This window comes from Phyllobates terribilis, unplaced genomic scaffold (genome assembly GCF_046119375.1).
Source record: "Phyllobates terribilis strain yellow unplaced genomic scaffold, ASM4611937v1 Scaffold_7__3_contigs__length_470593459, whole genome shotgun sequence".
Lineage (NCBI taxonomy): Eukaryota > Metazoa > Chordata > Amphibia > Anura > Dendrobatidae > Phyllobates > Phyllobates terribilis.
Genome location: NW_027362767.1, coordinates 208196616 through 208773331, shown reverse-complemented (window position 1 = coordinate 208773331; position 576716 = coordinate 208196616). Strand labels below are relative to the sequence as shown.

General features: G+C 46.3%; 1 protein-coding gene across 2 annotated transcripts; it reads right to left on the bottom strand.

Annotated features, from left to right (window-relative positions):
- Nucleotides 1-250810: 250810 nt before the first annotated feature.
- BRINP1 (BMP/retinoic acid inducible neural specific 1) lies at nt 250811-546510 on the bottom strand. Of its 2 annotated transcripts, XR_012247410.1 has the most exons (9): nt 546151-546510; nt 435437-435692; nt 379528-379718; nt 365258-365427; nt 362454-362559; nt 345993-346229; nt 277971-278193; nt 254486-255676; nt 250811-252065 (listed from the first exon to the last, which is right to left on the bottom strand). XR_012247410.1 is itself a non-coding variant. In XM_073639712.1 (8 exons), the coding sequence occupies exons 2-8, from the start codon at nt 435640-435642 to the stop codon at nt 254536-254538; spliced, it is 2274 nt and encodes a 757-aa protein (XP_073495813.1). In that variant the 5' UTR covers nt 435643-435692; nt 546151-546510; the 3' UTR covers nt 250811-254535. The 2 variants fall into 2 exon arrangements, 1 of the variants encoding a protein (XP_073495813.1); XM_073639712.1 differs by having other exon boundaries at nt 250811-255676.
- Nucleotides 546511-576716: the final 30206 nt, after the last annotated feature.

Here is a 576716-nt window from a genome sequence, read left to right as displayed (position 1 = left end):
AGAGAGAGAGAGAATTAACTCCTACACTGCCGAGAAAACACAAAGCACCAACAAGTCAGCTGCGAGAAGTCAGGCTGTGTACTCGTGACGATCTTCGTGGCAACACACCCGTGACAGTACCCCCCCTTCTACGAGGGGCCTCTGGACCCTCAGGGCCAGGTTTATCCGGGTGAGTCGTGTGGAAGGCCCGAACTAATCGGTCTGCGTTAATATCCGACGCAGGAACCCACATCCTCTCCTCAGGACCATACCCCTTCCAATGAACCAAGTACTGAAGGGACCGGCGATTAAAGCGTGAATCAATGACCCTCGATACCTGGAACTCCAAGTTACCATTGACAACCACAGGAGGGGGAGGTAAAGGTGACGGTACCACCGGCGCCACATACCTCTTAAGCAATGATCTGTGAAACACGTTGTGAATTTTAAACGTAGGGGGGAGGTCAAGACGGAATGCCACCGGATTAATAACAGAACTGATTCTGTACGGCCCGATGAACCTGGGACCCAGTTTCCAGGAGGGAACCTTAAGTTTAATATTCCTGGTAGACAACCATACCTGATCGTTCACACTTAGGTCCGGACCAGACACTCTCCTCCTATCAGCCATACGTTTGTATCGGTTCCCCATAGTATTCAGATTCTTCAGCACCCCTCTCCATACTGAAGCGAGAGATGAGGAAAATCGTTCCTCCTCCGGAACCCCCGAAGAGCCCCCCCTACTGAAAGTACAAAACTGGGGGTGAAAACCATATGCCCCAAAAAACGGGGACTTACCAGTGGACTCGCTCCGCCTATTATTGAGAGCAAACTCTGCCAGAGGTAGGAAAGAAGCCCAGTCCTCCTGGTTCTCTGACACAAAACACCGAAGATATGTCTCCAAGCTCTGGTTCATACGTTCCGTCTGACCATTGGTCTGAGGATGAAAAGCCGACGAGAATGACAAATGCATCCCCCGCCGTGCACAAAACGCCTTCCAGAACTTGGACACAAACTGAGACCCCCGATCAGACACCACCTCGGAGGGTACCCCGTGAAGCCTCACAATCTCCCCAATGAACACCTGCGCAAGAGTTTTAGCATTAGGGAGAGCCGGAAGAGCGATAAAATGTGCCATCTTGCTGAACCTGTCCACTACAACGAGTATGACCGTTTTACCCGAAGACGGAGGGAGGTCAGTAATAAAGTCCATAGACAGATGAGTCCAAGGACGCTCCGGGATCTTCAAAGGTAAGAGGGCCCCAGACGGACGGGTATGTGAGGTCTTAGAGCGCGCACAAACCCCACAGGACGCGACAAAAGTTACCACCTCTTTATGTAAGTTAGGCCACCAAAACCGACGCGAGAGGAGATCCACAGTTGCTTTACTCCCCGGGTGTCCTGCAAAAACTGAGTTATGGTGTGCCTCGATCACCTTTTGTCGCAACTGATCTGGAACGAACAGTCTCCCCGGAGGTCCAACAGGGGCGTCTCCCTGAGCCTCCAATATCTCCTCCTCCAGCTCAGAGCATACTGCCGAAACCACCACCCCCTCCTGAAGAATAGGAATCGGGTCGTCCGTATTCCCGGCCCCAGGGAAACTACGAGATAAGGCATCCGCCTTTACATTTTTAGACCCAGGACGATATGTAACGACGAAATTAAACCTGGTAAAAAACAATGACCACCTAGCTTGTCTGGGATTCAGACGTTTAGCGGACTCCAGATATAGCAGGTTCTTGTGATCGGTGATGACGGTGACCGGATGAACTGCCCCCTCCAAAAAATGGCGCCACTCCTCAAAAGCTAACTTAATGGCCAAGAGTTCCCTATTGCCGACATCGTAATTCCTCTCAGCGGACGACAATTTTTTAGAGAAAAAGGCGCACGGATGCCACTTACCAGGGGACGAACCCTGTGACAATACTGCTCCCACCCCTACCTCGGAAGCGTCTACCTCTACAAAGAATGGCTGAGACGCATCAGGTTGAATGAGTATGGGTGCCGAGGCAAAACATTTTTTCAAGGAGGAGAATGCTTGACAAGCCTTGTCAGACCACCTAGAAAAATCCGTCCCCTTTTTAGTCATGTCTGTGAGAGGCTTAACCATGGACGAGAAATTACGAATGAACTTCCGGTAATAGTTAGCAAACCCCAGGAAACGTTGTAGTGCCTTAAGATTCTCCGGCCGATCCCACTCAAGAACTGCCCGCACTTTCCCAGGGTCCATACGAAAACCGGACGCTGAAACCAGGAAGCCTAAAAACTGGAGTTCCTGTACGGCGAACACACACTTTTCCCACTTGGCATACAGTTTATTATCCCGCAAGATCTGTAACACCTGTCTAACGTGCTCCTGATGAGACACCAGATCCGGCGAGTAAATTAAGATATCATCCAGATATATGACAACAAACTGTCCCACCAGGTGGCGAAAAATATCATTAACAAAGTGTTGAAACACCGCCGGGGCATTAGTCAGACCGAATGGCATGACAAGGTTCTCATAATGCCCCTCCGGAGTGTTAAAAGCCGTCTTCCACTCATCCCCCTCCTTCATCCTAATCAGATTGTACGCCCCCCTGAGATCCAACTTAGAGAACCATTTGGCGCCCACGATCTGATTAAAGAGATCGGGAATAAGTGGGAGCGGATACGGATCTCGGACCGTAATCCGATTAAGTTCACGGAAATCCAGGCAAGGGCGTAGGCCTCCATCTTTCTTCTTAACAAAGAAGAACCCCGCGGCCACCGGAGAAGATGAAGGTCTAATATGCCCCTTAGCCAGACTTTCAGAAATATAATCCTTCATGGCCTGCCTCTCAGGACCAGAAAGGTTATACAACCTAGCTTTAGGTAACTTGGCCTCAGGGAGCAGTTTTACAGAACAGTCATACACGCGATGAGGAGGTAGTTCCTGACACCCATTCTCCGAGAATACATCCTCAAAGTCCGCCAGAAATGGAGGTAAGACCCAAGGAGTAACCGCACCGATGACCGTGTTCATGCAGTTTTTATTACAGAATTTACTCCATTGGCTTATCTCTCTGGTTTGCCAATTAATAACCGGGTTATGCTTAGCTAACCAAGGAAGGCCCAACACTATAGGAGTGGGAAGACCCTCCAACACGTAGCAAGACAACAGTTCTTTATGTATTGCCCCCACTTGAAGTTTTACGCCATGCACAGCTTGCAAAAAACTTCCCTGACCGAGAGGTCTGGCATCGATCGAGAATATGGGGATGGGTTTAGCCAACTCACTCAATCGCATACCTTGAACCCGGGCAAACCGAGCATCAACCAGATTAGCCCCGGCCCCACTATCCAGAAGAACAGATATCCTCTCAGTTCTCGTACCCACCACCACCTCCGCCGGTACGAGAAACTGAGACGAACCTAGGGACGAAATACCTACTCCCAGATTGCCGTCCACCACACAACCTGGGATCAACAGTTTTTTCGACGACTCTTTACTCTGCAAGGGACGGGATGGACACCCCCCAATAAAATGTCCCTTTTTCCCGCAGAGAAAACACCTTCCTGTCTTATGGCGCACCACCGGTCCCCTTCCCCGAAATGATGTCCCTCCTAATTGCATAGGCTCCTCCGGACTGACCAGGGGAACCACCATATGAGGGGACCTTGTAGGAGGTGGAGACATTACAGGGGGTAGAGTTATCCCGCACCTCTCCCGAAGCCGTCTGTCAACGCGAATAGCAAGGGCCATAGCGGCTTCCAGTGACGCGGGAGAGTCATACTGTGCCAACACATCCTGTAATTTGTCGGATAAACCATGACAAAACTGGCTCCTAAGAGCCGGGTCATTCCACTGGGTGTCCGTGGCCCACCTACGGAACTCCGAACAGAATTCCTCCGCCGGACGATCTCCCTGCTGAATCCTACGTAACTTAGACTCAGCAAGGGAGATCCGATCTGGGTCATCATATACGAGTCCCAGAGCAGCGAAAAACCTATCCACTGACTGGAGAACCGGGGAGCTTGGGGGAAGAGAGAACGCCCAAGATTGTGGGTCCCCTTGTAGGAGCGAGATGACAATTCCCACCCTTTGTTCTTCACTGCTCGATGACCGAGGCCGCAGCCGAAAGTACAATTTGCATGCCTCCCGGAAAACAAAAAACTTGTCCCGCCCCCCAGTGAACCTGTCAGGGAGAGCTACTTTAGGTTCTGGTCCTGCTTGCTCCAGAGGATGCAAAACCTTGGACCTAACGTCCGCCAGCCCCATGGACAAACTCTGCAACTGCCGAGCTAGACCGGCTACTGGATCCATGGTAGCTGGAGAAAAACTAAGATGGTCGGTGAAAATGTCACACTGTCACAGAATACTGGAGGTAGGGGGCCTAAGCTGACCCTAAGCTGGGGCCCTGACTAATCCCTCATCCTGGAGGTACTGTTAAAGGTACAGAGGTCCAGGCCGCCAGCGTAACCCCTACCTTCTGAGGATCCCTGCACCTAAGTAATCTAGTCCTGAGAAGGACCCCGATCACAACAATAGGGAACCAGAAATAATATGCCCACACACAGTATTTAGACGAACGAGACAGTACAAGGGAAAAACCAAAACCACCTTGTGTTATGCACACGCCCGGGCAAAGCGGCGTGTGCGCGGGATTGGTAGTGATTCCACTGGACCGTGCCGGAGAGTGAATGCCTGGAGGGGCGTAACTAAGTATCTACCCGATCCGACCAAGGTGGCACGACGGCATACGACGCCAGAGCACCGAGGAGGAACCGGGCAGAGGGACCAGGTGCTACTCCAGGACAGACCCCGGACACGGCTGTTGACCCACACAGGGGAATACAGGAACAGACTGGTAGACTGGCACACAGACTGGTATGCAGGCAGGCGGGTATGCAGGCAGGCGGGTATGCAGGCAGGCGGTTATGCAGGCAGGCGGGTAAAGGTAAGCACAGCTAGAGTGCAGACAGGGAGGCACTAGCAAGTAGGAAAAAAGGCGGGATAGGACCCAGTACACACCGGGATTCAGGAACAATACAGGCAGAGGGGTACAGGCAAGCACAACTAGAGTGCAGACAAGGCTGAGCAGGGAGGACAGGGCTCTGTTCACACTGAACAGACAGGAAGGGAAAGGCAGAGCCAGACACCCACAGGGTACTTGCAGTGAAGTAGCGAGTGGACCACAAACTCACAAACGGGAGTACAGAGACAACAGGCAGGAGATAGGTACGAGTTCAGACTCTGCAGAAAAAGGAAGGGAACGGGCATAGAGGCAAAACAGGTAAAGGATAGGAGAGAGTTCAGACTGGAACTGAATGTACGGAGGAGACCGACACTGCAGCGGGATACAGGAGCGGGTCTGGGAATACTGCCCCCAGAGAGGCGGAACGAACAGGCAAGGAGCGTGTTCAGACAGGACAGACAAGAGAACACAGAAAGGACTCAGTTCAGACTCGGGAACTAATACCGAAAAGCAGGAGACATACAGGACTCAGTTCAGACACGGGAGCTGACACCGCAAGGCAGGAGAAATACAGGACTAAGTTCAGACAGGCCTGGAAATACAGCCTCCAGGAAAGGCAGACAGGGAACACAGAACGGGACCTGGCACATTCAGAGTGCAAGCACACACTGAAAGAACACTTATGCTCAGGCAGGGATAGAAGGGAGCTGCTGAGCTATATACCAAGAGACAGACAGCGATAGGCTGAGGACGCACAAGGGGTGTGACCCACAGCAGGTACAAAAGGCAGGAAGTGATCGGGCGCCGCCCTTAAGCAGCAGAAACAGACACAGACACAAACAGACAGCATGGAGGGAAGCCAGAGAGACATTCTGGACAGGAGATCAAGTGCGCCCTCTTGCACAGTGGGAGATGGACCACCATGCAAGGACGCCGCCAGGTATGTTACACCTTGCATACAACTTCTAAACAACTACAACAGAGGGAACACCAACGGGAAAGGAGATAAATGATAAAGCGAGGAAAGGGAAAACACACTTCCAAATACACTTATCTCAGCAACTCCAAACTCCACGATCCGCTCTGTAAGTCTGAATGAAAAGCTTTCACCGACACCTCCCAAACAGACCTGCAGGAATATAAAGGAGTCTCACTAAAGAAGCATTGATTGCAGCTGGGCGAGGCTGGACCTCAGCTAGCCCAGAGAGAGAGAGAATTAACTCCTACACTGCCGAGAAAACACAAAGCACCAACAAGTCAGCTGCGAGAAGTCAGGCTGTGTACTCGTGACGATCTTCGTGGCAACACACCCGTGACAACACCTGCATGCATTACACCACATTGCCGTGGGGCAGGGCAACCAATATGCCTCTGAGATGGGCACGACAGTCCCTGTCCCTGGCTGGAGTGGGGGGAGGGAACACTGCACGCCCGAATCCACCTGCATGGAGGGGTCAGGCCAAAGGGGGAGACCGGTCCCCGAAACTAGTGGAGGCAGGAAACGACCCTCAGCTAGAAACCGGAGGCTGTGACATTTTATGTGGCGCAGCCCCTCGCTACACCCGCTAGGAAGGCACCACATAGGGTCAGGGAAACTGGCGCCAAGTTTACCAAGAGGAGGCCCGAGGCAGCCGGACAGAAGGGTTGGTAAGAAAGGCCAGACAAAGGACACACAAAGGGGGTCCTGTGAAGCGCTCCAAAGTTATCTGGGAGTTGTCTGAGCCCCTCACCTGGTGAGCACAGTACGACGTGGGCAGCCGTTACCTGCAGACGTGGTCTGGATAGTAAGAACTGTGAGTAAAGGCCCTGGACTGCATCACTGACTCCGTGTCGTTACTGCTGCTGCCCTGCACCATCACCCCCATCCTCCGCATACACTGCCCTGAGGCTATACTCCTCCCGTGGGGAGTTATGCTACGCTCTGCTGCACCCACAACACCAGCCTCAGCGGTCTGCCCTGCAGCGGCGGTTCACTCTGACCGCAATCCACGGGTGGCGTAGTCAGACATTTAAACATCAAAACCACATAAATAGTTCCGCCACTGGTTTGACCACCCTGAGACACGGAACCGGGTCGCCGCCACGAAGACTACAACCACCAGCATCCACCAAAAAGGGTCCGGCTCCGGGTGTCCCAAGGCCCAGGGGGTGCATCAGAACATTTTCATCACCTTTCACAATCACCAATGGGACAAGGCAGGGATGTCCTCTGTCCCCTTTCTTATACATCCTAGTGACGGAGCACCTGCTCTCATCAATTCGCCATAACCCCAATATTAGGTGGATTGAGGTGGGAGGCACCGAGTACAAGTGCTCTCTATTTGCTGATGATGTCCTAGTATATATCACTCAATCACATATATCCATCCATGCTGTTATGGCTGAAATAGATCACTTTGTTACATGGTCAAATTTTAAAATCAATGCAGCGAAGTCTGAGGCCCTCGATGTCTCCTTCCCCAAATCCATATAGGATTCCATCCAGTCCAACTTTCCCTTTGCCTGGCCCTCACAGGGTATCAAATACTTAGGAATTCCTATTCATAGAGACCTCTCCCATCTATGTTATCTTAATTTTGGGCCCTTTATTGAACAACTCCATACAGACCACGGTTGGCAAGTTAAAACTGTAAGATTCACTACGTGAACCACTGGTGTTTTGTGGAAAAGCACATGTACACTGTGTTCCAAATTATTATGCAAAAAGTGTTTAGGAGTGATAAGGGAAGAATTTGTTTGTTTGTCAGTTAAACTCATTGATGGTGATGTGTGTCAGGGCTCTTTATATCACTGTAAGCAATTGCAGACACCTGTGCTAATTAGTTTGGCAGGTGTGTCCAATGAAAGGCAAGACTACTTAAGAAGGCTGTCTCATATTATTAATCAGCCTACATTTTCTGCCAAAATGGGAAAGAAAAAGGATGTGTCGGCTGCTGAGAAGCAACAAATTGTGGAGTGTTTAGGTCAAGGCATGACTACAATCAACATTGTGCGATGATCAGGATGAAGTGTCTTGGCAATCAAGAAGTATGTAGCTGATTCACAGTACACAAGTGTGCGGGCTGATAAGGGCAAATTGAGGACGCTTTCCTACAGGCAATTACGTCAGGTTAAAAGAGCAGCGGCAAAAAAGCCTTGTCATAGCAGCAGACAAGTTTTTGAAGCTGCTGGTGCCTCCAACGTCCCCCGAACAACAAGATGCAGGGTCCTTCAGAGGTTTGCAGCTGTGCATACGCCATCCTGTCGACCTCCTCTATCCACTTCACACAAGCAGAAACGGCTCCAGTGGGCCAAACATTACATGAAGACTGATTTCAAAACTGTTTTGTTCACGGATGAGTGCCGTGCAGCGCTCGATGGTCCAGATGGATGGAGTGGAGGATGGCTGGTTGATGGACACCCCACGCAAACACGGCTACAGCGCCAACAAGGAGGAGGTGGAGTAATGTTTTGGGCTGGAATCATGGGGAGAGAGATTGTCGGCCCCTTTAGGATCCCTGAAGGCGCTAAAGATGAACTCCATAATGTATGTGGATTTTCTCAAACAGCACTTCCTGCCATGGTTCAAGAAGAAGAACCGTGCATTTCACAGCAAGATCATTTTTTTGCATCATAATGCACCATCTCATGCTGCACATAAAACATCTGCATCTCTGGCTGATATGGGCATAAAAGGGGACAAACTTATGGTGTGACCCCCATGCTCCCCTGACCTCTACCCCATTCAGAACCTCTAGAGCATCATCAAAAGGAGTGTCTATGATGGCGGGAGGCAGTTCACATCTAAGCAACAGCTCTGGGAGGGTATTCTGTCCTCATGCAAAACAATTGAAGCAGAAACCATCCAAAACCTGACAAATTCAATGGACGAGAGAATTCAGAAGCTCTTTTCGAACAAGGGGTCCTATGTGAAAATGTAACATCACCTAGAATAAAGTTTTGAGTTGAAAACTGTTTGATTTCAGTTTCTAATAACCTGCTAATGCTTATAATATCAAAAATGACCATTTTTTTGGTCTTTATTAAAATGAAAAGGTTGATCGAAAAGTTTGGGGGATCTAAGAGTGTGGCAACCCAGTAGTCATGATTACTTCGAATTCTGACAATATGAGGGTCATGTTGCAGGTAGTGCAGCAAGAAGGCACTTATGTGTCTTGCGCATCTCGGAGCCCCAAAATTATTTTCCGGGCTAGATGCAGCTAAAAATTATTATTAATTTTAAATCTGGTGGAGCTTAGTATAGATGGCCTAATAGGATTAGTGCTGCACACTGCTACAAAGCCCAAATTATTTTCCAGTCAAGATACAGATAAACATAATTAGTAATTGTAAATCTGGTGGAGCTTATTATAGATGGCCTAATAGAATCAGTGCTGCACACTGCTACAAAGCCCAAATTATTTTCCAGCCAAGATACAGATAAACATGATTAGTAATTTGAAAGCTTAAAACGGTTGGTAGGGTGATTTTAACCAATCATCAAGCTTTTACTCTCCCCAGGATGACACAGGGGTAGAAAAGTCGTTTCGGATCCATGATTTGTTCATCTTTATGAACGTGAGTCTGTCTACATTATCAGTGGAGAGCCGCGTGCGCTTATCTGTCAGCACACCACCAGCAGCGCTGAACACACGTTCAGACAGAACGCTGGCTGCGGGGCATGACAAGATCTCCAAGGCGTAAGTGGCTAGCTCCGGCCATTTATCCAGATTGGAAGCCCAAAAAGAGCAAGGGTCCAGTGACACAGTCGTGGCTTCAATGTTTACTTGGAGATACTCCTGTACCATCGTCTCTAGGCGTTGACTATGTGTCAGACTTCTTGTCTCCTGTGGCCTTGCAAAGGATGGGCTAAAAAAGTGGTGAAATGATTCCGCAAAATTGATGTTACCAGCAGATACTGTGGTTCTGTTATGGTTTGAGTGCTGAACACTTGACGGTCCCACGGTTGGCAAGTTGGAACTGTGAGATTCACTACGTGCACCACTGGTATTTTGTGGAAAAGCACATGTAAGATTCTGCAACAGTCTCTGCTGATACTCCTGCATGCGTGCATCCCTTTCTATGGCAGGAATAATTTCTGCAAATTTACTTTTGTACCGGGGATCTAACAGTGTGGCAACCCAGTAGTCAGGATTATTTCTAATTCTCACAATTCGAGGGTCATGTTGCAGGTAGTGCAGCAAGAAGGCACTCATGTGTGTTGCGCATCCAGGAGCACCAAGTCCCTGTTGTGTTGGTGGCGAGGTAACAATCATGCTTCCTTCCTCTGTCCTCTCCCCCCAACCTCGCACAACAGAAATGTGATCAAGGTCTCCCTCATCTGATGAGTCTTCCATCAGTTCGTCCTCCACTTCTTCCTGGGCTCCTGCACCTTCCTCACTAGTTTGGCTGCTACCATGCGCCCTGGTAAAACAATCTCCCCCACCCTCACATGCCTGCCGCCTTGGTGCTGCCGACCGTCTGGACCTTGCAGATGTTAGCCCTTCCGCATACAACTCCTCCTCCTCTACTTCCTCCACCTCCTCTTGTGCCACCACCTGACTCCGAATTCTGTTTAACATGTGCTCCAGCATGTAAATCACCGGAATAGTCATGCTGATAATGGCATCGTCAGCACTAAACATCTTCGTCGCCATTTCAAAACTGTGCAGAAGGGTGCATAGGTCCATGATCTGAGACCACTCCTCCAGCGTGATTTGCCCCACCTCTGAATCTCGTTGGCCCAGGCTATACGTCAGAACGTATTGCACCAGGGCTTGTCGGTGCTGCCACAGTCGCTGCAACATGTGCAGAGTTGAATTCCACCGGGTAGGCACATCGCATTTTAGCCGGTGAAGTGGCAGGCCCAACGACTTCTGTAGAGATGTAAGTCGCTGAGCTGCGGGATGCGAACGGCGGAAGTGAGCACACAGCGACCGTGCCCTCTGCAGAAGGCCATCTAGTCTGGGATAGTGGGCTAAAAATTGCTGGACAACCAGGTTCAACACGTGAGCCATACAAGGCACGTGTGTGACATTGCCCCGGCGAAGGGCCGCACCCAGGTTTGCAGCATTGTCGCACACGGCCTTCCCTGGTTTCAGGTCCAGTGGAGACAACCATTCATGAAATTGGTTCTCCAGAGCTGACCACAACTCCTCAGCTGTGTGACTCACATTTCCCAGACATTTCAATGTAAAAACCGCCTGATGACGTTGAGCCCTACTGCCAGCATAGTAAGGAGGTGTGCAGGATCCCTTCTGCGCAGTTAGAAAGCTTGTGGCATGACCAGACAGGCTTTGGGTGCAGGTGGAAGACCGAGAGGAGGTTGAGGAGGCAGAAGCAGTGGAGGAACTTTGACATAAAGAGGATTGACGCACAACTCGTGGGGACGGCAAGACTTGGACAGCAGCCCCTTGTCCTGCTGTCACCATAGTTACCCAGTGCCCAGTCAGCGACATGTAACGCCCCTGTCCATGCCTACTCGTCCAAGTGTCTGTGGTGAAATGCACCCTGTCACACACAGAGTTTCTCAAAGAAGCGGTGATGTTGTGTGCGACATGCTGGTGGAGCGCAGGCACACCTTTCTTTGAGAAGTAGTGCCGACTGGGCATCTGGTACTGGGGCACTGCGACGGACATAAGGTCTCGAAAATCCTCTGTGTCCACCAGGCGGAAAGGCAGCATTTCTGTAGCCAAGAGCTTGCAGATGGTGAAATTCAACCTCTTAGCTTTCTCATGGCTAGGAGGAAATGGTCTTTTACTTGTCCACATCTGAGGGACCGAGGGCTGGCTATTGTGCTTAGACGGGGTTGATAAGGGTGTCCCCGGCAAACTGCCGGTCTGTGAGGAAGATGCAGGCGGACATGTTAGGTTGCCTTGATCCAAAGGTGGTGCTATCGATGTCGGACAGCGCTCAACACCAGCTGGTGTTACCACCTCCAAAGAAAATGATGACCTGCCAATCACGCTGGCTGTTGCGGGTAAAGAGGTGGCAGGTCTGCGCCCCAAAACAGGTGTGACTGCTGTCCCCCCAGTCACAGAGGATGAAGAGGCCGCGGATGCACAAGATATGGCAGACGGTGATTGGCCCGGCCGGCTAGGCCGCATTGTAGCACACTGAGCTTCCCACTGCAACTTATGCTTCATGTCCATGTGCCGGTTCATGCATGAAGTACTCAAACTATGTATTTTTTGGCCTCTACTTAGCTTTTGCTGACAAATGTTACAGATAACACGAGTTGGGTCATCTTTATCGATCTGAAAAAATGCCCAGGCTATGCAAGGCTTAGCACCCATGCGACCTGAAGAGCCACCACGACTTGTGGTGAGAGGCAGAGTTGTGTTTGAGGATGCAGTTGTTGACGTGCTTCCAGTACTACGTCTCTGTCCAGGAAGGCGCAACCTGACCTCGTCGTCACTAGCATCTTCCTCCACCTCCTCTGCTGACCTCATCTCTTGGCTGACTGTGGGTTGACAGTAAGTGGGATCTCCGACCTCATCATCATCACCCTGTGCGTTATCACACCCGTCGTCCTCAGAGCCAACCTGTTCCTGCCCTGACAAAAAACTAAAGTTGTCGCTCCAATCAGGTATTTGAGTCTTATCATCATCTTCCTCATTGTCTCCACCAACAGGAGTTACAGTTTGGGAATGAGGGTCTACATTATGGTCAGAACCTTCTGCGTCTGGTCCTGGATCCGACTCATAAAGATTCTGGGCATCAGTGCAGATCATTTCCTCGTCTGGATTCACAGAAGCGCTGGAGTCGACCTCTGATTCCCAGGCTATAGTATGAGTAAACAGCTCTGCAGACTCAACCATCTGTTCTACCTCATACTCAGATGGGCAGCTGGAGATTTGGGAGCTGTGAGGAAGCAAGTGCGATTTGGGTGACACCTTTGAGGACTGGAGTATTTGTGATGTTGAAGTTGATGTGGAGGATAGCCCACTTAAAGGAGCACTTGATATCCGTTGAAGCACCTGCTGTTTTTGTCCCTCATCTGGAATTTGTAGCGATTGGCGTGGCCGTAAGAAAGGGATCTTATCACATTGTCCGCTAAAAGAAGTAGACATTTTAGTTTGGCTGGAAGATGGTCTTTCTTCTGCAGATGTTACTGTTGCTTTAACACCTACCCCACGGACACAACCTTTTTTCCCCTTCCCAACACGCCTATTCCCCTTTCCACCAGCAGCAGGCCTTTTTCCACTCATTTTGGTGGTTAACTAATTCACAACTCTGGAGTTGTTTGCACAAAAAAACAATGGATGGTAACCGAGCAGAGCTGAGTGGCCAAACTGTGGTATTAGGCCAAAACTATTGGCTGGGTTAGATGCAGAAAAAAATTATTTTGAATTTGCAACCTGATGGAGGTCAGTATAGATGGACTAATACAAATAGTCCCACACACTGCTAGAAGCCCAAATATTTTTTCAGAGGTACTGTAGATGCAGATAAAAATTATTTTTAATTTGCAACCTGATGGAGGTCAGTATAGATGGACTAATAGACCAAGTCCCACACACTGCTAGAAGCCCAAATATTTTTTCAGAGCTAGATGCAGAAAAAAATTATTTTTAATTTGCAACCTGATGGAGGTCAGTATAGATGGACTAATAGACCAAGTCCCACACACCGCTAGAAGCCCAACTATTTTTTCAGAGCTAGATGCAGAAAAAAATTATATTCAATTTGCAACCTGCTGGAGGTCAGTATAGAAGGACTAATAGAACAAGTCCCACACACTGCTAGAAGCCCAAATATTTTTTCAGAGCTAAATGAAGAAAAAAATTATTTTTAATTTGCAACCTGATGGAGGTCAGTATAGATGGACTAATAGACCAAGTCCCACACACTGCTAGAAGCCCAAATATTTTTTCAGAGCTAGATGCAGAAAAAAAATATTTTTAATTTGCAACCTGATGGAGGTCAGTATAGATGGACTAATAGACCAAGTCCCACACACCGCTAGAAGCCCAAATATTTTTTCAGAGCTAGATGCAGAAAAAAGTTATTTTTAATTTGCAACCTGATGGAGGTCAGTATAGATGGACTAATAGACCAAGTCCCACACACTGCTAGAAGCCCAAATATTTTTTCAGAGCTAGATGCAGAAAAAAATTATTTTTAATTTGCAACCTGATGGAGGTCAGTATAGATGGACTAATAGACCAAGTCCCACACACCGCTAGAAGCCCAAATATTTTTTCAGAGCTAGATGCAGAAAAAAATTATTTTTAATTTGCAACCTGATGGAGGTCAGTATAGATGGACTAATAGACCAAGTCCCACACACTGCTAGAAGCCCAAATATTTTTTCAGAGCTAGATGCAGAAAAAAATTATTTTTAATTTGCAACCTGATGGAGGTCAGTATAGATGGACTAATAGACCAAGTCCCACACACCGCTAGAAGCCCAACTATTTTTTCAGAGCTAGATGCAGAAAAAAATTATATTCAATTTGCAACCTGCTGGAGGTCAGTATAGAAGGACTAATAGAACAAGTCCCACACACTGCTAGAAGCCCAAATATTTTTTCAGAGCTAAATGAAGAAAAAAATTATTTTTAATTTGCAACCTGATGGAGGTCAGTATAGATGGACTAATAGACCAAGTCCCACACACTGCTAGAAGCCCAAATATTTTTTCAGAGCTAGATGCAGAAAAAAATTATTTTTAATTTGCAACCTGATGGAGGTCAGTATAGATGGACTAATAGACCAAGTCCCACACACTGCTAGAAGCCCAAATATTTTTTCAGAGCTAGATGCAGAAAAAAATTATTTTTAATTTGCAACCTGATGGAGGTCAGTATAGATGGACTAATAGACCAAGTCCCACACACCGCTAGAAGCCCAAATATTTTTTCAGAGCTAGATGCAGAAAAAAATTATTTTTAATTTGCAACCTGATGGAGGTCAGTATAGATGGACTAATAGACCAAGTCCCACACACTGCTAGAAGCCCAAATATTTTTTCAGAGCTAGATGCAGAAAAAAATTATTTTTAATTTGCAACCTGATGGAGGTCAGTATAGATGGACTAATAGACCAAGTCCCACACACCGCTAGAAGCCCAACTATTTTTTCAGAGCTAGATGCAGAAAAAAATTATATTCAATTTGCAACCTGCTGGAGGTCAGTATAGAAGGACTAATAGAACAAGTCCCACACACTGCTAGAAGCCCAAATATTTTTTCAGAGCTAAATGAAGAAAAAAATTATTTTTAATTTGCAACCTGATGGAGGTCAGTATAGATGGACTAATAGACCAAGTCCCACACACTGCTAGAAGCCCAAATATTTTTTCAGAGCTAGATGCAGAAAAAAATTATATTCAGTTTGCAACCTGCTGGAGGTCAGTATAGAAGGACTAATAGAACAAGTCCCACACACTGCTAGAAGCCCAAATATTTTTTCAGAGCTAAATGAAGAAAAAAATTATTTTTAATTTGCAACCTGATGGAGGTCAGTATAGATGGACTAATAGACCAAGTCCCACACACTGCTAGAAGCCCAAATATTTTTTCAGAGCTAGATGCAGAAAAAAATTATATTCAGTTTGCAACCTGATGGAGGTCAGTATAGATGGACTAATGGAATGATGCTATGCCCAAAAGATTTTACTTCACTAGGTGCAGTAAAAAAAATGGTATTCTATACACAGGTGTTATATCTTGCAACACAGATAGGCTACTCCACTGACTAACACACTCTGCAATAGGCCAAAAAGGATTAGCTTTGCTAGATTCAGCCAAATGCTGTGAAAAAAACTTGCACAGCACTGGCACAGACCTGCCTGGCAAAAACTGATAGGAACTCATGTAACCTAGTCCTGAAAAGGACTCCAATTACAATTAGTCTTTACTCCCACAACCTATCTATTTAAGAGCACAGACCTCCCTGATAAAAGTCGTAGGAAATGCTGTAACATAGTCCTTAAAAGGACTGCAATCACAACTATTCCCTACTCCCAAGCTATCTGTATATTTGTGCGAAAATTGTCTTGAAATTAACAAGGTATAGCGCACACAGCAACAGCGGTGCCGTCTAACACGCAGCTGCAGCAGTGAGAAAATGGTGGCGACGGGGAAAATGGCTTGGTCTTATAGGGCAAGGACATGTGACATACACTGCCAATGACACATGCCCTTGCTTGTGTGAAAAAAAGCACTTCGCTCCGTGTGTGCGCTGCTGATAGGCTGACAGATTGCACCTCCCCACTGCAAATGCGGGAAAGAGAAAAAAAAATGGAGATCTTCATTGTTCCTGCAGAGATCCATCCCCTGCCCCTCCCCCCACCCCGCTGTACACTCAAACTGCGTATTAACATTAATTTTCATCATTACTGAGAAAAAATCCAGTTTTGATTTTGGTGCACGAACAGTTATCGAACATAACCTCGAACAGCCGAATTTTTCTCAAATTGTTCGTGTTCGCCGAACGGCTCGAACACCGCCCAAAACAGCTCGAATTTGAGATTGGCGAACAGTTCGAGTAGAACAACGCTCATCTCTATTTGCAACCTGATGGAGGTCAGTATAGATGGACTAATAGAACAAGTCCCACACACAGCTAGAAGGCCAACTATTTGTTCAGAGGTAGATGCAGATAAAAATTATTTTTAATTTGCAGCCTGATGGAGGTCAGTATAGATGGACTAATAGAGAAAGTCCCACACACTGCTAGAAGGCCAAATATTTTTTCAGAGCTAGATGCAGACAAAAAATTATTTTGAATTTGCAACCTGATGGAGGTCAGTATAGATGGACTAATAGAGAAAGTCCCACACACTGCTAGAAGGCCAAATATTTTTTCAGAGCTAGATGCAGAAAAAAATTATATTCAGTTTGCAACCTGATGGAGGTCAGTATAGATGGACTAATAGAACAAGTCCCACTCACAGCTAGAAGCCCAAATATTTTTTCAGAGGTAGATGCAGAAAAAAATTATATTCAGTTTGCAACCTGATGGAGGTCAGTATAGATGGACTAATAGAACAAGTCCTGCACACTGCTAGAAGGCCAAATATTTTTTCAGAGCTAGATGCAGATAAAAATTATTTTTAATTTGCAACCTGATGGAGTTCAGTATAGATGGACTAATAGAGAAAGTCCCACACACTGCTAGAAGGCCAAATATTTTTTCAGAGCTAGATGCAGAAAAAAATTATATTCAGTTTGCAACCTGATGGAGGTCAGTATAGATGGACTAATAGAACAAGTCCCACACACAGCTAGAAGCCCAAATATTTTTTCAGAGCTAGATGCAGAAAAAAATTATTTTTAATTTGCAACCTGATGGAGGTCAGTATAGATGGACTAATAGACCAAGTCCCACACACCGCTAGAAGCCCAACTATTTTTTCAGAGCTAGATGCAGAAAAAAATTATATTCAATTTGCAACCTGCTGGAGGTCAGTATAGAAGGACTAATAGAACAAGTCCCACACACTGCTAGAAGCCCAAATATTTTTTCAGAGCTAAATGAAGAAAAAAATTATTTTTAATTTGCAACCTGATGGAGGTCAGTATAGATGGACTAATAGACCAAGTCCCACACACTGCTAGAAGCCCAAATATTTTTTCAGAGCTAGATGCAGAAAAAAATTATATTCAGTTTGCAACCTGATGGAGGTCAGTATAGATGGACTAATGGAATGATGCTATGCCCAAAAGATTTTACTTCACTAGGTGCAGTAAAAAAAATGGTATTCTATACACAGGTGTTATATCTTGCAACACAGATAGGCTACTCCACTGACTAACACACTCTGCAATAGGCCAAAAAGGATTAGCTTTGCTAGATTCAGCCAAATGCTGTGAAAAAAACTTGCACAGCACTGGCACAGACCTGCCTGGCAAAAACTGATAGGAACTCATGTAACCTAGTCCTGAAAAGGACTCCAATTACAATTAGTCTTTACTCCCACAACCTATCTATTTAAGAGCACAGACCTCCCTGATAAAAGTCGTAGGAAATGCTGTAACATAGTCCTTAAAAGGACTGCAATCACAACTATTCCCTACTCCCAAGCTATCTGTATATTTGTGCGAAAATTGTCTTGAAATTAACAAGGTATAGCGCACACAGCAACAGCGGTGCCATCTAACACGCAGCTGCAGCAGTGAGAAAATGGTGGTGACGGGGAAAATGGCTTGGTCTTATAGGGCAAGGACATGTGACATACACTGCCAATGACACATGCCCTTGCTTGTGTGAAAAAAAGCACTTCGCTCCGTGTGTGCGCTGCTGATAGGCTGACAGATTGCACCTCCCCACTGCAAATGCGGGAAAGAGAAAAAAAAATGGAGATCTTCATTGTTCCTGCAGAGATCCATCCCCTGCCCCTCCCCCCACCCCGCTGTACACTCAAACTGCGTATTAACATTAATTTTCATCATTACTGAGAAAAAATCCAGTTTTGATTTTGGTGCACGAACAGTTATCGAACATAACCTCGAACAGCCGAATTTTTCTCAAATTGTTCGTGTTCGCCGAACGGCTCGAACACCGCCCAAAACAGCTCGAATTTGAGATTGGCGAACAGTTCGAGTAGAACAACGCTCATCTCTATTTGCAACCTGATGGAGGTCAGTATAGATGGACTAATAGAACAAGTCCCACACACAGCTAGAAGGCCAACTATTTGTTCAGAGGTAGATGCAGATAAAAATTATTTTTAATTTGCAGCCTGATGGAGGTCAGTATAGATGGACTAATAGAGAAAGTCCCACACACTGCTAGAAGGCCAAATATTTTTTCAGAGCTAGATGCAGACAAAAAATTATTTTGAATTTGCAACCTGATGGAGGTCAGTATAGATGGACTAATAGAGAAAGTCCCACACACTGCTAGAAGGCCAAATATTTTTTCAGAGCTAGATGCAGAAAAAAATTATATTCAGTTTGCAACCTGATGGAGGTCAGTATAGATGGACTAATAGAACAAGTCCCACACACAGCTAGAAGCCCAAATATTTTTTCAGAGGTAGATGCAGAAAAAAATTATATTCAGTTTGCAACCTGATGGAGGTCAGTATAGATGGACTAATAGAACAAGTCCTGCACACTGCTAGAAGGCCAAATATTTTTTCAGAGCTAGATGCAGATAAAAATTATTTTTAATTTGCAACCTGATGGAGTTCAGTATAGATGGACTAATAGAGAAAGTCCCACACACTGCTAGAAGGCCAAATATTTTTTCAGAGCTAGATGCAGAAAAAAATTATATTCAGTTTGCAACCTGATGGAGGTCAGTATAGATGGACTAATAGAACAAGTCCCACACACAGCTAGAAGCCCAAATATTTTTTCAGAGGTAGATGCAGAAAAAAATTATATTCAGTTTGCAACCTGATGGAGGTCTGTATAGATGGATTAATAGAACAAGTCCCACACACAGCTAGAAGCTCAAATATTTTTTCAGAGGTAGATGCAGAAAAAAATTATATTCAGTTTGCAACCTGATGGAGGTCAGTATAGATGGACTAATAGAGAAAGTCCCACACACTGCTAGAAGGCCAAATATTTTTTCAGAGCTCGATGCAGACAAAAAATTATTTTTAATTTGCAACCTGATGGAGGTCAGTATAGAAAGACTAATAGAGAAAGTCCCACACACTGCTAGAAGGCCAAATATTTTTTCAGAGCTAGATGCAGATATAAATTATTTTTAATTTGCAACCTGATGGAGGTCAGTATAGATGGACTAATAGAGAAAGTCCCACACACTGCTAGAAGCCCAAATATTTTTTCAGAGCTAGATGCACAAAAAATTATATTCAGTTTGCAACCTGATGGAGGTCAGTATAGATGGACTAATAGAACAAGTCCCACACACAGCTAGAAGCCCAAATATTTTTTCAGAGGTAGATGCAGAAAAAAATTATATTCAGTTTGCAACCTGATGGAGGTCTATATAGATGGATTAATAGAACAAGTCCCACACACAGCTAGAAGCCCAATATTTTTTCAGAGGTAGATGCAGAAAAAAAATATATTCAGTTTGCAACCTGATGGAGGTCAGTATAGATGGACTAATAGAGAAAGTCCCACACACTGCTAGAAGGCCAAATATTTTTTCAGAGCTAGATGCAGACAAAAAATTATTTTTAATTTGCAACCTGATGGAGGTCAGTATAGATGGACTAATAGAGAAAGTCCCACACACAGCTAGAAGGCCAAATATTTTTTCAGAGCTAGATGCAGAAAAAAATTATATTCAGTTTGCAACCTGATGGAGGTCAGTATAGATGGACTAATAGAACAAGTCCCACACACAGCTAGAAGGCCAAATATTTTTTCAGAGGTAGATGCAGATAAAAATTATTTTTAATTTGCAGCCTGATGGAGGTCAGTATAGATGGACTAATAGAGAAAGTCCCACACACTGCTAGAAGGCCAAATATTTTTTCAGAGCTAGATGCAGACAAAAAATTATTTTGAATTTGCAACCTGATGGAGGTCAGTATAGATGGACTAATAGAATGATGCTATGCCCAAAAGATTTTACTTCACTAGGTGCAGTAAAAAAATTGGTATTCTATACACAGGTGGTATATCTTGCAACACAGATAGGCTACTCCACTGACTAACACACTCTGCAATAGGCCAAAAAGGATTAGCTTTGCTAGATTCAGCCAAATGCTGTGAAAAAAACTTGCACAGCACTGGCACAGACCTGCCTGGCAAAAACTGATAGGAACTGATGTAACCTAGTCCTGAAAAGGACTGCAATTACAATTAGTCTTTACTCCCACAATCTATCTATTTAAGAGCACAGACCTGCCTGATAAAAGTCCTAGGAAATGCTGTAACCTAGTCCTTAAAAGGACTGCAATCACAACTATTCCCTACTCCAAAGCTATCTGTAGATTTGTGCGAAAATTGGCTTGAAATTAACAAGGTATAGCGCACACAGCAACAGAGGTGCCGTCTAACACGCAGCTGCAGCAGTGAGAAAATGGTGGCGACGGGGAAAATGGCTTGGTCTTATAGGGCAAGGACATGTGACATACACTGCCAATGACACATGCCTTTGCTTGTGTGAAAAAAAGCACTTCGCTCCGTGTGTGCACTGCTGATAGGCTGACAGATTGCACCTCCCCACTGTAGATGCGGGAAAGAGAAAAAAAAATGGAGATCTTCATTATTCCTGCAGAGATCCATCCCCTGCCCCTCCCCCCACCCCGCTGTACACTCAAACTGCGTATTAACATTAATTTTCATCATTACTGAGAAAAAATCCAGTTTTGATTTTGGTGCACGAACAGTTATCGAACATAACCTCGAACAGCCGAATTTTTCTCAAATCGCTCGTGTTCGCCGAACGGCTCGAACACCGCCCAAAACAGCTCGAATTTGAGATTGGCGAACAGTTCGAGTCGAACAACGCTCATCTCTGCTCTCTACTGGACTAGCAAGCATACCATTGGCTGGGCCTTTTTGCTCTCTTCCAACCGGGGATCCTTCTTAGAATCATAGAATCATAGAATCATAGAATGGTAGAGTTGGAAGGGACCTCCTGGGTCATCTGGTCCAACCCCCTGCTCAAAGCAGGATTCACTAGATCATCTCAGACAGATGTCTGTCCAGCCTCTGTTTGAAGACGTCCATTGAAGGGGAACTCACCACCTCTCGTGGCAGCCTGTTCCACTCATTAATCACCCTAACTGTCAAAAAGTTTTTTCTAATATCTAATCTGTGTCTCCTCCCATTTAGTTTCATCCCATTGCTTCTAGTCTTTCCTTGTGCAAATGAGAATAAAGATGATCCTTCTACAATGTGACAGCCCTTGACATATTTGTAGACAGCTATTAAGTCTCCTCTCAGTCTTCTTTTTTGCAAGCTAAACATTCCCAAATCCTGCAACCGTTCCTCATAGGACATGGTTTGCAGACCAGTCACCATTCTGGTCGCTCTTCTCTGAACTTGCTCCAGTTTGTCTATGTCTTTTTTAAAATGTGGTGCCCAAAACTGTACACAGTATTCCAGATGAGGTCTGACCAAAGAGGAGTAAAGACCGATAATGACTTCACGTGATCTAGACTGTATGCTTCTGTTAATACATCCCAGAATTGTATTTGCCTTTTTTGCTGCTGCATCACACTGTTGACTCATGTTCAGTCTATGATCTATTAGTATACCTAAGTCTTTTTCACATGTACTGTTGCTTAGCTCTATTCCTCCCATTCTGTATATGCTTTTTTCATTTTTATTGCCCAGATGTAGTACTTTGCATTTTTCCCTGTTAAAAACCATTCTGTTGGTTGCTGCCCACTGCTCCAGTTTATTTAGGTCTTTTTGAATCCTCTCTCTCTCTTCTCTAGTATTAGCTATCCCTCCTAGCTTTGTGTCATCAGCAAATTTAATCAGTTTACCCTCAATTCCTTCATCTAAATCATTGATAAAGATGTTGAACAATACAGGTCCCAGGACAGAGCCCTGTGGTACCCCACTTGAGACATTCATCCAGCTGGATGTGAAGCCATTTACAACCACCCTTTGAGTCCGATCACTAAGCCAGTTATGAATCCACCTAACAGTTGCCTGGTCCATTGCATACTTGGTCATTTTTTCAATAAGGATGATGTGAGATACTTTGTCAAATGCTTTGCTGAAGTCAAGATATACTATATCTACAGCATTTCCCTGATCCACCCAGTCAGTGATTCTGTCATAGAAGGAAATTAAGTTAGTCTGACATGACTTGTTAGTTACAAACCCATGCTGACTCTGGTTAATCACTTCATTCTTATCCATGTACTTACATACATGTTGTTTAATAATTTGTTCAAAGATCTTTCCTGGTATAGAAGTCAGACTCACCGGCCTATAGTTCCCTGGGTCCACCTTCTTCCCCTTTTTGAAGATAGGAACAACATTTGCTCTTCTCCAGTCTTCTGGGACTTCTCCTGTTCTCCAAGAATTTTCAAAGATTATGGAGAGTGGTTCTAAAATTTCTTCTACAATCTCCTTCAGTACTCTGGGGTGTAATTCATCTGGACCTGGAGACTTGAACTCATTTATGTTAGCTAAATATTCCCTCACAATCTTTCTGTTTACTGATAACTTGGATTCCTCTATTCCTTTAAAAGGACAGTGAAGATCAGTTGATGTTACATTTTCTTTCTGAGAGAAAACAGATGCAAAATAGGAATTAAAAAGTTCGGCCTTCTCAACATCCTCTCTTACCATTTCTCCATTTCCATCCTGTAAAAATCCTATAGCATCTTTGACTTTTCTTTTACTTTTGACATACCCCCAAAATCCTTTTTTATTGCTTTTGACATCTCTTGCAAGCCTTAATTCATTGTCAGCTTTAGCTAACCTGATACGTGCCCTGCAGGATCTGCAGACTGCATTATAATCTTCTTTAGATATGCCTCCCTCTTTCCATTTAATAAACATTTCTTTCTTTCTTTTTAGCATGTGTTTAAGTTCTGTGTTCATCCATCCTGGTTTCCTTAAATGCTTCCCATTCTTCCTACTTTTCGGGATTGTTAACGATTGTGCTTTGAGAATCTCATTTTTAAAAATTTCCCATCCTTCCTGGACATTTTTGTCCTTAAGGACATCCAGCCATCTGCTTGAGCAGTCTCTTCTGCAGCACTTATAGGTTCTTCTTGCTGTGGGTAGAAGGTAATTACAGGGATGACTACTGCTCCTCCTAGTTGGGGCCAATCTGCCGGGAAATCTCCTAAGTCAGTGTGGATCACTGCTTCTTTAGGCTCCTCCGGTACAATGAGAGGCACTTCTTCTTGGGGTTTCAGTAAGTCTGGACACAACTTTAGGTGGTCCCTGGACACTGTAGCAGACGTTCTTCCTCCATCTCGACTGATTATGCCAGTCTTCTTGTTATCAAACCCTGACTGTAACACAGTGTAGGGTTCTTTTTCCCACTGGTCATCAAGTTTGTGATTTCGTCTTTTCCTTTTCAATACTGTTTCACCAGGTGTGAAGGGTTCTGCGGGCGCGTTTTTGTTGTAGTGCACCTCCTGCTTTTCTCTCACCCGAGTGAGACTGTCCTCGACACAGGCCTGTACTCTTCTGTACTGCTCCTGTCTGGTCGTGTCCCAGTCCTCAGTGGTCATATCAGCTTCAGGCTCAACCACACCAAGCTCCAGATCCATGGGCAGCTTTCCTGGCCTGGCACGCATGAGATATGCCGGAGTGCAATTGGTGGAACTTACTGGTATATGATTATACAGATCTACTAGGTCAGGTAGTAGGTCTGGTCACTGATTTCTCTCCACAAGTGGTATGGTCTTTAGCAGGTCAATGATGATGTTATTCATCTTCTCACAGAGACCATTGGTTTGTGGGTGGTACGGTGTAGTTCTGATCTTTTTACACCCGTATAAATGGCAGAACTCCTTGAACAACTCAGCATCAAAGGCCGGGCCTTGGTCCGTCAGCACCTGCTCAGGATAACCATGGGTCTACAGAAATACACTTGGAACGTCTTTGCTGCTGTCTCTGCCGTCAGATCTTTGACGGGGGCGACCACCAGGAAACATGAGTAGTGATCCACCATGGTCAGAGCATAGGTATATCCTGACCGGCTGGGTGACAACTTGACATGGTTCAGGGCCACGATCTCCAGGGGTCGAGTCGTCTTGATGGGTTGCAGGGGTGCCTTCTGGCTGCTGCAGTCTTTTCTTCTTAGGCCATAGGGTCCACAGTCCCGGCACCACCGCTCAATGGAGCTGCGCATTCCTACCCAGTAGAATCGACACTTCAGCAGGGTCTCTAGCTTTTTCCAGCCAAATTGCCCCACCTGATCGTGGTAGGCCTCCAACACCATTTGGATGTCTGTCTTGGGGACAACTATCTGCCATACCATTTCATGTGTTTTTGGATTGACGTACCTCCTGCACAGCTTCTCACGGTAGATAAACAGCCGGCTTCTCTCGTTCCACAGCTGCTTTGCTTGCAGAGACGCGTCTTTTTCCAGGGAGGAACCCTCTTGGGTTATCAGCTCCTTGATGCGGCTGACAACTGGGTCACAGTCCTGGGTCTCTTTCCAGCTGTGGTGAGGTAGGGGGTTTAACGTCTTTCCACGCTGCCTCCTGGTGGCTCGTTGCTGGTGAATCATCCCATTCCGGTGAAAGGCAGGTAGCTCAATCTCTTCCAGGTCATCCACTTCTTCTTCTGTGTCTGACTGGTGAGGCATCCTGGACAGGGCATCGGCGTTGTCGTTCTTGCGGCCCGCCCGGTATTTAATTGTGAATTGATAATTTGACAGCCAAGCCATCCATCGTTGTTCCAGAGCCCCGAGCTTAGCTGTTTCAAGATGGGTCAAGGGGTTGTTATCAGTGAAGGCAGTGAACTTACTGGAGGCCAGGTAGTGCTTGAACCTTTCAGTGATGGCCCAGACCAAGGCCAGGAACTCCAACTTAAAGCTGCTATAGTTCTCTGGATTCCTCTTAGTCGGGCGGAGCTTCCTGCTTGCGTATGCGATCACTTTCTCTTGGCCATTCTGCTTCTGACTAAAAACAGCTCCCAGTCCTTCATTGCTGGCATCAGTATACAGCAGGAACGGTTGGCTGTAGTCTGGGTAGACTAGGATCTCATCGCCTGTGAGGATCTCCTTCATCTCCTGAAATGACTCAGCTTGCTCCTTACCCTAGTGGAATGGGGGATTTCTGCCTTTGGGGGACTGCCCTACCAGGAGGTCTTGCAGAGGCGCGGCTTTCTTGGTGTAATCTTTTACAAACCTCCGGTAGTATCCTACTAGTCCCAAGAACTGACTCACCTCCTTGAGGTTCTTCAGCTCCGACCACTTCTGGATGGCAGTGACCTTCTCCGGGTCTGGTGCTACCCCTTCCGTACTGACAATGTGCCCCAGGTACTGTACCTTTCTCTTGAGCAGGTGGCACTTTGAGGGCTTCAACTTCATCCTGTACCGGGATAGTGACTCAAATACTTCTGCCAGGTGTTTCAAGTGGTCCTCGTACGTTCTGGAGTACACTATTACATCGTCCAGGTAAAGTAACACAGTCTCGAAGTTGCGGTGTCCCAGGCAGCACTCCATCAATCTCTGGAACGTTCCAGGGGCATTGCAGAGTCCAAACGGCATACTGTTGAACTCGCAGAGTCCCATCGGGGTAGTGAAGGCCGTCTTCTCCCGATCCTCCTCAGCCACAGCTACTTGCCAGTACCCACTAGTGAGGTCAAGGGTGGAAAAGTAATTTTCACAGTTTAAGGCAGCTAGGGACTCCTCTATGCGTGGTAAAGGGTATGCATCTTTATGTGTAATGCGATTTACTTGTCGGTAATCTACACACATTCTCATGCTCCCGTCCTTTTTCCTAACTAGCACTAGGGGAGCTGCCCAGGGACTACAACTATCCCTTATTTCCCCCGCCTTTCTCATGTCGTGCAACATTTCCTTAGCCTTCTGGTAATGAGCTGGTGGTATAGGCCTGTAACGTTCTTTGATTGGGGGATGGTCGCCTGTGGGGATATGATGATGAACCCCCTTAATCCTCCCGAAGTCAAGTTGATGTTTACTCAACACCTGCGAGTATTCTTGAACCACCCGGTGTACACCCTGTTTTTGATGGGCAGGAGTGGTGTCTGTCCCAACATGGAGCTGTAGACACCAATCCTCCACCTGGGTTGCAGGGTCATTATCCTCCACTTCATCTGGTGAGGTTAAGGACTCCGCCTTGTGAATGCAGTTGTTATTTACAGCATGTAATTTGGCAACAGTGGCATAACGTGGCAATCTGACCTCATCTTCCCCACAATTGAGAAGACGGACGGGCACCCTCCCATTGCGCACATCTACCACTCCTCTGGCTTTTAAGAGCGTGGGTCTGTGCTCGGAGCAAAGGGGTTCTACTACCGCCTGGTAGCTCTGTCCTCTAAGACCTATAGCAGCTCTACACCAGATAAGCATTTCACTCATTAGGGGAATGACAATGGGTATGGGGTCTGTCACCCGCACATTACCGATTTCACCTTCTGTTAACCTTACTTGCTGTTGGTACATCAGGACTCGGATCTCCTTCTGCAGTTCCCTCCTCTGTCTTAGTCTGGCAGTGTTAGCTATCTGTTAGAGCAAGAACACAACTTTTCCCAAACAGTTACCAACAATGTTAGTGCCAAGTACCATATACGGATTGGTGTCATCAGGATTAGTCTCTACTACAATTAGTCCCTGGTCCTTCAGCTCCACTCTCCCCACTTTTACAGTCACATTCTTAACCCCGATTAGGTTAAGGGGGAGTCCATTTGAGGCATAAACAGAAAGATTTGGAGCTGGCGGACTTAGGTCATCCATGGACCAGAACCTCTTGTAGAGGACGTCAGGCATGATGGTTACCTGAGATCCTGTGTCCCCCAGAGCGTGCGTCGGGATGCCGTCCAGCACAATGGACAGGAAAGGTCTTCCTCCGACGAACCTGTTGTACCAGTCTGATGGGCCTGGGGAGTTTACTCCTGGGTGTCGGCCCTCGGCCCCAGGGTTTTCTCGTTTAAAGGACAATTCTGGGCGGTGTGTCCGGTCTTGCGGCAGCGGTAGCAGGTAGGGTCCTTCTGTGGATGGCGCTGGTCACTGATCCTCGTAGAGGGTGGTGTTGTCCTCCTCCTCCTTCGCATCCAGGGGACATCCTCAGGGCTATCGGCTAACAGGATTTTTCCTCCTTCCTCGGGCTCCGTCCGCAGCTGCAGGGCACTCAGCACAGTGGTCAGGGGTTTGCTCAACTGACGCACCTCAGAGCGCAGACTGTCCAGTTCTCTAGGGGACGTTCCTGGAACCTTGGCTTCAGCAGCCACTGGGGAAAAGGTGGGTGTAGCAGGCACTGGGGTAGCCCCACCCTGGTAACATTGGATGGCATTTGTTTCCAGGGGCTGCAGTCCTTTTATAGCCATGTCCTTAAGATTGTCAAAGGTGGCATCTGGATGATCCAAGGACCACCAACGTACAGTCCTGCTCTCCTCTGGAGACCTCAGTCCCCGGACAAACTGTTTCTTCAGCATTTTGTTCTCATTTTCGATGCTGGTCGGACTAACCTGTTTCAGAGCCGGCAGGGCCCCTTGTAGACGCCAGGCATAGTCCCGAACATTGTCCTCCGGCTGTTGGGAACAATTGTAGAACCTCATCCGGAGGTCCGCCTCAGTAAGATCTTCAAAGACAGTCTGTAGCTTTAGAAAGATTGCGGACACTGACTCCTGGTCTGCGGCTGACCATGTTTCCACTTCCCATTCCGCAGCACCGGTCAGTTGTCCTAATACAACAGCGGCTCTTTGTTTGCCTGTCATAGAGTACATGTCTAAGATACCACATATCTTCCGTTTGAATCCAGACAGGGTATCTGGTTTGCCGTTGTACTGGGGGAGCCACTTTGCTCCAGGGATGTACGGTAGAGTTATGGGAATGACAGGAGTTACAGGCGCTGCTGGTGGAGCGGCCGCTTTGGCCTGCTCGGCGTCGGGCGCGGGTTGAACATCAGGGCCGTTAACCGGTATTCCGGAGTTGTGCTGTTCGTCGGACATTCTGGCGCCCCCCTAGCTAACCGTGGCCTACCTTCTAATTTTTCTTCCGGTAGGCCGCGGCTCCGCAGGTGACGGTCATCTTCAGGACCTTGCGTTGCTTGCGTCCTACGTTAGGGCATTCAGCGACGCTCCTTCCAGGACCTGGCGCTTCTTGGTTTGACGTCGAGGCGTGGGGCGTGTCTGGGGCTTCGCGCGCTTTTACAGGTACGTCCCTCAGTTTCCCGCAGTTGCGCCCTTCTTCTCTCTCGGCGGCCCAACAATGGCGGCAATCTTCACCACAGTCAAATATACACAATTTTTAATTAAAGGCGCACAGTACCCGGTGGCAACGGGCTTAACACTCCGTCATTGCAGCGGGCACGCTATCCTGTTCGTGACGCCAGGAGAGATGACTAGCCCAGGGGATGGGGATGACTCGGTACCCGGGCCTTTGCCTTGGGGATGTCGCGGTGGTCGGCTCCCGGGCCCGTACCCTGGGGTCACTCTTTAAAAAGGGGCTAATAGGTTTCTTAGTTTTATGAAAGTTCGTGACGCCACCTGTGGCTTCTGCTGAGAATCACCAGCGCTGCGCAGTCCACTGAGGCCGATGATAAGGCAGCTCGATGGTATAGCTCCCCACAGGTGGAGCTTGGCCTCAGGGCAGCGTACGGAGAGGGGGATGCAGGACAGGTGAGACCCAGCTGGGTCAGAGCAAGAACAGGAACAGACACGATAGTCACTTCAGTACCTTTTACTGATGGAAATTCAGGCACGTCCCGGAGCACTGTAGGGTGAAGGGTGCATATCAGGATCCTCCCCAATGAGCAGGTGTAGGGCCTCCTGTTACTTGCCTCTGCGTAGTAAGTTTCTGACCTGCCTGGAACTAGGCCTAACTTTGTCTCTGTCCTGCACTGGCTGACCTTGTGGTAGGGCTTTCTCTTGGAATACACGCTCCTCAGCTTGCGGGGCCTATGTGTCTCCCGGCTCTGTTACGTATCAGCACTTTAGCGATCCTGAGACTTGTAGTTCTCCAGGGATTCCAGTTATGCCTTACCGGGTCATAGAGATCCCGGTAAGCTCGGACCCGGTGTCCGGTAACTTCTTCAGGGTGAGCCGGTTAAGCTCCTCTGCCCCCTATTTACTAACTCTCCACTCGCATTCGGCCTACTCGGGCCCTCACTAGGCTATACACACTAATGGCAGCTTGCCGCGCTTCACCAATCTTATGGCGCCGGCACACCTAAGGCTCACTATTCTGAGCTACAACTGAGTCTGGGCTGTGCTCCACTGCAGACTGACCTCTCTCAGGCTTCTCTACTGCAGGAACTCTCTCAACAGACTGGGCTCTCTGTCGACTCCAGACTAACTGCTGCCTGGCTCCACCTTCCCTATTTATATCCCTAATGGGCTCCCTCTGCTGGTCTGAGGTGGAAGGTGAAGATGTGTGAATGTTTATGGGGGCCTCTTGTGGAGGAATCCATCAATGCACACTTCAAGGATCTGTGATACCAAGCGCAGCTGGGCGTCACAATGACCTGTCTGGGTCAGGGAAAAATGAGGAATACCCCAGGCGGGGTCCCCACTATTAAGCCGGCAAGTGGGACTGGACGTTGCTATTACCGTTAGGGAGTTGAATAATGTAGAGTGTGCATTTCTATTGCTCGTAAGGGTATACAGGTTGAGGACTGTGAGCAGCCGGACGTTGACATTGTACATAGTTCCGCACTTCTTAAAGTGCACCCTATTGGTTTTATAATAATGCCCATGACCACAGAACAAAAACCCGTTTGGCGTGGCGGAAGCCGTGGTCCAACTCAGGATCGTCTATGCCCTGCAGCCACGCCCAGGGCCTGTGTTGACGGTTTGCGGACGGGTCCCTCATGCTGCTACCTGTGGCACTTGGAAAAGAAAAATGTTATTTAAGAAAGTTTTTATAATGTTTCTAAAAATGTAACCTGCAACCTTAAAGTGATGTGCCTCCCATAAACGGAAGAATGTTTTTATAATCTTATATGCGGATGCATCTTAAAAATTTTGCATGTCATATATCCCTGTTTTTTCTTTGTTCCAGCCCGCAGACGTGCTGTGTTTTACCGGGGGGGAATGTGGCGCCCCTGAGGGTTCAGTCGCCACAGAGGTACTGCACCTCACCCAGAGGTGTGGTGTCTCCCTTCTCTCAGGTAGGATGGGAGTGCTGCACAGAACCCCAACACACCTGCATCCAACACTACACTACTCCAGGCCGGCTGGAGGGGCAAGACGCAATGTATGTTTCTGCTGAGCCCTGACCCTGACTGGAGTGGGGGGAACCCAAAGGTAGGGGGAACCAGTAGTGGGTGTGGGAGGAGGAAGTAGATAGAGGAAGCACTTTTCATAGGAGTATAAATAGGGAAGGCATCTTAGGGTGGCAGTTCAGTAGTAGTGTGAGTTCTAGGGAGCTGTTGAGAAGAACAGCTCGGGACTGTTTGGAGGAACAGTCTGGGAGCAGACTCTCATTAGGAGATCTGCTCCGCAGTTAGGGCCAAGTGTGAAGGCCCCGGAGGGGAGCAGGGAGTAGGCTCCGTTCTACAGAAAGGATCCCAGGGGGTACGGCGCGTGCAGGACGGTACACGTACGCCCCGCATCTGTCAGAAGACAGAGGGATTGCTGCGGCATTCTAATCCCCCAGGAGGATCAAGTAGGTCCCGGATCCGACGTACAGGAAGGACTCTAGAGTACCTGAGCGGGATTGAAAGTGGGCAGCGCAGAGCAGGAGGGAGAAGGACCAGAGTAAAGACGGTCAAAATAGGAACACGAGAAAATGGGGTTCTGCCAGGCATTCCCAAGTTGCCTGAGGAAGGATTGAACCTCTACCCGGTGAACGCAGCGTGACGTGGGAGGCCTTTACCTGCACCGTGCACCTGTGAAGTGTCTAAAGAACTGTGAGTAAAATCTTGGATGACTGCACCGCACTGCCTCCGTCCATTCTTTCAGCGGCACCATTGTTCCCCCTGCACTACAACGCCCAGCGCAACCACCACTCCATCTTACACTGCCCTGAGGCCTGCTCCACCTGTGGGGAGCCGTCCCATCACTTGCTGCCCTAACATCTGCCTCAGAGGACTGCTGCAGCGCTGGTGATCTTCACCAGACACCACAGGTGGCGTCACGAATAATCCCAAAAACCCAATATAATAGAAGTTCCCCTTTTCACTGACCGCCCTGGGTCACGGACCGGGCCAGCCACCGTAATATCCCCCGGCAACCAGGGGCTCGGCTGCCGAGTACCCCACGCCCTGGGGGCTCATCACTATACAGTTATAGGGTATGCAATGAGTCCAAAGACTGACCAATTTTAGGAAAAATCCCACTAAGAAATTAAAGACACATAGAGCGGGGCCACAGTAACAAGGTACGACATATTTCCATTAGAAAGGAGAGGGTCTGCTATACAGTTATAGGGTATGCAGTGAGTCCAACGGCTGACCAATTTTAGGAAAACCCCACTAAGAATTTAAAGACGCATAGAGCAGGGCCACAGTAACAAGTACGACATGTTCCCATTAGAAAGGAGAGAGACTGCTATACAGTTATAGGGTATGCAGTGAGTCCAACGGCTGACCAATTTTAGGAAAAACCCTACTAAGATTTTATAGACACATAGAGCAGAGCCACAGTAACGACAAATTCCCATAAGAAAGGAGAGAGTTTGCTATACATTTATAGGGTATGCAATGAGTCCAAAGGCTGACCAATTTTAGGAAAAATCCCACTAAGAATTTAAAGACCCATAGAGCAGGGCCACAGTAACAAGTATGACATGTTCCCATTAGAAAGGAGAGAGTCTGCTATACAGTTATAGGATATGCAGTGAGTCCAACGGCTGACCAATTTTAGGAAAAACCCCACTAAGAATTTAAAGACACATAGAGCAGGGCCACAGTAACGACAAATTCCCATTAGAAAGGAGAGCGTCTCCCATAGTGTTGGCCTATGCAGTGAATGCAAGGGCTGCCAAAAATATGGAGGCACTTCAATGCCCTTTGAAAGAGACGTGGAGGAGGGCCTCATAAAAAAATGTTCCCATTAGAAAGGAGCAGGCCTCCTATACTTGCAATGCCCATGCACTAAGTGTATGGGCTGACAAACATTTACCCCTGGAGGGTATACATGAACTTACTGCATAAAATTTTTTATTTACGGGCATCATAAACACCCTTTAAAAAAATTGGAGGACAAGAGCAAGTAGCAAAAACCAGGAAACATATACCCATGTGTGGGTGTGAAAAGGTGCATTGGAATACACCTCCCAAGAAAAGACACTGGATTGGAGTTTATGTTACGCTGCTATCATTCGGTGGTGTTGAGAAGTCTGGCCCAATCCAGCCCTTGTTCATTTTTATAGGAGTCAGCCTGTCAGCATTTTCAGTTGACAGGCGGAAGCGCTTATCAGTTATAATTCCATCAGCGGCACTAAACACCCGCTCTGACAAAACGCTGGCGGCAGTGCAGGCCAGGACCTCCAAGGCATAGAGAGCCAGTTCATTCCACGTATCCAGCTTGGATACCTAATAATTATTAGGCACAGCGGAATCACGGAGGACGTTGGTACTGTCGGCAAGGTACTCTCTCAGCATCTTCCCAAACTTTGCACTCCTTGTGAGAGTACCCCACGCCTCAGGGCCTGTGTGATGGGAAGGTCTGAGAAAACTCTCCTAGAACTTTGACAGTGTTCCCTGCCTCTGCTGGATTGAAGTTGTGTCTCTCTCGCCTGTACTCCTTGGTTGTCCAACGAAGTGTGCCCTCTGCCGCCAGCGTTTTCAGATGGGAATTTTTTTAATAGTTCCGCAACAAGGGCCTTCTGGTACAGGCCTATTTTTGTAGACCTGTCCGACTCAGGAATAAGAGATATAAAGTTCTCCTTGTAGTGTGGGTCTAGAAGTGTCACCAACCAGTAATGACTGTCACCCAAAATTTTGAGACCACGAGGGTCATGGGAAAAGCAGCATAACATAAACTTAGCCATACGTGTGACGCGCCCCCTGGGCCGTGTGGTACCCGGAGCCGGGCCTGTAGATGTTGGGGGTTGTAGTCACCATGGCGGTGACCCGGTCCGTGACCCAGGTGGTCAATCCAAGGGTAGTAGATGTATATAGGTTATATAATGTCCGACTACGCCACCTGTGGAGTGCGGTTAATAGAGACCGCCACTGCGGAACAGTCCTCTGAAGCCGGTGGTATAGCAGCAAAAGTGGTATAACTCCCCACAGGAAGAGTTAGCTTCTGGGCAGTGTGTGTGGATGATGGTGGTTGTTCAGGGTGTCGCGATGCAGAAATAACCACAGAGTCCGTATAGTGCAGTCCCAGGGTCTTTACTGATGACACTTTAAACAGACCTGGACTGGAGTACTGGCTAGTGATAAGAGTCCGGTCAGTCTGGGAGCAAGCATAGAGTCCTCCGGGCCAGGTGGAGTTGTAGGCCTGCTGTCCTTACTATACTCTTTTGACTATTCTGCTTGTAGCTGCGTTGTAGCCCACGTCCGTGAGTGTAACGTGCTGTGCTCACCCGTATGGCTGGTAGCGTGGGCCTTGTGGATGCCTCGCTCCTTCTTGGCGGTACTGGTCCCTCGGTGCTGCTGAGGCTCCAGGCGTCTGATGGGGCCAGGAGACCTGCAATCTCCTGCCCTGCGGTATCTGCTGCTGGGCCTGAAGGGTCCCACAGTCTCGGACTCCGGTGTCCGGCTCACTGTGTAGTCCAGCTAGGACGAGCTATCTCCAGCTCCAGTCCCTAGCTCCTCTCTCTTCAGTGTTCTAAACTCAACTCCTTGCACTGAACTAAACTAACCCCACCTCCAGATCCAGTTGCCAAGGGGAGGAACTCCCTTTGCTGGCCTGGAGCCAGGAAAGTGTTGCATGTATAGTGTACCTGACCAAAAGGGCCCCCGCTTGCTTCCAGACATGGTATTACCTCTTTTGAGGGAAGCAATACCACTGTGGCAACCAGGCCCTCTGCGGTGCCACATTCCCCCCTAGTTAATTTCAGTACTCCGGGACTGAACATATTTTGCAAAATAACAGGTAACAAATAACAATAGCAATAACAAGGTACATTAGAATATTTACAAGCATTATAGTCTTTAACAGGTTACAGTATAATCCGCAACCAGGTGTCCATTCCACTGAAGAAGATGTAGTTTGAGGGACCCGTCCAAAACCCTCAACGAAGGCCGTGGGGTGGCTGCAGGGCATAGTTGATCCAGGTGTTGGACCACGCCTTCGGCCACCTCCAACGGGTTTTTGTTCAGTGGTCTGTCACAAAGGGGCACTTTCACAAGTGCAACTATTTATAAGGGAAAGTTCTTGGTTATTCACTGTCCATAACCTAAAAGTCTCTGGACCCTTTTCGGCTAACGTGATAAACAGGTTAAATGCACTCATATAAAACATTTCAAAATCAGCAATATCTCTGTTATATCTTTACAGGTAACTATATACAGCATACTCTGCATTTTAAATTCTCCAACGAGCAGGGGGCTGACCTCTTGTACTTCTGGTGGATCTACGGAGTACACTATCCGTCACTGCTCTACCCTGGTCCCTTGTGTCTACCCCTGGTGTGGTGGGTTCAGTGTGAACTGCACTACTAGTATTTTGAGGTGACACTGGTAGGTTGGGCAACTTCTACGGATTCTTTGGCTTACCGTGGGTACGACAGGTTCGCTACTAGCAGAGGGTAGATTCTCCTGGTCTGCTGATGGGGAAACTCCTGCCTCCGGGGCCAACTGTTCTTCCAACCCTTCTGGGACTTCTGCAGCTTCCTGAGAGGCTGGTTGAAGAAAGGTAAGGACTGGCACAACAATTGCATTGTTCACTTGTGTCCACGACCGGGGAAATTCTCCGAGTACTGTTTTGACCATTTCTTCCACTTCCTCTGTGGGTTGAGGGCTATCCTGGTCTTCTTTAGTGTGTTGTAATTGCTCGGGACATTTCTTCAAGTGGTCTCTTGAAACTGTTGCTGATGTTTCTCCTCCATCCTTACTAATGAGGCACACCTTGGTGTTATTATGACTCGAGGGTAGGATGGTGTACGGCTCTGCCTCCCACTGGTCATCCAATTTGTGGAGTCGCCTCTTTCTCTTAAGGACCTGTTCTCCAGGTGACAATGGAACAGCAGGTGCGTGTTGATTGTAAGTCTTCTCTTGTCTTTGTCTTGCTTGGGACAGACTTCTTTCAACACTCTCTTGCACTTTGCGGTATTGTTGTTGCTGCTCAGTGTCCCAATCTGCATCTGGTGAGGCCGTCTCTGGTGTTAGGACTCCCATGTCCAGGTCGATGGGCAGCTTACCAGGTCTTGCTCTCATCAGGTAAGCAGGTGTGTAGTTGGTAGAGTTTACTGGGATATGGTTAGAGGTCCACCAGATCTGGTAGCTTTTCTGGCCACAGGCTGCGTTCCTCAAGGGGCAACATCTTCAGCAGGTATATCACCACCTGGTTCATCTTCTCACACAACCTGTTGGTTTGGGGGTGATACGGCATTGTCCTGATTTTCTTGCAGCCTTACAGGTTGCAGAATTCCTGGAACACCTCCGCTTCGAAGGCTGGACCTTGGTCAGTAAGCACACGTTCTGAGTAACCGTGCGGGCGACAGAAGTGCTGTTGGAATGCTCTGGCTGCTGTCTGAGCCGTCTGGTCCTTTACCGGCACTACTACCAGGAACTGGGAGTAGTGGTCTACGATGGTGAGAGCGTAGACATAGCCTGACCTGCTTGGGGCTAGCTTCACGTGGTCCAAGGCTACCTGTTCAAGTGGCTGTTTGGTGATGATGGGCTGCAGGGGAGCCCTCTGGCTGTCACGGTCTTTTCGCCTTAGGTCGCATGGTCCGCATTCTCGACACCACCTCTCGATTGCTTTCCTCATGCCAGCCCAGTAGAACCGTTCACGTAGCAGGACTTCCAACTTCTTCCAGCCAAAGTGTCCTGCTCCATCGTGGTACACTTCCAAGACCATTGACGCATCCCGTCTTGGGACTTCCACCTGCCAGACCAATTCATGTGTTCGGGAGTTGATGGCTTTTCGACACAGCTTCCCTTCATAGATGAATAGCTTGCCCTTCTCCTTCCACAGCTGTTTGGTCTCCTCTGGAGCATCTGGATCAGGGTACGAGTCAGCTCGTGTCAGCAACTCCTTGACTAGGCGGACAGCTGGGTCACTATCTTGTGTCTCTGCCCATCCATGGTGGGGCAATGGATTGAACGTGGCCTCTCTGTTGGTGTAGCACCTGTTTTTCACACAATGGGAGCACTGGGTTACTCCATGACGGTGGAAAGCGGGGATCTCTATCTCCTCCAGCTCTTCCGGGTCTTCTCCCCCATCTGGCAAGTTAGGCATCCTGGACAGCGCATCGGCGTTTGCATTCTTGTGCCCAGCCCGGTACTTGATGGTGAACTCATAATTAGACAGTCGGGCCATCCATCTTTGTTCCAGGGCACCAAGTTTCGCAGTGTCCAGGTGCGTCAGTGGGTTATTATCCGTGAAGACGGTGAATTTGGAGGAGGCGAGATAATGCTTGAAGCGCTCTGTCACAGCCCAGACTACGGCGAGGAACTCCAACTTGAAGGAACTGTAATTTTCGGGATTCCTTTCTGTGAGCCGGAGCTTCCTTCTGGCATAGGCAATCACCCTTTCTCTGCCTTGCTGTATCTGGGACAGCACCGCTCCTAGTCCCACGTTACTTGCGTCTGTATGGAGTATGAAGGGTTGGCCATAGTCAGGGTAGGCCAGGATCTCGTCTCCTGTGAGAGCCATCTTCAGCCTACTGAAGGATTCGTCTTCCGGCTTATCCCATTTGAATGGAGGCTTCGGGTTTTTGGCCTTCCTGGACTGGCCTACCAGGAGGTCCTGCATGGGTGCCGACATCTTGGTGAAGCCTTGGATAAATCTTCGGTAGTAGCCCACCAACCCGAGGAACTGCCGCACTTCCTTGATAGTGGAGGTTCTTGGCCAGTCCTTGATTACTGTGACCTTGTCAGGGTCTGGTGCTACACCTTCAGCGCTTACCACATGACCTAGGTACTGTACCTTGGGCTTCAACAGGTGGCATTTTGACGGCTTCTCCTTCAGGCCAAAACCAGCTAGGGCTTCAAACACTTCCACCTGGTGCTTCAGGTGATCTTCATAGGACTTGGAGTATACTATGACATCATCCAGGTACAGCAGGACTGTCTTGAAGTTCTTATGTCCCAGACAGCACTCCATCAACCGCTGGAAGGTTCCTGGGGCGTTGCAGAGCCCGAATGGCATGCAGTTGAACTCGCTGAGGCCCATCTGCATTGTGAATGCGGTCTTTTCCTTATCCGCCTCTGCTACAGGAACCTGCCAATACCCACTAGTGAGATCCAAAGTAGAGAAATAATTAGCAGATCTTAATGCAGCTAGTGACTCCTCAATCCTGGGTAATGGGTATGCATCTTTATGTGTAATGCGGTTAATTTGCCTGTAGTCTACACACATTCTCATCGTGCCATCTTTTTTCCTTACGAGAACTAATGGAGCTACCCAGGGGCTACAACTATCTCTTATCACCCCAGCCTCCTTCATATCTCTCCCTTTGGCATTTTGGTAGTGTGCAGGGGGTACAGGCCGGTACCGCTCTTTAATGGGTGGATGGTCTCCCGTGGGGATATGGTGTTGAACCCCTTTCACCTGCCCGAAGTCGAGCGGGTGTTTGCTGAAGACCCTTTCATACTCCTGGACCACCTGTTATACTCCATGTTTTTGGTGCTGAGGGGTGGAGTCAGTGCCCACGTGTAGCTTTTGACACCAGTCCTCCATCTGTCCCTTGGAGCCATTTTCCTCCGCCGGTTTGGATGGAGGTAAGGGTTCCACTGTTTTTATAGAATTGTGGCTGACGGTGAATAATTTGGCAAGGGTAGCATACCGGGGCAAATGGACTTCTTTCTCCCCAATATTTAGGATGCGGACTGGCACTCTCCCATGGCGGACATCAACCACCCCCCTGGCTGTCAAGATGGTGGGCCTACTGTCAGAGTATACGGGCTCTACCAGGGCCTGGTAATCTCTACCCCTGAGACCGATTGCTGCCCGGCACCATATCGACATTTCACTTCTTGGGGGCATGGCAATGGGGAACAGGTCACTCATCCTGACACTGCCAATTTCACCACCAGACAGTTCTACCTGTTGTCTTCTCATCAGGGCTCTGATTTCTCTCTGCAGAACCCGCTGCTGACTGGAACTGGCGGTCTCCGCAACCTGCTGTAACAAGACAATAATTTCTGAAAGACAATTTTCAATGACATTAGTGCCTAAGGTTATCATGGGATGACTTTCTCGGCGATCAATGTCAACAATTATCATTCCTTGCGCCGGCAATTCCACTTTGCCAACCTTTATGGTCACTTCTTTATACCCCACTGGAGGTACAGGCTGACCATTGCTGGCATAAATGCTTAAATGTTCATCTGGACGGCGGGTAATGTCTGAATCAGTCCAGTAGCGCTGGTAGAGAATGTAGGGGATAGTGGTCACCTGGGATCCAGTGTCCAGCAACGTGCTCATCGGGATGCCGTCAAGCACGACAGGTAGGACCGGTCGTCCCCCCACATACTTGTCTCGCCAGTTGTGTGGGCCTGGTGGTCTTACACCTGGGGGTTGGCCCTCTACCCCAGGTTTAGCTCTTTTAAATTACAGTACCTTGCATAATGTCCTGGCTTGTGACAGCGGCGGCAGATGGGTTGTCCGTCCTGGTCATAGCGGTCACTGTTCCTCCCTCTGGTTGGTGGAATCCTCCTCTGTTGTCGTCACGGGACGTCCTCCGGACTGGAAGCCAGCTGGATCTTCCCTTTGGGGGACACCTGCAAGGACTGCACAGTTTTGGTTAGTGCAGCTACACTTTTAGTCAGCTCTTGGACCTGAAAGTGCAGGTCTGCAGACGGATCATTGTCCAGAGTCTGTGCATCAGCTCCCACAGGCTCTGGGGAAAAGGGTGCCACTTCCTGGTGGTAGGTGATAGGTGGGCGCCGGTGACATGCAGCGCCACCTGGTGTTGGTTCTCATAGCACCCGGATGACCCTGTCTTTAAATTGTGCAAAGTCCAGATCAGGGTTTTGCAGAGCCATTATGCGCAGCTGTGTCCGGTGAGCGCTGGACAGTAGACCCTCAATAAACTGCTCAGTTAACAGTCTGTTCTCATCATGCACACTGTCGGGTCTACCTGTTTGATGGCCCTCAGCGTCTCCTGCAGGTTTAAAGCATAGTCCCGTACACTGTCCTGCGCCCGTTGTTTGCACCCATAAAACTTAATTTTTATCTCAGCTGTAGTACGGGTGTCAAAGGTGTCCTTTAGTCAGGCCAGTATCTCTTTCACAGTCCCTTTGTCTCTGGCTGACCAGGACTTCACTTCTCTCTGGGCTGCTCCAATTAACTGGCCTATGAGGATGCTCACTTTCTGCTCCTCGGACAGGGGGTACACTTTAACCCCTTTACAAGCCCATGACGTACTAATACGCGTCAGTGCCCTGGGCTTTAAGAGCCTGACCCGTATTAGTACGTCATCGTGATCGCGCGCGCGCACACAGGCTGTGCGGGCGCGATTGCCGCCGGGTGTCAGCTGATTGTCACAGCTGACACCCGGTACTATGTTCAGGGAGCGGTCCCGCACCGCTACCAGCACATTAACCCCCGCAATGCTGCAATCGAAGTCGATCGCAGCATTGCGGTGACAAGGGGAGGTGATCGGTATACTCACCTCCTCTTCCGGCCTCCAGCTCTGTCTGCCGCGGCTTCCCGGGTGTTGCCATGATGACCCGATGTCGTCATGACAACATCCGGGTCACCAGACAGCAGTAATATTGTTTGGACATGCGCAGTGCATCTCCAAACTATCTTCTCCCTGTCCAGCGCTGACTGCCTGCATGGCACAGGGATGGTGCTGCATTCCTGTGCCATGCAGGCGATCAGAATAAAAAAAGTGAAAGTCCCATAGTGGGACAAAGTAAAAAAGTAACAAAAACTCCCAGAAAGTGAAAAATAAATAAATAAATTGTAAAAATATTTAAAAAAAAAATAAAAAAAATAATCCACTAAAAATAAAAATATAATGTACCCATCAATAAATATTATTAAGAAAAAAAAGCAAACAAACAATAAAAGTACACATATTTGGTATCGCCGCGTCCGTAACGACCTGGCCTATAAAACTGTTCCACTAGCTAACCCCTTCAGTGAACACGGTAAAAAAAACAAAAAAAAAACAAAGCAAAAAACAATGCTTATCATCATACCGCCAAACAAAAAATGGAATAACACGCGATCAAAAAGACAAATATAAATAAAAATGGTATCGCTGAAAACGTCATCTCGTCCCGCAAAAAACAAGCCATGACACAGCTCCATCATCCGAAAAATCAAAAAGTTACAGCTCTCAGAATAAAGCGATGCAAAAAAATAATTTTTTCTATAAAATAGCTTTTATTGTGTAAAAGCGCCAAAACATAAAAAACTATATAAATGTGGTACCGCTGTAAACGTACTGACCCGAAGAATAAAGCTGCCTTATCAATTTTACCACACCCGGAGCAGAATAAAAAAATGTAACAAAACACAATTCCTGAATTGTTGGTTTTTGTTTTTTCTACCTCCCAAAATCTAGAATAGAAAGCGATCAAAAAATGTCACATGCCTGAAAATGGCACCAATAAAAACGTCAACTCATCCCGCAAAAAACAAGCTGTCACATGACTCTGTCAGCCAAAATATGGCGATGCAAAAACTAGATTTTACAAAATATGTGTCTTTTAGTGTGTGACAGCTGTCAATCATAAAAACCTGATATGATTCTGGTATCGCTGTAATCGCACCGACCCGAAGAATAAAGTAATCTCATCACTTATACTGCACGAGGAACGGCGTAAAAAATAAATGCTAGGGCTGGGGTTGGAGTTGTGCTAATGTTAGGGTTGGGGTTGTTTTTTTTTTCAAAAGTAAAAAAAAAAAAAAAAAAGATGACGATATGGCAACTAGTGTTGAACGCAAGTTTGAGTTTGCATCGGGTGCTCGAGTATGCATTGAGTATTGCGGGTGCTCGAGTCTCCGCCCCATATGCTTCGCGGCCAAAAAAACCTCGCGGGGATTGCCTGCCATGCACGAGCGATCCCTGCATGTTTTTTTTGGGGTGTCTAATAACCATGAAACATGCGGGCGGGGACTCGAGCATTCCACTTGAGCACCTGTGATACATGGTGCATACCTGAGTACCCAATGCAAACTCAAGTAGCGAGCACTTGCGCTCAAGAGTAATGACAACTTATTCAATATGATGACCTAATGTTATCAAATTCTGTGTCGTACCTCTGGGTTCAAAATGTTCACTATACCCCTTAATAAAATCCTTGAGGGGTATAGTTTCCAAAATGGGGTCACTTGTGGGGGAGCTCCACTGTTTAGGCACATCAGGGGCTCTCCAAACGCAACATGGTGTCCGCTATCAAATTGAATGGAAAATCGGCTCAAATTGTTAGTGGACACCATGTTGCGTTTGGAGAGCCCCTGTGTGCCTAATCATTGGAGCTCCCCCAAAAGTGACCCCATTTTGGAAACTAGACCCCCCAAGGCACCTATCTAGATGCATAGTGAGCACTTGGAACCCCCAGGTGCTTCACAAATTGATTCATAAAAATGAAAAACTGTTTTTTTTTTTACTTTTTCATTTTTATGAATCAATTTGTGAAGCACCTGGGGGTTCCAAGTGCTCACTATGCATCTAGATAGGTGCCTTGGGGGGGTCTAGTTTCCAAAATGGGGTCACTTGTGGGGGAGCTACAATGTTTGGGCACACAGGGGCTCTCAAAACGCAACATGGTGTCCGCTAACAATTTGAGCCGATTTTCCATTCAATTTGTTAGCGGACACTATGTTGCATTTGGAGAGTCCCTGTGTGCCCAAACATTGTAGCTCCCCCACAAGTGACCCCATTTTGGAAACTAGACCCCCCAAGGCACCTATCTAGATGTATAGTGAGCACTTGGAGCCCCCAGGTGCTTCACAAATTGATTCGTAAAAATGAAAAAGTGAAAAAGAAAACACTTTTTCATTTTTACGAATCAATTTGTGAAGCACCTGGGGGTTCCAAGTGCTCACTATGCATCTAGATAGGTGCATTGGGGGGTCTAGTTTCCAAAATGGGGTCACTTGTGGGGGGTTTCCACTGTTTAGGCACATCAGGGGCTCTCCAAACGCAACATGGCGTCCGCTAATTATTCAAGCAAATTTTACAATCAAAAAGTCAAATGGTGCTCCTTCCCTTCCGAGCCCTGTCATGCGCCCAAACAGTGGTTTTTCCCCACATATGGAGTATCTGCGTTCCCAGGGGAAATTGCACAACGAATTTTAGGGTCCATTGTTTCTTGTTACCCCTGTGAAAATAAAAAAAATTGGGTCTAAAGTAACATTTTTGTGAAAAAAGTTAAATGTTCATTTTTTTCTTGCACTTTCCAAAAATACCTGTGAAGCACCTGAAGGGTTAATAAAGTTCTTGAATGTGGTTTTGAGCACCTTGAGGGGTGCAGTTTTTAGAATGGTGTCACTTTTGGGTATTTTCTGTCATAAAGACCTCTCAAAATGACTTCAAATGTGATGTGGTCTCTAAAAAAATGGTTTTGTAAATTTTGTTGGAAAAATGAGAAATCGCTGGTCAACTTTTAACCCTTATAGCTCCCTATCAAAAAAAAATTTTGGTTCCAAAATTGTGCTGATGTAAAGTAGACATGTGGAAAATGTTATTTATTAACTCTTTTGTGTGACATATCTCTCTGATTTAAGGGCATAAAAATTCAAATTTTGAAAATTGCAAAATTTTCAAAATTTTCACCAAATTTCCATTTTTTTCACAAATAAACGCAAGTGATATCGAAGAAATTTTACCAAAATCATGAAGTACAATATGTCACAAAAAAACAATCTCAGAATCAGGGGAATCCGTTGAAGCGTTCCAGAGTAATTACCTCATAAAGTGACAGTGGTCAGAATTGTAAAAATTGGCCTGGTCATTAACGTGCAAACCACCCTCGGGGGTAAAGGGGTTAAACAAGCTGCTCAGTCTTTCTTTAAAGTCACTCAGGGTGTGTGACTCTCTTGAGTACTGGGGCAACCACGCCGCCCCCGGTATATATGGCAAGGAGAACGGCATTACCGTGGCAGCGGCCGCGCCTGCGGCTGAAGTTCCCTCAATATTGGGCGTCTTCCTCCCCCCTAGTTAACCGTGGCCTACCCTCTTTCACTTTGCTTCCGTAGGCCGCAGTTCCGCAGGCAATGGTCTCCTTTAAGGACCTGGCGTCGCACGCGTCTGACGACAGCGCTCGCTGGGGCTCCGTCCAGGAACTGGCGCTGCGTCAGTGCGTGAGGCGGGGCTTGGGCTTCGCGCGCTTCCAGCGGTTACGCCCCTCTTCTTCCCGCGTGGCGATCCGGAAATGGCGGACAATGGCGGGAAACAGCGGCAATTGGCGGGAAAACTTCACCACGGTATGCGACACAGTTCATGAAGGCGCACAGTACCCGGTGGTAACGGGCACAAAATCATGCCGACTACGCCAAAGTTGACGCGCCCCCTGGGCCGTGGGGTACCCGGAGCCGGGCCTGTAGATGCTGGAGGTTGTAGTCACCTTGGCGGTGACCCGTCCGTGACCCAGGTGGTCAATCCAAGGGTAGAAGATGTATATAGGTTATATAATGTCTGACTACGCCACCTGTGGAGTGCGGTTAATAGAGACCGCCGCTGCAGAACAGTCCTCTGAAGCCGGTGGCATAGCAGCAAAGTTGGTATAACTCCCCACAGGAAGAGTTAGCTTCAGGGCAGTGTGTGTGGATGATGGTGGTTGTGCAGGGTGTCGCAGTGCAGAAATAACGACAGAGTCCGTATAGTGCAGTCCCAGGGTCTTTACTGATGACACTTTAAACAGGCCTGGACTGGAGTACTGGCTAGTGATAAGAGTCCGGTCAGTCTGGGAGCAAGAATAGAGTCCTCCGGGCCAGGTGGAGTTGTAGGCCTGCCGTCCTTACTATACTCTTTTGGCTATTCTGCTTGTAGCTGCGTTGTAGCCCACGTCCCTGAGTGTAACATGCTGTGCTCACCCGTATGGCTCATCCTTGTGGATGCCTCGCTCCTTCTTGGCGGTGCTGGTCCCTCGGTGCTGCTGAGCCTCCGGGCGTCTGATGGGGCCTGGAGACAATCTCCTGCCCTGTGGTATCTGCTGCTGGGCCTGAAGGGTCCCACAGCCTCAGACTCCGGTGTCCGGTTCTCTGTGTAGTCCAGCTTGGATGAGCTATGTCCAGCTTCAGTCCCTAGCTCCTCTCTCTTCAGTGTCCTAAACTCAACTCCTTGCACTGAACTAAACTAACCCCGCCTCCAGATCCAGTTGCCAAGGGGAGGAACTCCCCTTGCTGGCCTGGAGCCAAGAAAGTGTTGCATGTATAGTGTACCTGACCAAAAGGGCCCCCGCTTGCTTCCAGACATTGTATTACCTCTTTTGAGGGAAGCAATACCACTGTGGCAACCAGGCCCTCTGGGGTGATACACGTGCCAGACTACTAAAAGGCAAGACTTCCATGTCCTCACCAAGAGGATGACTGACCATGCTCTCCTCCTCCTCTCTGTCCTCTGGCCATCCACGTTGAACAGACGGTATGACAGCTGTGCAAGTAGTACAGTCTATAGTGCATGAAACTAGCTTCTGTCCTTCCTCCTCCTCCTCTTCTTCCTGATTGTCACCCAATCCACGTTGGGATGAGATGAGTCATGGCTGTGTGTAATCACCCTGTATGGTTCCTTGCTCCATCTCATCGTGCTCCGCCTGCAATTCATCCTCTTTGATTGTGAGCAGAGAGAGTTTCAGAAGACAGAGAAGCAGGATGGTGATGCTAATTATGGCGTCATCGCCGCTCACCATCTTGGTGAAGTCCTCAAAGTTTTGGAGGATGGTACATATGTCTGACATCCATGTCCACTCCTGAGGTCTTATGTGTGAAGTCTGAACTGAATACTAACGGCCTTGTTGATGCTGGTACTCAACAACTTCCCTCTTCTGCTCACAAATCCTTCCCAACATCTGCAGTGTAGAGTTCTAATGCGTGGGGACATCACACACCAGTCTGTGAGCCGGAAGCTGCAAACGCTGCTGAAACACTGCAAGGGCGGCAGAAGCTGTAGCTGACTTACTAAAATGGGCACACAGGCGGCATACTTTAACAAGCAGATCCGGCAGCTCCGGGTAGGATTTGAGAAACCGCTGAACCAGGAGGTTAAGCACATGGGCCAGGCATGGTACGTGTGCGAGCTCGCCTTTCCTCAGAGCCGCCACCAGGTTCCGGCTATTGTCACACACGACCATGCCTGGCTGTAGGTTCAACGGTGTGAGCCACAGATCTTCCTGCTCTTTCAGAGCTGTCCACAACTCTTCAGCATTGTGCGGTTTTTCACCTAAGCATATTAGCTTCAGCACAGCCTGTTGCCGCTTGGCCGAGGCAGTGCTGCAGTGCTTCCAGCTTGTGACTGATGTGGTCATTTCGGAGATGGAGGCTGAAGAGGAGGAGGATGAGGTGCAGTAGCATTTGGCCTGTCGGGGCAACCCTGATTGACCTAGGGCCCGCAATCCTTGGCGTCGGGAGGATGTGTTCTGTCCCAAGGTCCGACTGGGTCCCGGCTTCCACTATGTTAACCCAGTGTGCCGTCAGTGAGATGTACTGTCCCTGTCCACAAGCACTTGTCCACGGGTCCGTGGTTAGGTGGACTTTACTGGTAACTGCGTTGTTGAGGGCACGGCTAATGTTTTGGGACACGTGCTTGTGTAATGCGGGGATGGCACTCCGGGAGAAATAGTGGCGGCTGGGGACCGAATACCGAGGGAAGGCCGCCACCATCAGGTTAGTGAATTCTTCCGTCTCCACGAGCCTAAAAGGCAACATTTCGAGCGCAAGCAGTCGTGAAATGTGAGAATTTAGTAGTGTGGCCTGTGGGGCGTTGGCTGCATATTTACGCTTGCGTTCCAAGGACTGGGGTATGGACAACTGAATGCTGCACTGGGACAAGGACATGGACGTGCTTCCTGATGCTGCTACTTGAGAGTGTGCAATGACAGGTGCAGGGCAGGAGGCATCTTCGCATGCGCCATGGACAGGGGATTGGCTTGCATGCACAACAGCGGAACAAGCAATGGTGCCACCTGCAGACACTGTTCCTGGACCCTGGGGTTCAGCCCACAAAGTCGGGTGCTTTTCTGCCATGTGCCTGATCATGCTGGTGGTGGTCAGGCTGGTCGTTTTGCCACCCCTGCTGATGCTGGCCTGGCAGGTGGTGCAAATGGCCTTTTTGGGGTTATCGGCACAGTCTTTAAAAAACAACCAGACTCGGGAAGACCTAACAGTTGTACTGGCTACTTCCTTCGTGTTGGTGTTACGGGGAACGGTTGCCCGCCTTCTGTCTGCAGCCACCGCACTGCTTCTTCCTGCCTGTTGGGGTGCTCTGCCTCCCTCCCCCTGTGTGCTGCTGTCCTCGCTCTGCATATCCTCCTGCCAGGTTGGGTCAGTTACTATATCATCCACCACCTCGTCTTCCACTTCCGCACCCTGGTCCTCCTCCTGACTTTCTGGCAATTGTGTCTCATCATCGTCCACCTCTTGTGACGCTTTCCCACCGTCACCTTCGTGTGACCGTAGCTGCTCAAATATTTGGGCATCGCTACACGCGATCTCCTCTTGCCCCGCTTCAAGTGGACCAGGCGAGAGGCCCGAATCTATAAATGGAAAAGTGAACAGCTCTTCAGAGTGTCCAAGTGTGGGATCAGTTGTCTCTGGGTACTAGGCATGGTGGGAGGAAGGAGGATCAGGGTGAGGAATATGCGGTCCAGACTCACGGCTACTGAGACTTGACCGTGTGGAAGACAGGGTGTTGGTGGTGGTGGCTAAGTGACTGAAAGCATTATCCGCTATCCAACCAACAACCCTTTGACACTGCTCTGGGTTCAATAGTGGCGTGCTGCGGGCCCCTAGAAATTGGGACAGGAAGGTCAGGCGAGAAGATGTGGGTGTTTGTTGTGGCACAATTTCGGCTTGCCCATGGCCTTGTCCTCGGCCTCTGCATGCACCATTACCAACACGTCCAGTTCCCAGTCCCTTGCCACGTGCCTTGCCCATTTTAAATGGAGAACAGTATCTTCCACGCTCACTACAAATGACTGAGTTTGGAGCGAACTTATATGTGATCCGTGTGACGGAGAAAACAGAGTTTTAAATACCTGGCCTGTAGGTAAGTAGTTTGAACAGCAAACTGCGGTGAATTGCTTCACTGACACACTAAAGGAAATTTTTAATGGAGGCCAGAAATGGCAGTATTTTCTGACAATGTTTATGTGATCCGTTTGATGGAGAAAACACAGTTTTAAATAGCTGGATTTCTAGCGCTCTAATATGGAAAGGACCTGGCTGTATTCTGCAGTGCCAACAAGAAAATGGTGCAGAAAAAATGGTGTTCTCTGGATTGCTTTTTAAGCTAATAATGAGGATTATGATCCAAAGAAAAGTATTCCTGGCCCCTGAGGCCTGGGCCTTTGTATAGAAATATGTAACAGTAGCAGAAGGCAGAATTGTACTGGAGCCTCTTGTGCTATGTGCACTGCAGTCTGCTATATACCCTGCCTGCCTGCATATATACACTGCCTGTCTGATATCTCTGCAGATGGATTAGTTAGTCCTCAGAAGGACTGTTTGTTAAGATGGATATGTGTAATGTACGGTTTTTATCCCTACACTACCTAATACACAAGCAAATCTCTCCCTGACACAGCATCAGCTCTCCCTACACTGTCTGATCCGGAGTGACTGTGACGAGCATGGCGGCGCCAGATCTGATATAGACCTGATGACGCTGTGCTGCCAGCCAATCACTGTAATGCCACAACCAACATGGCTACGGCATTACAGTGAGTGGCAGGCAATCCCTGCATGTTCATTGGCTCTCTAAAGAGCGGCAAACATGCAGGGAGGGGACCCGAGATCCCGCCCGAGCAACCTAGAATTACTTGGCGAGCGCCGAGCATCTCGAGCAGTGAGATGCTCGGGCGAGCAGTAGCGAGCATGTTCGCTCATCACTAGTTATAATGCCTTAGCTTTTTTTTTTTTCCCATTTGAATAAAAATGCAATGTAACTCGAATCGCTATGTTGCAAAGTAGGTACACATATGTTCACACCTGGAAACAAAAAACAGTAGCAGCATGCATTTTGGTCATGTGGTATATGGTTGACAATTGGACTATTAAAACAGATATTAAAAAATTAAAATGCGGCCCTTAAATAAAAGATTTAACAAGAACAAGACAGGGATAGTTTGTAAATTTGTCATCCCAAAAGCAAGTACCTGCAACAGGTGTGTATTTGGTGGCTTGTATAGGTTTAATATTAAACTACTACAGAACTGTGCAAAAAAAAGAACATTTTTAACAACATGCAAACTTTGTCAAGTAGATAGTTATTTTTAAATTTGTGGATTTTGCAGCTTTGTTATTTGTATTAAAAACTAAATAAATTCATGACTTTCCTGTATGTGGCACACAAGCCTATGATACAGGATTCCTTTTTACTAACAAAATTAGGACACAGGGTATTAAACTGTCCTACTGATTTTCAATTGCAATATGTGAAGATTAAAAAAAGTGCTGGAACTGAGGCGCTAAGTTGTTATTGCAGTATATGACAGATTCACAGTCACACAGGCTATGCAGGTACAGTACTTCCTAATCTTATTTGAATCTTTGTATTATTATTTGTAGAGTAACTACCGATTTACACCTTTTTCTATCCCTTTGGAATGAGCTGTACGCACTGACCTCCTATTGCTAGGCTATAAAGTCCTTGGCAAGCCACCATCTTTTATTCTGGATGAGACAATCCCCCCTGATTGGTTGCACTAGACAATGTGATAGCTTCAGGGAATTATGGGGACTCCTATGCGGCCCCCCATGATGTCATTAGTGACTCTCCTTCAGTGTGAGAAATGGCACCTATGATTTTTTTATATTTTTTTCCAATATTCATGAATTGAATCAAAAACTGTTTGCATTTGTGGAGACCTGCAGATTTTAAGAAATTTCACTGGAAGTCAAGTCTCTGCAAATCGATCCTCTCATCTCTAAATATTTCAAACACACTTTAAATCCTCTGGATGTGTTCACACTGTGACAAAATCAACAGAAGCCAGTGGTTGTATTGTATTCACCAAGTCAACATGGGTAGACCACACAATTTAACTATTGCTATGCCAAGTGTCGTAAATTGGACCCCTAACTATTCTGGGTCTTTAAAAGTGATAGTCTTTTGATATGGATCAAATGGACCTTTTGTACTCCCTTAGGCTCCAGGGCTCATTAGAGTCATGCCCTTGGCTATGGACTCAGTCATTCATGGAGTAGAGGAGAACTGAATGTGTATTGTCCAGTTGGCCATTTAGTCAAAAGTTCATGAAATTATTTTGGACCAAATTGATTTTACAGCTGTGGTTCACTACCAAGGATATATCACCTAATGTAGATAAAACCAACATGTGGGTTAATATTACAAATTACTGTGACTATTCTCTTTCTACGCACGAGTCTTAATTCTTCTTTTTAAAAATGATCAATCTGTTACTTGACACTGACGGTGTTAAGGGAACGTGTCTTTCGGTAATAATGTTTCTAAATTAGACTAATATGTAATTTAAAAGTCCTCAGCAGATAAGGAATTATATAAAATAACCTTGCAAATTAAGGGTTAGCAGTGATATCTGTATGATAAGGTGAAATTCACCTTCCCCATTTCCATTTACATTAGATACTTCTCTTTATATATTCTGATGACAAGTCTCTTTGGTAATTGGTTCTATATTCCCAATCATGGCAAAAATTGCTACTAAAGTCAATCATAGAATGATTAGTAGAAATAACACGTCTCTAGCACACGACAGAGCCATCTACAGTATGTTGTATAGATCCATAATTCTCTGCCCATAAAATCTATGGTCCTACGAATATTATACAAGGGCAAACCTGATACTTTCCATCATGTGTCTTCTAATGACAGTAAGAATTATTGCTTCTAACACAGTAATCAGTGCAGTGTATATGTAAGAGGCTGAATGAAGAGGTGTCATCTCACACCTTTTACTAGAATATATATCCTTGCACTGAGCTGATTTTGGAACAGTGAAGTAACTGACCAATTTGTAACATGTTAGGATTATGTTCTGATTATTTTTTCCTTTTCCTAAAAAAGTGATATGGTTTTGGCTCTTTGACTCCTTCCTTCCGCAACCATTTTTCATTTTTTCACTTTTTTTTTTTTTTGCTTCTCTTCTTTCAAGAGCCATTACTGTTTTATTTTTCCTTTCACGTAGCTGTATGAGGCTTATTTTCTTGCAGGATGAGTTCTAATTTTGAATGACACCATTTCATTTTACCATTCTATCTACTGAAAAATGGGGGAGAAAAAAAGACAAGTGTGAAATCTTGTTCTAACGCCTTACATTTTGTGTTGAAATTCACTCTGAATCATGATTTCCCAGGTCAGTTTGATTACGGTGATACCAAACTGATATCAATCTTTTTTTATTTATGTAAAGAAATTTTTTAAAAAAGTTTTGCTTTGTATTGCCATATTCCAAGACCTGTAACATTTTTGTTTTTCCATAGATAGAGCTGGGTAAGGGCTTGTTTCCAGGGCCGGCGTCAGCACCCGGCGTACCCGGGCAAGTGCCGGGGCCCTGGAAAATCAGAGGGGCCCAGCCGCCCACTCACTGTCGGGGCCCGGGCCCACACACCCACCCGCCCACACACCCACCCGCCCACTCACTGTCGGGGCCGGGCCCACACACCCACCCGCCCACTCACTGTCGGGGCCGGGCCCACACACCCACCCGCCCACTCACTGTCGGGGCCGGGCCCACACACCCACCCGCCCAATCACTGTCGGGGCCGGGCCCACACACCCACCCGCCCACTCACTGTCGGGGCCGGGCCCACACACCCACCCGCCCACTCACTGTCGGGGCCCTGGCCGCTTCCTCGGCACCTGTTCAGGGACGCAGGCGCTGCTTGATTGCCGGCACTTCCCCCAGACATGGCCGCGCGCTGTCCGGCTGTGTCTGCTAGTAATGACACGGCAGGGTCGACGGCACTGCACCTTTAATTGTGCTTGTGTGTCGCTCCTGCCGCGTCATTACTAGCAGACACAGCCGCACAGCGCGCGGCCATGTCTGGGGGAGTGCCGGCAATCAAACACCGTCGGAGCGGAGGTCCTGCACAGATGGGCGGGAGGGGCCCGGACCCGACCGCAAGTGGGCCCCTCTGATGTTCCAGGGCCATGAAGTCTGTGACACGCCGGGGGCCCTGCACTGCCCCATACCCGAGGAGCTGCTGGACAGGACACTGGACCGGGGACAGGTGAGTGAGGCTTCCCCAATCCCCATATTAAAAATATTAGTAATGGGTCTGTGTGAGTGCATGTATGTGAATGTCAGTGTATATGACTGTGTATATATATTTGTCTGTTTTATCTATGTGTATGTCTGTATGTGTACATATGTCTGCGTACCGTGTGAGCGCGCGCATATGTCTGCGTACCGTGTGTGCGCACGCATATGTCTGCGTACCGTGTGTGCGCGCGCATATGTCTGCGTACCGTGTGTGCGCACGCATATGTCTGCGTACCGCGTGTGCACGCGCATATGTCTGCGTACCGTGTGTGCGCACGCATATGTCTGCGTACCGTGTGTGCGTGCATATGTCTGCGTACCGTGTGCGCGCGCGCATATGTCTGCGTACCGTGTGTGCGCGCGCATATGTCTGCGTACCGTGTGTGCGCACGCATATGTCTGCGTACCGTGTGTGCGCACGCATATGTCTGCGTACCGTGTGTGCGCGCGCATATGTCTGCGTACCGTGTGTGCGCGCGCATATGTCTGCGTACCGTGTGTGCGCACGCATATGTCTGCGTACCGTGTGTGCGCGCGCATATGTCTGCGTACCGTGTGTGCGCGCGCATATGTCTGCGTACCGTGTGTGCGCGCGCATATGTCTGCGTACCGTGTGTGCGCACGCATATGTCTGCGTACCGTGTGTGCGTGCATATGTCTGCGTACCGTGTGCGCGCGCGCATATGTCTGCGTACCGTGTGTGCACGCGCATATGTCTGCGTACCGTGTGTGCGCACGCATATGTCTGCGTACCATGTGTGCACGCGCATGTCTGCGTACCGTGTGTGCGCACGCATATGTCTGCGTACCGTGTGTGCGTGCATATGTCTGCGTACCGTGTGCGCTCGCGCATATGTCTGCGTACCGTGTGCGCGCGCGCATATGTCTGCGTACCGTGTGTGCGCACGCATATGTCTGCGTACCGTGTGTGCGCACGCATATGTCTGCGTACCGTGTGTGCGCGCGCATATGTCTGCGTACCGTGTGTGCGCGCGCATATGTCTGCGTACCGTGTGTGCGCACGCATATGTCTGCGTACCGTGTGTGCGCGCGCATATGTCTGCGTACCGTGTGTGCGCGCGCATTAGAGATGAGCGTTGTTCTACTCGAACTGTTCGCCAATCTCAAATTCGAGCTGTTTTGGCCGGTGTTCGAGCCGGTCGGCGAACACGAACAATTTGAGAAAAATTCGGCTGTTCGAGGTTATGTTCGATAACTGTTCGTGCACCAAAATCATAACTGGATTTTTTCTCAGTAATGATGAAAATTAATGTTAATACGCAGTTTGAGTGTACAGCGGGGTGGGGGGAGGGGCAGGGGATGGATCTCTGCAGGAACAATGAAGATCTCCATTTTTTTTTCTCTTTCCCGCATTTGCAGTGGGGAGGTGCAATCTGTCAGCCTATCAGCAGCGCACACACGGAGCGAAGTGCTTTTTTTCACACAAGCAAGGGCATGTGTGATTGGCAGTGTATGTCACATGTCCTTGCCCTATAAGACCAAGCCATTTTCCCCGTCGCCACCATTTTCTCACTGCTGCAGCTGCGTGTTAGACGGCACCGCTGTTGCTGTGTGCGCTATACCTTGTTAATTTCAAGCCAATTTTCGCACAAATATACAGATAGCTTGGGAGTAGGGAATAGTTGTGATTGCAGTCCTTTTAAGGACTAGGTTACAGCATTTCCTACGACTTTTATCAGGCAGGTCTGTGCTCTTAAATAGATAGATTGTGGGAGTAAAGACTAATTGTAATTGGAGTCCTTTTCAGGACTAGGTTACATCAGTTCCTATCAGTTTTTGCCAGGCAGGTCTGTGCCAGTGCTGTGCAAGTTTTTTTCACAGCATTTGGCTGAATCTAGCAAAGCTAATCCTTTTTGGCCTATTGCAGAGTGTGTTAGTCAGTGGAGTAGCCTATCTGTGTTGCAAGATATACCACCTGTGTATAGAATACCAATTTTTTTACTGCACCTAGTGAAGTAAAATCTTTTGGGCATAGCATCATTCTATTAGTCCATCTATACTGACCTCCATCAGGTTGCAAACTGAATATAATTTTTTTCTGCATCTAGCTCTGAAAAAATATTTGGGCTTCTAGCGGTGTGTGGGACTTGTTCTATTAGTCCATCTATACTGACCTCCATCAGGTTGCAAATTAAAAATAATTTTTTTCTGCATCTAGCTCTGAAAAAATATTTGGGCTTCTAGCAGTGTGTGGGACTTGGTCTATTAGTCCATCTATACTGACCTCCATCAGGTTGCAAATTAAAAATAATTTTTTTCTGCATCTAGCTCTGAAAAAATATTTGGGCTTCTAGCGGTGTGTGGGACTTGGTCTATTAGTCCATCTATACTGACCTCCATCAGGTTGCAAATTAAAAATAATTTTTTTCTGCATCTAGCTCTGAAAAAATATTTGGGCTTCTAGCAGTGTGTGGGACTTGGTCTATTAGTCCATCTATACTGACCTCCATCAGGTTGCAAATTAAAAATAATTCTTTTCTGCATCTAGCTCTGAAAAAATATTTGGGCTTCTAGCAGTGTGTGGGACTTGGTCTATTAGTCCATCTATACTGACCTCCATCAGGTTGCAAATTAAAAATAATTTTTTTCTTCATTTATCTCTGAAAAAATATTTGGGCTTCTAGCAGCGTGTGGGACTTGTTCTATTAGTCCATCTATACTGACCTCCATCAGGTTGCAAATTAAAAATAATTTTTTTCTGCATCTAGCCCAGCCAATAGTTTTGGCCTAATACCACAGTTTGGCCACTCAGCTCTGCTCGGTTACCATCCATTGTTTTTTTGTGCAAACAACTCCAGAGTTGTGAATTAGTTAACCACCAAAATGAGTGGAAAAAGGCCTGCTGCTGGTGGAAAGGGGAATAGGCGTGTTGGGAAGGGGAAAAAAGGTTGTGTCCGTGGGGTAGGTGCAGAAGAAAGACCATCTTCCAGCCAAACTAAAATGTCTACTTCTTTTAGCGGACAATGTGATAAGATCCCTTTCTTACGGCCACGCCAATCGCTACAAATTCCAGATGAGGCACAAAAACAGCAGGTGCTTCAACGGATATCAAGTGCTCCTTTAAGTGGGCTCTCCTCCACATCAACTTCAACATCACAAATACTCCAGTCCTCAAAGGTGTCACCCAAATCGCACTTGCTTCCTCACAGCTCCCAAATCTCCAGCTGCCCGTCTGAGTATGAGGTAGAACAGATGGTTGAGTCTGCAGAGCTGTTTACTCATACTTTAGCCTGCGAATCAGAGGTCGACTCCAGCGCTTCTGTGAATCCAGACGAGGAAATGATCTGCACTGATGCCCTGAATCTTTATGAGTCGGATCCAGGACCAGACGCAGAAGGTTCTGACCATAATGTAGACCCTCATTCCCAAACTGTAACTCCTGTTGGTGGAGACAATGAGGAAGACGATGATAAGACTCAAATACCTGATTGGAGCGACAACTTTAGTTTTTTGTCAGGGCAGGAACAGGTTGGCTCTGAGGACGACGGGTGTGATAACGCACAGGGTGATGATGATGAGGTCGGAGATCCCACTTACTGTCAACCCACAGTCAGCCAAGAGATGAGGTCAGCAGAGGAGGTGAAGGAAGATGCTAGTGACGACGAGGTCAGGTTGCGCCTTCCTGGACAGAGACGTAGTACTGGAAGCACGTCAACAACTGCATCCTCAAACACAACTCTGCCTCTCACCACAAGTCGTGGTGGCTCTTCAGGTCGCATGGGTGCTAAGCCTTGCATAGCCTGGGCATTTTTTCAGATCGATAAAGATGACCCAACTCGTGTTATCTGTAACATTTGTCAGCAAAAGCTAAGTAGAGGCCAAAAAATACATAGTTTGAGTACTTCATGCATGAACCGGCACATGGACATGAAGCATAAGTTGCAGTGGGAAGCTCAGTGTGCTACAATGCGGCCTAGCCGGCCGGGCCAATCACCGTCTGCCATATCTTGTGCATCCGCGGCCTTTTCATCCTCTGTCACTGGGGGGACAGCAGTCACACCTGTTTTGGGGTGCAGACCTGCCACCTCTTTACCCGCAACAGCCAGCGTGATTGGCAGGTCATCATTTTCTTTGGAGGTGGTAACACCAGCTGGTGTTGAGCGCTGTCCGACATCGATAGCACCACCTTTGGATCAAGGCAACCTAACATGTCCGCCTGCATCTTCCTCACAGACCGGCAGTTTGCCGGGGACACCCTTATCAACCCCGTCTAAGCACAATAGCCAGCCCTCGGTCCCTCAGATGTGGACAAGTAAAAGACCATTTCCTCCTAGCCATGAGAAAGCTAAGAGGTTGAATTTCACCATCTGCAAGCTCTTGGCTACAGAAATGTTGCCTTTCCGCCTGGTGGACACAGAGGATTTTCGAGACCTTATGTCCGTCGCAGTGCCCCAGTACCAGATGCCCAGTCGGCACTACTTCTCAAAGAAAGGTGTGCCTGCGCTCCACCAGCATGTCGCACACAACATCACCGCTTCTTTGAGAAACTCTGTGTGTGACAGGGTGCATTTCACCACAGACACTTGGACGAGTAGGCATGGACAGGGGCGTTACATGTCGCTGACTGGGCACTGGGTAACTATGGTGACAGCAGGACAAGGGGCTGCTGTCCAAGTCTTGCCGTCCCCACGAGTTGTGCGTCAATCCTCTTTATGTCAAAGTTCCTCCACTGCTTCTGCCTCCTCAACCTCCTCTCGGTCTTCCACCTGCACCCAAAGCCTGTCTGGTCATGCCACAAGCTTTCTAACTGCGCAGAAGGGATCCTGCACACCTCCTTACTATGCTGGCAGTAGGGCTCAACGTCATCAGGCGGTTTTTACATTGAAATGTCTGGGAAATGTGAGTCACACAGCTGAGGAGTTGTGGTCAGCTCTGGAGAACCAATTTCATGAATGGTTGTCTCCACTGGACCTGAAACCAGGGAAGGCCGTGTGCGACAATGCTGCAAACCTGGGTGCGGCCCTTCGCCGGGGCAATGTCACACACGTGCCTTGTATGGCTCACGTGTTGAACCTGGTTGTCCAGCAATTTTTAGCCCACTATCCCAGACTAGATGGCCTTCTGCAGAGGGCACGGTCGCTGTGTGCTCACTTCCGCCGTTCGCATCCCGCAGCTCAGCGACTTACATCTCTACAGAAGTCGTTGGGCCTGCCACTTCACCGGCTAAAATGCGATGTGCCTACCCGGTGGAATTCAACTCTGCACATGTTGCAGCGACTGTGGCAGCACCGACAAGCCCTGGTGCAATACGTTCTGACGTATAGCCTGGGCCAACGAGATTCAGAGGTGGGGCAAATCACGCTGGAGGAGTGGTCTCAGATCAGGAACCTATGCACCCTTCTGCACAGTTTTGAAATGGCGACGAAGATGTTTAGTGCTGACGATGCCATTATCAGCATGACTATTCCGGTGATTTACATGCTGGAGCACATGTTAAACAGAATTCGGAGTCAGGTGGTGGCACAAGAGGAGGTGGAGGAAGTAGAGGAGGAGGAGTTGTATGCGGAAGGGCTAACATCTGCAAGGTCCAGACGGTCGGCAGCACCAAGGCGGCAGGCATGTGAGGGTGGGGGAGATGGTTTTACCAGGGCGCATGGTAGCAGCCAAACTAGTGAGGAAGGTGCAGGAGCCCAGGAAGAAGTGGAGGACGAACTGATGGAAGACTCATCAGATGAGGGAGACCTTGATCACATTTCTGTTGTGCGAGGTTGGGGGGAGAGGACAGAGGAAGGAAGCATGATTGTTACCTCGCCACCAACACAACAGGGACTTGGTGCTCCTGGATGCGCAACACACATGAGTGCCTTCTTGCTGCACTACCTGCAACATGACCCTCGAATTGTGAGAATTAGAAATAATCCTGACTACTGGGTTGCCACACTGTTAGATCCCCGGTACAAAAGTAAATTTGCAGAAATTATTCCTGCCATAGAAAGGGATGCACGCATGCAGGAGTATCAGCAGAGACTGTTGCAGAATCTTACATGTGCTTTTCCACAAAATACCAGTGGTGCACGTAGTGAATCTCACAGTTCCAACTTGCCAACCGTGGGACCGTCAAGTGTTCAGCACTCAAACCGTAACAGAACCACAGTATCTGCTGGTAACATCAATTTTGCGGAATCATTTCACCACTTTTTTAGCCCATCCTTTGCAAGGCCACAGGAGACAAGAAGTCTGACACATAGTCAACGCCTAGAGACGATGGTACAGGAGTATCTCCAAGTAAACATTGAAGCCACGACTGTGTCACTGGACCCTTGCTCTTTTTGGGCTTCCAATCTGGATAAATGGCCGGAGCTAGCCACTTACGCCTTGGAGATCTTGTCATGCCCCGCAGCCAGCGTTCTGTCTGAACGTGTGTTCAGCGCTGCTGGTGGTGTGCTGACAGATAAGCGCACGCGGCTCTCCACTGATAATGTAGACAAACTCACGTTCATAAAGATGAACAAATCATGGATCCGAAACGACTTTTCTACCCCTGTGTCATCCTGGGGAGAGTAAAAGCTTGATGATTGGTTAAAATCACCCTACCAACCGTTTTAAGCTTTCAAATTACTAATCATGTTTATCTGTATCTTGACTGGAAAATAATTTGGGCTTTGTAGCAGTGTGCAGCACTGATCCTATTAGGCCATCTATAATAAGCTTCACCAGATTTAAAATTAAAAATAATTTTTAGCTGCATCTAGCCCGGAAAATAATTTTGGGGCTCCGAGATGCGCAAGACACATAAGTGCCTTCTTGCTGCACTACCTGCAGCATGACCCTCATATTGTCAGAATTCGAAGTAATCATGACTACTGGGTTGCCACACTCTTAGATCCCCCAAACTTTTCGATCAACCTTTTCATTTTAATAAAGACCAAAAAAATGGTCATTTTTGAAATTATAAGCATTAGCAGGTTGTTAGAAACTGAAATCAAACAGTTTTCAACTCAAAACTTTATTCTAGGTGATGTTACATTTTCACATAGGACCCCTTGTTCGAAAGGAGCTTCTGAACTCTCTCGTCCATTGAATTTGTCAGGTTTTGGATGGTTTCTGCTTCAATTGTTTTGCATGAGGACAGAATACCCTCCCAGAGCTGTTGCTTAGATGTGAACTGCCTCCCGCCATCATAGACACTCCTTTTAATGATGCTCCAAAGGTTCTGAATGGGGTAGAGGTCAGGGGAGCATGGGGGTCACACCATAAGTTTGTCCCCTTTTATGCCCATATCAGCCAGAGATGCAGATGTTTTATGTGCAGCATGAGATGGTGCATTATCATGCAGAAAAATGATCTTGCTGTGAAATACACGGTTCTTCTTCTTGAACCATGGCAGGAAGTGCTGTTTGAGAAAATCCACATACATTATGGAGTTCATCTTTAGCGCCTTCAGGGATCCTAAAGGGGCCGACAATCTCTCTCCCCATGATTCCAGCCCAAAACATTACTCCACCTCCTCCTTGTTGGCGCTGTAGCCGTGTTTGCGTGGGGTGTCCATCAACCAGCCATCCTCCACTCCATTCATCTGGACCATCGAGCGCTGCACGGCACTCATCCGTGAACAAAACAGTTTTGAAATCAGTCTTCATGTAATGTTTGGCCCACTGGAGCCGTTTCTGCTTGTGTGAAGTGGATAGAGGAGGTCGACAGGATGGCATATGCACAGCTGCAAACCTCTGAAGGACCCTGCATCTTGTTGTTCGGGGGACGTTGGAGGCACAAGCAGCTTCAAAAACTTGTCTGCTGCTATGACAAGGCTTTTTTGCCGCTGCTGTTTCAACCTGACGTAATTGCCTGTAGGAAAGAGTCCTCAATTTGCCCTTATCAGCACGCACACGTGTGTACTGTGAATCAGCTACATACTTCTTGATTGCCAAGACACTTCATCCTGATCATCGCACAATGTTGATTGTAGTCATGCCTTGACCTAAACACTCCACAATTTGTTGCTTCTCAGCAGCCGACACATCCTTTTTCTTTCCCATTTTGGCAGAAAATGTAGGCTGCTTAATAATGTGAGAGAGCCTTCTTAAGTAGTCTTGCCTTTCATTGGACACACCTGCCAAACTAATTAGCACAGGTGTCTGCAATTGCTTACAGTGATATAAAGAGCCCTGACACACATCACCATCAATGAGTTTAACTGACAAACAAACAAATTCTTCCCTTATCACTCCTAAACACTTTTTGCATAATAATTTGGAACGCGGTGTACATGTGCTTTTCCACAAAACACCAGTGGTTCACGTAGTGAATCTTACAGTTCTAACTTGCCAACCGTGGTCTGTATGGAATTGTTCAATAAAGGGCCCAAAATTAAGATAACATAGATGGGAGAGGTCTCTATGAATAGGAATTCCTAAGTATTTGATACCCTGTGAGGGCCAGGCAAAGGGAAAGTTGGACTGGATGGAATCCTATATGGATTTAGGGAGGGAGACATCGAGGGCCTCAGACTTCGCTGCATTGATTTTAAAATTTTACCATGTAACAAAGTGATCTATTTCAGCCATAACAGCAGGGATGGATATATGTGATTGAGTGATATATACTAGGACATCATCAGCAAATAGAGAGCACTTGTACTCGGTGCCTCCCACCTCAATCCACCTAATATTGGGGTTATGGCGAATTGATGAGAGCAGGTGCTCCGTCACTAGGATGTATAAGAGAGGGGACAGAGGACATCCCTGCCTTGTCCCATTGGTGATTGTGAAAGGTGATGAAAATGTTCTGACGCACCCCCTGGGCCTTGGGACACCCGGAGCCGGACACTTTTTGGTGGATGCTGGTGGTTGTAGTCTTCGTGGCGGCGATCCGGTTCCGTGGCTCAGGGCGGTCAAACCAGTGGCGGAACTATTTATGTGGTTTTGATGTTTAAATGTCCGACTACGCCACCCGTGGATTGCGGTCAGAGTGAACCGCCGCTACAGGGCAGACCGCTAAGGCTGGTGTTGTGGGTGCAGCAGAGCGTAGCATAACTCCCCACGGGAGGAGTATAGCCTCAGGGCAGTGTATGCGGAGGATGAGGGTGATGGTGCAGGGCAGCAGCAGTAACGACACGGAGTCAGTGATGCAGTTCAGGGCCTTTACTCACAGTTCTTATTATCCAGACCACGTCTGCAGGTAACGGCTGCCCACGTCGTACTGTGCTCACCAGGTGAGGGGCTCAGACAACTCCCAGATAACTTTGGAGCGCTTCACAGGACCCCCTTTGTGTGTCCTTTGTCTGGCCTTTCTTACCAACACTTCTGTCCGGCTGCCTCGGGCCTCCTCTTGGTAAACTTGGCGCCAGTTTCCCTGACCCTATGTGGTGCCTTCCTAGCGGGTGGAGCAAGGGGCTGCGCCACATAAAATGTCAGAGCCTCCGGTTTCTAGCTGAGGGTCGTTTCCTGCCTCCACTAGTTCGGGGACCGGTCTCCCCCTTTGGCCTGACCCCTCCACGCAGGTGGATTCGGGCGTGCGGTGGCGACTCGCCCGTCCGCACCCCTGGGATCCCTTCATTCCTCGTTCCTGGAGCCTTCTCCGCTCCTCTTCCTTCCTTCTCCCTCTTGCAGGCCTGGGCCTCTGTTACTAGGCCCGCCTCCGGAGCAGAGCTCATGCAGAGCCCCTGCTCCCTGCCACTTCTGCTCAGACTTCTCTGCACTGAACTAAGATGGTGCCCACCTTTTATACTCCCTTCTCAATGCACCCAGGAACTGCTTCCTCCCTGCTCCTGCACTGCAGGGTTCCCCTTCCTCAGTGTTCCCTCCCCCCACTCCAGCCAGGGACAGGGACTGTCGTGCCCATCTCAGGGGCATATTGGTCGCCCTGCCCCACGGCAATGTGGTGTAATGCATGCAGGTGTCGGGTCCTGATCCACACTCCATCCTTATCTGAGAGTGAGATATCACACCTCTGGGTGAGGTGCAATACGTCTGTAGCAACCGAGCCCTCGGTGCTACAGTTCCATTTATCTTCAGCCTAGGTGACGTATTGTGATACAGGGCCGTGTTTTTGGCTATAAAAGGGTCCCCTAGACCCCTACCCCAAGCTTTTTAAGAGAATCATATATGGCGTGCCAGGAGACTCTATGGAATGCTTTCTCAGCATCCAACGAGAGTATCTACTTACAAATTTTTAACTGCATCTAGCCCAGGAAATACTTTGTGCCTAGTAGCAGTGTCTGCTAGTCAGCGGATTATCCCGGCTGTTAAGCAAGCTACACCACCTGTAGTTTGGACACTTAATTTTTTCAAAGGAAATGCTTCGGGACCACGGGATACTTAGTGAAGAGCATCAGGAGGCACCCCAAGGCATAGGGGCTGGGACTGGCACTAGGATGCCTTGCGGTGGACAGCCGAGCTCGATCCTTATAAAAGCTTTTTAACTGCAGCAGCTTTAGTGGACGCTACTGGAGCTGGAATTACGCGGCTGCTGGCATGAGACTTGCCCTCCAATAGATCCTTGTAAATGGATTTAAAGTGTATTCATTCAAATTAGAGGGACAATTTAAATTAAAAAGCTTAGAGCTGCCTCCACCACAGGGGGGCTCTCTCGACCCACCAGCGGACAGGCACCAGTATTGGGAGAGGGGGGCTGGCCGTCAGGGTTCACCGCGGCTCTGGCACAAACCCGGCGACACGGAGGTGGCACGGGCAGGAGCGGACTGGCCGTCTCGGCTTCTCACTTTTTGGATTTTAGAAGGGCATGACATGCCTATATCTGTGTCTCCCCCTCCTTTTACTCCTCCACCTCTTTTCTTTTCGCATGACTATATGTACTTGTCACTTTTCCATGTGTTAGTTGTGTCTTCTGAGCAGTTTGTCAGCTTTTGGACACCTTTGAAGGTGTTTTCTATGTGTTTCTATGTGTTTTTGTTTGCCTGCCATTGGTTTTAACGGTGTTCGAAGGTGTTCGATGAACAGTTCGACGAACAGTTCGGCGAACACACGGGTGTTCGACGAACCGAACCGAACTCGAACACTACGGGGGTGGCTCAACACTAGCGCGCATATGTCTGCGTACCGTGTGTGCGTGCATATGTCTGCGTACCGTGTGTGTGCGTGCATATGTCTGCGTACCGTGTGTGCGTGCATATGTCTGCGTACCGTGTGTGCGTGTGCATATGTCTGCGTACCGTGTGTGCGCGCGCATATGTCTGCGTATGTGAAGGATGAGGGGGCAGGCTGGGCCATGTGTAATAAATAAATATATATATATATATATATATATATATATATATATATATAATTTCTCCGCCGTATCTGTGCATCATGAATCGTGTATGTGTTAAAAGGGCCCACTGAGACTCTTTCGCCCGGGGCCCAGAAAAACCTGGAGCCGGCCCTGCTTGTTTCTTCTGTGGCGATTTGACAGTTTTATTGATACCATTTTTGGATATATATATACAACGTCCTGAGCTATGTTTATTGCTTTTTTTTAGGGAGAGGTAGCTAGGAACCAGAATAACAAATTTCTGGCATTTTGATTATTTTCTCGTTACGGCATATATGCTTATTTTATTTTTATTTTTTTACTTTTTTATATTTTAATGGGGGAAAAGGGAGGTGATTTGAGCTTCTATATATTTTTTTAAAACTTTTTTTTTATTTTTTACTTTATTTTTTTTCTCCCATATGGGTCTTGAACCTGCAATTATCTGATTGCATATACCATATACTGCAATACCAAGGTACACCAGTTGTAACAGTAACTACAGTATTGCAGTATATAGTGTAAATTTTGGTCTGTTTTGAAGTTCCGCACATAGAAGAGTACGAAGGGGCCTTCAACATGCTCTGCTGCAATATTAACCCATCAGTGCCCCGCAATAATGTTACAGGGCACAGATGGGAGTCAATTAGCGAGCACAGTGGATTCCGCAGTCTCTCAGATGACATGTAACAAAGTTTTTTGTGAAAAATTAGTATTGTAGTTATAATGAGTTGGATTCCTTATCATGAGGTCTTTAGGGATCAAGTTTTCCTGTTTGCATCTGGATAGAAAGAAGACGTCGCTGTTTAGTTGTGCCACTTTCTTTAGTAGATTTTTCAGATCCATCCATGATTGGTCCATTGAAGCATGTTCCATTATTATAAAGTGTAATAAAAAATTATATTTTGGTACCGTGCTAGCCAGAAACATTTACTGTATGTAATTACATTTATACCCCCCAAAAAACAGTGATTACTTTATTGACTAACCAGAAAAATTGTATTTCCAATTTTTTAGAGCACAGAGGCTCCGTCATCAGGCAAGTAGAGAAATAAATGACTGAGACAAGAGCACAACATTTAAGAAATGTTACAACTGGACATTTGTGCATGGGGTGGATGGGGAGATGCCTCATAAAGATAAGCCAAGGTAATAAAATTAAGGTTTTGTTACCAAAGTATCGGTGGTGGGACTAGTTGCTCAGTGACCTGAATAGTCCGAATAGAATATTTTTGTCTTTTTTGGGCATAAACATATTTTTTGGTTAATATGGTACCACAATATAATTTTTTTAATGACCTTTGGCTCGATCTTGAGCCATGGAAAATTGATGGATGAGCGCTCTGTAGGAAAATTGATCTTGTACAAGCCTAGATAGGTCCACCAGCATCTTCTCTTCCGTTATCTTGATTGTATCAAGCCATCGGGTCACTGGTATTCCTCTTCGCATTGTTCCTTCTATTCTTCTAACCATGATGTCCCTCTCCAGTGATTGCTCTATTTGTATGATGTGTCCAAAGCAGGCAAGTCGTAGCTTGATGATCTTTGCTTCTAGTGACATGGCTGGCTTGATTTTTTCTTCTTTCCATCCATGGTTTTGAAAACATCCTTCTCCAGCACCATGTTTCGAAGGCATCAATTCTTCTTCTGTCTTTTTTCTTTATCGTCCAGGTTTCGCATCCATATGTTGTTATAAAAAAGACCAAACTATGTACAATCCGTGTCTTCATCGCCAGTGAAATGTTCCTCAATTTGAAGACCTTGTCAGGTGACTTCATTACTGATTTGCCCATAGCTATTCTCCTATTGACTTCCGGTGTTGTCACTGCATTTTGAGTTATCATCGATACAAGTAGGTTGACGTCCTTTACAACTACTGATTCATCACCATCCATCTCAGATGTGTCCGGGTCTTACCTGACCATAGTCAATATCTTTGTCTTCTTTGTGTTGAGTAGCAGTTTCCATCTTGACACTCAATAATAAGTCCTTCATCCCTTCTACGCTTGTTGCTATCAATGTTGTATCTTCAGCATATTTAAGATTGGTGATGATTCGTCCAGCAATTTTATTCCTTTATCTTTTTTGGCAAGTCCAGCCTTTTATTTTATTGTACATTATACGGTGACACTATAGGTGGCACTAGAATTCTAGTCCTCTTCCTGTCTGAAGAGACAATTTCCATATTTCCCAGAGGAGCACTGTGGCTTAAAAGTATCCTCACCTCGGCATGTCAAGCTTGACATGTTACTTTCTGCAAGGAGAAATGTTACTCCTTGGATCCCTGTCAGACGCCTCTCACCCAGCCAAACCAGATCTCACACTTTGCACTGATGAGGGGCAGCACCCTGAAACACAGTGTCTGCAAACTGAGATTTTGGCTTTAATTCTAAGTCATATGATAAGGCTTGTTAGAGAGTCGATATTGACTTTTATGATAGCTACTTCCTATAGGTGGCACTAGAGTTCTAGTCCTCTTCCTTTGTAAAGAGACAATTTGCATTGTACATTATAAAATTGTTAATGAAATGAAGCACAATGTACATTAGAACATTGCTGTATTTTATTAGAGTAAAAATTTGTTTTAATAGATTTTTATATACATACTAATCCTCTTTAAGGTTTTGTTCGCTTCTGCTTTATTGACTTTGGGGTTCCCTTGAGATTTTACATTTTGTGCTTTTCTTGCCTTCAATAGTGAAGGAAATCTCGATAGATCCCTGGTGCAAACTCGCAGCATAGATGTCAACAGAGCTATTAACTAGTGTTGAGCCACCCCCGTAGTGTTCGAGTTCGGTTCGGTTCGTCGAACACCCGTGTGTTCGCCGAACTGTTCGTCGAACTGTTCGTCGAACACCTTCGAACACCGTTAAAACCAATGGCAGGCAAACAAAAACACATAGAAACACATAGAAAACACCTTCAAAGGTGTCCAAAAGCTGACAAACTGCTCAGAAGACATAACTAACACATGGAAAAGTGACAAGTACATATAGTCATGCGAAAATAAAAGAGGTGGAGGAGTAAAAGGAGGGGGAGACACAGATATAGGCATGTCATGCCCTTCTAAAATCCAAAAAGTGAGAAGCCGACACGGCCAGTCCGCTCCTGCCCATGCCACCTCCGTGTCGCCGGGTTTGTGCCAGAGCCGCGGTGAACCCTGACGGCCAGCCCCCCTCTCCCAATACTGGTGCCTGTCCGCTGGTGGGTCGAGCGAGCCCCCTTGTGGTGGAGGCAGCTCTAAGCTTTTTAATTTAAATTGTCTCTCTAATTTGAATGAATACACTTTAAATCCATTTACAAGGATCTATTGGAGGGCAAGTCTCATGCCAGCAGCCGCGGTAATTCCAGCTCCAGTAGCGTCCACTAAAGCTGCTGCAGTTAAAAAGCTTTTATAAGGATCGAGCTCGGCTGTCCACCGCAAGGCATCCTACTGCCAGTCCCAGCCCCTATGCCTTGGGGTGCCTCCTGATGCTCTTCACTAAGTATCCCATGGTCCCGAAGCATTTCCTTTGAAAAAATTAAGTGTCTAAACTACAGGTGGTGCAGCTTGCTTAACAGCCGGGATAATCCGCTTACTAGCAGACACTGCTACTAGGCACAAAGTATTTCCTGGGCTAGATGCAGTTAAAAATTTGTAATTAGATACTCTCGTTGGATGCTGAGAAAGCATTCCATAGAGTCTCCTGGCACGCCATATATGATTCTCTTAAAAAGCTTGGGGTAGGGGTCTAGGGGACCCTTTTATAGCCAAAATCACGGCCCTGTATCGCAATACGTCACCTAGGCTGAAGATAAATGGAACTGTAGCACCCTGAGGGCTCGGTTGCTAAAGACGTATTGCACCTCACCCAGAGGTGTGATATCTCACTCTCAGGTAAGGATGGAGTGTGGATCAGGACCCGACACCTGCATGCATTACACCACATTGCCGTGGGGCAGGGCGACCAATATGCCCCTGAGATGGGCACGACAGTCCCTGTCCCTGGCTGGAGTGGGGGGAGGGAACACTGAGGAAGGGGAACCCTGTAGTGCAGGAGCAGGGAGGAAGCAGTTCCTGGGTGCATTGAGAAGGGAGTATAAAAGGTGGGCACCATCTTAGTTCAGTGCAGAGAAGTCTGAGCAGAAGTGGCAGGGAGCAGGGGCTCTGCATGAGCTCTGCTCCGGAGGCGGGCCTAGTAACAGAGGCCCAGGCCTGGAAGAGGGAGAAGGAAGGAAGAGGAGCGGAGAAGGCTCCAGGAACGAGGAATGAAGGGATCCCAGGGGTGCGGACGGGCGAGTCGCCACCGCACGCCCGAATCCACCTGCGTGGAGGGGTCAGGCCAAAGGGGGAGACCGGTCCCCGAACTAGTGGAGGCAGGAAACGACCCTCAGCTAGAAACCGGAGGCTCTGACATTTTATGTGGCGCAGCCCCTCGCTACACCCGCTAGGAAGGCACCACATAGGGTCAGGGAAACTGGCGCCAAGTTTACCAAGAGGAGGCCCGAGGCAGCCGGACAGAAGTGTTGGTAAGAAAGGCCAGACAAAGGACACACAAAGGGGGTCCTGTGAAGTGCTCCAAAGTTATCTGGGAGTTGTCTGAGCCCCTCACCTGGTGAGCACAGTACGACGTGGGCAGCCGTTACCTGCAGACGTGGTCTGGATAATAAGAACTGTGAGTAAAGGCCCTGAACTGCATCACTGACTCCGTGTCGTTACTGCTGCTGCCCTGCACCATCACCCCCATCCTCCGCATACACTGCCCTGAGGCTATACTCCTCCCGTGGGGAGTTATGCTACGCTCTGCTGCACCCACAACACCAGCCTCAGTGGTCTGCCCTGTAGCGGCGGTTCACTCTGACCGCAATCCACGGGTGGCGTAGTCGGACATTTAAACATCAAAACCACATAAATAGTTCCGCCACTGGTTTGACCGCCCTGAGCCACGGAACTGGGTCGCCGCCACGAAGACTACAACCACCAGCATCCACCAAAAAGGGTCCGGCTCCGGCTGTCCCAAGGCCCAGGGGGTGCGTCAGAACATTTTCATCACCTTTCACAATCACCAATGGGACAAGGCAGTGATGTCCTCTGTCCCCTCTCTTATACATCCTAGTGACGGAGCACCTGCTCTCATCAATTCGCCATAACCCCAATATTAGGTGGATTGAGGTGGGAGGCACCGAGTACAAGTGCTCTCTATTTGCTGATGATGTCCTAGTATATATCACTCAATCACATATATCCATCCATGCTGTTATGGCTGAAATAGATCACTTTGTTACATGGTAAAATTTTAAAATCAATGCAGCGAAGTCTGAGGCCCTCGATGTCTCCCTCCCCAAATCCATATAGGATTCCATCCAGTCCAACTTTCCCTTTGCCTGGCCCTCACAGGGTATCAAATACTTAGGAATTCCTATTCATAGAGACCTCTCCCATCTATGTTATCTTAATTTTGGGCCCTTTATTGAACAACTCCATACAGACCACGGTTGGCAAGTTAGAACTGTAAGATTCACTACGTGAACCACTGGTGTTTTGTGGAAAAGCACATGTACACTGCGTTCCAAATTATTATACAAAAAGTGTTTAGGAGTGATAAGGGAAGAATTTGTTTGTTTGTCAGTTAAACTCATTGATGGTGATGTGTGTCAGGGCTCTTTATATCACTGTAAGCAATTGCAGACACCTGTGCTAATTAGTTTGGCAGGTGTGTCCAATGAAAGGCAAGACTACTTAAGAAGGCTCTCTCACATTATTAAGCAGCCTACATTTTCTGCCAAAATGGGAAAGAAAAAGGATGTGTCGGCTGCTGAGAAGCAACAAATTGTGGAGTGTTTAGGTCAAGGCATGACTACAATCAACATTGTGCGATGATCAGGATGAAGTGTCTTGGCAATCAAGAAGTATGTAGCTGATTCACAGTACACACGTGTGCGTGCTGATAAGGGCAAATTGAGGACTCTTTCCTACAGGCAATTACGTCAGGTTGAAAGAGCAGCGGCAAAAAAGCCTTGTCATAGCAGCAGACAAGTTTTTGAAGCTGCTTGTGCCTCCAACGTCCCCCGAACAACAAGATGCAGGGTCCTTCAGAGGTTTGCAGCTGTGCATGCGCCATCCTGTCGACCTCCTCTATCCACTTCACACAAGCAGAAACGGCTCCAGTGGGCCAAACATTACATGAAGACTGATTTCAAAACTGTTTTGTTCACGGATGAGTGCCGTGCAGCGCTCGATGGTCCAGATGGATGGAGTGGAGGATGGCTGGTTGATGGACACCCCACGCAAACACGGCTACAGCGCCAACAAGGAGGAGGTGGAGTAATGTTTTGGGCTGGAATCATGGGGAGAGAGATTGTCGGCCCCTTTAGGATCCCTGAAGGCGCTAAAGATGAACTCCATAATGTATGTGGATTTTCTCAAACAGCACTTCCTGCCATGGTTCAAGAAGAAGAACCGTGTATTTCACAGCAAGATCATTTTTCTGCATGATAATGCACCATCTCATGCTGCACATAAAACATCTGCATCTCTGGCTGATATGGGCATAAAAGGGGACAAACTTATGGTGTGACCCCCATGCTCCCCTGACCTCTACCCCATTCAGAACCTTTGGAGCATCATTAAAAGGAGTGTCTATGATGGCGGGAGGCAGTTCACATCTAAGCAACAGCTCTGGGAGGGTATTCTGTCCTCATGCAAAACAATTGAAGCAGAAACCATCCAAAACCTGACAAATTCAATGGACGAGAGAGTTCAGAAGCTCCTTTCGAACAAGGGGTCCTATGTGAAAATGTAACATCACCTAGAATAAAGTTTTGAGTTGAAAACTGTTTGATTTCAGTTTCTAACAACCTGCTAATGCTTATAATTTCAAAAATGACCATTTTTTTGGTCTTTATTAAAATGAAAAGGTTGATCGAAAAGTTTGGGGGATCTAAGAGTGTGGCAACCCAGTAGTCATGATTACTTCGAATTCTGACAATATGAGGGTCATGCTGCAGGTAGTGCAGCAAGAAGGCACTTATGTGCCTTGCGCATCTCGGAGCCCCAAAATTATTTTCCGGGCTAGATGCAGCTAAAAATTATTTTTAATTTTAAATCTGGTGAAGCTTTAGTATAGATGGCCTAATAGGATCAGTGCTGCACACTGCTACAAAGCCCAAATTATTTTGCAGTCAAGATACAGATAAACATGATTAGTAATTTGAAAGCTTAAAACGGTTGGTAGGGTGATTTTAACCAATCATCAAGCTTTTACTCTCCCCAGGATGACACAGGGGTAGAAAAGTCGTTTCGGATCCATGATTTGTTCATCTTTATGAACGTGAGTCTGTCTACATTATCAGTGGAGAGCCGCGTGCGCTTATCTGTCAGCACACCACCAGCAGCGCTGAACACACGTTCAGACAGAACGCTGGCTGCGGGGCATGACAAGATCTCCAAGGCGTAAGTGGCTAGCTCCGGCCATTTATCCAGATTGGAAGCCCAAAAAGAGCAAGGGTCCAGTGACACAGTCGTGGCTTCAATGTTTACTTGGAGATACTCCTGTACCATCGTCTCTAGGCGTTGACTATGTGTCAGACTTCTTGTCTCCTGTGGCCTTGCAAAGGATGGGCTAAAAAAGTGGTGAAATGATTCCGCAAAATTGATGTTACCAGCAGATACTGTGGTTCTGTCACGGTTTGAGTGCTGAACACTTGACGGTCCCACGGTTGGCAAGTTGGAACTGTGAGATTCACTACGTGCACCACTGGTATTTTGTGGAAAAGCACATGTAAGATTCTGCAACAGTCTCTGCTGATACTCCTGCATGCGTGCATCCCTTTCTATGGCAGGAATAATTTCTGCAAATTTACTTTTGTACCGGGGATCTAACAGTGTGGCAACCCAGTAGTCAGGATTATTTCTAATTCTCACAATTCGAGGGTCATGTTGCAGGTAGTGCAGCAAGAAGGCACTCATGTGTGTTGCGCATCCAGGAGCACCAAGTCCCTGTTGTGTTGGTGGCGAGGTAACAATCATGCTTCCTTCCTCTGTCCTCTCCCCCCAACCTCGCACAACAGAAATGTGATCAAGGTCTCCCTCATCTGATGAGTCTTCCATCAGTTCGTCCTCCACTTCTTCCTGGGCTCCTGCACCTTCCTCACTAGTTTGGCTGCTACCATGCGCCCTGGTAAAACCATCTCCCCCACCCTCACATGCCTGCCGCCTTGGTGCTGCCGACCGTCTGGACCTTGCAGATGTTAGCCCTTCCGCATACAACTCCTCCTCCTCTACTTCCTCCACCTCCTCTTGTGCCACCACCTGACTCCGAGTTCTGTTTAACATGTGCTCCAGCATGTAAATCACCGGAATAGTCATGCTGATAATGGAATCGTCAGCACTAAACATCTTCGTCGCCATTTCAAAACTGTGCAGAAGGGTGCATAGGTCCCTGATCTGAGACCACTCCTCCAGCGTGATTTGCCCCACCTCTGAATCTCGTTGGCCCAGGCTATACGTCAGAACGTATTGCACCAGGGCTTGTCGGTGCTGCCACAGTCGCTGCAACATGTGCAGAGTTGAATTCCACCGGGTAGGCACATCGCATTTTAGCCGGTGAAGTGGCAGGCCCAACGACTTCTGTAGAGATGTAAGTCGCTGAGCTGCGGGATGCGAACGGCGGAAGTGAGCACACAGCGACCGTGCCCTCTGCAGAAGGCCATCTAGTCTGGGATAGTGGGCTAAAAATTGCTGGACAACCAGGTTCAACACATGAGCCATACAAGGCACGTGTGTGACATTGCCCCGGCGAAGGGCCGCACCCAGGTTTGCAGCATTGTCGCACACGGCCTTCCCTGGTTTCAGGTCCAGTGGAGACAACCATTCATGAAATTGGTTCTCCAGAGCTGACCACAACTCCTCAGCTGTGTGACTCACATTTCCCAGACATTTCAATGTAAAAACCGCCTGATGACGTTGAGCCCTACTGCCAGCATAGTAAGGAGGTGTGCAGGATCCCTTCTGCGCAGTTAGAAAGCTTGTGGCATGACCAGACAGGCATTGGGTGCAGGTGGAAGACCGAGAGGAGGTTGAGGAGGCAGAAGCAGTGGTGGAAAAATGACATAAAGAGGATTGACGCACAACTCGTGGGGACGGCAAGACTTGGACAGCAGCCCCTTGTCCTGCTGTCACCATAGTTACCCAGTGCCCAGTCAGCGACATGTAACGCCCCTGTCCATGCCTACTCGTCCAAGTGTCTGTGGTGAAATGCACCCTGTCACACACAGAGTTTCTCAAAGAAGCGGTGATGTTGTGTGCGACATGCTGGTGGAGCGCAGGCACACCTTTCTTTGAGAAGTAGTGCCGACTGGGCATCTGGTACTCGGGCACTGCGACGGACATAAGGTCTCGAAAATCCTCTGTGTCCACCAGGCGGAAAGGCAGCATTTCTGTAGCCAAGAGCTTGCAGATGGTGAAATTCAACCTCTTAGCTTTCTCATGGCTAGGAGGAAATGGTCTTTTACTTGTCCACATCTGAGGGACCGAGGGCTGGCTATTGTGCTTAGACGGGGTTGATAAGGGTGTCCCCGGCAAACTGCCGGTCTGTGAGGAAGATGCAGGCGGACATGTTAGGTTGCCTTGATCCAAAGGTGGTGCTATTGATGTCGGACAGCGCTCAAGACCAGCTGGTGTTACCACCTCCAAAGAAAATGATGACCTGCCAATCACGCTGGCTGTTGCGGGTAAAGAGGTGGCAGGTCTGCGCCCCAAAACAGGTGTGACTGCTGTCCCCCCAGTCACAGAGGATGAAGAGGCCGCGGATGCACAAGATATGGCAGACGGTGGTTGGCCCGGCCGGCTAGACCGCATTGTAGCACACTGAGCTTCCCACTGCAACTTATGCTTCATGTCCATGTGCCGGTTCATGCATGAAGTACTCAAACTATGTATTTTTTGGCCTCTACTTAGCTTTTGCTGACAAATGTTACAGATAACACGAGTTGGGTCATCTTTATCGATCTGAAAAAATGCCCAGGCTATGCAAGGCTTAGCACCCATGCGACCTGAAGAGCCACCACGACTTGTGGTGAGAGGCAGAGTTGTGTTTGAGGATGCAGTTGTTGACGTGCTTCCAGTACTACGTCTCTGTCCAGGAAGGCGCAACCTGACCTCGTCGTCACTAGCATCTTCCTCCACCTCCTCTGCTGACCTCATCTCTTGGCTGACTGTGGGTTGACAGTAAGTGGGATCTCCGACCTCATCATCATCACCCTGTGCGTTATCACACCCGTCGTCCTCAGAGCCAACCTGTTCCTGCCCTGACAAAAAACTAAAGTTGTCGCTCCAATCAGGTATTTGAGTCTTATCATCGTCTTCCTCATTGTCTCCACCAACAGGAGTTACAGTTTGGGAATGAGGGTCTACATTATGGTCAGAACCTTCTGCGTCTGGTCCTGGATCCGACTCATAAAGATTCTGGGCATCAGTGGAGATCATTTCCTCGTCTGGATTCACAGAAGCGCTGGAGTCGACCTCTGATTCCCAGGCTATAGTATGAGTAAACAGCTCTGCAGACTCAACCATCTGTTCTACCTCATACTCAGACGGGCAGCTGGAGATTTGGGAGCTGTGAGGAAGCAAGTGCGATTTGGGTGACACCTTTGAGGACTGGAGTATTTGTGATGTTGAAGTTGATGTGGAGGAGAGCCCACTTAAAGGAGCACTTGATATCCGTTGAAGCACCTGCTGTTTTTGTGCCTCATCTGGAATTTATAGCGATTGGCGTGGCCGTAAGAAAGGGATCTTATCACATTGTCCGCTAAAAGAAGTAGACATTTTAGTTTGGCTGGAAGATGGTCTTTCTTCTGCACCTACCCCACGGACACAACCTTTTTTCCCCTTCCCAACACGCCTATTCCCCTTTCCACCAGCAGCAGGCCTTTTTCCACTCATTTTGGTGGTTAACTAATTCACAACTCTGGAGTTATTTGCACAAAAAAACAATGGATGGTAACCGAGCAGAGCTGAGTGGCCAAACTGTGGTATTAGGCCAAAACTATTGGCTGGGTTAGATGCAGAAAAAAATTATTTTTAATTTGCAACCTGATGGAGGTCAGTATAGATGGACTAATAGACCAAGTCCCACACACCGCTAGAAGCCCAAATATTTTTTCAGAGCTAGATGCAGAAAAAAATTATTTTTAATTTGCAACCTGATGGAGGTCAGTATAGATGGACTAATAGACCAAGTCCCACACACTGCTAGAAGCCCAAATATTTTTTCAGAGCTAGATGCAGAAAAAAATTATTTTTAATTTGCAACCTGATGGAGGTCAGTATAGATGGACTAATAGACCAAGTCCCACACACTGCTAGAAGCCCAAATATTTTTTCAGAGCTAGATGCAGAAAAAAATTATTTTTAATTTGCAACCTGATGGAGGTCAGTATAGATGGACTAATAGAACAAGTCCCACACGCTGCTAGAAGCCCAAATATTTTTTCAGAGATAAATGAAGAAAAAAATTATTTTTAATTTGCAACCTGATGGAGGTCAGTATAGATGGACTAATAGACCAAGTCCCACACACCGCTAGAAGCCCAAATATTTTTTCAGAGCTAGATGCAGAAAAAAATTATTTTTAATTTGCAACCTGATGGAGGTCAGTATAGATGGACTAATAGACCAAGTCCCACACACTGCTAGAAGCCCAAATATTTTTTCAGAGCTAGATGCAGAAAAAAATTATTTTTAATTTGCAACCTGATGGAGGTCAGTATAGATGGACTAATAGACCAAGTCCCACACACCGCTAGAAGCCCAAATATTTTTTCAGAGCTAGATGCAGAAAAAAATTATTTTTAATTTGCAACCTGATGTAGGTCAGTATAGATGGACTAATAGACCAAGTCCCACACACTGCTAGAAGCCCAAATATTTTTTCAGAGCTAGATGCAGAAAAAAATTATTTTTAATTTGCAACCTGATGGAGGTCAGTATAGATGGACTAATAGACCAAGTCCCACACACAGCTAGAAGCCCAAATATTTTTTCAGAGCTAGATGCAGAAAAAAATTATTTTTAATTTGCAACCTGATGGAGGTCAGTATAGATGGACTAATAGACCAAGTCCCACACACCGCTAGAAGCCCAAATATTTTTTCAGAGCTAGATGCAGAAAAAAATTATATTCAGTTTGCAACCTGATGGAGGTCAGTATAGATGGACTAATAGAATGATGCTATGCCCAAAAGATTTTACTTCACTAGGTGCAGTAAAAAAATTGGTATTCTATACACAGGTGTTATATCTTGCAACACAGATAGGCTACTCCACTGACTAACACACTCTGCAATAGGCCAAAAAGGATTAGCTTTGCTAGATTCAGCCAAATGCTGTGAAAAAAACTTGCACAGCACTGGCACAGACCTGCCTGGCAAAAACTGATAGGAACTGATGTAACCTAGTCCTGAAAAGGACTCCAATTACAATTAGTCTTTACTCCCACAACCTATCTATTTAAGAGCACAGACCTCCCTGATAAAAGTCGTAGGAAATGCTGTAACCTAGTCCTTAAAAGGACTGCAATCACAACTATTCCCTACTCCCAAGCTATCTGTATATTTGTGCGAAAATTGGCTTGAAATTAACAAGGTATAGCGCACACAGCAACAGCGGTGCCGTCTAACACGCAGCTGCAGCAGTGAGAAAATGGTGGCGACGGGGAAAATGGCTTGGTCTTATAGGGCAAGGACATGTGACATACACTGCCAATCACACATGCCCTTGCTTGTGTGAAAAAAAGCACTTCGCTCCGTGTGTGCGCTGCTGATAGGCTGACAGATTGCACCTCCCCACTGTAAATGCGGGAAAGAGAAAAAAAAATGGAGATCTTCATTGTTCCTGCAGAGATCCATCCCCTGCCCCTCCCCCCGCCCCGCTGTACACTCAAACTGCGTATTAACATTAATTTTCATCATTACTGAGAAAAAATCCAGTTATGATTTTGGTGCACGAACAGTTATCGAACATAACCTCGAACAGCCGAATTTTTCTCAAATTGTTCGTGTTCGAATTTGAGATTGGCGAACAGTTCGAGTAGAACAACGCTCATCTCTACTATTAACCAACAAAGTATTATGCAGAAATCAGATCTAGCCAACCGGTGTTTCTAAAACAATAAAAATATCTTGAAAATTCTCCTGTTTCTTTACTTGGACATTGGCTGGGTTGGATATTTGACCTTACAGTCTGACAGATCAACATGTTCAGTCTTTGTAATTAGATAGCTGAATTGCTCCTGGCATCTAAAAGTAGCTAATTAAACAAGTAAATGTGTATGGTGAAAGGTCAGCTGCCAAATTCTCACCTATGTACATGATCCTTTTTTTTAGATAATGAATGAATGTAACAGTATATGGTACTAGAAAGAGAAAAGAGAGCAGAGGAGCCGGAGACGGAGGACAAACAGGATAACGGATGAAGAAAGAGAAATGAAGAATATTAAAGTGGAAAGGAAAATATAAATTTAACCCCTTGAAAAAAATTATATTAGTAAATATTGCAAAGGAGGCTCGAATAACTAGGGCAGCACGGTGGCTCAGTGGTTAGCACTGCAGCTTTGCAATGCTGGGGTCCTGGATTCAAATCCCACCAAGGACAACATCTGCAAGGAGTTTGTATGTTCTCCCCGTGTTTGTGTAGGTTTCCTCCTGTTTCCTCCCACACTTCGAAGACATACTAATGGGGAATTTAGATTGTGAGCCCCAATGGGGACAGCGATGAAGATAAATAAATAATTCAGCCTGACTAATACATGGTGAGCAATGGTACTGATAACCTTAATGTCTACAATGAACATTCAGGTGTCAATCTGCTATGATCAAGATACCATATACTAAAGCTATGTTCACACGAAACATTTTTGCAACTTTTTTTTTATGCAAATTAAAAGCTGCTTTTCACAGTACCAGCAAAAAAATATGAGACTCTTTTTTTTTCCCTGACTGAATTTGAGGAACTGCAGCATTTTTGAAATCTGCAGCTAATCAATTCTTTCAGCTTTTTTGCTGCATTTTATTTTCAGCCATGTAAAGCAAAAAGAAAGTGAAAAAATGCTGCAAAAAAAAACAACAAACAAACATTTTTTGCAGCGTTTTTCTTGAATACAACTAATTTTATCAAACATGTACTGTGAACAAAGCACACAATGCAATCCGCACCCAAAAAAAGTTACAGAAAAAAAAGCAGCGAAACACCGCAAAAAAATGCTGTGTAAATGCCGAAAAATGTGAATCTTGAATGAGTAGGTTGCTTGCTAATGAGTAGGTTTTGGATGCAGAAAAAAAATGCTGCATGTGAACATAGCCTGATGTTTAATGCAGCAGCACCCTGTGACCAATGGAGCTTTACATGTTGAATATTTTTAGATATTTTCATGTCTGCCATTGTTATTTTAGAAATTAAAGATTTATTCATAAGAGGTGCATAAAGGATTAGTCCCTTATCATTGGAAGAGTTTCTTGCTTGGGATGCACACCTCAGGAGAAACAATGCGTAACCTATGTGTTGCAAACACTTGACAGCTCCTCCATGGTCTCTACTTTCTACTGAGGAAGGACGCACTGAAACGCGCGTCGGGGTGAGCATTACACGCACAGCAGGAACATTCAGTCTGGAGCCACCGCTATATGTGGACATTCCAACCAGCAGGTATGAGGACACTTAACCACATACATGTATATAACGCTGAACATTTATTATAATCCAGCAAAAATTAGTGGCTAATGATATGAAAAAATAGTTATGTCCATACACCGCTGGTTACACTTGGGATGGTGCTCTAATTGAGTATAAGTTGCATAGTCATTGACACTGACATACTGCCACTGTAGCAGGTTAGATGTAGCAGTGTTAGTTATACTCAAATGAAGTGGTGTCATTACTCTGGCGTCCTGTGTGCATGCAAATAATTAATATTTTAATAAGATATCTTTATCATGTGTATGCCCGTTTTCTTTGTCACCATATACCCTAACTTGGAAGACGTACACTTTACATTTTTATTGGAATATGCAACGTGCTTCAACTGAACAGCAGCCTTCATCCAACACGAATAAAACAAGTACTGTAAGTGCACAGACATTTTTACATGTAAATGTGAGTCAGGGTTTGAGCACAAACATTGTATATGAAAAAAAAACCATAAATGTGGACACACAGATAAAAGATTCAATCTTCAATCAAATTGAAATGGACATGCTCATAAATATTAGCATTATGAAAAATCTTTATAAACAAATCTGACTCTCTATTCAGTCACATGACGTCGATCAGAACTTTTTAATTCGCTTTGAAAACAAATTTTGTATAAAAAATGTATGACATGTAGCGACTATGCAGACAACTAAGACGATCAGAGTGGAAAATAGACCATCATTTGGGCTGAACAGAAATAAAAAAAGTCAAAATAAAAAAAAAAGAGAGAGTGGGAGGATAAAACAGCGGCTAGTGACCACTTTATTTAGCAGTGGATGATTAGTGGACGGAATATAAAGGGCAATCTGAAATTGTGTATTAGATATGTAGCACCCTGAGGATTCGGCTGCTACAGGGGTATTGCACCTCAACCCAGAGGTGTGATATTCCACTCCCGGGTAAGGAAGGAGTGTGGAACTGAGCTCAGATAGACTGCATGCACTACATACATCCCATTCCAGAGGAGCGGGCCGACGGTACTCCCACTTAGAAATGTGCAGGTACAACCGAGCCTGTTCCTGGCTGGAGTGGGAGGGGGGTGGTACATCCCATGTAGTGTAGGGGCAGATAGGGGGAGCAGTCTGGGTAGTGATAGGAGCTCATTGGGTGCTGGTCACCTGAGCTCACACATAGAGGGATATATAAGGAGGGCACCAACTTAGATCAGGGTCAGACGCTGAGAACAAGTCAGTTGGAGAGGAGAGAGAAGGAAACAGCAGCCCTGGAGAGAGAGAGAGTGGAGCAGAGAAAGACCCAGAGGGGGAAGACTGAAGGGACCCAAGAACCCAAATTAGAGCACCGGGTGAGGAGTCAGCAAGAGGGTACCGGAACCCAAGCTGGTGGGGGCAAAGACATTCCCCAGCCAGAGACCGGAGACCGTGGGCAGTGTCTGTCACGGTCACCCACCACATTCACCCCGAAGGCACACCACATGAAGGGTCAGGGAACCCAGGGCCAAGGGTGTCCCAAAAGAAGGCCCGAGGGAGCTGGACCTAGGTGAATCACTGGTGGGGACAGCTGAAGAAAGGACAGAGGGAGAGCTCAGGGCCACGCTCCGGACTTGTTTGGGGGTTGGCTGGATCCAGGACCTGGTGGACGCAGCACGGCTCGGGTGGTCACTAGCAGCTGGAGTGACCAGTACAACATCAGCAGTAAGTAAACACCCTTAACTGCACAACCCGAGTCTGTCTTCATTGCCGGCTGCATCGCACCACCACAACCCCCATCCTCTGCGCCTGTCCCCTCTGAGGCTATACCCCTCCCGTTGGGGGTTATCTCACCAAGCTGCGCACCCACCATCAGCCTCAGCGGACCCTGCAGCAGCGGCGGCCACAGTGACCGCATCACAACGGGTGGCGTAGTCGACACAAAAGAACTTTAGTAACATCTGTAAAGCTGCCACATAACACTGAGCTTGACGCCCTGGGCACGGGGCCGGGTCACAGCCGCTCGGAGACTACAACCCCCCATCTGATCCGGTGCCGGGTATTCCCCTCAAAAAGGAATATGTCCCAGGGGGCGCGTCAACTTTGGCGTAGTCGGCAGGATTACGTGCCCGCAACACCCGGGTACTGCGTGCCTGAAGAAAAGTGCAAGTTTACCTCAGAAAGAAGTCTCCCGCCGGTTCCGGAGGGTCCACGCCATCGGACTCCATCACCAGTCGTTTCCCGCCGATTGTCCGCCATTTCCAACTTGTTCCCGCCATCTGCAGAGTTTCCCGCCACTGGGCGACGCTTCCCGCCAAAACCGCAGATTTCCCGCCTTGGAAGAGCAGCGGACGCCATTATGGGCGTGCCAAAGGAGGGCAAGAGGCCACCTCCCATCGTGGGCCAGGACAGAAAATGGCGCCAAAAGTGGAAACCGCCCCCACCAACAGAGACTGTGATGCTGGAGGTGTCTGTCAGCGTGAAAGAACTCCCCCTGGAGCTGACAGTCACCGAGTTGCCCCGGGACCGCCCTCGAAGTGGGAGGAGACGAAAGAGAAGAGAAAAGATGGGTGTCGCTTGGAGCAGTCTGGAGCGAGCGCACCCGGAGGCAAGAGGTCTAACAAGGAGTAGCGGAGGAGCTCACCCGGAGATGGAAAGAAAGCAGAACAGCACCGGCCCGCTGGCCAGGAGTCTGCTAGAGACCGAGGAAGGAGGGCAGAGCAGCACCGGCCCGCTGGCCAGGAGCCTGCCGGAAGCAGAGCAGAGCAGCACCGACCCGATGGTCAGGAGCCTGCTAGAGTCCACAACCCCGCTAGGTCTAGCGGAGATCCTAGCGCAGCTCCCCCGAGACCGGGAGTGTGCACAAACTGCCCTGGAGGGCCTCGCAAGGAGGATGGCCCGGGTACAGCGCGAGATACTGGCGGAGTGGGGCCGGGAGATGACCCAGCAAGCAGAGACCAGTCAACGGAGCACGCTACCCTGGAAGAGGAAGCAGACCGCCTCTGAGGATGGCGCAGGAGGACCCAAGGCCGGAGACGGCGCCGAGGAGGGAGCCGAACGCATGGAGGCAGGTAAAGGGGACGCCTATACCCCAAGCCGTGACACCGCTTACCTGCCCCAGCTCCCCGTCGCAGAGCCCGAAAGTCCCCCTGCTGTGCCCGTAGCCGCCAGGTCACCGCCATGGACTAGGCCCCAACCGGAAGCCGCCGCCGCGACCCCTGTGACGTCACACGCCCCGACCCGGAGCGTGACAAAGCAGGAATTACCACCAGCCTGGTCGCAAGGCCTAGTACCCCCGGGCGCCGCACCACCAACAGCGCCCCCTACCTCCGCGGAGCCTCCGGCCTGGCCGCAAGGCCAGGTAGCCCAGGGCGCCGCCGTCCTAACGGTGCCCTTCACCTTCCAGGTGCCCCAGGCCTGGCCGCAAGGCCTGGGCAACCCGGGCGCCACCACCACCGCGCCCGCGCCCGCAATACCTAGGGTGCCACACCTGGGGGAGGACCTCTTCGGCCAGCTCACATGGCCGGACGGGCGGCCCTTCATCTGGCCCGAAGGGTACCCTGAGCTGGAGCGGCAGCAAAGACTAGGGCCCTTGTGTGAGCCCCTAATCCCGGCTCCGAAGCCCGTGGCTCGGGTCTCGCCTCCTCTAGCAGAAGCCCAATTTGTGTGGGACCCCACGGGAGAAGATTTGATGGGGTTCACCGGAGAAACTCGGGCAGCCGCAGCTGAACGTACAGAGTGTTGCCGTCAACAGCTGGCAGAGTTTAAGAGAGAACGGGAGGAGAGGCGGGTCAGAGAACAACAGGCCCAAATCCAGAGCGCGGAGCAGAAGAGCCGGACTAGGAGGAACCCCCGTGCAGCGCATTGTCCCCGCACCATCGGGACAGTGATAAAGTTCAACCCGCAGCATGGGTGGGGCTTTATTCGGGACCGTAACAACCGCGGTGACGTTTTTGTGACCCGCAGAGACGTCGAGTCCCACCTGCCGGAAGGTCACAAAGGCCGTGACCTCTACGACGGAGGCGAGGTCACTTTCACCCGGCACAAGTGTGCCAAAGGACCTTACGCCCTCCACGTACACCGCTTGACGGAGGAGGAGTTGCGGTACGGGGAGGAGGAGCCAGAGGACCCGGACGGGTCTGAAGAAACATCATATCAAGAAAGAGCAGGAGGAAGACGCCGTTGAGTGCGGCAGAGCAGGAGCTGTAAATAGTTACCCAATCGGGGTATATAGAAACTGAAACTGTTGCTGCTAAAATAGTCCCCGTTGGGACCAGGGAACTGTTTACCCGTTAACCCCTTCATCCTACAGGCTGAGGACTGTGAGCAGCCATTCCCTACCCTCTACCTGGCCGAGGACTGAGAGCGGCCAACTTCCCCTGTAAATAGTTGCGCGTCCTAAAGCGCCCCCTACCGGTTTTATAGAAAACCAGTTTTTCTAAGAGACTGTCGCACTTTTCCCGGACACACGTTGCACAGTGTCCGGAGGAGGAACCAGAGACAAGAGAAGTCTACGAGAATGTTTATATAAAAAAGTTTTATATATATATAATGTTTATATGTTTTATATGTTCATATGAAAATTTTGTATGTTTTTGGTGTTATTTATGTCTTACAGCCCGAGGACGTGCTGTGATTTACCAGGGGGGAATGTAGCACCCTGAGGATTCGGCTGCTACAGGGGTATTGCACCTCAACCCAGAGGTGTGATATTCCACTCCCGGGTAAGGAAGGAGTGTGGAACTGAGCTCAGATAGACTGCATGCACTACATACATCCCATTCCAGAGGAGCGGGCCGACGGTACTCCCACTTAGAAATGTGCAGGTACAACCGAGCCTGTTCCTGGCTGGAGTGGGAGGGGGGTGGTACATCCCATGTAGTGTAGGGGCAGATAGGGGGAGCAGTCTGGGTAGTGATAGGAGCTCATTGGGTGCTGGTCACCTGAGCTCACACATAGAGGGATATATAAGGAGGGCACCAACTTAGATCAGGGTCAGACGCTGAGAACAAGTCAGTTGGAGAGGAGAGAGAAGGAAACAGCAGCCCTGGAGAGAGAGAGAGTGGAGCAGAGAAAGACCCAGAGGGGGAAGACTGAAGGGACCCAAGAACCCAAATTAGAGCACCGGGTGAGGAGTCAGCAAGAGGGTACCGGAACCCAAGCTGGTGGGGGCAAAGACATTCCCCAGCCAGAGACCGGAGACCGTGGGCAGTGTCTGTCACGGTCACCCACCACATTCACCCCGAAGGCACACCACATGAAGGGTCAGGGAACCCAGGGCCAAGGGTGTCCCAAAAGAAGGCCCGAGGGAGCTGGACCTAGGTGAATCACTGGTGGGGACGGCTGAAGAAAGGACAGAGGGAGAGCTCAGGGCCACGCTCCGGACTTGTTTGGGGGTTGGCTGGATCCAGGACCTGGTGGACGCAGCACGGCTCGGGTGGTCACTAGCAGCTGGAGTGACCAGTACAACATCAGCAGTAAGTAAACACCCTTAACTGCACAACCCGAGTCTGTCTTCATTGCCGGCTGCATCGCACCACCACAACCCCCATCCTCTGCGCCTGTCCCCTCTGAGGCTATACCCCTCCCGTTGGGGGTTATCTCACCAAGCTGCGCACCCACCATCAGCCTCAGCGGACCCTGCAGCAGCGGCGGCCACAGTGACCGCATCACAACGGGTGGCGTAGTCGACACAAAAGAACTTTAGTAACATCTGTAAAGCTGCCACATAACACTGAGCTTGACGCCCTGGGCACGGGGCCGGGTCACAGCCGCTCGGAGACTACAACCCCCCATCTGATCCGGTGCCGGGTATTCCCCTCAAAAAGGAATATGTCCCAGGGGGCGCGTCAGATACATGTAACTTGATGTATCTGTACATTTTGGTGCATCACTTTTGTATTCAGAAAACACCTGTGAATATTTGTTGATAAAAGAGAAATCAGTGCCCCAGGATAATGGGTTTTTGAATGTGAAAAAAATATATCGGAAATTAAAAACGTCCAGATTATGTATCAAAAGGAATCTGTCACCAAGTTTTTCTTACTCCAGTGTAGTATAATGTAAGAGTTTTGATAAAATCCCAGTTTTATCTACTGCGGATCTAGCAGTTCTCTGAATGCTGAGCTCTGTATAACCCCGCCCACACCACTGATTGGCTGTTTTCTGTGTACACTGTGCATAGGCAGATAGCTACCAATCAGTGGTGGGGGCGGGGTTATACAGAGATCATGAATATGGACGACTACATGGCAGCAGGTTTACTAGTCCGCTAGCAATAATCTCCTGCTGATAAAACTGTGATTTTATCAAAACTACAGCAAGTAGCCCAGTAAGCGACATAGCTGTAATCGGGGTCTTTTTCTCTACAGATTAAGTGGCAAAAACCTGGTGACAGATTCCCTTAAATATGTTCTCCTCAAGAGAAACCATTGGAAGATTGCAAAGCGGAAGATAAAAAGAAAATGGGAGAAAAAAGTAAGGTGACGAGTAGTGTTGAGCATTCCGATACTGAAATATCGGATATCGGCCGATATTCGCGGTATCGGAATTCCGATACTTTTGCAATATCGTATACCGGAATCAGAAGTTTCCATAATGCAATGAGCCATTTTCATTTTATTCAGCCAATGAGGATCCTAAGAAGTGTGGGCACATCCTGTGGCATGTAGGCATCTTAACTAATGGCATGGCTGTGATTGGGTGCTGAAATGATGTCATGATGCACTATAAAAGTCGCCGCCGCCATTTTGAGCTCACTCTGCTGTGAATTCAGTTAGGGATAGGACGCTGCTGTTCTGAGGGACAGTTTTAGCTACCTATTTGCTCTATTCTGCTTTACCCAAGCTACTTTATAAACAGCTGTGCCTTGTAGCGCTAGTGCACAGTGCTCTGCACTGTTCACGGCTGTCTGCGAGGTCTCTGTGTGTGAGTGCAGCTCACGCTGTAGTGTGTACTGCAGCCACGTCCGGTTGTAGTCCGCTCAGCGTGCGTCACTGCCTCATACATTGTCCTTTTTTGCTAATTCATAATTTTTCCTGATATCTCCTATTAGTGTGGTGGTTCCATCCGTATTCAGCTAAATTGGTTCCAAACACACTATATAGGAGTAGATAGAGAAATTTTTTTGGTCTTGCAGCGCTAGTGCACAGTGCTCTGCATCTGTACTGTTCACCGCTGTCTGCAAGGTCTGGTGTGTGAGTGCAGCTCACCCTGTAGTGTGTGCTTCAGCCACGTCTGGTTGTAGTGCACTCAGTGTGTGTCACTGCCTCATACATTGTCCTTTTTTGCCAATTCATAATTTTTCCTGATATCTCCTATTAGTGTGGTGGTTCCATCCGTATTCAGCTACATTGGTTCCAAACACACAATATAGGAGTAGATAGAGGAGCCTTTCTGCAGCATTGGGCCCTGTAGCCCCAGCCAGAGTAGTATTAGCCTATTTTTTGCAGCCTCGTCTATTGCATTGTAGGTTACCTTCCTACATTGTAATAGCTACAAAAAGTTTGTGATACTATCGTTATTACATCTTTAGGCACATCCAGTGTCTTTTTGTGACAAAAAAACCTAAATAAAGTTCACCAAACACTCCACTTTACAGTTGTGTAGGCCACATTAGCTCATATTAAAGTCTAGTCCACACTTTATAAAATTAGTGTTTCTTAGACCTGTTAGCAGCTGTTCAGGAATAAGCACACTAAGCCCTTAGTACTTTTCTACCTATCTTTATCAGTCTACCAAGATGAAGAAGGCAGGGAGTAAGGCATGTGGTCGTGGGCGTGGGCGTGGGCATGGAGTTTCTGCAGGGAGAGGACGTGAGGATTCTGTGCCTGCAGGGATAGGACGTGGGGATTCTGTGCCTGCTGCGGGCACCAGTGACTCAGCATCCCCCAGTTTTACCAGGGAACAGTCCTTTATGCGCAGCTTTGTAGGAGCTAGCCGTATCCCACTGCTGCGCGAGGACCAAATTGAAGCCGTTGTCGGATGGATGGCAGCTAACGCATCGACTTCAATTAGTTCCAGATCCTCTCAGGTCCTGAGCACTGAAGAGCACCCATCTGTCTCTTCACCACCTGCCAAATTGCCCAGGCAGTCAGAGAGCCCTGGACAGGAGCCATCTCTACTTCTGTTCTCTGAATCTCTTGGCTTGGAAAGAGGGGGCCAGCCAAGCAGAATTAGAGAATTTGAAGAAGAGGTAGTATGCAGTGATGCGCAACCGTTTTGTCTCTCTGAATCTGAAGAGGCGGGTGGGCCAGTGCCTATGGTCAGCAGCACACCTCAGTACGCATCTGATGATGAGACTCAGGTGCCACTTTCTGGTGCGTACTGTGCTGTCGAGACTACCCAGGAGAAGCAGTTGTTTGAAGAGGGTGGTGTAGATGATGAGGTCCTTGACCCATCATGGCGTGAGGGACAGGAAGGTGGTGGGAGCAGCTCTGAGGAAGAGATTCCCCGAACAGCCCAAAAAGGAGGGAGAGGGAGGGGGCAGACTTGGTTGCCAGTAGCCTCCACTTCGGCACCCATTAGGAGCATGGCTCTTCCAAAATCCAAAGCGGGCGCTCCCAAGATTTGCAGTGCCTGGTCCTTTTTTGACACAGTTGCAGATGACATTTGCTTTGTCAAATGCAAGCTGTGTAATCAGAAGGTGAAAAGAGGGAAAAGTGTCAGCAACCTCAATACCACAAATATGTGGAAACATGTGCGGACCAAGCACGTGGTGGAGTTACAAAAACACACTGAAGACCTAGGCCAACCTACAGCGCCACCTACCACCTCTTCAGCTCGTGTTGTAGCCTCTTCCTCCAGCTCACACACAGCTGGTTCGGCTTCCTCACAGGATTGCCATGGAAGAATCTCTGGCATTGTTGTACAGAGACACAGTGTAATTCCACCCACAGCACCACTTTCCCAGTCATCCTCACACTCCCAGGCCAGTCTACAGCCATCGTTAGCACAGGCATGGGGGAAAAGGTGCCCATACTCGGCAAACCACCCCCGAGCACAGGCTCTGAATGCTGGCATTGCTAAACTACTGGCCCTTGAAATGCTATCATTCAGGCTGGTGGAGACTGACAAATTCTGTAACTTTATGGCATTGGCAGTCCCACAATACAACGTGCCCAGCCGCTTTTATTTCAGCAGGCAAGCCGTCCCTGCCCTGCAACATCATGTGGAGGGAAAAATTAAACATGCGCTACAAAACGCCGTCAGTAGCAAGGTCCACCTGACCACCGATGCGTGGACCAGTAAGCATGGACAGGGATGATAGCTTTCCCTCACTGCCCATTGGGTAAATGTTGGGGAGCCGGGTACAGATCTTGAGAGTGGCGCTGTACGTGTTCTGCCAACTCCAAGGATTGCAGGAATCCAGTCTGTACACATTGACTCCTCCTCATACTCCAGTTCCTCTGAATCAGCGCTGCAGGAGCCGTCATTGTCTACCTCCACATCGACCCGTGAACGGTTACCTGTTATGATGACCGATATGAGCACAGCCGTGGCCAAACGTCAACAGGCCGTATTAAAATTAATTTATTTGGGGAATCGAAGCCACACAGCACAGGAGCTCTGGGATGCCATCAAGCAGCAGAGCGACGTGTGGTTTGTGCCAGCGAATCTCCAGCCAGGCATGGTAGTGTGTGACAATGGCCAAAATCTGGTGGCAGCTCTGGGCCTAGGCAACCTCACTCACATCCCATGTCTGGCACATGTGCTCAACTTGGTCGTGCAGAGTTTTTTGAGGGACTATCCAGATCTTGATGCACTGCTTCACAAGGTCCGCATAGAGTGCGCTCACTTGCGGCGTTCCAGCAACGCAAGATCACGCATTGAAGCTCTGCAGCGCCGATTACATCTTCCGGAACATCGCATCATATGTGACCTACCCACCAGGTGGAATTCAACGTTACATATGTTGGAGAGGTTGTGTGAGCAGCAGGCAGCAGTAATGGAGTACCAGCTGCAGCAGGCGCAAACAAGTCGCAGTGCGCGCCATTCACACTTCACCACCACTGAGTGGGCCTCTATGAAGGACATTTGCCACGTTTTGCATGCCTTCCATTATTCCACGCGGATGGAGAGTGCAGATGATGCACTAGTCAGCATGACTATCCCCCTTATCTGCCTGCTTGAAAAAACACTGCAAGCACTAAGGGACGAGGTTTTGGAAGAGGTGGAGGATGAGGAGTCACAAATGCCATCTGCTTCTCTACAGTCTGCGCAACGTGGTTCCTCACAAAGGCCTAGGCAGGGGAAACTTTGTGAGGAGGATGAGGAGGAGTCAATGGATGAGGAAGACATCTGTCCAGAGGAGGGAGGTACACAATGCTCTAGTAGTCAGTATCTAGAGCGAGGGTGGGGTGATGCAGAGCAGGCAGAGATCACACCTCAAGCAGGGGACAGCGTTTCTTGGCCAGTTGGCAGTCTGCAGCACATGGTTGATTTCATGCTGCAGTGCCTGAGAAACGACCACCGCATCGCCCACATTCTCAACACGGCTGATTATTGGGTGTCCACCCTCCTAGATTCTCGCTACCGGGACAACTTACAAAGCCTCATAACACCGTTGAACCGGGAGCGTAAAATGCGGGAGTACCAAGACGCATTGGTGCATTCCATCATGTTCTCCATTCCAACCGAGAGCAGTGCTGCTAGTGCTTTACAAAGCAGCTCAGTGCGTCGAGGCAGTGGAGGAAGCTCTGCACAAAGAGGGAGCAGAAGCAGCGCCTCAGCACAAGGCAAGACCAGTATGGCCGAAATGTGGCAAAGTTTTGTGTCCCCGCCGCCACAAATGTCTACACCATCACAGATGGCTCCAGTCAGCAGGAGGCAACGTTTCCGTCAGATGGTGACAGACTACATGTCTTGCCCTCTTAGTGTACTCCCAGACGGCTCTTCTCCCTTCAAGTTTTGATTCTGTAAGCTGGATACATGGCCAGAGCTTAGTCAGTATGCATTGGAGGTGCTAGCTTGCCCTGCTGCTAGTGTATTACTGGAACGCGTCTTTAGTGCCGCAGGTGGTGTACTAACAGACCGTCGCATGCGACTATCCTCCGATAACGTTGACCGGCTTACTTTTCTCAAAATGAACAAGGCCTGGATCTCTCATGAATTTGCCAGTCCTCTTCCAGAATAAATAATTGGTTGGCAACAGTATCCAGATCTCCTGTTGTGTTCATGTTTCTACCACCTGAACTGTAATCCCTGAGCTCCAACACTGCCAGTTAGCGCTCGGAAGTGCCGTCTGCACAGTCAACACTTGCTGCCGTGTTATTGGGGTTCAGTAACGTCAGCTGTTCCCCTGCTGTGCGGACGGCAATTTCTCCTGCTCTGTCCACATTCTCACTACTACAGATTTTAAAGTTGCTCCAATTACACCTCTGGCTCCTCTGTTTTCAGTATTATCCCTGAGCTCCAACACGGCCAGTTGGCGCTCGGAAGTGCCGTCTGCACAGTCAACACTTGCTGCCGTGTTATTGGGGTTCAGTAACGTCAGCTGTTCCCCTGCTGTGCGGACGGCAATTTCTCCTGCTCTGTCCACATTCTCACTACTACAGATTTTAAAGTTGCTCCAATTACACCTCTGGCTCCTCTGTTTTCAGTATTATCTCTGAGCTCCAACACCGCCAGTTGGCGCTCGGAAGTGCCGTCTGCACAGTCAACACTTGCTGCCGTGTTATTGGGGTTCAGTAACGTCAGCTGTTCCACTGCTGTGCGGATGGCAATTTCTCCTGCTCTGTCCACATTCTCACTACTACAGATTTTAAAGTTGCACCAATTACACCTCTGGCTCCTCTGTTTTCAGTATTATCCCTGAGCTCCAACACCGCCAGTTGGCGCTCGGAAGTGCCGTCTGAAAGGTCAACACTTGCTGCCGTGTTATTGGGGTTCAGTAACGTCAGCTGTTCCCCTGCTGTGCGGACGGCAATTTCTCCTGCTCTGTCCACATTCTCACTACTACAGATTTTAAAGTTGCTCCAATTACACCTCTGGCTCCTCTGTTTTCAGTATTATCCCTGAGCTCCAACACCGCCAGTTGGCGCTCGGAAGTGCCGTCTGCACAGTCAACACTTGCTGCCGTGTTATTGGGGTTCAGTAACGTCAGCTGTTCCCCTGCTGTGCGGACGGCAATTTCTCCTGCTCTGTCCACATTCTCACTACTACAGATTTTAAAGTTGCTCCAATTACACCTCTGGCTCCTCTGTTTTCAGTATTATCCCTGAGCTCCAACACCGCCAGTTGGCACTCGGAAGTGCCGTCTGCACAGGCAACACTTGCTGCCGTGTTATTGGGGTTCAGTAACGTCAGCTGTTCCCCTGCTGTGCGGACGGCAATTTCTCCTGCTCTGTCCACATTCTCACTACTACAGATTTTAAAGTTGCTCCAATTACACCTCTGGCTCCTCTGTTTTCAGTATTATCCCTGAGCTCCAACACCGCCAGTTGGCGCTCGGTTAGTGCCGTCTGCACAGTCAACACTTGCTGCCATGTTATTGGGGTTCAGTAACGTCAGCTGTTCCCCTGCTGTGCGGACGGCAATTTCTCCTGCCTGCTCTGTCCACATTCTCACTACTACAGATTTTAAAGTTGCTCCAATTACACCTCTGGCTCCTCTGTTTTCAGTATTATCCCTGAGCTCCAACACCGCCAGTTGGCGCTCGGTTAGTGCCGTCTGCACAGTCAACACTTGCTGCCATGTTATTGGGGTTCAGTAACGTCAGCTGTTCCCCTGCTGTGCGGACGGCAATTTCTCCTGCCTGCTCTGTCCACATTCTCACTACTACAGATTTTAAAGTTGCTCCAATTACACCTCTGGCTTCTCTGTTTTCAGTATTATCCCTGAGCTCCAACACCGCCAGTTGGCGCTCGGAAGTGCCGTCTGAAAGGTCAACACTTGCTGCCGTGTTATTGGGGTTCAGTAACGTCAGCTGTTCCCCTGCTGTGCGGACGGCAATTTCTCCTGCTCTGTCCACATTCTCACTACTACAGATTTTAAAGTTGCTCCAATTACACCTCTGGCTCCTCTGTTTTTAGTATTTACCCTGGGCTCCAATACCGCTAGTTGCTGCTCAGAAGTGCCGTCTGCACAGTCAACGCTTGCTCCAGTGTTATTGGGGTTCAGTAACGTCAGCTATTCCCCAGCTGTGTATCCGGCAAATTCTCCTGCTTTGTCCACATCCACTGTACTACTGATTTAAAACTTGCTCCAATTACACCTCTGGCTCCTCTGTTTTTAGTATTTACCCTGGGCTCCAATACCGCTAGTTGCTGCTCAGAAGTGCCGTCTGCACAGTCAACGCTTGCTCCAGTGCTATTGGGGTTCAGTAACGTCAGCTGTTCCTCAGCTGTGTGTCCGGCAAATTCTCCTGCTTTGTCCACATCCACTGTACTACTGATTTAAAACTTGCTCCAATTACACCTCTGGCTCCACTGTTTTTAGTATTTACCCTGGGCTCCAATACCGCTACTTGCTGCTCAGAAGTGCCGTCTGCACAGTTAACGCTTGCTCCAGTGTTATTGGGGTTCAGTAACGTCAGCTGTTCCCCAGCTGTGTGTCCGGCAAATTCTCCTGCTTTGTCCACATCCACTGTACTACTGATTTAAAACTTGTTCCAATTACATCTCTGGTTCCTCTGTTTTTAGTATTTACCCTTGCTCCAATACTGCTAGTTGCTGCTCAGAAGTGCGGTCTGCACAGTCGATGCTTGCTCCAGTGTTATTGGGGTTCAGTAACGTCAGCTGTTCCCCAGCTGTGTGTTCGGCAAATTCTCCTGCTCTGTCCACATTCACACTACTACAGATTTTAAAGTTGCTCCAATTACGCCTCTGGCTCCACTCTGTTTTTAGTATTTACCCTGGGTTCCAGCACCGCCAGCTGTTTCCTAGCAGTGTCTTTGGCACAGGTACTCCCTCCTGCCCAGCCTGGTTCCAGCACGCCAGCTGTTTCCGGGTAGTGTCAACGTCACTTTGCCTACAATGCGTTGTCCTATCGTGTTGCGGTCGGGTTAGCCGACTCTATGGTGCCTGCAGTTTAGGTGACTCCTATGTGGGCTGCGGGATCTGGCAATGAAGGCTGGTTCCATAGTGCCAATAGGACAAGCACCCCCTGTAGGACTGTGGGTTTTGGTAACTGCGGCCGGCTCGCGGCCTTGAAACTTTTTTTTACATGGGTACCTTCTGCTACCCATCCGAGTTCCAGTACCGTCAGCTGGTTCTCGGCAGTGCCTTTGGAATAGGTGCCTCCTTCTCGGTATCCAAGTTCCACCAACGTCTGCTGGTCCTTGGTAGTGCTTTCTGGCACAGGTACCTCCTGCTTAGTAACCGAGTTCCAGTACCGTCAGCTGGTCCTCGGTAGTTCCATTGGCTCTTGTACCTTCTGCTACCCATCCGGGTTCCAGTACCGTCAGCTGGTCCTCGGTAGTTCCTCAGCCTTCTTGTACCTTCTGCTACATTTCCAAGTTCAAGCTTTTTGAAATGGTTTTTGGTAATCACTCTGGATCTCCCTGACGAGGACCCTGAAGACGAGGACCCTGAAGACCAACTCGAAGAAGACGAGGACCCCGAAGATGACGACCCTGAAGACGAGGACCCTGAAGACCACCCCGAAGAAGACGAGGACACTGAAGACCAACCCGAAGAAGACGAGGACCCCGAAGACGAGGACCCAGAAGACCAACCCGAAGAAGACGAGGACCCCGAAGACGACGACCCCCAAAGACGACGACCCTGAAGACCACCCCGAAGAAGACCAAGAAGATGACCCTGAAGAAGTTGACCAAGAGGACAAAGAAGAGAAGACAAGCACCAAGATACAGAAGAACAAGAGACAGAAAACAAAGAAGCAGAAATACAAGAAGCTGCAGAACAAAAAGCGGAAGAACATTAAGCATAAGACTAAAAATCAGAGCAAAAGATAATATCTAAATTATAAGCAGAAGATGACTAAGCAGTGTATGGGGGTGAGTCCATTCCTCCTCGTGGTGCCCCTGGAAAAGACCTGCTGCTGCAGGCCAAACTGAACGCGGACAAATCCTGTTGTAAATCTTTTGTGACGGGCAGAACGAAAGGTGTAATATCCAACCTTTTATAGATAACAACTACAGGAATGCCTGTCACAAATAAGAATATGATGAAGAAGAAGAATATGAAGAAGATGAAGAAGTAGAATATGAAGAATGTAAAAAAAAAGAATAATACGAAGAAGGTGAAGAAGAAGAAGATGAAGAAGGTGAAGAAGAAGTGGATGAAAAAGACGCTGAGGATGATGAAGGAGAAAGTGTGGGAGAAGTAAAAAAGAAGGTGAAGAGGATGGAAGTAGTGAAACATAAATATCTGACAAAATATAAAAATACTTAACATAGTCAATATTTCCGTAACTCAGAACGTCTTAAAAAAAATATTAATTCCTGCTATTCCATTTGATTGGGCTAAACCTCTATGCCTTTATTGTCTCCCCCACCTCCCCCAATACATTCTACATTATTCTTAGTTGTTTTCCTTCATGTAGAATTAACCTACAAGGAAAGAAAGGGTTTATTTTCATTCCGATATTTCTGTCCCATTGACTTGCATTGGTTTCCGGTATCGGAATCGGCGATATCCGATACTTTTTCGGTATCGGTCCGATCCAATCCGATCCGATATTTTCCGATATCGGAAGGTATCGCTCAACACTAGTGACGAGCAAAAGTTAAAGTTTTAACCAATGTGAAGTCAAATTATTCATTCTCAGTTATATCATTCAAACCCTATGTCAGATGTCTGCACTATTTAGATTACTTTTTCTTATTTGTTCAATTGGAATGATTTTTATTTCTCTCCCATGTTGGACATTGAAATGTCTAAATAAGCTTTGTTTTGACAATTCACATTTTGTTTTATGTCTGAGCCCATTTATCCTAGCTGTCAAAATGTGTCTGGTACTGCCGATATATTGAAGTCAGCATACACAATCTACAACATACATAACAAAATCTGATTCACAAGAAAAATGATGGATTCTAAATATCCCAATAGTACTATTTGATTTTATTTCTAATTTGCTTGCAAAAGTGGTTTTGCAACAAAGGTATTGTTTTTATTGCATCTAAAAGCACCTATATTTGTATTACCATATGTCTTAAATCACTTTCGATAGTATTAAATTCAGACTGCTAGGTGCAGTGATATATTTGATACTCTAACGTTACAACATAACTTGAATTATTGGTAGTAATTTTTCAATGATTGCATCATTCAGGAGTAATTTCCGATGCCTATTTAGTATATTTTTAATCTGGGCATTTCCATTATTGTAGTTGATAATAAAATTAGCGGTAAACAAATTACTATCATTTTCTGCTTTTCCCTTTTTTGCTTTTAAACAAAAATCCTGAGTATTATTGAGATTTTTCCTAAAAACTGTTTTAATAAAGGAATAAGTACACATCCCCAGTGAAATGTCTCTGGTAATGCCAACATGGACTTAAAATAATTACTTGGTTAACTGCTTCCCGACAGTAAATAAATGTTGATGCTTGCTGGGCTTTGTGCAGCTCCAACGTTTCTTTATGATCGGCAGTCTTGCAGTGATCGGGACTCCCACACCTTAAAGCACCGGCATTCCGGTGCAGAACGCTAGCTCTGCATCAGCGACATCATCGAGACCTGATTGGCTCAGGTCCCGATGATGTTAACCCTGTGTTATCTTCTTGATGCACTCCAGTGACGTGATCACTGGGAATCCGAGGCTTGTCATGGCAGCCAGAGGTCAAATGTTGACCTCCAGGTCTGCCAGCTATGGTGGCCTGTTAGACCCAGCCAGAAACAGGGTCTAACAGGCAATTTACCAGTGTAAAGCTGACAGATCTCATGCATTGCAATATATGTGCATTACAATGCATGAGATCAGTAATCAGACAAATAAAAATTGAAGTCCCATAGAAGGGCAAAGTAAAAAAGTATTAAAAATAAGTTAGAATTTTAAAAAATAAATAAATCTCTAAATGATAAAAAATGAAAAAAAATATGCTAATAAATGGGTATGTTTATGTAAAAACAAAAATAAACAAAAAAAGTACACATATTTGGCATTGCAACGTCCGAAACCACCAGATCTATAAAACTGTCACATTAATTAGCCCCTTCAGTGAACACCGTAAAAAAAAATAATTAATAAAAAAGTGACAAAAAAACTATGTTTTTTCATCATACTGCACAAATTAAAGTAGAATAAAAGGCGATCAAAAAGTCGAATGTAAATAAAAATGATATAGCTGAAAACGTCATTTTATCTTGCAAAAAAATAAGTTGCTAAAAGGCTCCGTCAGGGGAGAAATAAAAAAGTTATAGCTCCCAGAATAAAGTGATACAAAAACAATTATTTTTTCTATAAAATAGTTTATATTGTGTAAAAGTAGCAAAACATAAAAAAGATATAAATGTGGTATCGCTGTAATCGTACCAGAAGAATAAAGCTGCCAAAAATTGTACCAATAAAAACGTCAACTCATCCTGCAGAAAACAAGCCCTCACATGACTCTGTTGACAGAAGCATAGAAAAATGTATAGCTCTCAAAATATCGCGATGTAAAAACTTTTTTTGTATAAAAAGCGTCTTTTAGTGTGTGACAGCAGCCAAATATAAATAATTATATTAATCTGGTATCGCTGTAATTGCAGCGACCCAAGGATCAAAGTCATATAATCACTTATACCGCATGAGGAACGGCGTAAAGAAAAAAAAATCTTGACCTGCTGTTGATTTTTTCATTCTGCCTCCCAAAGATCACAGCTCTGCTCACATTTATCCTGCACTGAGCGCTTACACCGGGGTTTCTGTGACGCCTCTTCTTCTCGGAAGCCCTTTTCTTTACCCTGGGAGATGGGGGACTCGGAGTCGGGTCCTGTGTTGGAGAGATGGGATGCAGCCATGGCCCGGACCCGACCCGTGCTCAGGGCCGTCACATTAAAAAGGATGGTGTGGGCTTATCCGGGTTGAGTGGCTGAATTACGACTACTCCACCTGTGGCACCTGGTGAAGGCCACCAGCGCTGCCGCAGTCCGCTGAGGCCTGGTGTTATGGCAGCCGACGATGTTACTACTCCCCACAGGCAGAGCAAGGCCTCAGGGCAGAGGGACAGGATGGAGGGGGTAGTAGTAGAGGAGAACGGGTGCCGCGTAGTGCGGTGTAGCGCAGAATAAACAGTCCGGAGGCCATAGGGGTGAACTTCCAAGGCTTTACTCACATTAGAGATGGCAGTAGGAAGGCGACTCCCTGCTCCCCGCGGAGTCCTGCAGTCACCAGGGATGGGGATCCGACAACCTCCGAGCAAGTCCAGCATTCAATCAGGACCCCGCACCAGAGTGTTCCTGAACTACAGACCGTATCCTCTCCTGTCCGTGTGTGTGAATAGGCCGGGTCTCCCTCTGAGCTCCTCTCAGAACAAGGGCATGGGTGGCAGCTCCGCTCCTTCCGATACCCGGTGGGATCCTCAGGGCCTACCGGGCTTTCCCGACCAGGACATAGAGTAGCAAGGTTGGGTGTCAGGGGCCGGTACCCCTCTTGCAGCCGGACTCCCTCTGAATATATCAGGTGGTGAGGACAGGTGGCGTACGCCGCTCCGTCTGCATCCTCCCCGGGATCCATTTGCTGTGGAGCTACACTCCTAAGCTCCGGGCCTTCTTGGTCGTGGTCCTTGACCAGGTTGAGACATTCCTCGTCTGCAACCTGCCCGTCATCCCAAAGCCGGGGTACGAGGGCTGTGTCCCCATCCGCTACAGGTCCACACAGGATCCACGTTCAGGGTAGGAGATCACAGTACATGACAGCCAGGCAAGTTAACTACCAGGACCGTCAAAGAACTAAACTACAAGGACCAAGAACCAAGGTGGCTTTTTATTAAATATGAAATTTACAGTGTGTTAGGGGGGCGGTTGCAGACAACTTTATTTAATGGAATGCAACCGACCCCGGGGTCCGCGATGCAGCCTAGAGGACTGCTGCCGAACCCTTCCCGGGTGGAAAGGCAACGACAACTTAAATGTTAAACCCTTCCGTGTTAATTCACACAGGAACGGGTAAGGCGGTACGCTCTATCTCCGTTAACTGCACGGAGGGAGAGCGACCGGCGATGCACCTAACAACAATCTTAGCCCTTCGTGTTAAAGCACACGGAAGGGTAAGACGGTTCGCACAATCTCCAAGAACCGCAAGGAGACGTGCGACCGTGGGAACAGCAGTAGCCCTGTCTTTGATACAGGTGCTACGCTATGGGGATTGGCGCTAAAGCGGTTCACACTATCTCCAAGAACCGCAGGGAGACGTGTGACCAGACTAGGAGCAGTAGCCCTGTCTACGGTACAGGCGCTACGCTATAGGAGACGGCGCTAGCGTACGGGTGTGATTCCCGCCGGGTATTCGAGCACTCAGCCGGCGTGCCACCAGACTGAGCAAACCCGCTCTATATAGCTCACAGGCGGCTCGGGGTGTAAGGAGAACCCCCTTGGTTAGAGCCAGTCTGCAAGGCAAAGCTACCTGCCTATTTTTTCTACCTAGCTAAAGCTATGGCTCTTTGAGGAGCCCAAGAGAAAGCGTGCACACCACATACAGCCAGCTCAAATGATCTGAGCGCGCCGCCATCTTTGTGGGCGGGCTTTTTAAAGAATAAGCCCTGCCCTACTGTCGCACCATTGGTGACGACACCCGTGACCAATCAGGCGGTGCCAGGTCACCGGATCAGCTGGTTCCTGAACCACCAATCACGGTCCGCCATGTCACGGATATGCTCAGTGCGGCGCATCTCGGACTTAGGCTGCCGGAGCCCCGACTCCCTCCGCAACCTATACTTCATAGTGCTAGGCACAAACAACCGAGATACAACCCGAGTATCTCGTGCACTAGCTAGGCGCAGGGACTGAAGGAAATGCTGTGCAACATCAGCCCCAGCTGGACCTGAATGGGATACCACAGAATCCCCAGATGGCTCTGAACCCATTTCAGATCCAGCAAACGCCTGACGCCTAACATTATCCCCCCCTTTAACATCCTCCTCCACTTGACGCTCTACTCGGGCCAAAATTTTAAAAGGACCAGTAGAGCGGGGGGCAAAGTTAGCAGATTCCCTGCGTACTTTATTTTTGCGAGCCGTGAGACACACTCTGTCGCCCCCGGATAGAACACGGGGGCGGTATGACAAAAAGTGCCAACCGACTCACTATCTGTGGAGTCCGCCACGGATAACGAGTGGTAACGTCCAGCCGGACTTCGACAGAAAGATCTATCTCTCGCACAAATGGCACACGCTAGAATATGTTCCCTAACGTCCTGGCGCCACCGGGGCCACCAATACGTCCGTTGAAGGAACTTAGTGGTACGTTTGGCCCCAAAATGACCTCCGATCTTAGGGGCATGAGCCCAGGAGAGCACCTCCTTTTGTAGATTAGGAGGAACGAACATCCTCCCAGGGGGAAGAGTAAGACTGGGCTCGTCCTCGTCCCTAGCCATATTCATGGACTGGGACAAAAGGTCTATCCGGGGATTCTTTTCGACATAAACTGACGAGACCTGAGTCTCGGGGACAGACAAAGAATCTGTGCCAGGGGTCAAATTAGTAGAAGGCTCAGAGGCTACCCTCTGAGAGACTGCTACCATACATTGGGACACACAATTCTCTCCCCAGGAAGAAATCCTCCCCGTACTCCAATCAATGTGTGGAGCATGAGTACGTAGCCATGGAAGACCCAGTAGCACCTCATCTAATCCCCCGGGGATAATAAGGAAGGAGATAACCTCCCGGTGACCCTGAGGGAACGACATGGTGAGGGGAACTGACTGATGAGTAATCTGTGTGTCCAGCCGGGAACCGTTGACCACCCTGATGTTCATGAGCTTTGACAGAGACTCCATAGGGATGGCATGCCTCTGGGCAAATGTGAGTGACAAAAAATTGTGGTCGGCACCAGAATCCACCCCGGCTTTGGCAGCAACCGTGGCTGTGCCGAAGGACAATGTCACCTTGTATAATAATTTAGAGGAAAGCGCCCCAGAATCTAACGCACCAACGGTGGTTAAACCCACTCGTTCTCCCGACTGCTTGGAACCCTTATTAATGTGGCACTCCAAGAGATGTACAGGTCGGGGACGAGAGGAGCTAGAGACAGTCCGGGATATGTCCATAGCCTCAGGCTCCGGGTCGGGATCCGCGGGTTTGGAAATGGGTCTGGAAAACGATGGTGCCAACAGATACTGAGGTCCAGGGACCTCCAGCTCTAACTTATGTTCTGCATGACGCAAATCTATTCGGTTAGCTAGGGAGATTAACTCCTCCAGGGAGGTTGGAATCTCCCTGGTAGATAGAGCATTTTTGACATGCCCAGACAGCCCCCTCCAAAACACCGGAATAAGCAACCGCTCAGACTAATCCAGTTCAGCCGCTAAGGTTCTGAACTGGATGGCATAGTGACTGGCGGTGGCCGAACCCTGGATCAACGCAAGCAGTTTAAGGGCCGTATCATGCGTGACCTGAGGCCCCAGGAAAACACTCTTTAGGGCTCTAAGGAAAAAACCCGCATTAGTTACTACCGGGTCATTCCGCTCCCACAGTGGAGTAGCCCACTCCAGAGCCCTGTGGGTGAGTAAAGAGATGACATAACCCACTTTGGCTCTTTCGGAGGGGAACCGTGCCTCCATCATCTCCAAGTGAATGGAGCATAAATTAATAAAACCTCTGCAGGCTTTACTGTCCCCCGAAAATTTTTCCAGGAGAGCAAAATGGGGTAATGGGGCACTTGCAGTGGTCGCAGCATTCCCCGCGGCCGAGTTTATCATATTGGCTGCTAGAGAAGCCGCCTGGGTAGCTACTGCAGTAATATCAGCGACCGGTGCAGCTTGCTCCAGAGACTTAAGTCTGGCCTCAAGTCGCTGTATATAGCGCTGCAGTTGCTGATTGTCGGCCATGTTCGGCAAGACCCTGGCGCTCAGATACTGTTAGGGGGGCGGTTGCAGACAACTTTATTTAATGGAATGCAACCGACCCCGGGGTCCGCGATGCAGCCTAGAGGACTGCTGCCGAACCCTTCCCGGGTGGAAAGGCAACGACAACTTAAATGTTAAACCCTTCCGTGTTAATTCACACAGGAACGGGTAAGGCGGTACGCTCTATCTCCGTTAACTGTATGGAGGGAGAACGACCGGCGACGCACCTAACAACAATCTTAGCCCTTCGTGTTAAAGCACACGGAAGGGTAAGACGGTTCGCACAATCTCCAAGAACCGCAGGGAGATGTGCGACCGTGGGAACAGCAGTAGCCCTGTCTTTGATACAGGCGTAAGGCTATGGGGATTGGCGCTAAAGCGGTTCACACTATCTCCAAGGACCGCAGGGAGACGTGTGACCAGACTAGGAGCAGTAGCCCTGTCTACGGTACAGACACTACGCTATAGGAGACGGCGCTAGCGTACGGGTGTGATTCCCGTCGGGTATTCGAGCACTCAGCCGGCGTGCCACCAGACTGAGCAAACCCGCTCTATATAGCTCACAGGCGGCTCGGGGTGTAAGGCGAACCCCCTTGGTTAGAGCCAGTCTGCAAGGCGAAGCTACCTGCCTACTTTTTCTACCTGCCTAGCTAAAGCTATGGCTCTTTGAGGAGGCCAAGAGAAAGCGTGCACACCACATACAGCAAGCTCAAATGATCTGAGCGCGCTGCCATCTTTGTGGGAGGGCCTTTTAAAGATTAAGCCCTGCCCCACTGTCGCACCATTGGTGACGACACCCGTGACCAATCAGGCGGTGTCAGGTCACCGGATCAGCTGGTTCCTGAACCACCAATCACGGTCCGCCATGTCACGGACATGCTCAGTGCGGCGCATCTCGAACTTAGGCTGCCGGAGCCCCGACTCCCTCCGCAACCTATACTTCATAGTGCTAGGCACAAACACCCGAGATACAACCCGAGTATCTCGTGCACTAGCTAGGCGTTGGGACTGAAGGAAATGCTGTGCAACATCAGCCCCAGCTGGACCTGAATGGGAGACCACAGAATCCTCAGATGGCTCTGAACCCATTTCAGATCTGCCTAACACAGTGTCACTAAATTGTGCGTCCTCCACCCTCACCCACTAACTGGTTCCCCAGTTTCCCTGTAACCAGGAGGGCAGCACCTGGTGCATACTAGCCCCCTCTGGAGGAGAAATGTGATGTTGGATGCAAAGGTTGGGTCCCAACCATCACGCTGTTCTTACCTCAGAGGAGGAACACTACACTCCATTAGAGAAGTACAGCATCCCTGTGGCGGTCGAACCCTCAGGGGTGCTACATTCCCCCCTGGTGAAACAGAGCATGTCTGTGGGCTGCAAAAGAGTAACACCCAGGAAATTTTTCTTTTTATATAACCATAAACTATCTTCCCTTTATGGGAGGCACATCTTCTTAAACGTTGCAAATACAATATATTATAAAAGTACAAAAGTATAAAATTATAAAAGTGCTAGCATTTTCCAGAGACATCATGTGCAGACAGACGGGTTAAGGTGCAAAGACGCAGAGTCAGTTCAGAAGTGCAAGGGACCTGTCCCAAACCCTCAACGTGGGCCCTGGGGTGGCTGCAGGGCATGAAGATCCCGAGTTGGACCTCCCGGAGAGCCATCCTGACAGGTTTTCCTTCTGAGGTCTTGAGGTAGAAATGTCCGCGGTTTTACATAAAACCAATATGGAGCACCTAAAGAGATGCAAACTATGAACAAGAAAGGAGTCTGTCGGCTGCAAGTCCGCAGGGACACATGTCTCTAGAAACCGGGGTAGAAAGAAAATCAAATTTTAAATGTCAACATTTTTAACTATAAACAGCTGGGGCTGCTTAAATCTCGGGTTCCCTCCTGGGAAAAGGCTCGTTCCTCCCGACGGAGGCTGACCGGTCCCCTGAGGCTGGGCGCGAGGGGGCGTCGCTCCCGGACACTTTGTGTACATCCAGGGCGTACCACCCCCGAACCCCCTGGTGGCGAGAATAAGTCACTATATCGCCCGGGAAGAGGTTCTGGCCAGGGTGTCCCTTCCTTAGCCGAAGCTCGACATCCCGCCTGCTGACAAACACGTCGTCCTCGTGCTGGGGACTTCTGATGAACCCCCAACCCGCCTCATGGTGGAAGCGGACGACTTTCCCTTCCACACGGGGACTGGGACGGGTGGCCTCTTCCTGACGAGCCCGGGATTTAGCAGCTTTGGCCCGTACCTCGAGGCGTTCGCAGCGGAGCTCCCGTTGACGTTGCTCCCGAGCGAGCTGGAGTATCTGCTCCCTGCACCGCTGGCTCCTCCTCTGCGCTTCAGCCTGGGTCTCCCGGGGGAAGCCCATCAGGTCCCCCCCCTGGTTGTATGAGATAGGGAAAGGGGAGAGTTGGAAAAGTGTGGATATAAGAAAATTAAATTAAAATACATAAACTTTATTGATTAGTTAAAATCCTATAAATGTGAAATTACTCATGCATCTATAGATGCATATAAGGTAACCACTTACTAGTTGAAAAAGTGGTACCCACTAATAAATCTGGCTGGATGTAGTGTAGGGCAAATTATGGGACACCTCAGTCAAGTCCCTCTAATGTAGGACCGAGGTTATATATATATGTTAACCCCATATATTGGAATAGCCTAAATATGAATGTCAGGTGGAACAACTAAAGACACATATAGTCGCTATAATAGCAAATTGTACATGTATCAATCTGCCATAGGGCATTACTATTCACCACCTGACAGACATATATATGTATATATGTATAGGCTCGCTTAAATCCAGTTGTTTTAAATATTAACAATGGGAGATGTCAGAAATCAGCACTCGCCTTCTGTTCAATCACACAATTGCACAGTACGTGTATTTAGGCTGCTATTGGTTGTCCCAGGCCCACTACTCAGCCTCCGGGCAGGTGACTGTTGGCGTGGTCAGCGGTGTCATTAGGGACTGCTGCAGGTCCTCTGGAGCCGGTGGACACCTCTGCAGCTTCAGGCACTTTGGGTTTGGGAGCAGGGCGGCATTGTAGGTCCCCACCTACAGCTGCCGCTTGCAGCTCCGGAGCCAAGACCTGCTCCCAGGTGGCCGCATCGGGTATGAGGTATTCGGCCATGAGGTCCAGGATAGGAACAGTAGGCTCTGCAGCCGGGGCAGGGATAGCACACTCACCCGCCGCTGGGCCGCTCACGACCTCTGTCACCGTGTCTCCTTGGGCTTCAACTCCTTGGCGGCGGGCCCGGATACGTAGCAACACCTCTTCCCACCACGCAGCCGTCGCCGCCTCCTGGGCCTCTCTCTGTCTCCGCATGAGACCCAGGGCTTCCTGTCGGAGAAATTCCATATCTCCCGCTGTTAACACGCTGCCGCCTCGCTCCCTGCCGGGTGAAGGGCCTGAACCGGGTTCAGAAGGTTCGGTGGGTTGCGCTCCAGAAGTGTCCATGTCTGCCTCTGAAGAATGCCAACCTCCGACTGCAATGGCCGCACCTTGTTACTTTTCTTCTTCCTCCTCTTTCGGGGCGGTTCCTGGGCGGCATGTTGACAGGCCCACCTTCGTTCAGCCTATCCGGTTTGATGGGCATTACCCCGCAGACAGTCTCTGATGGAAGGGGCAGTCCACACTTTTGGCGCCAAGCGGGAGCCCAGCCCACGATGGGAGGTGTTTAAAGACAGTCTTTTCGCAGCATTATGGCGCCTGTTCTTCTTGGGCGGGCGCCATTTTAAGTGGAAAACGACAGTTCAAGGTGTAAGGCACACAGTAACCGGTAGCAATGGGTAATTCCTTCCTTTGCTGCGGGCACGCCATCCTGCCGACTACGTCAGGTTGTGACGCCTGTTCTTCTCGGAAGCCCTTTTCTTTACCCTGGGAGATGGGGGACTCGGAGTCGGGTCCTGTGTTGGAGAGATGGGGTGCAGCCGTGGCCCGGACCCGACCTGTGCTCAGGGCCGTCACATTAAAAAGGATGGTGTGGGCTTATCCGAGTTGAGTGGCTGAATTACGACTACGCCACCTGTGGCACCTGGTGAAGGCCACCAGCGCTGCCGCAGTCCGCTGAGGCCTGGTGTTAGGGCAGCCGACGATGTTACTTCTACCCACAGGCAGAGCAAGGCCTCACGGCAGAGGGACAGGATGGAGGGGGTAGTAGTAGAGGAGAACGGGTGCCGCATCGTGCAGTGTAGCGCAGAATAAACAGTCCAGAGGCCATAGGGGTGAACTTCCAAGGCTTTACTCACATTAGAGATGGCAGTAGGAAGGTGACTCCCTGCTCCCCGCGGAGTCCTGCGGTCACCAGGGACAGGGATCCGACAACCTCCGAGCAAGTCCAGCATTCAATCAGGACCCCGCACCAGAGTGTTCCTGAACTACAGACCATATCCTCTCCTGTCCGTGTGTGTGAATAGGCTGGGTCTCCCTCTGAGCTCCTCTCAGAGCAAGGGCACGGGTGGCAGCGCCGCTCCTTCCGATACCCGGTGGGATCCTCAGGGCCTACCGGGCTTTCCCAACCAGGACATAAAGTAGCAAGGTTGGGTGTCGGGGGGCAGTACCCCTCTTGCAGCCGGACTCCCTCTGAATATATCAGGTGGTGAGGACAGGTGGCGTACGCCGCTCCGTCTGCATCCTCCCCGGGATCCATTTGCTGTGGAGCTACACTCCTAAGCTCAGGGCCTTCTTGGTCGTGGTCCTTGACCAGGTTGAGACATTCCTCGTCTGCAACCTGCCCGTCATCCCAAGGCCGGGGTACGAGGGATGTGTCCCCATCCGCTACAGGTCCACACAGGATCCACGTTCAGGGTAGGAGATCACAGTACATGACAGCCAGGCAAGTTAACTACCAGGACCGTCAAAGAACTAAACTACAAGGACCAAGAACCAAGATGGCTTTTTATTAAATATGAAATTTACAGTGTCACTAAATTGTGAGTCCTCCACCCTCACCCACTAGCTGGTTCCCCTAACTCTTGGTTCCCCAGTCTCCCTGTAACCAGGAGGGCAGCACCTGGTGCATACTAGCCCCCTCTGGTGGAGAAATGTGGTGTTGGATGCAAAGGTTGGGTCCCGACCATCACGCTGTTCTTACCTCAGAGGAGGAACACTACACTCCATTAGAGAAGCGCAGCATCCCTGTGGCGGTCGAACCCTCAGGGGCGCCACATTTCCATTTAATTCTCTGAAATATGTGATTCAGACGGAACCTATGGCAGAAGATTCCCTATAATGCGGCATATGGAGGCGCTGTGGACGCGGTCTGGCCTGTGATCTGTCGGCGTCCGTCTTTTTAGGCGCGCATAAAAGCGCAGTCTGCCACAGTTTTGTGCACCTCTGAAAATAAGGACAACGCTAGACAGAGGCCACAGTAGCTCTGCTGCCTCATTATAGGGGCTTCATCTGAATCACTTCATTTGGATATTTAGATGGAAACCCCGATGTAAGTGCTGAGCGTAGAGAGCAGGATAAATGTGATCCCAAATGTTATGTAAAATGTTCTCAATAAAAGCTTCAACTCAATCCACAATAAAAACAAGTCGCCACTCAGGTCCGTCATCTGTTAACAGAAATTTAGGGGGCTTCCAAGTTACTAGTAGGTCAAAGGTTCTGGAAAAGCGCTATGGCTCCCCCTAAAAAAAATGAAATTCAGCAAAATCTGCACTCCCAAATCCAAATTCCCCCCACCCTTCTGAGCCCCACAGTGTGCCTAAACTGCAGTTAGAGTCCACATGTTTGACATTACTGTAGCAATGAGAGCCCAGTTAATTTAAGGGGTATGTGTCTCCAGAAGCACGAGCTGGTCACAATGTACTGGGCACTGCAATGTACGGGCACAACAATGGCAGATTTGCAATTTTCACTTGGCAACATCCACTGCTGCTTGCTTCTGGAAAACACGGGTGAAGTCAAAATCGTCACTACACTTGTAGATAAATTCCCAAAGGGGTGTAATTTCCAAAATGGGATCACTTGAGGGGGGATTCTGCTCTTCTGACACTTATGGGCTCTGTACAGGGGTGGATTAAGAGTAGCAAGGGCCCCCCCACACACACACACACACCTGATGTATCACGTGACATGTCACATGATCCCCTGTGATAGATCATGTGATAGTTCACGTGAAATTAATTTGGCACAATATTAATATATTAATTATAATATTTTTTTTTACATTAATTGTATGACTTAATATTGAGCACAATTAAGTATGCTGACATCCCCTATATACAGTATGAGACCCTACATACAATATGAGCTGCCACAATCCTCCCATACACAGCAGGAGGCCGCACGAAGCCATTTATACACAGCAGGAGGTCGCACGTAGCCATCTATACACAACAGGAGACTGCACATAGCCATTTATACACAGCAGGAGGCCACACGTAGCCATTTATATACAGCAGGAGGCCGCACGTAGCCATCTATACACAGCGGGAAGCCGCACGTGGCCATCTATACACAGCGGGAGGCCGCACGTAGCCATCTATACACAGCGGGAGGCCGCACGTAGTCATCTATATACAGCGGGAGGCCGCACGGTGCCATCTATACACAGCGGGAGGCCGCACGTAGCCATCTATACACAGCGGGAGGCCGCACGGCGCCATCTATACACAGCGGGAGGCCGCACGTAGCCATCTATACACAGCAGGAGGCCGCACAGCCATCTATACACAGCAGGAGGCCGCACGTAGCCATCTATACACAGCAGGGGGCCGCACGTAGCCATCTATACACAGCGGGAGGCCGCACGTAGCCATCTATACACAGCGGTAGGCCGCAAGTAGCCATCTATACACAGCAGGGGGTTCACGTAGCCATCTATACACAGCGGGAGGCCGCACGTAGCCATCTATACACAGCAGGAGGCCGCACGTAGCCATCTATACACAGCAGGAGGCCGCACGGCGCCATCTATACACAGCAGGAGGCCACACGTAGCCATCTATACACAGCGGAAGGCCGCACGTAGCCATCTATACACAGCAGGATGCCACACGGCGCCATCTGTACACAGCGGGGGGCCGCACGTAGCCATCTATACACAGCAGGAGTCCGCAGGGTCCCACCTATACACAGCGGGAGGCCACACGTAGCCATCTATACACAGCGGGAAGCCGCACGTAGCCATCTGTACACAGTGGGAGGCCACATGGTGCCATCTATACACATTGGGAGGCCGCAGGTAGCCATCTATACACAGCGGGAGGCCGCACGTAGCCATCTATACACAGCGGGAGGCCGCAAGTAGCCATCTATACACAGCAGGAGGCCGCATGCCGCCATCTATACACAGCAGGAGGCTGCACATAGCCATCTATACACAGCAGGAGGCCACACGTAGCCATCTATACACAGCAGGAGGCTGCACGGCGCCATCTATACACAGCGGGAGGCCACACGGTGCTATCTATACACAGCAGGAGGCTGCACGTAGCCATCTATATACAGCAGGGGGCTGCACAGTGCCATCTATACACAGCAGGAGGCCGCACAGCACCATCTATACACAGCAGGGGGCCGCACGGTGCCATCTATACACAGCGGGAGGCCGCATGGCGCCCCCAGATACAGCGGGAGGCTGCATGGCGCCCCCCCTAGAGACCGCTGGAGGCCGCACGGCACCATCTATACACAGCAGGGGGTCGCAAGGCACCATCTATACACAGCAGGAGGCCGCACGGTGCCATCTATACACAGCGGGAGGCTGCACGTAGCCATCTATACACAGCAGGAGGCCGCACGTAACCATCTATACACAGCAGGGGGCCACGTGTAGCCATCTATACACAGCAGGGGGCGACGCATAGCCATTTATTCACAGCAGGGGGCCACGCGTATCCATCTATACACAGCGGGAGGCCGCACGGTGCCATCTATACACAGCGGGAGGCCGCACGTAGTCATCTATACACAGCAGGAGGCCGCACGGTGCCATTTATACGCAGCGAGAGGCCGCACGTAGCCAACTATACACAGCAGGGGGCCGCACGTATCCATCTATACACAGCAGGGGGCCGCGCGCAGCCATCTATACACAGCAGTGAGCCACGCGTAGCCATCTATACACAGTGGGAGGCCGCACGGTGCCATCTATACACAGCGGGAGGCCGCACATAGCCATCTATACACAGCGGGAGGCCGCAAGGCGCCATCTATACACAGCAGTGGGCCGCACGAAGCCATCTATACACAGCAGGAGGCCGCACGTAGCCATCTATACACAGCAGGAGGCCGCACGTAGCCATCTATACACAGCAGTAGGCTGCACGGCGCCATCTATACATAGCAGGAGGCCGCACGGTGCCATGTATACACAGCGGGAGACCGCACGTAGCTATCTATACACAGCAGGAGGCCGCACGTAGCCATCTATACACAGAAGGAGGCCACACGGCGCCATCTATACACAGCAGGGGTCCTCATGGCGCCATCTATACACAGCGTGAGGCCACACGGTGTCATCTATGCACAGCGAGAGGCCGCACGTAGCCATCTATACACAGCAGGGGGCCGCATGGTGCCATCTATACACAGCAGGAGGCCGCACTGTGTCATCTACACACAGCAGGAAGCCGCATGTATCCATCTATACACAGCAGGGGGCAGCACGGCGCCATCTATGCACAACAGGGGGCCGCATGGCGCCATCTATATGTGGCGCCCCTGCAGGTTCAGTCGCCACAGAGGTACTGCATCTCACCCAGAGGTGTGGTATCTCACTCTCAGGTAAGGATAGAGTGCTGCCCGGGACCCTAACACCTGCATCCAACACTACACTACTCCAGACCAGCAGGAAAGGCAAGATGCGTTGCTTCCCTGCTGAGCCCTGTCCCTGGCTGGAGTGGGGGGGACCAAAGTAGGGGGAACCATGCAGTGGGTGTGGGTGGAGGAAGAAGTTCAGGGGAGCTCAGTAAGAAGTGATATAAAAAGAGGGTGGAACAATCTAGAAGGGTTCTTTAGTGAGAGGAAGAGTTGGGAGCAGGAGCTCTGTAGGAGCTCTGCTCAGGAGGAGGGCCTAGCCAGAGAGGCCCAAGACTGAAGAGAGAGAGAGAGGAGCAGGAGGAATGCTCCAGGAGCGAAGAAGGGATCCCAGGGGTACGGGCAGTGCTGGAGGCCACCCGTACGCCCGAATCTGCCAGGTGGTGGAGGGAACAAGCCGCAGAGGGGACTGGCCCCTAACTAGTGAGAATTACAAAGTTCAACTAGGAACCGGAGGCTTCTGTACTTTCAGGGTGCAGTTGCCACATCCGCACTCAAGTCGCCCAAAAGGTAACCACATAGGATCCAGGTAACTGCAGGTTGCCCAGAAAGATCCGAGGATACCGGGTTGGGACATTGTTTGGCGATGTGCAGGGCAAGAAGGGTGAGGGCCAGCGCAGGAAGACGGCTGAGAAGGGCATATAGAACGGGGTCCTGTCAGGCACTCTTGAAACACCTGGGAGTTTGCTGAACCCCTGCCTGGTGAACGCAGCGCGACGTGGGAGGTCGTAATCCGGAAAGTGCAACCTGAGGAACTTAACAACTGTGAGTAAACTCTGAAGACTGCACCCCACTGTCTCTGTCAATTATTACTGCTGCGCCATCACCCCCTGCACTACACGGCACCATGAGTGCTACTTCCATAACAGCAACATCTACACTGCCCTGGAGCTAATCTCTTCCTGTGGAGAGCTAAACCAACTCTATTGCATTCACACCAGATCCAGGGGACCTGCTCCGCAGCGGCGGCTCCCTTTAGCCGCATACCACAGGTGGCGTCACGAACTGTATATAAAAACAATAAATCCCCTGTAAATATCCCCCTTTTATTGGCCGCCCTGGGTCACCTACCGGGCCACCGCCACTGTGACATCTCCCCTAGCAACGACCGGCCCGGCACCCCACAGCCCAGGGGGCGCGTCATATACACAGCGGGAGGCCGCAGTCACGCACACACACAAACATATACAGACATATACATACATACACGCATAAACACATTTCAAACATTAAAATACATATAAACAGACATCACACAATGATATCTGCACACACATACTCACACACTCACTCACTAACTCACTCACCATCCCGTGGCTCCCGTCGTCCAGCTCCTCTCCGGTGGTAAGTAGCAGTGCAGGGCGCGCACTGCCTGACGTCACACTAGCAGACACGGCCGCGCACAGGGCCGTGTCTCCTAGCTGTGATGCGGCCGGGCCAGCACACAGGGAAGTTAACAGGTGCAGTGCTGGCCCGGCCGAAGAAGAAGCAGCGGCAGTGCGCCGCTGCTGGGGGAGCAGTCCGGGGGCCCCCCGCCTCTGACTGCCGGTATGTGCCGCGGAGCTGCACATATTATAATGAGGACAATCTGGCCATTGTCCCCCCGGAGCCCCGGGACTCCGGGCGGTAGCCCAGATTGCCCTCATTATAATCCGCCTATGGCTCTGTATGTGGAGTCTGCAAACTATTCTACGAAAATTTGTTCTCCAAGTCAAATAGCGCTCCTTTCCTCACAAGTCTCAACGTGTGGCAAAGCAGTACTTTACAGCCACATATGGGGTATTTTCACGTTCCACAGAATTTGTGTGATACATTTGGAGCCATTTGTATTTATTTTCCCTTGCGAAAATGTAATATCTACTGCTAAAACAATTTTTTTGTTGTAAAAATTATATTATTTTTTCTTCACCGCCTAATAGTGTAAGATTCTGTGACACATTCTTGTTGCCAATATGATCACTGCACCATTAAATGAATTTAGAGGTGTAGTTTGTAAAATGGGGTCACTTATGGGGGAGTCTGGCTATTCTGGGACCTCAGGGGCTCTGCCAATGTGACATGGCACCCTCAAACCATTCCAGCAAAATCTGCACCATATGGCGCTTGCTTCTTCCCTTCTGAGCTTTGCACTATGCGTCAAAAGAAGTTTTCAACCCCGTATGGGGTATTGATGTACTCAGGAGAAAATGAACAATACAATTTGTTATGCAATTTCTTCTATTACCCCTTTTGAAAATTTAAAACTTGTGGCCAAACAAACATTTTAGTGGAAAAAATAGTAATTTTTCATTTACTCAGCCAAGTGTTATACGATTTTGTGAATCTCCTGAGGGTTAAAAATGCTCACTACACCCCTAGATTAATTCCTTGAGAGGTGTAGTTTCAAAAATGGTGTCAGTTGTGGTGGTTTTTGCTGTTTGGCATGTCATGGGCTCTTCAACTGTGACAAGGCATTCGTAATCTATTCCGGACAAAATGGCATTCCTTCCATTCTAAGCCATGCCTTTAGCTCGACTATAGTTTTTCACCACATATGGGGTATCAGGAGAAATTGCATAACAAACTTTATGGTCCATTTTCTCCTGTTACCCTTGTGAAAATGAAAAATTTGGGGCTATAGCAACATTTTTGTTGAAAATTTTTTTTATGCTCAACGTTATAATTCTGTGAAGCACCTGCGTGTTGAAAATGCTCACACGCATCTAGATAAATTCCTTGAGGGGTGCAGTTTCCAAAATGGGGTCACTTGTGAGGGGTTTTCACTGTTTAGGCACATCAGGGGCTCAGCAAATGCGACATGCCATCCGCTATTGATTCCAGCCAATTTTACGTTCCAAAAGTCAAATGGTGCTCCTTCCCTTTTGAGCCCTGCCATGCCCCTAAACAGTAGTATTACACCACATATAGGGTATCAGTGTACTCAGGAGAAATTGCACAACAAATGGTATGATCCATTTTCTCCTACTGCCCTTTTGAAAATGCAAAATTTGGGGCTAAATCAATAATTTTGTGGGAAAAAGTAAAATTTTAATTTTTTCCTTCCACGTTGCCTTAATTCCTGTGAAGCACCTGAAGGGTTAATAGACTTCTTGAATGTTGTTTTGAGCACTTTGAGGGGGTAAAGGTTTTATGCCGTCACTTTTGGGTATTTTCTGTCATATAGACTCCTCAAAGTCACTTCAAATGTGATGTGGTCTCTACAAAAATTGGTTTTGTAAATTTTGTTGTAAAATTGAGAAATTGCTGATTAACTTTTAACACTTCTTACTTCCTGACAAAAAAAAATATGTTTAAAAAATGGTGCAGATGTAAAGTAGACATGTGGGAAATGTTATTTATTAACTATCTTGTCTGTTATAACTATCTGGTTTAAGTAAACAGAAAAGCAAAAAGATTGTCAGCTCACCCATAGTAGGATCCAAAGCGCGGAAAGCCAGCAGTGCAGCAAGAAGACAAATCGATTGTAGAAAAGATTGCAATGACTAAAGACCCTGTAGTCTGAAACGCTTCTGCCTCAGTACTCTCCCCACTGTGGGGTTGTTATTAGTGTTGAGCGAACATGCTCGACACTGCTCGGTACTCGCCCGAGCATCACGCTACTCGGGATGTTCGGCGAGCACCGAGCATTCCCGGGTTACTCGGGCGGGAGCTCGGGTCTCCGCCCTGCATGTTTGGCGCTCTTTACAGAGCCAATGAACATGCAGGGATTGCCAGCCAGTCACTGTAATGCCGCAGCCATGTTGTTTGTGGGCATTACAGTGATTGGCTGGCCGCACAGCGTCACCTCGAGTATTTAAAACCGGGCGCCGCCATCTTGGACACAGTCGCTCCGGATCAGACAGTGCAGGGACAGCGCTGCTGATTTAGGGAGAGATATATCCTGCAAAATAGTTAGTGTAGGGTCTGTAAAGGCTGCCAGAACAAACAAACAGTCCTTCTCAGGACTAATATCCATCCCAGATATCAGGCAGGCAGACAGGCTGTATAGGAGACGCAGTGGTTATACCAGCAAACGCTGCACTACAGTCCTGTGTGCTGCTCCTGTTGCTGAAATTGCTGGACTTAGCTCCAGGTCCCGGGGGCCAGGAAAAATCCTTTTTTTTTATCTAAATCCTCTTTTTTTTTTCCTCCTTCACAATGTACAAATACCCATCTTATTAACCTTTTGGTGCCCCCCCCCCCCCAAAAAAAAAAAGTTTGCCTCTGATTTTTCAGACACAAATATATCTGTTGAAAATAGTCTGGTGTAGGCCAGAGAAATAGAAGTGTGGTTTTGCAGTTCTATGGGCCATTTGTATGTAAAAAAAACAGTTTGAGTGTGTCGCTCACTGTTCAGCCGCAAATATATATATATTTTAAAAAGCCTGGTATACACCAGTAAATTATTACTGTGGTTTTGATGTTCCATGGTAAAGCATCTCTATTATCCTGTTTTTGGCATTTTTTGCTGCATAAAAATAATAATAGTGTCTCCCTGATTTTTCAGACACAAATATATCTGTTGAAAATAGTCTGGTGTAGGCCAGAGAGACAGAAGTGTGCTTTTGCTGTTCCACGGTAAAAGATCTCTATTATCCTGCTTTTTGCATTTTTTGCTGTAAAAAAAAAAAAAATAGTGTCTCCCTGATTTTTCAGACACAAATATATCTGTTGAAAATAGTCTGGTGTAGGCCCGAGAAATACAAGTGTGGTTTTGCAGTTCCATGGTACAAACCTCTGTATTATCCACTTTTGGGCCATTTGTATCTAAAAAAAAACAGTTTGAGTGTGTCGCTCACTGTTCAGCCGCAAATATATATATATTTTAAAAAGCCTGGTATACACCAGTAAATTATTACTGTGGTTTTGATGTTTCACGGTAAAACATCTCTATTATCCTGTTTTTGGCATTTTTTGCTGTATAAAAATAATAATAGTGTCTCCCTAATTTTTCAGACACAAATATATCTGTTGAAAATAGTCTGGTGTAGGCCCGAGAAATACAAGTGTGGTTTTGCAGTTCCACGGTACAAACCTCTGTATTATCCACTTTTGGGCCATTTGTATCTAAAAAAAACAGTTTGATTGTGTCGCTCACTGTTCAGCTGCAAATATATATATATTTTAAAAAGCCTGGTATACACCAGTAAATTATTACTGTGGTTTTGATGTTCCACGGTAAAGCATCTCTATTATCCTGTTTTTGGCATTTTTTGCTGCATAAAAATAATAATAGTGTCTCCCTGATTTTTCAGACACAAATATATCTGTTGAAAATAGTCTGGTGTAGGCCAGAGAGACAGAAGTGTGCTTTTGCTGTTCCACGGTAAAAGATCTCTATTATCCTGCTTTTTGCATTTTTTGCTGTAAAAAAAAAAAAAATAGTGTCTCCCTGATTTTTCAGACACAAATATATCTGTTGAAAATAGTCTGGTGTAGGCCCGAGAAATACAAGTGTGGTTTTGCAGTTCCATGGTACAAACCTCTGTATTATCCACTTTTGGGCCATTTGTATCTAAAAAAAAACAGTTTGAGTGTGTCGCTCACTGTTCAGCCGCAAATATATATATATTTTAAAAAGCCTGGTATACACCAGTAAATTATTACTGTGGTTTTGATGTTCCACGGTAAAACATCTCTATTATCCTGTTTTTGGCATTTTTTGCTGTATAAAAATAATAATAGTGTCTCCCTAATTTTTCAGACACAAATATATCTGTTGAAAATAGTCTGGTGTAGGCCAGAGAGACAGAAGTGTGCTTTTGCTGTTCCACGGTAAAAAATCTCTATTATCCTGCTTTTTGCATTTTTTGCTGTAAAAAATAAAAAAATAGTGTCTCCCTGATTTTTCAGACACAAATATATCTGTTGAAAATAGTCTGGTGTAGGCCCGAGAAATACAAGTGTGGTTTTGCAGTTCCACGGTACAAACCTCTGTATTATCCACTTTTGGGCCATTTGTATCTAAAAAAAACAGTTTGAGTGTGTCGCTCACTGTTCAGCTGCAAATATATATATATTTTAAAAAGCCTGGTATACACCAGTAAATTATTACTGTGGTTTTGATGTTCCACGGTAAAGCATCTCTATTATCCCGTTTTTGGCATTTTTTGCTGCATAAAAATAATAATAGTGTCTCCCTGATTTTTCAGACACAAATATATCTGTTGAAAATAGTCTGGTGTAGGCCAGAGAGACAGAAGTGTGCTTTTGCTGTTCCACGGTAAAAGATCTCTATTATCCTGCTTTTTGCATTTTTTGCTGTAAAAAAAAAAAAAATAGTGTCTCCCTGATTTTTCAGACACAAATATATCTGTTGAAAATAGTCTGGTGTAGGCCCGAGAAATACAAGTGTGGTTTTGCAGTTCCATGGTACAAACCTCTGTATTATCCACTTTTGGGCCATTTGTATCTAAAAAAAAACAGTTTGAGTGTGTCGCTCACTGTTCAGCCGCAAATATATATATATTTTAAAAAGCCTGGTATACACCAGTAAATTATTACTGTGGTTTTGATGTTCCACGGTAAAACATCTCTATTATCCTGTTTTTGGCATTTTTTGCTGTATAAAAATAATAATAGTGTCTCCCTGATTTTTCAGACACAAATATATCTGTTGAAAATATTCTGGTGTAGGCCAGAGAGACAGAAGTGTGCTTTTGCTGTTCCACGGTAAAAAATCTCTATTATCCTGCTTTTTGCATTTTTTGCTGTAAAAAAAAAAAAAATAGTGTCTCCCTGATTTTTCAGACACAAATATATCTGTTGAAAATAGTCTGGTGTAGGCCCGAGAAATACAAGTGTGGTTTTGCAGTTCCACGGTACAAACCTCTGTATTATCCACTTTTGGGCCATTTGTATCTAAAAAAAACAGTTTGAGTGTGTCGCTCACTGTTCAGCCGCAAATATATATATATTTTAAAAAGCCTGGTATACACCAGTAAATTATTACTGTGGTTTTGATGTTCCACGGTAAAACATCTCTATTATCCTGTTTTTGGCATTTTTTGCTGTATAAAAATAATAATAGTGTCTCCCTGATTTTTCAGACACAAATATATCTGTTGAAAATAGTCTGGTGTAGGCCAGAGAGACAGAAGTGTGCTTTTGCTGTTCCACGGTAAAAAATCTCTATTATCCTGCTTTTTACATTTTTTGCTGTAAAAAAAAAAAAAATAGTGTCTCCCTGATTTTTCAGACACAAATATATCTGTTGAAAATAGTCTGGTGTAGGCCCGAGAAATACAAGTGTGGTTTTGCAGTTCCACGGTACAAACCTCTGTATTATCCACTTTTGGGCCATTTGTATCTAAAAAAAACAGTTTGAGTGTGTCGCTCACTGTTCAGCTGCAAATATATATATATTTTAAAAAGCCTGGTATACACCAGTAAATTATTACTGTGGTTTTGATGTTCCACGGTAAAACATCTCTATTATCCTGTTTTTGGCATTTTTTGCTGTATAAAAATAATAATAGTGTCTCCCTGATTTTTCAGACACAAATATATCTGTTGAAAATAGTCTGGTGTAGGCCAGAGAGACAGAAGTGTGCTTTTGCTGTTCCACGGTAAAAAATCTCTATTATCCTGCTTTTTGCATTTTTTGCTGTAAAAAAAAAAAAATAGTGTCTCCCTGATTTTTCAGACACAAATATATCTGTTGAAAATAGTCTGGTGTAGGCCCGAGAAATACAAGTGTGGTTTTGCAGTTCCACGGTACAAACCTCTGTATTATCCACTTTTGGGCCATTTGTATCTAAAAAAAACAGTTTGAGTGTGTCGCTCACTGTTCAGCTGCAAATATATATATATTTTAAAAAGCCTGGTATACACCAGTAAATTATTACTGTGGTTTTGATGTTCCACGGTAAAACATCTCTATTATCCTGTTTTTGGCATTTTTTGCTGTATAAAAATAATAATAGTGTCTCCCTGATTTTTCAGACACAAATATATCTGTTGAAAATAGTCTGGTGTAGGCCAGAGAGACAGAAGTGTGCTTTTGCTGTTCCACGGTAAAAAATCTCTATTATCCTGCTTTTTGCATTTTTTGCTGTAAAAAAAAAAAAATAGTGTCTCCCTGATTTTTCAGACACAAATATATCTGTTGAAAATAGTCTGGTGTAGGCCCGAGAAATACAAGTGTGGTTTTGCAGTTCCACGGTACAAACCTCTGTATTATCCACTTTTGGGCCATTTGTATCTAAAAAAAACAGTTTGAGTGTTTCGCTCACTGTTCAGCTGCAAATATATATATATTTTAAAAAGCCTGGTATACACCAGTAAATTATTACTGTGGTTTTGATGTTCCACGGTAAAACATCTCTATTATCCTGTTTTTGGCATTTTTTGCTGTATAAAAATAATAATAGTGTCTCCCTGATTTTTCAGACACAAATATATCTGTTGAAAATAGTCTGGTGTAGGCCAGAGAGACAGAAGTGTGCTTTTGCTGTTCCACGGTAAAAAATCTCTATTATCCTGCTTTTTGCATTTTTTGCTGTAAAAAAAAAAAAAATAGTGTCTCCCTGATTTTTCAGACACAAATATATCTGTTGAAAATAGTCTGGTGTAGGCCCGAGAAATACAAGTGTGGTTTTGCAGTTCCACGGTACAAACCTCTGTATTATCCACTTTTGGGCCATTTGTATCTAAAAAAAACAGTTTGAGTGTGTCGCTCACTGTTCAGCCGCAAATATATATATATTTTAAAAAGCCTGGTATACACCAGTAAATTATAACTGTGGTTTTGCTGTTCCACGGTAAAAAATCTCTTTTATTCAGGTTTTGGTAGTTTTTTCCGTAAAGAAAAACAGTAGTGTCTCCTGACTGTTGTGACACAAAAATATATCTGTTGAAAATAGTCTTGTGTAGGCCCGACATCCCAGTGTGGTTTCGCAGTTCCACGGGTCAAATCGCTGTACTATCCAGTTTTGGGCCTTTGGTATCTAAAAAAAAAGCAGTTTGAGTGTGTCGCTCACTGTTCAGCTGCAAATATCTCTATTTAAAAAAGTGTGGTATACCCCAGTAAACAATAACTGTGGTTTTCCTCTTCCACGGTTCTAATCTACTCTTTATTACCCTTTTTCCATTGATAGTGCAAGTGTAAGCTATTTTACTTCATTTACAATGGGCAAGGCGCGTGGCAAGGGACGTGGAAGTGGACGTTCTGGTGATGGTTCGTGCAGAGGACGGGGCCGTGGCCAAGGTGAAAATGTGCCACAACCAACAGCCACATCTTCTCGCTCCCACTTCTTGACCGAATTACTAGGGAAGCACAGAACAACACCAGTATTGAGAACTGATCAGTGTGAACAGGTTATTAATTGGATAGCAGACAATACTTCCAGTTACCTGGGCACCACCACCTCCGGTCTGTCTTCCACACGGTCAACTCTTAGTAGCCGTGAGTCTCGACCGCATACTCCTCCTCACCCTGATGCTCCTTCCTCCCACCATACCGAGTGTCGTCAGACAGCAAGTGATCCCACACTTGGACACTCTGAAGAGCTGTTCACTGGTCCATTTCCATATTTGGGCCCCTCGCCTGATACGCTTGAAGTGGTGGAAGAGGAGATCCCATGTTGCGATGCCCAAATATTTGAACAGCCACGGCCACAGGAAGTCGACATTGGCAATCTGTCACAAGAGGTGGACGATGACGAGACACAATTGCCAGGAAGTGAGGAGGAGGATCGTGGTGCGCAAGTGGAAGAGGAGGAGGTGGTGGATGATCTAGTAACTGAGCCAACGTGGAAGGAGGACAAGCAGAGTGAGGCCAGCAGCACACAGGGGGAGGGAGGCAGAGTACCCCAACAGGCAGGAAGAAGCAGTGTGGTGGCCGCAGACAGAAGGCAGGCAACCGTTCTCCGTAACACCAACACGAGGGACGTTGCCAGTACAAGCGGTAGGTCTTCCAGAGTCTGGAATTTTTTTAAAGACTCTGCTGATAACCCCAAAAAGGCCATATGTTCCACCTGCCATGCCAGCATCAGCAGGGGTGACAAAACTACCAGCCTGACCACCACCAGCATGATCAGGCACATGGCAGCAAAGCACCCGACTTTGTGGGGCGAAACCCAGGGTCCACGACCAGTGTCAGCGGGTGTCACCACTGCTTCTTCCACTGTTGTGCGTGCAATAGAACCCCCTGCTGTGTGTGCAAGGCAATCCCCTGTCCATACTGCATGTAAAGATGCCCCCTCCTCTCAATCTTCACTTGTTATGGTAGTTTCTCAAGAAACAGCATCAACGTCCACGTCCACGTCCCACCGCAGCGTTCAATTGTCCATATCCCAGACCTTTGAACGAAAGCGGAAATTCGCAGCTAATGCCCCACAGGCCACAGTCCTAAATTCGCACATTTCACGACTGCTTGCATTGGAAATGATCCTTTTAGGCTGGTGGAGACTGAATCCTTCCGCAATCTTATGGCGGTGGCCGTCCCTCGGTACTCGGTCCCCAGCCGACACTATTTTGCCCGGTGTGCCATCCCCGCACTACACAAGCACGTGTCCCAAAGCATCTGCCGTGCCCTCAACAGCGCAGTTACTGGGAGAGTCCACCTGACAACGGACACGTGGACAAGTGCTTGTGGCCAGGGACGGTACATCTCTCTGACGGCACACTGGGTAAACATAGCGGAAGCCGGGACCCAGTCGGACCTTGGGACGGAACACATCCTCCCCACACCGAGGATTGCGGGCCCTATGTCAGTCAGAGTTGCCCCCACAGTGTATAGCTCCTGCGCATCCTCCTCCTCCTCATGTTCAGCCTCCATCTCAGATATCACCACATCAGTTACAAGCTGGAAGCATTGCAGTACTGCCTCCGCCAAGCGGCAACAAGCTGTGCTGAAACTCATAAGCTTAGGTGATAAACCTCACACTGCTTGTGAGTTGTGGACAGCTGTGAAAGAGCAGGCAGATCTGTGGCTGAGACCGCTGAACCTACATCCCGGCATGGTCGTGTGTGGCAATGGCAGTAACCTGGTGGCGGCTCTGAGGCGAGGTGAGATCACACACGTACCATGCCTGGCTCATGTGCTTAACCTCGTGGTTCAGCGGTTTCTTAAATCGTACCCCGAGTTGCCAGATCTGCTCTTGAAAGTACGCCGCCTGTCAGCTCATTTTCGCAAGTCGGCTACAGATTCCGCCGCCCTTGCTGTGTTGCAGCAGCGTTTGCAGCTTCCGGCACACCGACTGGTGTGTGATGTCCCCACACGTTGGAACTCTACCCTCCACATGTTGCAAAGGATTTGTGAGCAGAAGAGAGCAGTTGTGGAGTACCAGCTGCAACAAGGCCGTCGATATTCAGGTCAGACTCCACACATAAGACCTCAGGAGTGGACCTGGATGTCTGACATATGTACCATCCTGACAAACTTTGAGGAGGCCACCAAGATGGTGAGTGGCGATGACGCCATCATTAGTGTCAGCATCCCACTTGTCTGTCTTTTGCAACGCTCTCTGCAGAGAATTAAAGAGGAGGCATTGCAGCCAGAGTATGATGAGATGGATCAAGAAGCTGTAGCGGGTGATTACACACAGCCCAGCCTCATCTCATCCCAACATGCATTGGGGGACAATGAGGGGGAGGAGGAGGAGGAGGAGGAGGAGGAAGAACAGGAGCTGCTATCATGCGTTGTAGACGGTAGTACCTGTACAAGTGTCATACCGTCGGTTCAGCGTGGGTGGCCTGAGGACAGGGGGGAGGAGGAAGAGGAGGAGGAGGAGAGCATGGTCAGTCGTCATCTTGGTGAGGACACGGAAATCTTGCCCGTTACCAGTCTGGCACGCATGGCTGACTTTATGTTACGCTGCCTTAACCGTGACCCTCGCGTTGTCAAAATGTTGGGTGACAGTCATTACTGGTTGGTGACACTTGTAGACCCCCGCTACAAGGAGAACTTTCACTCTCTTATTCCTGAGGTGGAGAGGTCTACAAAAATGGGGCAATACCAGAAGGCCCTTGCTGCAGAACTCTTAAAAAAATTCCCATCTGAACACGCTAGCGGCAGAGGTCACAGTTCGTTGCCCAACCAAGGCGTACAGGCGAGAGAGATGCAACTCCAATCTAGCAGAGGCAGGGGAACACTGTCAACGTTCTGGGACAGTTTTCTGACACCCGCCCAGCTTACAGGCCCTGAGGCGCGGGGTACTCTCACAAGGAGTGGAAAGTTTCAAAAGATGGTGAGGGAGTACCTTGCCGATCGTACCAGCGTCCTCCGTGATTCCTCTGTGCCTTTTAATTATTGGGTATCCAAGCTGGACACTTGGAATGAACTCGCTCTGTACGCCTTGGAGGTCCTGGCCTGCCCTGCCGCTAGCGTGCTATCGGAGCGTGTTTTTAGTGCCGCTGGGGGAATTATAACTGATAAGCGCACTCGCCTGTCAACTGACAATGCTGACAAGCTGACCCTTATCAAAATGAACAAGGGCTGGATTGGGCCAGACTTCTCATCACCACCAAATGACAGCAGAGTAACATAAAGTCAAATCCACTGTGTTATTTCGGGAGGTGTATTCACATGCACCGCTTCACACCACACATGGGTATACGCTTCCTCGTTTCGGCTGTTTAATCTTCTTCTCCTTATCCTCAGCCTCCACCACCACTATACCACCAGGGTGCCAGCATTGCAAGTTCCTCCGTCCTAATTTTTGGCAGCTTTTGCTGGGAAAGCATAAGCAAATACCATGGGACACCCACTCCCCAATAATGGGACTTATGTTTGTAATATGCTGTACTGCATGGCTCTTGTAAGGGGCATTGCAAGTTGCTCCGTCCTAATTTTTGGCAGCTTTTGTTGGGAAAGCATAAGCAAATACTATGGGAGACCCACTCCCCAATAATGGGACTTATGCTTGTAATATGCTGTACTGCATGGCTCTTGTAAGGGGCATTGCAAGTTGCTCTGTCCTAACTTTTGGCAGCTTTTGCTGGGAAAGCATAAGCAAATACTATGGGAGACCCACTCCCCAATAATGGGACTTATGTTTGTAATATGCTGTACTGCATGGCTCTTGTAAGGGTCATTGCAAGTTGCTCTGTCCTAATTTTTGGCAGCTTTTGCTGGGAAAGCATAAGCAAATACTATGGGAGACCCACTCCCCAATAATGGGACTTATGTTTGTAATATGCTGTACTGCATGGCTCTTGTAAGGGGCATTGCAAGTTGCTCCGTCCTAATTTTTGGCAGCTTTTGCTTGCAAGGCATAAGCAAATACTATGGGACACCCACTCCCCAATAATGGGACTTAGGTTTGTAATATGCTGTACTGCATGTGACGCGCCCCCTGGGCCGTGTGTACACGTGTGTGGGATACCCGGTGCCGGGTCTCTGGGGTCTGTAGTCTCCGTGGCGGGGACCCGGTCCCGTGGCTCAGGCTGGTCAAACCAGTGGCAGTCTTTCTTAGGTTTTGAGGTTAATTGTCCGACTGCGCCACCCGTGGATTGCGGTCAGGGAGTACCACCGCTGCGAGGCAGACCGCTGAGGCTGGTGTTGTGTGCGCAGCATAGAATGGGATAACTCCCCTCGGCAGAAATATAGCCTCAGGGCAGTGAGTGTGGATGATGGGGGTGATGGTGCACGAGCGCAGCAGGAACGACTCAGAGTCTTTGCAGTGCAGTTCAGGGTCTTTACTGATGATTATAAGGTAGACCTTCCCGGGAGTACTGGCTAGCATAAGAGGCCTGGTCAGTCTGTGAGCAAGCAGGCGTTCCCCTGGCCAGGTGGAGTTGTAGGCCTCCCCGTCTGTCTGCACTCTTCCTGGCTACCTTGCTGTAAGCGGGTAGAAGTAGCCCACATCCCTGAGTGTACCGTGTAGTGCTCACCCGTATGGCTGATGACTTGGGGCCTTCTGTTAGCCTCCGCTCCACGACAGCGGTGCTGGTCCCTTGCTTGTGACTGAGCCTCCGGGCTTCTATGGCCAGAGGACCTGAAATCCCCTGCCGGCTGGTTTCTGCTGCTGGATATATAAGTCTTCACAGCTTCGGACTCCTGTGTCCGGTTCCTATTGTCTTCTGCCAGGGCCAGCTCTGCTCAGCTTCCAGCCCCTGGTCTTTAGCTCCTAGCTCCTTCAGAGCTCCTTGCTGTTACTTTCCCTTGCTCTCACTCTGACTCTGACTGTTCTCTGACTCACTCAACCCCGCCCCAGATCCAGTTTATAAGGACAGAATTCTCCCCTCCCAGGACTGGGGCAGGAGGATGTTGCATGTTTAAGGGATCCTGACCAGGAAACCTCCCACTTGCTCTCCGACGTAATATCTCTATTACTGTGGTGACCAGACCCCTGGGGTGCCAAACATGGCTCTTGTAAGGGGCATTGCAGTTCCTCATAATTTTTAGAAAGCTTTCCATTCACTGCTTAGGCCAACAGTGCACGGGAGACCCAGTTGCTATAAATCGAAAAAAAGGTTTAGTTAACGCCCTCTGACCTCCATGTCATTTCCAAGGGGCATTGGAGTGGCTCAAAATTTTTGGTAGGCATTGCACTCACTGTATGCCCTATAACTGTGTAGCCGAACCGCTCCTTTTGGTACAGAAACATATCCTACAAGACATATCTGGTTGACTGGCCTGATATTGATGTGAATGGTCCCTGTTCCTCCTGCTCTTTCTCCTTTGCCACCACCTCATCCATCATTTATCACCTGAAGCTTTGTTTTAACGGGAGTCATAGAACTGGTATAGTAGCAGGAAAACATCCAGCAATCCTCGGAGGAGGTCGGATATGCGGACCACCTCAGGCCTAGCCGCTACTACATACATGCGCTTGCATTCCAAGAAAACAAAGCAGATGCTAACTTCTATCATCATCATCATGCTCCTCACCTAGGCACTCTCAACTCCCCTGATGGAGAAGCCAGGGCCCACCGGAGGAGTCTGGTTCTCTGGTGGGCTCGTCCAATGCTGCCCTAAAGCAGGCCAAGCTAAGAAAAGTGTGGGGCAAGGTGACAGGAGAAATCAGGGCGGCTGGGGACCGAGCATGGACACCCGGCCGCTGGGCGGCTGGGGACAGAGTATGGATACCTCGCTGTCGAAGCGGCCATGAGGTAGTGGCCAGCTTCGGCCTCCTCCAAACTAAAAGGCCCCATTTCAAGTGAAAGCTAGCAGTATGGTATTGCAGCCTGCGGGTGGGTGGGTGGTTGGCTGCATATTTTCGCTTGCATTGCAAGGAATGGGGGAGGTACAATTGAACACTGCCCTGGGACAAGGACTTGCACGGGGATAGTTGCAAGTCTGCATCTTCTGATGCGGCAAGGATCACTTCTGATGGGCACACTTTTAGACAGTGACCTGGGGGTCAGAGATGCTTCCAGGGGTCTTCCCCATGCTGATCCCTTGTCTTTTCAGCACTGTATGCATGTGTCACACAGCACATAGCCAGATAAGGTTGTAAAATGTTAAAATGCCATTTCCCGGTGAACGCATTTGTCACGGTTGAAAGCAATACAAAAGTGCAAAAACGCATGAAAAATGCTACTTGTGAACATAGCCCAAGGTGTGGAGGAGTATTTTTGTTTTTGGTTATTTATTTTACCTTATACACAAGTTTTTACCCTGGAAAGGAAATTCCTTAACATATTTCACAGGAAAACCGTTTCAGTTTCGTTTTTGAATGTTTTATTGTGAGCCTGCAAAAGTGGCTTAATACCTCTGACCACGTTGTTGACAGCAGTGACCTGGGGGTCAGAAATGCTTCCAGGGGCGATCCCCATGCTGCCCCCATGTCTTTTGAGCACTGTCACTATCGTTTTGGGCACTTTTTAGGCTTTCTACAGACTGCCGGGGGTGCTGCCACAAAAATGCTCGGGTCTCTCATAGACTAACATTGGGCTCGTTGCTCGGGTCGAGCACCCGAGTATCACGGTAAGCTCGGCCCGAGCTTCGAGCACCCGATCATTTTAGTGTTCGCTCAACACTATCCGTCGTCTTCTTGGTGAGGACACGGAAGTCTTTCCCGTTACCAGTCTGGCACCCATGGCTGACTTTATGTTACGCTGCCTTAACCGTGACCCTCGCATTGTCAAAATGTTGGGTGACAGTCATTACTGGTTGATGACACTTTTAGACCCCCTCTGCAAGGAGAACTTTCACTCTCTTATTCCTGAGTTGGAGAGGTCTACAAAAATGGGGCAGTACCAGAAGGCCCTTGCTGCAGAACTGTTAAAAAAATTCCCATCTGAACACGGTAGCGGCAGAGGTCACAGTTCGCTGCCCAATTAAGGCATACAGGCGAGAGAGACGCAACTCCAATCCAGCAGAGGCAGGGGAACACTGTCAATGTTCTAGGACAGTTTTCTGAGACCTGCCCAGCTTACAGGCCCTGAGGCGCAGGGTACTCTCACAAGGAGTGGAAAGTTTCAAAAGATGGTGAGGGAGTACCAGCGTCCTCCGTGATTCCTCTGTGCCTTTTAATTATTGGGTATCCAAGCTGGACACTTGGAATGAACTCACTCTGTATGCCTTGGAGGTCCTGGCCTGCCCTGCTGCTAGCGTGTTATCGGAGCTTGTTTTTAGTGCCGCTGGGGGAATTATAACTGATAAGCGCACTCGCCTGTCAACTGACAATGCTGACAAGCTGACCCTTATCAAAATGAACAAGGGCTGGATTGGGCCAGACTTCTCATCACCACCAAATGACAGCAGAGTAACATAAAGTCAAATCCACTGTGTTATTTCGGGAGGTGTATTCCCATGCATCGCTTCACACCCACACATGGGTATACGCTTCCTCATTTCGGCTGTTTTTTGCTCTTCTCCTTATCCTCAGCCTCCACGACCACTATACCACCAGGGTGACCGTGGTCCATGTTGCCAGCATTGCAAGTTCCTCTGTCCTAATTTTTGGCAGCTTTTGCTTGGAAGGCATAGGCAAAGACTATGGGAGACCCACTCTCCAATAATGGGAATAATGTTTTAATATGCTGTACTGCATAGCTCTTGTAAGGGGCATTAAAATCGTCTTGTTAAGCTACTGTGACCTCCACGTCTCTTCCAAGGGTCGTTAATATTGTCTTTTTATTCCACTGCGACCTCCACCACTCTTCCTAGAGGCATTAAAAGCGTCTTGTTAAGCTACTGTGACCTCCACGTCTCTTCCACAGGGCGTTGATATTGTCTTTTTATTCCACTGTAACCTCCACCACTCTTCCAAGGGGCATTGATATTGTCTTTTTATTCCACTGCGACCTTCACCACTTTTCCAAGGGGCATTAAAAACGTCTTGTTAAGCTACTGTGACCTCCACGTCTCTTCCACGGGGCATTGATATTGTCTTTTTATTCCACTGTAACCTCCACCACTCTTCCAAGGGGCATTAAAACTGTCTTGTTAAACCACTCTGAACTCCACGTCTCTTCCAAGGGGCATTAAAACCATCTTGTTAAGCTACTGTGACCTCCACATCTCTTCCAAGGGGCATTAAAACTGTCTTGTTAAACCACTCTGAACTCCACGTCTCTTCTAAGGGGCATTAAAACCGTCTTGTTAAACCACTCTGAACTCCACAGCTCTTCCAAGGGGCATTGACATGTTGTTTTTAATTACCTCTAACCTCCACGACTCTTGCAACGGGCATTGCATTTCCTCCTAATTTTTGTCAGCTTTTGCTTTTCAATGCATAGGCGAACACTAAGGGAGACCCACTCCCCAATAATGGGTAGAAGGTTTTTAATACGCTGTAATCCACGTCTGTTTCAAGGGGCATTGCAGTGCCTAATAATTTTTGGAAAGCCTTCCATTCCCTGCTTAGGCCAACAGTGTACAGGAGACCCAGTTGCTATAAATGGAAAAAACGGTTTAGTTAAGGCCCTCTGACCTCCATGTCACTTCCAAGGGGCATTGGAGTGCCTCAAAATTTTTGGTAGGCATTGCGTTCACTGTATGCCTTATAACTGTGTAGCTGAACCGCTCCTTTTGGTACGGAAACATATCCTACAAGACATGTGTGGTTGGCTGGCCTGATATTGATGTGAATGGTCCCTGTTCCTCCTGCTCTTTCTCCTTTACCACCACCTCATCCATCATTCATCACCTGAAGCTTTGTTTTAACGGGAGTCATAGAACTGGGATAGTAGCAGGAAAACATCCAGCAATCCTCGAAGGAGGTAGAATATGCGCCAAAACGCTGACCACCTCAGGCCTAGCTGCTACTACATACATTCGCTTGCATTCCAAGGAACAGAAAGCTAAGGAGGTGGATGGCCTCATGATCATGAATAATTTACTCGTTGTGTAGGAGGCCGACCACAGCTGCTGTCTACCTTCTGAACTTTGTGTTGAAGCCTGATTGACCCAGGACCCGCAATCCTCTATGTCTGGAGGACGTGTTGCATCCCAGTGTCCAACTGTGTCCCAGCTTCCACAATATTAACCCAGTGTGAAGGCGTCAGTTAGATGGACCATTCCTGGCCACATTCACTTGTCCACGTGTTTGTGTTTAGGCTGTCCTTCCCATTAAATGCACTGGGGAGGGCACAGGTAATGTTTTGGTATGCACGCTTGTGTATAATTCGCACCGGGACAAATAGGGGCGGCTGGGGACCGTTTATGGACACCCGGCCACCCCCACGCGGCTGGGGACTGTGTGTGGGCACCCGGCCGCGGGGCGGCTGGGGACTGAGTATGGACACCCGGCCGCCCCCTGGCGGCTGGGGACCAAACGTGGACACCCGGCCGCCGGGCGGCTGGGGACTGAGTATGAATACCAGGCTACCGACGCAGCCATGACGTGGGGGCCAGATTCCACCTCCACATGCCTAAAAGGCCCAATTTCAAGTGCAAGCAAGCTAGCAGTATGGTATTGCAGCCTGGGGGGTGGGTGGGTGGCAGGCTGCATACTTGCGCTTGTATTGCAAGTTATGGGGGAGGTACAATTGAACACTGCCCTGGGACAAGGACTTGCACGGGGATAGTTGCAAGTCTTCATCTTCTGATGCGGCAAGGATCACTTCTGATGGGCACACTTTTAGGCAGTGACCTGGGTGTCAGAGATGCTTCCAGGGGTCTTACCCATGCTGTTCCCATGTCTTTTTAGCACTGTATGCATGTGTCACACAGCACATGGCCAGATAAGGTTGTAAAATGTTAAAATGACATTTCCCGGTGAATGCATTTGTCATGGTTGAAAGCAATACAAACGTGCAAAAACGCATAAAAAATGCTACTTGTGAACATAGCCCAAGGTGTGGAGGAGTATTTTTGTTTTTGGTTATTTATTTTACCTTATACACAAGTTTTTACCCTGGAAAGGAAATTCCTTAACATATTTCACAGGAAAACCGTTTCAGTTTCGTTTTTGAATGTTTTATTGTGAGCCCGCAAAAGTGGCTTAATACCTCTGACCATGTTGTTGACAGCAGTTATTTTACCTTATACACAAGTCTTTACCCTGGAAAGGATGTTCCTTAACCCCTTTCCGACCTGGTCAGTAATAGTACGCACCAGGTCGGGAAGGCCGGTTCAGCGGGGGCTCCGGCGGTGAGCCCGCACTGAAGCGAGCACATGTCAGCTGATTATTGGAATCGCAATCCACCCGCGGCTGTTAATATGTTAAATCTCTGACAGTGGCATTTAACTTGTGCTTCCGGGTGTCCTAAGCCCCGCCCATCAGTGACCCCGTCACGTGATCGCGGGTCACCAATGGGTGGGCATGACAACTCAGGGTCTGCAGCAGATGCCTGTGGTTGTCATGTCTCAATTGCTATGAGCGCCACCTAGTGGTCAGCGCTCAAAGCAAGTGAGCATTTCTCCTGCATACAAGCGATCTGCTCATCGCTTGTATGCAGTAGAAGCAATCAGACAACTGCTGCTTCTAGTCTCCTCTGGAGACTATAGAAGCAAGCAGAAAGTGTAAAAAAAAGTTTTTAAAAAAATAAAAAAAATAAAAAATATATAAAAGTTTAAGTCACCCCCCTTTCGCCCCATTCAAAATAAAATATATATATATAAAAAAAAAACACATACACATATTTGGTATCGCCGCGTTCAGAATCGCCCGATCTATCAATATAAAAGAAGAATTAATATAATCAGTAAACGGCGTAACGAGAAAAAAAATTTAAACGCCAGAATTAAGTTTTTTTGGTCGCTACAACTTTGCAATAAAATGCAATAACGGGCGATCAAAACATCGGATCTACCCCAAAATGGTATCAATAAAAACGTCAGCCCGGCACACAAAAAATAAGCCCTCACCTGGCCCCAGATCCCGAAAAATGGAGAAGCTAAGGGTCTCGGAAAATGGCGTCATTTTGTTTTGTTTTTTAGCAAGCTTTGGATTTTTTTTTCACCACTTAAATAAAAAAGAACCTATACATGTTTGGTGTCTATGAACTCGTAACGACCTGGAAAATAATGATGGCAGGTCAGTTTTAGCAATCTGTGAACGTGGTAAAAAAAGGACCCAAAAAACAACGGTGGAATTGCATTTTTTTTGCAGTTTCACTGCACTTGGAATTTTTTTCCCATTTTCCAGCACATGATATGGTAAAACCAGTGATGGTGTTTAAAAGTACAACTCGTCCCGCAAAAAATAAGCCCTCACATGGCCATATTGAACGAAAATTTAAAAAGTTCTGGCTCTGGGAAGAAGGGGAGCAAAAAAGGAAAACACAAAAACAGAAAGACTCATGGTCGTTAAGGGGTTAACATATTTCACAGGAAAGCACTTTCACTTTCGTTTTTGAACGTTTTATTGTGAGCCTGTAAAAGTGGCTTAATACCTCTGACCACATTGTTGACAGCAGTGACCTGGGGGGCAGAAATGCTTCCAGGGGCGATCCCCATGCTGTCCCCATGTCATTTGAGCACTGTCACTATCGTTTTGGGCACTTGTTAGGCTTTCTACAGACTGCCGGGGGAGCCGCGGCAAAAATGCTCGGGTCTCCCATAGACTAACACTGGGCTCGTTGCTCGGGTCGAGCACTCGAGTATCACGGTGAGCTCGGCCCGAGCTTCGAGCACCCGAGCATTTTAGTGCTCGATCAACACTAGTTGTTATCAATATGCTGTGAACATATATTTTTTAATACTTATCTAATAAAGTCCATGTTTTATGGGATCTTCAAAACTGGAGTTTTCTACAATCGTTTTATCTGTTTTAAGGGCATAAAAATTCAAATTTGAAAATTGCTAAATTTTCAGCAAAATTCCAATATTTTCACAAATAAATGCAAAAAATATCATCCTAAATTTACCACCAACATAAAGTACAATGTGTCACTAAAAAACAATCTCAGAATAGCTGAGATATGTTAAAGCGTTCCAGAATTATTACCACATAAAGTGACAGTGGTCAGAATTGTAAAATTTGGCCTGGTCAGGAAGTTAAAAACAGTCTCGAGGGTGAAGGGGTGCAGGGGTTCAGGTGTGTAGTTTTTAAAACAGGGTCTTGTTTGAAGATTTTCTGACATACAGCCTTTTATCAGTGACTTTAAAAGGAAAGTGGTCCCTAAAAAAATAGGTTTTGTTAATTTCATTGAAAAAATTAAAAATTGTTGCTAAATTTTTAAGGCTTGTGACATCCTAATCCAAAAAGTGACAATCTTTAAAGGGAATCGTTGAGCAGGTTTTTGCTATGGAATCTGAAAGCTGCATGATGTATGAGCAGAGACCCTGATTTCAGCAATGCATCCATTACTAAGCTGCTTGGTGCAGCTGTGATAAAATACCTGTAGATGTAGCTGTGTATAACCCTGCGCCCCCACCACTGATTGGCCACTTTCTGTGTACACTTCACATTGTGCTACCAATCAGTGGAGGGGGCGGAGTTACACAGATTTACTGGACTGTTTGGCATGTGACACCCAGTCTTCTAATGATAATCTCCAGCTGATAAAACACTGATTGTATTGAAACAACAGCAAACTGCTGAACAAGTGACACATCCCTGGAATCAGACTCTCTGCCTCTACATAATGCTTCTCTCAGATTACATAGCAATTACCTGCTCAGTTGCTTTTGCCAGAACAGTGATATAAGACGTTAAGCATCGTACGCATGCTATTCTTCAAACTCAAAGAAAGAAGCCTGACCTGTATTACCCTTTCTATTTTTTCCATTATCTCCTTAGCTAAAATGTGAACAAATGATACTTATGAAATGCGAGATTATATGATGATGAGCACACAATGTGTAGCTGTTTCTGGAGCAGTAATTCCCCAGCAATTTCTTTGTTATTGTTCCCCATCCAGGAAACCTGCGCAGAATAGTAGTTCAACAACAGGAAAGCTAAATTGTGTATTTCTGGCTTTAACAAGAAATATGTAGTTGTCAATTTTTGGTGAAATTTGAGGAATATCAAACCAAAATGATTCACGCTCATTTGAATGGATATTGTTTGATAACTATCTTCGTATAATGCAGGATGTCATAGTTAAATATAGTTAGTACGGTTGAGAAAAAAAACATATGTCCGTAGCAAACTGCCAATTTTGTTGCCTCTCATTGATCTAGAACAGGGGTGCGGAAATTGTGGAGTTAGCATGCAATTAGTGCAGCCCCCGAAGGATGGTATAAAAATTCAAATGGCCCTTGGCTGAAAAAAGATTCCCCACCCCTGATCGATAACATAGTAAAAACCTATAATGCAGGAACCAGTCTGTCCTAAAAGGGAAAATATTCCTTTTTGATCCGCAGTGTTGATCCGGCTTGATCAACATTAAGAGCAATAATTCTATTCTTTTACACAACAAGTGTTGATTTATTTTATTTAAACCTTTTTGTAAAGCAGATATTCCACAGATTCACAGTTCACATGGTAACAAAGTCACATCGCCTGTGAATTTTGAGTTTCTTTGTTCAGTCCCCTTGTTTTACATGAAACAGCCTGTCACAATATTTTTTGCAGGGGCTATTTATATACTCACAAGTACAAATTAATTATGTACCTCTTCGATGTCCCTTTTAAAGACTAAATACATTTCTTTATTTTAATTTTTCCTCTTGACTTTGATCCTTCAGGCCTCTTATCTGATTTGTGTCTCTTCCTTGTACTTTTTCCAATAGGGCATTCTTTCTATTAACTGATTCCCAGGACAAAACTGCATGTTCCAGATGGTGCAGCACTAATGCTTCTGAAACTGGTAATATTATTTCTCAAGTCCATGCCTCAAGTCCATGCCTTTTAAAGCATGATAATATCCTCCTGGCCTTAGAAGCTGCAAATTGACAATGTGCTATTAGTCTGTGATCTACAAACATACCCAGATCCTTCTATACAAGTGACTCTCCTAGTTTTACTCCCATTAATTGTGCAAAACTCAGATGCATCAGTTTACTTGTATTCATGTTGAAACTTATCTACCAAAAATCTGCAAATTCTCAGCTTATAAATTACTTATATCGTCCATAGCCTGCACTATACCATCTACCATATGTGTCATTCGAGAATCTGTCTAATTCATAGGTTAAATAAGTTACTACATTGATCTTAGCGCTATGCCCCATATAACTGGGCAGGAATAGGATAGGAATCCATTAGGGCAACTCTCTGGATTCAGTCCTTGATCCAACTTTTCTTTCAATCACAAACTATGCAGTACTTTGTAAATACATTGACTTTAATCTACCCACTAGGTTTTTATGAAGGACTCAGTCAAACACCTTGACACAGTCCAACACTATAGTCCAAAACAATACATCTATAGCCACTTGTTCAGGCTTCTACTCACCTCTTCATGAAAACAAAATCAGATTGGTTTGGCAACTTCTGTTCTTTTTCTACAAATTCTGTAAAACTGTTGTCAAACCATTCGGAAATAATTCCCCCCACTACTCATGACTTCTATTTCTGGTGTTGAATACGAGACCATTCCAGTTATATTTCTTTATTATCTTTACTGATGATTTGATGATTGTCCATGCTGGACATTGTTACTGTTCTTAGTCAACTTGTACTGGTTATGGCTGGAAAATTGTGTTCCTAAGTGTTTTTTTTTCATCCTTCGAGAATTATGACATAATAGGATATTTGTTACCTTGATATCTCTGAATGCTGTATTTAGTGTGTTTTTATCATATTTACGTAATTAAAAAACTATGTTTTTATTGTTTACTTTGCCGGTTAGTGCATATGACGCGCCCCTGGGCCTGAGTCGCGCAGCGTTGCGCACGCGGGAGCCTACCCGGAGCCGGATCTGATAGGGGTAGTAGTCTCGTGGCGGTGACCCGGTCCGTGCCCAGGGAGTCAAGCTGAGTGGCAGAGTTTAGCAGTAGATGGTACGGTGTTCGACTACGCCACCCGTTGAATGCGGCTATGAGGCCGCCGCTGCAGGGCAGACCGCTGAGGCCGGTGGTACGATTGTGCAGCGTAGATGGTATAACCCCCAACGGGAGGGGTATGGCCTCAGGGCAGCCGACGTGGATGATGGGGGTAGCAGGAATCACTCAGAGACGATGCGGTGTAGTTCAGGGTCTTTACTGCTGATAAAGATAGACCCTCCCGGAGTACTGGCTAGCGATCGGGGCCTGGTCAGTCTTTGAGCAGATGGGATTTCCCCTGGCCAGGCGGAGTTGTAGGCCTCCCCAACTAATTGTACTCTTCTGGCTACCTTGCTAGAGGCGGGTAAAAGTAGCCCACGTCCCTGAGTGTACCGTGTGGTGCTCACCCGTATGGCCGGTGACTCGGGGCCTTCTAGTGGCTTCCGCTCCACGACGGCGGTGCTGGTCCCACGCGTGTGACCGTGCCTTCGGGTTTCTTGGCCAGAGGACCTGAAATCCCCTGCCGGTCGGTTTCTGCTGCTGGGTAAGGATTAGTCCCCACAGCCTCGGACTCCGGGTCCGGTGGTAACTCTTCAATCAGGGCGAGCTCTTCAGCTGCCAGCCCCTGATTCCTTGTAGCACTGCTCCCACTGAGCTCCTGATCTTTCTTTCCTATAGCTGCTCCTCTTCTAAACTCTCCTTCTTAACTAACTAACCCTGCCTCAGCCCCAGTTTTATATAGGGGAAGTTCTTCCCCTCCCAGGACTGGGCAGGAGGTGTGGCATGCATAGGATTCCTGACCAAGAGACCTCCCACCTGCTCTCAGACATAATATTGCTATTACTGTGGAAACCAGACCCCTGCGGTGCCACATTCCCCCCTAGTGAAATTTAGTACTCCGGGACTAAACATACTTTTGTAAAACATAACAAGTAAAACAAAAACAGTACAATAAAGAAAAACAACATTAGGATGGTTACGGCATGTCCGCAACCGGGTGCAGTCTTTGAAGAAAACAAAGGTGTCCATTTCACCAAAACAAGGAGACGTAACCAGGTAGGGGTCTGTCCTGCCCCGAGTCCTTATCAGTCTTTTAGTCCATCCTGGGTTACGCTCCAACTATATGCAAAAAGGATTCCCGGTAAATCCACCAAAGACTCCTACAAATAACTATAAACACAAAATTATACACAAGCAACAATAAACAGGTAAACATTAATAAAAATAGCTTGAACATTTAGATCCTCCACCGTATGGGCAACTGGCCTCTAGTGACCCTAGTGGACCTACGGAGCTGGCTGACTGGTCCTGAGCTACAGGGTATAGGAGCTGTCAAGGGTAAACTGGGCAGCCGTCTACGGACTCTTTGGCTCACTAGGGGTATGGCAGGCTCACTATAAGCAGAGGGTTGATTCTCCTGGTCTGCTTGTGTGGGGTCTTCTGCCTCCTGGACCGGCTGTTCTTCCAGCTCTACCTGTGTCTCCGTAGGCACTTGGGATGCTGGTTGGAGGAACGTGAGGACGGGTACCACAACAGCACCATTGACTTGAGTCCAAGACCGAGGGAAGTCTCCAAGCACAGTACTAATCATATCTTCCCTTTCCTCTACGGGTCGAGGGTCTTCTTGTTCCTCTTCAGGGTTCCGTAGCTGTTCGGGACACTTCTTCAGGTGATCCCGGGATACAATGGCTGTGGTTTCTCCTCCGTCTTTACTGATTGTACAGATCTTTGGGTTGTCGTGGCTTGAGGGCAGTACGGTGTACGGGTCCTTCTCCCACTGGTCGTCCAACTTGTGGAGCCGTCTTTTCCTCTTCAAGACCTGCTCTCCGGGCACCAGGGGAACAGCGGGAGCATACTGGTTGTAAGTTTTCTCTTGTCTTTCCCTAGTTTGACAGAGACTTCGCTCCACGCTCTCCTGTACTTTCCGGTACTGCTGCTGCCTCTCTGTGTCCCAGTCTGCTTCTGGTGAAGTGTCCTCGGGTGTCAGGACTCCCATCTCCAGATCAATAGGAAGCTTACCAGGTCTTGCCCTCATTAGGTAAGCCGGGGTACAGTTGGTGGAACCTACAGGGATGTGGTTGTATAGGTCCACCAGGTCGGGCAGCTTTTCAGGCCACAGACTACGTTCTTCCAGGGGCAATGTTTTCAGAAGATCTATCACCACCTGGTTCATTTTCTCACAAAGTCCATTAGTTTGCGGGTGATAGGGTGTTGTTCTTATCTTCCGGCAGCCATACAGGGTGCAGAACTCCTGGAAGACTTCCGCTTCAAAGGCAGGCCCCTGGTCCGTCAGCACCTGCTCCGGGTATCCGTGCGGACGGCAGAAGTGCTGCTGGAAGGCTTTAGCTGCTGTTTGAGCCGTTAGGTCCTTGACGCGGACGACAACCAAGAACCGGGAGTAGTGATCCACGATGGTTAACGCGTAGACGTAGCCACTTCTGCTTGGGGTCAGTTTTACATGATCCAAGGCTACCAGTTCCAACGGCTGTCTGGTGATGATGGACTGCAGGGGAGTCTTCTGGCTGGCACGGTCCCTCCTTCTTAGGTTGCATGGGCCACAGTCTCTGCACCACCTCTCGATGGTTCCTCTCATGCCTACCCAATGTAACCGCCCGCGCAGCAGGAACTCCAGCTTCTTCCATCCGAAGTGCCCAGCTCCGTCGTGGTATGCCTCCATCACCATAGCTGCGTCTCTTCTTGGCACCACTACTTGCCAGATTAGTTCAAGCGTCCGGGAGTTAACCATTCTGCGGCACAACTTCCCCTTGTAAAGGAACAGTCGACTCTTCTCAGCCCACAGTTGCTTGGCTTCCTCCGGAGCGTCTGGGTCAAGGCGTGCATCTGGCCGAGTCAGCATCTCCTTTACCAGTCGGACGGCAGGGTCACTGTCTTGCGTTTCCGCCCAGTTGTAATGAGGTAATGGGTTGAACGTAGCGGATTGCTTACTCCTTACACGGTGGGAATACTGGATAGTCCCATGACGGTGGAACGCGGGGAGTTCAACTTCTTCCAGTTCCTCTGAATCTTCCCCTACGTCCGGTAGGTTCGGCATCCTGGACAGGGCGTCCGCGTTGGTATTGGAGCGTCCTGCCCGGTATTTGATTGTAAACTCATAGTTGGACAAGCGGGCCATCCATCTCTGCTCTAGGGCACCGAGTCTTGCAGTGTCCAGGTGTGTCAACGGGTTGTTATCCGTGTACACGGTGAACCGGGAAGCAGCGAGGTAGTGCTTAAAGCGTTCGGTGACTGCCCACACCACTGCCAGGAACTCTAGCTTAAATGAGCTGTAATTCTCAGGGTTTCTTTCGGTGGGTCGCAGTTTTCGGCTGGCGTAAGCAATTACCCCTTCCTTCCCCTGCTGGATCTGGGACAGTACGGCTCCTAGACCGATGTTACTGGCGTCGGTGTAGAGGATAAAGGGCTGGCTATAATCAGGGTACGCCAGGATTTCATCCCCCGTGAGGGCCATCTTCAGCTGGCGGAAGGACTCTTCTTCCAGCTTCTCCCATCTGAAGGGTGGCTTCTGGTTCTTGGCCTTCCTGGACTGGCCTATCAGGAGGTCCTGCATAGGAGCTGCCTTTTTGGTGAAACCGGGAATGAACCTTCGGTAGTAGCCTACCAACCCGAGGAACTGCCTCACTTCCTTTACGCTGGAGGGGCTTGGCCATTCCTTAATTGCGGTGATCTTATCAGGGTTGGGAGCCACTCCGTCAGCACTCACCACGTGTCCCAGGTACTGCACCTTTGGCTTCAGGAGGTGACACTTGGAGGGTTTCACCTTTAGGCCGTAACTTGCCAGAGCTTCGAACACTTCCGCCAGGTGTTTCAGGTGGTCCTCGTAGGTCTTGGAATAGACGATGACATCGTCCAGGTATAACAGGACCGTCTCAAAGTTTCGGTGTCCCAGACAGCATTCCATCAATCGCTGGAAGGTTCCTGGTGCGTTGCAGAGTCCGAACGGCATGCAGGTAAACTCGCCAAGTCCCATCGGGGTGGTGAATGCGGTCTTCTCCCGGTCCGCCTCTGCTACAGGAACCTGCTAGTACCCGCTAGTGAGATCCAAGGTGGAGAAGAAGTTAGCAGATTTTAAAGCAGCCAAAGACTCCTCTATTCTTGGTAAGGGGTACGCATCCTTGTGTGTGATACGGTTGATTTTCCGGTAATCTACACACATCCTCATGGTGTTGTCTTTCTTTTTGACCAAGACTAGTGGAGCTGCCCAGGGGCTACAGCTATCCCTGATTACCCCAGCCTCCTTCATGTCCCTAAGCATCCCCTTGGCGTGTTGGTAGTGTGCAGGGGGTACGGGTCGATACCTCTCTTTTATGGGAGGATGGTCTCCCGTGGGGATGTGGTGTTCTACCCCCTTGACTCGCCCGAAGTCTAACAGGTGTTTACTAAACACTCTCTCGTACTCTCGAACCACCCGGTAGACTCCCTGTTTCTGGTGGGAGTGGAGTCAGTACCCAAATGTAGTTGCTGACACCAATCCTCCATTATTTTCGTAGAGCCGTTACCTTCCTCCGGGTGAGATGGGGGCAAGGGTTCCACAGACTGTATAGAATTTTGGTTGATAGTATATAATTTGGCTAGCGTAGCATACCGGGGCAGGTATACTTCCCTTTTCCCGATATTTATTATACGAACGGGCACCCTCCCATGGCGTACATCAACTACCCCCCGTGCTGTCAAAATGGTGGGCCTACTGTCTGAGTAGACTGGTTCTACCATGGCCTGGTAATCTCTACCTCTCAGACCAATAGCTGCCCGGCACCAAATCATCATTTCACTTTTCGGGGGCATGGCAATAGGGAAAGGGTCACACATTCTTACGCTACCAATCTCACCACCGGAGAGTTCCACCTGTTGCCGTCGCATCAGTGCCCGGATCTCTTTCTGGAGCACTCGCTGCTGGCCGGAGCTGGCGTTCTTGGCAACCTGCTGTAAAATGAAAATCACCTCTGCAAGACAATTTTCAATCACATTAGTTCCTAGAGTTATCTTTGGGTGACTCTCGCGCTTGTCAATGTCTACAATGATCAGTCCCTGTGCTGCCAGTTCGACTCTACCGATTTTAATGGTCATTTCTTTAAATCCGATCTGTGGCAGGTGCTGACCATTACTGGCGATGATACTCAAGTCGTCGTCTGGATAGCGGGTTATATACGAGTCATTCCAGTACTGCTTGAAGAGCACGTACGGGATGGTGGTGACCTGTGACCCGGTGTCGAGTAGGGCACTCATAGGGATGCCATCCAGTACCACAGGCAAGACTGGACGTCCTCCCACATATTTGTCGCGCCAGTTCGATGGGCCTGGTGATCTTTTTCCTGGGGGTTGGCCCTCTACCCCAGGTTGTGCCAGTTTAAAGGACAGTACCTTGCCATATGTCCGGGTTGATTGCAGCGGCGGCAGATAGGTTGTCCGTCCTCGTTGTACCGGTCGCTGGGTCTTCCTCTGGCCGGTGGGGTCCTCCTTGGTCGACGCCACGGGATGTCCTCCGGTCCGGATGCCAGCTGGATCTTCCCTGGAGTGGAAACCTGTAAAGACTGCACAGTTCGGGTTAGCGCAGCAACGCTTTTAGCTAGCTCTTGGACCTGATGGTGCAGGTCTGGAGCCGAGTCATTGTTCAAAGCCTGCGCATCAGCTCCCACAGGCCCTGCCGACAAGGGCGCCGCCTCCTGGTGGTAAGTGGTAGTAGGGCACCTGTGGGTCACAACGCCACCCGGTGCCGGTTCTCGGAGCGCCCGGATGGCTCTGTCCTTGAACTGTGCAAAGTCCAGATGAGGATCCTGTAAGGCCATTGCCCGCAACTGGGTTCGGTGGGCATTGCAATATAGTCCCTCTATAAATTGTTCGGTCAACAGCCTGTCCTCGTTTCCCACGCCGTCAGGGTCGGTCTGCTTAATGGCTCTCAGGGCCTCTTGTAGGTTTAGTGCATAGTCCCTTATACTCTCATGTGCTCGCTGCTTGCACCCATAGAATCTAAGCTTAATCTCGGCTGAGGTGCGGGTATCAAAGGTGTCCCTCAGCCGGGTTAGTATCCCTGCGACAGTCCTCCTCCCAGGTGGCCAGGACTTTACCTCCCTTTGGGCTGCCCCGGTTAGTTGGGCCACCAGGATGCTCACTTTTTGCTCTTCTGTGAGGGGGTACACCTGGAAGAGGCTATCCAGCTTTTCTTTAAAGTCATTCAGGGTATGTGACTAGTGTTGAGTAGAGATGAGCGTTGTTCTACTCGAACTGTTCGCCAATCTCAAATTCGAGCTGTTTTGGGCGGTGTTCGAGCCGGTCGGCGAACACGAACAATTTGAGAAAAATTCGGCTGTTCGAGGTTATGTTCGATAACTGTTCGTGCACCAAAATCATAACTGGATTTTTTCTCAGTAATGATGAAAATTAATGTTAATACGCAGTTTGAGTGTACAGCGGGGCGGGGGGAGGGGCAGGGGATGGATCTCTGCAGGAACAATGAAGATCTCCATTTTTTTTTCTCTTTCCCGCATTTGCAGTGGGGAGGTGCAATCTGTCAGCCTATCAGCAGCGCACACACGGAGCGAAGTGCTTTTTTTCACACAAGCAAGGGCATGTGTGATTGGCAGTGTATGTCACATGTCCTTGCCCTATAAGACCAAGCCATTTTCCCCGTCGCCACCATTTTCTCACTGCTGCAGCTGCGTGTTAGACGGCACCGCTGTTGCTGTGTGCGCTATACCTTGTTAATTTCAAGCCAATTTTCGCACAAATCTACAGATAGCTTGGGAGTAGGGAATAGTTGTGATTGCAGTCCTTTTAAGGACTAGGTTACAGCATTTCCTACGACTTTTATCAAGCAGGTCTGTGCTCTTAAATAGATAGATTGTGGGAGTAAAGACTAATTGTAATTGGAGTCCTTTTCAGGACTAGGTTACATCAGTTCCTATCAGTTTTTGCCAGGCAGGTCTGTGCCAGTGCTGTGCAAGTTTTTTTCACAGCATTTGGCTGAATCTAGCAAAGCTAATCCTTTTTGGCCTATTGCAGAGTGTGTTAGTCAGTGGAGTAGCCTATCTGTGTTGCAAGATATACCACCTGTGTATAGAATACCAATTTTTTTACTGCACCTAGTGAAGTAAAATCTTTTGGGCATAGCATCATTCTATTAGTCCATCTATACTGACCTCCATCAGGTTGCAAACTGAATATAATTTTTTTCTGCATCTAGCTCTGAAAAAATATTTGGGCTTCTAGCAGTGTGTGGGACTTGGTCTATTAGTCCATCTATACTGACCTCCATCAGGTTGCAAATTAAAAATAATTTATTTCTTCATTTAGCTCTGAAAAAATATTTGGGCTTCTAGCAGTGTGTGGGACTTGTTCTATTAGTCCTTCTATACTGACCTCCAGCAGGTTGCAAATTGAATATAATTTTTTTCTGCATCTAGCTCTGAAAAAATATTTGGGCTTCTAGCGGTGTGTGGGACTTGGTCTATTAGTCCATCTATACTGACCTCCATCAGGTTGCAAATTAAAAATAATTTTTTTCTTCATTTATCTCTGAAAAAATATTTGGGCTTCTAGCAGCGTGTGGCACTTGTTCTATTAGTCCATCTATACTGACCTCCATCAGGTTGCAAATTAAAAATAATTTTTTTCTGCATCTAGCTCTGAAAAAATATTTGGGCTTCTAGCAGTGTGTGGGACTTGGTCTATTAGTCCATCTATACTGACCTCCATCAGGTTGCAAATTAAAAATAATTTTTTTCTGCATCTAGCTCTGAAAAAATATTTGGGCTTCTAGCAGTGTGTGGGACTTGGTCTATTAGTCCATCTATACTGACCTCCATCAGGTTGCAAATTGAATAAAAAAATTTTCTGCATCTAGCTCTGAAAAAATATTTGGGCTTCTAGCGGTGTGTGGGACTTGGTCTATTAGTCCATCTATACTGACCTCCATCAGGTTGCAAATTAAAAATAATTTTTTTCTGCATCTAGCTCTGAAAAAATATTTGGGCTTCTAGCAGTGTGTGGGACTTGGTCTATTAGTCCATCTATACTGACCTCCATCAGGTTGCAAATTAAAAATAATTTTTTTCTTCATTTAGCTCTGAAAAAATATTTGGGCTTCTAGCAGTGTGTGGGACTTGTTCTATTAGTCCTTCTATACTGACCTCCAGCAGGTTGCAAATTGAATATAATTTTTTTCTGCATCTAGCTCTGAAAAAATATTTGGGCTTCTAGCGGTGTGTGGGACTTGGTCTATTAGTCCATCTATACTGACCTCCATCAGGTTGCAAATTAAAAATAATTTTTTTCTGCATCTAGCTCTGAAAAAATATTTGGGCTTCTAGCAGTGTGTGGGACTTGGTCTATTAGTCCATCTATACTGACCTCCATCAGGTTGCAAATTAAAAATAATTTTTTTCTGCATCTAGCTCTGAAAAAATATTTGGGCTTCTAGCAGTGTGTGGGACTTGGTCTATTAGTCCATCTATACTGACCTCCATCAGGTTGCAAATTGAATAAAAAAAATTTCTGCATCTAGCTCTGAAAAAATATTTGGGCTTCTAGCGGTGTGTGGGACTTGGTCTATTAGTCCATCTATACTGACCTCCATCAGGTTGCAAATTAAAAATAATTTTTTTCTGCATCTAGCTCTGAAAAAATATTTGGGCTTCTAGCAGTGTGTGGGACTTGGTCTATTAGTCCATCTATACTGACCTCCATCAGGTTGCAAATTAAAAATAATTTTTTTCTTCATTTAGCTCTGAAAAAATATTTGGGCTTCTAGCAGTGTGTGGGACTTGTTCTATTAGTCCTTCTATACTGACCTCCAGCAGGTTGCAAATTGAATATAATTTTTTTCTGCATCTAGCTCTGAAAAAATATTTGGGCTTCTAGCGGTGTGTGGGACTTGGTCTATTAGTCCATCTATACTGACCTCCATCAGGTTGCAAATTAAAAATAATTTTTTTCTGCATCTAGCTCTGAAAAAATATTTGGGCTTCTAGCAGTGTGTGGGACTTGGTCTATTAGTCCATCTATACTGACCTCCATCAGGTTGCAAATTAAAAATAATTTTTTTCTTCATTTAGCTCTGAAAAAATATTTGGGCTTCTAGCAGTGTGTGGGACTTGTTCTATTAGTCCTTCTATACTGACCTCCAGCAGGTTGCAAATTGAATATAATTTTTTTCTGCATCTAGCTCTGAAAAAAATATTTGGGCTTCTAGCGGTGTGTGGGACTTGGTCTATTAGTCCATCTATACTGACCTCCATCAGGTTGCAAATTAAAAATAATTTTTTTCTGCATCTAGCTCTGAAAAAATATTTGGGCTTCTAGCAGTGTGTGGGACTTGGTCTATTAGTCCATCTATACTGACCTCCATCAGGTTGCAAATTAAAAATAATTTTTTTCTGCATCTAGCTCTGAAAAAATATTTGGGCTTCTAGCAGTGTGTGGGACTTGGTCTATTAGTCCATCTATACTGACCTCCATCAGGTTGCAAATTGAATAAAAAAAATTTCTGCATCTAGCTCTGAAAAAATATTTGGGCTTCTAGCGGTGTGTGGGACTTGGTCTATTAGTCCATCTATACTGACCTCCATCAGGTTGCAAATTAAAAATAATTTTTTTCTGCATCTAGCTCTGAAAAAATATTTGGGCTTCTAGCAGTGTGTGGGACTTGGTCTATTAGTCCATCTATACTGACCTCCATCAGGTTGCAAATTAAAAATAATTTTTTTCTTCATTTAGCTCTGAAAAAATATTTGGGCTTCTAGCAGTGTGTGGGACTTGTTCTATTAGTCCTTCTATACTGACCTCCAGCAGGTTGCAAATTGAATATAATTTTTTTCTGCATCTAGCTCTGAAAAAATATTTGGGCTTCTAGCGGTGTGTGGGACTTGGTCTATTAGTCCATCTATACTGACCTCCATCAGGTTGCAAATTAAAAATAATTTTTTTCTGCATCTAGCTCTGAAAAAATATTTGGGCTTCTAGCAGTGTGTGGGACTTGGTCTATTAGTCCATCTATACTGACCTCCATCAGGTTGCAAATTAAAAATAATTTTTTTCTTCATTTAGCTCTGAAAAAATATTTGGGCTTCTAGCAGTGTGTGGGACTTGTTCTATTAGTCCTTCTATACTGACCTCCAGCAGGTTGCAAATTGAATATAATTTTTTTCTGCATCTAGCTCTGAAAAAAATATTTGGGCTTCTAGCGGTGTGTGGGACTTGGTCTATTAGTCCATCTATACTGACCTCCATCAGGTTGCAAATTAAAAATAATTTTTTTCTGCATCTAGCTCTGAAAAAATATTTGGGCTTCTAGCAGTGTGTGGGACTTGGTCTATTAGTCCATCTATACTGACCTCCATCAGGTTGCAAATTAAAAATAATTTTTTTCTGCATCTAGCTCTGAAAAAATATTTGGGCTTCTAGCAGTGTGTGGGACTTGGTCTATTAGTCCATCTATACTGACCTCCATCAGGTTGCAAATTGAATAAAAAAAATTTCTGCATCTAGCTCTGAAAAAATATTTGGGCTTCTAGCGGTGTGTGGGACTTGGTCTATTAGTCCATCTATACTGACCTCCATCAGGTTGCAAATTAAAAATAATTTTTTTCTGCATCTAGCTCTGAAAAAATATTTGGGCTTCTAGCAGTGTGTGGGACTTGGTCTATTAGTCCATCTATACTGACCTCCATCAGGTTGCAAATTAAAAATAATTTTTTTCTTCATTTAGCTCTGAAAAAATATTTGGGCTTCTAGCAGTGTGTGGGACTTGTTCTATTAGTCCTTCTATACTGACCTCCAGCAGGTTGCAAATTGAATATAATTTTTTTCTGCATCTAGCTCTGAAAAAATATTTGGGCTTCTAGCGGTGTGTGGGACTTGGTCTATTAGTCCATCTATACTGACCTCCATCAGGTTGCAAATTAAAAATAATTTTTTTCTGCATCTAGCTCTGAAAAAATATTTGGGCTTCTAGCAGTGTGTGGGACTTGGTCTATTAGTCCATCTATACTGACCTCCATCAGGTTGCAAATTAAAAATAATTTTTTTCTTCATTTATCTCTGAAAAAATATTTGGGCTTCTAGCAGCGTGTGGGACTTGTTCTATTAGTCCATCTATACTGACCTCCATCAGGTTGCAAATTAAAAATAATTTTTTTCTGCATCTAGCTCTGAAAAAATATTTGGGCTTCTAGCAGTGTGTGGGACTTGGTCTATTAGTCCATCTATACTGACCTCCATCAGGTTGCAAATTAAAAATAATTTTTTTCTTCATTTAGCTCTGAAAAAATATTTGGGCTTCTAGCAGTGTGTGGGACTTGTTCTATTAGTCCTTCTATACTGACCTCCAGCAGGTTGCAAATTGAATATAATTTTTTTCTGCATCTAGCTCTGAAAAAATATTTGGGCTTCTAGCGGTGCGTGGGACTTGGTCTATTAGTCCATCTATACTGACCTCCATCAGGTTGCAAATTAAAAATATTTTTTTTCTGCATCTAGCTCTGAAAAAATATTTGGGCTTCTAGCAGTGTGTGGGACTTGGTCTATTAGTCCATCTATACTGACCTCCATCAGGTTGCAAATTGAATAAAAAAAATTTCTGCATCTAGCTCTGAAAAAATATTTGGGCTTCTAGCGGTGTGTGGGACTTGGTCTATTAGTCCATCTATACTGACATCCATCAGGTTGCAAATTAAAAATAATTTTTTTCTGCATCTAGCTCTGAAAAAATATTTGGGCTTCTAGCAGTGTGTGGGACTTGGTCTATTAGTCCATCTATACTGACCTCCATCAGGTTGCAAATTAAAAATAATTTTTTTCTTCATTTAGCTCTGAAAAAATATTTGGGCTTCTAGCAGTGTGTGGGACTTGTTCTATTAGTCCTTCTATACTGACCTCCAGCAGGTTGCAAATTGAATATAATTTTTTTCTGCATCTAGCTCTGAAAAAATATTTGGGCTTCTAGCGGTGTGTGGGACTTGGTCTATTAGTCCATCTATACTGACCTCCATCAGGTTGCAAATTAAAAATAATTTTTTTCTGCATCTAGCTCTGAAAAAATATTTGGGCTTCTAGCAGTGTGTGGGACTTGGTCTATTAGTCCATCTATACTGACCTCCATCAGGTTGCAAATTAAAAATAATTTTTTTCTTCATTTATCTCTGAAAAAATATTTGGGCTTCTAGCAGCGTGTGGGACTTGTTCTATTAGTCCATCTATACTGACCTCCATCAGGTTGCAAATTAAAAATAATTTTTTTCTGCATCTAGCTCTGAAAAAATATTTGGGCTTCTAGCAGTGTGTGGGACTTGGTCTATTAGTCCATCTATACTGACCTCCATCAGGTTGCAAATTAAAAATAATTTTTTTCTTCATTTAGCTCTGAAAAAATATTTGAGCTTCTAGCAGTGTGTGGGACTTGTTCTATTAGTCCTTCTATACTGACCTCCAGCAGGTTGCAAATTGAATATAATTTTTTTCTGCATCTAGCTCTGAAAAAATATTTGGGCTTCTAGCGGTGCGTGGGACTTGGTCTATTAGTCCATCTATACTGACCTCCATCAGGTTGCAAATTAAAAATATTTTTTTTCTGCATCTAGCTCTGAAAAAATATTTGGGCTTCTAGCAGTGTGTGGGACTTGGTCTATTAGTCCATCTATACTGACCTCCATCAGGTTGCAAATTGAATAAAAAAAATTTCTGCATCTAGCTCTGAAAAAATATTTGGGCTTCTAGCGGTGTGTGGGACTTGGTCTATTAGTCCATCTATACTGACATCCATCAGGTTGCAAATTTAAAATAATTTTTTTCTGCATCTAGCTCTGAAAAAATATTTGGGCTTCTAGCAGTGTGTGGGACTTGGTCTATTAGTCCATCTATACTGACCTCCATCAGGTTGCAAATTAAAAATAATTTTTTTCTTCATTTAGCTCTGAAAAAATATTTGGGCTTCTAGCAGTGTGTGGGACTTGTTCTATTAGTCCTTCTATACTGACCTCCAGCAGGTTGCAAATTGAATATAATTTTTTTCTGCATCTAGCTCTGAAAAAATATTTGGGCTTCTAGCGGTGTGTGGGACTTGGTCTATTAGTCCATCTATACTGACCTCCATCAGGTTGCAAATTAAAAATAATTTTTTTCTGCATCTAGCTCTGAAAAAATATTTGGGCTTCTAGCAGTGTGTGGGACTTGGTCTATTAGTCCATCTATACTGACCTCCAGCAGGTTGCAAATTGAATATAATTTTTTTCTGCATCTAGCTCTGAAAAAATATTTGGGCTTCTAGCGGTGCGTGGGACTTGGTCTATTAGTCCATCTATACTGACCTCCATCAGGTTGCAAATTAAAAATAATTTTTTTCTGCATCTAGCTCTGAAAAAATATTTGGGCTTCTAGCAGTGTGTGGGACTTGGTCTATTAGTCCATCTATACTGACCTCCATCAGGTTGCAAATTGAATAAAAAAATTTTCTGCATCTAGCTCTGAAAAAATATTTGGGCTTCTAGCGGTGTGTGGGACTTGGTCTATTAGTCCATCTATACTGACCTCCATCAGGTTGCAAATTAAAAATAATTTTTTTCTGCATCTAACCCAGCCAATAGTTTTGGCCTAATACCACAGTTTGGCCACTCAGCTCTGCTCGGTTACCATCCATTGTTTTTTTGTGCAAACAACTCCAGAGTTGTGAATTAGTTAACCACCAAAATGAGTGGAAAAAGGCCTGCTGCTGGTGGAAAGGGGAATAGGCGTGTTGGGAAGGGGAAAAAAGGTTGTGTCCGTGGGGTAGGTGTTAAAGCAACAGTAACATCTGCAGAAGAAAGACCATCTTCCAGCCAAACTAAAATGTCTGCTTCTTTTAGCGGACAATGTGATAAGATCCCTTTCTTACGGCCACGCCAATCGCTACAAATTCCAGATGAGGCACAAAAACAGCAGGTGCTTCAACGGATATCAAGTGCTCCTTTAAGTGGGCTCTCCTCCACATCAACTTCAACATCACAAATACTCCAGTCCTCAAAGGTGTCACCCAAATCGCACTTGCTTCCTCACAGCTCCCAAATCTCCAGCTGCCCGTCTGAGTATGAGGTAGAACAGATGGTTGAGTCTGCAGAGCTGTTTACTCATACTATAGCCTGGGAATCAGAGGTCGACTCCAGCGCTTCTGTGAATCCAGACGAGGAAATGATCTGCACTGATGCCCAGAATCTTTATGAGTCGGATCCAGGACCAGACGCAGAAGGTTCTGACCATAATGTAGACCCTCATTCCCAAACTGTAACTCCTGTTGGTGGAGACAATGAGGAAGACGATGATAAGACTCAAATACCTGATTGGAGCGACAACTTTAGTTTTTTGTCAGGGCAGGAACAGGTTGGCTCTGAGGACGACGGGTGTGATAACGCACAGGGTGATGATGATGAGGTCGGAGATCCCACTTACTGTCAACCCACAGTCAGCCAAGAGATGAGGTCAGCAGAGGAGGTGCAGGAAGATGCTAGTGACGACGAGGTCAGGTTGCGCCTTCCTGGACAGAGACGTAGTACTGGAAGCACGTCAACAACTGCATCCTCAAACACAACTCTGCCTCTCACCACAAGTCGTGGTGGCTCTTCAGGTCGCATGGGTGCTAAGCCTTGCATAGCCTGGGCATTTTTTCAGATCGATAAAGATGACCCAACTCGTGTTATCTGTAACATTTGTCAGCAAAAGCTAAGTAGAGGCCAAAAAATACATAGTTTGAGTACTTCATGCATGAACCGGCACATGGACATGAAGCATAAGTTGCAGTGGGAAGCTCAGTGTGCTACAATGCGGCCTAGCCGGCCGGGCCAACCACCGTCTGCCATATCTTGTGCATCCGCGGCCTCTTCATCCTCTGTGACTGGGGGGACAGCAGTCACACCTGTTTTGGGGCGCAGACCTGCCACCTCTTTACCCGCAACAGCCAGCGTGATTGGCAGGTCATCATTTTCTTTGGAGGTGGTAACACCAGCTGGTCTTGAGCGCTGTCCGACATCGATAGCACCACCTTTGGATCAAGGCAACCTAACATGTCCGCCTGCATCTTCCTCACAGACCGGCAGTTTGCCGGGGACACCCTTATCAACCCCGTCTAAGCACAATAGCCAGCCCTCGGTCCCTCAGATGTGGACAAGTAAAAGACCATTTCCTCCTAGCCATGAGAAAGCTAAGAGGTTGAATTTCACCATCTGCAAGCTCTTGGCTACAGAAATGCTGCCTTTCCGCCTGGTGGACACAGAGGATTTTCGAGACCTTATGTCCGTCGCAGTGCCCCAGTACCAGATGCCCAGTCGGCACTACTTCTCAAAGAAAGGTGTGCCTGCGCTCCACCAGCATGTCGCACACAACATCACCGCTTCTTTGAGAAACTCTGTGTGTGACAGGGTGCATTTCACCACAGACACTTGGACGAGTAGGCATGGACAGGGGCGTTACATGTCGCTGACTGGGCACTGGGTAACTATGGTGACAGCAGGACAAGGGGCTGCTGTCCAAGTCTTGCCGTCCCCACGAGTTGTGCGTCAATCCTCTTTATGTCAAAGTTCCTCCACTGCTTCTGCCTCCTCAACCTCCTCTCGGTCTTCCACCTGCACCCAAAGCCTGTCTGGTCATGCCACAAGCTTTCTAACTGCGCAGAAGGGATCCTGCACACCTCCTTACTATGCTGGCAGTAGGGCTCAACGTCATCAGGCGGTTTTTACATTGAAATGTCTGGGAAATGTGAGTCACACAGCTGAGGAGTTGTGGTCAGCTCTGGAGAACCAATTTCATGAATGGTTGTCTCCACTGGACCTGAAACCAGGGAAGGCCGTGTGCGACAATGCTGCAAACCTGGGTGCGGCCCTTCGCCGGGGCAATGTCACACACGTGCCTTGTATGGCTCACGTGTTGAACCTGGTTGTCCAGCAATTTTTAGCCCACTATCCCAGACTAGATGGCCTTCTGCAGAGGGCACGGTCGCTGTGTGCTCACTTCCGCCGTTCGCATCCCGCAGCTCAGCGCCTTACATCTCTACAGAAGTCGTTGGGCCTGCCACTTCACCGGCTAAAATGCGATGTGCCTACCCGGTGGAATTCAACTCTGCACATGTTGCAGCGACTGTGGCAGCACCGACAAGCCCTGGTGCAATACGTTCTGACGTATAGCCTGGGCCAACGAGATTCAGAGGTGGGGCAAATCACGCTGGAGGAGTGGTCTCAGATCAGGGACCTATGCACCCTTCTGCACAGTTTTGAAATGGCGACGAAGATGTTTAGTGCTGACGATGCCATTATCAGCATGACTATTCCGGTGATTTACATGCTGGAGCACATGTTAAACAGAATTCGGAGTCAGGTGGTGGCACAAGAGGAGGTGGAGGAAGTAGAGGAGGAGGAGTTGTATGCGGAAGGGCTAACATCTGCAAGGTCCAGACGGTCGGCAGCACCAAGGCGGCAGGCATGTGAGGGTGGGGGAGATGATTTTACCAGGGCGCATGGTAGCAGCCAAACTAGTGAGGAAGGTGCAGGAGCCCAGGAAGAAGTGGAGGACGAACTGATGGAAGACTCATCAGATGAGGGAGACCTTGATCACATTTCTGTTGTGCGAGGTTGGGGGGAGAGGACAGAGGAAGGAAGCATGATTGTTACCTCGCCACCAACACAACAGGGACTTGGTGCTCCTGGATGCGCAACACACATGAGTGCCTTCTTGCTGCACTACCTGCAACATGACCCTCGAATTGTGAGAATTAGAAATAATCCTGACTACTGGGTTGCCACACTGTTAGATCCCCGGTACAAAAGTAAATTTGCAGAAATTATTCCTGCCATAGAAAGGGATGCACGCATGCAGGAGTATCAGCAGAGACTGTTGCAGAATCTTACATGTGCTTTTCCACAAAATACCAGTGGTGCACGTAGTGAATCTCACAGTTCCAACTTGCCAACCGTGGGACCGTCAAGTGTTCAGCACTCAAACCGTAACAGAACCACAGTATCTGCTGGTAACATCAATTTTGCGGAATCATTTCACCACTTTTTTAGCCCATCCTTTGCAAGGCCACAGGAGACAAGAAGTCTGACACATAGTCAACGCCTAGAGACGATGGTACAGGAGTATCTCCAAGTAAACATTGAAGCCACGACTGTGTCACTGGACCCTTGCTCTTTTTGGGCTTCCAATCTGGATAAATGGCCGGAGCTAGCCACTTACGCCTTGGAGATCTTGTCATGCCCCGCAGCCAGCGTTCTGTCTGAACGTGTGTTCAGCGCTGCTGGTGGTGTGCTGACAGATAAGCGCACGCGGCTCTCCACTGATAATGTAGACAGACTCACGTTCATAAAGATGAACAAATCATGGATCCGAAACGACTTTTCTACCCCTGTGTCATCCTGGGGAGAGTAAAAGCTTGATGATTGGTTAAAATCACCCTACCAACCGTTTTAAGCTTTCAAATTACTAATCATGTTTATCTGTATCTTGACTGGAAAATAATTTGGGCTTTGTAGCAGTGTGCAGCACTGATCCTATTAGGCCATCTATAATAAGCTTCACCAGATTTAAAATTAAAAATAATTTTTAGCTGCATCTAGCCCGGAAAATAATTTTGGGGCTCCGAGATGCGCAAGACACATAAGTGCCTTCTTGCTGCACTACCTGCAGCATGACCCTCATATTGTCAGAATTCGAAGTAATCATGACTACTGGGTTGCCACACTCTTAGATCCCCCAAACTTTTCGATCAACCTTTTCATTTTAATAAAGACCAAAAAAATGGTCATTTTTGAAATTATAAGCATTAGCAGGTTGTTAGAAACTGAAATCAAACAGTTTTCAACTCAAAACTTTATTCTAGGTGATGTTACATTTTCACATAGGACCCCTTGTTCGAAAGGAGCTTCTGAACTCTCTCGTCCATTGAATTTGTCAGGTTTTGGATGGTTTCTGCTTCAATTGTTTTGCATGAGGACAGAATACCCTCCCAGAGCTGTTGCTTAGATGTGAACTGCCTCCCGCCATCATAGACACTCCTTTTAATGATGCTCCAAAGGTTCTGAATGGGGTAGAGGTCAGGGGAGCATGGGGGTCACACCATAAGTTTGTCCCCTTTTATGCCCATATCAGCCAGAGATGCAGATGTTTTATGTGCAGCATGAGATGGTGCATTATCATGCAGAAAAATGATCTTGCTGTGAAATACACGGTTCTTCTTCTTGAACCATGGCAGGAAGTGCTGTTTGAGAAAATTCACATACATTATGGAGTTCATCTTTAGCGCCTTCAGGGATCCTAAAGGGGCCGACAATCTCTCTCCCCATGATTCCAGCCCAAAACATTACTCCACCTCCTCCTTGTTGGCGCTGTAGCCGTGTTTGCGTGGGGTGTCCATCAACCAGCCATCCTCCACTCCATTCATCTGGACCATCGAGCGCTGCACGGCACTCATCCGTGAACAAAACAGTTTTGAAATCAGTCTTCATGTAATGTTTGGCCCACTGGAGCCGTTTCTGCTTGTGTGAAGTGGATAGAGGAGGTCGACAGGATGGCGTATGCACAGCTGCAAACCTCTGAAGGACCCTGCATCTTGTTGTTCGGGGGACGTTGGAGGCACAAGCAGCTTCAAAAACTTGTCTGCTGCTATGACAAGGCTTTTTTGCCGCTGCTCTTTCAACCTGACGTAATTGCCTGTAGGAAAGAGTCCTCAATTTGCCCTTATCAGCACGCACACGTGTGTACTGTGAATCAGCTACATACTTCTTGATTGCCAAGACACTTCATCCTGATCATCGCACAATGTTGATTGTAGTCATGCCTTGACCTAAACACTCCACAATTTGTTGCTTCTCAGCAGCCGACACATCCTTTTTCTTTCCCATTTTGGCAGAAAATGTAGGCTGCTTAATAATGTGAGAGAGCCTTCTTAAGTAGTCTTGCCTTTCATTGGACACACCTGCCAAACTAATTAGCACAGGTGTCTGCAATTGCTTACAGTGATATAAAGAGCCCTGACACACATCACCATCAATGAGTTTAACTGACAAACAAACAAATTCTTCCCTTATCACTCCTAAACACTTTTTGCATAATAATTTGGAACGCGGTGTACATGTGCTTTTCCACAAAACACCAGTGGTTCACGTAGTGAATCTTACAGTTCTAACTTGCCAACCGTGGTCTGTATGGAATTGTTCAATAAAGGGCCCAAAATTAAGATAACATAGATGGGAGAGGTCTCTATGAATAGGAATTCCTAAGTATTTGATACCCTGTGAGGGCCAGGCAAAGGGAAAGTTGGACTGGATGGAATCCTATATGGATTTAGGGAGGGAGACATCGAGGGCCTCAGACTTCGCTGCATTGATTTTAAAATTTTACCATGTAACAAAGTGATCTATTTCAGCCATAACAGCAGGGATGGATATATGTGATTGAGTGATATATACTAGGACATCATCAGCAAATAGAGAGCACTTGTACTCGGTGCCTCCCACCTCAATCCACCTAATATTGGGGTTATGGCGAATTGATGAGAGCAGGTGCTCCGTCACTAGGATGTATAAGAGAGGGGACAGAGGACATCCCTGCCTTGTCCCATTGGTGATTGTGAAAGGTGATGAAAATGTTCTGACGCACCCCCTGGGCCTTGGGACACCCGGAGCCGGACCCTTTTTGGTGGATGCTGGTGGTTGTAGTCTTCGTGGCGGCGATCCGGTTCCGTGGCTCAGGGCGGTCAAACCAGTGGCGGAACTATTTATGTGGTTTTGATGTTTAAATGTCCGACTACGCCACCCGTGGATTGCGGTCAGAGTGAACCGCCGCTACAGGGCAGACCGCTAAGGCTGGTGTTGTGGGTGCAGCAGAGCGTAGCATAACTCCCCACGGGAGGAGTATAGCCTCAGGGCAGTGTATGCGGAGGATGGGGGTGATGGTGCAGGGCAGCAGCAGTAACGACACGGAGTCAGTGATGCAGTTCAGGGCCTTTACTCACAGTTCTTATTATCCAGACCACGTCTGCAGGTAACGGCTGCCCACGTCGTACTGTGCTCACCAGGTGAGGGGCTCAGACAACTCCCAGATAACTTTGGAGCGCTTCACAGGACCCCCTTTGTGTGTCCTTTGTCTGGCCTTTCTTACCAACACTTCTGTCCGGCTGCCTCGGGCCTCCTCTTGGTAAACTTGGCGCCAGTTTCCCTGACCCTATGTGGTGCCTTCCTAGCGGGTGGAGCAAGGGGCTGCGCCACATAAAATGTCAGAGCCTCCGGTTTCTAGCTGAGGGTCGTTTCCTGCCTCCACTAGTTCGGGGACCGGTCTCCCCCTTTGGCCTGACCCCTCCACGCAGGTGGATTCGGGCGTGCGGTGGCGACTCGCCCGTCCGCACCCCTGGGATCCCTTCATTCCTCGTTCCTGGAGCCTTCTCCGCTCCTCTTCCTTCCTTCTCCCTCTTGCAGGCCTGGGCCTCTGTTACTAGGCCCGCCTCCGGAGCAGAGCTCATGCAGAGCCCCTGCTCCCTGCCACTTCTGCTCAGACTTCTCTGCACTGAACTAAGATGGTGCCCACCTTTTATACTCCCTTCTCAATGCACCCAGGAACTGCTTCCTCCCTGCTCCTGCACTGCAGGGTTCCCCTTCCTCAGTGTTCCCTCCCCCCACTCCAGCCAGGGACAGGGACTGTCGTGCCCATCTCAGGGGCATATTGGTCGCCCTGCCCCACGGCAATGTGGTGTAATGCATGCAGGTGTCGGGTCCTGATCCACACTCCATCCTTATCTGAGAGTGAGATATCACACCTCTAGGTGAGGTGCAATACGTCTGTAGCAACCGAGCCCTCGGTGCTACAGTTCCATTTATCTTCAGCCTAGGTGACGTATTGTGATACAGGGCCGTGATTTTGGCTATAAAAGGGTCCCCTAGACCCCTACCCCAAGCTTTTTAAGAGAATCATATATGGCGTGCCAGGAGACTCTATGGAATGCTTTCTCAGCATCCAACGAGAGTATCTACTTACAAATTTTTAACTGCATCTAGCCCAGGAAATACTTTGTGCCTAGTAGCAGTGTCTGCTAGTCAGCGGATTATCCCGGCTGTTAAGCAAGCTACACCACCTGTAGTTTGGACACTTAATTTTTTCAAAGGAAATGCTTCGGGACCACGGGATACTCAGTGAAGAGCATCAGGAGGCACCCCAAGGCATAGGGGCTGGGACTGGCACTAGGATGCCTTGCGGTGGACAGCCGAGCTCGATCCTTATAAAAGCTTTTTAACTGCAGCAGCTTTAGTGGACGCTACTGGAGCTGGAATTACGCGGCTGCTGGCATGAGACTTGCCCTCCAATAGATCCTTGTAAATGGATTTAAAGTGTATTCATTCAAATATGAGAGGACAATTTAAATTAAAAAGCTTAGAGCTGCCTCCACCACAGGGGGGCTCTCTCGACCCACCAGCGGACAGGCACCAGTATTGGGAGAGGGGGGCTGGCCGTCAGGGTTCACCGCGGCTCTGGCACAAACCCGGCGACACGGAGGTGGCACGGGCAGGAGCGGACTGGCCGTCTCGGCTTCTCACTTTTTGGATTTTAGAAGGGCATGACATGCCTATATCTGTGTCTCCCCCTCCTTTTACTCCTCCACCTCTTTTCTTTTCGCATGACTATATGTACTTGTCACTTTTCCATGTGTTAGTTGTGTCTTCTGAGCAGTTTGTCAGCTTTTGGACACCTTTGAAGGTGTTTTCTATGTGTTTCTATGTGTTTTTGTTTGCCTGCCATTGGTTTTAACGGTGTTCGAAGGTGTTCGACGAACAGTTCAACGAACAGTTCGGCGAACACACGGGTGTTCGACGAACCGAACCGAACTCGAACACTACGGGGGTGGCTCAACACTAGTGTGACTAGTGTGACGGAGCACCTGCTCTCATCAATTCGCCATAACCCCAATATTAGGTGGATTGAGGTGTGAGGCACCGAGTACAAGTACTGTCTATTTGCTGATGATGTCCTAGTATATATCACTCAATCACATATATCCATCCATGCTGTTATGGCTGAAATAGATCACTTTGTTACATGGTAAAATTTTAAAATCAATGCAGCGAAGTCTGAGGCCCTCGATGTCTCCCTCCCTAAATCCATATAGGATTCCATCCAGTCCAACTTTCCCTTTGCCTGGCCCTCACAGGGTATCAAATACTTAGGAATTCCTATTCATAGAGACCTCTCCCATCTATGTTATCTTAATTTTGGGCCCTTTATTGAACAATTCCATACAGACCACGGTTGGCAAGTTAGAACTGTAAGATTCACTACGTGAACCACTGGTGTTTTGTGGAAAAGCACATGTACACCGCGTTCCAAATTATTATGCAAAAAGTGTTTAGGAGTGATAAGGGAAGAATTTGTTTGTTTGTCAGTTAAACTCATTGATGGTGATGTGTGTCAGGACTCTTTATATCACTGTAAGCAATTGCAGACACCTGTGCTAATTAGTTTGGCAGGTGTGTCCAATGAAAGGCAAGACTACTTAAGAAGGCTCTCTCACATTATTAAGCAGCCTACATTTTCTGCCAAAATGGGAAAGAAAAAGGATGTGTCGGCTGCTGAGAAGCAACAAATTGTGGAGTGTTTAGGTCAAGGCATGACTACAATCAACATTGTGCGATGATCAGGATGAAGTGTCTTGGCAATCAAGAAGTATGTAGCTGATTCACAGTACACACGTGTGCGTGCTGATAAGGGCAAATTGAGGACTCTTTCCTACAGGCAATTACGTCAGGTTGAAAGAGCAGCGGCAAAAAAGCCTTGTCATAGCAGCAGACAAGTTTTTGAAGCTGCTTGTGCCTCCAACGTCCCCCGAACAACAAGATGCAGGGTCCTTCAGAGGTTTGCAGCTGTGCATACGCCATCCTGTCGACCTCCTCTATCCACTTCACACAAGCAGAAACGGCTCCAGTGGGCCAAACATTACATGAAGACTGATTTCAAAACTGTTTTGTTCACGGATGAGTGCCGTGCAGCGCTCGATGGTCCAGATGAATGGAGTGGAGGATGGCTGGTTGATGGACACCCCACGCAAACACGGCTACAGCGCCAACAAGGAGGAGGTGGAGTAATGTTTTGGGCTGGAATCATGGGGAGAGAGATTGTCGGCCCCTTTAGGATCCCTGAAGGCGCTAAAGATGAACTCCATAATGTATGTGGATTTTCTCAAACAGCACTTCCTGCCATGGTTCAAGAAGAAGAACCGTGTATTTCACAGCAAGATCATTTTTCTGCATGATAATGCACCATCTCATGCTGCACATAAAACATCTGCATCTCTGGCTGATATGGGCATAAAAGGGGACAAACTTATGGTGTGACCCCCATGCTCCCCTGACCTCTACCCCATTCAGAACCTTTGGAGCATCATTAAAAGGAGTGTCTATGATGGCGGGAGGCAGTTCACATCTAAGCAACAGCTCTGGGAGGGTATTCTGTCCTCATGCAAAACAATTGAAGCAGAAACCATCCAAAACCTGACAAATTCAATGGACGAGAGAGTTCAGAAGCTCCTTTCGAACAAGAGGTCCTATGTGAAAATGTAACATCACCTAGAATAAAGTTTTGAGTTGAAAACTGTTTGATTTCAGTTTCTAACAACCTGCTAATGCTTATAATTTCAAAAATGACCATTTTTTTGGTCTTTATTAAAATGAAAAGGTTGATCGAAAAGTTTGGGGGATCTAAGAGTGTGGCAACCCAGTAGTCATGATTACTTCGAATTCTGACAATATGAGGGTCATGCTGCAGGTAGTGCAGCAAGAAGGCACTTATGTGTCTTGCGCATCTCGGAGCCCCAAAATTATTTTCCGGGCTAGATGCAGCTAAAAATTATTTTTAATTTTAAATCTGGTGAAGCTTATTATAGATGGCCTAATAGGATCAGTGCTGCACACTGCTACAAAGCCCAAATTATTTTCCAGTCAAGATACAGATAAACATGATTAGTAATTTGAAAGCTTAAAACGGTTGGTAGGGTGATTTTAACCAATCATCAAGCTTTTACTCTCCCCAGGATGACACAGGGGTAGAAAAGTCGTTTCGGATCCATGATTTGTTCATCTTTATGAACGTGAGTCTGTCTACATTATCAGTGGAGAGCCGCGTGCGCTTATCTGTCAGCACACCACCAGCAGCGCTGAACACACGTTCAGACAGAACGCTGGCTGCGGGGCATGACAAGATCTCCAAGGCGTAAGTGGCTAGCTCCGGCCATTTATCCAGATTGGAAGCCCAAAAAGAGCAAGGGTCCAGTGACACAGTCGTGGCTTCAATGTTTACTTGGAGATACTCCTGTACCATCGTCTCTAGGCGTTGACTATGTGTCAGACTTCTTGTCTCCTGTGGCCTTGCAAAGGATGGGCTAAAAAAGTGGTGAAATGATTCCGCAAAATTGATGTTACCAGCAGATACTGTGGTTCTGTTACGGTTTGAGTGCTGAACACTTGACGGTCCCACGGTTGGCAAGTTGGAACTGTGAGATTCACTACGTGCACCACTGGTATTTTGTGGAAAAGCACATGTAAGATTCTGCAACAGTCTCTGCTGATACTCCTGCATGCGTGCATCCCTTTCTATGGCAGGAATAATTTCTGCAAATTTACTTTTGTACCGGGGATCTAACAGTGTGGCAACCCAGTAGTCAGGATTATTTCTAATTCTCACAATTCGAGGGTCATGTTGCAGGTAGTGCAGCAAGAAGGCACTCATGTGTGTTGCGCATCCAGGAGCACCAAGTCCCTGTTGTGTTGGTGGCGAGGTAACAATCATGCTTCCTTCCTCTGTCCTCTCCCCCCAACCTCGCACAACAGAAATGTGATCAAGGTCTCCCTCATCTGATGAGTCTTCCATCAGTTCGTCCTCCACTTCTTCCTGGGCTCCTGCACCTTCCTCACTAGTTTGGCTGCTACCATGCGCCCTGGTAAAATCATCTCCCCCACCCTCACATGCCTGCCGCCTTGGTGCTGCCGAACGTCTGGACCTTGCAGATGTTAGCCCTTCCGCATACAACTCCTCCTCCTCTACTTCCTCCACCTCCTCTTGTGCCACCACCTGACTCCGAATTCTGTTTAACATGTGCTCCAGCATGTAAATCACCGGAATAGTCATGCTGATAATGGCATCGTCAGCACTAAACATCTTCGTCGCCATTTCAAAACTGTGCAGAAGGGTGCATAGGTCCCTGATCTGAGACCACTCCTCCAGCGTGATTTGCCCCACCTCTGAATCTCGTTGGCCCAGGCTATACGTCAGAACGTATTGCACCAGGGCTTGTCGGTGCTGCCACAGTCGCTGCAACATGTGCAGAGTTGAATTCCACCGGGTAGGCACATCGCATTTTAGCCGGTGAAGTGGCAGGCCCAACGACTTCTGTAGAGATGTAAGGCGCTGAGCTGCGGGATGCGAACGGCGGAAGTGAGCACACAGCGACCGTGCCCTCTGCAGAAGGCCATCTAGTCTGGGATAGTGGGCTAAAAATTGCTGGACAACCAGGTTCAACACGTGAGCCATACAAGGCACGTGTGTGACATTGCCCCGGCGAAGGGCCGCACCCAGGTTTGCAGCATTGTCGCACACGGCCTTCCCTGGTTTCAGGTCCAGTGGAGACAACCATTCATGAAATTGGTTCTCCAGAGCTGACCACAACTCCTCAGCTGTGTGACTCACATTTCCCAGACATTTCAATGTAAAAACCGCCTGATGACGTTGAGCCCTACTGCCAGCATAGTAAGGAGGTGTGCAGGATCCCTTCTGCGCAGTTAGAAAGCTTGTGGCATGACCAGACAGGCTTTGGGTGCAGGTGGAAGACCGAGAGGAGGTTGAGGAGGCAGAAGCAGTGGAGGAACTTTGACATAAAGAGGATTGACGCACAACTCGTGGGGACGGCAAGACTTGGACAGCAGCCCCTTGTCCTGCTGTCACCATAGTTACCCAGTGCCCAGTCAGCGACATGTAACGCCCCTGTCCATGCCTACTCGTCCAAGTGTCTGTGGTGAAATGCACCCTGTCACACACAGAGTTTCTCAAAGAAGCGGTGATGTTGTGTGCGACATGCTGGTGGAGCGCAGGCACACCTTTCTTTGAGAAGTAGTGCCGACTGGGCATCTGGTACTGGGGCACTGCGACGGACATAAGGTCTCGAAAATCCTCTGTGTCCACCAGGCGGAAAGGCAGCATTTCTGTAGCCAAGAGCTTGCAGATGGTGAAATTCAACCTCTTAGCTTTCTCATGGCTAGGAGGAAATGGTCTTTTACTTGTCCACATCTGAGGGACCGAGGGCTGGCTATTGTGCTTAGACGGGGTTGATAAGGGTGTCCCCGGCAAACTGCCGGTCTGTGAGGAAGATGCAGGCGGACATGTTAGGTTGCCTTGATCCAAATTTGGTGCTATCGATGTCGGACAGCGCTCAAGACCAGCTGGTGTTACCACCTCCAAAGAAAATGATGACCTGCCAATCACGCTGGCTGTTGCGGGTAAAGAGGTGGCAGGTCTGCGCCCCAAAACAGGTGTGACTGCTGTCCCCCCAGTCACAGAGGATGAAGAGGCCGCGGATGCACAAGATATGGCAGACGGTGGTTGGCCTGGCCGGCTAGGCCGCATTGTAGCACACTGAGCTTCCCACTGCAACTTATGCTTCATGTCCATGTGCCGGTTCATGCATGAAGTACTCAAACTATGTATTTTTTGGCCTCTACTTAGCTTTTGCTGACAAATGTTACAGATAACACGAGTTGGGTCATCTTTATCGATCTGAAAAAATGCCCAGGCTATGCAAGGCTTAGCACCCATGCGACCTGAAGAGCCACCACGACTTGTGGTGAGAGGCAGAGTTGTGTTTGAGGATGCAGTTGTTGACGTGCTTCCAGTACTACGTTTCTGTCCAGGAAGGCGCAACCTGACCTCGTCGTCACTAGCATCTTCCTCCACCTCCTCTGCTGACCTCATCTCTTGGCTGACTGTGGGTTGACAGTAAGTGGGATCTCCGACCTCATCATTATCACCCTGTGCGTTATCACACCCGTCGTCCTCAGAGCCAACCTGTTCCTGCCCTGACAAAAAACTAAAGTTGTCGCTCCAATCAGGTATTTGAGTCTTATCATCGTCTTCCTCATTGTCTCCACCAACAGGAGTTACAGTTTGGGAATGAGGGTCTACATTATGGTCAGAACCTTCTGCGTCTGGTCCTGGATCCGACTCATAAAGATTCTGGGCATCAGTGCAGATCATTTCCTCGTCTGGATTCACAGAAGCGCTGGAGTCGACCTCTGATTCCCAGGCTATAGTATGAGTAAACAGCTCTGCAGACTCAACCATCTGTTCTACCTCATACTCAGACGGGCAGCTGGAGATTTGGGAGCTGTGAGGAAGCAAGTGCGATTTGGGTGACACCTTTGAGGACTGGAGTATTTGTGATGTTGAAGTTGATGTGGAGGAGAGCCCACTTAAAGGAGCACTTGATATCCGTTGAAGCACCTGCTGTTTTTGTGCCTCATCTGGAATTTGTAGCGATTGGCGTGGCCGTAAGAAAGGGATCTTATCACATTGTCCGCTAAAAGAAGTAGACATTTTAGTTTGGCTGGAAGATGGTCTTTCTTCTGCAGATGTTACTGTTGCTTTAACACCTACCCCACGGACACAACCTTTTTTCCCCTTCCCAACACGCCTATTCCCCTTTCCACCAGCAGCAGGCCTTTTTCCACTCATTTTGGTGGTTAACTAATTCACAACTCTGGAGTTGTTTGCACAAAAAAACAATGGATGGTAACCGAGCAGAGCTGAGTGGCCAAACTGTGGTATTAGGCCAAAACTATTGGCTGGGTTAGATGCAGAAAAAAATTATTTTTAATTTGCAACCTGATGGAGGTCAGTATAGATGGACTAATAGACCAAGTCCCACACACCGCTAGAAGCCCAAATATTTTTTCAGAGCTAGATGCAGAAAATTTTTTTATTCAATTTGCAACCTGATGGAGGTCAGTATAGATGGACTAATAGACCAAGTCCCACACACTGCTAGAAGCCCAAATATTTTTTCAGAGCTAGATGCAGAAAAAAATTATTTTTAATTTGCAACCTGATGGAGGTCAGTATAGATGGACTAATAGACCAAGTCCCACATACCGCTAGAAGCCCAAATATTTTTTCAGAGCTAGATGCAGAAAAAAATTATATTCAATTTGCAACCTGCTGGAGGTCAGTATAGAAGGACTAATAGAACAAGTCCCACACACTGCTAGAAGCCCAAATATTTTTTCAGAGCTAAATGAAGAAAAAAATTATTTTTAATTTGCAACCTGATGGAGGTCAGTATAGATGGACTAATAGACCAAGTCCCACACACTGCTAGAAGCCCAAATATTTTTTCAGAGCTAGATGCATAAAAAAATTATTTTTAATTTGCAACCTGATGGAGGTCAGTATAGATGGACTAATAGAACAAGTCCCACACGCTGCTAGAAGCCCAAATATTTTTTCAGAGATAAATGAAGAAAAAAATTATTTTTAATTTGCAACCTGATGGAGGTCAGTATAGATGGACTAATAGACCAAGTCCCACACACTGCTAGAAGCCCAAATATTTTTTCAGAGCTAGATGCAGAAAAAAATTATTTTTAATTTGCAACCTGATGGAGGTCAGTATAGATGGACTAATAGACCAAGTCCCACACACTGCTAGAAGCCCAAATATTTTTTCAGAGCTAGATGCAGAAAAAAATTATATTCAATTTGCAACCTGCTGGAGGTCAGTATAGAAGGACTAATAGAACAAGTCCCACACACTGCTAGAAGCCCAAATATTTTTTCAGAGCTAAATGAAGAAAAAAATTATTTTTAATTTGCAACCTGATGGAGGTCAGTATAGATGGACTAATAGACCAAGTCCCACACACTGCTAGAAGCCCAAATATTTTTTCAGAGCTAGATGCAGAAAAAAATTATTTTTAATTTGCAACCTGATGGAGGTCAGTATAGATGGACTAATAGACCAAGTCCCACACACCGCTAGAAGCCCAAATATTTTTTCAGAGCTAGATGCAGAAAATTTTTTTATTCAATTTGCAACCTGATGGAGGTCAGTATAGATGGACTAATAGACCAAGTCCCACACACTGCTAGAAGCCCAAATATTTTTTCAGAGCTAGATGCAGAAAAAAATTATATTCAGTTTGCAACCTGATGGAGGTCAGTATAGATGGACTAATAGAATGATGCTATGCCCAAAAGATTTTACTTCACTAGGTGCAGTAAAAAAATTGGTATTCTATACACAGGTGGTATATCTTGCAACACAGATAGGCTACTCCACTGACTAACACACTCTGCAATAGGCCAAAAAGGATTAGCTTTGCTAGATTCAGCCAAATGTTGTGAAAAAAACTTGCACAGCACTGGCACAGACCTGCCTGGCAAAAACTGATAGGAACTGATGTAACCTAGTCCTGAAAAGGACTCCAATTACAATTAGTCTTTACTCCCACAATCTATCTATTTAAGAGCACAGACCTGCTTGATAAAAGTCGTAGGAAATGCTGTAACCTATTCCTTAAAAGGACTGCAATCACAACTATTCCCTACTCCCAAGCTATCTGTATATTTGTGCGAAAATTGGCTTGAAATTAACAAGGTATAGCGCACACAGCAACAGCGGTGCCGTCTAACACGCAGCTGCAGCAGTGAGAAAATGGTGGCGACGGGGAAAATGGCTTGGTCTTATAGGGCAAGGACATGTGACATACACTGCCAATCACACATGCCCTTGCTTGTGTGAAAAAAAGCACTTCGCTCCGTGTGTGCGCTGCTGATAGGCTGACAGATTGCACCTCCCCACTGCAAATGCGGGAAAGAGAAAAAAAAAATGGAGATCTTCATTGTTCCTGCAGAGATCCATCCCCTGCCCCTCCCCCCGCCCCGCTGTACACTCAAACTGCGTATTAACATTAATTTTCATCATTACTGAGAAAAAATCCAGTTATGATTTTGGTGCACGAACAGTTATCGAACATAACCTCGAACAGCCGAATTTTTCTCAAATTGTTCGTGTTCGCCGACCGGCTCGAACACCGCCCAAAACAGCTCGAATTTGAGATTGGCGAACAGTTCGAGTAGAACAACGCTCATCTCTATATGTGACTCCCCTGAGTACTGGGGTAGCCAGGCTGCTCCCGGGATATAGGGCATGGTGAAAGGCATGACTGCAGCAGCGGTGGCGCTGGCGGGGGTTGAGGCAGTGAAGCTCTCCTCCGTATCCGACATCTTTCTCCCCCCCTAGTGGACCGTGGCCTACCTTGCGATGATCCTCTTCCATAGGCCGCGGCTCCGCAGTGGATCGTCAGGGTTGAGGACCTTCCGTCGCGCTCCTGTGACGTCGGCGTCTGCTGGGCTCCTTCCAGGACCTTACGCAACGTCCGGACGTGAGGCGGGGCTTCAGTTCTCGCGCGCTTTCGGAGTCCACGCCCCTCTTCTTCCCGCGCGGCGTCTTCAAGATGGCGTCCAACGGCGGGAAAACTCCACGGATGGCGGGAAGAAGGCAGAAGATGGCGCCGGATGGCGGGAAAACTTCGCGGATGGCGGGAAGAAGGTAGAAGATGGCGCCGGATGGCGGGAATCTTCACCACTGGTAAATTTGAACAGTCTTTTCAGGCACGCAGTACCCGGTGGTTGCGGGCACGAAATCCTGCCGACTACGCCAAAAGTTGACGCGCCCCTGGGCCTGAGTCGCGCAGCGTTGCGCACGCGGGAGCCTACCCGGAGCCGGATCTGATAGGGGTAGTAGTCTCGTGGCGGTGACCCGGTCCGTGCCCAGGGAGTCAAGCTGAGTGGCAGAGTTTAGCAGTAGATGGTACGGTGTTCGACTACGCCACCCGTTGAATGCAGCTATGAGGCCGCCGCTGCAGGGCAGACCGCTGAGGCCGGTGGTACGATTGTGCAGCGTAGATGGTATAACCCCCAACGGGAGGGGTATGGCCTCAGGGCAGCCGACGTGGATGATGGGGGTAGCAGGAATCACTCAGAGACGATGCGGTGTAGTTCAGGGTCTTTACTGGTGATAAAGATAGACCCTCCCGGAGTACTGGCTAGCGATCGGGGCCTGGTCAGTCTTTGAGCAGATGGGATTTCCCCTGGCCAGGCGGAGTTGTAGGCCTCCCCAACTAATTGTACTCTTCTGGCTACCTTGCTAGAGGCGGGTAAAAGTAGCCCACGTCCCTGAGTGTACCGTGTGGTGCTCACCCGTATGGCCGGTGACTCGGGGCCTTCTAGTGGCTTCTGCTCCACGACGGCGGTGCTGGTCCCACGCGTGTGACCGTGCCTTCGGGTTTCTTGGCCAGAGGACCTGAAATCCCCTGCCGGTCGGTTTCTGCTGCTGGGTAAGGATTAGTCCCCACAGCCTCGGACTCCGGGTCCGGTGGTAACTCTTCAATCAGGGCGAGCTCTTCAGCTGCCAGCCCCTGATTCCTTGTAGCACTGCTCCCACTGAGCTCCTTATCTTTCTTTCCTATAGCTGCTCCTCTTCTAAACTCTCCTTCTTAACTAACTAACCCTGCCTCAGCCCCAGTTTTATATAGGGGAAGTTCTTCCCCTCCCAGGACTGGGCAGGAGGTGTGGCATGCATAGGATTCCTGACCAAGAGAACTCCCACCTGCTCTCAGACATAATATTGCTATTACTGTGGAAACCAGACCCCTGGGGTGCCACACATACTTATGTCATGTCAGCAGAGATTACTTTTGATCCTATTTCCACAAATTATCACTTTCTTGCATATAATCCTTTAAGAGCCCCTTAAATTTTTCTTCACCCACAGTGGCTGTTAAGAGTACTGATTTATGATTACCTGGGGAAATGAACACCACATTTGGTTTGTACCAATCTCCTGGCATTGCCAGTCAATGAAGAATCTTGAAATATATTAAACAGGAGCACAGCAGTATCCGAGCGGAATTCTTTAAGAATACTTGGTTGCAATCCATCGGGTCCCGGAGCCTCGATCACATTTATTTTATTTAACTCAGTTGGATCATGTTTACATTCAGCCAGTTCAGTTCATTAGTAGATGTATTACTTTGTCTACATCAGCAACTCTCTTTGCTTTTATAAACATAACTAAAAAAAGAAAACCGTTAATAACTCTGCTCTTTCTTAATCCCCATTGACCAACCTTCTGTTATTATTATTTTCGGTACCTACATATGTTAAAATGTTTTTTTTTTTGCATTTATGTACTTAAAAGATATGGACTCCATTGAGGGGCAATTGTTTTTTTTACCTTGAATGTAGGCTGTATAATATTACAGAAGGATCTGGATAACATCTTACTGCATGAACAAAAACATGGCACATGAAATTTACTTTTGATAAATGTAAAGTAATGCACTCGGACCACAGTAATTGTAAGGCTGCGTATGCAATCCCTAAACCAAAGAAGTTGGGATGCTGTGCAAAATGTAACAAAAACAAGAATGCAATGATTTGGACATCTCTCATAGCTATACTTTATTCACAGCAGGACATAGGACACAGATCAGAAGTTGAACGTTGAACATTTTTCCATTTAATTTGAAAAAAATTAGCTAATTTAGAAATTAATGGAAGGAACACATCATGTCAAAAGAGCTGGGAACGGCTGTGTCTACCATTGTGTAGCATCGCCTCTTCTTCTAACAACAGTCTGTAGACATCTGAGAAGTGAGGAGACAATCGCTGGAGTTTAGGGAGAGGAATGTTGTTCCATTCTTGACTGATGTAGGATTCTCGCTGTTCCACAGTCCGGGGTCATCTTTGCAGGATATTTTCTATCGGTGAAGAGACTGGACTCTAAGCGACCGAGTCCTCACCTGAACTCTTTTTCTGCGCAGCCATGCTGTTGAGGAGGCAGTATTTGGTTCATCATTCTCTTGCTGAAATATACAAGGTCTTCTCTGAAATAGCCATTGTCTGGATGGAGCAGATGATGTTCTAAAACCTCCACATAATGCTCAGCATTGATAGCGCCTTTCAAGATGTGTAAGCTTCCCCTGCCATAGGCACTAATGCTCCCCAACCATCGTAGATGCAGAACTATGTGCTGATAACCAGATGGATGGTTTCTCTTCTCTTGAGGCTGCAGGAGTCGGTGTCTGTGGATTCCATAAAGAATTTCAAATTTTGATTCAACCGACCACTGAACATTTGTCCAGTTTGCCTCATTTTATATTTGCTTTGGCCCTGATGAAATGGCAGCATTTCGGGATTATGTTGATATATGGCTTTTTCTTTGCACAATAAAGCTTTCACTTGCATTTGTGGATTGCACAGCGGGCTGTGTTTACACACAATGACTTCTGGAAGTATTCCTGAGCCCATTGTGGATGTAGACCCACTGTGCCACTGGTCTGGCTTACTCTGGAGAGGCGTGACTAAGTGTCTACCTGGTCTTCACAAGCACTTCTGATCTTCAGGATAGGCTTGAGCTACAGGATAGCCACAAGGTGCTACTCCAGGGCAGTGTTCGGACCTGCAGCAGGGTCAGAGCAGGCATACGAGGTTCAAGAGCGGTGAGACAGAAGGGTAGTCGACAGTCCGGGGTCGGGTCAGGCAGCACATGTTCAGGAGGTGCTGCCTGGTGCTCTGAGGTCTGGAGCGGAGATATCAGACAGGAAGAGAAGACAAACTATGTCAGTGTGGCGCCCCTGAGGGTTCGACTGCCACAGGGATGCTGCACTTCTCTAATGAAGTGTAGTGTTCCTCCTTTGAGGTAAGAACAGTGCGATGGTCAGGACCCCACCTCCACATCCAACACCATACTTCTCCCACCAGAGGGGGCTAGAAGGCACTAGGTGCTGCCCCTATTGGCAGTTGGGAGACTGGGGAACCAAGAGTTAGGGGGAACCAATTAGTGGGTGAGGGTGGAGGACTCACATTTTAGTGACACTTAATATTTCATATTTAATACACTGCCATCTTGGTTCTTGGTTCTTTTGACTGTACTTCTATCGTGACCTTCCTCCCTGAGCGTGGATCCTGTGTGGACCTGCAGAGGATGGAGGCATGGCCCTCGGACCCTGGCCTTGGGTCGAGAGGTAGGTTGCAGGTAAGGAATGTCTCAACCCGGTCAAGGACCATGACCAAGAAGGCCCGGAGCTCAGGAGTGTAGCTCCACCGCAAATGGATCCCGGGGAGGATGCAGACGGAGCAGTATACGCCACCTGTCATCGCCTACCTGATCTTTTCAGAGGGATTTCGGCTGCAAGAGGGGTACCGGCCCCCGACACCTGACCTTGCAACTCTATTTCCTGGTCAGGGAAGCCCGGTACCCTTTTTCTGAGTGAAGTTCAGAGGGAGACCAGGCCTATCTACACACACACAGACAGGAAAGGACTCGGTCTGAAGCCTAGGAACACTCCGGTGCGGGGTCCTGATTGAACACTTGAATTATTCGGAGGTTGTCGGACCCCCGTTCCTGGTGACCGCAGAACTCCGTGAGGAGCAGGGAGAAGCCTTGCAGCTGTAATCTCCACCGTGAGTAAAAACCCTGGAAGTTTACCCCCATGGCCTCCGGACTCTTTATTCTGCATTACACCGCACTATGCAGCACCGGACATCCTAGCCTACAACCCCCTCCATCCTGTCTCTCTGCCCTGAGGCCCTGCTCCGCCTGTGGGGAGTAATACCAACGTAGGCTGCCATAACACCAGGCCTCAGCGGACTGCAGCGGCGCTGGTGGCCAGCACCAGGTGCCACAGGTGGCGTAGTCGAGATCAGCCACTCAACCCGGATGAGCCCATACCATCCTTTTTAATGTGACGGCCCTGGGCACGGTGCCGGTCCGGGCCACGGCTGCACCCCATCGACAACATAGGACCCGGCTCCGAGTCCCCCATCTCCCTGGGTAGGGCTTTCCAGCGTCACACAACCTGGTGTCACATAAGTAACGGGAGGAATAAACAAAACACCTTGACTAGGAACTAGATGCTAAGAGCAAACTGGAAACTAAGCTCAGGTAAGGTGTGGAGGGCAGCGCTGCCTAATATAGCACCTGCTGGTTGGTTATTGGCTGGAGAATCCAAACCTTACAGGACACAGCAGGGTAAAATTCCTTCAGGATCAGGCCGTGCCCCCTATTGCCAAGAGGAGACATCAGAGATATGCTGAAGAGTTGGTAGTGCGGCATGAACTCAGTGTGGCAGCCAGACATGAGGTTCAGCAGAGTGGAGTACGCAGTGAGTAGCCCTGCAGCAGGAATGCGTGCGAGATACTGCCGTGACACCCATGCAGTGAATGCATAACTGAATCACACCTGTTTTTTATGCAGTGTTGCCTGATGGTTCACAGATCACTAGCAGCCAAAACTGGCCATCATCCTGGTCCCTTGTGCACATGGATTTCCCCAGAATCTCTGATTCTTTTGATGATATAATTGACTGCAGATTGTGAGATATTCAAACTCTACAATTTTATGTTGAGTAACATTTTTGTGAAATTGTTTCACAATTTTTAGATGCAGTTGTTCACAAATTGGTGAACCTCTGACCTTCTTTTCTTCTCAGAGACTCTGCCTCTCTAACATGCTCTTTTTACACAGTCATGTAATTTAGTTGAACATTGACCCTCCAGCAGGTTTTCATTAATACCAATTATTTTTTAAATGGTTTATTTTTTTTTCAAGTGACGTGGAAAAATATCTAAACATCAACTTCTGATCTGTGCTCTATGTTCTGTTGTGAATAACATATAAAAGACTTCAAAATCATTATATTCTTATTTTCTTTATATTTTATACAGCGCCTCAGCTTTTGGGAATTGGTGATGGAGAGTAAAGGGACTACAGAACAGGAGAAGGATTTGGGTATTTTGGTTACAAGTAAGCTGAGCAGCAATACTCAATGTCAGACCATACTAAGGACCAGGTGGCACTCATTACGGGTGGAAGAAAGGCGATTCCAGCAGCTAAATAGTTACATAGTATGGAAAAAGATGTAGGTCCATCAAGTTCAACCTTTCTCCATCAATTATACATTCTTTGTCACTAAATTATCTGTATTCGACATTGCCATTTCTGCAGAGGAAATCCTCCACCCCTTGTATAAAGCTGTTATAGTGTCGGCCCTTGTATAAAGCTGTTATAGTGTCGACCATCTCTACCTCTTGTGGTCGGCATTCCACAGTCCAACTGCTCTAACTGTAAAGAACCCTTTCGTGTTTAGGTGCCGGAATCACCTTTCTTCCACCCGTAATGAGCCCCCTGGTCCTTAGTATGGTCCTTGCAAGGAATAAGTCCTGTGCCGTCCTTTGTACTGACCGCACATATATTTATACATGTAAATGAGATCTCCTCTGAGGCCTCCATCCCGTGTAATAATCTAGTTGCTGCCTTGGAACTGACTCTAACTTCTGAATATCCTTTTTAAAATGTGGAGCCCAAAACTGGATCCCATATTCCAGTTGTGGTCTCACCAGTGTTTTATGAAGGGGTAATAATACACTGAGATTACAGGATTTTCTCTCTCTTTTTATACACCATAAAATCTTGATTGCTTTTGCGGCTGCTGCCTGACATTGAGTGCTGCTGCTCAGCTTGCTTGTCACCTGAATACCAAAATCCTTCTCCTGTTCTGTAGTCCCGAGTATACTCCCATTAAATGTGTAAGCAGTAGGATTACTCCGTCCTAGGTGCATTACTCTGCATTTATCTACATTAAACCTCATCTGCTAAGTGTTTGCCCATTCAGTCTCTTATCCAGATCGTTCTGCAATATCGTAATGTCAAGATCACATTTTAATATCCTACATAGTTTGGTGTCGTCAGCACAGGTCATTAATAAAGAGGTTTAAAAGAATCGGTCCAATCTACGGTCCCCACTGCTCCTGGAACAGATCCCTGAATTCCCCACTGCTCCCAGTACAGATCCCTGTGGTCCCCACTGCTCCCAGTCCAGATCCTTGTGGTCCCCACTGCTCCCAGTAAAAATCCTTGTGGTCCCCACTGCTCCCAGAAAAATCCTTGAGGTCCCCCACTGCTCCCAGTACAGATCCTTGTGGTCCCCACTGCTCCCAGTAAAAATCCTTGTGGTCCCCACTGCTCCCAGTAGAGATCGTTGTGATCCCTACTGCTCCCAGAACAGATCCCTGCCATCCCCACTGCTCCCACTACAGATCCCTGTGGTCCCCACTGCTCCCAGTACAGATCCTTGTGGTCCCCCACTGCTCCCAGTACAGATCCCTGTGGTCCCCACTGCTCCCAGTACAGATGCTTGTGGTCCCCACTGCCCCCAGTACAGAAAGTTGTGGTCCCCCACTGCTCCCAGTACAGATCCTTGTGGTCCCCACTGCTTCCAGTACAGATCCCTGTGGTCCCCACTGCTTCCAGTACAGATCGTTGTGGTCCCCCATTGCTCCCGGCACAGATCGTTGTGGTCCCCCACTGCTCCCAGTACAGATCCTTGTGGCCCCCACTGCTCCCAGTGCAGATCCTTTTGGTCTCCCACTGCTCCCAGTACAGATCCCTGTGGTCCCCACTGCTCCCAGTACAAATCCTTGTGGTCCCCCACTGCTCCCAGTACAGATCCTTGTGGTCCCCACTGCTCCCAGTACAAATCCTTGTGGTCCCCCACTGCTCCCACTACAGATCCTTGTGGTCCCCACTGCTCCCAGTACAGATCCTTGTGGTCCCCACTGCTCCCAGTACAGATCCTTGTGGTCCCCACTGCTCCTAGTACAGATCCCTGAGGTCCCCACTGCTCCCAGTACAGATCCCTGTGGTCCCCCACTGCTCCCAGTACAGATCCTTGTGGTCCCCACTGCTCCCAGTACAGATCGCTGCGGTCCACACTGCTCCCAGTACAAATCCCTGCGGTTCCCACTGCTCCCAGTACAGATCGTTGTGGTCCCCCACTGCTCCCAGTACAGATCCTTGTGGTCCCCACTGCTTCCAGTATAGATCCCTGCAGTCCCCACTGCTCCCAGTACAGATCCTTGTGGTTCCCACTGCTCCCAGTACAGAACGTTGTGGTCCCCCACTGCTACCAGTACAGATCCTTGTGGTCCCCACTGCTTCCAGTACAGATCCCTGTGGTCCCCACTGCTTCCAGTACAGATCCCTGTGGTCCCCACTGCTTCCAGTACAGATCCTTGTGGTCCCCACTGCTTCCAGTACAGATCCCTGTGGTCCCCACTGCTTCCAATACAGATCGTTGTGGTCCCCCATTGCTCCCGGCACAGATCGTTGTGGTCCCCCACTGCTCCCAGTACAGATCCTTGTGGCCCCCACTGCTCCCAGTACAGATCCCTGCTGTCCCCACTGCTCCCAGTACAGATCCTTGTGGTCCCCACTGCTCCTAGTACAGATCCTTTTGGTCTCCCACTGCTCCCAGTACAGATCCCTGTGGTCCCCACTGCTCCCAGTACAAATCCTTGTGGTCCCCCACTGCTCCCAGTACAGATCCTTGTGGTCCCCACTGCTCCCAGTACAAATCCTTGTGGTCCCCCACTGCTCCCAGTACAGATCTTTGTGGTCCCCACTGCTCCCAGTACAGATCCTTGTGGTCCCCACTGCTCCCAGTGCAGATCCTTGTGGTCCCCACTGCTCCTAGTACAGATCCCTGAGGTCCCCACTGCTCCCAGTACAGATCCTTGCGGTCCCCACTGCTCCTAGTACAGATCCCTGAGGTCCCCACTGCTCACAGTACAGATCCCTGTGGTCCCCCACTGCTCCCAGTACAGATCCTTGTGCTCCCCACTGCTCCCAGTACAGATCCTTGCGATCCACACTGCTCCCAGTATAAATCCCTGCGGTTCCCACTGCTCCCAGTACAGATCGTTGTGGTCCCCCACTGCTCCCAGTACAGATCCTTGTGGTCCCCACTGCTCCCAGTACAGACCGTTGTGCTCCCCCACTGCTCCCAGTACAGATCCTTGTGTTCGCCCACTGATCCCAGTACAGATCCTTGTGGTCCCCCACTGCTCCCAGTACAGATCCCTGTGGTCCCCACTGCTCCCAGTACAGATCCTTGTGGTCCCCACTGCTCCCAGTACAGACCGTTGTGGTCCCCCACTGCTCCCAGTACAGATCCTTGTGGTCCCCACTGCTTCCAGTACAGATCCCTGTGGTCCCCACTGCTTCCAGTACAGATCGTTGTGGTCCCCCATTGCTCCCGGCACAGATCGTTGTGGTCCCCCACTGCTCCCAGTACAGATCCTTGTGGCCCCCACTGCTCCCAGTACAGATACCTGCGGTCCCCACTGCTCCCAGTACAGATCCTTGTGGTCCCCACTGCTCCCAGTACAGATCCTTTTAGTCTCCCACTGCTCCCAGTACAGATCCCTGTGGTCCCCACTGCTCCCAGTACAGATCCTTGTGGTCCCACACTGCTCCCAGTACAGATCCTTTTAGTCTCCCACTGCTCCCAGTACAGATCCTTGTGGTCCCCACTGCTCCCAGTACAAATCCTTGTGGTCCCCCACTGCTCCCACTACAGATCCTTGTGGTCCCCACTGCTCCCAGTACAGATCCTTGTGGTCCCCACTGCTCCCAGTACAGATCCTTGTGATCCCCACTGCTCCTAGTACAGATCCCTGAGGTCCCCACTGCTCACATTACAGATCCCTGTGGTCCCCCACTGCTCCCAGTACAGATCCTTGTGGTCGCCACTGCTCCCAGTACAGATCCCTGCGGTCCACACTGCTCCCAGTACATATCCCTGCGGTTCCCACTGCTCCCAGTACAGATCGTTGTGGTCCCCCACTGCTCCCAGTACAGAACCTTGTGGTCCCCACTGCTCCCAGTATAGATCCCTGCAGTCCCCACTGCTCCCAGTACAGATCCTTGTGGTTCCCACTGCTCCCAGTACAGAACATTGTGGTCCCCCACTGCTCCCAGTACAGATCCTTGTGGTCCCCACTGCTTCCAGTACAGATCCCTGTGGTCCCCACTGCTTCCAGTACAGATCCTTGTGGTCCCCACTGCTTCCAGTACAGATCCCTGTGGTCCCCACTGCTTCCAGTACAGATCGTTGTGGTCCCCCATTGCTCCCGGCACAGATCGTTGTGGTCCCCCACTGCTCCCAGTACAGATCCTTGTGGCCCCCACTGCTCCCAGTACAGATCCCTGCGGTCCCCACTCCTCCCAGTACAGATCCTTGTGGTCCCCACTGTTCCCAGTACAGATCCTTTTGGTCTCCCACTGCTCCCAGTACAGACCCCTGTGGTCCCCACTGCTCCCAGTACAAATCCTTGTGGTCCCCCACTGCTCCCAGTACAGATCCTTGTGGTCCCCACTGCTCCCAGTACAAATCCTTGTGGTCCCCCACGGCTCCCAGTACAGATCCGTGTGGTCCCCACTGCTCCCAGTACAGATCCTTGTGGTCCCCACTGCTCCCAGTACAGATCCCTGCAGTCCCCACTGCTCCCAGTACAGATCCTTGTGGTCCCCACTGCTCCCAGTACAGATCCTTGTGGTCCCCCACTGCTCGTAGTACAGATCCCTGAGGTCCCCACTGCTCCCAGTACAAATTCTTGTGGTACCCCACTGCTCCCAGTACAGATCCCTGTGGTCCCCACTGCTCCCAGTACAGATCCTTGTGGTCCCCACTGCTCCCAGTACAGATGCTTGTGGTCCCCACTGCTCCCAGTACAGATCCCTGCGGTCCCCACTGCTCCCAGTACCGATCCTTGCGGTCCTCACTGCTCCCAGTACAAATTTCTGCAGTTCCCACTGCTCCCAGAACAGATCGTTGTGGTCCCCCACTGCTCCCAGTACAGATCCTTGTGGTCCCCACTGCTCCCAGTACAGATCCCTGCGGTCCCCACTGCTCCCAGTACAGATCCTTGTGGTCCCCACTGCTCCCAGTACAGACCGTTGTGGTCCCCCACTGCTCCCAGTACAGATCCTTGTGGTCCCCACTGTTCCCAGTACAGATCCCCGTGGTCCCCACTGCTCCCAGTACAGATCGCTGTGGTCCCCCACTGCTCCCAGTACAGATCATTGCGGTCCCCACTGCTCCCAGTACAGATCATTGTGGTCCCCACTGCTCCCAGTACAGATCTTTGTGGTCCCCACTGCTCCTAGTATCGATCCTTGTGGTCCCCCACAGCACCCAGTACAGATCCCTTGGGTCCCCACTGCTCATAGTACAAATCCTTGTGGTCCCCCACTGCTCCCAGTACAGATCCTTGTTGTCCCTACTGCTCCCAGTACAGATCCTTGTGGTCCCCACTGCTCCCAGTACAAATCCTTGTGGTCCCCCACTGCTCCCAGTACAGATCATTGTGGCACCCACTGCTCCCAGTACAGATCCTTGTGGTCCCCACTGCTCCCAGTACAGATCCCTGAGGTCCCCACTGCTTCCAGTACAGATCTCTGCGGTCACCACTTCTCCCGGCACAGATCTTTGCAGTCCCCACTGCTTCCAGTACAGATCCCTGCGGTCCCTACTGCTCCCAGTACAGATCGTTGTGGTCCCCCACTGCTCCCAGAACAAATCCTTATGGTCCCCACTGCTCCCAGTACAGATCCTTGTGGTTCCCCACTGCTCCCAGTACAGATCCCTGTGGCCCCCACTGCTCCTCGTCCAAATCCTTGTGGTCCCCACTGCTCCCAGTGCAATCCTTGTGGTCCCCATTGCTCCCAGTACAAATCCTTGTGGTCCCCACTTCTCCCAGTACAGATCCTTGTGGTCCACACTGCTCCCAGTATAGATCCTTGTGGTGCCCACTGCTCCCAGTACAGATCCTTGTGGTCCCCACTGCTCCCAGTACAGATCCTTGTGTTCGCCCACTGCTAACAGTACAGATCTGTGTGGTCCCCACTGCTCCCAGTACAGATCCTTGTGGTCCCCACTGCTCCCAGTACAAATCCTTGTGGTCCCCACTGCTCCCATTACAAATCATTGTGGTCCCTACTGCTTCCAGTACAGATCCTTGTGGTCCCCACTGCCCCCAGTACAGATCCTTGTGGCCCCCACTGCTCCCAGTACAGATCCTTGTGATCCCCACTGCTCCCAGTAGAGATCCTTGTGGTCCCCACTGTTCCCAGTACAGATCATTGTGGCCCACACTGCTCCCCGTACAAATCCTTGTGGTCCCCACTGCTCCCAGTGCAAACCTTGTGGTCCCCACTGCTCCTAGTACAAATCTTTGTGGTCCCCACTGCTCCCCGTACAGATCCTTGTGGTCCCCACTGCTCCCAGTATAGATCCTTGTGGTCCCCACTGCTCCCAGTACAGATCCTTGTGGTCCCCACAGCTCCCAGTACAGATCCCTGTGGTCCCCACTGCTCCCAGTAGAGATCCCTGTGGCTCCCATTGCTCCTCGTACAAATCCTTGTGGTCCCCACTGCTCCCAGTGCAATCCTTGTGGTCCCCATTGCTCCCAGTACAAATCCTTGTGGTCCCCACAGCTCCCAGTACAGATCCCTGTGGTCCCCACTGCTCCCAGTAGAGATCCCTGTGGCTCCCACTGCTCCTCGTACAAATCCTTGTGGTCCCCACTGCTCCCAGTGCAATCCTTGTGGTCCCCATTGCTCCCAGTACAAATCCTTGTGGTCCCCACTGCTCCCAGTATAGATCCTTGTGGTCCCCACTGCTCCCAGTACAGATCCTTGTGGTCCCCACTGCTCCCAGTACATATCCTTGTGTTCCCCCACTGCTCCCAGTACAGATCCGTGTGGTCCCCACTGCTCCCTGTACAGATCCTTGTGGTCCCCACTGCTCCCAGTACAGATCCTTGTGTTCCCCCACTGCTCCCAGTACAGATCCGTGTGGTCCCCACTGCTCCCAGTACAGATACTTGTGGTCCCCACTGCTCCCAGTACAAATCCTTGTGGTCCCCACTGCTCCCAGTACAAATCCTTGCGGTCCCTACTGCTTCCAGTACAGATCCTTGTGGTCCCCACTGCTCCCAGTACTGATCCTTGTGGCCCCCACTGCTCCCAGTACAGATCCTTGTGGTCCCCACTGCTCCCAGTACAGATCTATGTGGTCCCCCACTGCTCCCAGTACAGATCCTTGTGGTCCCCACAGCTCCCAGTACAGATCATTGTGGCCCCCACTGCTCCCCGTACAAATCCTTGTGGTCCCCACTGCTCCCAGTGCAATCCTTGTGGTCCCCATTGCTCCTAGTACAAATCCTTGTGGTCCCCACTGCTCCCAGTACAGATCCTTGTGGTCCCTGCTGCTCCCAGTATAGATCATTGTGGTCCCCACTGCTCCCAGTACAGATCCTTGTGGTCCCCACTGCTCCCAGTAGAGATCTCTGTGGCCCCCACTGCTCCTCGTACAAATCCTTGTGGTCCCCACTGCTACCAGTGCAATCCTTGTGGTCCCCATTGCTCCCAGTACAAATCCTTGTTGTCCCCACTGCTCCCAGTACAGATCCTTGTGGTCCCCACTACTCCCAGTATAGATCCTTGTGGTCCCCACTGCTCCCAGTACAGATCCTTGTGGTCCCCACTGCTCCCAGTACAGATCCTTGTGTTCACCCACTGCTCCCAGTACAGATCTGTGTGGTCCCCACTGCTCCCTGCACAGATCCTTGTGGTCCCCACTGCTCCCAGTACAAATCATTGTGGTCCCCACTGCTCCCAGTACAAATCCTTTTGGTCCCTACTGCTTCCAGTACAGATCCTTGTGGTCCCCACTGCTCCCAGTACAGATCCTTGTAGCCCCCACTGCTCCCAGTACAGATCCTTGTGGTCCCCACTGCTCCCAGTACAGATCTATGTGGTCCCCCACTGATCCCAGTACAGATCCTTGTGGTCCCCACTGCTCCCAGTACAGATCATTGTGGCCCCTACTGCTCCCCGTACAAATCCTTGTTGTCTCCACTGCTCCCAGTGCAATCCTTGTGGTCCCCACTGCTCCCAGTGCAATCCTTGTGGTCCCCACTGCTCCCAGTACAAATCCTTGTGGTCCCTGCTGCTCCCAGTACAGATCCTTGTGGTCCCCACTGCTCCCAGTACAGATCCTTGTGTTCCCCCACTGCTCCCAGTACAGATCCGTGTGGTCCCCACTGCTCCCTGCACAGATCCTTGTGGTCCCCACTGCTCCCAGTACAAATCATTGTGGTCCCCACTGCTCCCAGTACAAATCCTTTTGGTCCCTACTGCTTCCAGTACAGATCCTTGTGGTCCCCACTGCTCCCAGTACAGATCCTTGTAGCAGCCACTGCTCCCAGTACAGATCCTTGTGGTCCCCACTGCTCCCAGTACAGATCTATGTGGTCCCCCACTGATCCCAGTACAGATCCTTGTGGTCCCCACTGCTCCCAGTACAGATCATTGTGGCCCCTACTGCTCCCCGTACAAATCCTTGTTGTCCCCACTGCTCCCAGTGCAATCCTTGTGGTCCCCACTGCTCCCAGTATAGATCCTTGTGGTCCCCTCTGCTCCCAGTACAGATCATTGTGCTCCCCCACTGCTCCCAGTACAGATCCGTGGGGTCCCCACTGCTCCCAGTACAGATCCTTGTGGTCCCCACTGCTCCCAGTACAAATCCTTGTGGTCCCCACTGCTCCCAGTAAAAATCCTTGTGGTCCCTACTGCTTCCAGTACAGATCCTTGTGGTCCCCACTGCTCCCAGTACAGATCCTTGTGGCCCCCACTGCTCCCAGTACAGATCCTTGTGGTCCCCACTGCTCCCAGTACAGATCCATGTGGTCCCCCACTGCTCCCAGTACAGATCCTTGCGGTCCCCACTGCTCCCAGTACAGATCCTTGTGCTCGCAGTACAGATCATTGTGCTCCCCACTGCTCCCAGTACAGATCCATGTGGTCCCCACTGCTCACAGCACAAATCCTTGTGGTCCCCACTGCTCCCAGTACAAATCCTTCTGGTCCCCACTTCTCTCAGTACAGATCCTTGTGGTCCCCATTGCTCCCAGTACAAATCCTTGTGGTCCCCACTGCTCCCAGTACAGATCCTTGTGGTCCCCACTGCTCCCAGTACAGATCCTTGTGATCCCCCACTGCTCCCAGTACAGATCCTTGCGGTCCCCACTGCTCCCAGTACAAATCCTTGCAGTCCCCAATGCTCCCAGTACAGATCCATGTGGTCCCCCACTGCTCCCAGTACAGATCCTTGTGGTCCCCACTGCTCCCAGTACAGATCCATGTGGTCCCCCACTGCTCTCCGTACAAATCCTTGTGGTCCGCACTGCTCCCAGTGCAATCCTTGTAGTCCCCACTGCTCCCAGTGCAATCCTTGTGGTCCCCACTGCTCCCCGTACAAATCCTTGTGGTCCCCACTGCTCCTAGTACAAATCCTTGTGGTCCCCACTGCTCCCAGTACAGATCCTTGTGGTCCCCACTGCTCCCAGTATAGATCCTTGTGTTCCCCCACTGCTCCCAGTACAGATCTGTGTGGTCCCCACTGCTCCCAGTACAGATCCTTGTGGTCCCCACTGCTCCCAGTACAAATCCTTGTGGTCCCCACTGCTCCCAGCACAAATCCTTGTGGTCCCTACTGCTTCCAGTACAGATCCTTGTGGTCCCCACTGCTCCCAGTTCAGATCCTTGTGGCCCCCACTGCTCCCAGTACAGATCCTTGTGGTCCCCACTGCTCCCAGTACAGATCCATGTGGTCCCCCACTGCTCCCAGTAAATATCCTTGTGGTCCCCACTGCTCCCAGTTCAGATCATTGTGGTCCCCACTGCTCACAGCACAAATACTTGTGGTCCCCACTGCTCCCAGTACAAATCATTGTGGTCCCCACTGCTCCCAGTACAGATCTTTGAGGTCCCCTCTGCTTCCAGTACAGACCGTTGTGGTCCCGCACTGCTCCCAGTACAGATCCTTGTGGTCCCCACTGCTTCCAGTACAGATCCCCGCGGTCCCCACTTCTCCCAGTACAGATCGTTGTGGTCCCCCACTGCTCCCAGTACAGATACCCGCAGTCCCCACTGCTCCCAGTGCAGATTGTTGTGGTCCCCACTGCTCCCAGTATAGATCCTTGTTGTCCCCACTGCTCCCAGTACAAATCATTGTGGTCCCCACTGCTCCCAGTACAGATCCTTGTGGTCCCCATTGCTCCCAGTACAGATCCTTGTGGTCCCGACTGCTCCCAGTACAGATCCTTGTGGTCCCCACTGCTCCCAGTACAGATCCTTGTGATCCCCCACTGCTCCCAGTACAGATCCTTGCGGTCCCCACTGCTCCCAGTACAAATCCTTGTGGTCCCCACTGCTCCCAGTACAGATCCTTGTGGTCCCCCACTGCTCCCAGTACAGATCCCTGTGGTCCCCACTGCTCACAGTACAGATCCCTGTGGCACCCACTGTTCCCCGTACAAATCCTTGTTGTCCCCACTGCTCCCAGTGCAAATCATTGTGGTCCCCACTGCTCCCAGTACAGATCCTTGTGGTCCCCACTGCTCCCAGTACATATCCTTGTGGTCCCCACTGCTCCCAGTACAGATCCCTGTGGCACCCACTGCTCCCCGTACAAATCCTTGTTGTCCCCACTACTCCCAGTGCAAATCCTTGTGGTCCCCACTGCCACCAGTACAGATCCTTGTGGTCCCCACTGCTCCCAGTACATATCCTTGTGGTCCCCACTGCTCCCAGTACAGATCCATGTGGTCCCACGCTGCTCCCAGTACAGATCCTTGTGGTCCCCACTGCTCCCAGTACAGATCCATGTTGTCCCCACTGCTTCCAGTACAGATCCCCGCGGTCCCCACTTCTCCCAGTACAGATCGTTGTGGTCCCCCACTGCTCCCAGTACAGATACCCGCAGTCCCCACTGCTCCCAGTACATATCCTTGTGGTCCCCACTGCTCCCTGTACAGATCCATGTGGTCCCCCACTGCTCCCAGTACAGATCCATGTGGTCCCCCACTGCTCCCCGTACAAATCCTTGTGGTCCCCACTGCTCCCAGTGCAATCCTTGTGGTCCCCACTGCTCCCAGTGCAATCCTTTTGGTCCCCACTGGTCCCTGTACAAATCCTTGTGGTCCCCACTGCTCCTAGTACAAATCCTTGTGGTCCCCACTGCTCCCAGTACAGATCCTTGTGGTCCCCACTGCTTCCAGTATAGATCCTTGTGGTCCCCACTGCTCCCAGTACAGATCCTTGTGGTCCCCACTGCTCCCAGTACAGATCCTTGTGTTCCCCCACTGCTCCCAGTACAGATCCGTGTGGTCCCCACTGCTCTCAGTACAGATCCTTGTGGTCCCCACTGTTCCCAGTACAAATCCTTGTGGTCCCCACTGCTCCCAGTACAAATCCTTGTGGTCCCTACTGCTTCCAGTACAGATCCTTGTGGTCCCCACTGCTCCCAGTTCAGATCCTTGTGGCCCCCACTGCTCCCAGTACAGATGCTTGTGGTCCCCACTGCTCCCAGTTCAGATCATTGTGGTCCCCACTGCTCACAGCACAAATCCTTGTGGTCCCCACTGCTCCCAATACAAATCATTGTGGCCCCACTGCTCCCAGTACAGATCCTTGAGGTCCCCTCTGCTTCCAGTACAGACCGTTGTGGTCCCGCACTGCTCCCAGTACAGATCCTTGTGGTCCCCACTGCTCCCAGTACAGATCCACGCATTCCCCACTGCTCCCAGTGCAGATTGTTGTGGTCCCCACTGCTCCCAGTATAGATCCTTGTTGTCCCCACTGCTCCCAGTACAAATCCTTGTGGTCCCCACTGCTCCCAGTACAGATCCTTGTGGTCTCCCATTGCTCCCAGTACAGATCCTTGTGGTCCCCACTGCTCCCAGTACAGATCCTTGTGGTCCCCACTGCTCCCAGTACAAATCCTTTTGGTCCCCACTGCTCCAAGTACAAATCCTTGTGGTCCCCACTGCTCCCAGTACAGATCCTTGTGGTCTCCACTGCTCCCAGTACAGATCCTTGTGGTCCCCCACTTCTCTCAGTACAGATCCTTGTGGTCCCCACTGCTCCCAGTGCAGATCCTTGTGGTCCCCACTGCTCCCAGTACAAATCCTTGTGGTCCCCACTGCTCCCAGTACAAACCCTTGTGGTCCCCACTGCTCCCAGTACAGATCCTTGTGGTCCCCACTGCTCCCAGTACAGATCCTTGTGGTCCCCACTGCTCCCAGTACAGATCCTTGTGGTCTCTCACTGCTCCCAGTACAGATCCTTGTGTTCCCCACTGCTCCCAGTACAAATCCTTGCAGTCCCCACTGCTCCCAGTAAAGATCCTTGCAGTCCCTACTGCTTCCAGTACAGATCCCTGCCGTCCCCACTGCTCCCAGTACAGATCGTTGTGGTCCCCCACTGCTCCCAGTACAAATCCTTGTGCTCCCCACTGCTCCCAGTACAGATCCATGTGGTCCCCCACTGCTCCCAGTACAGATCCCTGCGGTCCCCTCTGCTCCCAGTACAGATCCCTGTGGCCCCCACTGCTCCCATTACAAATCCTTGTTGTACCCATTGCTCCCAGTTCAAATCCATTTGGTCCCCCACTGCTCCCAGTATAGATCCTTGTGGCCCCCCACTGCTCCCAGTATAGATCCTTGTGGTCCCCACTGCTCCCAGTACAGGTCCCTGTGGCCCCCACTGCTCCCCGTACAAATCCTTGTTGTGCTCCCCCACTGCTCCCAGTGCAAATCCTTGTGGTCCCCACTGCTCCCAGTACAGATCCTTGTGGTCCCCACTTCTCCCAGTACAGATCCTTGTGCTCCCCACTGCTCCCAGTACAGATCCTTGTGGTCCCCACTAGAGATGAGCGGTGTTCGACTAGAACTGTTCGCCATTCTCAAATTCGAGCTGTTTTGGGCCATGTTCGAGTCGTTCGAGGAACCCAAACGATTTGCAAAAAATTCGGCTGTTCGAGGTTATGTTCGATAACTGTTCGTGCACCAAAAGCGTGTCCTGCATGTCTGGCGCTATTTAGAGCACCAATCATGCAGGGATTGTCTGCCACTCACTGTAATGCCACAGCCATGATGGTTGTGGCATTACAGTGATTGCCCAAATCGATGGGAACAGTGCTCACAGTGAAACATGAAAAGCCGGCAATTCAGCAGCGGCATATACCGGTACCCGACAATTATTTCATGAATTTCATGAAATAATTTAAAAAAAAATACATGGGGCCTCGCCCTATTTTTGTGTCCAGCCAGGTACAACTAGGCAGCTGGGGGCTGGAATCTGCAGCGCAGGGAGGCCCAAGCTTTCTGCCCCCCCCCCCCCCCCCCCGCTGCAAATTGCAGTCCGCAGCCACCCCGGAAAATGGCGCGTTCATAGAAGCGCCATCTTCTGGCGCTGTACCCAACTCATCCAGGGCCCTGGTGCGGTGGCTCACTGGGTAATAAAGGGGTTAGGGCCAGCTTGGTATTATCAGCTGGCCCAAAGCCTGAAATTCATGGGGTCACGCCAATATTAGACATGACCGCCATGAATTTCTAGTAAAGTATTTAAAAAAAACTCAACACCCAGAATAAAGTCCTTTAATTGATATAAACTCACAATTCTTTATTGTTCTAAATTAAACCATACTTACCATCACGCCCATTCCAGCTGAAGCCAACGATCTCCTGCAATAAAAGAAAAATAATAAAGCAACATCATTCTTACCTTTCCATGGTTCCCAGGACGGCTTCAGCCCTGCTACATCGAGATGACAGGCTGGACCGCAGCAGAAAGCTGCCATCCAGCCTGTCATCCCGCAGACACTGAGAAGCGCAGGCATGCTTGCGCTCCTCAGTGTCTCGCTGTCACGGCATCCAGATGAGCCGAGTTCATGTCCAATGAACTCGGCTCACCTCATGCACGTCACTGACAGCGTGGGAAAATTCTCCTGCACTCAGCGCTTCAGCTTAAGAATTCTCCCACGCTGTCAGTGACGTACATGAGGTGAGCTGAGTTCATTGGACAGAGCTGGAGCTGTCCTGGGAACCATGGAAAGGTAAGGATGAAGTTGCTTTATTATTTTTCTTTTATTGCAGGGGATCGGTGGCTTCAGCTGGAATGGGCGTGACGGTAAGTATGGTTTAATTTAGAACAATAAAGAATTGTGTGTTTATTTCAATTAAAGGACCTTATTCTGGGTGTTTGTGTTTTTTTTGAACTTTGACTATGGGGTTAGTAATGGAGGTGTCTTATAGACGCCTCTCCTGTCACGCTGTCTCTGTATACTGGAGGTAGGGGGCCTAAGCTGACCCTAAGCTGGGGCCCTGACTAATCCCTCAACCTGGAGGTACTGTTAAAGGTACAGAGGTCCAGGCCGCCAGCGTAACCCCTACCTCCTGAGGATCCCTGCACCTAAGTAATCTAGTCCTGAGAAGGACCCCGATCACAACAAAAGGGGACAAGTAATAATATGCCCACACACAGTACTTAGACGAACGAGACAGTACAAGGGAAAAACCAAAACCACCTTGCATACAAAAACTACACAACTACAACAGAGGGAACACCAACGGGAAAGGAGATAAATGATAAAGCGAGGAAGGGAAAAAACACTCCAAATACACTTATCTCTGAAACTCCAAATACCACGATCCGCTCTGTTAGTCTGCATGAAATGCTTTCACCGACAACTTCCCTAACAGACCAGCAGGCATTTGAAGGAGTCTCACTACAGCAGCATTGATTGCAGCTGGGCGAGGCAGGACCTCGTCTAGCACAGAGAGAGAGAGAATTAACTCCCTCACTGCCGAAAAACACAAAGCACCAAAAAGTCAGCTGCGAGAAGTCAGGCTGTGTAATCGTGACGATCTTCGTAGCGACACACCCGTGACAGTACCCCCCCTTCTATGAGGGGCCTCCGGACCCTCAGGGCCAGGTTTATCCGGGTGAGTCGTGTGGAAGGCCCGAACTAATCGGTCTGCGTTAATATCCGATGCAGGAACCCACATCCTCTCCTCATGACCATACCCTTTCCAATGAACCAGGTACTGAAGGGACCGGCGATTAAAGCGTGAATCGATGACCCTCGATACCTGGAACTCCAAGTTACCCTTGACCACCACTGGAGGGGGAGGTAAAGGTGACGGTACCACCGGCGCCACATACCTCTTAAGCAACGATCTGTGGAACACGTTGTGAATTTTAAACGTAGGGGGGAGGTCAAGACGGAATGCCACCAGATTAATAATAGAACTGATTCTGTACGGCCCGATGAACCTGGGACCCAGTTTCCAGGAGGGAACCTTAAGTATTATATTCCTGGTAGACAACCATACCCGATCGTTCACACTTAGGTCCGGACCAGACACTCTCCTCCTATCAGCCATACGTTTGTATCGGTTCCCCATAGTATTCAGATTCTTCAGCACCCCTCTCCATACTGAAGCGAGTGATGAGGAAAATCGTTCCTCCTCAGGAACCCCCGAAGAGCCCCCCCTACTGAAAGTACAAAACTGGGGGTGAAAACCATATTCACCAAAAAACGGGGACTTACCAGTGGACTCGCTCCGCCTATTATTAAGAGCAAACTATGCCAGAGGTAAGAAAGAAGCCCAGTCCTCCTGGTTCTCTGACACAAAACACCGGAGATATGTCTCCAAGCTCTGGTTCATACGTTCCGTCTGACCATTGGTCTGAGGATGAAAAGCCGATGAGAACGACAAATGCATCCCCCACCGTGCACAAAACGCCTTCCAGAACTTGGACACAAACTGAGACCCCCGATCAGACACCACCTCGGAGGGTACCCCGTGAAGCCTCACAATCTCCCCAATGAACACCTGCGTAAGAGTTTTAGCATTAGGGAGAGCCGGAAGAGCGATAAAATGTGCCATCTTGCTGAACCTGTCCACTACAACGAGTATGACCGTTTTACCCGAAGACGGAGGGAGGTCCGTAATAAAGTCCATAGACAGATGAGTCCAAGGACGCTCCGGGATCTTCAAAGGTAAGAGGGCCCCAGACGGGCGGGTATGTGAGGTCTTAGAGCGCGCACAAACCCCACAGGACGCGACAAAAGTTACCACCTCCTTATGTAAGTTAGGCCACCAAAACCGACGCGAGAGGAGATCCACAGTTGCTTTACTCCCTGGGTGTCCTGCTAAAGCTGAGTTATGGTGTGCCTCGATCACCTTTTGTCGCAACTGATCTGGAACAAACAGTCTCCCCGGAGGTCCAACAGGGGCGTCCCCCTGAGCCTCCAATACCTCCTCCTCCAGCTCAGAGCATACTGCCGAAACCACCACCCCCTCCTGAAGGATAGGAATCGGGTCGTCTGTATTCCCGGCCCCAGGGAAACTACGAGATAAGGCATCCGCCTTTACATTTTTTGACCCAGGACGATATGTAACGACAAAATTAAACCTGGTAAAAAACAATGACCACCTAGCTTGTCTGGGATTCAGACGTTTCGCGGACTCCAGATATAGCAGGTTCTTGTGATCGGTGATGACGGTGACCGGATGGACTGCCCCCTCCAAAAAATGGCGCCACTCCTCAAAAGCTAACTTAATGGCCAAGAGTTCCCTATTGCCGACATCGTAATTCCTCTCAGCGGACGACAATTTTTTAGAGAAAAAGGCGCACGGATGCCACTTACCAGGGGACGAACCTTGTGACAATACTGCTCCCACCCCTACCTCGGAAGCGTCTACCTCTACAATGAATGGCTGTGACGCATCAGGTTGAATGAGTATGGGTGCTGAGGCAAAACATTTTTTCAAGGAGGAGAATGCTTGACAAGCCTTGTCAGACCACCTAGAAAAATCCGTCCCCTTTTTAGTCATGTCTGTGAGAGGCTTAACCATGGACGAGAAATTACGAATGAACTTCCGGTAATAATTAGCAAACCCCAGGAAACGTTGTAGTGCCTTAAGATTCTCTGGCCGATCCCACTCAAGAACTGCCCGCACTTTCCCAGGGTCCATACGAAAACCGGACGCTGAAACCAGGAAGCCTAAAAACTGGAGTTCCTGTACAGCGAACACACACTTTTCCCATTTGGCATACAGTTTATTATCCCGCAAGATCTGTAACACCTGCCTAACGTGCTCCTGATGAGACACCAGATCCGGCGAGTAAATTAAGATATCATCCAGATATATGACAACAAACTGTCCCACCAGGCGGCGAAAAATGTCATTAACAAAGTGTTGGAACACCGCCGGGGCATTAGTCAGACCGAATGGCATGACAAGGTTCTCATAATGCCCCTCCGGAGTGTTAAACGCCGTCTTCCACTCATCCCCCTCCTTCATCCTAATCAGATTGTACGCCCCCCTGAGATCCAACTTAGAGAACCATTTGGCGCCCACGATCTGATTAAAGAGATCGGGAATAAGTGGGAGCGGATACGGATCTCAGACCGTAATCCGATTAAGTTCACGGAAATCCAGGCAAGGGCGTAGGCCTCCATCTTTCTTCTTAACAAAGAAGAACCCCGCAGCCACCGGTGAAGATGAAGGTCTAATATGCCCCTTAGCCAGACTTTCTGAAATATAATCCTTCATGGCCTGCCTCTCAGGACCAGAAAGGTTATACAACCTAGCTTTAGGTAACTTGGCCTCAGGGAGCAGTTTTACAGAACAGTCATACTCGCGATGAGGAGGTAGATCCTGACACCCTTTCTCCGAGAATACATCCTCAAAGTCCGCCAGAAATGGAGGTAAGACCCAAGGAGTAACCGCACCGATGACCGTGTTCATGCAGTTTTTATTACAGAATTTACTCCATTGGCTTATCTCTCTGGTTTGCCAATTAATAACCGGGTTATGCTTAGTTAACCAAGGAAGGCCCAACACTATAGGAGTGGGAAGACCCTCCAACACGTAGCAAGACAACAGTTCTTTATGTATCGCCCCCACTTGAAGTTTTACATCATGCACAGCTTGCAAAAAACTTCCCTGACCGAGAGGCCTGGCATCGATCGAGAATATGGGGATGGGTTTAGCCAACTCACTCAATCGCATACCTTGAACCCGGGCAAACCGAGCATCAACCAGATTAGCCCCGGCCCCACTATCCAGAAGAACAGATATCCTCTCAGTTCTCGTACCCACCACCACCTCCGCCGGTACGAGAAACTGAGACGAACCTAGGGACGAAATACCTACTCCCAGATTGCCGTCCACCACACAACCTGGGATCAACAGTTTTCCGACGACTCTTCACTCTGCAAGGGACGGGATGGACACCCCCCAATAAAATGTCCCTTTCTCCCGCAGAAGAAACACCTTCCTGTCTTATGGCGCACCACCGGTCCCCTCCCCCGAAATGATGTCCCTCCTAATTGCATAGGCTCCTCTGGACTGACCAGGGGAACCACCATATGAGGGGACCTTGTAGGAGGTGGAGTCATCACAGGGGGTAGAGTTATCCCGCACCTCTCCCGAAGCCGTCTGTCAACGCGAATAGCAAGGGCCATAGCGGCTTCCAGTGACGCGGGAGAGTCATACTGTGCCAACACATCCTGTAATTTGTCGGATAAACCTTGACAAAACTGGCTCCTAAGAGCCGGGTCATTCCACTGGGTGTCCGTGGCCCACCTACGGAACTCCGAACAGAATTCCTCCGCCGGACGATCTCCCTGCTGGATCCTACGTAACTTAGACTCAGCAAGGGAGATCCGATCTGGGTCATCATATACGAGTCCCAGAGCAGCGAAAAACCTATCCACTGACTGGAGAGCCGGGGAAATGTCACGCTGTCTCTGTATACTGGAGGTAGGGGGCCTAAGCTGACCCTAAGCTGGGGCCCTGACTAATCCCTCAACCTGGAGGTACTGTTAAAGGTACAGAGGTCCAGGCCGCCAGCGTAACCCCTACCTCCTGAGGATCCCTGCACCTAAGTAATCTAGTCCTGAGAAGGACCCCGATCACAACAAAAGGGGACAAGTAATAATATGCCCACACACAGTACTTAGACGAACGAGACAGTACAAGGGAAAAACCAAAACCACCTTGCATACAAAAGCTACACAACTACAACAGAGGGAACACCAACGGGAAAGGAGATAAATGATAAAGTGAGGAAGGGAAAAAACACTCCAAATACACTTATCTCTGAAACTCCAAATACCACGATCCGCTCTGTTAGTCTGCATGAGATGCTTTCACCGACAACTTCCCTAACAGACCAGCAGGCATTTGAAGGAGTCTCACTACAGCAGCATTGATTGCAGCTGGGCGAGGCTGGACCTCGTCTAGCACAGAGAGAGAGAGAATTAACTCCCTCACTGCCGAAAAACACAAAGCACCAAAAAGTCAGCTGCGAGAAGTCAGGCTGTGTAATCGTGACGATCTTCGTGGCGACACACCCGTGACATCTCCATTACTAACCTGGGCTTGATGTCAGCTGGCATTATAAGCTGACATCAACCCCAACCCTATTACCCCACTGCCACCGCTACAGGGCAGTGGGAAGAGCGAGGCTAAGTGCCAGAATTGGCGCATCCTATGGATGCGCCATTTCTGGGACGGCTGACGGCTGGTGTTTCTAGCCTGGGAGGGGGCTAATATTCATGGCACCCTTCCTGGGCTATTAATATCAGCCCCCAGCTGTCTGCCTAGCCTTTGCTAGCTATTAAAATAGGGGGGACCCCACGTCATTTTTTTGGCAGTCCCCCATTTTAATAGCTAGTAAAGGCTAGGTATTCAACTGGGGGCTGATATTAGTAGCCTGGGAAGCTCCGTGGGTATTACCCCCTTCCCAGGCTTCAAACATCTGCCCCAGCCGTCTGCTTAACCTCTGCTAGAGACTAAAATTACGGGGAAACCCACGCAAATTTTTTTTTAATAAATCCTTTATTTTAACACTAAATGACAAGTACAGTAACCAACACTGTCACTGTACTTCTTATATGTGTGATGCTCTATTCTTTCTGTTATAAATTGTCGGGTACCGCTGCTGAATTGCCGGCCTGCTTTTTTAAAGAGACGGTGCATGAAAACACTAATATTTTTTTTAATAAATCCTTTACACTAAATGACAAGTACAGTAACCAACACTGTCACTGTACTTCTTATATATGTGAATGACATGTTTCTATCTATCTAATCTATGTGTGATGCTCTATTCCTTCTTGTCTAAATTGTCGGGTACCGGTGTATGCCGCTGCTGAATTGCCGGCCGGCTTTTTTAAAGAGAGCGTCTTCTGAGCAGTTTGTCAGCTTTTGGACACCTTTGAAAGTGTTTTCTATGTGTTTCTATGTGTTTTTGTTTGCCTGCCATTGGTTTTAACGGTGTTCGACGGTGTTCTAAGGTGTTCGACGAACAGTTCGACGAACAGTTCCTCGAACATCCCGGTGTTCGACGAACCGAACCGAACTCGAACACTACGGGGGTGGCTCAACACTAGTCCCCACTGCTCCCAGTACAAATCCTTGTGGTCCCCACTGCTCCCAGTACAGATCCTTGTGGTCCCCACTGCTCCCAGTACAGATCCTTGTGGTCCCCCACTGCTCCCAGGACAGATCCTTGTGGTCCCCACTGCTCCCAGTACAGATCCCTCTTTTCCACACTGCTCCCAGTACAGATGCTTGTGGTCCCCACTGCTCCCAGTGCAGATCCTTGTGGTCCCCACTGCTCCCAGTTCAAATCCTTGTGGTCCCCCACTGCTCCTAGTACAGATCCTTGTGGTCCCCCACTGCTCCCAGTACAGATCCTTGTGGTCCCCACTGCTCCTAGTACAAATCCCTTTTTTCCACACTGCTCCCAGTACAGATCCCTGCGTTCCCCACTGCTCCCAGTAGAGATCCCTGTGGCCCCCAGTGCTCCCCGTACAAATCCTTGTGGTCCCCATTGCTCCCAGTACAAATATTTTTGATCCCCACTACTCCCAGTACAGATTCTTGTAGTCCCCCACTGCTCTACTATCTGTAAAGCATAATCTTCAATTCTCATTAACTACATTAACTATGTGTTTGCCTTCCCAGCTTCACTTTGTTTTTTGAAATTTAGGTAAAATGTCAGTAGAATGAAATATTGTGGCCATTGTTACTGTATGCGGCATTGTAAAAAGTTACTGGGTCCAACAGAGCGTTACTTGCACAAGGTGGGCCATCCTGCTAAATGATGAAGATATTTTCCATCAATGTTAGGACTACTTGCCTTTATCAGGCTCCCCAAGGAGGCAAAAAATGAGCCAAAAAATGCACAACTCAACATACACTCACAAGCCATAAGTTTTCATGAAATCACATCCACATTGCTTGAAATGTTAAATGCAGATTTTCTGCATAGAAAGAAGCAGCAGTAAAAATGTCTCATTCACACTACATGGAAATACTGCAATAATGTGATATCCTTTGTTATTTCTTGAAATTTTGCCAGTGTCATTAGAGTGGTATCGGCACTGGCTCTCCCTGGGATCACATGACATTGTTGTGTCACACAATCCCTGCAGCCTATCAGCACTGGCTTCACTCACCCCTCCTTCAAACAAATCAATACATCCGGAGGAAGTGAGAGAGCAGCAGCGCTGCTGGTAGTTTAAAATGATCTACTGGAGGGGAGGGAAGGGGAGCTATATTCTCATTAACTATACTGGTCGAGTACCAGTCTTTTAAAGCTTTGGCAATACTCTGTTCCAAACACAACTCGCTGCCCGCTTCCCCCATTACTCTTTATCCACTTTTGCGATGCCGCTTAGCATCTGCTGGTCCCCATCTGACTACTGTCTTTACCTCTATCAGTGCCTGTTACAATATGTCCCTGTCAGAGGTAACTGCCCGTCTCGCGTGTCCTTCCTGGTCGCTGACCCGACCGTAAATCTCCAATCTGACACCTCCAGAGCTTCTGCGATGTCCTGTCACTGGTGCACTCGTCTGAGAACCATGCCGCCGCAACCTGTTCCCGTTCTGTCGACCGACGCCACCTGGCTGAGGAACCTTGACTGGCATCGGTCGAGACTTCAGGGCTTGACTATCAACGTCTGGGCTGGGAACCTTGACTGGCATTGCTCGGGTCTTCAGGGCTTGACCGTCCGTGTCTGGGCTGTGCGGATACGCAGCACCTTTCTTCCTGACAGGAGCTCCGGACGCTGCTGTTGCTCCTCTCTTCTCTCTCTTGAGCACCAGAATCACCTCAAAACTTGCACACGCACTGCTTTTCTCCTCAGCTTGTTTACCTGACAATGCTGTACCTGGAGTAATGATCAAACTCCTCTCCTCTTCCATGCCTCCTCCCCTCTGCCACGCCTTCCCCTCTGCCATGCCTCCTCCTCTGCCATGCCTCCTTCCTTCTGCCATGCCTCTTCCCATCTGCCACGCCTCCTCCCCTCTGCCACACCTTCTCCCCTCTGCCACGCCTTCCCCTCTGCCATGCCTCCTCCCCTCTGCCACGCCTCCTTCCCTCTGCCATGCCTTCTCCCCTCTTCCAGGCCTCCTCCCCTCTGCCACGCCTCCTCCCCTCTGCCATGCCTTCCCCACCTCCTCCCCTCTGCCACGCCTCCCCCTCTGTCATGCCTCCTCCCCTCTATCATGACTCCTCCCCTCTGCCACGCCTTCCCCTCTGCCATGCCTCCTCCTGTCTGCCACGCCTCCTTTCCTCTGCCATGCCTCCTCCCCTCTTCCAGGCCTCCTCCCCTCTGCCACGCCTCCTCCCCTCTGCCATGCCTTCCCCTCTGGCACGCCTCCTGCCCTCTGCCACACCTCCCCCTCTGTCACGCCTCCTCCCCTCTGTCACGCCTCCTCCCCTCTGTCACGCCTCCTCCCCTCTGCCATGCCTTCCCCTCTGGCACACCTCCTGCCCTCTGCCACACCTCCCCCTCTGTCACGCCTCCTCCCCTCTGTCACGCCTCTTCCCCTCTGTCACGCCTCCTCCCCTCTGCCATGCCTTCCCCTCTGGCACACCTCCTGCCCTCTGCCACACCTCCCCCTCTGTCACGCCTCCTCCCCTCTGTCACGCCTCCTCCCCTCTGCCATGCCTTCCCCTCTGGCACACCTCCTGCCCTCTGCCACACCTCCCCCTCTGTCACGCCTCCTCCCCTCTGTCACGCCTCCTCCCCTCTGTCACGCCTCCTCCCCTCTGCCATGCCTTCCCCTCTGGCACACCTCCTGCCCTCTGCCACACCTCCCCCTCTGTCACGCCTCCTCCCCTCTGTCACGCCTCCTCACCTCTGTCACGCCTCCTCACCTCTGCCATGCCTCCTTCCCTCTGCCATGCCTCCATGCTATTCTGGTTCCACAGTGTCTTGTCTCCTTACACTGACATCTTTAAAGTGGCTTTTGTTTGGAATCGCTCAGTAAAGGATGTAGCAGAGCTTGTTTAGTTCAATCCTCAAGATCACATGACAAAATGGGAGATCTCTTGATGTTCCCAGCAAGAGGAGCTGTGGAGGGTTGTGGCACTCTGCTATGCCGAGATACCACATCCCAGAAATTTGGACCCTATTTTGCTAGAAAGTCAGATCATTTAGGGAGCCATTAACGACACTTGACAGCAGTTCTTTTTAGTTGATGGTAATTACTAAAATCACTAATCTGGAGCGGCCTATTCGTTTTATAAATAATAAGGGAAGCCACAGATTGGTGATAGCTCCTCTATAGGGAAGCCACAGATTGGTGATAGCTCCTCTATAGGGAAGCCACAGATTGGTGATAGCTCCTCTATAGGGAAGCCACAGATTGGTGATAGCTCCTTTATAGGGAAGCCACAGATTGGTGATAGCTCCTCTATAGGGAAGCCTCAGATTGGTGATAGCTCCTCTATAGGGAAGCCACAGATTGGTGATAGCTCCTCTATAGGGAAGCCACAGATTGGTGATAGCTCCTTTATAGGGAAGCCACAGATTGGTGATAGCTCCTTTATAGGGAAGCCACAGATTGGTGATAGCTCCTTTATAGGGAAGCCACAGATTGGTGATAGCTCCTCTATAGGGAAGCCACAGATTGGTGATAGCTCCTCTATAGGGAAGCCACAGATTGGTGATAGCTCCTCTATAGGGAAGCCACAGATTGGTGATAGCTCCTTTATAGGGAAGCCACAGATTGGTGATAGCTCCTCTATAGGGAAGCCTCAGATTGGTGATAGCTCCTCTATAGGGAAGCCACAGATTGGTGATAGCTCCTCTATAGGGAAGCCACAGATTGGTGATAGCTCCTTTATAGGGAAGCCACAGATTGGTGATAGCTCCTTTATAGGGAAGCCACAGATTGGTGATAGCTCCTTTATAGGGAAGCCACAGATTGGTGATAGCTCCTCTATAGGGAAGCCACAGATTGGTGATAGCTCCTCTATAGGGAAGCCACAGATTGGTGATAGCTCCTCTATAGGGAAGCCACAGATTGGTGATAGCTCCTTTATAGGGAAGCCACAGATTGGTGATAGCTCCTTTATAGGGAAGCCACAGATTGGTGATAGCTCCTCTATAGGGAAGCCACAGATTGGTGATAGCTCCTCTATAGGGAAGCCTCAGATTGGTGATAGCTCCTCTATAGGGAAGCCACAGATTTGCGATAGCTCCTCTTTAAGGGTATGTGCACACAATGCAGAAATGCTCAGGATTTTTTCCTGAGCGTTTCTGCATCTCTCTGGCAGGAAAAAACGCATGCGGATTGTACATGCGGTTTCCTGCTAGGGACATGCGGAAATGAAGCGGTCTTCACTTTCATTTCCGCATGCGGGTTGACAAGCGCTTCCCAAGTGATTTTAGCATCACTTGGAAAGTGCTTGTCAACTTTACACTATATAAATCCATGCAACCGGCATGGATTTATATAGTGTGTGAATGTCAAAAAATAAAAAATAAATATATACTTTACCCTCTGATGGCCCCCGGTGTCCTGCTTCATCGGTCCCGGCTGCCGGCAGTGAAGACTTTAGGACCTTCCGACGTCAGCGTCACACAGTCACATGACTCTGACGTCAGCGAAGGTCCTTCATTCAACCGCGAAGTGCCCGGGAAGCCAGGAGGACGCAGCGCGGGCCGTCAGAAGGTGAGAATATATGTATTTTTTATTTTATTCTTTTTTTTTTAATGGTACCTGGGTCTGGATGAGAGTCCTCTCATCCACACCCGGGTACCATCCGCACATTAGACCGCATGAAAAGCGCATCAACATATACAGTGATGCGGATTCCATGCGGTCTAATGCAAGTCAATGGCGGCAAAAGAGCAGCGTTTCCGCAAAATTAATTGACATGCTGCGGATTTTTGAGTGCAGCGTTTACGCTGCGGAAAAATCCGCATCATGGGCACAGCACATGCGGATTTCAATTGGGGAACATTGCTGCCCTTCTACCATGCGTTTTTCATGCGTTTCCGCGGCGTTTACGCAACTGCAAAAACGCCGCGGAAACGCATGAAAAACGCATCGTGTTAACTCAGCCTAAACCTTGCATTTCCTTTATATTCGTTGGTTCTCACTGTTTTTCTCGTGTTGAATACGATGCAGGCAATGCTCCAGCAAATACAACTTTGAAGGTCTTTCCTTTAAGCTTTTTAAAACAGAATAGCAGATAAGGGACACGCAGGTACCAGCAGTTGGCACCATCAGGTGGAGGACTATCAAGAGGTCATTGATGTATTGTCCATGGCTATCCCTGGAGACAAGGACTCACACATGCCTACATTTTTATTCCAGTCTAAAATGTTGTCAGAGTAGCTACAGAAGAGGCGTCATAGACATTCATATGATGGGCTCATCCCCTATAAAAAACATGTACTAGACTTTAGTAATTGAGTTTCATATAAAAAAATGTATTAGATATGTAAATGAGCGGATTTGGTGCACCCTTGGTGAGGCCAAGGTCTCAGTGCACTGTTCCGCCCCCTCAATTTCTGGTGATTGACAGAGCATGATTTGGAGCGCTGCCTGGTCTTAATCCCCAGCCCTGCACATACTGAGACTGCAGGAGATGTGAAGAATAACTGTGCTGGTCCCTACTCATCCCTGTCCTGTGTGTAGCGGCCGCTTGTTGCACAAAGGATCAAAAAGCAGTAAGTGGTCGATGCTGACAGGAGACGGAGATGAGAACGCACACAATGTCAGTATGTATGAGTTCCTATCTCTCTGTCCTGTGTGTTACGGGTGACTGCTGTGTGTGATCCTGTGTGCAGCTAGTGACTATTACATAAAGGAGAGGGATAAGAACACGGCCATACACAGTGGGTGTACGTGTTTTCATCTTCCTCTTCTGTCAGCATCACCACTGCTTTGAGATCCTGTATGCAGAGAGCGTCTGATACACTGCGTTCACATACAGTGGGTACGGAAAGTATTCAGACCCCTTTTAATTTTTCACTCTTTGTTTCATTGCAGCCATTTGGTAAATTCCAAAAAATTTCATTTTTTTTTCTCATTAAAGTCCACTCTGCACCCCATCTTGACTGAAAAAAAACAGAAATGTAGAAATTATTGCAAATTTATTAAAAAACAAAAACGGAAATATCACATGGTCATAAGTATTCAGACCCTTTGCTCAGTATTGAGTAGAAGCCCCCTTTTGAGCTAGTACAGCGATGAGTCTTTTTAGGAATGATGCAACAAGTTTTTCACACCTGGATTTGGGGATCCTCGGCCATTCTTCCTTGCAGATCCTCTCCATTTCCATCAGGTTGGATGGTGAACGTTGGTGCACAGCCATTTTCAGGTCTCTCCAGAGATGCTCAATTGGGTTTAGGTCAGGTCTCTGGCTAGGCCAGTCAAGAATGGTCACAGAGTTGTTCTGAGTTGTTCTGAAGCTACTCCTTTGTTATTTTAGCTGTGTGCTTAGGGTCATTGTCTTGTTGAAAGGTGAACCTTCGGCCAAGTCTGAGGTCCAGAGCACTCTGGAAGAGGTTTTCATCCAGGATATCTCTGTACTTGGCCGCATTCATGTTTCCTTCAATTGCAACCAGTCATCCTGTCCCTGCAGCTGAAAAACACCCCCATAGCATGATGCTGCCACCACCATGTTTCACTGTTGGGATTGTATTGGGCAGGTGATGAGCAGTGCCTGGTTTTCTCCACACATACCACTTAGAATTATCACCAAAAAGTTCTATCTTCATCTCATCAGAACAGAGAATCTTATTTCTCATAGTCTGGGAGTCCTTCATGTGTTTTTGAGCAAACTCTATACAGGCTTTCATATGTCTTGCACTGAGGAGAGGCTTCCGTTGGGCCACTCTGCCATAAAGGCCCGCCTGGTGGAGGGTTGCAGTAATAGTTGACTTTGTGGAACTTTCTCCCATCTCGCTACTGCATTTCTGGAGCTCAGCCACAGTGATCTTGGGGTTCTTCTTTACCTCTCTCACCAAGGCTCTTCTCCCACGATTGCTCAGTTTGGCTGGACGGCCAGGTCTAGGAAGACTTCTTGTGGCCCGAAACTTCTTCCATTTAAGGATTATGGAGGCCACTGTACTCTTAGGAACCTTGAGTAATGCAGAAATTCTTTTGTAACCTTGTCTGTGCCTTGCCACAATTCTGTCTCTGAGCTCCTTGGGCAGTTCCTTTGAGCTCATGATTCTCATTTGGTCTGACATGCACTGTGAGCTGTGAGGTCTTATATAAACAGGTGTGTGCCTTTCCAAATCAAGTCCTATCAGTTTAATTAAACACAGCTGGACTCCAATGAAGGAGTAGAACCATCTCAAGGAGGATCACAAGGAAATGGACAGCATGTGACTTAAATATGAGTGTCTGAGGAAAGGGTCTGAATACTTATGACCATGTGATATTTCAGTTTTTCTTTTTTAATAAATTTTCAAAAATTTCTATATTTCTGCGTTTTTCAGTCAAGATGGGGTGCAGAGTGTACTTTAATGAGAAAAAAAATGAACTTTTTAGAATTTACCCCTTTAAACCCCTTTAAATGTTTCACTCTTTGTTTCATTGCAACCATTTGGTAAATTCTAAAAGTTTACCAAATTCTAAAAAGTAAATTCTAAAAACTAACAAGGTTACAAATGTTAGTGTCATGTTAGTGTCCCATCCCCTGATGACGCTACTAGTGCGGTGAAACATGTTGGGGGAACATGTGCTGAGATTTATTTATCCCATTCAGCTCTAGTGATGACACCCCACGGTACCATCAGAACGTCATAGATTTTAGTCTATTTATCATTTAGGCTGATTAGGGATAATATTTAATACCCTCTACATTCACATTTTAATATAAAGATTAAAAGTTACATTTTAGAGCCTGTTTAGAGATGGATAATTATTTGGGTTTCCCTTTTGGTTCATTATTTCTCCATAATTTAAGAAGATTTTATTTAGGATCGGGCAGTGGATCTTAAAGATTTATCACTTTTTTTTTTCCAAACGCTAAGATTACTAAATGAAGTTTAAAAGCTCTGAAAAAAGCCCTTTATAAAGGCTTGATCTCTAAGCCTTTGTTCTTGTATTTCATCTTGGCATGAACATACAGACATATACACATATAGTACTGCTTAATAAATTTTGCAGATCTGTAGTTGTCTTAAAGCTGGAAAAAATGTATGCCTGTTATGAGCAGGTGTAGAATTGAGCCACTTTTTACACCATTTTCTACTCTATAAACATACCCCCACCACCAACACCTCTTTCTAATTCCCACCCACTTTTCTCATAAATTCTTAAAAGTGGTAAGGAGTGAAATGTGGGAAATTATAGTCCAAATTTGGCATGTGCTATAATTTGAGACTGTTTATCACCAGAAAACTAACACAAATGTAAAGGGGTTGCCCTGATTTAGGTTACAAGTCTGCAGTCACTCTATGCGACTGCAGACTTGTGAATCCTCCGGTGCCGGGAGCTCACAGTCATGGGACTGCAAGGATGGGATTTACATACTTCCGGCCACATGAAGTCTAGACGTGCCTCACTCAAAACACTTACATTAAGAGAGGACATGCACATCTAGTCGGCACATGACCGAATGCATGCAAATCACAAACTTGCGGTCACGTGCCCGCTGCTCCGGGAGCCAGCACCGGAGAATCGTGCTCAGCACTGCTCGCATTGGGGTGCTCGCCTTGAGTAGTGAGGAGTGCCGAGTATTGCATGGGTCACCTTAAGTGAGTTTTCTAAACTGGGTGGGGGCAAGAGAGAGGCGAGAGAGAGAATTTTTTAATTCTCCGGAAAAATGCTCAACTTTGCCATTCGCTTCTATTATGTTCACTGCTTGAGTTGAACCCGTCCGAGCATCCGAAGTGCTCAGTTTTAGTGCCATAAGTTGTGGATGCAAGAAAGTGCCAATGATTACGTTCTCCTCCAGGACAAAGAAGGGATGCAATACCCAGTGCTTGGTTAAGAGTAGAGATGAGCGTTGTTCTACTCGAACTGTTCGCCAATCTCAAATTCGAGCTGTTTTGGGCGGTGTTCGAGCCGGTCGGCGAACACGAACAATTTGAGAAAAATTCGACTGTTCGAGGTTATGTTCGATAACTGTTCGTGCACCAAAATCATAACTGGATTTTTTCTCAGTAATGATGAAAATTAATGTTAATACGCAGTTGAGTGTACAGCGGGGCGGGGGGAGGGGCAGGGGATGGATCTCTGCAGGAACAATGAAGATCTCCATTTTTTTTTCTCTTTCCCGCATTTGCAGTGGGGAGGTGCAATCTGTCAGCCTATCAGCAGCGCACACACGGAGCGAAGTGCTGTTTTTCACACAAGCAAGGGCATGTGTGATTGGCAGTGTATGTCACATGTCCTTGCCCTATAAGACCAAGCCATTTTCCCCGTCGCCACCATTTTCTCACTGCTGCAGCTGCGTGTTAGACGGCACCGCTGTTGCTGTGTGCGCTATACCTTGTTAATTTCAAGCCAATTTTCGCACAAATATACAGATAGCTTGGGAGTAGGGAATAGTTGTGATTGCAGTCCTTTTAAGGACTAGGTTACAGCATTTCCTACGACTTTTATCAAGCAGGTCTGTGCTCTTAAATAGATAGGTTGTGGGAGTAAAGACTAATTGTAATTGGAGTCCTTTTCAGGACTAGGTTACATCAGTTCCTATCAGTTTTTGCCAGGCAGGTCTGTGCCAGTGCTGTGCAAGTTTTTTTCACAGCATTTGGCTGAATCTAGCAAAGCTAATCCTTTTTGGCCTATTGCAGAGTGTGTTAGTCAGTGGAGTAGCCTATCTGTGTTGCAAGATATAACACCTGTGTATAGAATACCAATTATTTTACTGCACCTAGTGAAGTAAAATCTTTTGGGCATAGCATCATTCTATTAGTCCATCTATACTGACCTCCATCAGGTTGCAAACTGAATATAATTTTTTTCTGCATCTAGCTCTGAAAAATTATTTGGGCTTCTAGCAGTGTGTGGGACTTGGTCTATTAGTCCATCTATACTGACCTCCATCAGGTTGCAAATTAAAAATAATTTTTTTCTTCATTTATCTCTGAAAAAATATTTGGGCTTCTAGCAGCGTGTGGGACTTGTTCTATTAGTCCATCTATACTGACCTCCATCAGGTTGCAAATTAAAAATAATTTTTTTCTGCATCTAGCTCTGAAAAAATATTTGGGCTTCTAGCAGTGTGTGGGACTTGGTCTATTAGTCCATCTATACTGACCTCCATCAGGTTGCAAATTAAAAATAATTTTTTTCTTCATTTAGCTCTGAAAAAATATTTGGGCTTCTAGCACTGTGTGGGACTTGTTCTATTAGTCCTTCTATACTGACCTCCAGCAGGTTGCAAATTGAATATAATTTTTTTCTGCATCTAGCTCTGAAAAAATATTTGGGCTTCTAGCGGTGTGTGGGACTTGGTCTATTAGTCCATCTATACTGACCTCCATCAGGTTGCAAATTAAAAATATATTTTTTCTGCATCTAGCTCTGAAAAAATATTTGGGCTTCTAGCAGTGTGTGGGACTTGGTCTATTAGTCCATCTATACTGACCTCCATCAGGTTGCAAATTAAAAATAATTTTTTTCTGCATCTAGCTCTGAAAAAATATTTGGGCTTCTAGCAGTGTGTGGGACTTGGTCTATTAGTCCATCTATACTGACCTCCATCAGGTTGCAAATTGAATAAAAAAAATTTCTGCATCTAGCTCTGAAAAAATATTTGGGCTTCTAGCGGTGTGTGGAACTTGGTCTATTAGTCCATCTATACTGACCTCCATCAGGTTGCAAATTAAAAATAATTTTTTTCTGCATCTAGCTCTGAAAAAATATTTGGGCTTCTAGCAGTGTGTGGGACTTGGTCTATTAGTCCATCTATACTGACCTCCATCAGGTTGCAAATTAAAAATAATTTTTTTCTTCATTTATCTCTGAAAAAATATTTGGGCTTCTAGCAGCGTGTGGGACTTGTTCTATTAGTCCATCTATACTGACCTCCATCAGGTTGCAAATTAAAAATAATTTTTTTCTGCATCTAGCTCTGAAAAAATATTTGGGCTTCTAGCAGTGTGTGGGACTTGGTCTATTAGTCCATCTATACTGACCTCCATCAGGTTGCAAATTAAAAATAATTTTTTTCTTCATTTAGCTCTGAAAAAATATTTGGGCTTCTAGCAGTGTGTGGGACTTGTTCTATTAGTCCTTCTATACTGACCTCCAGCAGGTTGCAAATTGAATATAATTTTTTTCTGCATCTAGCTCTGAAAAAATATTTGGGCTTCTAGCGGTGTGTGGGACTTGGTCTATTAGTCCATCTATACTGACCTCCATCAGGTTGCAAATTAAAAATAATTTTTTTCTGCATCTAGCTCTGAAAAAATATTTGGGCTTCTAGCAGTGTGTGGGACTTGGTCTATTAGTCCATCTATACTGACCTCCATCAGGTTGCAAATTGAATAAAAAAAATTTCTGCATCTAGCTCTGAAAAAATATTTGGGCTTCTAGCGGTGTGTGGGACTTGGTCTATTAGTCCATCTATACTGACCTCCATCAGGTTGCAAATTAAAAATAATTTTTTTCTGCATCTAACCCAGCCAATAGTTTTGGCCTAATACCACAGTTTGGCCACTCAGCTCTGCTCGGTTACCATCCATTGTTTTTTTGTGCAAACAACTCCAGAGTTGTGAATTAGTTAACCACCAAAATGAGTGGAAAAAGGCCTGCTGCTGGTGGAAAGGGGAATAGGCGTGTTGGGAAGGGGAAAAAAGGTTGTGTCCGTGGGGTAGGTGCAGAAGAAAGACCATCTTCCAGCCAAACTAAAATGTCTACTTCTTTTAGCGGACAATGTGATAAGATCCCTTTCTTACGGCCACGCCAATCGCTACAAATTCCAGATGAGGCACAAAAACAGCAGGTGCTTCAACGGATATCAAGTGCTCCTTTAAGTGTTCTCTCCTCCACATCAACTTCAACATCACAAATACTCCAGTCCTCAAAGGTGTCACCCAAATCGCACTTGCTTCCTCACAGCTCCCAAATCTCCAGCTGCCCGTCTGAGTATGAGGTAGAACAGATGGTTGAGTCTGCAGAGCTGTTTACTCATACTATAGCCTGGGAATCAGAGGTCGACTCCAGCGCTTCTGTGAATCCAGACGAGGAAATGATCTGCACTGATGCCCAGAATCTTTATGAGTCGGATCCAGGACCAGACGCAGAACGTTCTGACCATAATGTAGACCCTCATTCCCAAACTGTAACTCCTGTTGGTGGAGACAATGAGGAAGACGATGATAAGACTCAAATACCTGATTGGAGCGATAACTTTAGTTTTTTGTCAGGGCAGGAACAGGTTGGCTCTGAGGACGACGGGTGTGATAACGCACAGGGTGATGATGATGAGGTCGGAGATCCCACTTACTGTCAACCCACAGTCAGCCAAGAGATGAGGTCAGCAGAGGAGGTGGAGGAAGATGCTAGTGACGACGAGGTCAGGTTGCGCCTTCCTGGACAGAGACGTAGTACTGGAAGCACGTCAACAACTGCATCCTCAAACACAACTCTGCCTCTCACCACAAGTCGTGGTGGCTCTTCAGGCCGCATGGGTGCTAAGCCTTGCATAGCCTGGGCATTTTTTCAGATCGATAAAGATGACCCAACTCGTGTTATCTGTAACATTTGTCAGCAAAAGCTAAGTAGAGGCCAAAAAATACATAGTTTGAGTACTTCATGCATGAACCGGCACATGGACATGAAGCATAAGTTGCAGTGGGAAGCTCAGTGTGCTACAATGCGGCCTAGCCGGCCGGGCCAACCACCGTCTGCCATATCTTGTGCATCTGCGGCCTCTTCATCCTCTGTGACTGGGGGGACAGCAGTCACACCTGTTTTGGGGCGCAGACCTGCCACCTCTTTACCCGCAACAGCCAGCGTGATTGGCAGGTCATCATTTTCTTTGGAGGTGGTAACACCAGCTGGTCTTGAGCGCTGTCCGACATCGATAGCACCACCTTTGGATCAAGGCAACCTAACATGTCCGCCTGCATCTTCCTCACAGACCGGCAGTTTGCCGGGGACACCCTTATCAACCCCGTCTAAGCACAATAGCCAGCCCTCGGTCCCTCAGATGTGGACAAGTAAAAGACCATTTCCTCCTAGCCATGAGAAAGCTAAGAGGTTGAATTTCACCATCTGCAAGCTCTTGGCTACAGAAATGCTGCCTTTCCGCCTGGTGGACACAGAGGATTTTCGAGACCTTATGTCCGTCGCAGTGCCCCAGTACCAGATGCCCAGTCGGCACTACTTCTCAAAGAAAGGTGTGCCTGCGCTCCACCAGCATGTCGCACACAACATCACCGCTTCTTTGAGAAACTCTGTGTGTGACAGGGTGCATTTCACCACAGACACTTGGACGAGTAGGCATGGACAGGGGCGTTACATGTCGCTGACTGGGCACTGGGTAACTATGGTGACAGCAGGACAAGGGGCTGCTGTCCAAGTCTTGCCGTCCCCACGAGTTGTGCGTCAATCCTCTTTATGTCAAAGTTCCTCCACTGCTTCTGCCTCCTCAACCTCCTCTCGGTCTTCCACCTGCACCCAAAGCCTGTCTGGTCATGCCACAAGCTTTCTAACTGCGCAGAAGGGATCCTGCACACCTCCTTACTATGCTGGCAGTAGGGCTCAACGTCATCAGGCGGTTTTTACATTGAAATGTCTGGGAAATGTGAGTCACACAGCTGAGGAGTTGTGGTCAGCTCTGGAGAACCAATTTCATGAATGGTTGTCTCCACTGGACCTGAAACCAGGGAAGGCCGTGTGCGACAATGCTGCAAACCTGGGTGCGGCCCTTCGCCGGGGCAATGTCACACACGTGCCTTGTATGGCTCACGTGTTGAACCTGGTTGTCCAGCAATTTTTAGCCCACTATCCCAGACTAGATGGCCTTCTGCAGAGGGCACGGTCGCTGTGTGCTCACTTCCGCCGTTCGCATCCCGCAGCTCAGCGACTTACATCTCTACAGAAGTCGTTGGGCCTGCCACTTCACCGGCTAAAATGCGATGTGCCTACCCGGTGGAATTCAACTCTGCACATGTTGCAGCGACTGTGGCAGCACCGACAAGCCCTGGTGCAATACGTTCTGACGTATAGCCTGGGCCAACGAGATTCAGAGGTGGGGCAAATCACGCTGGAGGAGTGGTCTCAGATCAGGGACCTATGCACCCTTCTGCACAGTTTTGAAATGGCGACGAAGATGTTTAGTGCTGACGATGCCATTATCAGCATGACTATTCCGGTGATTTACATGCTGGAGCACATGTTAAACAGAATTCGGAGTCAGGTGGTGGCACAAGAGGAGGTGGAGGAAGTAGAGGAGGAGGAGTTGTATGCGGAAGGGCTAACATCTGCAAGGTCCAGACGGTCGGCAGCACCAAGGCGGCAGGCATGTGAGGGTGGGGGAGATGATTTTACCAGGGCGCATGGTAGCAGCCAAACTAGTGAGGAAGGTGCAGGAGCCCAGGAAGAAGTGGAGGACGAACTGATGGAAGACTCATCAGATGAGGGAGACCTTGATCACATTTCTGTTGTGCGAGGTTGGGGGGAGAGGACAGAGGAAGGAAGCATGATTGTTACCTCGCCACCAACACAACAGGGACTTGGTGCTCCTGGATGCGCAACACACATGAGTGCCTTCTTGCTGCACTACCTGCAACATGACCCTCGAATTGTGAGAATTAGAAATAATCCTGACTACTGGGTTGCCACACTGTTAGATCCCCGGTACAAAAGTAAATTTGCAGAAATTATTCCTGCCATAGAAAGGGATGCACGCATGCAGGAGTATCAGCAGAGACTGTTGCAGAATCTTACATGTGCTTTTCCACAAAATACCAGTGGTGCACGTAGTGAATCTCACAGTTCCAACTTGCCAACCGTGGGACCGTCAAGTGTTCAGCACTCAAACCGTAACAGAACCACAGTATCTGCTGGTAACATCAATTTTGCGGAATCATTTCACCACTTTTTTAGCCCATCCTTTGCAAGGCCACAGGAGACAAGAAGTCTGACACATAGTCAACGCCTAGAGACGATGGTACAGGAGTATCTCCAAGTAAACATTGAAGCCACGACTGTGTCACTGGACCCTTGCTCTTTTTGGGCTTCCAATCTGGATAAATGGCCGGAGCTAGCCACTTACGCCTTGGAGATCTTGTCATGCCCCGCAGCCAGCGTTCTGTCTGAACGTGTGTTCAGCGCTGCTGGTGGTGTGCTGACAGATAAGCGCACGCGGCTCTCCACTGATAATGTAGACAGACTCACGTTCATAAAGATGAACAAATCATGGATCCGAAACGACTTTTCTACCCCTGTGTCATCCTGGGGAGAGTAAAAGCTTGATGATTGGTTAAAATCACCCTACCAACCGTTTTAAGCTTTCAAATTACTAATCATGTTTATCTGTATCTTGACTGGAAAATAATTTGGGCTTTGTAGCAGTGTGCAGCACTGATCCTATTAGGCCATCTATAATAAGCTTCACCAGATTTAAAATTAAAAATAATTTTTAGCTGCATCTAGCCCGGAAAATAATTTTGGGGCTCCGAGATGCGCAAGACACATAAGTGCCTTCTTGCTGCACTACCTGCAGCATGACCCTCATATTGTCAGAATTCGAAGTAATCATGACTACTGGGTTGCCACACTCTTAGATCCCCCAAACTTTTCGATCAACCTTTTCATTTTAATAAAGACCAAAAAAATGGTCATTTTTGAAATTATAAGCATTAGCAGGTTGTTAGAAACTGAAATCAAACAGTTTTCAACTCAAAACTTTATTCTAGGTGATGTTACATTTTCACATAGGACCCCTTGTTCGAAAGGAGCTTCTGAACTCTCTCGTCCATTGAATTTGTCAGGTTTTGGATGGTTTCTGCTTCAATTGTTTTGCATGAGGACAGAATACCCTCCCAGAGCTGTTGCTTAGATGTGAACTGCCTCCCGCCATCATAGACACTCCTTTTAATGATGCTCCAAAGGTTCTGAATGGGGTAGAGGTCAGGGGAGCATGGGGGTCACACCATAAGTTTGTCCCCTTTTATGCCCATATCAGCCAGAGATGCAGATGTTTTATGTGCAGCATGAGATGGTGCATTATCATGCAGAAAAATGATCTTGCTGTGAAATACACGGTTCTTCTTCTTGAACCATGGCAGGAAGTGCTGTTTGAGAAAATCCACATACATTATGGAGTTCATCTTTAGCGCCTTCAGGGATCCTAAAGGGGCCGACAATCTCTCTCCCCATGATTCCAGCCCAAAACATTACTCCACCTCCTCCTTGTTGGCGCTGTAGCCGTGTTTGCGTGGGGTGTCCATCAACCAGCCATCCTCCACTCCATTCATCTGGACCATCGAGCGCTGCACGGCACTCATCCGTGAACAAAACAGTTTTGAAATCAGTCTTCATGTAATGTTTGGCCCACTGGAGCCATTTCTACTTGTGTGAAGTGGATAGGGAGGTCGACAGGATGGCGTATGCACAGCTGCAAACCTCTGAAGGACCCTGCATCTTGTTGTTCGGGGGACGTTGGAGGCACAAGCAGCTTCAAAAACTTGTCTGCTGCTATGACAAGGCTTTTTTGCCGCTGCTCTTTCAACCTGACGTAATTGCCTGTAGGAAAGAGTCCTCAATTTGCCCTTATCAGCACGCACACGTGTGTGCTGTGAATCAGCTACATACTTCTTGATTGCCAAGACACTTCATCCTGATCATCGCACAATGTTGATTGTAGTCATGCCTTGACCTAAACACTCCACAATTTGTTGCTTCTCAGCAGCCGACACATCCTTTTTCTTTCCCATTTTGGCAGAAAATGTAGGCTGCTTAATAATGTGAGAGAGCCTTCTTAAGTAGTCTTGCCTTTCATTGGACACACCTGCCAAACTAATTAGCACAGGTGTCTGCAATTGCTTACAGTGATATAAAGTGATATAAAGAGCCCTGACACACATCACCATCAATGAGTTTAACTGACAAACAAACAAATTCTTCCCTTATCACTCCTAAACACTTTTTGCATAATAATTTGGAACGCGGTGTACATGTGCTTTTCCACAAAACACCAGTGGTTCACGTAGTGAATCTTACAGTTCTAACTTGCCAACCGTGGTCTGTATGGAATTGTTCAATAAAGGGCCCAAAATTAAGATAACATAGATGGGAGAGGTCTCTATGAATAGGAATTCCTAAGTATTTGATACCCTGTGAGGGCCAGGCAAAGGGAAAGTTGGACTGGATGGAATCCTATATGGATTTGGGGAGGGAGACATCGAGGGCCTCAGACTTCGCTGCATTGATTTTAAAATTTGACCATGTAACAAAGTGATCTATTTCAGCCATAACAGCAGGGATGGATATATGTGATTGAGTGATATATACTAGGACATCATCAGCAAATAGAGAGCACTTGTACTCGGTGCCTCCCACCTCAATCCACCTAATATTGGGGTTATGGCGAATTGATGAGAGCAGGTGCTCCGTCACTAGGATGTATAAGAGAGGGGACAGAGGACATCCCTGCCTTGTCCCATTGGTGATTGTGAAAGGTGATGAAAATGTTCTGACGCACCCCCTGGGCCTTGGGACACCCGGAGCCGGACCCTTTTTGGTGGATGCTGGTGGTTGTAGTCTTCGTGGCGGCGATCCAGTTCCGTGGCTCAGGGCGGTCAAACCAGTGGCGGAACTATTTATGTGGTTTTGATGTTTAAATGTCCGACTATGCCACCCGTGGATTGCGGTCAGAGTGAACCGCCGCTACAGGGCAGACCGCTAAGGCTGGTGTTGTGGGTGCAGCAGAGCGTAGCATAACTCCCCACGGGAGGAGTATAGCCTCAGGGCAGTGTATGCGGAGGATGGGGGTGATGGTGCAGGGCAGCAGCAGTAACGACACGGAGTCAGTGATGCAGTTCAGGGCCTTTACTCACAGTTCTTATTATCCAGACCACGTCTGCAGGTAACGGCTGCCCACGTCGTACTGTGCTCACCAGGTGAGGGGCTCAGACAACTCCCAGATAACTTTGGAGCGCTTCACAGGACCCCCTTTGTGTGTCCTTTGTCTGGCCTTTCTTACCAACACTTCTGTCCGGCTGCCTCGGGCCTCCTCTTGGTAAACTTGGCGCCAGTTTCCCTGACCCTATGTGGTGCCTTCCTAGCGGGTGGAGCAAGGGGCTGCGCCACATAAAATGTCAGAGCCTCCGGTTTCTAGCTGAGGGTCGTTTCCTGCCTCCACTAGTTCGGGGACCGGTCTCCCCCTTTGGCCTGACCCCTCCACGCAGGTGGATTCGGGCGTGCGGTGGCGACTCACCCGTCCGCACCCCTGGGATCCCTTCATTCCTCGTTCCTGGAGCCTTCTCCGCTCCTCTTCCTTCCTTCTCCCTCTTGCAGGCCTGGGCCTCTGTTACTAGGCCCGCCTCCGGAGCAGAGCTCATGCAGAGCCCCTGCTCCCTGCCACTTCTGCTCAGACTTCTCTGCACTGAACTAAGATGGTGCCCACCTTTTATACTCCCTTCTCAATGCACCCAGGAACTGCTTCCTCCCTGCTCCTGCACTGCAGGGTTCCCCTTCCTCAGTGTTCCCTCCCCCCACTCCAGCCAGGGACAGGGACTGTCGTGCCCATCTCAGGGGCATATTGGTCGCCCTGCCCCACGGCAATGTGGTGTAATGCATGCAGGTGTCGGGTCCTGATCCACACTCCATCCTTATCTGAGAGTGAGATATCACACCTCTGGGTGAGGTGCAATACGTCTGTAGCAACCGAGCCCTCGGTGCTACAGTTCCATTTATCTTCAGCCTAGGTGACGTATTGTGATACAGGGCCGTGATTTTGGCTATAAAAGGGTCCCCTAGACCCCTACCCCAAGCTTTTTAAGAGAATCATATATGGCGTGCCAGGAGACTCTATGGAATGCTTTCTCAGCATCCAACGAGAGTATCTACTTACAAATTTTTAACTGCATCTAGCCCAGGAAATACTTTGTGCCTAGTAGCAGTGTCTGCTAGTCAGCGGATTATCCCGGCTGTTAAGCAAGCTACACCACCTGTAGTTTGGACACTTAATTTTTTCAAAGGAAATGCTTCGGGACCACGGGATACTCAGTGAAGAGCATCAGGAGGCACCCCAAGGCATAGGGGCTGGGACTGGCACTAGGATGCCTTGCGGTGGACAGCCGAGCTCGATCCTTATAAAAGCTTTTTAACTGCAGCAGCTTTAGTGGACGCTACTGGAGCTGGAATTACGCGGCTGCTGGCATGAGACTTGCCCTCCAATAGATCCTTGTAAATGGATTTAAAGTGTATTCATTCAAATTAGAGAGACAATTTAAATTAAAAAGCTTAGAGCTGCCTCCACCACAGGGGGGCTCTCTCGACCCACCAGCGGACAGGCACCAGTATTGGGAGAGGGGGGCTGGCCGTCAGGGTTCACCGCGGCTCTGGCACAAACCCGGCGACACGGAGGTGGCACGGGCAGGAGCGGACTGGCCGTCTCGGCTTCTCACTTTTTGGATTTTAGAAGGGCATGACATGCCTATATCTGTGTCTCCCCCTCCTTTTACTCCTCCACCTCTTTTCTTTTCGCATGACTATATGTACTTGTCACTTTTCCATGTGTTAGTTGTGTCTTCTGAGCAGTTTGTCAGCTTTTGGACACCTTTGAAGGTGTTTTCTATGTGTTTCTATGTGTTTTTGTTTGCCTGCCATTGGTTTTAACGGTGTTCGAAGGTGTTCGACGAACAGTTCGGCGAACACACGGGTGTTCGACGAACCGAACCGAACTCGAACACTACGGGGGTGGCTCAACACTAGTTAAGAGTCCATCTATTTAGAAGCTAAAATCAGATGCATTTCGTGGACGTCCTGTCCACTTCATCAGTGCATAGCTTGTGTCAGGTATAGCAAGGAGTGGACATATATATACAAAAAATGTGAAAAAAACTGGCGCCAAAACAAGGTGGCCGTTAAGGCAGAAAAGTACAATCAATAAAAGGCATACATTTGAGTATCCATCAATGTATATATGCGTCGGGAATAAAATAATGTTAGCATGATTAAAAAATAATTAAGAACCGATATAGTTCAATGCAAAAAAAAATAAATAATAATTTTAAAATATATATATATATATATACAAAACAGACCAAAAGTGCCAAGAGTGTGCAAAGCAGTCATCAAAGCAAAAGGTGGCTACTTTGAAGAACCTAGAATATAAGACATATTTTCAGTTGTTTCACACTTTTTTGTTAAGTATATAATTCCACATGTGGTAATTCATAGTTTTGATGCCTTCAGTGTGAATGTACAATTTTCATAGTCATGAAAATACAGAAAAATCTTTAAATGAGAAGGTGTGTCCAAACGTTTGGTCTGTACTGTATGTATAATTCCTGAAGTGGGAATTGAACCTGTTGTATTGCGATCAACTGGATCGTGTTAAGAGCCTAATCATGGTACAACCCTCTAAGCCACGGGTGCTCATGTATAATGAGACTGATGTTGTTCTGATAGGAAGTAATAAACAAATTTTAACCCCTTCCCGACCGCCCACTGTATATTAACGTCGGCGCTGCCTGGGCTCTGTGCAGCGCCGACATTTATAAACGGTCGGTGGTCCCGCAGCGCTCAGGACCCCCAGGGAGTGACAGCTCTGACAGGGGACATCATGGGGACCTGATTGAATCTTGTACCAATGATGTTAATCCTTTGCTATCTTTGCGATCGCGGCATTTAGAAGATAGTGAGAGGAGAGGGGGTCGTCCACTTACCTCTCCGACGCCCCCTGATGTCTGAGAGGACCTGGCGTTGTCATGGCAGCCGGAGGTCACATGACCGCCTCCGGGTCTGCCATGTACTGTGTCCTGCTAGGCTCAGCCTGCAGCTGAGTCTAGCAGGAGATAATGACAGTTTTACACTGTCAGCAGAGCTCTCATGCAATGCAATACATGTCTATTGCATTGCATGAGAACAGTGATTAGAAAAATAAAAATTAATGTCCCATACAGGGACTAAGTAAAAATGTAAAAAAAAGTCTAAAAAATGTTTTCAAACTGTTAAAAAAAACACAAAATAAATAAATAAAATATTAAACCAATAAATCCGTATATTTATGCAAAAACAAAAAAAGTACACATATTTGGTATTGCCGCATCCTAAACAACCCAATCTAAAAAACTGTCACACTAATTAACTCCTTCTGTGCACACCGTAAATTTTTTTTATAAAAAACGCAGCAAAAACTATGCTTTTTCATCATATCGCCAAATAAAAAGTGGAATAAAATGCGATCAAAAAGCCAAATGGAAATAAAAATGGTACCGCTGAAAACGTCATCTTGTTCCGCAAAAAAAAAAGCCACCATATTGCTGCATAAGCCAAAGAATAAAAAAGTTATAGCTCTCAGAATAAAGCGATGTAAAAAAAATTTTTTTCTATAAAATTGTTTTATTGTGTAAAAGCGCCAAAACATAAAAAAAATACGATAAGTGTAGTAGCGCTGTAAACGTACTGACTCGAAGAATAACGCTGCCTTATCACTTTTACCACATGCATAAAAAAACCTTCAAAAAACAATTCCTGAATTGTTGGTTTTTGTTCATTTTACCTCCCAAAAAATGGAATAGAAAGCGATCAAAAAATGTCACGTACCCAAAAATGGTACCAATAAAAATGTCAAATCGTCCCACAAAAAACAATCCCGAAATATGGAAAAATTATAGCTCTCAAAATATGGCGATGCAAAAACTAGATTTTGAAAAAAAAAAAGCGTCTTTTAGTGTGTGACAGCTGTCAGTCATAAAAACCCGATATCAATCTGGTATCTCTGTAATCGCACCGACCCGAAGAATAAAGTAATCTAATCAGTTATACCACACGACGAACAGCGTAAAAAATAAATAAAACCAATTCTTCACCTGCTACTGATTTGTTTATTATGTCTCCCAAAGATCGCAGTAAGGCTCTGCTCCCATTTATCCTGTGCTCTGCGCTGAGCACTTACACCAGGGTTTCCGTGTAAATCTCTGAAATACGTGATTCAGACGGAACCCATGACAGAAGATTTCCTATAATAAAGCAGATGGAGGCACTGTGGATGCCGTCTGGCCTGTGATCCCACGGCGTGCATAAAAGTGCGGTTGGCCACTTTTAAAAAAAAGGACACCGCTAAACAGAGGCCAGATGGAGTCCAGAGTACCTCTGCTGACTCGTTATAGTGAATGGATCCCGCAGGGGTTTCATCTGAATTACATCACTTGGAAATTTAGATGGAAACCCCGATGTAAGTGCTCAGCCTAGAGCACCGGATAAATGTTACATAAAATGTTCCCAATAAAAGGTTCAACACAGTCCTCAAAAAAAGCTAGTCCCCACTCAGGTCCGTTATCTGTTAAAAATATAAGGGACTTCCAAGTTACTGGTAGCAGAAAGGCTCTGGAAAAGCAAAATGGCTCATGCCCCCCAAAAGAAATTCAGACAATTTTGTGCTCCCAAATCCAAATGCCTCCCTCCCTACTGAGTCCCACAATGTGCCTAAACTACATTTAGGGTCCACATGTTTGGCATTCCTGTAGCGATGAGAGCTTGCCTAATTTACAGGTGCATGTCTCCAGAAGCACGAGCTGGGCACAACGTACTGGTCACTACAACGTACTGGTCACTTCAACGGCAATTTGAAATTTTCACTCAGCAACATCCACTGCTGCTTGTTTCTGGAAAAGACCCATGAAGTCAAAATTATCACTACACCTGTAGGTAAATTCCCAAAGGGGTATAATTTCCAAAATGGGGTCACTTTAATGGGGATTCTGCTCTTCTAGCACTTAGGGGCAGTGTATATGGAGTCCTCAAACTATTCTACAATAATTTGTTCTCCAAGAGTCAAATAGCACTCTGTCCCTCCCGAATCTCGCCATATGGCTAAGCGGTACGGTACAGCTACATATGGGGTATTGCCACATTTAGAAGAAATTGTGTGACACATTTCGGCACCATTTTTACCCATTGCCCTGTGTGAAAATGTAAAATCTGAGGGTAAAACATTTTTTTGTGGTAAAAATATAATTATGTTTTCTTCACTGCCCAATGGTATAAATTTAAAAAAAATTCATCCCTAGATTAATTCCTTGAGAGGTGTAGTTTACAAAATGCGGTCACTTGTGGGGGTTTCTGCTGTTTCGGCATGTCAGCGACTCTTCAAATGTGGCATGGTGTCTGCAACCTATCCCAGCCAACATAGGGGTCCTTTCTCTTCCGAACTCTACCGTACACCAAAGCAGTGGTTTTCTCCGACATATGGGGTATCGGCGTACTCAGGAGAAATTGCACAACAAATTTCATTGTGCAATTTCTCCTGTTACCCTTACGATAATGCAAAATTAGGGGATGAAAAACATTTTTGTGGGAAAAATGTGAAAATGTTATTTTTATGGCTCAATATTATAACTTCTGTGAAGCATCTTGGGGTGCAAGGTGCTCACCACACATCTAGATAAGTTCCCTAAGGGGTTTACTTTCCAAAATGGTGTCACTTGTGGGGGGTTTCCACTGTTTAGGCACATCAGGAGCTCCCCAAATGCGACATGGCGTCTGCTAATTTTTCAAACAAATTTTACATTCAAAAAGTCAAATGGCGCTCCTTCCCTTCCGAACCCTGCAGTGCGCTCAAACAGTGGTTTTCCCCCACATATGGGGTATTGGCATTCTCAGGAGAAATTGCACAACAAATTTCATGGTGCAATTTTTCCTATTACCCTTATGATAATGCAAAATTAGAAGATGAAAAACATTTTTGTGGGAAAAATGTGAAAATTTTATTTTTATGGCTCAATATTATAAACTTCTGTGAAGCACCTGGGGGTTCAAGGTGCTCACCACACATCTAGATAAGTTCCCTAAGGGGTCTACTTTCCAAAATGGTGTCACTTGTGGGGAGTTTCCACTGTTTAGGCACATCAAGGGCTCTCCAAAAGCAACATGGCATCTGCTAATTATTCAAACAAATTTTACATTCAAAAAGTCTAATGGCGCTCCTTCTCTTCTGAACACTGCCGTCACCCAAACAGTGGTTTTCCCTCACATATGGGGTATCAGTATGCTCAAGAGAAATTGAACTACAAATTGTGTAGTCCATTTTTTCTTGTTACCCTTGTGAAAATAAAAAAATTGGGTCTAAAGTAACTTTTTTGTGAACAAAAAAGTTAAATGTTCATTGTTTTTTTCCACATTCCAAAAATTCCTGTGAAGCACCTGAAGGGTTAATAAACTTCTTGAATGTGGTTTTGAGCACCTTGAGGGGTGCAGTTTTTAGAATGGTGTCACTTTTGGGTATTTTCTGTCATAAAGACCCCTCAAAGTCACTTCAAATAAGATGTGGTCCCTAAAAAAATGTTTTTGTAAATTTTGTTGGAAAAATGAGAAATCGCTGGTCAACTTTTCCTAAAAAAAAAAAATGTTGTTTCCAAAATTGTGCTGATGTGAAGTAGACATGTGGGAAATGTTATTTATTAACTATTTTGTGTGATATATCTCTCTGATTTAAGGGCATGTAAATTCAAAGTTTGAAAATTTCAAAATTTTCAAAATTTTCACCAAATTTCCGTTTTTTTCACAAATAAACGCAAGTGATATCGAAGAATTTTAACCACTATCATGAAGTACAATATGTCATGAAAAAACAGTCTCAGAATCAGGGGGATCCGTTGAAGCGTTCCAGAGTAATTACTTCATAAAGTGACAGTGGTTAGAATTGTAAAAATTGGCCCGGTCACGAAGGCGAAAACAGGCTCTGGTGCGAAAAGGTTAAAAGATATATCTAACTTATATGTACATACTAAACAAAATAAAAATGTATGTCAAGATCCAAAAGACAGTGCCTAAGAAGAGAATGTGTCTTATGGAATATATGTATTAAGAAATGTACCAGTTACCCTTGTCTGTATTATAAAGCCCAAATGCATGAAATGTGTACTTACTCACATACAATCAATTGTTCCCAAATTATTATTTTTTTTTACATTTTTTAAAAATTCCTCTAATAATAGAATATGTGATCGTATCTGAAACCAGAATTATTTGCAGAACATGAATGATTTCTTCAGGAGTGTGTCCGTATTACCGGAGTAGTACTAGAGAATAGTCATGCGCATTCATGTCCACTAGGTTGTATGATGAGCGCTGAAAGTGTCCTAGGGAATAGTGCAGACTACTGGGAACACAACGCAATGATCATAAGAAGAAAGGAAACTTAACTCGGTCAAAACCTGGATCGGGACAGTGGATCAAGAACAAGCCAAGACATATGTTCCTGACCATGTAGAGGTAAATTATATTTGCCAGTGCTTTCAAATCAAAACCTCTGATATTTCATTGAGACCTCAAGGTTTCAAAGTATTTAGTTGATATATCCAGTATATCTCTTTCCTATTGAGACACTGACTTCTGTTGGGAGTGGTGTATGGGATGTGCTCTATGGACATGATTTTAAGACACCCAAAGTCTTTATTGTGATGGATTGCCATATGACGGGATAAACCATGTTTTAAAAAACCTGTAGCAACATTGTGCCTATGAGAATTTAGTCTTTTATGAAAGGGTTGCATAGTTCTGCCGACATATTACTTGGGACATGTCCATTCAATCAGATATATCACAAAATCAGTGTCACAGGACATATTACTATTTATTTTGAACCGTTCATTGCTTGATGTGGATACAAAGGTGGGGAGGGGTGAATATTCATGCCCTTTAATAGCGGGCACACGCGATCGCCCAGCAGCAGCAGGAGCCGCGCAGTGGCTACACTGTGTGCTGGCTATGAAGGAGCATGAAGTCACTGCTCCCCGCGCACACAGTCCCGGCGTGGGGAGCAGTGACTTCCAGCAGCTGATCTCTCCTTGTGAGCCGCGCATGGTAGTGACGCCATGCACGGCTCACATGGCGAGATCAGTGCAGCAGACAGGACGCAGCGCTGGAGGAGAGAAGAAAGGTGAGTAGGAATGTTTATTTTTTTTTTTATGTGCAGCATGATGGTGATTAGGGGGACCATGCATACCAGGATAAGGATGAGGGGGCCATACATACCAGGATAAGGATGAGGGGGCCATACATACCAGGATAAGGATGAGGGGCCATACATACAAGGATAGGGATGAGGGGTGCCATGCATACCAGGACAGGGATGAGGGGTGCCATGCATACCAGGACAGGGCTGAGGGGTGTCATGCACACCAGGACAGGGATGAGGGGTGCCATGCATACCAGGATAGAGATGAGGGGTGCCATGCATACCAGGATAGGGATGAGGGGTGCCATACATACCAGGACAGGGATGAGGGGTGCCATGCATACGAGGATAGGGATGAGGGGTGCTATGCATACCAGGATAGGGATGGAGGGGTGCCATGCATATCAGGATGGAGGGATGCCAGGCATACCAGGATGGGGATGGGGGCCACGTATAAAAGGAAGGGGGGCATATATAACAGGATGGGGATATTGTCAGAAAGGGGGAAAATTAACCTTATACCAGTGTCAGCAGTAGACCCCCTCCCCCTTAAAAGCGCATCGTGAACACATTTTTTGCTTAATTTTTTTTTATTTTCCTCCTCTAAACCTAAGTGCGTCTTATGGTCCAGTGCGTCTTATAGTCCGAAAAATACGGTATATATATTTTTACATTTTTTTTTTTTGCATTGAACTATATCGGTTCTTAATTATTTTTTAATCATGCTAACAATATTTTATTCCCGACGCATATATACATTGATGGATAGTCAAATTTATGCCTTTTATTGATTGTACTTTTCTGCCTTAACGGCCACCTTGTTTTGGCAAAAGTTTTTTTCACATTTTTTGTATATATATTTCCACTCCTTGCTATACCTGACACAAGCTATGCACTGATGAAGTGGACAGGACGTCCACGAAACGCGTCTGATTTTAGCTTATAAATAAATGGACTATTACCAAGCACTGGGTATTGCATCCCTTCTTTTGACCCGGAGGAGCGTGGAATAATTGGCACTTTCTTGCATCCACAACTTATGGTACTCGGACCCTTGAGGTTTGGTGTCTCCTGCAGCACTCCATTATCCATCATATGAGTTGTGCATTTCACAACTCACCAAGATGAGCATCCTTTTTCCTTTATACCACTACTTGTCTGGGTAACAGCGCTATTGACGTCCCCTCTCCATCTTATTGCAATTTGAGCACCGAGCACTAGAGCATTTCAGTACTCGCTGAACACTATTATTAAAATCCATCATTCTGTGTATCCAAGATGATTTTATAGAACTTGCAATCAAATTCAGCAATAAAGCTTCAAGGGAATCTGTCACCAGGCTTTTCATACCCCATCTGAAAGCAGCATAAAGTAAATGTAGAGACCTTGATTACAGTAATGTGTCAGTTACTTTAAAAGTGGCTACAGTTTTGAATAAAAGCAGATTTCTCTGCTGCAGATCTAGCAGATCTCTGAATGCTGAGCTCTGTATAACCCCGTCCACACCACTGATTGGCATCTTTTTGTGTGCACTGTGCATAGGCAGTAAGCTGCCAATCAGTGGTGGGGGCGTGGTTGGACTACCTGGCAGCAGAATAATGAATTTGTAAAAACTATTCTAAGCAGACCAAAAAGTGACACATCCCTGGGATTAGAATCTCTGCCCCCAAATTAGCACTCCCCAACAAGTATTTGGGCGCATCCCTCCTTTGAGCTCTGTGCTTTGTCATTCCTCTTTATTTCTTGTTTGTATAAACAAACTGAAATTGGAATGTTATAATTTCCTTTTTCAAAGGCCTGTGTTCCGTCACACCTTGAGGTTAGGTTCACACGTTGGGTATTTTGTGCTGATTTCCAATCCAGATTTCAGTGCAGAAATTCTGCAGCATAATATAATACAAGGTAAGTAGATGAGATGTCAACAAACGTCATCTACACTTTGCTGTAAATATTTGCTCAGAAATTGACCTGTAGGGAGAATTTTAAAATCTGTAGCTTGTAAATTCTTTGTGCAGAAGCGATGTGGATTCCAACCTTTGCAATGGAAAGAAACTCACTGTACCCACAGGAGAAGTTTACATGATGCGGATTTATAACGTGCACAGCGGGTCAGTTTATGTTGAGCAAAAAAGAAGCACAGTAGGCAGGAGATTTCTATAAATCCCTTCCACTTTGCTGGAACTGTAGGGAAAAATATGATCTGCATCTGCAGGATCCATCCATTATCTTCACATGTAAATTCATCTGATAATTATTCACCAGGTATTTTTATAACTGTATAAGGTTTCTGCATTAAAACAATTATATTATTGAAAAATTGTGTTCAAGGAATTCTATTTATGAGTGTTGATTGATTTGGTGTGAACATAGGATTCATATTTTTGAAATTATGTAACACTAAACAGAGTTTTTACATTTTTTATTTTGCAAAGAAATATATAGGACTGAGATTTGTATATTTTGGTGGCAATGCTTTAAAATCAGAATCCTATCATTTTTTTGTGCAAATATTATATACAGTATATTTAATTTGTTATAATGACAGTTTGATTTGCATTCAAAATACTTGGAATCATACCAGTATCCATGTAAAGATGGATTTTTTTTTTGTTTTATTTTGTAACATATAGTGCACGGCGTTTTTCCTGCCGTTTTTAAACTTTTGTACAGAATCTATTTAGAAAAATGTCAGCCTAGAACAGCTCAGTTTTGGTAAAAACAGCACTGACTGCCAAAAAAAAGCAAGAAAAATGGCCAACGCATTGTAAATGTAGTCGTGTAGGTCATGCATCGCTCACATTTTGAGACCTTAGACATGAACAAATCATTTGAAATTTGAATTTGTCAGCTTCACAAAATTTTTCAAAAATATAAAATTTGTGCAAATCTAAAGCCTTCCAATTGCCCTGAAAAGATGTATATGACATCCTGAGGTTTTCTAGCCCCATATTTTTCCTGTTTCAATCTCCTTATTGGAATCATACCCTTAGTAATGTCAAAGTGACATCAACTTACTGTTCATGACCATGAGTACATCGATGGTGACCAATAACACATTGACTTTCCAATCCCTCTCTCCCTATGAATTACATCTGTATTATTCCATTTTCCTCACACACTAATCTTCTGCACTGCTGTAATGTCACATACTCTATTTGTGTATTTCAGTGTCATATGGCTTTCTTTCTCTATCTCTATGGCTAATCTGTGAGCTGTGACATTCTCTTTATCCAGATTCATCACAAAATGGCTGCTGCATTCCTTACTTAAACTTTTATACAGGCTCTGACTGACTGCAATATACACTGTGATATGCAAATTGCTTATGGTAGGTGAGAGGCTCTTGACTGGAATCTAAGAGGTAACATTTCTCCTTGTGGAAAATAACATGCCTGATCAAGAGATTCTCACATAGCCGAATCAGATCTCATACTTTGCACTGACGAGGTGCAACATCCTGAAACACCGTGTCTGCAAATTGAGATTATCGTTTGCTTTTTATCCTAAATGATATAGAAAGGAAAGCTCATTAAATGGTCGATATTGACTTTTAGGATTGCTACTTCCAATAGGTGGCACTAGAGTTCAAGTCCTCTTCCTCTCTGAAGAGGAAATTTGCATATTTTATTTCCCAGAGGAAAAGTGCATGGCCTATAAGTCTCCTTGCCCTGGCATGTCAGGCATGTCACTCTCCACAAGAAGAAATTTTACCCCTTAGATCCCAAACAATCTGATGTAGTAGCTGCAAAGCATTATGGGGAAGCCCAGCTGACCATACTCAAGGTCATAGTAGCCTTCTCTGTCTGATGCAATTTTCTACAATGTGTATCATGGTGGTGGCCAATTTAGGCAGCTTGCGCTAAGCGAGTTATAAATTGTTCAACAAGTTCTTAAAAATTCAACTCAAATTCAATTCACATTGAACCACTTCATTCATCTCTACAACTCATTAGAATGGTTAGAGTGACCTTTGATAAATGTATATGCAGATAGTGTTGGAGTAATGTTTTTACTTACATATTGTCAGCAGAGTTAAGCCAAGTCTAAGCTATCCTTACATACCAACATTGCCATTGGTAAAATAAGGACATTCAAGACCCGTCCACAGGACCTCCCTGCAAACATTCCACACTTAGTTTGCTTAAATCTGCCCCTTTTTTGCATTAGGATACACTGAAATCTGCTCAAATTGTTTTCAATAATGGCCTACGAAATATGTCTTCTGCTTTATCAAATCTAACGTTCTACACTTCTGGAACTAACTTTTACCCTAAGAACCTGAATTAAGAAGCAATTATGCATTTAGTTTAAGGGAGTCTGTCACCCCCAAAATGCAAATTCAGCTTCATAAATAATACACCCATTACACCCTCTAGTTTGCATACTTATCACTTTCCTTGGTCTTGATTGACAGTTCTTGGTTGCGAAGCACAAGCACTGCCTAAATTGAAACATCTGTTCCTGCATGTGCACACTGGAGGAGCCTATCAGGGTGCTACAGTGTTATCGCAAGTGCGCACTCAGTGTGGGCACACTCTGATCTCTGACTTCTTTCTGTGTCCATCATGATATTGTAACTACTGCTTTAAGCTCTGGTGGTCTAACATCTCTTAGATACCCAGGGGTGGATGTACTCTGTCTAACTGTTTAGATGCTGTTGACCACAGCATTTAAAGGGAACCTGTCAGGTCTCCCATGCCCTCCACCCCAGCAGCATTCACATATGTATTATTTGTTATGGCGGTAATTCGCATGCCTCCTCAGCACTCCTCTACACACCGTGCGGTTTCTCCCCATCAGGCCATCCTGCTGAGTCTGCTTCTTGCAGCACTGTTGCATCTACATATGGCATTTATTTAGCCTTAAGGGGCGTGGCAGGTTTCCGAAGGAATTTATCCTTGCTGTGTCCTTCAGAGATTAGGTTCCCCGACCTATCCCATGCAGGGCCTTCATTAGGTAGCTCTTCCTACCACTCCTCGCTCCTTGACGTTGGTTTCTATCCTGATAGCACCCGTTAATGCATTTCTCAATATTCCTCTTCACGTTAACGACTTGGCTTGTTTATACCTGTCCTGTCTGACCTTTCTACTCCTGACCTCTATGCTATGTTTACTCATACTGTACTGCCTGCCCTGACCTCAGACCGTCTGACTGCATCTCTGTCTCACCCCTTTGTACCTACACTCTGTGGGCATGATAACATGATTTACAAGAGCTGGTGTCATCGCCAGCTCCATGCAATCTTGTGCATGCGCGCAGCTCTATTCAACGGTGTCATTACACATCTGAAGCGGGAGTACGCTTCCCTGCTTCCAAGGTACACTGCGCATGACAAGAAGTGCAAAAGACGGCTCATGTACATTGTGACGACTCAGTGTCAATCTTGCCGGCAGGGGATTTCAGGTCCTCTGGCCATAGAAGCCCGGAGGCTCAGTCACGAGCAAGGGACCAGCACCGCCATCGAGGAGCGGGGGCTATCAGATGGCCCCAAGTCACCAGCCATACGGGTGAGCACCACATGGTACACTCAGGGACGTGGGCTACTTCCACTCGCTTACAGCAAGGTAGCCAGGAAGAGTGCAGTCAGACGGAGAGGCCTACAACTCCACCTGGTCAGGGGAACTCCTGTTTGCTCACAGACTGACCAGGCCCCTTATGCTAGCCAGTACTCCCGGGAGGGTCTGCCTTATTATCACCAGTAAAGACCCTGAACTGCACTGCAAAGACTCTGAGTCATTCCTGCTGCGCTCGTGCACCATCACCCCCATCATCCACACTCACTGCCCTGAGGCTATACTCTTCCCGTGGGGAGTTATCCCATCCTTTGCTGCGCACACCACACCAGCCTCAGCGGTCTGCCTCGCAGCGGCGGTACACCCTGACCGCAATCCACTGGTGGCGTAGTCGGACATTAAACCACAAAAACCCTATGAAGACTGCCACTGGTTTCACAACCCTGAGCCACGGGACCGGGTCGCCGCCACGGAGACTACAACCACCAGAGACCCGGCTCCAGGTAACCCACACACGTGCACACACAGCCCAGGGGGCGCATCAACTTTGGCGTAGTCGGCAGGATTAAGTGCCCGCAACAACCGGGTACTGCGTGCCTTCAAAAGACTGTCATACCTGCCGTGGTGAAGTTTCCCGCCATCCGCAGCTGTTTTCCCGCCATCCGCAGTCGTTTTCCCGCCATCGGATTCCATCTTCGGGACGCCGCGCGGGAAGAAGAGGGGCGTGGACACCGAAAGCGCGCGAGACCCGAAGCTCCGCCCCACGCACCGACGCTGCGCAAGGTCCTGGAAGGGAGAGAGAGCGACGCTGACGTCACCAGGATGCGACGCGAGGTCCTCGTCTGGAGCAGCACCAGCGGAGCCACGGCCTACGGAAGAGGATCGACGGAAGGTAGGCCACACTTAACTAGGGGGGAGGAAGATGACGGACACGGAGGGACCCTCTACCACTAGCGCGGCCACTGCCGCAGTAATGCCGTTCACAATGCCTTACATCCCCGGAGCGGCCTGGCTGCCCCAATACTCAGGGGAGTCGCATACCCTAAGCGACTTTAAAGAGAGACTGTACAGCCTATTTAAGGTATACCCCCTGACGGAGGGCCAGAAAGTGAGCATATTGATAGGCCAGCTAACCGGCGCAGCCCAACGCGAAGTAAAGTCATGGTCAGTCAGGGACAAGGAGACCGTGAAGGAGATCTTAGCCTGTCTGAGGGACACTTTTGATACCCGCACCTCAGCAGAGATCAAAATGAAATTTTATGGGTGCAAGCAGCGGGCCCAAGACAGTATAAGAGACTATGCTTTGAATTTGCAAGAGGCCTTGGGAGCCATTAAACATGCAGACCCTGACAGTGTGCGGAATGCGGATGAACTGTTGACTGAGAAATTCATTGAGGGTCTGCTGTCCAACGCCCACCGAACCCAGTTACGGGCAATGGCCTTGCAGAACCCTGGGCTAGACTTTGCAAAGTTCAAAGACAGGGCCATCCGGGTGCTCCGAGAACCAGCACCGGGTGGCGCGGTAACCAACCGGCGCCCTGCTATTGCCTATCACTGAGGCTATACTCTTCCCGTGGTGAGTTATCCCATCCTTTGCTGCACACACCACACCAGCCTCAGCGGTCTGCCTCGCAGCGGCGGTACACCCTGACCGCAATCCACGGGTGGCGTAGTCGGACATTAAACCACAAAAACCCTATAAAGACTGCCACTGGTTTGACCACCCTGAGCCACGGGACTACAACCCCCAGAGACCCGGCTCCGGGTAACCCACACACGTGCACACACGGCCCAGGGGGCGCGTCACATGCACACAATGTTTTAATTCCGAGTCTTTCCTAGGCGAAGCCGCTTCTGGAAAAAGTAAGCTTTACTGTTGGTCTTGCCATAGTTTTTTGCATCTCTGTCTTTTTTCCATTGTTTTACCCATAAAGAGTGAGCAGCTTCCGAATGAAGCTGTCCCCAAAAGTGAGCAATGTGGGCTATCTTCACACAATGAGTATTTGGTGAGGTTTTGATGATTTTCTGCAGGATTTCTGCATCTCTTAGCTAAATTAAGTTACTTGCATTTTATTTTTTCATTATGTTTTTTGAGTGCTTTTTCTACTTGTGTTTTTATCACATTTTTGATGCTGTGGTTTTAGTCTCTTTTAGGTAAGTGATGATTTAAATAATAAAGTTACATAGGTTGAAAAATTACCTTGGTCCATGAAGTTTAACCTTCGTCCACCAATTGAACATTTTGTCACTATTTTAACTATAACCCACAATTTTATGTGTATTGAGGAAATCCTCCAGCCCTTGTATAAAGCTGTTATAGTGTCGGTATTCCACAGTCTGACTGCTCTGACTGCTCTGACTGTAAAGAACCCTTTCGTGTTTAGGTGCCGGAATCGCCTTTCTTCCACCCGTAATGAGCCCCCTGGTCCTTAGTATGGTCCTTGGAAGGAATAAGTCATGTGCTGTCCTTTGTACTGACCACACATATATTTATACATGTAAATGAGATCTCCTCTGAGGTGTCTTTTTTCAAGGGTAAACAAGCCCAACTTTTCCAAACTCTCCTCACATCAGATGCCTCCACCAGTTGTAATAATCTAGTTGCTACCATTGAACTGCCTTTAACTTCCAAATACCCTTTTTAAAATGTGGAGCCCAAAACTGGATCCCATATTCCAGATGTGGCTGCACCAGTGATTTATAAAGGGGTAACAATACGTTGGGATCGCTGGATTTTATCTTTTTTTTATACATCCTAATATCTTGTTTGCTTTTGCGGCTGCTGCCTGACATTGAGTACTGCTGCTCAGCATACTTGTAGAGATGAGCGTTGGTCTACTCGAACTGTTCGCCAATCTCAAATTCGAGCTGTTTTGGGCGGTGTTCGAGCCGTTCGGCGAACACGAACGATTTGAGAAAAATTCGGCTGTTCGAGGTTATGTTCGATAACTGTTCGTGCACCAAAATCATAACTGGATTTTTTCTCAGTAATGATGAAAATTAATGTTAATACGCAGTTTGAGTATACAGCGGGGTGGGGGGAGGGGCAGGGGATGGATCTCTGCAGGAACAATGAAGATCTCCATTTTTTTTTTCTCTTTCCCGCATTTACAGTGGGGAGGTGCAGTCTGTCAGCCTATCAGCAGCGCACACACGGAGCGAAGTGCTTTTTTCACACAAGCAAGGGCATGTGTCATTGGCAGTGTATGTCACATGTCCTTGCCCTATAAGACCAAGCCATTTTCCCCGTCGCCACCATTTTCTCACTGCTGCAGCTGCGTGTTAGACGGCACCGCTGTTGCTGTGTGCGCTATACCTTGTCAATTTCAAGCCAATTTTCGCACAAATCTACAGATAGCTTGGGAGTAGGGAATAGTTGTGATTGCAGTCCTTTTAAGGACTAGGTTACAGCATTTCCTACGACTTTTATCAGGCAGGTCTGTGCTCTTAAATAGATAGATTGTGGGAGTAAAGACTAATTGTAATTGCAGTCCTTTTCAGGACTAGGTTACATCAGTTCCTTTCAGTTTTTGCCAGGCAGGTCTGTGCCAGTGCTGTGCAAGTTTTTTTCACAGCATTTGGCTGAATCTAGAAAAGCTAATCCTTTTTGGCCTATTGCAGAGTGTGTTAGTCAGTGGAGTAGCCTATCTGTGTTGCAAGATATACCACCTGTGTATAGAATACCAATTTTTTTACTGCACCTAGTGAAGTAAAATCTTTTGGGCATAGCATCATTCTATTAGTCCATCTATACTGACCTCCATCAGGGTGCAAATTGAATATAATTTTTTTCTGCATCTAGCTCTGAAAAAATATTTGGGCTTCTAGCAGTGTGTGGGACTTGTTCTATTAGTCCATCTATACTGACCTCCATCAGGTTGCAAACTGAATATAATTTTTTTCTGCATCTAGCTCTGAAAAAATATTTGGCCTTCTAGCAGTGTGTGGGACTTTCTCTATTAGTCCATCTATACTGACCTCCATCAGGTTGCAAACTGAATATATTTTTTTTCTGCATCTACCTCTGAAGAAATATTTGGGCTTCTAGCTGTGTGTGGGACTTGTTCTATTAGTCCATCTATACTGACCTCCATCAGGTTGCAAATTAAAAATAATTTTTATCTGCATCTACCTCTGAAAAAATATTTGGGCTTCTAGCTGTGTGTGGGACTTGTTCTATTAGTCCATCTATACTGACCTCCATCAGGTTGCAAACTGAATATAATTTTTTTCTGCATCTAGCTTTGAAAAAATATTTGGCCTTCTAGCAGTGTGTGGGACTTTCTCTATTAGTCCATCTATACTGACCTCCATCAGGTTGCAAATTAAAAATAATTTTTATCTGCATCCAGCTCTGAAAAAATATTTGGCCTTCTAGCAGTGTGTGGGACTTTCTCTATTAGTCCATCTATACTGACCTCCATCAGGTTGCAAATTAAAAATAATTTTTTGTCTGCATCTAGCTCTGAAAAAATATTTGGCCTTCTAGCAGTGTGTGGGACTTTCTCTATTAGTCCATCTATACTGACCTCCATCAGGTTGCAAACTGAATATATTTTTTTTCTGCATCTACCTCTGAAAAAATATTAGGCTTCTAGCTGTGTGTGGGACTTGTTCTATTAATCCATCTATACAGACCTCCATCAGGTTGCAAACTGAATATAATTTTTTTCGTCATCTACCTCTGAAAAAATATTTGGGCTTCTAGCTGTGTGTGGGACTTGTTCTATTAGTCCATCTATACTGATCTCCATCAGGTTGCAAACTGAAAATAATTTTTTGTCTGCATCTAGCTCTGAAAAAATATTTGGCCTTCTAGCAGTGTGTGGGACTTTCTCTATTAGTCCATCTATACTGACCTCCATCAGGTTGCAAACTGAATACAATTTTTTTCTGCATCTACCTCTGAAAAAATATTTGGGCTTCTAGCTGTGTGTGGGACTTTCTCTATTAGTCCATCTATACTGACCTCCATCAGGTTGCAAATTGAATATAATTTTTTTCTGCATCTAACCCAGCCAATAGTTTTGGCCTAATACCACAGTTTGGCCACTCAGCTCTGCTCGGTTCCCATCCATTGTTTTTTTGTGCAAACAACTCCAGAGTTGTGAATTAGTTAACCACCAAAATGAGTGGAAAAAGGCCTGCTGCTGGTGGAAAGGGGAATAGGCGTGTTGGGAAGGGGAAAAAAGGTTGTGTCCGTGGGGTAGGTGTTAAAGCAACAGTAACATCTGCAGAAGAAAGACCATCTTCCAGCCAAACTAAAATGTCTACTTCTTTTAGCGGACAATTTGATAAGATCCCTTTCTTACGGCCACGCCAATCGCTACAAATTCCAGATGAGGCACAAAAACAGCAGGTGCTTCAACGGATATCAAGTGCTCCTTTAAGTGGGCTCTCCTCCACCTCAACTTCAACATCACAAATACTCCAGTCCTCAGAGGTGTCACCCCAATCGCACTTGCTTCCTCACAGCTCCCAAATCTCCAGCTGCCCGTCTGAGTATGAGGTAGAACAGATGGTTGAGTCTGCAGAGCTGTTTACTCATACTATAGCCTGGGAATCAGAGGTCGACTCCAGCGCTTCTGTGAATCCAGACGAGGAAATTATCTGCACTGATGCCCAGAATCTTTATGAATCGGATCCAGGACCAGACGCAGAAGGTTCTGACCATAATGTAGACCCTCATTCCTAAACTGTAACTCCTGTTGGTGGAGACAATTAGGAAGACGATGATGAGACTCAAATACCTGATTGGAGCGACAACTTTAGTTGTTTGTCAGGGCAGGAACAGGTTGGCTCTGAGGACGACGGGTGTGATAACGCACAGGGTGATGATGATGAGGTTGGAGATCCCACTTACTGTCAACCCACAGTCAGCCAAGAGATGAGGTCAGCAGAGGAGGTGGAGGAAGATGCTAGTGACGACGAGGTCAGGTTGCGCCTTCCTGGACAGAGACGTAGTACTGGAAGCACGTCAACAACTGCATCCTCAAACACAACTTTGCCTCTCACCACAAGTCGTGGTGGCTCTTCAGGTCGCATGGGTGCTAAGCCTTGCATAGCCTGGGCATTTTTTCAGATCGATAAAGATGACCCAACTCGTGTTATCTGTAACATTTGTCAGCAAAAGCTAAGTAGAGGCCAAAAAATACATAGTTTGAGTACTTCATGCATGAACCGGCACATGGACATGAAGCATAAATTGCAGTGGGAAGCTCAGTGTGCTACAATGCGGCCTAGCCGGCCGGGCCAACCACCGTCTGCCATATCTTGTGCATCCGCGGCCTCTTCATCCTCTGTGACTGGGGGGACAGCAGTCACACCTGTTTTGGGGCGCAGACCTGCCACCTCTTTACCCGCAACAGCCAGCGTGATTGGCAGGTCATCATTTTCTTTGGAGGTGGTAACACCAGCTGGTGTTGAGCGCTGTCCGACATCGATAGCACCACCTTTGGATCAAGGCAACCTAACATGTCCGCCTGCATCTTCCTCACAGACCGGCAGTTTGCCAGGGACACCCTTATCAACCCCGTCTAAGCACAATTGCCAGCCCTCGGGCCCTCAGATGTGGACAAGTAAAAGACCACTTCCTCCTAGCCATGAGAAAGCTAAGAGGTTGAATTTCACCATCTGCAAGCTCTTGGCTACAGAAATGCTGCCTTTCCGCCTGGTGGACACAGAGGATTTTCGAGACCTTATGTCCGTCGCAGTGCCCCAGTACCAGATGCCCAGTCGGCACTACTTCTCAAAGAAAGGTGTGCCTGCGCTCCACCAGCATGTCGCACACAACATCACCGCTTCTTTGAGAAACTCTGTGTGTGACAGGGTGCATTTCACCACAGACACTTGGACGAGTAGGCATGGACAGGGGCGTTACATGTCGCTGACTGGGCACTGGGTAACTATTGTGACAGCAGGACAAGGGGCTGCTGTCCAAGTCTTGCCGTCCCCACGAGTTGTGCGTCAATCCTCTTTATGTCAAAGTTCCTCCACTGCTTCTGCCTCCTCAACCTCCTCTCGGTCTTCCCCCTGCACCCAAAGCCTGTCTGGTCATGCCACAAGCTTTCTAACTGCGCAGAAGGGATCCTGCACACCTCCTTACTATGCTGGCAGTAGGGCTCAACGTCATCAGGCGGTTTTTACTTTGAAATGTCTGGGAAATGTGAGTCACACAGCTGAGGAGATGTGGTCAGCTCTGGAGAACCAATTTCATGAATGGTTGTCTCCACTGGACCTGAAACCAGGGAAGGCCGTGTGCGACAATGCTGCAAACCTGGGTGCGGCCCTTCCCCGGGGCAATGTCACACACGTGCCTTGTATGGCTCACGTGTTGAACCTGGTTGTCCAGCAATTTTTAGCCCACTATCCCAGACTAGATGGCCTTCTGCAGAGGGCACGGTCGCTGTGTGCTCACTTCCGCCGTTCGCATCCCGCAGCTCAGCGACTTACATCTCTACAGAAGTCGTTGGGCCTGCCACTTCACCGGCTAAAATGCGATGTGCCTACCCGGTGGAATTCAACTCTGCACATGTTGCAGCGACTGTGGCAGCACCGACAAGCCCTGGTGCAATACGTTCTGACGTATAGCCTGGGCCAACGAGATCCGGAGGTGGGGCAAATCACGCTGGAGGAGTGGTCTCAGATCAGGGACCTATGCACCCTTCTGCACAGTTTTGAAATGGCGACGAAGATGTTTAGTGCTGACGATGCCATTATCAGCATGACTATTCCGGTGATTTACATGCTGGAGCACATGTTAAACAGAATTCGGAGTCAGGTGGTGGCACAAGAGGAGGTGGAGGAAGTAGAGGAGGAGGAGTTGTATGCGGAAGGGCTAACATCTGCAAGGTCCAGACGGTCGGCAGCACCAAGGCGGCAGGCATGTGAGGGTGGGGGAGATGGTTTTACCAGGGCGCATGGTAGCAGCCAAACTAGTGAGGAAGGTGCAGGAGCCCAGGAAGAAGTGGAGGACGAACTGATGGAAGACTCATCAGATGAGGGAGACCTTGATCACATTTCTGTTGTGCGAGGTTGGGGGGAGAGGACAGAGGAAGGAAGCATGATTGTTACCTCGCCACCAACACAACAGGGACTTGGTGCTCCTGGATGCGCAACACACATGAGTGCCTTCTTGCTGCACTACCTGCAACATGACCCTCGAATTGTGAGAATTAGAAATAATCCTGACTACTGGGTTGCCACACTGTTAGATCCCCGGTGTGATGAACCCGTAGCCGCCATCTTGGTAATGATAAATCATATCCAGGGATGGCCACACTTCAGCAGCCCCCACCCTTGGGACCTTCTGTTAAAACGTCAACTAGATAGTTTCCCCCCATCCAGGCTCCTGTAAGATAAGAAGCCCCAGGGCCTACTTAACACTTGAATGCTAGGAGCTTCAAAGACTTCGAGAGGAAACACAGCCAGCAGGGGGGGGTGCTTCGTCCATCTGTACCTGACCATTTGTCCCATAGGACTAGTTTCTTTGTCTGTCACAAGCATGGAGGCATAAGATATAGAAACATGAATAGTACACGCATGTTGCGTGGGATGGGCCAATAAAAAAATATCACGGCGTCCCGGAGCCATTGCGCACACAAGCCTCCGCGGTAGACGTTTGTACTTGCTCTGGAAGCCAAGATATAGCGCTGAGCCATTCCTGAGGACCGTATGGTATCATAATTGATATCAAAAGGTCGGTTACGGTGGCCCGAATCCATGGGAACCCCTGGGGGTATCATGAGACCATCCCAGAAGAAGTTATTGGGTTCCGTAGAATTTGGGCTTCTGATCGAAGTTAGACCTGAGGGTGGAGACTGAGCCAGCTGACCTCACCAGCAGTGGGCGGGACGGGGCAGGTAAGATAGCAGGACAGACAAGAGATAAGTCAGTCTTGACCCAAGAGTGGGGTGCTGAACATCTGAGCACCAGCTGAGGCCACCAAGGGGAGGAGCAGTTTGACCATGCGGTGGTAGGCCTCAGCCTGTAACAAAGAACCGTGCCTGCGACCGCAGAATCCTCTCCCTGCGTCACAAGAAAATCAAGAAACCGGTAACTGATATGCTGTGGTGATTCTGTGTGTTGTATTCCATTGTTGTATAGTTTAGCCTGACCTTATACCTGTGTATATTTAGTTGTATATCGTGTATCTAGTGTATTATTATAATCAATTACCTCAAGTAATTGTGGGCCTGCCTTTTATTCTGCATAACGAACGCACGTCCGTGTGAGCTCGGCTCAAGCCAAAAACGCTACCCAGGGTTGGTTCCTGACCCGATATAGGCCCATTCACGGACTGGGCGTATATCTAAAATAGGGACTGGTGGCAGCATACCAACTGGGGATTGGGGAAGGCTGGTAGTGACGGTCGGAGGTTCAGATATATATATTCCTGGCGCGGCCAAGGAAGATATATATACCGCCCTCACTACAGAGGGCCCCGATACCCAGTAGGTTACAGGACAGTCTCTCTGGCGACCGCTTATCCTAGGTGCAGTTCCTTGACTGACCTGAGGCTAAGATTGCGCTAGCGAGTTGTGCTGTGTAGTGACGTTACGGTTTAGTGACGTTGAAGGGATAACACTCTACCGTGTTCCCTGCGCTGGTTGCAGCTACCTGGCACTACTTTCTCTAGGTGCAGTACCTTGACTGACCTGAGAGGTAAGGGGGCGCCAGAGAGCTGCACCCACCGGCCGGCTTTCATCACATTGGTGGCAGAGCGGTGGGATTGCAGAATAATAGTGTTGTGGGACCCCTACTCCCAGGCACTAAAGACTGCCAGTGGTAACTTCCACTGCTGGAGTCTTAAGGTCAGCCCAACGTTAGACGGTCAGGCTAAAAGTATAACAAGGTGTGTGCAAACTCAGGGTTGCAGCGGTGTCGGTTACCAAGATGGCAGACGGCACCAGGAGCAAGACCCTGCAGGAGGCTAATGCTACGGTCCGTGTGGCAGGAGGGGAGGACATTGTTACTCATGGCGAGGAGGAGTCCAGCCCGGGCACCTCAGGGAGCCAGTCCCCAGTATACGGTCCCGCAGTGGGCTGCCACCACCTACCCAGCCCAGCCTGTCCAGATCACAAGCCCTTTTACAAGCGGCTATGGCAAGTCTCCAGTCTCATGGCGATGCCGTCTACAAAACCCTCCTGGCAGCATCAGAGAAGGCAGCGGAGGAGGAGCGTGCAGAGCGGGCTGCGGAGCGGGCTGCGGAGCGTGAAGCTGCAGAGCGCCGGGAGGCTGCGGAGCGTGAAGCTGCAGAGCGCCGGGAGGCTGCGGAGCGTGCAGAGCGAGCTGCGGAGCGCCAGCACCAACTGGACCTGGCCCAGCGGGGGCTTCCGCTAGAGCAACCAACCCATCAGGAGACCAAGTCGTCCAAAGTCCGAGCTGAGGACTTCCCTCTACTGGAGAAGGATGGGGACCTGGACTCCTTTCTGGTGGCATTTGAACGGACCTGTCTTCAGCACCATCTGGCCCGGGATCAGTGGGCCAGATACCTGACCCCCCGTTTGAGGGGTAAGTCCCTGGATGCCTTGGGGGACTTACCTGCCGGGGAGGTACAGAACTACGACTGCATCAAGCGGGCCCTGATCCGGCAGTACAACCTCACTCCCGAGTCGTACCGCCAGAAGTTCCGGAGCCTGCTGCGTGGCCCCAAGGACACCTGGACCGATCATATGCGGGCGCTGTTGAGAGCCGCAGAGCACTGGACCTCGGGTCTAGCGCTTACTACCCGCCAGGAGGTCCAGGAACTGTTCGTCACGGAGCAGTTCTTGTGGAACTGCCCAGAGGACCTCCGACAGTTCCTCCGTGACCGAAAACCAACAGGGGCTTCTGCTACAGCCGCCCTGGCAGACGAGTATGCCAATAACAGGGCGCCTGAGCTGAAGAAGTCTGCCAGCAGCACCTGGAGAGGGGGTAAGCCCAGTAATGCCCCTGTTTCCCCGGCCCCTAGAACACAAGGGGTGTATCCCCCTGTTGCCCTCTCCAGGCAAGGACCAGACGTAAGACGTTGTCATCTATGCAACAAACCAGGACACTTTAGGGCTGAGTGTCCCCAGCGCCAAAAGACCCCATCCCAGTCCCAGAGAGCGCCCAATGTTTTGTGTGTGGGAGGGGGTGGTGGTAGGTCCCTGGACAACATCCAACCCTTCACCATAGGCCGTTCTGCGGTCATGGGACTGCGGGACACTGGCGCTGAACGAACACTGGTACGGCCTGAGGTGGTGTCCCCCCAGGACTTGGTACCAGGAAAGACTCTTTCCGTCTCCGGGGTTGGAGGCGTGGAGCCGGCACTTCCCGTTGCCATGGTGTATTTGGACTGGGGTGCTGGGAGGGGGATGCGGGAGGTGGGAGTAACGCCAAATATTCCCGCAAATGTTTTATTAGGGACCGACTTGGGGCGTCTAGTATCGCAGTATGTACCCTCTGAACCCCCAAGTTCGGCCCCCCAAGAGTGTATTGATTTGTCTGCTGCTAATGCCAACCATGTTGTATGTAGTGTGTGTCCTGCTGAGGAGGAGGGAATGAAACCTGAGGGTAACACCTGCACAGACACAACACAAACAGGGTTAGTGAAAGCAGGTGGGGAGTGTGGGGATGCCCGCAGAGCTGCTCAGCCGGCGTGCCGTGACCTCTTGTCCTCCGGTGAGGGAGGGGGCGGGCAGGATTCTGTAGAGGGCAGCTCAGGGATGGAGAGGGGGGCAGCTACCGGCAGTGTAGGGCTCCCAGGGGTATCCAGGCTGCTGAGTATAGGCCCACTGCAGGGGGAGGAACAGGCCATGGGGGGTGGGGGTGTCCCAAGAGAGGAGCCGCCAGGTAAGACCACAGGGCAGGAGTTCCCCACATCCGAGATGTCCAAAGGCCTAGGAAGCCTGCCTGATCGGGCGGCTTGGTCAGAAACAGAGGGGAAGCGGGACTACCCACGGTCACAGCGGTCATAGCCGCTGTCACCAGGAGTGGGAGCGCCGGAGCCCAAGGAGCCTTGCAGAGGTCCGACGGCTTCCCCACTTCTGACCAAGTGTCTGCCGGGTCAGACAGCGGCCAGGTGACATGCCCGGAGGGGCTGACGGAGGATGTGGCAGTTTCGTCGATTCTGGCCACATCAAGTCAGGAATTTCAGGCTGCGTTGGAAGCAGACGACAGCCTGAAAGCTCTCAAGGAACAGGCGGCACAGCCTCCCATGGAGTCAGACTGCGAGCGTGTGGTCTGGGACCAGGGACGGCTGTACCGGGTAACGGTCCAGCAGGGTTCACCAGAGGCGTGGCCCAGGGACCGACAGTTAGTGGTACCCTATCCGTTCAGGGCGGAATTGTTGCGGATCGCACACGAGATTCCGATGGCCGGACACCTAGGGATCGCTAAAACCAAGGCCAGGATAGCTCAGCATTTCTACTGGCCTGGGATGGGAGCCGCGGTGGGTGCCTACTGCCGTTCGTGTGACACCTGTCAGAGGGTGGGGAAGGCGGGGCCGCTCCCCAAAGCCCCACTGGTAACTCTGCCAATCATCGAAGAGCCTTTCTCGAGGGTCGCTGTGGATCTTATTGGACCTCTGTCCACACCCAGCCACTCCGGGAAATGCTTCATACTCACGGTAGTGGACTATGCCACCCGGTACCCGGAAGCGGTAGCTTTGTCGTCCATTCGGGCCGACAAGGTGGCTACCGCCTTACTGGAGATCTTCTCCAGAGTGGGTTTCCCCCAGGAAATGCTCACCGACCGAGGGACCCAGTTCATGTCGCGGCTGATGGAGTCCCTCTGTAAGCAAATGCAGGTGCAACATCTGGTGGCCAGCCCGTATCACCCACAGACTAATGGCCTGTGTGAGCGGTTCAATGGCACCTTAAAGCAGATGCTTAAGATGTTGGTCGACTCCCACGGGAGAGACTGGGAGCGTTACCTCCCACACCTCCTATTTGCTTACCGGGAGGTTCCGCAGGCCTCAACGGGGTTCTCCCCCTTTGAACTCCTGTACGGGCGACGGGTACGGGGCCCCCTGGCTCTGGTGAAGGAAGCATGGGAAGGGGATTTGGCCACCCCCGAGGTGTCGGTCATCGAGTATGTCGTGCGCCACCGGGACAGGATGATGGCCTTGGCAAAGCTGGTGCAGGACAATATGGCCCAGGCCCAGGCCGACCAGAAGTGGTGGTACGACCAGAATGCTTGTGAGAGGACCTACCAGGTGGGTCAAAAGGTGTGGGTACTGGTCCCCGTACCACAGAACAAGCTTCAGGCAGCCTGGGAAGGTCCCTACTTCGTGCACCAGAAACTCAACGCCGTCACCTATCTGGTCACCCTGGATCACGCCCGTGGAAGGAGGAAGGCCTTCCACGTGAACATGATGAAGGCTCATCATGAGCGGGAAGCGACTGCCCACCCAGTGTGCAACCTTCCCGAGGAAGGAGAGGTAGAAACCCTCCTGGATCTGCTCACCCAAGCCAAGGCGGGTGGGTCCATCGAGGATGTGGGGGTTGGCCACCAGCTCACGGAGGACCAACGGTCCCAGCTGGGGACCACCCTGCACCCCTTCCCGGGGCTGTTCAGCAGCCTGCCCGGAAGGACTGAGATGGCTGTCCACGACGTGGACACTGGCGATCACCCGCCGATCCGGCGTTCAGCATATCGGGTCTCTTTCGAGGTGCAGGGAAACATGCGTCAAGAGATAGACGAGATGCTGAAGCTGGGGGTGATCCAGGCATCCAGCAGCGCGTGGGCCTCGCCTGTAGTCCTCGTACCAAAGAAGGACCGAACTACACGGTTCTGCGTGGACTACCGGGGGCTCAACGCTGTAACGGCCACCGATGCGTTCCCCATACCATGCATCGATGACCTGCTCGATCGGATGGCCGGGGCTAAGTACCTGACCATCATGGATCTGAGCCGGGGGTACTGGCAGATTCCTCTGACCCCCGCGGCAAGGGAACGCTCTGCCTTTATCACCCCTTTTGGACTGTACGAGTCCACAGTGATGCCATTCGGCATGAAGAATGCCCCTGCCACTTTTCAGCGGATGGTCAATATGCTGCTTGAGGGACTTGAAGGGTACGCGGCTGCGTACTTGGACGATATTGCAGTCTTCAGTCCCACTTGGGAGGATCACCTAGAGCACCTGCGGCAGGTGCTCGGTCGGATCCACCGGGCAGGCTTGACCATCAAGCCGGAAAAGTGCCAGCTGGGCATGAGTGAGGTCCTCTACCTGGGTCACCGGGTAGGCGGGGGGGTTCTGAAGCCAGAACCTGGGAAAGTGGATGCCATCGCATCCTGGCCCACTCCTAGGACCAAAAAGCAGGTGATGTCCTTCTTGGGGACCGCCGGGTACTATAGGAGGTTCGTCCCACACTATAGCACCCTGGCCAAGCCCCTGACGGACCTCACCAAGAAGAAGCTGCCCGTCGCAGTCGACTGGACAGTCGCCCCGTCGCAGTCGACTGGACAGTCGCCTGCGAGACCGCTTTCGGGGCACTCAAAGCCGCCCTAAGTAGCTCCCCTGTACTGCAAGCTGCCGACTTCGACCGGCCGTTTGTGGTACAGACCGACGCCAGTGACTTTGGCCTCGGTGCTGTGCTAAGTCAGGTCAACACGACAGGCCAGGAACATCCTGTCTTGTACCTGAGCAGGAAGCTACTGCCCCGGGAGGTGGCTTACTCCACGGTGGAAAAAGAATGCCTGGCAATTGTATGGGCCCTGCAGCGTCTGCAGCCCTACTTGTACGGGAGCCATTTCACCGTGGAGACGGACCACAACCCCCTCAGCTGGTTACACACGGTCTCTGGGTCGAATGGCAGGTTGCTACGCTGGAGCCTCGCTCTCCAGCAGTACCACTTCTCCATTCGCCACAGAAGAGGCCGTGACCACGGTAACGCTGACGGGTTATCCCGGCAAGGGGAGGGTGCAGAAGGACGCACGGGGGAACACAGGAATGTGCTACCCCCTCGCGCCCTCGTATAGGGGGAGGTGTGATGAACCCGTAGCCGCCATCTTGGTAATGATAAATCATATCCAGGGATGACCACACTTCAGCAGCCCCCACCCTTGGGACCTTCTGTTAAAACGTCAACTAGATAGTTTCCCCCCATCCAGGCTCCTGTAAGATAAGAAGCCCCAGGGCCTACTTAACACTTGAATGCTAGGAGCTTCAAAGACTTCGAGAGGAAACACAGCCAGCAGGGGGGGGTGCTTCGTCCATCTGTACCTGAGCCATTGCGCACACAAGCCTCCGCGGTAGACGTTTGTACGTGCTCTGGAAGCCAAGATATAGCGCTGAGCCATTCCTGAGGACCGTATGGTATCATAATTGATATCAAAAGGTCGGTTACGGTGGCCCGAATCCATGGGAACCCCTGGGGGTATCATGAGACCATCCCAGAAGAAGTTATTGGGTTCCGTAGAATTTGGGCTTCTGATCGAAGTTAGACCTGAGGGTGGAGACTGAGCCAGCTGACCTCACCAGCAGTGGGCGGGACGGGGCAGGTAAGATAGCAGGACAGACAAGAGATAAGTCAGTCTTGACCCAAGAGTGGGGTGCTGAACATCTGAGCACCAGCTGAGGCCACCAAGGGGAGGAGCAGTTTGACCATGCGGTGGTAGGCCTCAGCCTGTAACAAAGAACCGTGCCTGCGACCGCAGAATCCTCTCCCTGCGTCACAAGAAAATCAAGAAACCGGTAACTGATATGCTGTGGTGATTCTGTGTGTTGTATTCCATTGTTGTATAGTTTAGCCTGACCTTATACCTGTGTATATTTAGTTGTATATCGTGTATCTAGTGTATTATTATAATCAATTACCTCAAGTAATTGTGGGCCTGCCTTTTATTCTGCATAACGAACGCACGTCCGTGTGAGCTCGGCTCAAGCCAAAAACGCTACCCAGGGTTGGTTCCTGACCCGATATAGGCCCATTCACGGACTGGGCGTATATCTAAAATAGGGACTGGTGGCAGCATACCAACTGGGGATTGGGGAAGGCTGGTAGTGACGGTCGGAGGTTCAGATATATATATTCCTGGCGCGGCCAAGGAAGATATATATACCGCCCTCACTACAGAGGGCCCCGATACCCAGTAGGTTACAGGACAGTCTCTCTGGCGACCGCTTATCCTAGGTGCAGTTCCTTGACTGACCTGAGGCTAAGAGGGCGCTAGCAAGTTGTGCTGTGTAGTGACGTTACGGTTTAGTGACGTTGAAGGGATAACACTCTACCGTGTTCCCTGCGCTGGTTGCAGCTACCTGGCACTACTTTCTCTAGGTGCAGTACCTTGACTGACCTGAGAGGTAAGGGGGCGCCAGAGAGCTGCACCCACCGGCCGGCTTTCATCACACCCGGTACAAAAGTAAATTTGCAGAAATTATTCCTTCCATAGAAAGGGATGCACGCATGCAGGAGTATCAGCAGAGACTGTTGCAGAATCTTACATGTGCTTTTCCACAAAACACCAGTGGTGCACGTAGTGAATCTCACAGTTCCAACTTGCCAACCGTGGGACCGTCAAGTGTTCAGCACTCAAACCGTAACAGAACCACAGTGTAGCGCCGGCGTCCCTGCCCTCTGCTAGGCAGGGACGCTGTTCCCCTCACCTCTCTGCTCCGTGCCCGGCGCCCTCCTCCCGCTCTGCTGGCAGCGCGCGCTCCTTCCCGGCCACTGTGCTTAGGGCGCGCGCGAGCGCTCTCCCTCCCTCTTAAAGGGGCCGCGCACGCCGTCCTAAGGAGTCCCCGGCCAATGGCCGGAGGACTTCACCATATATAAGGCACCTCCTCCAAAATGGAGGTGCCCGAGCAATGTTGTTGCACTGTTCACTACTCTGCTTCAGCCCTCAGGTCCCGTTGCCAGTTACCTGCCAGATACCTGCCAGATTCCTGCCAGCTTGCTGTCTTTTTCCTGCCTGATATTCTGCTACCTGCCTGCTAGCCTGAGGTCCGACGGTCTGCCTTACTACTCCTGTCAGTCTGTCTAAGGACCAGCTTGCCCGCTCACCTGGGAGCGCACATCAACTACCTGCCTGCTTGCCTGAGGTCCGACGGTCTGCCTTCCAACTCTTGTCAGTCTGTCTATGGACCAGCTTGCCCGCTCACCTGGGAGCGCACATCTGCTACCTGCCTGCTAGCCTACCTGGAGGCTCTGCCGTCACGTGCTGTGACCACCTGCCTGTCCAGTGACTCCTGCCCGCTCACCTGGGAGCGCTTATCTGCTGCCTGTCTGCTAGCCTACCTGGAGGCTCTGCCGTCACGTGCTGTGACCACCCGCCTGTCCAGAGACTTCTGCCCGCTCACCTGGGAGCGCTCATCTGCCGCCTGTCTGTTGGTCTTCCTGGAGGCTCCGCCGTCACATGCTGTGACCACCCGTTTATCCAGAGACTCTCGCCTGCTCACCTGGGAGCTCACTTCTACCATCAGCCGCCACAGGTCGTACCAACCATTTACCCAGAGACTGCCCCGGTCACTTGCCGTGACCATCTGCCCGTTCACCCAGAGACTGCCCCGGTCACTTGCCGTGACCATCTGTCCGTTCACCCAGAGACTGCCCCGGTCACTTGCCGTGACCATCTGCCCGTTCATCCAGAGACTGCCCCGGTCACTTGCCGTGACCTCCTGCCCGTTCTTCTAGAGACTGTCCCGGTCACCTGCTGTGACTGCCTGCCTGGTCGCCACCCGCTCCCTTACAAGGACCGCCCCCTTGTATAGTAGCTCAGAGGTTCTGCCTCCCAGACCCGTTACAGTTTGCTCGGGCCATGGAACCCGGTGGCACCCAAGCTCCCTCGCTCTCGGACCTGTGTCATGAACTGTCCCGTCAGAGGTCCCAACAGGAGTCCATCCTGGGTCACCTGCGGAATGTCAATTCTCGCCTGGACACTCTGACTGCTCCGCCAGCAACCTCCGCCAGTGCCATGACTCGCAATCCGGCAGCTCCGCTGTCCACTAATACCATGGTATCCTACCCCGGACCCCGGCTTTCTGCACCTCCTCGCTTCGGAGGCGACTCCGCCCAGGCTCGGGGCTTCATAAATCAGTGCACCCTGCACTTTGAACTCCTGTCCCACCAGTTTAACTCCGACCAGGCCAAAATTGCCTTCATCATGTCCCATCTCACCGGGGAGGCCCTGGCCTGGCTAAATCCTCTATGGGAGAGAGGAGACCCCCTGGTGTCCGACTTGCCTGCCTTTCTCATGGCTTTCCGGAAAGTCTTCGACGAACCCGGACGGAAGACCTCATCCGCATCATTACTGCTACGCCTCCGTCAGGGAAGTCTCACCGTGGGCCAATATGCCATACGGTTCCGTACCCTTGCCTCGGAGCTGGCCTGGGATAACAACGCTCTGGTATCCGTCTTCTGGGAGGGTCTGTCCGGCCGTATTAAAGATGAACTTGCCGGTCGGGACATTCCTACCACTCTCGATGACCTAATAACTCTTGCCACCCGGATTGACCTACGGTTCCAGGAGCGTGCCAAAGAGGTCACCCGTGAGAGGAGGTTTCCACGTCTAGCTCCTACTTTTCAGAAATCCGTCTCTCCCCAGGTACACTCTCCTGAGCCTATGCAGGTCGACCAGACCAAGATGGTCAAAACCCGTCAGGACTTACGCCGTGCCGAGGGGAGCTGCTTCTACTGTGGCAGTAAGGAGTACCGGATCCGTGCCTGAACGGAGAGGTCGGGAAACGCCTGTGTCTAGGTTCCCTCAGAGAGGTCGACCTAGACAAGAATAAATCCTCTCCATCTCTGCTGCTGTCAGTCTCAATCATCTGCGGGGAGAACCGTTATTTCGAACTAGCCCAACTTGACTCTGGAGCAGCCGGGAATCTTATTTCACAGTCCCTGGTAGAGAAATACCGCATCCCCACCAAACCTCTGGCTGTACCCTTGTCTGTTGCTGCCGTGGATGGGGGTCTCTTACCACGCCCCATCCAACTCATCACCGAATCCATTACTCTGCAGGTGGGAATGCTGCATTCTGAGAGTATCTCCTTTCATGTTCTGCCTGGACTCTCTCACGCCCTCTTGCTAGGTCTACCTTGGCTCCAGAGACATGCACCCGTGCTTGACTGGCAGACCGGAGAAGTCCTTCGCTGGGGACAGGACTGCCATAAGACCTGTCTGGTTCCCGTCCATCCCGTCCGTCCTTCTCCTACCCCAGCTAATCTACCTGGACTTCCGATTCCTTATTGGTCTTATGCTGATGTCTTTAATAAAAAGGAGGCAGAGACACTACCCCCTCATAGACCATACGACTGCCCTATCGACCTGTTACCTGGTACTACTCCTCCCCGTGGGCGTATTTATCCATTATCCGCTGCTGAGACCCGGTCGATGTCCGAATATATTGAGGAGAATCTGGCCAGGGGATTCATCCAGAAATCCACCTCCCCGGCGGGAGCAGGCTTCTTTTTCGTCAAAAAGAAGGACGGCTCTCTCCGTCCCTGTATAGACTATAGAGGCCTTAACCAGATCACGGTGAAGAATAAGTACCCCCTTCCGCTCATTCCGGAGTTATTTGATCGTCTGATGGGGGCTAGAATCTTCACCAAACTGGACCTCCGTGGGGCGTACAACCTGGTTCGTATCCGTCAGGGGGATGAATGGAAGACGGCATTCAACACCCGGACGGCCACTATGAATATCTGGTAATGCCCTTTGGTCTCTGTAACGCTCCTGCCGTCTTTCAAGAGTTGGTCAATGACATCTTCCGGGACCTTCTCTACTCCTGCGTAGTGGTGTACCTGGACGACATCTTGGTCTTCTCTCCGGATCTCCAGACTCACCGGAGGGACGTTCGTCAGGTCCTGCTCAGGCTCAGGCAGAATCACCTCTTCGCTAAATACGAGAAGTGCCTCTTTGAGCAGACCTCGCTTCCGTTTTTGGGCTACATTATTTCTCAGACCGGCCTACGAATGGATCCATAGAAACTGTCTGCCATCGAGAAATGGCCTCGACCGGAGGGGTTGAAGGCCATTCAGCGGTTCCTGGGCTTCGCCAACTACTACCGCCTCTTCATACCGCACTTCTCTTCCCGGACTGCCCCAATTTCCGCGCTCACCCGTAAGGGTACTAATCCCAAAGAGTGGCCGCCCGAAGCAGAGGAGGCCTTTCTTTCCTTAAAACAGGCCTTCTCTTCCGCCCCGGTGCTGCATCGCCCGGACGGCAACAAGCAGTTCTTCCTGGAAGTTGACGCCTCCTCCTCTGGAGCCGGAGCGGTACTTACTCAAAAATCATCTTCCGGGAGGATGGTAACTTGCGGCTTCTTCTCTAAACTCTTCTCCTCCTCAGAGCGCAATTATTCCATAGGAGACCGAGAGTTATTGGCCATCAAACTGGCATTGGAGGAGTGGCGTTACCTGCTCGAGGGGGCTCTTCACCCGGTAATAATTTACACTGACCACAAGAACTTGGCTTACCTCCAGCATGCCCAGAGACTTAACCCGCGCCAAGCCCGGTGGTCCTTGTTTTTTGCTCGCTTTGATTTTGTTCTTCATTTTCGCCCGGCTGACAAAAACGTCAAGGCGGACGCCTTGTCTCGATCCTTTCTGGTGTCTGATCTCGAGGAAGATCCGAAACACATCATCGATCCCGCCAGAGTAATGCAGGTGGCTCCCGTGAGTCTAAATCGTCTCCCTCCCGGAAAGACGTTCATATCAGTACCTGATCGGGAGAAGATCCTTCACTGGGGTCACTCGTCTAAACTGGCTGGCCACGCCGGTCAGAAAAAGACCCTCCAGCTTATTACCCGGCACTACTGGTGGCCTACCCTGCACAAGGACGTAATAGACTTTGTTTCTGCCTGTGTGTCCTGCGCCCGCAACAAGGTTCCGAGACATCTGCCAGCCGGTCGCCTCCTTCCGCTTTCTGTACCTGCTGCCCCCTGGCAGCATATAGCAATGGACTTTATAACTGACCTCCCAGTCTCTGCCGGTTGTACGGTCATTTGGGTGGTCGCTGACCGCTTCTCCAAGATGGCTCATTTCGTTCCCCTGCCAGGCCTCCCGTCTGCACCCGAGCTAGCTAAAGACTTTATTCGTCACATCTTTCGTCTTCATGGCCTGCCCCTCCACATCGTGTCGGATCGTGGGGTACAGTTCACCTCACGCTTCTGGAGAGCCACTTGTAAACTGCTAGACGTCACCCTGGACTTCTCTTCCGCTTACCACCCACAGTCCAATGGTCAAGTGGAGCGGATCAATCAGAACCTGACCAGTTACCTCCGGCACTTCGTTAATGCCCATCATTCAGACTGGGTGGATCTCCTACCATGGGCCGAGTTCTCTTATAACAATCACGAGAGCGAATCCTCCTCCAAATCCCCGTTTTTTGTAGTCTTCGGTCAGCATCCTCGGATTCCTTTTCCTGTCTCCACCTCTGTGGACAACCCGGCTGCGGAATCTCTCGTTAGCAAATTTTCCTCCATTTGGGAGAGTACCCGATCCGCACTCCTTCAGTCGTCCGAACGGATGAAAAGACACGCTGACAAAAAACGCCTGGATCCTCCACAATTTCGTCCTGGAGATAAAGTCTGGCTCTCATCTAAATATGTCCGACTCAAGATACCTTCTTACAAGTTAGGGCCTCGGTTCATCGGTCCTCTGGAGGTCATCAGTCAGATCAACCCGGTGGCCTATAAATTGAAACTCCCGGCCAGTTTACGGATCCCTAACTCCTTCCATGTATCTCTCCTCAAACCTGTGGTACTTAACTCTTTTTCCAAGTCTACAGGTACGCCTCCTGCTCCGGTTTCTGCTGAGGACGAGTTTGAGGTAGAGAACATTCTTGCCACCAAAAGGGTAAGAGGAAAGACCTTTTTTCTAGTAGATTGGAAGGGGTTTGGTCCTGAGGAGAGAACGTGGGAGCCCCGGGAGAACATCCATGCCCCGCTCATCCTTGCTAAATTTCTGTCTGGCCTAAAAAAGGGGGGGCCTAAAGGGGGGGTACTGTAGCGCCGGCGTCCCTGCCCTCTGCTAGGCAGGGACGCTGTTCCCCTCACCTCTCTGCTCCGTGCCCGGCGTCCTCCTCCCGCTCTGCTGGCAGCGCACGCTCCTTCCCGGCCACTGTGCTTAGGGCGCGCGCGCGCGCTCTCCCTCCCTCTTAAAGGGGCCGCGCGCGCCGTCCTAAGGAGTCCCCGGCCGGAGGACTTCACCATATATAAGGCACCTCCTCCAAAATGGAGGTGCCCGAGCAATGTTGTTGCACTGTTCACTACTCTGCTTCAGCCCTCAGGTCCCGTTGCCAGTTACCTGCCAGATACCTGCCAGATTCCTGCCAGCTTGCTGTCTTATTCCTGCCTGATATTCTGCTACCTGCCTGCTAGCCTGAGGTCCGACGGTCTGCCTTACTACTCCTGTCAGTCTGTCTAAGGACCAGCTTGCCCGCTCACCTGGGAGCGCACATCAACTACCTGCCTGCTTGCCTGAGGTCCGACGGTCTGCCTTCCAACTCTTGTCAGTCTGTCTATGGACCAGCTTGCCCGCTCACCTGGGAGCGCACATCTGCTACCTGCCTGCTAGCCTACCTGGAGGCTCTGCCGTCACGTGCTGTGACCACCTGCCTGTCCAGTGACTCCTGCCCGCTCACCTGGGAGCGCTCATCTGCTGCCTGTCTGCTAGCCTACCTGGAGGCTCTGCCGTCACGTGCTGTGACCACCCGCCTGTCCAGAGACTTCTGCCCGCTCACCTGGGAGCGCTCATCTGCCGCCTGTCTGTTGGTCTTCCTGGAGGCTCCGCCGTCACATGCTGTGACCACCCGTTTATCCAGAGACTCTCGCCTGCTCACCTGGGAGCTCACGTCTACCATCAGCCGCCACAGGTCGTACCAACCCTTTACCCAGAGACTGCCCCGGTCACTTGCCGTGACCATCTGCCCGTTCACCCAGAGACTGCCCCGGTCACTTGCCGTGACCATCTGCCCGTTCATCCAGAGACTGCCCCGGTCACTTGCCGTGACCTCCTGCCCGTTCTTCTAGAGACTGTCCCGGTCACCTGCTGTGACTGCCTGCCTGGTCGCCACCCGCTCCCTTACAAGGACCGCCCCCTTGTATAGTAGCTCAGAGGTTCCGCCTCCCAGACCCGTTACACACAGTATCTGCTGGTAACATCAATTTTGCGGAATCATTTCACCACTTTTTTAGCCCATCCTTTGCAAGGCCACAGGAGACAAGAAGTCTGACACATAGTCAACGCCTAGAGACGATGGTACAGGAGTATCTCCAAGTAAACATTGAAGCCATGACTGTGTCACTGGACCCTTGCTCTTTTTGGGCTTCCAATCTGGATAAATGGCCGGAGCTAGCCACTTACGCCTTGGAGACCTTGTCATGCCCCGCAGCCAGCGTTCTGTCTGAACGTGTGTTCAGCGCTGCTGGTGGTGTGCTGACAGATAAGCGCACGCGGCTCTCCACTGATAATGTAGACAGACTCACGTTCATAAAGATGAACAAATCATGGATCCGAAACGACTTTTCTACCCCTGTGTCATCCTGGGGAGAGTAAAACCTTCATGATTGGTTAAAATCACCCTACCAACCGTTTTAAGCTTTCAAATTACTAATCATGTTTATCTGTATCTTGACTGGAAAATAATTTGGGCTTTGTAGCAGTGTGCAGCACTGATCCTATTAGCCCATCTATACTAAGCTCCACCAGATTTAAAATTAATAATAATTTGTAGCTGCATCTAGCCCGGAAAATAATTTTGGGGCTCCGAGATGCGCAAGACACATAAGTGCCTTCTTGCTGCACTACCTGCAACATGACCCTCATATTGTCAGAATTCGAAGTAATCATGACTACTGGGTTGCCACACTCTTAGATCCCCCAAACTTTTCGATCAACCTTTTCATTTTAATAAAGACCAAAAAAATGGTCATTTTTGAAATTATAAGCATTAGCAGGTTATTAGAAACTGAAATCAAACAGTTTTCAACTCAAAACTTTATTCTAGGTGATGTTACATTTTCACATAGGACCCCTTGTTCGAAAGGAGCTTCTGAATTCTCTCGTCCATTGAATTTGTCAGGTTTTGGATGGTTTCTGCTTCAATTGTTTTGCATGAGGACAGAATACCCTCCCAGAGCTGTTGCTTAGATGTGAGCTGCCTCCCGCCATCATAGACACTCCTTTTGATGATGCTCCAGAGGTTCTGAATGGGGTAGAGGTCAGGGGAGCATGGGGGTCACACCATAAGTTTGTCCCCTTTTATGCCCATATCAGCCAGAGATGCAGATGTTTTATGTGCAGCATGAGATGGTGCATTATCATGCAAAAAAATGATCTTGCTGTGAAATACATGGTTCTTCTTCTTGAACCATGGCAGGAAGTGCTGTTTGAGAAAATCCACATACATTATGGAGTTCATCTTTAGCGCCTTCAGGGATCCTAAAGGGGCCGACAATCTCTCTCCCCATGATTCCAGCCCAAAACATTACTCCACCTCCTCCTTGTTGGCGCTGTAGCCGTGTTTGCGTGGGGTGTCCATCAACCAGCCATCCTCCACTCCATCCATCTGGACCATCGAGCGCTGCACGGCACTCATCCGTGAACAAAACAGTTTTGAAATCAGTCTTCATGTAATGTTTGGCCCACTGGAGCCGTTTCTGCTTGTGTGAAGTGGATAGAGGAGGTCGACAGGATGGCATATGCACAGCTGCAAACCTCTGAAGGACCCTGCATCTTGTTGTTCGGGGGACGTTGGAGGCACCAGCAGCTTCAAAAACTTGTCTGCTGCTATGACAAGGCTTTTTTGCCGCTGCTCTTTTAACCTGACGTAATTGCCTGTAGGAAAGAGTCCTCAATTTGCCCTTATCAGCACGCACACGTGTGTACTGTGAATCAGCTACATACTTCTTGATTGCCAAGACACTTCATCCTGATCATCGCACAATGTTGATTGTAGTCATGCCTTGACCTAAACACTCCACAATTTGTTGCTTCTCAGCAGCCGACACATCCTTTTTCTTTCCCATTTTGGCAGAAAATGTAGGCTGCTTAATAATGTGAGACAGCCTTCTTAAGTAGTCTTGCCTTTCATTGGACACACCTGCCAAACTAATTAGCACAGGTGTCTGCAATTGCTTACAGTGATATAAAGAGCCCTGACACACATCACCATCAATGAGTTTAACTGACAAACAAACAAATTCTTCCCTTATCACTCCTAAACACTTTTTGCATAATAATTTGGAACACAGTGTACATGTGCTTTTCCACAAAACACCAGTGGTTCACGTAGTGAATCTTACAGTTCTAACTTGCCAACCATGGTCTGTATGGAGTTGTTCAATAAAGGGCCCAAAATTAAGATAACATAGATGGGAGAGGTCTCTATGAATAGGAATTCCTAAGTATTTGATACCCTGTGAGGGCCAGGCAAAGGGAAAGTTGGACTGGATGGAATCCTATATGGATTTGGGGAGGGAGACATCGAGGGCCTCAGACTTCGCTGCATTGATTTTAAAATTTGACCATGTAACAAAGTGATCTATTTCAGCCATAACAGCATGGATGGATATATGTGATTGAGTGATATATACTAGTACATCATCAGCAAATAGAGAGCACTTGTACTCGGTGCCTCCCACCTCAATCCACCTAATATTGGGGTTATGGCGAATTGATGAGAGCAGGTGCTCCGTCACTAGGATGTATAAGAGAGGGGACAGAGGACATCCCTGCCTTGTCCCATTGGTGATTGTGAAAGGTGATGAAAATGTTCTGATGCACCCCCTGGGCCTTGGGACACCCGGAGCCGGACCCTTTTTTGGTGGATGCTGGTGGTTGTAGTCTTCGTGGCGGCGACCCGGTTCCATGGCTCAGGGTGGTCAAACCAGTGGCGGAACTATTTATGTGGTTTTGATGTTTAAATGTCCGACTACGCCACCCGTGGATTGCGGTCAGAGTGAACCGCCGCTGCAGGGCAGACCGCTGAGGCTGGTGTTGTGGGTGCAGCAGAGCGTAGCATAACTCCCCACGGGAGGAGTATAGCCTCAGGGCAGTGTATGCGGAGGATGGGGGTGATGGTGCAGGGCAGCAGCAGTAACGACACGGAGTCAGTGATGCAGTCCAGGGCCTTTACTCACAGTTCTTATTATCCAGACCACGTCTGCAGGTAACGGCTGCCCACGTCATACTGTGCTCACCAGGTGAGGGGCTCAGACAACTCCCAGATAACTTTGGAGCGCTTCACAGGACCCCCTTTGTGTGTCCTTTGTCTGGCCTTTCTTACCAACTCTTCTGTCCGGCTGCCTCGGGCCTCATCTTGGTAAACTTGGTGCCAGTTTCCCTGACCCTATGTGCTGCCCTCCTAGCGGGTGTAGCGAGGGGCTGCGCCACATAAAATGTCACAGCCTCCGGTTTCTAGCTGAGGGTCGTTTCCTGCCTCCACTCGTTTCGAGGACCGGTCTCCCCCTTTGGCCTGACCCCTCCATGCAGGTGGATTCGGGCGTGCGGTGGCGACTCGCCCGTCCGCACCCCTGGGATCCCTTCGTTCCTCGTTCCTGGAGCCTTCTCCGCTCCTCTTCCTTCCTTCTCCCTTTTCCAGGCCTGGGCCTCTGTTACTTGGCCCGCCTACGGAGCAGAGCTCATGCAGAGCCCCTGCTCCCTGCCACTTCTGCTCAGACTTCTCTGCACTGAACTAAGATGGTGCCCACCTTTTATACTCCCTTCTCAATGCACCCAGGAACTGCTTCCTCCCTGCTCCTGCACTACAGGGTTCCCCTTCCTCAGTGTTCCCTCCCCCCACTCCAGCCAGGGACAGGGACTGTCGTGCCCATCTCAGGGGCATATTGGTCGCCCTGCCCCATGGCAATGTGGTGTAATGCATGCAGGTGTCGGGTCCTGATCCACACTCCATCCTTACCTGAGAGTGAGATATCACACCTCTGGGTGAGGTGCAATACCTCTGTAGCAACCGAGCCCTCAGGGTGCTACAGTTCCATTTATCTTCAGCCTAGGTGACGTATTGCGATACAGGGCCGTGATTTTGGCTATAAAAGGGTCCCCTAGACCCCTACCCCAAGCTTTTTAAGAGAATCATATATGGCGTGCCAGGAGACTCTATGGAATGCTTTCTCAGCATCCAACGAGAGTATCTAATTACAAATTTTTAACTGCATCTAGCCCAGGAAATACTTTGTGCCTAGTAGCAGTGTCTGCTAGTCAGCAGATTATCCCGGCTGTTAAGCAAGCTACACCACCTGTAGTTGGGACACTTAATTTTTTCAAAGGAAATGCTTCGGGACCACGGGATACTCAGTGAAGAGCATCAGGAGGCACCCCAAGGCATAGGGTCTGGGACTGGCAGTAGGATGCCTTGCGGTGGACAGCCGAGCTCGATCCTTATAAAAGCTTTTTAACTGCAGCAGCTTTAGTGGACGCTACTGGAGCTGGAATTACGCGGCTGCTGGCATGAGACTTGCCCTCCAATAGATCCTTGTAAATGGATTTAAAGTGTATTCATTCAAATTAGAGAGACAATTTAAATTAAAAAGCTTAGAGCTGCCTCCACCACAGGGGGGCTCGCTCGACCCACCAGCGGACAGGCACCAGTATTGGGAGAGGGGGGCTGGCCGTCAGGGTTCACCGCGGCTCTGGCACAAACCCGGCGACACGGAGGTGGCACGGGCAGGAGCGGACTGAACGTGTCGGCTTCTCACTTTTTGGATTTTAGAAGGGCATGACATGCCTATATCTGTGTCTCCCCCTCCTTTTACTCCTCCACCTCTTTTCTTTTCGCATGACTATATGTACTTGTCACTTTTCCATGTGTTAGTTGTGTCTTCTGAGCAGTTTGTCAGCTTTTGGACACCTTTGAAGGTGTTTTCTATGTGTTTCTATGTGTTTTTGTTTGCCTGCCATTGGTTTTAACGGTGTTCGAAGGTGTTCGACAAACAGTTCGACGAACAGTTCGGCGAACACAGGGGTGTTCGACGAACCGAACCGAACTCGAACACTACGGGGGTGGCTCAACACTACTTACTTGTAACCAGAATCCCCTATCCTCCTCCTGTTCTGTAGCCCCGAGTATACTCCCATCTAATGTATATGCAGCAATAGGATTACTCCGTCCTCGGTGCATTGCTCTACATTTATCTACATTAAATCTCATTTGCCAAGTGTTCTCCCATTCAGTCATCTTATCCAGATAGTTTTGTAATATTGTAACGTCAAGATGAGATTTTAATATCCTACATAGTTTTGAGTCGTCAGCAAAAACTGACACTTTATGCTCAACCCAGCCACAAGGTCATTGTTTCCAATACAGATCCTTATAGCCCCACTGCTCCTAGGACAGATCCCTGCGGCCCCCACTGCTGACTATGTCCTATTTAGAGAACGTACCATTTATGATGACTCTTTGTTTCCTGTTATTTAGCCAATTCCTTACCCATCGGCATATATTTCCCCCAAGTCCTTGCTTCTGCAGCTTCAGTATAAGGCTTCTATGTGGTACAGTATCAAATGCCTTTGCAAAGTCCAGATAAATCGCATCAGCCGCATTATTAATATCCAGATTTGCACTTACCTCCTCATAGAACCCCAACATGTTGGTTAGACACGACTTATCCTTCATGAATCCGTACTATTTATCATTTATTATATTTTTCTCCACGATATAACTCTGCAGGTCATCTCTTATGATGCCCTCACACTACTAATGTCAGACTTACCGGACGGTTGTTACTTGGATCCATCTTCTTACCTTTCTTAAATATGTGTGCTACATCGGCTATCCTCCAATCCTGTGGCACCACCCTTGTTACAAAAGAGACTAAGAATATGAGATACAGCGGTTTGTCAATTACTGAGCTCAGCTCACTCAGTATCCGTGGATGAATACAATCTGGACCGAGGGATTTGTCAATGTTTAATTTCCTCAGATCCAGGCGCACTTCTTCTTGTGTTAAACTAGTTACATCAGGTGGTGAACTTTGATTTTTGCCTTGTTGTAAGATCTCTGGAACAGACAGTTTGTTGGTGAACATGGATGAAAAGTGCCTGTTTAATATCTCAGCCTTTTCTTTGTCCTCTATAATTATCGTCTTTTAAGGGGCCGAGACCATCCGTTTTTTTCGCATTTTTGCCATTGATGTATGCATAAAAAATTTGGGGATTTATTTTAATATCTCTGGTGATTTGTTTCTCTATAGATAATTTTGCTAGCTTGATTTCTTTTTTACATTTCTTGTTGAGATCTTTATACTCCTGAAATGCTATTTCTGTATTCTCGGCCTTCAAAATTTTGAATGCCCTTTGTTTTCAGTCTTATTAAACTTTGTACTCTCTTATTTGTCCATAATGGTTTCTTTTTATTCCTGGCCTTTTTGTTTCCAGAGGGTATAAATTTTCAACAGGATTCTAGTAGTATTTCCTTAAACATGCCCCATTTATGTTTGGTATCCCCAGTTACCATGATATGGTCCAAATCTACACGATTAAGCTCTTCCCTTAATTTGCTGAAATGAGCTTTCCTAAAGTTCCAGGTTTTTGCATTTTCCCTTTTGAATGTTAGATTGAATATTACATTGAAACTTACCATATTATGGTCGCTGTTTCCCAAATGCTCCCAGACCTCTATATCTGAAATTGTATCTGGTCTATTTGACAGAACCAGATCCAGCAGATTACCTCCCCTGGTTGGTTCATCTACCAGCTGAGAGAGGTAATTGTCCTGAACTGTGGATCAGAACTTTCAGCTTTTAGCACAACTGGAAGATTCTATGTCCCATTGAATATCTAGATAGTTAAAATCCCCCATAATAAGGACCCTATTATTATTTGCTGCATTTTTAATTTGTTGCAGCATTTCATCCTCTATCTGTTCATCTATATTAGGAGGCTTGTAACAAACTCCAATTAAAAGCTTTCCATTATGGCCATCCCCATGTACATTTACCCAGACTGACTCTACATTGTCGCAGCTCCTCCCAATGTCGTCATTGAGCACAGATCTTAAGTTGGATTTAACGAAAATACACACCCCTCCACCTTTTTGGTCTTTCCTGTCCTTTCTAAATGTGGTTTAACCCTCAATGTTTGTCACCCAGTCATGGCTTTCATCCAGGTAGACAGAAATCCAATGCACATATTTTTCGAGGTACATGCAGCTATTTTGCCCCATTTATGATGGATCTTCACAGGCACCAGGGCCAAGGTTCAATGTTACCTCTATAACTCCCGAATGTTACTCTGCCAAGTAACACAATGCATAAAGAAAATATAAGGCATTCATTCACATTTTGGAAAAAAAAATACAAATTACAGGAAACTTTTCTAGAAAGCCATAACTCCCACATTTCAGAAAACAGCTTTTAACCCTTATACTGTTTCATTTATATTTCCATATATATTGATATTGAATATTAGTTTTTTTTTAATACTTTCTTTGTATAACTCTATTAAGTCTGTTCATGTTCAATATAACAGATTAATTACTCTGGTGATAAAACCTTTCTCCCTGGCTGCGATCTAAATCATTTTCTACAAAAAAAAAAAAACAATGAAACCAATGATTAACAAAAAACAGTATGTCGTTTACTAACTTCCTTCTTTTCATTTTTTAATGTCCTTCACAATAAACATGTGTAGCTTTGAGTTTTCATTAACATACTGTGAGAACTCATCTCTCATTGCATAATGTCATTATTTATCTTGTATACTGCAGAAGCCGAGTCATCAGACGACACACTGGTCTAACACAGACCTCCCGTGGATTTTTCTTCATCGTAAGTTCCCAGGACACCTTCATTGTCATTTTAATAGCCGCAGACCTGCAAACGTGTACAATATTGTTTACATTTTAATTCCCTCCAAAAAAAAAAAAAATTAATATCAAGCCGAACAAATATGAATAAGACAGTTTGTTGGCTTAATTAAAAGATTCCAAAAAGTATTAGTAAAAAAAAAAATTGACCAATCTTTACGATTTTTGATGATACAATTTTTTTTTTTTTTTTTTTTTTTTTTACCTGAACTCATCAAGCTTTAGGCTGATCTGACATGGGAATATTACAATGTCACAACAGTCAATGTACACAGTAGGAATTTTCGGCTATAATAATGCATATTGTGGAGTTAACACTCTTTCGAAAGCTCTCCGTGTAAGGGACAAACCATTCTTCTCTATCATTTCCTTTTTTTTTTTTTTTTTTAACGTTTCACTCAACATTACACTCTACTCGGTTATCATTGTAGAGTATGTATGTGCTTGTGCGTCCACTTTCACCCACCGCGCCATCCAGCATCCCATGCAGTCAGGTCTCAGCTTGGTGTGTCAATATTTGATATAATTAAGGAGGAACATGCTGGCATTTGCAGAATTAGTAGCTTGTCATCCTCCTATTTGGTTTATAATTCTCATCATTGTTATTTTATATTTTACATTTTACAAGTTTAATATACAGAAAAAGAAAGATTCTCTCCCTTGTAGGGGGGTAAATGTTTTTTTGTTTTTTTTATGGCAGTTTACTCCCTTTACTGCTGGTATTTTCAAGGCTCATGCAGGAGGTCACTAAATTTCTGAAGCATCTCTCCCCAGTCTTACTTGCCGTGTTCTGAACACGGCTGTGTGCTTCTCTCATGTCTTCCCCCTCCTAGGGCAGTGATTGTCTGACTCTGGTATGGGTTAACCCACTTCATGAATACGGTTATGGGATTGGTAGACTTGTTTCGAGGCTTTGTCAGTGGACCAAACTGATGGGGTAACTGCCATGGGGATCGATTGGAGGGCTGCTTGTTGGATGTCAAATGTCCTTAAGCTGAATTTATCTAGGTAAAAAAAAAAAAAAGAGACATAATGCGTAACACTTATGTAGCGAAAAGGATTGTGCATTTTGTAAACGTCTAGAATATTTTGGTACTGTGCCTCTCTTTTTTTGTTTTTTTTAGAACATCAGTACATATTTGGCACTGCCTGAAAATGAGCATGCTAACATAGAGTATGACTACATACTTCCGTACACTTTAAAATAATCTCCACATTGTTTGCTTTACATAAACCCCCACAGATGCTGGTGTATCTATTTACTATCATTTGTCAAAATCCGTGAAAATGGCTGCAAAATGACAATGAATTGCAAAAAAAAAAAAAAAATCATGTTGGTCCCAAAGCGTAGACTTAAAAACCTACCAGCCTTACTGAGTCTAACATCAGGGATCGCTGCTCTATTTGCGTAGATCTGGTAATAATGTGGCGTGATATGATTGAACGACACATAATAACATCTGTCCTAACACAGAACTTATCTTACACTAATGAATGTTTTATCATCTCGACGATGGAAGACTCGGTCTTCTATGCACTACTAGGCTATGGACTTTAAAACAAGTCTTGGGATATAAGTTAAAATATAATCAGTAGAAAATAGATTTGATAAGGATATGATGAGGTCTAAAATAAATAGTTTTTCACCAACTATAATTCTATAGATTCTATTCTGCCATAGGATTTATTAGGTTGTATTAAAATAGCCCTGTTCTGTACAATAACTGAGCAAATCAGCCAAAGTAGGGATGAATGTAATAAAAAATAATATTTCACGAAGTTCATTAATGACTTTCTGGCCATAGGATACTATTGTGGATGTTCTAACAAACTATTGTCCTGTGCTCAACTCTTGTTGCAGTGTAAGTTATTCCTTGACTTCTATACTAAGACTCGGGGAAAATCATGTTTGTGATCACTGCAGTATCATTAAATTGGTAAAAGATAGAATATTTGACGAAAATCTAATGTTGCTTCATATTTACTTTTAAGCCTGAGGCTACGTGGCAATTTTGACCTCTTCCAACCAAAATTTGCTCGCTTCTAGAGATGAGCGAACCCAAACTTAAAAGTTCTGTGTTCGTACCGGACAGTTACTGTCCAGTGCTAAACACCGAAACACAAACTTTAACCGGAAGCCCTTGCAGTATTCGGAGTTCCGGGGGAAGTCCGTTGCAGAGGGAGAGAAAAAGAGTTTTCCGGCTCAACAGTTCGGGTCCCTATTGTTTTCAATGGGGTTGGGGTTCTGGTTCAAGAGCGGGTACAGTTCTTGTACCTGAACCAAACTTTGAAATAAAGTTCAGGTTGGGTACTAGAACCCGAACTTCCACGGGTCCGCTCATCCCTGCTCGATGCCCTTTTTGGAGCCACATTGGAAGCCGCAGAGTACTGGAGTCGCGACAAGTACATTTTTTGCAAAAAGTAAGGACTAGTTGGATGTTTAGCATCTCGCTTGTGAAGGTCGCCCTACTGTGTGGGTCACAATGCAACCTCCAATAACTAGGGGTCAAATCCAAAAAAGGCATCGATCACGAAAATATGGCACCAATAGAAGTCTGTAGGTTTCATTTTATCTACTACACTTCAAATTTTATTCCAAGGCATACAGAGGACTCGGAATCTTACATCTCGGTCTGTAACAATGAAAAGGGGGCATCTTCTACATCTAGAAGTCAGATTTTACCATCACAGGTGGGGATTCTTTACTGTAAGAGCAGTAAGACTATGTTTACGTAGTTATTAAACTGAATAAGTCCAAGAAACGTTCTGGATTCCTTTCTTGAAATAATATAATATACATTTTATAGGTAATAGATTTCTGCAGATGGGACATTGATCCAGGGATTTATTCTGATTGCCATGTTTTGAGCTGGGAAGGATTTTTTTTTTCTAATATGGGATAATTAGCATTTCCTTCTTGAGGGTTTATGTTTTTTTCTTTGGATCGGCACATCAGAATTACAGGCTAGATTCAGTGGACCTGATTCTTTTTTTTTTTTTTTTTTTAAATTTCAACAACTATCTAGTGCAGGAGGCCTAAAGTTGGAGAATACACTTACTTAAGTCTCCAGAAGCTACAGTTGTATGTAGGCCATCCTTAATTAAGTCATAAATCAACACTAAATAGCTTCACTAACATAAAAATAGCAATGACCGAAAAGTCTAATGATTTAACTCCGATAAACCTAGCTTATATTATAATTTCTCTATAAATGTTTGATAAAGATTTAGCACTTAATTATAATTTAAAGGACTTAAAATCTGAAGACCCTGTATGGATAACAACTGATCACACCCTCCAAAATGTAATAAAAGGAAGTATGTAAATATACTCCATTTTTATCGTTTGCAGCATAATCATAGTCAGGTCATAAGGTAGATTCTAAGGTAATTAAAGTTCATCTAATTCCCTCAGAGTTTTCACCTCTGGACTTCCAAAATAAATGTTTTGACTCAGAGGAAGGCATGGGAGGGTTAACATAATTTGACTGTCATATGATCAGGTTGCTTCAGAATCTCAGTGTTGTACAAGTCCAGTGCATGATTGACCCGTATGATTTCACTATTGGTCAACTTCAAGCGATGCTTCAGCATACAGGAAAAGAGGTCCAGCTGGGGTTTTCCTGGTCCAGCTGGAGGAGCTAAGCGGTTGATTCTTTCCCGGACGTCCAACATAAGCAACATAACAGAGGATGAAGAATAAAATTGGCCACCTTGGGAGTAAGACTGGTTTACTTGTTGAACTGCACTACGCAAAAGATCTGGGTTAAATCTCAAGCTGAAACCATATAACTGGACCTCAGAAATCTTCACGTAAAACTGCCTTTTTGTAGGATCCGACAAGTCCACTGGGCCTTGTCCTGTATCGTTACGCATGAGTGTAGGTAGACGTGTACGACTGCGAAGGTAAATGTGTACAGTTTCAAAAAAGGTCTTCCAGCGGTTTCCCAAGAGAAGAGTCCAATTAAAACATTGACTGTTTTGAAGACGTGTCTTCTCCCATCTTGGATAACCGTGTTCTCCAAAAGGCATACTCCAACCTTCGGAATGGCTGCCGCTGAATGGGTTTACATAGACAAAGAAGCTTGGATCCAGAGTGGTGTTCCTGGCCTGACAGATACGCATAGACATTCCAATGACCATGTGGAGGAACTCAACTCGGTTCTTGTTGCTTTTTAAGGTGAGTGACATTCTTTTTCTCCAGCGTGGGTCAAAATATGTGTCTAATCGAATCTCGTTACTAATGAAGGTTGTATGCACATGGAGACGGGAGTCCATCTTCTGCAATAGGTACCGGAGCTCCTGGTCTTGGAAGTCCAACTCTGTTTCTAGGCTTATGAATTGCTCACTTCTCTCGGAATCTACATTCTGAGCCTCACACCGACCACGATATAATTTGTAACCTTTATTACATGAGCCACATAGGGAGATATTAGCCATGCTGCACATTGCACAACTTTGGTTGCCTCCTATAATACATGGAATGGGTCGCTGGCAAAGCATGCTTCCTCCATGGCAAACACAATTCCGCTGACTTTCTAAGAATGTGCCCCAGAAGCCATTTTCATTGCAGTAAAGGAGAGACTGCACTCGAGCCAGCCATTGTTGAATAGATCTAAAACAAGAAAATACAACAGTCAGAAACTGGAAAATAAAATGGGATTTTTTTTTAAAGTGGACATTTGCCTATGTTTATTTTTACGGAAACTGTCTACTCAACAATACCAAAATACTTATTTTATAAGTTTACAGGGTTGTAAACTTTAACAAATATTGCTACTATAAATATATAAAACTTATAAATATACTTTTATTTTCAAACATCTAACAATCTCAGTGTATGCTGTCAGGATTCTCCAGTGACGATGTCTTAAGTGAGCGGTCGTGTGACCAGAAGTATGAGATTTGCATACTCCTCGCCACATTCCGACTAGATGTGTCCAAACTCACTCAATTCACTTGCATTGAGCAAAGACGCTCACGTCTAAATGACATGTGACCACAATTTTGCAAATCACATACAGTACAGACCAAAAGTTTGGACACACCTTCTCATTTAAAGATTTTTCTGTATTTTCATGACTATGAAAATTGTACATTCACACTGAAGGCATCAAAACTATGAATTAACACATGTGGAATTATATACTTAACAAAAAAGTGTGAAACAGCTGAAAATATGTCTTATATTCTAGGTTCTTCAAAGTAACATAGTAACATAGTAACATAGTTTTTAAGGTTGAAGGAAGACTAAGTCCATCTAGTTCAACCCATAGCCTAACATGTTGATCCAGAGGAAGGCAAAAAAAACCATGTGGCAAACACTAAGCTCCACATTGGGGAAAAAAATTCCTTCCCGACTCCATACGACAATCAGACTAGTTCCCTGGATCAAAGCCCTTTCAAGGAATCTAGTATTTATAACCTGTAATATTATACTTTTCAAGAAAGGCATCCATGCCCTTCTTAAATTTTAGCAGTGAATCACTCATTACAACATCATGCGGCAGAGAGCTCCATAGTCTCACTGCTCTTACAGTAAAGAATCCGCGTCTGTGATTATGATTAAACCTTCTTTCCTCCAGACGTAGAAGATGCCCCCTTGTCCCCGTCTCAGGCCTCAGAGTAAAAAGATCAGTATAAAGGACTCTGTACTGTCCCCTCATATACTTGTACATAGTAATAAGATCACCCCTCAGCCTTCGTTTTTCCACAGTAAGTGACCCCGTGTAATAACCTGTCTTGGTATTGCAGACCCCTCAGTCCTCTAATAACCTTGGTCGCTCTTCTCTGCACCCTCTCTAGTTCAGCTATGTCTTTCTTATACACCGGAGACCAGAACTGTACACAGTATTCTACGTGTGGTCGCACTAATGACTTGTATAGAGGTAAAATTATGTTCTCCTCATGAGCATCTATGCCTCTTTTAATGCATCCCATTATTTTATTTGCCTTTGCAGCAGCTGCCTGACACTGGCCACTAAACGTGAGCTTGTCATCCACCAATACACCCAGGTCTTTTTCAGTTACAGTTTTGCCCAGTGTTTTACAATTAAGCATATAATTATACATTTTATTTCCTCTGCCCAAGTGCATTACCTTACATTTATCCCCATTAAAGCTCATTTGCCATTTATCAGCCCAAGCTTCTAGTTTACATAGATCCTCCTGTAATATAAAATTCTCCTCCTCTGTATTGATTACCCTGCAGAGTTTAGTGTCATCTGAAAATATTGAAATATTACTCTGTATGCCCCCTACAAGGTCATTAATAAATATGTTAAAAAGAAGGGGGCCCAATACTGACCCCTGTGGTACCCCACTGTTAACTGAGACCCAGTCTGACTGTTTTCCATTAATAACCACCCTTTGTTTCCTATCACTGAGCCAATTCTTAACCCACATACATATATTTTCCCCTATCCCCATTGTTCTCATTTTATGTATCAACCTTTTGTGTGGAACCGTATGAAAAGCTTTTGAAAAGTCCATATAAACAACATCCACTGCATTTCCTTCGTCCAGTCCAGAACTTGCCTCCTCATAAAAACTGATCAGATTAGTTTGACAGGAACGGTCCCTCGTAAACCCATGTTGATATTGGGTCATGAGGTTATTCTTCTTCAGATACTCTAGAATAGCATCTCTTAGGAAATCCTCCAGGATTTTACCCACAGTAGAGGTTAAGCTTACCGGCATATAATTTCCAAGTTCGGTTTTTGTCCCCTTTTTGAATATTGGCACCACATTTGCTATACGCCAGTCCTGTGGTACAGACCCTGTTATTATGGAATCTTTAAAGATTAAAAATAATGGTCTATCTATGACGTTACTTAATTCCTGCAGTACTCGTGGGTGTATCCCATCCGGGCCCGGGGATTTGTCAACTTTAGTGATTTTTAGACACCGCCGTACTTCCTGCTGGGTTAAGCAAGTGACATTTACTGGAGAATTTTTGTTATCACTAATCATGTTTTCTGTCATGCGATTTTCCTGTGTAAATACGGTTGAAAAAAAATCATTTAGCATATTGGCTTTTTCCTCATCCTCATCCACCATTTCACCCAGACTATTTTTAAGGGGGCCTACACTATCATTTTTTAGTTTTTTACTATTTATGTAGTTAAAGAATATTTTGGGGTTATTTATACTTTCTCTGGCAATGATTCTCTCTGCCTTAATCTTTGCTGCCTTGATTTGGTTTTTACATAATTTATTTAATTTTCTATATTTATTTAATGCCTCATCACTACCTACTTGCTTTAGTTCTCTAAATGCTTTCTTTTTGTCACTTATTGCGCCCCTTACAGCTCTATTTAGCCATAGTGGTTTCCTCCTATTTCTAGCATGTTTATTCCCATAGGGTATATATTGTGCACAGGTCCTATTCAGGATGCTAATAAATGTCTCCCATTTGCTTTGTGTAGCTTTATGTCTCAGGATATCGTCCCAGTTTATTGCACTAAGATCATCTTTTAACCGTTGGAAATTTGCCTTCCTGAAGTTTAGTGTCCTTGTAACCCCTCTACTACACATCTTATTAAAGGTTATATGAAAACGTATTATTTTGTGATCACTATTACCCTAGTGACCCCCAACTCGTATATTTGATATGCGGTCTGGCCTATTGGTTAATATTAGGTCTAGCAGTGCCCCCCTTCTTGTTGGGTCCTGAACCAGTTGTGAAAGGTAATTGTCTCTCATAGTAGTCAAAAACCTATTTCATTTGCTTGAACTACATGTTTCTGTCCCCCAATGTATTTCAGGGTAGTTGAAGTCTCCCATAATAATGACTTCTCCTTGAGTCGCTGCTTCATCTATTTGCTTTACGAGGATATTCTCCGCTACTTCCATTATTTTTGGAGACTTATAACAAACTCCTATCAGTAATTTATTATTTTTTCCCCCTCCCCTTATCTCCACCCACAGGGACTCTACATTTTCATTAGATTCACATCTATCCTCCCGCAAGACAGGTTTTAAGGATGATTTTACATATAAACACACACCCCCCCTCGCTTGTTTGTACGGTCATTTCTGAACAGACTATAGCCCTGTAAATTAACTGCCCAGTCATGGCTCTCGTCCAGCCACGTCTCAGATATCCCTATCATGTCATAATTATTTTCCAACAAAATTAATTCTAATTCCTCCATTTTGTTGGTGAGGCTTCTGGCATTAGTGTACATGCATTTTATGTATCTCTCTGTACCTCTATTCCTTCTTACTTTATTGACTGTTCTAACCCCACCCCCAATTTCTTTATTTGTGCCCAGGTCACTATCTGCACTATCTTCCCCACCTATAAAATGAATACCCTCCCTCCCAATCCCTAGTTTAAACACTCCCCCAACCTTCTAGCCATTTTCTCCCCCAGCACAGCTGCACCCTCCCCATTAAGGTGCAGCCGATCCCTAGCGTAGAGTCTGTAGCCAACTGAGAAGTCGGCCCAGTTCTCCAGGAACCCAAATCCCTCCTTCCGACACCAGTTCTTGAGCCACTTATTTATCTCCCTAATCTCCCGTTGCCTCTCTGGCGTGGCACGTGGTACCGGTAGTATTTCAGAAAATACTACCTTGGAGGTCCTTGCTTTCAGCTTGCAGCCTAATTCCCTGAAATCATATGTAAGGACCTTTCACCTACCTCTAACTTTGTCATTTGTGCCAATGTGCACCTTGACCGCTGGGTCCTCACCAGCCCCTCCCAGTAATCTGTCAACCCGATCAGCGATGTGCCGGACTCGAGCGCCAGGTAGGCAGCACACTGTTCGACGATCCCTGTCTTTGTGACAGATTGCCCTATCTGTTCCTCTAATAATTGAGTCCCCCACTACCAGCACCTGCCTGGCCTGCCCTACTCTCCTATTTCCCTCTTTACTGGAGCTGACACTCCTCCGGCTTTCAGGGGACATGCCTTGCTGCAGTAGTGCTACCCCTGTACCATCACTCCCCTCATCTGCCAACTTTGCAAACTTATTGGGGTGTGCCAGATCAGGACTAGCCTCCCTGGCACTCTTCCCTCTACCACCCCCCTTCTAACTGTCACCCAACTAGCGACCTCACTGTCCTGCAGCTCCCGACTACCACCCTCCCCCACATCTACCCCAGTGAGCTGCTGCTCAGTGAGCAGCAGACTCCTTTCCATGTTGTCAATGGATCTCAGTGTTGCCAGCTGCTCATTTAGATCCAGTATCTGGGCTTCCAAACGCACAACGTGCACACATCTCGCGCAGCAGTAAGCAACCTCGACCGGCTGTTCAAGGAATACATACATGTGGCAAGATGTACACTGGATAGCATTGTCAATAATGGAGCTCATTTCCTAATGGGGATTGCAATATACAGAATGTTAAGTAAAAAGTAAAGTAAAGAAATTAATGAAATACAGTCAGCAATTCAGTCCAAAGTCCTCCCTTCCAAACTCCCTGAATACAAAGTCACTGAAAAACAAGTCACACACTTACTTTCGTTTGCACTTACGCTCCGGACACACTCAGCTCGTTCACACTCGCAAACTAAGAGATTTAAAGAGTGTTTTGTTTTTTTCTCCCTTTTCCAGCAATGCACCCTTCACCTCAATGCACTTCCAAAGGACTGAATGCCCAACCAGCTGCCCCTTATAAACCCTTAATTATGACCACTTCCCCTTAATTAACCCCTTGTGAGTAAAGCTACACCTCAGGATTTTAGTGCAATGTAGTTAACCCTTAAATACACAGGTAGTAAACTAAGAAACTAAAACTGTAGTGAGAAAATAGGTTATAAAAAGCCCAATAAATCTAAACAGGTAGAAAAGCACTCAGCAGGTCACAATGCAGCACTCACCGCAATTCACACAGGTATTTTCTGCAGGATTCCCAATACCTCTTCAGTGAAAAACAAGTCACACACTTACTTTCGTTCGCACTTACGCTCCGGACACACGCAGCTCGTTCACACTCGCAAACTAACAGATTTAAAGAGTTTTTTTTTTTTTCCCTTTTCCAGCAATGCACCCTTCACCTCAATGCACTTCCAAAAGTAGCCACCTTTTGCTTTGATGACTGCTTTGCACACTCTTGGCATTCTCTTGATGAGCTTCAAGAGGTAGTCACCGGAAATACTGTAGTTTTCACTTCACAGGTGTGCCCTGTCAGGTTTAATAAGTGGGATTTCTTGCCTTATAAATGGGGTTGGGACCATCAGTTGTGTTGTGCAGAAGTCTGGTGGATACACAGCTGATAGTCCTACTGAATAGACTGTTAGAATTTGTAATATGGCAAGAAAAAAGCAGCTAAGTAAAGAAAAATGAGTGGCCATCATTACTTTAAGAAATGAAGGTCAGTCAGTGTGAAAAATTGGGAAAACTTTGAAAATGTCCCCAAGTGCAGTTGCAAAAACCATCAAGCGCTACAAAGAAACTGGCTCACATGAGGACCGCCTCAGGAAAGGAAGACCAAGAGTCACCTCTGTTTCTGAGGATAAGTTTATCCGAGTCACCAGCCTCAGAAATCGCAGGTTAACAGCAGCTCAGATTAGAGACCAGGTCAATGCCACACAGAGTTCTAGCAGCAGACACATCTCTTCAACAACTGTTAAGAGGAAACTTTGTGCAGCAGGCCTTCTTGGTAAAATAGCTGCTAGGAAACCACTGCTAAGGACAAGCAACAAGCTTAAGAGATTTGTTTGGGCTAAAGAACACAAGGAATGGACATTAGACCAGTGGAAATCTGTGCTTTGGTCTGATGAGTCCAAATTTGAGATCTTTGGTTCCAACCACCGTGTCTTTGTGCGAAGCAGAAAAGGTGAACGGATGGACTCTACATGCCTGGTTCCCACCGTGAAGCATGGAGGAGGAGGTGTGATGGTGTGGGGGTGCTTTGCTGGTGACACTGTTGGGGATTTATTTAAAATTGAAGGCATACTGAACCAGCATGGCTACCACAGCACATTGCAGCGGCATGCTATTCCATCCGGTTTGCGTTTAGCTGGACCATCATTTATTTTTCAACAGAAAAATGACCCCAAACACACCTCCAGGCTGTGTAAGGGCTATCTGACCAAAAAGGAGAGTGATGGGGTGCTACGCCAGATGACCTGGCCTCCACAGTCACCAAACCTGAACCCAATCGAGATGGTTTGGAGTGAGCTGGACCGCAGAGTGAAGGCAAAAGGTCCAACAAGTGCTAAGCATCTCTGGGAACTCCTTCAAGATTGTTGGAAGACCATTTCCGGTGACTACCTATTGAAGCTCATCAAGAGAATGCCAAGAGTGTGCAAAGCAGTCATCAAAGCAAAAGGTGGCTACTTTGAAGAACCTAGAATATAAGACATATTTTCAGTTGTTTCACACTTTTTTCTTAAGTATATAATTCCACATGTGTTAATTCATAGTTTTGATGCCTTCAGTGTGAATGTACAATTTTCATAGTCATGAAAATACAGAAAAATATTTAAATGAGAAGGTGTGTCCCAACTTTTGGTCTATACTGTACTTGTGGTCATGCATCTGCTCACTCCCGGCGCTGTCACCGAAGAATACTGACAGCGCACGCTATGTGGTGTTAGGATTAGTGTTGAGCGAATTTGTTCGGCATTTCAAATTCGGGTTTGTGTTCGGGTTCCGGCTTGTTCGTGCCAAAAAATCGGCTCCGCTCACGAACATCCCTGATTTGCCACGCTGTCACACAGATGTTATTATGCGAACAAGCCGGAAACCCGAACACGAACCCGAATTTGAAATGCCGAACAAATTCGCTCAACACTAATTAGGATTCATAAGTCTGCAGTCGCGTAAAGCAGACTTGGACCACAAGCCTGGACACATACATTATTGAATAAGCTATAGGCACAAAAGGATTTGGGATTCTTTCACATATAAATTTTTTTGGTACGGGTGCTATGTGATATTTTTGCGGATAGATTACAGACTCATTACAATCAATGTGCCTTTTTACATGCCATTTTTTTGCAGACCTATTGTCTTGCTTTGATCTATGCTGATCAATCTTGCCAAAGAAATTCCATGGTCTCATAAAAATATAGATAGCACGTGGTATTTTACTGTTTAATGGGTAATAGAAACTAAGAATTTTTTTTCTTCATATGACAAAAATGGATGCAACAAGGACTTTAAAAACTTACTCACAGACCAAAAATGGCACATTAACAAAAACATAGATCATGTTTCATGATTTAGAAAATAAATTAAGCTGGATACCCTCCTTAACCTTTTAAAATTGAAAATAATATTACAAATTAAAATAATTTCACTATGCATAATATTTTGTACTACATCTTCAAATGATAGTACATCGTATATACATATCTATACATAGAGCAGGTGAAATGAGTATTGAACATGTCACCACTGGAACCTTTAGTAGTTTAGAAATTCTTCTGTAGCTAATGCCATTACTATGTTTTGCAACAATAAGGTTGTGAAGGTCTTGAGACAGCTCACTAGTTTTTACTTATCATGAGATATTTCTTGTGTGGAACTTTGGTAATGAGACACCTTTTTATAGACCATCAGTTGAATCCGCGGATATTATTTTTCACTAAATGGCAGGATTGGTTTCTAATTACTGATAGATTTCAGCTGGTGTCAGGACTTTCCAGGGCTTTTTGCACCTCTCTTTCTTCATGGGTTCACTGCTTTTTCCCTGTGTCATTTCTCATTATGACAAATAACTTAATTTACGGACATCTATGGTTTGATTTCTTTGCCTGTGTGGATTGGTTGGGTTGTTACCGACATCTGGTGAGAATTTTATGTCAATACTCAATAGCACCTTTAGAAATATATTTACTCAGAAAATTGGTGACGTTTTCAATACTTATTTCCCTCGCTGTATACACTCTTCAATACTAAAATTACAACACGAACAAGAAAAAGTTGTAGAATTATGAAAATTACAGCATCGATAGGCATATTAATGTTATGTAAATGATGAAACAATGGAAACAAAAAATTCAAAATGGGGATACAAGTTCGGAGACACTGTAGGTCATGGTAGCATATTTAGGCCATGCATGTGTGTCACCCCAGGCATGGATGCCACAAACTTGTAAGGCTGTGTCTGAGAGCAGGAGGGAGGTTCTCTGGTCATGGACCATTTGCATGCAGCACCTCCTGTCCCAGGCCAGTAGGGGGAGCAGGCTGCCCCTATAAAAACTGGTACTGAGGGCAGGGTTAGGGAGCCCAGGACCCACTTTTGAAGCATCCAGAAGGGTTCCCAGAAGAGAGGGACAGGTCAGCCGCAGCTGAGGAGTCCAGGAGGCAAAGGATGCGCAGAAAGCCAGGGACAGAGGCGACGAGAGCTGGTCCTGGCAGAGAGAGAGATTACACAACCGGACATTGGGGTCCGAGGCTGTCAGGTTGCAGGTCCTGCAGCAGAAAACCAACCCGCAAGGGATTTCAGGTCCCTTGGCCAAGAAGCCTGGAGGCTCCGCCACACAGAAGGACCGGTACAGCACGGAGAAGCTACAGGTACCTAAGGCCATACAGGCATAGTACACGGCAAGCTCAGGGACGTGGGCTATCATACCACTAAAGGGGGAGATAGTCAGCAAGGGCAGAGAGAGATAACGGTAGGCCTACCCACTCACCCTGACCAGCGGAGCTCGCCCGAATGCCCTCAGACACCCAGGTCCATTCCTACCCTGTACTCCTGGTGGGTCTGTGATAAGATCAGTAAAAGACCCTGGACTGCATTCTTGGACTCTGTGTGGTTACTGCTGCGCCTGCACCATCACCCCCAGCATCCTATTACCTGACCTGAGGCTACACTCCTCCCGTGGGGATTCGTACTATTCCCTGCTGCATCCCCAACACCAGCCTCAGCGGTCTGCCTTGCAGCGGCGGTCCTCCCTGACCGCAATCCACGGGTGGCATAGTCGGACATTACCTACAGCACATCATAGACTACCATTGGTCTGACCACCCTGAGCCACGGGACCGGGTCGGCACTACTACTCCCAGCATTGCCCTGAAGTCCGGTCTCGAGTGCCCCACGGCCGAGGGGGTGAGTCAGCTTTGGCGTAGTCGGCAGGATTGAGACCAACCCGCCGTACCTGAAGAAGAGGTTTCCCGCCATCCGGAGCCGTTTCCCGCCATTTTCAGCCGTCTCCCGCCATCTTCCGTCGGTTCCCGCCATCTTCAGCCATTTTCCCGCCATCGGACGCCATCTTCAGGACGCCTCTCGGGAAGAAGAGGGGCGTGGACGTCCAAACTGCGCGAGACCTGAAGCTCCGCCCCACGCACCGATGCTGCGCAAGGTCCTGGAAGGGAGAGAGAGCGACGCTGACGTCACCAGGACGCGACGCAAGGTCCTCATCCGGAGCAGCACCAGCGGAGCCGCGGCCTACAGAAGAGGATCGTCGGAAGGTAAGCCACGCTTAACTAGGGGGGAGGAAGATGACGGACACGGAGGGGCCTTCTACAACCAGCGGGGCTGCAGCAGCGGTGATGCCGTTCTCTATGCCCTACATCCCCGGAGCAGCCTGGCTGCCCCAATGCTCAGGGGAATCCCATACCTTAACTGACTTTAGGGAAAGACTGCACAGTTTGTTCAAAGTTTATCCCCTGCCGGAAGAACAGAAAGTGAGCATTCTAAAGGGGCAGCTCACCGGTGCAGCCCAGCGGGAAGTGAAATCATGGTCAGATGAAGAGAAAAAGACAGTAAAGGACATTCTGACCCGGCTGCGGAGTACCTTTGATACCTGTACCTCAGCAGAAATAAAAATGTGGTTCTATGGCTGTAAGCAGCGGGCCCAGGATAGTATCAGAGACTATGCCTTGAACCTGCAAGAAGCCCTGAGAGCTATAAAACAAGCTGACCCTGGTAGCGTGCAGGACTCTGATAAACTGTTGACTGACCAGTTCATAGAAGGTCTGCTGTCCAGCTCCCACATAACCCAGCTGCGCCTCATGGCCCTACAGAACCCGATTTGACTTTTGCGCAGTTCAAGGATCGGGCCATCCGAGTGCTTAGAGAACCCGCAGCAGGTGGCGCTGTAGCTTCCCGGCGCCCTGCCATCACTTACCACCAGGGGGCAGCGCCCTACCCTGCAGACCTTGTGGGGGCTGATGCACAGGCCCTAAATCCATCCCAGCCTGCAGACCTGCACCATCAGGTCCAGGAGCTAACAAAGAGTGTGGCTGCATTAACCAGGACCGTACAGTCATTGCAGGTGGAACCGTTAAGACCAATCGAGCTGGCTTCCAGTCCGGAGGATGTCCCGTGGCGTCGACAGAGGAGGATCCCGCCGTTCAGAGGGAGGCCCGCCGACCGCTACGCTGAGGATGGACAGCTGATTTGCCGCCGTTGCAGTCAGCCAGGACACATAGCAAGGTACTGTACTTTAAATGGGTCCGACCTGGGGCAGAGGGCCAACCCCCAGGCATAAGGTCATCAGGCCCATCTAATTGGCGTGATAAGTACGTGGGAGGATGCCCGGTCTTACCCGTAGTTCTAGACGGTATCCCCATGAGTGCACTGATGGACACCGGGTCTCAAGTGACTACCATCCCCTACGTACTTTTCAAGCAGTACTGGAGTGACGCTGACATAACCCGCTACCCAGACAATGACTTAAGCATCATTGCCAGCAATGGCCAACCCGTGTCGCAGGTGGGGTTCAGAGAGATGACCATCAAGATTGGTAAGGAGGAACTGCCGGCACAGGGAGTGATCATTGTGGACATTGACCGTCGTGAAAGTCACCCTAAAATAACTGTGGGTACTAATGTGATTGAAAACTGTCTTTCAGAAGTAATTGTGATTTTACAGCAGGTGGTGATGAATGCGAGCTCCAGCCAACAGAGGGTCCTCCAGAAAGTGATAAGAGCCCTGATGAGACGGCAGCAGGTAGAACTGTCTGGTGGTGAGATTGGTAGCGTAAGAATGAGTGACCCATTCCCCATTTCCATGCCTCCCAAAAGTTAAATGATGATCTGGTGTCGGACTGCAATCGGGTTGAGAGGCAGAGACTACCAAGCCATGGTAGAACCCGTGTACTCAAACAGCAGGCCCACCATTTTGACAGCCCGGGGGGTGGTTGATGTCCGTCTTGGGAGGGTGCCCGTTCGCATTCTCAACATTGGGGAGAGGGAGGTACACTTACCCAGGTACGCTACACTTGCCAAATTGTTTGCCGTCCAACACAATGCTATCAGGGCCGTGGAACCGTTGCCTCCATCTCCTCAGGCGGAGGGTAATGGCTCCCAGAAACAAAAGGAGGACTGGTGCCAGAAACTCCATGTGGGTGCTGACTCCAATCCCCTGCACCAAAAACAAGGAGTCTACCGGGTGGTTCAGGAGTACGAAAGAATCTTTAGTAAGCACCTGCTAGACTTCGGCAGAGTAAAAGGGATAGAACACCATATCCCCATGGGGAGCCAACCACCAATAAAAGAGCAATAAAAGAGAGACACAGGCCTGCACCCCCTGCACATTATCAGAACGCCAAGGGTATGCTGAGAGAAATGAAAGAAGCTGGGGTCATTAGAGATAGCTGTAGCCCCTGGGCAGCTCCCTTAGTTTTGGTAAAAAAGAAAGACGGTACCATGAGAATGTGCGTGGACTATAGGCATGTCAATCGTATCACCCATAAAGATGCGTACCCGTTAACTAGGATAGAGGAGTCTTTAGCAGCTCTAAAATCAGCTAATTTCTTCTCTACTTTGGACCTTACTAGCGGGTACTGGCAGGTTCCTGTGGCAGAGGCTGACAAGGAGAAGACCGCCTTCACCACCCCGATGGGACTGAGTGAGTTCAACTGTATGCCCTTCGGGCTCTGCAATGCACCAGGGACGTTCCAGAGGCTGATGGAATGCTGTCTAGGGCACCGAAACGTCTAGACGGTTCTCCTTTACCTGGACGATGTGATCGTCTATTCGAAGACTTACGAGGACCATCTAAAGCACCTGGCCGAGGTGTTCGAAGCCCTGGCAGGCTACAGCCTGAAAGTGAAGCCTTCAAAGTGCCACCTGTTAAAACCGAAGGTCCAATATCTAGGACACGTGGTGAGTGCAGAGGGAGTAGCCCCCGACCCCGACAAAGTTACAGCCATCAAGAGCTGGCCAAGCCCCTCTAACATCAAGGAAGTGAGGCAATTCCTCGGGTTGGTAGGCTACTACCGAAGGTTCATTCCCGGGTTCACTAAGATGGCAGCCCCTATGCAGGACCTCCTGATAGGGCAATCTAAATCCAGAAGTCACAAGCCACCCTTCAAGTGGGACAAGCCGGAAGAGGAGTCCTTCCGCCAGTTGAAGATGGCCCTCATGGGGGATGAGATCCTGGCCTACCCCGATTATGGTCAGCCTTTTATCCTCCACACAGATGCCAGTAATGTGGGGCTGGGAGCCGTACTGTCACAGAACCAACAGGGCAGAGAAAGGGCGATCGCGTATGCCAGCCGGAAGCTGAGGCCCACTGAAAGAAACCCAGAGAACTACAGCTCCTTCAAGCTAGAATTCTTGGCAGTGGTGTGGGCCGTCACAGAACGGTTTAAGCATTACCTGGCCTCCGCAAAGTTCACCGTGTACACGGACAACAACCCGTTGACACATCTGGACAATGCAAGACTAGGTGCCCTAGAACAGCGGTGGATGGCCCGGCTATCCAATTACGACTTCACAATCAAATACCGGGCAGGCAGAACCAACGCAGACGCCCTATCAAGAATGCCCCATCTACCTGAAGGAGAAAACAACTCGGAAGAGCTGGAGGAAATAGAGCTCCCTGCGTTCCACCGGTATGGGGCCACTCAGTATTCTCACCGGGTAAGAGACAAAGACTTGACCACCGTCATGTTCAATCCCTTACCCCACCACAGCTGGGCTGAAATGCAAGATAGCGACCCTGCAATACGCCTGGTGAAAGACATGTTAACCCAGGAAGACGCTAGCCCTGGCCCGGACGCTCCAGAGGAAGCCAAGCAGATATGGAAGGAGAAAAGCAGGCTATTCCCCTATGAGGGTAAGCTGTGCAGAAGGCTTGTCAACCACCGGACGCACGAGCTGACCTGGCAGATAGTGGTCCCAAGGCGAGATGCAGCAATGGTCCTGGAGGCCTACCATGACAGAGCGGGACACTTCGGGTGGAAGAAACTGGAGTTCCTACTGACAGAGCGGTTCTACTGGGTCGGCATGAGAAGGGCCATCAAGAAGTGGAGCAGGGACTGAGGCCCATGCCACCTCAAAAGAAAGGACCATACCAGCCAGCAGACACCCTTGAGGCCCATCGTCACCAGGCAGCCTCTTGAGCTGGTAGCTCTGGATCATGTGAAATTGGCTCCAAGCCGGTCGGGCTACGTCTATGCCCTGACAATTATGGACCATTACTCCCGGTTCCTGGTAGTGGTTCCTGTTAAAGACCTGACAGCCCAAACAGCGGCCAGAGCCTTCCAGCAACACTTCTGCCGTCCACATGGGTATCCGGAACAGGTCTTGACAGATCAAGGTCCAGCGTTTGAGGCTGAAGTATTCCAGGAGTTCTGCAACCTCTACGGCTGTAGGAAGATTCGGACAACGCCTTACCACCCGCAAACCAACGGGCTGTGTGAGAAAATGAACAATATCGTCATTGATCTCCTCAAGACGTTGCCCCTGGAAGAACGCAGCCTGTGGCCGGAGAAGCTGCCAGACCTGATTGACTTGTACAACCATATCCCGGTGAATGCTACCAACTGCACCCCGGCTTACCTGATGCGAGCAAGACCAGGTAAGCTGCCTATAGACCTGGTGATGGGAGTCCTGACACCCGAGGACACCTCCCCAGACGCGGACTGGGATACGGAACGGTGGCTACAGTACAAGAAGGTACAGGAGAGTGTGGAGAGGAGTCTGGCTCAAGCGAGAGAAAAGCAAGAGAGGCTCTTCAACCAACACGCCCCTGCTGGTCCCCTGGAACCTGGTGAGCAGGTCCTGAAGCGGAAGAGAAGGCTTCACAAGCTGGACGACCAGTGGGAGAGAGACCCATACACAGTACTGCAGTCCGACCACAACAACACGAAGGTATGTGTGATTACCAAGGATGGAGGAGAAACCACTAGCACCGTCTCCAGAGACCACCTAAAACGGTGCCCCGAGCAACTACAGAGTCCAAGTGAAGATCAAGATGACCTTGAACCCGCAGAGGACAAGGAAGAGATGATCAGCACAGTTCTCGGAGAGTTCCCCCGGACCTGGACTCAGATAAATGGCGCAATAGTGGTACCCGTCCTACACTTCCTTCAGCCTACCCAGCAGGAGCCTACAGGAGAACAGGAAGAACAAGAAGAGCAAGCGGCCCCAGAGGCGGAAGAACCCACGCCAGCAGCCCAGGAGAGTCAACCCTCTGCTGACAGTGAGCCTGCCATGCCTGCGGTGAGCCAAAGGACCCGCAGACCACTGCCTGCCCTGCCTGTACAACCAGCTAGTAGTTGCAACCTCAATGATGGTGGGCAAAGCCAGGTTGGTCCACCACCAGACCGTGGGTTAAGGAGGTCAACCAGGAGCACTAGGGGTCAAATGCCAGCTCGCTGGAAGATCTAAATGTATAATGTATACATTTAATGTGTTATGTTTGTACCCTTGTTATTAAAACTGTTTTCCAGTTTTTCATAGTGACAAATGGACTAAAAGGTTATGAACTTTGAGTAACCGGGACTTCCTTGTAAATATGTTCGGAGCCTAACCAAAGGAAAGAATAAAGACTGTCAAGGACTCGGGGCAAGGACAGACCCCCACCTGGTTAAGGCTCCCGTTGTGTTGGTGAAATGGACACCCGGTCACGGATCATACTGTGACCCTCTTCTTTTGTTGGTGATATGGACACCCGGTCACAGGCCATACTGTGACCTAAAGAACTCAATATGTGGTGTTGTTTGTTGTTTTCTTCTCTGTTATGTTTATGTTATAATTTCTACCCTGTATCGTGTTTCTTGTTTAGTCCCGGAGTACTAAGCTTTCCTAGGGGGGAATGTGTCACCCAAGGCCTGGATGCCACAAACTTGTAAGGCTGTGTCTGAGAGCAGGAGGGAGGTTCTCTGGTCATGGACCATTTGCATGCAGCACCTCCTGTCCCAGGCCAGTAGGGGGAGCAGGCTGCACCTATAAAAACTGGTACTGAGGGCAGGGTTAGGGAGACCAGGACCCACTTCTGAAGCATCCAGAAGGGTTCCCAGAAGAGAGGGACAGGTCAGCCGCAGCTGAGGAGTCCAGGAGGCAAAGGAGGCGCAGAAAGCCAGGGACAGAGGCGACGAGTGCCGGTCCTGGAAGAGAGAGAGATTACACAACCGGACATTGGGGTCCGAGGCTGTCAGGGTTGCAGGTCCTGCAGCAGAAAACATAGCCCGCAAGGGATTTCAGGTCCCTTGGCCAAGAAGCCTGGAGGCTCCGCCACACAGAAGGACCGGTACAGCACGGAGAAGCTACAGGTACCTAAGGCCCGAGTCGCAAGCCATACAGGCGTAGTACACAGCAAGCTCAGGGACGTGGGCTATCATACCACTAAAGGGGGAGATAGTCAGCAAGGGCAGAGAGAGAGAACGGTAGGCCTACCCACTCACCCTGACCAGCGGAGCTCGCCCGAATGCCCTCAGACACCCAGGTCCATTCCTACCCTGTACTCCTCGTGGGTCTGTGATAAGATCAGTAAAAGACCCTGGACTGCATTCTTGGACTCTGTGTGGTTACTGCTGCGCCTGCACCATCACCCCCAGCATCCTATTACCTGCCCATGAGGCTACAATCTTCCCGTGGGGAGTCGTACTATTCCCTGCTGCATCCCCAACACCAGCCTCAGCGGTCTGCCTTGCAGCGGCGGTCCTCCCTGACCGCAATCCACGGGTGGCGTAGTCGGACATTACCTACAGCACATCATAGACTACCACTGGTCTGACCACCCTGAGCCACGGGACCGGGTCGCCACTACTACTCCCAGCATTGCCCTGAAGTCCGGTCTCGAGTGCCCCACGGCCCAGGGGGTGAGTCACATGCTGCACACAGTAGTATGAGCAACATGCAGCCTGGTATAGTCGTCTTGAAAAATGGCTCATGAAGGCCTCTTCATGGCATTGTCGAAATGATCTCTAGACCAATCTACGACTATAATTGCATCCAAGACAAAATGCAAACTCATTGGCAAAGAGATAGACATCCACTTCAGCCTCCTGTCTTGTTCTGCACCATGATAGCTTTTGTCAATGAAGCACTTGTAGCTGGACATATGTCTCATAGCCCAATGCCGTGCAAATGCCTTCTGATGGTTTGCAAAGACACTGTTTGATGCCTTAGGCTTGGTATATGACATCACAATGGTCCTACTCCTGAAATGTTGTGGGTCAGTGTAATGTACAGTAGCCCTACCCCTCTAGCCTTCATTCCAGGTACACTAACAGCTCAGTCATATATTGATTGGGTGTGGAACCAGTGGTAAGGCAATTTATCCAAAGTGTCCAACGAGCTGTTCTTCAGCACTACAATAACAGGCCGCATGTTGCTCGTGATACTGGGAGCAGCCTGCGTGGCCTTATATGTGCTACCATATACTGCATGAAATGTTTTTTTAACACAACATTAGGCCTAAACACACTACCATAGTCTGCATGATTTATCTTTAGACTTGTCTCCCATTGAGCATACCTGGGACACATTGGTCAGCAATTGTAAAGGGAATTGCCAGCAGAGGATCTTGATGATTTCCCCAAGTGCATTCAGTGGCAGAACATTCCTCAGACAACCATTTATAACCTCATAGCAGACAAGGAGTGTAAGTGTATATTTCTGCATGTGGCGCTCATACTCTATACTGAATGCATTGACACATTTAGAAATTTTTGTTTCCATGTTTTCATCATTTTATCATTACCATATCTATCCATCCTGAGATTTCCATAATTCCACAACTTTTCCTTCTTTGTGTTGCAATTTCACTGTTGAGAGGTATAAATATAAATATACACATTGAAACAAAATCTTATTCTATCAAGACATTTGCTCAATTCAACCTCTGTTTGGCTCATTTCTTATCTCAGTGGTATTATCAGTCTCCTAAGAGGCTCTAAGAAGCAATGATATTTTCAATTCTAGTTGTTGGGCAAATGCTAAAACTTAGAGATCAAAGCAGAGCTCTATTGTTATTGATTTATAAAAAGGAATACATGCTAAATGCACTGACAAGTAGAATTAAGGAAATTGTGATGTTACAAGGAGATCACTTCAATTATTTCATAAAAAAATGAATGTAGAAGAGGATTTGATTTATTTTCTTCTTTTAGCTTGAAATAAGCTTCATGATATTGCAGTTTTCTATTCCTCAGTTTTTGGCTTTCTTTCAATATCATAAGTTATTATAATGAGGCACCGTCACATGCAGCCTGTCCTAATACAATTACACAAGTGAACAGGTCGCCATCTCTTGCTAAATCACCTACATGAATAATCTTTAATGAGGAAAGATATGATTCCCCTTACACTTGCTGTTGGAACTTACAATGTTATACAGAATTTGATAATGACTGCAGTGCCCAAAAATGATCATCAAAAAGAGTTTTAAGGCTGGGTTCAGATGTCCGTATATCAACTGAGTCCTTGTGAATCAGGGTTGCTAAGTGTACCACACTATGTACCACCTGGACTCCACAGTCAATAAAGAAGTGCCTGGTCAGCATATATAGGTGAAAAGGGAGAAAGGCAAAAGTGAAGGAGTACCTTACCCATAAAGTGCAGGTGCCTGTGTGTGTCAAGCTGGAGCCCCAACGCGCGTTTCGCATTGGCTTCCTAGAGGGTCAGGTGGTCTAGGTGGTATACAGTGTGATACACTTACTAACCCTGATTCACAGGGACTCAATTGTTTCATCTTCTCTGTATACTATCTGTGCCACAGTTTATCTGTGTTTACCACACTGGTGCTCAGCTCACATAGAATCTTTTTTTATATAATTGACACTTTAGCCTATATGTAAGAACTTTTGGATTAGAGGCTGTTTCTTCTCTTTGGACATGTTCAGAACCATTGTTTATGATGTTTACTGTATTAACACACATAAATATTTAAATGTACTGCCCTTATGTACATTATATTAGGGCCTGTGCTGTTGCTTTTACAGTTGTAATGTAAAGCCTGTTCATTCATTATTCGTCTACTCCATTAATTATTACTTAAACCTGTTTTTATAATAGATTTCCTTAATAAAATGTTTGTATTTTACGGTAAACAGGTTATTTGACTTATTCCAGATCACATTTAGGGTATCTATGCTTCTTATGTTCCTTATTTCAATCATTTTGGGAGTTTCCCATATTTGGGACCATGGTCCTTTCTCTCGTCCATAATGCTATCAGAAAATCCTCTAATAACTAGCTGCTATTGGAGAAGTTTGGGATAACTGGATAGAGATTCTTCCAAAATTATACAATACTGGTGAAAATGTCACTGTGGATGAACAACCGAGGTAGGTGCCCGTTGAAACCATATATACAGAGTAAGCCAGCAAAGTACGGCTGGCTTACTCTTTGTGACAGGAGCAGTTCATACGCTCTAAATGCTCAGGAATATACAGGAAAAAAAAAACCTGGAGAAAAACCTGAAAAGAATCAAGGAATGAAAGCTGTTTCGAATTTGACGTATGGACTAAGAGGACAAAATGTGACAACTTTTTTACATCGCACCAAACTGGGGCAGCTATTGCTAAAACAAAATCTTATAATGGTGGGCACTGTAAGAAAAAGCAAGCCTGAACTGCAGCAAAGTATCCTTGGTGAAAGAGATGTTCAGAGTTCAACATTTTACTTTAATGGAGTTACCACAGTGGTTTTCTACATTCTTGATGTATCTGCCTACAATGCATTTGTTTTTTGGGTTGAAATAAACCCTGACGGGAACTCCAATAAACTGCATAAACGAAGACTCTTTCTGGATGAATTTGGAAAGTCACTTGTTATAGCATCTATTTTAGGAAGAAAAGTAAAATCCCGTAGTGAAGGAGCAGCGGCCATTGCAAGTTGTATCCAGCATCATGCTCAACAAAGCAAACCCACGGGCTCCACCAGCACTGGAAAAAGACTAAAGAGGAAAAGATGCTGCATTTGTATATCTTTATGTGATAAAACAAATATTACATGTTCTAGTTGTCATAAATATTTATGTAAAGCACATGTGAGTTATTTCTGTGCAGCCTGTAAGTGCCTGAACATAGAAATAAGTAAACCTGTACAACCTTTTTCTAAAAAAATAAAGCAAAGTGAAGTTTTGATTTTCATTTGTTTTTGACCAACCATGTTCACATACAGTCAAATAATGCAACTGGTATTAAATAATATGCTTAGAGTAGCTAAATTTCAAAATTAACAGACTTTAATAGGTCGGTTCATATTGACCCGAACCATACGAATGTATAGCTAATGCGAAAGGAACAGCAGGGTTAAAGTGATTCTGATTATCCCCATATAAATTTTACCTATTCTACTAGGACTCTCATGACATTTTCTTAGTTGCATTTTACAGTACAAGCTAAAATTCGTAAACAGCTTACAACACAGCAAAGGAATCTCATTGTTGAAAGTTATCAGTCAGGAGAAGGGTACAAAAATATTTCCAAGAAGTGGCTTAAATTGGTCACAAAGGTGACATTATTTAGAACTAGACATCCCTCAAAAGTTTCTGAAAATACAATAAGAAAATTGGAAGCTGCCAAGAGGCCGACAGCAGCATTCACAGAGCTGCACAAATTTCTGGTAATTTCTGATTGTGTACTGCATGTGACAACATTTCTTACATTCTTTATATGTCTGGGGTAAGGTGAAAAGATGGAAACCTTTTCAAGCAAATTAAAACATCCAAACTCAGCTATCTTTTGCCAAAACCTACGTCAAGTCCATCAAAAGCACATGGGAAAACACGTTATGGTCTGATGAGAATATGGTTGAACTTTTTGGCCATAATTCCAAAAGGTATGTTTCATGCATAGCCAACACTGCACATAAGCAAAAGAACAACATACACACCATACCCGAAGTGAAGTATGGTGGAGGTAACATTGTGATTTGGGGCTGTTTATTAGCAGCTGGAACCAAAACTTTAGTCAAGGTGGAGGTCATTTTGAACAGTTCCAAATATCCCTCAATTTTGCAACACAACCATCAGGTCTCTTATAAAAAATGTAAAAAATGAAGATGAATTTCACCTTTTAGCACGAAAATGACCCTAAGCATACCTCCAAATCAACAAAAGAATGGCTTCACTGGAATGACGTGAAAGTTTTGGATTGCTACAGCCAGATCTGAATCCAATTGAAAATCTGTGGATTGACTTGAAGAGGGCCCTGTACCCAGGAGATCACCTCACAATCTGACAGACTTGGAGTACTACTTCCAAGAAGAGTGGGCAAAGATAGTAAGGTCTAGATGTGCCATGCTGACAGACTCCTACCCAAAAAGACTGAATGCTGTGATAAATTCAAAGCGTACTTCAACCAAGTATTAATTTTAAGGTGTGCATACTCAGAGACGTATATAGGAGGGGGCAGCTGAGGTATGAGCCTCAAGCTCAGCCAGCAGGGGGACGCAGTTGGGCCACCAAATGTGGTGGTCCAAAGTGTCTCCTCTGGCGGCTGCATTCTTCCGGACCCCCAGACTGGGAGTCGGCAGTTCTGAGCCAGCTTTCATGCTGACAGCCAGCTCATAGAACGTGCAGCGCGCCAGCTCCTAGTGATCAATTGTACTCACGTCTTTCAGACACAAGTACAATTGAAGCTCTGGCCTCCAGGTCAGAGCGACGTCAGAAGCGTGATCAGGTCATTTGATCATGCTGCTGACATCACTTACCAGCGCCTAGAAGCACCAAAAACATTGGTGGAAAGTGCTCCACATTAGTGGAGCTGAAAACATCGGAGATTAAATGTTACGGGGGCTTGGGGGATATTTGCTGGGGGGTATTTACTGGGGAGGGTGGTATTTACTCTATGGGGGGGAAATTTACTGTGTGGGGAGGTGGTATGTACTGTGTGGGGGGCATTTACTGCATGTGGAAGAGTATTTACTATGTGTGGGGGAGTATTTACTGGGTGTGGGGGAGTATTTACTGCATGTGGGGGAATATTTACTGCGTAGGGGGAGTATTTACTGTGTGGGGGGTATTTACTGTGAGGAGTATTTACTGTGTAGGGGTAATTACTGTGGGGAGTATATACTGTGTGGGGGGTATTTACTGTGGGGAGTACTCACTGTTTGGGGGGTATTTACTGTGGGGAGTACTTACTTTTTGGGGGGTATTTACTGTGGGGAGTATTTACTGTGCAGGGGGTAATTACTGTGGGGAGTATATACTGTGTGGGGGGTATTTACTGTGGGGAGTACTTACTGTTTGGGGGGTATTTACTGTGGGGAGTACTTACTTTTTGGGGGGTATTTACTGTGGGGAGTATTTACTGTGCAGGGGGTAATTACTGTGGGAGTATATACTGTGTGGGGGGTAATTACTGTGGGGAGTACATACTGTGTGGGGAGTACTTACTGTTTGGGGGGTATTTACTGTGGGGAGTACTTACTTTTTGGTGGGTATTTACTGTGGGGAGTATTTACTGTGTAGGGGGTAATTGCTGTGGGGAGTATATACTGTGTGGGGGGTAATTACTGTGGGGAGTACATACTGTGTGGGGAGTACTTACTGTTTGGGGGGTAATTACTGTGGGGAGCATTTATTTTATGGGGGGTATTTACTATGGGGAGCATTTACTGTGTTTGAATGAGTATCTACTTTGTGGAGGGTATTTATTGTAGGGAATATTTACTGTTTGTGGCATAGACAGAAACAACTTTGCATGTTGAGCGTCAGCTCTGACTTATATCAGAGTAGTTACTCTTTGACAACGTTTGCGTGATTGGAAGCAAGGTCTATACTTTTCAATATGCAAAGACTTTGTGCAGTAGGAGAACCCATTTACCTTTCTCTTGGTAGCTGGTGATTGGGATTGTGTCGACAGCGTAAGCTAAGGCCAAATAATTTCCGTGCTGTATGCTGCATCTTTTGTCGTTGTATTTCCAGCGAGCCCTGTAGAAGTTTATATCGATTCTGCAATTCCCAATCATTTCCCCAATGCTGGTGAATGGCTCCAATGCTCAGAAAGTGACTGTTGGGTAAGCGTCTCATGAAGGATTTAAACTCATCTGTGAAGATAGAAAAGAAGATACAAATAATTTCGTAAACCAAACAAAGAAACAGAAAGGGTATACAGAGTAAGCCTGTGACTTATGGAGACACAAATGACTTTGGAGAACCATGAGGCATGAAAACAGCAGGAGGAAAAACAAGAAAAGATCTTTTATTGGCAATCATGCAATAATCAGCCAATATGGAAGGATATAGTTTAACATTTAAGGTCTCCTTGCTGGCACTAGGCATAAATCCCTCATTACCCATATCATTCACGAGCATGGAGCTGTATGCAGCCGCAGACTCAGTGGACCCTTAGGCACTTGATATAATTCGTCTGTCTGGTGCTATATTACAGAGATATTCTCCCCTAGAAGTAATACATCAAGTGGAGGAATCCAATGGAACACTGCTCGCTTGTGTTCGTCTATTCCGTGCAGAAGCTGACAGAGAAGAGACTTCTATATAGGATCGGAGGCGTCCATAAGTGCGATAACACAATCACATCTAAAGTCAATAGATTTTGCTATTACAGTGAAAGAAAGTCCAATTACGTGATAATTAAACTTATTATGTTTGCAGATTGACAAACTACATATTTTTTTTAATTTTTTTATTTTGCCAGAACTGTAGAAATAAAGACATGGACCACATCCAAAAATCATACGTTGATCTAATGCCCCTTGGCAAAAATTTACAAAAGTGAACATGAGGTTCTTAGTTTAACGTTTTTTTATCAGAATGTATTAAGCCTACTGTCGCGTCACAGAGAACCTCTCAGTGGGTCCCATGGGAGCTGCGAGGCACCAGGTTGCCCACCCTGCTGGTCGCTGTAAGGGTGGTTGCACATGGCACCGCACCTTTTAGGCTACGGACCCACTGAGAGGGTCACCATGACGTGGTACTGGGCTTAATACAGTCTGATCAGAATGTTAAGCTAAAATCTTCTTTTTCAGCTTTGTAAATTTTTACTTAGCGGGAATAGATTAATGTAGGAGTTTTGGATGTGCGGTCCATGTCTTTATTTTCTACAGTTCTGACTTTTTTTTTAGTTTGTTTTTATATTTGTACATTTATTAATTGGATCAAATCTATATTGTCTTCTTTTCTGAATAATGAAAATTTCTAATTTCTTTCCTTAATTCCACAGAGCACGCTATCCCCTAAATAATATTTTTGACATAGTCAAATTGCCTCTTCAGAGAGAAAGAGGACTTGTACTCTATAGCGCCACCTATTGGAAGCAGCAATCCTACAAGTCACAATTAACCCTTTAACGAGTCGTGCAATATGACTTAGGATAAAAGCCAAATCAGAATCTCAATTTGCAGACACGGTGTTTCCGGCTGTTGGCCCTCATCAGTGCAAAGTATGAGAACTGTGCTGCTTCCAATAGGTGGCGCTATAGAGTTCAAGTCCTCTTTTTCTCTGAAGAGGCAATTTGCATATTAAATTTCTCAGAGGAGCATTGCACGGCGAATAAGCCTTCTTTCCTTGACATGCCAGAGGCGGTATGTCCCTCTCCACAAGGAGAAACGTTACCCCTTAGACCTTTGACATAGTCTAAACTTTCTTTTTTTTCAACTATGTCTTTACACCCTGGCAACCAAAGAGTGCTCAGCTTCGGTCTCATAAGTAATATTTATATATAAAAAAAGTAAACTTGTTTTTATTAAGTTTTTAGTGGTTTGCAACTTTTTTTTTTGTTTGCACCAAATTCATCTTTTATTTGTGTGACGCGCCCCCTGGGCCATGTTGTTAGGGATACCCGGAGCCGGATCAGATGGGGGTTGTAGTCTCCGAGTGGCTGTGACCCGGTCCGTGCCCAGGGTGTTAAACTCAGTGTGCGGCAGTCCTGGTAGTTGTTGTTTCTGTGTCGACTACGCCACCCGTTGATTTGCGGTCAAAAGGCCGCCGCTGCAGGATGGTCCGCTGAGGCTGGTGGTGTGTGTGCAGCTATGGTAGTATAACCCCCAACGGGAGGGGTATAGCCTCAGGGGGTCAGACGTGGAGGATGGTGGTTGTGAAGGTGCAGCAAGGAGACTCAGAGGCATAAAATGCAGTTCCAGGGTTTTACTTACTGGTGTTGCTCGGGTCACTGTGTACAGCAGTGACCACCCAAGCCATGCTGCGTCCACCAGGTCCTGGACTCGGTCAACTCCCGGGCAATTCCGGAGCGTGGTCCTGAGCTCCTTTCTGACTCTCCCTTCCTCTGGCCGTTCCCACCAGGGATCCACTTTTGGCCGGCTCCCTCGGGTCTCTTAGTGGTCAAGCCTCCTCTGGGCTCCCTGACCCTATGCTTGATATGCCTTTCTAGTGGATTTGGTGAGGGTCGTGGCAGATCCTGCCCACGACCTCCCGTTCCTGGCTAAGGTGTGCTGTAGCCTCCGCCAGCTTGGGATCCGGTACCCTTTTGCCGACCCTTCACCCTTTTGTCCTTATTCTGAGATCTTGGGGTCCCCTCTCGTCCTGCGCCTCTGGGTCTCTCTTCCTTCTCCTCTGCTTCACTGCAGGCTCTCTCTCTGACTGACCCTGTCCTAAGATGGTGCCCACCTTATATACTCCCTCTATGTGTGAGCCCAGGTGACCAGCACCCAATGAGCTCCTAGCTTTACCCAGACTGCTCCCCCTATCTGCCCCTACACTACTGGGATGTTCCACCCCCCCTCCCACTCCAGCCAGGGACAGACGCTGTCGTACCTGCACATATACTGGTGGGAGTACCGTAGTTCTGTCCCCCGGAAATGGGATGTATGTAGTGCATGCAGCCTACTAGCTCAGTTCCACACTCCATCCTTACCCGGGAGTGGAATACCACACCTCTGGCTTGAGGTGTAATACCCCTGTAGCAGCCGAATCCTCAGGGTGCTACATTCCCCCCTGGTAAATCACAGCACGTCCTCGGGCTGTAAAAGAATAAACATCCAAAAACATACAATTTTTTTTCAAAACATAAACATATAAAACATTATATATATCATAAAACTTTTCATATTAAACATTCTTGTTCCTCCGGCCATGGTGCAAATTGTGACCGGGTAAAGTGCCACAGTCTCTTCTGGAAGAAAAACAGTTTCCTATAAACCCGGTAGGGGGCGCTTTAAGAAGCGCAACTATGTACAAAAAGGGGAAGGTATGGCCGCTCTCAGTCCTCGGCCAATGGGGATGAGGAATGGCTGTTCACAGTCCTCAGCCTGTTGGGGGATAGGGACACACGGGTACAGTTCACTGGTCCCAACGGGGCTATATTTTAAACTATTAACTGTTCTTGTACCCTGATGGGTAACTATTTTACAGTTTCACGATACCGTACTCTAATGACGGCGTCCTCCTGTTCCTTCTCGCGGGCAAACTTTAGACCCGTCCGGGTCCTCTTGCTCCTCCTGACACCTCAGCTCTTTCTCTGTCAGGCGATGTACATGAAGGGCATAGGGTCCTTTGGCACATTGGTGCCGGGTAAAGGTGACCTCATCACCCAGGTAAAGGTCACGACCTCTGTGTCCCTCCGGTAGGTGGGACTCGACATCTCTTCTGGTCACGAAGACGTCGCCGGGGGTGTGATGGTCTCTGATGAAGCCCCAACCGTGCTGCAACTGGAATTTAATTACAGTCCCGGTGGCACGGGGACCGTGGGCTGCACGGGGGTTCCTTCGGGTCCGGCTTTTCTGCTCTGCACTTTTTATTTGCAGCCGCTGCTCACGGACCCGCCTCTCTTTCCTCTCTCTGTCAAAGACCTCTAACTGCTGCCGGCAGCACTCCGCACGCTCAGCTGCGGCCGCCCGGGTCTCCTGAGTGAACCCGCTGAGGTCTCCTCCTGTGGGGTCCCACGCAAACTGCGCTTTCTCCAACGAGAGTGGGGTGATCTTGGCGGGCGCCGGAGCCGGGATCAGGGGCTCATCCAGGGGTCTTTCTTTCCGGAGTCGGGGATGGTGGTACTCCGGTGGCCACACAGGGGGCTGCCCATCCGGGCAAGTGTGCTGGGCAAATAGGTCTTCACCCAGGTGTGGCGCTGTGGACGTTGAGGGCGCGGTGGTGGTAGCGGCGCCCAGGTTTACCAGGCCTTGCGACCAGGCCTGGGGCACCCTGAAGGTGAAGGGCACCGTGAAGACGGCGGCGCCCGGGTGTTCTTGACTTTGCGACCAGGCCGGTGGCTCGGCAGAGGTAGAGGGCGCTGTTGGTACTGCGGCGCCCGGGGGCACTTGGCCTTGCGACCAGGCCGGTGGCGTCTCCTGCTTGGCCGCGCTCAGGATTGAGGCGAGTGACGTCACAAGAGGCGTGGCCGCGGCTCCTGCTTGAGGCCTAGTCTGGAGCGGTAGCGGAGCGGCAACGGGCACGATTGGTGGGATTTCGGGCTCTGCGACGGGGAGCGGGGGTAGGCTTACGGTGGCCGGGCTTGGGGTAGTGACGTCCCCTTTACTTGCCTCCGTCTCTTCAGCTCCCTCTGCGGCGGCGTCTCCGGCCTCCGTCCCTTCTGCATCCTCTTCAGGGGCAGGCGTGCTCCTCGTTGCGGGTGGTGTGCTTCGCTGGTGGGTTCCAGCCTGCTGGGCCATCTCCCTGCTCCACTCCGTCAGCGTTTCTCGCTGCACCTGGGCCATCCTCCGTGTGAGGCCCTCCAGCGCGGTCTGTGCACGCTCCCGGTCTCGGGGGAGCTGTGCCAGGATCTCCACCAGGTCTCGTGGAGTGGTAGCTTGCAACAGGCTCCTGACCACAGGGTCGGTGCTGCCTGACTCTCCCTCCATCTCCGGGTGTGTTCTCTCTAGACTCCCCTCCAGACTCCTCCAAGCTGCTCCCATCTTCTCTCTTTTGTTCTGTCTCCGCCCATACCGAGGGCGGTCCTGGGGCAACTTTTTGATTGCCAGTTCCAGGGGCAGTTCTCTCACGCTGATGGACATATCAATCATCACAGTCTCTGCTGGTGGGGGCGGTTTCCACTTTTGGCGCCATTTTCGGTCCTGGCCCACGATGGGAGGTGGCCTCTTGCCATCCTTTGGCACGCCCATAATGGCGTCCGCTCTGCCAAGGCGGGAAATCTTTTCTGATGGCGGGAATCGCTTCCCAGTGGCGGGAAACTCTGTGGATGGCGGGAAAAGACTGCAGATGACGGGCAAATGGCGGGAACTGATCCGAGATGGCGTCCGATGGCGGGGACCCTCTGGAATTGGCGGGAGACTTCTTTTTGAGGTAAATGCGAACTTTTCTTCAGGCACGCAGTACCCGGTGGTTGCGGGCACGTTATCCTGCCGACTACGCCAAAGTTGACGCGCCCCCTGGGCCATGTTGTTAGGGATACCCGGAGCCGGATCAGATGGGGGTTGTAGTCTCCGAGTGGCTGTGACCCGGTCCGTGCCCAGGGTGTCAAACTCAGTGTGCGGCAGTCCTGGTAGTTGTTGTTTCTGTGTCGACTACGCCACCCGTTGATTTGCGGTCAAAAGGCCGCCGCTGCAGGATGGTCCGCTGAGGCTGGTGGTGTGTGTGCAGCTATGGTAGTATAACCCCCAACGGGAGGGGTATAGCCTCAAGGGGTCAGACGTGGAGGATGGTGGTTGTGAAGGTGCAGCAAGGAGACTCAGAGGCATAAAATGCAGTTCCAGGGTTTTACTTACTGGTGTTGCTCGGGTCACTGTGTACAGCAGTGACCACCCAAGCCGTGCTGCGTCCACCAGGTCCTGGACTCGGTCAACTCCCGGGCAATTCCGGAGCGTGGTCCTGAGCTCCTTTCTGACTCTCCCTTCCTCTGGCCGTTCCCACCAGGGATCCACTTTTGGCCGGCTCCCTCGGGTCTCTTAGTGGTCAAGCCTCCTCTGGGCTCCCTGACCCTATGCTTGGTATGCCTTTCTAGTGGATTTGGTGAGGGTCGTGGCAGATCCTGCCCACGACCTCCGGTTCCTGGCTAAGGTGTGCTGTAGCCTCCGCCAGCTTGGGATCCGGTACCCTTTTGCCGACCCTTCACCCTTTTGTCCTTATTCTGGGATCTTGGGGTCCCCTCTCGTCCTGCGCCTCTGGTTCTCTCTTCCTTCTCCTCTGCTTCACTGCAGGCTCTCTCTCTGACTGACCCTGTCCTAAGATGGTGCCCACCTTATATACTCCCTCTATGTGTGAGCCCAGGTGACCAGCACCCAATGAGCTCCTAGCTTTACCCAGACTGCTCCCCCTATCTGCCCCTACACTACTGGGATGTTCCACCCCCCCTCGCACTCCAGCCAGGGACAGACGCTGTCGTACCTGCACATATACTGGTGGGAGTACCGTAGTTCTGTCCCCCGGAAATGGGATGTATGTAGTGCATGCAGCCTACTAGCTCAGTTCCACACTCCATCCTTACCCGGGAGTGGAATACCACACCTCTGGCTTGAGGTGTAATACCCCTGTAGCAGCCGAATCCTCAGGGTGCTACATGTGCCTTTAAAGTCTACTTCATAGATGTTCACTTGTTTTTCTGTATATTCATCATTGTGGATGGAATTTAGGTTTTTCAGCTATTTTTGCTTGATTTACTATTTTCCACTTTTCGAAAAGTTTAAAAATTTGTTCCAAATGTTCTCCAGTCTGCCCCTGGAATGCTTTCTTGTAGACTGCATTTTTTTGCATACTTTTTTGCGACATTTTGCACTAACAAGTTGAGACATAAAAAAAACACCCTTTATGACTTTGCTCAAAACTTATTCACCATTTTGAAGAATTTGGGGCATAAAAAGGTCAGCGAATACCTGAAGACACAAAAAGGCAAACACCGAAAAAACATTAATGTTGAATCGGACCCTACGTCTTTTTCATGTACATAAATGCTTCTTAAGCATTCCATTATTGTGGTTGCTTTTGCAGCTGCTGCCTGGCACTGGTTTCTATAATATTCAGTGTATATTCTTCTACCGTCCCTGTTCTTTCAGTGGCAGATTCACCTGGTTGTTTCTTGCTCTGTACGTAATTATGTAATTGGACATATTGACATCTGTCTGATGTTGAAGCCTTTTATGTATTTATGAAATCTCTTATAGGAACCTCTGACCTGTGTAACTCACTGGCGCTTTTTACTCCTCATTTTTTATTCTTTCTTACTTCTTAACTATGTACTTTATGTAATTATTTCATTTCTTATCACATCATCAGGGATCTTACATGTATCACCTTATATTTATCCGCACTAAATTGAATGTGACACTTTTCTGTCTGATCCTTTTATCTTAATCCCTCTATAGAACATTATTAACCTCTTCTGTGTTTCCCGGAATATTTCAGTATTATATTCACAAATTTCACTCTCTAATCCAAACCTCTCCAAGATATTATCTCCAAACATCATTTCCATTGAGTTCTTTTGACATCCGGCAGTTCTTCTATCATCACGGGAAGTTGACAAAATGACTCACAAAGGATGGGAACCCAACTGTCATGGACCACATCTCTACAATCAATGACTCATTTCACTGATGTCTTTTCTACCTTTCAGACGGCAAACCAAGGGATATTAACATCTGAGAGTAATGCACACAATGTGTTTGTAGAATCACACAAATGACTGAAGTTATTAAATATATATTAAGCGATGCGTGAACATGCACATCAAGCCATTATTCTGTCAATCCGAACAGACTCATATCATCGTATATTATACAACAGCAATGGGATTTCTCTACTGGGGTATTAAGATTTTAACATAATGTCCATAAAATTGTTTTTGTTGTTACATAGGCTATGTCCTTCTGTGATCCGCTTCTGAATTTGGTATGAGGACCCTTGACGTGAATTGCAAGCCTGTGCATTTTGGCCAAAATATTGACCAACACTGCATGTATTTTATACATTATTTTTCACCTCTTTAGTGCACATTTTTCCATTTTGATGCAGGATGTAGCCAGGCCCTTTAGTGTTCGTTGGGGTGTCTGTCCTTGTGGGGTGCACTTATTTAGTGCTGGGCAGCCCGCCTGATCTAATAGTATGGGCGTCATCAATAGGCTGTAAGCCAGACACTGTGCATCACACCTATCTGTGTGACTGGCGCCCTATACTAGCCTCATTCAGGTGCATTTTGAACACTAGGCACCCACTCCTTCCTGTGAGTGATTGCTCCATCAGTATTTTGCACCTGTGCTGCCCCCCGCCTTTATCATGGGGGTCTGCAGCATCCTGCTAGTGCATTGATAATCTTTTTCTTTTTCTGTGATATTTTTTTAAAGGATATTTTATCATCACTTTTTGACTCAATTTTTACAATAATCAAGGTTTGCTGTTCCTGTCATAACACTATTTCATAATGATAAACACGTTAAGCTTTTCCCCTTTGGATTGTCTTTGCTGTACGTAACCTAATTTTGCTCATTAAGTCAATTAATAAACAATTAAAAACTATCCTTCCCGACACGTGACGTACATGGACATCTAATGTTGGGCACGAGTCTACGGAGAAGGTTCAGGAGCAAAGCTCACTTCGTATAGGGCAGGTGTGTACTGAGCCTATCCTTAACATAGAAAGCGATTTAAAGCTTCCAGCAGCTATTTCTCATTTTAAAGTTATGTTCACACTGCGTCTTTTTCCAGCAGTCAAAAATGTCAATTTTTCAAGCCAAAGATGATTCAGGAAACCCTGCTTTTCTCACCACGACTGAGTGTCTTTGCATTTTAAAACATTGAGCGTCTTCCTTGAAGGACGCTCATGTTACTTCTTTTAAAGGCATTGCATCTTTTGAAGCCCTGAAGCAATTAAAAGAAGCTCAAAAGCCTGAGCGTATGAACTGCAAGTTGATTTTTCATACAAATGAATATGGTCATTCTTTTGAGAACTTTTTTAGTGGTTTTTCTTTGTGCCGCTTCCTGCTAAAAAAAAACTGCAGAAAAAGATGCAATATGAACATACTGTTATATGTAAGCACTCACTTTCCCTTTATGGGTAGATGAGCAGACCCGAACTTAAAAGTTCATACCAAACAGTTAGTGTCCGGTGCTAAACCCCGAACATGAACTTTCCCCAGAAACCAGTTACAATATTTGGAGTTCCAGGGAAAGTCCAAGAGAAAGAATTTTCCAGCTCAAAAGTTCGGGTCCCCATTGTTTTCAATGGAGTTCAAGTTCTTGTTCAAGTACAGGTACAGTTCTGGTAGCCGAACCGAACTTTGGAATAAAGTCCGGGTCGGGTACCATAACCCGAACTTCCACGGGTCCGCTCATCCCTACTTATGAGTAAAGCCTAGTTTTCTTTTTTGATCTTCATTTTTCATGTTTTGGGAATTAATTTTTGTGTCTTTGCAGCCAATTACTACTTTTTCATAGAGGTACGGTCTCAGAATTCAATAGCACAAAATAATACAATTAACCCCTTACCGACATATGACGTACCAGTACCTGATTTAATCAGCTATTTTGTGCCTCTTACAGTCACGGGTGGCTGACCTGCTAAATCCATCTGTCAATCTCTGACAGCGGTATTTAACACCCGCCTACAGGGGGCTCATCATTCATGCCCATCGGTGCGCCCATGACGTGATCACGGGGCTCCTTTGGCTTGTTATGACAGCCGGAGTTTGCTGAAGATTCGTGATTTTCACTATACTGTACATAATGTAGCAGAGCTGATGTCCTGCTATATAGCACAAGAGATCAGACGATCGCAGCTTCAAGTTCCCTAAGGGGACTATTAAATACAGTAAAAAGTGCAAAAAAAGTTCAAATCACCTCCCTTTTGCCCCATTAAAAATAAAACAATGGAAAAAAATACACATATTTGGTATTGCTGGGTTCATAAATCCAATCCATAAATCCAATCTATCAAAATATCAAATAAATTAATCCGATTGGTAAACGGCATAACGAGAAAAAAATCTTAATCCCAAAATTACAATTTTTTAGTCACCGCAACATTGCAATAAAAGGTGATCAAAACATCATATCTACACCAAAATGGTATCAATAAAAACATCAGTTCAGGGCACAAAAATAAGCCCTCACCCGGCCCAAGATCCCAAAAAATGAAAATGTTAAGGGTCTCCGAAAATGGTGACACAAAAAAGTTTTTTTTTTTTTTTTACGAATTTCCAAATTTTTTTTCACAACTTAATTAAAAAAAAAAATACATTTGGTATCTTCATACTGACCTGGAAAAATCATATTGTCAGGTCAGTTTTACCATATAGTGAACATGGGAAATGAAAAAAAACTAAAAACAATTAAGAAGCTGCACTTTATTTGCAATTTCAACGCCGTTTTAATTTTTTTTTACTGCTTTCCAGTGCATCGCATGATAAAATGATTGGTGTCATTCAAAAGTACAACTAGTCCTGCAAAAAACAAAGTCCTAATACGGCTACGTTGATGGAAAAATGGAAAAAGTTATGGCCTTTGGAAGAAAGAGAGGAAAAAACGAAAAAAAAAAATGGAGTGACGGGGTTAATAATGTAGATAGAGATCTCTTTTTTAATTTTTAAATTTAGAGATATATCATATATACTGTATATATATAATTTATGGGTTGGACAGTATGTTTGCTTTAAGCATTAAAATCTATGACACTCTAAAAAAAACAAGGGACTAAATGTACTGAATTGTTGCTGTGGTATAAATATCTCATTATTTTTAATTTTAAGGAAGCATACAGTGTTCAGTGTAAAACAATGTTACCATCTGAGTGCCTCAATGACAGCATGAATATATGGATGCAATTGAGAAAAATAATTGCAATATCCTGCCTTCACATAAAATGTAAGATTGTTTCATTGACATTCTGCCATTTCACTTGGCAAACTCTCTCATTTTCCCCGAATTCTCTTCCCTGTGGGATTATATTTATCAAACCCGGCAAATCTTCAGAAGAAGCAAGGATTTCATTATAGCATGGAAGGATAATTATCTCTATTTATGTTTGGATTACACACCACTTGCTTACAACTGTTGTCCTCTCCATCTTACAATTGTTATAAATTGAGTTCTTCTGAATTGTGTCTAAAATGTAGACATAATCTGTGACGGGGTAGATGAAAAGCACAGTAAGACTTCAGCACTAGACAACAGCTCAATTAACAGTCAGATACTGGGAAAATATATATTCTTGTACCGTGTTAGCCAGAAGATAGAAAAATATTTAGATTTGAGAGTCCTCAATGGTTGATACCTTTCAATGGCTAACTGAAAAGATGGTAACAAATTGCAAGCTTTCGAGACTACTCAGGTCTCTTCATCAGGCTGATGAAGAGACCTGAGTAGTCTCGAAAGCTTGCAATTTGTTACCATCTTTTCAGTTAGCCATTAAAAGGTATCAACCACTGAGGACTCTCAAATAAATCTAAATATTTTTCCAGTCAGATACTAAATTTTATGTATATATATATATATATATATATATATATATATATATATTTGCTTGTTTTTTACATGAATGCAGTTATGCTAGAAAGGACTTTACCTCTTTAATGATTAGAGGAGTTTTTGACTTTAATTTGGCGATCTTTGTAAATTTCTGTATGCACCCATTTTTGTGGAACACAAGGACTTTTTCATTGTTTGCAAATTGAGCTATTTTTCATTTTTTACGTCTTGCATGAGCAGAGGCTGGCTGGTAATTTTAAGCCTTTGGGGGACACACACATCACTGGCCCATTAGTAGTGGCCAATAGTTAGCCCGGGGTGCCACGTATCATTCAGAGCAAGTAGCGCGCATCTGATGTGCGAGTGCTAAAATGTTGCTTTATAAAGCTCCCAGCCTCTCTCAGCTGTATCATTAGAAATTCATTGCAAACGGTTTACTTATTGCTAATGGATGCACAGTTTCTGCAAACCATGCAGCTATTAACAATAAGTAAGCCATTTGCAACTAATGACAGAAAGAAAGCTGCCACTAGAATCGGCTTTTTTGCAGCCACACCTCAAACAGGTGCTAGGCATGCTGATGGATGACCCGCTACTCTTGAGCTAGTACTGTGTTTTTGCTCCAGATGAAAATTTGCCAGCAAGCCTCTGGTTATATTGTACATCCGTTGTAGAATAATTAACACAGACAGCCACCACCCCCATCACAACCACCAATAATAGAATGAAGGCTCGTCATGGGACTTAGAATTTGTCACGGGTTTATCGTGACAGAGAGGGACCAGAAGACCCCAGCGTCTGACTTCACGCACTCCTGCACTGACTAGATGCACTTCACCATCATAAACAGTGCAGATTTCTGCTAGTAGTGCAGAGGTTAATCTATTCATTTGAGAGCTTCTGGAGCTTTCTTACTTTGATGGTCTCACTTGTTCAGAATTGGCCACTCCCCTCTGGCTGGATTGCCAGTGTTAGGTTCATACTGTCTGGTTCTGGATTTGGAGGCGTTTGGAGTATTATTCTGAAGACTGTGTGCTTATCGTCATCCTCTCCTATTTGGCTTTTCCTTCCTTTACTTTATGGTGTCCCCCCCTGTTGTTTGTGAGAGCATATTTGTATGATTGTTATTTTCATTTATTCCTGTGCATCTTCCCTAGTTAGTCTGGTTTGTGTATTCTTATACACTACTACTCCCCACTTACCTGGGTGGGGTAGGGTACCGATAAGGGCTGATTTAGGAGCTCAGCAAGGCACATGGCCCCAGCATCTTCACCATTAGAAGTAATCCGGGGAGCAGGGATAGTTAAAGGAGCCCCTATCCCCAGAATATCAAACAAAAGTACCGTGAAAGATTTTATGCTAAAGGTACAACACAGCTAACTTGGTAAAGTGCTATGGAGCACACATCATATCTTTCAGGAGACCAGCTATGGGAGAATATGCCCCCTTACACATTGGTCCAACTTGCTCTTCTGTATGGGCAAAAAACAATTCTTTTTACAAATTTTTTCAATTTTATTTTTCCAGTAGTTAGTGCTTTTATTAACTATTCTTACACCCCCAATTATGTGGTATAAAACATCAATAACTCACACTAATTGTATATGTTATCTGTCTGTGTTGTGCTCAAGATTTGTAGTGTATTTCCTGTCTCCTGCTTGGAAGATCCGACAAGGATAAACCTATCACAAGTAGGAGGCAGAAGAGAAGCTACATTATATAGGATACACTAAGACTCTGCATAAAACAGTAGTTCTATGTCACTGATCTAAAACTGCTGCCTTTATATAGGACATAGAGCAAACAGAAAAAAATTTGATGTTGGTAAAAACTATTTTCCTATTATACTTTTTTGCCTCTTTAAATCCCATGTTAGATATGCATTTTAATACTCAGAGTTTGTCTATTTAATACTCTCATTTTTTCAGGTTAGTATTATAGTCACAATTATTAAATCAAATATAGAATCCTTCAGTTCAGGAGTTCAGTGGAAAGAATTGCTCTGGCATATTGCGGCCATGTAACATTTTCTGAAAGTGATTTTTTATGTTATATTTCTTTATGTTATGGGCTAAATCAAAGCAAAATATCATTCCTGCTGCAATTCAGCACAAAGAGAAGAAACATTCTCTGTGCTTTATTATTTATTCTCCCACAGAAATACCCAGCGCAGATTTGAACAGAGCCTAAGCCCAATAAAGCAATGTTTTTATATAAGTTTTCACAGTCAAAGAACTTTAACCAAATGTTCATGAACCATGATTGGAGAATTTTCATCATCTAAATGGACCAAGACATAATTTTACAAGCGAGGGTTATTTAAAAAAAAAGAATAAGTACATTAAGGGCAGATCGAATTCACACTGTATAGTTATAATTGCATATAAAATCTAATTAATGCTGTGTAAGAATCTCTGAGAAGAAAAAAAAATGCAATCTGTTGGCAAGTTACGTCAGAAAATTAATTCAATAAGGATAATGAGCAATATAAAGAAATTATTTCTGGAACCTTATTTGATTTTCGTTAGAGAACAATCAAAGCATCCATACAATTAGGGGAAGCCATGTGTTAAAATAGATTATATTATTTCTAGAATGAAGTTTATTTTAACGCATCTCTGCTTCAGTAAGCAATAGACATAATATTCACAACTTTATTCTACTATAATACTCTGACTGTAAATCAAAATGTTTGTTATTCTCTACAGTATATCTATGTCCTATTTATTCTGTAAGTGTCACGATTCCTCCACTCACCATGTCCTAAGAACTCTGTGAGTGACAGCTCAGCCACTCTATAGGATCAGGGGCGTGCTGGGCTGTCAGTATTGTGAGTGACAGCTCAGATGCCCAATCTAGCCAGGCTTGCAGGGTTTCCTCCAAGTGTCACCCATTCAGGGTGATTACCTGGCTATTTAGCTGGCTGGCAATGGTCTGACCATTGCTAATCGTAAGCCTTGCTCGGTGTTGTGTTGCTCTGTGCTCTGTGTTCCGAAATTCTGATCTTTGTTGCCAGACCTCGGATTTGCCTTTTTGACTACTCGATTGAATTACCCCTTTTGCCTTTGACTTACTCTGCCCTTTGTTGCCTGACCCTGGACTTTGCCTTTGACTATCTTTCTGTCTTATCCTTTTTGTCTTTGACATACCCTCCTGTATTTGACCTTGGACTCCGTAACTTCTCTGCCTCACGGCTTCCGTGAGAAGTGACTCAGCATCACAATAAGTATGTAATACATGTAATTGTGACCTGGGATCTTAAATGGTGGCAAATAGGAAATCTGCCAATGACTTTATTTAAAATGATGAAGTTTTACTCCCTAAAAAGTTCTAGGTGTCCACCTTGCAGGTAACTTGCTGTCGACTGTGTCAGACTCTGCTTACCAAAAGTGGTGGCAAGCATTTGTTCCTGCTAACCTGTCTGTGAAACTCCACACCCAGATAAGAGAAAGTTTTGAGCTTGAAGCAGGCACACTATCGAATATACAGCGAAGGGAAAGATGCGATCAAAGCTACACAGCAGGTGATTTAATCATAAAATATAGCTTTTATTAAATATATAATTAAGAGAAAAGTACACCACATAATATGGCAAAAACAGTGCAAGACATACATATCTAAATATCTAAAATACCATCATGCTCAATGGACACAGAGGTCCACATATAAGACACCCACAAGGACTATAATCATAGACCCTAATGCACCTGATCAACAGATCTCTAATGTATATATCCAGTTAGTGTGTATCTAGTGATCAACTCGTACAGCCTAACTGTGTAGCAACATAACAATGTAGATGACCACTTATTGCAATAATAAGATCTACCTGGACTGAGGGCTGACTGAGTGGATGCTCACATGTGGACCACGCGTCCACCCCGACGCGCGTTTCAGCGTTACCTTCTTTGCCTAATTCCAATTCTACATGTGCGGTATTTGGACAGGCACGTGCAGGCGTTCTCGGTTGCTGAGGGCGACCCGCGCTGCCCGGCGTCTTCATGCTAGGACCTGTGGGTCACGTGGGCCCACGTGACTGTTGGGAGGTCCTCCGCATGACGCCGGCATCGCGGGTTACCGAGGCGACGGAGACGCTGTGCGCGTCATTAGATGTCCGCCCACATCTTCCTATTGGCCGTTGGTAGGCTTATAAGGACACACCCCCAGTTTGAAACCACGCCCCCTGAAGAAGGTAACGCCGAAACGCGCGTCGGGGTGGACGCGTGGTCCACATGTGAGCATCCCCTCAGTCAGCCCTCAGTCCAGGTAGATCTTATTATTGCAATAAGTGGTCATCTACATTGTTATGTTGCTACACAGTTAGGCTGTACGAGTTGATCACTAGATACACACTAACTGGATATATACATTAGAGATCTGTTGATCAGGTGCATTAGGGTCTATGATTATAGTCCTTGTGGGTGTCTTATATGTGGACCTCTGTGTCCATTGAGCATGATGGTATTTTAGATATTTAGATATGTATGTCTTGCACTATTTTTGCCATATTATGTGGTGTACTTTTCTCTTAATTATATATTTAATAAAAGCTATATTTTATGATTAAATCACCTGCTGTGTAGCTTTGATCACATCTTTCCCTTCGCTGTATATTTATGATTGGCGATTCGTCTACAGTAAATGTCATTAGGTGCTAGCTATGGAGCTTTAATTATTATTTAATATGCACCTGTTGAGAAACTTTGATTGTGTAACACTATCGAATAGTAGCAGCGGTAACTCATTTTGGCAAGTTAGGAAAAGTAAGTTCATGTACCTATAGTACTGGCAGAATGCTGATGAATAAAAGCTGTCTACTGAGAAAGGGTGGATGCCAAGTTACAGAGCATGAGAATCATGACAGTTCCTGGACATATTATATAATGACTAATATATGCACCAAACGTTTTCCTATAGCCCTTTCTCATATCTACTCAATCCTCCTCCTCTAAAACCAGCTTCTCCGCCAATACAGAAGATCAACTTTCATCCTTAATCTCCAAGTCACACCTCGCCACCTGTGAACTTGACCCTATCCCGTCTCACCTCATCCACAACCTTACTGCAGTCTTCATCCCAACTCTAACCCACCTCTTCAACCTGTCACTAACAACTGGTGTCTTCCCCTCGTGCTTCAAACATGCCTCGATCACACCCATCCTTAAAAAGCCCTCCCTTGACCCATCCTCTCTCATTAGCTATCGCCTCATATCACTTCTCCCCTGTGCCTCAAAACTACTGGAACAATACGTCCATTCTGAACTGTCCTCCCACCTCTCCTTCTGCTCCCTCTTTGACCGCTTACAATCTGGTTTCCGACCGCAACATTCTACAGAAACTGCCCTGACTAAAGTCACCAACGACCTACTAACCGCCAAATCTAAGCGACACTACTCTGTCCTCCTTCTCCTGGACCTGTCATCTGCCTTTGACACAGTGGACTTTGCCCTCATACTACAAACTCTCTCATCTCTCTGCATCACAGACTTGGCCTTATCCTGGATCTCCTCATATCTAACAGACAGGACATTCAGTATCTCTCACTCACACACCACCTCCTCATCTCGCCCCCTATCTGTCGGTGTCCCACAAGGTTCAGTTCTAGGACCTCTGCTCTTCTCCATCTACACCTTTGGCCGGGGACAGCTCATAGAGTCTCACGGCTTTCAGTATCACCTCTATGCTGATGACACACAGATCTACCTCTCTGGACCCGATATCACCTCCTTACTAACTGGAATCCCACAATGTCTGTCCACTATCTCATCCTTCTTCTCTGCTAGATTTCTAAAACTTAACATGGACAAAACAAAATTCATCATCTTTCCGCCATCCCATTCACCCCCCCCTAACTGACCTATCCATCATAGTCAATGGCTGTCCACTCTCCCCAGTCCCACAAGCTCGCTGCCTTGGAGTAACCCTGGACTCTGATCTCTCCTTCAAACCACATATCCAAGCCCTTTCCACTTCCTGCCGACTCCAATTCAAAAATATCTCCCGGATCCGCACATTCCTCAACCATGAATCTGCAAAAACACTAGTGCACGCCCTCATCATCTCCGGCCTTGACTACTGCAACCTCCTGCTCTGTGGCCTCCCCTCTAACACTCTTGCACCCCTCCAATCTATCCTAAACTCTGCTGCCCGACTAATCCACCTGTCCCCCCGCTATTCCCCGGCCTCTCCTCTCTGTCAGTCCCTTCACTGGCTCCCCATTGCTCAGAGACTCCAGTTCAAAACCCTTACCACAGCATACAAAGACATTCACAACCTGTCTCCTCCATATATCTGTGACCTAGGCTCCCAGTACTTACCTGCACGCAACCTCCGATCCTCACAAGATCTCCTTCTCTACTCCCCTCTTATCTCCTCTTCCCACAATCGCATACAAGATTTCTCCCGTGCATCCCCTCTACTCTGGAACTCTCTACCCCAACATATCAGACTCTCGCCTACCATGGAAACCTTCAAAAGGAACCTGAAAACCCACCTCTTCCGACAAGCCTACAACCTGCAGTAACCACCACTCAAGCAATACCACTGCACGACCAGCTCTACCCTCACCTACTGTATCCTCACCCATCCCTTGTATATTGTGAACCCTCGTGGGCAGGGTCCTCTCTCCTTCTGTACCAGTTTGCCGTTGCATTTTTGTTCAAGATTATTGTAATTGTAATTTTTCTATGCATATCCCCTTTTTCACATGTAAAGCGCCATGGAATAAATGGCGCTATAATAATAAATAATAATAAATAATAAATTTCATGTGAAAGGACAGTACAAAATGTGGTGCTAATTAATTTTTTTTTGCTTTCAAAATAAGAATTGTTGGAGCTCAGTGTTTCAGAATCAGTAGTAGTAAAGGAGTAGCAAATTTGTATGAATGAAGAGTTAGAACACCAAATCCTGTATTCCTGCAGTCATTACTATATACAGTTTAAAAGATAAGTTCCACCTAATAAAGTTTTCCCGGCTGCAGACTTTGGGTTCAAGACTGGCATATGAAATGCGAGTCTTAAAAAATATCTTCACTAAAGTCTAAGTAAAAGTATTGTGTTGCTACTGCGTGACCTGTGCAGAGGTCTCTGTGCAAAGCGTAGGGTGATGTGACCTGTGCAGAGGTCTCTGTGCAAAGCGTAGGGTGATGTGACCTGTGCAGAGGTCTCTGTGCAAAGCGTAGGGTGATGTGACCTGTGCAGAGGTCTCCGTGCAAAGCGTAGGGTGATGTGACCTGTGCAGAGGTCTCCGTGCAAAGCGTAGGGTGATGTGACCTGTGCAGAGGTCTCCGTGCAAAGCGTAGGGTGATGTGACCTGTGCAGAGGTCTCTGTGCAAAGCGTAGGGTGATGTGACCTGTGCAGAGGTCTCCGTGCAAAGCGTAGGGTGGTGTGACCTGTGCAGAGGTCTCTGTGCAAAGCGTAGGGTGATGTGACCTGTGCAGAGGTCTCCGTGCAAAGCGTAGGGTGGTGTGACCTGTGCAGAGGTCTCTGTGCAAAGCGTAGGGTGATGTGACCTGTGCAGAGGTCTCTGTGCAAAGCGTAGGGTGATGTGACCTGTGCAGAGGTCTCCGTGCAAAGCGTAGGGTGATGTGACCTGTGCAGAGGTCTCTGTGCAAAGCGTAGGGTGATGTGACCTGTGAGCTAGGAGATTTGCCTGCTTTCATTGCTGGATCCTGGGTTATCTGCCTTCAGATTTATAAAAGAGATTTTTACATTTCTATGTAATTCTTCCTGTAATGAGAATGAAATAATTTTGTTTCATGCTAAAAACTTTTATGTAAAAGGCAAAAGTATTATATAAAGTAAATGATAGCTTTATAGATAAAAACATGAAATGGAAATTTTGGAAAAACAGAATCAAAAATGTATAAAAAAGATGTGAGTAGTATAGGTTAATGCTAAATAATTCTCTGTACAAAGTTGCACCTGTTTCTGAAATGGCAGTATGAGCGAGGCAGTGCTTACACTGACACTTCTACACAATAGTTTACACTTTATGATACAATAACGTATTAGAATCTGTCCTGTGTGTACATGAGGAATAACACTATATCTGCCCATGATATTACTTGTATTCTGCATTTTCACCAGTTTTACCCTCTGCAGTTTCTATCTCTAATTTGCAATTGACTCTGAGCTGGTGGGAGGAGGCTGCTCTGAAGTCTTCTACACACAGCACAGTACAGAGAGGGATTCCTGCTCTTCATTCCTTACTTAGCACACAGACAGAAACAGCAGCATAAGGAAATGACACAGTAGAACTGAGCAGTTAAGATGTGAATCCAGCTCTGAGCAGGGTATATGTGAATCCAGCTCTGAGATTAGGTAAGATACGTATTAAAGGGAATCTATCAGCAGGTTTTTGCTATGTAATCTGAGGACATCATGAGGTAGGGGTTAAAACACAGATTCCAATGATGTGTCACATGTCAGGCTGTGTGCTGTTGCTTTCATACACTGAAGGTTTTATCACCTGGTGATTATCATTGTCAGGATTAGAGCAGCATGTGCATGCTAGTCCGACTCTGCCTCCTCTTGTGATAAGCAGCTCACTGTCTACAGACAATGTAGACAGAGAGCCTGGTGTGGGTGGATGCTGCTTTCTAAGATCTGCTTCATTGATTGTTCTAAAAACTCAGATTGTGTCAGAACGACTGCACCCAGAAAACTAAGTGACACATCACTGGATTCAGGGTCTCTTTGCCTACATCATGCTGCTCTCAAATGAGGTAGCAAAAATTTGCTGACTGATTCCCTTTAATAAGCTCCATTCATTATCCATGGGGCTGCTTTACAAAGTCAAAGCAGCATTCAGCAGCCCCATAGGGAACGAATGAACTGGTGACTAAACATGTGCGCTGCCACTCCATTTACACAGGGATAAAAGTTCCCTTTTCTGCCGATCGGTGGGTCTCAGAAATCGGTCCGAAGCGATCAATAAATTATCACATATCCTTTAGATAGGAGAACAGAGTGACCCTTTAAGTCAAAAGGAACTTAGCTGCAATACCACATACAACCTGTGCACAGCTGTGGTGCTGTTTTAGAAAGATACCTTGTGTTTTTCATCAGAATTCCAATATTTCTGACAGCAAAAGTAGAACTTCACACTGAATGATTTTTGCTGTAAAAAATACAGGAAGGCTCATTGGGATCCGATATCATAAATTTAAATAGTGCCTTAATATTATGCAAACTCCATTCTCGTGTCATAAAATTCTTACAATTATCGGATTCCTCTGGTGGCATATATCAGCTCTAACTAGATTGATCCTTTATGGTTCTTCAATAACAGTTCACATTAAATGCTGAACATAAAGTTAGTGTTATGTCCGTGTCTGAACCCTCTCCTACAACCTCTGCCTCCGCGGCTAGGCGGCACTGCCGATGGCTCTGAGGGATGCAGGTGTGATCCTATTTCACATTCGTATGGCTGGGACTCATGGTCCCATCGAGAAAGGGAGTCTATGTCTTATTGTAGGGTTTTGATTATCTGCTGCAATCGGCTCTCTGCTGTGAGGCTTGGGTGGGGCCACTCCCTATTTAAACCCCCAGTAGCTTCTGCTAGATGCCAGTTATCTTTTGTTTCTACCTTGCTCTGTTGTTTTGTCTGTCCCTTCTGTCCTGCATCTCCTGATGATTAGTTCTAGGCCGATGGTCAATTTTCTGTTTATCGGATTGCCTCATGATCTTGTCCCTGACTTTGATCTACTGATATCGATGACCCTTCTTCAGGCGATTCGCTCCACCAGCCAGCAGCCACTCCTTGGATCCACATAATCCAGAGGTCCCTGCGTAAGTCTAGATCACTGTATAATGGTTAGAGGGTTAAGGGTTCCTTTGGGACCTGCTAAATGAAGTGGCTTGTGCAAAGTCTTTCCGTGGAGCCTCTATAAAGAGCTTTCAGGCTACCTTTAACAGAGGTTCATTGAAGTTAATATCTAGTACCCTTATTTTCATCTTTTCACTGTGGTTCCTTCAATTCTATATGTTCCTTAAATGTTCTGGGGTTCGCTGAAAAAAAATGAGTTCAAGTCCTTGTAAAATTCTCTGAGGTCCCCTGTGTCTGCACTTTTTTTTCCAATTTGTGCTGTGTCACTCTATTGCAAAGATATTAACATTTATTGATGTTGGAAATTAATATCGGAATCTCTGCTTGTAGTCCAACTGGGCATTTCTTCAGAGTTTTCTCCCGGGTGGGTTGCATTTTCACCCCTCCCTCCTAGACGATGCCAATCACACCTTAGCAGCTAATATATTAGCCAAGCAGTCTTAGATGCTGCTGAGCTGTGATTGGCGGTATCTTGGAGTGAGGGGTGGAAGCAGACGCCCGCCAAGAAGACTCTGAAGAAATGCCCAGCTGTACTACAAGCAGAGATTTCACATACTGCACTCCAAAATCAACAAATGTGAATATCTCTGCAATGGAGCGACGCAGCACAAAATGGAAAACATCAGCAGAATGCAGGGGACCCGAAGATATTTACAAGTTATTTAGCTCAAGTTTTTTGAGCACGTTACATACACCTATTTCCAAGATTACCCTATGCACAGTGTGGTTTAGTAGTCTGAGATATTCCCACCAATGATGGTTATCAGTGCTTGTCTACATAATGTCTAGTTTTTAGAAAGATGGTAAATTACTCGTTTTCACTTAATATTGGACCGTTTAACAATTGTAGAGGAACATTGTGGCAGACGACCTTTGAAAATTGGACACGATCTGCATTATTTCATGAACATTTGCCCCTTTTTAAAGACATTTTGCAGGAATTTAGCTGCTAAATACTAGGTGTAACCTTTACGATACACCCTGTAAGTTGCTCAACATTTATGACATCTACTTGGATTAGTTTGTGTGTCCAATTATTTGGTAGGTCTTGTATCTGCCTTAGATGCCCTCCCCATGGGTGGTCATGTCAGTGATTGCAGTGGCAGCCAATTATGAGCCTCAATGGCTTCCCCCACATTATTTCTCATCAGTGTGAGTCTGAATCACATGCCGGCCTCAGGAGAACAGAAATCCCTGGATGGGTCTAATTTTCTTTTATAAAACAGACATGTTTCCAATATTGATCTCATCCTGTGCTATCTAATCCTGATATTTATGGTGGCAGCTGTATTGTGGGATTCTCAGATGACGTACATCAGTATTCAGAAAATCATTTCACTGTAACTTGACAATCTAACCAACTTCTCTTCTATACATAGAAAACAATTAGGATAACACTAAACCCCCTAACTATCCCAGCATAGCTGGTATCCACTGCTCTGGAACAATGAAGGCTTACATTGTGATTTGTTGCTGTAGGCAATAAGGCCATTATATCGCTGGACAGTTGTGAAAAATGAGGAGTATTCTTCACCATGTGCTAAATAGTTTTTTTCAATGTGGAGTTCCATTAAACATATATAACAGGACTTGTTCTTCTGAGAAAAAAACTAATGAGGAATATTCATCAAAATTTGGACCAAGCAAAGTGAAGCAATTGCCCGCGGTGAACTATAAGAGTCCAATTCTTTTTTGTTTTCACAGTGGGTATTTTCTAACTGAAGCTGTGACTAGATTATTTGGTACAGAAAACAATTCCTCTTTTCCGCTTATTCAAAGCCATATTCTTGCTACCCCCTCTGAGGACAGCAGGATGTAGAGGCAGAGACCCTGATTTCAGTGATATATCACTTACGGTACTGTCCTGCTTGCTAAGTTTTGATGAAATCACTGTTTTATCTGCTGCAGATCTGCTAGTTCTCTGAATGCTGAGCCCTGTATAACTCCGCCCACACCACTGATTGGCTGCTTTCGACTCTGCATAGGAAAAAAGCAGTCAATCAGTGGTGGGGGTGTGGTTGGACTACCTGGCAGCAGCTTTACTAGTCCTCTAGTGATAATCTTCTGCTGATAAAACAATGATTTTATCAAAACTACAGCAAGCAGCCCGGTAAGTGACACATCACTGGAAGCAGGGTCTCTGCTCTCACATTAGGTGTCAAAACCTGGTGACAGATTACCTTTATGGGTTTTTAAAAATGTTCTTTCTTCAATTTCCAGAGCAAATCCTAAACCCACTCGTAGCACTCTGAGGATCACAGTGTGTCTACAATTGTCTCTCATTGATATTCTTTTATGTTCTTTGCAAAAATTCACAGCCATATAACAAAATTCTTCAACACTTAACAACAGTGATAAATATGCTTCCACTTCATGTACATCGGTAACACGAAGATACATTAGGTAGAAGCAAGTATGACTGAAGAGACCGATTTCATAGGGTTTATGTATTGTTTGTAACCACAGAGACACATACAAATACATAAAGGCGGTATACAGAAACAACCATAAGCATTAACCCCTTTATGACGAGGTCAGTAATAGTACGTAGCTGCGCCCTGAACCTTATAGACCAGCTACGTACTATTACGCATCAAGGGATCGTGCTAGCACATCAGCGGTACTGGGCGATCGCCGCCGGGTGTCAGCTGATTGTCACAGCTGACACCCTGTGCTATGTGCTGGGAGCGGTCCCGCACCGCTCCCGGCACATTAACCCCCAAAATGCTGCGATCAAAGTTGATCACAGCATTCCGGTGGCAAGTGGAGGTAAGCGCTGCTTACTCACCTCTTCTCCGGCGTCCTGCGCTGTCTGTGCCAGGACACGGATGTTGTCATGGTGACCCGATGTTGTCATGACGACATCCGGGTCGCCAGACTGCAGGAAGTTAGGTAGATCGTGCTCAGTGCGCGGTCTAACTAACTTGTGTGCAGGGGCTGCAGCCTGCATAGCATAGAGATGCTGCTGCAGCATTTCTATGCTATGGAAGCGATCAGGGTTAAAAAAGTGAAAGTCCCATAGTGGGACAATCTGTAAAAGTAAACAAAAGTAAAAAAAAAATAGTAAAAATATAAAACAAAAAATGAAAAAATAATCAAAAATATATACTGTATATATATATATATATATATATATATATATATATATATATATATACTGTACCCATAAATAAATTACTGTGAAAAAAAAACAAAAAACAATAAAAGTAAACATATTTGGTATCGTCGCATCTGGAATGACCTGATCTATAAAACTGTCCCACTAGTTAACCCCTTTAGTGAACACGGTAAAAGAAAAAAAAACGAAGCAAAAAACGATACTTAATCATCATACCGCCAAACTAAAAGTGGAGTAAAACGCAATCAAAAAGACGACTGTAAATAAAAATGGTACCGCTGAAAACGTCATCTTGTCCCGCAAAAGACAAGCCGTCATACAGCTCCATCAGCAGAAAAATAAAAAAGTTATAGCTCTCAGAATAAAGCGATACCAAAAAAATGTTTTCTATAATATAGTTTTTATTATGTAAAAGCGCCAAAACATAAAAAAATATAAATGTGGTACCGCTGTAAACGTACTGAACTGAAGAATAAAGCCGCCTTATCAATTTTACCACACGCGGAACAGCATAAAAAAAAAAAACAACAATTCCGGAATTGTTGGCTTTTGTTTATTCTGCCTCCCAAAAATCAGAATAGAAAGTGATGAAAAAATGTCATGTGCCCGAAAATGGTACCAATAAAAACGTCAACTTGTCCCGCAAAAAACAAGCCATCATATGACTCTGGCGGACGAAATATGTAAAAATTATAGCTTTCAAAATATGGCGATGCAAAAACTAGTCTTTACAAAAAAAATGTTTTTTTGGTGTATGACAGCTGTCAATCATAAAAACCCGATATGAATCTGGTATCACTGCAATCGCACCGACCCGAAGAATAAAGTAGTCTAATCACTTATACCGCACAAGGAACAGCATAAAAAATAAACTCTAGGGTTAGGGTTGTGCTAGGGTTAGGGTTATGTTAGGGTTAGGGTTGTTATTAGGGTTAGGGCTGTGCTATGGTTAGGGTTGTGCTAGGGTTAGAGTTGTGCTATGGTTAGGGTTGGGCTAGGGTTAGGGTTGGGCTAGGATTAGGGTTGAGGTTAGGTTAGGGTTGGGCTAGGGGTAGGGTTGTGCTAGGGTTAGGGTTGTGCTAGGGTTAGGTTTGTGTTAGGGTTAGTGTTGTGCTAGGGTTAGGGTTGTGCTAGGGTTAGGGTTGTGCTAGGGTTTGGGTTGGGCTAGGGTTAGGGTTGAGGTTGGGTTAGGGTTGGGCTAGGGTTAGGGTTGAGGTTGGTAAGGGTTGGGCTAGGGTAAGGGTATGGTTGGGCTAGGGTTAGGGTTGAGTTAGGGTTAGGGTTGGGCTAGGGTTAGGGTTCGGCTAGGGCTGCGCTAGGGATAGGGTTGTGCTAGGGTTAGGGTTGTGCTAGGATTAGGGTTGTGCTAGGGTTGTGTTAAGGTTAGGGTTGTGCTAGGGTTAGGGTTAGGTTTGTGCTAGGGTTAGGTCTGTGCTAGGGTTAGGGTTGGGCTAGGGTTAGGGTTGGGCTGGGGTTAGGGTTGGGCTCGGGTTAGCGTTGAGCTAGGGTTTGGGTTGGATTACGGATAGGGTTGGGCTAGGGTTAATGTTGGCTAGAGTTGTGGTTGTGCTAGTATTGTGCTAGGGTTAAGGTTGTGCTAGGGTTAGATTTGTGCTAGGTTTAGGTTTGTGCTAGGTTTAGGGTTGTGCTAGGGCTAGGATTATGCTAGGGTTAGGATTGTGCTATGGTTAAGTTTGTGCTAGGATTAGGGTTAGGTTTGGGCTAGGGTCAGGGTTGTGCTAGGGTTAGGGTTAGGGTTGGGCTAGGGTTATGGTTGTGCTAAGGTTGGGGTTGTATTAGGGTTGGGGTTAGGGTTGTGTTGGGATTTTTTCAAAAGTAAAGAAAAAAATGATGACGATATGGTGACTAGTGTTGAGCGCAAGTGCTCGCTACTTGAGTTTGCATCGGGTGCTCGGGTATGCACCGAGTAGTGCGGGTGCTCAAGTGATATGCTCAAGTCTCCACCCAATATTTTTTGCAGCTGTGGATTGCCTGCCATGCACGAGCGATCCCCGCATGGTTTTTTTGGGTGTCTAATAACCATGAAACATGCGGACAGGGACTCGAGCATGTCACTCGAGCACCCGCGATACTTGGTGCATACCCGAGTACCAGATAGAAACTCAAATAGCGAGCCCTTGCGCTCAAGACTAATGACAACTTATTCAATATGATTACCTAATGTTATCAATTTCTGTGTCGTACCTCTGGGTTCAAAATGTTCACTATACCCCTTGATAAAATCCTTGAGGGGTGTAGTTTCCAAAATGGTATCACTTGTGGGGGGTTTCCACTGTTTAGGCACATCAGGGGCTCTCCAAACGCAACATGGTGTCCACTAATTATTCAAGCAAATTTTACATTTAAAAAGTCAAATGGCGCTCCTTCCCTTCTGAACCCTGCCGTGCGCCCAAACAGTGGTTTTCCCCCACATATGGGGTATCAGCATGCTCAAGAGGAATTGCACAACAAATTTTGGGGTCCATTTCTTCCGGATACCCTTGCAAAAATAAAAAATTGGGGTCTAAAATAACATTTTTGTGAAAAAAGTTAAATGTTCAATTTTTTCTTCCACATTTCAAAAATTCCTGTGAAGCACCTGAAGGGTAAATAAACTTTTTGAATGTGGTTTTGAGCACCTTGAGGGGTGCAGTTTTTAGAATGGTGTCACTTTGGTTATTTTCTGTCATAAAGGCCCCTCAAAGTCACTTCAAATGTGATGTGGTCTCTAAAAAAATGGCTTTGTAAATTTTGTTGGAAAACTGAGAAATCGCTGGTCAACTTTTAACCCTTATAACTTCCTAACAAAAAAAAAAATTGGTTCCAAAATTGTGCTGATGTGAAGTAGACATGTGGGAAATGTTATTTATTAACTACTTTGTGTGACATATCTCTCTGATTTAAGGGCATGAAGATTCAAATTTTGAAAATTGCAAAATTTTAAAAAATGTTGCTAAATTTCCAATTTTTTCACAAATAAACACAAGTCATATCGAAGAAATTTTACCACTATCATGAAGTACAATATGTCACAAAAAAACAATCTCAGGATCAGTGGGATCCGTTGAAGTGTTCCGGAGTTATTATCTCATAAAGTGACAGTGGTCAGAATTGTAAAAATTGGCCCAATCATTAACGTGCAAACCACCCACAGGGCTAAAGAGGTTAATAAAAGCATTGCAATTGGTGTTCTATGTGACTTTCCATGGCTAATTTATATCTATATCTTGTCCAGTTTCTGTATATACATAGTTTATTGACAGTGAGCTGCTTATCACAGGAGGGGGCGGAGTCGGACTAGCACATCAGACCTGGTAATGATAATCTCCTAGTGATAAAACCTTCACTGTAAGTAAACAACAGTAAACAGCCTGATAAGTGACACATCTTTGAAATCAGTGTTTCAGCCTCTATATCCTGCTGTCTTCAGACTCTCTTTAAGGCTTCCATAGTGGCTTGAGTATAGTATGACTTGGAGGGATTCTCTTTATCCCTCTCTATGATATTCCGCGTACTTCTAGAATCTTGAAGGTCAATAGTTTGCATCAGGATTTGTAAAGCAAATCTCTTTCATGTTTTGGACCTGATGCAAAATATTAAACAAAATATTACCTTGTGAAAGTGGCTACTTGTCAAAATGTACATTACGCACTTTAATTTGCTTTTACATGAATCTTTTGCTCTGGGACAGTTTTGCAACAAAATTACAAAATCAGGTGAATTAGACGTGCTGACTCATATTCATCACCTCCACTAATGTTTCCTCTCTGCACCATTAAATACTTGTAATGAGGCTGTCTATGCATTCATGTGTTTGACTTACTGCAAAAAGGTAACAAATATCAAAGGTGTCTGAAATGTTATATTCATTTATTCAGTTAGTTTATATGGAGACAAGTACTCATTGTGCACCTGTGTGTATATCGGTGAGCAAAGATGCTGGAAAGAATGTAATAGCAAAGCAAGGTCACTGTAAAAAATATTCCCAAATTGTTTAAAGGCACTCTGTCAGAACAGAATGAACCCTGATTTCAGTGATATATCACTTACGGTACTGTCCTGCTTGCTAAGCTTTGATGAAATCACTGTTTTATCTGCTGCAGATCTGCACACTCCTGTGTGATTGTGATAGTTCACTAAGGCCTTCCACCATTGTCATCCACTAATTCACTAAGGCCACGGCCCCACTATCAGTATTTGATCAGTATTTGGTCAGTATTTTTTCTCAGGAGTTGGAACCAAAACGAAGTGAGGAACAATCAGAGAAAAGGTATAATAGATACAAGTCACCAATTCTGCATTTATCACCCACTCCTGGTTTTAGCTTCCACTCCTGAGATAAAATACTGACCGAATACTGAGCAAATACTGATAGTGGGGCCGTGGCCTAAGTCTCATTATCCACAGGGGCAGGATTACAATGACAGGTAACACCTCTGGACACAGCTGATAACACAGGATCTACCAATAACAATAGGCAATGTCACAGCTCACCTACTCCCCCTCCCTTCACAATGCCATTTATACAAGCTTATATTAGATGCTTTAATACAAAAGATAAGGCCTAAGTCTGACTATTGCGGCCAATGTACAAGTGGATTTCCAGAGAGAACTGGAGTCCAGAATTGCCCAATGGACAGTGTGAAAATTACAAGATTTGTTTTATTATGGATCATGATGTGAAAAATAAACAAATTGCAACAATTTGTATAAAATACATTTAACAGTAAAACCTGTTATAGACAATAATTCATTCATTTTATAACAACATATTCCTTTTCACTATCATCTGGGCTGTAGGACAGGCAAAGTGCGACCAGGCCCATGAGATAAATCTATCAATACCAATTGCTTTTCTCACTACCCAAGTAAATGAACAGTTGAACCAGTGATAGTCTTTGTTCCATAAAGCGCAAGAAGAGTTTTACCTTTCTGCAATGCAGGAAAGATCCTTCTGAGGTTAAACATTGTGGAAGCTTTGGGCTTTAGGACTGTTTGATCCTATGAATAATTTGTCTGATCTCCTTAGTCTTGATGCCAGGGTTTAAGTTAATATAATAAAGCCAGAGTTAAATAATGGATTTGGTCTATATGATTCGACACTCATAGAACTCCCCCCAGCTTTTAAATGGAATCTTTCCGCAGTTTTTTTCTATGTAATTTGAGGACAGCCTGAGAAAGCAGCTGAGACACTGAATTCAACGATGTGTCATTTATCAGGTTGGGTGCTGTTTTTACTTACAATGAAGGTCTTATCACCAGGAGATTATCACTGCTGGACTAGAGCAGAGAATGAACCCTGGTCTGACCACGCCCCCTTCCGTTATAAACAGCTCACTGTCAATATACAATGTACTCAGAGTGCTGTGGTGTGGGCAGAATTAGCTTTCTGATCTCTGCTACATGCTACATCTAACAACTCTGATTGTATCGCAACTGCTGCCCCCAGTAAACTAAGTGATACATTGTTGGAATCAGGTTGATTTATCCTATGATATGCTACTCTAAGATTAAATGGGAAAAGTCTGCAGACAGATTCCCTTTAACAGCAATGTGATTAATACCTCATTCTGAAAGACCAAGAAGAAACATTTCTTTAGTACTTAATTAAAGACTGTGGTAAAGCAACTTGCTCGGCTCTCACAGAGGCAGACACAAGAAACACATGTCAGGTTAACTTCCTGGAGGTTTATTGGGATATGGCATAAACCTCAGCAGGGTTAAAATAAACACTTCCTTTCCAAAATAATGAAAAACAAAAAGATAAAGTATCATATAGTTCATGGGTGAGAGGGGTTTTGCCTGCTCCAGGTAGCACAATGAAGTCTCAACAAACACAAGTCCTTTGGTGGAGCTCTCTGGCTTCACCACACACACAGCCTGGAGACTTCCTTCTCCAGACCACACACCACAGGAAAAAAAACAGTGACTGAGCATTTAACCTTGTCCTGTTACACCATGAGGTGGAGATATGGTGAATGACTTCCCTCCCGTATCTATGTCATTCACAAAAAAATACTCCCTTTGAACATGGTGGTTTAAACCCCCAACACTTAACATGCTGGAGAAAATTGTAGGTTTAGTTCACTGCAGCAAGAAGTCACGGTGAAACTTATCTCCCCTAACATATATCACCAGTGACTCTGTCACATATTCCCCCCCTCTGCCCAAAGCCAGGAGTTTGGGCACCTTCAGACACCAGACAGGGAATTCTAGAGAGGGAATCAGCGCTCCTGTGTAACTTCCCAGGCCTATGCTCCACGTGAAAAATAAAGTCCTGCAGTCCTAAGAACCACCTAGTTACCCAGGCATTCTTACCCTTCTTTTCCCTCAACCATCTCAAAGGGGCATGGTCTGACACCAGTTTAAATTTCTGGCCTAGTAGGTAATATCTCAGTGTATCTATGGCTAAGCACTCTTTTTCTACTATAGCGTAGTTTTTCTCACAGGATGAGAGCTTCCGGCTCAGATACACAATGAGAGGTTCTTCCCATTTATCTCTTGAGAGAGCACGGCTCCTAGGCCAACTTCTGAAGCATCTATCTGGACCACAAATTCTCTATTAAAGTCTGGTGTGACCAGGAGCGGTTGCTTACACAGTGCCAGCTTCAGCTGTTGGAACGCCGTCTCCGTTTCATCCATCCATTTCGCCATTGTTGATCTGGTGCTTTTGAGGAGTGGCGCGGCCATCATGGCAAAAATTGGGATAAACCGCCGGTAATACTCGACAATTCCAATAAACGTTCTCATCTGTTTCTTGGAGAGCGGTTGCGGCCAGTTCTGGATTGCCTCGAATTGAATTGACTTGCGGCTTAATTTTACCTCTCCCGACGATATAGCTCAAGTACTTGGCCTCCTCCTTCCCAATGGCACATTTTTTTGATTTATAGTAAATCTTGCCTTCCTCAGAGCATCCAGAATTGCCTGTACCTTCGGCAGATGACTAGCCCAGTCGGGACTAAAGACTACAATGTCGTCAAGGTAGGCTGCGACATACTTCTTATGTGGGGCAAGGATCCGATTCATGGCCCTTTGGAAGGTGGCTGGGGTCCCTGCAGACCGAAAGGCATTCAGGTGTATTGGAAACACCCATCAGGTGTTGAGAAAGCCATCTTCTCCTTGGCCCTCTGGGACATGGGGATTTGCCAGTAGCCCTTCGTCAGGTCGAGGGTGGTAATATACCTGGCAGGTCCAAGCCTCTCGATGAGTTCATCAACATGGGGTATCGGGTATACATCACACTTGGATACCTCATTCAGCCAATGGTAGTCATTGCAAAACCTCCATTCCCCTTGGGCTTTGGTATGAGAACGATGGGACTCAACCATCCACTCTTTGACTCCCCTATAACACCAAGGTCTAACATCCTCTTCACCTTGGTTGAGATCACCTCAAGGGATCGTATAGGGCTTCAGGTTCACTCCTACATGCGGCTCCGTCAACACATCGTGCTTTACCACCTGGGCATGCCCCGGCAACTCTGAGAACAGGCCACTATTTTGATGCACCAGTGATCGACATTGTTGCTTCTGGGCTGGAGATAGAGACCTCTTCCACCTTTGGCTTTGGGACTGGCTCCAATGCAAGAAGCTTCCATGAGTTCCCGATCTCACCATGGCTTGAGTAAGTTCACATGATAAATCTGGTGTAGCTTTCTTAGGCCTGGCTGGTGTACTTTATAATTAACTTCGCTGAGTTTCTCCACCACCTTGTACGGGCCTTGCCACTTGGCCAGGAACGTGCTCTAGACTGTGGGGATTAGCACCAGAACACGGTCCCCAGGCTGGAACTGCCTCAGCCTTGCTGATCATTATAGACCCTTGCCTGGGCCTCCTGTGCCTGAAGTATATGCGCCTTCACAATAGGCATCACCTTCACCATTCTCTCCTGCAACTGGGCGACATGTTCTATGATGCTCCAGTGGGGAGTAACCTCAGCTTCCCAGGTTTCCTTGGCAATATCTAGGAGCCCTCGTGGATGTCGTCCATACAGTGGCTTGAATGGGGAGAATCCAGTAGAGGCTTGTGGAACCTCGTTTACTGAGAAGAGCAGAAATGGTAGCAGGTAGTCCCAGTCATGACCATCCTTCTCTACGAACTTTGTAAGCATCGCTTTTAAGGTTTTATTAAAGCACTCCACTAGGCCGTCTGTCTGCGGATGGTAAACGGAGGTTCACAGCTGGGAAATCTGGAGGACATTACACAGCTCCTTCATTACCTTGCTCATGAATGGGGTTCCTTGGTCGGTAAGTATCTCCTTCGGCAGTCTGGTCCTGGCAAATATAGGGAGAAGTTCCCGAGCTATGCTCTTACTTGATGAGTTCCTTAGTGGTACTGCTTCTGGGTACCAGGTTGCATAGTCCACGACCACCAGGATATATTGGTGGCCCCATGCAGATTTAACTAAGGGCCCCACTAGGTCCATGGCAATTCTTTCAAAGGGGACTTCGATCACAGGTAGTGGGATTAGAGGACTACGGAAGTGGGAAGAGGGAGCGGTTATCTGGCAGGAGGGGCAGGACCTACAATAATTTAGGATTTCCTGGTAACACCCTGGCCAATAAAATCTCCTCAAAATCCTCTCCTAAGTTTTCTTGACCCCCAGGTGTCCCCCCAGAACATGTGAAAGGGCCATATATAATACCCTCTGTTGTTATTGCCCTGGAACTAAGATCTGTTCCACTACCTTATCACCCCTTAGTTTGGTCACCCGATACAATAAATCCCCCTGAACTGCAGAGTGTGGGAATCTGATGTTGGCCCCCGGCTCTTGAGCAACACCGTTACAGACAGTAACCTGGTCAAATGCCCTCTTTAAGGTCAGGTCCCGAACTTGAGCAGTCCCAAAGTTCTCTCAGGACACTTCTAACTCAGGGAGGTCGGTCTCCTCGGTCACCGTCTCATCCTCGTCGCCGACAAGGACAGACAGTGGGAACTCATCCACTTGAGACTTCGACAAGGGTTCTTTCCTAGGGACCTGGCTTTTGTCCATGCGACTCAGTATGGTTTGCTTTTCCGACAAGTTCCAAAACAAAGAGAAATTGCGCTCCAATATGTTGGGATGTATCAGGTCCTTGACCACCCCGACCTCATGGGACTGAACACCACAGTCTGCTCCCATTGTCACTCTGGCCACAGGGTAGTCCTTGGCATCCCCATGTATGCACCGAATGCCCACAGTTTTGGCAGGGACCAACTGGTGGGGAAGGGTAACTCTGATTAGGGTCACCAGACTCCCAGAATCTAACAGTCCAAGCACCTTTACTCCATTAATGGACACGGCACAAACCTGTGGCCCCTCGCCGGGTTGACAGTCCACACTGCAGGCTGGATAAGAATAATAGGAACACCATCTGCCTAGGCTGCAGTCCATTGGCTCAGGGGACATATGACTCTGGGAGTCTATGTGTCCAAGATTGTGACACCGCCAACAGATCACAACCTTAACAACAGTTTTTGCGGCACCTTCAGTGTAGTGGGACGCCACCCAGTTGTGAACCCGCCCCCTTTTGGGTATCCCAGTACCGGGAGGTGACTATGTCTGGTTTCCCGAGGGATTTCTCAACCACCTGGCACTTCTCTACTAGGCCGACAAGGTCGTCTGCGTTCTGAGGGTCACTCAGGGCAACTCAAGTGTGTACTGACCTGGGAAGGGAGTGTATGAATCTATCAATTACCACCCGCTGGACCATTTGGGCAGGAGTGGAAGACTCCGACTGCAACCATTTCTGAATGAGATGCAGTAAGTCAAACATCTGCGAGTGAGGGGGTTTATCGCTCGCATACGTCCAGTGGTGGACTCGTTGGGCTCTCACCGTCATATTTACTCCCAGGCATGCCAAAATCTCTGTCTTTAGTTTGGAATATTCCTTAGCATCCGGCAATGCTAAGTCGTAATATGCCTTTTGGGGTTCGCTCGACAAATATGGTGCCAGAACCTCTGCCCACTGTTCTGGTGGAAGTCTCTCCTGATCAGCCACCCTCTCAAAGACTGTCAGAAAGGCTTCTACATCATCCTCCGGGGTCATCTTCTGCATCGCCTGTCTTACCACCTTCCTTACGCGTGAGTCATCAGTCGGCCATGGTGGTGGGACGGTCGGTCTGCCCTGGATGGCTTCCGCCAGAAACTGAAACCGCTGCTGCTGCTCTTGCTGATGCTGCTGCTGTGCTTTCTGCTGCAACTGGATCTGTTGTAGCAACAGCTTGGTTGTTTCCTGCTGAGCTTGCTGCTGCAGGATCTGCTGTTGTTGTAGCTCCTGGTGCTGCTAAGCTGCTGCAGGTGCTGCTGGTGTTGCTGCTGTTGGCTCTGGACTAAATGCTTAATGAGCTCCTCCATGTTACTGGACATCTCTGGCTGGCTGACGGCCTTCACCCAGGACATCCACAATTCTCTGTGGCAGATACACGTGTTCCTGGAACCTTGCCCGCATTCTCACCAACTGTGGTAAAGCAACTTGCTCGGCTCTCACAGAGGCAGACACAGGAAACACGTCTCAGGTTAACTTCCTGGAGGTTTATTGGGATATGGCATAAACCTCAACAGGGTTCCGCAAAATAAACACGTTCTCTCCGGAATAACGAAAAACAAAAAGATAAAGTATCGTATAGTCCATGGGTGAGCGGGGTTTTGCCCACTCCAGGTAGCACAATGAAGTCCCAACAAACACAAGTGCTTCGCTTGAGCTCTCTGGCTTCACCACACACACAGCCTGGAGACTTCCTTCTCCAGACCACACATCACAGGAAAAAAAACAATGACTGAGCATTTAACCTTGCTCAGCCACACCCTGAGGTGGAGATATGGTGAATGACTTCCCTCTCATCTCTGTGTCATTCACAAAAAAACACTCCCTTTGAATATGGTGGCTTAACCCCCCAACACTTAACATGCTGGAGAAAATTGTAGGTTTAGTTCAATGAGGCAAGAAGCCGCAGTGAAACTTATCTCCCCTCACATATATCACCAGTGACTCTGTCACAAAACATAAAGTGTTGGTGCCAAAAATACTACATGACAAGTCAAACATCTTTTATATGGTGATTTTTCACTTGGGAATAAATTTAACTTTGCAAAGAATTTTTTACATTTATACCTGATCAGTATCTCTAAGGGTACTTTCACACTGCGTTCCGACACCTGTTCAGTGGCTCCGACGGGTCTTACGTCCAAACCCCCTGCAAAAGGTGATTCTGAGTTTGGGTGTCCATCTCCAGTAGGCGTGTATGCCTGAAAAGGATGCATGACAGAGCGCATGTTCGATCTGTCGGCACCATTATCGTCTATAGCCCCATTGGCGCATATGTCTGAATCCTGTTTTGCGAGGGGTTCGTATGTAAGCCCCAACGGAGCCAATGAACGGGTGCCTGAACACAGTGTGACAGCACCCTAGCATACCTATTGTCTCTTGGCTTCACTATATTAATAAAGGTGTTTGATTTTTGATCCTCCACTTTATGGGCCAACAAACTGTTTGGTTTAACCTCATATAAGTATTTGTTCTTCTTATTAAAAGGGGTTGTCCAGTACTTTATATTGATACCCTATCCTTATGATAAGTCATCAATAATAGATTGATGGGGGGAGATGCCCCGCACCCTTGTCGATCAGCTGTTCTTGATATTGGCAGTGGCTGAATGTGCTTAATTTCAGAGCAAAACTCCATAGCTCCGTCAACTGTATTGGCAAGTACTGCACATCCACATCTATTCATTTGCGTTGGGATGGACCTACAGTACCCACCATACAGCTGACAGAGCCGTGTAGTTGTACTCTACAAGTGAGTACATCCGGCCGACAACAGCACAAAGAACAGCTGGTCGACACCACCTCACCGATCTGATATTGATGACCTATCGTAAGGCTGGGACATCAATATAAAGTACTGCACAACCTACTATAGCAGACTTGCTAGATTTATTTGATACTCTATAAAGCTCATGTATTCTATTTTAACCTGTTTATTTTCCCACAAATATTTTATCATCTAAAACAGGTTTGCGTCTCCACTACCTTTCCAATTCATGTGTCATGGATGCTAGGAAAATGTCCTCTTTTTTATTATTTCTCTTAGAATCATAGAATCATAGAATCATAGAATGGTAGAGTTGGAAGGGACCTCCTGGGTCATCTGGTCCAACCCCCTGCTCAAAGCAGGATTCACTAGATCATCTCAGACAGATGTCTGTCCAGCCTCTGTTTGAAGACGTCCATTGAAGGGGAACTCACCACCTCTCGTGGCAGCCTGTTCCACTCATTAATCACCCTAACTGTCAAAAAGTTTTTTCTAATATCTAATCTGTGTCTCCTCCCATTTAGTTTCATCCCATTGCTTCTAGTCTTTCCTTGTGCAAATGAGAATAAAGATGATCCTTCTACAATGTGACAGCCCTTGACATATTTGTAGACAGCTATTAAGTCTCCTCTCAGTCTTCTTTTTTGCAAGCTAAACATTCCCAAATCCTGCAACCGTTCCTCATAGGACATGGTTTGCAGACCAGTCACCATTCTGGTCGCTCTTCTCTAAACTTGCTCCAGTTTGTCTATGTCTTTTTTCAAATGTGGTGCCCAAAACTGTACACAGTATTCCAGATGAGGTCTGACCAAAGAGGAGTAAAGACCGATAATGACTTCACGTGATCTAGACTGTATGCTTCTGTTAATACATCCCAGAATTGTATTTGCCTTTTTTGCTGCTGCATCACACTGTTGACTCATGTTCAGTCTATGATCTATTAGTATACCTAAGTCTTTTTCACATGTACTGTTGCTTAGCTCTATTCCTCCCATTCTGTATATGCTTTTTTCATTTTTATTGCCCAGATGTAGTACTTTGCATTTTTCCCTGTTAAAAACCATTCTGTTGGTTGCTGCCCACTGCTCCAGTTTATTTAGGTCTTTTTGAATCCTCTCTCTCTCTTCTCTAGTATTAGCTATCCCTCCTAGCTTTGTGTCATCAGCAAATTTAATCAGTTTACCCTCAATTCCTTCATCTAAATCATTGATAAAGATGTTGAACAATACAGGTCCCAGGACGGAGCCCTGTGGTACCCCACTTGAGACATTCATCCAGCTGGATGTGAAGCCATTTACAACCACCCTTTGAGTCCGATCACTAAGCCAGTTATGAATCCACCTAACAGTTGCCTGGTCCATTGCATACTTGGTCATTTTTTCAATAAGGAAGGTGTGAGATACTTTGTCAAATGCTTTGCTGAAGTCAAGATATACTATATCTACAGCATTTCCCTGATCCACCCAGTCAGTGATTCTGTCATAGAAGGAAATTAGTCTGACATGACTTGTTAGTTACAAACCCATGCTGACTTTGGTTAATCACTTCATTCTTATCCATGTACTTACATACATGTTGTTTAATAATTTGTTCAAAGATCTTTCCTGGTATAGAAGTCAGACTCACCGGCCTATAGTTCCCAGGGTCCACCTTCTTCCCCTTTTTGAAGATAGGAACAACATTTGCTCTTCTCCAGTCTTCTGGGACTTCTCCTGTTCTCCAAGAATTTTCAAAGATTATGGAGAGTGGTTCTAAAATTTCTTCTACGATCTCCTTCAGTACTCTGGGGTGTAATTCATCTGGACCTGGAGACTTGAACTCATTTATGTTAGCTAAATATTCCCTCACAATCTTTCTGTTTACAGATAACTTGGATTCCTCTATTCCTTTAAAAGGACAGTGAAGATCAGTTGATGTTACATTTTCTTTCTGAGAGAAAACAGATGCAAAATAGGAATTAAAAAGTTCGGCCTTCTCAACATCCTCTCTTACCATTTCTCCATTTTCATCCTGTAAAAATCCTATAGCATCTTTGACTTTTCTTTTACTTTTGACATACCCCCAAAATCCTTTTTTATTGCTTTTGACATCTCTTGCAAGCCTTAATTCATTGTCAGCTTTAGCTAACCTGATACGTGCCCTACAGGATCTGCAGACTGCATTATAATCTTCTTTAGATATGCCTCCCTCTTTCCATTTAATAAACATTTCTTTCTTTCTTTTTAGCATGTGTTTAAGTTCTGTGTTCATCCATCCTGGTTTCCTTAAATGCTTCCCATTCTTCCTACTTTTCGGGATTGTTAACGATTGTGGTTTGAGAATCTCATTTTTAAAAATTTCCCATCCTTCCTGGACATTTTTGTCCTTAAGGACATCCAGCCATTGGATCCCTCCTATTCTCTTTCTGAGTCTCTTAAAATCTGCCTTTCTAAAATCTAACCTTGAAGTTTGAGTCTTCACATGTCTTCCTCCTCTAGTTATCCAAAATTCTATAATAGCATGATCGCTGCCTCCTAGGGTCCCAGCCACCTTTACCTCCTCAACCATTTCCTCCCTGTTTATAAGGATTAGATCCAAAGTAGCAGATCCCCTTGTTTTCTCCCCTACCTTTTGGAAGATAAAGTTGTCAGCAAGAGAGGATAAGAATTTGCTTGACCTGTTAGTTTTACTTGAGAGAGATTCCCAACAAATGTCTGGATAGTTGAAATCTCCCATGACCACTACGTCATATTTTTTGGAGAACTTGGTCATTTGATACATAAAGAGTTCATCCATATCTTCAACTTGCCCAGGTGGCCTGTAGTAAATGCCTACAATGGTGTCCTTTCCGTTGTTCTCTCCTTGTATTCTTACCCAAACAGTTTCCACAGAACTCCCAGTCTCTGAAGCTTCAATCTCTGTGCAGATATACGCTTTTCTAACATACAATGCAACACCTCCTCCTCGTTTATCAAGTCTGTTTCTTGCAAATAAGTTGTATCCTTTTAGCCTTTTATTCCAATCATGTGTATCGTCCCACCAAGTTTCAGTGATTCCAATGACATCATATTCCTTTTCCTGCATTAGTAGTTCCAATTCTCCTTGTTTGTTGCCCATGCTTTGTGCATTTGTATAAAAACATTTTAGTTTGTGATTGGTTTCTCTTCCTCCCATATTTTTATTATTTAAATTGTTTTGTCTTTGTTCTTCCTTTCCACTTCCAGTAGCAGAGATCTCAATAGTATTTGTCAGCTGTATGGCTTTTTCTGGCCTTTTGCTTCCCTTCCCACATTGTTCTAGTTTAAAGCTCTTCTGATGAGTGTAGCAAGACGACTTCCAAATACATGTTTTCCAGTCTTCGTAAGGTGCACCCCATCTCTAGCAAGTAGTCCATCGTATAGGTAATTCATCCCGTGATCCAGAAATCCAAATCCTTGTTGACGGCACCATCGACGTAGCCAGTTGTTCACCTGTAGAATCTTATTCCACCTCATTGTTACATGGCCATCCACTGGGAGGATGGATGAGAAGACCACCTGCGCTCCCAATTCTTTCACTTTCTTGCCTAAGTCTTCAAAGTCACTGCAGATGGTTTCCAGGTCCTTTCTTGCGGTGTCATTTGTCCCCACATGTATTAGCAGGAATGGGTAGTGATCTGTAGGTCTGAAGAGTCTTGATATCCTGTCAGACACATCTTTAATTTTTGCTCCTGGAAGACAGCACATTTCTCTTGAGGTTATGTCTGGTCTGCAGATAGCGGCCTCTGTTCCTCTTAACAGGGAATCCCCCATGACCACCACTCTCCGTTTTTTCTTCACAACATTCTTCTTTCTCCATCCAGGAGGATTCTGAGGGCTTACAAGGTTATTCATTGCTGGCAAAGTCTTATTTTGCTGTATTTCTTCATGGTTCTCCTGCGAGAGAGCCTGGTACTGGTTCCTGAGCAGTATGGGTGCTGACTGCCTCTCGGTCCTCCTGCTTCTCTGGGTCACATGCTTCCATTCCTCTGTTTCGTCAGGTGCAGTTCGAATTTCTTCTCTTTCTGAATCATGAAGAGATAATTCTGCTCTGTCTAAGAACTCTTCACCTTCCTTAATGATTTTCAAGGTAGTTAACCTCTCTTCTAGATTTCGCAACTTTTCCTCCAACAGGGACACAAGCTTGCATTTCTGGCATGTGAAGTTTGGCTTTTCCACTGGCAAGTCTGTGAACATGTAGCAGGATATGCAGCTCACCAAATGGCTCCTGGTTTTGAGGTTTGCTGTCTCCCACAGAGCAATTCAACACAGGAAAGCCTTCAATGTATCCAAAAGTACCAATAGACATTCACCATTGTCATTATAGGGGTATGTGCGTAGTCTGTCTTCAGGAGCACAATACTCCCCTGCCTCCTGTTTGCAGGGGGCGTTACACTCCTGAATATTGACAGATCAGAGCAGTAGCATAGTCGTGCTGATAGTCTGATGAACTGTGTGCTCTCTGGTGCTGCTGGTAATGGCAGTTTTAGCTCTGAATCCTACAATTCGGACTGGGACACTGAAACTGAAGACTCACATGACTTTAATTAGGCTATGAATAGTCACTTTGTTGCTTAAAAAGGTCAGTTTCATTCCCAGTTCCTTTTTCCCAATGGCATTGACATCTGCTTGAGCAGATCAGGTATCCTTTTATCACCTAGCACAAGCAGTCTAAAGTCTACAAGGCTATCTCTAAGGATTTTAGCATTTTGGCTCTAACACTATGAAGTGGCCGGTAACTTCGGCAACAAGCAGTAAACTATATAATCAAAAATCCTTACATTTTTGAGAAAGTAGAGGATTTTTAATAAAGAGTAAATCGCAAAGTTGCTTGCATTTTTTGCTTGTTTTAAGACAAAAGCTTAAGTTTGTAAGAAGTTAGGTTGTTCTATATCACATAACAGCAAGAAAGTTTGTTTTAACCTCTATCTATTAGGGTTGTGGCATCCTGTCTAAAGTATATTGTATGGGACGAATGATCTAAGAACCCTTTCCTTTCAGAATTTGACCAATATGATAATTCTTTCAATAAATCATTTCTCAGTGCTAAATGTCTCAGCAAAGGAACATTTTTCTTAATACAGCTAATTGTGGAACTTATTTTTATTCCAAGATCTAGCCTTGTTCATGGGAGAATCACTTTAAAATTAGCTATTCTGTTCAAGCAGTTGCAAGCCCTTCAAATTCCACAACTTAGATATTATGTTAGAGTATCACTGATTCAACATTTTAAAAATTGTAAAATATGAATGGGCAAAAGGTAAATTAAAGGGAACAGAATAAAGGGAAAAGAAATAAAAAAAAATCATGAAATACAATACATAAAAACCCTACCCATGGAGGCATCCCCCCCCATCCCCAAATTACTGTAACTTCTGAGTTATCTAAACAATTCAGAGAATTCTTATCCTAGTTGAAATCTCTTCACTTCTGCACTGTAAAATATTATCAAAAAGAGAAAAAAAAAGTCCAATTATCGCGTGGTTTTTAGCAGAAGCAGAGTCTTGAAAAATAAAACGTCTTGGTCAACAATCACCCTGGGTTTGGTTGGAAAAATTACCGAATATATCCAGTTTGACTTTTGAAGCAGAATTTTATATATTTGTATTTTTGTCTTCCTTTTTATGAGCTTTGATAGAAAAGTCAGGACATTTTATTATTTTAGAGCACTGAACTCTTCAGCTTGGCTCATTATTAGTGTTGAGCATTCCGATACTGAAATATCGGGTATCGGCCGATATTCGCGGTATCGGAATTCCGATACTTAATTCCGATACTATTGCAATATCGTATACCGGAATCGGAAGTTCCCATAATGCAATGAGACATTTTCATTTTATTCAGCCAATGAGGATCCTAAGAAGTGTGGGCACATCCTGTTAGGCATGTAGGCATCTTAACTAATGGCATGGCTGTGATTGGCTGCTGAAATGATGTCATGATGCACTATAAAAGCCACCGCCGCCATTTTGAGCTCACTCTGCTGTGAATTCAGTTAGGGATAGGACGCTGTTGTTCTGAGGGACAGTTTTAGCTACCTATTTGCTCTATACTGCTTTACCCAAGCTACTTTCTAAATCACTGTGCCTTGCAGTGCTAGTGCACAGTTCCCTGTGCTGTTCACCGCTATCTGCAAGGTCTGTGTGTGTGAGTGCAGCTCACCCTGTAGTGTGTGCTTCAGCCAAGTCTGGTTGTAGTGCACTCAGTGTGTGTCACTACCTCATACATTGTCCTTTTTTGCCAATTCATAATTTTTCCTGATATCTCCTATTAGTGTGGTGGTTCCATCTGTATTCAGCTAAATTGGTTCCAAACACACTATATAGGAGTAGATAGAGAAATTTTTTTCCGTCTTGCAGCACTAGTGCACAGTGCTCTGCATCTGTACTGTTCACCGCTGTCTGCAAGGTCTGGTGTGTGAGTGCAGCTCACCCTGTAGTGTGTGCTTCAACCCCGTCTGGTTGTAGTGCACTCAGTGTGTGTCACTGCCTCATACATTGTCCTTTATTGCCAATTCATAATTTTTCCTGATATCTCCTATTAGTGTGGTGGTTCCATCTGTATTCAGCTAAATTGGTTCCAAACACACTATATAGGAGTAGATAGAGAATTTTTTTCCGTCTTGCAGCACTAGTGCACAGTGCTCTGCATCTGTACTGTTCACCGCTGTCTGCAAGGTCTGGTGTGTGAGTGCAGCTCACCCTGTAGTGTGTGCTTCAACCCCGTCTGGTTGTAGTGCACTCAGTGTGTGTCACTGCCTCATACATTGTCCTTTATTGCCAATTCATAATTTTTCCTGATATCTCCTATTAGTGTGGTGGTTCCATCCATATTCAGCTAAATTGATTCCAAACACACTATATAGGAGTAGATAGAGGAGCCTTTCTGCAGCATTGGGCCCTGCAGCCCCAGCCAGATTAGTATTAGCCTATTTTTTGCAGCCTCATCTATTGCATTGTAGGTTACCTTCCTACATTGTAATAGCTACAAAAAGTTTGTGATACTATCGTTATTACATCTTTAGGCACATCCAGTGTCTTTTTGTGACAAAAAAAACCTAAATAAAGTTCACCAAACACTCCACTTTACAGTTGTGTAGGCCACATTAGCTCATATTAAAGTCTAGTCCACACTTTATAAAATTAGTGTTTCTTATACCTGTTAGCAGCTGTTCAGGAATAAGCACACTAAGCCCTTAGTACTTTTCTGCCTATCTTTATCAGTCTACCAAGATGAAGAAGGCAGGGAGTAAGGCATGTGGTCGTGGTCGTGGGCGTGGGCGTGGAGTTTCTGCAGGGAGAGGACGTGAGGATTCTGTGCCTGCAGGGAGAGGACGTGGGGATTCTGTGCCTGCTGCGGGCACCAGTGACTCAGCATCCCCCAGTTTTACCAGGGAACAGTCCTTTATGCGCAGCTTTGTAGGAGCTAGCCGTACCCCACTGCTGCGCGAGGACCAAATTGAAGCCGTTGTCGGATGGATGGCAGCTAACGCATCGACTTCAATTAGTTCCAGATCCTCTCAGGTCCTGAGCACTGAAGAGCACCCATCTGTCTCTTCACCACCTGCCAAATTGCCCAGGCAGTCAGAGAGCCCTGGACAGGAGCCATCTCTACTTCTGTTCTCTGAATCTCTTGGCTTGGAAAGAGGGGGCCAGCCAAGCAGAATTCGAGAATTTGAAGAAGAGGTAGTATGCAGTGATGCGCAACCGTTTTGTCTCTCTGAATCTGAAGAGGCGGGTGGGCCAGTGCCTATGGTCAGCAGCACACCTCAGTACGCATCTGATGATGAGACTCAGGTGCCACTTTCTGGTGCGTACTGTGCTGTCGAGACTACCCAGGAGAAGCAGTTGTTTGAAGAGGGTGGTGTAGATGATGAGGTCCTTGACCCATCATGGCGTGAGGGACAGGAAGGTGGTGGGAGCAGCTCTGAGGAAGAGATTCCCCGAACGGCCCAAAAAGGAGGGAGAGGGAGGGGGCAGACTTGGTTGCCTGTAGCCTCCACTTCGGCACCCATTAGGAGCATGGCTCTTCCAAAATCCAAAGCGGGCGCTCCCAAGACTTGCAGTGCCTGGTCCTTTTTTGACACAGTTGCAGATGACATTTGCTTTGTCAAATGCAAGCTGTGTAATCAGAAGGTGAAAAGAGGGAAAAGTGTCAGCAACCTCAATACCACAAATATGTGGAAACATGTGCGGACCAAGCACGTGGTGGAGTTACACAAACACACTGAAGACCTAGGCCAACCTACAGCGCCACCTACCACCTCTTCAGCTCGTGTTGTAGCCTCTTCCTCCAGCTCACACACAGCTGGTTCGGCTTCCTCACAGGATCGCCATGGAAGAATCTCTGGCACTGTTGTACAGAGACACAGTGTAATTCCACCCACAGCACCACTTTCCCAGTCATCCTCACACTCCCAGGCCAGTCTACAGCCATCGTTAGCACAGGCATGGGAGAAAAGGCGCCCATACTCGGCAAACCACCCCCGAGCACAGGCTCTGAATGCTGGCATTGCTAAACTACTGGCCCTTGAAATGCTATCATTCAGGCTGGTGGAGACTGACACATTCCGTAACTTTATGGCATTGGCAGTCCCACAATACAACGTGCCCAGCCGCTTTTATTTCAGCAGGCAAGCCGTCCCTGCCCTGCAACATCATGTGGAGGGAAAAATTAAACATGCGCTACAAAACGCCGTCAGTAGCAAGGTCCACCTGACCACTGATGCGTGGACCAGTAAGCATGGACAGGGACGATACCTTTCCCTCACTGCCCATTGGGTAAATGTTGTGGAGCCGGGTACAGATCTTGAGAGTGGCGCTGTACGTGTTCTGCCAACTCCAAGGATTGCAGGAATCCAGTCTGTACACATTGACTCCTCCTCATACTCCAGTTCCTCTGAATCAGCGCTGCAGGAGCCGTCACGGTCTACCTCCACATCGACCCGTGAACGGTTACCTGTTATGATGACCGATATGAGCACAGCCGTGGCCAAACGTCAACAGGCCGTATTAAAATTAATTTCTTTGGGGAATCGAAGCCACACAGCGCAGGAGCTCTGGAATGCCATCAAGCAGCAGAGTGACGTGTGGTTTGTGCCAGCGAATCTCCAGCCAGGCATGGTAGTGTGTGACAATGGCCGAAATCTGGTGGCAGCTCTGGGCCTAGGCAACCTCACTCACATCCCATGTCTGGCACATGTGCTCAACTTGGTCGTGCAGAGTTTTTTGAGGGACTATCCGGATCTTGATGCACTGCTTCACAAGGTCCGCATAGAGTGCGCTCACTTGCGGCGTTCCAGCAATGCAAGATCACGCATTGCAGCTCTGCAGCGCCGATTATGTCTTCCGGAACATCGCATCATATGTGACCTACCCACCAGGTGGAATTCAACGTTACATATGTTGGAGAGGTTGTGTGAGCAGCAGGCAGCAGTAATGGAGTACCAGCTGCAGCAGGCGCAAACAAGTCGCAGTGCGCGCCGTTCACACTTCACCACCACTGAGTGGGCCTCTATGAAGGACATTTGCCACGTTTTGCGTGCCTTCGATTATTCCACGCGGATGGCGAGTGCAGATGATGCACTAGTCAGCATGACTATCCCCCTTATCTGCCTGCTTGAAAAAACACTGCAAGCACTAAGGGACGAGGTTTTGGAAGAGGTGGAGGATGAGGAGTCACAAATGCCATCTGCTTCTCTACAGTCTGCGCAACGTGGTTCCTCACAAAGGCCTAGGCAGGGGACACTTTGTGAGGAGGATGAGGAGGAGTCAATGGATGAGGAAGACATCTGTCCAGAGGAGGGAGGTACACAATGCTCTAGTAGTCAGTATCTAGAGCGAGGGTGGGGTGATGCAGAGCAGGCAGAGATCACGCCTCAAGCAGGGGACAGCGTTTCTTGGCCAGTTGGCAGTCTGCAGCACATGGTTGATTTCATGCTGCAGTGCCTCAGAAACGACCGCCGCATCGCCCACATTCTCAACACGGCTGATTATTGGGTGTCCACCCTCCTAGATCCTCGCTACCGGGACAACTTACAAAGCCTCATAACACCATTGAACCGGGAGCGTAAAATGCGGGAGTACCAAGACGCACTGGTGCATTCCATCATGTTCTCCATTCCAACCGAGAGCAGTGCTGCTAGTGCTTTACAAAGCAGCTCAGTGCGTCGAGGCAGTGGAGGAAGCTCTGCACAAAGAGGGAGCAGAAGCAGCGCCTCAGCACAAGGCAAGACCAGTATGGCCGAAATGTGGCAAAGTTTTGTGTCCCCGCCGCCACAAATGTCTACACCATCACAGACAGCTCCAGTCAGCAGGAGGCAACGTTTCCGTCAGATGGTGACAGACTACATGTCTTGCCCTCTTAGTGTACTCCCAGACGGCTCTTCTCCCTTCAAGTTTTGGGTCTGTAAGCTGGATACATGGCCAGAGCTTAGTCAGTATGCACTGGAGGTGCTAGCTTGCCCTGCTGCTAGTGTATTATCGGAACGCGTCTTTAGTGCCGCAGGTGGTGTACTAACAGACCGTCGCATGCGACTATCCTCCGATAACGTTGACCGGCTTACTTTTCTCAAAATGAACAAGGCCTGGATCTCTCATGAATTTGCCAGTCCTCTTCCAGAATAAATAATTGGTTGGCAACAGTATCCAGGTCTCCTGTTCTGTTCATGTTTCTACCACCTGAACTGTAATCCCTGAGCTCCAACACCGCCAGTTGGCGCTCGGAAGTGCCGTCTGCACAGTCAACACTTGCTGCCGTGTTATTGGGGTTCAGTAACGTCAGCTGTTCTCCTGCTGTGCGGACGGCAATTTCTCCTGATTTGTCCACATCCACTGTACTACACATTTTAAAGTTGCTCCAATTACTCCTCTGGCTCCTCTGTTTTCATTCTTATCCCTGGGCTCCAGCACCGCCAGTTGGCGCTCGGAAGTGCTGTCTGCACAGTCAACACTTGCTACCATGTTATTGGGGTTCAGTAACGTCAGCTGTTCCCCTGCTGTGCGGACGGCAATTTCTCCTGCTCTGTCCACATTCTCACTACTACAGATTTTAAAGTTGCTCCAATTACACCTCTGGCTCCTCTGTTTTCATTCTTATCCCTGGGCTCCAGCACCGCCAGTTGGCGCTCGGAAGTGCCGTCTGCACAGTCAACACTTGCTGCGGTGTTATTGGGGTTCGGTAACGTCAGCTGTTCCCCTGCTGTGTTCACGGCAATTTCTCCTGCTCTGTCCATATTCACTGTGCTACTTATTTAAAACTTGCTCCAATTACACCTCTGGCTCCTCCGTTTTTAGTATTTACCCTGGGCTCCAACACCGCCAGTTGGCGCTCGGAAGTGCTGTCTGCACAGTCAACACTTGCTGCCGTGTTATTGGGGTTCAGTAACGTCAGCTGTTCTCCTGCTGTGCGGACGGCAATTTCTCCTGCTTTGTCCACATCCACTGTACTACACATTTTAAAGTTGCTCGAATTACACCTCTGGCTCCTCTGTTTTCATTCTTATCCCTGGGCTCCAGCACCGCCAGTTGGCGCTCGGAAGTGCCGTCTGCACAGTCAACACTTGCTGCCGTGTTATTGGGGTTCAGTAACGTCAGCTGTTCTCCTGCTGTGCGGACGGCAATTTCTCCTGCTTTGTCCACATCCACTGTACTACACATTTTAAAGTTGCTCGAATTACACCTCTGGCTCCTCTGTTTTCATTCTTATCCCTGGGCTCCAGCACCGCCAGTTGGCGCTCGGAAGTGCCGTCTGCACAGTCAACACTTGCTACCATGTTATTGGGGTTCAGTAACGTCAGCTGTTCCCCTGCTGTGTTCACGGCAATTTCTCCTGCTCTGTCCATATTCACTGTGCTACTTATTTAAAACTTGCTCCAATTACACCTCTGGCTCCTCCGTTTTTAGTATTTACCCTGGGCTCCAACACCGCCAGTTGGCGCTCGGAAGTGCTGTCTGCACAGTCAACACTTGCTGCCGTGTTATTGGGGTTCAGTAACGTCAGCTGTTCCCCTGCTGTGCGGACGGCAATTTCTCCTGCTCTGTCCACATTCTCACTACTACAGATTTTAAAGTTGCTCCAATTACACCTCTGGCTCCTCTGTTTTCATTCTTATCCCTGGGCTCCAGCACCGCCAGTTGGCGCTCGGAAGTGCTGTCTGCACAGTCAACACTTGCTACCATGTTATTGGGGTTCAGTAACGTCAGCTGTTCCCCTGCTGTGCGGACGGCAATTTCTCCTGCTCTGTCCACATTCTCACTACTACAGATTTTAAAGTTGCTCCAATTACACCTCTGGCTCCTCTGTTTTCATTCTTATCCCTGGGCTCCAGCACCGCCAGTTGGCGCTCGGAAGTGCCGTCTGCACAGTCAACACTTGCTGCGGTGTTATTGGGGTTCGGTAACGTCAGCTGTTCCCCTGCTGTGTTCACGGCAATTTCTCCTGCTCTGTCCATATTCACTGTGCTACTTATTTAAAACTTGCTCCAATTACACCTCTGGCTCCTCCGTTTTTAGTATTTACCCTGGGCTCCAACACCGCCAGTTGGCGCTCGGAAGTGCTGTCTGCACAGTCAACACTTGCTGCCGTGTTATTGGGGTTCAGTAACGTCAGCTGTTCTCCTGCTGTGCGGACGGCAATTTCTCCTGCTTTGTCCACATCCACTGTACTACACATTTTAAAGTTGCTCGAATTACACCTCTGGCTCCTCTGTTTTCATTCTTATCCCTGGGCTCCAGCACCGCCAGTTGGCGCTCGGAAGTGCCGTCTGCACAGTCAACACTTGCTGCCGTGTTATTGGGGTTCGGTAACGTCAGCTGTTCCCCTGCTGTGTTCACGGCAATTTCTCCTGCTCTGTCCATATTCACTGTGCTACTTATTTAAAACTTGCTCCAATTACACCTCTGGCTCCTCCGTTTTTAGTATTTACCCTGGGCTCCAACACCGCCAGTTGGCGCTCGGAAGTGCTGTCTGCACAGTCAACACTTGCTGCCGTGTTATTGGGGTTCAGTAACGTCAGCTGTTCCCCTGCTGTGCGGACGGCAATTTCTCCTGCTCTGTCCACATTCTCACTACTACAGATTTTAAAGTTGCTCCAATTACACCTCTGGCTCCTCTGTTTTCATTCTTATCCCTGGGCTCCAGCACCGCCAGTTGGCGCTCGGAAGTGCTGTCTGCACAGTCAACACTTGCTACCATGTTATTGGGGTTCAGTAACGTCAGCTGTTCCCCTGCTGTGCGGACGGCAATTTCTCCTGCTCTGTCCACATTCTCACTACTACAGATTTTAAAGTTGCTCCAATTACACCTCTGGCTCCTCTGTTTTCATTCTTAACCCTGGGCTCCAGCACCGCCAGTTGGCGCTCGGAAGTGCCGTCTGCACAGTCAACACTTGCTGCCGTGTTATTGGGGTTCAGTAACGTCAGCTGTTCTCCTGCTGTGCGGACGGCAATTTCTCCTGATTTGTCCACATCCACTGTACTACACATTTTAAAGTTGCTCCAATTACTCCTCTGGCTCCTCTGTTTTCATTCTTATCCCTGGGCTCCAGCACCGCCAGTTGGCGCTCGGAAGTGCTGTCTGCACAGTCAACACTTGCTACCATGTTATTGGGGTTCAGTAACGTCAGCTGTTCCCCTGCTGTGCGGACGGCAATTTCTCCTGCTCTGTCCACATTCTCACTACTACAGATTTTAAAGTTGCTCCAATTACACCTCTGGCTCCTCTGTTTTCATTCTTATCCCTGGGCTCCAGCACCGCCAGTTGGCGCTCGGAAGTGCCGTCTGCACAGTCAACACTTGCTGCCGTGTTATTGGGGTTCGGTAACGTCAGCTGTTCCCCTGCTGTGTTCACGGCAATTTCTCCTGCTCTGTCCATATTCACTGTGCTACTTATTTAAAACTTGCTCCAATTACACCTCTGGCTCCTCCGTTTTTAGTATTTACCCTGGGCTCCAACACCGCCAGTTGGCGCTCGGAAGTGCTGTCTGCACAGTCAACACTTGCTGCCGTGTTATTGGGGTTCAGTAACGTCAGCTGTTCCCCTGCTGTGCGGACGGCAATTTCTCCTGCTCTGTCCACATTCTCACTACTACAGATTTTAAAGTTGCTCCAATTACACCTCTGGCTCCTCTGTTTTCATTCTTATCCCTGGGCTCCAGCACCGCCAGTTGGCGCTCGGAAGTGCTGTCTGCACAGTCAACACTTGCTACCATGTTATTGGGGTTCAGTAACGTCAGCTGTTCCCCTGCTGTGCGGACGGCAATTTCTCCTGCTCTGTCCACATTCTCACTACTACAGATTTTAAAGTTGCTCCAATTACACCTCTGGCTCCTCTGTTTTCATTCTTAACCCTGGGCTCCAGCACCGCCAGTTGGCGCTCGGAAGTGCCGTCTGCACAGTCAACACTTGCTGCCGTGTTATTGGGGTTCAGTAACGTCAGCTGTTCTCCTGCTGTGCGGACGGCAATTTCTCCTGATTTGTCCACATCCACTGTACTACACATTTTAAAGTTGCTCCAATTACTCCTCTGGCTCCTCTGTTTTCATTCTTATCCCTGGGCTCCAGCACCGCCAGTTGGCGCTCGGAAGTGCTGTCTGCACAGTCAACACTTGCTACCATGTTATTGGGGTTCAGTAACGTCAGCTGTTCCCCTGCTGTGCGGACGGCAATTTCTCCTGCTCTGTCCACATTCTCACTACTACAGATTTTAAAGTTGCTCCAATTACACCTCTGGCTCCTCTGTTTTCATTCTTATCCCTGGGCTCCAGCACCGCCAGTTGGCGCTCGGAAGTGCCGTCTGCACAGTCAACACTTGCTGCGGTGTTATTGGGGTTCGGTAACGTCAGCTGTTCCCCTGCTGTGTTCACGGCAATTTCTCCTGCTCTGTCCATATTCACTGTGCTACTTATTTAAAACTTGCTCCAATTACACCTCTGGCTCCTCCGTTTTTAGTATTTACCCTGGGCTCCAACACCGCCAGTTGGCGCTCGGAAGTGCTGTCTGCACAGTCAACACTTGCTGCCGTGTTATTGGGGTTCAGTAACGTCAGCTGTTCTCCTGCTGTGCGGACGGCAATTTCTCCTGCTTTGTCCACATCCACTGTACTACACATTTTAAAGTTGCTCGAATTACACCTCTGGCTCCTCTGTTTTCATTCTTATCCCTGGGCTCCAGCACCGCCAGTTGGCGCTCGGAAGTGCCGTCTGCACAGTCAACACTTGCTGCGGTGTTATTGGGGTTCGGTAACGTCAGCTGTTCCCCTGCTGTGTTCACGGCAATTTCTCCTGCTCTGTCCATATTCACTGTGCTACTTATTTAAAACTTGCTCCAATTACACCTCTGGCTCCTCCGTTTTTAGTATTTACCCTGGGCTCCAATACCGCTAGTTGCTGCTCAGAAGTGCCGTCTGCACAGTCAACGCTTGCTCCAGTGTTATTGGGATTCAGTAACGTCAGCTGATCCCCAGCTGTGTGTCCGGCAAATTCTCCTGCTTTGTCCACATCCACTGTAGTACGGATTTAAAACCTCCTCCAAATACACCTCTGGCTCTTCTGTTTTTAGTATTTACCCTGGGCTCCAGCACCGCCAGCTGGTTCTCGGCAGTTCCATTGGCTCTTGTACCTTCTGCTACCCATCCGGGTTCCAGTACCGTCAGCTGGTTCTCGGCAGTGTCTTTGGCACGGGTACTCCCTCCTGCCCAGCCTGGTTCCAGCACGCCAGCTGTTTCCGGGTAGTGTCAACGTCACTTTGCCTCCAATGCGTTGTCCTGTCGTGTTGCGGTCGGGTTAGCCGACTCTATGGTGCCTGCAGTTTAGGTGACTCCTATGTGGGCTGCGGGATCTGGCAATGAAGGCTGGTTCCATAGTGCCAATAGGACAAGCACCCTCTGTAGGACTGTGGGTTTTGGTAACTGCGGCCGGCTCGCGGCCTTGAACTTTTTTTTTACATGGGTACCTTCTGCTACCCATCCGGGTTCCAGTACCGTCAGCTGGTTCTCGGCAGTGCCTTTGGATTAGGTGCCTCCTTCTCGGTATCCAAGTTCCACCAACGTCTGCTGGTCCTTGGTAGTGCTTTCTGGCACAGGTACCTCCTGCTTAGTAACCGAGTTCCAGTAACATCAGCTGGTCCTCGGTAGTTCCATTGGCTCTTGTACCTTCTGCTACCCATCCGGGTTCCAGTACCGTCAGCTGGTCCTCGGTAGTTCCATTTGCTCTTGTATCTTCTGCTACCCATCCGGGTTCCAGTACCGTCAGCTGTTCCTCGGTAGTTCCATTTGCTCTTGTATCTTCTGCTACCCATCCGGGTTCCAGTACCGTCAGCTGGTTCTCGGCAGTGCCTTTGGATTAGGTGCCTCCTTCTCGGTATCCAAGTTCCACCAACGTCTGCTGGTCCTTGGTAGTGCTTTCTGGCACAGGTACCTCCTGCTTAGTAACCGAGTTCCAGTAACATCAGCTGGTCCTCGGTAGTTCCATTGGCTCTTGTACCTTCTGCTACCCATCCGGGTTCCAGTACCGTCAGCTGGTCCTCGGTAGTTCCATTTGCTCTTGTATCTTCTGCTACCCATCCGGGTTCCAGTACCGTCAGCTGGTTCTCGGCAGTGCCTTTGGATTAGGTGCCTCCTTCTCGGTATCCAAGTTCCACCAACGTCTGCTGGTCCTTGGTAGTGCTTTCTGGCACAGGTACCTCCTGCTTAGTAACCGAGTTCCAGTAACATCAGCTGGTCCTCGGTAGTTCCATTGGCTCTTGTACCTTCTGCTACCCATCCGGGTTCCAGTACCGTCAGCTGGTCCTCGGTAGTTCCATTTGCTCTTGTATCTTCTGCTACCCATCCGGGTTCCAGTACCGTCAGCTGGTCCTCGGTAGTTCCATTTGCTCTTGTATCTTCTGCTACCCATCCGGGTTCCAGTACCGTCAGCTGGTTCTCGGCAGTGCCTTTGGATTAGGTGCCTCCTTCTCGGTATCCAAGTTCCACCAACGTCTGCTGGTCCTTGGTAGTGCTTTCTGGCACAGGTACCTCCTGCTTAGTAACCGAGTTCCAGTAACATCAGCTGGTCCTCGGTAGTTCCATTGGCTCTTGTACCTTCTGCTACCCATCCGGGTTCCAGTAACATCAGCTGGTCCTCGGTAGTTCCATTTGCTCTTGTATCTTCTGCTACCCATCCGGGTTCCAGTACCGTCAGCTGGTTCTCGGCAGTGTCTTTGGCACGGGTACTCCCTCCTGCCCAGCCTGGTTCCAGCACGCCAGCTGTTTCCGGGTAGTGTCAACGTCACTTTGCCTCCAATGCGTTGTCCTGTCGTGTTGCGGTCGGGTTAGCCGACTCTATGGTGCCTGCAGTTTAGGTGACTCCTATGTGGGCTGCGGGATCTGGCAATGAAGGCTGGTTCCATAGTGCCAATAGGACAAGCACCCTCTGTAGGACTGTGGGTTTTGGTAACTGCGGCCGGCTCGCGGCCTTGAACTTTTTTTTTACATGGGTACCTTCTGCTACCCATCCGGGTTCCAGTACCGTCAGCTGGTTCTCGGCAGTGCCTTTGGATTAGGTGCCTCCTTCTCGGTATCCAAGTTCCACCAACGTCTGCTGGTCCTTGGTAGTGCTTTCTGGCACAGGTACCTCCTGCTTAGTAACCGAGTTCCAGTAACATCAGCTGGTCCTCGGTAGTTCCATTGGCTCTTGTACCTTCTGCTACCCATCCGGGTTCCAGTACCGTCAGCTGGTCCTCGGTAGTTCCATTTGCTCTTGTATCTTCTGCTACCCATCCGGGTTCCAGTACCGTCAGCTGGTTCTCGGCAGTGTCTTTGGCACGGGTACTCCCTCCTGCCCAGCCTGGTTCCAGCACGCCAGCTGTTTCCGGGTAGTGTCAACGTCACTTTGCCTCCAATGCGTTGTCCTGTCGTGTTGCGGTCGGGTTAGCCGACTCTATGGTGCCTGCAGTTTAGGTGACTCCTATGTGGGCTGCGGGATCTGGCAATGAAGGCTGGTTCCATAGTGCCAATAGGACAAGCACCCTCTGTAGGACTGTGGGTTTTGGTAACTGCGGCCGGCTCGCGGCCTTGAACTTTTTTTTTACATGGGTACCTTCTGCTACCCATCCGGGTTCCAGTACCGTCAGCTGGTTCTCGGCAGTGCCTTTGGATTAGGTGCCTCCTTCTCGGTATCCAAGTTCCACCAACGTCTGCTGGTCCTTGGTAGTGCTTTCTGGCACAGGTACCTCCTGCTTAGTAACCGAGTTCCAGTAACATCAGCTGGTCCTCGGTAGTTCCATTGGCTCTTGTACCTTCTGCTACCCATCCGGGTTCCAGTAACATCAGCTGGTCCTCGGTAGTTCCATTTGCTCTTGTATCTTCTGCTACCCATCCGGGTTCCAGTACCGTCAGCTGGTTCTCGGCAGTGTCTTTGGCACGGGTACTCCCTCCTGCCCAGCCTGGTTCCAGCACGCCAGCTGTTTCCGGGTAGTGTCAACGTCACTTTGCCTCCAATGCGTTGTCCTGTCGTGTTGCGGTCGGGTTAGCCGACTCTATGGTGCCTGCAGTTTAGGTGACTCCTATGTGGGCTGCGGGATCTGGCAATGAAGGCTGGTTCCATAGTGCCAATAGGACAAGCACCCTCTGTAGGACTGTGGGTTTTGGTAACTGCGGCCGGCTCGCGGCCTTGAACTTTTTTTTTACATGGGTACCTTCTGCTACCCATCCGGGTTCCAGTACCGTCAGCTGGTTCTCGGCAGTGCCTTTGGATTAGGTGCCTCCTTCTCGGTATCCAAGTTCCACCAACGTCTGCTGGTCCTTGGTAGTGCTTTCTGGCACAGGTACCTCCTGCTTAGTAACCGAGTTCCAGTAACATCAGCTGGTCCTCGGTAGTTCCATTGGCTCTTGTACCTTCTGCTACCCATCCGGGTTCCAGTAACATCAGCTGGTCCTCGGTAGTTCCATTGGCTCTTGTACCTTCTGCTACCCATCCGGGTTCCAGTACCGTCAGCTGGTTCTCGGCAGTGCCTTTGGATTAGGTGCCTCCTTCTCGGTATCCAAGTTCCACCAACGTCTGCTGGTCCTTGGTAGTGCTTTCTGGCACAGGTACCTCCTGCTTAGTAACCGAGTTCCAGTAACATCAGCTGGTCCTCGGTAGTTCCATTGGCTCTTGTACCTTCTGCTATCCATCCGGGTTCCAGTACCGTCAGCTGGTCCTCGGTAGTTCCTCAGCTTTCTTGTACCTTCTGCTACATTTCCAAGTTCAAGCTTTTTGAAATGGTTCTTGGTAATCACTCTGGATCTCCCTGACGAGGACCCTGAAGACGAGGACCCTGAAGACCAACCCTAAGAAGACGAGGACCCCGAAGACAATGACCCTGAAGACGAGGACCCTGAAGACCACCCCGAAGAAGACGAGGACCCTGAAGACCACCCCGAAGAAGACGAGGACCCTGAAGACCACCCCGAAGAAGACGAGGACCCCGAAGACGAGGACCCAGAAGACCAACCCGAAGAAGACGAGGACCCCGAAGACGAGGACCCCCGAAGACGACGACCCTGAAGACCACCCCGAAGAAGACCAAGAAGATGACCCTGAAGAAGTTGACCAAGAAGACAAAGAAGAGAAGACAAGCACCAAGATACAGAAAAACAAGAGACAGAAAACCAAGAAGCAGAAATACAAGAAGCTGCAGAACAAAAAGCGGAAGAACATTAAGCATAAGACTAAAAATCAGAGCAAAAGATAATATCTAAATTATAAGCAGAAGATGACTAAGCAGTGTATGGGGGTGAGTCCGTTCCTCCTCGTGGTGCCCCTGGAAAAGACCTGCTGCTGCAGGCCAAACTGAACGCGGACAAATCCTGTTGTAAATCTTTTGTGACGGGCAGAACGAAAGGTGTAATGTCCAACCTTTTATAGATAACAACTACAGGAATGCCTGTCACAAATAAGAATATGATGAAGAAGAAGAATATGAAGAAGATGAAGAAGTAGAATATGAAGAATGTAAAAAAAAGAATAATACGAAGAAGGTGAAGAAGAAGAAGGTGAAGAAGAAGTGGATGAAAAAGATGCTGAGGATGATGAAGGAGAAAGTGTGGGAGAAGTAAAAAAGAAGGTGAAGAGCATGGAAGTAGTGAAACATAAATATCTGACAAAATATAAAAATACTTAACATAGTTAATATTTCCGTAACTCAGAACATAATAAAAAAATATTAATTCCTGTTATTCCATTTGACTGGGCTAAACCTCTATGCCTTTATTGTCTCCCCCACCTCCCCCAATACATTCTACATTATTCTTAGTTGTTTTCCTTCATGTAGAAATAACCTACAAGGAAAGAAAGGGTTTATTTTAATTCCGATATTAGTGTCCCATTGACTTGCAGTGGTTTCCGGTATCGGAATCGGCGATATCCGATACTTTTTCGGTATCGGTCCGATCCAATCCGATCCGATATTTCCCGATATCGGAAGGTATCGCTCAACACTACTCATTATACATTTTTGCAAGTATCACATTTTCTACTGGGGATATGACTGGTTTTACAAGGATTGGTCTTGGCTAGGCTATAGTTGAGCAAATCTTTTGAAACGTGAATTTGTAAGCTTCTGCAACTTTCTTTTAAAAACTGTATAGATGTATACAAACTTAAGGAAGCACTCTCATCAAAATGTTTATCCCCTTAATATATTGCAGTCATCATATTATATAGCACTGTGCACTTACAATTGCTCATTTTAACTTTCTACCCAATTAATTCTTCTCCTTTCCATTAGGTCTATGACATCACATGATTAAAAACTTCCTAGCTGAATCCTTCTAAGCTCTATGTAGAAACTGGAAGTCTCTTTTTCCCTGCATGAGTCATTCCCCCCTTCAATTCCTGACCCAGCTGCTGCATCCTCCACCCTGCCAGGGACTTTACAGTGATGACTCATGCAGAGAAAAGAGACCTCATGTTTCTACATAGAGCTTAGAAGGATTCAGATAGTCAGTTTTTAATCATGTGATGTCATAGACCTAATGGAAAATAAAAGAATTAACAGGGTAGAAAGGCAAAATGAGCAATTGTAAGTGCACAGTGCTATATAATATGATGACTGATATATTAAGAGGATAATATCTTTGATGGGAGGAGGAGTGCTTCTTTAACTATAAAAATAATGTGCCATCTTGATAACTTTTCTCAGAAAGTTCTCACCTATGTTGATTAAGATAACAGGAATCTGTCAGCATGATTTCACTACGTAAACTATTTATATTGGCAATTATGTACTTTCAGAGAAATCATTATTTGAAGTGCTGGCCACGAACTATAGAGAGAGGTGTGACTAGTCCAGTGGCTCCTCCCCGAACTAGTTGATTGACAGGTCTTTCTCAAGTGTGTACATAGGGGAAGATCTGAAAGTCACCTGGAGCAGAATGAGGAGAAGACAGGAGTGGAACTGGACTAGTCCTGCCTCTCTCTATAGTCCCCAAACTGACTCTTCAAACCCAGTTTTCTTTGAAACACACATGCATTGCAGAGAAAATCATACCTGGCTGCAATCATTCAGCCGGGCTCTAATTCATGCAGCCTGCGGTTTGGCCAGCATGAGTTGAGCGCCATGTTTCCTTTAACAAATACGACTATGGGTTAATGGATGGTAACTTTTCTCCATGGCTGTGCTGTTACACACTATCTGTACAATTTATTTACTGCTTTGTGGCTTTCTCTCACTCTCCTCTTTTGCAAAGCTGTGAGCTATGACGTCCTCACTCACTATTCAGATTCACCCCAAAATGGTTGCTATATTCCCTGCTTCTGCCTTTATATAGGCTATGATAGTCCCTCCTGATAGGCTGTGCTATACCTTGTGATGTAATTGCTGCTATGGATTATTCAAAAGTCTACATGGCCACGGGTCATCTCTGGTTGATCAAATCTTCTGCAATCTGTAAAATGGTTTGTTTGAATTTGCCGGCTTCACCGAGTTGTGCATCAAATAAATTTGCTCATTTCTAGTCTAGCTCCATAGCTAAGAAAGTGGGTTAAAGGGAATCTGTCAACAGGTTTTTGCTTTGTAATCTGAGGACAGCATGAAGTTGGGGCTGAGACACTGATTTCAGGGATGGGTCACTTATTAGGCTATGTGCTGTTTTTTTCAATACAGTGAATGTTTTATCACCAGGAGATTATCACTACCTGGACCAAAGCTTGTGTGAACCCTGGTCTGACCATGCCCCCTCCTTTGATAAGCAGCTCACTGTCAATAGACAATGTACACAGAAAGCTGTGGTCTGCTACATGCTACATCTAAAAACTCTGATTGTGTCACAACTGCTGCACCCAGTAAATTAAGTGATACATCGCTGGAATCAGGGTCTCTTTTCCTACATTAAGCTGCTCAGATGAGGTAGCATAAACCTGGTGACAGATTCCCTTTAATTGAACCCTATTGGGTCCTTCAATGGCAAATATTGGCAGACTGTATAGTGTACCCTGGAATTTCAATTGGTAAGCACTTGATATCAAGAATGTAAATGACAAATTGACTTAAACAGTCCAAGGGAATACCTTGTAATTATCTTTCTTCAAGATCATTGTATGTTCACTCTCATTAGTTACTAAGCTACGGTATAACTAGCAAAAAACGCAAAGAAAAACTGACTTAAATTGAAATAGCTACAGATTGGATCTCTGGATCTGGATCTCTTCTGATATTCTCTTGTTTTAATGTGTCAAATGTTTTTGATTTATATTCTCCAGGATAACGGCCAACATACTGTTCGGTATTCCACCATATAAGTATTTGTTTTTATTAAGAAGACTTAGTCCAATATCAGATTCACATGCACCATTGACCAAATTTGTGCTTATCTCGGCAGGGCCTCCCACCAGGTCCAAGAACAACGTAGAAAATTCAGAGAAGCCGAGGCACCAAAACCGCAGGTTCTTGATAAAATAAACTTGAACTTTATTCCACATTAGTTAAAACAGGAAGACAAAGCAGACAACGCTTCAGCCATAATTGGCCTTTCTCAAGACTAAAGAATGCAGCTATTGCTCCACAGGTCTTTCTCCAGCTGGCTATTAAGAAGACTTGCTAGATCTGTTTGATGCTATATAGAAATATTCTATTCATTCTGTTCTTTTTTTTTATATTTTCAAGATGTATTAAAGTAGGGTTCTGAATCCAGTGCACGCTCGAAAATCACTTCTAGCTTCTTTCTTATCTTTCCTTTAGTCAGATCTTCCCGGCAGCCCATCAGTGCAAGGCAACCCAATCAACTCCATTGCCTCTGCTGTGCGGAGACATGCCTATTCGCTTCGAGCTGTGGGAAGTGTAGTCTAATGTTTTCATAAAGTCCCTGACAATCACTGTAGAGATAAGATAGGAGGTCCATCTCTTAAATGCCATCTTATGACATTTATTGTGAATGTCCATCATCATTTGCTTATCTTTGGTGACTTTCTGAGGTGGCAAATTACATTTCATTTTTATTAAAGTTTAAGATGATAGTAAAAAGACCCGGACTAAGAAATCAGAGAAATGTGGTGTAATTTTCTTGTAAAGTGAAGACCTTTAGCTATAAAATGCAGCAGTTATGTAATAATGAATACCCTTCAACTAATTATTTAATCAAAGCCACATAAACGGAGTATCTGGAGAAATAGTAAGGCTTCTGGATATTGTTATTCACAGGTTTGCTGTTTTTTACAAGCTTACACAATAAAAGCTGACATTGCAACTAGTGTTGAGCCACCCCCGTAGTGTTCGGGTTCGGTTCGGTTCGTCGAACACCGGGATGTTCGAGGAACTGTTCGTCGAACTGTTCGTCGAACACCTTAGAACACCGTCGAACACCGTTAAAACCAATGGCAGGCAAACAAAAACACATAGAAACACATAGAAAACACCTGCAAAGGTGTCCAAAAGCTGACAAACTGCTCAGAAGACACTCTCTTTAAAAAAGCCGGCCGGCAAATTCAGCAGCGGCACACACCGGTACCCGACAATTTAGACAAGAAGGAATAGAGCATCACACATAGATTAGATAGATAGAAACATGTCAGTCACATATATATGAAGTACAGTGACAGTGTTGGTTACTGCACTTGTCATTTAGTGTAAAGGATTTATTAAAAAAAATATTAGTGTTTTCATGCACCGTCTCTTTAAAAAAGCCGGCCGGCAATTCAGCATCTGTACCCGACAATTTAGAACAGAAAGAATAGAGCTTCACACATAGATTAGATAGATAGAAACATGTCAGTCACATATATATGAAGTACAGTGACAGTGTTGCTTACTGTACTTGTCATTTAGTGTAAAGGATTTATTTAAAAAAATAATAGTGTTTTCATGCACTGTCTCTTTAAAAAAGCCGCCGGCAATTCAGCAGCGGTACCCGACAATTTAGAACAGAAAGATAGAGCATCACACATAGATTAGATAGATAGAAACATGTCAGTCACATATATATGAAGTACAGTGATAGTGTTGGTTACTGTACTTGTCATTTAGTATTAAAATAAAGGATTTATTATTAAAAAAATTGGCGTGGGGTTCCCCTTAATTTTAGGCTCTAGCGGAGGTTAAGCAGACGGCTGGGGCAGATGTTTGAAGCCTGGGAAGGGGGTAATACCCACGGAGCTTCCCAGGCTACTAATATCAGCCCCCAGCTGAATACATAGCCTTTACTAGCTATTAAAATGGGGGACCCCCCAAAAAAAATGACGTGGGGTCCCCCCTAATTTAATAGCTAGCAAAGGCTAAGCAGACAGCTGGGGGCTGATATTAATAGCCCAGGAAGGGAGCCATGAATATTGGCCCCCTCCCAGGCTAGAAACACCAGCCGTCAGCCGCCCCAGAAATGGCGCATTCATAGGATGCGCCAATTCTGGCACTTAGCCTCGCTCTTCCACGCTGCCCTGGTGCGGTGGCAGGGGGTAATAGGGTTGGGGTTGATGTCAGCTTATAATGCCAGCTGACATCAAGCCCAGGTTAGTAATGGAGAGGCGTCTATAAGACACCCCCATTACTAACCCCATAGTCAAAGTTAAAAAAAACACAAACACCCAGAATAAAGTCCTTTAATTGAAATAAAAACACAATCCTTTATTGTTCTAAATTAAACCATACTTACCATCACGCCCATTCCAGCTGAAGCCAACGATCTCCTGCAATAAAAGAAAAATAATAAAGCAACCTCATCCTTACCTTTCCATGGTTCCCACGACAGCTTCAGCTCTGCTACATCGAGATAACAGGCTGGACCGCAGCAGAACGCTGCCATCCAGCCTGTCATCCCGCAGACACTGAGAAGCGCAGGCTTGCTTGCGCTGCTCAGCGTCTCTCTGTGACGACATCCAGATGAGCCGAGTTCATGTCCAATGAACTCGGCTCACCTCATGCACGTCACTGACAGCGTGGGAAAATTCTCACGCTGAAGCGCTGATTGCAGGAGAATTTTCCCACGCTGTCAGTGACGTGCAGGAGGTGAGCTGAGTTCATTGGACATGAGCTCACCTCATGCACATCACTGACAGCGTGGGAGAATTCTCCTGCACTCAGCACTTCAGCGTGAGAATTTTCCCACGCTGTCAGTGACGTGCATGAGGTGAGCCGAGTTCATTGGACATGACCTCGGCTCATCTGGATGCCGTCACAGCGAGACAGTGAGGAGCGCAAGCATGCCTGCGCTTCTCAGTGTCTGCGGGATGACAGACTGGATGGCAGCGTTCTGCTGCGGTCCAGCCAGTCATCTCGATGTAGCAGAGCTGAAGCTGTCGTGGGAACCATGGAAAGGTAAGGATGAGGTTGGTTTATTATTTTTCTTTTATTGCAGGAGATCGTTGGCTTCAGCTGGAATGGGTGTGATGGTAAGTATGGTTTAATTTAGAACAATAAAGAATTGTGTCTTTATTTCAATTAAAGGACTTTATTCTGGGTGTTGTGTTTTTTTTAAATACTTTACTAGAAATTCATGGCGGTCATGTCTAATACTGGCGTGACCCCATGAATTTTGGGCTTGGGGCCAGCTGATAATACCAAGCTGGCCCTAACCCCTTTATTACCCAGTGAGCCACCGCACCAGGGCCCTGGATGAGTTGGGTACAGCGCCAGAAGATGGCGCTTCTATGAACGCGCCATTTTCCGGGGTGGCTGCGGACTGCAATTTGTAGCGGGGGGGGGGCCCAGAAAGCTTGGGCCTCCCTGCGCTGCAGATTCCAGCCCCCAGCTGCCTAGTTGTACCTGGCTGGACACAAAAATAGGGCGAAGCCCCACGTACTTTTTTTTTAATTATTTCATGAAATTCATGAAATAATTAAGAAAAAAAGGGCTTCCCTATATTGTTGTGTCCGGCCAGGTACAAATAGGCAGCTGGTGGATGGGGGCAGCCCGTTCCTGCCTGCTGTACCTGGCTGGACACAAATATAGTGCGAAGCCCCACTTCAATTTTTTTAAATTATTTCAGGAAATTCATGAAATAATTTAAAGAAAATTGACGTGGGGCTTCGCACTATATTTGTGTCCAGCCAGGTACAGCAGGCAGGAACGGGCTGCCCCCAACCAACAGCTGCCTATTTGTACCTGGCCGGACACAACAATATAGGGAAGCCCTTTTTTTCTTAATTATTTCATGAAATAATTTAAAGAAAATTGACGTGGGGCTTCGCCCTGTTTTTGTGTCCAGCCAGGTACAACTAGGCAGCTGGGGGCTGGAATCCGCAGCGCAGGGAGGCCCAAGCTTTCTGGGCCACCCCCGCTGCAAATTGCAGTCCGCAGCCACCCCGGAAAATGGCGCGTTCATAGAAGCGCCATCTTCTGGCGCTGTACCCAACTCATCCAGGGCCCTGATGCGGTGGCTCACTGGGTAATAAAGGGGTTAGGGCCAGCTTGGCATTATCAGCTGGCCCTAAGCCCGAAATTCATGGGGTCACGCCAATATTAGACATGACCACCATGAATTTCTAGTAAAGTATTTAAAAAAAACACAACACCCAGAAAAAAGTCCTTTAATTGAAATAAACACACAATTCTTTATTGTTCTAAATTAAACCATACTTACCATCACGCCCATTCCAGCTGAAGCCAACGATCTCCTGAAATAAAAGAAAAATAATAAAGCAACATCATCCTTACCTTTCCATGGTTCCCATGACAGCTTCAGCTCTGCTACATCGAGATGACAGGCTGGACCGCAGCAGAACGCTGCCATCCAGCCTGTCATCCCGCAGACACTGAGAAGCGCAGGCTTGCTTGCGCTCCACAGTGTCTCTCTGTGAGGGCATCCAGATGAGCCGAGTTATTGTCCAATGAACTTGGCTCACCTCATGCACGTCACTGACAGCGTGGGAAAATTCTCCTGCACTCAGCGCTTCAGCGTGGGAGAATTCTCACACTGAAGCGCTGAGTGCAGGAGAATTCTCCCACGCTGTCAGTGACGTGCAGGAGGTGAGCTGAGTTCATTGGACATGAGCTCACCTTATGCACGTCACTGACAGCGTGGGAAAATTCTCCTGCACTCAGCGCTTCAGCGTGGGAGAATTCTCACGCTGAAGCGCTGAGTGCAGGAGAATTCTCCCACGCTGTCAGTGACGTGCAGGAGGTGAGCTGAGTTCATTGGACATGAGCTCACCTTATGCACGTCACTGACAGCGTGGGAGAATTCTCCTGCACTTACCGCTTCAGCGTGAGAATTTTCCCACGCTGTCAGTGACGTGCATGAGGTGAGCCGAGTTCATTGGACATGAACTCGGCTCATCTGGATGTCGTCACAGAGAGACGCTGAGCAGCGCAAGCAAGCCTGCGCTTCTCAGTGTCTGCGGGATGAGAGGCTGGATGGCAGCGTTCTGCTGCGGTCCAGCCTGTCATCTCGATGTAGCAGAGCTGAAGCTGTCGTGGGAACCATGGAAAGGTAAGGATGAGGTTGCTTTATTATTTTTCTTTTATTGCAGGAGATAGTTGGCTTCAGCTGGAATGGGCGTGACGGTAAGTATGGTTTAATTTAGAACAATAAAGGATTGTGTCTTTATTTCAATTAAAGGACTTTATTCTGGGTGTTTGTGTTTTTTTTAACTTTGACTATGGGGTTAGTAATGGGGGTGTCTTATAGACGCCTCTCCATTACTAACCTGGGCTTGATGTCAGCTGGCATTATAAGCTGACATCAACCTCAACCCTATTACCCCCTGCCACCGCACCAGGGCAGCGTGGAAGAGCGAGGCTAAGTGCCAGAATTGGCGCATCCTATGAATGCGCCATTTCTGGGGCGGCTGACGGCTGGTGTTTCTAGCCTGGGAGGGGGCCAATATTCATGGCTCCCTTCCTGGGCTATTAATATCAGCCCCCAGCTGTCTGCCTAGCCTTTGCTAGCTATTAAATTAGGGGGGACCCCACGTCATTTTTTTTGGGGGGTCCCCCATTTTAATAGCTAGTAAAGGCTATGTATTCAGCTGGGGGCTGATATTAGTAGCCTGGGAAGCTCCGTGGGTATTACCCCCTTCCCAGGCTTCAAACATCTGCCCCAGCCGTCTGCTTAACCTCCGCTAGAGACTAAAATTAAGGGGAACCCCACGCCAATTTTTTTAATAATAAATCCTTTATTTTAATACTAAATGACAAGTACAGTAACCAACACTATCACTGTACTTCATATATATGTGACTGACATGTTTCTATCTATCTAATCTATGTGTGAAGCTCTATTCTGTCTGTTATAAATTGTCGGGTACCGCTGCTGAATTGCCGGCCGGCTTTTTTAAAGAGACGGTGCATGAAAACACTATTATTTTTTTTGATAAATCCTTTATGCTAAATGACAAGTACAGTAAGCAGCACTTTCACTGTACTTCGTATATATGTGGCTGACATGTTTATATCTATCTAATCTATGTGTGAAGCTCTATTCTTTCTATTCTAAATTGTCGGGTACCGCTGCTGAATTGCCGGCCGGCTTTTTTAAAGAGACGGTGCATGAAAACACTATTATTTTTTTTGATAAATCCTTTACGCTAAATGACAAGTACAGTAAGCAGCACTTTCACTGTACTTCGTATATATGTGGCTGACATGTTTATATCTATCTAATCTATGTGTGAAGCTCTATTCTTTCGGTTCTAAATTGTCGGGTACAGGTGTATGCCGCTGCTGAACTGCCGGCTTTTCATGTTTCACTGTTGGCACTGTTCCCATCGATTTGGGCAATCACTGTAATGCCACAATCACCATGGCTGTGGCATTACAGTGAGTGGCAGACAATCCCTGCATGATTGGTGCTCTAAATAGCGCCAGACATGCAGGACACGCTTTTGGTGCACGAACAGTTATCGAACATAACCTCGAACAGCCGAATTTTTTGCAAATCGTTCGGGTTCGTCGAACAACTCGAACACCGCCCAAAACAGCTCGAATTTGAGATTGGCGAACAGTTCTAGTCGAACACCGCTCATCTCTAATTGCAACTCTACCAAATGTGGGGGGTAATGTGCCGACCTCTACCTGACGACTCCAACATGTGTTAGAAGAGTTGGGGTAAATTTTAGGAAGGTGATATGGTGTGAAGTATCAATGATAGAGAAGTTTCCTCAAAGCTTCAAGGTGGTTGGATCATGTAGAAGCTTTATGGCTCAGGATAAAGATAAAGTTCCATTGGTGACTGGTAAATTATTTTTTGATTTCCTTGTAAATTTATGGTTGTGCGAAGGATATATTATTAAAGAAAGATTCAGAGTATGTAGGGTGGGGCTGAAGTCCGACCAACGCATGAATGCGAGGAAATGACTAAGTTACAGTTTAAAAAAAACAAACAATAAAACATGTGTAATGTTAAACTTCTTACAAACTTGATCAAGTTATGTCTCAAATCTTTCATTCTTATTAATTTCTCAAAATCTTCCAATCTGAATTGTTATATTGATTTTCCATTCTTTGCTTAGAACTCTTCCGTCACTAAGTCATATTTGATGTATTGTAAAATGTTATTCTTTCTTTCTTTCATTCTTATTTCTTTTGATTGTATTATTTATTCTTCTTAATTTTAATACATCCCGCAATCGACTCGCCTGTACTATGTTTTGATTAGTCTGTATTCTCATGTTTGTTTTTAATGGTACTGCATATATAACTAAAACAATTTGGGTGTTTTTTCTTTAATAAAAAAATCTAAAAATCTTTGAATAAAAAATATGCTAAAGAAAAAAAAACCCAAGTGTTGACTGCCCCATCATAAGGTACTCTAGAGACACCCCATACATTCGGGACTTCTGGATCATGTAATGGTGTAAGAACATATTTGGGGGACAGTACTCATGTAGTAGATTATATAATAATGGGTGACCCACAAGAACACATGCACCATAGTAATCCATTTGAACCTTTGGGTTCTGCTGTCTATTGCAGGATTTCGGAATCTTATCATTCTCAACAGCCAACAGACCAAACTCTCATATATTTCTGCTTAAATCTGCGATTAAAAGGAATCTGTCAGTAGGATCAACCCTTATAAGTCAACTATATGGGCATATAGGTCATAAGAAGCTGAATAAAATTGATATCTGCGATCTGATGTCTTATTCCAGAGAAATCTATGTTTTTCTTCATATGTAAATGAGCTGTTAAGATCTACAGGCTGGACATAGATCTCCCTGAGAATCTGCCTCCAGAGATTATTGTAAATGTAAGTAGGCATTACCAGTGTGAGACTTGTAATGACTGACAGTCCGCTCTCCTGATCTACTTGTCTCATTGGTAACTCCCACTTACATTTACAATCATCTCTGGAGGCAGATTCTCATGGAGATCTATGTCCGGCCCATAGATCTTAACAGCTCATTTACATATTAAGAAAAACATGGATTTCTCTGGAATAAGACTTCAGACGCAGATATCAAGGTGTCATGTTATTCAGCTTCCTATGACCTACATGAGCACATGGACGGCTTAGGAAGGTTCATCCTAATGGCAGATTCCCTTTAAAGCTTTTTACTGCTCCCTCTTTGGTAAAGACTGGTGCAGAGTCCTGAATATTTTTCATTTACTCCATTGGTTCTATGTTTATTACGGATTTACCTTTGCTTTTGACAATTTTGGTCACGTAATCAGTTCTTGCTGGTACGATGCTATGATATTTGTGATGTAATTAGTTTTTTCCTGTTTTTACTACATTTATTGTCCTACTTTGAATATTGCATTAAAACAATGTTAAAAAAAAACAATTGTAAAAACAATGGTCATTGCCAACATATTGTAGTAAAATCCTTCCCTAACATTATCCAATATACTGAGTTGGAAGTGGTAATTAAAATGAGACATTGGCTGTGCTTTCATGTAATGCCAGTGAAAATAATAATAATAATAATAATAATAATAATACTTATAATAATAATAACAATATTAAAATCAGACAGGTGTTTGGAAAAGGAAAAGAAGCAAAAAATGAAAACACAAATCATTAAAAATTCATAGCTACCTTAAACACATACATATAATCTGTAACTCTCGTATATAACTGGCCACGTGGCACAATAATATAACTGGAAGGAATAATATGCAGGCATTTCAATAGTCATTAGATAATAATAATAATAAAATTAGATTAAAAAAACATATAAAAGGTAAGTTTATGAAAACAAACAACATGTAAACTTTCTTAACAAGTGATAAATACGGCACATGGCGGCAAAATGATGTGTGAAAGTGTGTCAGCGAAGAGTAAAGACACTGAACAGAATGAAAAACAGTTCTAAAGTGCAATGATAAAAAAAAAAACACAGAACAGGATTTGTGGAACAAAGAACAATATGGAAACTGAGTAATGTGAATCCTCACCTGAACTTTCAAAATCTTTGTATGCCAATGCCCAGGCCTTGCCCTGGTTACTCAGCGTGTTCTCCATGATCTGGATGTCAGTGAAGGGACAGTTACATTGGGGGAAGGATTCAGAGCACAGACAGGAGCACTGACTGCTCCTGCACACATATTCGCCTTCCCCATTACACATGATATAACTCAATGCAGCCTGAACAAACTTCTCCTGTAAGTACTGAGGCATAATGATCTGCAGACCTGAAGACAATGACATGATAGAGGAAATTAAACAAGGAAAGGTGTAGGGGGGTATAGATGGCATATACAGGATATTACAGCAATGCTTACAGATTCACATACCTGCAGACTTCACCCCCTTTCACAGTATGATAAGAGCCCACTCCTGTAATTCTCACTTACAACACACCCAGACTACAAGCTTTGAAAATTAAGTGCGAAAAGTGATAGTGGCCATTATCAGATTGTGAAAGGTGTTGGGCTGGAAGTTTAATCAGAGTGGAGAAATGTGCGGCGTAGAATGCTTGTACCAAAATAAAGCCGTCACGCGGAATGTTACAAAGCATTCTTCATAGCATCAACACAATACACACAAGTGATGGATAAACGGCAACATACTAAAAAATCTGTGGAATACATGAACCTGGAGAAATAGAAGATGACCTAGAATGGCAGTTCCTAAAAGTTTTTGTGACCTTTTAATCAAATAAATTACCGTACATCAACAGTACGCTCAAGGCTGTGATTGAAACTTCTGCACCTATCTATACAAGATGTGGATGTGCCCACTAGACACATGGCCACAGTACCTATGGTCTAAAGGATTTCTATTGGTTAAATGTTTAGAACCAAAAAAGAAGAAAGGATTTTCTGGCACTTCCATCCATAAAATTAATGTTTCATTCTCCCTCGGTTCTATAATAGCTGAACTTCACCAGCAGGAATTGGCATCCATCCATCAACCTTCCAGTGTATCCTGAACAATATTGGCGTGGGGAGCTTCTTTGTTTCTTTTTTTCTACAAATTGGGTTAAATATTTTTTTTCTCCAACAATGAACAGTACATACTGTATATATGGAATTTTTCAGAATAATCAATTCATAGCCTATCCGTAGAGTGTAAAGAGGTCACCATGTTGCTGGCAGATGGGCTTACACAGTTTGATCAAAGTGGGTCTATAAAGCAATAATGCAGATAAAAATTCATATATTGAATGTTCATATGTTCCTTAGCTTTATCTTAGTGATCTCAGAGTGACGTTACAGTAACTTTCACCTGTACATTTTTTTTACTCTATGGTGCTTGTCATATTTGCTTTTTTGCTATCAATAGAAAGACGATCAATGTATTATTACTGACTCCTGAGATTCCCACAGATCAACACAATAAAGGGGCTGCACCTATAATAGCGATGTCCATAGAATGCATAATTACAGAATCACCCTTTATAAAACAGCTACTTTTAATATCAAGCCCCCGAATCACCCCAAGAACACCCCAAAATGGGCATTATCGCACACTTTTGAATGTGGTTTATGAAATATTGTCTATTTGATTTGGGCATGACCAAATTTGCTGAGATTGTTTCAGAAAATATAGGATAAACCCCGGAAAATGTAGGACTGTTTGCAACTATGAGAGTCAGGCAGTACCTAGTACTGTAGTCCAGCCCCACTCAGTCCTCTTTACTCGACAGGGTTGAGCTGCAGTACCAGGTAAGACAGATTTGCATAGAAACATTTTGACAATTACTGTGATGAACGATCTGACCAAAAGAGAAGCCATCAATTACAATTCCTGAAAAGCCCCTCTAAACTTGAAAAGTATTCTATTTAGAAATGGTCCTTGACCCTGAGCTGAGATTTCATGGTCCAACGCTGTAGGGCCAGTTTGAGTTTTGCAACAATTTATCCCTGAAAAGTTGATTCTTGAATGTCAAAAGAAAAGGTCTTTATTGGTGAGGTTGTATTCAATACCCATAGAATATATTTATTTTTTCTGTATATCGATCATGCAAGTAGATAAAACTGAGTCTTTGATATTGTATTCATCTACTACATGTTCCAAAAAGTAGCCAACATAAATGTGATTCAAGCTTGGACTATAAAACAATTGAACATCAGCTTTTTCCTGCACATATATACCGGATGTCCACCGGCACCTGCCTCTAAAAGTAGTGATCAAAGCTAGCCCTTATCACGGGCATCTTTGCAGTCTTATGACGCCCAGACAATTACTGGTCTTCATAGGAAATCATTAATTAAACTACATACTGCAATATTACAGTATTGCAGTATATTGTACAAGCAATAAAAACAGGCTTAGGTCACTTAAAGGGGTTGTCCGACTTTAAGCTAAAAGTCTGTAGTCACTCATTATATAGTGGATTGCAAAAGTATTCAACCCTCCATGAGGGTTTGCATCAGTTCATATAAAGAACGTGCCTACAACTGTGAACAAAATAACTGAAAATTTCAGTACTTTGTAGAGCCTCCTTTTCGGCAAATACAGCTGTAAGTCGCTTTGGATAAGTCTCTATGAGCTTGCCACTGGGATTTTTGGCCATTCCTCAAGGCAAAACTGCTCCATCTCCTTCAAGTTAGATGATTTCCTCTGGTGAACAGCAATCTTCAAGTCTGACCGCAGATTCTCAATTGGATGAAGGTCTGGGCTGTGACTCGGCCACTCCAAAACATTTACACATTTCCCCTTAAACCACTCGAGTGTTGCTTTAGCAGTATGCTTTGGGTCATTCTCTTGTTGGAAGGTGACCTCTGTCCCAGTCTCAAATCACTGACAGACTGAAACAGGTTTTGCTCAAGAATATCCCTGTATTTCGCATCATCCATCTTCCCCTTGACTCGGACCATTTTTCCTATCCCTGCTGCCGAAAAACATCCCCACAGCATGATGCTGCCAACACCATGTTTCACTGTGGGGATGATGTTCTTGGGATGATGACCTGTGTTGGTTTGGCACCAGATACAGCATTTATCTTGGTGGCCAAAAAGGTATATTTTGGTCTCATCTGACCACAGCATCTTCCTCCATACATTTGGAGAGCCTCCCACATGTCTTTTGGCAAACTCAAAACAAGACTTACAATTTTTGTGTGTAAGTAAAGGCTTTTTTCTACCTACTCTTCCATAAAGGCGACCTCTGTGGAGCGTACGGCATATTGTGGACGTATGGACAGATACGCCAGTCTCTGCTTGAGAACTCTGCAGCTCCTTCAGGGTTACCTTTGGTCTCTGTGCTGCCCCTCCTTGCCCGGGCTGAGAGTTTTGGTGGGCGGCCCTCTATTGGCAGGTATGTTGTGGTACCATGTTCTTTTCATTTGATGATAATGTATTTGCTGGTGCTCCGAGGGATCATCAGAGATTGGGATATTTTGTTATAACCCAACCCTGATTTATACTTCTCAACAACTTTGTCCCTGACTTGTTTGTAGATCTCCTTGGTCTTCATAGTGTTGTTTGGAGATCTCCTTGGTCTTCATGGTGTTGTTTGGTTAGTGGTGCCTCTTGTTAGTGGTGTTGCAACCTCTGTGGCCTTTCAGAAAAGGTAAAGTGTATATACTGACAGACATGTGACATTAGATTGCACACAGGGGGACGTCCTGTCACTAAGCATGGGACGTATGAAGGGAATTGCTTGCACCAGAAATTTTTAGGGACTTCATCGCAAAAGGAGCGAATGCATATGCACGTGGCAGTATTTAGTTATTTGATCCCATAAATTTTACTTATGCCTATATTTTTTCCACTTCGCTTCACCAACTTACACTATTTAGTGCTGATGAATCACACACAAATCGGATTACAAAAATATTTAAACACAGGTTGTAATGTAACAAATAAGGTAAAAAGCCAAGGGGGTGAATACTTTTGCAAGCCATTGTAACTGCAGACTTGTGAATCCTCACATCATGCACACTGCGTATGTGGGATTCTTTTCCGATGCATTTTTAGGTGGATTCTGTACTGAATCCGCTTGAAAAAAGATATTGTTTGTCCATAAACTTAAACCCTTCCCAACAAAGGATGTACAATTATGTCATATGTCTTGCAACTGCCTTTGATGTGCATTTTATTCAGCCATCACCTGTCAGCCGGGGGACTACTGAAGACCCCCATGCCTGTCATTACGATTCTCCTGTGAAAGAGAGCATTTAGCTGGCATTCATAGGAGACTGTGATTTTCACTGTACATAGCAGAGCTGATGCACTGCTATGCATAGTACAAGCGATCGGGCGGTTTCAGTTTCAAGTCCCCTAAGGGAACTATTATATACAGTAAAAAGTGAGAAAAAAATGTTTTTAAAGATATGAAAAAAAATACAAAAATTAAAATCACTCAAATTGCCTCATTAAAAAATAAAATAACTAAAAATTAAAAAACACACATGTCTATGTGTCTATGAATATATGTGTATTTGCACATACAGGATACATATATATTACATGAAGTGCTAATTATGTGTTTAGTGTGTTTTCCAGATAAAGCAGAAAAAAATGCTAAAATGAGTGAAGAACATGAAGGCAGCCTGTAAGGATAAATCTATAGGGTTTTGTATTTCTTTAGAACCTCCCGTATAATCTAAGGACTAACACGAGTTAGAATCTATGACATTTTTGAATGCTCAATAGTCGTTTGCTTTAAGGATTTCCCCAGAAGCAGACAAGATGGTTAGGCAGACATAGCACAGGCTGACAGCTGGAGGGTCAGCTTATCTGATCACCATTTTGGCTATCTCAGTCACCATTTGTGCACAATATCAGCAAGTTCAGTAAAGATCCACATTAGATATATCTTGAATCTTGCAAAAGACGCAATTTTAGTGAGACCTGAGGACTATGTAATGTGAATGTGGGTGTTCCGTCTCACCTATTTTTGATCTAGTCATAATGATCTGGTAATCCAAAAAGAAACAAAGTTCATTTTCAAACCACCCATCGCTGGATTGTATAAAATCAAAAATTCTCATACATCCATTATCCTATGGGAGTGACTTTGATAACTATCTTCATCAGTGTCATAGACTTTGAATTGGGTAGCAAGAGTGTCTGTCTCTTTATTCAACTTTTTCTTGATGTAGTCCTGTGCCTGTAAAGCCTCTGCCAATATCGACAGGTTCGCCTGACGCTCTAATGTTTACAAGATTTTTGGACAACTTGTTGTCGGTGCAGATACCGATCCGATATGTCTGATTTCAAACTGCTGATCCTTTTGCTCTCTAAGATAAGCCGCTACCAGACATTTCTGAAGGTGGCTGTCTCATAGAGATCACAAGAGCACTCATCTCAAACAAGTACCCCTGTGTATGGGAGAGTCAGCCGAGATGGCTACAGGCTGGATGATCAGCCGACAGCCATCTCATGTGTATGGGGGACCTAAGTCCCCCATACTGGTGATTGGTGGGGGTCCTATCATTTGCATAAACCATGAACAATTATAACCTATTCAATACATAGGTGACCATTTTTGTACAAAGTACAGTGGTGCAGTAAAAAAAGGTGCCAAAACCCGGGTTATGGCAACAAGTATGTAACCTGATCTCGGAACTAAATGGAATAAACATAACATATTATCTCAGTATGGTACAGTGATAGGGTGCTCTGTTCTGACATTCCTCTGACAGCATCAGTCAGTCAAAAAAGAGATCAAACATGTTAGATTTTAACATGCCCAACCTTTGTTCACACTTTAGGTAAGCTGTTGCTGGAGGTGATTGGCAGCAACTTATTAACCTGTCTCCATAAAAATGAACCTAGCATGCATATTTATGGTCAAGAAAAAACTGTTGACAGAAGTGCCTTAAGGTATTAAAGAAATTAAACACCTCTTATGACAGGTATGTTTTCTTATTTCACTACATGTTTAGAAAAATAAGAGTCAATGTAAAAGTCAAAGCTTCACCTCCATCCCAACAATAGCTTTGTAGATTCCCATGGTTACCGTGAATGATTCATAATCTAGTATCCATTTAAGAATAGTATGCAGCAATTTATCTGATATTTCTTTCATGGTTTGCTTCCAATTATGCCTAAGTGTGAATAACAGGTACGTGTGTTGTTTGTCTATTCTACACAAGGTCATCATTGAATTTTAGGCTGTTTTTGAAAATGTTGGCCACTCACCCTCCATGGCATTCACAAAACTGAATCTAACTGACATTCTCAAGTTTCCGTCTCCCAAATATATCTGTATTTTGAATAATTTAGACCATCCCTCCGCGTCCAATCGCTAAGACCCTCCAGTGATCCTGTCTCGCACATTTAAAGAGGACCTGTCACCAGGTCAAAAGTGGCCAGCTTTTACATTTACAGTATTTTATTCCCACTGTTCCCTTGAGTATTCTTTTTTTTTTAAACATGACTCCAGAGACAAAAGCCTTTTTGTTTGCAGCTAATTTTTATGGATGTGGCTCACAGGATTCTCAGGGGGGTGTTTTAGGCTGATCTACATAATTATCCTGTTAGCCATGCCCTTGAGAATCCTGTGAGCCATGCCCCCGAGCATCCTGTGAACCATGCCTCCAAGCATCTTTTGAGCCATGCCCCCGAGCATCCTGTCAGCCATGCCCCCGAGCATCCTGTGAGCCATGCCCCCAAGCATCTTGTGAGCCATGCCCCTGAGCATCCTGTGAGCTATGCCCCCGAGCATCCTGTGAGCCATGCCCCCGAGCATCCTGTGATCCATGCCCCCGAGCATCCTGTGAGCCGTGCCCCCGAGCATCTTGTGAGCCATGCCACCGTGCATCCTGTGAGCCATGCCCCCGAGCATCCTGTGAGCCATGCCCCCGAGCATCTTGTGAGCCATGCCCCCGTGCATCCTGTGAGCCATGCCCCCGAGCATCCTGTGAGCCATGCCCCCGAGCATCTTGTGAGCCATGCCCCTGTGCATCCTGTGAGCCATGCCCCTGAGCATCCTGTGTGCCATGCACCTGTAGTAAAGACAGTAAAATTTAGTATTAAACAAAAAGGTCTATATCCAGCGTTGGACTGAGGTGCCAAGGGACCACCAGTAACCAACTCCAGGGCCCCACTTTTCAGCTACATGCAAACGTGACTTTATCCTCAATCACAAATTTATATCACAATGAACTGGGTACATTGTTAAAAGAATAAGATGCCGCCTTTATCTGTATATAGTGATTTAAGTATATTGTGCCAAGAACTGCTCATATAAGAGGGCGTTGGCCCACCGGAGGATTCTCCTGTTCTCCTGTCGGCCAGTCCAAGCCAGTCTATATCTCTGGAACCGTAGAGCAAACTTTAAATAAAGAAGAAAATGTAATACCTAGACGAGCAGTGAGAATAACATAAGGACAAATATTGGCCACTTTTGACACGATGATAGGTCATCTTTAAATGAATCCTTGGTTAAGCATGCTCCCTGACACTAAATTCATTGTTTTTTGTAATTAATAGTGATGAGCGAGCATGCTCGCCACTGCTCGGTACTCGCCCAAGCATCTCAGTACTCGAGATGCTCGGAGCTCACCGAGTACTTTCGAGATGCTTGAGCGGGAGCTCGGGTCCCCATCCTCCATGTTTGGCACTATTTAGAGCACCAATCATGCAGGGATTGTCTGCAACTCACTGTAATGTCAAAGCCACGGTGGTTGTGGCATTACAGTGATTGCCCAAATCGATGGGAACAGTGCTCACAGTGAAACATGAAAAGCCAGCAATTCATCAGCGGCATACACCGGTACCCGACAATATAGAACAGAAAGAATAGAGCATCACACATAGATTAGATAGATAGAAACATGTCAGTCACATATATAATAAGCACAGTGACAATGTTGGTTACTGTACTTGTAATTTTAGTCTCTAGCGGAGGTTAAGCAGACGGCTGGGGCAGATGTTTGAAGCCTGGGAAGGGGGTAATACCCACGGAGCTTCCCAGGCTACTAATATCAGCCCCCAGCTGAATACCTAGCCTTTACCAGCTATTAAAATGGGGGACCCCAAAAAAAATGACGTGTGGTCCCCCCTATTTTAATAGCTAGCAAAGGCTAGTCAGCCAGCTGGGGGCTGATATTAATAGCCCAGGAAGGGTGCCATGAATATTGGTCCCCTCCCAGGCTAGAAACACCAGCCGTCAGCCGCCCCAGAAATGGCGCATCCATAGGATGTGCCAATTCTGGCACTTAGCCTCGCTCTTCCCACTGCCCTCTAATAAACTAACCTCATCCTTACCTTTCCATGGGAACCATGGGAAGGTAGGGATGAGGTTGGTTTATTATTTTAATTTTATTGCAGGAGATCGTTGGCTTCAGCTGGAATGGGCGTGATGGTAAGTATGGTTTAATTTAGAACATTAAAGAATTGTGTGTTTATTTAAATTAAAGGACTTTATTCTGGGTGTTTGTGTTTTTTTTAACTTTGACTACGGGGTTACTAATGGGGATGTCTTATAGACGCCTCTCCATTACTAACCTGGGCTTGATGTCAGCTGGCATTATAAGCTGACATCAACCCCAGCCCTATTACCCCACTGCCACCGCGACAGGGCAGTGGGAAGAGTGAGGCTAAGTACCAGAATTGGCGCATCCTATGGATGCGCCATCTCTGGGGCGGCTGATGGCTGGTGTTTCTAGCCTGGGAGGGGGCCAATATTCATGGCACCCTTCCTGGGCCATTAATATCAGCCCCCAGCTGTCTGCCTAGCCTTTGCTAGCTATTAAAATAGGGGGGACAACACGTTATTTTTTTTGGGTCCCCCATTTTAATAGCTAGTAAAGGCTAGGTATTCAGCTGGGGGCTGATATTAGTAGCCTGGGAAGCTCTGTGGGTATTACCCGCTTCCCAGGCTTCAAACATCTGCCCCAGCCGTCTGCTTAACCTCCGCTAGAGACTAAAATTACGGGGAACCCCACGCCAATTTTTTTTTTCAAGAAATCCTTTATTTTAACACTAAATGACAAGTACAGTAATCAACACTATCACTGTACCTATTATAAATGTGACTGACGTGTTTCTATCTATCTAATCTATGTGTGATGCTCTATTCTTTCTGTTCTAAATTGTCTGGTACCGGTGTATGCCGCTGCTGAATTGCCGGCCGGCTTTTTTAAAGAGAAAAAAACACTATTATTTTTTTTTAATAAATCCTTTATTTTAACACTAAATAATAAGTACAGTAACCAACACTGTCACTGTACTTATTATATATGTGACTGACATGTTTCTATCTATCTAATCTATGTGTGATGCTCTATTCTTTCTGTTCTAAATTGTCGGGTACCAGTGTATGTCGCTGATGAATTGCCGGCCGGCTTTTTTAAAGAGACAGGTGCATGAAAATCGGAGGGCACTAGTGTGTTCCAAGTGCCCTGCTATGTTTTTCATGCACCCTCCTATATAGCCTGACTGCCTGTCTGCCTGTATATTCTGCCTGCCTGACGTTTAATTGAGCGCCGTTCCCATCGATTTGGGCAATTTTTGACCTTCTGCAGACCGCCGGGGGGGACCACCAGAAAAATGCTCGAGTTTCCCATAGACTTACATTGGGCTCGTTGCTCGGGTCGAGCACCTGAATATTCCAATGTGCTCGATCTGAGCTTCGAGCACCCGAGCATTTTAGTGCTCACTCATCACTAGTAATTAACTGATACAGTCATATGAAAAAGTTTGGGCACCCCTATTAATCTTAAGCTTAATGTTTTATAAAAATTGGTGTTTTTGCAACAGCTATTTCAGTTTGATATATGTAATAACTGTTGGACACAGTAATGTTTCTGCCTTGAAATGAGGTTTATTGTACTAACAGAATATGTGCAATCTGCATTCAAACAAAATTTGACAGGTGCATAAGTATGGGCACCCTTATCATTTTCTTGTTTTAAATACTCCTACCTACTTTTTACTGACTTACTAAAGCGCTTTTTTTGGTTTTGTAACCTCATTGAGCTTTGAACTTCATAGCCAGGTGTATGCAATCATGAGAAAAGCTACTTAAAGTGGCCTCTTGCAAGTTGTTCTCCTGTTTGAATCTCCTCTGAAGAGTGGCATCATGGGCTCCTCAAAACAACTGTCAAATGATCTGTAAACAAAGATTATTAAACATAGTTGTTCAGGGGAAGGATACAAAAAGCTGTCTCAGCGATTTAACCTGTCAGTTTCCACTGTGAGGAACATAGTAAGGAAATGGAAGAACACAGGGACAGTTCTTGTTAAGGCCAGAAGTGGCAGGCCAAGAAAAACATCAGAAAGGCAGAGAAGAAGAATGGTGAGATCAGTCAAGGACAATCCTCAGACCACCTCCAGAGAGCTGCAGCATCAACTTGCTGCAGATGGTGTCACTGTGCATCTGTCAACTATACAATGCACTTTGCACAAGGAGAAGCTGTATGGGAGAGTGATGCGAAAGAAGCCGTTTCTGCAAGCACGCCACAAACAGAGTCGGCTGAGGTATGCAAAAGCACATTTGGAGAAGCCAATTTCATTTTGGAAGAAGGTCCTGTGGACTGATGAAACCAAGATTGAGTTGTTTGGTCATACAAAAAGGCGTTATGCATGGCGGCAAAAAAACACAGCATTCCAAGAAAAACACTTGCTACCCACAGTAAAATTTGGTGGAGGTTCCATCATGCTTTGGGGCTGTGTGGCCAATGCCGGCACTGGGAATCTTGTTAAAGTTGAGGGACGAATGGATTCCACTCAGTATCAGCAGATTCTTGGCAATAATGTTCAAGAATCAGTGATAAAGTTGAATTTACACAGGGGATGGATCTTTCAGCAAGACAATGATCCAAAACACCGCTCCAAATCTACTCAGGCATTCATGCAGAGGAACAATTACAATGTTCTGGAATGGTCATCCCAGTCCCCAGACCTGAATATCATTGAACATCTGTGGGATCATTTGAAGAGGGCTGTCCATGCTCGGCGACCATCAAACTTAACAGAACTGGAATTGTTTCGTAAAGAGGAATGGTCAAAAATACCTTCATCCAGGATCCAGGAACTCATTAAAAGCTACAGGAAGCGACTAGAGGCTGTTATTTTTGCAAAAGGAGGATCTACTAAATATTAATGTCACTTTTCTGGTGAGGTGCCCATACTTATGCACCTGTCAAATTTTGTTTGAATGCAGATTGCACATTTTCTGTTGGTACAATAAACCTCATTTCAAGGCAGAAACATTACTGTGTCCAACAGTTATTACATATATCAAACTGAAATAGCTGCTGCAAAAACACCAATTTTTTTAAAACATTAAGCTTAAGATTAATAGGGGTGCCCAAACTTTTTCATATGACTGTAAGTATGGAATCCTATTGTATTTCAGAATATAGCCATACACAAATTGGAATAAATCATTAACAATAATGTAACAGTAGAGCCAGTTAAAAGAATGTTCTTATGTTGTTTCTTCTAGAGCACACCTCTTGTCTGCCTCCCAGATTCTTTATTGCCGGGGGCGGTGTGTTCGTGAAGACTGACAGTTTGACCAGCAGCATAATTAAGTCCAAACAGTGCACTGTCCCATGCTCTTAGCATCTTCGTATAGGCTGTTTGCCTTTGCAACGCAGAAGAAACTCAAGGGGTCTAAAGCTTGCCAAATCAAGCCAGTTCAAGAACTAGACCATAGACTGGGACTGCAATGTGGCCGATAACCTGACCATGAGCTGTACACTATAGAATTAAAGTTCTCTCCATTATTGAGAACGGAGAGGAATTTTAATAAATCGCAAAGTTAATTGCTTTAGAAGCACTTTGGAATTGTAATCATTTCAAATCAAGTTGAGGCAACCCCTTTAAGGTTATAAAAACAAAAGAAAAAGTTTCTGGGGTCCTGTGTTCAGTTTTTATCCCTTTTATATTAGTGTATTTTTTCCTAATATGGCTAGAGCTCTATACCTTTATGGTATCTGACTTTATTTTATTGTTTTGTTATATACATATAATTGACTTTTTTTCCTGATATTTATCTCTCATAAGATAAATATTTATTCTAGTAATTATATTATTTGATATGCTTTTTAGGTCTTTTAGACATAAGTCACCTTTTCTAGTGACTGATGGGGGTCTAAACAGTCACTTAACTATCCTGTGATTAGGTGATAACCTCTTATCACTAGCATGCCCATTTAATGGGGCTGTCTGACTGTTAGAAATTGAGAATATATTAATTCACTTTCTTAATATTATTATTATTGGCAGTAGTAGTATATATAGCTATATTTTTGTACTTTTGAGTATAAAAAAAAAAAGTTTGGACATACTTGTTCATGCAATAATTTTCCTTGTTCTTATTGTAATGCACACATTGTTGATTCAGACTAAAGGCAGCAAAATCACGAAAATACATATATGGAAATGAGGAGTAAAGAAACAAGCATGAAACAAACCAGAATATGTGTTAAGCCTTAGATTCTTCAAAGCACCCCCATTTTACTGCTTTACACCCCCTATGCATTATCTCAAGCACTTTCATCAGGTAGTCACCTGGAATGGCTTCCCAACACTGTTGGAGGTGTTATTAGAGGTTCTGAACACGTGTTGGCTGATTTGCCTTCACTCTGCAGGCCAACTCATCCTAAATCATCTTATATGGGTTGAGGTCAGGTAATTGTGGAGGTCATGTCATCTGACACAGCACTCCTCCCTCTCCTTCTTGATCACATGGCATTTACACAGCCTGGATGTGTTTTTGGTTCATTGCCTTGTTGCAACACAAATGATGGTCTCACAAAGTGAAAACCAGTTTTCATGACTGCATGTGAGGATACCTTTAAGGTTCTAGCAATTTTTTAGACTGACTGACCTTCATGTCTTAAAATAATAAAGGCTCTACACTTCATTTCAGTTAGTTGAGTGGTTCTTGCCATATTCTGGCTTAGAACAGTTATGAAATAGGGATCAATACTATGTGGAACTGTGTGCCAATTTTGGTGAAAAACGATTTTACAAGTGAAAAAAAGATTTATTGATCCATTAACATTCAGGATATCCTGTTAAAAATCCTACGCTTTTCGAATGTAGAAATATGTGTAGTTCTTAGTCATGATATAGTTCTAGGTTTGAAACGCGTTGGCTTCTTTTGCCAGATGTCCTGTTTTTAAACTTGTATGTTCCTTGTATATTTTTAATAAATCAATAAAACTCTTTTTTTTTACTTGAGAAATTTGAAGATTGAGTGCTAGATAAGATTACTATTTTTTCGCATGCTTTCTGTTATCCTTTTAACTGGGACTCTGTGTCCATGCACATCTTGAGAGTGCAAAGCTTTTTTCACCAGGTAAACTTAACATTTCGTTTTTGTGAATGGTTGTACAAGTGTTTGCCAACTCGGTCTTTGCAAAACGCAACTGATGGTCACAAACACTTTCCGAAAGCTAACGATTTTGGAAATGAATTCTTTACAAAGCATTTCTGTTCACTGGAAGCCATTCAAAGTGACTACTTGAGGAAGACGTTTGAGAGATTGCGAAGGGTGTACAACGCTGCCATCAGAGTAAAAGGGGAGAACTTTGAGGAATTTTCATGTGTTCCTTTGTGGTTTTAATGCCATCAGTTTGATTCTACAATGTCCCATTTACAATAAGAACAACGAAAACCATTGCATGAACAGGTTGTCCAAACTATTGACTGGTTCTGTACACTTTTGATACTTGTGACCAACAACTGAACAATTCTCTTCTTCGAACTACTGATAAATAAATTGAAGCATCACAGATCCGGAAATACCATATATTTTTCATATTGTTTCATTAAGCCGTTTCTTCCAAGGTTACATTCAATAATAGATTTGAAATGTTTTCAATCCCGGTACAAGGTAAGAGCTCACTTTTATTATGTAAAATCCTTGTGATGCGCATATAATAATGCGTATGTTAGAGTCATCATTAGAATTACATCTACAAAGGTAACCACAAATGTTCCACTTAATGATATTTGGTTTGGATTGAATTATACACAACACTTTCCTTGTGTAGAAAACATTATGTTAATTCCAATCAACATTATACAATCAACTATACATAGTTCAGATTGTGTAACTTGGAAGATGTTTAACTGAAAGACATGGAAATCTTGACGACACAGTAACTTAAAAAAAAAGAAAGCTGTGGAACAGGATCTCTAAAACTGTATTTTAATTGTTGCATTTATTGTATTAAGGATATGGACACTTTTTCATTAAAAATATGCATTCCTGGCTAAAATCATTTTACGATATGATTTCAACTATTTACCTTCTGCAGCCTCTGTGAATCACAGTACATAACTGGCTGAAGAAAAAATAACAATGAATTTCATGTGTGAGCTTGTTCTGACTGACAGCAGGGACGGCCTGTGACCCTTTCCAGTATTCTTGCAAACTTTTTTTTATAAGCTTTGCTTGTGACCAAACCAAAGTTGAACTTTGATGTGGTCATAAAGCAACTTTATAAAGTTTAAAGGGAGAGAAATAAGGCCTGCAAACCGTCATCAGAATGAGCCTAATGATAGATATGACTGTTAACTCATTCTGCAGCCTGAATATATTATGATACACAGACACTGTAGAGAATAAATGGCTCACGATTTTTAATTTAGCCTTGCAGTAAAAAAAAATTTTGATCCAAAATTCATGTGTTTAAAACCACTGCTATTGGGGTACAATATTAGAATGTGGTGTAATGTCCTAGTAACGTCTGGTGTTATTCAGATGGATTCTAATCAAATGAATGAATCCGATAACCATGTGCGTATCTGCAAGGCCATTGATAAAAGTAATAATGATAGTAGGTTGCAAGAAGATAACTGTGAGTCGTTCACAGCTTCATACTCAATCTGTGAGTATGTGACTATCTTCATTACCAAACTAGTATACCCCTTTTAATAGAGGACTACACAGATTTCCAGGTTGGAAGCATTCAAGTGGAATATATTTTCATTTGTTTTGATGCATAAAACCTGATATTTCTTTTCAGTTGACTTTTTTTTTGGTCAGATACCAAATTTTTCTTTTTATACATTATAGCTACTAAACCATTGTATTTAATTTTAGCTGTTCTTGGATATTGTAACTTAAAGGGAACCTGTCATTAGATTCATGATGCCCAACATACAGGGTAACATAAATCAGAGCATGGCTGTGCGGTTGCAGCCAGTGTTTTGTTGCCAGTGTTTCAGAAAATACATTCATCAAAGTTTTTATACCAGTATTCTAGCCCAAAAGGCATTGAAAAGTCACATAATTTTTGCTCAACTGGTGGCTGCAGTAAAATTATGCCCCTTTTGGCGTTATCACACCATTTTTGCCCAGCTGTGACAAAGGGGGCAGACTAGAGTGGGACAGGGCGTGGTGACTGATGCTTGTCATATTCAAGCCACAAATCTTACTCCAGCAGGAACTGGAGTAGAATTTTTGGCAGAGTACGCACTGAAATACACTCCATTTGTCCAGTGCTTCTGATTCATGAAGAGGCGCTCGCCTCGTTAAGAATCAACAGCGTCTGACTCCAGCCCATCTGCTCATCAAGACCGACGTGAACAACACCAGTCTTGATGTATCGGGCCCATAATTTGAAAGGCCGGCAGGGTACAATAGGGAGAGACAAGACTAGTCTGGTGCAGCCCACGGCTCTTTCCCGCACCACTCCTGTTGATGACAGGTCAGTCCCTATGTACATACAAGAAAGAGACCTGTCAATCAACTGGGTGGGGGTGGCATAAGGTGGCCGGGGGGACGCATAGGACTAGTTAGGTCTCTCTCTATAATCCCTGACCAGTTAGTCAGGTTTATCAAACTATGTTTTCTCAGAAAAGACACAGCATTTCTGGCTACAATCATGCAGTCAGGCTCTATTCATACTGGTCATGGTTCAGGCAGCATGAATCCAATGACAGGTTCGCTATAAGATATAAGTATGTGCTCAGAGGCCTAATTTGGACAGAAAAGGCAACAACACACCATAATACTAATGAAAATAAGTTTAAAGATTAACTAAACTTTTTTGAGTTATTTATTTATCAGTCTTACTTTTCTCTCAAATTCAGTGCTAAGATTGCTGTTTTACCTGCCTTGTTCATGCACTTAGAGTAGCTGTTTTGAACTTCAGGTCTAGCAAATATCCGTACTCCTGTGTGAGCTTCTCCGCTCCCCTCCTCATGCTCAAACAGGGAAAGTGATTGTAAAAATGCTGTCTGAGCATGGAGGAGGGGAGCAGAGAAGCTCACACAAGAGTACGGATATTTGCTAGACCTGAAGTTCAAAACATCTTCTCTAAGTGCATGAACAAGGCGGGTAAAACAGCCCTCTCATCATGAAGTTTGAGATAAAAAAGGTAAGAAGTACATTGCAAAGATTCATAACTTTTCAAAATCTAATCAATAATAAATTGAAGCAAAAATTAGACTTTATGAGACACCTTATTGAAAATGTAGATTAACTCCAAAATAATCAACGATACAATAGATAATGTAATATATGTATTCTCAAGTACACAACTGTATACTCACCCTGAAGATGGAGTTTGCTTTCTGTGCTTTGTAACAACACAGAACTGACTGAATCGAGATTGTCATAGCTGCTACACCCCAGTGGTCCAGTACGAGTCTCAGTGACCTACAACGATTCAGAATGGTTGGAACAATACAGGATTAGAGACCAGAGAACTTTTTTTTCCCATTTTTGAAATATTAGGCAATTAATGCAATTTTCTTTGTTTAAGTATTTTATTATTGTTCCCTAAATTCATCCTACTTATAAATGTTTCCCAAAATGTTGGGATTCCAACTATTGGAAACGCTATTGAGAACAGAAATCTAGTGTTTGCAAGAGAGATTAAATTATTTATTTTTTTTATAATTTTTTACATTAATTTTTAAGGGGTGTTAAGGTGGATCCGCAGTGGTCTCAGGTAGGCACTATGGAGAGGGAAGGAGAAGAGACTGTCGGGGGACCCAGGAAGCAGTATGGAGGGAAGGTAAAAGATTCTTACATGAACACTTGGTTTTTATTATTTTAACATAAGCCGTCACACAGTTCCATCGACTGAAAAAAGAAAAATTTACGGGTCTCAGAAAACGGTGACACAACCCCCGAAAAAATTTTTTCAAACTTCTTCTTTTTTTTTCACCATAAAAATAATTTAAAAAAATGGATATGATTGATATCGCTGTAAATGTACTGATGAGGAGAATCATATTCCAAGGTAATTTTTACCACAAAATGTAAGACCATAAAGTAATTCCTAAAAAAAACAATGTCAGAATTGCGTTTTTTGTCACAATTTCACAGCACTTGATTTTATTCCCCCTTTTTCCAGTACACTATGTGGTATATAAATGGCTTCATTCAAAAGTACAATTCATCCCACAAAAATGAAGCCCTTATATGTCTTTGTGGACAGAAAAATGAAAAAAAAAAGTTATGGCTATTTGAAGAAGGAAAGGGAAAAAAACGAAAACTTAAAAAAAATGGAAATTAGCCTTGTCATGAAGGAGTTAAAAAAAGTAAAAAAAAAAATGCAATGCATCCTGATTATTATGTAACATTAGTCTAGTGTTTACAAATAAGCAATATATTGGGGGAGATTTGTCATCCTAAATTTGCACCCAAAACACTATGGCGTTTTAGACACATTCTGTGCAACAATGAAGCGCCGCACAAAAACGGGTGTGTGTTATTATTAAAAGGGGCATGGTCAAACCTACAACATTGTGCACCAAAAGATGTGCCAGAATTGTGGTACTCTTTTTCGGCACAAAGTAAACTAACCAATATATGGTGGCATCTTAGACTAGATGAACTCAAAGTACAATTTATCAAACAGCAAATAATTCACTGTGACACATTTGCTGCTTTTAAAGACTTTCTAGTCTAAGTTTTCACTGTGTAAGAATTAGACAGAATTGTTACATTCAGCCCATCGTCTGTAATTGGTCCTTTAAAAATAAAAGTGGTAATGCTAGCAAGTCACTATCGAAAACTTATGTTATACAATATTTATAGAATATTACTATAAGTATCAGATTTATAAAGAAAAACTAATAAAAAAGAATTCAATCTGAACAAACCGTGTCACTTTATAAAGAGCGAGCGGAACAAATGACTGAGTGAAAAGTCCGTAGGACACCGACAATAGAGCAAGGAAAATTGTATCATTACAAATACGCAGACTGAAGTCAATAGAGGTCATTATAAGAGAGAGTTTAACAGACGTACTCAGATACTCATTTATAGCTGAAGAAGGTGACTACTTCCATAATTTTGGTATCTTATAATGAGAAAACCATTGATCATATTCTCACTGCTGTTCTGTCTGATAGATTAAAGGCAATCTGTCAAAAGAGGATTTCATACCCCCAAACTATTTATATGTGCATTTAGCATTTTCAAAGATAAGTCCAGCAATACCTTTATATGTCCAATCGGTTCCTCCTTTGCTGAAAAATCAGTGCTTGAATTTATAATATATGCAAATGAGGCTCAAGGACTATGGTAGATCTGAAGCCTCTGTCACTCCAGCTCTATTCCCTGCCCAGCACCGCCTCCTTCTGCTTCACTGACAGCCTCTGTTCTGTGTGACTTCAGGAAAAGAAGCTGTCAGTTAAGCAGGAAGAGGTGGTGCTTGGCAGGGAGTAGAGCTGGAGTGACAGAAGCTTCAAATCTACAAATAGTTCTTCAGCTTCATTTGGATACCAATTTAATTGCTGATTTCTCACTAATAGAGGAATGGACCTGCCATGTAGAGATGTTGCTGGACTTGTCTTTGAAAGAGCCACATGTGCATTTAAATAGTTTGTGGTGTAAAATCCTGATGACATATTCCCCTTAAACCAAAATACAGCATGCTTTATGACTGCAGTTTCAAATACTCTAACTCCACCCAACATTCTTTTAATTCATATGTTTTTCTTAGGATCTCTACCTTTATTTAAGGTACAGTATATCCACTAGGCATCCTAGTGTACAGCTTCAGCTTCACATAAACCCATCCTAAGAAAGACAGTTCTGTAAAGGGAATCTATCACCTCCTAATCTCAGAGCAGTATAATGTAGAGACAGAGACCCTGATTCCAGCGATATCTCACTTACTGGGATGGTTGCTGTAGTTTTGATAAAATCACCGTTTTCTCAGCCAGAAATTATTACTAGAGGACTAGTAACCCTGCTGCCATGTAGTCATGAGCTCTGTATAACCACTCCCCCACCACTGATTGGCAGCTTTCTGCCTATGAACAGTATACACAGAAAGCAGCCAATCAGTGGTTATTATAATATCTGATTGCGGGACATCAGCAATCGAACCTGTAAGTACCTTAATGGCTCCAGTTGATATTTGGATCTCATGAAGTTTCCTCATCGTTCCATCCCTGTCTACGAAATAAGATGATGCCAAGTGATGTAACGACTCCACACTCTGGTTTCCATTTCCCGCATGTCGATCCAAACGACTTTTGTCCATATACATCGTCAGCGCCTCCTCGCCTGTCGGATCAGTGAGAATTAGTGACTACCGTGGAGCTAAGATTAACTCAATATTTTTATGCATAATGGCTTCATTTCATCCCTTATACACGGCGGCGCAGTTGTCAATTAATGCACAGTACGCAATTAAAACATAGAAGATCATTTTACTCTATTTTATGTGTTTCATTCAGTGCAAGAAAGAAAATGTTCTCCTCTAAGAGGCCCTTAAATCATTTTGATACCAACTTTTTTTTGTCTAGCAAACCACAAAATTGATTATTCAATTACTGGAAATTAGAATCATCCTGAATGGGTACAGTGACATTACTCTGTAGATATCAACTATATATTTTTGTAAAAAAAAAAATGGTTAATAAAAAAAAATTGCTACAAAGTGTCCATTGTAGGATCATTTGAGCTATTTTATTATATATTTTGTTATATTATTTATCTTTATTACGTCAGGTTCTTCTATGATTTTTAGTCTTCTTTATTGTTTTTATATATTCTAACTTTATTGTGGGTGGGACTGGTACCCTTTTTGTAAATACTTAAAGGGGTATCCCCGTCTCCAAGATCCTATCCCAATATGTAGTAGGTGTAATAATAACAATATTAATCAATACCTACAATTAGAAATGTAGTATAGTTCTCCTGATAAGCTATGTGGCTTACCCCATGTGTAGTACATTGCAGTAGCTTAAGTAGCTATGGTTACAACCACTCATATAGTGACAGTTAGAAAGTTATTGGTGGCCATAACCATGGATACCTAAGCTACTGCAATGCCCTGCACAAGCGACATAGCTAATCAGAGGAACTATACCACATTTCTAATTGGAGCTATTTATCTTTATTACATCAGGTTCCTCTATGATTTTTAGCCTTCTTCACTGTTTTTATATATTCTAACTTTATTGTAGTTGGGACTGATGCCCTTTTTGTAAATACTTAAAGGGCTATTCATATCTCCAAGATTCTATCCCAATATGTAGTAGTTTTAATAATATTAACAAACACCTCCAATTAGAAATGGAGTATAGTTCTTCTGATCTGCTGTGTTGCTCACCCCATGTGCAGGACATTACAGTAGTTTAAGTATCGATGGTTACAACCACTCATATAGTGACAGTTAGTAACCATGGATAACTAAGTTACTGCAATGCCCTGCATAGGGTAAGCAATATAGTTAATCAGAGGAACTGTACTACATTTCTAATTATCATCGTGCTGCAGTAATGTGACCCATATCAGACATGTTGACAATCTTGACCTTAACTTATACAAAGTCTTGCATTTCTTCAGATTTTATCTATATATTTCCAGGACGCGTCAACAATAAGCTGTTGGTGAAATTTTGGTAGGTTGGTTCCAAATCGTCTCAATTTGTATAATTCCTCTACGGGCTGCAGTCCAAGAGATTAGCGATGGCTTTGTAACACTTTATGGACTGGAAGATTTCGATGCCTCTGATTGTCATCTGTATGTGAATCTTGTTAGAATATAACATTATCTCCTGATCTTTGCAACCTTTCAGCCTTGTTCACATTGCCAGGCGTTGTATTTAACTCCTCTGTGCATAAGGACACGATACTACGTCATGTATAGAGTGGGCTCAGGAGAATGGGAATTTCATATTGTATTCTGCAATCCTGAATTATAAATCAAGCAGTTGCCGCCATATGTCCCTTAAAAAGTGCAATAACAAGTGATCAAAACATCATATGTACTTCAAAATGGTACCAAAAAAAAACTACAGCTCGTTGCTTAAAAAAAACAAAAATGTTTTGCTGCTCTAATTATAGAAAAGAAAAACAAATACAAGTGCAATCATGAAAATTGTTCCTGGCACCAAGAGGTTAAGCGCTGTTCAGATTTAGCAGTTTTGTCAGTAATATCACTATTGTGACTGAGACTAGTAAAATGAAACACGACTGCACATTGAAATTGCTTAACTGGTTTGGTAGCTGAGTGGGTAACTACTTTTTCATGCCGGATCAGGTTGGGGTTGAACAACATTTTTTAAATAAATGAAGTCATCATAGGGCAGCACGGTGGCTCAGTGGTTAGCACTGCAGTCTTGCAGCTCTGGGGTCCTGGGTTCAAATCCCACCAATGACAACATCTGCAAGGAGTTTGTATGTTCTCCCTGTGTTTGTGTAGGTTTCCTCTGGCTTCCTCCCATACTCCAAAGACTGATAGGGAATGTAGATTGTGAGCCCCATTGGGGACTGTGCCCATAATGTGTCTGAATTGTAAAGCACTGCAGAATATGTTGGCGCTATATAAATTACTATTATTATTATTGGATAATGAGTACTTTGTGCTTTCTTGCTTTATCTTTGTGCGATGTTTGGCTGCTGTATCTTGCAGTGCACTCGTTTTCTGACCTGTGTTGGTAAATATAACTATCTTTTTTCCGCTGTATTTTTACGTTTTTGAGTCTTTTTTGCTGTGATTTTGTTTTTAATATTAAATGGTTATCCAGGACTATTTGATTTTTTTTAATATGGGCATAAGAACTAGCAGGCAGGTAGTTGCAGACCGATCCTGCCAGCGACTCAGCAGCTTCTACAGACATCATGTCGACAGAACAGCGGCTTCTCTTCTGCTCTGCTCTGTTGACAGGGTGAGGCTGCCAATGTCATGCTGATTGATAGCCGGCTCCCCGCTGCCTAACTTCGGGGAACCGTCTGACAATCAGTATGATGTGGACAGTCACGCTTCATCAACAGCACAGCCTGGAAGACGAAGAGCTCGTGTTGACGTGGAGAAGCTGAATCGTCAGCAGGAACGGTCGGTGACTGCTCTGAACCGGGGCCGTGTAGAACAATCAGGTAGTTGCAATTACCTGATTGTTCATTTTTACGCCCATGATAAAAAAAATAAAATAAATAGCCTTGTATAACCCCTTCAAATGTAGTTTGATGATCTTAAGTGTTGCAAAATTAAAAAGAAATTAGGAAGGGGCCTATTTTTTCACAGCACTGTAATATAAGTTTTATTAGCAATCCGATCAAATCAACCCAAGACAACTAACCATTCCTTATTTTTCTGTTGGTGGAAATCATTACTGGTATACCAAGCTCCATTTACATCTTGTAGTCTATTCTTATCTCTAAAACCAGCCCCCACCTCCTCCTGCTCTCTGTGGATATCCTAAACTTGACGGTAGAAAATAAATGTCAGCAGTTTTTTAGGTTCCAGCATAAAGCTTCTGCTCTATTAGCTTAACATGCATTTGACTTTTTGATATGAAGCATTTTTTTGGGTATTGTAATGGATGTTTTATTTATGACATTTGTATAATGCGCGTCCATAAAACAAAAATGACAATTTTAGCACAGCTTACCTCGCTCACACAGCATTGAAGAAACTCATAAAACATTGTACATCTAAGAAAAAATTCTACATGGGGGAGCGGGAAAATATGTTATTCCAGCTGATGTTCAAGACTGGTAAACACTTGATCGATGATGATTATACCAAAGCGATCAAACTTATTAGAGCCAAGGTTAACTTACGTTTCTTTAGGAAGATATTGCATTCTGTACATTGTCAACCACCCAGAAAATGAACGCTCCGGAGCAGTCACTGAATGGGCACTTGACATTGAGAGACGATGAACGCCAACTCCTTCACTCCTATACTAGTTATAGTTTATATTATAAACTCTCCTTCAAACCACATATCCAAGCCCTTTCCACTTCCTGACGACTCCAACTTAAAAATATCTCCCGGATCCACACATTCCTCAACCACGAATCTGCAAAAACACTAGTGCACGCCCTCATCATCTCCCACCTCGACTACTGCAACCTCCTGCTCTGTGGCCTCCCCTCTAACACTCTCACACCCCTCCAATCCATCCTAAACTCTGCTGCCCGACTAATCCACCTGTCCCCCCACTATTCCCCGGCCTCTCCTCTCTGTCAATCCTTTCACTGGCTCCTCATTGACCAGAGACTCTGTGGCACCCCAGGGGTCTGGTTTTCCACAGTAATGTAATGTTATGTCTGAGAGCAGGTGGGAGGTCCTTTGGTCAGGGATCCTGTGCATGCCACACCTCCTGCCCAGTCTTGGGAGGGGAAGAACTTCCCCTGTATAAACCCTGGGCTGAGGCAGGGTTAGTCAGTCAAGGAGAGTAGAGACAAGAAACAGCAGCAGCAATACTACTACGAGTCAGGGGCTGGCAGCTGCAGAGCTCGCCCTGACTAAGAAGCTTTCTTACCGGACCCGGCGTCCGAGGCTGTGGGGACTAACTCTTACCCAGCAGCAGAAGCCGACCGGCAGGGGATTTCAGGTCCTCAGGCCCAGAAACCCGAAGGCACGGTCACACGCGTGGGACCAGCACCGCCATCGTGGAGCGGAAGCCATTAGAAGGCCCCGAGTCACCGGCCATACGGGTGAGCACCACACGGTACACTCAGGGACGTGGGCTACTTATATCCGCTTCTAGCAAGGTAGCCAGAAGAGTACAGTCAGTTTGGGAGGCCTACAACTCCGCCTGGCCAGGGGAGATCCCATCTGCTCAAGGACTGACCAGGCCCCGTTCACTAGCAAGTACTCCGGGAGGGTCTATCGTTGTTACCAGTAAAGACCCTGAATTACACCGCACCGTCTCTGAGTGGTTCCTGCTACCCCCATCATCCACATCTGCTGCCCTGAGGCCATACCCCTCCCGTTGGGGGTTATACCATCTACGCTGCACCATCCATCCACCGGCCTCAGCGGACTGTCCTGCAGCGGCAGCTCCATAGCTGCATTCAACGGGTGGCGTAGTCGTCCTACATCTACCGCTGCTACATCGCCGCTCAGTTTGACTCCCTGGGCACGGACCGGGTCACCGCCACGAGACTACAACCCTCAAGAGATCCGGCTCCGGGTAAGCTCCCGCGTGCGCAACGCAGCGCGACACAGGCCCAGGGGCGCGTCAACTTTGGCGTAGTCGGCAGGATTTCGTGCCCGCAACCACCGGGTACTGCGTGCCTGAAAAAGACACTTTTCAAACTTACCTGTGGTGAAGATTCCCGCCATCCGGCGCCATCTTCAGCCTTCTTCCCGCCATCGGTGAAGTTTCCCGCCATCCGGCGCCATCTTCTGCCTTCTTCCCGCCATCCGTGGAGTTTTCCCGCCATTGGACGCCATCTTGAGGACGCCGCGCGGGAAGAAGAGGGGCGTGGACTCCGAAAGCGCGCGAGAACTGAAGCCCCGCCTCACGTCCGGACGTTGCGTAAGCTCCTGGAAGGAGCCCAGCAGACGCCGACGTCACAGGAGCGCGACGGAAGGTCCTCAACCCTGACGATCCACTGCGGAGCCGCGGCCTACGGAACAGGATCATCGCAAGGTAGGCCACGGTCCACTAGGGGGGAGGAAGATGTCGGATACGGAGGAGAGCTTCACTGCCTCAACCCCCGCCAGCGCTACCGCTGCTGCAGTTATGCCCTTCACCATGCCCTATATCCTGGGAGCAGCTTGGCTACCCCAGTACTCAGGGGAGTCACATACCCTGCATGACTTTAGAGAAAAGCTGGATAGCCTCTTCCAGGTGTACCCCCTCACAGAAGAGCAAAAAGTGAGCATCCTGGTGGCCCAACTAACCGGGGCAGCCAAAAGGGAAGTAAAATCCTGGCCACCTGGGAGGAAGACTGTCGCAGGGATACTAACCCGGCTGAAGGACACCTTTGATACCTGCACCTCAGCCGAGATTAAGCTTAGATTCTACGGGTGCAAGCAGCGAGCGCATGAGAGTATAAGGGACTATGCACTAAACCTACAAGAGGCCCTGAGGGCCATTAAGCAGACCGACCCTGATGGAGTGGGAAACGAGGACAGGCTGTTGACCGAACAGTTTATAGAGGGACTGTATTGTAATACCCACCGAACCCAGTTGCGGGCAATGGCCTTACAGGATCCCCATCTGGGCTTTGCACAGTTCAAGGACAGAGCCATCCGGGTGCTCCGAGAACCGGCACCGGGTGGCGTTGTGACCCACAAGCGCCCTGCTATCACTTACCACCAGGAGGCGGCGCCCTTGTCGGCAGGGCCTGTGGGAGCTGATGCGCAGGCTTTGGACAATGACCCGGCTCCAGACCTACACCATCAGGTCCAAGAGCTAGCTAAGAGCGTTGCTGCGCTAACCCGAACTGTGCAGTCTTTACAGGCTTCCACCCCAGGGAAGATCCAGCTGGCATCCGGACCGGAGGACATCCCGTGGCGTCGACCAAGGAGGACCCCACCGGCCAGAGGAAGACCCAGTGACCGATACAGCGAGGACGGATGACCCATCTGCCGCCGCTGCAATCAACCTGGACATATGGCAAGGTACTGTTCTTTAAACGGGCACAACCTGGGGTAGAGGGTCAACCCCCAGGAAAAAGATCACCAGGCCCATCGAACTGGCGCGACAGATATGTGGGAGGACGTCCAGTCTTGCCTGTGGTACTGGATGGCATTCCCATGAGTGCCCTACTGGACACCGGGTCACAGGTCACCACCATCCCGTACGTGCTCTTTAAGCAGTACTGGAATGACTCGGATATTACCCGCTACCCTGACGACGACTTGAGTATCATCGCCAGCAATGGCCAGCCCGTGCCACAGATCGGATTTAAAGAGGTGACCATCAAAATCGGTAGAGTCGAACTGGCAGCACAGGGACTGATCATTGTAGATATTGACAAACATGAGAGTCACCCAAAAATAACTCTAGGAACTAATGTAATTGAAAATTGTCTTGCAGAGGTGATTTTCCTTTTACAGCAGGTTGCCAAGAACGCCAGCTCCGGCGAGCAGCGGGTGCTCCAGAAAGAGATCCGGGCACTGATGCGACGGCAACAGGTGGAACTCTCCGGCGGTGAGATTGGTAGCGTAAGAATGTGTGACCCTTTTCCTATTGCCATGCCCCCAAAAAGTGAAATGATGATTTGGTGCCGGGCAGCTATTGGTCTGAGAGGTAGAGATTACCAGGCAATGGTAGAACCAGTTTACTCGGACAGTAGGCCCACCATTTTGACAGCACGGGGGGTGGTTGATGTACGCCATGGGAGGGTGCCCGTTCGCATAATAAATATCGGGGAGAGGGAAGTGTACCTGCCCCGGTATGCCACGCTAGCCAAATTATATACCATTAACCAAAATTCTATACAATCTGTGGAACCCTTGCCTCCATCTCACCCGGAGGAAGGTAACGGCTCTAAGAAAAACATGGAGGACTGGTGTCAGGAACTACATCTGGGTACTGACTCCACTCCCGCACACCAGAAACAAGGAGTCTATCGGGTGGTTCAGGAGTACGAGAGAGTGTTCAGTAAACACCCGTTAGACTTCGGGCGAGTCAAGGGGGTAGAACACCACATCCCCACGGGAGACCATCCTCCTATAAAAGAGAGGTATCGACCCGTACCCCATGCCCACTACCAACACGCCAAGGGGATGCTTAGAGACATGAAGGAGGCTGGGGTGATCAGGGATAGCTGTAGCCCCTGGGCAGCTCCACTAGTCTTAGTCCGAAAGAAAGACAACACCATGAGGATGTGTGTAGATTACCGGAAAATCAATCGTATCACACACAAGGATGCGTACCCCTTACCAAGGATAGAGGAGTCATTGGCTGCTTTAAGATCTGCTAACTTCTTCTCTACCTTGGATCTCACTAGCGGGTACTGGCAGGTTCCTGTAGCAGAGGCGGACCGGGAGAAGACCTCATTCACCACCCCGATGGGACTTAGCGAGTTCACCTGCATGCCGTTCGGACTCTGCAACGCACCGGGAACCTTCCAACGACTAATGGAGTGTTGTCTGGGCCACAGAAACTTCGAGACGGTCCTGTTGTACCTGGACGATGTCATCGTATATTCCAAGACGTATGAGGACCACCTGAAACACCTGGCGGAAGTGTTCGAAGCTCTGGCAAGTTACGGCCTAAAGGTGAAACCCTCCAAGTGTCACCTCCTGAAACCAAAGGTGCAGTACCTGGGACACGTGGTGAGCGCTGACGGAGTGGCTCCCGACCCTGATAAGATCACCGCAATTAAGGAATGGCCAAGCCCCTCCAGCGTAAAAGAAGTGCGGCAGTTCCTCGGGTTGGTAGGCTACTACCGAAGGTTTATTCCCGGTTTCACCAAAAATGCAGCACCTATGCAGGACCTCCTGATAGGCCAGTCCCGGAAGGCCAAGAACCAGAAGCCGCCCTTCAAATGGGAGGAGCTGGAAGAAGAGTCCTTCCGCCAGCTGAAGATGGCCCTCACGGGGGACGAAATCCTGGCGTACCCGGATTATAGCCAGCCCTTTATCCTCTACACCGACGCCAGTAACATCGGGCTAGGAGCCGTACTGTCCCAGATCCAGCAGGGGAAGGAACGAGTAATTGCCTACGCCAGCCGAAAACTGCGACCCACCGAAAGGAACCCCGAGAATTACAGCTCATTTAAGTTAGAGTTCCTGGCCGTAGTATGGGCAGTCACCGAGCGCTTTAAGCATTACCTCGCTTCTTCCCGGTTCACCGTGTACACGGATAACAACCCGTTGACACACCTGGACACGGCAAGACTCGGTGCCCTGGAGCAGAGGTGGATGGCCCGTCTGTCCAACTACGAGTTCACAATCAAATACCGGGCAGGACGCTCCAATACCAACGCGGACGCCCTGTCCAGGATGCCCAACCTGCCGGACGGAGGAGAAGATCCGGAGGGACTGGAAGAAGTTGAACTCCCTGCATTCCACCGTCATGGGACTATCCAGTATTCCCACCGGGTAAGGAGTAAGCAGGCTGCTACGTTGAACCCCTTACCCCACTACAACTGGGCGGAAACGCAAGACAGCGACCCTGCCGTCCGACTGGTGAAGGAGATGCTGACTCGGCCGGAGGCTCGCCTTGAACCATACGCTCCGGAGGAAGCCAAACAACTATGGGCAGAGAAGAGTCGACTGTTCCTTTACAAAGGGAAGTTGTGCCGCAGAATGGTTAACTCCCGGACGCATGAATTACTCTGGCAAGTAGTGGTGCCACGAAGAGACGCAGCCATGGTGATGGAGGCATACCACGACGGAGCTGGACACTTCGGGTGGAAGAAGCTGGAGTTCCTGCTGCGCGAGCGGTTCCACTGGGTAGGCATGAGGGGAACCATCGAGAAGTGGTGCAGAGACTGTGGCCCGTGCAACCTGAGAAGGAAGGACCGTGCCAGCCAGAAGACTCCCCTGCAGTCCATCGTCACCCGGCAACCGTTGGAACTGGTAGCCTTGGATCATGTAAAACTGACCCCAAGCAGAAGTGGCTACGTCTACGCGTTAACCATCGTGGATCATTACTCCCGGTTTCTGGTTGTCGTCCCCGTCAAGGACTTAACGGCTCAAACAGCAGCTAGAGCCTTCCAGCAGCACTTTTGCCGTCCACACGGGTACCCGGACCAAGTGCTGACGGACCAGGGACCTGCCTTTGAAGCGGAGGTCTTCCAGGAATTCTGCAATCTGTATGGCTGCCGGAAGATAAGGACGACACCCTACCATCCGCAAACTAATGGACTTTGTGAGAAAATGAACCAGGTGGTAATGGATCTTCTAAAAACGTTGCCCCTGGAAGAACGCAGTCTGTGGCCTGAGAAGTTGCCCGATCTGGTGGACCTATACAACCACATCCCGGTAGGTTCCACCAACTGTACCCCGGCTTACCTAATGAGGGCAAGACCTGGTAAGTTACCTGTTGACCTGGAAATGGGAGTCCTGACACCCGAGGACACTTCACCAGAAACAGATTGGGACACAGAGAGGCAGCAGCAGTACCGGAGAGTACAGGAGAGCGTGGAGCGAAGTCTCTGTCAGGCTAGGGAAAGACAAGAGAAAACTTACAACCAGTATGCTCCCGCTGTTCCCCTGGTACCCGGAGAGCAGGTCTTGAAGAGGAAGAGACGGCTCCACAAGTTGGATGACCAGTGGGAGAAGGACCCGTACACCGTACTGCCCTCAAGCCACGAGAACCCGAAGGTTTGTACCATCAGTAAAGACGGAGGGGAAACCACAGCCATTGTATCCCGGGACCACCTGAAGAAGTGTCCCGAACAACTGAGGAACCCTGAAGAGGAACAAGAAGACCATCGACCCGTAGAGGAAAGGGAAGATATGGTTAGTACTGTGCTCGGGGACTTCCCTCGGTCTTGGACTCAAGTCAATGGTGCAGTTGTGGTACCCGTACTCACCTTCCTCCAACCAGCATCCCAAGCACCTACGGAGCAACAGGTAGAGCTGGAAGAACAGCCGGTCCAGGAGGCAGAAGACTCCACACAAGCAGAACAGGAGGATCAACCCTCTGCTTATAGTGAGCCTGCCGTGCCCCTAGTGAGACAAAGAGCCGGTAGACAGCTGCCCAGTTTACCCTTGACAGCTCCTACACCCTGTAGTTCAGGGCCAGACAGTCAGCTCCGTAGGTCCACTAGGGCCACTAGAGGCCAGTTACCCGCACGCTGGAGGATTTGAAGTGTATAAATTGTTTTATTTATGTTTATCTGTGTATTGTTGCTTGTGTATAATTTTGTGTTTCCAGTTATTTTTAGGAATCCTTGGTGGATTTACCGGGAATCCTTGTATATAGTTGGAGCGTAACCCAGGATGGACTAGAGACTGTTAAGGACTCGGGGTAGGACAGACCCCTACCTGGTTACGTCTCCCTGTTTTGGTGAAATGGACACCTTGCTTTCTTCAAAGACTACACCCGGTTACGGACATGCCGTGACCACCTTTATGTGTTTCTTCTTATTGTACTATTATTGTTGTTATATCTTGTTATGTTTTTTCTAAAATATGTTTAGTCCCGGAGTACTAAATTTCACTAGGGGGGAATGTGGCACCCCAGGGGTCTGGTTTTCCACAGTAATGTAATGTTATGTCTGAGAGCAGGTGGGAGGTCCTTTGGTCAGGGATCCTGTGCATGCCACACCTCCTGCCCAGTCTTGGGAGGGGAAGAACTTCCCCTGTATAAACCCTGGGCTGAGGCAGGGTTAGTCAGTCAAGGAGAGTAGAGACAAGAAACAGCAGAAGCAATACTACTACGAGTCAGGGGCTGGCAGCTGCAGAGCTCGCCCTGACTGAGAAGCTTTCTTACCGGACCCGGCGTCCGAGGCTGTGGGGACTAACTCTTACCCAGCAGCAGAAGCCGACCGGCAGGGGATTTCAGGTCCTCAGGCCCAGAAACCCGAAGGCACGGTCACACGCGTGGGACCAGCACCGCCATCGTGGAGCGGAAGCCATTAGAAGGCCCCGAGTCACCGGCCATACGGGTGAGCACCACACGGTACACTCAGGGACGTGGGCTACTTATATCCGCTTCTAGCAAGGTAGCCAGAAGAGTACAGTCAGTTTGGGAGGCCTACAACTCCGCCTGGCCAGGGGAGATCCCATCTGCTCAAGGACTGACCAGGCCCCGTTCACTAGCAAGTACTCTGGGAAGGTCTATCGTTGTTACCAGTAAAGACCCTGAATTACACCGCACCGTCTCTGAGTGGTTCCTGCTACCCCCATCATCCACATCTGCTGCCCTGAGGCCATACCCCTCCCGTTGGGGGTTATACCATCTACGCTGCACCATCCATCCACCGGCCTCAGCGGACTGTCCTGCAGCGGCAGCTCCATAGCTGCATTCAACGGGTGGCGTAGTCGTCCTACATCTACCGCTGTTACATCGCCGCTCAGTTTGACTCCCTGGGCACGGACCGGGTCACCGCCACGAGACTACAACCCTCAAGAGATCTGGCTCCGGGTAAGCTCCCGCGTGCGCAACGCAGCGCGACACAGGCCCAGGGGCGCGTCAACTCCAGTACAAAACCCTAACCATGGCTTACAAAGCCATCCACAACCTGTCTCCTCCATACATCTGTGACCTAGACTCCCAGTACTTACCTGCACATAACCTCCGATCCTCACAAGATCTCCTTCTCTACTCCCCTCTTATCTCCTCCTCCCACAATCCCATACAAGATTTCTCCCGTGCTTCCCCCCTACTCTGGAACTCTGTACCCCAACACATCAGACTCTCACCTACCGTGGAAACCTTCAAAAGGAACCTGAAGGCCCACCTCTTCCGACAAGCCTACAACCTGCAGTAACCACCACTCCACCATACCGCTGCACGACCAGCTCTACCCTCACCTACTGTATCCTCACCCATCCCTTGTAGATTGTGAGCCCTCGCGGGCAGGGTCCTCGCTCCTCCTGTACCAGTCGCCGTCACGTTTTGTTCAAGATTATTGTAATTGTTTTTGCTATGTATACCCCTTTTCACACGTAAAGCACCATGGAATAAATGGCGCTATAATAATAAATAATAATAATAATATTGCATCAAGAACAATGATGGTGGAAGTTGTAAAATGTTTTTAAAAAACTTCTAAACTAAAGGATAACTTAGACATACCATGGCTCATACACAGTTCGGAGAGTCTTTTTTTGTGGGGTTGTCACTGAGTATCATATGTCTAACGATGTGAAAGAAAACATCTTAAAGAGGTTGTCCATTACTTTTTCATTGATGCCAATCCTTAGGTTAGGTCAACAATATATGATCGGTCGGGATCCGACACCCAGCACCCCTGCCGATCAGCTGTTATCAGTGTCAACGGCAGCAGCCCCCGGTGGGGAGTGTTCATTTTCGGAGCTGGCCATCTTCTGATAGTGGCCACAGCAGGGGACTGCACATCCACCGCCTACTGACTTAAATAGTAGGTGGATGTGTAGTGCCAAGTCTCGGCCACTATCAGAAAACGACCAGCTCCGCAAGTGAGCACTTCTGGCCAGGGGCCGTCACCGCCGACACCGATAACAGCTAATCAGTGGGGGTACCCGGTGTCGGACCCCAACCGATCAGACATTGATGACCTATTCTAAGCTCTTTCAGCATCTTGCTTGTTTGTAATTAGCCAAATACTTATTTTTCACCAAAATTTGAAAAAAAATTCTTTCCAAATCAGACAATGTGATTTTCAGGATTTGTTTTCTCATTTTGTCTCTCATAGTTGAGGTCTACCTATGATGTCAATTACAGGCCTCTCTCATCTTTTTAAGTGGGAGAACTTGCACAATTGGTGGCTGCCGAAATACTTTTTTCCCCCACTGTATCTCCACCTCAAGGGTGTGGCTGAAAAAGTTAAATCTCCACCTACTGAGTTTTTTTCTCTGTGGTGTGTTTGGAGACAGGAGTCTCCAGTGTGGAGCTCCAGTGACAGCTCAAACCGGTTGTATCCTGAGCGTGCGAAGCCCGCATCTAAAGGACTGTGTTATAAGTTATCTTTTTGTTTTGCTGTTATGCCAGAAAGGCCGTGTTTATTTTGCTAACCACTGCTCTGGTTTATGCTGCATTATTAATAAACCAGCAAAATAAATGTTCCTGTGTCTACCTCTGAGAGCTCAAGTGAGTCAACATACCACAGCATATAATGTACCTGACTACCATCATGCAGCCAGGCTCTGATCATGTTGCCTGTGGTTTAAGCAGCATGAATCGCCTGATAGGTTCCCTTTAATTCCATACTGGAAAAAAAGAGCTTAGATTCCATTTTAGCACTATCCATGATACCGAGTTGTGTGTGTGTGTGTGTGTGTGTGTGTGTGTGTGTGTGTGTGTGTGTATATATATATATAATATTGTTTTGTGCTGTTTCTTTCTTACCGTTAATAAACGTGAATGAAAAAAAAAATACATAATTTATGGTATAAACATCATAAAATCTCATGAACACATAAATCTGTCATATTATTAAAATTTAGAGTTTCCTAACTCTTTCAGATCACTGCACTGATTTTAGTAATCATTCTGGATACATTTCAGGTCTGAGTTCATTATGTATGAAGCTTCTATATACTGTACATACAGAAGCGTCAGAGAATAAAGTAAAGATTTTCACTCTAAAAATAACTTTTTTTTTTTTACCTTTTACCGACAGGTGAGCTATAAGAGCAACTCTGACAATATTACGGCAGTTTTTATGCATCAGTGAGTTTGTTTTTCTTAACACCATAGTTCTGCCGCCGCACATGACTGAGCAGATTATACAATAATATATACAAATGAAATAACATATGACAGATAGATGTGCACACATTAGAAAAAATATTAGCTGTTTAGCTTTTTACCTCCAAGAGTGGCAGAGACTACAAGATGTGTCCCGTATTTCTTAATGATGGTCTCTATAATTTGTTGAGAACTTGGCCTCCGCCCCAGAAGTCTCAAACTTCTCTGGAATTCAGGCATCAAGGGCAAAATACTTTTAAGAGGTTCCTTACGATCCACTGCCACGTTTCTCACCTTCCAGCGGGCAAACTCCCTTTAAACAGAAAAAGTTAATAAATGTGAATGAAAAAACAAAATAAATAATTTATGGTATAAGCATCATAAAATCCAATGAACACATAAATCTGTCAAATTATTCAAATTTGGAGTTTCCTAACTCTTTCAGATCACAGCACTGATTTTAGTAATCATTCTGGATACATTTCAGGTCTGAGTTCATCATGTATGAAGCTTCTATATACTGTACATACAGAAGTGTCAGAGAATAAAGTAAAGATTTTCACTCTAAAAATAACTTTCTTTTACCTTTTATTTACTTTTATTTTACTCTGAGTTCAGACTGGTTTTCCTTGAGAACTTTCGTCATTCTTAATCTTTGTGATACTGATCACTAGCAATAGGAACAGAAATAGTTTTAAAAAATGTAACTCTACTTAACAAGGTAATGCCACAGCGGTAACGGAATGTGGCCAATCCAAGACGTAAAATGTTGCATTATTTATTAATTTACCCTACTTTTGAGTCTTCCAGTGGGCCACTGAATCAAACTGACGGAATCACTGACAGAGGTAACATCATTCTTCTGTGACTGAGGTGAGGGATGGGCTATATAGTCCATAACATCCTCAGTTTTCTTCTAACTAAATAATTTACCAAAGGAAACGGAGGACAATTGTGGCCTGCAGTTGGTGATACTACTGCCCAGGCGGCTGGTGCCAGTGGTGGTGGTGATGTTTTTACTGCTGCTACTTGCAATTCCCATATTCTTATTGCCTGATGCCATGGTATGGATTTTTTTCTTTTACTTTACCCTGTCCATTTCCATTGGTACCTTTTCCATCAACCAATACATCAGCATTGTTTCTGTATAGCCCTAGCCTAATTGACAAATGTGTTATCATTCCCTTTGTCATGAGATGTATTCCAACACAGCCTGATGCTGTGATAATTGCACAGTGTCAGATTGTGGAGGGACACAGCCTGTTGACAAGAATAATAACATTCAAATTTCAATTTATTCACACATTTTCAGGAGAAAATGTAATTTTATAGAAGACTCTATTTTTGCAAGAGTATAAATGAAACTTATAAAAATTTGATAATCAGGTAAAACCTCCTTTAAAGAAGCCCTCCTCCTCCCATCAAAGTTTTTATCCTCTTAATATATTGCAGTCGTCATATTATACAGCACTGTGCACTTACAATTGCTCATTTCGCCTTTTTCCCAGCTAATTGTTCTCTTTTCCATTAGGTCTGTGACATCACGAAATTAAAAACTGACGAGCTGAATCCTTCTAAGCTCTATGTAGAAACAGGAGGTCAATTTTCTCTACATGAGTCATCCCTCTCTTAAACTTCTGACCCAGCTGCTCTGCTCCTCTCTCCTACCAGGGAGTTTGAAGTGAGTAGAATTGTTGTTCTAATGATGACTCATTCAGGAAAAAGAGATTTGCTGTTTCTACACAGAGGTTAGAAGGATTCAGTTAGTTTTTAATAACGCAATATCATAAACCTAATTGAAAAGCGATGAATTAACTGGGTAGAATGGCAAAATGAGCAATTGTAAGTAAACGGTGCTGTGAAATATGAAGACTCCAATATATTAAGAGGATAACATTTTTGATGGGAGGAGTGCTTCTTTAAAAGTGATGGAGTCCTTCTCTCCATCTGGAGAAAAAAAGGTTCAAAACTCCAAAGGTGACTTCTTTACCTTGAGAGCTATAAATATGTGGAATATTCTATGGCAAGAACTGGTTACGACAGGAACTGTCAATGCTTTTAAAAAAAGAGGTTCAGATTTTTTAGAACAAAAACCATCAATAATTATATAAATGTACAGAGTACTTGTCCTGAATGACTTCTTAGTCTGATTGCCAATCGAGAGTCCCTTTTAGAGCAGATTTCTTCTTGCCTTTTGGTCTTCCACCTTCATATAACTCAATAATGCTTTAACTATAGCTCTTCCCTTTCTCTACATTCTTTCCCCTCGATTGAACTGGACGGACATTTCTCTCATTTCAACCATGCAAAATATATAACAGAGTAATGACACAATGCAGAATTTAAAGAAAAGATGAAGATATCCAACCATAACATTAACTTGGCATAATTACATACATGTCATACACAGATAACAATAGTTTGCAGAACGGCCAAGGAGTGTAACGCTGTGTTAACATTAGATCACTGCAGAGCTGCCTGGCAGTTTGAATTACCTGCAACACCAAAAGTTCAAATAAGATCTATTTTTTGACACAATAAACGTCTTAAAATATCCTACATTTTTCACAGTGCTCACTCTACTTGAGAAATATGGAGTATTTTAAAACTATCTAACCTACATTTGCACCAACTATTACTCGGTTTACTTTCTGCTACATATGTGCTCCAAAATCGTGCTACACTTTTTGGCGTAAGATGTTTCATAGTAAGTCAGATCCCTTTTTCTTCAAAGCAACACCCCTCTGTGTATCAAGACAAGAAAAGCATCAAAAAAACACATAATAAAAGTGGTGTGAGGCATGTCTATCTAGCATTAGATAATGCATAACTGGTCAAGGAACGTTGAACTTGATGGACCTATGTCTATTTTCAACCCATGTAAATTTATACCGTATTTTTCGGATTATAAGATGCACTTTTTTCCCAAAAATTTGAGAGGAAAAAGGGGTGCGTCTTATAATGCGAAGGTATTTTACCTGGGGGGCTGCATCGGTGGAGTGGGGTCACAGATTCAGGAGGTTGGCGGCGGCTGTGGCAGGAGTGGGACAATGCTGCGGGTTCCATCCTCTCAGAAGAAGTCGGCGGTGAGCGGAGCTCTCCTCTCCCATATATAGCCCTGCTGTGGGCTTCGGGAATTTGGCCGCCGGAGCATGTGCAGATTGAGATCTCGGGTTCTCAATCTGCATATGCGCCACCTCCAGCGGCCATTTTCGCAGAACCCACCGCAGGGCTATGTACGAGAGAGGGAACCTCAGCTCACCGCCGACTTCTTCAGAGAGGATCGGACCCACAGCAACGTCCAACTCCTGCCAACACTACCGCCCCTGTCCTCCTGAATCAGTGACCCTTCTGAGAGGATGGGGCCCACAGCAGCACCCCACTCCTGCCGAAGTCGCTGCAGACCTCTTGAAGCAGTTACCCTGGCTCGTGACGCCCGCTCCACCACCGCCACCCCCCAAGTAAAGCAGATTATAAGGCGCACCATTTTATTAAAAAGAAAATGTTTTCCTATTTTACACCCCAAAATTTGGGGTGCATTTTACAATCCAGTGCTTTTTATAATCCACAAAATACGGTACTTTTTTTTGTGCACATTGCACACTTTTGGTATACATCTGGCCAATGTGCCATAACTTACAATTGACAATACAATTGTAAGAAAATAAAATAATCATTTCTGTTTGAGTCAATGGCATACAGTTGCATATGTCAGGGGCTGAAAGTGGGGTGACCTTTTCAAACAGCACAAGCTAGTGTAATTCCCATGGTGTGAACCTAGCCTAAAAGGATAAACATGTGATTCGCAATGAATTGAATCTACTTCAAATCCTCCATTTGCCCTGAAAAAACATCTATCTGCTATTAGTTTCCTGATATGATATGAAAGCTTTTATCATACAAAGTTAACAGCTTTATGCCAAAGAGACTGATCACCAGAGCCTGGTATCACGATTAGTGTTGAGCCACCCCCGTAGTGTTCGAGTTCGGTTCGGTTCGTCGAACACCCGTGTGTTCGCCGAACTGTTCGTTGAACTGTTCGTCGAACACCTTCGAACACCGTTAAAACCAATGGCAGGCAAACAAAAACACATAGAAACACATAGAAAACACCTTCAAAGGTGTCCAAAAGCTGACAAACTGCTCAGAAGACATAACTAACACATGGAAAAGTGACAAGTACATATAGTCATGCGAAAATAAAAGAGGTGGAGGAGTAAAAGGAGGGGGAGACACAGATATAGGCATGTCATGCCCTTCTAAAATCCAAAAAGTGAGAAGCCGACACGGCCAGTCCGCTCCTGCCCGTGCCACCTCCGTGTCGCCGGGTTTGTGCCAGAGCCGCGGTGAACCCTGACGGCCAGCCCCCCTCTCCCAATACTGGTGCCTGTCCGCTGGTGGGTCGAGAGAGCCCCCCTGTGGTGGAGGCAGCTCTAAGCTTTTTAATTTAAATTGTCTCTCTAATTTGAATGAATACACTTTAAATCCATTTACAAGGATCTATTGGAGGGCAAGTCTCATGCCAGCAGCCGCGGTAATTCCAGCTCCAGTAGCGTCCACTAAAGCTGCTGCAGTTAAAAAGCTTTTATAAGGATCGAGCTCGGCTGTCCACCGCAAGGCATCCTACTGCCAGTCCCAGCCCCTATGCCTTGGGGTGCCTCCTGATGCTCTTCACTAAGTATCCCATGGTCCCGAAGCATTTCCTTTGAAAAAATTAAGTGTCTAAACTACAGGTGGTGCAGCTTGCTTAACAGCCGGGATAATCCGCTCACTAGCAGACACTGCTACTAGGCACAAAGTATTTCCTGGGCTAGATGCAGTTAAAAATTTGTAATTAGATACTCTCGTTGGATGCTGAGAAAGCATTCCATAGAGTCTCCTGGCACGCCATATATGATTCTCTTAAAAAGCTTGGGGTAGGGGTCTAGGGGACCCTTTTATAGCCAAAATCACAGCCCTGTATCGCAATACGTCACCTAGGCTGAAGATAAATGGAACTGTAGCACCCTGAGGGCTCGGTTGCTACAGACGTATTGCACCTCACCCAGAGGTGTGATATCTCACTCTCAGGTAAGGATGGAGTGTGGATCAGGACCCGACACCTGCATGCATTACACCACATTGCCGTGGGGCAGGGCGACCAATATGCCCCTGAGATGGGCACGACAGTCCCTGTCCCTGGTTGGAGTGGGGGGAGGGAACACTGAGGAAGGGGAACCCTGTAGTGCAGGAGCAGGGAGGAAGCAGTTCCTGGGTGCATTGAGAAGGGAGTATAAAAGGTGGGCACCATCTTAGTTCAGTGCAGAGAAGTCTGAGCAGAAGTGGCAGGGAGCAGGGGCTCTGCATGAGCTCTGCTCCGGAGGCGGGCCTAGTAACAGAGGCCCAGGCCTGGAAGAGGGAGAAGGAAGGAAGAGGAGCGGAGAAGGCTCCAGGAACGAGGAATGAAGGGATCCCAGGGGTGCGGACGGGCGAGTCGCCACCGCACGCCCGAATCCACCTGCGTGGAGGGGTCAGGCCAAAGGGGGAGACCGGTCCCCGAACTAGTGGAGGCAGGAAACGACCCTCAGCTAGAAACCGGAGGCTCTGACATTTTATGTGGCGCAGCCCCTCGCTACACCCGCTAGGAAGGCACCACATAGGGTCAGGGAAACTGGCGCCAAGTTTACCAAGAGGAGGCCCGAGGCAGCCGGACAGAAGTGTTGGTAAGAAAGGCCAGACAAAGGACACACAAAGGGGGTCCTGTGAAGTGCTCCAAAGTTATCTGGGAGTTGTCTGAGCCCCTCACCTGGTGAGCACAGTACGACGTGGGCAGCCGTTACCTGCAGACGTGGTCTGGATAATAAGAACTGTGAGTAAAGGCCCTGAACTGCATCACTGACTCCGTGTCGTTACTGCTGCTGCCCTGCACCATCACCCCCATCCTCCGCATACACTGCCCTGAGGCTATACTCCTCCCGTGGGGAGTTATGCTACGCTCTGCTGCACCCACAACACCAGCCTCAGTGGTCTGCCCTGTAGCGGCGGTTCACTCTGACCGCAATCCACGGGTGGCGTAGTCGGACATTTAAACATGAAAACCACATAAATAGTTCCGCCACTGGTTTGACCGCCCTGAGCCACGGAACTGGGTCGCCGCCACGAAGACTACAACCACCAGCATCCACCAAAAAGGGTCCGGCTCCGGGTGTCCCAAGGCCCAGGGGGTGCGTCAGAACATTTTCATCACCTTTCACAATCACCAATGGGACAAGGCAGTGATGTCCTCTGTCCCCCCTCTTATACATCCTAGTGACGGAGCACCTGCTCTCATCAATTCGCCATAACCCCAATATTAGGTGGATTGAGGTGGGAGGCACCGAGTACAAGTGCTCTCTATTTGCTGATGATGTCCTAGTATATATCACTCAATCACATATATCCATCCATGCTGTTATGGCTGAAATAGATCACTTTGTTACATGGTAAAATTTTAAAATCAATGCAGCGAAGTCTGAGGCCCTCGATGTCTCCCTCCCCAAATCCATATAGGATTCCATCCAGTCCAACTTTCCCTTTGCCTGGCCCTCACAGGGTATCAAATACTTAGGAATTCCTATTCATAGAGACCTCTCCCATCTATGTTATCTTAATTTTGGGCCCTTTATTGAACAACTCCATACAGACCACGGTTGGCAAGTTAGAACTGTAAGATTCACTACGTGAACCACTGGTGTTTTGTGGAAAAGCACATGTACACTGCGTTCCAAATTATTATACAAAAAGTGTTTAGGAGTGATAAGGGAAGAATTTGTTTGTTTGTCAGTTAAACTCATTGATGGTGATGTGTGTCAGGGCTCTTTATATCACTGTAAGCAATTGCAGACACCTGTGCTAATTAGTTTGGCAGGTGTGTCCAATGAAAGGCAAGACTACTTAAGAAGGCTCTCTCACATTATTAAGCAGCCTACATTTTCTGCCAAAATGGGAAAGAAAAAGGATGTGTCGGCTGCTGAGAAGCAACAAATTGTGGAGTGTTTAGGTCAAGGCATGACTACAATCAACATTGTGCGATGATCAGGATGAAGTGTCTTGGCAATCAAGAAGTATGTAGCTGATTCACAGTACACACGTGTGCGTGCTGATAAGGGCAAATTGAGGACTCTTTCCTACAGGCAATTACGTCAGGTTGAAAGAGCAGCGGCAAAAAAGCCTTGTCATAGCAGCAGACAAGTTTTTGAAGCTGCTTGTGCCTCCAACGTCCCCCGAACAACAAGATGCAGGGTCCTTCAGAGGTTTGCAGCTGTGCATGCGCCATCCTGTCGACCTCCTCTATCCACTTCACACAAGCAGAAACGGCTCCAGTGGGCCAAACATTACATGAAGACTGATTTCAAAACTGTTTTGTTCACGGATGAGTGCCGTGCAGCGCTCGATGGTCCAGATGGATGGAGTGGAGGATGGCTGGTTGATGGACACCCCACGCAAACACGGCTACAGCGCCAACAAGGAGGAGGTGGAGTAATGTTTTGGGCTGGAATCATGGGGAGAGAGATTGTCGGCCCCTTTAGGATCCCTGAAGGCGCTAAAGATGAACTCCATAATGTATGTGGATTTTCTCAAACAGCACTTCCTGCCATGGTTCAAGAAGAAGAACCGTGTATTTCACAGCAAGATCATTTTTCTGCATGATAATGCACCATCTCATGCTGCACATAAAACATCTGCATCTCTGGCTGATATGGGCATAAAAGGGGACAAACTTATGGTGTGAACCGAATGCTCCCCTGACCTCTACCCCATTCAGAACCTTTGGAGCATCATTAAAAGGAGTGTCTATGATGGCGGGAGGCAGTTCACATCTAAGCAACAGCTCTGGGAGGGTATTCTGTCCTCATGCAAAACAATTGAAGCAGAAACCATCCAAAACCTGACAAATTCAATGGACGAGAGAGTTCAGAAGCTCCTTTCGAACAAGGGGTCCTATGTGAAAATGTAACATCACCTAGAATAAAGTTTTGAGTTGAAAACTGTTTGATTTCAGTTTCTAACAACCTGCTAATGCTTATAATTTCAAAAATGACCATTTTTTTGGTCTTTATTAAAATGAAAAGGTTGATCGAAAAGTTTGGGGGATCTAAGAGTGTGGCAACCCAGTAGTCATGATTACTTCGAATTCTGACAACATGAGGGTCATGCTGCAGGTAGTGCAGCAAGAAGGCACTTATGTGCCTTGCGCATCTCGGAGCCCCAAAATTATTTTCCGGGCTAGATGCAGCTAAAAATTATTTTTAATTTTAAATCTGGTGAAGCTTTAGTATAGATGGCCTAATAGGATCAGTGCTGCACACTGCTACAAAGCCCAAATTATTTTCCAGTCAAGATACAGATAAACATGATTAGTAATTTGAAAGCTTAAAACGGTTGGTAGGGTGATTTTAGCCAATCATCAAGCTTTTACTCTCCCCAGGATGACACAGGGGTAGAAAAGTCGTTTCGGATCCATGATTTGTTCATCTTTATGAACGTGAGTCTGTCTACATTATCAGTGGAGAGCCGCGTGCGCTTATCTGTCAGCACACCACCAGCAGCGCTGAACACACGTTCAGACAGAACGCTGGCTGCGGGGCATGACAAGATCTCCAAGGCGTAAGTGGCTAGCTCCGGCCATTTATCCAGATTGGAAGCCCAAAAAGAGCAAGGGTCCAGTGACACAGTCGTGGCTTCAATGTTTACTTGGAGATACTCCTGTACCATCGTCTCTAGGCGTTGACTATGTGTCAGACTTCTTGTCTCCTGTTGCCTTGCAAAGGATGGGCTAAAAAAGTGGTGAAATGATTCCGCAAAATTGATGTTACCAGCAGATACTGTGGTTCTGTTACGGTTTGAGTGCTGAACACTTGACGGTCCCACGGTTGGCAAGTTGGAACTGTGAGATTCACTACGTGCACCACTGGTATTTTGTGGAAAAGCACATGTAAGATTCTGCAACAGTCTCTGCTGATACTCCTGCATGCGTGCATCCCTTTCTATGGCAGGAATAATTTCTGCAAATTTACTTTTGTACCGGGGATCTAACAGTGTGGCAACCCAGTAGTCAGGATTATTTCTAATTCTCACAATTCGAGGGTCATGTTGCAGGTAGTGCAGCAAGAAGGCACTCATGTGTGTTGCGCATCCAGGAGCACCAAGTCCCTGTTGTGTTGGTGGCGAGGTAACAATCATGCTTCCTTCCTCTGTCCTCTCCCCCCAACCTCGCACAACAGAAATGTGATCAAGGTCTCCCTCATCTGATGAGTCTTCCATCAGTTCGTCCTCCACTTCTTCCTGGGCTCCTGCACCTTCCTCACTAGTTTGGCTGCTACCATGCGCCCTGGTAAAACCATCTCCCCCACCCTCACATGCCTGCCGCCTTGGTGCTGCCGACCGTCTGGACCTTGCAGATGTTAGCCCTTCCGCATACAACTCCTCCTCCTCTACTTCCTGCACCTCCTCTTGTGCCACCACCTGACTCCGAATTCTGTTTAACATGTGCTCCAGCATGTAAATCACCGGAATAGTCATGCTGATAATGGCATCGTCAGCACTAAACATCTTCGTCGCCATTTCAAAACTGTGCAGAAGGGTGCATAGGTCCCTGATCTGAGACCACTCCTCCAGCGTGATTTGCCCCACCTCTGAATCTCGTTGGCCCAGGCTATACGTCAGAACGTATTGCACCAGGGCTTGTCGGTGCTGCCACAGTCGCTGCAACATGTGCAGAGTTGAATTCCACTGGGTAGGCACATCGCATTTTAGCCGGTGAAGTGGCAGGCCCAACGACTTCTGTAGAGATGTAAGTCGCTGAGCTGCGGGATGCGAACGGCGGAAGTGAGCACACAGCGACCGTGCCCTCTGCAGAAGGCCATCTAGTCTGGGATAGTGGGCTAAAAATTGCTGGACAACCAGGTTCAACACGTGAGCCATACAAGGCACGTGTGTGACATTGCCCCGGCGAAGGGCCGCACCCAGGTTTGCAGCATTGTCGCACACGGCCTTCCCTGGTTTCAGGTCCAGTGGAGACAACCATTCATGAAATTGGTTCTCCAGAGCTGACCACAACTCCTCAGCTGTGTGACTCACATTTCCCAGACATTTCAGTGTAAAAACCGCCTGATGACGTTGAGCCCTACTGCCAGCATAGTAAGGAGGTGTGCAGGATCCCTTCTGCGCAGTTAGAAAGCTTGTGGCATGACCAGACAGGCTTTGGGTGCAGGTGGAAGGCCGAGAGGAGGTTGAGGAGGCAGAAGCAGTGGAGGAACTTTGACATAAAGAGGATTGACGCACAACTCGTGGGGACGGCAAGACTTGGACAGCAGCCCCTTGTCCTGCTGTCACCATAGTTACCCAGTGCCCAGTCAGCGACATGTAACGCCCCTGTCCATGCCTACTCGTCCAAGTGTCTGTGGTGAAATGCACCCTGTCACACACAGAGTTTCTCAAAGAAGCGGTGATGTTGTGTGCGACATGCTGGTGGAGCGCAGGCACACCTTTCTTTGAGAAGTAGTGCCGACTGGGCATCTGGTACTGGGGCACTGCGACGGACATAAGGTCTCGAAAATCCTCTGTGTCCACCAGGCGGAAAGGCAGCATTTCTGTAGCCAAGAGCTTGCAGATGGTGAAATTCAACCTCTTAGCTTTCTCATGGCTAGGAGGAAATGGTCTTTTACTTGTCCACATCTGAGGGACCGAGGGCTGGCTATTGTGCTTAGACGGGGTTGATAAGGGTGTCCCCGGCAAACTGCCGGTCTGTGAGGAAGATGCAGGCGGACATGTTAGGTTGCCTTGATCCAAAGGTGGTGCTATCGATGTCGGACAGCGCTCAACACCAGCTGGTGTTACCACCTCCAAAGAAAATGATGACCTGCCAATCACGCTGGCTGTTGCGGGTAAAGAGGTGGCAGGTCTGCGCCCCAAAACAGGTGTGACTGCTGTCCCCCCAGTCACAGAGGATGAAGAGGCCGCGGATGCACAAGATATGGCAGACGGTGATTGGCCCGGCCGGCTAGGCCGCATTGTAGCACACTGAGCTTCCCACTGCAACTTATGCTTCATGTCCATGTGCCGGTTCATGCATGAAGTACTCAAACTATGTATTTTTTGGCCTCTACTTAGCTTTTGCTGACAAATGTTACAGATAACACGAGTTGGGTCATCTTTATCGATCTGAAAAAATGCCCAGGCTATGCAAGGCTTAGCACCCATGCGACCTGAAGAGCCACCACGACTTGTGGTGAGAGGCAGAGTTGTGTTTGAGGATGCAGTTGTTGACGTGCTTCCAGTACTACGTCTCTGTCCAGGAAGGCGCAACCTGACCTCGTCGTCACTAGCATCTTCCTCCACCTCCTCTGCTGACCTCATCTCTTGGCTGACTGTGGGTTGACAGTAAGTGGGATCTCCGACCTCATCATCATCACCCTGTGCGTTATCACACCCATCGTCCTCAGAGCCAACCTGTTCCTGCCCTGACAAAAAACTAAAGTTGTCGCTCCAATCAGGTATTTGAGTCTTATCATCGTCTTCCTCATTGTCTCCACCAACAGGAGTTACAGTTTGGGAATGAGGGTCTACATTATGGTCAGAACCTTCTGCGTCTGGTCCTGGATCCGACTCATAAAGATTCTGGGCATCAGTGCAGATCATTTCCTCGTCTGGATTCACAGAAGCGCTGGAGTCGACCTCTGATTCCCAGGCTATAGTATGAGTAAACAGCTCTGCAGACTCAACCATCTGTTCTACCTCATACTCAGACGGGCAGCTGGAGATTTGGGAGCTGTGAGGAAGCAAGTGCGATTTGGGTGACACCTTTGAGGACTGGAGTATTTGTGATGTTGAAGTTGATGTGGAGGAGAGCCCACTTAAAGGAGCACTTGATATCCGTTGAAGCACCTGCTGTTTTTGTGCCTCATCTGGAATTTGTAGCGATTGGCGTGGCCGTAAGAAAGGGATCTTATCACATTGTCCGCTAAAAGAAGTAGACATTTTAGTTTGGCTGGAAGATGGTCTTTCTTCTGCAGATGTTACTGTTGCTTTAACACCTACCCCACGGACACAACCTTTTTTCCCCTTCCCAACACGCCTATTCCCCTTTCCACCAGCAGCAGGCCTTTTTCCACTCATTTTGGTGGTTAACTAATTCACAACTCTGGAGTTGTTTGCACAAAAAAACAATGGATGGTAACCGAGCAGAGCTGAGTGGCCAAACTGTGGTATTAGGCCAAAACTATTGGCTGGGTTAGATGCAGAAAAAAATTATTTTGAATTTGCAACCTGATGGAGGTCAGTATAGATGGACTAATAGACCAAGTCCCACACACTGCTAGAAGCCCAAATATTTTTTCAGAGGTACTGTAGATGCAGATAAAAATTATTTTTAATTTGCAACCTGTTGGAGGTCAGTATAGATGGACTAATAGACCAAGTCCCACACACTGCTAGAAGCCCAAATATTTTTTCAGAGCTAGATGCAGAAAAAAAATATTTTTAATTTGCAACCTGATGGAGGTCAGTATAGATGGACTAATAGACCAAGTCCCACACACCGCTAGAAGCCCAAATATTTTTTCAGAGCTAGATGCAGAAAAAAATTATTTTTAATTTGCAACCTGATGGAGGTCAGTATAGATGGACTAATAGACCAAGTCCCACACACTGCTAGAAGCCCAAATATTTTTTCAGAGCTAGATGCAGAAAAAAATTATTTTTAATTTGCAACCTGATGGAGGTCAGTATAGATGGACTAATAGACCAAGTCCCACACACTGCTAGAAGCCCAAATATTTTTTCAGAGCTAGATGCAGAAAAAAATTATTTTTAATTTGCAACCTGATGGAGGTCAGTATAGATGGACTAATAGACCAAGTCCCACACACCGCTAGAAGCCCAACTATTTTTTCAGAGCTAGATGCAGAAAAAAATTATATTCAATTTGCAACCTGCTGGAGGTCAGTATAGAAGGACTAATAGAACAAGTCCCACACACTGCTAGAAGCCCAAATATTTTTTCAGAGCTAAATGAAGAAAAAAATTATTTTTAATTTGCAACCTGATGGAGGTCAGTATAGATGGACTAATAGACCAAGTCCCACACACTGCTAGAAGCCCAAATATTTTTTCAGAGCTAGATGCAGAAAAAAATTATTTTTAATTTGCAACCTGATGGAGGTCAGTATAGATGGACTAATAGACCAAGTCCCACACACTGCTAGAAGCCCAAATATTTTTTCAGAGCTAGATGCAGAAAAAAATTATTTTTAATTTGCAACCTGATGGAGGTCAGTATAGATGGACTAATAGACCAAGTCCCACACACCGCTAGAAGCCCAACTATTTTTTCAGAGCTAGATGCAGAAAAAAATTATATTCAATTTGCAACCTGATGGAGGTCAGTATAGAAGGACTAATAGAACAAGTCCCACACACTGCTAGAAGCCCAAATATTTTTTCAGAGCTAAATGAAGAAAAAAATTATTTTTAATTTGCAACCTGATGGAGGTCAGTATAGATGGACTAATAGAATGATGCTATGCCCAAAAGATTTTACTTCACTAGGTGCAGTAAAAAAATTGGTATGCTATACACAGGTGGTATATCTTGCAACACAGATAGGCTACTCCACTGACTAACACACTCTGCAATAGGCCAAAAAGGATTAGCTTTGCTAGATTCAGCCAAATGCTGTGAAAAAAACTTGCACAGCACTGGCACAGACCTGCCTGGCAAAAACTGATAGGAACTCATGTAACCTAGTCCTGAAAAGGACTCCAATTACAATTAGTCTTTACTCCCACAACCTATCTATTTAAGAGCACAGACCTCCCTGATAAAAGTCGTAGGAAATGCTGTAACCTAGTCCTTAAAAGGACTGCAATCACAACTATTCCCTACTCCCAAGCTATCTGTATATTTGTGCGAAAATTGGCTTGAAATTAACAAGGTATAGCGCACACAGCAACAGCGGTGCCGTCTAACACGCAGCTGCAGCAGTGAGAAAATGGTGGCGACGGGGAAAATGGCTTGGTCTTATAGGGCAAGGACATGTGACATACACTGCCAATGACACATGCCCTTGCTTGTGTGAAAAAAAGCACTTCGCTCCGTGTGTGCGCTGCTGATAGGCTGACAGATTGCACCTCCCCACTGCAAATGCGGGAAAGAGAAAAAAAAATGGAGATCTTCATTGTTCCTGCAGAGATCCATCCCCTGCCCCTCCCCCCGCCCCGCTGTACACTCAAACTGCGTATTAACATTAATTTTCATCATTACTGAGAAAAAATCCAGTTATGATTTTGGTGCACGAACAGTTATCGAACATAACCTCGAACAGCCGAATTTTTCTCAAATTGTTCGTGTTCGCCGAACGGCTCGAACACCGCCCAAAACAGCTCGAATTTGAGATTGGCGAACAGTTCGAGTAGAACAACGCTCATCTCTAATCACGATGTGACGGCTTGAAGTAAGGGAGAAGGGCCTACAACTGTCTCTGGAACTGGGACCCTAACTATCCCTGTCCCAAGCATACTTTTGATGGTAGAGAGGCCTGGGTCTCCAACCTTACTATGCTCCTGTTAAACCCTAATTTGTCCCCTCCCCCACTCCATGAGACATGGGACAAAAATGTAAGGGAAATCAGACGCAAAGACAGACAGATATAATTGAAACCACTATCATACAAATACACTCATCAAAAATAGGGAGGAGGTTAGGGAGGAGCAACAAACTAAATCCTTTCAGCACGGAAGGAAAGGAAATCCATTTAAAATAGGACATGAATCACACTGTATCTAAAGAGGACCTGCGATGACCTTCTAGCTACAGGTCTCCCATAGGGACGTGACACCCTCGTGAAACCTGGCCAAGAGTGCAAAGCAACTACAATCCAGGCTGCGGCGTTAACTCCTGAGATAATAGCCACCTCTCTGAAACCCATTAATTTCTATGGAGCACCTTCCTCTTCTTGTCAGCTCCTGAACTGTTATAAAGCCTGCAAAATCACAAACTCAACCCCGAGAACAGTTCTATTAATCACTGCCCTCACTATTCCGAGCCATGTGCATGTTCAAAGGCACTGTTATCTCTGTGTGCAAATGTAAGCAGACAAGACACTGTGGAACCAGAACAGCATGGAGGCGTGGCAGAGGGAGGAGGAATGGCAGAGGGGAGGAGGAATGGCAGAGGGGAGGAGGCGTGGCAGAGGGGAAGAGCTTGATCAGGACTCTGGGTACAGCATTGTCAGGGAAACGAGCTGAGGAGAAAAACAACGCGTGTGCAAGTTCTGAGGTGATTCTGACGCCGAAGAGAGAGACGGGAGGAGCAACAGCAGCGTCTGAAGCTCCAGTCAGGAAGAAGGTGCCGCATATCCGCCCAGCCCAGACGTCGACGGTCAAGCCCCGAAGATCCGAGCGATGCCAGTCAAGGTTTCTCACCCAGCTGACGTCAGTCAACAGGACGGGAGCAGGTTGTGGTGGCACAGTTCTCAGACGTGTGCGCCAGTGACAGGACATCGCAGAAGCTCCGGAGATGTCAGATCGGAGATTCACGGTCCGGTCAGCGACCAGGAAGGATGCACGAGACAGGCCGCATGACGGGGTGTGCGACAGAGCAGGAAGGGACACCAGGCCGATGATCAATCCAACAAGATTTATTGAGGCAGGGAACATAGAACATCAAATATCAATATTGTTCCGTAGAGTCCACAATGAGTTCACACCAAAGAGGGGAACAGTTCCGGGTATGCCAACCGGCAATTCAACGCCAGGGAAAAAGCAGAAATAATCCGAGTTTGATTAATCCGACAGATGAGGGACACAACACAGTCCCATATGGCAGCTTCTAATCATCCACACACGGGCACCAGGATCTCGCCTCAGCGTAAGATCCTAGCCCTTTGCACGGCAGCACCCAACTAACTGGCCAAAACCATGTGTCTATTGTTCTGTGTCCTGGGATCAGCCCATTGATGGGGGAGGGGTCCCACTTATTTTGAACATGTTGCTACCTTGAGAAGTTTCCAGAAGCTACAGGCTTATATTGGATTAGTCCTATGCTGAAAAGAAAAAAGTCAGAATCCCCCACTAGATGTTGACCCAGGCCTGATTACATTGCCGTCCAGGAACACAGGCAGGGGGAGGGACACGCTGTTACAACCCCTTCCCCCCTCAATTTGTGTACCTCTACAGGTCGCTTGTCAAGTACACGTAGTCATGACTGACCTGACTAAGGGCTCCTCCTGCCTCGACAACCCGTCCGCATTTTGGTGTTGGCTGCCTCTTCTATATTGTATTGCAAAGTTATAGGGTTGCAGAGCCAGGCTCCATCGTAGTAAGCGTCCATTGTCCCCATATACTCTGTTAAGCCAGGTGAGTGGATTGTGATAAGTAACCACAGTGAATTCTTGTCCACACAGATATTTCTTTAGTTTCCTAAGGGCCCATTCTACAGCCACGCATTCCTTTTCAACAGTTACATAGGCCACTCCCTGGTCCAGCAGTTTCCTGCTGAGGTAGGCAATAGGGTGCTCCTCCCAAGCTGCATTCACCTGGCAGAGTACAGCTCCAAGTCCATAAGACGAGGCATCCGTCAGCACAATAAATCTCCTCTTGTAGTCAGGAGCAGCCAGAACAGGGTCGCAGACCAGGGCGCCCTTCAGCCGGTTAAAAGCCTCATCACAGAATGGAGTCCAGGTCACCACCCTGGGCATTGTTTTCTTTGTGAGGTCTGTAAGAGGCTTGGCCACAGTTCTGAATTGAGAAACAAATTTTTGGTAATAACTAGCAGAGCCCAAAAAAGCTAAAAGAACTAGGGACTGGGAGAAAGATGGACACCTCCTAGCAGAAATTGTAGCAGTAAAAGACAAACAAACAACATAGAACATAGAGGTCAAAAGACCTAGCTAAACTGACTGAGAAAGGTAACAAAGCACCTGGCTAGCTTAAGAGTAGAAATTACAATGAAGTCCAGCAAGGCCAGAAGGGCGGAGCAGGATTAAATAGGCAAAAACGGTCATGTGACCAGCATAATAGAAAAAACCTAACAGGAGAGTTTTAACAGTACCCCCTCTTCTATGAGGATCCTCCGGATCCCCTAGGCCCAGGCTTATCAGGAAACCTCTTGTGAAACGCTCTGACAAGTCTGGAAGCAGAAACATCATCTGCCCTCACCCATGAGTTATCCTCGGGACCGAAGCCCTTCCAAGCGACGAGATACTGCAAACTCCCTCTATACCATCTAGAATTAAGGATGCGGGAAATTTCATATTCCCCATCCTCCACCACCAGAGGAACAGTGGCAGTGGCTTCTCTATCAGATACTGTACATAAGCTTTTTTCATTAGAGAAACATGAAACACCGGATTAATCTTCCAGGAGGTAGGAACCTCCAACCTAACAGCAGATTGGTTAACTACCTGAAGCACCTTAAAGGGCTCTACAAACTTGGGACCCAATTTTTTAGAAGGAATCCTCAACCGCAGATTCTTAGAGGACAACCAAACCATGTCACGAACCGTAAACAAAACCTCTTGATGTTTCCTGTCAAAGTACCTCTTAGATTTTTTGTTAGCCTCCTGAAGATTACCACGCACATCCGTCCAAACTCTTTCCAAATCACCGTAAAAACTCTCCTCAACAGGCACAGCCGATACCAATTTGGAGAATGACCCAAAAGATGGATGTCTCCCAGAACAACAAAAAAAAGGCGAACACCCAGCAGAAGAGGATGTATGGTTGTTAAGAGCAAATTCAGCAAGCGGCAGAAACTCAGACCACCCCTCTTGATTGTCTGCCACAAAACAACGCAAGAACTGCTCAACATCCTGGTTCTTCCTTTCTGTCTGGCCATTAGACTCCGGATGATATCCAGATGAAAATGACAAATGAACTCCCAACCTGTCACAAAAGGCACGCCAAAAACGAGCCACGAACTGAGGTCCCCTATCAGAAACAATGTCAGTAGGAACACCATGGAGTCTGACAATCTCCTTGACAAAGGCCTTAGCGAGTGTCTTAGCGCAGGGCAGTTTGATGAAGGGAACCAAGTGACACATCATGCTAAAACGGTCCACGACCACCCAGATGACCGTGAAACCCTCAGAGGGGGGAAGGTCAGTAATAAAGTCCATAGCCAGATGTGTCCAAGGTGCACTAGGAACCTCCAGAGGGCAAAGCAACCCCGCAGCAGGAGTATGTGAAGACTTAGATCTAGCACACACAGTACATTGACGCACCCACTTAATGACCTCCTTCTGCCATCCAGGCCACCAAAAACTGCGACCCACAAGTCTCTTGGTCTCAGAAATTCCAGGATGACCTGCCAACCGAGACTCATGACACTCAACAAACAAATCTCTCCTAAAGGTCCTAGGCACAAACAACCTCCCATGGGGTGTGTTAGATAGGGCATTCTCCTGGGCTTTCAGAATCCCATCTTCCAAAACGGAGTCCAATGCTGCTATCACAACACCTTTCTGTAAAATGCTCTCCTCCTCCTCAGTACCAACCATGGGAGAAAAACTGCGAGATAAAGCATCAGCTTTTACATTCTTGGTACCCGGAATGTAAGTAACATAAAAATTAAACCGTGAAAAAAAAAGTGCCCACCTAGCTTGACAGGCATTCAAGCGCTTGGCAGCATCAAGGTAGATCAGATTTTTATGATCAGTGAAAACCTGAATGGGAAAATCAGCACCTTCCAAGAGATTACGCCAGTGTTCAAATGCGAGTTTAATAGCCAGCAATTCCCGATTACCAATATCGCAATTAAGTTCAGTCTCAGAAAATTTTTTTGAAAAAAAGGCACAGGGATGTACTGCATCCTTGTTTTACTGAGACAACACCGCACCGACCCCCACAGAAGAAGCATCAACCTCAAACAAAAACAGCTTAGTCACATCAGGCCGCATAAGGATGGGGGCAGAGCTGAACCTCTCCTTTAGAAACACAAAAGCTTCAATGGCCTCAGTAGTCCACTGAACCGTATTAGAACCTTTCCTGGTGAGATCGGTCAGTGGTTTAACAATAATAGAAAATTTTTTAATGAATTTTCTGTAATAATTGGCGAAACCCAAAAACCTCTGTATCGATTTCAAACCAATAGGCCTAGGCCATTCCTCCACAGCTTGAACTTTCACCGGGTCCATCTCAAAGCCCTCGTTGGAGATAATGTAGCCCAAAAATCTAATTCTCTGTACAGCGAACTCACATTTCTCCAGCTTAGCAAAAAGCGAATTGTCAATCAATAACTGCAATACCTCACGTACGCTCCGCCAATGAGACTCCAGGTCAGGCGAATAAATCAATATGTCATCCAAATACACAACCACATTTTTGCCGATCAATGGTCTAAGGATGTCATTAATAAGATTCTGAAATATGCTGGTGCATTGGTAAGACCAAAAGGCATAACCAAATTCTCAAAATGACCCACAGGAGTGTTAAAAGCAGTCTTCCATGCATCACCCACCTTCATGCGCAACAAATTGTATGCCCCCCGGAGATCAATTTTAGAGAACCACTTGGCCCCCACTAACTGGTTAAACAAATCAGGAATCAATGGCAGTGGGTAGGGATTGCGTACAGTAATTTTATTAATCTCGCAAAAGTCCAAACAAGGACGTAAACAACCGTCCTTTTTTTTAACAAAAAAAAATCCAACAGCCACAGGTGACTTAGAGGGTCTGATATGACCGGCGGCCAAGCTCGTCTGTATGTATTCCTCCAAAGCCTTTCTCTCAGGAATAGTCAGATTAAATAAACGACTTTTAGGAAGAGTCGCTCCAGGGACAAATTCAATGGTATAATCGTAGTCTCTATGGGGAGACAAAATTTGCGACTCCTCCTCAGAAAAAACTTTCCAAAAATCCTGAATAGGTACAGGCAATTCCCCTCTATCCACAGCAGCAATGCGTCCGTTACAACACTTGTCATAACACTTAGGGCTCCAGGACTTAATTTCATTGGTAGACCAATCCAGTACAGGATTGTGCAATTTTAACCAGGGCAACCCCAAAACTACTGGAGAAGGCAAATTATTTAATACTACCAAATCCAAATTTTCTTGGTGAATACCATTAATAGTGAGGGGAAATTCATAAACCTTGTGAGTAACACATTTCAAGGGAGTGCCATCGACAGAAACCACGGCAATAGGGGATGACAAAGGTTTGGGTTTTAAATTAAGTTTTTCCAAGAATCCCCCATCAATCACATTCAGAGTTGAACCACAATCCACAAATACCCGAAATTCAATTAATTCTTCCTGAGCTGCGGTAGTAGCAGAAAGAAATACCCCCTTAGTATTTAAACAGGCTATACGGGTGTAACTGACCTCTTTTTTTTCTTTGTTCGTACGAAGCACACAGTTCTTAATGAAATGGTCAGATTTGCCGCAATAGAAGCACAAACCTTCAGAAAACCTGCGGTCTTTTTCCTGAGAGCGGGGTGACATCGCCCCAATCTCCATCGGCTCTCCAGTGTCAGTAAAGACCCTCTCAAGACTCGGAGCTGACATGGCAGAGGATTTACTCTCATTAACCCTTGCACGCAGTCTCCTGTCCACCCGTATAGCTAATTGCATTGCCTCCTGCAAGTTTCCAGGTGTAGGATAAGCAATCAGCAGATCCTTAACCCTTTCACCTAGCCCAGCAAGAAACAAACTTTTCAGAGCTGAATCGTGCCACCCCACCTGAGCAGACCACCGACGGAAGTGAGTACAATAATTTTCCACATTACCTGATCCCTGCCTCAAATGTCTCAATTCCGTCTCAGCTGATGAGACACAATCAGGATCATCATACAACAACCCCAAAGCAGAAAAAAAACTATCCACTGACCTAAAGCACGGATCACTAGGTTGGAGAGAAAAGGCCCATCCCTGAGGTTCTTTGCGCAAAAGTGACATTATGAACCCTATGCGCTGTGATTCATCACCAGAGGAGCTGGGTCTCAAACGAAAATACAATAAACAAGCATTTTTAAAGGAAAAAAAATCTTGTTGTTCACCAAAAAATAAATCAGGCAATCGTACCTTTAGCTCCACAAAATGCGCTCCAGAACAGCTACTCACGTGTTGTTGGAGCTCGGCCACCTCCAGAGAGAGTCCCTGCAGGCGTTGAGCCAAATCCTGAACCGACACCATGATGGAAACTGGAGGTCTTTCCCTAGAGAAATTTTTTGGGCTGGACTTACTGTTATGATCTGCTACAAGCACTAAGGAAAGACAGGAGATCTGTCCCTACTATAGAACTAAGCTAGATCCCTACGATGTAACGAGGAACCTGATCCTGCGATCAGACCCGCTATAGTCCTCAGCTAGTCTGAACGAAGACCTATAGATGTGAGGGAGGGATCACTACAAGAACTAGGGACTGGGAGAAAGATGGACACCTCCTAGCAGAAATTGTAGCAGTAAAAGACAAACAAACAACATAGAACATAGAGGTCAAAAGACCTAGCTAAACTGACTGAGAAAAGTAACAAAGCACCTGGCTAGCTTAAGAGTAGAAATTACAATGAAGTCCAGCAAGGCCAGAAGGGCGGAGCAGGATTAAATAGGCAAAAACGGTCATGTGACCAGCATAATAGAAAAAACCTAACAGGAGAGTTCTAACAATAACTTGTTTCTTGGTTTGGGGTACAGGCCAATCTCTAATAGCCTGGATTTTGGCAGGTTCAGGCCATACCTTCCCTCTCCTACTCTATGCCGTAGGTACTGGACTTCACCCATCCCCAATTGGTATTTATCTGGCCGAATGGTTAGGCCTGCTGAAAGAATCCGGTCAAGAACAACTGCTACTTGATTCAAATGTTTCTTCCACGTCTGGCTGAAGATGGCAATATCATCTAAGTAGGCACAAGCAAAGTCGCCACATCCCCGGAGGATCTGGTCCACCATTCTCTGAAAGGTGGCAGGGGTATTCTTCATTCCGAAAGGCATGTTTAGAAATTCATACAGACCAAAGGGGGTTATAAAAGACGACCTTTCTCTCCCTCCCTCCGTTAGAGGGATTTACCAGTATCCCTTATTGAGATCCAAGGTAGTGACATATCGGGCCCAAGCTAGCCGGTCTAGAAGTTCATCAATCTGGGGCATTGGGTAAGGATCACTGATGGTATGGTCATTTAGTCATCTGTAGTCCACACAAACTCAAGTACTCCCATCTTTCTTGGGTACTAACACCACAGGAGAAGCACAAGGGCTATGGGAGGCCTGAATTACCCCGAGCTGTAACATCTCCTCCAGTTCGTGCTGCATGGTGGTTCTAACTGATTCTGGTACCCGGAAAGGGGCCTGCTGTATGGGACGAATGCCTGGAGTGTCCACATGATGTTGGGTTACTGTGGTTCGACCTGGTTGGGATGAGAAAGCAGTCTGTCGCTGGTGGAGCACTCCCAGCATCTGGGTTTTCTGTAAGGAATCCAGGTGATCTCTCAGAGGAACCTGTTCCACAGTGGATGGGGTCCTCACTGCTTCCACGAGATCAGGTAGTGAGTCCTCCTCCTCCTGACTGTCTTCTGAAGCAAGTTGACAGCTTGCTATCACTGGTAGTGACCGGTCATGGTACTCCTTAATCATATTCACATGGACAGTCTTTTGTCTTAAACCCTGTTCATCTAAAGCAAGAAGGTAATAGGTGTCATTAAGTTTCCTGAGAACCCGGAAGGGACCCTCCCATGTTGTCTGCAGTTTATTTTGCCGATAGGGAGCAATCATTAAGATCTGTTGTCCTTCTGCAAACTCCCGATAGCGTGCTTTGCGGTCATACCACGTCTTCTGTCTGGTTTGAGCCATCCGCACATGATCCTGAGCAAAACTAGCAAGTTGAGCCAGGGTTTCCCGAAGCTTCAGGACATATGGAGCAACAGGGGTCCCCGTATCTTCAACTTGCCCCCCCTAATATTTTTTAGCAGGGTTAAAGGTCCTCTGACCTTTCTTCCACAGAGAAGCTCAAAGGAGGAAAACCCAGTGGACTCCTGGGGGACTTCCTGATAAGCGAACAGGAGATGGGGTAGGTACTTCTTCCAGTCTGATTCCCTGTCAGTGAAGGCCCTTAGCATATTCTTCAAAGTGCCATTAAATCATTCACAAAGTCCATTTGTTTGAGGATGATAAGCTGTCGTTCGGATCGCTCATACTCCACAAGTGTACCACAGACACTGTACCAGCTCCGACATGAACTGTGAGCCTTGGTCTGACAGGATCTCATTTGGGAATCCTACTCTGGTGAAAATGGTAACCAGGGCCTCGGCCACCTTGGCTGCGGAAATACTTGACAAGGCCACAGCTTCTGGATATCGGGTGGCATTGTCCACAACAGCAAGAATGTACTGCTTTCCAGATTTACTTGGTTTGGCCAGCGGTCAAATGATATTGACAGCTACTTTTTGAAAGGGTTCTTCTATTATAGGGAACGGTTGCAAGGGTGCCTTTGGGTGATCTCCTGGTCGCCCTCTACGCTGACATACAGTATAGACCAAAAGTTTGGACACACCTTCTCAATTAAATATTTTTCTGTATTTTCTTGACTATGGAAATTGTACATTCACACTGAAGGCATCAAAACTATGAATTAACACATGTGGAATTATATACTTAACAAAAAAGAGTGAAACAACTGAAAATATGTCTTATATTCTAGGTTCTTCAAAGTAGCCACCTTTTGCTTTAATGACTGTTTTGCACACTCTTGGCATTCTCTTTATGAGCTTCATGAGCTTATGAGCACGTTCGGCAAAATGCGCCACAGCCTGAGAAATCCCATGCCAATAGAAAATTTGAGTCAATTGTCTCTCAGTGTGGGTTTTCCCTTGATAGTCAGCAGTAGGAATGTCATGAGCAAGGTGTAATAGGGAGACTCTGTATTTCTGAGGGACAATCAGCTGTTTGCTATAAGTCCAGGGTTTATCTAGGGAGTCAGGGTTGGTAATCCGATATAGAAGTCCATTTTCTCTGATAATTTTTTCCCTGTTTTCCCCTAACTGCCCTAGTTCTGCCCAAGCTCTAAAACTAGCTAGGGTGGGGTCAGTCTCTACCTCTTGTCTAAACTGAACTTCATCCCAAGTGACACTCATATGTGACGGCTGTTCTGGTGGCATTACTTCTATTGACGGGGTGAACACGTCCACATCTGCTGCTCTCTTGGCTTGACTTTGAGTTACCGCACCGACAAAGTCACATTGAAGATTCCCCACGTCATTTCCTAGAAGAACGTCTGCAGGAAGGCCGCTCATCACACCAATCAGGCATTGTTTTGCCCCAAAGCCATAATCCAGGGTCACACTCGCTCTTGGAATATATCTCTAAGTACCTCCAGCCAATTCAATGGCAATTCCTGGCCCCTTTTGAATTGCTTCTGGTTGAATTTTTCGGGGATCGGCTATGGTGAGAAAAGCCCCAGTGTCACAAAAGCCAACAACTTTTTGGCCATCTAGCACGACCTCCTGTAGATGTTTGTGCTGCAGATCAGACGAACAGATGGCTGTGGCTCGCACCCCATAGACTCCTGGTAGGGGAGCCAATATATCAGAGTCACTTGGCAAATCATCAGGGGGTGAATCCAGCTCTTCTCCTGTTGAAGGTGTCTGTAGATAATGGACAGGCAAAGGTGGTTTGTAGCTGTTCTGCCTCCAAACACATGGACAGGTGGCTTGCAGATGACCAGGCTGCCTACATCCATAACATCTGCGTTCTTTGATTTTTTCTCCATGTCGTATTCCCAAAGAGGAGGCAGGAGTAATGGGAGGCACATTCACACGGGGTCCCCAATGAGTTGGTAGTCTAGTGGGACGGTGAACATTGGAGGCCGCCAATGTTGGGGAGCTGGTAGTTTTCTTCTCACTGACTAGTAGGTTTTTCCACTGAGGTTTGATGGTAAGAACCTCATCAGCTAGAGCAGCAGCTTGCTCCACTGTCGCTGGTTTCCTCTCACGCACCCATTCCCGGATCTCAGCATGGCATTTGGTGTAGAATTGTTCTTTTAGGATGACCTGGAGGAAGGTCTCCCAAGTTAAGGCCCTCTCTCCCTCCAGCTAGCGATGACATACTTGTTTGAGCCTGTGGGCATACATCTTGATAGACACTTCCCCCTCAGAGGCTAAGGAGCGGAACTGAGCCCTGTAAGTGTCTGGAGTTACAGCATAATGTTCCAAGATCCAAGATGGTCTCTTTAATGTTCCCATAATGGCAGTTCCACAGAGAGTCCATAGCTCTATAAGCTTTAGCAGCTCCCCCCTCTAAGAGCCCCACTAGATGTCTGACTCGTTCTCTTTCCGGGACTTCCATTAATCGACATTGATGTTTTAAGTCCTCGAAGAAGCCCTCAATGTCGCCTGCAGCCTCATTAAACGGCTTAAAGTCCTTATGGGAAACTCTTGGGAATTCCCTCATGGTGGGTGCTGTGGTTACAGTCTGTCTGGAGCTTCCACCATGCGCTGCCGCTCCTTAGCTGTGTGGATGACCTCCCTTTTATCTTCTATGGTGGCTTCATCTCCAAGCAATGCCATCTCCTCCTCATACCACACAACCTACTGACGTTTTTGGGTATTTACCTCCAGCTCCCGTCGTTCTTCCCCTTGCTGTGGAAATCCTTCCTCGGTGCCATCTTGCAGGCAAGCTTCTTCCAAAGCCTCAATTAATTGCTCCTTGGACAGTCCTTTGTAGCCGACTCCTCATTCACGGGCCTTTGTTTGTAGGCTCAACACAGTCTAGTTCCTGTATCCTGAGGTTCTGGTTCCAGATGTTGATCGGCCGCTGTCCTCCATTCCTTCTGCTCTGATCCCAAGGCTGCCAACCAGTTTGTGACGGGGTGTGCAACAGAGAAGGAAGGGACACCAGGCAGATGATCAATCCAATGAGATTTATTGAGGCAGGGAACATATCACATCAAATATCAATATTGTTCCTTAGAGTCCACAATGAGTTCACACCAAAAAAAGGAACAGTTCCGGGGGTGCCAACCGGCAATCCGACACCAGGGAAAAGGCAGAAATAATCCTGGGATGAGTTTGATGGATCCGACAGATGAGCGACACAACACAATCCCACGTGGCAGCTTCTAACCATCCACACACGGGCACCAGGATCTCGCCTCAGCGTAAGATCCTAGCCCTTTGTACGGCAGCACACAACTAACTGGCCAAAACTATGTGTCTATTGTTCCGTGTCCTGGTATCAGCCCATCGATGGGGGAGGGCTACCTTGAGAAGTTTCCAGAAGCTACAAGCTTATATTGGAAGAGTTCTATGCTGAAAAGAACAAAGACAGAATCCCCCAATAGATGTTGACCCAGGCCTGATTACATTGCAGTCCAGGAACACAGGCCGGGGGAGGGACACGCTGTTACAGACCATTACCTGTGACAGGGACATATGGTACTGGGAAGTGATAGAGGGAAAAAAAGTAGTCAGACAAGGACCAGCAGACGCCAGAGCAGCATCGCGAAAGTGGATAGAGAGTTACGGGGGAAACGGGCAGCGAGTTGTGATAGGAACAGAGTATTGCCACGGCTTTAAAAGACTGCCCCTTGCCTGGTATAGTTAATGACAATCTAGTTACCCTTCCCTCCAGTAGATCATTTTAAACTACCAGCCCCTGAATTCTAGTGTATTCTGATATATTATTCTGTTATGTGATTTCCTGCTTATTTTACTGTCAAACGTTGTAAAGAAATTGTTACCATATAATACGTGTTTTACAATTAATATTAGTTGTTAAATAAAATAAATATACCTTTGATCTGCCTGAGTCTCCACTGTTGCATACTGTTTACCTGCATTATACAAATATAGTTCTAACAATGGATACTTTAGAAGAAGCACTGACAAACTGTTACTGTGTCACATTATCAAGCAGAAACTTAGGAGTTCAGAAGTCACAAAGTTACTGAACAAGAACTGTCACTCAAGAAAGAGTCCCACCCTTCCCCAAAAACAAAGAAGTGAACACCTGTGCAGCTGTATGCTGCTCAAGGCAATAACCTTTTAAGAAACTGGTTAAAAATGATCTCTTTTTGTGGGTGGATGCCTGTGTTTAGATCCATGTGATGTAAATGGAAGTAGCCATGGCTTTTTAACAAATGATGGTCCAAAAATTATATATTTTATAAGGAGTAGCAACAGGTTTGGGAAGCAGAAGTAAAAGGTTTGTAAAATGATGATAACAAAAATGATGAAGTGATCGCTTATTTCCGCCTCCAGTTGTGACAACAACATTGAAACATTTATGGGTAGCAGAGCAGAGGGGGGAGATATGTAGCAGGATCAGAGAGGACTTTCCTGTTAGTGACTCAGACAGGACATTGCTTGCAGCTAGAGCAGACGTTTGGTCTGAGTGCTCAGCAAGGCCAAATGTAGTGGGTGTTTTGTGGCAAGAGAGAAAGAAGATCAGGACAGAGATAGCATGAACCTGAGGAACAGACCGTGACAGAGAGAGAGAAGGACAGTGCCATGTCAGAGGACTGACCACAGAGCAAAGTGACCAAGTGAGAAGGGTCCAAAGAAGGTACGCCTAGCAGCAAGGCCCTGAGTAGCTTACAGCTCTTAAAGGTAACGGGCCAGGACAGAATAGAATGTGAGAAGTGAGTGTCCTGGGCGGGAGATCCCTAAGCATCTCAATTCGGCCATATTGGCAAACTCTCTCCTGTATGAGGAGAATCAGATGCGGAATCACGGGAAGAGGAAATGACTGTCACAGACAGTACTGTGGTTCTAAGCTGGTTGGTGGTGAAGGAAATGAGACCAGTGGAGGCAGAAATGTGTGAGAAGTAACAAGACTGTGTATTGAGATGCTCTGTATTAGTGAAGAAACGTGTGAGAAGTTGTGTACCCGCTATCATCTATCTATATAATTGTCTTATCCCGTCTGTCTGTCTGTCCAGGAAATCCCGCGTCGCTGATTGGTCCGGCCGCGGTCAATCAGCGACGCGGCATTTCACAAAAAGATGGCGGCCGTTAGCGGCTGATCTGCCGCACGGAGGTGAGCGGCGATGCAGCCGGGAGATGAAGCCGGCTGCTCGCAGCATACGTCCCCCGACCGGAGGCGCCGCTGACCCCCATGCGGCTACTGTCGGGAGATCAGCGGCTACGGCCGCTTATCTCCGGACGATAAAAGTGACGCCCCTCCCCTCTCCTTCCCTCCTCTACTCTCTCCTCCCCTCCTCTCCTCCCCTCTCCTCCTGTCCCTCCCCCCGCTCGCTCAGGACCCCGGCACCCAGCGCCATACTTACACCTCCCCTCTCCTCCTCTCCCCTCCCCTCTCCTCCTTTCCCCTCCCCTCTCCCCCCCCCCCCCGCTCGCTCAGGACCCCGACACCCGGCGCCATACTTACCCCTCCCCGTGCCTGCGCAGCAGCTCCTGTGTCTTCCGCTGCTGCTGTGTGACGTGTCAGGTCAGAGAGCGCGGTGACGTCTTTACACCGCGCTCTCTCCTGACCGGTCACAGCGCACAGCGGGAACATGCGGGCTACGCTGGAGTCCAGAGGAGCAGCTGACAAGTGAGGTGAGTATTGGATTTTTTTTTTTTTTTTATTGTATGGGGCCTTAGGGCATTAAGTGGTGGGGTGGGGAAGTGTGACATCGTGGAGGGGCCATTATAAGGGAAGGGGGATGTGACTTCCTCCATGGGGCACTATGGGGGGGATATGACATCCTGCATGGGGTATTATATAGGGGGGATGTGACATCCTGCATAGGGCATTATAAGGGAGGGGGGATGTCACATCCTGCATGGGGCACTATGGGGGGGATGTGACATCCTGCATGGGGTATTATAAGGGAGGGGGGGATGTCACATCCAGCATGGGGCATTATAACGGACGGGGGATGTGACATCCTGCATGGCGCATTATATCGTATTATATGGGGGGGGGAGTCACATCCTGCATGGGGCATATTCTAGAATACCCGATGTGTTAGAATCGGGCAACCATCTAGTGTGTACATAGTTGTCACGCAATGGCTGGTTAGTAAAGCTTTGTCTGTTAAGAACTGGTGGTCTCCCTTCACGAACAGGTTAACACCTGGTCCTGGCAAATCAGCATCATCGGTTACATGCGGCCTGCACAGCATAGCACCCTCGCAGCCCAAGTCCACACTCCCAGCCAGGACCCCCACCTTCATGTAATGTGCCGGGGTGCACCAGATAAGTACCTCGCCCATGGCTACCGCCCCGAACCACGTTACACCCTCATGATGTTCAGGGGTAAGGGTGTTGAGTTGATGTTCCTATCTATGGACTAATGATGTTTTAATCATACACAAATAAAGCTAAAGAAGGTGTCTGCACGCTTTGACTCACTGTATGTTATCTTATCAAAAGTAAAGTGTTTTAATACATAAAGCAAAAGAACAGAACATTTATCATTAATTAAGGTTCATATGTTTATTATGCAATCAATTAATCCCAAATTAAAACCCTAGCCATTGATTGGGTTGTTTATGTCACTATGCAGAGACAAGTAAATGGGTCTATATCAGCACTGTCACTTGACTGTTGCACTTGTTGCCACTTTCGTCGTGTTTTGTTTGGTGTGATTATGATTACATGTTTCCATGGTAACCTTTCTTATTACCATTGAAGAACAATAGCTGCATGATATCTGTGGAGGTTGTATTAATCCTCCTGTGGATTTCTGACAAGTTAATCCTTTTTTTTTTCCCTTATGCGAATCCACCTATACTGTTTTTCTGATATTTTTAGCATTCTCGCATATTCTTACTTTTTTTTTTGGTATAGTTTATATACATATAGTCAAAATAATATATTTCCTAGCCATTGCTATAATTTATGACATTACCATGGGTTTACCTGAAAATTTCATACAGATTCTCTGTTCTGAAAATGTGTTTTATATTTAAAGGGGTTGTCTGATACTTAAATACAATATTTTCTAGACATCAATGGTTTTTAAAATAATAAACTGAGCCATACTCTCCCTTTTGTCCCCCTGTGGATCCAGTCCAGGCGGCTCCAGACGTCCATGCCAGCTCCAAAAGTTACCAGGACTGCTGCAGCCTTTCATTGGTGATTGGCTGCAGCAGTTGGATGACTAGAGGAGCAGGTCATCGGATGTTTCTCTAGTGATGTATTCTTCTGGTCATCTGATTGCTGAAGCCAATCACAGGCTGTCCTAATAACTTCTGAACAGAGTAGACACCACTTCCGGGGCCGTCCCAGACCTCCAGCACCACCTGTGTCAGATCCGCGGAGGTGCTGAATGGTGAGTATGTCTTCATTTATTATTTTTTAAACCATTTTTGAAAATTTAGTCAAGTATTGGATAAATAATTTCAATGTATTATAAAACATTGTATTATTATGTTGTATTATAAACAATTTGCCAAAAGAGAAGGAAAAGTCAACGGCCACTTCATTTTCGCTGATTTTCTTTAATTCTAAAATATATACCGTACAGTAATTAGCAAGAAAAAGTTGTGACGCTAATCCCTCTAAAAGTACTTCTAAGGGCTCATTCAGACGTCCATTTTTCACGTACATGTCATTATTTTCCTATTAGAATCTCTGGAGCTGTTCACATGTCTTTGTTTTTTTGCAGACTGTGATGTCAAAAAATTCACAGAGATGTGTCCATTTTTTATCCAACATTCAGATTAAAATTATTCATAGACGTCTATGAGACTGTGAAAAATCAATGGCACCATATATTGGCATCCTTGTGTTGTCCACTTTTTATCATTGTAATGGGTGGAGAAGTGGTTTCAAGCTTTATTTTTTTTTTGCTTTTGAAAAAATTCCTGATAAAACACCGATGGTAAAAACTGAAAATTGACCAAACTGATGAAAAATGGTCCGTATTTTTTACATGTGAGAAAAATCAGAGACGTATGAATGAGGCCTTAAAAGGAATCTGTCAGAAGGATCAACCCTCCTGAGCCATCAATATGGACATGCAGGTCACAGGAAACTGAATAAAATGATACCCTGATATCTGTGATCCAATGTCTTATTCCAGAGAAATCCATGTTTTTCTTAATATGTAAATGAGAAGTTAAGACATAGATCTCTCCAAGATGTAGAGCTCATTTTAAATGAAAGGGGGCGTTACCAGTGTGAGACATGCAGATCAGGAAAGCAGACTGTCAGTCATTACATGTCTCACACTGGTAACACCTCCTTTCATATAAAATAAGCTCTGGGGGCAGATACTCAGAGAGATCTATGTCTGGCCCAGAGATCTTTACAGCTCATTTGCATATTTAGAAAAATAACAAATTTCTCTAGAATAAAACATTAGATTACAGATCTCAAGGTATCATTTAATTCAACTTTCTACGACCTGCCTGCTCATATAGACGGCTCAGGAGGGTGAATTCTACTGACAGATTCTTTTTAATAATTTATCTTATTAATTGGCCATTGTAAAGCAATTTAATTAAATCCAACTTTAGCCATAGGTTGATCCTGTGCAATTAAAGAGGTATTTTCAAGTTTGGAAGTTATCTCATTTCCATGGAATGAAGGATAACTTCTCAATCGCTGAGGATCCGACCATCAAGCCAAGAGAATGGGGGCTCAGAAGAGTCCCTTGTGAATGGAGAAGTGGTAAATCATGTGCACTATCACTTCATTCATTTATAATGGGATTGCCGGAGATAGCCAAGCACTGCACTTGTCTGGTCTTTGGATCAGTAGTGCGTATGATCAACCACTGCTCAATTTCACTTGGGGCTCTCCAGATTCCTGGTTCTCGAGATCGGTGGAGGTCCCAGTGGTTGTACCCCCAACAATCAAGAAGTTATACAATTGATTTGCATGGCAAGAAAATGAGACATAATATATCCTCTGATATCTCTCCCAACTTCCCCATGAACATAAAATCGAGCATTCCTGTGTTCTGTATGAGATAGCAGCCCCTGGATTCCTCTGACAGCAGCTTATCTCCAGAAAGGGATTAAAGGATGAATCGGCTGTCGAAAATCATTAGCCTGGATCCTTATCTGCCCAAATATCACCTGTCAGGGGAGAGTCAAGAGACATACATGTTAGACTGCCAGCTGATTCCTCCAATATCGATGAGTTCAGTAGATTTTAGTCTAATGTGTATAGGGGCCTTCAGCTAAGAAATAATACAATCCGCACAATTAGAGCCATTGTACAAATATTTTATGGATTGCAATATGACATTTTGTGCCTGGAAAGATAATTTAATAATATAGAAATTGTTTTGTTACTTAACTCATGCTCAATACACACGTTCCCTAACTGTGACCAAAGGGACCAACAGCATTTAGGAGTGAGGCGCCTGTTCCAGAGATCGCAGGATGTAGATAAGTGGCCATGTCAGCAGGTGGCATACCATCTTGGTTTACCAATGAAGCCAAGTCAAAAGCTAGGCTTCGTAGGAGATTATTCTTTTTTCTATATGCTGCAATACCAAAATCAGTTGAGTGCAAGTCTCCATGAAAGAATGACTAAACATGTAAAAAGTAATTTAAAAAATGTTTTAAAAATATAAAAAACTAAAAAACACATAGAAATTGAAATCGCTCCTCTTTTTCTCAATCCAAAAATCAAAAAAAAATAAAATTGGCTCAGACAGGAAAAGGTTAAATGAGAATAGCTCAAAATTGAGTTTCACGTGGAGCAAGCTGGAGGTGTGGGCTATTGTTTTGTGGATTAAAATGATTTTACTGTCTAGTGTGTTCAGAAAGCAATTAGTCAAGATCAAAAGAATTTCTCAACCACTGGATGTTACATTAATGTAATTTAAATGTCTATTCCATTATTCATAACTCTAATCTTTAAAGGTTTGTCATTTTTAAAATTTTATTGTACCGTAAAGGTTGCTGAGGTCTGAAATAATAAACTCAGCAGGTCCAGCACTGCCACTTCACTTCTGCTCTTGTCTTTGTAGATAAGCTTCAGAGTTGCTGTCATGTCTACAGTGCTTTTAACCGCTGCAGCCAATCACTGGCTCTACCAATAATGACCTCATAGGCAGCTGAGCACAGCAATTGGCTGCAGCTGCTGTCAGCGTTGTAGATGTGATGTCACCAGAGCAGCCGATCAACAGAGACTGGAGTAGGGGGAGAGACTACTACCTCGCCTAAATAATGATAATAGCGTCCATAGTATGCAAAAATAGACTTTATTATTTAAAATTACAAACAGATTAGAGTGGAATAAAAACGTCAGCAGCAATTGCCATATGAAAAAAAGAGAGCACACAGGTATACTAGGTGGAAATGCATATGGCAACCATAAATATATCTAAAGGATGACAATATCTATTTAATAACACATATGCTTTGGTAACAAGTAATCACAGTCACTGGTATGCTATAACAGGAAAAATAATGTACTTTTGTACATCCACATTGTTATCTAGAACCAAAACGAGACATATAAGGTGTTGGTAAAATACCTGTATAGCGATGTGTCAGAAGCCAGACCTGTCAGCTCAACCCCGACGCGCGTTTCGGCGTGGGCCTTTGTCAAGAGACTGGAGTAGGCAGTGCTGTATCTGGCAAGGATGAGTAACAGCTGAATTTGTAAAAGTTTGAAGGTCTATTTATACCTCATTTTGTTGCATTTTTCTCTGTATGTAGTCTATTTTTGGAAAAAGAGTTCGGTATGAACTTGAAACACATAATAAAGCTACTATGACATACTACCAAAGAGTGGAACAACTACTGTTCCAGCAGCAGCGTGGTCAAACAGAAATGTCCATCTCCTTTTACTCCCCTAACAACTGAGGTTATGGTATTAGACCTCATTAGCAAAAACCGGAGTAGCTGCAGAGAGCAGCGCTGGACCGGGAGAGGGTAAGTAACAGCTACATTTATTATTTTAGACTTCTGCACATAATGGGCATTATATATTTTTCAAATTTGATTATTGCATGGTATATAAATGTTCAAACTGAAATATTTGCACTGTAACTACTATTTGCACTGACTTGTTGAAAATTGAGATTCAGAGTACAAAAAGTGGATCTTATCAAAATGTTCAAAAAGTGAAGTTGAATTTAATTCTTCATTGTTTGATTAAACAATTCATGAGTGTGTATTCATGAGTGTTATGTTTGGATAAAGCTTTGAACCTGTGATTTCCTATTCCTATCCTTTTTTTCGCATCCTCATTCATTCATCACAGTCTGTAATGGTTTCTTTTTTGGCTTTTTTGAGTATACAGGAATGTTAAAGTAGCATGGGGTATGATGCACGGAGCACGGGCATCAGGTGCTGCATGGTGTGCTCGGTATGCAATTCTTTACTCACCTTGCACTTCTGCACAGAAAATTGTACATTTGTGCTTGACAAACTGATTGATAATAAATTACTTTCAATCAAAAAGTTGCAAAGTTACATGTAATGAGAAAAATTGTTGTGGTCAATAAGCGTAGAAGAATAAAGTTGAGGTACGAGGGGCCAAGCAAGTAGTGCAATCAGTCAAAATATGGTGTTCAAACAATGGGAAAGAGAAACATAGGTGTCACCATGAATGGGACTATATCAATATATAGGGGAACACACCTATTAAAGTAAGGGGAGGGTATGAGGATGAATGCCCTTACAGGTTTACTACAGATGGCATGATAAGTGAAATGAAGAAATCATTTATCTAAAACAGATGATCGTGTTCAAGAAATAAGTGGGCAGATTGTTATGTCTCTTAAAATACCTGGAACAGAGATCTAATCGTTCCTATTGTGTTATGAGACATTGTTATAATTTAGTGTTGTAGCAGGTGGGATCCCAGGAAATTGACAGATAGATGCCAAAATAACTGCACAAGGATTTTGTTCATACGCTCCCCCAATGGAAAGTCCAATAAGTTAATTTCTAGGACAAATCATTATGAAAAAAAAAAAAAAAAGATTTTGGTCGTTGTGTTGCATTTGGCCACAATGATTCTTATTTTGTTCCAAAGCTAAAAGAAAAATCCCGACGGCTAATGCTTCTAATCTGATGACAGAGTGAAAAAAAATAAGTCTGAAAATGTGTGTGTAAGCAGGATGAGTCTTTTCACCAGCAGGGATTTGATTTCTTGACCAACTGCTTAGACAAGTGCCTGAATGAGAGCAGGAGAAAAATAGACTACATATGTTTTTTTTACCAACAGTTTCATAAATTCCCTCGAAAAATGAATTCATAAAGTAATGTGATCACATAAAAAAGTAAATATATGGCAGGAAACCTTACTGTGGGATTCCCTTTAGGTAAAATGATTATCTCTCGGGCTATGACTGCCTCCTCTACTGAAATAAAGAGAAATCCTTTAAATGGGTTGCCACCTTTATAATGTTCGGCCCCAGCTGTAGCTTGTTAACATAACAAACCATGCTGTACTCACCATCCCAGGCTCCAGCGTTGAGTCTCCGCTACCACTCCCGGTGTCTGGCGTTGGCTGTGGCACTGATGTCACATCCACAATCAGTTCAGCGGCTCTGAAGGGGCTTCGTGTCTACATGGGCAAACTGATTGACCGCCACTCTGTTGATGTGATGTTGGTGACAGAGTCAATGTCAGACACTAGGAGCAGTGATGGAGACTCAACATTGGACCCAAAGAGGGTGGATACAGCATGCGATAAATTGCAGCCGGAACAGTAGCAAAAACTTTGAGAGTTGCATGCACAACACTAAAAAAGTGAGAGGAAAGGGGATGCCTAAAACTATGAGAAAAGAGGCGAGGGGAATACGCAGGCTCAGACTGATTGGTGCTCTACCGTGCAGAGATGAGCAGATCAGGCAACATTTTAATAAGCCTCTTTGACCGGATTTTCCCAGGAAATTTGATTTTCAGAGAAGTTATTCCCTGCACATTTAATGTCCCTCATTATGCTTTGCACTCTCCGCAGACCCCAGAGCATAATAAACGTTAGATGTAAAAAATAAAAAAATAATCCTTATACTTAACTCTACTGTTCATCTCTCTATTTTCAATAGAGAGGTGAACTGTTCACTGTTCACCTCTCTATTTCTCACCATCACCCATCTGGTCATCCCTGCCTCTTCTTATCACCAACGCTCACTCTGAAATCTCCGCAAACACGCAAAAAATCAAAGCATCATGCCGTCACAGCGTCACCTTACAAGCGATGATGCAGAACCGTCCCATACCTCAGATCCAGAAGTCCCAGCTTAGTGTGAAAGGACCGGGGACTTCAACCCAAACGGCGGTGATAAGAAGATGTAGGAAGAACCGGACGGGTGATGTTAAAGAGCAGTGGGGTTGGAGTGGTTGGCAGTGAGGTCAATATAAGGATTTGTTTTATTTTTCAACCTTTAATGCCCATTTACGGTTTAGTAAAAATGATCTGAAGCGAATCACAAAAATTTGGCATTTTGGTGAATATTTGTAAAATTCAAGTAGAATTCAATTCCACTCTAATATATACCGTATGCTCGTCTCTACTTGCTAAAATAACCATACAATGCTCATGTCCCCAATAATAAAGCCCAATCATGAAACTAGAGCATGAAGTTTCCTTCTCATTGGTTCGGGCACCAAGTGTGGGATTAGGGACATGGACAGCGGCAACTCTTCCCAGTAGTAACAAAAAGTGATGTACCCAGTGAACTGGCCCAGAAAGAAGCAGCGTCTCATCTGAGCAGTGTCTGTGTCTTAGTTCAGTTCCATGGCTGCCATAATTACAGTCCACGGTAGTTGTCACTTAGCAATTTGCTGCCTACGGTTAAAGAAAGAATAACAGCTCCAAAACACATCCGTAGGTTCTAATACTGTGTAGACTAAGTTTTATTACATTGAATTTTTCTTTTACATTTAAAAAAAATATATTTTTAAAACTTTCATTGAACTGTTCAATACAAGATTCTTTAATAAAGAAAATGTCGCAGTTTATTACAAAGCATGACATTGTTAAATTACTTTCTAAATTGTTCTGGAGATCTAGAGAATTTATTATTACTATTATATGGGACTTATCTGTAAAGTTTAAAGTTATAACTTTATCATATGACAAATTTGATTAAATGTTTTATTACAATAATTAATTACACCCGCATATAAAGCATAGTAAATTAGGTTGAAAAAATAATCCAGTTTTCATCTAGTTGCACTTATAATTCTGCATTGTGGATCAGGAGGAATACAAAGGCAAAACGCTATAAGGTTTCAAAAAAAAAATCCTTTAATTTAATCAATTAAAATAATTAAATCTCCTTTCCATTTTCCATATTAGAGCACCATTCACGATCTCCTGTTTATGACCCAAAGCATAAATCTTTTGAAATACAAAAATTAAACAACATTAATTCTATTGTTTTGAATGAATAGTGATTTCCATAAATGAGCAAAATCAATTGTCTGGTCCAGGATTTGTAATGAATCTGAATTGTTCTCTTAATTCACCAAATACAATGTGAAGAGTTTCTTTCCATGTAAGCCAGAGAAGAGTAGGAAGAGCCATGTTCTTAGTTTATAACTATTTCCTAAAGACTTATGTTCCACAATAGTGATTGAGGCACAATTACTAGTGTTGATCGAGCAGTGAAATGCTCGAGTGCTCGGTACTCGAACCGAGCACTTCGAACTCTCGTACATGCTCGAGTAGCAAGAATAATGGAAGTGAATGGCAAACACAAGCATTTTTTTGCGGAGGACGTAAAAATTCTCTCTCTCTCTAAGCTTCCTCAGGTCCACCAGCGAGTCTCCTCCTCTGTTCCTGGTGCCTGCCATCGGCTGCAGTGCTAATGGCATGTCGACAGAGCTGCAGCCAATTAGCTCCGTGACTTGGAGCTCGGAGAAGGGTGATCCATCTACACAGGAACACCCCCATCAGAGTCGCTGAGCTCACTGATTGGCTGCCGTGCAGTCTAGGTGCCGCAGCCAATGCCACATGCCGCTAACAGTGGTGTAGACTCGCCAATGGTCTTGGGGATGGTGAATTTAGGTCTTTGTTTTAAAACAAAATGCAGTGGACAATGGATAGGGCATCAATGTGAAAGTAGTGGACAACTCCTTTAAAACTAGGAAGCTATTAAGCTATGGCATTCTTAAAAATACATATCGTGTAAAATACAGTAGAATACTTAGAGCATATGCAAGTAAAAGCGTGTTGCATGTGCAGAACGCTTCGCTATTTTGGCTAGTAAAATAGGAGACATGACGATAAACCACAAATAACCAAAAAAGCTCCATAGAATGACATTTGTGCCCATAATTTCACATGTTCTCAGTGCCATTAATTCTTTTGTTCTGCTCCTATGAAGAAGCAGAACAATCAAATCACCAAAAGTAGGTGGGAACAAAGCCTTTGTGGTCTAAAAAGTTAAAAGTTCTTCATATTATAGAGGCCTTTAAAGCCATCAGAGTGTAATTGTATGCACTTACTGAATAAACGTCAATATATTTGCTGCATTTTCTCTAAGGGAATACAGGGGGGGGTCAAGTCCTTTGTCCTTCGAAAGCTGTATACAACATTCACAATAAATGCGAATGCTGTCTCTCTTGGAACTTCATTCAGAGAACATATAATACATAGTGAGTGAAAAGATATCCACAGGAGACCAAGACACATGAAAATTCAGTAAATTTTATATTTGCATTGTAAAAAAGCAGTTTAAGTACTAGCCACAGGCTATCTCCAGGCAGTAAAAGCTATAACCTGGCCAAAAAAGGGTAGTTAGCATCTAATACTGCATAATGAATGGATTTTCTTACGTATTTATTTTACTTGTTTATATAGCTTCATTAATTTTGTACCATTATTCTACTTGTGTGCACAACAAATATACTAAACATACAATTATAGGTGTTATGATGATGTTAGCTATCCTTTTCACATTAGCAGGCTCTAATTTTAAAGGTAAGGATAGGGACAGCTCTGAGTTCTATTTTTTATTACATTTTTTTTACCACCCAAAATTCATTATAATTCTGTGAAAGGAGCTGTGGAATCATCAGCTGTAACTGTAATAAGAGTTAAAGTCCCACACCGTAGAGAATTTGTCTGAAACAGTCCAATCACTATCTTCACACAACATGCTCTAGCAAGATGATGACCCCGGGAGAACAGAAATAAAATTAATGAAGAGAAAATGGGGGTTAGTATAAGATCCCGTGACCCAACAGAATAGAAGAATTCTGTAATTTTAACATATTTTTCGAACTTTAAGATGAACTTTAAGCAAGAAAAAATTTAGCTTAAAAATCTTTGTATCTTATAGTTTACAGTTTGTGGGGCCCATCATCACCAAACATCCTTGATATATTTCTAGATGATCATCGCTAACTTAGTCTTCTACAGTACAGCCACCTCCCTATTGCACTTCCTTAGCTGTACCAGAATAAAAATGTTGAAATTAGGAAAATTAGTGTTAGTATGTTGAAATGTTAATTTTGGGATCAATCTGTGAGTATTTCTGGAAAATCATCTGCTTCTAAAAATTAGGTACAGAGGTATTCGTAAGCCATTCAAAGTTTTTTAAAGATGCACTCCTCCTCCCACCAAAATTTGTATCCTCTTAATATACTGCAATCAAAATATTATATAGCACTGTGTACTTACAATTGCTCATTTTGCCCTTCTACCCAGCTAATTCTTCTCATTTCCATTAAGTCTATGACATCATGTGATTACAAACTGACTAACTGAATCCTTCTAAGTTCTATGTAAAAACATGATGTCATCACTGCAAAAATCTCTGGCAGAGGGAGGAGGAAGCAGCTGGGTCAGGAGTTGAAGAGGGGAATGCTAAATGCAGGGACAAGTGACTTCCTGTTTCTACATAAGACAGAGAAAAGAGAAGAATTTACTCTGTAGAAAGGCAAAATGAGCAATTGTAAGTACACAGTGCTGTATAATGTGATGACTGCAATATATTAAGAAGATAAAAACTTTGATTGGAGCGCTTCTTTAAGTTGTACTTTTAGCAAGAAAAGTCTGTTAGGCATTTTGCTGCTATATGTTACTGCAGTCATCCATAATTATGTAGAAAAAGTCTCAAAATTGACATTTTTTTAAATCCTAAATTACTGGTCTTGGGTTCATGAACTGTAAGAGGGATTTTTATTTATAATGATGATCGGACCCGTGGAAGTTCGTCAAGTTCGACTGAACTTTGGTCCAAAATTCAGTTCAGGTACCAAAACTGTACCCAAACTTGAACCCAAACCAAAACCCCATAGAAATCAACAGGGACCCGAACTTTGAAGCTGGAAAATATCTCTCTCTCTCGCTCTCTTTCTATCCAGACTCCCAAACTGTAAAACGGACTTCAAGGAGAAGTCCGTATTCGGAGTTCAGCACTAGGTGTCCATTACGAATCCCGAACTTTACAGTTAGGGTTCACTCATCTCTACTTATTTGCTACTGCTTGCTCCTTAATATCTACTGCAGTTTTCTGCACCCTTCCCGCATGCCCTGTGACCTTTGTAGACTTAGGCCCACCATTCACATTAGTTGGTTTGGATGATCATTCAGCTGGCAGCTTTCTCGGACGGCTCTCCCGTACAGAGGAGCCGAGTGTTCCTGTGTCCTCTGTGAAAAAGCTGCCGCCAGACATTTTGTGGTGGCAGATAATCTCAGGGAGAACAAAAGAATCAACCTTCCAAAATGAGACATGCCCGATCCTTAACTCCGCACGACAATCAATTGTCCAAGGTCCTCATGCACATTGGATCGTTGTCTAAACCTATTGAGGTTGGCGACCTTGACGGACATTAGTCTAGTTTCCCTAATTTCTCTATGCTTGCTACTTCCTCTACTTCTGCTTCTCTAATACTTACACCACTAAGGAATCTTTAATTGATATGAAACATTTTTTTTTTACCTATTTTCAGTTGTGTAAATTTCGGGTGCGTCAGATTATCTGAAAACACAGCGCATAATAAAATGAGAAGATTTTATACTCGAGAGCTTCTTTAAATTTCATTTAAACTTTTTTCAAGTTTAGTGGAAATTGCTGGGTATAGAAATTCCTTGTTTGCTTTTCTTCATATAAGAGAGTCATCATTTTGATTTTGAACACTTTCCAGCACTTTGAAACTGAAAATAATTACCAGCCCACCTCCTTCTCCTGAAAGTAGGCCACCGTCTGATAAAAAAAACACTTCCTCCTTAGAAGCTGGCCCTACTGAATGGCCTTTTTTAAGTTCTGCTCTTAAACAGATTAGCTTTTCATTTGGTGAACATAAATTTCAATTTCTTTTCTCATAGACATTACTTTTTGAGGTCATGATAGCACCTACATTGTTTTAATTCCAATGTGTTCATTTAAGCTTCAGCTGCGAAACGATCTACGGCCGACGTTATCAAAAAGCTTCTTCAGTTTGATTTTTTTTATCACGCTGGATATGCTTTTGTAAAAAGCATTTCTGTGTCAAATAAGGAGAGCACATTAATAGTTTTGAAAGCAATTTAAACTTGGATTGCTAAATCATTGGTTATATAATCCAGGAACTATGATTGCATAAAATATGAATCCTGTCCTGGTGAGAGACACAACTGGCCATACCAGGTCACAAACATTGTGAATTCTCTAATAATTCTCTACTAATGAATTGAAAGTTGAGCAGTGAATGTTCTAAAAACAAAAAAAACTGCCGGAATTCCCTTTTTTTTCTTTTCTAACCAATAAATATATTTAAAATACAAACAATTTGTATTGAAAAGTACAACTTGTCCCTCCCAAAAAACTTCATTTGGTCAGGTTGTTGGACACATTTTGGCTCTTTGAAGATATAGAACAAATAAAAACAAGGTTGTGTCCTAAGGGATTTTAAATAATTACTGTTGTTTCATATGTAATTATTCTCCAGGTGGTATGCGCTCCCGAAACACAGTAGGTAGGATGCGGTGATATACTGAATAACCAAATTTTATTAACATAGCATACAACGCGTTTCAGCTCTTATGAGCCTTCTTCAGGTATTATAAGAGCTGAAACGCGTTGTATGCTATGTTAATAAAATTTGGTTATTCAGTATATCACCGCATCCTACCTACTGTGTTTCGGGAGCGCATACCACCTGGAGAATAATTACATATGTGGTTTCCTATTGAAACACCTTGAGTGCTTTCACAAGTGCCCAGGATTGGCTGCAAATCGTGAACAGGAGGAACCTACAACTAACCCACCCAGTGGGACTATTGACAAGTTTATTATGACATCAAAAAGGTGAGCGCAACCAGCACTTATTTAATATATATTTGAATCTTGATACTGCACTTAGATTCTACGCTCTCTCCCCTCTCTCCACTTTTCTTATTTTATATTTTACTGTTGTTTCAACAAACTTGGCATAAATCAATAGAACAAGCAAATATAAGACATTTTGTAATATATCTTAACAGAGAAATATGCTTCTTTCTCCACTTATGAGCCACTTATACTCCACACTCCCTGTCTCCTGAACTGACCATCCACTCTAAAAATCAACTCATATCTGACTTGGTCAAAGCAAAATGGACTGCAAACACAGTGAGGTATCAGGTTACAGAGGCTGCTAAACTCTATGGAGTGTAGAGGAGAAGTGAAGAGTAGAGAGAAGCACTGACACAGGCAGAGAGAGATCTCCCTGCTGCAACTTCTGTAGCAAGTAATTTACTCAGTACTGGATTCACAGCTACACTGCTCAGTACTGCTGCTAGAAAACATCTCTCTTTGTGTGCTTTCTTCATTAGACACCATAGCAGGTAATCTCCACCCACTAGTTCAGAGAGAACTGAAAGCCTGCAGAAGGGAAACTGAGAAATGCGGATACAAGTAGTAAATAGTTTGATTATCCAAGTTCACAGCTTATTCTGAAAAGTTACCTGAAATGGAACTTTAATTATCTGAGAAGTACAATTCTCTTCACAAGCTCTTATGTGTTCTCGTAAAACATTCCAACTTTTTTACGTAATTTAAATGTCAACTATTTTACAATCACTTTTTGCTTGGAGGGTTCTCCAAAAATAAGACTGTCATAGATTATCCAGCTACATCGACCTCTGGCATTCAGTTGTGAACTTCGAAGCACCCCTGTAATGAGTAATTACACAGATCCCAGTCTAAGGAGTAATGTTTCTCCATCTGAAGAGTGACATGCCTGACATCCCAGGGTAAGGAGACTTAAAGGCCATGCAATGCTCCTCTGGGAAATTAAATATGCAAAATGCCTCTTCAGAGAATAAGAGGACTTGAACTCTAGTTCCATCTACTGGAACTAGCAATCCTAAAAGTCAAACACCTCGAAACGTGTTTGCAAATTGAGATTATGGTTTGGCTTTTATCCTGTCATGTGACAAGGCTCGTTAAAGGGTCAGTATTGACTTTTAGGATTCCTACTTTTAATAGGTGGTACTAGAGTTTAAGTCCCCTTTCTCTCTGAAGAGACAATTTTGAATATTTAATTTCCCAGAAGAGCATTGCATGCCCTATAAGCCTCCTTGCCCTGTCATGTCAGGCATGTCACTTTCCACAAGGATAAATGTTGCTTTTAAACCAAGTCAGAGGCCTCTCATACAGCCAAATCAGATCTTTTGCTTTGCACTGAGGAAGGGCAACACCCCGGAACACGTGTCAGCAAATTAAGATTTTGGTTTAGCTTTAAAAGTCACATGGCAAGGCTTGTTAAAGGGTCAATATTGACTTTTAGGATTCCTACTTTTAATAGGTGGTACTAGAGTTTAAGTCCCCTTTTTCTCTGAAGAGACAATTTTGAATATTTAATTTCCCAGAAGAGCATTGCATGCCCTATAAGCCTCCTTGCCCTGTTATGTCAGGCATGTCACTCTCCACAAGGATAAATGTTACTTTTAAACCTAGTCAGAGGCCTCTCATACAGCCAAATCAGATCTCTTGCTTTGCACTGAGGAAGGGCAACACCCCGGAACACGTGTCTGCAAATTAAGATTTTGGTTTAGCTTTAAAAGTCACATGGCAAGGCTTGTTAAAGGGTCGATATTGACTTTTAGAATTGCTACTTTTAATAGGCGGCACTAGGGTTTAAGTCCTCTTCTTTGAAGAGACAATTTGTACAGATCCCACTGAAATTTGTGAAATCTATCAATGTAATGCACGCAATGAGTCAGGTTTTCTGGAGTTCTGTGGCTGCTTCCTGCTCCTTCTAATTGATGGACTTCCGAAGCGAGAGACCATTAGTATGATATCAGAAGATAAGTTTCCTAAATCGAACAACCTTTTAAACAATATTTGTATGGGAAACATTCTCCTTTCTTAACAGATAATGCAATAAACCTCACAATGTGACATCTATAAATCGGTAGAGAATGATTTTGTAGCGGATCCCTAAGTGACAACTCTACTGAATGTATCCTGCACATCTGCTTAGCTCCTGATGCTCTTCCTATACACAGGGAAACATGTTCAGAGTGACAGATCTGCTTTGAGCATGCAAACCAGTCATAGTTTTATCAGTAAGCTGGATGCAGCTTATGACTCACATCATCTTCATGGGAGAGAACATCAAAAGTGACAGCGCATGGAAGGATGTCATGTAACTATAATGCCTACAAGATATATGTTTTTCTGCTTTTGCTGTTATGATACTTTGCTTTCATCATAATGAAAACTATTTAAGTTCATCCGTATGAAAAAGAATTGTTCTAATGTAAAGGATGCATAATACTTTCTGCTTGGCAAGTTTCTGAAAATCCTAGTCTATGTCTATTGGAAAATCTTTTGAACCAAATCACACAACTTTAGCTTTATCTTTTACAGTCAAGTAAGCAACATGATGAGCCCATCCAGCTCCATGAGTTTTTCAATCTCTGTGTTTTCCTGCAGATATTTAATTATACCTCTATGCTTTCCTTCCATAGCAGCTGCACTGTCAGACAGAAAGGCTGCACAGTTCTGATTACATCTGAAAAAAACATTGCTTAGTGGTTTTCTTCGCAGATCTTCTATTATCACGATTAATCAGTTGCATATCAATAAACTATATTACCACATGTGAATCTCCCCTATTGCCAGGAGTAATGGGACATGTCATCGCTGGCTCTATGTCATTGCTCAGTAAACCACATCTTTGAACAGTTTATAATGTAATAATAATTAAAATCTTAAAATGAAAACCTAATTAATTATGGAAATGACTTCCTATCGCCTCTGCACATTAAGTCTTAAAGGGAACCTGTCACCAGGTTTTTCCCATATAGAGTATGACCACCATCATTAGGACATTTTTTATAGCATACTGGAATACTGCAAAAAAAAGTCTCCAATTCAGTCTGGAAATCCCAAAAAAATAGTTTCTTTTATACTCACAGACGGCGGAGTCCAGTTCGATGGGCGTCTCTGGTTTGGATCTGGCGCCTACTCTCTTCTTGCGATTGCCGTCCTCCTTCCCTGCTTCATGTGGATGACACATCCTACGTATCCACACAGTGTCCTCCATTGCTCTCCTGTGCAGGCGCACTTCTTTCTGCAAAGCAAAGTACTATAGTGCGCATGTGCCTGGAAAGGCCAAAGAGCGCCGATGACCGGAAGTAAAGCCAGTGCATGCGCACTACAGTGCTCTGTTCTGTCCTCGGCAGGGCAGAGGGAAGTACGCCTGCGCAGGAGCGCGATGGAGGAAACTGTGTGGATGACATAGGATGCGTCATCCTCATGAAGCAGGGAAGGAGGACGGTGATTGCAAGAGGAGAGGCGTCAGATCAAGACCAGAAATGCCCATCGGACCGGACTTCCCCATCTGTGAGTATGATAAAAGCAATTTTTTGGAATCTGCAGACTGGTTTGGGGACTTTTTTTTACAGCATTCCAGTATCCTGTAAAAAAGGACCTAATGGTGGTGCCCATACTTTATAAGGGGAAAACCTGGTGACAGGTTCCCTTTAAAGGCCCCTATGCGCATTAAACATTTCCAGGATAGCCCAAAAGTATTATGTGTATCTGGGCCTACCGACTCTTCACCGACAGATGATGTTGTGGGAGAGAAGGATCAGGACTAGTGTTGAGCGATACCTTCCGATATCAGGAAATATCGTATCGGATTGGATCGGGCCGATACCCAAAAAGTATCGGATATCGCCGATTCCGATACCGGAAACCAATGCAAGTCAATGGGACACAAATATCGGAATGAAAATAAACCCTTTCTTTCCTTGTAGGTTAATTCTACATGAAGTAAAACAACTAAGAATAATGTAGAATGACATGAAAAGCCGGCAATTCATCAGCGGCATTCACCGGTACCCGACAATTTACAACAGAAAGAATAGAGCTTCACACATAGATTAGGTAGATAGAAACATGTCAGTCACATATATAAGAAGTACAGTGACAGTGTTGCTTACTGTACTTGTCATTTAGTGTAAAGGATTTATTTTAAAAAATATTAGTGTTTTCGTGCACCGTCTCTTTAAAAAAGCCGGCCGGCAATTCAGCAGCGGTACCCGACAATTTATAACAGACAGAATAGAGCTTCACACATAGATTAGATAGATAGAAACATGTCAGTCACATATATATGAAGTACAGTGACAGTGTTGCTTACTGTACTTGTCATTTAGTGTAAAGGATTTATTTAAAAAATTATAGTGTTTTCATGCACCGTCTCTTTAAAAAAGCCGGCCGGCAATTCAGCATCTGTACCCGACAATTTAGAATAGAAAGAATAGAGAATCACACATAGATTAGATAGATAGAAACATGTCAGTCACATATATATGAAGTACAGTGACAGTGTTGATTACTGTACTTGTCATTTACTGTTAAAATAAAGGATTTATTTAAAAAAAAAATTGGCGTGGGGTTCCCCTTAATTTTAGGCTCTAGCGGAGGTTAAGCAGACAGCTGGGGCAGATGTTTGAAGCCTGGGAAGGGGGTAATATCCACGGAGCTTCCCAGGCTACTAATATCAGCCCCCAGCTGAATACCTAGCTTTTATTAGCTATTAAAATGGGGGACCCCCCCAAAAAAATAACGTGGGGTCCCCCCTAATTTAATAGCTAGCAAAGGCTAGGCAGACAGCTGGGGGCTGATTTTAATAGCCCAGGAAGGGTGCCATGAATATTGGCCCCCTCCCAGGCTAGAAACACCAGCCGTCAGCCGCCCCAGAAATGGCGCATCCATAGGATGCGCCAATTCTGGCACTTAGCCTCGCTCTTCCCACTGCCCTGTAGCGGTGGCAGTGGGGTAATAGGGCTGGGGTTGATGTCAGCTTATAATGCCAGCTGACATCAAGCCCAGGTTAGTAATGGAGAGGCGTCTATAAGACACCCCCATTACTAACCCCATAGTCAAAGTTAAAAGAAAACACAAACACCCAGAAAAAAGTCCTTTAATTGAAATAAAGACACAATCCTTTATTGTTCTAAATTAAACCATACTTACCGTCACGCCCATTCCAGCTGAAGCCAACGATCTCCTGCAATAAAAGAAAAATAATAAAGCAACCTCATCCTTACCTTTCCATGGTTCCCACGACAGCTTCAGCTCTGCTACATCGAGATGACAGGCTGGACCGCAGCAGAACGCTGCCATCCAGCCTGTCATCCCGCAGACACTGAGAAGCGCAGGCATGCTTGCGCTCCTCAGTGTCTCTCTGTGACGTCATCCAGATGAGCCGAGTTCATGTCCAATGAACTCAGCTCACCTCATGCACGTCACTGACAGCGTGGGAAAATTCTCACGCTGAAGCGCTGAGTGCAGGAGAATTTTCCCACGCTGTCAGTGACGTGCATGAGGTAAGCTCATGTCCAATGAACTCAGCTCACCTCATGCACGTCACTGACAGCGTGGGAAAATTCTCACGCTGAAGTGCTGAGTGCAGGAGAATTTTCCCACGCTGTCAGTGACGTACATGAGGTGAGCTCATGTCCAATGAACTCGGCGCACCTCATGCACTTCACTGACAGCGTGGGAAAATTCTCACGCTGAAGTGCTGAGTGCAGGAGAATTTTCCCACGCTGTCAGTGACGTGCATGAGGTGAGCTGAGTTCATTGGACATGACCTCGGCTCATCTTTATGCCGTCACAGCCAGACACTGAGGAGTGGAAGCATGCCTGCGCTTCTCAGTGTCTGCGGGATGACAGGCTGAATGGCAGCGTTCTGCTGCGGTCCAGCCTGTCATCTCGATGTAGCAGAGCTGGAGCTGTCGTGGGAACCATGGAAAGGTAAGGATGAGGTTGCTTTATTATTTTACTTTTATTGCAGGAGATCGTTGGCTTCAGCTGGAATGGGCGTGATGGTATGTATGGTTTAATTTAGAACAATAAAGAATTGTGTGTTTATTTCAATTAAAGGACTTTATTCTGGGTGTTGTGTTTTTTTAAATACTTTACTAGAAATTCATGGTGGTCATGTCTAATATTGGCGTGACCCCATGAATTTGGGGCTTAGGGCCAGCTGATAATGCCAAGCTGGCCTTAACCCCTTTATTACCCAGTGAGCCACCGCACCAGGGCCCTGGATGAGTTGGGTACAGCGCCAGAAGATGGCGCTTCTATGAACGCGCCATTTTCTGGGGCGGCTGCGGACTGCAATTTGCAGCGGGGGTGGCCCAGAAAGCTTGGGTCTCCCTGCGCTGCGGATTCCAGCCCCCAGCTGCCTAGTTGTACCTGGCTGGGCACAAAAATAGGGCGAAGCCCCACGCATTTTTTTTTTTAATTATTTCATGAAATTCATGAAATAATTAAGAAAAAAAGGGCTTCCCTATATTGTTGTGTCCAACCAGGTACAAATAGGCAGCTGGTGGTTGGGGGCAGCCCGTTCCTGCCTGCTGTACCTGGCTGGACACAAATATAGTGCGAAGCCCCACGTCAATTTTTTTAAAATCATTTCAGGAAATTCATGAAATAATTAAAAAAAATTGATGTGGGGCTTAGCCCTATATTTGTGTCCAGTCAGGTACAGCAGGCAGGAACGGGCTGCCCCCATCCACCAGCTGCCTATTTGTACCTGGCCGGACACAACAATATAGGGAAGCCCTTTTTTTCTTAATTATTCCATGAATTTCATGAATTTAAAAAAAAAATAGGTGGAGCTTCGCCCTATTTTTGTGTCCAGCCAGGTACAACTAGGCAGCTGGGGGCTGGAATCTGCAGCGCAGGGAGGCCCAAGCTTTCTGGGCCCCCCCCCGCTGCAAATTGCAGTCCGCAGCCGCCCCGGAAAATGGCGCGTTCATAGAAGCGCCATCTTCTGGCGCTGTACCCAACTCATCCAGGGCCCTGGTGCGGTGGCTCACTGGGTAATAAAGGGGTTAAGGCCAGCTTGGTATTATCAGCTGGCCCTAAGCCCGAAATTCATGGGGTCACGCCAATATTAGACATGACCACCATGAATTTCTAGTAAAGTATTTAAAAAAAACACAAACACCCAGAAAAAAGTCCTTTAATTGAAATAAACACACAATTCTTTATTGTTCTAAATTCAACCATACTTACCATCACGCCCATTCCAGCTGAAGCCAACGATCTCCTGAAATAAAAGAAAAATAATAAACCAACATCATCCTTACCTTTCCATGGTTCCCACGACAGCTCCAGCTCTGCTACATCGAGATGACAGGCTGGACCGCAGCAGAACGCTGCCATCCAGCCTATCATCCCGCAGACACTGAGAAGCGCAGGCATGCTTGCGCTCCTCAGTGTCTGGCTGTGACGGCATCCAGATGAGCCGAGGTCATGTCCAATGAACTCAGCTCACCTCATGCACGTCACTGACAGCGTGGGAAAATTCTCCTGCGCATGCGGTGAGCGTGAGAGACTCGGCTTATCGGGATGCCGTCACAGCCTGACACTGAGGAGCGCAAGCATGCCTGCGCTTCTCAGTGTCTGCGGGATGATAGGCTGGATGGCAGCGTTCTGCTGCGGTCCAGCCTGTCATCTCGATGTAGCAGAGCTGAAGCTGTCGTGGGAACCATGGAAAGGTAAGGATGATGTTGGTTTATTATTTTACTTTTATTGCAGGAGATCGTTGGCTTCAGCTGGAATGGGCGTGACGGTAAGTATGGTTTAATTTAGAACAATAAAGAATTGTGTCTTTATTTCAATTAAAGGACTTTTTCTGGGTGTTTGTGTTTTTTTTAAATACTTTACTAGAAATTCATGGCGGTCATGTCTAATATTGGCGTGACCCCATGAATTTCGGGCTTAGGGCCAGCTGATAATGCCAAGCTGGCCTTAACCCCTTTATTACCCAGTGAGCCACCGCACCAGGGCCCTGGATGAGTTGGGTACAGCGCCAGAAGATGGCGCTTCTATGAACGCGCCATTTTCCGGGGCGGCTGCGGACTGCAATTTGCAGCGGGTGGGGCCCAGAAAGCTTGGGCCTCCCTGCGCTGCGGATTCCAGCCCCCAGCTGCCTTGTTGTACCTGGCTGGACACAAAAATAGGGCGAAGCCCCACGCATTTTTTTTTTTTAATTATTTCATGAAATTCATGGAATAATTAAGAAAAAAAGGGCTTCCCTATATTGTTGTGTCCGGCTAGGTACAAATAGGCAGCTGGTGGTTGGGGGCAGCCCGTTCCTGCCTGCTGTACCTGGCTGGACACAAATATAGTGCGAAGCCCCACTTCAATTTTTTTTTAATTATTTCATGAATTTCCTGAAATAATTAAAAAAAATTGACGTGGGGCTTTGCACTATATTTGTGTCCAGCCAGGTACAGCAGGCAGGAACGGGCTGCCCCCAACCACCAGCTGCCTATTTGTACCTAGCCGGACACAACAATATAGGGAAGCCCTTTTTTTCTTAATTATTCCATGAATTTCATGAAATAATGAAAAAAAAAAAAAACGTGGAGCTTCTCCCTATTTTTGTGTCCAGCCAGGTACAACTAGGCAGCTGGGGGCTGGAATCCGCAGCGCAGGGAGGCCCAAGCTTTCTGCCCCCCTCCCCCCCCCCCGCTGAAAATTGCAGTCCGCAGCCGCCCCGGAAAATGGCGCGTTTATAGAAGCTGGATGCTGTACCTGGCTGGCATACAAAAATATGGCGAAGCCCACGTCAAAAGTTTTGGGAAAAATTAATTAAAAAATAAATAATAATTTAGGGACTGCATCTTTATTAACTCCTCAAATGTCATTTAGTGTTAAAATAAAGGATTTATTTAAAAAAAAAATGGCGTGGGATCCCCCATAATTTTAGTCTCTAGCGGAGGTTAAGCAGACGGCTGGGGCAGATGTTTGAAGCCTGGGAAGGGGGTAAAACCCACGGAGCTTCCCAGGCTACTAATATCAGCCCCCAGCTGAATACCTAGCCTTTACTAGCTATTAAAATGGGGGACCCCCCCCAAAAAAATGACGTGGGGTCCCCCCTATTTTAATAGCTAGCAAAGGCTAGGCAGACAGCTGGGGGCTGATATTAATAGCCCAGGAAGGGTGCCATGAATAATGGCCCCCTCCCAGGCTAGAAACACCAGCCGTCAGCCGCCCCAGAAATGGCGCATCCGTAGGATGCGCCAATTCTGGCACTTAGCCTCGCTCTTCCACGCTGCCCTGGTGCGGTGGCAGGGGGTAATAGTGGTGGGGTTCATGTCAGCGCCAGCTGCCATGAAGCCCAGGTTAGTAATGATGGGCGTCTATAAGACACCCCCATTACTAACCTACAAAGTGTTAAAAAGAAAAAACACACTACACCCAGAAAAAAATAATTTATTTGAAATAAAACACACCATTTTATTTAATTCTTAGTTCACTAAAAATAATAGTTACCTGTCCACGTTCCTGTGCTGATCTCCCATGCACAGCTGTCACATCTGGAGATGGTGACAGCTGTGCATGGCTGCTGTAAGCTCACACTGCCGGGAACACGTCCGCTCCCGGCAGCGGGAGCCACTGACTGAGGTCACCGGAGTGCATTCAGGCAGCGCAGCTCCGGAGACCTCCTTTACGGCAGTGCTGTACCGTGGGAATTTCTCACGATACAGCAGGGCCGTAAAGCAGCTAACCGGAGCAGCGCTGCCTGAACTCCGGTGAACCCGCTTATGCAATGACGGGGCTGCTTTACGGCCCCGTCATTCTAGCGGCGGCAGCGGTTCAGAGCGGTCACATTCTATGTGGCTGCTCTGAACTGGAGATCTTCGTGGGACACTCGTGGACTACTCCGGAGGGGTAAGGATAAGGTTGTGGTTTATTATTTTATATTTTATTACAGGAGATCGATGGCTTCGGGGAATTAGGTGTCTAGGTGAGTATAGGTGTAGTTTTTTATTTTTTACTTTATTTTAGGTGGCGATCGGCGGGGACAGGTAATGTATGAACTAATTTATTGTAGGTAACCACTGGCCACCAATGACATGTATTTAACATTTATTGGGGACACAGTAGGGCAATTTAAATAGCAGGATCAGGCTGATGGGAACTACTGCTCCCATCGAGCTGATCCTGCTGGCACGAGTGGACGGGGGACAGACATAGGCCGATGGGAGTAGTAGTGTCACATCGGCCTATGTCTGCCTGCACGCACACACCCGCACAGACACCCGCACAAACATCGCACAGACACCCCGCACACAGACACCCCGCACACAGACACCCCGCACAGACACCCCGCACACACACTAATCATGACCGGTCTGATGGTCTGTGAGGTGTGGCTGACCTGTGCGGTCGTGGGAAAGTTGATGTGAGTTCATGCAATGCAGTCAAGCATGAACTCACATGAACCCTCTGAGGGCACCGCGGCTACTTCAAATGAACAGCTGATCGGCATCACCTGATACCTCAGCTGTTCATTTGAAATAACCGGCGGGAAAGCGCAGCACAGAACGGGAAAGCCGGCGGTGAAGTCTTTTCACTGCCGGCTTCCCCGCCCGGGTCCTTCGCTCCTTGGTGCTGCGCTCCCTGCCCGGTCCTAACTTACGATCGGGATGGGAGGTGGCGAGGGGAGCGGAGGATCGGGGTGGGAGGCTGTGGGGAAGCGAGTATGGGGCTGAGTGATTGTTTAAAAGCCGGCGGCTTTATACCGCGCGCCGGCTTTTAAACAATCAGGAGAATTCTCCCCCGCTGGGATGGCATTCTGATGACAGGCTGGATCGCGCTGCCATCCAGCTTGTCATCCTTCACAGACACTGCAGAGCGCAGGCATTATGGGAACTTCCGATTCCGGTATTCGATATTGTAAAAGTATCGGAATTAAGTATCGGAATTCCGATACTGCGAATATCGGCCGATACCCGATATTACAGTATCGGAATGCTCAACACTAATCAGGACTGATGAATTTCATTTTATCCTATGATAGTCCTGTGAGATGAGGAAATCTGACAGCAGCGCTCACATAGAGAACACAGGAGCGCTCGCTTGAGCCCATTGCTCCTGTGTATGGGAGAGTTGGGTAAGATAGCGGTCGGCAGAATAGTAATTTGTCCGACAGCTATCTAATACAGTATTAATGGGGGCCTTTACTGACAGCATGTATTAATACCATCGAAACTTACTTTAACACTTGTGTTTGGCCAGAGGATTCTCTTATTTTAGTATTTGAGCATTTCTCTATATATTTACTTTTCAAGTTGGGGGTTTCACCATTTTTGGGTGTTTTTTTATGCAATATAATGGGCTAAAAAGAAAATCAGTAATGGGATCATAGTTTCCCACTGCCTTTTTCCCATCCAATTCAGTCCATATAATAGTTGGCAACAGCACTGAATTTGGTGTTATTGTCCCAATTATTTGGAAACAATCTTGGTAAAATTTGGGGCTGCCCCAAATCAAATAGGGGCTGGGATTATATGCACTTTTGACAATTTGGAGGGTATTCCTAGATGGGATTGACTAGGGGACTTATTCTGCCAACATCATTGTGCATCAGTATGCCAAATTAGCCCGACTTATTTATAGTTGTTCACATCCTTTTTATATTTAATATTAAGGGAACCTGTCAGATCCCATGGTGTTTTTAAGCTGCTCCTGTGACCTTTCAGAGCTTTACTCCGTTCAATAATGATTTCATTGGTTTATGGAACTCTACAAGTGAACCTGGACGAGTCTGGTCACTGTAGTGGAGAGATCATGGCACCTGGGCTGTGCTTGTAGAAATGAAGAATCCTCTATGGTTTAAAATAAAGATTTATAATAACCAACGTGTTTCGGTGCCGGACTGGTACCTTTTCAAGGTAAGGAAAAATCAAATTTCTATTTGTCTTTTTACGTTGAAAAAGGAGCCAGCCTGGCACCAAAACGCATTGGTTAATAAAAATATTTATTTTAGACCATCAAGGATTTTTCATTTCCGCAAGCACAGCTCAGGTACTGTGATCTCTCTAGTAAAGTGAATTGTTCTCACCCGCTCTCATTTCTCTTGCGGCATTGCCCTATTGTGCGCTTCAGTCCTAACCAGACCTCAGGACTAGTCTGGTGAGGCTTTTACTCACTGAGACTATTCTGGGTTTAGTATGTGCCGTCACGCCCTCTGGATATGATCGACAGCCTTTTCATTGCTGGCATCTTCACATTTTGATGTTCTCCAGGCAGCTCTTTTCCCCTGTCACAGTTCTTCTAAAAGTCCATCATAGAGCAGAGATGTAACAGAGGGGAACCAAGATGCCGGGAGGAACACAAACTGTGACGTCAAAGGCCGTGGAGGGATTATCAATCACTTCCAGGAGGCTTTACTGCAACTACTGAACCAATAGTCTCCAAGAGTAAATGCTGCACCATGCTAGTCCTCCTTCATTAGCATACGGCGAGGTGCAAAATTCATTTTACTGAAATATGTGCAGTTCCGTAAAACAGGAAAAATAATACTGAACTCAGTGAAGCTCTAAAAGATCAAGGGGGTCAGTTTTGAAAGAATCACAGGACCTGACAGGTTCCCTTTCATATAAAATATCATCATTATCTCATATTAAAGTTCAAACTACCATTTGTGATTACTAGAGATGGGAGAATTGATTTGCAGGACTGTGGTCTATCAACCAGGCCAGCAATCTGTGACCACTGAATGAGAGTCTTGCGAATTTCCTTACCTCCTGGCATTTCTGGTTCTTCTTTAAATTAGCTGGGTTGGTGTGACGCCACAATGATCACATCACACCAGCCCAGCTAATCAAAAGAAGAGCTGAGAATGCCAGCAGATAAAGAAATTCACAGGTCTCCCATCCAGCGGTCACAGATTTCTGTCCTGGCTGATGGACCGAAGTCCTGTGAATCAATTCTCCTATTTCTAATTACTATTTATTCGTCAGTAATAAGAAGGCTTCCAAGACTCATATAACAATTTAAAGATGCCATCTGACCACTATGTTGACTAGAAGTATCACTTCATACCTTATTCTCCTTCTTCGGCAGCTGGTTTTATTGACAAGGCGTCACCCACACAGACTGTCTGCTCTATTCAAACAACCATTAGCGCGTACGAAATTCCGAACAGTTTTTCTCCATATGAAGTATGTCAAAAGGTCTCAGCAGTTAAGATGTAATACTCTTAAAGGATTTTTTCAAATCTATTATTTTTTTTACTATGGGCCTAAAAACTAACAGGCAGGTAGGTGCTACCTACCAGCCTGTTGTGCCCTGTGCCGATCTCTGCCAACACATAGAGATCACAGACAGACCGCTCCTGCCGGCAATTCAGTAGCTTCTGCTGACGTCACATCGACAGAGCAGTGGCTTCTTTTCTGCTCTGCTCAGTAGACAAGGTGCCACTGATGACGTCATGCCGATTGACAGCTGGCTCCCCACTGACTAACTGCGGGGAGCCGGCTGTCAATCAACATGACGGCGGTAGTCACACACCATTGACAGAGCAGCCTGAAAGAAGAAATGATCTGTTGATGTTGAGCAACTGAATTGACGGCAGGAGTGGTGGCTTCTATTCTGCTCTACTCAGTAGACAAGGTGTCAAAGCCGACGTCACGCTGATTAACAGCTGGCTCCCCACTGACTAACTGCGCCGGCACCATATAAGACAGGTGGTTAGCAACTACCTGCCTGTTAGTTTTTAAGCCCATACTTAAAAAAAAATATTCCAAGATAAACCCTTAAAGCGTTACCAATTTACCACCAAAATTCAAAATGTGTCATTTTCAATTTACTCTACCCTATCGAAAGTAATAGTGTGTCCATATAAAAGGTGGGATATTACAGTTTACATGTAATCAGATGTATAGCTGTATGACATGGTATTAAATAGACAAATTTTTTAACCTGTAAATCTTGTATCTTGTTGAGTAGCCCTGCCGATGCCTCTCCACAAAGGACAGGTAACTCTTAGAATGGTGAAATGGACCCCGATCAGAGATGAGCCAGGCAAACTCTTTGGAGACATGTTCTTGGGATTGGAATGATTCCTGCACAGCGATCTGCTCCCAAATAAACAGGAAGGAGAGCAACTTGACTAGACGCCAGCTCATGCTTCTCCCTCTGCTTCTCCCCTCTCATTCTTGCTCCATTTTCTGGAGTCCTGTTAGAAGAAAGGAGAGAAATGTAGGAATTGTCATTACAGTTACATTCTCTAATCATTGCACATTCTCTCATCTTTCATCTTTTACACTTTTTAAATGTGTTTTTTTTCTGCATTTACGTCGTAGAGCTGCAAGCACAAGCCAATCGCTTTATCACGATGGCATTAATCATAATGGCTGCTCTAACAAGAGACTATAAATAGTTGTTTTTCTTGCTTGCTTAATTTTAAGGACATCTTGAGGTTTGATTATGGAATCAAAAGTCAGCTTAGACTATTTGATCAGCATCCAGTAATATTTGGCTTGAACCACTGATACTATATGCCAGCTAAGACTCTCCTTAGTCATTAGTATTGGCAGACCATAAAAAAAATATTGCACATGGAAGTTGGATGTTTCCCACAAAAAAAAAGCAAAATGTAGTCCTAGTTCAATAAATCATATGTTATTTTTATCAAGAATGTGTCTGGTTTGTCCATAATATGGGATCAGAAGGCAATTTGCCACTTAACCCACATTTGGTTTTCCAGGTGTTCCTTGTTTTGTAGGACCAGTGAAAGCATCAACTAATACTGTGCGTATCAATGACTAACGCTTGTTGTCCATCATGTCAAACGCATTATATTTTCATGTCGATATTTTCACAATTGTGAAGCTACTGAACTAAATTAGGTTACGATTTTGCCTACAAGATCCCCAAAAAGTGGATGATTTTGTTTTTTCCAGCGAAAAAATGTCAGCTATATATTGTTCATTCTTAATTTATATAGCACTAACATATGCCACAGAGCTGTACAGTGTCTGTCTCGAAGGGATATCAGTATATATTTGAGGTATGGAAGGAAACCGGACTACAGCTACACAAAAACAGAGAGAACATACAAACCCTACGAATACGTCCTTGGTTGGATAGCTTTGACATTTGAAAACAATTATTGGAATTTACAAGCACAACATGGCAGGAACATTGCTTTTAGAGTTAAAAAAAACAACTAAATAGATGAAAAGTGTTTCATGCACCATCCTCTGGAGCAGAAAAGTAAAGATTAACAGTCAAACAGGAAAGTAAATAAAAAGTAAGAGAAGACAGACGACCCAAGACAACCTCAGACAAGGATGCAACTATTTTGCTTTCGCAATCAGACGATTCTTCTAATTGCTTTTTTCCATTTCCGTCTGGGATGCTCAGTCTGGTTATTACCAGACATCTCTCTTAAGAACCCATTCTTTATAAATGGATTTGCACAGAAACTTAAAAAGATGGGAGCTGCAAACAGTAGAAAACATCTCAGGAATCGGAAAAAAAGTCAGCATGTTGAGAGAAGAAATAGTGCCCACTTTTCTGAGTGCTCCAAAACCATAGTCCAAGTTACAACTAACTACCTGCTTGTTGAGTGCTATTGCTTCTCAGGTAAGAAGAGGAAAGTAAAAGTAATATAGTGTCTCTCCAACTTTATCTAACTCAATTGGGGAAACATCAAAATACATGGCACCCGAATAAAAGTTAAACCTAGCCCTTAACAAATGCCCCCAAAAAGGGTTGTAAAGGTCAAGTGACAGTCATTGTGTTGAGTCCCTATCTACAAAGATTTATGCATATGGTATATTCTTCTGTTTGTAGGTCTATAATCTTTTATCGTTACTGACCTTGTCACTCATTAGAGATGAGCGGATCGATCCGCGTCGACTCGAGTTTGAGTAAAATATCATCATGAAATTCACAATTCCACGCAAACTTGAACACTTTGAGATTCAATTTGCAAAAAAATTGCCCAGCACCATTTCCCACACTGCTGAAGCATCAGTGAGGGCTAATATCGTCTTGTGTGGTCACACTGGATTCCCCTAGCGGATTCCATTGGGTAAGTAGAATATATGTATCATATCTGTTTCGAATTTCTCTCTCTCTACTCAATATGATTGTATCTACCAAACTAAATGGTTGTAATATCGGTCTCAGCCTTTGTATTGTGTTTTTTATTCAGTAACAGGACTGTGATCTGTTGAGGCAGCCACAATAATTACAATGCCCCTTTGCAGTTGTTTGGGTTGGGGACCCACTCGGATGTGTACAACTACAAATATTCTTCAACTATGCTAACAGTAAGCAAAGTACATAAAGTAAATAAATCCCCTGGCCCGGATGGCATACACACTAGAATGCTGCAGGAATTGAGAACTCTAATAGGCAGACATTAATTTCTAATATTCAAGAATTTGATTCCATAATAACAGGGTCTGTTCCACAGGGCTGGCACATAGCAAATGTGGTGCCAATATTCAAAAAGGAGTCAAAAACTGCGTTTGAAAACTGTAGGCCTATTATTTTCACCTCTACTGTAGAAAAAAATATTTGAGGGTTTTCTAAGATGTTATCCTGGAGTATCTCAATAAAAATAACCTCTTGGCCCAGCATCAACATGTGTTTATGAACAATCAGTCCAGTCATTTTGAATTTTCCAAAGGCAGTTGACAGGGTGCCATATAAAAAGTTGGTACATAAAATGAGAGCAACAGAAATAGGGTAAATGTGTTAAGGGGTTAATAACTGGCTCAGTGATAAAAACAAAAGGTGGTTATTAATGGAACATATTCTGATTGTTTGACAGTTTTAACAGCGGGGTTCCCCAGGGGTCAGTATTGGGCCCTCTTCTTTTTAACATATTTATTAATGACATTGTAGGGGGCATACAGAATAGAATTTCAATATTTGAAAATAATACTAAACTCTGCAGGGTAATCAACACAGAGGAGGATGCTTTAGGATTGTAAGGGGATTTAAGTAAACCGGAGGCTTGAGCTGGGAAATGGCAATTGAAGTTTAATTTAGATAAATGTAAGGTTATGCACTTGGGCAGAGGAAATAAAATGTATAACTGTGTATTAAATGGTAAAACACTTGATAAAACTGTCTCTGAAAAAGACTTGGCTGTATGGGTAGATGCCAAACTAAACTTTAGTGACCAGTGCCAGGCAGCTGCTGCCAAGGCAAATAAAATTATGGGATGCATTAAAATAGGTATAGATGCTTATGATAAGAACATAGTTTTTCCTCTATACAAGTCACTAGCGCTTGCACACTTAGAATTCTGGGTACAATTTTGGGCTCCAGTGTATAAAAAAGGACATCACTGAAGTAAAGCAGATGCAGAGAAGAGCAGCGAAGGTGATTAAGTGAATGGGTGGAGTACAGAAGATGGGTTATCAAATTTGGGCTTATTCAATTTGGAAAAACAAAGGATTAGGAGCGATCTTATTACAATGTACAAATATAAGAGGGGACAGTCCAGAGATATTTCTAAATATCTTTTTACACCAAGGCCTGCAACAGGGACAAGGGGGCATCCTCTACATCTAGAGGAAAGAAGGTTTAATCATCATCACAGGTAGTGATTCTTTACTGTAAAAGCATTACGATTATGGGACTCTCTGCCACATGATTTTGTAATGGTTGATTCACTAAAAGAGTACAAGGGCGCCTGGATGCCATTATTGAAAAATATAATATTACAGGTTATGGGCGCTAGATTCTGTGATGGGACTTTGATCCAGGGAACTAATCTGATTGTCACATGTGGAGTCAGGTTTTAATTTTTAATACTGTCAAACCCCTAGCTAAGCCTCTGAAACTCACAAAGTTGCTGCTTGCTGATTATCTTCAGTAGATTGAGTTTATATTGTTGGTCTTTGATATTAAACAAAATTGAAGGCTTGTAATGAATGTATCAATTTCTCCCATAACAAAACTTTGACTTTTTAGGTTATACATGACCTAAATTGAGGAGTGTGCTGTTATTCCCATCAGACAAAACTGTATGTGAAAATATCATTATTATTTGTTTGCTTCTGTCACAAACTGCAAAAAATACATTTATAAAGAAAATGCTTACATCAGCAAAGACAGAATTACAGTTCTGGTGTCTGCAAAATTATCTCTGCAATATGATATACAATAAGGAGGCAGAATTGTAAATGCTGACAGCGTGATGCTGGAAAGGTCCTGGGAACACTGGTCACACACGTTTACAGTCTCAATGTGATTTGGAGAAAATATATGCATATATACTGTATATATATATATTTATAGTTTACTTGTCCATGTAGAACAATCGAATCAATCGATGCAACCATTTCCAAGGTGTTTCAGTTAAAAGAAAAAAGGAAACTACAGTACATAAATGACAGAACCATACCTGCTTGTGAGAATGATTGACAAAGAAAATAATCAGAATGGTCATTGTAATTGTAATCTATAAGTTGCTAATATTGCTTAGCTTAATGGGGTTGTCCAGTACTCAGACAACCCCCTTCTGAATCACTATGTTTCCCCTTTGTAAAATAAAAACATCTATACTCACCTCCGGTTCCGTGCATTGTGTGCACTTGATCTCCCCGGGATCATGTGACATTGTTATATCATGCAATCCCTTATCCAATCAGGGCTGGCTTCACTCTCTCCAACTTCGGACCTATCACATACATCTGGAGGAAGTGAGAGCCCAGTGATAGCGTGACAACAATGTCACACGATCCCTGGGGGAACATGTGCTGACACCACTGGCACGGAGCCAGCACCAGAATTAAGTGTAAGTGTTATTAATTACGAGAATAGAAGAAAAATGAGTTGCACTCACCACTGGCACATTATTCTGTGCTTTTTTATTCCAAAGTCATGTGGGAATAAAGGGTGAAGACACACAGATTGGGCTACTACTGTTTTGCATCTAATTACGCTACATCCGGCTTTTTAGGTAATTCAGGACCAGGTGAAGCATAATTAGATGTGAAACTGCTGTAGTCCAATCTGTGTGTCTTCACTCTGTATTTTGACCTTGGAATAAAAAAGCAGAAAATAATGTGCCAGTGGTGAGTCCGCTCATTTTTCTTCTACTGTCATAATTTTTGAAGACTGTATTACTGCACAGTTGAGCACCACCACGGCAATAATAAATTCAATAGTGCTCCTTGGATGCAATCATCGTGATGTTTTGATTTAGTAAAACTTTTTGAAAATTACGCTGGATGTAGGGCACTGCGGCCATGGATATATTTTATAGGGCGCTGTACAGGTTTTCTAAATCGAAACGTCATGGTGGTTACATCTAAGGAGCACTACTGAATTTATTATTGATGTGCAATTTCTTCAATAAACTGTTAATTTGCATTAATTGAGTGTGCAGAGGATATTCTCTCTTGCAGTGTCCATTTTAGGACATGATCAGATATCAAAAGCAAACATCAGAATGATGTCAGTTTGAGGCTAAATACCCTGTCTGAGAACTGATTTTGATAAATGATTCTGACAAGTGGTTTTGATAAGTGATTCTGACAAGTAATTCTGACATGTGATTTTGACATGTGATTTTGATAAGTGATTCTGACGTGATACTGACAAGTGATTTTGACAAGTGATCCTGTCAAGTGATCCTGACAAGTGCTTCTGTCAAGTGATCCTGACAAGTGATTTTGACAAGGGATTTTGACAAGTGATTTTGACGAGTGATTTTGACAAGTGACTTTTACAACTGTAATAATAATAAAAAAATATTCACTGTTTGCTGATGGGACTTGAACCCAAAACTCTACATCTAGAAGCCAGTGCATTGAGCTATAAAACTCAGTTGAGAAAAGCTAAGCGTTCTATTTGTTTATATGATTTTCAGTGCAAACCTGTATGAAACTGATTAGGACTTTCAGAAATACCTCCTCCAAGCCAAATTCAAATGATGTTTGATTTTGATGTGTGAGTCTGATGTGTGACTTTCTTCAAACATCAGAATCACAATGACTTTTAGTCACCCTGAGTATTTTCATGGTTGATCTCATAAGACAAGAAAAGCTACCAGTCTTTATCTCTTGACTTGATAGCTCAATAGTAAGGCATCAGCCTCTGAAACTGCAATGTCTGGGTTCAAATACCAATAGGAATGTTATTATTATTTTTTTTTTTGTACTTATGCCTATTTAGCATACAAACTACAGGGGTGTTTTACTTTTAATATCTGACACTCTGATTGTCATCCTGATGTGTTAAGCGTTTCAGACACGCTGTCAATTTACTTTGGCTATGTAATTTACCATGCAAATAGACAGCATGTCTGAAACTCTTAACACATCAGGATGACAATCAGAGTGTTAAATATAGATATTAAAAGTAAAACACCCCTGTAGTTTGTGTGCTAAATAAGCATAATTATATTTATAGCTAGATAGCTAGATAGCTAGCTAGATAGCTATCATTCTCAATAGGATTTGGACCCAGACACTGTAGTTTCAGAGGCTGATGCCTTACCATTAAGTTATCCAGTCAAGAAATATGGACTGGTAGCTTTTCTTGTCTTATGAGATCAACCATGAAAATAGTCAGGGTGACTAAAAGTCATTGTGATTCTGATTCTGTTGTTTGAAGAAAGTCACACATCAGACTCACACATCAAAATCAAACATCATTTGGCTTGGAGGAGGTATTTCTGAAAGTCCCAATCAGTTTCAGCCAAGTTTTGCACTGAAAATCATATAACCAAATAGAATGCTTAGCTTTTCTCAAGTGAGTTTGTAGCTCAGTGGTTAGTGCACTGGCTTCTAGATGTAAAGTTTGGGGTTCAAGTCCCATCAGCAAACAGTGAATATTTTTTTATTATTATTACAGTTGTAAAAGTCACTTGTCAGGATCACTTGTCAGACAGGGTATTTAGCCTCAAACTGACATCATTCTGATGCTTGATTTTGATATCTGATCATGTCCTAAAATGGACACTGTACTCTCTTCTACTATTTGGAATTCCACTCCCGCTCCACTTGCACCTCGCACTTACCAGGTGTGTGCACTCCAAATTTTCTACAAGATGGCATTCTCTTTTAACAAGCATAGCGTACTCCAGTGATATATACTTGCAAAAGTTGAGGTTTTCTGCTCTTTTGGAATGGAGTATGTGTTTGTATTTTACAAGGGGGAAGCATAGGAATTGAAAAGAGGTTGTCCAAGTAGTGGACAACTCCTTTAATTAATAAATGATTCTGTCCCTTTTTAGTATATATATGTATACTGCATTGCACATGTCTCGATTAAATTCAGCAGAATGTTTCAATGACAGCGATCTAGAATGCCGACATTTTGTCTGAAAAACAGGTGTTCACTTGGTTGTCAGTATATGAACAGTAGGTTGAACTTTTGAGCAAAAACTGATCTTTAAAACTAAAATTTGTTGACGCATTGTATAAGTATTACTTGTGTGCAAAATTATTTCAGCTTGGGCCTCACGGCAGAATTTTTACTTAAACACCGCACCCTTTGGGGAGGCAAGCCAAACCAGTCTCTATAAAATGGAGCACATATTTCTTTTTTTTATTATCTTTATCTATCTTTTAATTGTAACTTTTATTCTAAATACTTTTTTTTTTATTCAATTCACCTCTGAAAACCAAATCTTTGCAGTTCCCTATCATGATAGTGTGGTTGCACTACTTTCCAAATGCTTCAAACAATAAAGTTCATGTGGTAATCATTATTTCTTATGCTATAGACTAAATTTTTAAAGATTGTTATTTGTGGGGGGTTTTTTTGTCTGTTCAAAAAGTAGCCGAATGCAAATCATTTGTCCAGAGGATGAAAAGAAAAAATGAAAAACGCTTATTGCAAGGCTTAAATGATGATAATAAGGGCTTTTTTTTGCCATAGAAGTAGCTGATGTTGCTGCTCTTGTTACCATGTTGAAGTCACTTTGCTTTATTTATTTAGAAGGGGGAACATACAAGAGGATTTTCTCAATCCAAAGATTTTGGAAGGATCATACAAGCATTGGACAATCTTTCTCTACTACCACAAATGGTTAAAGGTCATTGCACCCCTTCCTCAAAAGAGGCCATAGGGAATAGATGGTTATCAAATAAAGAAAAAAGTCTTGGTTATATCTCCAAACCCCGCCACTCCAGCTCTACTTTTTCGGTAATCTCTGTCAGGACTGGAAGTGATGAATTCCTATTTCTTACAGTCAAGTCACTGCTGAGGCATTAAATGGCTACAGAGTGAGGTGACTGATGGATTGAATGCCATCCTAGCGGAAGTGATGACATCCCGTTCATCAATCAGATGACCTTGCCATCAATCAGTGGCCTTGATTGGCAGAGGACTATGGATAAGACGTCATCATTTCCAGTTCGATTATTTATTTATTTAATGGCCTCATGCTCAATCTCGAGTCATGGCAACTTCATGGATGAACGCTCTATAAGATGATCGATCTCATGCAAGCCTAGATAGGTTCACCATGGTTCTTTCCACTGTTATCTTGAAAGTATCAAGCCATCAGGTTGCTGGTCTTCATCTTCGCCTTGTTCCTTCTATTCTTCTGACCATGATGTCCTTCTCCAGTGATTGCTCTCTTCGTATGATGCGTCCATAGTAGGCAAGTCGTAGCTTGGTGATCCTTGCTTCGAATGACATGATTGGCTTGATTTGTTCCAAAATTGATTTATTTGTTCTTCTTGACATCCATGGTATTGATAACATCCTTCTCCAGCACCACATTTCAGGATAAGATAAACTGTGACGCTGGTTCAAAGATGTATGTTTTCCTTCCTCACTTTAAAACCATTCGTTGCCTTTAGACACTTAAAAAATGGGTTTGAAAAACCCTTCAAAGGTGTGGTGATGAGATTCAACTGCAATGGGGGGGGGGCTACACCTTTACTTAATCTGCTGAAAAGACCATTTAGATTCCACATCAAAATTGATGGACATAGAAGTAAAGGGTGATTTTGATCATATGATAACACTTATATGTCAGAAGATGGGAGCAGAAAGTATTTTATTGAGATGCTAGATCAAGGAAACTGCAGACATCGCCCATAACTTAAATCAATGATAACCTAAACTGTTAAAATAAATGTCCCATTTGTAACTTATTCTACTAGACGTTTTATGTATCAAATCCAACTGTCCTCCTGAATCACAAAATCACAAATAAGTCAGAATTTATAGATATCTTTAGACACTGGAAGTAAAAAATATTTTATGATTCATAGAATATATGATGTTAAATATTTTTGTAGGGTCCTGTCACTTATAAAAACTTATAACAAGAACTTGATGCGAATTAGAATTCTTTATTCAACTGATAACCAAATCAGATCTCTTGTTTTGCACTGAGGAGGGGGAGCACTCTGAAACACATTTCTGCAAAATGAGATTCTGGTTTGGCTTTTATCTTAAGTCATGTGGCAAAGCTTGTTAAAGGGTGAATATTGACTTTTAGGATTGCTACATCCAACAGGTAGCATTAGAAGTCTAGACCTCTTCCTCTCTGATGAGACAATTTTCATTATTCAATTGATGGAATCCGCACTCAAACATTACGTCTCGGTCATAAATTTGACCTTCATCAGATACATTGTGCGAAAAAGAAAACATAAAATAACAACCATTCAAAAATACAAATCACGTATCCAACAATGGCTGGGAAATATAAGAAATAATATATTATATGTCATGTTAGAAACATCAGACTATATACTGTATAATACATGTGAACAAAAATGTATCACTACTAGTGTTGAGCGATACCTTCCGATATCAGGAAATATCGTATCGGATTGGATCGGACCGATACTCAAAAAGTATCGGATATCGCCGATTCCGATACCGGAAACCAATGCAAGTCAATGGGACAGAAATATCGGAATGAAAATAAACCCTTTCTTTCCTTGTAGGTTAATTCTACATGAAGTAAAACAACTAAGAATAATGTAGAATGTATTATGCGAAAAGCCGGCAATTCAGCAGCGGCGTACACCGGTACCCGACAATTTACAACAGAAAGAATAGAGCTTCACACATAGATTAGATAGATAGAAACATGTCAGTCACATATATATGAAGTACAGTGACAGTGTTGATTACTGTACTTGTCATTTAGTGTAAAGGATTTATTTAAAAAAATAATAGTGTTTTCATGCACCGTCTCTTTAAGAAAGCCGGCCGGCAATTCAGCATCTGTACCCGACAATTTAGAATAGAAGGAATAGAGAATCATACATAGATTAGATAGATAGAAACATGTCAGTCACATATATAAGAAGTACAGTGACAGTGTTGCTTACTGTACTTGTCATTTAGTGTTAAAATAAAGGATTTATTTAAAAAAAAATTGGCGTGGGGTTCCCCTTAATTTTAGTCTCTAGCGGAGGTTAAGCAGACGGCTGGGGCAGATGTTTGAAGCCTGGGAAGGGGGTAATACCCACGGAGCTTCCCAGGCTGCTAATATCAGCCCCCAGCGGAATACTTAGCCTTTACTAGCTATTAAAATGGGGGACCCCCCCAAAAAAATGACGTGGGGTCCCCCCTAATTTAATAGCGAGCAAAGGCTAGGCAGACAGCTGGGGGCTGATATTAATAGCCCAGGAAGGGAGCCATGAATATTGGCCCCCTCCCAGGCTAGAAACACCAGCCGTCAGCCGCCCCAGAAATGGCGCATCCATAGGATTCTGGCACATAGCCTCGCTCTTCCACGCTGCCCTGGTGCGGTGGCAGGGGGTAATAGGGCTGGGGTTCATGTCAGCGCCAGCTGCCATGAAGCCCAGGTTAGTAATGATGGGCGTCTATAAGACACCCCCATTACTAACCTACAAAGTGTTAAAAAGAAAACACACTACACCCAGAAAAAAATAATTTATTTGAAATAAAACACACCATTTTATTTAATTCTTAGTTTACTAAAAAAAAATACTTACCTGTCCACGTTCCTGCGCTGATCTCCCATGCACAGCTGTCACATCTGGAGATGGTGACAGCTGTGCATGGCTGCTGTAAGCTCACACTGCCGGGAACACGTCCGCTCCCGGCAGCGGGAGCCCCTGACTGAGGTCACCGGAGTGCATTCAGGCAGTGCAGCTCCGGAGACCTCCTTTACGGCAGTGCTGTACCGTGGGAATTTCTCACGATACAGCAGGGCCATAAAGGAGCTGACCGGAGCAGCGCTGCCTGAACTCCGGCGAACCCGCTTATGCAATGACGGGGCTGCTTTACGGCCCCGTCATTCTAGCGGCGGCAGCGGTTCAGAGCGGTCACATTCTATGTGGCTGCTCTAAACTGGAGATCTTCGTGGGACACTCGTGGACTACTACGGAGGGGTAAGGATAAGGTTGTGGTTTATTATTTTATATTTTATTACAGGAGATCGATGGCTTCGGGGAATTAGGTGTCTAGGTGAGTATAGGTGTAGTTTTTTATTTTTTACTTTATTTTAGGTGGCGATCGGCGGGGACAGGTAATGTATAAACTAATTTATTGTAGGTAACCACTGGCCACCAATGACATGTATTTAAAATTTATTGGGGACACAGTAGGGCAATTTAAATAGCAGGATCAGGCTGATGGGAACTACTGCTCCCATCGAGCTGATCCTGCTGGCAGGAGTGGACGGGGGACAGACATAGGCCGATGGGAGTAGTAGTGTCACATCGGCCTATGTCTGAATGCACGCACACACCCGCAGACATCGCACAGACACCGCACACACCCGCAGACACCGCACAGACACCCCACACACCCACAGACACCGCACAGACACCGCACAGACCCGCAGACACCGCACACACACCGCACACACACCGCACAGACACCGCACACACCGCACAGACACCACACACACCCGCAGACACCGCGCAGACACCCCACACACCCACAGACACCGCACAGACACCGCACAGACCCGCAGACACCGCACACACACCGCACACACACCGCACAGACACCGCACACACCGCACAGACACCGCACACACCCACAGACACTGCACAGACACCGCACAGACACTGCACAGACACCGCACAGACCCGCAGACACCGCACACACACCGCACACACCGCACAGACACCGCACACACCGCACAGACACCCCACACACCGCGCACACCCGCACAGACACCCACACACACCAATCATGACCGGTCTGGGAGGTGAGGCTGACCTGTGCGGCCGTGGGAAAGTTCATGTGAGTTCATGCAATGCAGTGAAGCATGAACTCACATGAACCCTCTGAGGGCACCGCGGCTACTTCAAATGAACAGCTGATCGGCATCACCTGATACCTCAGCTGTTCATTTGAAATAACCGGCGGGAAAGCGCAGCACAGAACGGGAAAGCCGGCGGTGAAGTCTTTTCACTGCCGGCTTCCCCGCCCGGGTTCTTCGCTCCCCGCTCCTTGGTGCTGCGCTCCCCGCCTGGTCCTAACTTACGATCGGGATGGGAGGTGGCGAGGGGAGCGGAGGATCAGGGTGGGAGGCTGCGGGGAAGCAGTATGGGGCTGTGTGATTGTTTAAAAGCCGGCGGCTTTTTACCGCGCGCCGGCTTTTAAACAATCAGGAGAATTCTCCCACGCTGGGATGGCATTCTGATGACAGGCTGGATCTCAGCTGAGCTCTGCCATCCAGCTTGTCATCCTTCAGAGACACTGCAGAGCGCAGGCATTATGGGAACTTCCGATTCCGGTATTCGATATTGTAAAAGTATCGGAATGAAGTATCGGAATTCCGATACCGCGAATATCGGCCGATACCCGATATTTCAGTATCGGAATGCTCAACACTAATCACTACTCGAAAAACATCTGGCATTAAACTACAATATGGACTTCAAGCAAATATAGGTAAGTACTCCATGGTAATGGATGGTCCTATCAAAGTAAATAGGTGTAATACAAAATAAAAACCATATTAGAAGCACCATATTTAACTCCAGAACTATTAAGAGCACAAGTACAACTAGTCATAGAGTTAATGTCACGTCACATTAAATTCTAAATGGCATCGCAAAAATAATGTATCAAGGTCTATCAATGGATCGCAGCAAACTGGTCAACAGAACTGCTGTAAATCACTTATATGTAACACACAGGATATAGGTGAGATAGCAAAGAAGCCGAGTAATTGTAATCAGATAATAGATATGCATTGTAAAGTCTTCCGCAATGTGGAGCAATAAAATGAAACCACAGACAATTACTTCTGATTATATTAGAGGATGATTCAGAATACTGTAAAACTTTTGAAAAAAATGAGAATAAGCATTTTCTTGATTCGTTGACAGGAACTGTTGATCATCTACAGTAAACTATTACAGCATCGAAAGAGAAGATACTACAAATAACATTGATGCGCAACTTACTCCCACCATAGCTACGGAGGAATTATAGGGGTTTTCCAAGTAAGAACCCCTTACCGGAGGGGTACAATCGATCTGCAGAGTGGGGAACTTTTATCCCCCTCTGTTAGAATGGAGCAGCAGTGCGTATGCTAAACTCTGAAAGTCCTATGTGACTGCCAGGCAATACACTAGGCTTTTTTTTGCCCTTTTTTGACGACCCCATAGGGAATGAATGGCGTGGCAGTTGGGTGCGCGTGACCTGTGATGCCATTTTGTAATGAGGATAAAAGTTCCCCACTGGAGATAAAAATTGCCCGATTTGCCCAGTGGTGAGACACCCATTGATGAGCAAGTTATCACTTATTCTCTGGATATTTTAAATCAGTTAGGAGCTGATAGGGCTTACAAAAAACTTTATTGTGATCATTCCTCATGGCTTCGATTCAGGATCTCTCAGAGGCTTCAGTATATCTCAATACTGGGAGGATTGACAACAAAAACACTCAATGTTCTGATCAAAGCACATCTATTAGTATGAGTCATGAGTTTTCAATCCACAAACATCTTTAAAAAAACCTAGGCTGACCTGTGGTTGCTTCTGCAGACTGTCTCATATATCCATTGTCCATTTAAAAAAAACAAAATTATATATATACATGTGGTGTGACTAGAGTCTGATGGGCCCCAGTGTAAAATTTTGACCGGACCCCCCCCATCCTGAATAAATTGTATATATGCGCCCACCATCCTTGTATATATGTTGTTACGCTCATGCCCGGACTGTTTGGCGTGAGCGTGGTTTATGGTCCTACTGGGCCACGAACCAAGGAGTGCCTGGAGGGGCGTGACTAGGGGCCTTGCCCGATCCGACCACAGACGCATGGCGGCTTAATCGACTGTGGTCCGAGGAGGGACGAGGGAGGTGGCCCAGGTGCTACTCCAGGGCAGACTTCAGTCACACAGCTGTTGACCCACACCAGGGTATGTAGGAACGGGCAGGTTCAGCTGGTGTGAATATAAGCAGGCAGGTACTAGAGGGCACGGCTGATATACAGGCGGGCAGGTATTGGCGGGTGCGACTGGTATACAGACAGGCGGGTAGACAGGCTGGATACGGACCAGTACACACTGGGACACAGGAGCAGAGCTGCAGGTGCGGGCAGGAAGCGGAGCAGAGCAGGGCAGGGCAGAGCCACAGGTGCGGACGGGAAGCGGAGCAGAGCAGGGAAGAGCAGAGCCGCAGGTGCGGGTGGGAAGCGGAGCAGGGCAGGCCAGAGCAGAGCCGTAGGTGCAGACGGGAAGCGGAGCAGAGCAGGGAAGAGCAGAGCCGCAGGTGCGGGTGGGAAGCGGAGCAGGGCAGGCCAGAGCAGAGCCGTAGGTGCAGACGGGAAGCGGAGCAGAGCAGGGAAGAGCAGAGCCGCAGGTGCGGGTGGGAAGCGGAGCAGGGCAGGCCAGAGCAGAGCCGTAGGTGCAGACGGGAAGCGGAGCAGAGCAGGTAAGAGCAGAGCCGCAGGTGCAGACAGGAAGCTGAGCAGAGCAGGACAGGGCAGAGCGCAGGTGCGGATGGGAAGCGGAGTAGAGCAGGGCAGTGCAGAGCCGCAGGTGTGGACGGGAAGCAGAGCAGAGCAGGACAGAGCAGAGTTGCAAGTGCGGATGGGAAGCGGAGCAGAGCAGGGCAGAGCAGAGCCACAGGTGCGGACGGGAAGTGGAGTAGAGCAGGGAAGAGCAGAGCCGCAGGTGCGGGTGGGAAGCGGAGCAGGGCAGGCCAGAGCAGAGCCGTAGGTGCAGACGGGAAGCGGAGCAGAGCAGGTAAGAGCAGAGCCGCAGGTGCAGACAGGAAGCTGAGCAGAGCAGGACAGGGCAGAGCGCAGGTGCGGATGGGAAGCGGAGTAGAGCAGGGCAGTGCAGAGCCGCAGGTATGGACGGGAAGCAGAGCAGAGCTGGACAGAGCAGAGTTGCAGGTGCATATGGGAAGCGGAGCAGAGCAGAGTCGCAGGTGCGGATGGGAAGTGGAGCAGGGCAGGGCAGAGCAGACCCACAGGTGCGGACGGGAAGCGGAGCAGAGCAGAGCCAGGTGGGAATGCCGCAGAGCGCGGCCAAGCAGGAATGCCACGGAGCCAGTTACACACAAGGTACTTCCTATGAAGTAGCGAGTGGACATACTCACAAGCTGGAGTACAGAGACAACAGGTAGGAGATATGTTCTGGTACAGACCCTCAGGCAAAGGGAAGGATCGCACATGAAGACAAACAGGTAACGGGCTAGGACACAGTTCAGACAGAAACTGACACAGGAATGAGATACAGGTACAAATCTAGGCATTCCGCCACCAGGGTGGTGGAAATAGACTAGAAGTTACAGGTACAGGTAAAGGGCCTGGATACTCAACCCCCAGGGTGGCAGAAACAGGATAGCTGGACAGGACCTGGCAACTCAGTGGTTGCACATAGCACACTGAGAGAAAGAGTTGCTCAGGCACCTCTCACTGGGTGGAGGTGCATTAAGTATTCAGTGACTCACAGCAATAGGCTGGGGATACATTAGGAATGCGCGCACTGGTCCCTTAAGAATCAGGAAGTTCCAGTGCCACCAACCTAAGCCAGCAGACAAGAGACATGCACACAGCTAGCAGAGGAGCATAGTGCACAGCCTGGACTGGTAGGTAAGTTGGCGGTCTTGCATGCTGGAAGATGGTAAGCCATGCCAGCACGCTGCCAGAGATGTTACATATGTCTCTCATCCTGGCCCCATCCTGGTATATATATCCCCTATCCCCATCCTGGTATATGTCCCCGTTCTACCACGGTTCTATAATGTAAAGAAAAAAATAAACCATTATAAACCAGGGGCATGCATAGAAGTCATGGGCCCCATAGCAGAAGTATAATGCTTCCCCATAGTGCTCCATATAATATAATATAATAGTTCTCCATATAATTTGCTGCACATCCCATAGTCATCCATATAGTATAATGCACAGTCCATAGTCATCCATGTAGTATAATGCACAGCCCATAGTCATCTATGTAGTATAATGCACTGCCTATAGTCATCCATGTAGTATAATGCACAGCCCATAGTCATCCATGTAGTATAATGCACAGTCCATAGTCATCTATGTAGTATAATCCACTGCCTATAGTCATCCATGTAGTATAATGCACAGACCATAATCATCCATGTAGTATAATGCACAGCCCATAGTCATCCATATAGTATAATGCACAGTCCATAGTCATCCATGTAGTATAATGTACAGCCCATAGTCATCCATGTAGTATAATGCACAGTCCATAGTCATCCATATAGTATAATGCACAGTCCATAGTCATCCGTGTAGTATAATGTACAGCCCATAGTCATCCATGTAGTATAATGCACAGACCATAGTCTTCCATGTAATATAATGCACAGCCCATAGTCATCCATGTAGTATAATGCACAGCCCATAGTCATCCATGCAGTATACTGCCCAGCCCATAGTCTTCCATATAGTATAATGCACAGCTCATAGTCATCCATATAGTATAATGTACAGCCCATAGTTATCTATGTAGTAGTATGACCACAGATTTTAAAAAAAATAAACAATTGCTCTCACCTTCTCTTAGCTCCCCTGCCGTGCGGTGTCCTCTTCTGAAGCCAGCAAATGATTTCAGCGTGTGATGGGAGAGCATGACATCACTGCCATGAGCCCCAGGTCACTTGCATGCCAACGCGACTGCAGGCCTCTGATTGGCTAGCAGCGTGTATTGCCGCACATGAGGAGTGGGGTGATTGGTGCTGTGGGAACAGTATGAGGAGTGGGGGGGTGTTGGTGTGGACACAGTATGAGGAGTGGGGGGATTGGTGCTGCAGACATAGTATGAGGAGTGGTGGGATTGGTGCTGTGGACACAGTATGAGGGGCAGGGTGGGATTGGTATGAACACAGTATAGCATGAAGAGTGGGGGGATTGATGTGGACACAGTATGAGGAGTGGGGGGATTGATGCTGTGGGAACAGTATGAGGAGTGGTGGGGGGATGAGTGTAGACACAGTATGAGTAGTGGGGGGATTGGTGCTGCAGGCATAGTATGAGGAGTGGGGGGATTGGTGCTGTGTACACAGTATGAGGAGCAGGGAAGATTGGGCTGTGGACACAGTATAAGGGGCAGGGGGGAATGGTGTGAACCCCGTATAGTATGAGGAGTGGGGGGATTGGTGCTGCGGACACAGTATGAGGAGCAGGGAAGATTGGTGCTGTGGACACAGTATAAGGGGCAGGGGGGAATGGTGTGAACCTCGTATAGTATGAGGAGTGGGGGGATTGGTGCTGCGGACACAGTATGAGGGGCAGGGGGGATTGGTGCTGTGGACACCGTGTGAGTAGCAGGGGGATTGGTGTGGACACAGTATGAGGAGCATCACCAAAAAAATTAACTGGAGTATGAGTTGGTATGCATACAAAATAGGAGCATGTTTACACTGGCCATTAAACAGACAAGACCAGATTTCTGGATTCAGTGCAGGTAAGGGCATGCCCTCACTTTCTTTGAGCTGGACATTACATTTATATATATTCCCATTATGTTGGGTATCCATATTCGGGACCCAGTCCTGCTCGGCCCTTATTCACATTGACGTCACTTTGACACATGGTTATGTTTTAATACTAGATGTTAGGACCATCCCGATATACAGTTGTGCTCAAAAGTTTACATACCCCAGCAGAATTTTTGCTTTCTTGGCCTTGTTTCAGAGAATATGAATGATAACAAAAAACGGTTATTGGTTGGGTGAAGCCATTTATTGTCAAACTACTGTGTTTTCTCTTTTTAAATCTTAATGACAACCAAAAAACATATACAGGGTGGGCCATTTATATGGATACACCTAAATTAAATGGGAATAGTTGGTGATATCAACTTCCTGTTTGTGGCACATTAGTATATGGGAGGGGGAAAACTTTTCCAGATGGGTGTTGACCATGGCGGCCATTTTGGATCCAACTTTATTTTTTTCAATGGGTCATGTGACACATCAAACTTACTGAGAATTTCATAAGAAAAACAATGGTGTGCTTGGTTTTAATGTAACTTTATTTTTTTCATGAGTTATTTGCAAGTTTATGACCACTTATAAAATGTGTTCAAAGTGCTGCCCATTGTGTTGGATTGTCAATGTAACCCTCTTCTCTCACTCTTGACACACTGATAGCAACACCGCAGAAGAAATGCAAGCAGAGGCTTCATCATTTGGAAAAGTTTTCCCCCTCCCATATACTAATGTGCCACAAACAGGAAGTTGATATCACCAATCATTCCCATTTTATTTAGGTGTATCCATATAAATGGCCCACCCTGTATATAGTTTAGTACGGTCTATGGAAATAGTAACTTGTATACATTAAAAATGGCCTGAATAAATATATGGTGAAAAGCTGTCTTCATCTGAAAAAGAAAGGTTTCATTTCCAGAGGCTACAAATAATTTTTATCATAAGGGTTGTGAACCTGTGGAATAAACTATGTCAGAAGCTAGCCACAGCAGGAACATCTGATGACAAAGAAAAAAAGGTTCAGATAATATCTTAAAGCAAAAGCACAAACACTTTTGTAAATGTATAGAATAGTTGTTTAGAGGGGTTGTCCTGGCTTGGGGTTCAAGTCTGCTGTCACTCTATGTACCTGCAGACTTTTGTATCCTCACAATTCTCCAGTGCCGCTGCCGAGAGCAGGCAGTCATGTGATTGCAAGCACGCGATTTGCATACTTTCAGCCACATTCTGACTAGACATGTGCAGTCTTACTCAGTTCACTTGTATTAAGCTAGGCCGCATATGTCGAGGTAGCACATGACCACATGCATGCAAATCGTGTACTTGTCGTTATGCGCCTGCCCGTCTCGCGGCATTAGCACCAGAGAATCGTGATAGCATGGACTGTGCGCTGTGAGGATTCACAAGTTTGCAGTCACATAAAGTAACTGCAGACATGAACCCCAAGCCTAAACAACTTCTTTAAATATTGATGCAGTCTAATTACCCCTTGTGATCAGCGGGAAAATTATTATTTTCCATGTCAGATTGGTTCATGCTTTATGTTTTTTTTACGCTTGTCTGTGTCACGGGTGTGTCAGAAGACAGTCACCCTGCAGTTGGTTGCAGAAGATAACTTCATTTGGCATTACAGACACCTTCTTAGCTGTCTCACTCTAGGACCCAGCGGCTACCTTCCTCTGGCTAATTGACACCCAGGATGGGTGTTTAAATACTGGCTGTTGCTAGAGGGAGGTGCCGGTGATATTCACATGACCCCTTGTGAAGGCTTGGAGCAATTGCAGTTCTTACTTCTTCTCTGATGCTAAGAGGACGTGTGTGCCATCTCTCTGAAGTTGACTGAAGCTAAGCTACTTCCTCCGTGTCTGTCTCCCCATGCTGTCTTTAGTTGTCAGTGGGGATTGACTAGCGCTCATCCCCCCTTCCCTATCCAGAGCCAAGCAATAGGGAAATACAGGGATATGTTCCTGTGCGGCGATTGGTGAAGAACCCATATAGGGATGGTAGGGGAGACAGAGTGATTGCAGATCAGTCTAGGAGGTCTCCACTTCCCCCTTTCCCTAATGTCTGGGCTCCCTTCCCCTCATCCCTTCATGTCGCACTTTGTCTTTCCTGCACTGTGCATGACAGTCGGGATCAAGAGGGGAAACAAAGTTTTAACGCTTACCTATGCCTCTTCATCCATGTCCTTCCCCAAACCTTTCTTGAACTAGATGGACATGTCTAATTTAAAGGGCTGGTGTGGTCCAAATCAATAAGTCTACAGTAACTCTGTGTGACTGAAGACTTATGAATTGGAGGATTCACCAGTTTCTGACCCAGGACTGGAGGGCATGTTTGCGTTATGCATACTCCCGGCCAGTGGGTGTGGCCTCGCTTCCATACACTTGTATGGCCGGGAGTATGTAGAAAGAATACATACCCTCCAGTCCTGGGTCAGAAACTGTCGAATCCCCGCAGTGTACTGTATGTGCTGGGAAGATTCATAAGTTTGCAGTCACACAGCGTGACACACAGAGTGACTGCAGACTTATCGACCCCTTTAAACCATATTAACTATGAAACTATTTAGCAGGTATGAAACATGCAAGTTATGTAACTATTGTTATGGCATCATCGCCGCTCACCATCTTTGTGGAGTCCTCAGAGTTTTGGAGGATAGTACATATGTCTGACATCCATGTCCACTCCTGAGGTCTTGTGTGTGTAGTCTGAAATGAATATCGACGGCCCTGTTGATGCTGGTACTCAACAACTGCCCTCTTCTGCTCACAAATCCTTCCCAACATCTGCAGTGTAGAGTTCCAACACGTGGGGACATCACACACCAGTCTGTGAGCTGGAAGCTGCAAACGTTGCTGAAACACGGCAAGGGCGGCAGAAGCTGTAGGTGACTTTCTAAAATGGGCACACAGGCGGCGTACTTTAACAAGCAGATCCGGCAGCTCTGGGTAGGATTTGAGAAACCGCTGAACCACGAGGTTAAGGACATGAGCCAGGCATGGTACATGTGTGCTTGCCTCGCCTCAGAGCCGCCACCAGGTTCCGGCCATTGTCACACACGACCATGCCTGGCTGTAGGTTCAGCGGTGTGAGCCACAGATCTGCCTGTTCTTTCAGAGCTGTCCACAACTCTTCAGCATTGTGCGGTTTGTCACCTAAGCATATTAGCTTCAGCACAGCCTGTTGCCGCTTGGCCGAGGCAGTGCAGCAGTGCTTCCAGCTTGTGACTGATGTGGTCGTTTCCGAGATGGAGGCTGAAGAGGAGGAGGAGGCTGAGGAGGATGAGGTGCAGGAACTGTAGACTGTGGGGGCAACCCTGACTGACGTAGGGCCTGTAATCCTTGGCGTCAGGAGGACGTGTTCCGTCCCAAGGTCCGACTGGGTCCCGGCTTCCACTATGTTAACCCAGTGTGCCATCAGCGAGATGTACCGTCCCTGCCCACAAGCACTTGTGCACGTGTCTGTGGTTAGGTGGACTTTCCCGGTAACTGCGTTCTTGAGGGCATGGCTAATGTTTTGGGACACCTGCTTGTGTAATGCGGGGATGGCACACCGGAAGAAATAGTGGCTGCTGGGGACTGAGTACCGAGGGACGGCCGCCGCCATCAGGTTGCGGAATGCTTCCGTCTCCACGACGGACAAACCACAGTTTTAAATACCTGGCCTGTAGGTAACTATTTTGAACAGCAAACTGGTGTCAATAGCTTCACTGACACACTGAAACAAATTTTTAATGGAGGCCAGAACTGGCAATATTTTCTGAAGACGTATATGTGATTCGTGTGACGGAGAAAACACAGCTTTACATAGCTGGATTTTTAGCGCTGTAATATGGAAAGGACCTGGCTGTATTCTGCAGTGCCAACAAGAAAATGGCGCAGAAAAACGGTGTTCTCTGGATTGCTTTTTAAGCAAATAATGAGGATTAAGATAGAAAAAAAAAGTATTCCTGGCCCCTGAGACCTGGGCCTTTGTCTAGAAATATCTAACAGCAGCAGTAGGCAGAACTGGAATGGAGCCTCTTGTGCTATATGCACTGCAGTCTGCTATATACCCTGCCTGCCTATATACACTGCCTGCCTGATATCTCTGCAGATGGATTAGTCCTCAGAAGGACTGTTTGTTGAGATGGATATGTGTCTCTTATATAGTTTGGTACACCTACACTAAATAGAAATACGCTTATCTCTCCCTAGCTCAGCAGCACCTCTCCCTACACTGTCTGATCCGGAGTGACTGTGACGAGCATGGCTGCGCCAGGTCTGATATAGACCCGATGACGCTGTGCGGCCAGCCAATCACTGTAATGCCCACAACCAACATGGCTGCAGCATTACAGTGACTGGCTGGCAATCCCTGCATGTTCATTGGCTCTGTAAAGAGCGTCAAAATGCAGGGAGGAGACCCGAGCTCGAGTCCGAGCAACCCGGAAATACTCGGCGAGTGCTGAGCAGTAGTGAGCATGCTCACTCATCACTAATCGCCATTGTTACTATGTTTTAACATTGTTTGAAGAATTGTTCATTTACCGCACTTCTTCATTCTCCGTCAATGTGTACAGATTATATAAAAGATGCAATAAATAAGAACGATTTCATTAACAAATGAATTAATAAACGATAGTGTCAACTCAAGATAAATGAGTATTTTATGTAGGAAATGTTGCTCTTTCCACTGGGCTGAGGTCAGTTTGTGGCTTTTCATATTATTGATCCCACTAATGGAATAGTTACAATATGAAGTTTGACAGACTAACAGTTATATAAGGAAATATAATAAAGATATATTTATAGATACATTAGTAAGAAGGAATGAACTGCAAGTGTCCCATATTTGCCCCTTTACAAATGTATCTATTAATGTATCTACAGTGCCTACAAGTAGTATTCAACCCCCTGCAGATTTAGCTGGTTGACACATGTGGAATTAACTTGGCATTGTGACATTTGTACTGTAGATCAGCCTGGAAGTGGGAAATGCACTGCAGCAAATTTTGTTTTTGTTTTTGTTTTGTTTGTTTTTTTAAAACGTAAAAAGTTAATTCAGAGTGTCATTTATTATTCAACCCCTCAAACCACAAGAATTCTGTTTGGTCCCCCTAAAGTATTAAGAAGTAGTTCAGGCACCAAGAATAATGAGCTTCACATGTGTGGATTAAAGATCTCTTTTGCCAGCCTTTTCTGACTATTTAAGACCCTCCCCAAACTTGTGAACAGCACTCAGACATGGTCAACATGGGAAAGACAAAGGAGCATTCCAAGGCCATCAGAGACAAGATCGTGGAGGGTCACAAGGCTGGCAAGGGGTACAAAACCCTTTCCAAGGAGTTGGGCCTACCTGTCTCCACTGTTGGGAGCATCATCCGTAAGTGGAAGGCTTATGGAACTACTGTTAGCCTTCCACGGCCAGGACAGCCTTTGAAAGTGTCCTCCCGTGCCGAGGCCAGGCTTGTCCGAAGAGTCAAGGCTAACCCAAGGACAACAAGGAAGGAGCTCCGGGAAGATCTCATGGCAGTGGGGACATTGGTTTCAGTCAATACCATAAGTAACGTACTCCACCGCAATGGTCTCCGTTCCAGACGAGCCCGTAAGGTACCTTTACTTTCAAAACGTCATGTCAAGGCTCGTCTATAGTTTGCTCATGATCACTTGGAGGACTCTGAGACAGACTGGTTCAAGGTTCTATGGTCTGATGAGACCAAGATCGAGATCTTTGGTGCCAACCACACACGTGACGTTTGGAGACTGGATGGCACTGCATACGACCCCAAGAATACCATCCCTACAGTCAAGCATGGTGGTGGCAGCATCATGCTGTGGGGCTGTTTGTCTGCCAAGGGGCCTGGCCATCTGGTCCGCATCCATGGGAAGATGGATAGCACGGCCTACCTGGAGATTTTGGCCAAGAACCTCCGCTCCTCCATCAAGGATCTTAAGATGGGTCGTAATTTCATCTTCCAACAAGACAACGACCCAAAGCACACAGCCAAGAAAACCAAGGCCTGGTTCAATAGGGAAAAAGTCAAGGTGTTGGAGTGGCCTAGTCAGTCTCCTGACCTTAACCCAATTGAAAACTTGTGGAAGGAGCTCAAGAATAAAGTCCACATGAGACACCCAAAGAACCTAGATAACTTGGAGAAGATCTGCATGGAGGAGTGGGCCAAGATAACTCCACAGACCTGTGCCGGCCTGATCAGGTCTTATAAAAGACAATTATTAGCTGTAATTGCAAACAAGGGTTATTCCACAAAATATTAAACATAGGGGTTGTATAATAATTGACCCACACTTTTATGTTTAAAATGTAATAAAATTCAACTGAGCAACATAACTTTTTGGTTTGTAAGATTTATGCTTCTGTTCATAAAACCTACTCTCGTTTGCAGTTTGAAGGCTCTAACTTATTTGCATCTTATCAAACCAGCTAAATCTGCAGGGGGTTGAATACTACTTGTAGGCACTGTATATCATATTTCTGTCTGTCAAACTTATGTTTTGAAACTATTCCATTAGCATGATCAATCAGTTTGAAAAGCCACAAGCTGACATCACTCTCAGAAAGAGCAACATTTAATACACAACATGCAAACATATTTTGGAATTGACACAGTTTTGCGGCCAATAAGTAATAATAATTCATCAATCCCCAATGGTAGGAACTAGAATAATCTAAAAATCATCACCGATCCAGAGGCGGCTGACTCAATGCCAGCAGTGCGTTATACGTCCTTTTGGGTTTTGCTACAACAGAGATATCTAGTGTCATCATTCAATATTGAAGTTATAACTCTTACATATTGAATTACATAAACTCAATTACAAGAGAACCAAGCATGTACGCATTTACATAGGCAAGCAGTCACATCAGTAAAGGGTGCCAAGGTTTACTATCCCTGCAGGTTTTCCTTTAGCAAACTCTAATCCTACATGGGCTTAGTGAGTTCCAAAAAAATCCCCCAGACTCCATGACCCAAGCTAGACGGTACCAATCCAAGCAAAGTCCGAAGGGATCACATCACTGAATCTTTACAGAGGAGATCACTTTTATCTTTTGAGTTCTCAAAGAAACATGCAACAGAACTCAGGACAACGCCTGTCGATTTTTTACATTTTTAACCAGATGAAAAACCATTAAAAAGAAATTAAATTTTCATTCACTTCTCTAAGGACTGTACAGACACATCGATAACGACGTAAGATCATTGTTCTGGTAATGTCAATGAGTGGTAAAACACCTGCTCATTATATTTCTAGAAGCCGCACCACTGTGTCCTATGTCTCGTGAAACAAACAGCAGAAAAACAGAATAGAATATGGGATCCAGTTAGATGAAGTTCAAAGGCGGCAACTAGATTATTACATGAGCTGGAAGGTCTCTCCTGTAGAGGGAGGTTAGAAAAGTTGAGCTTGAGGCCTCCATACACATTAGACTAATTAGGGTTTCCAACTTGACTTTTTATTTTTTCTGGACAGCTTATCAAAAAATCACAGACAGACAATATTTTTTATGGGCACTTTGGAAAACCATAATAAATCATTATGATTATAAGTGATCCATGTCTCCGATATGAGACATCAGCTGCAGTCACCGTGAACTGTAAAATGATGATAATTACAGTCAAAATAATCTGTGTAGGTTTTAACAGCTTAAAAAAAAAATGATGGATGCCTAAAAAATTTTTTGCAGACAGGGCAAAATAGTGTAGTATTTTACGGACTGTCCTGGAATTCCTGGATGGTTGGCAACCCTGAGACTAATGTGGAGAAGACCTGCCACTATCAAGTGGTCAGTCCGATAATTGATTGTCGGGGAGAGATGTCAATTGGGACTGTTTGATTTCGGACTGCTGATTGACTTCTTCTCCCGGAGATAAGCCACCACCAGACATGTCCAGTGAAGGATCTCTCGTAGAGAACACAGCAACGCTTGGCCAAACAAGATTTGTATGGAAGAGCCGGTCGAGAAGGCTGCCAGCCAAGCGATTGGCCGAATTTGCGTTTGTCTGCCAGCAATCTAATATGTATGGCAGGCTTCAGGAAAAAACGGCTCAGAGATTATCTCATTTATATGTATAAATATATGTGTGATCAGTACAAAGTAATGGCACATGACTTATTCCTTCCAAAAAACATACTAAGGACCAGGGGGCTCATAATGGGTGGAAGAAAGGAGATTCCAGCAGCTAAACAGGAAAGGGTTCTTTAGTAGTGTTGAGAGAGTATGTTCTGTCCGAGTATGCTCGGGCCGAGCTCCGAGTATTTACAGCTGCTCGGTGATATGTTTGAATCGCTCCCGTGTGCATGATTTGCAACTGTTTGACAGCTTTATTACGTGTGAGGAATGTGTAAGAAATAGACATTCCTCACATGTAATAAAACTGTCAAACAGTTGCAAATCATGCACACGGGAGTGATTCAACCATATCACCGAGCTGCTGTAAATACTCGGAGCTCGGCCCGAGCATACTCAGCGAAAGGGTTAACAGAACATACTCGCTCAACACTATTCTTTAGGCTTTGATCACATGTTGCATTTTTGCTGTTTTTTTATACAAATTGAAAGCTGCTTTATACAGTACCAGCAAAAGCTATGAGATTTCAGAAATTTCATGCACACACTTACTTTTTTTTTCCAAATTGAATTGTAAACCTGCTGCTTTTTTTTTAAATCTGCAGAATGGCTAATCTTTCAACGTTTTTCCAGCGTTTTTATATCATAAAGAGCAATGAGAAAGTGCAAAAAGTGCGTTTTTGTTGATATTTTGCTGCATTTTTGGTGATTAAAACTAACAAACTAACTTTATGAAACATGTACTGTAGACAAAGCACACATGTAATCTGCACCAAAAAAAACTGCAACAAAAAAATTAGCAAAAATGCACCATAAGGCCGGTTTCACACGTGCATATATTTCCGGTATCAGAAAAAATGGTACCGGAGATATTTGTGTCCTGTGTCTGTGTGTTCCGTGCGTGTTACACATGTGGCAACCATGTGCCACATCAGAATCACATGGACCGGCGCCTGGGAATCAGTGTACAGTGAGGCTGCGTGCCCACTATGCGTTTTTCAAGCATTTTTGCAGCGGAATTTCCACAGCGAAAACGCTTAAGAAACGCTTGGCAATACGTGCCCCGGGGTCCCCAATGATAATCCGCATGTGTTGTGCACATGCTGCGGAAATTTACGCTGCAGATTATCATTGCGGAAAAATACTCAGCATGTCCATTAATTTTGCGGACACGCAGTGTAATTGCCACCATTGACTTGCATTGAATCGCATAATATCCGCATGAGCACATGTGCACATGCGGATATTAAGCGATTCAATGTGCGGATGGTACCCAGGTCTGGAGAAGAGGATACCCTCATCCAGACTCGGGTAACATAGAACCTGTTAAAAAAAAGAATTTAAAATAAAAAATAAACATTATACTCACCTTCCGATGGCCCCCGGTGTTTTCTCTACTACGTCCGGTCTGTTGTACGGCTTGCGATGGTCTAAAAGGACCTGTGGTGACGTAATTTAGTCATGTGATAGGTCACGCGACCGCCGACGTCAGCGTCACATGACTAAATGACGTCATGAAAGGTCCTTTCACACCACCGCGACCCATACAACAGACCATACGTAGCAGAGAAAACACCAGAGGCCATCAGAAGGTAAGTATAATCTTCATTTTTTATTTTTTACCATTTTTATTCTTTTTTTTTAACTCTTACTTGGTCACACTATATAAATCCATGCCGGTTGCATGGATTTATATAGTGTGACCAAGTTGTCAAGCACTTTCCAAGTGACACTAAAATCGCTTGGAAAGCGCTTGATAACCCGCATGCAAAAATGCTGCAAAAACGCTCGACAAACGCTTCTACCTGGCAGGGAAAACGCATGTATAATCCGCATGTACAATCCGCATGCACAATCCGCATGTACAATCCACATGTACAATCCGCATGTACAATCCGCATGTACAATCCGCATGCACAATCCGCATGCACAATCCGCATGCACAATCCGCATGTACAATCCGCATGCACAATCCGCATGCACAATCCGCATGCACAATCCGCATGTACAATCTGCATGTACAATCCACATGTACAATCTACATGCGTTTTTCCTGCCAGGGAGATGCGGAAAAAATATGCAGCATTTCTGCATCGTGTGCACTTAGCCTTAGTGCTCTTCCCAAGCACTCCCTGCCAGCACTGCAATCAGCACCAGCCGCTTCGGAGCTGCACTCAGTGAGTGACAGGACACCGCTCCCGAGCGCAGCTCTGGGGCCACTCGCTGGAGCGGCTCATTCTCCCCGGCTCCCTGGCATCAGAGGATTACAGTGGCGGACATCTCCGGACAGGTGAGTACATGGATTTTATTATTTTATTCTTATTTTTACACAGGGACACTGTGGGAGCAGACTACTACCCTCATCATTATCCCCTGCTGGTGCAGATTGCAGTGCCGGCAGGGGACAATGATGAGGGCAGCGTTCAGCACCGGGAGCTTGGGAACAGCGCTACCTGTACACTGATTCCCAGGCGCCAGTAAGTGTCATATGGATGACACACGGATGTCATCCGTGTGGGACATTTTGCGGACCCTGCATCCACAAAAAAACGGACATGTCTCCGTGTGGAGCACATGGACACACGGTCGGTGGAGACACACTGAGATGTGCACAGACCCATAGATCTGAAAGGGTCTGCGTGTATCAGTGTCTCTGGTACGTGTGGAAACTGTCACCACGGACGTGTGAAAGAGGCCTAAAAAAGCAGCAAAAACGCATTGAAAAAAAGCACCAAAACCTCCTTTATGCAAGAATCTTCATTCCTGCCAAGAGAACAGGTAAAAAATGCAGTAATATGCAACGTGTGAACATAGCTTATAGTTCGAGCAGTCAGACCGTGAAACATCGGACTGGAAGACATCGTAATGGCAGATGCTACATCAGCATTTAAAAAAAGGTCTAGATGCTTTTCTAACAACAAATGTCATTGTGGGCTGCAAATATTGTAGCGATAGAGAATGCAGAACTGGTGGGGAAAGGTTGGACGTGACGCACCGGAGTCTTTTTTCAGCCTATGTAAGTAACTGTATATTCTATATCATTTATATGGGTAGTGTGGAGGAACACTAATATATACTCATAGATGTGATCTTACTGAAAAAAAATGTGCCGCGCATGTCCAGCTCCGCCGGGCTTCTCCTACTGACGCCTTTCTTCAAGGGATCTACTCTCATTGTACACTGACTGTCCTATTAATGGTGTTTTACTTGCTGTATTAACGCATTAACACAGACACGGTGATAACACGGAACACAGATTTTACATGGTGTAATGGAACAGGAGGCGGCAGGAACACGTCAATGGCTTCGATGGAAACTGGAAGCACTTTAATGGATTATCAATAAGGGATGATGTCTTCATGAACATACGGGAGGGCTGAAGTTTCAAGTTTCCTTTGAATTATAGCCGAACAGAAGATATAGCAGGTTCATAGTTATAGATAAAACACAAGCAGTTTCCAGGAGCAATCGCTGCACTTCTACGTTTCGCCACTATCATAGTATCTATGAAAGAAAATACCTTAAAAGTAGATTTGTCACCAGATTTCACAATACAAGCTGCATACATCAGGGAGCTCGATCGAGTAGTGAGCAGTGCCGAGTATCGCATGGTGATCGAGTGCTCGAGAGAGAGAATGTTTCCGTCCTCCGGAAAAATGCTGTGGTTTGCCATTGACTTCCATTATGCTCAGTACTCAAGACCAGCACGTCCGAGAGTCCGAAGTGCTCGATTAGAGTACCGAGCACCCGATCATTTCACTGCTCAATCAACACTAGTAGCGATCTCTGAATCACACATTCATTGTGACCTGGATTTTTTAAGGAATGGTTGAAAGGTTGAAGTAGGCGTTCTATTCCCACCCTGCGTCCATACAGTATGGGGTTTTTTTTTTGTATAGCTCATAGTCCACTTGGGTGTTACTGCTGAGCTCATTACATAAGTGAAAAGGTCTGTGGAAAGTATGCAGAAAAGGATCAGCGACCGAAGGAAAACACATGAACTGATGCATGAAGTCTGCCCGAAGGACTGCAGCTTTTAATGCCTAGATGTGGCAACTTGTGCTCGGGTTTAGTTAGTCTCCAGACAACGGTTGTGTTTTGTTCTTTTTTCTTTTAAAGTCTTTGCATAGCATATAACTTTCCTTTAGTAGCATTAATGAATAAATCAGGTTGACTATTTATTTGTGAAGAAAGTTTGTAAAGGCATCCCAACTGAGTAAGGAGGGTGCATATCGACTGCTGGGTGCCGTCTAGTGGTGGGTTCTATAATTGTTTGACGGTCTGCCCCACTCACCTCTCAGGTTGATCATTATGCCTAATACCTGCCTCATTCTCTCTCTCTCTCGGACAACCCCCCCACTTGTTCAGGCTAGTTGGTTCAGCCGGCCCATATATAAATCCCTGTCAGCCCCTCCCCTTCCTTTTTCTACTGGAGACGCGTGTCCCACCCTTCCTCCCTAGATTTAGTTACATCACATAGTAAAGTTGTTCAGGTTAAAATTTTTCCTCATCGGCTGTATACATGGGAGTGAAATGGGACTGATTCGTGATTATCGAGCTGCGAAGGCGGACATTTCTGTCCGGAGTCGGGCAGCTGGTATATCGCTTCCCAGCTCCCCGGTTTAATAATGGTTGATAGGCCATAGTACGGCTATTGTTGGTTTATATAAATGCTGTGACCGACCTTCATCCAGCATAAAGGTTACGGTTTGTCAGGCCTGGTTATTTCTGATAGTTTTAAGGGGAGGTGAATATAAGGGGAATGGAGAGTTGGTACATTTGGGTGTGGGTCGCCATTTAATACAGTTCCTTGCATGCCAGTAGTCATTGCTAACCGCAGACAAGTCTAGAACCAACCATACCGCAATAATACCTCAATAATACCGCAGTTCTGACATATTGGAACATTTACAGTCTTATTCCCGTCTCCTCCTTTCATGGCTGAGATGGGAATATCTGCTCCTAGATTTCGAGCATCAGGCGAGTTTACCAAAATGTAAAACGTAAATGCTGTTTGTATATAATGCAGAGAAATGAATAGGAATTACAGAAACAATGTAGCACAGAGAACTATGATGTTCTGCCATTTCAAAATAATGCGAACGGAGTAGCTCGCTTTGCTTTTATTATGTGACCTGAAAGGCTCATTCTGACGTCAGTGATACTTCTTATACGCAAAAATAACGGTCTGAGTTTCATCAGTGTTTTTGATCTGAGTGTCATCAGATTTTGTCGGTTTTTAGCATCAGAGTTTCATCAGAGTTTTCGTATGAAAAAAAAACTGATGACAGTGTAGTTGTGATGGAGGTGATAGTCTGCCCCTAATACCAAAAAAAGGTTAAAAGTACATTCCTGAAGCAAGAACCCTCTGGGCTGCAGTTTCACCTAGGTAGGGTTAACTGTGACAGCCAGTCCAGTAGAGGGAGGGGGAACTGAGCGCTAGTGTCAAGTGCAGGAAGTGAGCACAGTCAGTAGTGTGCAGTAACGAGCAGGCTCTATAGTGGCTGCTAGGGTACATGTGGTGCCCCTGCGGGTTCAGTCGCCACAGAGGTACTGCATCTCACCCAGAGGTGTGGTATCCCACTCTCAGGTAAGGAGGGAGTACTGCCCGGGACCCACCCACCTGCATCCAACACTACACCATTCCAGACCAGCAGGCGGGGCAAGATGCACTGGCTTATGCTGAGCTCTGTCCCTGGTTGGAAGTGGGGGGAACCGAGTGAGGGGGAACCATGTAGTGGGTGTGGGTGGAGGAAGTAGATCATGGGAGCACCTTAAGTAGGAGTATAAGAAGGGCACCATCTTATAGGAATCAGTTCAGGTCAGTCTGAGAAGAGAGAGAGAGAGTTGAGAGCAGGAGCTCTGTAGGAGCTCTGCTCAGGAGGAGAGGAGAGAGGAGCGGGCCTAGACTGAGAGGCCCAGAACAGACTGAGAGATGACGGGAGGAGAAGGAAGGCTCCAAGAGGGCACGGCGAGTGCAGAAGCAACGAATGCGCCTGAATCTACATGGACGTGGAGGGATCAGGCCGCAGAGGGGACCGGCCCCTAACTAGTGGAGAACAACCAGGCTCAGCTAGAAACCGGAGGCTACTGTACTTTCAGGGTGCAGCTGCCCACTAGCACAATTAAATCGCCGAAAAGTTGGCCGCATAGGATTCAGGGGACTGCACGTCGCCCACCAAAATCCGAGGCTACTGGCTTGGGACACTGATTGTGAGGCGCAGGGCAGGAGGGTGAGAGCCAGCGCAGGAAGACGACCGAGGAAGGCACATAGAACAGGGTCCTGTTAAGTATTCCTGAAATACCTGAGAGATTGCTGAACCCCTTCCTTGGTGAACGCAGAATGACGTGGGAGGTTACACTGGCGCTGGGAACCTGGAGTCTGAACAACTGTGAATAAACCTTGAAGACTGCATCCCACTGTGTCCTAGAATTATTGCTGCACCATCACCAGCCCTGCACTACACAGCACCAACCATATCTACCTCATAACATCACTATGCACTGCCCTAGAGCTAAGTTCTGCCTGTGGAGAGTTGAACCAACTCTGCTGTATCACCATCAGCTCCAGAGGATCTGCACTGCAGCGACGGCCCCATATAGTCGCATACCACAGGTGGCGTCACAAACATTATCTATAAAAACTTTATTCCCCTTATACCTTTCCCTTTAATTGACCACCCTGGGTCACGGACCGGGTCACTGCTACCGTGACATCCCCCAGCATCGACCGGCGAGACTACCGAGTACCCCACGACCCAGGGGGCGCGTCATAGACATGGGCCTAGTATCTCGGACAGTTGATAGCCAAAGAATCCCTCCGTAAGAGCCCCCTTAGCCAGCTTGGGAACCTTGAGATAGTGCTGGCGGCACATTCTGTCTGCGAGGCTGCAGAAGAAGTTAGGACTCAAGTACTCAGAGGCAGGGAGAAATGGGATCAAGACATACTGTCATTGGTGAGAAAGAGCTTCTAGGACTAGAGAAGAAAGTAACAGATGCTTCACTTAAATCAGGAACCAGGGCTGAAGTTGTATCCAGTACCTGTGGGAAAGATGACAACCCATTGGGCCTTATCCTTTATACCTGCCTGTAAATACTGTAAATACTGCCAGTTACCAAGTAAAGTTCTGGTTGTTGTTATGAACGCTGTGTCCTCTGAATTCATTGCTGCCCTCGATCCAGAAGAATTATTCCTGGAGTCAAAAGAGGCTGGCTGGCCAGAAGTAAATGGGAAACACCACATACACAGCAGCACACCAGAGCGAAGACACACTTTATCTGTAGGGTGCCAAAGTGAGCATGGGCTGCAGCTCGCCCACAACTATCTCGTTTGGGCACCTTACAATGGTTTCTCCACCTTCTCCCATCAAACAGACAGTACATGGGTGGCATGTGAATGCTGTCCATTTTTTTCATGGACCACAGACTTACATTGGTGAGATTTAGGGGTGGACAATGTTATTGGCGCAACTTGGGCAATCGCACAGGGGTCCAAGAGGTAAAGAGTCCACTACCATCTCCAAAGCAGGAGATATTGTGCATCATGATGAGCGATTGGGCTGCAAAGGGCCCATATACTGTTCCTGCACAGAGGCCTCTTCTGTCTGCGTCCACCAGTGGCCAGATTGATCCAAGACTCAGATCAAAATCTGTCATGCCTCTGCAATTTTGCCAAAAACCACAGACATGTGAAAAGCTCCATAGAATATACTAGGCACTAGTTCTATCCTTGAAAAGCAGACTATAATAAGTAAGAGTGTAATCCGGGAAAATCACCCATAGAAAAACTGACGTCCGAATGAGCAGTAACTCTCTTTCATTTTTTATGGGTGTTATGCAAACTGCGTCCAGTAGCCGACCGCTGTGTATTGCAGCAGTCACCAAGTGTCCTCTCTGGGCTGCCGATAGTAAGACGTCATTCAGACATCTATTTTTCTCACGTACGAGAAAAATGGACCAATTATTTTGATCAGACTTTGATCAGAGTTTGGTCCGAGCGTCATTGTTTTTTGTCATATGTGGAAAATAAATAAAAAAGTTTCTCCATCTTCTCCTATATGACAGTTCATGAAAATCACACCGCACTCGGATAACATTGATTTCTTCATGGACCCATTGACTTGCGCTGTCGATTCTGATCCAACACTCGGACTAAAATCAGACGTGTCTCCGCCATTTTGGTCGGTCCACGGAAAATTATGAACATGTGAATGGCCCCGTAGACGATCACAGGTAGAAGTGCTATCCGTGTAAAACCGCACAGCGCCCGTACGAGAACATCGGACGTCTGAATGAGTCATTATTGCAAATGGGTAGATGCTCTCCTACTCTTCTCGAAGGTCTATTGGCCACGAACTAGCACTTCTTAGAAACACTGATAAACTCTTCCGAATAAATGTATAACTAATAAATGCCCAAACGGAACTTGTGGAAAATATATCAATGATTGTAAACATTTTATACTAGTTGTTAAATACGACGTTATGAAATGTCATCTGAGCTGAGATATTATTTCCATCGCATTGATGATGGTTTTTATTATGATTATTATTATTGATTCACTGGCTACATGTTCCATCATTTATACCATGAAATATGTCTGCCGGCAATCTGATCATCGCCTATTTTAGTAACATCTTAAGTCTATGAAAATTCAGTGTATCAATAATTAATGTGGAAGCAAGAAAGAATTCATAAAACTGATACGTATAGGTCTCTCCACGTGGGCTTAGAGTCTTTACTCTAGTCGTCACACCATGAGGCAAAGAGACTGGAACATAACGTTCTCCTCCCTGTGACAGCCGCAGAGCTGCAGGTGCCTTCTCCTAAGGCCGGGATCACACGACCATTTTTCTGTGATCCGAGAAAATTGGTCCGATTATATTAATCACTCTCTGATTAGCGTTTAATCAGAGTGTGATCAGAGTGTGATCCGATCTTCTCAGAGGTAGAGAAAAAAAAAAAGTTCTCCATTTTCTCCATTCATTCAGCCCATGAAAATCGGACTGCACTCTGATGTCATCCGAGTGTGGTCCAATTTGTTTTTGTGATCCGTAGACATAAATGGATTAGTGCCATCTGGTATCGGATGTTGCATGTCGGCTTAAGAAAAAAGTTGGACATGTGCACGGCCCCCTAGAAAAACTTGGGGACAAGTGCTATCCATGAAAACGACGGATATCACTCATCCAATTATTATGGTCGGGCACATGAGCCCTAAACCTGGTACCAGTTTATTATTCTATATAGCCATACGCCACAATTCATTGAGTCAGACGTTTAGTACGCCAGTCTTAAAGGGCTTACAGGGATAAGATGTGTCGAATTCATTAAGAGGTGCACATCACTTAATGAATTTGGTGCAACTTATCAGTGGTGTGCGCCTCCATAAATGGTACTCCAGTCAGAGACTAGAGTAACATTTCTGGCATAATGTACAATGCTACTTATGATGAGTTTGTCGGGCGGGCGTTGCCATGCCTCATCCCACACTGCCCGATTTGGGGGAGATGGGGCAAAAGTGGAGTGAAAATGCGAAAAGTTGAAATGTTACAACTTTTTTCAAGTATTTTATGCCAAAGGCATAAACGCTTTGATGGATCCAGATCATTATTTTTTTAGCTGCATTTGCTCTTTGTGGCACTTTTTGACAATTTTTTCATTATCTGTTTATCTAACACTCAGGAAGAAGCAAGTTTGTCTGACTGGGGTGCCAAGTGCCCACCGGTGACCAACTCCAGGGCCCCACTTTTCAGCTACATGCAAATGTAACATTATCTTCAGTCACAAATGTATATAACAATGATCTGGGCAGATTGTTAAATGAATAAGATGCTGCCTTTGTCTGTACATAGTGATTCAAGTATATAGTGCCATATAAGAGGGTGGTGGCCCACCGGAGGATTCTCCTGCTCTCCTGTGGGCCAGTCCGAGCCTGGAAGCAACATATCATTGACTACAGTGTATCCAGCCCTCCAGCCCGGTGTTACTTCCTGACATATTTTGATACATTCTGCTATAAAGAACAAGACAAATGTATAAAGACAAGTAATATGCCCTCCAGCATAAAAGCTGCTGCAATTATTCTACACCTTGAAGAGTTCTTTCTGGCTATTCCCTTACATAAAAATTAAAGTCTTGTGACTAACAGTTAATTAACAAGAAGAGCTGGGGCCTGCCGGGGTAAGCATACTTTTCCTACATATACGGAAGGAAATAATTGATTTATCCTGTATTTCAATATTTGTATGGTATGTCTTAAGGAGAATCTGGAGAACAAGCATTTCATAACCAGTAGGCAATTAATATGTAAATGTGAAATCCCTCCACTGATCAATTTGATTTGCTTTGGGGATTGTAGGAAGACTAAGAAGATCAGAGGGGAAAACACATGTAGACGTGTAAATATTAGCTGCGGATCTGCATAGTGCATTATTAGCCTCGCACTGTAGGTGCATTATGGTAGGGGTAATGCAGAAGTAGGACGCGGTAAGAGCGAGAGTGAGCGAGACTGGCGGTGTCATTATTAATCCGCATGTAGGACACGAGACCACTGCAGTGAACGCATATGGGGGGGGCTTACTGCTATATAGCTGAATGGCCACAATCTATATCCACAGACACCACTCCCATCAGGAGCACATAAATCCTCTAGTCATATGTAGCAACCTGTTCACACTGTAAAAGTTGCTGCATCAGCTTCTCTTCTAAATTCGATTAGTTGTACTTTACAGCGTCCCGTGGCAGGTAACTTCTTACTACCCTGCCTCCCTCCACCATGTCTACTTACTTATGTGCCCTTCCCCTCCGAATCTCAGCCTCTCTCTCCATCCTTTCTACCCTTCCTCAATTAACTCCCTTGTAAGTTATAGGGGTATTCCCATCTCCAAAATCCTATCCCAATGGGTGTAATAATAATAATATTAGCAAATACCTCCAATTAGAAATGTAGTATAGTTCTTCTGATTAGCTATGTCGCTTACGCCATGCGTAGGGCATTGCAGTAGCGTAGGTTTCCATGGAGTTAGTTAGTTGTATATCTAAGCTACTACAATTCCCTGCACATGAGGTAGGTGACATAGCTAATCAGAAGAACTATACTACATTTCTAATTGGAGGAACTTGCTAATATTATTATCATTACACCTACTACATAATGGAGATGGGAATACCTACTTTAAGTCCCTGCTACTTTTGATCCCTGTTCTGCCTTACGGCTGTGACAATGGCTTGGAGAGGCAATTTAAATGTAGCCCGAGCGGGTGACAGAGATCCTACTGTGTGGCAATAGGTTCATTAAGTGGGAAGAAGACAGAAAAAGTGCAGGTGCCAAGGAAAGCTGGAGCACTGGACTGGTCGATTACTTAAAGGGAATCTGTCACCAGGTTTTTGCTGCCCATCTGGGAGTTCACATTCACATATGGAACATCAGGTGTGTGGCATGCTGGGACTTATTGTTCAGCTTTAGTGAAAGCTCCACAAAGTCGTCCCCCCCATAGATTAATATGAAAATATCATGTAAATACAATTTCTAGGCTGCAATCTGAGCCGTTGGAACGATCACGTGATCCATTTGTACAATCTTTTGTGATCAAGCTGTACAAACCCATGTGAGCTGCATATACAAACAGATGTAAACACTATGTACTTAATAAATCCAGTAATGCAGATAAAAGTTAATGGGTTTTATCAGCAGGAGATTATTACTTGAGGACTAGTAAACCTGCTCCCAGGTAGTCCTCTGTATTCATGAGATCTGTATAACCCCACCTACAGCACTGATTTGCAGCTTTCTGCCTATGCACAGTGTACACAGAATGCTGCCAATCAGTGGTGTGGGTGGGCTCAGCATTCAGAGATCAGGGTCTCTGCCCCTACACCATACTTCAAATACCCGGTGACAGATTCACTTTAAAGATTTCCCCTTTTTTTTCCCCCGTTTTGTTGTATTTAACCAGGCAAGGACAAATTTGTACAAAAAGTAGAAAAGATAAAACCCTGATACGTGTGATATACAGCTGACACACGCACAAAGAAGCTTGAACTTTTGAACCGAGTCCCATTAACCCCTAGGTACACCCCCAACATGAACTATTCATTTTGCGAATGACAAGTCTATAAAATATATCATTAGTTCAATATTACAAATAACTATAAAATATTTGTGCAGTTAAAGTAAAAAATCAATCAATCAATAATGTAAATAAAGTGTATTCCAGTGGATGGAGATGTGATGACCGTAGTGTGGACCTCGGCTGGTCATCTTTCTACCATGCGCAGGATGTGATAGTGCTCGGCTCTAACATCCTGGTGTTTAAATGAATATTGATTGTTTTTAATACCAAAGGGCTTTGTTCAATGGTCATAAAGTAAACCGGTTTATTGATTTCTTTACTTTCTAAATTAGTGTTTATCTTATCCTGTTACAGTTTGTGTGTTACATAGAGAAAAACAAATAATAGGAAAAAATAAAATCCTAATATCGATGACAAGATTGTGGGGTGTAAAAATACACAAAGACGGGAGATGAAATGGTAACTGAGAAAAAAATATATTCATGAAATGCAAATATTTCAGGGTTTTTGAAGGCTGTTGGGGGGGGGGTTAAATGATCCTACATTGCTGCTGATTCGCCATAAGGAGGGAGTTGAAAAACTAAAACATTACCCAGGTCAGTGCTGAGACGACACAGGCCTGGCAACAAAGGAGCATCTCAGTAAGTTACTCAATATCTTAGTTCTCTATTGTAGGTTCTCTTCTGGGAGACTTACAGGACAGTCAATTTGGACCTAAGACAATTTTCCAAAAAAATGTATTCACTTTTTATTTATTTTACATTACAGTGTGTTTATATATGTATATATATGTATATATATATATATATATATATATATATATACTGTATTATTATTATTATTATTATTATTATTAATTTATATAGCACCATTGATTCCATGTATACAGTGGGGATATAAGTATTTTATACACTACCAATTTTGCAAGTTTTCCCACCTACAAATATAGGTAATTTTTATGGTAGGTCACTTCACCTGTGAGAGACAGAATCTAAAAATAAAATCCAGAAAATCACATAGTATGATTTTTACATAACTAATTTTCATTTTATTGAATGAAATAAGTATTTGGTACAATAGAAAAACAGAACTTAATATTTGGCACAGAAACCTTTGTTGTAGTTACAGAGGTCAGACGTTTCCTGTATCTCTTGACCGAGTTTGCAGACACTGCAGCAGGGATTTTGGCCCACTCCTCCATACAGATCTTTTCCGGATTTTTCAGGTTTCGGGGCTGCTGCTGGGCAACATTGAGTTTCAGCTCCCTTCAAAGATTTTCTATTGGGTTCAGGTCTGGAGACTGGCTAGGCTACTCCAGGACCTTGAAATGCTTCTTATGGAGCCACTCCTTAGTTGCCCTGGCTGTGTGTTTCGGGTCATTGTCATGCTGGAAGACCCAGCCACGACCCATCTTCAATGCTCTTACTGAGAGAAGGAGGTTGTTGGACAAAATCTCGGGATACATGACCCCATCTATCCTCCATTCAATACGGTGCAGTCATCCTGTTCCCTTTGCAGAAAAGCTCCCCCAAAGTATAATGTTTCCCCCACCATGCTTCACGGTTGGGACGGTGTTCTGGGGGTTGTACTCATTCTTCTTCTTCCTTCAAACACGGTGAGTAGAGGTGATGCCAAAAAGTTATATTTTAGTTTCATCTGCCCACATGATCTTCTCCCATGCCTCCTCTGTATCATCTAGATGGTCATTGGCAAACTTCAAATGGGCCTGGACATGTGCTGGCATGAGCAGGGGGATCTTGCGTGCCCTGCAGGATTTTAATCCATGATGGCGTAGTGTGTTACTAACTGCAATGTTTGAAACTGTGGACCCAGCTCTCTTCAGGTCATTGACCAGGTCCTCTCGGGTAGTTCTGGGCTGATTCCTGACCATTCTCAGAATCATCTTTACCCCACGAGGCAAGATCTTGCATGGAGCCCCAGACCAAGGAAGATTAACAGTCATCTTGTGTTTCTTTCATTTTCTAATAATTGTGTCAACAGTTGTTGCCTTCTAACCAAGTTGCTTGCCTATTGTCCTGTAGCCCATCCCAGCCTTGTGCAGGTCTACAATTTTGTCCCTGGTGTCCTTAGACAGCTCTTTGGTCTTGGCCATGGTGGAGAGGTTGGAGTGTGATTGATTGAGTGTGTGGACAGGTGTCTTTTATACAGGTAACAAGTTCAAACATGTGCAATTATTACAGGTAATGAATGCAGAGTAGGAGGGCTTCTTAAAGAAAAACTAACAGATCTGTGAGAGCCAGAATTCTTGAAGGTCGGTAGGTGATCAATTACTTATTTCATGCAATAAAATTCAAATTAATTATGTAAAAATCATACAATGTGATTTTCTGGATTTTTTTTTAAGATTCTGTCTCTGACAGGTGAAGTGTACCTACAATAAAAATTACAGACCTCTCCATTCTTTGTAAAAGGTAAAGCTTGCAAAATCGGCAGTGTATCAAATACTTATTTTCCCCACTGTATATATATACTCCTCAACATTGAAATTACAACACCAAGAATGAGAAGTAGTGGAGTTATGACAATCACAGAATGAATAGACATGTTATTGATCTTCAAATGTTGAAAAAAATGCAAACAAATTTTTTAAAATCTCGATTTATTAAGTATCTAGTACAGTATAAGCACCACGTGCAGAAATCCCCGCACTTATACGTCTTGGTTGTTATCAACTAAGTTATTAATGGCTGTCTGAGGAATGTTCTGCCGTGCTGAATGAACTTGGGGAAATCATCAAGATCAGCTGCTGGCAGCTCCTGTGTAATCACCGACCAATGATGTTCCAGATAGGCTTGATGGGAGACAAGTCTGGAGATTCTGCAGCCATGGTAGCACGTTTAAGCCACGCAGGCTGCTCACGGTAGCACAAGAAACATGTGGCCTAGGGATGTTGTGTAAACAATGCCACAATGTAAGAATGCTTACAAACATACAATTGTTATTAGTTTATTTTTATCAATTAACAAAATTCTAAATTAATAAACAAAACAGAAATCAAAATCAAATCAATATTTGGTGTGACCGATCTTTGCCTTCAAAACAGCATTAATTATTCCAGGTTTATGGAGAAGTATCCGCCTGTGTTTCTCAGCATTGAGGTCACCATGAATCCTGACCAAATCCCCAACTCTGTTTTTTGAAATGCAGCCCCAAACTTATAAGACCCCTCCAGCCCTCCACCATGCTTCACTGTTGCCTGCAGTCCCTCATTATTGCCCTGCTCTCCAGCCTTTCCACAACCAAACTGCCTTCGGTTGGAGCCAAATATTTCACAACTTGATTCATGGCCTGCAGCAATTTTGCTACACCCCAGTTCTTATGATTTCATGCATAGTCGAATCACTTTGCCTTGTTTTTATGTCAAAGGTATGGCTTTCCATGAAGACCGCTTGTGACCAGGCTTCCCTGAATAGTTGATGGGTGCAGTTGGCTCCCACTGGTTGCTGCCAGTTCTGAGCTGATGGCACTGCTGGACATCTTCTGATTTTAAATTTAAGTAAGCATGATGTGTCTTTCATCTGCTTTTGCCCAACAACCGGATCTACCCTTCTCAATGTTGCCCATTTCTAGGTACTTCTTCAAAAGAAGCTTGAACAGCACATCTTGTAACCCCAGTCTGCTCTAAAATCTTTACTTGGTTAGATGAATCTCGCTGATGCAGTATAACTACCTTGTGTTCCTCACCTAGATTTAAGCCTCTTACACAGCAGATTCAGTTAATAACCAAGTTTCAATCTATATATGAAAATGATGATCATTATCACCTGTTTGGTATAACTGGTTACTCATACACCTAACTATAATGTTACAAAATTCCTAAATTTGTACAAGTGTATCTAGAAGAAATGACACTGTGTTGCTCAATTTCAATGATATAATATTGATATTACATCAGAAAACTAAGATATTGGTTACTCTGCTGACATGCTTGTTTGTTGCCAGGCCTTTTTAGCCTGTTTTCAGTGGCTGATCACTGAGTACATTGAAGGCATGGGTCTGCTAGTGTAAGAGCCCCTTCCCCCAAATATTTCTCCATGTCCAGAGCAGGTAACTCCATATATAACACCCACAAGACAATTTGGCCATATGGAACGTGGTTGTCTTTGATTCTTTCCTCAGTATTCAGGTTTGGGTCAACCTAGTAGTATTTTGCATGATTAATTTTTTTGCTTTTAATATCATATTTTTCCTTTCAGAAAATTTTATTCTTGTATGCTCATGCTTATTGTTTTGATCGCTCTATTTAGAGGCTACATTATATTTTCATGTGTTACTTACTGTGCAGGTATTTGATGCAATGCAACATGAACTGAATTTGGAATATTTATTGCAAGGGAGATTTTTAGATGGTTTATTTTGTTCTTTGAGGGGTGCATCATATATATTCCTATAACTTTCTATGCCAGCATATATCTATATCTTTAACCTCTTCATGAAATTTCGATTTTCTGTTTTTTTCATTTTTGATTGTTCCTCACCTTCTTTCAAGAGCCGTAACTTTTTTATTTATCAGTCCCCATAGCCATTTGAGAGGTTATTTTTTGTGGGACGAGTTGTACTTTTGAATGACATAATTTATTCTACCATATAGTGTACTGGAAAAAGGGGGGAAAAAAATCCAAGTGCGATGAAATTGCAAAAAAAGTGCAATTCCAAAATAGTTTTTTGGGGTTTTTATTTACCATGTTCACTCTATGGTAAAGATGACCGGGCAATATGATTCTCCTGGTCAGTACGATTATACAGATTCCAAACATGTATAGTTTTTTTTATTTAAGTGGTGCAAAAAAATGTTAAAATTTGGAGAAAAAAATTTTTGTTTTTGGCTTTATTTTCTGGGACCCGTAACGTTTTAATTTTTCAGGATATAGGGCTGCGTGAGGGCTTATTTTTTGTGTCCTGAGTAGAGATGAGTGAAACTGAACTTAAAAGTTCAGGTTTGTACCAGACAGAGAAAGAGAATTTTCCAACTCAAAAGTTTGGGTCTCTATTGTTTTCAATAGGGTTCAGGTTCTGGTTCAAGTTATTATTATTATTAATAATTTATATAGCGCCATTGATTCCATGGTGCTGTACATAAGGGGTTACATACAAAATACAGATATCACTTACAGTAAATGACTAACAATGATAGACTGGTACAGAGGGAAGAGGGCCCTGCCCTTGAGGGCTTACCTTCTACAGGAACGGGGAAGGAGACAGTAGGTTGGGGGGTGGTAAGTTCAGGTACAGTTCTGGTACAAGAACCCAAACTTCCAAGGTTTGCTCATCCCTATTCCTGAGCTGACATCTTGTTGCATTTTTTTTTCAATGTTGAGACGGCCAATAAAGCGTAATTGCGGCATTTTATTTTTTTTCTCATTACGCCGTTTACCGATCGGATTAATATAATTTATTTTTTGATAGATTGGACTTTTAAGAATGCAACGACGCAGCGATGCCAAATATGTGTATATTTTTTTTAATTGCTTTATTTTTAATGGTGCACAATGGGAGTGGTTTGAAGTTGTGTTTTTTTTAATTTTTTTTAATTTTTAAAACCTTTTTTTTACCATTTTACTGTATTTAATAGTCCCCTTAGGGGACTTGAAGCTGCAATCATCTGATCGTTTGTGCTATACGTAACAATGCATCAGTGCTGCTATGTATATTGGAAATCTCCTATGAACGCCGGCTAGAGGCTGGCTTTCACAGAAGAATTGTAATGACAGGCACAGGGGTCTTCAGCAGACCCCAGCTGTCATGACAACCCATCAGCACCCCGCAATCACATCACAGGCGTACCCATGGAACAGTGGTATTTAGCAGGTTAACAGCAGTGGGCGGGACTCCACCCACCCCTTTTAAAGGCACATGGTACAATATTTCTAATTCTTTTTTTTTAATATACAAATCATGGTATGAAAAAAACAACATTTTTTTGAAATACATTTAAACACAAAAACCTGCTTTAAACAATAGGTCATTTTGGGATTTCACATTCCCTTTAATAAAGCTTTTGATTGTAGATAATAATGCTAGGTTCAGAAATTTTTTATATGCTTTTTTTCATTTATGTTCCACCCCAAACATCGGAATCTCCCCTCTGTGATATCTGGCAGTTCCCATCTCTTTCCTGTGATAATAAACCCCAGTCTGTGCTTGTTTCCTGACTACTAGATCCTTTGTTCTTAATCATTGATCCACGTAGGTAAAAGCTGTCTACTCCTTGCTTGTCTTCCTACACACTCAAAAGTAGAGGATTTTTTTCAATGGTTCTGAATTGCATATATTTACTTCCTCTGAAGTCGCATCTTTTCACTCTGTTAACCTTCTTAATGAGGGTCACAGCTCCTTTTTCATTTTCATCTATGAGCGCAAGATTGTTCATATGTTCAATATCCGCCCTAACATTTTAGAAGAACTTGTAGAATTATCTAGAAGCTATAATGCATCAACTATAACTGAGAATATGAAGAAATCCTAAATTCGGATCTTTGCTGAAATAATCTGCTACAGAAGAGTTAACATTTTTCCCAATAACAATCAAGGTTGCAGAGGGTGCATCTGTGACCGGTCCATGCTGGAGGGAGAATGCCGACCTCAGCACCTACTTCAGTTTGATGTGCGTCCTCGGACACACATTCAGCTGACATGCATTGCAGCGCAGAGATCACCGGGTCCCTGCACCACAATATACGCCGCCAGCTAATGAGAGGCCAGCAGCTGACGTCGGCCTGCCAGTCATGAGCGGCATGTGGCGGTGATGATATGAGGATGCCGCACATCGTGGGAGCGAAGGAAGGTGAGTAGAAAGAGTTTTTTATGCAGAGGCAGAATGGGGGGACATAAATACCAGGAAGTGGTGCAGGATGTCAGACATACTGTATATACCTGGATAAAGGGCATGTGTACCAGGAAGTGGTTCAGGATGGGAGACATATATACCATCAAGTGGTCCAGGATGGGAGACATATATACCAGAATGGGTGACAGATATACCAGGATGGGGTACATATATACCAGGATGAGGGACATATGTACCAATAAGGGGGACATATATACCAGGATAGGGGATGTATATATACCAGGATGAGGGACGTATTTACCAGGATGTACAGTGGTGTGAAAAAGTGTTTGTCCCCTTCCAGATTCCCTATTCTTTTGCATGTTTGTCACTTAAATGTTTCAGATCAGAAAACAAATATAAATATTAGACAAAGATAACACAAGTAACCACAAAATGCAGTTTTTAAATGAAGGTTTTTATTATTAAGGGAAAAAAGAAATTCAAACCTACGGGGCCTTGTGTGAAAAAGTGATTGCCCCCTAAACCTAATATGGTTGGGCTGCCCTTAGCAGCAACAACTGCAATCAAGCGCTTGTGGTAACTGGCAATGAGATTTTTACAACGCTCTAGAGGAATTTTGGCCACTCATCTTTGCAAAATTGTGGTAATTCAGCCGCATTGCAGGCATAAGCCACCTTTTTAAGGTCCGCCACAGCATCTCAATCGGATTAAGGTCAGGACTTTGACTAGGCCACTCCAAAGTCTTAATTTTGTTTATCTTAAGGCATTCAGAGGTGGACTTGGTGGTTTTGGATCATTGCCCTGCTGCATAACCCAAGTGCGCTTCAGCTTGAGGTCATAAACAAATTGCCAGACATTCTACTTCAGGACTTTTTGGTAGATAACAGAATTCGTGGTTCCATTTTCCACAGCAAGTCTTTCAGGTCAAGAAGCAGCAACACAGCCCCAGACCATCACACTACCACCACCATATTTTACTGTTGGTATGATGTTCCCTTTCTGAAATGCCGTCTTACTTCTTCACCAGATGTAATGGGACATACACCTTCCAAAAAGTTCAAACTTTGTCTCGTCGGTCCACAGAGTATTCTCCCAAGAGTCTTGGTGATCATAAAGATGTTTTCTGGCAAAACTGAGACCAGCCTTTATGTTCTTTGTGTTCAGCAGTGGTTTTTGTCTTGGAACTCTCCCATGCATGGCATTTTTGCCCAGTCTCTTTCTTATGGTGGAATCATGAACACTAGCTTTAAAAGAAGCAAGTGAGGCCTGAATTTCTTTGGATTTTGTTGTGGGGTCTTTTGTGACCTTTTGGATGAGTCAGCGCTGTGTTCTTGGGGTAATTTTGGTCGGCTGGCCACTCCTGGAAAGGTTCACCACTGTTCCATGTTTCACCATTTGTGGATAATGGCTCTCACTGTGGTTCGTTGGAGTCCCAAAGCTTTAGAAATGGCTTTATATACTTTACAGACTGATAGATCTCAATTATTTTGTTTCTCATTTGTTCCTGAATTTCTTTGGATGATGTCTAGCTTTTGAGGATCTTTTGGTCTTCTTCATTTTGTCAGGCAGATCCTATTTAAGTGATTTCTTGATTGAGGACAGGTGTGGCAGTAATCAGGCCTGTGTGTGGCTAGGGAAATTTAACTTAGCTTCCCAAAGATGTGATAAACCACAGTTCATTTAAGTTTTAAAGGGGGTAACCACTTTTTCACACAGGACCACGTAGGTTTGGATTTCTTTTTCCTTTAATAATAAAGACCTACATTTAAAAACTGCATTCTGTGTTTACTTGTGTTATCTTTGTCTAATATTTAATTTTTTTTGTGATCTGAAACATTTACACTACCGTTCAAAAGTTTGAGGTCACCCAGACAATTTTGTGTTTTCCATGAAAACTCATATTTTTATTTATCAAATGAGTTGCAAAATGAATAGAACATATAGTCCAGACATTGACAAGGTTAGAAATAATGATTTTTATTAGAAAGAATAATTTTCTCCTTCAAACTTTGCTTTCGTCACAGAATGCTCCTTTGCAGCAATTACAGCATTGCAGACCTTTGGCATTCTAGCTGTTAATTTGCTGAGGTAATCTTGAGAAATTTTCCCCCATGCTTCCTGAAGCCCCTCCCACAAGTTGGATTGTCTTGATGGGCACTTTTTGCGTACCATACGGTCAAGCTGCTCCCACAACAGCTCAATGGGGTTGAGATCTGGTGACTGCTTTGGCCACTCCATTACAGATAGAATACCAGCTGCCTGCTTCTTCCCTAAATAGTTCATGCATAATTTGGAGGTGTGCTTTGTGTCATTGTCCTGTTGTAGGATGAAATTGGCTCCAATCAAGCGCTGTCCACAGGGTATAGCATGGCGTTGCAAAATGGAGTGATAGCCTTCCTTATTCAAAATCCCATTTACCTTGTACAGATCTCCCACTTTACCAGCACCAAAGCAACCCCAGACCATCACATTACCTCCACCATGCTTGACAGATGGCATCAGGCACTCTTCCAGCATCTTTTCAGCTGTTCTGCGTCTCACAAATGTTCTTCTGTGTGATCCAAACACCTCAAACTTTGATTCGGCTGTCCATAAAACTTTTTTCCAAACTTCCTCTGTCCAATGTCCGTGATCTTTTGGCCATATTAATCTTTTCCTTTTATTAGCCAGTCTCAGATATGGCTTTTTCTTTACCACTTTGCCCTGAAGGCCAGCATCCCGGAGTCGCCTCTTCACTGTAGACGTTGACACTGGCGTTTTGCGTGTACTATTTAATGAAGCTGCCAGTTGAGGAGCTGTGAGGCGTCGATTTCTCAAACTAGAGACTCTAATGTACTTGCCCTGTTGCTCAGTTGTGCAGCGGGGCCTCCCACTTCTCTTTCTACTCTGGTTAGAGCCTCTTTGTGCTCTCCTCTGAAGGGAGTAGTACACACCGTTGTAGGAAATCTTCAGTTTCTTGGCAATGTCTTGCATGGAATAGCCTTCATTTCTAAGAACAAGAATAGACTGTCGAGTTTCACATGAAAGTTCTCTTTTTCTGGCCATTTTGAGAGTTTCATAGAACAAACAAATGTAATGCTCCAGATTCTCAACTAGCTCAAAGGAAGGTCAATTTTACAGCTTCTCAAATCAGCCAAACCATTTTCAGCTGGGCTAACATACTTGTGCAAGGGTTTTCTAGGGTTTTCTAAACATCCATTAGCCTTCTTACACAGTTAGCAAGCACAATGTACCATTAAAACACTGGAGTGGTGGTTGTTAGAAATGGGCCTTTATATACCTATGTAGATATTGCAATAAAAACAAGACGCTTGCAGCTAGAATAGTCATTTACCACATTAAAAATGTATAGAGTGTATTTCTGATTCATTTAATGTTAGCTTCATTGACAAAAAATGTGCTTTTCTTTAAAAAAAAATGAAATTTCTAAATGACCCCAAACTTTTGAACAGTAGTGTAAGTGTGACAAACATGCAAAAGAAAAAGAAATCAGGAAGGGGGAAAATATGTTTTCACTCTACTGTATATACCAGGATGAGGGACATATATACCAAGAAGGGGACATATATACCAGGATGGGGGACATATATACCAGGAAAGGGCCCACGATGGGGTATATATATACCAGGAAAGGGCCCAGAATGGGAGAGATTACTACATAATGAAGGGGGAAGGGGCAACATGTATGTCTTTATAGGATTTAGAACACTACAAGGGCCCATACATCTGACCAACATGCGGAGGGGAAGCCAAGTCCAAATTTTGCACCAGAGCCCATCGGACTCCAGTTACGCCACTGATCACCATAGATATTTACACATTTACTTAAAATATAATCTTAAAAATGAGAAATATGATTTCCACGACATTGCTAATGTTTTAGATATTTTTATAATAATTGGCGCACATTATACTGACACAGCATTTAGTGACATTTGACAAGCTGGCTGACAACTGATAATGTGGTTTCACTGCCCTGAATATTTATAAAAAAAAAAAATGGGTATCGGCATTTTTCATAACTGTGTGACTTGGCTATATGCCACATGGGTTGAAGCCAATTCGCTTTAAATAAACCACCTCTCTGCATGTGTTAATATAAAGCTCGATTTCTTGCCACTATTTTGCACTTCTGTTTTTTTGTAATTTTTTTTCTAAAACACGTTAATATATATTTTGTTTAAGCAAATTTACCGTCTTCTATTTTTCTCCTCTCACGGTCAATAACACCGCACGTGTCTCTGCATATTGGACATGTTATTATATGAAGTAACAGGCACAAGGTCTTAAGAGACAACATGTCCAATGCAACAAGGTCAGAACAGGCCACCCAATGATTTGCAATTACTTGACTAGAGCAATCAATGCTGAGTCTTGAGTATTCGCTTAGTAAAAAAAAAAGGTATGGCCATGTTGTCAGCCGCTAAAGGTCCACATCCAAATTAAAGTTGGCTGAACTCGCCTATTTTGGTGGGACTGGCCGATCTTCTAATCTGTGAGGTCACACCCAGGTGCATAAATAGGACTTATTTTATTCCCACTACTACCAGAGTATGCCAGTTTTTTTTAAATCCACCATACAGTTCCAGAGATTTTTTTATTTAATGCTACTTTTTATGGTGTTTACCAGAGATGGGCAAATTGATTTGCAGAACTCTGGACCATCGGCCAGGTCCGTAATCTCTGGCCACTGGATAGGAGGTTTCCGAATCTCTTACCCTCAGGAATGGCTTTTGGTTATCCTCATCTGAGCATCACCATGATGATTTCGTCCTAGTCAGGTTAATCAAAACCATGGCAGGGATCCGAGAAGGTAAGAGATTCACGAGCCTCCCATCCAGTGTCCAGAATTTACTGACCTGGCCGATGGTCCAGGGTCCCGCAAATCAATCCGTCCTTTTCTTCTCTTTACCAATGAGGTCTTGTTCACAGGACAATACATGAAGCCTAAAAACACACCCAAGAGATTCCAGGGAGTAACGCGCCCTTGTAAAGACCATAACAATTAACATTTAATAAAAAAAAAAAAATCATCAGCTCCGTATGGTGAATTTAGATGATGCCGTTAACCTGTTAAATTTCGCTGTCAATCTCTAACAGCGGCATTTAACGCGCGTCGGTATGAAGGAGCCCCCATTCCACACACCTATAGGTGCGCCTGTGATGTGATTGAGGAGCGCCGATGGATTACCATGACAGACGGGGGTCTACTGAAGACCCCCGTGATTGTCAAGACAATTTTCCTGTGAAAGACAGCCTGTAGCCAGCATTCAAAGGAGATCGCGATTTCTGCTACACATAGCCGTGCTTATGCGCAGATATGTATAGTACAAGCGATCAGACGATAGCAGCTTCAAGTTCCCTAAGGAGACTATTAAATACAGTAAAAAGTGAGAAAAAAAATATTTTTATAAAACATGAAAAAAATGTAAAAAAAACAAAACATAAAAGTTCAAATCACCCCCCTTTCGCCCCATTAAAAATAGAACAATAAAAAAAGAAACTTTACACATATTTGGTACCTCTGCATCCGTAAAAGTCTGATCTATCAAAATATAATCCGATCGGTACACGCTGTACCAAGAAAATAAATCAGAATGCCAGAATTAGGTGTTTTTGGCCGCCGCAATAATGCAATAAAATGCAGTAAGAGGCAATCAAAACTTTGTATCTACCCCAAATTAGTATGAGTAATAACATCAGCTCGGGCTAAAAAAAATAAGCCCCTACACAGCCCCAGATCACAAAAAATGAAAGCATTACGGGTCTCGGAAAATGTTGACACAAAGAAAAAATTTATTTACAAATTTCCGATTTTTTTTCCAACACTTAAATTAAAAAAATATATATGCTTGTTTGGTATCTGCGTATTCGTTCTGACCTGGGAAACCTGGTTGCACAGTCAGTTTTGCAGTATAGTGAACATGGTAAATAAAAAAACAATAAAACTATTGTGAAATTGTGAAACAGCACTTTTTTTTGCAATTTCAACGCACTTGGAATTATTTTCCCGCTTTTCAGTGCATCACATGATATAAATAAATGGTGCCACTCAAAAATAAAACTTGTCCCACAAAAGACAAGCCCTCAGACGGTTATGTGAATGGAAAAATAAAAAAGTTCGAACTCTTAGAAGAAGTGGGGAAAAAAAACAAACATATCTCCCAAGGGTGAAGAGGTTAAAAAATATCCCGGAGAAATCTTTATTTTTTTTAAATCCTTATTATGGTTCCAAACATACGGGCCTGTTGTTTATTGCACCCAATATGATACTTTTAAGGTCTCTACCAAGAAACCCTGAGGGATTGTCTTTAGGCTACTCTCCATAATCATCCGATAAGTATCGCCAGCCACCTTGGTAAAGACCATAAAAATTAGCACTTACTAAAAGACTCAATCTCTGGTCCTGTATGATGACTGAAAAAAAAACAACAGAATACTCAGGTGTAAGGGGGAAGACCGGGGTGTAAGCACTTTCAAAACAAGGGATCCGGAACAGCCGGGGCCGTGCCTCTTGTTGCAGGGGGAAGACAGACTGAGAGACAGGAGTCAGGTGACCGGGAAGCTGGGGGTGTGTCCAGAGAGAGCTGAGGAGTCAGGTGACCGGGGAGTTGAACTCGTGTCTAGGAAGAGAGTGGAAAAGGAGTTTATGCGCGGGAAAAGCGGCAGTGGACAGTGGGAGTCAAGCCCTACTAGAGTGAAAAGAGAGGCAGGATCCCTGGAGCTGAGCAAGTGAGGTGAGGTGCAGTGTTATGGACTAGGGGCTCAGCGGGTCAAACCGGAGACCGCCTGCCGCCGCCAGAAGACGGAGCATTGTTTAGGCAGGGAAGCTGGAAGAAAGCAACACCGGCACCATCCGGCAACTGACTTCTGAGGAGCAAGAGTCAGCTAAGTGAAAAAACTGCCGATTACAACCGTGTCGACTCTGCTACATCTAGCCCAACTGTGGATTGTCAGTTATAGCATATTACCTGCTACTTCCCTTGTTGTCCCCATATATTCCCTGTTACTCCCTACGGGGAGATTGACCCTGTTACAGTAAATCCCCCTTGTTATTTAACCCTGTACTGGCTGCTTTGTGTTTCTGTGTCACTGCATCTAAAGTACCTGGGTCACACAGGGAAACAGCAGGAATAAAATAGGAGCATAACTGGCCACTTCTGACCTGGCGACAAGTCTTCTTTATGTGAACGGAGGAGACGGGAGACATAGGCACCAGCTGAATTAGCGTTCAGCCAACAGCTGTCTAAGGTGTGAGGGACCTTAGCTCTTTAATTCAAAACCCTATAATCTTTGGGGAACTCTTGAAAATATCCCCATTCTTTATGAACCCACTGCATTTATTCCTTACTCAATGATACTTGCTCTTTGGCAGGTAATAAGGTCTATAATTCTCGGCAGCTGTATTTTTCTCCAAATTTGGTGACTTCTTTGCCAAACATCTATGAGTAGGATAAATGTGTCCATCTTTACATTGAAGGTAACAGGTCTGTCTCATCACGTTTCTGAGAAACAATGGTTAGGACACATTGTCCTCGGTAATAGGCTGGGCGATCTTGTCTGATGCATAGATCTCAGGATTTTTTAAACATTAGTATTCCAAAATTTGTTGAAATTGTCATGCTTTTTATAATAAAGATGAAAGACTGTTCTCCAAAATAATTCCAAATTCTCGTCTAGCCCTTCCATATACCGTAACTCAAATATTCTTTGTTTCCAAACTTATATAAAAAGCAAATACGCGATTTACCAGCCAGTTGCCATGATTCATAGTCCAGGCCTTTCTGCCAACGTTTCAAGCCTAAATGGTTCTTTGTAAATGACTTGAGCCCAGATTCTGGCAACATTTTTTGAGATATCTGAAAGAGTTTCCAGTATATCACAAATTTGCTAACTTCGATACACCAAGAACGGGTTGCATTGCACAACAATATTAAAGGGGTGTTCCAGGAATATACATGCACGGCCTATTATTGGGGTAGGCAATAAAGATGTAATTGAGAAAGCTCAAATCAGCTGGAAAAGGTTTTGTGTCAGGCACAACCTCAAATATAGATGAGCTATGAATGCCTGGATAATCTATGAAGACTCTCCCTGAAGCATGGCTACTCCTCTGACTGCTGGTCGTCGTGGTCTCAGAGGTTGGACGCTTACCAATTACACATCGATTACCTTTTTTTTCCTGAAAAATCCATTTAACCACAACACGTACTATATTGATAAAAAAAAAGTAAAAAAAAAATAATGACTTGATAAACTTATACCTCCTGGATATACATAGATCAGCCATAGCATTAAAACAGGGGATAAAGGAAATATGTCAGCAGGTTTTTGCTATCCAATCAGAGAGCAGCATGATGTAGGGACAGAGACCCTGATTCCAGTGATGTCACTTACTGGGCTGCTTCCTGTAGTTTTTATAAAATCCCTGTTTTTCTCTGCTGCAGATCTAGCAGTTCTCTGAATGCTGAGCTCTTTATAACCCCACCCACAACACTGATTGGCAGCTTTCTGTGTACACTGTGCATAGGCAGAAAGCTGCTAATCAGTGATGGGGGCGGGGTTATAAAGATTAGCTGGACTGTCTGGTACGTGACACCTAGTCCTGCAGTGATAATTTCCTGCTGATAAAACACTGACTGTATTGAAACTATAGCAAGTGACACATCCCTGGAATCAGGCTGTCTGCCCCTACATTATGCTGCTCCCAGAATAAATAGCAAAATCCTTCTGACAGTGACAATGGCACCAGTTTAGGGGTGTTGTGGTTCTTTAACTAGATGTTCTTGGAGCAATTGTAAGGATGTTATTGCTGGGAAATCTTGGGTTCTGTCGTTCATCTAGATGTTAGTTTTACACTCATCACCAATCTATATTTTATTGTAGACCAATTACACGCCTTCATGACAATGGCGTTCTCTAAGTACACAGTGGTGGTCTCTTTCTGCAGCTAAATGCACCATGCCACACAAGGATGATTTCAGTAACATGACAAAGACTTCAGGGACTTCATATGGCCTCCAAAGCTGTCAGTATTCAACTTCATCAATCATCTATGGGACGTGCAGGAAAAATAAAGCTCATACATGAAGTCCCCACCTTTCAATTTAGAAGACTTAAAGACCACTCTCTTGACAAACCAAGAATATTGGAGAACTGGAGATCATTGTCCATGAGGACTGGGCTAAGATTTCTCAAATATGCCTCCACAAGATGGTGTCTGGGTGCGCAATATTTTTGTAGCAGTTAATAACAGCCAAGCCTGTACTAAGCACTAAAGATCCTTATCATGGAGGGAGTAACTAATTCTGAGTCTGCTGTAGTCAGTAAAGTGGCATTTTGTATAGAATTTGGAGAAACCACTTGTTATATTAGTTGTCTTGAGTAGTGATGATGAGCGAACCCGAACTTAAAAGTTCGGGGTTCGTATCGGTCAGTTAGTGTCCGGTCGGACAGTTAGTGTCCGGTCGGACAGTTGGTGTCCAGTGCTAATTGCTGAACATGGACATCTCCCGGTACTCAATTACAATGTTCGGAGTTCCGGGGGCAGTCCGGAAGGAGAGAGAGAAAATGAATTTTCCAGATCAAAAGTCTAGTTCCCCATTGTTTTCAATGGGGTTCAGGTTCAAGTTCGTGTACAGTTCTAGTACTCGGGGCCCGGACCAAGCCGCCCACTCACTGTCGGGGCCCGAGCCCAGCCGCCCACTCACTGTCGGGGCCGGGCCCACACACCCACCCGCCCACTCACTGTCGGGGCCGGGCCCACACACCCACCCGCCCACTCACTGTCGGGGCCGGGCCCACACACCCACCCGCCCACTCACTGTCGGGGCCCGGGCCCAGCCGCCCACTCACTGTCGGGGCCGAGCCCACACACCCACCCGCCCACTCACTGTCGGGGCCGGGCCCACACACCCACCCGCCCACTCACTGTCGGGGCCCGGGCCCAGCCGCCCACTCACTGTCAGGGCCGGGCCCACACACCCACCCGCCCACTCACTGTCGGGGCCGGGCCTACACACCCACCCGCCCACTCACTGTCGGGGCCGGGCCCACACACCCACCCGCCCACTCACTGTCGGGGCCGGGCCCACACACCCACCCGCCCACTCACTGTCGGGGCTCTGGCCGCATCTTCGTCACCTGTTCAGTGACGCAGACGCTGCTTGATTGCCAGCACTCCCCCCAGACACGGCCGCGCACTGTGTGGCTGTGTCTGCTAGTAATGATGCGGCAGGGTCGACGGCACTGCACCTTTAATTGTGCTTGTGTGTCGCCCCTGCCGCGTCATTACTAGGAGACACAGCCGCACAGCGCGTGGGCATGTCTGGGGGGAGTGCCGGCAATCAAACACCGTCGGAGGTCCTGCACAGATGGGGGGGAGCGGCCCGGACCCGGACCCGACCGCAAGTGGGCCCCTCTGATGGTCCAGGGCCATGATGTCTGTGACATGCCGGGGGCCCTGCACTGCCCCATACCTGAGGAGTTGCTGGACAGGACACTGGACCGACGACAGGTGAGTGAGGCTTCCCCAATCCCCATATTAAAAATACTTGTAATGAGTCTGTGTGAGTGCATGTATGTGAATGTCAGTGTGTATGACTGTGTATATATATTTGTCTGTTTTATATATGTCTTTAAGAATTTGTGTAAAAATATGTGTATGTCTGTATGTGTACATATCTGTGTACCGTGTGTGCGTGCATGTGTCTGCGTACCGTGTGTGCGTGTATGTGTCTGCGTACCGTGTGTGTGTGCATGTGTCTGCGTACCGTGTGTGCGTGCATGTGTCTGCGTACCGTGTGCGTGCATGTGTCTGTGTACCGTGTGTGCGTGCATGTGTCTGCGTACTGTGTGTGCATGCATGTGTCTGCGTACCGTGTGTGCGTGCATGTGTCTGCGTACCGTGTGTGCGTGCATGTGTCTGCGTACCGTGTGTGCGTGCATGTGTCTGCGTACCGTGTGTGCGTGCATGTGTCTGCGGACTGTGTGTGCATGCATGTGTCTGCGTACCGTGTGTGCGTGCATGTGTCTGCGTACTGTGTGTGCATGCATGTGTCTGCGTGCCGTGTGTGTGTGCGTGCATATGTCTGCGTACCGTGTGTGCGTGCATATGTCTGCGTACCGTGTGTGCGTGCATGTGTCTGCGTACCGTGTGTGCGTGCGCATGTCTGCGTACCGTGTGTGTGCGCATGTCTGCATATGTGAAGGATGAGGTGGCAGACTGGGCCCTGTGTACGATATATATATTTCTCCGCCGTATCTGTGCATCATGAATCGTGTATGTGTTAAAAGGGCCACTGAGACTCTTTCGCCCGGGGCCCAGAAAAACCTGGAGCCGGCCCTGGTTCCGCTCATCCCTAGTCTTGGGCGATTTTAACTGCTCTTGTTTCATTGGTTTATTGCAAAGAGCAGAAAGTGCGCAAATGTTGGTAATAAATCGAATTTGTAAAGGTGGCTGAATAATTTTTCTTGCAACTGTGTAACACGATGCTCTATAAAACTGTTGCTTTGTTTGACTGGACAGGGACTTGTACAGCCTTGTCCAGGTAATCAGGGATGCATTTTGTTTAATTAGTGCTTGGACAAGGTTAACGATTAAGGGTTTATGATTTTTTTTTCTGCTAAATTCAACCTGTGGAATTAAATTGACTGTGAGGTCAGGTTACACATGTTGTTATCTTTGGAGTCCTCCTTTTGTGATTTCTCATGACTGGTTGTCACAATTTGTACTCCTATCTTGGTGTATAATGTTATTTTTTTAATTTTTTTATTGGTTTAGGTATCCACTCTACTTTTTGTTACCATAAAGAGCTATTTTTTGGCAAGTGAACAAGTTCTATATTTGTTTAGTGTTTTACGCCAAGGCCGACCTCCTTATGTACTTTAACCATGAACTTTAGATATGCTTCCATCTTTCTTCTAACCATCTTCTTGACTTATTCTTGCCCTGCCTGGATACATAGAAATAGAATAAAAAGAAAAAAATAAACTTTAGTATTTTCAAACTGCACAGGTTTATGCTTGTTTGTTGCTACTTAATAATACTTAAAATGAATCATCTAGAGCAGTGTTTTCCAAATTCCAGGCCTCGTATTTAAAGAGTATGATTTGTAAATTGCTTACAGAAGACCTGTCAATTGATAAAAAAAAAATGATCTTAAATACTTTGTAAAAATGTCAGAGCTCCTCTCAGCTGCTCATCTCCGTTTTGAGCTGCATCCCCTGTTGCAATGATATACACATTTGTTACTTTTGGAGCACAGTATGGGAAATCTCTGGTTTTAGTTCAACTGGGAGATTTTTAAGAGTCTTCTCTGAGGTCAGCACTTTCCCCCTGCTTCCTTGATGCTGCCAATCACAGATCACCAGCTTCTGAGGCTCCTAAATCAGCTACAACTGGGAGGAAGAGGCAAAGTGAACGTTCCCAGAGAAGACTCTGAATAAACGCCCAGTTGCACTACAAGCAGAGATTTCACATATTGTGCTCCAGAAAAAAAATGACAACATCTCTGCAAAGTAAGCACAGATTACAGGATTGGTGTAGGAAATCTAACATTAGGAGGTGATCTGTGATAGATCTCATCATAATCTATGAAAGCATTCTTCTATTTAGATTGGCAAGGAAATAGGAAGTTACAAATTATTTCCACCTTGCTACAAAAAGAGACAGAGGTGTGAAGTAGATGACTGAGAGTCTGTGGCTGGAACAATGCGCACAGTGAGAGCACTGATAGCCGGTACTGGGTCACTGTATCTAGAACCAACATGTTCCTCTTTTGGAACGAACTTTACATTGGAAGAAAAATCGCTGAACTAGTGAAAAAGAGGTTAAAAAATAAATCAATTTAGTTATATAACATTTTTATTTTATTTTTAATTTTTTTTTTAATTTCAAAATATTGCAAAAAATATATATTTTATAGATATTTTAAGGAATATTGGTTAGTCATCAATGCCCCAGTGACCTTATGGGCCAACATTGCATCCCATATTACTATAGCAATACATCAGTCACAAATCTCTGGAATGAATGGAAAATGTCCAGTAGTGTGATTTCTGGCTCTATGCCCTTGATTTTTGTCAATTAGCTTACAGTAGTCCTGCCTGAAGCCTGGGAAAAGCACCCAATAATAACATATAATGGGGCTGATTCATTAATATTGGTATCGTAAATGCCAGTCATAATGAAGGGTGCAAGGTGGCATAAGATGGGCTGAATTTATTAAGAAACGCACACCACCTAACAAATTTGGTGGATCTTCTCAGTGGTGTGCGCCTCCGTGTGCCTCGCCAGAAATGATACTCCAGTCAGGAGCCACAGTAATATTCTTTGCATAAGTGACACCACTAAAGTGGCATAACTCATTATAAATTCTGTGGGCGGGCTCCCCATGACCCGTTCAGTCAATGCTCCATCTACTTTGGTGGACCTGGCCGGAACTGACATGAAAGCACCAAAAGTCATAATTTTTGTGCAACTTAACATCTTATTCTGTCGTCAACATTTTGATGAATCGACCCCATAGATTTCAATTCCTGCACCAATATCTTCTACTAAAGATCACTCCAAGGAATGGACAATGGAGCAACTCCCAGATAAAAGCCATTGTTGACAATATGACTGTCCGGAGTGTTCTGTACGGGGTCCTGACAGATAGTTAGGTTTCAGGACCGGGCTGAAATCATAAGTGATGGACATGATTCTTATACTTTTCTATTCCTTTCTCTATTTAAAATTGTGCAACCTATTAAACAATGTTTTTAGAAATAGTAAAATGTTATTCTTTTGGTGTTTTGTGTGTCGTTGGGCTCATAGAAGCCATGTAAATTCCGGAAATGTCAATTCCATTGGGCTAAGGGACCTGCTCTTCTAATGGCAACGGAGCCTCTTTTTTGCTCATTTCTGTCATACAAACCAATCCATTTTATGACCTGAGAATCATATTTGAAGATATCATATGTAGCAATTTTGTCAAGCTGAACACTTAACTTTCCTTTGGGGATTTGACATAGAAGTAATTACTATCCTTCTATTCTATTCGATTCGATAACATTCTGTTTCACACATTAAAGTGCATGGTCACCTTTAAATTGTGAAATTCACAGGTCCAAAAGTCTTTGCTGATCAATTTTTTTTATGTTTTTAGAACAGTTAGAGCTCAGTTTTACTGAGACAGATTCCTAAAAACTAGGCTGGTCGGTGGGATTGTGGCTAATCACTACAATTGAAGCCAAAAAAATTTGGTATAAGTTATATTGGAAATAGAGCCCAGTTTGGACAATCCAAAGATGCATCCAATTCATTGAGCAAGAGTGTGCCTGTGGACGTTTTTCTTCATATTTACATTAAAATATACAATTCTTTGTATTTGGTATTTACTAAATATTTTGGATACTTTTCAACATTGTTTTAAAAGTATTATCCTGGACTTTTGTTTTTTTTATTAAGGAGCTAAGGACGTAAAGGCTGGTAGTTGCAAACTTATTTCCCTATTCGGCCGGGGCCAATCTCTACCAACTCAGAGCAGTCAGGGAACGCTCCTCCCGGCAAAGCTTTTGGTGATGTCATGTTGACAGGGCAGCTTCTTCTCTTTCACTCTGTCCATGTCATGCTGATTGACAGCCACCTTCCATCTACATAACTGCATTGAGCCAGCTGTCAATCATTGACAAAGTAGACCGGAAAAGAAAAAGCTACTTTGTTGACATGAGGTCAAACGACGCAGCAGAATTGCCGACTGAAGCAGTCTGAGACCGGTGCTGGACAGAACAGCCACGTAGTCAGCAACTAAGTTCTTAGCCCCATAAGAAAAAAATACAAAAGTCTTGAATTACCCCTTTAATAATCTTTAAAGACAAGTAGGTCAATGTTACCTCTGCAATCCTTTGCTTAGCCATTACGTGGCTAAGAAGTACATTGCAACAGAACCTGAAACTCCTTTGATTTTTAGCATTTTGGAGGCTGTTTAGCAGATCTGGGCGAGTGAGTGGCAGCCACAGCCTTCTGAGCAATCCTGCAGCTATTGTGTGCATACCTGCATGGTACTATGACTATGAGGCAGGAGACGCAGCGTTTGCTCTGGGACTTAGAGACAAGTCAAATCAATGTGAGGCACAGCTTTATTATGCAAACAGGAGGACATGGCGGTGCAACAAGGCAATGGCCACACCAAGGGTGCACCAACGCGTCCTCATATGCATATTCAATAAAAGTTGATTTTTAATTAATTATAAAGCTAGGCTGAACTTGCCTAGTATGATTTACATAGGGACTAGGTCCCCTATATAGACGTTTAGGCAGTTTAAATGGCATTTTTGGGGGGGTGTCAGACTGCCTGAAATCCTAAAAAATGAAAGATGATCAAAGTTGGAGATTTTATTTAATAATTGCATATTTCTAATGTGGTCTAAATAAAATGATCCTTGCTGGCATCCAAAAATCTGAAGAGGTGGGTAAAATGGTGTCTATTCGAAACAATATTCCAGAATGTGAAATTTCACCTATCCAAAGGCATTTTAGCAAAGTAACCAGGAGACAGATCATTCCTGCTGCTGGTGTTTAGCTCACATAATATCTCCAAGACAGGATACAATTGTAACAATATATCAGCTGTGAGAAGCAATACGTCTGTGAATGATCTCATCCAGGGATCGATAATCCGTACAAATAGGAAACATAGACTTTAAAATTTTGAGGAATTGAGCTATAAAGTTAATTAGAATCCTGCATATCTTTTCATTATAGAATCAATAAGAAAAGACACAGTATTATATACAAAGAAACAGAAAACTCTTCTTTATTTTACTGCTGTGTCCAATAAGCTTTTCTGTCTCATTAATCAAAAATTCAGATCTGTAGGGAAAAGGCTCTCCCAAGAGGCTCCCCATTACCTCCCGAGAGGATAGGAGCTATAAAGTCACAACAGAAATATACTATACGTTTGATGAAAGCCCATCCATTAATATGGAAGCTTATGCCAAAACCTGAAATATATCTCTGTCATTTCAACCAATTAGGTGGTCGTACTGAACGAAATGTCACCGATTTAATGAGAGAATAAAGCTAATGTAAAATCTTCGTAGCAGTAATGTTGAATAAGAGACTATTGGTATCTCTATGATCCATATACCTTTTAGATTATAACCACGTCGGTGCTAAAAGTTCCTTTATGACCATAAGTTTCCAGTTATTATAGAAGCTCCAGGTACAACGTTCAAAATGTCTGTGCCAAAATTGAGATTTTGGGTATCACAATTTTCTTAAAGATGAAATGAAATGACTGAGAAAACATAGGACTATAAAGGACATTAAAGAGGTTGTCCACTGCTTTAACCAGGGCCGGACTGGCCATCTGGCAATTCTGGCAAATGCCAGATGGGCTGGAGCCAGCTGTGGGTCTCTCCTTCGGGCACGCCTGCATGACTGAAACCGGTGGTTCCTGTGAGACATACAATTTATTTTGTCCTGGGTACCACACTCTCAGTACAGCGGCTGGGCACCTTCATAATACTATTAACCTGCAGATTAACCCTATATCTGCAGGTAAATAGAGTTATCTGATCTGACAGGTTCCCTTTAAATTTCACATAGTGTTATTCTGACTTCACAGCAGTTTGCATTCTGTAAATGTGATATATATCTCGAGTGATCCACAAAAATCGATGAACATACAGTATATCACATTCACTTCACAGCAAGTGGGCCTGTGTGCTCGCAAAGGCCAGGGCTGAATTTAAGTCCCAGTCCGACCCTTGCTTTAGCAATGATGGTTTATCCTTAGGATAGGTCATCAATGTCTGATTGGTGGGTGTGCGACACCCAACACCCCCACTGATCAGCTGTTCTCGGTGTCGGCGGTGGCAGGATCAGACCAGTTACAGAGGTGCACTGCACAGTTCTGTCTACTGTATAGTGGCCAATGCTGGGTACTGCACATTCACCCCCTATTAATTTGGATAGAAGGCTGATGCTCTGTACCTGGCCACGGCCACTATAGAGCAGATGGAGCTGTGCAGCTCTGTAACTCAGTTATGACTACCACCGACATCGAGAACAGCTGATTGGTGGGGGTGCCGGGTGTTGCATTCTCACCGATCGGACATTGTAAACCTATCCTAAGGATAAACCATCATTGTTAAAGTAGTGGACAACCGTTTTAAATAAAGTACAGTAGAAAGTCTTCTCTGTATCAAAGATTTGCAAACATTTTTATGCCAGATCAAAAACAAAGTTACAGATTTTTTTATCACTTTACAAAGGACTATTTATAATGTTTAGGACCTCCATCACTGATTGACCTCCAAGTGGTACTTATCTCAGGGTCCTGGGTAAAAAAAAGTTACAATTGGTGGCTATAGAATTTGACAAACCACTTGTAGTTGCCTATGTAATGAATAAGTCGAAAGAGTATGTAGCATTCTGCTGATATAGACCCCTGATGAGAAAGGGCACAGCCCTGGTTGTTCCTCATTATTTACCTCTCTATTTCAAGAACCTGTTCGAAACCAAACTAGAAGGTTACCAAGCATCTTGGCATGTTAAGATAATGGTGGAGCATGGCTGGAGTCCAATGGACAGAGGTACATGAGCGGGACAAATCAAGAGGTGGCTAAGGTTCTTGGAAGTTGCACTGGAAATATTAGGAACAATTGGGAAAGGAGAGGGGACAGTCTGGGTAAGTGGATTTTCAGGACCAGGAGAATGGAACTAGACTACTGCTAGACACAATACTCAAGTAATGAGTGAATATTCCATGTGGCGTTAAGTAGGCTCAAATAGGAAACAAGTTGGCATGCACAGGGTCAACACTGGTTATCTTAGCAGAGGGCAATTGCAGAACACAATATCAGCCTCCAATGATAAGGAGTGGAAATGCAGCACAATTTAGCAAAGAGAATAATAGCAACCACTATTGGTCAATTCCCAGAAGGACAACAGGAATCCTGACAGGGCAGGTACAAGGTCCAAGGGTCATGGAAAATCTTGGAGAGGAAAAACACACACTGGACCCTTCAGTCCTGCCAATTGGGAGGCCAGTTCTGATCTTTGGTTTTAAAAAGAACCTGGACAATTAGACTGTTGCATCAGGACACATTACTGTACATGCAGGCTCGTTAGTGCTGTCTTAAAGGCAAACTATCATCAGCTGCTGTAACTGAAATGCAGAGCACGCCAAAACTACTCGGCGAGTATCCAAGCGTGCTCATTTAAAAGGTTAAACATTTAAAAAAAAATAGATGTAACACAAAAACCTAAATTATACAATAAGTCATATTCTGATGATTGTTTCCCTTTAACCTTTCCTTCTTTATAATGGTATCTTAAAATTACTCTCCTTAGAACTCGCCTACTCCTGGTACAAAATAAAAAAACAAAATGCAGTAGATGTTGGAGGATGGGAGATGTCGGAAAAATACACCGAATATTTGTACAAGGGTGCTTTCACATTGTGTTCAGGCACCCGTTCGTTAGACCCATCTGGGCTTAAGTCCAGACACCTGTAAAACGAGATTTGAGCATAATTGCCGTCGGGGCGAAAGATTTTAATGGTGCCAACTGAGCGAAAGTGCGCTCTGTCATGCGTCATTTTAGGGTATGTACACCTACTGGAGGAGAATAACCAGATGCAGTCTACTACGTCTGAGTGTCTGCCTCCAGTTGGCATATACACCCAAAAAAGATGCACGTTCACTCTGTAAGGAAGCATTATAGGCATACGCCCAAATCCCATTTTGCGGGGGTCCGGACCGGGACGAATGAATGGATGCCTGAACGCAATGTGAAAGCACCCTAAGACCCAGTCTACTCCAAAACGTAGCCTTGATCATAAAATGTATTTTTCATGCAAAAATTTAATAATTTCACATTCTGTGACTGTAGCGCCCAACTCACGTTTTTCCTCTTCCTTTTACCAAAGAAAATGGTATAATATTTATACAAGTTCCAAACTAAATATATTGTTAGGCTTTTATTAAGAAAAGCAATACTAAGAACGTGCCAGGACAATATAGTTAAGAAATTATTAAAGGTGAGTAAATTTAATTGAATACAGGCATATAAAAATATATGATTAGATTCCAAAATACAAACAGACACAGAGAAAATGGTGGGTCCCTGTAGGACCCCTAATGAAGAAACTGTGAAACGCGCGTCGGGGGTTTAGTGGGTGAGTATGTTTACAAATTTTCAGTACATACTATATGTTGATATACTTGCTATATGTACCTTTATGTTGTATTACATTTAATTGTTTAGGGTCATAGTTGTTGGGTGATTAATAATATATTATATATTTTACTTAATTGATACCTTTCACATATATATTTATGTGCGTCACCCTATAACTGTGAAATTTTTGTGTGTTTGTATTTTTAGAATGTTATCATATGTTTTTGTATGTTTGTATTCTATAAATTTTACTAACTTTTATTTCTTAACTATATTATCCTGGCACATTTTTTGTTCTTGGTATTGCTATGACTATCAGGGACTTTTGGGACACCTTAACCCTGTCCGGTTTTACAATTTTTTGATGTTTTTAACAAGAAAAGACTAACTTTATTAGTTAATAACTGGAAATAAATTGTTTTCCTCATCTTTGGCTTTTTATATGTATGGACCAACTTTTGTAAAAACTAACTTATCTCATGTTACAAAATTACCTGTTTATTACCAAAAATAAGGGGAATGCATAACAACTCATAATATAAACCTGCCAGGTCTGTTCATTTGTTTCAATAAGTTTAACACAAATTGCAATGTAAGACGTTATCAAATTAAAACTGAAATTGTGCTTTTGATAGAAATGTTATTCAAATGCATGTCATTATATATATTTTACATTTTTCATTCAGTCCTTGGCAAGCAGTGATGGACTCGTGAGATCAAGAGAAGATACAACTGGCACAGATCCAAGATTCTGCCTAAATTGAATCTAAAAAATCCTTTAAAAAAACGTATCTGCAAGAGACCAGGTTTCAGTCTAATCAGGTTTTCTTAAATGTCAAATAATGAAAGTAATTTATTATCATGCAATCTCCAATAGCAAAACTTCAAAGTATATAGTAAAGTCAATATGGAATAAATACTACATATACTATAATGGATAAAAAATGTAGACAGCTATCCTAGTTATTAAAGGGAACCTGTCACCAGGTTTTCCTAATATAAACGGCATCCACAACCTTTTCAGTACCTTGAAAAAGTATTCATACCTCGTGAACTTTTCCACATTTTTTTCACGTTGCGCCCACAAACTTTATTAGGATAAAACTAATACAAATGTACTTTATTAGGATTCTATGTTATATAACAACACAAACGGATTTGTGAAGTGTAAAGGAAATGATACAGAGTTTTCTAAATATTTTAAAAACATAAATCTGAAAATTGTGCCGTGCATTTGTATTCAGCCCCCTTAAGTCTAACACCCCCAAATAAAATCTTGAGTGGCCTATTGCCTCCAGAAGTCACAATTAGAAAATTGAGTGTAAATTGTGTGCAATTTCTTCTCAGTTTAACTACAGTTGTTCTGTGAAGGCCTCAGAGGTTTGTGTGAGAACATGAGGGATCAAATAGCATCATGAAAACTAAGGAGCCCACCAGACAGGTCAGGGATAAAGTTGTGAAGAAGAGTAAAACAGGGTTAGGTTCTAAAACAAATAGTCCAAGCTCTGAACATCTCACAGAACACTGTTCAGTCATCCAAAAATGAAAGGATTATAGCACATCTGCAAACCTACCAAGACATGGCATCCACCTAAACTGACATCCTAAGCAAGCTAATTAAAAAAGTAGCCAAGAAGCCCATAGCCACTCTGGAAGAGCTACAAAGATTCGCATCTCAGATGGGAGAATCTGTCCACAAGACAACTACTGTATTACTCCACAAATCTGGCCTTTATGGAAGAGTGGCAAGAAGAAAGCCATTTTTAAAAGTAGCCATAATATGTCCTGTTTGCAAAAAGTCAAGTAGGGGACACAGCTACCATGTGGAAGAAGGTGCTCTGGTCAGATGAGATTAAAGTAGAACTTTAAGGGCTCAGTGCAAAATGCTGTGTGGCTGAAAATTAACACTGTACATCATCCTGAAAAAAACATCCCTACCATCAAACATGGTGGTGGCAGCATTATGCTGCGGGGATGCTTTTCTTCAGCAGGGACAGGGAAGCTGGTCAGAGTTGGTGGGAGGAAGGATGGAGCTAAATACAGGGCAATCCTGGAGGAAAACCTGTTAGAGGCTGCAAAAGACTTGAGACTGGGATATAGGTTCACCTTTGAGCAGGACAATGACCCTAAACATCCTGCCAGAGCTATAATGGATGCTTTAGATCAAAGCATATTCATGTGTGTGAACGGCGCAGTCACAGTCCAGACCTAAATCCCAGAGAATCTGTGACAAGACGTGGAAATTACTGATCACAGACATCTCCATCCAATCTCACTGAGTAAGAGTAAGTGTGCAAAGAAGAAGGGGCAAAATGTCACCTCTAGATGTGCAAAGCTGGACAGACAGACACCAAAACTTTAAAAATTACTTTTGCAGCAGTAAGTACAGCAAAAGGTGGTCCTACAAAGTATTGACTCAGGGGGACTGAATACAAATGCACGGAACAATTTTGAGATTTATATTTTTTAAATATTTAAAAAAACATGTATCAATTCTTTTATACTTCACTAACCCTTGCTAATTTGTGTTGGTATCAAATAAAATCCCAATAAAATACATTTAAAGGGGTTGTTCACTACTAGGACAAACCTTTTTCAATCTGAATTTTTGCCCCAATTAAAATAAAAACACCTATACTCGCCTCCCGTGCCGGCATCATTCCAGCAGTGTCCGCACTTTCGTTCCCGGGTCTCACATGAGGTTGTTATGACATGTGAGACATGTACCCAATGAGCGCTGGCATCACTGTCCCTGCCTATAAGTAATTAAGGGGAAGTGAGATCTGCGGCTGGCTCCTACACAGGGGTACTTGGCCCTGCCCTGCCAAGAGCAGAGCTAAGTACTGTAATGCGCATGCGCCGGCTTTATTTCCAGGTTATTGGCGCTCTGTAGCCTATCCTGGCGCATGCGCATTACAGTACTCTGCTCTAACCTTGGCAGAGTGGATGACGTAGGAGGCGTCATTCACATGAAGCAGGGCAGGAGAACGGCGATTGCAAGGTAAGAAAAGGTGCTGAAGCAAGACCAGCGATGCCCAAGGGACCGAACAGCACCGTATGGAGGGTAATAAAAGGTATTTTTTTGGTCTTTGCAGAGAGCATGTGGGACTTTTATACAGTTTGCTAGACTGCTGTAAAAGAGGCATTAAAGATGGTGGCTGTAGTTTATATTAGGAATACCTGGTTACAAGTTCCCCGTTTCAGCCATACGGATTTTAAAAACAGTTGACTATAATCTAGCAGTCTCCATAACAAAAGGTATCTGGTAGTAATATGGGTTGTACTGAAGAGCTCAGGATCTCTGAATAAAGTACTGTCATAGGATGCTACCATTGCCACTAGTCGATTTGGGGAAAAAAATTGCCTGCAAGATCTGTCCTGGTCAACTGTAAACCCAAATTGTATGAAGTGCAAGCATCTAGGAGTATCAACAGCCTAGTGATGACATTTTACAGTTTGCAAACTTAAAGGGACACCATAGAATGACAGGCGCTTGGTGCATGATGTAGTGGTCAAACATTAAAATACAATCGGCTTGTTTTTCCTCAATCTCCAACCTCCACCCTAGAGCCAGAGAAGTGTGGAGATTGATGGAAAACAAGCAGGTGGGAAGGTGCTCTTAACTGCTTGACTATGTTTTTTGTGCACCGAATGATTGTTCTTGATGTGAAAAGTTTTTCTGTGCCGAATGTTCCCTTTAAAGAGTAGAGCTGCCACATGCTAAAGTATAGGAAGAGAATCTCGAGAGAACCTCAGTACCGCAGAAGACAAACGATAGAGAATCTTGATGCAAATGATATGTTTTTATTTTGATCTGGGAAAAAGATGGAACAGATACCATCCAACATTTCGACCAACAATGGTCGTTATGAAGGACATCATAGAAGCTGATGAGAGCGTGGAGAAACAAGGAGCAGAATCCCGTATAAAAGAAAAACCAGGACTCAAGAAGATAATGCGGTGGTTTGCAAGATGTGAGGCATGGTTTCACTCCTCATTCATCAGCTTCTATGATGGCCTTGATCGAAACGTTAGACGGTTTCTGTTCCTCCTTTTTGCCAGATCAAAATTAAAATATATAATTTGCATCAAGATTCTCTACCTTTCATCTTCTTCGGTGCTAAGGTTCTCTTGACATTTGATAGGACTATAGTCCTTCCCTCAAGCAGTCCTCTAGTGATAATCTCCTGCTGATAAAACAGTGATTTTATTAAAACTACAGCAAGCAGCCTAGTAGAAGACACATCGCCGGAATCAGGGTCTCTGTTCTTAGATTAGTTGGCAATAACCTGCTGACATATTCTCTTAAAGTTAAAACTGTCCTCAGTTTCATAACTTACTATGGAGTCCCAGAGAGCCTCTGGCAGTGATATCATCAAAAGAGCAGTCATGAAATGGGTCTTCATTGAGCAGCCGCAGACAAATCTCAAGGTCATCAATTGCATGGCAACATCCTATAATGTTCCTGATAACGTTCTAGAAGAACGGAGGCTACTTTATCTACAAAAAGGTAAACCATATTAACCCCATTGGTTTTGGATCTCGATGATCAGCAAGCTCATACAGTATGTTGGTGATAGTCAGGTGTCTTTTACTTTTGGCAAAATAATATAGTTGTACTTTTGTAAAGTAAATCTCCTATACACGTGAGACCTTGAGGTCCAATGGTTTGCCCGCCCTGGCTCCTCTGCAGTGTCTCTCACCAATAGTAGTGTTACACACAAGGTAACTACCACGCCTGTCAATTCACACCGCTTTTCGACAAGTCATATGATTTTCAATCTTTCATACAACAGGTAAAAGCAAGTCATGAGCTTAATTCTTGTTGAATCTAGGCAAGGATATTAAAGGTGACCTTGGTTTCCCGATGCTCTGATGGATTATGATATGAAGACATTTAGAAAACATCAATAAAATAAAACAATATTCCAATATTATATACATCATACTGTATGTCCCTATTAGTAAATCTTTACCAAAGGTTATGAACCAAACTATAAAGACACTTAACCCTTCCTAATCTTTGTTCATGTGATGAAGTTTTCCGCAGGGTGACCCTTCTGTAATGTCCAAGTGACAGCTCCTGTAGATTGGAGAGCAGGAAACAGTTTGCATTTATTCCTGTCGCATACTATTGGATTTCGTAGAAGTAGAAGCTGTCATCTACATATGGATATTGTTGACAGGTTTTTACGTTGCTGAGTTGGCAGTTTTTTCAAACCTACTTTTAATAAAACATGGTTGGAGAAAACACATCACATTCAATGAACTTAGATGTCTCCTTGATTCAAGTTTCAGATTCCAGCTCTATTTAACTATCTAAACCCTTCCATAAAAAACAAAAACAGGGGTTGAAAAGTAGGAAGAGCAAACAGGCAATGGTCGTACTGCCTCGAGAAGGCCACCTCCTCCATTCAAACAAATGAACATATAAGGTTTTCCAGACACCTTAGACAATTCCTGCTTGGCTTGGCCACTGACTTTAACTCTTCCTAATCTTAGACAAAGTTTTCCCCAATGTGACCCTTCTATAATGTCTGTAGATTGGTTAGCAGGAAACAGTATTGGCTCTCACAACAGTAAAAGCTGTGACCAAATATGGATATCGTTGACAGGTCTTTGCGCTGCTGAGCTAGCCATTTTTAAGCCTACTTTTAATAAAACTTGGTTGGAGAAAATGTGGCACCCTGCTGTTCACAGGTACCACAGGACCCAAAAGGGTGCATGGATGGACTTCTCCACAAGAGGCCCTCATTACAAACAAACACCTCATACCACCAGAGGGAGCCAGGATAGGGATATATATATATGGAGGGTGGAGCCAGGCAGTCAGACAGAGTCAGAGAGTCTGAGAGCGTGCTGACGCTGAGAGCAGCGAAGACACAGCACGTCTGCTGCTATATGGAGGGCCCCGAGTGTGGTCGGAAGCAAGAGGAGGAAGGAAAGAGGAGTTAAGGGGGCAGAGGAGCATCATAAGCTCACCCCAGAATACTAACCGGACACCGGGTCCGCGCCTACAGGGTCCTTTATACCCAGTAGGGATCACCGGCATACCAGGAGGATTACAAGTCCCTGGCCGACCTGAAGCTAGACCCATTACAGGACCAGGAACCACGAAGGCCCCGACGCCCAGGGATAGTGGTTGCCAGCGGAAGGTCCTACTACCAAGCGACAGGTGAAGGAACAGCACGACACATAAGCTAGGCCCAGTTGCAGGCTGGCCAGGAGCTTAGAGAGAGGGAGACATGGACCACGAGGCCTTATACCCGCTCACTGGGGAGAAGTCCTGAAGTGCACCCTTCCTACCGAGTACCCTGGACCGTACCTGACATCCGCACCAGTAAAGGTATTGAAGCAAATCCCCTGTCTCTGTCAGTTACTCCTGCTGCGCCATCCGCCTGCACTACAAGTACCAGCATCACCACCCACCATCAAACTCTACACTGCCCTGAGGCCCGCTCCACCTGTGGGGAGCCGTTCCATCCCGGCTGCCCTATCAACTGCCTCAGAGGTCTGCAGCAGCGCTGGTACAAATTACCAGAAACCACAGGTGGCGTCACGATCAAACTACAAAACCCATATAAACAATCCCCTTTTTGTTGACTGCCCTGGGCCACGGACCGGGCCAGCCACTGTGACATATTCCCCCCCAGCATCCATAGGCCCGGGCACCGAGTACCCCACTGCCCTGGGGGCGCGTCAAAAACATATGCCTTCAATGAACTTAGAGGTCTCCTTCCAGTATCAGATTCCAGTTCCTCTTAACTTTCTGAACTGAACCATAAAAACAAAAACATGGGTGAAAAGTAGGAGGGGGCAAGCAGGCAATGGTCCTGATGGCTTGATGAGGCCACCTCTGTTATTCAAACAGATGAACATATAAGATTTTCCAGACAGCTTAGACAATTCCTGCTTGGCTTGGCCACTCACTATAACGCTTCCTAATCTTAGATGAAGTTTTCCACAATGTGACCCTTCTATAATGTCTGACAGCTCCTGTAGATTGGTTAGCAGGAAACAGTATTGGCTCTCACAGCAGTAGAAGCTGTCACCTGCATATAGATGTGGCAGACAGGTCTTTGCGCTACTGAGCTAGACATTTTTTAAGCCTACTTTTAAACAAACATGATTGGAGAAAATACACCCCTTCAATGAACTTAAATGACTCCTTCCAGTATAAGATCCCAGTTCCCTGTAACTCTCTGAACTCTTCCATAAAAACAAAAACATGGGACAAAAAGTACAGGGGTGGTGCATGGCAAGCAGGCAATGGTCCTGATGGCTTGAAGAGGCCATCTCTGTCATTCAAGAAAATGAACATATAAGGTTTTCCAGACAGCTTAGACAATTTATGTTTGGCCGCTCTCTGGATTTGATAGGACATGGCCTTACTCGCACTACATTTACCCTTACTAGTATTTTTCTGCCCTGTTACAAAACAGTAGGAAATTTTTTTTTTTTATAAGATGAGGGTCCATCTTATAGTCTGAATAGGTATCATACGTGGGGGGCGGTGGAGCAGGGGTCACAGGAGGCAGGGTCCCTCAGGAAGCCAGGCCTGGCGCAGGTGGCTTGCGCTGGGCACCTAGTGGCCTGGGTGCCTGGCGCTGGGGGCCTGGGCACCTGGTGCTGGTGGGCTGAGGGTCTGGCGGCTTGCGCTGGGCGCCTGGTGGCTGGAGCTGGGGGCTTGGGGTCTGGGGGCCTGGGTGAGTGGTGGCTGGCGCTGGAAGCTTGGGGCCTGGGTGCCTGTGTGAGTGGTGTCTGGCACTGGGGGCTTGGGCCCTGGGTGAGTGGTGGCTGGAACTGGGTGCTTGGGTGAGTGGTGGCTGGGGCCCTGGGGCCTGGTACCGAGGCCGGTGTCTTGCTGTGAGTAGCGTGGCAGAGCGGCGTGAGCGGCTTCCGGTGCGTGTGGCCATCTTTCTGAAGCTGTGATCTGCAAGAAAATGGCCGCTGGTGTAGCAGAGCGCATGCTCCGGCTCCGCATTTTCCTGTAGATCAGCTTCAGAAAGATGTCGTGTCGCTCACAGCAAGACACCGGCCCTGGTACCTGGCAAGGCCCGGCTCCCAGGCAGATACCTCTTCTGCTGCCGCCGCCTCTGCCGCCGCTGCTGCCGCCACTGTCGATCCCACTCCACTACCACCCGTAAGTTAATTTCAGACCATAAGACGCACTCCCCATTTTCCTCCCAAATTTGGGGGAAAAAAGTGCGTCTTATGGTCCGAAAAATACAGTACTTTTATTATAAAATGACTATGAGTTATCGTATACATCTATTCTCTGTTTCTTTCACAAAGGTAGAAGGGCCCCCCATCCAATGCTCTGCCCAAGGACCTCAACCAATAATACCCCAGCCTAGACTGAAGCAGCTCATTGATGACCACAACTAATAAATGTGTACTGGGAATAGCATATAAAATCCCAGAAGTGAATAAATTCAAGAGATGGCCATAATCTTGTCTGTGTGAATGTTATCTCCTAACATTCTGCTTTACTGCCATAATCCAAGAGCATCGTTAAGTTATTAGTCTTTCTGATAAATACATAGAAAATGGCTTGTGTGGATCTGAGTGGAATTCAGAGGTTTCAATTTATAATTTTAAGAATAAAAAAAAATCCAAAACCTGTTTTTATTCCAATTCCCAAATCCTTCAGCTTTCATTTGTGCAACGGATAAACAGTTAAGGCTTTGTTAGGTCTAATGTTGTGGAAAGGACACAAAGTCCTTGGCCTAGTGTATCAGTATAACACAGGAGACAGAATGCCGGAGTTATTTTTTTTTTTTCTCATTATCTCTTGACAATTATTTACTTGTCTGAACTGCTAAAAAATGAATATAGACTTGACCATAAATACATTCGATGCGAGAGAGAACCAAGAATGCGGAAATGCAAAGTACTCTCTTAGAATATGAAACAGCTTTGTCTTTTTCATACCAGTTGAACTCTAAAAGACAAGGATATTCTCGAAATATCAGATAGATGCTGATCCCACCACTGACACCCTGACATATCTCTTTGACCACCAGAGAGTGAAGAGTTGGTGGAGCATGCATCAGCTTTTTCCTGTTTTTGTTATGGGAGGTCCAAATACAGCAAACATTTTTGTGTGCTCCCCTTTATAGGAAGTCCCATGAAATTGGGAACCAGCAAGCAATTTGGATGTAGCTTTGCAAGGGGGTTTATTTCATTATATCTCTACATGATTCAAATGGATAAAAAATTGGCTGTGTAGCAAATATGATTTTGGAAGGTCATTTACTTTCTCCCTGCTATTTACTGATTTTATTTTTCATTAATACTCAATACTTTTAAATACATATATATTGGTCATACCTTTAGGCCAGGAATTTATGTATATGATTTATATTTCAAACCCATTAATTCTACGTTTGCCATAGATCAGCATTGTGAATAGTACAGTATCCTAAGCCATATGGAGAGTACAGCTCCTGAAATGCATGGGTGAATTTTCAGGCACAATATATCAGTACAATCTTATTGATGCATGGAAGAACTTTTCCTGCTAATTCAACCTGCAGGTTTAAGCATCTGGCTCTCAAATTAATATGATTCTGGTTCACTAGCAACAAATCTGGAGACAGCCACTTTAATCAGCGTTTGTAAAAGTTTTAATTACCCATCTGAAATCCTCGACACTGCTTGGTATTTTGGTCATTAGAAAGGTCCTTAGGGTTAATACAGTTAGATGAAAAACAAATCCTACTTGTTTTTCTTGGCTTCCTAATAATAATATTTTGATGAAAAAAATCAATGAGAATTAAATCAGCAATAAAACACATAAAGTATTTACAATTCTTGCTAAACATATATATGTGGCACCCCAGGGGTCTGGTTTCCACAGTAACAGCAATGTTATGTCTGAGAGCAGGTGGGAGGTCTCTTGGTCAGGGATCCTATGCATGCCACACCTCCTGCCCAGTCCTGGGAGGGGAAGAACTTCCCCTATATAAACCTAGGGCTGAGGCAGGGTTAGTGAGTAGAGAAGAAGTAGAGACAGAGAAGAGAAGCAGATATAGGAAAAGAACATCAGGAGCTCTGTGGGAGCAGTGCTATAAGGAGTCAGGGGCTGGCAGCTGCAGAGCTCGCCCTGACTGGGAAGCTATCACCGGACCCGGAGTCCGAGGCTGTGGGGACTAACTCCTACCCAGCAGCAGAGGCCGACCGGCAGGGGATTTCAGGTCCTCTGGCCAAGAAACCCGAAGGCACGGTCACACGCGTGGGACCAGCACCGCCGTCGTGGAGCGGACGCCACTAGAAGGCCCCGAGTCACCGGCCATACGGGTGAGCGCCACACGGTGCGCTCAGGGACGTGGGCTACTTATACCCGCCTCTAGCAGGGTAGCCAGAAGAGTGCAGTCGGTTTGGGAGGCCTACAACTCCGCCTGGCCAGGGGAGATCCCATCTACTCAAGGACTGACCAGGCCCCGATCGCTAGCCAGTACTCCGGGAGGGTCTATCTTTATCACCAGTAAAGACCCTGAACTACACCGCATCGTCTCTGAGTGATTCCTGCTACCCCCATCATCCACGTCGGCTGCCCTGAGGCCATACCCCTCCCGTTGGGGGTGATACTATCACGCTGCACAATCCTACCACCGGCCTCAGCGGTCTGCCCTGCAGCGGCAGCTCCTTCGCTGCATTCAACGGGTGGCGTAGTCGTCCAACATCTACCGCTAATACAACGCCACTTAGTCTGACTCCCTGGGCATGGACCGGGTCACCGCCACGAGACTACAACCCTCAACAGATCCGGCTCCGGGTAAGCTCCTGCATGCGCAACGCTGTGCGACACAGGCCCAGGGGTGCGTCAACTTTTGGCGTAGTTGGCAGGATTTCGTGCCCGCAACCACCGGGTACTGCGTGCCTGAAAAAGACTGTTCAAACTTACCAGTGGTGAAGATTCCCGCCATCCGTGGAGGTTTCCCGCCATCCGGCGCCATCTTCTGCCTTCTTCCCGCCATCCGTGGAGTTTTCCCGCCGTTGGACGCCATGTTGAAGACGCCGCGCGGGAAGAAGAGGGGCGTGGACTCCGAAAGCGCGCGAGAACGGAAGCCCCGCCTCACGTCTGGACGTTGCGTAAGGTCCTGGAATGAGCCCAGCAGACGCCGACGTCACAGGAGCGCGACGGAAGGTCCTCAACCCTGACGATCCACTGCGGAGCCGCGGCCTACGGAAGAGGATCATCGCAAGGTAGGCCACGGTCCACTAGGGGGGAGGAAGATGTCGGATACGGAGGAGAGCTTCACTGCCTCAACCCCCGCCAGCGCCACCGCTGCTGCAGTCATGCCTTTCACCATGCCCTATATCCCGGGAGCGGCCTGGCTACCCCAGTACTCAGGGGAGTCACATACCCTGCATGACTTTAGAGAAAACCTGGATAGCCTCTTCCAGGTGTACCCCCTCACAGAAGAGCAAAAAGTGAGCATCCTGGTGGCCCAATTAACCGGGGCAGCCCAAAGGGAGGTAAAGTCCTGGCCACCTGGGGGGAGGACTGTTGCAGGGATACTAACCCGGCTGAGGGACACCTTTGATACCCGCACCTCAGCCGAGATCAAGCTTAGATTCTACGGGTGCAAGCAGCGAGCATACGAGAGTATAAGGGACTATGCCCTGAACCTACAAGAGGCCCTGAGAACCATTAAGCAGACCGACCCTGACGGCGTGGGAGACGAGGACAGGCTGTTGACTGAACAATTTATAGAGGGTTTATATTGCAATGCCCACCGAACCCAGTTGCGGGCAATGGCCTTACAGGACCCTCATCTGGGATTTGCACAGTTCAAGGACAGAGCCATCCGGGTGCTCCGAGAACCGGCACCAGGTGGCGTTGTGACCCACAGACGCCCCACTACCACTTACCACCAGGAGGCGGCGCCCTTGTCGGCAGGGCCTGTGGGAGCTGATGCGCAGGCTTTGAACAATGACCCGGCTCCAGACCTGCACCATCAGGTCCAAGAGCTAGCTAAAAGCGTTGCCGCGCTAACCCGAACTGTGCAGTCTTTACAGGTTTCCACTCCAGGGAAGATCCAGCTGGCATCCGGACCGGAGGACATCCCGTGGCGTCGACCAAGGAGGACCCCACCGGCCAGAGGAAGACCCAGCAACCGATACAACGAGGACGGACAACCCATCTGCCGCCGCTGCAATCAACCCGGACATATGGCAAGGTACTGTCCTTTAAACTGGCACAACCTGGGGTAGAGGGCCAAACCCCAGGAAAAAGATCATCAGGCCCATCGAACTGGCACGACAAATATGTGGGAGGACGTCCAGCCTTGCCTGTGGTACTGGATGGCATCCCTATGAGTGCCCTACTGGACACCGGGTCACAGGTTACCACTATCCCGTACGTGCTCTTCAAGCAGTACTGGAATGACTCGGATATCACCCGCTACCCTGACGACGATTTGAGTATCATCGCCAGCAATGGTCAGCCCGTGCCACAGATTGGATTTAAAGAGGTGACCATTAAAATCGGTAGAGTTGAACTGGCGGCACAGGGACTGATCATTGTAGACATTGACAAGCACGAGAGTCACCCAAAGATAACTCTAGGAACTAATGTAATTGAAAATTGTCTTGCAGAGGTGATTTTCCTTTTACAGCAGCGAGTGCTCCAGAAAGAGATCCGGGCACTGATGCGACGGCAACAGATAGAACTCTCCGGTGGTGAGATTGGTAGCGTAAGAATGTGTGACCCTTTCCCTATTGCCATGCCCCCAAAAAGTGAAATGATGATTTGGTGCCGGGCAGCTATTGGTCTGAGAGGTAGAGATTACCAGGCAATGGTAGAACCAGTTTACTCAGACAGTAGGCCCACCATTTTGACAGCACGGGGGGTGGTCAATGTACGCCATGGGAGGGTGTCCGTTCGCATAATAAATATAGGGAAGAGGGAAGTGTACCTGCCCCGGTATGCCACGCTAGCCAAATTGTATACCATCAATCAAAATTCCATACGGTCCGTAGAACCCTTGCCTCCATCTTCCCCGGAGGAAGGTAACGGCTCTAAGGAAACAATGGAGGACTGGTGTCAGCAACTACATTTGGGTACTGACTCCACTCCCTCATACCAGAGACAGGGAGTCTATCGGGTGGTTCAAGAGTACGAGAGAGTGTTTAGTAAACACCCGTTAGACTTCGGGCGAGTCAAGGGGGTAGAACACCGCATCCCCACGGGAGACCATCTTCCATTAAAAGAGAGGTATCGACCCGTACCCCCTGCACACTACCAACACGCCAAGGGGATGCTTAGGGACATGAAGGAGGCTGGGGTGATCAGGGATAGCTGTAGCCCCTGGGCAGCTCCACTAGTCTTAGTCAAAAAGAAAGACAACACCATGAGGATGTGTGTAGATTACCGGAAAATCAACCGTATCACACACAAGGATGCGTACCCCTTACCAAGGATAGAGGAGTCTTTGGCTGCTTTAAGATCTGCTAACTTCTTCTCTACCTTGGATCTCACTAGTGGGTACTGGCAGGTTCCTGTAGCAGAGGCGGACCGGGAGAAGACCGCATTCACCACCCCGATGGGACTTAGCGAGTTTACCTGCATGCCGTTCGGACTCTGTAACGCACCAGGAACCTTTCAACGATTAATGGAGTGCTGTCTGGGCCACAAAAACTTCGAGACGGTCCTGTTGTACCTGGACGATGTCATCGTATATTCCAAGACTTATGAGGACCACCTGAAACACTTGGCGGAAGTGTTCGAAGCTCTGGCAAACTACGGCCTAAAGGTAAAACCCTCCAAGTGTCACCTCCTAAAACCAAAGGTGCAGTACCTGGGACACGTGGTGAGCGCTGACGGAGTGGCTCCCGACCCTGATAAGATCACCGCAATTAAGGAATGGCCAAGTCCCTCCAGTGTAAAGGAAGTGCGGCAGTTCCTCGGGTTGGTAGGCTATTACCGCAGATTCATCCCCGGTTTCACCAAAAAGGCAGCTCCTATGCAGGACCTCCTGATAGGCCAGTCCCGGAAGGCCAAGAACCAGAAGCCGCCCTTCAAATGGGAGAAGTTAGAAGAAGAGTCCTTCCGCCAGCTGAAGATGGCCCTCACGGGGGATGAAATCCTGGCGTACCCTGATTACAGCCAGCCCTTTATCCTCTACACCGACGCAAGTAACATCGGGCTAGGAGCAGTACTGTCCCAGATCCAGCAGGGGAAAGAACGAGTAATCGCTTACGCCAGTCGAAAACTGCGACCCACCGAAAGAAACCCTGAGAATTACAGCTCATTTAAGCTAGAGTTCCTGGCAGTGGTGTGGGCAGTCACCGAACGCTTTAAGCACTACCTCGCTTCTTCCCGGTTCACCGTGTACACGGATAACAACCCGTTGACACACCTGGACACGGCAAGACTCGGTGCCTTAGAGCAGAGATGGATGGCCCGTCTGTCCAACTACGAGTTCACAATCAAATACCGGGCAGGACGCTCCAATACCAACGCGGACGCCCTGTCCAGGATGCCAAACCTACCGGACGTAGGAGAAGATTCAAAGGGGCTGGAAGAAGTCGAACTCCCCGCGTTCCACCGTCATGGGACTATCCAGTATTCCCATCGGGTAAGGAGTAAGCAAGCCGCTACGTTTAACCCCTTGCCTCACTACAACTGGGAGGAAACGCAAGACAGTGACCCTGCCATCCGACTGGTGAAGGAGATGCTGACTCGGCCAGAGGCTCGCCTTGACCCAGACGCTCCGGAGGAAGCCAAACAACTGTGGGCTGAGAAGAGTCGACTGTTCCTTTACAAGGGGAAGTTGTGCCGCAGAATGGTTAACTCCCGGACGCATGAACTAATCTGGCAAGTAGTGGTGCCACGAAGAGACGCAGCCATGGTGATGGAAGCATACCACGACGGGGCTGGACACTTCGGATGGAAGAAGTTGGAGTTCCTGCTGCGCGGGCGGTTCCACTGGGTAGGCATGAGGGGAACCATCGAGAGGTGGTGCAGAGACTGTGGCCCGTGCAACCTAAGAAGGAAGGACCGTGCCAGCCAGAAGACCCCCCTTCAGTCCATCGTCACCAAGCAGCCGTTGGAACTGGTAGCCTTGGATCATGTAAAACTGACCCCAAGCAGAAGTGGCTACGTCTACGCGTTAACCATTGTGGATCATTACTCCCGGTTCTTGGTTGTCGTCCCCGTTAAGGACTTAACAGCTCAAACGGCAGCTAGAGCCTTCCAGCAGCATTTCTGCCGTCCACACGGGTACCCGGACCAAGTGCTGACGGATCAGGGACCTGCCTTTGAAGCGGAGGTCTTCCAGGAATTCTGCAATCTGTATGGCTGCCGGAAGATAAGGACGACACCCTATCATCCGCAAACTAATGGACTTTGTGAGAAAATGAACCAGGTGGTAATGGATCTTCTGAAAACGTTGCCCCTGGAAGAACGCACTCTGTGGCCTGAGAAGCTGCCCGACCTGGTGGACCTATACAACTACATCCCTGTAGGTTCCACCAACTGTACCCCGGCTTACCTAATGAGGGCAAGGCCTGGTAAGCTACCTGTTGACCTGGAGATGGGAGTCCTGACACCCGAGGACACTTCACCGGAAGCAGACTGGGACACAGAGAGGCAGCAGCAGTACCGGAAAGTACAGGAGAGCGTGGAGCGAAGTCTCTGTCTCGCTAGGGAAAGACAAGAGAAAACTTACAACCAGTATGCTCCCGCTGTTCCCCTGGTACCCGGAGAGCAGGTCTTGAAGAGGAAGAGACGGCTCCACAAGTTGGACGACCAGTGGGAGAAGGACCCGTACACCGTACTGCCCTCAAGCCACGACAACCCGAAGGTTTGTACCATCAGTAAAGACGGAGGGGAAACCACAGCCATTGTATCCCGGGATCACCTGAAGAAGTGTCCCGAACAGCTACGGAACCCAGAAGGAGAGCAAGAAGACCCTCGACCCGTAGAGGAAAGGGAAGATATGGTTAGTACTGTGCTCGGAGACTTCCCTCGGTCCTGGACTCAAGTCAATGGTGCAGTTGTGGTACCCGTCCTCACGTTCCTCCAACCAGCATCCCAAGTGCCTACGGAGCAACAGGTAGAGCTGGAAGAGCAGCCGGTCCAGGAGGCAGCAGACTCCACACAAGCAGAACAGGAGGATCAACCCTCTGCTCATAGTGAGCCTGCCGTACCCCTAGTGAGCCAAAGAGCCCGTAAACAGCTGCCCAGTTTACCCTTGACAGCTCCTACACCCTGTAGTTCAGGGCCAGACAGTCAGCTCCGTAGGTCCACTAGGGCCACTAGAGGCCAGTTACCCGCACGTTGGAGGATTTGAAGTGTTTAAATTGTTTTATTGAGGTCACCTGTCTGTTACTTGTAAATAATTATGTGTTTCTAGTTATTTTTAGGAGTCCTTGGTGGGTTTACCGGGAATCCTTGTACAATTGGTTGGAGCGTAAACTAGGAATGGACTAAAGACTGTTAAGGACTCGGGGCAGGACAGACCCCTACCTGGTTACGTCTCCCTGTTTTGGTGAAATGGACACCTTGCTTTTCTTCAAAATTGCACCCGGTTGCGGACACGCCGTAACCATCTTTATGTGTTTTTCTTATTGTATTATTATTGTTTATACCTTGTTATGTTTTTCTAAAAATATGTTTAGTCCCGGAGTACTAAATTTCACTAGGGGGGGATGTGGCACCCCAGGGGTCTGGTTTCCACAGTAACAGCAATGTTATGTCTGAGAGCAGGTGGGAGGTCTCTTGGTCAGGGATCCTATGCATGCCACACCTCCTGCCCAGTCCTGGGAGGGGAAGAACTTCCCCTATATAAACCTAGGGCTGAGGCAGGGTTAGTGAGTAGAGAAGAAGTAGAGACAGAGAAGAGAAGCAAATATAGGAAAAGAACATCAGGAGCTCTGTGGGAGCAGTGCTATAAGGAGTCAGGGGCTGGCAGCTGCAGAGCTCGCCCTGACTGGGAAGCTATCACCGGACCCGGAGTCCGAGGCTGTGGGGACTAACTCCTACCCAGCAGCAGAGGCCGACCGGCAGGGGATTTCAGGTCCTCTGGCCAAGAAACCCGAAGGCACGGTCACACGCGTGGGACCAGCACCGCCGTCGTGGAGCGGACGCCACTAGAAGGCCCCGAGTCACCGGCCATACGGGTGAGCGCCACACGGTGCGCTCAGGGACGTGGGCTACTTATACCCGCCTCTAGCAGGGTAGCCAGAAGAGTGCAGTCGGTTTGGGAGGCCTACAACTCCGCCTGGCCAGGGGAGATCCCATCTACTCAAGGACTGACCAGGCCCCGATCGCTAGCCAGTACTCCGGGAGGGTCTATCTTTATCACCAGTAAAGACCCTGAACTACACCGCATCGTCTCTGAGTGATTCCTGCTACCCCCATCATCCACGTCGGCTGCCCTGAGGCCATACCCCTCCCGTTGGGGGTGATACTATCACGCTGCACAATCCTACCACCGGCCTCAGCGGTCTGCCCTGCAGCGGCAGCTCCTTCGCTGCATTCAACGGGTGGCGTAGTCGTCCAACATCTACCGCTAATACAACGCCACTTAGTCTGACTCCCTGGGCACGGACCGGGTCACCGCCACGAGACTACAACCCTCAACAGATCCGGCTCCGGGTAAGCTCCTGCATGCGCAACGCTGTGCGACACAGGCCCAGGGGTGCGTCATATACACATATCCAGTGTCTTGAAAAAGTGGTCATACCCCACGAACTTTTTTCACGTTACACTTGCAAAATGTCTTATTATTTAAATGTACTTTATTGGGATTATTATGGGATATTCCAGCGCAAAGCAGCAAGTATTTGTGAAGTGTAATGGAAATGATACGAGGTTTTTCGGAATATTTAAAAAAATATAAATATGAAAATTGTGAGGTGCATTTGTATTCAGCCCCCCTGAGTCAGTACTTTGTAGGACCACCTTTGGTTGCAGTTACTGCTGCAGTCTTTTGGGATCTGTCTCTCCAGCTTTCTCTGCAGTCTTTTGGGGTCTGTCTCTCCAGCTTTCTCTGCAGTCTTTTGGGGCATGTCTCTCCAGATTTCTCTGCACTGTTTTGGGGTCTGTCTCCCCAGCTTTCTCTGCTGCAGTCTTTTGGGGTCTGTCTCTCCAGCTTTCTCTGCAGTCTTTTAGGGTCTGTTTCTCCAGTTTTCTCTGCAGTATTTTGGGGTCTGTCTCTCTAGCTTTCTCTGCAGTCTTTTGGGGTCTGTCTCTCCAGCTTTCTCTGCAGTCTTTTGGGGTCTGTTTCTCCAGTTTTCTCTGCAGTATTTTGGGGTCCGTCTCTCTAGCTTTCTCTGCAGTCTTTTGGGGTCTGTCTCTCCAGCTTTCTCTGCAGTGTTTTGGGGTCTGTCTCTTCACCTTTCTCTGCAGTCTTTTGGGGTCTGTCTCTCCATCTTTCTCTGCAGTGTTTTGGGGTCAACCTCTCCAGCTTTCTCTGCAGTATTTTGGGGTCTGTCTCTCCAGCTTTCTCTGCAGTCTTTTGGGGTCTGTCTCTCCAGCTTTCTCTGCAGTCTTTTGGGGTCTGTCTCTCCAGATTTCTTTGCTGTCTTTTGGGGTCTGTCTCCCCAGCTTTCTCTGCAGTCTTTTGGGGTCTGTCTCTCCAGCTTTCTCTGCAGTCTTTTGGGGTCTGTCTCTCCAGCTTTCTCTGCAGTCTTTTGGGGTCTGTCTCTCCAGCTTTCTCTGCAGTCTTTTGGGGTCTGTCTCTCCAGCTTTCTCTGCAGTCTTTTGGCGTCTGTCTCTCCAGCTTTCTCTGCAGTCTTTTGGGGTCTGTCTCTCCAGCTTTCTCTGCAGTCTTTTGGGGCCTGTCTCTCCAGCTTTCTCTGCAGTCTTTTGGGGTCAGTCTCTCCAGCTTTCTCTGTAGTTTTTTGGGGTCTATCTCTCCAGCTTTCTCTGCAGTCTTTTGGGGTCTGTCTCTCCAGCTTTCTCTGCAGTCTTTTGGGGTCTGTCTCTCCAGCTTTCTCTGCAGTGTTTTGGGGTCTGTCTCTCCAGCTTTTCTCTGCAGTCTTTTGGGGTCTGTCTCTCCAACTGTCTCTGCAGTCTTTTGGGGTCTGTCTCTGCAGCTTTCTCTGCAGTTGACGCGCCCCTGGGCCTGTGTCGCGCTGCGTTGCGCACGCAGGAGCTTACCCGGAGCCGGATCTCTTGAGGGTTGTAGTCTCGTGGCGGTGACCCGGTCCGTGCCCAGGGAGTCAAACTGAGCGGCGATGTAACAGCGGTAGATGCAGGACGACTACGCCACCCGTTGAATGCAGCTATGGAGCTGCCGCTGCAGGACAGTCCGCTGAGGCCGGTGGATGGATGGTGCAGCGTAGATGGTATAACCCCCAACGGGAGGGGTATGGCCTCAGGGCAGCAGATGTGGATGATGGGGGTAGCAGGAACCACTCAGAGACGGTGCGGTGTAATTCAGGGTCTTTACTGGTAACAACGATAGACCCTCCCGGAGTACTTGCTAGTGAACGGGGCCTGGTCAGTCCTTGAGCAGATGGGATCTCCCCTGGCCAGGCGGAGTTGTAGGCCTCCCAAACTGACTGTACTCTTCTGGCTACCTTGCTAGAAGCGGATATAAGTAGCCCACGTCCCTGAGTGTACCGTGTGGTGCTCACCCGTATGGCCGGTGACTCGGGGCCTTCGGGTTTCTGGGCCTGAGGACCTGAAATCCCCTGCCGGTCGGCTTCTGCTGCTGGGTAAGAGTTAGTCCCCACAGCCTAGGACGCCGGGTCCGGTAAGAAAGCTTCTCAGGGCGAGCTCTGCAGCTGCCAGCCCCTGACTTGTAGTAGTATTGCTCCCACTGAGCTTCTGCTGTTTCTTCCTGTGACTGTTTCTTGTCTCTACTCTCCTTGACTGACTAACCCTGCCTCAGCCCAGGGTTTATACAGGGGAAGTTCTTCCCCTCCCAAGACTGGGCAGGAGGTGTGGCATGCACAGGATCCCTGACCAAAGGACCTCCCACCTGCTCTCAGACATAACATTACATTACTGTGGAAAACCAGACCCCTGGGGTGCCACATTCCCCCCTAGTGAAATTTAGTACTCCGGGACTAAACATATTTTTGTAACATAACAAAGTATAAACAATAACATTACAATAAGGAAACACATAAAGCTGGTCACGGCGTGTCCGTAACCGGGTGCAGTCTTTGAAGAAAGCAAGGTGTCCATTTCACCAAAACAGGGAGACGTAACCAGGTAGGGGTCTGTCCTACCCCGAGTCCTTAACAGTCTCTAGTCCATCCTGGGTTACGCTCCAACTATGTACAAGGATTCCCGGTAAATCCACCAAGGATTCCTAAAAATAACTGGAAACACAAAATTATACACAAGCAACAATACACAGATAAACATAAATAAAACAATTTATACACTTCAAATCCTCCAGCGTGCGGGTAACTGGCCTCTAGTGGCCCTAGTGGACCTACGAAGCTGACTGTCTAGCCCTGAACTACAGGGTGTAGGAGCTGTCAAGGGTAAACTGGGCAGCTGTCTACCGGCTCTTTGTCTCACTAGGGGTACGGCAGGCTCACTATAAGCAGAGGGTTGATCCTCCTGTTCTGCTTGTGTGGAGTCTTCTGCCTCCTGGACCGGCTGTTCTTCCAGCTCTACCTGTTGCTCCGTAGGTGCTTGGGATGCTGGTTGGAGGAAGGTGAGTACGGGTACCACAACTGCACCATTGACTTGAGTCCAAGACCGAGGGAAGTCCCCGAGCACAGTACTAACCATATCTTCCCTTTCCTCTACGGGTCGATGGTCTTCTTGTTCCTCTTCAGGGTTCCTCAGTTGTTCGGGACACTTCTTCAGGTGGTCCCGGGATACAATGGCTGTGGTTTCCCCTCCGTCTTTACTGATGGTACAAACCTTCGGGTTCTCGTGGCTTGAGGGCAGTACGGTGTACGGGTCCTTCTCCCACTGGTCATCCAACTTGTGGAGCCGTCTCTTCCTCTTCAAGACCTGCTCTCCGGGTACCAGGGGAACAGCGGGAGCATACTGGTTGTAAGTTTTCTCTTGTCTTTCCCTAGCCTGACAGAGACTTCGCTCCACGCTCTCCTGTACTCTCCGGTACTGCTGCTGCCTCTCTGTGTCCCAGTCTGTTTCTGGTGAAGTGTCCTCGGGTGTCAGGACTCCCATTTCCAGGTCAACAGGTAACTTACCAGGTCTTGCCCTCATTAGGTAAGCCGGGGTACAGTTGGTGGAACCTACCGGGATGTGGTTGTATAGGTCCACCAGATCGGGCAACTTCTCAGGCCACAGACTGCGTTCTTCCAGGGGCAACGTTTTTAGAAGATCCATTACCACCTGGTTCATTTTCTCACAAAGTCCATTAGTTTGCGGATGGTAGGGTGTCGTCCTTATCTTCCGGCAGCCATACAGATTGCAGAATTCCTGGAAGACCTCCGCTTCAAAGGCAGGTCCCTGGTCCGTCAGCACTTGGTCCGGGTACCCGTGTGGACGGCAAAAGTGCTGCTGGAAGGCTCTAGCTGCTGTTTCAGCCGTTAAGTCCTTGACGGGGACGACAACCAGAAACCGGGAGTAATGATCCACGATGGTTAACGCGTAGACGTAGCCACTTCTGCTTGGGGTCAGTTTTACATGATCCAAGGCTACCAGTTCCAACGGTTGCCGGGTGACGATGGACTGCAGGGGAGTCTTCTGGCTGGCACGGTCTTTCCTTCTCAGGTTGCACGGGCCACAGTCTCTGCACCACTTCTCGATGGTTCCCCTCATGCCTACCCAGTGGAACCGCTCGCGCAGCAGGAACTCCAGCTTCTTCCACCCGAAGTGTCCAGCTCCGTCGTGGTATGCCTCCATCACCATGGCTGCGTCTCTTCGTGGCACCACTACTTGCCAGAGTAATTCATGCGTCCGGGAGTTAACCATTCTGCGGCACAACTTCCCTTTGTAAAGGAACAGTCGACTCTTCTCTGCCCATAGTTGTTTGGCTTCCTCCGGAGCGTCTGGTTCAAGGCGAGCCTCCGGCCGAGTCAGCATCTCCTTCACCAGTCGGACGGCAGGGTCGCTGTCTTGCGTTTCCGCCCAGTTGTAGTGGGGTAAGGGGTTCAACGTAGCAGCCTGCTTACTCCTTACCCGGTGGGAATACTGGATAGTCCCATGACGGTGGAACGCAGGGAGTTCAACTTCTTCCAGTCCCTCCGGATCTTCTCCTCCGTCCGGCAGGTTGGGCATCCTGGACAGGGCGTCCGCGTTGGTATTGGAGCGTCCTGCCCGGTATTTGATTGTGAACTCGTAGTTGGACAGACGGGCCATCCACCTCTGCTCCAGGGCACCGAGTCTTGCCGTGTCCAGGTGTGTCAACGGGTTGTTATCCGTGTACACGGTGAACCGGGAAGAAGCGAGGTAATGCTTAAAGCGCTCGGTGACTGCCCATACTACGGCCAGGAACTCTAACTTAAATGAGCTGTAATTCTCGGGGTTCCTTTCGGTGGGTCGCAGTTTTCGGCTGGCGTAGGCGATTACTCGTTCCTTCCCCTGCTGGATCTGGGACAGTACGGCTCCTAGCCCGATGTTACTGGCGTCGGTGTAGAGGATAAAGGGCTGGCTATAATCCGGGTACGCCAGGATTTCGTCCCCCGTGAGGGCCATCTTCAGCTGGCGGAAGGACTCTTCTTCCAGCTCCTCCCATTTAAAGGGCGGCTTCTGGTTCTTGGCCTTCCGGGACTGGACTATCAGGAGGTCCTGCATAGGTGCTGCCTTTTTGGTGAAACCGGGAATAAACCTTCGGTAGTAGCCTACCAACCCGAGGAACTGCCGCACTTCTTTTACGCTGGAGGGGCTTGGCCATTCCTTAATTGCGGTGATCTTATCAGGGTCGGGAGCCACTCCGTCAGCGCTCACCACGTGTCCCAGGTACTGCACCTTTGGTTTCAGGAGGTGACACTTGGAGGGTTTCACCTTTAGGCCGTAACTTGCCAGAGCTTCGAACACTTCCGCCAGGTGTTTCAGGTGGTCCTCATACGTCTTGGAATATACGATGACATCGTCCAGGTACAACAGGACCGTCTCGAAGTTTCTGTGGCCCAGACAACACTCCATTAGTCGTTGGAAGGTTCCCGGTGCGTTGCAGAGTCCGAACGGCATGCAGGTGAACTCGCTAAGTCCCATCGGGGTGGTGAATGCGGTCTTCTCCCGGTCCGCCTCTGCTACAGGAACCTGCCAGTACCCGCTAGTGAGGTCCAAGGTAGAGAAGAAGTTAGCAGATCTTAAAGCAGCCAATGACTCCTCTATCCTTGGTAAGGGGTACGCATCCTTGTGTGTGATACGATTGATTTTCCGGTAATCTACACACATCCTCATGGTGTTGTCTTTCTTTCGGACTAAGACTAGTGGAGCTGCCCAGGGGCTACAGCTATCCCTGATCACCCCAGCCTCCTTCATGTCTCTAAGCATCCCCTTGGCGTGTTGGTAGTGTGCAGGGGGTACGGGTCGATACCTCTCTTTTATGGGAGGATGGTCTCCCGTGGGGATGTGGTGTTCTACCCCCTTGACTCGCCCGAAGTCTAACGGGTGTTTACTAAACACTCTCTCGTACTCTTGAACCACCCGATAGACTCCCTGTTTCTGATGTGAGGGAGTGGAGTCAGTACCCAAATGTAGTTGCTGACACCAGTCCTCCTTTGTTTTCCTAGAGCCGTTACCTTCCTCCGGGTGAGATGGAGGCAAGGGTTCCACAGATTGTATAGTATTTTGGTTAATGGTATATAATTTGGCTAGCGTGGCATACCGGGGCAGGTACACTTCCCTCTCCCCGATATTGATTATGCGAACGGGCACCCTCCCATGGCGTACATTGACCACCCCCCGTGCTGTCAAAATGGTGGGCCTACTGTCTGAGTAAACTGGTTCTACCATTGCCTGGTAATCTCTACCTCTCAGACCAATAGCTGCCCGGCACCAAATCATCATTTCACTTTTTGGGGGCATGGCAATAGGAAAAGGGTCACACATTCTTACGCTACCAATCTCACCGCCGGAGAGTTCCACCTGTTGCCGTCGCATCAGTGCCCGGATCTCTTTCTGGAGCACCCGCTGCTCGCCGGAGCTGGCGTTCTTGGCAACCTGCTGTAAAAGGAAAATCACCTCTGCAAGACAATTTTCAATTACATTAGTTCCTAGAGTTATTTTTGGGTGACTCTCATGTTTGTCAATATCTACAATGATCAGTCCCTGTGCTGCCAGTTCGACTCTACCGATTTTGATGGTCACCTCTTTAAATCCGATCTGTGGCACGGGCTGGCCATTGCTGGCGATGATACTCAAGTCGTCGTCAGGGTAGCGGGTAATATCCGAGTCATTCCAGTACTGCTTAAAGAGCACGTACGGGATGGTGGTGACCTGTGACCCGGTGTCCAGTAGGGCACTCATGGGAATGCCATCCAGTACCACAGGCAAGACTGGACGTCCTCCCACATATCTGTCGCGCCAGTTCGATGGGCCTGGTGATCTTTTTCCTGGGGGTTGGCCCTCTACCCCAGGTTGTGCCCGTTTAAAGAACAGTACCTTGCCATATGTCCAGGTTGATTGCAGCGGCGGCAGATGGGTCGTCCGTCCTCGCTGTATCGGTCACTGGGTCTTCCTCTGGCCGGTGGGGTCCTCCTTGGTCGACGCCACGGGATGTCCTCCGGTCCGGATGCCAGCTGGATCTTCCCTGGGGTGGAAGCCTGTAAAGACTGCACAGTTCGGGTTAGCGCAGCAACGCTCTTAACTAGCTCTTGGACCTGATGGTGTAGGTCTGGAGCCGGGTCATTGTCCAAAGCCTGCGCATCAGCTCCCACAGGCCCTGCCGACAAGGGCGCCGCCTCCTGGTGGTAAGTGATAGCAGGGCGCTTGTGGGTCACAACGCCACCCGGTGCCGGTTCTCGGAGCACCCGGATGGCTCTGTCCTTGAACTGTGCAAAGCCCAGATGGGGATCCTGTAAGGCCATTGCCCGCAACTGGGTTCGGTGGGTATTACAATACAGTCCCTCTATAAACTGTTCGGTCAACAGCCTGTCCTCGTTTCCCACTCCATCAGGGTCGGTCTGCTTAATGGCCCTCAGGGCCTCTTGTAGGTTTAGTGCATAGTCCCTTATACTCTCATGCGCTCGCTGCTTGCACCCGTAGAATCTAAGCTTAATCTCGGCTGAGGTGCGGGTATCAAAGGTGTCCTTCAGCCGGGTTAGTATCCCTGCGACAGTCTTCCTCCCAGGTGGCCAGGATTTTACTTCCCTTTTGGCTGCCCCGGTTAGTTGGGCCACCAGGATGCTCACTTTTTGCTCTTCTGTGAGGGGGTACACCTGGAAGAGGCTATCCAGCTTTTCTCTAAAGTCATGCAGGGTATGTGACTCCCCTGAGTACTGGGGTAGCCAAGCTGCTCCCGGGATATAGGGCATGGTGAAGGGCATAACTGCAGCAGCGGTAGCGCTGGCGGGGGTTGAGGCAGTGAAGCTCTCCTCCGTATCCGACATCTTCCTCCCCCCTAGTGGACCGTGGCCTACCTTGCGATGATCCTGTTCCGTAGGCCGCGGCTCCGCAGTGGATCGTCAGGGTTGAGGACCTTCCGTCGCGCTCCTGTGACGTCGGCGTCTGCTGGGTTCCTTCCAGGACCTTACGCAACGTCCGGACGTAAGGCGGGGCTTCAGTTCTCGCGCGCTTTCGGAGTCCACGCCCCTCTTCTTCCCGCGCGGCGTCCTCAAGATGGCGTCCAATGGCGGGAAAACTCCACGGATGGCGGGAAGAAGGCAGAGGATGGCGCCGGATGGCGGGAAACTTCACCGATGGCGGGAAGAAGGCTGAAGATGGCGCCGGATGGCGGGAATCTTCACCACAGGTAAGTTTGAAAAGTCTCTTTTTCAGGCACGCAGTACCCGGTGGTTGCGGGCACGAAATCCTGCCGACTACGCCAAAGTTGACGCGCCCCTGGGCCTGTGTCGCGCTGCGTTGCGCACGCAGGAGCTTACCCGGAGCCGGATCTCTTGAGGGTTGTAGTCTCGTGGCGGTGACCCGGTCCGTGCCCAGGGAGTCAAACTGAGCGGCGATGTAACAGCGGTAGATGCAGGACGACTACGCCACCCGTTGAATGCAGCTATGGAGCTGCCGCTGCAGGACAGTCCGCTGAGGCCGGTGGATGGATGGTGCAGCGTAGATGGTATAACCCCCAACGGGAGGGGTATGGCCTCAGGGCAGCAGATGTGGATGATGGGGGTAGCAGGAACCACTCAGAGACGGTGCAGTGTAATTCAGGGTCTTTACTGGTAACAACGATAGACCCTCCCGGAGTACTTGCTAGTGAACGGGGCCTGGTCAGTCCTTGAGCAGATGGGATCTCCCCTGGCCAGGCGGAGTTGTAGGCCTCCCAAACTGACTGTACTCTTCTGGCTACCTTGCTAGAAGCGGATATAAGTAGCCCACGTCCCTGAGTGTACCGTGTGGTGCTCACCCGTATGGCCGGTGACTCGGGGCCTTCGGGTTTCTGGGCCTGAGGACCTGAAATCCCCTGCCGGTCGGCTTCTGCTGCTGGGTAAGAGTTAGTCCCCACAGCCTCGGACGCCGGGTCCGGTAAGAAAGCTTCTCAGGGCGAGCTCTGCAGCTGCCAGCCCCTGACTTGTAGTAGTATTGCTCCCACTGAGCTTCTGCTGTTTCTTCCTGTGACTGTTTCTTGTCTCTACTCTCCTTGACTGACTAACCCTGCCTCAGCCCAGGGTTTATACAGGGGAAGTTCTTCCCCTCCCAAGACTGGGCAGGAGGTGTGGCATGCACAGGATCCCTGACCAAAGGACCTCCCACCTGCTCTCAGACATAACACTACATTACTGTGGAAACCAGACCCCTGGGGTGCCACACAGTCTTTTGGGGTCTGTCTCTCCAGCTTTCTCTGCAGACTTTTGGGGTCTGTCTCTCCAGCTGTCTCTGCTGTCTTTTGGGGTCTGTCTCTCCAGCTTTCTCTGCAGTCTTTTGGGGTCTGTCTCTCCAGTTCTCTCTGCAGTCTTTTGGGGTCTGTCTCTCCAGTTTTCTCTGCAGTGTTTTGGGGTCTGTCTCTCCAGCTTTCTCTGCAGTCTTTTGGGGTCTGTCTCTCCAGCTTTCTCTGCAGTCTTTTGGGGTCTGTCTCTCCAGCTCTCTCTGCAGTCTTTTGGGGTCTGTCTCTCCAGCTTTCTCTGCAGTCTTTTGGGGTCTGTCTCTCCAGCTTTCTCTGCAGTCTTTTGGGGTCTGTTTCTCCAGTTTTCTCTGCAGTATTTTGGGGTCCGTCTCTCTAGCTTTCTCTGCAGTCTTTTGGGGTCTGTCTCTCCAGCTTTCTCTGCAGTGTTTTGGGGTCTGTCTCTCCAGCTTTCTCTGCAGTCTTTTGGGGTCTGTCTCTCCATCTTTCTCTGCAGTGTTTTGGGGTCAACCTCTCCAGCTTTCTCTGCAGTCTTTTGGGGTCTGTCTCTCCAGCTTTCTCTGCAGTCTTTTGGGGTCTGTCTCTCCAGCTTTCTCTGCAGTCTTTTGGGGTCTGTCTCTCCAGCTTTCTTTGCTGTCTTTTGGGGTCTGTCTCCCCAGCTTTCTCTGCAGTCTTTTGGGGTCTGTCTCTCCAGCTTTCTCTGCAGTCTTTTGGGGTCTGTCTCTCCAGCTTTCTCTGCAGTCTTTTGGGGTCTGTCTCTCTAGCTTTCTCTGCAGTCTTTTGGGGTCTGTCTCTCCAGCTTTCTCTGCAGTGTTTTGGGGTCTGTCTCTCCAGCTTGCTCTACAGTATTTTGGGGTCTGTCTCTCCAGCTTTCTCTGCAGTCTTTTGGGGTCTGTCTCCCCAGCTTTCTCTGCAGTCTTTTGGGGTCTGTCTCTCCAGCTTTCTCTGCAGTCTTTTGGGGTCTGTCTCTCCAGCTTTTCTCTGCAGTCTTTTGGGGTCTGTCTCTCCAGCTTTCTCTGCAGTGTTTTGGGGCCTGTCTCTCCAGCTTTCTCTGCAGTCTTTTGGGGTCTGTCTCTTCAGCTTTCTCTGCAGTCTTTTGGGGTCTGTCTCTTCAGCTTTTCTCTGCAGTCTTTTGGGGTCTGTCTCTCCAGCTTTCTCTGTAGTCTTTTGGCGTCTGTCTCTCCAGCTTTCTCTGCAGTCTTTTGGGGTCTGTCTCTCCAGCTTTCTCTGCAGTCTTTTGGGGTCAGTCTCTCCAGCTTTCTCTGTAGTTTTTTGGGGTCTGTCTCTCCAGCTTTTCTCTGCAGTCTTTTGGGGTCTGTCTCTTCAGCTGTCTCTGCAGTCTTTTAGGGTCTGTCTCTGCAGCTTTCTCTGCAGTCTTTTGGAGTCTGTCTCTCCAGCTTTCTCTGCAGACTTTTGGGGTCTGTCTCTCCAGCTGTCTCTGCTGTCTTTTGGGGTCTGTCTCTCCAGCTTTCTCTGCAGTCTTTTGGGGTCTGTCTCTCCAGTTCTCTCTGCAGTCTTTTGGGGTCTGTCTCTCCAGTTTTCTCTGCAGTGTTTTGGGGTCTGTCTCTCCAGCTTTCTCTGCAGTCTTTTGGGGTCTGTCTCTCCAGCTTTCTCTGCAGTCTTTTGGGGTCTGTCTCTCCAGCTCTCTCTGCAGTCTTTTGGGGTCTGTCTCTCCAGCTTTCTCTGCAGTCTTTTGGGGTCTGTCTCTCAAGCTTTCTCTGCAGTCTTTTGGGGTCTGTCTCTTCACCTTTCTCTGCAGTCTTTTGGGGTCTGTCTCTCCAGCTTTCTCTGCAGTCTTTTGGGGTCGGTCTCTCCAGCTTTCTCTGCAGTCTTTTGGGTTCTGTCTCTACAGCTTTCTCTGCAGTCTTTTGAGGTCTGGCTCTCCAGCTTTCTCTGCAGTCTTTTGGGGTCTGTCTCTCCAGCTTTCTCTGCAGTCTTTTGGGGTCTGTCTCTCCAGCTTTTTCTGCAGTCTTTTGGGTTCTGTCTCTCCAGCTTTCTCTGCAGTCTTTTGGGGTCTTGCTCTCCAGCTTTCTCTGCAGTCTTTTGGGGTCTGTCTCTCCAGCTTTCTCTGCAGTCTTTTGGGGTCTGTCTCTCCAGCTTTCTCTGCAGTCTTTTGAGGTCTGTCTCTCCAGCTTTCTCTGCAGTCTTTTGGGGTCTGTCTCTACAGCTTTCTCTGCAGTCTTTTGGGGTCTGTCTCTCCAGCTTTCTCTGCAGTCTTTTGGGGTCTGTCTCTCCAGCTTTCTCTGCAGTCTTTTGGGGTCTGGCTCTCCAGCTTTCTCTGCAGTCTTTTGGGTTCTGTCTCTCCAGCTTTCTCTGCAGTCTTTTGGGGTCTGTCTCTCCAGCTTTCTCTGCAGTCTTTTGGGGTCTGTCTCTCCAGTTTTCTCTGCAGTCTTTTGGGCTCTGTCTCTCCAGCTTTCTCTGCAGTCTTTTGGGGTCTGTCTCTCCAGCTTTCTCTGCAGTCTTTTGGGGTCTGTCTCTCCAGCTTTCTCTGCAGTCTTTTGGGGTCTGTCTCTCCAGCTTTCTCTGCAGTCTTTTGGGGTCTGTCTCTCCAGCTTTCACTGCAGTCTTTTGGGGTCTGTCTCTCCAGCTTTCTCTGCAGTCTTTTGGGGTCTGTCTCTCCAGCTCTCTCTGCAGTCATTTGGGGTCTGTCTCTCCAGCTTTCTCTGCAGTCTTTTGGGGTCTGGCTCTCCAGCTTTCTCTGCAGTCTTTTGGGGTCTGTCTCTCCAGCTTTCACTGCAGTCTTTTGGGGTCTGTCTCTCCAGCTTTCTCTGCAATCTTTTGGGGTCTGTCTCTCCAGCTCTCTCTGCAGTCTTTTGGGGTCTGTCTCTCCAGCTTTCACTGCAGTCTTTTGGGGTCTGTCTCTCCAGCTCTCTCTGCAGTCTTTTGGGGTCTGGCTCTCCAGCTTTTCTCTGCAGTATTTTGGGGTCTGTCTCCCCAGCTTTCTCTGCAGTCTTTTGGGGTCTGTCTCTCCAGCTTTCTCTGCAGTCTTTTGGGGTCTGTCTCTCCAGCTTTCTCTGCAGTCTTTTGGGGTCTGGCTCCCCAGCTTTCTCTGCAGTCTCTTGGGTCTGTCTCTCCAGCTTTCTCTGCAGTCTTTTGGGATCTGTCTCTCCAGCTTTCTCTGCAGTCTTTTGGGGTCTGGCTCTCCAGCTTTCTCTGCAGTCTTTTGGGGTCTGTCTCTCCAGCTTTCTCTGCAGTCTTTTGGGGTCTGGCTCTCCAGCTTTCACTGCAGTCTTTTGGGGTCTGTCTCTCCAGCTCTCTCTGCAGTCTTTTGGGGTTTGTCTCTCCAGCTTTCACTGCAGTCTTTTGGGGTCTGTCTCTCCAGCTCTCTCTGCAGTCTTTTGGGGTCTGTCTCTCCAGCTTTCTCTGCAGTCTTTTGGGGTCTGTCTCTCCAGCTTTCTCTGCAGTCTTTTGGGGTCTGGCTCTCCAGCTTTCTCTGCAGTCTTTTGGGGTCTGTCTCTCCAGCTTTCTCTGCAGTCTTTTGGGGTCTGGCTCTCCAGCTTTTCTCTGCAGTCTTTTGGGGTCTGGCTCTCCAGCTTTCTCTGCAGTCTTTTGGGGTCTGTCTCTCCAGCTTTCTCTGCAGTCTTTTGGGGTCTGTCTCTCCAGCTTTCTCTGCAGTCTTTTGGGGTCTGTCTCTCCAGCTTTCTCTGCAGTCTTTTGGGGTCTGGCTCTCCAGCTTTCTCTGCAGTCTTTTGGGGTCTGTCTCTCCAGCTTTCTCTGCAGTCTTTTGGGATCTGTCTCTCCAGCTTTCTCTGCAGTCTTTTGGGGTCTGGCTCTCCAGCTTTCTCTGCAGTCTTTTGGGGTCTGTCTCTCCAGCTTTCACTGCAGTCTTTTGGGGTTTGTCTCTCCAGCTCTCTCTGCAGTCTTTTGGGGTCTGTCTCTCCAGCTTTCTCTGCAGTCTTTTGGGGTCTGTCTCTCCAGCTTTCTCTGCAGTCTTTTGGGGTCTGTCTCTCCAGCTTTCTCTGCAGTCTTTTGGGGTCTGTCTCTCCAGCTTTTCTCTGCAGTCTTTTGGGGTCTGTCTCTCCAGCTTTCTCTGCAGTCTTTTGGGGTCTGTCTCTCCAGCTTTCTCTGCAGTCTTTTGGGGTCTGTCTCTCCAGCTTTTCTCTGCAGTCTTTTGGGGTCTGTCTCTCCAGCTTTTCTCTGCAGTCTTTTGGGGTCTGTCTCTCCAGCTTTTCTCTGTAGTCTTTTGGGGTCTGTCTCTCCAGCTGTCTCTGCAGTCTTTTGGGGTCTGTCTCTCCAGTTTTTTCTGCAGTCTTTTGGGGTCTGTCTCTCCAGCTTTTCTCTGCAGTCTTTTGGGGTCTGTCTCTCCAGCTTTTCTCTGCAGTCTTTTGGGGTCTGTCTCTCCAGCTTTCTCTGCAGTCTTTTGGGGTCTGTCTCTCCAGCTTTTCTCTCCAGTCTTTTGGGGTCTGTCTCTCCAGCTTTCTCTGCAGTCTTTTGGGGGTCTGTCTCTATTAAATTACCATTAAATTACCTTACTAAACCACTCCATAGCACCATACAGAGATTGCCCCCATTCTCATCAGTCACTGTCCCTATTGGGGTTCACAAAATATATTTTTTTTAGGGACACAAACACACACAAGGGTCATTTTCATAGGATGCCAAGAAACTACTTAGAATATTGTTGGAGTGTGTCAGGAAAGCCACGCAAGTGTGGCACCCCAGGGGTCTGCTTACCACAGTAATAGCAATATTACGTCTGAGAGCAGGTGGGAGGTCTCCTGGTCAGGAACCCTAAGCATGCAACACTTCCTGCCCAGTCCTGGGAGGGGAAGAACTTCCCCTATATAAACTGGGGCTGAGGCAGGGTTAGGGGAGAAGAAGAGGAGTCCCAGACAGAGACACAGTCTGGTCTGGAGTGGAGCAGATACAGGGAGAGCAAGATCAGGAGCTATGTGGGAGCAGTGATAAAAGGGGTCAGAGACTGGAAGCTGTAGAGCTCGTCCTGACTGAAGAGATCTCACCGGACACGGAGTCCGAGGCAGTGGGGACTGATCCATACCCAGCAGCAGAAACCGACAGGCAGGGGATTTCAGGTCCTCTGGCCAAGAAACCCGAAGGCACGGTCACACGCAAGGGACCAGCACCGCCGTTGTGGAGCGGAGGCTACCAGAAGGCCCCGAGTCACCGGCCATACGGGTGAGCACCACACGGTACACTCAGGGACGTGGGCTACTTTTACCCGCTTCTAGCAAGGTAGCCAGGGAGAGTACAATAAGTTGGGGAGGCCTACAACTCCGCCTGGCCGGGGGAGATCCTATCTGCTCACGGACTGACCAGGCCCCGATCGCTAGCCAGTACTCCCGGGAGGGTCTACCTTTGCCACCAGTAAAGACCCTGAACTACACCGCACCGTCTCTGAGTGGTTCCTGGTGCCTGCGTGCAATTCTGCTATCCCCATCATCCACGTCCGCTGCCCTGAGGCCATACCCCTCCCGTTGGGGGTTATACTATCCACGCTGCACAACTGTACCACCGGCCTCAGCGGTCTGCCCTGCAGTGGCTTCATAACCGCATTCAACGGGTGGCGTAGTCGAACACTATAACATCTTCTACTAAATTCTGCCACTTGGTTTGACACCCTGGGCACGGACCGGATCGTCGCCACGAGGACTACTACCCCTATCAGATCCGGCTCCGGGTAGTCCCCGCGTGCGCAACGCTACACAACAGAGGCCCAGGGGGCGCGTCAACTTTGGCGTAGTCGGCAGGATTCCGTGCCCGCAACCACCGGGTACTGCGTGCCTGAAAAAAAAAAAAAAAAAAGAGACTGTTAAACTTACCTGTGGTGAGGATTCCCGCCATCCGTGGAGTTTTCCCGCCATCCGACGCCATCTTCTGCCTTCTTCCCGCCATCCGTGGAGTTTTCCCGCCATTGGACGCCATCTTGAGGACGCCGCGCGGGAAGAAGAGGGGCGTGGACTCCGAAAGCGCGCGAGAACTGAAGCTCCGCCTCACGTCCGGACGTTGCGTAAGGTCCTGGAAGGAGCCCAGCAGACGCCGACGTCACAGGAGCGCGACGGAAGGTCCTCAACCCTGACGATCCACTGCGGAGCCGCGGCCTACGGAAGAGGATCATTGCAAGGTAGGCCACGGTCCACTAGGGGGGAGGAGGATGTCGGATACAGAGGAGAGCTTCACTGCCACAGCCACCGCCAGCGCCACCGCTGCTGCGGTCATGCCTTTCACTATGCCCTATATCCCGGGGGCAGCCTGGCTACCCCAGTACTCAGGGGAGTCACATACCCTAAATGACTTCAGGGAAAGGCTGGATAGCCTCTTCCAGGTGTACCCCCTCACAGAGGAGCAAAAAGTGAGCATCCTGGTGGCTCAGTTAACAGGGGCAGCCCAAAGGGAGGTAAAGTCCTGGCCACTCGGGAGGAGGAGGACTGTCGCAGAGATACTAGCCCGGCTGAAGGACACCTTTGATACCCGTACCTCAGCCGAGATCAAGCTTAGATTCTACGGGTGCAAGCAGCGAGCACATGAGAATATAAGGGACTATGCACTAAACCTACAAGAGGCCCTGAGAGCCATTAAGCAGGCCGACCCTGACGGCGTGGGAAACGAAGACAAGCTGTTGACTGAACAATTTATAGAGGGTCTACATTGCAATGCCCACTGAACCCAGTTGCGGGCAATGGCCTTACAGGACCCTCATCTGGACTTTGCACAGTTCAAGGACAGAGCCATCCGGGTGCTCCGAGAACCGGCACCAGGTGGCGCTGTGACTCACAGACGCCCTACTACCACTTACCACCAGGAGACGGCGCCCTTGTCGGCAGGGCCTGTGGGAGCTGATGCGCAGGCTTTAAACAATGACCCGGCTACAGACCTGCACCATCAGGTCCAAGAGCTAACTAAAAGCGTTGCTGCGCTAACCCGAACTGTGCAGTCTTCACAGGTTTCTACTCCAGGGAAGATCCAGCTGGCATCCGGACCGGAGGACATCCCGTGGCGTCGACCAAGGAGGACCCCACCGGCCAGAGGAAAACCCAGCGACCGATACAACGAGGACGGACAACCCATCTGCCGCCGCTGCAATCAACCCGGACATATGGCAAGGTACTGTCCTTTAAACTGGCACAACCTGGGGTAGAGGGCCAACCCCTAGGAATAAGATCACCAGGCCCATCGAACTGGCGTGACAAATACGTGGGAGGACGTCCAGTCTTGCCTGTGGTACTGGATGGCATTCCTATGAGTGCCCTACTGGACACCGGGTCACAGGTCACCACCATCCCGTACGTGCTCTTCAAGCAGTACTGGAATGACTCGGATATAACCCGCTACCCTGACGACGACTTGAGTATCATCGCCAGCAATGGTCAGCCCGTGCCACAGATCGGATTTAAAGAGATGACCATTAAAATCGGTAAAGTCGAACTGGCAGCACAGGGACTGATCATTGTGGACATTGACAAGCGCGAGAGTCACCCAAAGATAACTCTAGGAACTAATGTGATTGAAAATTGTCTTGCAGAGGTGATTCTCATTTTACAGCAGGTTGCCAAGACCGCCAGTTCCGGCCAGCAGCGAGTGCTCCAAAAAGAGATCCGGGCACTGATGCGACGGCAACAGGTGGAACTCTCCGGTGGTGAGATTGGTAGCGTGAGAATGTGTGACCCTTTCCCTATTGCCATGCCCCCGAAAAGTGAAATGATGATTTGGTGCCGGGCAGCTATTGGTCTGAGAGGTAGAGATTACCAGGCAATGGTGGAACCAGTCTACTCAGACAGTAGGCCCACCATTTTGACAGCGCGGGGGGTGGTCGATGTACGCCATGGGAGGGTGCCCGTTCGCATCATAAATATCGGGGAGAGAGAAGTAAACCTGCCCCGGTATGCCACGCTAGCCAAATTGTTCACCATAAACCAGAATTCTGTACAGGCCGTGGAACCCTTGCCTCCATCTCAACCAGAGGAAGGTAACGGCTCTAAGCAACAAATGGAGGACTGGTGTCAGCAACTACATTTGGGTACTGACTCCACTCCCTCACACCAGAAACAGGGAGTCTATCGGGTGGTTCAAGAGTACGAGAGAGTGTTTAGTAAACACCCGTTAGACTTCGGGCGAGTAAAGGGGGTAGAACACCACATCCCCACGGGAGACCATCCTCCCATAAAGGAGAGATACCGACCCGTACCCCCTGCACACTACCAACACGCCAAGGGGATGCTTAGAGACATGGAGGCTGGGGTAATCAGGGATAGCTGTAGCCCCTGGGCAGCTCCACTAGTCTTGGTTAAAAAAAAAGACAACACCATGAGAATGTGTGTAGACTACCGGAAAATCAACCGTATCACACACAAAGATGCGTACCCCTTACCAAGGATAGAGGAGTCTTTGGCTGCTTTAAAATCTGCTAACTTCTTCTCCACTTTGGATCTCACTAGCGGGTACTGGCAGGTTCCTGTAGCAGAGGCGGACCGGGAGAAGACCGCATTCACCACCCCGATGGGACTTAGCGAGTTTACCTGCATGCCGTTCGGACTCTGCAACGCACCAGGAACCTTCCAACGATTGATGGAATGCTGTCTGGGACACCGGAACTTTGAGACGGTCCTGCTGTACCTGGACGATGTTATAGTTTATTCCAAAACCTACGAGGACCACCTGAAACACCTGGCGGAAGTGTTTGAAGCCCTGGCAAACTACGGTCTGAAGGTGAAACCGTCGAAGTGTCACCTGCTAAAACCAAGAGTGCAGTACCTGGGACACGTGGTGAGTGCTGACGGAGTGGCTCCCGACCCTGATAAGATCACCGCGATTAAGGAATGGCCAAGACCCTCCAGCGTAAGGGAAGTACGGCAGTTCCTCGGGTTGGTAGGCTACTACCGAAGATTCATTCCCGGTTTCACCAAAAAGGCAGCTCCTATGCAGGACCTCCTGATAGGCCCGTCCAGGAAGGCCAAGAACCAGAAGCCGCCCTTCAGATGGGAGAAGCTGGAAGAAGAGTCCTTCCGCCAGCTGAAGATGGCCCTCACGGGGGATGAAATCCTGGCATACCCTGATTACAGCCAGCCCTTTATCCTCTACACCGACGCAAGTAACATCGGGCTAGGAGCCGTACTGTCCCAGATCCAGCAGGGGAGAGAACGGGTAATTGCTTACGCCAGCCGAAAACTGCGACCCACCGAAAGAAACCCTGAGAATTACAGCTCATTCAAGCTAGAGTTCCTGGCAGTGGTGTGGGCAGTCACCGAACGCTTTAAGCACTACCTCGCCTCTTCCCGGTTCACCGTGTACACGGGTAACAACCCGTTGACACACCTGGACACTGCAAGACTCGGTGCCCTGGAGCAGAGATGGATGGCCCGCCTGTCCAACTATGAATTCACGATCAAATACCGGGCAGGACGCTCCAATACCAACGCGGATGCCTTGTCCAGAATGCCAAACCTACCGGACGTAGGGGAAGATCCAGAGGAACTGGAAGAAGTTGAACTCCCCGCGTTCCACCGTCATGGGACTACCCAGTATTCCCACCGTGTAAGGGGTAAGCAATCCGCTACGTTCAACCCCTTACCTCATTACAACTGGGCGGAAACGCAAGACAGTGACGCCGCCGTCCGACTGGTGAAGGAGATGCTGACTCAGCCAGATGCTCGCCTTGACCCAGACGCTCCGGAGGAAACCAAGCAACTGTGGGCTGAGAAGAGTCGACTGTTCCTTTACAAGGGGAAGTTGTGCCGTAGAATGGTTAACTCCCGGACGCATGAACTGATCTGGCAAGTAGTGGTGCCAAGAAGAGACGCGGCTATGGTACTGGAGGCATACCACGACGGAGCTGGGCACTTCGGATGGAAGAAGCTGGAGTTCCTGCTGCGCGGGCGGTTCCACTGGGTAGGCATGAGAGGAACCATCGAGAGGTGGTGCAGAGACTGTGGCCCATGCAACCTAAGAAGGAAGGACCGTGCCAGTCAGAAGACTCCCCTGCAGTCCATCGTCACCAGGCAGCCGTTGGAACTGGTAGCCTTGGATCATGTAAAACTGACCCCCAGCAGAAGTGGCTACGTCTATGCGTTAACCATCGTGGATCACTACTCCCGGTTCTTGGTTGTAGTCCCCGTCAAGGACTTAACGGCTCAAACAGCAGCTAGAGCCTTTCAGCAGCACTTCTGCCGTCCACACGGATACCCAGAGCAGGTGCTGACGGACCAGGGACCTGCCTTTGAAGCGGAAGTCTTCCAGGAGTTCTGCACTCTGTATGGCTGCCGGAAGATAAGAACAACACCCTATCATCCGCAAACCAATGGACTCTGCGAGAAGATGAACCAGGTGGTGATAGACCTTCTGAAAACGTTGCCCCTGGAAGAACGCAGTCTGTGGCCTGAGAAACTGCCTGATCTGGTGGACCTATACAACCACATCCCTGTAGGTTCTACCAACTGTACCCCGGCTTACCTAATGAGAGCAAGACCTGGTAAGCTGCCTGTTGATCTGGATATGGGAGTCCTGACACCCGAGGACACTTCACCAGAAGCAGACTGGGACACAGAGAGGCAGCAGCAGTACCGGAAAGTACAGGAGAGCGTTGAGCGAAGTCTCTGTCAAGCAAGAGAAAGACAGGAGAAGACTTACAACCAGTATGCTCCCGCTGTTCCCCTGGTACCTGGAGAGCAGGTCTTGAAAAGGAAGAGACGGCTCCACAAGTTGGACGACCAGTGGGAGAAGGACCCGTACACCGTACTGCCATCAAGCCATGAAAACCCAAAAATCTGCACAATCAGTAAGGATGGAGGAGAAACCACAGCCATTGTCTCCCGAGATCACCTGAAGAAGTGTCCCAAGCATCTACGAAACCCTGAAGAAGATCAAGAAAACCCTCGACCCGCAGAGGAAAGGGAAGAAATGGTCAGTACTGTACTCGGAGACTTCCCTCGGTCTTGGATACAAGTAAATGGCGCTGTTGTGGTACCCGTCCTCACCTTCCTCCAGCCAGCATCCCAAGTGCCTACGGAAAAACAGGTAGAGCTGGAAGAGCAGCCGGTCCAGGAGGCAGAAGACCCCACACAAGCAGACCAGGAGAATCGACCCTCTGCTTATAGTGAGCCTGCCGTGCCCCTAGTGAGCCAAAGAACCCGTAGACAGCTGCCCAGCTTACCTTTGACAGCTCCTACACCCTGTAGCTTAGGACCGGTCAGTAAGCTCCGTAGGTCTACTAGGGCCACTAGAGGCCAGTTGCCAGTACGTTGGAGGATCTAAAGTGTTCAGACTGTTTTATTGGTATTTACCTGTTTACTGTTGCTTGTAAATAATTATGTTTTTCCAGTTATTTTATAGGTGTCTTTTGTGGATTAACCGGAATTCTTTGTATATATGTTTGGAGCGTAACCCAGGAATGGACTAAGACTGCTAAAGACTCGGGGTAGGACAGACCCCCACCTGGTTACGGCTCCCTGTTCTTTGGTGAAATGGACACCCTTATTGGTTCAAAAACTGCACCCGGTTGCGGACACGCTGTGACCGCCCTAACGTGTTTTCCCTTATTGTATTGTTCCTGTTTATACCCTGTTATGTTTTCAAAAATATGTTTAGTCCCGGAGTACTAAATTTTACTAGGGGGGAATGTGGCACCCCAGGGGTCTGGTTACCACAGTAATAGCAATATTACGTCTGAGAGCAGGTGGGAGGTCTCCTGATCAAGAACCCTAAGCATGCAACACTTCCTGCCCAGTCCTGGGAGGGGAAGAACTTCCCCTATATAAACTGGGGCTGAGGCGGGGTTAGAGGAGAAGAAGAGGAGTCCCAGACAGAGACACAGTCTGGTCTGGAGTGTAGCAGATACAGGGAGAGCAAGATCAGGAGCTATGTGGGAGCAGTGATAAAAGGGGTCAGAGACTGGAAGCTATAGAGCTCGTCCTGACTGAAGAGATCTCACCGGACACGGAGTCCGAGGCAGTGGGGACTGATCCATACCCAGCAGCAGAAACCGACCGGCAGGGGATTTCAGGTCCTCTGGCCAAGAAACCCGAAGGCACGGTCACACGCAAGGGACCAGCACCGCCGTTGTGGAGCGGAGGCTACCAGAAGGCCCCGAGTCACCGGCCATACGGGTGAGCACCACACGGTACACTCAGGGACGTGGGCTACTTTTACCCGCTTCTAGCAAGGTAGCCAGGGAGAGTACAATAAGTTGGGGAGGCCTACAACTCCGCCTGGCCGGGGGAGATCCTATCTGCTCACGGACTGACCAGGCCCCGATCGCTAGCCAGTACTCCCGGGAGGGTCTACCTTTGCCACCAGTAAAGACCCTGAACTACACCGCACCGTCTCTGAGTGGTTCCTGGTGCCTGCGTGCAATTCTGCTATCCCCATCATCCACGTCCGCTGCCCTGAGGCCATACCCCTCCCGTTGGGGGTTATACTATCCACGCTGCACAACTGTACCACCGGCCTCAGCGGTCTGCCCTGCAGCGGCGGCTTCATAACCGCATTCAACGGGTGGCGTAGTCGAACACTATAACATCTTCTACTAAATTCTGCCACTTGGTTTGACACCCTGGGCACGGACCGGATCGTCGCCACGAGGACTACTACCCCTATCAGATCCGGCTCCGGGTAGTCCCCGCGTGCGCAACGCTACATAACAGAGGCCCAGGGGGCGCGTCACAAGCAAAGGAGAACATACAAGCCCGATGCGTATATTGCCCTTGGCTAAATTGTAATTTGTGATCTTAGATTCTAATCAAGGACCCCAGAACGGCAAAGCAACAATGCTAAGCACTGAGCCACCTGTCACCTTCCCAACATGATTTGTAGACTATTATACAGAAAAATAATAATAATAATAACATAGCAATAACCAACTGGTTCATTAAAAACAGGACTGAAGCTATAAAATAAGCCGTACTTCTCTTCTGAAGCCGTCACTGTGGCATTGTGCTGTCTACTTCGAGATCACTTCTAAGCCCAGTGAATGGGTGCAGTGGTCACGGGTTGTGGACACCCTGTCAGCAGAGGCCAGCGGGGTGCAGGTAAGTGCTGCTTTTAGACATAATTTATTTTCTTTACTAGACTATAAGCAGTCCCCATTTTTTTATTGAAGCAGGAAAACCTCTTTAATCTTTCCCACTTTACCTCCTTTACAGTCCCTTCTATTCTGATCTTAATAATAGCTTTTAACTTCCCAGTCATTATCACCCTGTGATGTCCTCTTCCAGGTTTTGAAATAAAATCTTAATCTGACAGATGTGACCTTGGATCCTTTATGACATACTAAGGCACCGGTATGCCAAGCTTCTGAAGGCCACGGTAACCTCTCCTTGTGGGACCTCTCACCTCCCTCACATGTTGGCGCCAATAACCGTATTCAAGCTGCATTTCCTATCAGGCCTGAAATCATCTCATTAAAGCCAATCGCAAGAGTTATTGCGGATTGTCAATCCAATTTCATAAGAGTGCCGCCAATATTCCAGAAAGCATACCAGCCATGACAAAAATCTATATCATAAGGAATGATCACTTCTATACAATACTTGAAGAAAAATATTAACAAGCTATGGCAAATTGAAATCAACACTGCTAATACTAGATGAAGATGGAGTACAGTAAACCTGACACATCACCTCCAGGACCGGCTCCATCAACGTCTACTGCCGTCACCAGGTGCCGCCATATTAATTCTGCAGGCGACGCTGGTGATGGAGTTCAGGACCAGCTGTAGGCGCTACTGAGCTGTAGGCGCCACTTAGACAGGGGTGTTGGGACATGCTGTGTGTCGTCCAGTCTGGCACTATGGGTTTGTGTACTGTACAGCTGAAGTATTCAACTCCCTGCTTTGGTCAATGGGACAGCACTGCACCCTACAGATACTCCCAGCCTAGTGCTGGGAGCTGCCAGATAAGTCAATTTACTCTGGCTTAGTCCCTGTGCAATCTGCTCTTGCTTGCTTGTAATGTTCTTGTTGTCCTACTGAAATTTGTTTCCTGACCATTCTTTTGCTTTCCAATTTTGTAATTATACTGCCTTGTCGGTTCTTACCTGGCTACCTGACTACCTCTGCCAACCTACTACCTGACTACCTCTGCCAACTTACTACCTGACTACCCCTGCCAACTGACTCTGTGGTCCCAACCCAGAGACACCATGTAAGTCCCGATCTCTGTACAGGGGCTAAATGGTGAAGGTCAGCAGCTGACACCATGGCCCCAACCCAAGGGCACCAGTGTAAGTCTAAATCTCTGTACAGGGGTTAAAAAGTGAACGTCCGCAGCTGACTCCATGACCCCAAACCTGGGACACCAGTGTAAGTCCAGCTGTCTGTACAGGAGTAAAAAAAAGAGAAAGTCAGTGCAACCCCTGGGATCTGGTAATCAGAGTGGCTTGCACTAAACTTGTCCGTGGTAGCCATTTTAGACCCTTGTAACAAAACCACTATCCAACAAGTAATCACTTGGACAGTCTTGATCTAATTTTGGGGAACTTTACCCAGTTTATTCAATATATAATATGTAGCTAATTTATGTCCACTTAAAAAAAATCTATTAAGGGGTTATTCCCAAAAATACAACTGAGCCTCTATCCAAAGGATTCATAAGACACAGAATAACTGGCTGGGGATCCGGATGCTGGGGCCCCCAGTGATCCCAAGATCATGGCTCTGGAGTCCCACCCTAAAAGGAGTGGAAGTGTGCATGCTCAGCCTCTGCTACATTCATTGTTAATTGGTCATGATGGTGAAACCTGAGTACAGCGCTCAGCTTCCTCCAGTGGTACCATAGACAATGAATGGAGTACAGGTCAAGCATGCATCTCTGCTTCATTTCCAATCTCGGGATCCCTGTGTGTCCCAATGGTAGAACCCTCAGCAATAAGCAATTTATCTTCTATCCTCTATGGATGGGGGATAACTTGTCTTTTTGGGAATAACCATTTAATATATAGATTTTTTCAAATTCTATGGATAGGTGATTAACTTGTTTATTGGAAATAACCTCTTAATTATTTGTATTCTAATTAAAAAATGTTAACTATGGTTATCAAATTGCTTCATTCTTTTCTGTAGATTATGACCCTTGCAAGAGCAGGCCATAAAGCAGGAGGTATGGTTTTAAAGTAGAAAACTCTTGTTCTATAGGGGTTTATTATCCCTACCATCTTCTTCAGCCTTGACATGATTTTAGAAATTCCAAAATATATTTTTCTTGAGGCTTTGATCATTCAAGGTAAGTTCTATTGGATATTAAAAGACAATTATGCAAGTAATCAATTTCATTCAGTGCCCAAGGTCTCCAATCTAAGTAATGACACTACAGGAACCAGCAGATGACCGTGAGATCAATACCAAACCAGAGGTCAAACTAAGGGTGAGAAGACCTCGAAACCATCGAACAAATAAGAGTCATGTACATAGCCAAAGTGTGAGTATCAGAAATCATCAACCAGAAGTAGCACAGATACAAAATCCATTCTTCTCCAGGCTTCGATCCTCAGAGTTTTGGTTTAAAAACACAGAAACACCAAGTTTTATAAGCCCCTTGTCTTGTGGTAAGATTAAGCTCTACTGGTTCTCAAAAGACAATATTACAAGTAATTAATCCATTGAGCGCCCAAGGTCCACGGGTTTGTCTTATAGGAATCAGCAGATTGAAGTGAGGACAATACCAAGGTCAAACCAAAGGTCAGATGGGATCAGTGCTAGAGAATAGAGGAGAAAGTCATGTATGGCCAAAGTGTGTGTATCATAAGTCAGCAACCAGAAGGAGCACAGATACATAACCAAGAACAGGGCAAAGGTACAGAGCTAGGAACGTCAAGGAATTGCGTGACCATTTTTTTCGCTCTAAATATATTCTTGTGAGCGTCTTCAAATTGTTCAGAGTTCAAAGTGACATTCCTTGTGAAAAAAAAACAGACCATGCCAAGTTGCTGCATAGAAATCACACCTAAAAATCAATAAAAATGACAGTTTCGGCTATGGCCTGTAAGCATTTGTTTACTGCAGATGTTACTTTATGACTTTATGTAGTAGAACAGATGCATTTGGAATATTTTTGCTGACTTATCAGGTCCAATACATATACACTCCAACATCACTACGTAGACATAAGTGAAGCGGTGGTCATAAGAACGATGCCTCCCATAGATGATGACCTTCAGTCTCCTCTATTCTTTATGGGGTTTTTTTTTTTCATTCTTGTACATTACTTACTTCAATGAACAGGCAGATGATCCACATTCGAAAGGAATTAATATTGTGGCAGAGTGAATTATCATGGATCAAATACTAAAAAAAAGGTCAAGTGGTGATTTTCCATTCCTGAGTCTTCTAGGTTGGGCTCTCGTGTTAGTTTTATGTAAAAGTATACATAGTCTTAGTTATGTATTAACACAGGAATTACATTTTATCCATTCCAGTCATCCGAGTTATGCCATATATACAAATATGAAATATTTAGTCCTACTAATTTTACAGTTAAAAAAAAAGATATTTTTTTCTCACATCCTCCGTCTAAAAAAAAGAACTTTTTTAACTTGTAATATAAGTGTTTTATCAAATATGAGAAAAATTAGTGATGGAAAAAGAAAGGGTTTAAGGATAGAGTAATTTTGGAAATTGGCAAATCTGCAATTCTAAATTAGATTTAGGAATAATAAATGATACAATGTTAGCAGCATTAACAACAAAAATAAAAAAAAAAGTCTGTATAAAGAAACCTAAATGATGCAAGCTGGCGCAGACTGCTACAGATTCTCGATGATAATGATGTCCTCTTTGAAGAAGAGACAAGAGACTAAACATGCAATTTTCTGAGTAAAACCCATCCTGAAAAAAAACTGCTGATACAATACAGAATGTTCAAGTGAACAAAAGACTCAGAGAAAACCTTTGTACAGAAAACAACAACACGGAGGATGCAAAGGACGGAAAGGAAGCAGAAGGGAACCAGGAGGAAAACGCTCATCATTTACTACGGCCACGAGCAGATCAGACTGAAATCCAGAGATGTCTTACTGAAAAATCTATTGTAAGGAAACACAAGTTCCTCAACCTACTGCTCACAAGGAGGCAGTATACACCGCTGGTAACGGAAAAGAAAAGAGCTCGAAGAATAAAAGGACATGCAAATAATTCTAAAGTAGTCACAGAAAGCCACAATCTCATCCCCAACTGCGCCCTGGATCTAGACTTTTAGCAGAGATTGATGTTGGCCGGTCGGCCAGAGGACATATATATTTGTTATACTACTTATTCACTTTGACCTTGTTTTTATTGATATATATATTTCATGCATGGGTCAATACACCCAATAACATTTGCTATGCCGAGTTGACTACCAATTCATTTGGAGTGATTGCTTTGTTGTTTTCGGCCGGCAGTCTCACTAAATGATATCCAGGACGTTGGACAATTAATAATTCTTAGCCGTGGAGATGACTTCAGCACGCCTCACGTCTACATCCACCTCAGTGCCAAAAACAAAGGAAAATAAAGACATCCATACCAAGTATCTGGGGCACCGGTAGCCATGAGGAACACAATATTTAATGCAGTATATCTATACAATTAGATCTTGCACAGAGCATATAGGTTATGTCTAGATTTGGAGATCAGAGAAGACCCCCCACAACAAACTATCACCGAGAACCTCTAAAATTATCTATTCCCATAAATTATATATATATATGTATTTTGTCATATAACAGCCATTACAAATATTAATATATGTGCCACAGACAGTATCGCAGTACAAAGTATAATCTATGAAATTAATATTTAACATATTAAAAACAATGATGATATCTTCTGCTTTAATGACATGCTTTACTATAATGTATGCTGTAAGGGTCAATTCCCATGGGTCAGATTCTGTGCCCAATAGACAATCCATATAGCATTCATGAGATTGGGGGCTTTGTGGCTATAGAAAACCCCCACAATGGATTTTTGTCTGCACTACAGATAAAAAATAAAAAAATCAGTGGCGGAAATGCTAGCACGCTACTTTATTTCTGCAAAGTCAAGACAGTAAAGCATTGTGCTTCTTTTTCAGTGTGTTCGCTTGGATTTGCTGCACATCCACAGAAGATACAGATAGCAATGTGAACATGCCCATAACATACATATTATGTTTATGCATTTGCTTACTAATCACTAGTATAATACCTATGACAACAACATAATGTGCAGTCAAACAAATGGAAATGTTTGCAGACTGGGATAAACTTACATAGGAGGAGCCTGCAAGAAAAAGCACTGGAAATAATCTCCTGCTGGAACCATTAGAGGCAATGCAGGAGCCAATGGGCGAGCAGTAATAATAATGCATGCGTTGCTTCATTTCACACATTTTAACCACTTTTCACCCAAACCTTAATTTTCATGTCTTTTTTTTTTTTTTTTAACCTTTTCCTTTCCTAATTCATGCATTATCACAAATTTACGGTTTGAGTTTTCTGCAAAATGAAGCAGCGATCGATAATGTGTTGTAAGGTAATATCAATAATAATTTATTTAATACCTATAAATATGAAAATATCCTATCTATTCCTTTCATTTATTAAGATGCACAAAGGAAATACACTATAAAGAATATCCTCTAACTCAACGCCTTGCATGTAGAAAAAGCTAAAGTAGTGCTGAGGGTTGTCAGCAGAGGTCACGTCCCATATTACAGACAGAAGGTCCAGGCCCATCTCACTAGCCAACATTGAAAATCCGCCCCTAGACTAATATAAATGCGCCCAGTCTTCACCGGATTTACATAACAGCTGAGAGCACGTTTTCTCACCAGAGCCCAGAGAGCACTGTTGCAGAACCTGAGACAGCTCCAGAAGGAAACATTCAGGCTGCAACATCTACAGATCTTCATATCGGTTGTCTACATAGGTTTCAGAGCAGATATACAAAAAAATGAAGGAGTTGCTTTCCCCCCTCTATCCAGAAGCATGTGTTATTACATGTGGCTCCGGGGTGAGCACTGCTGCTGCCTTACTGCACTGGGGGGGGGGGGCTCATGTGCTCAAATCGAACCAGAGCAACATCTGCATAGAGTTTACATGTTCTCCCCTCGTTGGCGTTGGGTTTATTCATGGTACTCTGGTTTCCTCCCACACTCCAAAAATATATATATATATATATGCTTAGGTTAATTGGTTTCTTACGACATTGGCCTTGTATGAGTGAAGACGAGAGTGTAAGGTCAAGCGCAATCTCTGTACATCACTATGGAATAGGTTAGCTCTACCTAGCGAACAGGTAATCGATATGAAATGAATAAAACATGAAGCTTGGCGCGTCCTGCTCTAATGGGTGCCTGTCTTCTGGGGGCAGTGTGGGCACGTTCAATTTCTTGGTTGCCCGCACGTTCATCCTTAGGTTCATTCCTTTGGATTCCAAAAAAAAAAAGGGATGTTTTAATGTGTGTACACGTGTATCCGCGTCTGAATATATAATCAAGCTGGTGCTTACGTGAGCTGTATGTAATCAGATGGCAGCGTTTAACAGAACACCCGGTGACTAAAAGTCTATAGCCAGTCGTACTTGTACATGACAAATGTGACTGTGTGCATCTTGTCCCAGGTGTTAACCATTTACCTGCAGGTGTCTGTGCGGTGGATTGACTGTGCACGTACATACATGCGTGTGTTAGACGTGTAGTTGAGGAATCTGCAGAAGCTCTTTCTCTCTCTCTCTTTATTGTCTCTCTCCCTCTCTCTGTTTTTTCTATCTCTTTCTGTGTTTGTAAATCTTTGTTTTATATCGTTTGTATGATTGCGGCTTAGTTTTATGACAGTGTTGTGTCAATGATGGGTAAAATAGTAAATATTACAAGAGTGCAATTACTTGCCTTCTGTCAGTGTGCCTCTCCGGCAGGGAATAGGTATCCACAAGCAGTTATTATCCGAGGTAGGTACCTCTGGGTGCTGCTAACATGCTGGTGCTGCTGCTGCTGCCGCCGGCTGTACTGTAATCTTGGATTGTCAGCAGTCCTTGTCATACTCAGACACAAAACAACCTTCCTTTCTAAAGATCCCAAGCATTAAAAAAAGGCAGTGGTTATTGAACGTGCTGGCTATTTTCCTCCTTGTACTTATGCAGACAAGATGATGACTGGAGCAGGAAAAAGAGAGAGAGGGAGAGAGAGAGATGGAGAGAGAGGGGTTGTGGAGGGGGATGGGAGATGGGATGAATGAGGAAAGAGCTGGGAGGAGCCGGCTGCGCAGATCTGATCCCGAGCTGTGCATCCTATAAAAAATCAGGAGCAGGAGGCAGAATTGAGGTGGGACAGAATAAAGAATAAACTGAGCCCCATCCAAAATATTCTGGTGTGTCATAAAATAGGAGCAAAAGAGGCGACGGGGCGTAGTGAGACCATATTCATCTAGCGCAGCGACGCTGAGGGCGCTGCGAGGCTGTCACTCCAGAGGAAAGGCATTATTGCTGGATGTAGATGCAGCATTCAGGAGAAAACATGGCTTCAGAGCAGAGGTAGGAGAGGCGAGGCATGATGGTCATTTGGAGTGGGGGGATGTGATTTTCTTTTTTTAATAATAATAATAATAATAATAATAAAAGTATGGGTAGCACGTTGCATGCCAACGCAATGAATTAATTTACTGTCACATGCGCTGCTCTCTCTGAGCTGCAAGTGTCATTTGAAGATTAGTCTGGATAGATGTGCTGCCTTCCCTCCAGAGACCAGGGACACAAGGATGTTGCTGGGTCCTAAAGCGGACATCCTCCTACCTGGTTTTAAACATTGCTGCAGTAAGAACTGGTTTATCTCAGAAGGCGTCTCGTTCCCAGCAGCCGCTGCACACACATGCACCAGTGAGGGCAGCCCCAGGTGGATAGATGGTGGATAGATGGTGCCCATGTTAGGACGTTCCTGCTGCACCTCTCTTCCACTAGTACTTCGCACTCCCTCCCTCACAAGTAACCTGGTTTTTTGTTTTTTTTGTTGCTGTAAACAGCTTGTTGTTCATCTTCCCTGCGTATCTGTCACCTTTCTCCTAACCCCTATCCTTTATCATTCACTGTGCAAAAATAAAACCGAATCACGTCATGCAATTTTACCTTCAGATTTCTAGGTGTTTTCAGACAGAATTCAATGAATTTACAGATCAAGTCAGTAATATAAGCCGACGGTAGGGTAGAGCACTTTTCATGCGTAAACAGGAAGATGCCGATATAGCCAACATATTCCTCGGCTTTATTTAATATCACAACTTCAACAATCTCAGTAGGAGTCAGATGAAGTACTGCTTAAGTGCTGTGAGATTCCCCCAGCTGCCTGACATTCTGCAACGGGCCAGATACTTCTGCCATGTTTCCAGCAGCGCCGTGACAATTGGGCACTAATACCGGTGACAAAGCTACGTGTCATGGTCTCTCCTTTTTCAAAACAAGAAAATATCATGCTCAGAAGTCTTAAAGTGCTTTTGGAGCCTTTGAAAACCACAGAAAAATCTTATATGCGTTTGGACACCACTCAACACCAACCGGCTCAGAAGAATTTCCTTTTTGTGGTCATTACCATGTGCTTAAGTAACTCACCTGGGTGATCTCTGTCTCTGTTATTGTCTGCAGTGCTGACATCACACTGACAGCACTGCAGCCAATCAAAGAGCTCTACAGCTTGTGCCATCAACTCGTGCCGAACCGCTGAGCTCAGTTATTGTCTGCAGCGCTGTCAGTGTGATGTCAGCACTGCAGACAACAAGCGGTGGAGGAAACTTAGAGGGTAAGAAAAAAAGTAATTTTTTTTTTAAAAACAAACTGCGTCCGTGATCCAGGGGTTTTCCAAAACTGGAAACTCCTTTAATTTTTCCATGTCGGTACAGCCCTTCTGTTTTGATGCTGCCAGGACCTGCTGTAGACTGGATTACTATGCAATGGATTTCCATGTCTACTTTCCCCTCTTAAAGATATTGGCCTGAGTCATCAAAGGCTTTTATGCCAGAATTCTGGTGTAAAAGCTTTGAAAAATTGCAAAATTTAGGCACTAATCGGAGTTGTGCCGAAATTTTACGACTTTTGGTGTTCTCGTGCCAATTTCAACAGCTCCAACAAAATGGGTGAACATAGGGAAGGACAAGGCATCACGCAACAGCTTATCTAATTCATGACGAGCTGTGGGCGTTACTTATGGCAGAAACCTCACTCCAGTACCTGACTGGAGTAAGATTTCTGGCATGGCTCATGGAGGCGCATGCCACTCGTCAGACACTCCAGATTCATGTAGAGGCTTGCACCCCTTCATGAATCAAAAGTGTCTGCCTCCAGCACACCCCCTCATCAAAACGGCATGAAGAACGCCTTGATGAATCTGGCCCTTTGTCTCTATTTACAGCCACCCGGCTGCCTTTCTATTAAAAAGATACTTGCCAACAGTCCCTGTTTTGCTATGACAGTCCTGCAGGTTCAACCACAAAAGAGGTGGCTGAAGCTGAGGCGCCCAGGGGGGATGGGGACGACTCGGCGCCCGGTCCTTGTTGTTGGTTTTGGGGGCTGTCGCGGTGGCCGGCTCCCGGGCCCGTACCCTGGGGTCACTCTTAAAAGAAGGAAAAGGGGGAAAGTTGTATGGGATAGGGGAATGTTCGTGACGCCACCCGTGGTGTCTGGTGAGGATCACCAGCGCTGCCACAGTCCTCTGAGGCCGGTGTTCAGGCAGCTTAGTTGGCGCGGCTCCCCACAGGTGGAGCGGGGCCTCAGGGCAGCGTAGAGAGGGATACAGAGTAGAGCGTTGGCGGGTGCAGAGCCGCGGAGGAAAGAACAGACAGAGGCAGTAGTTGAAGTCATCCAAGTCTTTACTCACGGTAGTGTTTTCTCAGCTCAGAGCTTCTCTCTGCTGTCACACAGCAAGCTGCGGCCGCCAGGGTGGGGTTCAGCACACTCCAGGTAGTTCAGGAGCGCTTGATAGGACCCCCGCTCTATTGTGTTCCTCTCTTGTTCAACTTCTCCCGCCTTGTGTCCCCCACTGAGTCCCGTACGGGTACTGCGATGTCCCTTGTAGGTTACGTGTAGTTCCCGGACCGACTGGGTGCCCTGTTTTGGTGACTTGTGGTGAGAACGTGGCGTAAGGCCGGGTCCCTCTGGATAAACTCAGATTAGGGCATACAGGTGGCGACTCCGCTCCGTCCGTATCCCCCTGGGATCCACATAAGCCTCTGGACTTTTCCGACAGAGACGTGAAGTGCAAAGTCAGATAATAGGGGACCGGTACCCCCTCTTGCGGCAGGGTCTCTCTGGCAGGGCCAGAATAAGGTATGCAGGTGGCGACTCCGCTCCGTCCGCACCCCCTGAGATCCTTTCGCCTGTGGAGCCTATCTCCTCTGCTCCCCTCTTGGGCCTTCTTGGTTGGACCCTGACCGGGGACAGAGCCGGTTATAACTCTGCCCCGACCCCCCGTCTCGAGGCCTGAGACCGGGAACCGTGGACCCCTCAGCCGGCTGCAGCTTTGTGCTGACTTGCCGTCCCAAAGACCCACGACCAAAGACCATGTTATTAAAATGGCCTACAGTTATATAGAATTCTAATTAAGTGCTTAAGTAAATGCTTCCTCTGCCCTCACTCACTACGTGGTTCCCCCTAACTTTGGTTCCTGCCAACTCCTCCATTCAGGCCCGGGGCAGCACTATGGTGCTTTAGGCCCCCTTCAGAACTGGAGTGGTGTAATGTTGAGTGTGTGGTTGGGGTCCTGTGTAGTACTCCATCCTTACCAGGGAGAGGAGATACCACACCTCGTTCTGAGATGCAGTATCCCTGTGGCGACTGAACCCTCAGGGGCGCCACAAAGCTAATCCATTCTCCAAAAGTGGCCATTCCTGAGAGTTCTTGGTAGTAGGGCTCAATTGTCCCATGTGTTGGTGAGTAAAAAGTAGTGGTGCAATTACGCAGAACACAACTTTGCAACTGAAGACACAGCTCTGCTGTTCAGCATGAGAAACATGATCCTTCCAGAGACAGCAAGGGAAAAGGAAGTGTGGCACCCCAGGGTTCTGGTTACCACAGTAATAGCAATATTACGTCTGTGAGCAGGTGGGAGGTCTCCTGGTCAGGAATCCTAAGCATGCCACACCTCCTGCCCAGTCCTGGGAGGGGAAGAACTTCCCCTATATAAACTGGGGCTGAGGTGGGGTTAGAAAAGAACACAGACAGAGACAGAGACACAGTCTGGTCTGGTGTGGATCAGTTACAGGGAAAATAAGAACAGGAGCTCTGTGGGAGCAGTGATAAAAGGAGTCCGGGACTGGAAGCTGTAGAGCTCGTCCGGACTGAAGAGATCTCACCGGACACGGAGTCCGAGGCTGTGGGGACTGTTCCATACCCAGCGGCAGAAACCGACCGGCAGGGGATTTCAGGTCCTCTGGCCAAGAAACCCGAAGGCACGGTCACACGCAAGGGACCAGCACCGCCGTCGTGGAGCGGAGGCTACCAGAAGGCCCCGAGTCACCGGCCATACGGGTGAGCACCACACGGTACACTCAGGGACGTGGGCTACTTTTACCCGCTTCTAGCAAGGTAGCCAAGAAGAGTACAGTTAGTTGGGGAGGCCTACAACTCCGCCTGGCCAGGGGAGATCCTGTCTGCTCACGGACTGACCAGACCCCGACCGCTAGCCAGTACTCCCGGGAGGGTCTATCTTTGTCACCAGTAAAGACCCTGAACTACACCGCACCATCTCTGAGTGGTTCCTGGTGCCTGCGTGCAATTCTACCATCCCCATCATTCACGTGCGCTGCCCTGAGACCATACCCCTCCCGTTGGGGGTTATACTACCCATGCTGCACAACTGTACCACCGGCCTCAGCGGTCTGCCCTGCAGCGGCGGTTTCGTAACCGCATTCAACGGGTGGCGTAGTCGAACAATATCACATCTGCCACTAAAAACATCGCCACTTAGTTTGACACCCTGGGCACGGACCGGGTCACCGCCACGAGGACTACCACCCCCAACAGATCCGGCTCCGGGTATTCCCCAAACATGGCCCAGGGGGCGCGTCAACTTTTGGCGTAGTCGGCAGGATTTCGTGCCCGCAACCACCGGGTACTGCGTGCCTGAAAAACACTGTTAAACTTACCTGTGGTGAAGATTTCCGCCATCCGACGCCATCTTTTGCCTTCTTCCCGCCATCCGTGGAGTTTTCCCGCCATCCGATGCCATCTTTTGCCTTCTTCCCGCCATCCGTGGAGTTTTCCCGCCGTTGGACGCCATCGCGAGGACGCCGCGCGAGAAGAAGAGGGGGCGTGGACTCCGAAAGCGCGCGAGAACTGAAGCCCCGCCTCACGTCCGGACGTTGCGTAAGGTCCTGGAAGGAGCCCAGCAGACGCCGACGTCACAAGAGCGCGACGGAAGGTCCTCAACCCTGACGATCCACTGCGGAGCCGCGGCCTACGGAAGAGGATCATCGCAAGGTAGGCCACGGTCCACTAGGGGGGAGGAGGATGTCGGGTACGGAGGAGAGCTTCACTGCTGCAGCCACCGCCAGCAACACCGCTGCTGCGGTCATGCCTTTCACCATGCCCTACATCCCGGGGGCAGCCTGGCTACCCCGGTACTCAGGGGAGTCCCATACCCTAAATGACTTCAGAGAAAGGCTGGATAGCCTCTTCCAGGTGTACCCCCTCACAGAAGAGCAAAAAGTGAGCATCCTGGTGGCTCAATTAACAGGGGCAGCCCAAAGGGAGGTAAAGTCCTGGCCACTTGGGAGGAGGAGGACTGTCGCAGAGATACTAGCCCGGCTAAAGGACACCTTTGATACCCGTACCTCAGCCGAGATCAAGCTTAGATTCTACGGGTGCAAGCAGCGAGCACATGAGACTATAAGGGACTATGCACTAAACCTACAAGAGGCCCTGAGAGCCATTAAGCAGGCCGACCCTGACGGCGTGGGAAACGAAGACAAGTTGTTGACTGAACAATTTATAGAGGGTCTACATTGCAATGCCCACCGAACCCAGTTGCGAGCAATGGCCTTACAGGACCCTCATCTGGACTTTGCACAGTTCAAGGACAGAGCCATCCGGGTGCTCCGAGAACCGGCACCAGGTGGCGCTGTGACCCACAAACGCCCTGCTACCATTTACCACCAGGAGACGGCGCCCTTGTCGGCAGGGCCTGTGGGAGCTGATGCGCAGGCTTTAAACAATGACCCGGCTACAGACCTGCACCATCAGGTCCAAGAACTAACTAAAAGCGTTGCCGCGCTAACCCGAACTGTGCAGTCTTTACAGGTTTCTACTCCAGCGAAGATCCAGCTGGCATCCGGACCGGAGGATATCCCGTGGCGCCGACCAAGGAGGACCCCACCGGCCAGAGGAAGACCCAGCGACCGATACAACGAGGACGGACAACCCATCTGCCGCCGCTGCAATCAACCCGGACATATGGCAAGGTACTGTCCTTTAAAACTGGCACAACCTGGGGTAGAGGGCCAACCCCTAGGAATAAGATCACCAGGCGCATCGAACTGGCGTGACAAATACGTGGGAGGATGTCCAGTCTTGCCAGTAGTACTGGATGGCATTCCTATGAGTGCCCTACTTGACACCGGGTCACAGGTCACCACCATCCCGTACGTGCTCTTCAAGCAGTACTGGAATGACTCGGATATAACCCGCTACCCAGACGACGACTTGAGTATCATCGCCAGCAATGGTCAGCCCGTGCCACAGATCGGATTTAAAGAGGTGACCATTAAAATCGGTAAAGTCAAACTGACAGCACAGGGACTGATCATTGTGGACATTGACAAGCGCGAGAGTCACCCAAAGATAACTCTAGGAACTAATGTGATTGAAAATTGTCTTGCAGAGGTGATTCTTATTTTACAGCAGGTTGCCAAGAACGCCAGCTCCGGCCAGCAGCGAGTGCTCCAAAAAGAGATCCGGGCACTGATGCGACGGCAACAGGTGGAACTCTCCGGTGGTGAGATTGGTAGCGTGAGAATGTGTGACCCTTTCCCTATTGCCATGCCCCCGAAAAGTGAAATGATGATTTGGTGCCGGGCAGCTATTGGTCTGAGAGGTAGAGATTACCAGGCAATGGTAGAACCAGTCTACTCAGATAGTAGGCCCACCATTTTGACGGCACGGGGGGTGGTTGATGTACGCCATGGGAGGGTGCCTGTTCGCATAATAAATATCGGGAAGAGGGAAGTGTACCTGCCCCGGTATGCTACGCTAGCCAAATTGTATACCATCAACCAAAATTCTGTACAGTCCGTGGAACCCTTGCCTCCATCTCATCCAGAGGAAGGTAACGGCTCTAAACAACAAATGGAGGACTGGTGTCAGCAACTGCATTTGGGTACTGACTCCACACCCGCTCACCAAAAGCAGGGAGTCTACCGGGTGCTCCAGGAATACGAGAGAGTGTTTAGTAAACACCCGCTAGACTTCGGGCGAGTAAAGGGGGTAGAACACCACATCCCCACGGGAAACCATCCTCCCATAAAGGAGAGATACCGACCCGTACCCCCTGCACACTACCAACACGCCAAGGGGATGCTTAGAGACATGAAGGAGGCTGGGGTAATCAGGGATAGCTGTAGCCCCTGGGCAGCTCCACTAGTCTTGGTTAAAAAGAAAGACAACACTATGAGAATGTGTGTAGATTACCGGAAAATCAACCGTATCACACACAAAGATGCGTACCCCTTACCAAGGATAGAGGAGTCTTTGGCTGCTTTAAAATCTGCTAACTTCTTCTCCACTTTGGATCTCACTAGCGGGTACTGGCAGGTTCCTGTAGCAGAGGCGGACCGGGAGAAGACCGCATTCACCACCCCGATGGGACTTAGCGAGTTTACCTGCATGCCGTTCGGACTCTGCAACGCACCAGGAACCTTCCAACGATTGATGGAATGCTGTCTGGGACACCGGAACTTTGAGACGGTCCTGCTGTACCTGAACGATGTTATAGTTTATTCCAAAACCTACGAGGACCACCTGAAACACCTGGCGGAGGTGTTTGAAGCCCTGGCAAACTACGGTCTGAAGGTGAAACCGTCGAAGTGTCACCTGCTAAAACCAAAAGTGCAGTACCTGGGACACGTGGTGAGTGCTGACGGAGAGGCCCCCGACCCTGATAAGATCACCGCGATTAAGGAATGGCCAAGACCCTCCAGCGTAAAGGAAGTGCGGCAGTTCCTCGGGTTGGTAGGCTACTACCGAAGGTTCATTCCCGGTTTCACCAAAAAGGCAGCTCCTATGCAGGACCTCCTGATAGGCCAGTCCAGGAAGGCCAAGAACCAGAAGCCGCCCTTCAGATGGGAGAAGCTGGAAGAAGAGTCCTTCCGCCAGCTGAAGATGGCCATCACGGGGGATGAAATCCTGGCGTACCCTGATTACAGCCAGCCCTTTATCCTCTACACCGACGCAAGTAACATCGGGCTAGGAGCCGTACTGTCCCAGATCCAGCAGGGGAGAGAACGGGTAATTGCTTACGCCAGCCGAAAACTGCGACCCACCGAAAGAAACCCTGAGAATTACAGCTCATTTAAGCTAGAGTTCCTGGCAGTGGTGTGGGCAGTCATCGAACGCTTTAAGCACTACCTCGCCTCTTCGCGGTTCACCGTGTACAAGTATAACAACCCGTTGACACACCTGGACACTGCAAGACTCGGTGCCCTGGAGCAGAGATGGATGGCCCGCCTGTCCAACTATGAGTTCACGATCAAATATCGGGCAGGACGCTCCAATACCAACGCGGATGCCTTGTCCAGAATGCCAAACCTACCGGACGTAGGGGAAGATCCAGAGGAACTGGAAGAAGTTGAACTCCCCGCGTTTCACCGTCATGGGACTACCCAGTATTCCCACCGTGTAAGGGGTAAGCAATCCGCTACGTTCAACCCCTTACCTCATTACAACTGGGCAGAAACGCAAGACAGTGACCCCGCCGTCCGACTGGTGAAGGAGATGCTGACTCAGCCAGATGCCCGCCTTGACCCAGACGCTCCGGAGGAGACCAAGCAACTGTGGGCTGAGAAGAGTCGACTGTTCCTTTACAAGGGGAAGTTGTGCCGCAGAATGGTTAACTCCCGGACGCATGAACTGGTCTGGCAAGTAGTGGTGCCAAGAAGAGACGCGGCAATGGTACTGGAGGCATACCTCGACGGAGCTGGGCACTTCGGATGGAAGAAGCTGGAGTTCCTGCTGCGCGGGCGGTTCCACTGGGTAGGCATGAGAGGGACCATCGAGAGGTGGTGCAGAGACTGTGGCCCATGCAACCTAAGAAGGAAGGACCGTGCCAGCCAGAAGACTCCCCTGCAGTCCATCGTCACCAGGCAGCCGTTGGAACTGGTAGCCTTGGACCATGTAAAACTGACCCCCAGCAGAAGTGGCTACGTCTATGCGTTAACCATCGTGGATCACTACTCCCGGTTCTTGGTTGTAGTCCCCGTCAAGGACTTAACGGCTCAAACAGCAGCTAGAGCCTTCCAGCAGCACTTCTGCCGTCCACACGGATACCCAGAGCAGGTGCTGACGGACCAAGGACCTGCCTTTGAAGCGGAAGTCTTCCAGGAGTTCTGCACTCTGTATGGCTGCCGGAAGATAAGAACAACACCCTATCATCCGCAAACCAATGGACTCTGCGAGAAGATGAACCAGGTGGTGATAGACCTTCTGAAAACATTGCCCCTGGAAGAACGCAGTCTGTGGCCTGAGAAACTGCCTGATCTGGTGGACCTATACAACCACATCCCTGTAGGTTCTACCAACTGTACCCCGGCTTACCTAATGAGAGCAAGACCTGGTAAGCTGCCTGTTGATCTGGATATGGGAGTCCTGACACCCGAGGACACTTCACCAGAAGCAGACTGGGACACAGAGAGGCAGCAGTACCGGAAAGTACAGGAGAGCGTTGAGTGAAGTCTCCGTCAAGCAAGAGAAAGACAGGAGAAGACTTACAACCAGTATGCTCCCGCTGTTCCCCTGGTACCTGGAGAGCAGGTCTTGAAGAGGAAAAGACGGCTCCACAAGTTGGACGACCAGTGGGAAAAGGACCCGTACACCGTACTGCCATCAAGCCATGAAAACCCGAAAGTCTGCACAATCAGTAAGGATGGAGGAGAAACCACAGCCATTGTCTCCCGAGATCACCTGAAGAAGTGTCCCGAGCAGCTACGAAACCCTGAAGAAGATCAAGAAAACCCTCGACCCGCAGAGGAAAGGGAAGAGATGGTCAGTACTGTACTCGGAGACTTCCCCCGATCTTGGACACAAGTAAATGGCGCTGTTGTGGTACCCGTCCTCACCTTCCTCCAGCCAGCATCCCAAGTGCCTACGGAAAAACAGGTAGAGCTGGAAGAGCAGCCGGTCCAGGAGGCAGAAGACCCCACACAAGCAGACCAGGAGAATCGACCCTCTGCTTATAGTGAGCCTGCCGTGCCCCTAGTGAGCCAAAGAGTCCGTAGACAGCTGCCCAGCTTACCTTTAACAGCTCCTACACCCTGTAGCTCAGGACCGGTCAGTCAGCTCCGTAGGTCTACTAGAACCACTAGAGGCCAGTTGCCCGTACGTTGGAGGATCTAAAGTGTTCAGACTGTTTTATTAATATTTACCTGTTTACTGTTGCTTGTAAATAATTATGTTTTTCCAGTTATTTTATAGGTATCTTTTGTGGATTTACTAGAACTCTATTGTATATATGTTTGGAGCGTAACCCAGGAACGGACTAAAGACTGTTAAAGACTCGGGGCAGGACAGACCCCTACCTGGTTACGGCTCCCTGTTCTTTGGTGAAATGGACACCCTGTTGCTTCAAAAATTGCACCCGGTTGCGGACACGCCGTGACCACTTTAACATGTTTTTCCTTATTGTATTGTTCCTGTTTATACCCTGTTATGTTTTCAAAAAAATATGTTTAGTCCCGGAGTGCTAAATTTTACTAGGGGGGAATGTGGCACCCCAGGGTTCTGGTTACCACAGTAATAGCAATGTTACGTCTGTGAGCAGGTGGGAGGTCTCCTGGTCAGGAATCCTAAGCATGCCACACCTCCTGCCCAGTCCTGGGAGGGGAAGGACTTCCCCTATATAAACTGGGGCTGAGGTGGGGTTAGAAAAGAACACAGACAGAGACAGAGACACAGTCTGGTCTGGTGTGGATCAGTTACAGGGAAAATAAGAACAGGAGCTCTGTGGGAGCAGTGATAAAAGGAGTCCGGGACTGGAAGCTGTAGAGCTCGTCCGGACTGAAGAGATCTCACCGGACACGGAGTCCGAGGCTGTGGGGACTGTTCCATACCCAGCGGCAGAAACCGACCGGCAGGGGATTTCAGGTCCTCTGGCCAAGAAACCCGAAGGCACGGTCACACGCAAGGGACCAGCACCGCCGTCGTGGAGCGGAGGCTACCAGAAGGCCCCGAGTCACCGGCCATACGGGTGAGCACCACACGGTACACTCAGGGACGTGGGCTACTTTTACCCGCTTCTAGCAAGGTAGCCAAGAAGAGTACAGTTAGTTGGGGAGGCCTACAACTCCGCCTGGCCAGGGGAGATCCTGTCTGCTCACGGACTGACCAGACCCCGACCGCTAGCCAGTACTCCCGGGAGGGTCTATCTTTGTCACCAGTAAAGACCCTGAACTACACCGCACCGTCTCTGAGTGGTTCCTGGTGCCTGCGTGCAATTCTACCATCCCCATCATTCACGTCCGCTGCCCTGAGGCCATACCCCTCCCGTTGGGGGTTATACTACCCACGCTGCACAACTGTACCACCGGCCTCAGCGGTCTGCCCTGCAGCGGCGGTTTCGTAACCGCATTCAACGGGTGGCGCAGTCGAACAATATCACATCTGCCACTAAAAACATCGCCACTTAGTTTGACACCCTGGGCACGGACCGGGTCACCGCCACGAGGACTACCACCCCCAACAGATCCGGCTCCGGGTATTCCCCAAACATGGCCCAGGGGGCGCGTCAGAAGCACGTGATTTGTGACAGGCCAGTCCCATACCGTACATCAAGAAGATGGAAAGTGAAGATATTCATGTGCTCAGTGTACTGGATATCATACAAGCAGGAGACTATCACAAGGATCATGGTAATGTGACTACACGTGAAGCTGGGCCACACAGCCATCTCGCCAACGCACACTATAATAGTAAGTGACTAAACCTCTTCAACTCACTGTCCTGCTACCAATTGTCAAACTCGTTACTATTTTATTGTTGGCCATTTTCAATGTTCCGAATGTTTATTGCTATGAGCTTTACTTTTATGTAGTTGTTTCTTCCAACGTCTGATACGGTGATGCCTCATTTAAACAACTTCCAAAAATTGCTTCAAAGCAATTTTTCTTCAACCTTTCTAAGTTCTCGTACCTCTTGTTCAGAGAATAATAACCATGTGCACCCAAAGCTTCGGTTTATCAAATGTTAAGCAAATGTACTTATCTGACTGCATATAATTCCGCAATGCTGCAATTCCATGCACTAAGAAAACACAAATAATGAAAACCAGTAACCACAAAAAGCAGCACAAGACATAATTAATGTCACTCAGTTTTTCTCCAACTTATGCAGACAAACATTGCTTATGTAGTACCTCTATCCCCAGACAATTATTTACCGTATATAATGCTTCCATTCAGTTTCCAATACATGCTGTAAGCTGCCAGTGCCACAATTTATGCAACTGTCAACAGTGCATTTAATGCTGCTATCTACAGTATGTGTTAATTAATTAGCACAAAACACAGCACAAATTATGCCGCCACACATCGTTGCAGTATATGCTACCCAGTCCCAGTACAAAAAAATGCTGCTATCTATATACAGATCACTTAATGCTGCCATCTACATACAGGTAATTTAATGCTGCCATCTACTCCAGTACAAATAATGTTGACATCCTCTCCCAGTACAATTCATGTGCAGGCAATGGAATGCCAATAATTGTCAGATTGTGGTCCATTGATACACTCAACATCATTCAGGGCAATTCGCTTGAACTCAGTAAGGAATGAATGAAACACTTGACTGTGACTCAGAGGTGTAGCTAGAGGTTCAGCTCTTGGGGGGCAAACATCAGGGTGGGCCCTTAACCGGTAACCCTGATTACAACTATGGTGGACCATCCTAATAGTGGGTATAGGGGAACCTCAGGATGCAACCGCGCTGTTATTGAAGATAAATCTGTACACAAGGACCAACACCAATATAACTGCCATATGGTGACATATACTGTTGATGCCAGTCCTGCAGATCATATAGGAGATTACAGTACAGTTATAAATGGTGACTTACAGTTGACCTTCTCTCTGATAGAGTCAATCACTTTTCTTTTCTATCTGGCCCAGACCGACATGACAATTTCTCCAGCCACGACTCATCAAAAGAGATTACAACAAAGAAGCATGTGACTTCTCACATTTACAGCACTGTCTTTATCTATTCCCGACCTGTACAAACTCCTAATCCTGCTGTCACCCCAATACTGAGCCACTGCTGCAGTATGTGTCCCTATTACTGCACCAACTGTGTGGTACAATAACGGCGCTCCTCTTACTGCCCCACTTAATAATGCCACCACTGTGCAGCGCAGCCAATCAACAAGCTTTGCCAATGTGGGCACTTACGGCTCAATCACAGCCATGTCAAGTATTGGCATGGCTGTGATTGACCGGGGCAACTGTGTAAAAAAAAAAAAGACATGCGGCTCTGATCCGCGATAAGTTCGTGACCGCCGGTTAGAGTGCTGCAGTTTCCACTCTGTCATGACAGCGTGTGAGCCTGCAGCTCTAACCAGCGAGAGCAGGCATACGCTGATGAGAGTATTCATCAGCAGGCGCCTGTGCAATAAATAAATAAAAAAATTGACATGCTGTCCCCTCTATTTTTGCTAACTAGCACAAGTAAAGCTGACAGCTTTAATTAAAAAAAAACAGCGTGGGTTAGGGGTTACTAATGGAGATGCGTCTATAAGACGCCCCCATTACTAACCCTGTAGTCAAATGTAATAAAGACAGAGTAAAGTCCTTTAATTGAAATAAACACACAAACTCCCCATCCTCTTTTACCCATTTATTACTGTAAAATAAAAAATAATAAAACACCATATTTCTCACCTTTCCGCCAATAATCCATTAATGCCCATGTCCCTCGACGATCCGGATGGTTTGGAGAGCAGTCACATGAGTTTCCATTACTAGCCATTACTAACCCCTGGGCTTGATGTCAGTGGCCATAAAACAGCAGACATCAGCCCCACAACTATTACCCCACTTGCCACCGCACTAGGGCAAGTGGGAAGAGCCAAGCAAAGCGCCAGAATTTTTTTTAAAATGTTCGGCCAAACCTGACGGACCCAAACATCCACAGGTCCGCCCATCACTAATCCCCTATTCACTGTATGGTTGGTCTCCAGCTCCCTTAGACAGAGTATAATGTCCCCACAGCTCCCCTATCTACAGTATGATGGGCCCACAGATACCCTACACAATATAATGCCCCCACAGTTTTCTTATACACAGTATGGTGGGCCCACAGTTCCCTTATACACAGCATGGTGGGCTTTCAGTTCCCTTATACACATTATGATGTGCCCACAACTCCCCTATACATAGTATGATGGGCCCACAGCTTCCTTATACACAGTATGGTGGGCCAACAGCTCCCCTATACACAGTATAATGGGCCAACAGCTCACATATACACAGTATAATGCCCCCACAGCTCCACTATATATGGTATGATGGGCTCACAGCTCTGCTACACACAGTATGATGGGCCCACAGCTGCCCTACATATAGCATGATGTCCCCACTGCTCCCCCAAAACACAGTATAATGACCTACACAGTAGCCCTCACACTGTATAATGGCCCCCACAGTAGAACCCACACGGTAGAATGGCCCCAAGGTAGTCCCCAAACTGTATAATGGCCCCCACAATAGCCCTCAAACTGTATAATGGCCCCACAATATATGAAGGCCTCCCACACTGTTTCAGGGTCCCCCACAGTAACCCCCACACTGTATGAGAGTCCCGCATTGTTTATGATTCCCCCAGTTCACACCACCAGTTTTAATTAAAAAAAATCATATACTCACCTAATCCAGGATCCTTATGAGTCCCCCAGCAAGGCAATGTGCTGTCATAGTGCCGCCACACGCACATGATGTCAGAGTCCCGGCGGCGCAGCGCAGTGACGTCATTGCACCACGCCAGGACGTCCTGTTCATGCGCCGGTGCCTCGACCAGTGCATCATCCTACCGTTCTGTAGACCACAGACATAAAGCGACCTGTGGTCTACAGAAAGAGGAGCGGTAGTACAGGGAGATCGTGTATTCACTATATCAACATGCTATGCATCATGAAAACTGCATCATGACATGACAACGTGAACCATGACTATGTGTGCGTATACACAGAACTGTCCCGGTCCTCACCAGAGCTGGAGGTCCCGGACTAGCATGAGAAGCCTAGAGATTTCAACATAAGCAGTGACGATCAGAATATGCCAATGACCACCATTTAGCTGAATCTGCACAAAAGCAAATTACAAAAATCAGCTTGTTTGCGGATTTTTGTAAAATTTGAATGGAATTCAATTCTACTCAAATATATTTGCTCATCTCTACAGTGGTTAGAAGGAATGAATCCTTCATGAGGTCTTCTGCTGCTATTAGCCACTAACTTGGTTCTCCTCTAAATTCTCACATGAAAAAAAACGAACCAGAGGACATTTTACAAAAAAACACTTTCTTCACATTAAAGCGGTTGTCTAGGACTATTTTTTTTTTCACTATGGGGCTAAAAACTAACAGGCAAGTAGTTGCTTACCGAGGCAACTATCTGCTTGTTCAACCCGACACTGGCTCAGAGTGGTTACCAATTCCTCCTGCAGATGATTCAGCTGCTCCATGTCAACAGAGCAGTTTTTCCTCTTAGTCGATGGAGTTTGACTGCCGACGTCAAGCTGATTGACAGCAGGCTCCCAGCAGTTAGCGTGACATCAGTAGTCATTTTTTTCGCCAGCATAGCAGAAGAGAAGCTGCTGCTTTGTCAACATGATGTCAACGGAAGCCACTGAATCACCATCAGGAACGGTCGGTGACCACTCTCTGCGGGTAGAAATCATTGCGGGGCACAACAGGTGCAGTTATCAACTACCTGTTAGTTCTTAGGCCCGTTGTGAAAAATAAAATTGTCCTGGATAGCCTCTTTAAGGAGACCATACTCAGTAGATGGCTATCAGCCGAACTATGGTCCAGCCAATCATTCTGCCGGTAGGAATCTCGGACAGCTTTTCCATAGATAGGAGCGTCCGTTCGGATGAGCATTCCTGTGTTCTCTATGAGAGAGCTATCATCATACATGACCAAATTCAGATATGTCATATCGATTTATATTCCCTGACAGTAAATTGTCTGGAGCTATCATACATATTAGATTGTTGGCCAAACCCATAGATATTGGCATTTGGAAAACAGTGTAGCGTGTTACCATATGGTCATTGTTTTTCCCTGTTTTCTTTTGTCCTGTTTAAGGCTTAAATTATGAATTTACAACAAAAAAAAAGAATTATTCTATCTGGCTGTCTCATCTGCTTCTGTTTCTGCAGGTAATTCCAGGTGTTGGAGGACTTTCCATTTGTCTCCGATGTCCTTAGTTTTGAATGCTTTGGGGTCACTTCACTGTTGAAGAATGATGTTGGTGACTGATCAAACACCTCCCTGTTGTTATTTCATGATGGATGATGAGTACTTTTCATTACATTTTTTGGACCACTCAAGATCACTTCACTTGCAAACATAGTTTCATATCTACAGGAAACTTCTTTTTCATGCAAACTATTATCGGGGCATTCATCATTCCATTTTTAAATCAACTTTATTAACTGTAATAAATTTTATGCATAAAAAATAAATTGTCAATCAATTATTACATTCATTTAACCTCCCCAACTCACTGTTCACACAATTTTTTAAAAAAAATTAAAAAAGGACATAAAAATACAACCTTAAATATATTACAATTCTCTCCCAATAGCTTTCCATATTTTGGATTGCTCATTTTTTACATAGAAAAACCTAAAGAGATGAACTGGAATATAAATTGGTGTGCATGCAGCATGTAAGAGCATGTTCACACATGGCCACTAAACAGAAAAAAACAAAGGCAGAAACACAATACGCAAATACCCTGCAATAAATAAATAAACAGCAATAATGCATGAAAATAATATAGAGTACTTAGTTAAGATAATTTTGATCAAGATAATGCAAAAGCCATCACACCACTTCACAGTGACCCTATTTGGGACAGTCCTAACTCTAATATTTAAAACCTTACCATTTCTTTCCATAGCATATTTTTTCAGAATATTATACTTGCAAAGCCAATTTTTAATGATTATGATGGGAATTGTGTTTGATAATCAAACTCTTGCTATTGATAGTTTGCAAAAAAACAGTGTTTTTAAAGGGGCTGTCCAGGCTTGAGGTTCAAGTCTGCAGTCATGCTCTGTGACTGCAGATTTGTTAATCTTCACAGCGCGCAGTGTGTGAGCTGTCAGGATTCTCCGGTGCTGGGAGTGGGCAGACATGTGGCCGAAAGTATGCAATTTGCATACATGCGTTCACATGCCAATTAGACGTGCACGGCCTCATTCAATAAAAGAGCATTGAGCATGGTTGGACACATCTAGTTGGAATGTGGCAGGAAGCATGCAAATTGCATACATGCGGTCATATAACCGCCTACTCCCGGAGCCGGTAATGGAGAATCCTGACAACGCAACAGTGTTAGGATTATAGTGACTGCAAGCTTGTACCCCAAGCCTGGACAATCTCTTTTTAAGACCAATCATTTGACTTTTTCTATGTCTAATCACCCCATGTTACAGATAAATGGGTTGTCTCATGACTCGGCATGAGAAAAAAAATGCTAGTCAGCACTGCTCCATAGTATAAGATTGGAGCGAGTGCTATCCGATGAAATATTGGATAACACTCGTCCGAGTTATACACTGGCTACTTGCCAGTGTGAGCGAGCCCTTACAGTCAGTGTTATTGTGCACAAAGTGTGTAACATCTTTTTTTTTTCTGTTGAAGAAATGTCTTTTATGAAGACACATGTTACAAGCACGCCGCTAGGTTCAGATAGGGGCGAGACAGGTTACATGAATTCTTTGGAATCCTGGGGGAACCGTTACTCAGGGTGACCATAGACCACATACTGCAGCTTCTCTCAGGCACACAGGGGTATTGACCCTCAGGCACAGACACGTAGGTTGTTTCATTTGCTGACCAGACACACTTGACAAGAGTCCTCATAAACGGTAGAACAGTAGCATTTAATAAGAAGACGCACAGCCGGTGCAAGTTAAGTCTTATGAGCAACAGGCTCCAGTGACAAACAGTACAGTTTCCTTATCAGCACAGCAGTTCACAGTCTTCCCAGTAGTACAGGACAGCACAGTTCTAATGCAAAGGCACATTAATGAACACAGCATTCTTTACAGCACAGTGAGATGGAGTATGGGGGGAGGGTTTGCTGAGGGAGATGATCCCTGTGACACCATTTCTTACAGTCCTTATCTTTCTGCTTGACAATACTCTGCACTGCTAGTTCAGGAACTCTACCTGACCTGTGCTTAGCTTCACTCCTGACTTGAATCTGTTTCACTTGCAGGGGCACTTCTGTCAGATGCAGAACACACACACCACCTTTCTCTTCGGCTCCAGCCAGACAGTAAACAACTTCCCCACAATTCCCCTGGGGCTCTGCTAAAACACTCCCCTTCTCCTGTGACTGTGTTAACCCCTCTAGTTGCTGGATGCTTCTGGAGCACAACACTTCCTGTCTCCTGTGCTTGTGTTACTTCTAATAGTTGCTAAATGCTTTTAAAGCAACAGCACTACTTCTGCATGTCACACTCTGCAACAGCACTACTTCTGCATGTCACACTCTGCAACAGCACTTCTTCTGCATGTCACACACATCCTTCTCTTGAGGCACGTAAGTGTGTTCCAATAGTAGCTGTGAGGTCATCAGGGTTCCCCACATCCTGTAGTTACGTTGTAGTGTTGACACCATGGCCATTACTTCAAGAAAAGTCAACCTTCTGAAAACAAGTCTTTGAAAGGGGTATTTAAATTGAACACAGTAGTGCCCACGCACAGTGGCTCCCATTGACCCCCTGTGATATGATTGGGGGGCATCAATGTGTTACTATGACAGCTGGGGGTCTGCTGAAGACCCCCATCGCTGTCATCTTGGTCCACCTGTGAAACTCAGCCATAGGCTGAGCTCCATAGGAGACCAAGATTTTCACAATACACTGACGAGCAAAAGAAAAAAATGAAAAATGAGAGTCCTGTAAAATGGAAAGAGGGATTAGAAGAAACGAGGACTGTTTAGCACTAAGTCCAATACTGTGTGGTGTCGCTACTAGCCAATATGAACTATGCATTTGTTTATTTTTGTAAAATATTTAGCAAGTTTTGGTAGAAATGTGGATCATTTATACCAAAACAATTATTTAACAGAGTTCATCCCGATATTAGGAATTGACGGCTACATTAATATGAACAGTCTATAAACCATATTAGCTCTAAAAATGTGCCAAAGTTAAAAATCAATGCAAAATTATATCAATGTATTGATCAAACTATTAACCCAGTTGCTATTTTAAGCATTGAATGTGAACGCTGGGTCACCTGTAAGGACAGCTTTACCATACATTTAGTAATTGCATCCCCAAGGAGGCATTCCCCTGTTCATCACAATTGATTTTCATGCATAGCTGCAAAATTATAGACAACAGTGGATGAAAAGGTATTTCCACATGAAGTGAATAATATTCTTTCTACCGTTAGTTTATCATTTGTTCATCTGCGCATTTCCACTCTGAGTATATCTTCAATTAGGTTAATATTTCAGAGTTTATATGAAGTAGCTTTGCAAATACTTTTCCGCAAACATTTTCTACTGATTTTCTTCTACTAAATTTCACTATTTAGTTTCCTCCACTAACATCTAAAGCTGCATTCAAAACTTTAAAGAAGCCCTCCTCCTCCTCCTCCTCCTCCTCCCATCAAAGTTTTTAGTCTCTTAATATATTGCAGTCGTCATATTATACAGCACTGTGCACTTACAATTGCTCATTTTGCCTTTATACCCAGATAATTCTTCTCTTTTCCATTAGGTTTATGACATCACTGATGAGCTGAATCCTTCTAATCTCTATGTAGAAACAGGAGGTCAATTTTCTCTGCACAAGTCATGAGTCAATTCAAAAGTCTATGGGGGTGATAAATGCAGGGACAAGCAAGCTTAAAAATCATTTTACCCAACGAACGAGTGTTTGCGTGTTCTTTGGGCAATTGCCAGCCTGGATGACTATCAGGGAACGAGCATTCCTTAGCCTGCTTTTGTGTCCTTCCTCTATACTTTACATCTCTATTTTTTAGCTGTGTATACAAATGTGCCTAACCTCAGCTTCAATTTAATTAAAGGGAACCTGTCACCAGGTGTCTGAGAACAGCATGATGTAAGGGCAGAGACCCTGATTCCAGCAATGTGTCACTTATTGGGCTGCTTGCTTTAGTTTTGATAAATGTTTTATCAGCAGGAGATTATCACTAGAGGACTAGTAACCCTGCTGCCAGGTAGTCCTCCGTATTTATGAAATCTGTAAAACCACACCCCCACCTTTGATTGGCAGCTTTCTGCCTATGCACAGTGTACAAAGAAGGCTGCCAATCAGTGGTGTGGACAGGATTATACAGGGATCAGCATTCAGAGAACTGCAGCAGATAAAACAGGGATATTATCAAAACTGCAGCAAGCAGCCCAGTAAGTGATACATCACAGGAATCAGGATCTCTGCCCTGACATCCTGATGCTCCTGGGGGAGCAAAAACCTGGTGACAGACACCTTTAAAGACTCCAATTTCTCAAGAAACTAATTCAAAACAATATTCTGACATGCTATTAAAATGCAGCAACCAACAGCACATCCACTGATTTGCCATACATTCGCACATATAGCATAGACGTCTTGTGACAGAGCATGAAATCATGATTTTCCTAAAAGCTGGTGATCTAACACCACCTGCATAGAGATATATTGAGCCAAGGATAAAGGTAAGGAAGGTCACAACTTTAAATATGAGCTCGCTATTAGCTCAACATTGCTGTCACATCCCAGTGATCAGAAATTAGCAATGCCTGAATGAAGTATCATAATCGCTAATTGTTTTTGACAGCACAATCGCTACCTGCCTGAAAAAAAGCATAAAAAAATCAACAATTATTTCTGTAGGTTGACACGGTCAATTATGCAACTTCTCTGCCTGCGGCTACTTACTCCTGTATTAAGAAAATGTTTCTATTTCATGAAGATGTTTCCATTTGTTTCTAGCTAGAATTTACCTCCAAAATGTAAACTTTGGGAACACATCCTTTCAAGCATGGACTGGCCCACAGGAGAGCAGGAGAATCCTCCGGTGGGCCACCACCATCTTATATGAGCAGTACTTGGCACAATACACTTGATTGACTATGTACAAACAAAGCCAGCATCTTTTTTATTCAATAATCTACCCATTTTATTGTTGTAGAAATCTGTGAATGAGGATAAAGTCATATTTGCAAGTAGCTGAAAAGTGTGGCCCTGGAGTTGATGTTACTGGTGGGCCCTTGGCACCTCAGTACGACTCTGAATACTTTTGTATGGTGAAAAATACTGCTCGATTTTATGATCTGCTGCTTAAAAAAAAAAGAGAAAACCAACAAATCTGTAGCATATGGATGACGAAGAGGCTTCCTTTTTTTTTTGTTACTTAAGGGGGTTGTCTTGTTTCATAGAAATGTGGACCACAGGCTGAATCTGCTTTATGATATCAGTGTCATTAGTACTTACCTTGTGAAGTCCCATCTACTCCAGCATCTCCTCTCTGTGCCCTGCCGGTCTTGTTAACATGGCAGAAGCTATGACATAATCGCTACAGCTCTCATGCTGTCCAGCTCGGCTTGACCACTGAGCCCGCTGATTGGCAGCAGTGGTCACGCGGTGTAGACAGGACTTCACCTCTGCAGTTTAAAGATTACTTCCATCGCTGTTGAAAGACTCTTCCTATTCATTTCAATTGTCAAACTACTTAGCTGTCTATATATGTTTAGCCTTTTCAGCTTTTTTTTCTCTCCACGTTTTCAAACATGCTTGGTGGAAATAGAAAAAGTTCATGTCCAATCAATAAGCCGCAAATAGCGCCGCAGGGAAAATTAAACTCTTCTAAAATGCCTAAAAAACTCTTCAAAACTAATTTAGGAAACAAAAAAAAAAATTCTCCAAAAACTCTCTAAAGATGGAGCATTTACTGAAGCAGTTTCCACTTGCACACTCATCATTTTTGAATGCCTTCAATAGAACGTTGTGTGCACATAGCCTAGGGGCATGTTCACACATTCAGTATTTGGTCAGTATTTTACATCAGTATTTGTAAGTAAAACTCAGGAGTGGAACAATCAGAGGAAAAGTGTAATAAATAAGTCACCACTACTGTATTATCGCCCACTCCTGATTTTAGCCTACAAATATTGAAAGTGTGAACGTGGCCTTAGAGCTACAGACTTATAGGCTGTCATTAGGAAGTACATAGAGGGATCCTTATTAGCATGTAAACTGCTAATACGCCATTTAGAGATCATTATGGGGCCTTATTCCTCAGCGCCACTTTTTAACGGTAAGTGAATAGCGCCACCCAGCAGTCGCAATTCCCGCGGGTGATTGCTGTTAGATCTCACTGACTCAGAGTCTAACACGCTCTTTCAGTGACTAACTGACTGGTCTCAGGCATTGCAGTACACAAGTTCTGCAGTGTATGAGACCAGCGATCAAAGTAAAAAATATACTACCCATGGTGGGACAAAGTGAAATAAAATATATTAAAAAAAAACAAAAAAAACACACAAATCAAGAAAAGTTGTTTCGCCACTAAAAACACAGCATTTGCGTTAAAACAAAAATAAACAAAAAAAGTACATATAATTGGTATTAACGCGACCGAAACGACCTGAACTATAAAACTGTCACATTATTTATTCTGTATGGTGATGCAAAAACAAATTAATTTTTGTAAAATATTATTTATATTATTTCATTTTTAATGTGTGATAGCAGCAAAACATAAAAACCAACATAAATCTGGTATGGCTGTAATCACACCGACCCAAAAGAATAAAGTTATCTAATCATTTATAGTGCACGGTGAACCGCGCAAAAATAAAAATAAGAACTATTCTTGTACTGCTGTTTATTTGTTCATTCTACCTCCCAAAAATCTGAATAATTCTTGAGTTACATTTATCCTGTGCTCTCCGTTGAGGTTTCCGTGTGAATCCTAAAAAACGCAAATCAGACAAAACCCCGGACAGAACCACTCACTTATGAGGCAGATGGAGTCACTGGTCTCTGTTCCAGCAGTGTTCCATCATTTTAGGCGTCTTTTTAGCCTACAAGTGTGAACGACCACTATTCTGTGCACGCCTAAAAAGGTGGACGTAACCAGAGCAGACGCCAAATGGACTCCAAAGTGTCTCCATCTGCCTCATAATAGTGGGTGGTTTTGTCGGGGTCTCGTCTGAATCACATTTTTGTGAGATTTACATGGAAACCCCAACATAATTGCTCAGTGAAGAATGTGATCCCAGGTATCTACTGAAAATTTTATGTACCCAAAATGTTACCTTACCAATAAAAACCCTAATTTATCTCACACAAAACCTGTCACTGGAAATATAGGGGGTCCCACGTTACTGGTAGAACAAACACTCTGGAAAAGCGACGGCTCCCACCTCCTCAAAAGAAATTCAGCAAATTCTACGCTTGGTGAAGAGTCAATACAGGGACGTTAGGGGAGACAGGGTGACGCTAGATCAACCTAGGAGGTCTCCACTTCCCCCCTTTCCCTAGAGTCTGGGCTCCCTTTCCCTCTTCCCTTTGTCTTGCACTAAGTCTTTCCCACACCTTGCGTGACACCTAGCCTGGGAAGTGCGGGAAAAAAAGAAACAGGAATAGAGGAAGAGCTGCTAATAGGAGTAACCAAAGATTTGCAAAAATATATATTTTATTATTATTTTATGCATGCATGATTTAATTTAATAAAACATAGATAATTTTTGCAACCCTTTGCTTACTCCTACTGGCAGTGCTCCCTCTTTTCTGTTTCCTTTTTTCACTTCCCATCAAATTGACCCTTGGTTGGTTCTACAGGTGAATCGGCAGCCGTCCATGATATTGGGTTTTCAGGCTTTACGTTGTGCCTACCTCTGCACAACTCGACAGGGTGAACGTTATCCTACATATCAGCCCCATCTTTCCCTTTGATTTTACACTATGGAACACTCCCTTTGATATTTTTTATGGTCATCGGATGGATCTTCACACTATATTTTCTCTGAAACCAAAGAGTATTTCAAATTAAACAGGTCTGGATGCAATAGTGCAGCCAAACTCTGATTCCTGCTGCCCATGCTTTAAAAAGTTGTTCCTGTACCTATATTGGTCAGATATTTACTCTATTTTCCTCCAACTTAAAAAAAAACTTATTTCAGGTAAGTGCTGTAATAAGGCAATTATAATCTCAACTGAAGACAGAGACTGATATGAGTGAATACAGCAAACTGCATAAAGTGCTGCAGAAAATTGCATTATGTAAGTAATGGGAAATGACTGAATATGAACAGTGGGTCCGTGTTTGAATAGATCAACAAAAAATACCATTTACTGTATATAATCTAATGTAACGTATAACCATTAATGATTTTTCTTTTTTTTTCCATACCAGACATATGCTTTATTTTTTAAAGAATGTAATTATTTAACAAAGAACTCCTCCTCTCGAAGTTTTTATCCTCTTAATATATTGCAGTCATCATATTATACAGCACTGTGTAGTTACAATTGCTCATTTTGCCTTTCTACCCAGCTAATTCTTCTCTTTTCTCTGCTCTATGTAGAAACAGGAAGTCACTTGTCCCTGCATGTATCTGTCCCCTCTTCAACTCCTGACCCAGCTGCTCATTCCTCCCCCCCGTGCCATAGACTTTTGAATTGACTCATGACTTGGGCAGAGAAAATTGACCTCCTGTTTCTACATAGAGATTAGAAGGATTCAGTGCATCCATTTTTAACCACGTGATGTCATAGACCTAATGGAAAAGAGAAGAATTATCTGTGTAGAATGACAAAATGAGCAATTGTAAGTGCACAGTGCTGTATATTATGATGACTGCAATATATTACGAGGATAAACACTTTGATGGAAGGAGGAGGAGGAGGAGGAGGAGGAGGGCTTCTTTAACCCTTTTATAAAGACACATGAGACTTTTTAATTAAAACTATATGCCTTAACAGGTTGTGTCCTTGATGATGTGACATTAATTCTCATACATTTGTTGGGGGAATGCCTGATACTTGCATAATTAACTACTTGTTGTTCTGACACTTTTTGCTGAATGACTGTAATTTATTTTTTTAAACAGGGAATTCAGTGTTTTATTTCCTGTTGTAGATTATCTACTGTATTTTGTAATTCAGCAACAATATTACTGCCGCATTAGAATATCTCTGCTGTGATGCCCACTCCTTAGCAGTTTTTTAAAGTGAATCCATCACCAGATTTTTGCTTTCCAATCTAAGAGCATCATAATATAGAGGCAGAAACCCTGGTTCCAATGATGTGTCACTTACTGGGCTGTTTGCTGTAGTTTTTATAAAATCAGCAGGAGATTATCACTAGAGGATTATTAAACCTGCTGGCAGGTAATCAGTCCCGCCTCCACACAGAGAAAGCAGCCAATCACTGGTGTGGGCGGGGTTATACAGCGCTCAGCATTCAGAGAACTGCTAGATCTGCAGCAGATAAAACTGTTTTTAATCACAACTTCAGCAACCAGGAAAGTAAGTGATACTTTTCTGGGATCAGGATCTCTTACCCTACATTATGCTGCTTTCAGATGGGGTAGCAAAAATCTGGTGACAGATTCCCTTTAAAGCCCTACTCCAGCATGTTTTTTTTTTTATTTCAGCACTGGAGTGGTGCTATTAATGTAAAATTTTCTGACCCTAGTATTATATTTAACAGCTGCCATCTTCAGCTCTTCCCAGCGCTGCTCCAATCCCGATCTGCCATCTTGTGAGCGCAAATTCTGACCGGAAATCAGAGGTAACGGCCCCAAAGCTCTCATTGTAAGTCTGTGAGATCCTCGTCTGGCCTCGTTTTGGCTCTTATAGTTTTACATTGAGTTGTGCCTTGTGGTTCTCCCAGCAAACACTGGAGCAATCCGGCAGGTCATAAAGTGCAGAAGACGACCGAAGCGGCACTGGTAAAAGATGAAGACAGTGGCTGATGAGTATACTGCTAGGGCAGGAAACTTACATTAGTTGCACCACTCCAGTGGGGCACTGGAATGGTGCATTAAGACCTTAAGAGTTCAGTTTTTTCTCATATGTGAAAAATAAACAGACTGATTTTCTTCATCAGTGTGTGGATCACATTTTCATCAATCTTTGGTCAGTGTGTCCGTTTTTTTCCTATCAGTATGGCAGAAAAAAATGACAAAGCGTCTCGTACCCGTGAGGGTAAGTTCACACAGGCATACAAAAGAAATCATCCGATTCATGCAGAAAAAAATGTATAATTTTTCATCTGTACTGTTATGCGTGTATGTCTGTGTTTTTGCATCTGTTAATAAAATCATCAGAAAAAAATTGCAAGACCAAATACAGTTTTCTACGTAAAGAATGGCAATGTAGCCACAAAAATCGGATGCTATAGGGTTTATTCACACGGGATCCTTTTTTTTTGAGCACCCATAGACTTGAATAGGCAAGTCTCATCCAAAACACAGAAGTTAGTGCATGTTGCAATCTTTTTTCACATGGAAATTCAGTCCATGTGAAAAAAAAAATAGACTTGTACGGCCTCTTTCACGCAGCAGTATTTTAGTCAGTATTTGTAAGCCAAAACCAGGACTGAGTCCAAAATATGGAGTTGTAATCTTTACCATCATAGTTTTATATTTTAGTCCAGACTTTTGCTTACAAAGACTAATTACATAGCCAGCATTTATCTCTGACAACAGCGGATGGAGCCAACTTCTGCCCACGGCTGTTAACCATTTAAATGTGGCTATTAATTTATGACATTTGCATTTAAATGAACGCATGCCTATATTCAATCACACCAGATCCTATTGGCCTCCCGCAACACGAACGCAGAGAGCCTTTTGGATTACTACAAAAGCCGGGGATTTGCTGAAGATCCCTGTTGTTGTCATCTTAGTCCTCCTGAGCTCCATAAAAAAAAAAAGAGAAAGAAAATAAAAAAAAATTTAAAAAAACATGAACGTTCAAATCACCCAAAATTTTCCCAGTTATAAAAAAGAAGGGAAAAGTATGTGGTATCATTGCGTTTGTAAAAGCCAAAACTACTAAAATATAAAATGAATAGTGATGAGCGAGCACTAAAATGCTCGAGTGCTCGAAGCTCGGGTCGAGCACATTAGAATACTCGGGTGCTCAACCTGAGCAACGAGCCCAATGTAAGTCTATGGGAAACTCCAGCATTTTTCTGGCGGTCCCCCCCGGCGGTCTGCAGAAGGTCAAAAATTGCCCAAATCGATGGGAACAGTGCTCAATTAAAAGTCAGGCAGGCAGAATATATAGGCAGACAGGCAGGCAGGGTATATATGAGTGTGGCACCCCAGGGGTCTGGTTGCCACAGTAATAGAAATATTATGTCTGAGAGCAAGTGGGAGGTTTCTCTGGTCAGGAGCCCTAAGCATACAACACGGCCCACCCAGACCTGGGAGGGGAGGAATCTGCCCTTATAAACTGGGTCTGGGGCGGGATTAGTGAGTGAAGTCCCAGACAGAGACGCAGTCAGGTCTGGAGGACAGCAGACACAGGGAAAGCAAAAACTAGGAGCTCTGTAGGAGCAGGAGCGAGTGCCAGAGGCTGGAAGCTAGAAAGCTCGCCTTGGCTGAAGACACTAAACCCGGACACGGAGTCCGAGGCTGTGGGGACATCCAGGTCCAGCAGCAGAATCCAACCGGCAGGGGATTCCATGTCCTCTGGCCTTAGAAGCCCGGAGGCACGGTCACAAGCAAGGGACCAGCACCGCCATCGTGAAGCGGAGGCTAACGGAAGGCCCCAAGTCACCGGCCATACGGGTGAGCACCACACGGTATACTCAGGGACGTGGGCTACTTCTACCCGCATAGAGCAAGGTAGCCAGGAAAGAGTGCAGATAGTCGGGGAGGCCTACAACTCCACCTGGCCAGGGGAGATCCTACTTGCTTACAGACTGACCAGGCCCCTACTGCTAACCAGTACTCCCGGGAGGGTCTGCGTTATACCATCAGTAAAGACCATGAACTGCACCACACGTCTCTGTGTTTCATCGCCGCACCAGCACCATTACTACTGGGACGCTCATACCATCACTCCCATCTTCCACACTAGCTGCCCTGAGGCAATACTTCTCCCGTGGGGAGTTATCCCATACTCGGCTGCGCAAACAACATCAGCCTCAGCGGTCTGCAGCGCAGCGGCGGTCACCACTGACCGCAATCCACGGGTGGCGTAGTCAGACATTTGTCACATTACTAAGACTGCCTCTGGTTTGACCGCCCTGGGCACGGACCGGGTCACAGCCACGGAGGACTACAACCCCCAGCGATCCGGCTCCGGGTATCCCCCGCACAACACGGGCCCAGGGGGCGCGTCAACTTTGGCGTAGTCGGCAGGATCTCGTGGCCCGCAACCACCGGGTACTGCGTGCCTGAAAAAGACTTTTATACTTACCTGTGGTGAAGTTTCCCGCCGTCCGGAGTCGTTTCCCGCCATCGGACGCCATCTTGGACCGTTTCCCGCCGTCTTCTGCCGCCTTCCCGCCATCCGCAGCTGCTTCCCGCCATCGGACGCCATCTACAGGACGCCGCGCGGGAAGAAGAGGGGCATGGACGCCGAAAGCGCGAGAGATCCGAAGCTCCGCCCCACGCACCGACGCTGCGCAAGGTCCTGGAAGGGAGAAAGAGCGACGCTGACGTCATCGGAGCGCGACGCCAGGTCCTCGACCCCGACGATTGACTGCGGAGCCGCGGCCTACGGAAGAAGAGCATCACAAGGTAGGCCACGGTCCACTAGGGGGGAAGAAGGATGTCAGCCACCGAGGGGAGCTCCACCGCCACACCGGCCGCCAGCGCAACCGCTGCAGCGGTCATGCCATTCACCATGCCCTACATCCCGGGGGCAATCTGGCTACCCCAGTACTCAGGGGAGTCACATACTCTAAGTGACTTTAGGGAAAGACTAGATCGCCTCTTCCAGGTATACCCCCTCACAGAAGAGCAAAAAGTGAGCATCCTGGTGGCCCAGTTAATCGGAGCAGCCCAAAGGGAGGTAAAGTCCTGGTCACCTGGGAAGAAGAGGACTGTCAGAGAAATACTAGCCCGGCTGAAAGACACATTTGATACCCGAACCTCAGCCGAGATAAAACTAAGATTTTACGGGTGCAAACAACGGGCACACGAAAGTATAAGAGACTATGCTCTAAACCTACAAGAGGCCCTGAGAACCATTAAGCAGGCAGACCCTGACAGCGTGGGAAATGAAGACAAGCTGTTGACCGAACAATTTATTCAGGGTCTACTGTGCAATGCCCACCGAACCCAGTTGCGGGCAATGGCCTTACAGGACCCTGACCTGGACTTTGCACAGTTCAAGGACAGAGCCTTCCGGGTGCTCCGAGAAACCGCACCAGGTGGCGCTGTGACCCACAGGCGCCCTGCTATCACTTATTACCAGGACGCGGCGCCCTTGTCTGCAGGGCCTGTGGGAGCTGATGCGTAGGCTTTGAACAATGACCTGGCTACAGACCTGCACCATCAGGTCCAAGAGCTGACTAAGAGCGTTGCAGCGCTAACCAGAACTGTGCAGTCTTTACAGGTCTCTTCTCCAGGAAAGATCCAGCTGGCATCCGGACCGGAGGATGTCCCGTGGCGCCGACTGAGGAGGACCCCACCGGCCAGAGGAAGACCCAGTGACAGATACAACGAGGACGGACGACCTATCTGCCGCCGCTGCAATCAACCCGGACATATGGCAAGGTACTGTCATTTAAACGGGCACAACCAGGGGTAGAGGACCAACCCCCAGGCATAAGATCATCAGGCCCATCGAACTGGCGTGACAAATACGTAGGGGGACGTCCGGTCTTGCCTGTGGTACTGGACGGCATTCCTATGAGTGCCCTACTAGATACCGGGTCACAGGTCACCACCATTCCGTACGTGCTCTTCAAGCGGTACTGGAATGACTTAGACATAACCCACTACCCAAATGACGACCTGAGCATTATAGCCAGCAATGGTCAGCCCGTGCCCCA

Coding starts and splice junctions, on each gene's coding strand:
- BRINP1 (XM_073639712.1), bottom strand. CDS start 435,642: ATGAGCTGGCGTCTAGTCAAGTTGCTCTCCTTCCTGTTTATTTGGGAG. Junction 379,719..435,436: donor ACAAGATACAAGATTTACAG/GTTAAAAAATTT, acceptor TTCTGTTTAAAG/GGAGTTTGCCCGCTGGAAGG. Junction 255,677..277,970: donor CACCAGCTACCAAGAGAAAG/GTAAATGGGTTC, acceptor TTCTTGTTTTAG/ATCTATTCAACAATGGCTGG.